We start from the raw sequence: 545,374 nt of genomic DNA on the forward strand, positions 1-545,374 counted from the left end.
CCAAAGAAACTAGGGGGGTGTATGGATTCCCCATAAGCAGATGCCTTGCAAAATTCCTCTTCAAGGGAATGAATTGGATACAGTGGTCTAGAATTTGGTGGAGAAGTTACATTTGAGTTCATTACATAGTAATCTTATATCTGTACCTCCTTATATACGAATCAGTTCGTTGACAGACACAAATGGAAGTGTTAAGAACATGTTAGCCCCTTCGGAAGTGTTAAGTTCATTCTCATTCTCTCTTTTTTTTTGAAAAGGTAACAAATTTTATTTCATTCAAACCAAGCTCACAATCATGGGGACAAGATGTCCCAGACAGGCAAGCCCACTGTATACATCCAGTTCATTCTCATTCTCACGTTATAATCAACCCCAACTGAAGAGGCTAACATGATTACATACTAATCTTATGTCCATACCTCCATATATAAATAAAGATACATTTGAATATATACTAAGAACTGATATTGTGCATTTTTTCTTAACCGAAATGGGTTCAACCAACAATAACATGACTCGAAATGGGGTCAACCAACAATAACATGAGTCGCTCCTTGGTTTGGTTGTTTGGATCACCAAATCCATCGCTGTCTATGTAATAGTGATGGGCAATCCGTGCCCCACCCAATGCGGCACTGATAAAAGGTTCAGGAAATAGAGAACAAGAGATTGAATCTTTATTCATCTTCTTCCACGTATCACTAAACAAGCCTCTTATATGTTCGCGAGCAACTGGCTCTGAAGCGCCTGTTTCATGCATGTAACATTGAACAGATTTGGGCACATCACCTCTCTCTAGTTCCGCCTGAAAAAAATACATAAGTACACACATTGAAGTCTATGATTTTAAATAACTAGTGTAACACTTAGAAGTCAGTATGGTAGAGCAAACAAGATTGCTAAGTAATATGTAGCTTATGTACCGTTGAAGTCCCCAAATCATCCCAAAGTCGAACAAGCATCCCTAGCCATCGTACCACTTTTTGATTGTTTTCTATGTAATCTAGTGCTTCCTTAGTTATCTTTGGTTTCAGTGAAAAATAAGCATGTCCTTGCATGACAGATCCTCCAATCGAGACAGCTGCATTGCTAAGATACTCATCCAGGGTCGGTGTGTACCTATTGTTGTACCATTTTGCCTCCACAAGGTAAGCTTTACATAAATCTCCCCACTGCATAAATTACACACAAAATTCTCAGTAGATGAACTTAACACTTCCAAACATGGGAATGAAATTAGCTTTTGCATCACCAAAGAGAGAAAATTAATGCAATACCAGTTTCTTCAAGTACTGGGTGATTTTCCATCCATGTGGCTGTTCTTTTAGGGTGTCATAAGCAATTTCGTTGATAGTGTTGAAGAGAGCCATAAAACATATTTTCATGTAGTCTGGAAGCTGTTCCATCGCGTTAACATCCCATCTAAAAATTTCCATCTAGAAAATTATACGAGATAGAATTGAATAAAGTTAATATTTGGAACATCACTTGTGAAGAGAGCCTTGGCTACTTCAGGTAGTACAAGGAGCTTGGCTCCTTCATGTATCATATTGGAGTTTTCTCTAAAACTGTGGTATGAGTTTTTCAAACCCCCCACGAGCCTTCGCTCGACAGTCCTGAATCACTTTCTACCAGAAAAATGTTAAAGTAATGAAATACAAACCTATCAATAACATCCGTAAAAAGGACTAATTCTTCTAGGGTTCCATATATATTGTAGATATCATCAACGGATTGGATTAGTTGAACCATTTTTGTAATCACTTCTCTAGAGTACCCAAACTCAGGTTCTGAGAAAATTCCAACAGACCATAAAAAGCTCTCCATCAAATGGTCTCTAGCAAAGCTCGAGTGCCTCCCAAGATCCAAATTCCTCCACCACCTAAGACATGATAAGTGCAACAGATAAGAGCAATGTAATTCCATTGGGGGTACCTTACACATACATTCATTATATATCTGTAGTCCTTTGCTTTGATAATGCCACCCCTCTTGTTTAACACTTTCTGATTGGATATTGATTCTTGGCTTTTTTCGGAATTGTGTCAGCCTTTAATAAAAGGGTCAACAAGAGTGATGCTAAGCTGAAGGGCGCCCTTGCAAAAAAAGGGATGAAAGGGTGCACCCGTTGGTTGCTGTCACCAAAGTGCATTTATAATTTGTTAAAGTCAAACCACATTAATTGCACTTTGGTGCCGTGCAACCAATGGAGGCTAGCTTTCAGTCCGTTTTTACAAGGACCCTGAGTTTAGCATTCCTCAACAAAGAAAGATCTGCCACCGTTTGCCATTGTTTATACAAGGAGTGTCCTTCTGCGATTGTCCCTAGCAAATCCCTTATAATGGGATTTGTTCCTAATTTTGTAAAGGAAAAATTGTCAACTGGTGACAGAAAAATGCAAAAATAGTGAATGGGTGACACCCTTTTGAAAGTTTGTGAACGGAGGTCGAAACACCTTTTTCTGACATGGCCTTTTACCGAAATACCCCTCATGGCAAAAAGAACACGTTATACTAGATTTTTCTCTCTGTTACTTTTCACCAACCAAAGTTTACCGCCAACCTCTGTTACTTTTCTCCATTAACGCCTGAAACCCACGAAGTGTAAGTGAAGGTTAGTAGCAGAAGACTTCTTAGGATTAGTGCTTCCATTATGGCGTTTGAACCCTGTCTTTAGTGTGTGATAATAACCATGTCTGTATTGTATGTGATAACCCTATCTTTATTGTGATTGATAACCCTATCTTATAACCCTTTTAAAATGGTGAATTAGGGCTTGTGCTTCTATTATCTCTGAAACTGTTCTTATAGAGTTGGTACCCTACTAATAAAGTTGGTATTAGTGTTTGATGACCCGAATATAGATGGTTTATGTAAACCCTTTTGTACATGGATCACAATTTTTTGCACTTGATAATCCCTTATTTGCTGTTGGTAAGTCCCATATATTTACCTGATAAACTTGTTTTGACACTAGATACACCTCAGAGAGGCTTGGTAACCCCCCTTCTATGTACTTGGTAATCCCTTTAGAAACTTGAAAACCCCCTTGTGTAGAGAGTTGAAAACCCCTAATTTGCAACTTGATTACCCTTTACAGAAGCCTCCGTACGGACTTGAATCCCCCATTAGGTAGCTGATAATCTCTTAGAACACCTTGTGGACTGACTTTCAAACCCCCATTGAGGTAGCAAAACCCCCTTTAGAGTCCATAACCCCACTTATGAACTTGGTAACCCATTGTGTACACTTGAATACCCCTCAAGAAGATATGAAGATCCCCTTTTAGCAACAACTCTGTTTAGAACCCCTATTTAGGATTTTATAAAAATGTCTGAAACAATGGTTTCTCTTCTTTTACACTATGATGGAGATTTGACGGATGATGTTTCTTGGAAATACGTCGGAGGGAAGAAGACATTGTTATCTGTCAGCTGCAGAATAAATTTCGACGAATTTCAAGCTGCAATCCGAAGAACGATTGGTGTTATAGAAAGGCAGGTTTTACTATCGATAAAATGCCGATATGTTGTGGATTCATATATAGTCACTTTAATCGACGTCGATGATGATGATGTCCTCCAAACAATGTTAAGGATGTTTGACAGATACATGTTAAATTCTGTGATGATATACATAACTAAGAGCATAAATGACAAATGTATTAATTTCTTAAATTCGTCAATGCTTCCCCCAAACAAACTCTGCACTAGGAGACCCTCTCTTAATCGTAGCATTCCTTCTACTTCGATTTCGTCCCAAAAACGTCTTCGTTTTGAAGTGGACTTGCAAAAAGACTACGAAAGTGAATTTGATAGGAGATATGTAAGTGAAGAAATCAGAGGTGCTCCAGCAGAACCTGTCATAAGGTATTGTAGTTCTTTGGCAATGTTTGAATACTTCCATATTTCAATTTATAATTCATATGGATCCAACTTGATTATATATTGCCGAACTATGCAGGTCTGAAATTGACTTAAATGAAACATTGGCAAGTGATTTGTATGGCAACCATGTTAGTGGAGGCATTGATGACTTCCAAAATGTGGGAGATCTTGAAGTGGACTTCAGTAATGTTAGTGAAGACGGTTTCTGTGTGAGGGGTTTAGATTTAGAAGAAGAAAGAAATGATGATGATGATGATGAGGAGGAGGATGATGATGATGACGATTATGAAAATATCGGTGTTAGTCCATGCGCTCAGCCTTTCAGTGCGGATTCTCCTATCAGAGGGGGTTCTCCTATCAGAGAGGGATCTCAACCGGTTCCGACTAACAGTAGTCGGCCAATGAAAGCAGATGGGATGTTTGTTGGGGCCCATGATGTAGATACTAATAATCTTCAGTTTGAGCAGTTAACGGTTGGGGCAATATTTTCTAATATGCAACACTTCAAAAAGGTTGTCAAAGAGTACACTATTCGGCAGAGGTTTATGTTCGTGAGGTCAAAGTCAACACCGAAGAAGTATGCCGTTCGATGCAAGGTAGATGGTTGCAAATGGCGTATAACGGGTACTAATCATATGACCTGTGTGTTAGTGAAGTCGTTTGTCCCCGACCATACGTGTAGAACTAAATTAAGGGGCAATGATCACCCTCTTGTCACAGCAGCTTGGGTTGCTCAGACATGTTTACGCTTATTTGCTTGCCCAGATGATGTGAGGACGAGGATCATACGAGAATATATCAAGATGCATTGGGGTATAATTATAAGCTATTGGAAGGCGTACAACGCGATGAACATCATACTTGAGATTAAGTGTGGGAATGTGGAGGACTCTTATCGAATATTGCCTGCACTTACAGTTCAGATGATGAGGAGAAATCCCGGCAGCTATATGCGTGTTTTCAGAGCCAGAGATTTACGACCTAGGGGAGATGATAGATTTGTTCGCTTATTTTGGACATTTGGTCCTAGCATACGGTCTTTTCATCGAACACTCAGGCCTATAATTTTGGTTGATGGGACACATCTGCGAGGGAAGTATCTAGGAATCTTATTGATTGCAATCGGGGTCGATGGTAACAACGGTTTATATCCATTAGCATTTGGGGTTGTTGAGACGGAGAACGAAGATAGTTGGAGGTGATTTTTTATGTTGCTGAGGCAGTACGTATTGGCAGCGGAGATGAACATATTCACCATATGCTCTGATCGACAGAAGGGGTTGTTGCAGGCAGTGCCTAATATATTTCCCAATTCTCATCATAGTTATTGCATGTCTAAAACCTGTTTAAACACAAACACACTTCATATTATGTTTAAATTTATAACTTCCCTACTCATTCAGAAACACAAACACACATGTCTAAAACCTGTTTAAATTTACAAGTTCCAATATTCAAATTGAAACACAAACACAAATACACTTCCATAAAACCTGCTTACATTTACAACTTCTCCACATTCATAAACAAGTTCACAATTCCATAAGACCTGCTTACATTTACAACTTCTCCACATTCATAAACAAGTTCTCCACCCATTCACAAACACAAACACACTTCCATTAAACCTATTTCAATTTACAAGTTCTCCACCCATTCACAAACACAAACACACTTCCATTAAACCTATTTCAATTTACAAGTTCTCCACCCATTCACAAACAAAAACACAGACCATAACAACTTCCCTTGCCATTTAATAAATCCCCTGCCAATCTCCATTAAAAAATAAAGTTTGATCATCAGAAGAAATAAACATCCACCAACATTAGAAGGTGTTCCTATATAAGTGTGCAGTCCCCAAACTCTCCTCGTAAAAATCTCTCACAGAGTTGTAGCCGAAATTCAGGAATGTCTGTCGGCCCAAAGTTTAGCGGTTGACCATGGTAGAGATGCTCAATCGCTTTTAGGACAAAAGCGCCGCAATCAACCCTGTATAAAAGCATGCATTGAATGGAGTTACTTTTAAGCTAACTACGAATGAGATAGGAATACTAACAAAAATTCGAAAGTTTTAAGTTTGAACCCACCCATTGTTCTGCTTTCGGAAGCCATCCATCTGTGAATATGGAAAGTCATCGATGTTGCAACCCCGGCCCTTCAAATATTCCTTCATTAATGCTACCTGAATTTAAGACAAGGAAGGAATATTGAGTGTTATACATATGGAAGTAACATTAAATGTTACGGAAGATGTTAATTTACTTACAGTGGGAGATGCTCCCTCCTGAAATGAGTCTCCTTCCATTGAGTTGAACTTGACCATCTTTTTATTCACCATATCAACAAGCACAAGAGCCCAATGAAAATCTTGACAGCATGGGATTAAAAGCATCCCAATATCTTCTGACGGGATATGGTCAAGTGTACGATGCAATAGCTCGTTCGCCAACCGATCGGTGTCCAACTTATTTTTGTCATCCATTGAATCACGCCTTGAAGTTTTATATCCCTGTACAATGAAATGAATTTTGTGGGAACACTAGATCATGGATAAGTTGTAAAGTAACATGTATAGCTACAAAAAAGCCTCTTACATGTATTGACGAAGGAATATATACAATCCGTCCAATCAAGGCATTGCTGGAGGCGCACAAATACTTCCCATATACATCCAACACCTACAACTCATAAAAATTTCTTAATTACCTCAACAATGGGTACTGAAGACAACACTTAATTTAAAAAATGACACTTACTTGGCCACTGAGGACTCCTTTCAGGTTCCACAACGTTTCGAGATCCTCGGCCAAGACTTTTACCCCGTCAACGGTCATGAGAATACGACTGCAAAAATATACAAAGGTTAGAGGAAGCAAGTATCTAACTTTGAATAATGGTTAATTGAAAACAAGTGTACTTGCCTTTGTTCTTGTTTTTTCAACTTCTCAATGAGATCAGTTCGCCTCCGTGTTACTTTCTTCGTTGCCCTCTCACTTTTTTTCTTTGTCACTGGGGGTACTGTATAGGGGCTACTCTTGGCGCAGCTTGGTTTCCTATCCCTTCTCTGATTTTTCACTCTCCTCTCATTGCTCCCTAATTTTTCCGTCCTCTTCCTCTTCTCTTTACCCTCAGGGCTATCGAGAATGGTAACAACATCTGATGCTCCTGTTACAACTGCTTCATTTACGAAGCCAACATCTTCAGCCTGACTCATCACATTTATGACCTCCATATCTTCCTCCTCTCTTCTTTTTCCCCCATCTTTTCTCAATTCTTCCTTCTCCATTTCAGCTTCATCTCCCTCCTGTCTTCTCATCGCTTCCCACTCCTTCTGTATAATTTCCCTCTCAGCTGCAATCTGTATTCGTAAATTCTCCTTCTCTGCCTCCATCTCCACCCTGACTCTTCTTAACCTCTCCTTCTCCTCTTCATTCTGTCTCCTCTCTCTTTTTATATTGTCCCATGCCTCTCCTATCTTCTCCCACTCTCTTTTTATCCTCCTATCCTCACTGGCCTCCTCAGCACCCTCCTGACCACCCTCCTCAACTACAGTATCCCTTCCTTCAAACGCAGGTGTGCCGATCAATGCTGGGACAGTAGGTGACTGCCCTAATGGTTCTCCCTGCCCAATGATTCCTTCTTCCTCGGCTTCCTAATATACAAATAAGGGATACAACACACAAAATTTGTAAACATTACCAACTTAAATAAAACATAATATAAAAAGAGGTCCATTGCGATACCTGCTCAGGAATGTACCGCAGTTCGTCCTCTCGTGGCGTCAATGTCACCACTACCTAACGATTTGAGAAAGTTGTTAGATCAGAAAATATTACAGACTATCTAAAATGGTATCTAGTAGATAGGGTCTCACCTCAGATTTGTCTATCTTCCCATGCTCAATCATATAGTACTTATTCGCTTCATTTCCTTTCGACTTCCACTTCAGAATACGTGGACAGGCATCTGGATTTTTTGGTATCCACAACTTCGTGTGCTCGAAAAGCCACACCTGCACACACAAGACAGACTTTGTTAATATTTTATTAATAGGAAGATAAATAAAAAGGCAAACTATTGCAGAGGACATGATACCTGCAATGTGAGGGAGCAACCTCCAAGATATTTCCCCCCTGCGACGGATGCGTTTAAATACTCGAGTAACCAATTGTATATTGCTTCCCCCCAGTTATAGTCGCACATCTTCTCTAAATCATCGATATAGGGCCAAAACAGCTGGTCGGCCCGATGTGCAGCCTGAGTGAATAACACAGTAGCGAATAGGTGTAGCACGACATATTTCACACAAGTCTCTATGGAGGGTTGGTCCTCTAGACCAACTAAGGCCTTGATTTGCACAGAAATGTCAGATGCCAGAACAGATCCTCTACGAAATGGCCACCCAGGCAGTAAAGGAGTGTGTTTACTCTTGTCCGTCCACGGAACCCTCGCCAAATTAATTTTTTCCCCTCTAAGGGGAAGGCCTAAAGCCAATGCAACATCGCTAGCCCTAAATGGAATTGCGATACCTCCTAGCATGAATGTCTTCGTCGCCGGATCCCACTTACTGTGTAGTGCTCTAATTAGAGGCTTATGCATGATAGCCTCTTCTAGTGGATTCTGTTCTAGGCGGATGAAGTCCTTGAAAGGGGTCTTGCCTATAGCATCATAGTGGGACTGCCGGAACTGTGTACTCCGCATCTCCTTAATAAAGTACGATGGAGAACATCGTGCAGGGACATATGGATCCTGTAAAACAACATACATAATCAGAGCGTCAAGTTTTATCAAGTAACTTAGATTAAAACTGTAAAGATCAAATACACTTACATGTTTCGCCTTCACTTCACTCTTCTGACCTTTCACGTTGCTTTTCATCTTCTCACTTTTCACATCGCTTTTCATCTTCTGACCTTTCACTTTGGTTTTCATCTTCAGACCTTTCACTTCAACTATCTTCTTCTCACCTCTATTTTTCATTTTTGCCTTCTCACCTTTCAATTTCATTTTCCCCTTACTACCTTTCATTTTAATCTCCTCATTCTTTAAACCCATTGCGGGCTTCCTATTACACTTTCGACTCCGGCTCGCATTTGCCTATTAACACAATTAGAGAATAAAAGAGCATTCTATTGACTAACAATCTAAAACGAGAACAAAAAAGACTACACTTACACGCGTCTTCATTGTAGACTTTGCCTTCTCCAAATCCAACTATATAACTGTCACAAAAAAGAACATAATTAATTGTAATGTAAGTTCATGTTTCTTAAAATGGGGTTCTCAACTCAAATATGTGATTCTCAAGCGTAGAAACCATACCAAAAATTACTATATGAACAATGATCCAAAAGAGGATTGGCAACAATCTGAAAATGGGGATTATCAACCTCCCTTGAGGGGGTTTTCAACAGTGGAGAAGGGGGATTATCAACCTCAACAGGGAGTTCTCAACACTACAAATATTAATTATCAACCTCAACCGGGATTCACAACACTGGAAATGGGTATTATAAACCCCCTGAGGGAGTTTTCAACACTAGAGAAGGGGGATTATCAACCTCAATAGAGAGTTTTAACACTGGAGTAGGGGATTATCAACCTCAACAGGGGGTTCTCAACATAGGAAATGGGGATTATCAACCTCCCTTGAGGGGGTTTTCAACACTGTAGAAGGGGGATTATCAACCTCAGGAGGGGGTTCTCAACACTGGACAATGAGGATTATCAACCTCAACAGGGGGTTCTCAACAGAAGAGAAGGGGGATTATCAACCACAGGGGTTCTCAACACACGAGAATGGGGATTATCAACCTCAACAGGGGGTTCCCAACACTGGCAATAGGGATTATCAACCTCAACAGGGGGTTCCCAACACTGGCAATAGGGATTATCAACCTCCCTTCAGGGGTTTTCAACATTGGAGAAGGGGGATTATCAACCTCAATAGGGGGTTTTTAACAGTGGAGAAGGGGGATTATCAATGTACCTAGAAAGGATTCTCAACACTGAAAGTGGGGGATTATCAGCCTGAAAAGGGGTTCCCAACACTGCAAATGGGACATTATGAACTACCTAGAGGGGGTTCTCAACACTGGCAATGGGGGATTATCAACATCCTAGAGAGGGTTACTAACACTGGAAATGAGGGGATTCTCAACACTGGCAATGAGGGATTATCAATCTACCTGGAGGGGGTCCTCAACACTTAAATTGAGGGATTATGAACCTCAAAAGGGGGTCCCAACACTGGAAAAGGGGGGTCCCAACAGTGGAAATGGGTTCTCAACACTGAAAAAGGGATATTATGAATCTCAAAAGGGGATTCTCAACACCGAGAATGAGAGATTATCAAAAGGGGGTTCTCCACAGTCAAAATCAAACAAAATAGGGAACAAAAAAAAATTTAAACCCTAGACGTGTAAAAACTTCCAAATACTGACAATGAAACAATACACCACAAAGGTAACTTAATACAACGAAAAAAAAAAGTAAAAAAATATGAAATACGACACCCTAACATACCTGCATGATGGGGATGGGGGAAAAATGAAGCCCACGCCGGAAAAAATGAATCCCTCGCCGGAAAAATGAAGCCCTCGCCGGAGAAAAATGAAGCCCTCGCCGGAATACACTTGATAACGGAGGAGAGAGGTTCGGAATAATGCAGGAAACCGTCCCACTCCAGAGAAAAATGAGAGATCTTCACGCCGGCCACACCTCACGCCGGAGAAGATGGGTTTCAGGTGGTTCAAATGAAAATGGAGTAAAAGTAAAAAAAAAACCCTATGTATAGTAAAAAACGAAGAGAAAAAAAGCCTCTCTACAGTTAAAAAAAAAGCCTCTGTATATTGGGTTTTTCGTTCTCAAGGGTATTTACGTAAAAGGCCATGTCAGAAAACGTATTTCGACCTCCGTTCACAAACTTTCAAAAGGGTGTCACCCATTCACTATTTTCGTATTTTTCTGTCACCAGTTCACAATTTTTCCTTTTGTAAAAGACCACCTCATGGATTACTTTTTCAGAAGAATACATCCTCCGCATATGAACTAAATGAATAAGATAAGATCTGCTGCAAGGTGTTTGCTCTCTCCTGTAATAGTAAGCTGAGAAATGGCTTTTGGCAAAATTGCCTAGCAAAGCCCTATAAATAATATATAATTTATATTAGGGAAATGATATATCAACTCCTTTCTTTTTAATTTTCAGGAAAGCTCCATTTCTTTATGTGTAAAATGGGCATAAAATAAATTTTACACTCATTTTTAAGTGGAAAACAGTCATAAATTTTGTTTCAGGCCCATTTTACGTCCAAAAAAATGAAGCCGAAAGAACAAACAAAAGGAGTGTAAATCCTTGGAAAAATGTTGGAATATACCTAGCTTACATATAGGGAAATGGTTTCAGCACAAACATGTTTTGATACATGCGCTCATGTATCTTGTCTTTTAGTATTTAATTGTCTCATAAGTGCTTTTTGGGAACAGTAATAACCCTTTTACAGCTCTTTAAATACTAAAAGACAAGATATATGAGCACATGTATCAAAACATGTATATATATATATATATATATATAGGGAAATGATTTCAGCACAAACATGTTTTAATACATGTGCTCATATAGATATAAATACATACATAGTATACATATATATATATATATATATATATATTTATATCTATATATATATATATATATATATATATATATATATATAAATCTATTTATATCTATATATAGATATAAATAGATTAATATATACATACAGAAGTACCACGCTTGAGCTGCTGTGCTGTTGCATCAAATAGTGAGCTGCTTTTGGATCAAATATCAAGGATGGGATGATGTGTCCGTGTCTATATGCCAGTGGCATCTTTCATGCTCTTTACCTAGACGCAGCTTTAACGTTTGTCTGGTATATGGCCTGCACCATGTTGTAATCTAGCTTAGCCATCTGAAATAACAAAGGGTTCATGTCGTCTTCTCTAAGGTATATTTCTTCTATGTCCCACCTAGCCTCTAACTTTGGCACCCTCCAATGCAATGGAAGCTTTAAGGCATGGTCTACTTGTCTTTCCAGTTTTTTCTCTATGCTCTTCCCTTTGAGAGCCTCCGTGAGACGTATGGTCGAGAAAGCTCTGGCCTCATCCATCACGGTTTCTCCTTCAAAAGCAAGGTGTGATGCTTCATACAAGCTCAACATCCCCTTCATATCCTCGCAAAGTGATTCCATGAAATCACCCATATAGTCTTTGAAGCAATTGAAAACGTCTGTTTCTCATAAACACTGGAAAATTCAGTGATCATATATAAAAAATTTACAGGCAAAATTGTGTGATGAGAGCATATTCACCTTGTGAGACCTCAAACCCATGTTGTCTAAGGAGCCTAAATAGAAGAGCCGTAGCATAGAGATCGTCTCCCATGTTGCAGTCATTTATGGATATTATCCTCAGTGCTTCCTTGATCTCCTTCTTGAAGTGATACCCTACCCCTAAGTGTTGGAGAGTATCGATCAGCTTCAGTTGATCTACACGTTGGTCTACTTTTTCGAGCAAACACCTCACATCTTGTTGGATTTTACCAACAAACTTAAGAATCATAGTATTTCAGATTTACTACTAATCTTATAAGGGTCAAACTTGTTACTGATCTATGATCTATGGCTTTATAATAAAAAAACCCAATTTTGGTGCAAACAAAGTCAAAAGATACGTTCAGATTTCTCAAAAGAAAATAGAACAATTTAATGATTTTTAGCCTCATGTTATGATGTTGATTGTTGATCCGTTTATGTTTGCTCTTTAAAACATGAAAAGTTCCATAATTTATTTCAATTAAAGTTTTGGAATTTTACATGCTTGGTTGAAATTTATATGATGCTTTTTTTTTCATCATTTAGTTAAAACTCTTTTGATGTTTGGAATTAAATGGATCAAATGGATGGGGTTTAGGAAACACCTTGTTTTTAAATTGGTGTAAAAACCCATCTCTTATTTGGTTTGGCAAATTAAAAGGTTGAGTACCTTAGAACTCAATATTGTTATTGGCACCCAAACTAGTAGATTATACTTGTTTGGCTTTGATGATGGATTTTCTTATTGTATCTTTATACAATTGCCTCAACATGTTAAATTTCTGTTTTAAGAAATTTTATTGGTTTGTTGATAAAAGAAAAGGGAATTCATGGTTGATCATCATATGGGCTTGATATTTGGACTGTTTGTGGTGGCTCATAAAATCAGTAGCCTATGTTTTGATATCAACACCCATTTACCTAGTTAAATGTTTTGACACTTATTTGTTTTGATAATGGTACATGGTTAGAAAATGATGCTTGTCAAGTGTTTGCTAAAACGCCTTTAAGAGATAAGCTTGTCTTGTTGAATGCTTGTAAATGAATCTAATGGCAATATAAGTAATGATTCATTTTCAATGAGAAAAAATCTGCATTACTTGAATGGGAATGCTATATAGTTCATACACTATTAAAGTTTAAAGTTCTTGTTCTTGTTAAGGAACTTGGTATATTGCCATCATGTATTGGAAATGATGTTTTATATGTACTATGGCATGGGAACTCTAAGAGCCAAATTGGGTGTGGCATTATCCTAACTAGTTTATTCCATCTAAAGAAGAATTGATGAAATTCACCAATATAATGCATGTTAAAATGTCATTCTAATTTTCTGTATTTTTTTGGGAAAATAAGTAGATTTGGCATATTGGAACAAAATTTGAACAATATATGCATTATGTGCCTATTATATACATATTCTGCAGGTTGAAGAAAATAAGTCCATAAGAATACTTATATAAAGATTGGATAATTGAATGTAATTGCGTATGAGTATCGTATGGACATGACTCTAAATTCTTGAATGGGAGGCTAACCATAATTTTTGGAGTATGGCAGCTTAAAATGTAAATGCCATGTACTCACTTATGGTTTGTTGCTCAAAAGGTACATGTGTACATCAAATTGGGATGGGTATTACCTGGTAACTCAGAATTAAGAGGTAATTGTTCAAATTGTGGGGGCCCTGCTGTTCAAGAAGGCTAGGTTGTGCTAATGGATCTCTAATTGAGAGAATTCAGGTATACCAGTGGGTACTTATTCACCTTAAGTGGTGGAGCGATTTCATGAGAATCGGTTAAACAAATGTATTGTAAAGATCCACTATGATAGCAAGATTATAGCCTTATCCCTAGCAGAAGGTGGAGCCAAATGGGTCAAGTTATGTTTTTATGGCAGATGGGCTGTTATGGCCAAAACTGGTTCCCTTGGTAATTTTATATAGTGACTGCCAAAAAATGCTTTAGCCAAGGCCAAATATATGACCTTATATGGCAAAATGGGCATGATTGCCTTAGGCATAAGTTGGTAAAGCATATGAGGGACAATAACAATCGACTTTGTAAAGGCGGAGAGGAGTCTGCAGATCCTCTGGTAAAGCCACATAAAGTGGTGTATAAGGCATCGAAAATGAATGGGGTTAAAGCCCGATGCATTAACCATTAGTGATGGACACCCAACCTATGTGAAAGGAGATCCCTGGAATTATGTTCAATGGGTACTAACAAGTCACCAGATGGTTTGTTAACACAATCACCCTCACTTCTAGATGCAAAATATTGGAAGATAGTGTTCACTACAAATGCGGTAGGATGAGTTTGAGATTCTTAATCAGTTCATAACCTGAATTGGGTGGTGTGTTACTTGCGGTGCACACTTGATGACTGACCTAAGTGAATGTGGAGGTGAGACTGCTTCCTATGAGAATTTAACGGGTAATTCTCTAGAACATTTATGAGAACCAAGAGGGGAACAAGGCCAAAATGTTCCAATACTGTGAATGAATCACTAAGGAATCGAAGGTAGGGTGTGGGTAACAGGTTAGCCAGTTACACCTACGAGGAAAGGTTGAAGGAGTCTAACTCTACCTGTACTCGGTAACGTAATCTGTTTATCCTAAATATCGGTTGAAGTCCAAAAGACACCGGTATGAATCCATTCTATTTTTCTAATGTGCTCAGATGCTTCCGTTTTCAAATTGTAACTGTATTTTGAATCTTGTGGGGGATTGTTGGAAATTTTAAAGAATTTGAAAAGCCAAAAGTGATTTTTGCCTTGTCTTTAAAATTTAGAGGAAAAGATTCAAATTTTGGTTTCCCTCTTATTTCAAAAGCTAGTGACTTTTGAGTGCTTTTTTAAATGAAAAGATTCTTTTTAATGCCCAAAACGGTTTCTTTTTCTTTTTATTTAAAAAAACACTCAAAAGTCACTAGCTTTTGAAATAAGAGGGAAACCAAAATTTGAATCTTTTCCTCTAAATTTTAAAGACAAGGCAAAAATCGCTTTTGGCTTTTCAAATTCTTTATGAATTTCAACCAAGCATGTAAAATTTCAAAACTTTAATTGAAATAAATTATGGATCTTTTCATGTTTTAAAGAGCAAACATAAATGGATCAACAATCAACATCATAACATGAGGCTAAAAATCATTAAAATGTTCTATTTTCTTTTGAGAAATCTGAACATATCTTTTGACTTTGTTTGCACCAAAATTGGGTTTTTTTTTATAAAGCCATAGATCATAGATCAGTAACAAGTTTGACCCTTATAAGAGAAGTAGTAAATATGAAATACTACGATTCTTAAGTTTGTAGGTAAAATCCAACAAGATGTGAGGTGTTTGCTCGAAAAAGTAGACCAACGTGTAGATCAACTGAAGCTGATCGATACTCTCCAACACTTAGGGGTAGGGTATCACTTCAAGAAGGAGATCAAGGAAGCACTGAGGATAATATCCATAAATGACTGCAACATGGGAGACGATCTCTATGCTACGGCTCTTCTATTTAGGCTCCATAAATGACTGCAACTTTGTTTGCACCCAAATTGGGTTTTTTTTTTAATTTATAAAGCCATAGATCATAGATCAGTAACACGTTTGACCCTTATAAGAGAAGTAGTAAATCTGAAATACTACGATTCTTAAGTTTGTTGGATAGAATCCATATCTTAAGAAGCCCAAATATGATTCTTAAGACTGTTGGATAAAATAGACGGATCAGATTTCTACAAATCTTATAAACAAATAATGAAAGAATGATATATGGCTTAGTTGAACCAAAAACACGTTACTTGAAACAAAAACATATTACTCGACCTCAAAACAGTGCAAGTTGAAGCAAAAAATTCATGTATTATAAATTAAACCATAATTGAAATAAAATATGGAAAACATATTGCACTTATCTCTTTTGATGGAAAAACGTTTATGGGAAACCCGATTAAGAAGAAGAAGGCTGAGTCGTGCCATTGGCCACTCTCCTTAAGAATCGTATCCGCCCCCTACCGGTGCAACTGAGATCCGCGAACCGATGCTCTAAGATAAAACAGCCAAAGTTGACTCCAGTCCACGTGCACTCGCTGACTGGTCCACCCAGAACCACCTTAGAACTGTGCTTAGACACGGAAGGAACAGAAGGAGATGAAGCAAAACCAGAAAACATAACCCATTTTCTGTGTAAACCTCTTTATTTTTCTGTTGGCAAAAGCCACCCCAAACGTAGACCCCAAAAACTCTTAGCCTTACCCAAACCGTATTCTCTTCTCCTTTTTATAGACCACAAAGTGTCTGTTGGAAAGAGCCACCAATAATGGGTATTAATGTTGAGAAAAGCCACCATTAAAAGCCTTGAACGTTTATCTTCCAACATTCATATCTGTGACCGTTGGAGATGAAACGGTTTTGCAACTTTAATAGGTATTATTATCATAACCATTTAGCAATTAATGGGGTAAAATGAAAACCGTTTTGGGCATTAAAAAGAATCTTTTCATTTAAAAAAGCACTCAAAAGTCACTAGCTTTTGAAATAAGAGGGAAACCAAAATTTGAATATTTTCCTCTAAATTTTAAAGACAAGGCAAAAATCACTTTTGGCTTTTCAAATTCTTTAAAATTTCCAACACATCTTCCTTAAGCTTTTTCAAGTACCTCTCGTACATCTCACCCTACAAACACTACCTAACAAGTTAGTACAAACCAGACCGCTCAATATTAGAAAACTAGTGTTTCAAAATGTGGATGCAAGTCAAAATGCAGCCAAAGCAAATCCTAGTCGACTGCAAAGTAGTTGAGAGAGTTAATGAAATTTTGATTGAATTTGTAGGGCAAAACTACAAGAACACAACTAAGGTAAAAAGGAGTAGATTCGGATGAATGAAAGATGATGTAGGGGAGTTTTAAAACTACGAGAAATACACTAGGAATTGCGATGATCACCGTGTAATGACTTTTTAGTGATTGGATGACATCATAATCCGCAAAGCTTTGTTGGTAATTTGCTGATCTCCGGGTGATAGGGGGCTTCAATGTTTCAGTAGTTGAACGCATGCAAGGTGGTTGGTCATGTTGAAAATTTTCTGAGCTGATACGGGAAGATGGCGTGGACAGGAAGAGGAGATGAATAATTGTCTTAACTATAAGGTGTGATTATGGGACACATGCTTAGAGTATTTATAAGCACTTCCTCATGTAACACATGGTTTTTCACCCAATAAGGAGAGATTGCGTGAAACACCAAGTTTGCTTAATTTGGAACCCAAAAATATCATCGCCCAAAAAGAAATATGAGAAAACTAAAAAAGGACACTCCCTGCTCTCTCGCATGTAAAACCAAACACTCAACTTTTCTGTGTCACACTAAAACGTGAAGCACTCTTTCCTCACTCATTATCATGGTTTTAAATTTCGCCCGAAATCCAAAATTTCGGACCGAAATCACCGACACTGAAATTGACCAAAACCGAAACGGTCATTTATTTCGGCCGAAATTTTGGAATTTCGGTCGAAATTTCAGCTTTTCCGAATTTGACCCAAAAATACTGTTTTTTTAATATTAATTTAATATTTTACCGAAATTTTGGCCGACCCAAATTTAATATTAAATAAAATATTGGTTTCATGTTTTGTACCAAATTTCGACCAAAATTTCAAAATTTCATGTACCGAAACCGAAATTTTAAACCTTGCTCATCATGAAGAAACCGAAACAAGGGAGTTCCCTTCTCTCTCGCGCGCTCATAAATGGAAGTCCATGTCGCACCTAATAATACGGAACCCTCTCTCTCTCTCTCTCGCCCGTCTAATCTAATGAGGTGGCCTATCATGTCTCATGGTCATTTCTCATTTCATATTGGTCGATTTTTTATTTTTATTTTTAACAAGTTAAAAATCAATCTGGGTTATTTAAGAATATTCAACTAAATAGTATCATTTACACTAATAATACTCATGATGATATATCAAGTCATCAAGTCAAGCAAGCAAAGTTAACAACATGAGTACCAAAGAAAACAAAAGAAATTAGCTTTTTTTTTTTATAGGTAGAAATTAGCTTTTACAGTGCTGTAGTTGCAACTTTGTATAGAATAAATTAAAACAAGGTAATAGTGTCCTGGTAAATATTGTGTCGGGCCCGTTGATTAGCATGAGTTAGATGTGGCTCAAACCTCTTGATTAGTATGGTAATAGTAAAAATGGTTTATGACAATAATATCCATAATTTTAGTAGGATTTTTACTCAATAATTATAGAATGTTCGTAAAATAAACAAAGAAGGTCATTTTAGAAAATACTTACTGGAAGTTTAGGAATGTTTTCATGGTTTTGCTGAACAATTTCGCAGCTCAATTTTTTGTGGAGTTTCTTTGTTTCCTGACTTTACGGCTCTGTTTACCTGCGTTCCCGGGAAAGCAAATCCCTGAAAACAGCCACTTTTTTCATCGACAAGACCTTGACAAGACATAATTCTGGTGTTCACTTGCTTTCCTGAGAAAGTAACAAGCCTAGGTAGAAAATGTCAAATAATGACATGGAAATTGCCGAAAATGATGTGGAAATGTCTATTTTCTCACAAGTGTGGGAAACCAAATTCCACCATTTTGGATGGATTTGCTTTCCGGGAAAACTAGTGAAAAAAGATGGGCAAACAGTTTCTCTGTAAACCTTTTCCTGCACAGTTCCCACACCCGTGAATAGGCGCGGGAAACCTTTTCCCGCACAGTTTTCCTGGATTTCTTTTCCTAATGCCACATCAGATTCCCGGGAAACTTTTTCTTTTCCTTTCTCGGAAAAACAAGTGAACAGAGCCTACGTGTTTTTCTCTCCCTCTCCTCACTCAGTCCACTCTCATATCTATCCCTCTCCCACCCTCTCTTACCTTGGGGTAAAGCAAATATTCCAGTTAAAAACATCATTGCATCCAAAGTTGCCCTCAGTGCATTTTGGTAACCATGAAAAAAATTTCATGGACACGTTGTTTTCCTTAGGCCATGGTGAGAGATGGGTACGGTAGGTGCCAAATGGGGAGATTTGAGAGGGTACCTTAAAAACAAGGAAAATATCAAATATAGTTTGGGTTGGTAGGGCCCAAACTATGGTTGGCCAAATTATTCATTTGAGGAGGGTCGCATAGACGCATAGGAAAAGAACGTTCATGCACTAGACATGCTATTCCTTTCTAGCAGTGATGAAATTTATTGATCTGGGGAGAAATTCCTAAGAAATTCCTAAGATTTGGGGAGGAATTCCTAAGAAATTCCTAAGACATCAATTTTCTTTGGAAAAATTCTAAAAAGAGGGTGGCTGCCACTCATTGGGCCCTACATATGCCATGTGGAAGTGACCGAATCCGTTGATCTGATTGGCAAAGTTGAACCCTTTTTTTGTTGCCCCGATCTCGGTCGGATGATCCTACCCCCTTGATCCATCAAGTCACGGGTCACACTTAAGATTCCACTAAGAAAATCCAACCGTTGATTTTGGTAGTCGTTTACATTGTGACATATATGCAGCGCGGGATCAGGACCATGTGGGTCCTCTCATGATGGTCTACAAAAACAAGACCTGGCAAATGGGTGGGTCGGGTTGGGTCGACCTGCGGGTCATGCGGGTGCGGGTCAGCAACCAGGTGACCCGTGCCTAGTGCGGGTGGGTCGGGTCGACCTGCGGGTTACCCGCATGTTTTTCCAAAACAGAGTTTTTATTGGGCGGTGACAAATTCACCCCCTTCTATGTATGAATTCACTCTATAATTTTCAAAATGGATGGTACAACCTATACCATAGGATGATCCAAACCGTCAATTTGATGGGCCACAACGTAAATAGATCGTGCCCCAAAAATCATTGCCATAGGACGATCTCAACCGTTCGATCTATAGAAGTTTCCATATTGTTAGTCCGTCTTTAGATCGGAGGGTTAGAATCATCCTATGCTAATGATTTTTTGGGCAAAACCTATTTACATTATGGCCCATCAAATGCGCGGTTTGAATCATCCTATGGTGTGGGCTGTACCTTTCAATCCTCCATTTTGAAAAATAGGGAGTGTATTCATGCATAGTAAATTAGTAATGCCCATGAGCTGCTAGAAGTTGGGAGTCCTCAAAAAGTGAGATGCTGTTAGAAGGGCTGATTTCTAGACACAAGTGTACTATTCCAGCTCAAAAAGTGAGATGCTCTTAGCCCTGGATCTCATTTTCTATTTAAAAATAAAAAGTGTTAAAAAAATCCAACAAATCGCGGGTGCCCGCGGGTTGACCTGACCCGACCCGTGTTTTTGCGGGTTGGGTCACCCGCGGATAGGGGTGTAAACGGATCGAATTCGGAGCGGATATGGCTATATCCGAATTCGATTACAATATACACTATCCGAATTCGGATTCGGATTCGGATTCAACGGATATTTAATATCTATTACCGAATTCGTATCCGTCGGATATTGTTCGAATTCGGATATTATCCGTATCCGTTTATCCGGAAAATTCGAACATTTTATTGCAGCACTTCATCTTTTTTCTCTTACTTACTCGAATGAATTTTCCAAACCCTAAAACTAGACCTCTACATTCTCTTCACAAAATTAACTCTTAAACCCTAAAATATATGAGATCATCTTCTTCCTTATAAAACAAAGGCAGAGAGAGAGAGAGAGAGAGAGAGAGAGAGAGAGAGAGAGAGAGAGAGAGAGAGAGAGAGAGAGAGGGAGGCGATGGGGATGGATGATAGTGTTGGTAGTGGTCTTTGGGGTTTTTCTTTTTTTTTTGTATATGATGGAATGGGTTTGGGCTATTTTTGTTTTTATTTTTATTTTTCTAAAAAGAATATCCACTTTTCTTATAGAAACAAAAGATAGTGTGTCATTACTAAAAATAAATATTAATGATATTATTAATAATAAATAAAAAGGATTTACTTCTCGAATTCGGATGTTAAACGGATCGGATATACCATTTACCAGATTCGCATCCGCTAAGAGCCGGATATCTCATAAACGGATTCGGATAATATCCGCTTGAAACGGATTCGGATAATATTCGCTTTAAACGGATTCGGATGCGGACGGTAATCGAATTTCCGAATATCCATTTACACCCCTGCCCGCGGATCTGTTTTGGCGGGTCACTAAAACTCCGATCCGTGCCCAAAAATTTGCGGGTGGGTTGGGTCGACCCGCGGGCGGGGGTCGCGTTTGCCAGGTCTAACAAGAACCAACTATCTCGAATCTAGATTACACATTCGTGTTTCCTTGCCAAACTCAACAGTGGCTCATATATAGGGTATTTTCGCCATTTTTGAAAATTTACCCGACTCCGTTGCAGGGGCTCAAACGCGCGTGAAGAGAGAAAGGTATTTTAGAAGTTTCACATGCATCCCACCCTTCTTTCGCGTTTCTTTCGTCGCCTTTTTTCAAGTGTGCGCCTTTGCACCGAGGAAAAACCTAACGTGCGCCACCCCCTCGGAATTTCTGTAAAGAGCACGAAATATCGATATTGCGAGTTTTTTGTTTTTCTTATCTCCGGTAATTCGATCCTTCTTTCTAATTTCGTATTATCTTTTTTTTTTCTTGTTCTATCTCTCATTGCTGTTATTATCATCATCACTATTATTTCTGTCATTAGTGTCTTTTTATGATTAAAAAAAATCATGGTATGTACAAGAAAGGATGATCCTGCCCCGCTTGAGTTTTCCTAAAAATGGAGTTAGAAATATAACTTCCCACCCCAGAATGTAGAGTTTTTTTTTTTTTTTTTATTGTTTATTCCTCAGCTAGGGTTTTTAATCGGTTAAAGGAAAGGCATTTATCCCAACTTTTTGGATGCTTGATATTTATCACATTTATTTTGGACGAGGTCCCAGGTTGTTGAATGTTACGGTCCTAAGTGGGGGGCCCACCTAGGTATGGGACTGGGTGGGACCCAGCCTGGTATGGGACAGGTCTAAAGGGCCTTGCCTAACGTGTTCCATCAGCTCTGGAGCTTTTGGCGGATTGGTAAGGTGCTTAACATTTGGTATCAGAGAAGCCACCACGTCTCGTGTTCGAGTCACGGAAGGGGCAACCTGTGGAGAGGACTACCTGGAAAGGGCTCCCTAGTAAAAAAAAGCTAGAGTGAAAGCCGCCAGAGTGAAGTTGCCACAGAGTGGGCTGCCGCGGAAGGGGCGACCTGTAGAAAGGGCTACCTGGAAAAAAGGCGAGAGTGAAAGCCGTCACAGAGTGGGCCGCCGAGGACTGCGGATTCATAAGCGTGGTAGTATGTTACGGTCCTAAGTGGGGGCCCGCCTAGGTATGGGACTGAGTGGAACCTAGCCTGGTATGGGTCAGGTTTAAAGGGCCTTGCCTAACGCATTCCATCTGCTCTGGAGCTCTCAGCGTATCGGTAAGGTACCTAACGTTGATACCTTACAAATTTAGATTCCTACATAACTATTAAATTCTTTATAAATATAAATTTATTTATAGCTTTCAGATATCTTATAAATGTAGCTTTTTTTTACATATTCAATATATGTAGTAAATGTAAATTTTTTTATGTTTATCAAATGGCTTACATAGCAAACAACTATACCAAAGCAATCTATATCTATCTATCTATCTATATATATTTGAATGATAGCCAATTTTATTGCAAACAGTGGGGACTGAGATGGTCAAAGTACAAATAAGATACAAGCTATAAGAAGACAACAAAAGACTTGGAACTTTCGTAAGAAGTCAAAGAGGAAGATAGTCAAACATCTCCAATGATTCTTTAGAAACTCCTGCTCTTGCTAGACTATCCACCTCCTTATTAGCGGACCTACAAACGTGCTTGAACACATGACTACAACTCTACAAGATTCCATCCAGTCTAACATCTCGTCAAAGAATCTTATCAAATCTACAAGGTGTGATTCTGTGACCCTTGAAGCCATCGGATAACATTCATGGATTCTCCTCTACTACCACGTTGTCCATGTGATCTCTTGCTAGCAACTTTATACCTTGATGAACTGCTCTCACGTCTGCCTCAGAGGCGTCCAACTCCCCAATCTGACCCGCCCAAATAACCTCCCCAAAACCATTCCTTAAGACTTCTCCAATCGCTTCCGGGCCGGGATTCCCCTTGCTAGAGCCATCAAAGTTAAAACTTTAGGAATCCTGGGGCAGGGGGTCCCACTCTTGCACTATATTTTGCTTATTTTCTATGCTCAAATACACTCCTCTCCACCTTTTCCATAAGTCATTAAAATAGGACGGGAACAACTTCTATGATTCAACCATGGAACTATGATTAAACGACTGAGATTTTAAGATTATTCATGAGTAAATTTAATTATGCAATCAATCTGCACATATGCATGCAAATAGCAAGAATTCCAAGAAGTCACAATTCTCACAAACAAGATATTTCAATAACCCAAAAAAAAAAGAAGCATTCCAACCCCACGTACGAAAATCTTACAAGGTCTCACAATAGCAATATGCCTGTAGCGAAGGTTCTGGACCTCAAAAGGGGCTTTTGGATAGGTTTCGAGTTGATCAGACACAAGCCGGGTAGTTGTTGAAGGATACCGGGATGGTGTAGGCTATGAAGTTAGGAAATATGGGTGAAAGGGATGAGTAAAAATTAAGGGCTTGGGTCCTAAAATAGGTGATTAGGTTAGGGGAAAATTCCTACAAGGTTTATGATATGTTTGGATGGGTGCAGACATATGCCAGGAGGCAGTCGAAGGATGCTGGGAAGGGGTATAATTAGTTTTGGACAAAGTAAAAGGGGTACAAAGCATGAATAGACTGGGATTCTAGGAGTTTTGGGTAGAAGTTAACTCCCTGCCCCTATGTCTCCACCGTCAGCTCCCTGTCCCTATGTCTAGGGGTCTTTTTTCCACCTAACTTCCATCCATATCGAAGTCAACTCCCTGCCCCTATGTCTCCACCGTCACTGGTATACTCGAAATCCTGAGTTTGGATCCCCATCAGTCATAGGCCGACACAAATTTGAAGAGTGGAAGAGATTTCACCCATGAGATCGTCAGGGCTATCACTTTGATGTAAAGGAAAGCCGGGCTTTGAACCCCTTTGAAGATTCTAGCATTCCTCTCCTTCCAAAGACTCTTGCACTATATTTTGCTTCTTTGAAGATTCTAGCAAGCCATATATACTATTATATAGTATATTGTGGTTGTCGCATGGTTTAAGTGTATGTAAATAATCTACAAATGGTAACAAAATATTCTTAGAAGAAGAAAATTTAGCTGTATAAAAATATGAAAACCTACCATTAAAAAAATATATGAAAAACCTAACCTATAGTCTAAATCCAAGGACTTTGGCCGAGCAATAATAAGGCAATGTCTCCACTACCAACTCAAGAAATCGTAAGGAGTTGAGGAGCATCATTTGGGAGAGTTTCACATATTCCCCCAAAATGCAATGTGAATCATCGCCACAGGAGAGGAAAGTTGATGTTTTTTCTCTACTACATGCTAAGTTTTCAAGAGAAGCTTACGAGATGTTTTCTTCCTCTTGCTGTACGTAGTAGATTTTACTCACTTCTAAATCTGTGATAGTCTGTAGATGATCATGGATATACCTATTGATCAATCCATGGAATGATAAACTTTGAGATTATTATGCAATTGAGATCATAATTATGGAGATTATTAGGGAACTCAAAAGATTTACAGGAAATATCATTTTGATACTTGCGCTTTGTAAAAATGGAAAATATGCGATACACGCACACACTAACATGGGAATAAATAATGGAAACGAAATAAAAAAACATGATGACCTTCATTAGCGGGCTTGGAAGTTTAGACTTTGGCATACCATACTGTCATGCTTTTGCATACATTTTGCAATTCTGGATATTCATTTTTTTTATGCTTGGTTACCAGGCTCAAGACGTTGGTTTTTGGTAGCTGAATGTATTTTTTGGAGGCATCCAGGCCATACATGAGAAGAAGAGAGCCCAATGTAGCCAAAGACAACTTGCCGACGATTTGCAGTTGAGGTGATCTCTCACCTGGCCAACGTCGGCAAGTCATCCTTGGCTGCATTCCGATCTCTACCTCTTCATGCAAGGCCCTTCGACGAGTCCTATCAACCGACTTCGTGTTTCCCACCTCCAACCATAGCAAAAATCAAACAAAAACAGGAGGCTGAACAGGTATGAAACTCTCTCTTTCACTGCCCTGATTCATTTCCTATGTTGTTGTGTTCACTTATGTAGGCACAGTTGAACAATGGGTGCTGTGCTCAGATTATTCTCAGCTTTGGCCACCCCCAACAAAATTCCAAAAGGGTCATGTGGCTTTTTTGTTCATGACATGGCATGCCGCAAAAGCCGAAAAAACACACCAGCTCATATCATTCAAAAATTTTCTGCTCGGGGTAGATCAGCTTTGGCGCCAGCTAAAGATTTGTGGGTCCCATTTAGAGCATGTTGTTTGTGTGTGTGTGTGTGTGTTTGGGGGGGGGGGGGGGGGGGGGCTACCACTTCTGCAGGGTACCTGTCCTTTATGTTTGTTTTAGTATAGTGGGAATAGGATCTTGAAAGGGTGGGAGGGTTAGTAGGACATGGTTGGGACATGATGAGGGTTGGGGATTTGCCTTTTTTTTAGGGATCCACTGATATATTTGACATTTTTAAGGCATCCATGATGGGAAGGGAAGGGCTAGTTGATCTTGTTCTTGTTCTGTTGCTATTTAACATAGCATCCTTCTTGTGTTTCCATTTCCCTCTTTTACAGCCTTGTAAAAAAAAACTAGGTTATTTCCTCTGTGACAATGTGACCATGTCATTAGCTTTTCAGGATCTTTGCTTCATGACAGGAGCTCTTTTTGCATGTTTGCTTTATTTTTTTGCAAATGAGTGTGTGTAATATGTGTTGTTTGTTGGGTTGAATTATTATTGTAGCCCGATCGATTCAAGATTTAGGCCCTGTTTGTTTAGATTATGACAACCTAAATTTGAGTCCAATAATTGGTTGGGGGAATAGGATCTTGAGAGGGTGGGGATGATAAGTGAGCCATTATATGAAGGTTAGGGATTTGCCTTTTATTTGAGGGGTCCACTGAGATATTTGACTTTTTTTTTTCTGAGGCAACCTAGTTGGGAAGGGAGGTACTACTTGGTATTGTTCTTGTTCTTTCGCTCTTTAACATAGCATCCCTCTTGTGTTTCCATCTCACTCTTTTACAACCTTGTAAAAAGCATTAGGTGCTTTCCTGTGACAATGTGACCTTGTCATGAGCTTTTCAATGTCTTTGCTTCATGGCATGAATTCTCTTTCCATCTTTGCTTCATTGTTTTCTTATTTTTTATTTTTTTTCACAAATTAACCCTTGTGCGATGTGTTGTTTGTAGGGTTGAATTATGATTGTGCCTCGATCCGAGTCAAGATTTGAAAATGGGTCTGTTGTAGTAGGCCAGATGCTTTAAGCCTTGTGGTCGTGTGGGCTCACACCAATTTGGCATAATTTAGCCCATTGGACGGTGGTGCCAGCTCAACTTTTCAAACAATTTTGACTCACAGAGCCTTTAAAATGTTTTTTTAATATATGGAGGCAAAGGAGACAATGAAAATCCTAAAGGTCTGTTTTTGTGAATGAGAGGCGCGCTTTTTTGAAAGGTTGGAGCTTTTAAGAGGAATAAGAATAATGCAAAGCAATATGCAAAACAGCACTGGCAGATGACAAGAAATTCAATTTGATCTCTCTTATCTTTGACTTCATCACAATTCAATGCACCAATGTTTGATGCCATCAGGGAGAAGAAAGATGCCTCTTTTGGGTCCACCTCAAATCGCCTCTACATCTGATTGGTGGCGTGTAAACAGTTGAGAGCCATCTACCGGTGAGAGTTTTGCAATGTGACGCATTGGATGAAGGATCTAGACCGTTAGATTGTTGCAAAAGGTATACCATGGTGATACAGTGTAATTTTGTATCTGCTCTCTCTCTCTCTGAATTTATGACATGTTCTTCAATGCATGATAACATCTTAATTTGGATGTCGTTGGATCAAAGATCAAGGGCGGTGCCCAAATTACGTGCAGCAACGTGCGGATTCCATATAAAAACTTGCCATGTGTGTGCCGTGTGCATGCGTGAGTGCATGTGTACAGAGTAATACTAAACTGAAGGGTGCCTTTGAAAAAAGCAAGCTGGACTTTGGTAACATTGAATAGTTTGTATCCGGCTTACCATAGATAATGAATAAATAGGAGTTAATTTCATTCCGATTGCCCTTATGTCGCTCAACTTCGGTTATGCCCTACACAGTGAATCTCATTCTTTGATAGGTGTTAAGGAGCTACTTTGGAATTTGGTCAAAGAGACATTAAGAGAAGCTTAGGTTATTATTATTGCAGAATGTATAGCTCTACAATTAAAGAATAAAGCTATTGAACTAGTTCAAGATACAGAAGGAATTCAAAACAGTATGATCTACAAGGTACATTGTTCAAAGTTTCATGATCTTACGGAATCGTTTACCTGTAACTATTCCATATCCATAACTATTCTACTTTTTTCTTCCTTAAGGAGATCATGTCCTTGTTTATCAGTCTCTTATTGTACTGTTATTGTGTTTAGGTTCTAGTCATGGTTGCCCTTCAGCAATAAAATTTTTTCTTTGAAAAAAAAATCATTCACATCATAATGTCGCCAAATCTATTATGTCATTACAAGAGTTAAAGCACCACTTCTCACAGAAAATAGCACTAGACTTTGGCCTTTTGATTTTATTAGAGACATGCCTGAGATTAACTGGTTGGTGAGGCAACATACCAAAGAATAGGTGGCTTATCTGGGAGGTTGATCAGTCACTGGGCATGAGACACGGCCAGGCTCCTACGAGAGCAACAGTGGGGGATTTTAGACAGTTTGATAAGGGGCTCTAGTTTGACACAATACTTGACTTGGGCTAAGTTCAATTAAGCACTCGTAACGTATTCTTGAATCTCTACCTTAATCCGGCTCGATTTTGTAATCTTGCCTTTTGGCTCTACATCGAAGGACACTGAATAATTAGAATTGCATTTCACAGAGGAATTGGTTTGGTACACCTTTGGTGTTATTTTTTCCTATTAAGAGAGTCCCCTCATCGATGGAAAGGATTGTTTGATACCTTTTAATTCTAGGTAAGCTGAGATTGAACCTCCGACCTCAAGGTTGAGGAATAAAGCCTCGACCAATTGAGCTAAGGCTCAATCTTAGATTGATACTTAGCTAGGAATTGAAGATCTGTCTCTCTGCTAAACGGGATTTATTGAACACATAATTCATTAGATAATTTTTATAAATGTTGACTGAGTATCTAGGAAAAGGTTATCGAAAAGAAAGGACTTGCCCAAAGAATTCTCCCTCAATCTTCTGTTGTGTGCTTGAATGCGGATGAACACCAACAGTAACTACATAACTGGAGCCGGTGGGGAATTTATAATGTGTCCTTGATTACTTACTACAATTGCTATCCACATTACTTTGTTTCAATGACGGTACTCTCTGTCAATCTACTTATTATCCCCATGCAATTACTTCAGATTTCCATCTTCTCGTAGTTAAAAAAAGGGAAAGTATGGCCCGCACCATCGGATGATCCAAACCGTCCATTAGATGGGCCACAGCCTAAATAGGTTGTGTCCGAAAAATCATTTCCATAGGTTGATCCTAACCCTCCGGTCTATATAGGGTTAGGATCAACCCTCTAACATTCAGATCGGAGGGTTAGGATCAACCTATGGAAATGATTTTTCTGCCACAGCCTATTGAGGCTGTGACCTATCTGATGGATGGTTTGGATCATCCTATGGTGCAGTATGGACCATACTTTTAATAAAGTGAGAGTGCCCTCATCAAAATACAGTAGTGCTGATAACATCTCCCTAAAAACAATCGGGCTAAAACTTCTAAATGGAAACTAGACCATTAGCCTTCACAGTTCCAAACATATAAGTATATTTTAACTGATTGCTTATGTTAATACACAAAATCATAAGTATATTTTTGTTATGTTAATACACAAAATACCCTATCATAGTCTTCACAGTCCAAACATATATAACTATATATATTTTAACCGATTGCTTCTGTCAAGCTTCCTAGTATAAATCTTTCCATCTTTCAAGCTGAAACCCAACTCGTCCCTCCCCTTTCATGTCTATGTATCCCTATTGATGCTTGTGTCGAGCACGAATTATGCTTGCAACAGCGATGCTTCTCTTGTGTGGTGAGGAGATCTCCACCTTCTATTTTGCCTCTCTCGTCGGATCGACCATCTGGATTGCTCGATGAAGGTACACCCAACTCATGTTCATGTACGATTGGCTCTGATATGCGGTTGATTGAAATCACATGCTCAGGACTACTAGAGCCTGATCCCGAGCAACATACAGAAAGATCTGACTTTGGAGGTGGGCCCTCGTGACACTCCTGCTTCCCGCACGTGTTGTAGTTTGCGCGATTTTCCTGTGGTTTTGGTTTATTCCCACAACAGCCATCTCGTGGGGCCTTACCACTCGTGACAACCGTGCTACATTCATTATTTCTCACGTGTTTAGACCCAGCTTTGATGCACGAGTGACTACTTTTCTGGAAGATGATGCCATCTTGACCGTTGTCTAACGTGCCACTGCGCGAACAACACCGCCGATGAGCATGGGTCAGGTGGCTGTGGCTGTGGCTGGTCCCACACGTCTCTTCTTTGTTGTGCCCGTGCGAATCATGCGAGCCATGTTTAGTATGAACGTGAGAGCCATTCTCGGATTCGCAACACTTAGTCCTCGGAGGAGTCTTAGTTCCTCGAAGGAGAAGCATGCTATTGAAGATGACAAGCAAGCAGGTGCCAACATCTGAGAGGACTGCCAACCACACGAGGGGGTGGCCAGAAATAGCCAATCCAACTGGGACGGCCTTTGTAATGATCGATAATCCGATGTTCTCGATTATCTTTTGGTGGGTCCTACCTGCGAGCCGGATGGCCTGTGGTACCTGTTGAAGTGTAATTGATTCAATAACACCAACTCTTAACAACTCCTTCTATGTGTAGGGCCAACCCAAAATTGGGGCCACACGTGAGGGGGATTGTTGAAGTATATATATATATATATATATATATATATATATATATATATATATATATATATATATATATATATAGAGAGAGAGAGAGAGAGAGAGAGAGAGGAAAATGATTGTGAGCTTGAAGCTCATATAACTTATATGAGCTTGAGGGCCCAAACACATGGGTCCCACATTTTTTGTGATGATCCAAACCATTCATTTGCAAGGCCCCATCATAGATAGGGTGTGTGCCAAAAATTAGATTCATTGGATAATCCTAACCCTTCCAAAAGCGGAGGGAAAAAATGGGCAGATTTGTGGCAAACGGTGTCTGTCCATTTTGCCCTCCACATTTGGATGGATTAGGATGATCCTATGAAGCTGATTTTTTGTACACATCCTATCTATGTAAGGGCCTTTCAAATGAATGCTTTGGATCATCCTAACAATGTGGGCCCACATGTGTTTGGGCCCTCATAGCTCATATAAGCTATATGAGCTTCAAGCTCACAATCATTTTCCTCATATGTGTGTATATATATATATATATATATATATATATATATATATATAGGATTGAATTTAAGTGGCTTTAATTGGTGTCTTTGTTAGAAAGCATAAAGGAGGGGGTAGGATTGTAAATATGTGGGTTGAATGGGTGCCTTTGTTAAAAAAAGTGATGTGTAATTCCCACATATTTTTGGGAGAAATTGAAATAATTCCCTTAGTTTCCATTCCTCTCTCTCTCTCTCTCTCTATATATATATATATATATATATATATAGAGGAAAGTGTTGGTGAGCTTAAGCTCACTAAACTTATGGTGAGCTTAAGCGCCCCAATCACATGGGTCCCACATTTTCTGTGGTGATCCAAACCATTCATTTGCAAGGCCCTATCATAGATAGGGTGTGTACCAAAAATCAGCTCCATAGGATCATCCTAACCCCTCCATTTGTGGAGGACAAAAATGGGCAGATTTGTGAACAAATAATGTCTGTCCATTTTGACCTCCACAAATGGATGGGTCAGGATGATCCTATGGAGCTGATTTTTGGTACACACCCTATCTATGTAAGGGCCTTTCAAATGAATGCTTTGGATCATCCTAACAAAGTAGGCTCCAATGTGATTGGGCGCTTAAGCTCACCAACACTTTCCTCATATATATATATATATATATATGAGGAAAGTGTCTCTAGTCTCTCCCCTAGATAAGCTTATCTACTCCTCCCTTTAAAAAAACACAGTGAGCCCACGCTGTTTGGATGATCCAAAGCATTCATTTGATAGGTCCTAACATAGATAGGGTGTGCCCAAAAAATCAGCACCAAAGGGTCATCCTAGAACTTCATTTTGTTGGGCACACCGTGTCCAAAATGGACGCATATAAGTGTCCATTCTGGGTACCACAAGGCGTACACATATAAACGTCCACGTTTATATGTGTCCATTTTGGACACGGTGTGCCCAACAAAATGAAGTTCTAGGATGACCCTTTGGTGCTGATTTTTTGGGCACACCCTATCTATGTTAGGACCTATCAAATGGTATATATATAGAGGAAAGTGTCTCTAGTCTCTCCCCTAGATAAGCTTATCTACTCCTCCCTTTAAAAAAACACAGTGGGCCCACGCTGTTTGGATGATCCAAAGCATTCATTTGATAGGTCCTAACATAGATAGGGTGTGCCCAAAAAATCAACACCAAAGGGTCATCCTAGAACTTCGTTTTGTGGGGCACACCGTGTCCAAAATGGACGCATATAAACGTGGACGTTTATATGTGTCCATTCTGGGTACCACAAGGCCCCACAAAAGGAAGTTCTAGGATGACCCTCTGGTGCTGATTTTTTGGGCACACCCTATCTATGTTAGGACCTATCAAATGAATGCTTTGGATCATCCAAACAGCGTGGGCCCACTGTGTTTATATATATATATATATATATATATATATATATATATATATATATATATATATTATCTACTACTATAAGCTGGGAGGAAAAGAAGAGAATTTTTTGATTTTTTTGAAAATTATATGAGAATTACACATCATTGTTTTTGACTTTTTTTAACAAATGCACCCATTCAACTCACATATTTTCAATCCTACCCCCTCCTTTATGCTTTTAACAAAGGCACCCATTAAAGCCATATAATTTCAATCTTACCCCCTTCCTTTATGGTTTTTTAATAAAAAATCTATAGGGTGATCTTAACCATCCGATTTAAGAGGAATTATGGAAACATCTATAGATTGGAGGGCTATGATCAGCCTATGGAAATGATTTTTGGGGCACAACCTATTTATGTTGTGTTCCATCACATGGACGGTTTGGATCAACCTATGACGTGGTCCGTAGCAGAAGAGAAAAGAAGAGAAATTTTCAATTTTATGAAAATTCTAGGAGAATTACACATCACTTTTTTTGACTTTTTTTAACGAATGCACTTCAACCCACATATTTTCAATCCTACCCCCTCCTTTATGCTTTTTAACAAAGGCACCCATTAAAGCCACATAATTTCAATCTTACCCCCCTCCTGTATGGTTTTTTAATAAAGGAGAGAGAGAGAGAGAGAGAGAGAGAGAGAGAGAGAGAGAGAGAGAGAGCATGCATTTGCTGCGCTTGAGCACAGAAACAGGGTGGGGCCACATTTTGGGTGGGATCCAAAGCATTCATTTGATGGGTCCTCTCATGGGTAGGGTGTCCACCAAAAATCAACTCCATTGGATCACCTTAGGGTGTCCATTTGTGGGGCAAAAAATGGACAGATTTGTGGACAAATAGTATATGTCCATTTTGGCCCCACAAATGGACACCCATTGGGGATCCAATGGAGCTGATTTTTTGTAGGCCCCCCCATCCATGATAGGGCCTTTCAAATGAATGCTTAGGATCACCCCCCAATGGCCCCACCCCCCTGCTTCTGTGCTCGAGTGCAGCAACCCTTATAGAAATTGGTTGTTTCATACATGGTTTTAAATTTCGGTTTCAGAATGCATTTCAGTCCTCACCGAAACCGAAATTTCGGCTGAAATACGATACACCAATTAAAAATAATATTATAATTAATACCAAATTTTAGCCGTCAAAATTTTATATAATTAAAAAAATTGAGATTTTTGGGTTTAAATTTAGCCAAAATAAAGTACCGATTCGGGTATTCCCAATTTTGTTTTCGGTGCTAACCTAAATCCGAAATTTCAGCCCGAACCATGGTTTCATAGTACCTTCCGAATGTCGTTTGACATTAGCGTTACATGTCCGGTTTCAGTGGCGACTGCTGAGCCGGAGATTCCCATAGAGATACCAATGTCGGCCGCAGCTAATGCCGGAGCGTCATTCATTCCATCACCGACCATAGCTGTGGGCCCTGTCTTCTTGAGCTCTTTGATGATTCTCACTTTCTCCTCTGGTAGGAGCTCTGAATGGACTAGCTCTATGGCTTGTTCTAACTGCAACACACGAGTAAAAGCTATATATTTGGGGCTCGTTTTGTTTATGAGTTCGTTATTGGCTAAGTTAGACCGTTGAACTTGTAGACCATTAAGGCAACCCAAATGGTATTGGCTCAATGTCAAAATTAGGGTGCAACTCGGGTTGGGTTAGGTTGGGTTGAGGTTTTGGCTCAACCCTAACCTAACCCAACCTGCCTAACACAATTTGTGTTGGATTAAAAAAAAAACCTGACCATAATCGTAATTAACATTTCGAAATTGCTATCAAATTGGGATGCGTCAGGTTACCCAAGGCCTTAAGTCGAAACCAACACAAAAATAAATCGGGTTAGCCTTTTCCCAACTCTAAGGGCCGAAATCAAGTTGAATCCGTCAGGTTGAGCCCAACTCAATGTCAATGGGCATTTTGATTTAGGCCCTGTTCGCTCAAACGAGACAGGGCCTTAGGGTTTTTGCTAACGAGTGTCGTAAGGTGCATTGGAAACTGATTTGTACACATGTTTTGAGAATTGTTTATCAAAACATGTGTACATGTACGAAAACATAAGTAAAATGATTTCAAAAATAAGTTTCCAATGCACCTTAGAGAGACGCTGCCATTTTAACTTGAGACAGCCCCATCTAGCGTATTTATGACTACTCTTTCACACTAGAGGGCACTTTCCCAAGTAAAACAAAAGGGCAAGTATTTCATTACCCTTTTCTTTGTCATTATAAATGCACTTTGGTAAGATGTTCCAATGGGGGCACCTTTGTAGCTATAAATTTAATATTCGTGATTGGCGTACCTGATCATGTACACTCAAGGCTGCTGCATGGCTGTCTCCTGTAAGCATGGCGGTTTTAATCCCCAAAGATTTCAACTCGTTAATGGCCTGTGCCACCCCAGTTCGGCACGTGTCGGAGAGATTGAAAATTCCCACTACTCTCCCTTCCAACACCACATATCCTACTGTTAATCCGTTCTTGATCCCTTCTCCTGTTGGGCCTAAGATCAAGGAATAGCACACTTGGTATCAAGAAAAAAAGAAGAAGATGATGAAGGTGATCGACCATTATACTGGTAATTTTGTAATATGTCTGGCCCACCATACACATTTCCTAAACCCTTGATCATCTTAATCCAGAAGGCATCATTTGGATGATCCTAAGCCCTTAGCCATCATCGTTTTAAAACTTCCATTTTATTTTATTTTTGATAAAATCATCTTGACAAAACTTCAACACTATATGAACCCATATTTTTAAACCATGTTTTGATACTAGGGGCAGAGTCACATTGTCGTGTTGTATGCTTAACCAGCTGTTACAATTCCCAAAAGATGTCTTTTGATCAAGGTGATGATCAATGGTTTAGGATCTTTCGTATAATGGCTGTCCAAATCAAGGGAGCCACTTTAAGTGCAATGGGCATAGTAGGCTCGATGGGTTTACCAAGAAAACTGGAAGCTGAAATTATCATTTTTTAATTATAAAAAGATATTGTATTTTTTAGCTTTAGAGAAATTTACTTATTTGTATAAAATATTTAGATTCTATAGAATATTACATTTATAATAGTTTTAATAGTGAATGAAATTTTTTGAATTTCTAAGATTTTAAATAACGAACCAAGGCCTCCCATATTTTTCCACCATATATAATATGAGGAAATGGTTTGTGTGCAGCTGCACAGATAAGCTATTTGTGCATGGTTGCACAAACCATAGTGAGGGCCACATTGTTTGGGGGATTCAAAGCATTCATTTGGAAGGCCTTTCCATGGATAGTGTGTGTACCAAAAATCAGCCCTATAAGATCATCCTAACCTAATCAAAGTTGGAGGGGAAAATGGACAGACGCTGTTTCTGCCCATTTTTTCCCTCCACAAATGGCTAGGTTAGGATGATCCTAAAAGGCTGATTTTTGGTACACACCCTATCCATGGAAGGGCCTTCCAAATGAATGCTTTGGATCTCCCAAAAAATGTGGCCCCCACTATGGTTTGTGCAGCCATGCACATATAGCTTATCTGTGCAGCTGCACACAAACCATTTCCTATTTGCAAATAATATGTGGTCATTGAAAATGATATTATTAATGGTAATCTCCCTTTTCCGAATAAGATTAACTTCAAATAAACTTGTTTGCAAATAAGGACCAATTTTCCAATGTAAGAGTAAAAAATGAAGGGAAAGGGGGTGACAGATGCAAAAACAAGGGGTGGGAATATCTTATAAAAGTTTAGATGAAGAAATATGTACCTGTAATGCATCCTGCTCTGGTAACAAGCCTTTTATTCCCAATATAAATATCTTTGTCGTCAATTTTTCCATAAATTCCTTGTCCTTGAAAAATTTGGAATTCCTTAACATTTTCTGGTTTGGGTTCGACACCATTCGAACGACTATAATCAACAAGTGCGGATGCCATCGGATGACTTGATTTACTCTCGATGCTTGAAATCCTGAAACATTCCGTATTTTATTTTATTATCTAACAAATTATAAATTTGTGATTTTAATTACAAAAGGGAGGTGATAAATTTGCCCCCCCCCCCCCCCCCCCCTTCCCCCCCCGACCTCATTCACCCCATCTAACCGAATAACCGGTTGTGAGCTTCACGACCGGTATTTACAAATTTACCCCACAACTCTCTCTCTCTCTCTCTCTCTCTCTCTCTCTCTCTCTCTCTCTCTCTCTCTCGGATCGTGCGGCCATAGGATGATCTTAACCTTCTAGTTTATAGACGTAAGACACTATATGTAACATCCGTCTCTCCCTTCAAGAAAAGCCTTGAATCCACAAGGAACCTTGAATCCATGAGGAAATAAGAGAAAAAATTGAAATTTTATTTCATTCAAGATCTCTTTTTTACATACACATGTTTACACCTATTTTGGGATTAATTGGTCATAAAAGACCGAGTTATCGAGTAACGGCCTATGAAGATTGGGCTAACGAGTTGCGTGCCACGTTGGCATCTGATGAGACGTAGGAGGAACATGTATATACTAGAGCCTAGAAGGATGGGATGTTATTGAATATTTTTCATCAAAGCATACTGATCTCAAAGCCAATCGATCAAGTGGGAGACTTACCAAGACATCATCTGGTTGGACTCATACAAAGATGTGGCACAACAGTTACCAATCATGGGAACGTGGATGATAGCCACCTAGACAACGGAGAACGCGAAAATAAGGGAACCCAGCATGAGTAGTTACTAAAAAGTTCCCTCCAAGAGAACGTGGGAGTAATAAGGAACGGATACCCGAATAAAGCTATATAACGAGACATCTGTCTCCAAGGAAGAGGTCCCAAGACCAAGAATCTAAACATGTTTTAGCATTTTGTTCTTTACTTTTCCCGCACTGTACCTTTACTTTGAATTCATCTTCCCAGCCAGGCGAGTCCATCTCTTTAATTCACTTTATCCTTCGCACTGAGAGTCGGTTGCATTTTGTGTGCATCGACCAGCTGCGAGTCATTCACGTCCTGCGCATGTCGACGTGTTGTTCACATTCAGTGTGTGTCAAAACCCCTACATTTAGCGTCACGCCCGTACCTAAAAAGTCCTTTTCATTTGTGCAAAGGCAGAGGAGCCCGAGGAAGAAGTGGTGTTCCTCTCTTCCTCTCTATCTCATGAAATCCCATCTCATGGGACCGAAACGTTTTGGCTGTCAAACCCCTCAATTGAGTTTCCAGTTCTTACCTTGAGAGAGGCTGGCAAGCCCGCACACACATCATACTCTCCACACCCACACCCCACACGATTGCACTGACCGACTGCGCTAGAGCCGCTTTTAGAACGAACAACACCATACATGAATATTTATAGACCTTCAAACTCTATCACAAACTAAGATAAACTCTATCTTTATCAAGGATTAGGACAAATTCCATCCCTAATCCAACTCTATCTTAAACTGACTAATTAAAGAGACGCAAAAAATGAACTAACTAAAAGAAATAAAAAAATAATGAAACAGCCTACATCAAATCTCCCCAACTTGAAAGAAACTCGTCGTCGAGTTTAGATAAAAATAGAGGGAACAAACTGGAATTTGGACCCGTTGTGAAACAGATCTGTGCTGGTGAACTGCTCGTTTTGACTTCGAATTGATGTCCTTTCCATTTGATATATGACACTTTCTAATTTTCTGTATATTTTTTAATCAATTAGAATTTCTAATTCTGGATAAGTTAAAAACTTAGGATTAATTAGCAATAGTTGAGAGAAATTAAGAAACAAGAATATCTATAAATACTTGATTAATGGTGTATATTGAGTGATCTGTCTTCTTTATTCCTAGGCGAGACGGTGATACGCTTTTTCCACACGGTTCCGCCGTGTCAGTTGGTATCAGAAGTAGGTTTCTCATCGGATCGGATCCACTGGCATCAACCCCCAAACGAGAGGGTCTTTCCCAGTTTGTTTGCGACTCCACTAATCGGTATGTACCCCAAAACTACTATAAGAAATTTTGGTTTCGGAGAGGACCGAAATTACCCCCGAAACCGAAATTTAAAACCTTAGTTTTAAACGCATTTTAAACATGTTAAGCGCATTTTTGGCCAACTTTCCAACTGTAACCCCACTATATTTTGCAAATGACAAAATTTTAAATGATTTTTTTTTGGGTTTCTATTTTTTTTATTAAACTCAAAAATTTCCCGTCCCGCTTTTTGCCGAATAATTTGTTCAAAGAAATTAAAAAAGAAAGAAAAGAAAATAGAGAAATTTCTTCACCAGTAGAGCAATGTGTTGGAGCTAAAGTCAGGATGGATGGATTGGAACTCCGTCACGGTGAATTCTCCCGTTGTAATAGTCCCCGTCTTGTCGAAAGCCACTGTCTTAATTTTCGCAAGTACTTCAAGATAATCTCCTCCCTTCACTAAAAGCCCACTTGCCGCGGCCTTAGCAAGTGCACAAAATGTTGCAACCGGGGTCGAAAGGATGAGAGCACATGGACATGCAGTTACCAGAAGAACCAATGCCGTGCTATACCACCGTTTCCGATCATGAACTCTTAATGCAGTTGGAATCACTGCAATACCTGCTGAAATTAACACTATAGCTGCAAAATTTATAAAAAAAACAAAACAAAAAAAGGAAGTAAGTATTCAGTATAAATAAGTACTCAGTAGTTCCCATGCACATAAGTAAAATGGGAGAAAGTGGTTAGACTTGGTAGAAATTGATATTTGCACGCCTTTCCCTTTGCTTATTGGCTGTTGCATTACCCACCAAGCTGACTCAGCCATTGAAAAGAGCTTAGGGCCTCTTTGATTTCCTCTAAAAATTATTGCACACATACAATCTTGTCTATATTATATGCAAAAGCACAATGGTTTTGATTTCCTCTAATATAATAATGTTAATACACTTTCTTTTAACAAAGTGCCTCTGCATGAGCAACTCTTAAAGCACAATGGTTTTTGTCCAAAAGACTTTTAAAAGCTAACCTGGAGTGTAGAATTGAGCACACTTGTCTATGATTCTTTGTGTCTTGGATTTGTTTTGTTGAGCTTCTTCTACTAGCTTTAACATTCTTGCCACTGCAGAGTCTTCAGCTAGGCTAGTGGTTTCGACACTAATATAACCTGCAATTTTTTAAGAAAAATGCAACTACAATAATCTGTTAATATGACTTCAAAATCTTTCAGAAACCAAAATCCATGGAAAAAGAAAGTAAAGAAAAAGAATATAGAAGATAAAATTTATATTTATTTTGTTTATATTTTTTTAATGTTACCATTTAAATTTATAGTTCCTGCCCAGACCAGCGATTGAATTTGCTTAGCAACAGGCACAGACTCGCCGGTTAAACTTCTCTCGTCCACTTCACTCTCCCCTTCTACAACAATTCCGTCAATAGGAATCACTTCCCCGGCTTTAACGGCTAGGATCGTGCTCACCTTCACATCTTCAACGGCCACGATGAGCCCATTTTCTGCTAAGACGGCCTTTTGTGGGGCCATACTCATCAATGAAGACATAACTGTGGTAGCCTGTAACATGTGTGTGATTTTCAAAAAAATGTTTCATTCAAATCCAACCTATTGAATTAGGAAAGTAATCTTCTAAATGAAAAAGGCAAGTTAAGCAAGTTGGAGAGAGAATCTTGTGCGGGTGGTGAAAACGATAAAAAGACCTGAAAAGGAGGGAGAGAGAGAGAGAGGATCAAAATCTAGGGCCTTTTTTTTGTGTTCTTCTTGAGATTTTCACCGTCACGTTGAATCCTCTTGTTGTACGGATACTTCGCGATGTTTTGGGTTCTCCGACTTGAATATCGTAGCGGGTATTTGTGGTGAAAAAGTGTGATTTGTTTTTCCTAAAGAGGTAACCCTTGTATCTCTCTTATTTCTTGTATTTTCTCGAGTTTTGGGTGAAACTTTGAGAGAAAGACGTTGTATTACTTATTTTGGCTAGTGGATATTTCGCCAGATTCGCCCTGTGATTTTTTGGAGGGTTTTCCACGAAAATCTTTTGTGTTCTCTTGTGTGATTGCTCTCTTGATTGTTTGATTCCTTAAATCACATATTTATTTGCTTCGTAATTTTAGTGGGTTTTCTTCGGCAAAAAACCCTACATTAGGGACTTACTTGAAATATTTTTTAAAGAGAAACTTTTTGTCCAAATCTTAATTCCTGATGATTAATAGGTATATAATTTACAGTCTAGGGATTTATAGGTAAAAATCCCTCAAAGTTAATAAATCTAAAGGAGTTTAATTTTTTTCTAGTTCAATGCAATACAAACAAACATATTTTTATTTAAATCTTCATTCATTGGATGTTACCTGAAAGAACTGTAACAGACAACCAGAAAAGTCTAAAATAGTTGTCTTTTTATCTATCCAAGCCAAGGTTTTAAATTTCAGTTTGGGGTAAATTCGGTCTTCATTGAAACCGAAATTTAAGCCGAAATTCGGTAAAGGCGTTCAAAATGTCGGTTTTTTGGGCCGAAATGTCAGCCATTCTGTAAAGAAATAAAAACAATATTTTATCAAAAATTTCGCCGAAATGTGGTAAATTTTGGCAATTTCGGTTTCAGGATGTTTCGGTTTTGTTCCTCACCGAAATCCAAAATTTTGGATTTCGGGCGAAATTCAAAACCTTGATCCAAGCTAAGGAGGTGTATATAAAGTACATTAGTTTGTTGTTCTTTTAGTTTTGTTTAGCTGTAGTTTTTTACCACCTCGGACCTTGAGCTTTGTTCTTCTTTTTAATAAAGCTTAGCCATTAAAAAAATGATCATAAGTTAGATCATATTATTTGTTAAGGAAATGATTTTTTCACCCCCTTTTCTTTCCTTGGTCACCTTCTTCTAGTGTAAAAAGAGTAGTGGTGGGTCCTGCTTAGCTCGAAAAATATAAAGAAGTAAAGAGAAGAAGGAAAGAAAAACGAAGTTGGGTGTGTGTTAGACAGACCTTGTGACTAGCTCTTGATTCAAGCCATTCAGCAATTGTAAATAGGAAGACGATAGACCCTGCTTCTGTGTAATCTCCCATCGCAATCGTACCACCCACTGTAACAATATAAATGAATATACATGTAAGGTTTACTAGAAATGAAAACTGAGAGATGATACTGCCCCCCCCCCCCCACTTGGTTTAATTTTGTAAAATAAACCAAGTAAAATTTAAAATAATGTACCCATATTTTAAAATGAAGTCTGTTTATTTTAAAATTTATTTTACGCATATTTTTAAGTGGAAAATGAGCATAAAATTTATTTTACACCGGGCCTAATGTAAAAATATCAATGCGTATATGTTAATGTAATAGAAAGCAAGATGGTATTGCCACCCACTTGGTTTGGTAAATTGTTCATGCAATCAAGACAAGAATTACCATTTCGAAACTTCTCAAAATGAAAAAATTACCCTCAAATTCAAGGTCGGTTTGAAAAAATTTGGCAGAAAATTAAATTTACCTGCGATCAACATGAGAATGTTGATGTCGAGTGAGAGACTCCGGATCGAAGCTATGCTTCTCAGTATAATCGGTGGAAGGCCGACCGCTGCCGCTCCCAGAGCTAGCCAATGTAATGGGTGAAAAAGATACTTGAAGAATGATAATAGAAGCAAACATCCAGATGCCAATGTATAAGGACTTGGCCAATATTTTCCATTTTTTTCTTCCCCAAATACTCGAACATTTGCTTCAAGCCTCGCCTGATTTAGCAGCTTAACTGATTCAATCAACATAGAAACAGAGTTATTATATAATACAATGTGATTATTCATGACCAAATTATAACATTTTCCTATTGGAGACCCAATGTAGGGCCAGCAGTTACCAGGTCGCAAAACGGACATGGGATGCGAAACGTGAACGCATGAAAAAAAAATTAAAGGGGAAACAAGAAACGGGAAACAATAGAGAAACGTCTTGGGAAACGCATTAAGAAACATCTTTGGAAACGCAAGGGAAACATTTGTGAAACGCGAGAGAACGTTTGGAAATACGAGATGGAAACACGAGTGAAAGATTCATGTATTTGATTGTAGTGAGGACAGCGGAAAATGCCAAGAAGGTGGGAAAATGCAAGGGAAACAAGAGTGGAATGTTTCCTACGCGTTTCTCGAACGCTTCCCGTGCGTTTTCCATGCGTTTCCCGAACATTTCCTGCGTGCTTCCTACGCATTTCTGAAACGTTTCCCATGCGTTTTCCGGGGGGTTGCCGCACATTTTCCACATGTTTCTGAAACATTTCTCCCTATTTTTAATAGGTGTTTCCCACATTCCTATGAAGTCTCCAGCTTCTATGGTAGGGCCTATCAAATGAGTGGTCTGGATCAACCAAAGGTGAGGCCTACTTTTTTTTGGTATGTCTCATTGTATTACAATGCAGTCAAGCCCTATTGAAGAGTTCCAGCATTTCAGAGATAGATAAAAAAATGCTATACATTCCTGTGTTCTAATAAACTGAGTAGAAATAAGGAAATGATATCTGCAGTCCAATGTTTTGATGATTGTACCCATTTTTTTGTTTTACACTTCCCTAGTAAGTTCTTTTAGGCTATTAGAATTTACAAAGAAAAATATCAACAACCAACCTAAAAAGTGTTGTGACAATGTTCTTGCTAGTGAACAGGCTGACTTATATTAAAGTGACCATAATACCCTTTTGTTGATTGGAAATCAATTTACATGATTAATTTGGCAGCAACACTGAGCTAAACTTCCACTCAAAGGGTATTATACTATTATGGTCAGTTGGTCTGTTCCTTTGGGGTCAATTTATAGAAAGGTGTGGATGGTTTGGCAATTTTGTAGTGAACAGAAGTAGTGCTCTTGGAATTTTTACCTATCTGAAGCTGAGAAATGAGGAGACTGTCGTGGACAACTATGACTGTTCTTGAAGGTACAATCACTGAAACTTTCTCAATTCCTTCCAGTGGTTTTAAAATCTTTTCAATCAGAGAAACCTCAGATGAACAGCAAAGCCCCAAAACATCAAAATAGCTCTTCTGGAATCTGTTCACATTGGTTTTAACACCATCCATCTCTAGCTGTAAACTTCCCAAAACCAAAAGAATTAAAAAAGAGAAGTCAGTCAGTCATTGGATTCAATACCCAGATACAAAAACAAAACAAAAAGGAAACAAAATTCCATTTCTGTAAGCAAAGATTATAAAGAAAGCTATTAGAACTTAAAGCCCTGACAAATAGCACTTTTGGAATTTCATTTCATTTCTAAAAAAAATGTGAAGAACTAAGGAGATTCAAGACCAGATTTTACCATAACCAGCAGTTTTTACTCAACATGTATGTTTATTGAAAAACAATTTTGTCTACATCATTGAAAACCACTTACTCAAATCCGGCCATAGAGCAAAAGAGGAACCTATCACTGAAAGCCACCCACAGAAAAATAAATAAATGGATAACCAAGAAACCCAGATGACAATTGTGACTGGATTTCAATTTATGATAAAGACTAGGTAGAAAAAGTTAAGACTTGAGTAGTGAAACCAGAAACTTCAAAATAAACTCCAAAAACCCAATGATCAGATAAATTTCAGTTTGATAGCTTCCCAATGATAAAATTCCCATCTAATTTTCTAACAAAACCGAAGTTTGGATTGAGGAATATTTCGCAGAAAGGTCTGAAACCAGAAATTATGTTCTGAATATCTGAAAAGCTATGAGAATCTCTATCAACCCAAAAAAATATAAAAAATACATACAAGAAAATCTGAAGGCGGATAAGCACTGATCAAAGGAGGCAGCGTTGCCACAAACTGTGGAAAAAGATTGAGAGGCTTGAAGCAGATAAGTGAAGCTTTGGTTGGGATATTGATGATTGAATACAAGAGCTTGTATTGAAGAAGCGTGAAATAAGTGGCGAATCTCGAATCTCTCTTTACTCCTCGTAGCATCCAACATTTAAATATTTTCCCTCATCTCAAAGAACCTTTTGTGGCGAATCTCGAATCTCTCTTTACTCCTCGTAGCATCCAACATTTAAATATTTTCCCTCATCTCAAAGAACCTTTTTTGGATGTTTATCTCACACGGCACACCCAGCCACCATATATATAGTGATGCAAGAGACTATGATCATCTCATTCATGTCTACATGGCATGGCATGGATGGACCATCCAAAGAGGGCCCACACATAATCCCATTTTATCCTCCCATGCATCCTTCATTAATATTAGCAACTTCTCATTATAGGACAGCCTTTACAAGACTGCCTTATTTCTCTAGTTAATAATTATCATATGTGACTTTGCTGAAAATAGCGAGCAGCCGGTTGATGCCAAATAAAGAGATATAAAATTGGTTGAGGTCAATTCAAGATGGACATGTTGTTGTTCTCTAAGATTACGGGGAGCTAAGTTTAGTTATATTGGTTTTCTTTCCATTTTGTGAAGCTGCTCAATTGGCAATTACTCTATTCACAAGAATACTTTCTTCATTTGCTGATTTTTGGAGAATCCTGGATATGAAGCTTACCGTGTGGATGGCAAGTTAATATTTAATTGCTGATTTTTCTATGTCTTTCAGTAATTTATATTGTTGTCAATCTTTAAAGTTTCTATTTCACTTAGTTTCTTACTTAAATTGTAACCGGAGGAGGAAGAGAGTTAGTTTTTTGACAATTGAAATATTGAATGAAAGTGTTTCTTTCTTGTGGAGAAAAGGTGTTTTTTACACTTATTTCTTGGAATTTCCTTCCAGCGTAGGTTAGCTTTTGAGCACAACAATTAACTTTTGTTTTTTTATCAGATCGTCATCACCGTTATCAATCACGCGTCCGTCCTGCGTCATATAACCCACCATTTATCATCATAACCAATTTGTTTCTGCTGCTTATCCCACCCCACCGACTGCTTTGACTTTGACTTCACCTAAATAGCCACCCCTAGAAATTGATAGCTGCACCCTCCACATTGATAAATAGATAACAATGAAACTTTTGTCTCTCTCTCTCTCTCTCTCCCTCTTTTTCTTTCTTTGTTGAGCTCTCTGGAATTTTTCCAGAGAGCAAAAGATAACACTGACTCTAATAGCTTAAGCTTTTGGAGTATCAATGTGTAAGGCCAATCCTAAAGTGGGGCCCACATGTGATGAATGTTAAAGTATAAATGGTTAATTAACACTGACTCTAACCGCTTAAGCTTTTAGATAAATTGGTGGGGCCCACATGTGATGGGAGTGATGAAGTATAAATAATTAAATAACATCAACTCTACAGTTTATTTCGTTGTGGGTGTTAGTTAGTCAACACATGCATGCTCCTAGGGAAAGAATTCTCAAATACTTGAAAGGCTCTTCCCGTAGAGGAATTTGGATGAAAAATAATCATTCTCTATAAATTCTTAAAGGGAATGATTTGCTGGGCAATTTCGCGGAAAGCCATTTTCTGCTGGCTTTTGCATGTAAGAGCAGCCACCTCGTATTAATTAAATGAATAAGACAAAATCTCCCTTCCAGTCAACATGGGATTATATATTATGGGATTTTCTGAATTGACGTGTAAAACGTCAAACAGCGTCAAAAAGCGTCAGACCAATTCTTTTTGACGTCAAAATCACATTAAAGGGGTGTGAATCACCCTACAGTGGGGTGCGAGCTTATTATTACCCTTATTTATTTCTATTTATGCGTGCCCTTTCATCCCCTTTTCCTTTGTTTTCGTTTTCACGTCTCCCTGTGTTGCTTTTATAATTTAAATGAAATTTCTATTTTTAAGGAATGATTCCATAAGATTCAGTTGTCTATGCCACTTGTGAGACTCACTTGCATTGGTCCTACAGATTATGCTGATAAAATCTCACCGTTCATCTCGTGGGCCTACGCCTAGATCCACCGACATGACATTAGTATGATCTACCTTGGGGGAGACCTAATGGAGAGATGACATAACCTAAAATTCAGTCTCATCAGGTGATTATGACCGTTTGATAGGCCAACTTGAGTTTACTTTGATTTTAGGTTGTTGCTTAATTTTTATGCAACGACTTTCCTATGGTGCATCGCATGGGAACTCTTAGATAAGTGCGTTTAGGTCGTTGCTTAATTTTTATACTTTCTTATGATGGATCACATGGGAACTCTCAGATAAGTGCATTCTCTACTGTCATTCTCGGTATTTGTTTTTTAATTGAATTAGATATATAGATTGTTGTATTAGGTCGAAAACCCCACCCTCTCCCTCTTACTTTAACCATGGACCTCCTCCAGTGGTCTTACTAACATTGAATATTTTTTAGTCATAAAGCCACTAAAAAAAGGGTGTTGCTAGTAAACAATGGGGGTGTGTGGGCCCATAGATTCCTTGATGATGTATATGTTACGTACTGAATGAGTAATGTTAGGCCTAAAATTGGTAACAGATATGACAGTGACGTAAGAGACGAGCTGGAGGACCCGAGAAATCGAGGTGAGGGAGCTGAGCCCTGCGCAAGGAGCAAACGAGGTCAGAATGACCAACCCGGAGTGTTACTCCGGACAGGCCCTTCGACACTCAAGTCAATATGAGCAGGAGTGCAGAGCGAGTTTAAGAGTGGTGGGTCAGAAGTTATTACCCTTTTTATGAGTTTTGGAAGCCCTTTTATAAAGGAAAAACTGGGGTAGTTGGGGAGTTATTACTCCAGGACAGATGTCAGCCAGCTATAGGTTCGAGCTCACCTACTTTGCTGCAATTACCAAACTATCCCTGCTGACGCGGGGTCTGCGGTGGGCCATCCTCGGGCCACGTGTCGGCAGCTGATAGGCTGGTCTTTTTACACCCCATTAAGTAACTTTTCTTTTATTTTAGTTATGATGAAGGCATGCATGGATACTGATAAGCACATGTGTCGTTGTGTGATAGGAATGTAGAGTTTAGATAGAGTTGGTCTTAACGTATCATGGGTTGTTATTTTCTACTTATCCTTCTCATTTTCTTTTATTTTTGTTAATTTAGGTAGAAGATGGAGAATAATTGGTAGGCAAGTATTTAGGGTTGCTATTCTTAGATTTTGACTCTCTATATTATGTAATGGCACGAGGAAAGAAAAATAGATTTGAATAAAGTTTATTTTTGGTGATATTACTTATGAAGAGAGCATTGGCTCTTTCGGTGAAGAAGCTTTGCTCCTTTCACGTGTTATATTGGAGTTTTTCTCCAAACCGTGGCATGGGTTTTCAAACCCCCCACGAGATTATTTTAGTTGCTGCTTGTGTTGATCTCCATCTTGTTATTACCGCTCTCGCTCTCCCTTCGTTAGTTTCTAATTTAAATTGTAACCGGAGGAGGAAGAGAGTTAGTTTTTTTACAATTGAAATATTGAATGAAAGTGTTTCTTTCTTGTGGAAAAAAGGTGTCTTTTGCACTTATTTCTTTGAGTTTCCTTCCAACGTGGGTTATCTTTTGAGCACCACAGTTATCTTTTGTTTTTTTTATCAGATCGTCATCACCGTTATTGTTAGGCCTAAAATCGGTAACAGGTTATGGTAGGACTGGGTGGTCCGGGCTAACGAGCCACGGCTGAATAGCTGGTTGAGTCCTGCGCTGCACAGAGTACAGACAAGAAAGAAAAGGGTCAGAGGACCAACCCGGAGTGATACTCCGGACGGGTGCTTCGACACTCAAGTCAGTATGAGCAGGAGTGTAGAGCAATGTCAGAGCAAAAAGCTTAGAGTTTTGGTTCTCAGATTTTCAGGGCCCTCACCTTAGCACAAGTGAAGGCTATTTATAGTGATTCTGAGCCACCTGTCTAGGACAGGTGGTAGTTCTGAGCCAGGTGGTGGCCTCTGTGTGGACCAGGTTTCATACCTAAGGAGGGCAGGTGGAGGTCCCTGATTGGTCCAGGTGTCACACCTAGTGGAGACAGGTGTTGGCCTTCCAACGGTCCTTGTGAGGGCCACGTGCCAGAAGCTAATTGGATGCTGAGTTCGGACTCCTCAGTGCTGAGTCCGGATTGCTGAGTCCGGATTCCCTCAGTGCTGAGTCCGGACCCTATCAGTTGCCCCCTGGTTCTTCAAGCCATGAAAGTGGCTAGAAGAAGCAAAGAGAAGGTAAAGACAGCGTCGGGCCGTGTAGACACCCCATTTTGACAAGGCCCTAAACCCGCATATTCGAATAAAATCCCGAGGTCAGACGGAAAATGAATGAAATTCATCCGAGCAAAAGAGAATGTGGGGCCCGCTTGTGTGGGACCCGTTTGTGTGGGACCCGCCTGTGTGGGACCCGCTTTTGTGGGACCCGCTTTTGTGGGGCCCGTTTGTGTGGGGCCCGCTGATGTGGGGCCCGCTGATGTGGGGCCCGCTTGCGTGGGGCCCGCTTGTGTGGGGCCCGCTGTTGTGGGACCCGCTTATGTGGTCAAAGAGAGAATAAGGACGGTCATCATTTTCTTCGTTTTTAAAGTGGGCGTAATGAGTGGTTTTGGTTTTCGCATGGCATCCAATGCCATTTGAAAATTATTTTTTATTTTTATTTTTTATTATTTTGCAAAAAAATGGGAAATGGGGGGGGACAAGAGGGGGACAAAAAAAAACCCATCATCCTCTCTCATGATGAGTCATGAGAGCCTCCCCAGTCTTCTTCTCTCTCGGAGAGAGAAAAGACCAGAGGAGAGAAAAATCCAGGGGAGGGAACTGGAGAAGAAAAAAACCAGAAAAAAAAAACCAGAAAAAAAGAACAGAGAAAAAAAAAGGGGGAGAAGAAAAGAACCAGAGGGAGGGGAGAAAAAAAAAAAAAGAAAAAGAGGAAAAACCAGAGAAAAAAAAAAAGAAGAAAAAACCAGAGGGGAGAGGGAGAGAGAGAGAGATCTGCAGAGGGGAGAGAGAGAGAGAGAGAGAGATCTGCAGAGGGGAGAGAGAGAGAGAGAGAGAAGAGATCTGTAGAGAGAGAGAGAGGGAGAGAGAGAGAGAGAGAGAGAGTCTTCTCCTCCGGCAATCCAGCCGGAATCCGGCGAGGCCAAACCCATTTCCGACCGGCCATCCACCGATCACCACCACCTTCTCCGACATCCTCCCAACCAACCACCGGAGCTCCACCGGCATCCACATCTCCTCCGCCCCACCTCCAGCGGGTCCCACATCAGCGGGTCCCACATCAGCGGGCCCCACACAAGCACGACTCTGTCAACACCTTCCTGGATCTCTTGTGGCGTAAGTTCATTTTTTTTTTTTTTTTTTTTTAATTATTCATTCTTTGCACTACACGGGTCCCACAGTGGGTCCCACAACGGGTCCTACAGTGGGTCCCACATCAGTGGGTCCCACATCAGTAGGTCCCACAGTGGGTCCCAGCGGGTCCCACAACGGGTCCCACAACAGTGGGTCCCACAGCAGCGGGTCCCACATCAGCGGGTCCCACATCAGCGGGTCCCACATCAACGGGTCCCACAACAGCGGGTCCCAGCGGGTCCCACATCAGCGAGTCCCACAGCGGGTCCCACAGCGGGTCCCACATCAGCGGGTCCCACAGCGGGTCCCACATCAGTGGGTCCCATAACGGGTCTCACAGCGGGTCCCACAACAGCGGGTCCCAGCGGGTCCCACAACGGGTCCCACAGTGGGTCCCACAGTGGGTCCCACAACAGCGGGTCCCAGTGGGTCCCACAGCGGGTCCCATATCAGTAGGTCCCATAGCGGGTCCCACATCAGTGGGTCCCACATCAGTGGGTCCCAGTGGGTCCCACAGCGGGTCCCACATCAGTGGGTCCCACATCAGTAGGTCCTACAGCGGGTCCCACAGCGGCGGGTCTCAGCGGGTCCCACAGCGGGTCCCACATCCGCGGGTCCCACAGCGGGACCCACAACAGCGGGCCCTAGTAGCGGGACCCAATGCCAGCGGGCCCCACACAAGCATACCGACTCTGTATTGGCAGCCACCTCATTTTTCTTTTTATATATATGTCAGCCCCCTCATCTTGATATTGTCAGTCCTCTTCACTTTAATAATGGCAACCCATTTCATTTTGGTTTGTACAGCCCTCTTCACTTTAATAATGGCAACTCATTTCATTTTGGTATGTGCAACCCTCTTGCAAATGGTGTTAACACCCTTATTTGTCCTCCATCTCTTTAAGAGACATGCCTTGTCTCATTAGCATATATTTTTTAGAATTTCCAGTTTGAGAGTCAGTCCTTCAGTCAGTCCAGGAATTTTTCCTATCATCATAGGGGTTAGGATTCTGTCCATCCTCTCATCAAGTCGTGATCTTTACCCGCTCCGGCAAGGTATAGGATGCTGTCCAACCCTTGCCGAGTTATTTTCCTGTTCGTTCCCCCGCAAAGTATAGGATGATGTCCAACCTTTGCGGGATTTCAGAAGTCTCCCTACCCTTATGATGATAGAATTTTATTCTCTGGTGTCAAAAAAACAACAAAAACATTTCAAAAATACTTGAAAACAACAAAAACATTCCAAAAACACTTGAAAACAACAAAAACATTCCAAAAAACACTTGAAAATTCAAAAACATCTCAAAAACAATTAAAAATTCAAAAAACATTTAAAAATCGAAGAACTAAAAAATCTTGAGTCGTGTGCAGAGTAGTTAGGAATTCGGTCCGAACTACGGATGGCTTGATCCCTAGCTGAGGGGTACGTAGGCAGCTCAGGCGTGCTGCTGGCACCCTGAGTTCAGTCACCATTTTTAGACACCATTTTTACACCCTTTCACCATTTTCAGTCACCATTTTTTGTAAATATTTCTCATAACTTTCACCATTTTTCATAACTTCAAAACCTCCAAAAAATACAAAAAACTTCAAAACCTTTTTAAAAAAGATCTTCCCCTAGAGTTAGGAGTCTGTCCTAGATATTTAGGGTGTTTTAGAGTTAGGAGTCGGTCTTGATTTGTATTGATGTGGTGTGTCCTGTCGTGTGAGTGTCCCTAGAGTTAGGAGGCCTCGAGTCGATCGGTCAGACACTTAGTCGAACCGATGGCTAGACTAGGAAGATATAGTCAGCCCATGGTTTTCTTTATGTTGCACAGCCTAGATACACATAGGATGTAGGGCCCACCTGCATTAGCTTAAGGCTAAACAACCTGCATTAGTTAGGACATATAGAGAGTCCTAAAAATCACAATCCACTTGAATTTAAGCAATCGCAGAAAAAGCTTTAAAAACTAGTCGAGTCTCGTTGATCGAGTCTAGGATAGCGGTCCTAGAGGTTTAGGCATTGTAGTTTAGCATAGGACACCGAACTACGTTGGCTCTGATTCTTCCCGAGGCCGGGATACGTAGTGCAGCTAGGATGGATGGCCATCCTGGTCCGAGTCAAGTCCTACATTAGAATTTTAGGATTTGTCTTGTTGAGTCGTGTGTTGCGTATTTTGCTGTGTTTTCTTATTTTCATGTACAGATCCTATACCTTTAGCTGTAGCATGCATGTGCTTGTCCACCAGAACTTAGACACCAATTAGGCATGTCACATATAATCTAACTATTCTTAGGCGACATATCTTTCATTTCTTTTGTGTGTGCTTCTTATTCATCTCCGAGACATGCATGATTAGCTAGACGTTATCTCGGAGATATTCGTTCCCATTTCACATGATTTTCTCCCAAAACTCTTCAAAATTAATAATAAATGGCATAAGAGACCAGGTGCTAGCACTTGGGCGAATTGGGGGCGCCTAATCCCTTCCCCATTCGTCATCAGGCACGAACCCTTTGTATCTCTGGTTATCTGTTGCGACAGAGCACAGCATGGAATCCAGGGCCCACTTCCTTGGATGGCGACTCTTTCTTTGCTTAAGGTGCGTCTCGAATCCGGGCTAGTCCCCGAATCGAGAGGTATCTCACTTTACATCGCCGCTCATGCTGTGAGGGGCACTCTTTCGAGGGTTCCTTGGTGGGGCTCTCCTTCACGTGGATGATCTAGAGACTCGCGCGGGGGCCCGTCCCCTCACGCCCGTCCCGGATCTGGTTCCACAGGCTGGCGACTCTGCTGGGGAATTTTTGAAACATTGCCTAACTCTGTAAAAATGCCATTTCTAATTAATTTTGAGGAAATTTGGGTCAAAACCAAGTTAAATGGGAACTTTATCGTTAGAAATCCAGGGGCACCAGATAGGTGCGTAATTAAAACATGGGATTCACACACTACACATCATGCATTATCATATTTTTTATTCCTTTCATTGTTTTTTATTTGTTTTTCATTATTGGCTCCACGGGATAGATTCAATGCGTGCCCGACTGGGATGTCATTACACCCTGATGGTGCTGTTGAATCTATTTCCAAGCTATGCGCCAGCGCTGCAGCCGTAAACACTCGGTGCACTTGTGTTTACAGCAGCCGATGAGCAATGAAGCATACTATGTATAACACTCGGTGCACTTGAGTTATACATATTAAGTATGTTTCATACGCATAGTACCCGATAGATTGAGTCCGGAGCCCTACTTTTTTTTATATATTATGTATATACTTACTGGCTTAGTGAAAACCAACTAGGAAGTACCCGTGTTTATATACATCTATATTGTACTCATATAGGACGAACATATGTTGCTTACACATGTGAAGCTTAGAGTTAGGAGCCTTGTCCAATTTGTAGACTAGGGTAGCTCACCTTGCGTGGCTACAGCGCGGTCCTAGTACACTCATCAGTCTGTCACGAGTCGAGACCTCCTTGACTCCGCTAGATTAGACTAGGGTTGGTGTCCCTGGTTAGGATGTATATATGTGTATACATATTTGTTATTAGATTAGGGTTTACTTCCTAGTTAAGTTTTCCTTCATAATCTAATCAATTATTCCTCTCTCTCCATTCTGTGGATTATCATAAGATTCTTGGCTCTTTTAGTCATGATCTGTTTTCCGTGAGCCTGATCATTTGATCGATCCTGATCAGATCACTCCGCATGTCGATTATGAGTCTATCTTGCCATCATCATTACCGGAGTGTGTGTTCTTGCTGAGAGCCCTGCTTTATCTTGACCATGACGGCATACTCTTCATGTTTAGTTGCTGAGTCTCTCATACTACAGCCGTCATGCTGCCGGATTTTTCCTAAATACCTTGAGTGTGGTCACTATCTTTTTAGGCTTGTTGACAAACCATGTGCTTACCTTACCACATCTCCTAGTATAGCTGTTATGCTGTCGAATTTTCTCCGAATACTTTGAGTGTGGTCATCATCCTTTTAGGCTTGTTGACGAACCATGTACTTGCCGTACCACATCTTCATGTACAACCGTTAAGATGTCGAATTTTATCCAGGGGAAGGATGTGTTTGTGCTACCTTTTGCTTCAACTTGCACATTACATTGTCATGTGATTAATTCTCATTGAGCCTAGTGTTTATGGTGTCCATGACAGGAGTCTTAGTCACTCGTCTACCATCAACCCCAAAAAGAGCTTCCATCTCTGAACTCGCTTGGTCTAGCCCGCTACCTGATAGACAGGGATCCCCTCATTCTTCTTGAACTCAAATGCTTCCGAGAACCCTGCACCTAACCATGTTGCACTTCTTTCACCCACCATGGGAACCATTTCACCCGTTCAACCCTTCACATATCTTACCACCTTTACCTGTACCACTTCTGGGCTGGAAAATAATTGGGAAGGAAAAAGAAAAATGTCAGAGCTTGAACTCCTTGAAAATATCATACCAGAGAAAGCCTTGCCATTGTCAGGTGCTAAAGAACAATTTGAGCTGGGTCAACAGAAACCAAAGAGGCCCTCCCTTCTGAGATTCTAACTCCAGGATTGCTCTCTCCAATCATTATCATCATTAATGAAGGCACGTTGTCCTTGAACTTTCAGCGCCAATTCGTTGCCTCCGATGAAGTGTCACATCTTTGAAATTTGCTTTGAAGTGTGTATACCAACCCTCCCTGTCAAAGTTGGTAAGTCTAACCATGTCAATGTCAATTCTAAGTACGTTGTGTTTATTGGTCTCTCTCATTGTGAGCCAATATCCAGTCTTTTGTTGAATTTGATGGAGAGCCTATCGTGGCGCGTCAAAAATCAATGTATGTACTTCAAACATTCAATGCAACGAACATTTGATTCCAGTGTCGTCATTATTCTTGTATATGTTCACTCTTGGATCTAATGTTAATAAACAAATTAAGACACCCTCCTCAGACGAGGATGCCGATGAAATTCTCCTCGAGATTTGAAAGCTGATCAAACGAGGGGAAGAGCGTCGAGCAAAGCCACTCGAAGATGAAATCGATACCGTGGATAGTGTTATCGAAATCCGAAACTCGGGAAATAAGGATTAGCAAAATCTCCCGAAGAGCGCAAAGAATCGATAAACCTATTTAGAGGGTTCAAAGAAGTGTTGCTTGGTCCTATGAGGATAAACCAGAAGCGTGCCTTGGCATCGTTCAATGTGAGTCACCCTCGGCTTCAGACAGGTCAAAAAAGCAAAAAAATTCAAATGAAGAATACCAAACATCAAATGCAGTGAATGAAAAATTGAGAGAAGACTTTCGGACAACAAAGTCATGAGCATAGAGCATGAACCCCAAAAAGAATACTTGGGCTATACATTGCGATGGAATTTCAAGTTAAAGCATTCCAGGCGTAGGGGCATTCCCCACATCCAAGCAAAAAAATAAAAATCAGAATGAACAAAGAAAAATAAGATAGAATCCAGAGAAGAAAGGAGAAGGGAGCATGCCCCGCGTCAACTCCTCAAGAGCATCAGAATCGCAGGAAGCGGAGTCGATAAGTAGATTGAAAATTTCAAAATCTTCAGCATTCAGAGAAGACCCAGAGTCGTAGAATCCCAAATATCAGTGCAAGATCTCAAAGACAAAGTGGGAATTCAATCAGTCTAGCTTGCACAGTGCAGATGAAGTCTTGCCAGGAAATGCCGCCAGACTCCTAAAAAAAAAAAAAAAGTTCAAAGCCATTGAACCTTAGCCATTCAAGAAGCTTGTATGCCAAAACATCAGAAGGTCATCCTTGGACGCCAGAGCCTTAAACGCCACAAATCCCAAGTTTAAAAAAATCCTTTTGCGAACACCTTCGAGCCTCAACAAAATCAAACATTCTTTTCAAACACCCGCAAACCAGGGGCATTTCGACCCGAACTACGCGGACCTGATCCCCAACTCTTCGGGGGTACGTAGGCAACTTGATCAATTCAGGTTCGGTCAAATCCTTGGGGATAAAAGCTAAATCATCCCCTTTTCAAACTTTTGAAGCTAAAAAGCTAAACCATTCTTTGTTAAACCCAAAGCGAACTACGCGGATCTGATCCTCCATTTTTGGGATACGTAGGTAGTCTGGCGAGACCAGATTCGATCCAAATCGTTTGAACTTCCGATATCTAACCCTTTTGAACCCAAGCCCGCCTAGAAAGTCCTTCTGGTGAACAAGCAGTGGTTCAAAGTCAAGAAGAAAAAATGATGGAGTTTGAAGACCCGCTAGGCTGAAAACCCGAGAGGGCGGTCTAGGCAAAATTTAGGGTCATTCACCCGCTAAGTTGACAACTGAAAAGTCGGGTTAGGCAAAAGTTAGGGTATCGAGCCCGCTGGATTGAAAACCCGAAAAGGCGAACCAGGCAAAAGTTAGGGCAAGCGGTCCGTCAGATTGAAAACCTGAAAAGGCAATCTGATCAATGGCAATGACTTCCAGCAAAAAGTGAATCATTGAGGTGGAGAAACAGTCTTCAACCAGGGTAAAATCTCGGAGTCCAAGTAGTGCCAGCAAGCTTACTTTAACATTCCTCTAAACTGGGGCATTGAAACCGAGCAATCCAAAAGGGATAATAACCATGACCTAAACACCGAAAAAGGAGAGTAGTGCCTCTTGACACGGTCTTCGAAATACTCTAAGAATGACTAAGCCATACCCTTAAAAAATGACACATCAGATCCAAGAGCGAAGTCGAAAGCGAGTCGAGTCCTTCGAGCAATAAGAGTCTTCTTTGATTGAGTCCTTGGAAATCTGTTCCTCCTTCATATTTGTGTTCCCTTTCCTTGCAAAGTCCAAACTGTCAGGTGCTGGAAGAATGGGAGTGTGTCCTCCAAAATGCGAAGAAAATTCAGAGTAAATCCTGGTTTAGGTATCAGAATGGGCGGGAGACATCTTGTTCAAACCTACCCGAGACCTTAAGCCTCCAAAAGTGAGCCATGCGAAAGAAGAGATTTTCAGACTCAGCCATCATGGTTATTGTCCTATTCTCTCCATACAAAAAAAAAAAAAAAAAAAAAAAAAAAAAACTTTGCATCCTCAAGCCTTCATGAAACGAAACATCTTTTCTTCAACCATCATTGTCTTGCCTTCTTAAAACTCCTGTCATGGAAACACAATATACTAGGGGCATCTTTTATGACTTGCGTCATAAAAGATGTCAAGCGCACAAAGGCAATCAGTAACAATGTCTCAAGCAAGTAAGGATAAGAGGGGTACAAGCACATCTCAAGCCTAACCTCTAAACTCCTCAGTTGAGTCCTCTCTTCAGAAGAGTCAATTCTCTAAGAAAATCAGTTTCCCAAGCGGAGTCTAGAATTTGCTCGCGCAGCCTTCAATCCCCGGCAAAATCAGAAAAAATGGTCAATATCCAAATCCCTGCAAGTTATCTGAGTCCAATTCTCAGCAAGGAACTCATACTCCCAATTTCCTCGGCAAGAGGCAATCAGTCTAAAAAAAAAAAAAAAAATCATCATTCGAAATCAATCAATTCTCAGCAATATCACTGTCCTTCCAAGGCTCTTCGTGGTTTGTCAGGCAGGCACATCATGGACCCTTGCTCCCTGAATGGCTCTTCGTGATCTGTCCTTTAGGATATATCATGGACCCGCTCTCCATGCTCATTTCATTCATCTCCATTACTTGTTATTCTTGTTGGGCTCTTCGTGGCTTATTGTCATGGACCCCAAATTCAATGTTTGGCTCTTCACGGAGTATTGCCGTGGACCCTTGATTCCTTTCTGCTGGGCTCTTCATGGTTTCTTGCCATGGAGCTTAGATTCATTGCGTGGCTCTTCACGGTTTGTTGCCGTGGACCCTCGATTACTTCTTGGCTCTTCATGGTCTACCATTCAGGTATACTACGGACCCATGCTCCCCGATTGGCTCTTCGTGATATGTCCTTCCAGAAATATCATGGACCCACTATTCATAGTCATTCCATTCATATCTTTTACATGTCATTTGTTTCTGCATGTTGGGCTCTTCATGGCTTATCGTCATGGACCCCAAATTCAATGTTTGGCTCTTCACGGAGTATTGCCGTGGACCCTTGATTCCTTTCTGCTGGGCTCTTCATGGTTTCTTGCCATGGACCTTAGATTCATTGCGTGGCTCTTCACGGTTTGTTGCCGTGGACCCTCGATTACTTCTTGGCTCTTCATGGTCTACCATTCAGGTATACTACGGACCCATGCTCCCCGATTGGCTCTTCGTGATATGTCCTTCCAGAAATATCATGGACCCACTATTCATAGTCATTCCATTCATATCTTTTACATGTCATTTGTTTCTGCATGTTGGGCTCTTCATGGCTTATTGTCATGGACCCCAAATTCAATGTTTGGCTCTTCACGGAGTATTGCCGTGGACCCTTGATTCCTTTCTGCTGGGCTCTTCATGGTTTCTTGCCATGGACCTTAGATTCATTGCGTGGCTCTTCACGGTTTGTTGCCGTGGACCCTCGATTACTTCTTGGCTCTTCATGGTCTACCATTCAGGTATACTACGGACCCATGCTCCCCGATTGGCTCTTCGTGATATGTCCTTCCAGAAATATCATGGACCCACTATTCATAGTCATTCCATTCATATCTTTTACATGTCATTTGTTTCTGCATGTTGGGCTCTTCATGGCTTATTGTCATGGACCCCAAATTCAATGTTTGGCTCTTCACGGAGTATTGCCGTGGACCCTTGATTCCTTTCTGCTGGGCTCTTCATGGTTTCTTGCCATGGACCTTAGATTCATTGCGTGGCTCTTCACGGTTTGTTGCCGTGGACCCTCGATTACTTCTTGGCTCTTCATGGTCTACCATTCAGGTATACTACGGACCCATGCTCCCCGATTGGCTCTTCGTGATATGTCCTTCCAGAAATATCATGGACCCACTATTCATAGTCATTCCATTCATATCTTTTACATGTCATTTGTTTCTGCATGTTGGGCTCTTCATGGCTTATTGTCATGGACCCCAAATTCAATGTTTGGCTCTTCACGGAGTATTGCCGTGGACCCTTGATTCCTTTCTGCTGGGCTCTTCATGGTTTCTTGCCATGGACCTTAGATTCATTGCGTGGCTCTTCACGGTTTGTTGCCGTGGACCCTCGATTACTTCTTGGCTCTTCATGGTCTACCATTCAGGTATACTATGGACCCATGCTCCCCGATTGGCTCTTCGTGATATGTCCTTCCAGAAATATCATGGACCCACTATTCATAGTCATTCCATTCATATCTTTTACATATCATTTGTTTCTGCATGTTGGGCTCTTCATGGCTTATTGTCATGGACCCCAAATTCAATGTTTGGCTCTTCACGGAGTATTGCCGTGGACCCTAAATTCCTTTCTGCTGGGCTCTTCATGGTTTCTTGCCATGGACCCTAGATTCATTGCGTGGCTCTTCACGGCTGGTCACCGTGGACCCTCGATTACTTCTTGGCTCTTCATAGCTTATGGCTATGAACCATTGATTCTCAGTTTTTCTAATCCATTAATCACTCAATATCTTTCTTGCAAGGTTCTTCGTGGCTTATTACCACGGACCCCGGATTATGGCTTGGCTCTTCGCGGTTTGTTGCCGTGGACCCTCGATTTCTAGTTTCCTAAAAATAAAAAAATATAAATAAATTTCGTTCCGCGAGGCTCTTCGTGGCTTACTACCATGGACCCTCGATTCCCGTTTGCTTGGCTCTTCACGGTTCACCACCGTGGACCCTCGTTTTCTGCAAGGCTCTTCATGGCTTATTACCATGGACCCCTGATCAAAATTTTCATTCAACTGTTGTTCTTCCTTGTCTAATTTGGTGAAAAGCTGGACAACAACTCTCTCTAGTTATTTTGTTGTCAAGTCATGGTCCGTCGTTCCACAGTGTGCCGTCACCCAAGTGCGGAGTCAGGAATACCTGTGTGACCGATGTGTTACTCGAGTGTGACCGATGTGTTACTCGAGTTATTTCTCTGGTGGGAGGCTATCTCACCAATATGTTTTGAATGCTGAGTTATGTGTCCAGCATTTCACCAAATTAATATTAAGTCATGTTGAATGTGAAATTTTAAAACGAAAGTCTCTCTGAGAGCATCTTTGAGAGCATCAAGCCAATAATCAAAATCCTTTTCATTCAAAACCCCTGAGGCATCCCTTCCCTCCAATTCGAGTGAGACCCCTGAGACATCTGTTCCCTCCACGAGTTCAATCTTTGTAAAATAAATTTTGGGCCAGTCAAAATGTGTTGTCTGTTCAGCTTTGACATTCGCGCGACAAGCACACTCTGCCAAAGAGGGGCATCTGTAGACACCCCATTTTGACAAGGCCCTAAACCCGCATATTCGAATAAAATCCCGAGGTCAGACGGAAAATGAATGAAATTCATCCGAGCAAAAGAGAATGTGGGGCCCGCTTGTGTGGGACCCGTTTGTGTGGGACCCGCCTGTGTGGGACCCGCTTTTGTGGGACCCGCTTTTGTGGGGCCCGTTTGTGTGGGGCCCGCTGATGTGGGGCCCGCTGATGTGGGGCCCGCTTGCGTGGGGCCCGCTTGTGTGGGGCCCGCTGTTGTGGGACCCGCTTATGTGGTCAAAGAGAGAATAAGGACGGTCATCATTTTCTTCGTTTTTAAAGTGGGCGTAATGAGTGGTTTTGGTTTTCGCATGGCATCCAATGCCATTTGAAAATTATTTTTTATTTTTATTTTTTATTATTTTGCAAAAAAATGGGAAATGGGGGGGGACAAGAGGGGGACAAAAAAAAACCCATCATCCTCTCTCATGATGAGTCATGAGAGCCTCCCCAGTCTTCTTCTCTCTCGGAGAGAGAAAAGACCAGAGGAGAGAAAAATCCAGGGGAGGGAACTGGAGAAGAAAAAAACCAGAAAAAAAAAACCAGAAAAAAAGAACAGAGAAAAAAAAAGGGGGAGAAGAAAAGAACCAGAGGGAGGGGAGAAAAAAAAAAAGAAAAAGAGGAAAAACCAGAGAAAAAAAAAAAGAAGAAAAAACCAGAGGGGAGAGGGAGAGAGAGAGAGATCTGCAGAGGGGAGAGAGAGAGAGAGAGAGAGATCTGCAGAGGGGAGAGAGAGAGAGAGAGAGAAGAGATCTGTAGAGAGAGAGAGAGGGAGAGAGAGAGAGAGAGAGAGAGTCTTCTCCTCCGGCAATCCAGCCGGAATCCGGCGAGGCCAAACCCATTTCCGACCGGCCATCCACCGATCACCACCACCTTCTCCGACATCCTCCCAACCAACCACCGGAGCTCCACCGGCATCCACATCTCCTCCGCCCCACCTCCAGCGGGTCCCACATCAGCGGGTCCCACATCAGCGGGCCCCACACAAGCACGACTCTGTCAACACCTTCCTGGATCTCTTGTGGCGTAAGTTCATTTTTTTTTTTTTTTTTTTTTAATTATTCATTCTTTGCACTACACGGGTCCCACAGTGGGTCCCACAACGGGTCCTACAGTGGGTCCCACATCAGTGGGTCCCACATCAGTAGGTCCCACAGTGGGTCCCAGCGGGTCCCACAACGGGTCCCACAACAGTGGGTCCCACAGCAGCGGGTCCCACATCAGCGGGTCCCACATCAGCGGGTCCCACATCAACGGGTCCCACAACAGCGGGTCCCAGCGGGTCCCACATCAGCGAGTCCCACAGCGGGTCCCACAGCGGGTCCCACATCAGCGGGTCCCACAGCGGGTCCCACATCAGTGGGTCCCATAACGGGTCTCACAGCGGGTCCCACAACAGCGGGTCCCAGCGGGTCCCACAACGGGTCCCACAGTGGGTCCCACAGTGGGTCCCACAACAGCGGGTCCCAGTGGGTCCCACAGCGGGTCCCATATCAGTAGGTCCCATAGCGGGTCCCACATCAGTGGGTCCCACATCAGTGGGTCCCAGTGGGTCCCACAGCGGGTCCCACATCAGTGGGTCCCACATCAGTAGGTCCTACAGCGGGTCCCACAGCGGCGGGTCTCAGCGGGTCCCACAGCGGGTCCCACATCCGCGGGTCCCACAGCGGGACCCACAACAGCGGGCCCTAGTAGCGGGACCCAATGCCAGCGGGCCCCACACAAGCATACCGACTCTGTATTGGCAGCCACCTCATTTTTCTTTTTATATATATGTCAGCCCCCTCATCTTGATATTGTCAGTCCTCTTCACTTTAATAATGGCAACCCATTTCATTTTGGTTTGTACAGCCCTCTTCACTTTAATAATGGCAACTCATTTCATTTTGGTATGTGCAACCCTCTTGCAAATGGTGTTAACACCCTTATTTGTCCTCCATCTCTTTAAGAGACATGCCTTGTCTCATTAGCATATATTTTTTAGAATTTCCAGTTTGAGAGTCAGTCCTTCAGTCAGTCCAGGAATTTTTCCTATCATCATAGGGGTTAGGATTCTGTCCATCCTCTCATCAAGTCGTGATCTTTACCCGCTCCGGCAAGGTATAGGATGCTGTCCAACCCTTGCCGAGTTATTTTCCTGTTCGTTCCCCCGCAAAGTATAGGATGATGTCCAACCTTTGCGGGATTTCAGAAGTCTCCCTACCCTTATGATGATAGAATTTTATTCTCTGGTGTCAAAAAAACAACAAAAACATTTCAAAAATACTTGAAAACAACAAAAACATTCCAAAAACACTTGAAAACAACAAAAACATTCCAAAAAACACTTGAAAATTCAAAAACATCTCAAAAACAATTAAAAATTCAAAAAACATTTAAAAATCGAAGAACTAAAAAATCTTGAGTCGTGTGCAGAGTAGTTAGGAATTCGGTCCGAACTACGGATGGCTTGATCCCTAGCTGAGGGGTACGTAGGCAGCTCAGGCGTGCTGCTGGCACCCTGAGTTCAGTCACCATTTTTAGACACCATTTTTACACCCTTTCACCATTTTCAGTCACCATTTTTTGTAAATATTTCTCATAACTTTCACCATTTTTCATAACTTCAAAACCTCCAAAAAATACAAAAAACTTCAAAACCTTTTTAAAAAAGATCTTCCCCTAGAGTTAGGAGTCTGTCCTAGATATTTAGGGTGTTTTAGAGTTAGGAGTCGGTCTTGATTTGTATTGATGTGGTGTGTCCTGTCGTGTGAGTGTCCCTAGAGTTAGGAGGCCTCGAGTCGATCGGTCAGACACTTAGTCGAACCGATGGCTAGACTAGGAAGATATAGTCAGCCCATGGTTTTCTTTATGTTGCACAGCCTAGATACACATAGGATGTAGGGCCCACCTGCATTAGCTTAAGGCTAAACAACCTGCATTAGTTAGGACATATAGAGAGTCCTAAAAATCACAATCCACTTGAATTTAAGCAATCGCAGAAAAAGCTTTAAAAACTAGTCGAGTCTCGTTGATCGAGTCTAGGATAGCGGTCCTAGAGGTTTAGGCATTGTAGTTTAGCATAGGACACCGAACTACGTTGGCTCTGATTCTTCCCGAGGCCGGGATACGTAGTGCAGCTAGGATGGATGGCCATCCTGGTCCGAGTCAAGTCCTACATTAGAATTTTAGGATTTGTCTTGTTGAGTCGTGTGTTGCGTATTTTGCTGTGTTTTCTTATTTTCATGTACAGATCCTATACCTTTAGCTGTAGCATGCATGTGCTTGTCCACCAGAACTTAGACACCAATTAGGCATGTCACATATAATCTAACTATTCTTAGGCGACATATCTTTCATTTCTTTTGTGTGTGCTTCTTATTCATCTCCGAGACATGCATGATTAGCTAGACGTTATCTCGGAGATATTCGTTCCCATTTCACATGATTTTCTCCCAAAACTCTTCAAAATTAATAATAAATGGCATAAGAGACCAGGTGCTAGCACTTGGGCGAATTGGGGGCGCCTAATCCCTTCCCCATTCGTCATCAGGCACGAACCCTTTGTATCTCTGGTTATCTGTTGCGACAGAGCACAGCATGGAATCCAGGGCCCACTTCCTTGGATGGCGACTCTTTCTTTGCTTAAGGTGCGTCTCGAATCCGGGCTAGTCCCCGAATCGAGAGGTATCTCACTTTACATCGCCGCTCATGCTGTGAGGGGCACTCTTTCGAGGGTTCCTTGGTGGGGCTCTCCTTCACGTGGATGATCTAGAGACTCGCGCGGGGGCCCGTCCCCTCACGCCCGTCCCGGATCTGGTTCCACAGGCCGGCCTTAAGACCTCCAGGCAGCTGAGGCCGGGCTCGGACTCAGCTAGGAGAAATAGTGGCTGGACGGGAGACTCCTGGCGCCCTGGCCTGGCCTTGGCGTTTAGCCTGAAGGAGTACGGCCGGGCAGAAGGCATTCGACTATCCAGCATGGCTAAATTTTTGACCAGGGGCCTGGGCGGCCAGGGGTCCTGGACGTCCTCGGTTCAGGAAGTCATGGGGTCCTGCTCGGCTAAGGCTGTGAACGGCCAGCCGGGCAGGTCTTTGCTGGTGAAACTTTTTGTCGCCTAGCGCTTTTGTCGTCTAGCGAACGCGCCATATCCTGTCCGGACAGCCGGACAGGTCTTTTATCTTTTGAATTATCCTGTCCGGACAACCGGACAGGTCTTTGTCCTCTTGAATCATCCTGTCCGGACAGCCGGACAGGTCTTTTGTCGCCTAGCGCTTTTGTCGCCTAGCGAACGCGTCATATCCTGTCCGGACAGCCGGACAGGTCTTTTGTCGTCCAGCGCTTTTGTCGTCTAGCGAACGCGCCGTATCCAGTCCGGACAGCCGGACAGGTCTTTTGTCGTCTAGCGCTTTTGTCGTCTAGCGAACGCGCCATATCCAGTCCGGACAGCCGGACAGGTCTTTTGTCGTCTAGCGCTTTTGTCGTCTAGCGAACGCGCCATATCCAGTCCGGACAGCCGGACAGGTCTTTTGTCGTCTAGCGCTTTTGTCGTCTAGCGAACGCGCCATATCCAGTCCGGACAGCCGGACAGGTCTTTTGTCGTCTAGCGCTTTTGTCGTCTAGCGAACGCGCCATATCCAGTCCGGACAACCGGACAGGTCTTTTGTCGTCTAGCGCTTTTGTCGTCTAGCGAACGCGCCATATCCAGTCCGGACAGCCGGGCAGGTCTTTTGTCGTCTAGCGCTTTTGTCGTCTAGCGAACGCGCCATATCCAGTCCGGACAGCCGGACAGGTCTTTTGCCTTTCGAATGCCCCATATCCTGTCCGGACAGCCGGACAGGTCTTTGTCTTTCGAATGCCCCATATCCTGTCCGGACAGCCGGACAGGTCTTTTGTCTTCTGGCGCTTTGGGACCTGTGCCTTGTATTTAATGCAGGCGGCGCATTTAATGCGAGCGGCGCATTTAATGCGAGCGGCGCATTTAATGCGGAAGGCGACGTGGCGCACTCCGGCTGGCGGAAATGGGCGGGATTTTTCCCGCTCTTCCCAGCTTCTCTATAAATACAGGAGTTTACTCTTCATTTCTTACTTTTCATCTTTTACTCTCCTCCTCTTCTGTTCGGCTGCTCAAGTTTTCTGCCCGCTTCGGATCAGTGAGCCCGGAGGTCCTCATCCAACACTCCAGTTCGGTAATCTTTTTTAGCTTTTAGCCTTTCTTTCTTTTGTTTTTCTTTTTATGTCTAGCACTAGTTCGGAGACGGACTCCAGTTCAAGGGAGTCCGGTTCGACCAGTACCGCATCGGGGTCCGAGGCATCAGAGAGGGCGGTTCCGGCCTCACCTATAGTGGAGGCCGGTGTTGAGGGCGAAGAGCTAGTGATCATAATAGACGAGGAGAGCGGTGAGGAAATGAGTGTGGACTTAGACACAATCCCGGCCTGTGGGGACGGACCGGACCGGGTAGAAACCAGCGACGATGATGAGGACGTCGAAGCGGCAGTCCCTCAATCGTCGCGCATGCCGGTCGAGGTGATAGCGGAGGCACAGATGGAAGCCAACCCGCAGTATAACATCGGGGCCCTATACGAGGTGAACCATCTGTGGCCGAACAGGCTTCAGATCGTCAGGGACAAATACTGTATTCCTAGCCGGTACATTCTGAGGGCGGCTGTCGAAGGGGATCGGGCCAGCAACGATAGCGCAGACCTCTGCGTGTATGAGGAGGCCTTCCGGGCCGGGCTTAGGCTCCCCTTCCACCCCTTCTTTGCGGATGCACTGAATTACTACGGGCTGGCAGTTACACAGGTCGTCCCGAACTCTTGGAGGACACTGATCGGCTTCTTGTACCTTCTTGAAGTCCGGCTCCGTAGGAACCCCACCGTGCCCGTCTTCAGGATGTGTGCGCACCTGAAGAGGCATAAGGACGGCGGCTGGATCTACATTAGCCAGAGGCCTGAAATGAAAATGATCACTGGGATACCTTCTTCCATTCACACATGGAAGAACAGGTTCTTCTATGTAAAGGACACCGCGCCGGGCTCGCAGTGGCCGTTCTCATTACAATGGAGAACGCCAGACACTCGCCGCCTTAGTAAAAAACCAGCTCTCGAAGACTATGACCATATGACCTTCGCTCTGATCAAAGAAGAGCTCAAGCGAGGTCCAGTTCACTGCTCAGAGTTCGAAGAGGAGGCCGAGCTGGTCGCACTCGGGGTCAGCCGTGCGACGCCGGCACGTACGTAGACACTATAGGATAGCATTTATTTTTCTGAAGTATTTTTCAACTTTCATATTGCTGACTGCGCTCCGTTCTCTTTCGCAGAAATGGTGAAGCAGATGTCCCTCTTGGACAGAATCAAGCAGTCTTCGGGCGCGTCCCCAGCGCAGGAGCAGCCCCAACCAAAGGGCAAGAAGAGGAAGGTGCCGGAGTCGACCCCGCCGATGGTCGCGCTGGCTAAGCCTCTTAAAAGCAGCCGGGCGACGCATAAGCTTGCCCTATCTAGCCGGGCAGACACCACGGGTCAGAGCTCCAAGTCCGGAGCGGCGACGGGATCAAAGCACGGCGGGGCAGTACTGGGTATGCCGGCTACGGCAACGGTTGGAGGCGACAACGTCTTCCGCCCGAACTGGGCCGTGCAGAAAACGGACACCGGCCTGGGGGATACCCGGGTGGCCGCGGAGTTGATGTACAAGGGTGTCCTCGCCCGCGACCGGCTAGCAGTCGAAAAAGAGGTGCCGGAGACCTGCGAAGCGGCAATCAGCTCCGCCCTCTATCAACTCCAGGTGTACTCAAGGGATATGGCCAAGAAGCGATATCTCTTCTCTGAGACGATCACAAGGATCGAGTCCGAAAAGGCCCAGCTCCAGAAGGAGAACGGCGAGCTCAATGAAGCCGTCCAGATCAAAGAGGCCGAGCTCAACAGCTTACAGGACGAACTGCAGAGGGTCAAAAACCAGGCCGTGCAGGATCTCCTGAGTGCGGCTGAGAGGGCCGGAAGGAAGGAAAAGGCGGCCGTGGAGAAGGCCGTGAAGGAAACTGAGGAGAGGAAGGAGGCCCAGCACTTCGACTTAGGCCTCCAGGCCTACAGGGCGGGTTTCCTTCTCTGCTCCGAGCAGGTGAAGAAGATTCACCCCGACATCTCCTTGGACGGGCTAACCGTCCCGTATGCACCTCCAGAGGATGAGGAAGATGAGGAGGAAGACGAACCGGACTCCTCCCGGCCTATTGAGGTAGATGCGGAGGTGACTGTGGCCGCCGTCTCCTCAGCGGAGGGTGGCGAGCTCGCAGCCCTCACTCCCGCAGGGGTCGTCACCGAGGTGGTGGCCGACGAGGAGGCCTCATCGGCAGACTTCTTTCTTTTTGATGATAAGTTTTTTGTGTGCACAGTTGGTAACGCCTATTCTTTGTAAGCCAGCTCGGCGAAGAGAGCAATTTTTGTAATACGAATATGAATACTGAATACAAATACATTTTTTGTTCAACTGTCTGTACAGCATTCTTATTTTTTTTGTACGCATTATTTCTGTGCTGCATCGAGAACCGAGCTGGGAATATTTGAAGTTGGTTTCCACTGCGGGCGTCCTGGCTGGAACTAATCTCCAAGCCACTAGGATGAGCCGGAGTGCACCACTGCTGCTCGTCCTAAGTCTGCGAGAACCGAGCTGGAAGCTTGGTACTCAAACACTTAGGAAATATTTGAAGGTGGTTTCCACTGCGGGCGTCCTGGCTGGAACTAATCTCCAAGCCACTAGGATGAGCCGGAGTGCACCACTGCTGCTCGTCCTAAGTCTGCGAGAACCGAGCTGGAAGCTTGGTACTCAAACACTTAGGAAATATTTGGAGGTGGTTTCCACTGCGGGCGTCCTGGCTGGAACTGATCTCCAAGCCACTAGGATGAGCCGGAGTGCACCACTGCTGCTCGTCCTAAGTCTGCGAGAACCGAGCTGGAAGCTTGGTACTCAAACACTTAGGAAATATTTGAAGGTGGTTTTCACTGCGGGCGTCCTGGCTGGAACTGATCTCCAAGCCACTAGGATGAGCCGGAGTGCACCACTGCTGCTCGTCCTAAGTCTGCGAGAACCGAGCTGGAAGCTTGGTACTCAAACACTTAGGAAACATTTGAAGGTGGTTTTCACTGCGGGCGTCCTGGCTGGAACTGATCTCCAAGCCACTAGGATGAGCCGGAGTGCACCACTGCTGCTCGTCCTAAGTCTGCGAGAACCGAGCTGGAGGCTTGGTACTCAAACACTTAGGAAATATTTGAAGGTGGTTTTCACTGCGGGCGTCCTGGCTGGAACTGATCTCCAAGCCACTAGGATGAGCCGGAGTGCACCACTGCTGCTCGTCCTAAGTCTGCGAGAACCGAGCTGGAAGCTTGGTACTCAAACACTTAGGAAACATTTGAAGGTGGTTTTCACTGCGGGCGTCCTGGCTGGAACTGATCTCCAAGCCACTAGGATGAGCCGGAGTGCACCACTGCTGCTATATACTGATGTCTAAATGAGTTGCTCAAAGGAGGACAATCATTTGGGAAACTTATTTTATTCATTACAGAATTTGGATGATTACAGCAGTTCTTTACAAGCCTATTAAGGCAAACAAAATTACTGGTAGTAGATCCGAAGATTTCTAGAATTCCAAGCATGTGGCAGCATCTGTTCGTCGAGGGACTCTAACCGATAGCTTCCTGGGCGGATGACTTCCTTGACTCGGTACGGTCCTTCCCAGGTCGGAGAGAGCTTGCCCACGCTTCTTGGCTGGGAAACGGAGGCTTTCCTCAGGACTAGGTGGCCAGCGCGGAATTCTCTTGGTCGGATCTTGACGTCATGATATCTGGATACTTTCTGCTTATAGGCCGCCGACCTGATCTGAGATTCCTCACGGACTTCTTCAAGCAAGTCAAGGTTGGCACGGAGTCCGTCCCCGTTGAGCTGCTCACTGAAATGGACGATCCTTGGGGAGGGGACGCCGATGTCAACCGGGATCACTGCTTCTGTTCCGAAGGAGAGATTAAAAGGCGACTCGCCTGTGGCCGTACGCGGAGTAGTCCGATACGCCCAGAGCACATGATACAGTTCATCTGCCCAACGCCCGGCCTTGCCATCTAGTCTCTTCTTTATCCCCTGCAAGAGGGTTCTGTTCGTCACCTCTGTCTGCCCATTCGTCTGAGGATGTGCCACAGATGTGAATCTTTGCTCTATGTGCAGGTCAGAACAAAACTTTCGGAAGTTCCTCGAGTCGAACTGCTTGCCATTGTCCGTTATGAGGACCCGGGGGATTCCAAACCTGCACACCACCGATTTCCAGAAGAAATTCTGTACATTCTGCTCTGTGATCCTGGCCAGAGGCTCTGCTTCTACCCATTTGGTGAAATAATCAATGGCGACAACGACGAACTCACGGCCTCCTGAGGCCGGCGGAAAGGGGCCCAGAATATCCATCCCCCATACTGCGAAGGGAAGAGGACTGATGATCGGGGCCATCGGAACGGGTGGCTGGTGGACGGCTGGAGAGAACTTCTGGCACTTCTCACACTTTTTCACAAGGCTCAGCGCGTCCTTCCTCAGCGTAGGCCAGTACAGACCTCTCAGGAGGATTTTGATGGCCAGGGCCTTGCCCCCGAGGTGCTCTCCGCAGATTCCTTCATGGGTTTCCTGCAGGGCTAACAAGGCATCACTGGGGCGAAGACACTTCAGATACGGGAGGGTATACGACCTCTTGTATAGAGTCTCGCCATCCAGTGAAAACCTCGTTGCCCTCTGCATGACCTTACGGGCTTCCTTTCTCTCTCCCGGGAGCTCTCCGTTGCGCATATACCTGATTATCTCATCCATCCAGCACGGTTCATCGTCAATCTGCATCACCACGACGGACTGGGCGTCGATACTGGACCTCTTCAGGAACTCCATGCGAATTTCCCTGAGGGCGGTATAACCTGAGGCTGCGAGCTTTGATAGCACATCTGCCTTTACATTCTCTGCTCGGGGGATTCTGACGACCTCAAAGCTCTTGAAATGAACGGCAAGACTGCGAACCCTCCCCAGGTACTTGATCATTCGCTCTTCACGGGCTTCATATACTCCCTGGATCTGACAGACGACCAGCTGTGAATCGCAGTACGCCTTTAGCCTCTGAGCACGGGTCTGCGCAGCAAGATTCATCCCGGCTATGAGTGCTTCATATTCTGCTTCATTGTTGGACGCACGGAAACCAAACCTCAGGGCGTAGTTCAGGACGAAGTCCTCTGGTCCTGTGAGAACTAGTCCTGCACCACACCCTGTCTTGTTCGATGACCCGTCCACATAAACTTCCCAGAGCGGCTCTTCATCAAAAACTGGGTGCGCGATGACGGACTCAGTCCCGGGGGCGGTGATGCTCTGGAAACGACTCGAGGCTCTGGTACGGCCAGCTCTGCTTCTGGAGATGGAACTGCTACCAGCCCGGGGTCTGGGTCCGGAACTGTGCACTCGGCTATGAAGTCAGCGAGAATCTGAGCTTTGATCGCCGGCCTGGGTAAATATTTGATATCAAACTCACTGAGCTCCACGGCCCACTTGACAAGTCGGCCCGAAGTGTCTGGCCGGTGGAGGATCTGTCTGAGAGGCTGTCCTGTCAAGACCTTGATTGTGTGCGCCTGGAAGTACGGCCTTAGCTTCCGGGCCGCCGTAATGAGGGCGCACACGAGCTTCTCTACTCTCTGATATCTGGTCTCTGCATCATGGAGGACCTTACTAACATAGTAGATCGGCTTTTGCTGATTAGATTCTTCTTTGACCAGTACTGCTGCAACCGCCAAGGGTCCCGCTGAGAGGTACAGAATCAGCTCTTCTCCTGGCTCCGGCGTGGACAACAAGGGAGGGGAGGACAAATACTGCTTCAGCTCCTCGAACGCTGCTTGACATTCCGGAGTCCAGGGCGCGGTTTTTATACCTCTGATCGCATTGAAGAAAGGGAGGCATCTCTCGGCGGATTTTGAGATAAACCGCCCCAGAGCTGCCACCAGCCCGGTCAGCCGCTGTACTTCTCTGATAGTGCTGGGAGGAGTCAGCTCCATTACCGCCTTGATCTTCTCCGGGTTCGCCTCTATTCCTCTCTGGCTTACCATGAAGCCCAGGAACTTGCCTGCTCCGACGCCAAACGTACATTTGGTCGGATTAAGCTTCATGTTGTGTTCCCTCAAGACTTGGAAGGCCTCTTCGAGGTCGGAGACGTGGTCGGAAGCATTTCTACTCTTCACTAGCATATCATCCACGTAGACCTCCATGTTCCGGCCGATCTGATTTCTGAACAGCTTGTTGACGAGACGCTGGTAAGTGGCTCCCGCATTCTTCAGTCCGAAAGGCATCACCCGATAGCAATAAGTCCCCTGGTCGGTAACGAATGATGTCTTCGGGATGTCAGACTCGTACATTCTGATTTGATTGTATCCTGAGAAAGCATCCATGAAACTGAGCAGCTCGTGACCCGCTGTAGCGTCAATGAGCTGGTCTATTTTTGGAAGTGGGTAGCTGTCTTTTGGGCAGGCCTTGTTCAGGTCTGTGAAGTCTATACAGGTCCTCCACTTCCCGTTGGACTTTTTTACCATTACCACATTCGCGAGCCAGTCCGGATACTGGATCTCGCGAATGAAATCGGCCTTCAAAAGCCTCTCCACCTCTTCTCTGATGGCTCTCCGTCTCTCCGGTGCAAAGTGTCTACGCTTCTGCTTCACGGGCTTGCAGGTCTGATCGACACCGAGCTCGTGGGTGCTAATCGACGGGTCAATGCCGGGCATGTCTGAAGGAGTCCAGGCAAAGACATCTGCATTGGCCCTGAGGAACTGAGCGAGATCCTGCTGCGCGGCCTCTGGCAGGGCAGAGCCGATTTGGACAACCCTCTGTTCATCATCGATGTTCAATTGAATAGAGATGAGGTCCTCTGCGGGCTGGTTGACTGTGACCTGCGCTTCGTCTCTCAGATCGTACAGCTCGATTGGAAGAGACTCAGACGCATTCTTCCCTCTCAGTGCTGCCGCATAGCATTGTCTTGATTGGGGCTGATCCCCTCTGACTTCACCTACGCCTCCTGGCGTAATGAACTTCATCTTCTGGTGATAAGCGGAGGGAATCGCTCGGAGGAGGTTCTGGCCGGGGCGTCCTAGAATGGCGTTATAGGCCGACTTGGCCTTAACCACCAGGAAGGTCACCATTGCGAAGGACTGGCGGGGCGGCTCCCCGATCAGAACTGGAAGATCAATCTGCCCTTCGACCTTGACAACTTCTCCTGAGAACCCGAACAGATCTGAGTTGGCCGGCTTCAGACGGTCAGCTCCGATCATCATCTGTTCGAAGGCGTGGTAGTAGAGGATGTCGACGGAGCTCCCGTTGTCGACCAGGATCTTCTTCATTTCCCAGTTCGCCACTAGCATTGTGACGACCAGGGCATCATCGTGCGGGAGGATCAGACCGTCAAGGTCTGCCTCCGAAAAGGATATCTCATTTTCTGGCTCGGCCCTCTTGCTGCAGGCATGGACGGCGTTGACCTGCCGAGCATAGGTTCTGCGGGCCGATGAAGAGGTCCCTCCCGCGGTCGGCCCTCCTGAAATGGTACCAATAACACCATGAGGTTGGAGTTGAGGTTGAGGTACCTGAGGAGGGAGAACGGCCGGGGCTGGAGCCTGGATGCGGTCGCCCAGGGGTTGGGCGTCTCGAGGACTTCTGTCTCTGGGTCTCGGGTTGTCCTGGCGCTCCCTTCTGTTGTCGTTATTTTTTAAGTACCTCCCGAGGTACCCTCTGCTTATCAGCTGCTCGATTTCCTCCTTGAGATGAATGCAGGCGTTGGTGTCGTGGCCGTGGCTCTTGTGGAACCGGCAATACCTGGACATGTCTTGGGTGCCTGCTGTAGACACCCCATTTTGACCGTGCCCTGCACCCCCTTGTTTTGTGCATAACCTTTTCAAATCAGTGTGTGTGGACCCCAAATCACGCCCTAGGCTAGCTCAGGGTCCCACCAGGGCCCCTGTAAAGTTTCGTCGAGATCTGTGCACGTTTACCTAGCAAACAAGCTAAGGCAGTGTCGTGGGACAAGTTCAGAAGGGTGGTGATTTAGCCAGAAAAGGGGTACGCAGAAGCCTAGAAAACCAGTTCAAATATTTCGTAATGGGCTGTCCGGGGAGATATAGGGGTATGCAGATTAGTGTACAACTTAATTGAGGGGTACATTATCCAGAAGCTGGGCATTTCTGTAAATAAGAAAAAGATTCCTTTCTTCTCTTGCAAGTAATCATTAGACCCTAATCTAGCTTAAGGGAGGTTAATGGTTATGATTAGTTGGGAGAGCATCTTAGGAAGCTTCCTTGGAAGCTTCCTAGTTGGTTATGCCTCCTTTGATCCCAACCCTTGAACAAAAAGGCAATTTGGAGGGTTGGGATCAAAAGAGAGAAGATATTTTGCAAAAATTCCCCTCCCCTGTTTCCTACCTGGACCACTAACCCTATATAGAAAAATACCAAAATATATGGATGGGGGCTGCCCATGGAACAGCAGGGCTTTGAAAAATATCATTTCTATTTTCTCACCCTGGCCACTCCCCTTGCTGTGTGAAAAAAGGGTCATTGAATGCATTAGAGGGGTGTCCATGAAGGAGGGGGGGGTATAATTTTTGATGGTCTTATAAGAGACCATCGAATTAGGGCAAAAGGAGGATTTTCTTTTGCTGGTTTTCTTTCTCTCGTTCAAAACCGAGAAGAGAGAAAGAGAAAGTGAGAGAGGAAGAAGAAGGAGAGGGAGGAATCCGGCCATCCTTGCCGGAAACCCACCACCTCAATACCCTTTTTCCCCTAAAAATCCAAACCCACCACCGAGCCACCATCTTCTCCGGCAACCCCCTTTTCTCCGGCCATCCCTCAAGCTCCACCCCCGATCCAACCTCTCGCCGGCCGGCCATATCTACAAACCCTTTTCCTTTTTACCTAAAACCCAACCACCATCCCTCAAGCTCCACCGGCCAAGCCACCATCCCCCTTTTCGCCGGCCAACCTCCATTAAATCCACCTTCTTCCCCTCTGCATCTTCTTCTTTTCCCACAAACCCACTTCAATCAATCTCCAACCCCTTCTCTGCAACCCAGCTCTGAACATCTCCACCCTTTTCTCCTCTCCTCTGCCTCAGCCGCCGTCCCCAACGCCATTCCCAACTCCGGTCGGAATCCGGCCATCTACCACGGAATACGGTCATCCCCCATCCACCGACAACACCACAGCCACCAACCTCCACCTCCCAAAACTCAAACCCTCTTCCATTTCTCTGCAAACCCATCTCAACCTCCATTTCTACTGTTTCTAACTCAAACCCATTTCTACCATACCTTCATCTCCTCTTTTATACCCATCTGTTTTTTTTGTTTTTTTCCGGTGGTTTCAACCGGAATCCGGCCGTATCTCCCCAATTTTTATCAAACCCACCTTGGATTCTCTCTTTTACAAATGACTCCCCATTAAACCCTCCTCTGCCCATTTCAAGACCTTCTTATTAAACCCCATTTCTAACTATTGAAAAACCAAAATTCCCTACAAATCTGAAGGTCAGAGGCAATCCTTCTCTTGCAATATCATCATCATCTTCAAACCATCGGGTTTGGAAAGAAGCTCGAGGTAGGCCAAAGGAAATCGAAAAAAAAAATTTGGAATTAGCCACTTCATCAGGTAATTTAAACATGTTTATTTTACATATCTCTAGCATTCCATTCTGATCTTATGATAGAAAATCTTCGGTTTAATACTTGTTTGATTTTTCCTATGTATGAATTCACACCTTTGATATGAGCTGATGTTTGAGCTCAGGGATTTTGTGCAAAATAGGGCAGTGATATGGTGTGAGTGTATCTGTATAGGTGTGTGTATGTAGATGAACGAAGATATGTGTGCATATGAATATATGTATCTATTTGTGCTCAATAGTTTAGATTTTTGGTTTCGTTTGAAGCACTTAGTTGCTGATTTTGCAGGTATATGCACCCACAGTTATGGATTTTGCCTGATTGAAAGCACCTAGCTGCTATCTTATTGATGTATTCATTGGTTTGGTTCTTCACAGATTTCTCCCTTCACTGTTTTAGTTTCACTGGTTTATGCGATTCGTACATTGGTTTGGTCCCTCAATGATTCAGCTCTTAATTGGTTCGGTTTCTCGCTGATTTGTATGGTTTACACTGTTTTGGGTAGTATCTGTTGGTTCAAGCATCATTAGAATCTTGGCAATCTGATGGTCAATGGACATGTTATTAGCTGCTTGTTTCGTGTGAAATCGTCAAGCGTTATATCCTTGGGATTGCACCTTTGTTGTTACCCTCATGTTAATCAAATACTTTAGCACGGTTCATATCAGATTTTGTACCTTTGTATCTTAAGTGTCACTTTAGTAACCTGTGGGTTTGTATATCTCCTATTCTTCTCTTATGGTCTTCCCGTACCCAACTTCTGTATCTATATTTGTTCTTCTGCCCGATGGAATGTTCTGAAATAAGTGCAGATAAGCTGGGTTTAAATATAGCATTCATTTGGCATATGAAAAGAATATCAGATTGAGCGTGCTGGGCTATATATAATGCTTACCTTGATTTTTCTTCTTTATGGATGAATGAGAAAGGATGATAGGTGGAGCATGACTGAATGTACATCTTATGTCTCAGCAGAAGGGTCAATCCTTTAGGAGACTATCTTGGTCTCATTAGTGAAGTCCGCTCCTAGGAGACAGGCTTTGTCTCTAGAAATTCCCCCTTGGGAGGCTTGTATAGCTTCATTTGTGGGGCGCCCTTATAGGCAGAAGACTAACATAGTTTTTTTTAGTCGCCCTGTCCTTGCCTATCATTGCTAGGGCGATGAAGGCGCTAGCCCAAGCCCATCCTTAGGGGATTTGCTCAGTCCAAGTAGCATACCCCTCCTTTGTATAGTAGACTTGCCTAGTCTTTTAGACGCCTTTTAGGTATTAGAACCCTATTCTATCATCGCGAGGGGCAATGATGAGGTTACTTGGAGCCCGTCTTTGTGTTTTGTGGCTCACCGTTTTTTTGCACTTGAATTATGCACCAAAATTTATAAAAATCAGAAATATCATTGCATGCATTTGTATAATTTGTTGAAAATTTAACATTCTTCTTTTATGTTAAGTTTTGAGTTAGGTTCTGAAGATGAATGGATTTGTTCAGGTGAGACTATCTTGAAAGCTTATCATTTTTTTTATTATTTCATTAGGCTACCCAGCGGCTGGTCTGGGCTAATTATTTTTTATTTAAATAAATTGTTTAATTGAAGAAGGAAATCAGATGACTACTCTATTCGATGTTATCGACATGAGTACTGTTTGATTTCAAGGCGGTTTGTAGGAATATTATCATGTGTATTATGATATCAGATGATTACTTTAGCATCATCTGATTTCATCCCCATATTGGGGTGGTGTTTGTGGTTGGGCATAGAAGTGTTTGATATTGTTTTCTTTTACTTTATTAGGCTATCCAGCGGCTGGTCTGGACTAATTAATGTTGTTTATCATTTTATGATTGCTATAGATTGTGTATTTCTTCTATTGAAAATTCTTCTTTGCTTAGCACTTGATTTATTTTTTATAGGAATAAAATGGAATTTGCGATTATCTGGTAGCCTTTTCTTCTCTTTTTGATAGACTAACACAGTCTTATAGATTTCTGTTAAATTTCTTTAGATACTAGAATCCCCTCTCATTGCGAGGGCGATGAAGGCGCTAGCCCAAGCCCATCCTTAGGGGACTTGCTCAGTCCAAGTAGCATACCCCTCCTTTGTATATAGGAGACTTGTCCAGTCTCATTCTCTTGCTTAACCTCCTCTTTGTGTGTCGTTTGGTTTTGGGAGAACACCCTACTCGGCTTGGCTTCATACCCCTACCCTTATGGGTATTGGGTTGCACATTTGTTGCACCCTACGGCTAGGTAGCTGTCCGGCCCGGCTGGGTGTTTCACCTTTGCCAAATATGCACAAGGTCTCTTATTCCTTTTAGACCCGCCCGGTCTCATTCTCTTGCTAAACCTCCTCTTTGTGCGCCGTTTGGTTTTGGGAGAACATCCTACTCGGCTTGGCTTCATACCCCTACCCTTATGGGTATTGGGTCGCACATTTGTTGCACCCTAGGGCTAGGTAGCTGTCCGGCCCGGTTGGGTGTTTTACCTTTGCCAAATATACACAGGGTCTCTTATTCCCTTTTACGTCATTTGTGTCTCGGAGACAAGCCTTGTCTCCTGTAGAGAGTTTCCCCTTTAAGAGGCTTACCTAGCCTCATGTTAGAATAACCCTTCCTCCTGGCGAGTCTTTGACTCATTTTTACCCCTTTCTTGGTAGTGTTTTTAGTGAGTCTCTGACTCATTTGTGCTCCTTTTTTTTTAGTGTGTTAGTTAGTAGTTCGCCTTTAGATTTGTTGTCATTCGTCCTTGTTTGAGACTAACTCAGTCATATAGAGCCTTCCCTGCTTGGGATCTTAGATTGTTTTCTCTGTTCTTGGGACACTTCTTTACGTGTTGTGGTTTGTCTCTTTGAGACGCTAGTTGCTTATCCGGGGTTTCCCCTTTTGCTTTAGGGCTTTGCCCTAGTTTGTGGTATTACTTGCGTGTTCCCTTTAAGATTGAAAACATTTAAAGGTTTAGAGCATTGGAAAAGCTTTAAAATCCAAAAACATTAGAAATTTAAAACTCAAAAACATTTGAAAACTTTAAAAATATCAAAAACATTTGAAAATATAAGAAAACCTTAAAAAATCTGAAGTGTTGAGTGTTTATTTTAGAAGCGTAGTTTGAGAGTTCGTTTCGAACTACGTTGGCTTGATCCTCTCTCACGAGGTACGTAGTGCAGCTCGGGATCTTCATCCCAAGTCCAGCCAAACTTTGTAAATAAATGCTTTAACCCGTTTTCTTCAAAACCTTGTTTTCAACAAAATCTTCCTCTAGAGTTAGGAGTTTGTCCTAGATAGAGAGTTTTAGAGGTAGGAGTTCGTCTTTGATGTGTTGTGTGTTTGTTTGTGTTTGTTTTAGAGTTCAGGGTTTGTCCTAGAGTTATAGGAGCGCCTCCGTCCGGTCAGTTGGCGATTCAGATCGCCGACTGATGACTAGGTCTAAGATGCGCTAGTGATCCCATTGTTTTCCTTAGGAAATACAGCCTAGTTACACAGGTTGTAGGAACCACCTGCATTAGCTTAGGGCTAACCTGCATTTAGTAAGGGCATATAGGGTATCCTAAAATCTACGATCCATTGGAATTTAAATAATCGCATAAAAAGCTTTAATAACTGGTCCGGTCTTTTAGATCGAGTCTAGGATAGAGGTCTAGATGTCTTAGGCATCCTAGTTTAGAATAGGTGCGAAGAACTACGTTGCCTTGATTCTCGTGGAGGCGGGGATACGTAGGCTTCTTCGGATGAACATCACGCCATCCGAAGGCTCGGGCTAAATCGTTTTAGAGTCTTAGGATTTTTGTGGTGTTGTTATATTGTATATTTTGTTGTGTTTTCTTACTTTCTTGTGCAAACCTTATACCTGTAGCTGTAGCATGCATGTGTTTGTCCACCAGAACTTAGACACCAGTTAGGTATGTCACTCACAACCTAGCAATATTTAGGTGGCACCTCTTTCATTCATTTTTTTTATGTGTTCATTATTTCTATTCTCAGGAAATGCATGTTTAGATAGACGACTCCTGAGGATTGTTCCCATTTCACATGATTTTTGCCCAAAACTCTTCGAGGTTAATAATAAATGGCATAAGAGACCAAGTGTTCGCACTCGGGCGAATTGGGGGCGCTCTTCGGACCTTCTCCATTCGTCATCAGGCACGGACCTTCTGTATCTCTGGTTATCCATTGCAAACAGAGCATTTGTTTTGGTTCCATGGCGTGTCCATGGATGGCGACTCTGAGTTATATTTTCAGATATATCTTGGTTTCGAGCTCTGGCTCCGGATCAGGATGTATCTTTCTTTTTATGTCGCCACTCATGCTATGCTGTGAGGGTGGCATCCGTTTCGAGAGTTCCCTGGTAGAGCTCTCCTTCACATTGTGGAGATCTTAGAGGATTGCAGGAGGGATCTCGCGTCCCTCGGCACCGTCCTCAGGATCGGGGTCCACACCTGCCTCCGACGTCTGCTTCTTCGGCCACCGGATGAAGTCTTCTTTCCGGATGGCTGCCAAAATTTGAGCCCTAGACGCGGTGAGGGGCGTGTAGCGCTCCCTCGCCGGGGGGCTACTCTCCTTTCGAGGCCGGGGGGAGCTCCTTTCCTTCCGGGACGGACTGCTCTCCTTCCTCTGGGGTCTGTCATCCCTACGCTGCTTGGCGGGGTTCTTCTCCTCTGGCCTTCTCTTGCTGACGGAATCCAGGGCAGCGAGAGTCTCCTCTACGGAGATGTACTCTTCCGCCCCGGTCATCAGATCTGCCAAGGACTGCGGATTTCGCCGGGCGACTGCTCTTCGGAAGTCGGTGGACCGGGCTCCGGCCAGAAGAGCATTCGTTGCCGCGGAGGGGTCCAGGTTGGGTACCTGAAGGGCCTCCCTGTTAAACCGGCCAACGAACGCTTTTAAGGCCTCACCGTCTTCCTGCCTCAGGGCCATCAGTGAAGCCGTCGTCTTTCGAGGCCTTCTGCTGCTCATGAAATGCCGGGCCAAGTCGTCCCCGAAGTCGTCGAAATTGTCAACGGACTTGGGCTTGAGCCGTGAGTACCAGTCTCTTGCGGCTCCGGTTAATGTGGTGGGGAGTGCCCTGCAAAGGAACCCGTCCGACGCCCCGTGGAGAAGCATCGTGGTCCTGAAGGTCTGCAGATGATCCACGGGATCGGTGGTCCCATCATACTGCGGGATCTGTGGCATCTTGAAGCCCAAAGAGACTGCCGCACCGAGTACCCGATCTGTGAAAGGGGGATTGCTACTAAAGATCCTTGAAGCAGGGCGGCCATGATCTCTAGCCAGCTCCTCGATTCTGTTATCGATCTTCTGGATTCTTAGCAACATCGGATCATCCCTCTGTTCGGCCAGACGGGCAGGTCTACTTCTTACGGCTGATGGGCTCCTTGCGGATCCGGACTGGCTGAGGGGACTCCTTCGCCGGTGCCGCGATCCCTCTCCGTGCATAGGGTCTCTCTTGCTGCCCCGCTTCTGCACGGAAGGAGATCGTGACCGGTGATGCTGTCGACGAGGCTCAGGACGCACGCTCCTGTCCCGCGAGCGGTGGTTTCTTCGAGTGGAGTGACGAGTTTGGTCGCGGGGTGGAGACGCGCGTTCTCTGCGGGAGCTTTCTTCCCTCTGAACAAGTCGAGAAACCTCGACGGGGTGTTGCTGGGGTGCGGGAGCCGCATTCCTGAACTGCGCAACTACAGCGGTCATTTCCTGAAAAAGGGCCCTCATCTCCCTCGGGGTCGGGGTGGGGTCTGAACGGTCCGAGTGGGGCGAAGTCCGCTCCACGGCCGCCCCGACCTCCACCTGCGAGGCCAGACGCTCACTTCGTCCTTCACGGGGGGCCGTAGCCCGGGTAGCCCGAGAAGTCGGAGGTGCTCGCTTGCCGGTCTGTCCTACCATTTTTATCTGGGTGAGATTTTCGAACAGCTTTTTTGTTGCGTAGTCCCACGGATGGCGCCAAATCTGTTAGGCCTAAAATCGGTAACAGGTTATGGTAGGACTGGGTGGTCCGGGCTAACGAGCCACGGCTGAATAGCTGGTTGAGTCCTGCGCTGCACAGAGTACAGACAAGAAAGAAAAGGGTCAGAGGACCAACCCGGAGTGATACTCCGGACGGGTGCTTCGACACTCAAGTCAGTATGAGCAGGAGTGTAGAGCAATGTCAGAGCAAAAAGCTTAGAGTTTTGGTTCTCAGATTTTCAGGGCCCTCACCTTAGCACAAGTGAAGGCTATTTATAGTGATTCTGAGCCACCTGTCTAGGACAGGTGGTAGTTCTGAGCCAGGTGGTGGCCTCTGTGTGGACCAGGTTTCATACCTAAGGAGGGCAGGTGGAGGTCCCTGATTGGTCCAGGTGTCACACCTAGTGGAGACAGGTGTTGGCCTTCCAACGGTCCTTGTGAGGGCCACGTGCCAGAAGCTAATTGGATGCTGAGTTCGGACTCCTCAGTGCTGAGTCCGGATTGCTGAGTCCGGATTCCCTCAGTGCTGAGTCCGGACCCTATCAGTTATCAATCACGCGTCCGTCCTGCGTCATATAACCCACCATTTATCATCATAACCAATTTGTTTCTGCTGCTTATCCCACCCCACCGACTGCTTTCACTTTGACTTCACCTAAATAGCCGCCCCTAAAAATTGATAATTGCACCCTCCACATTGATAAATAGATAACAATGAAATTTCTCTCTCTCTCTCTCGCTCTCTAGAATTTTTCCGGAGAGCAAAAGATAACACTGACTCTAATAGCTTAAGCTTTTGTAAGGCCAATCCTAAAGTGTGGCCCACATGTGATGAATGTTGAAGTCTAACAGCTTAAGCTTTTAGATAAATTGGTGGGGCCCACATGTGATGGGAGTGATGAAGTATAAATAATTAAATAACATCAACTCTACAGCTTAATCTTTTGGAAATGATGGGACCCACATGTGAATGGTAGTGTTAAAGTATAAGTAGATAAATTGGTGGGACCCACATGTGAGAGGGTGTTGAAGTGTAAATGGTGGGACCCACATGTGAATGGTGGGAATGGTGGGACCCACATGTGAATGGTGGGACCCAAAATAACACTAACTCAACTCCATCAGTTAAGCTTTGGATTAATTGGTTGTTTTACAATCTGGTAAATTAATTCCTCTAATTACCATAATTAAGCTTCTAATCATAATTAAGACATCTAATTACCATATTAAATCAAACATTCAAATTTTATGTTATTTCAGCCGATTTAGTGTGTATAACTGTCAGCTTCTCTTATACATGGTCTCCTCTGTGTTCTTCGCCCTGTCAATGCTGGTACATTCGCTCCTTTATTCCTTTTAAATTTGTAAATCATGGTTGATAAATCTAAAGGTAAAACCATTGCTCATGACTATGAACATGATACAGAGATAAAACTGCAGGTGTTGTTAGTCAACACATGCATGCTCCTAGAGAAAGAATTCTTAAATACTTGAAAGGCTCTCTCGGGAATTTGGAATTTGGATAAATTTGGAATTTGCTAGGCAATTTCGCGGAAAGCCATTTCCGGCTGGCTTTTGCATGTGAGAGCAGCCACCTCGTATTAATTAATTAAATGAATAAGACAAAATCTCCCTTCCAGTCAACGCGGGATTATATATTATGGGATTTTCTGGATTGACGTGAAAAACGTCAAAAAGCATCAGACCAACGCTTTTTGACGTCAATTAACATTACAGGGGTGTGAATCACCCTACAGGGGGGTGCGAATTTATCATCACCCTTATTTATTTCTATTTATGTGTACCCTTTCATCCCCTTTTCCTTTGTTTTCGTTTTCACATCTCCCTGTGTTGCTTTATAATTTAAATGAAATTTCTGTTTTTAAGGAATGATTCCATAAGATTCAGTTGTCTATGCCACTTGTGAGACTCACTTGCATTGGTCCTACACATTATGCTGATAAAATCTCACCGTTCATCTGGTGGGCCAACGCCTAGATCCACCGACATGACATTAGTATGATCTATCTTGGGGAGACCTAATGGAGAGATGACATAACCTAAAATTTAGTCTCATCAGGTGATTATGACCGTTTGATAGGCCAACTTGAGTTTACTTTGAGTTTAGCCTGTTGCTTAATTTTTATGCAACGACTTTCCTAGGGTGCGTCACATGGGAACTCTTTGATAAGTGCATTTTCTACCGTCATTCCCAGTATATTTTTTAATTGAATTAGATAGATTGTTGTATTAGGTCGAAAACCCTACCCTCTCCCTCTTATTTTAATTCCATGGACCTCCTCCAGTCGTCTTACTAACATTGAATATTTTTTAGTCATAAAGCCACTAAAAAAAGGGTGTTGCTAGTAAACAATGGGGGTGTGCGGGCCCATAGATTCCTTGATGATGGATGTGTTACGTACTGAATAAGCAACTTTTCTTTTATTTTAGTTATGATGAAGGCATGCATGGATATGGATAAGCACATGTGTCGTTGTGTGAAAGGAATCTAGAGTTTAGATAGAGTTGGTCTTTGTGTTGAGTTTATCAAGTGGGTAATGTCATGGGTTGTTATTTTCTACTTATCCTTGCTCATTTCCTTGTACATGGATGTGGATTCTTTTTATTTAATAAGAAGGAAGGAAGCTGGAAGGGCACAGTTTAAAAACAACCGACAAGCACCTTTGTGTTTACCGAGGCTAGGTTTCCTCCATCAAACCTACTTTATCTTGCTTTTCTCCTACTGTCTCTTTCGTGGTTGCTCCAAGTACTAGGGGTGTAAATGGATATTCGGAAATTTGATTACCGTCCGCATCCGAATCCGTTTAAAGCGAATATTATCCGAATCCGTTTAAAGCGAATATTATCCGAATCCGTTTCAAGCGGATATTATCCGAATCCGTTTATGAGATATCCGGCTCTTAGCGGATGCGAATCTGGTAAATGGTATATCCGATCTGTTTAACATCCGAATCCGAGAAGTAAATCCTTTTTATTTTTTATTAATAATATCATTAATATTTATTTTTAGTAATGACACACTATCTTTTGTTCTTTTTAGAAAAAATAAAATAAAAACAAAAATAGCCCAAACCCATTCCATCAAAATAACCCAAACCCATTCCATCATATACAAAAAAAAAGGAAAAACCCAAAGACCACTACCAACACTATCGTCCATCCCCATTGCCTCCCTCTCTCTCTCTCTCTCTGCCTTTGTTTTAAAAGGAAGAAGATGATCTCATATATTTTAGGGTTTGAGAATTAATTTTGTGAAGAGAATGTAGAGGTCTAGTTTTAGGGTTTGGAAAATTCATTCGAGTAATTAGGAGAAAAAAAAGTGCTGCAGTAAAATGTTCGAATTTACTGGATAAACGGACACGGATAATATCCGAATTACGGATACGAATTCGGTAATAGATATTAAATATCTGTCGAATCCGAATCCGAATCCAAATTCGGATAGTGTATACTGTAATCGAATTCGGATATAGCCATATCCGCTCTGAATTCGATCCGTTTACACCCCTGGCTCCAACACAATAGGTACGTCTAAGAATAAGAGGAACTCTCCTCAGTACATACCAGGATAAGTAAGACAAAATCTTCTCAAATTGACGTGAACACATCTCGCTGTCCAATTCAGGAATGAGCATTCCAAATAATAACAGAGAGAGAGAGAGAGAGAGAGAGAGAGAGACTTAAATATGGCATATAAAGCCGCCCTGTGGCAGCTTTGTATTGTTAACAACTGGTTGCAGTCCCGTGCAGTCCCGTGTGATGCACGGGGCGAAGAAAAATTAGTATTCTAAAAAACTATCTATAACCCTCTCTTTATCTACGGAATTGCAATTTTTTTTTAAAATTTCGTGTGTATCTATTCAGAGAAGTCTAATAGGCATTACTCTCCATAAATATAACGTGTATCTAATCTATACACACAACTTCTATGTATCGTCTTTTTTAAGAGAGAGAAAAATATACATGCCAGTTTTGCATATAGATCCTTAATTTTAGGCAATATTTCCATTTCTTGATTTTAGCCTTTTTTTTTCAAAACCAAAATAGGAAGCGTATTTTACTATTTTAGGAGATTTAATCTGTGGAGAGATTTAATACGTGTGAAACGGTGTGCCACATCCCCATAATGCGTTATTAAATTTCGGAATGCAGTGGGGGTGACATGTGGCTCAACCTCAGCTTCCCACATTCAGCTTTACTTATATAGGCGATATTTCCATTCGTTGATTTTAGCCTTTTTTCAAATCCAAAATAAGAAGCGTATTTTACTATTTTAGGAGATTTAATCTGTGCAGAGATAATATTTTAATCAATCCTTGATTTTTGGCGATTTTTCCATTCCTAAAATCCTTGATTTTTGGTGATTTTTTCATTCCTTGATTTTAGGCGTTTTAAATTCCGGATGCAACATCCCCTTAACACGTTTTTAAATTTCGCTATTAAGGTTACGTGTGATAGAGGAATACGTGTGAAACGGTGTGCCACATCCTCTTAATGCGTTATTAAATTTCGGAATGCAGTGGGGGTGACACGTGGCGCAGCCTCAGCTTCCCACATTCAGCTTTACTTATATATATATAGATAACATTTGATTTTATTATTAATTCATTTAAAAATGAAAAACTTATAATTTATTTGCTAAATAGATTATTTTAATATGGAGCTTTTAATTATTTGGTTATTATAATTTTTAATAAAGATTAATAAATATTAAGTCGTTGCTTAGTTTTTATGCAACGACTTTCTTATGGTGGGTCATGATGGGGGTAAAGTCAGCGGCCCAATCACATGCTGCCACGTGTACAAAGATAATGGAGTAAATTCACTTCGTATGGAAACATCTCGAGAAAATTACTAGTCATTCATGCATTGCCACGTATATGGGGGTAGAAAGGTAATTCCACCAAGGCCTCTTGTCTATAAATAGCCTTTCAAGGCTCAAAGGTAAAAGTTCATTCCCAAAATTTACTATTCTTGTGCAAAATTCTATTATCTGTTGTTGGTCATTGACTTAAGCATCGGAGGGTCTTCCCGGAATAAAAACTCTAGGTGGTCTTCTGACCGTTTGTTCATGCTCGCAGGCAATCCCTCACCTCTTCCAAAGCTAGCTTAGCAGATTACAGATTTTGGTCTTAACAAATTGGTGTCATCCGTGGGACTCGTACAAAAAGCCTTTACCGGTCTGAACATAGCAGCTAGAAAGAGTGCCTGCACGAACTCAGCTCGAGGTGCCCGGTTTGCCCCTAGAAATAGTCATCAAGGGCGACGTATAACTACACAGGTTGTTGTTCCTCCTCTACTCGAGGGACAACCACCTGTCTTGTAAGACCCCAGATATAGACGTCCACCCCAACGATGGAACAATTCAACGTGCTAACACAGCAGATCGCGGCCCTCACTGACCAACCCAACTCCTCCCTCCCCTTTCATGTCTCTGTACCCCTATTGATGCTTCTGTCGAGCATGAGTTATGCATGCAACAGGCATGCTTCTCTTGTGTGGTGAGGAGATCTCCACCGTCGACGTTGTCTCCCTTGTCCGATCGACCAAATGATAAATTGGGCCATTAGTGGCGAGCTACGTTTCACCACTAATGCGAAGTTTTTAGCGGCGACAACTGAAAGTCGCCACTACATTTTACACATTAGTGACAACTTTCTATCTTGACGCTAATTAAAATATTAATGCCACTAAAGATTATAGTTTAGCGGCGACTTTATATGTCGTCACAAATCCCACATAATTGCATAAATATAGCGACTACATATATCTTGTCACTAAACATCTCGCCACTTTATCAACACTGGGGGAAATTTTTCGCAGAAAATGTTGGCAGGAATAATGCTAGTTATGAGTTTTCATATGTCACCACTAATGGAAAATCTTTTTCCAGTGGCGAGAGAGAGGTCGCCACTAATAATTAGGATAATTAGGTTTTAGTGACAGGACTTTCTAGTTGCCATTAAAGATTTAATTTAGTGGCGACTTTATACATCGTCACTAATCCTATGCAATGAGCCGCAATTTTGACTAAATAATATTAGTGACAACTTTCACTATATCACCGCTATATGGGGTAACTATCATTTTTTAGTGGTGAAATATATGGTGCCACTAATAGCTAGCTGTTAGTAACAATGTGCAATATAGTGGCGACTCAGTGGCGATGAATTTGTCGCTGCTAAAACCTTTTAGTGGTAATTTTAAGATATTTAGTGACGATTATTTTCGCCACTAAAGAGCTTGTTTCTTGTAGTGATTGTCGACCACCTGATGACCCACCTACACTAAGCTGGTTCACCAATTGAGGTGACAAGGCACATTCTCTCCCAATGTCCCCAATGCACGATAAAAACACCCAGTTGGTAATCAGTTTTCCATACAAAATAATAAATATATATACTATAATTTGGAAGACAATGCATGCGGGTGTGTGCAATATATGTCTAGGGATTGTCACGCGGTGATCGTCACCATCACGGATGTCTGGGATGATGATTGCACGATCAGGGAGAGAGAGAGAGAGAGAGAGAGAGAGAGAGAGAGAGAGAGAGAGAGAGAGAGGAATTTTTTGAATACCCTGTTGTGAGCTTCACAACCGGTTATTCGGTTCGATGGGCGTGAATGAGGTCTTGAGGGTGCGAATTTGAGGGGGCAAATTTACCACCACCCATTTGTAAATCGCAAATTTATAATTTGTTAGATATGAAAACAAGGGAAATGTTATCAGCACTACTGTATTTTGATGAGGGCACTCCTCACTTTATTAAAAGTACGGTATGGCCCACACCAGACTATGATCCAAACCGTCCATTAGATGGGCCACAGCCTACATAGGTTGTGCCCCAAAAATCATTTCCATAGGTTGATCCTAACCCTTGAACTTTTAATAAAGTGAGGAGGTGCCCTCATCAAAATACAGTAGTGCTGATAACATTTCCCTAAAACAAAATACGGAATGTTTCAGGATTTCAAGCATTGAGAATAAATCAAGTCATCCGATGTGAAGAAATTCAATTTTTTTCCTGGAGAAGGAATTTATGGAAAAATTGACCGCAAAGATATTTATATTGGGAATAAAAGGCTTGTTACCAGAGCAGGATGTATTACAGGTACATAAATTCTCCATCTAAACTTTTATCTGATATTCCCACTCCTTGTTTTTTGCATCTTTCACCCCCTGGGGTGGCACAGGCTAAAGGGAAATGATATCAACAAGCTGGTTAAGCATACAACACGACAAGATGACTTTGCCCATAGTATCAAAACATGGTTTAAAAATATGGGTTCATAAAGTGTTGAAGTTTTATCAAGATGATTTTATCAAACCAGTATAATGGTCCATAATCTTCATCTTCATCATCTATATATTTATATTTTTTCTGAATACCAAGAGAGCTATTCCTTGATTTTAGGTCCAACGGGAGAAGAGATCAAAAACGGATTAACAGTAGGATATGAGGTGTTGAAAGGGAGAGTGGTGGGAATTTTCAATCTCTCGTATACGTGCCGAACTGGGGTGGTGCAGGCCATTAAGGAGTTAAATCTTTGGGGATCAAAACTGCCATGCATACAGGAGATAGCCATGCAGCAGCCTTGAGTGTACATGATCATGTACGCCCCCACACCAAGATTAAATTTATAGGTACGAAGGTGTGCCCCCATTGGAACATCTTACCGAAATGCGTTTATAATGATATAAGAAAAGGGAAATGAAATACTTGCCCCTTTTGTTTTACTTGGGAAACCACCTTATGGTTTGAAAGAGTAGTCATAAATACACTAGATGGGGCTGTCTCGAAGTTAAAATGGCAGCATCCCTCTTCCCTTCCCTTTCTCCGCCCTCTTATAAATCAAAGTGTTTTGCACGGCATTCGTTAAGGTGCATTGGAAACTGATTCTTGCAATCATTTTACACATGTTTTCATACTTGTACACATGTTTTGATAAACAATTCTCAAAACATGTGTACAAATCAGTTTCCAATGCACCTTACCGACACTTGTTAGTAAAACCCTAAGGCCCTGTTTTGTTTGAGCCTAAATCAAAAATGCCCATTGACATTGAGTTGGGCTCAACCCGACCCTGACGGATTCAACTTAATTTCGGTCCTTAGAGTTGGGAAAAGCTAACCCAATTTATTTTTATGTAGGTTTCAAGTTAAGGCCTTGGGTACCAATTTTATAGCAATTTCAAAATCTTAATTGCGATTGTGGTCATTTTTTTTGTTTTTTGTTTTCTAATCCAACACAAATTGGGTTAGTAAGCTTGGGTTAGGGTTGAGCCAAAACCTCAACGCAACCTAACCAGACCCGAGTTGCACCCTAATTTTGACATTGAGCCAGTACCATTTGGGTTTCCTTAATGGTCTACAAGTTCAACGGTCTAACGTACCCAATAACGGACTCATAAACTAAACGAGCCCCAATATAGAGCCTTCTCTGTGTCCAATACTGCACATGCATATCAATCCAGGCCCTTCAATGATCGTCAGGTTTTGGTTGGCCCATATCTCAAAAATTGGCTTAATCAACTAATCCTAACCATATCTCAAAAACCTATTTTAGTACAGTTTCCTCAAGTGGATGGTCCCGATCAATTGCCATGTGTACCAATTAGCCTGTAGAGATTACTTGATATATACCATCTATTCTGTGTACGGAGATGCAGAACATCTGTTTTCTCTTTGTAATACACAGTACTGTAATTTGGCTAACACGTTAAGGCCAGGTTTGGATACCTCTTGGTTTTGTATTTGGATTTGGATTGATTTGAGTTTTAGATACAAAATACATCAATCATCCTAATACTCATGTTGTACGAGAGAGAGGGAGGAGCAGTCAGGGTGAAGGTAATTGCCACAAATATTGATTTCCAAATAATGTCTTGCAAAACAGATTTGAAAACCAGTTTTTTTTTTTCACTGTTGTAGCTCATTTGGAAATCTAAGGATCTCTTGCATTTCAAATCTCAACTGCAAATGTGAGAAATCCAAATCTAAATCTTGTGGGTATCCAAACGTGGCCTTAATGGATTCAATATTTTATAACTATACCACTAAATAGCTTTTGCCTGTGTGTGTTGCAGTTAGAGCAAGCCATAGAGCTAGTCCATTCAAAGCTCCTACCAGAAGAGAAAGTGAGAATCATCAAAGAGCTCAAGAAGACAGGGCCCACAGCTATGGTTGGTGATGGAATGAACAACACTCCGGCATTAGCTAAGGTCGATGTTGGTATCTCTATGGGAATCTCCGGCTCGGCAGTTGCCACCGAAACTGGACACATAACCCTAATGTCTAATGACATTCGGATGGTACTGTTAAACAACCAATTTCTGTTAAGAGTTGATGTGGCCTCACTTTTGGGTTAGCCGTACACGTAGATTTTTAATATCGAGGAGTTGTTAGGAGGCAATCGCGCTGTGATACCATGTGAAATAACTAATTTCTCCAAAAGCTTCAGCTGTTAAGAGGTGGTGTTATTGAATCAATTATACTTCAACAGGTACCACAGGCCATCCGGCTCGCACGTAAGACCCAGCAAAAGATAATCGAGAACATCGGATTATCGATCGTTACAAAGGACGCCCCAGTCGGATTGGCTATTTCGGGCCATCCTCTCGTGTGGGTGGCAGTGCACTCAGATGTTGGCACATGCTTGCTTGTCATCGTCAATAGCATGCTTCTCCTTCGAGGAACCAAGGCACCAAGAAGTAAGTGTTGTGAATCTGATCACGGGTCAGACGTTCATAAACATGGCCCGCGTCATTTTCACGGGCACCACAAGAGGACACGTGTGGGACCAGCCACAGCCCCCTGACCTAGGTTCATCGGCGGTGTTGTTCACGCAGTGGCACGTGTGAGAACGGTCAAGATGGCATCATCTTCCAGAAAAGTCACTCACAGCAAAGGGTCTAAACATGTGAGAAATGAATGCAGCACGGTTGTCACGTGTGGTAAGGCCCCACGAGATGGCTATTGTGGGAATAAACTAAGGTTGTGTTCACTTGCGCTCTCAGCATGGTTTAAAATTTTGGTTTCGGTACCGGTTTTGGAGCCCTAAAATTTCGACCGAAATTCCAAAATTTCAATCGAAATTTGGTAATAATTAAAAAAGCTTATTTAATTCATTTTGAAAATTTGGACTGAAATTCCAAAATTTCGAAACATTTCTTTTTAAAAAAAAAACAATTGCATTTTCTCGAAATTTCGGACCGAAATTCTCGAAATTTGGTAAAGGCCGAAATTCGATATTTCGCCAAATTTCGGTTTCAGTTCCCACCAAAATTTAAAACCATGGTTCTCAGGAAATGAAAAGAAAGGAAAACGCCCCAAATTTTCTCAGGAAACCTGAAATTCCACCGTTCTCTTTGTTTTCCGATAAAGTATTGTTAATGACATGGAAAAGAAAATAAATACGTGGAAATTGTCTCTTCTCGCAAATGCTTTCCACTCCTTTCCTCCCAAATCGGTAGGAAAATCACTTTCTAACGTCGTGAGAAAACATGTTTCTTGTCACAGTTTCTTTTCCCTCGTTTTATGGGCAAGTGAACAGCGAGAAAACAGGTTTACCGTCGCAGTTTCTTTTCCACTTTTCCACGTCAGATTCCTTTCCTTTCTTTTCTTTTCCTGCAGCGAGAAAACAAGTGAACGGACCCTTTTGGGGGTTATCAAGTCTCTAAAAGGGGGTTGTCAACCTTCTAAATGGGGTTATCAAACTCTTAAAAGGGGGTTATCAACCCTCTTTAACAATTTTTCAAAAGTGTGTCCCCCGTTGGCAATTCTCGTATTTTGATGTCCCCCATTAGCAATTTTTCCTAAACTAAAACCACAAGAAAATTGCGCAAACTCCAACACGTGCGAGATGCAGGAGTGTCACAAGGGCCCACGTCCGAAGTTGTATAGTAGTCCCAGGTAGGGCTGCAACTCGAGCCGGGTTTTACCCGACCCGACCCGAAAATAGCCTGGGTTGGGTTCAGGTTTCATGGGTTTCGGGTCGAGCCGGGTTGAGCATTCAAAAGCCCGCATGAATCTCGGGTCGAGCCGGGTTTGAAGGGGCCCGACCCGACCCGAACCGAGTTACATAAGTTATAGTATGTACATTTTTTATATTGTTAGTTAAAAGTTAAAAGTGAAAACCCACTGTTATTGTATGTGAGTGTAATTTCTGCTTCTATGAGTTGAGTTGATTCAAGTGTTTGATTCAGCATTGTTTGATTGTAATTACAACATTGTTTGATTACAGCATTGTTTGATTCAAGTGTAATATGAGTGTAATTACATCATTGTTTGATTCAAGTGTAATGTGAGTGTAATTTCTGCTTCTATGAGTTGAGTTGCCTGGCCAAACAAGAATTTTCCTTTAAAAATTGCGTCAACGTGAAAAAACCCGACCCGACCCGAGATTTATCATGGGTAGGGCCGGGTTTGGGAATCGTGGGTTTTCCGGAAAAAAAACCCGACCCGACCCGACCCGAGATATTTCTCGGGTAGGGTTGGGTTCTCCAAAACCCGACCCGCCCGACCCGAGTTGCAGCCCTAGTCCCAGGCATATAATTTCAATCAACCGCATATCAGAACCAATTATCGTGCATGAAAGTGAGTTGAGTATAAACTCATGGTGGGGCCCATGACCCAAATGCTATAAATGGGGAACGTCCTCTTCATTCAACACATCAATGAGAAGAGCAAATCTTCTCTAGAGAGAGAGAGGGGGAGAGAGAGAGAGAAAAGAGAGGGGAGGGGGGGGAGAGAGATTTCAAGCCAGTAGTGTGGGATTTATCTCTGGGGTTTTTGTGAGTACTTTGGACTGGGTTTCACATTTTTCACTGTGAGTTGAGCGGTGAGAAAAAGTGAGGTTCTCACAGAGGGTGATATTTTTTATTATTGGGCGTCTCAAATTTGGGTAGAAATTTGAGATGGTTTTGTATCATTTGATAGTGGAATTTTCTCGGATCTACTCCGTGATTTTTCCCTCTGCTCTAGGAGGGCTTCCACGTAAAATCCGGTGTCTCTGATTTACTCTTTTCTGCTCATTATTCTTTAGTGTGGCTCACGATTACAGGAGTTTGTATTTGTCCCAACAAAACTGACCTTGACTTTTCCCTTTGATTGACAATTGAAAGCCTTTTGAGAATTGTATTAGCCAGACGTTAAATTATAAAACTAGGTGATTGAGCACACGCTCAAAAAGTGCTGAACCGTTAAAACACTCTTATATATGTCAGAATGTTGTGTGCTATGTTGTCTTAGTCTATTGAGGTTTAGCATGCATATCCGGCTTAAACACCTATTAGTTGGCTTCAAAAAAATCTGCAAAAATACCATATATCTTCTAAAACTGGGACGATTCCAATGGTAAAGGCTTCAAACCAATTTGGTTCCCTTGATCGTACAGATGCCGACGTCAGCAATACGGTCAGGTGATGCTAACAACAAATAGACCACGTCTCTTCGTTTGATTTATTAGGGCAATAGAAGGGTTGCTCTCACATCTCTTAATTTGATTTCTTAGGACAATACATGATTAATAAATAGACAAACTTGCCCACAACCACATCAATAATGACTCATGTATGCAATTCTCACAGTAGGACTAAAATACCTATCTCAATAGGCTTTACTATTAGGGGCTTTGAACATTCATGCCATCATTACATGAGAACCTAATGATAGTAGGAGACTCTAAATGTCTGCTCATGGGCACAAAGAGACTCATTGGAACCTTGGAGATTGATGGGAATTATCTTGGGGATACTAGACTTGTGCGATGAATGTTCATATAGTAGTGATACATGCCCTCTCGAGATTAATTGGCTTCTCAAGCTGCTGTTGAGAATTCACTATTGGCTACATACTTCGGCAGAGTTGAAGGTTGATGGCTGAGTTCCGTTATTATTTTCATGTGTTGATGTATTTGTGAAGGGACTGTTGGGTATATCATATAACCCATGTATGTTCTAATATAAGCCCAATAGGTAATGGACCAGGTGTAGTGGGCCCATTTGGGCTGGAGCCCATTAACCTCTTCTAACCCTAGTGTATCTCTATATATAGGGGCTGGAGGCAACAAACTTGGTATTCCAAACTAGATACCTTGGGTGTAATGCTTTAAGCATCCTGCTTAAACCCTAATAACCTCAACAATCTTAAAGCAGTAAAACCTTTTTTTTTTTTTTTTTCTGCGTCGGCTCCTCTTGAGATTGACCATCGCCGGTGAAACCCATCTCACGGCATCTTCTTTGCCGGTCGGTGAAACCCATCTCAAACAGAGGGTTTCTCACGGAATCTGCTCTGCCGCCGGATTTTCTCCTCCAAGCCTCGATTTTCTGATTCAAGAAGAGAGACAGATTTTGGGCGTTGGGTTATCTTCTCCACAAGAATCAGTTTGGGCGTTTTGGAACCGAAAGAAGGGAGAGGAAATACTCTGCTTCAACAACGATTTGGGTTATAGTGGGTTTTGTTTAAAGAAATTTCGATCCTCTCTTGTTGGACGGGTTTCCTGCTGTTGGGTTTCTCTCCTATAGCAACACGATTGATTCACGTGGGTTTTGGGCAGAATCAGAAGTCGGAAAACAATTGTCCCTAGATGTGGGTCTCAACCCTCCCCCATCACGTATTCACGTCTCTGCAAACCAAATCTTGGGTTTTGTGATTTCTCATTAACCCCACCATCACACTGGTTTGGATTGGGAAACGGTGGTGATATCTCTCTCCTCTAATAGTTTTTCGAGCAAGCTTTTCTCACCAGGACAGAACTCTTGACATCGTTTCCAAACGACGGATCTACAACTCAACCGATCTATCTCTCGGGATTTTTTGGGTGAGGGTCACACTCTCTCTCATCTTGCAGATACCCTTTTTTGTTTTTTTTTTTTGGGTGTTTTTAGTGGCCGAACCCTCTTTGGGCCAAATTCGTGTGGCCGGTTCTTCTTGCCGTCGGGTTCTTGTCGCGGACGGGTTCACTGCCGATTATTACCACCGGTTCTTGGATTCAGCTCTCACGTTTTTGCCAATCAGGTGCACTCTTTCTAATTTTTAATTTCATCTGAAATATCCAATGGAAAAAATTTCTATGCCTTTTGAGATGGTCAAACTTCACTCCTTTGGTGGATCTGAGTTTAACTCATGGAAGCGAAAGACTCAATTCAGTCTCAAATATATGAATTGTTTTTACACTGTTTTGAGTACCTTTGCTGAGACGGATGAAGAAGTTGATGAATCTCAATGGCTTAGAGATGAGGATTTCTGCAAAGACTACCTGTTGAATTGTCTTTCAGATCGTCTTGCAGAAACCTATAGTAAATTTAACACTGCTAAAGCAATATGGGACAACTTAGATGCTCACTTTAAGAAGGAAGAAGAATTGTCCAAGACCCATCTTGTGGACAAATTCATGGATTTCAAGTTTCAAGAAGACAAGGAAATCACTCCTCAAGTTACTGATCTAGAGAATTTGAGATCTAAGTTGAATAATGAAAAAATAGCTGTCTGTGATTCGTTTCTTGTGGGTGCAATTATATATAAATTACCATCTGCATGGCATTCTTTCAAAACCGAGATGTATCGGAAAAAGGTGCAAGTGGGACTGGATGATCTCAAACGATTCATTCGAATCGAAGATGAGAATCGAGCTAGGAATAACTTGGAGATGGTTAGACAGCAACAGTCTGCTGCTAACGCGGTAACATATCCCAAGAAATTTCCTCGGAAATCCAAGTCACCTAAAAGTGAACATCCCAAGTTGGAGGCCAAAAAGACTATCTTTCAGAAAAAGAAGGGCAAGTGCCACAACTGTGGGAAATGGGGTCACTTTGCTGCAGAATGTAAACAACCTAAGAAGGCTAAATCTGACACACCACAAAAGGAAGCTCATATGATGGTGGGCAGTGCTGCGCCTAAGAGTTTTATTGCCATGTTAGGCAATGGTAAGGCCAGTACTTCTTCAGACTGGTGGTTAGATACAGGAGCCACCTGCCATGTTTGCAACTCAAAGAAACTTCTTACGGATGCCGTTGGCGTGAAAGAGACTGTTACAGTGGCTAGTGGAGCTGAGGCACAGGTGACTCACACTGGAACTGCGAACCTGGTCCTTTCTTCAGGTAAAATACTTACTTTAAAAAATGTTAAAGTAGTTCCTGCTATTCAAAAGAATTTAATTTCTATTAGTCTTTTAGACAATGCTGGCATGTGTTCATCTTTTTTGGGTGGTAGAGTAACTTTAACTGTTAACTCTTATTATTTTGGCTGTGCTTTCTTAATCGATGGTATGTATAGACTGAGTTTAGCAAATGAAACCGTTAGTCAGGTTAGTTCCACTTTGATTGATCCTAAGTTGTTACACACTAGATTGGGACATGTGAACTATAGGAAAATGGTCACACTTGCTAAAACTTATAATATACCTTTAGATACATCGATTAGATTTGACAGGTGTGAAGTGTGTGCACAAACCAAGATCACTAGAAAACCTTTTCGTTCGGTTTCTAGGAGCACACAACTTCTTGAGTTAATACATTCTGACCTCTGTGACTTTAAAAGTTTCACTACTCGAGGTGGTCGGAAGTATTTAATCACATTTATAGACGATTTTTCTAGATATTGTCATATTTATCTCCTAAAATCGAAAGATGAAGCTTTTGATAAATTTAAAATTTTCAAGAATCGTGTTGAAAATCAATTGAACTTGAAAATTAAGCGATTTAGGAGTGATAGAGGAGGAGAATACACTTTGACAGAGTTCAAGGAATTATGTGCCTCTCAGGGCATAATACTTGAAACTACTGCTCCTTACTCACCTCAATCTAATGGCATAGCTGAACGTAAGAACCGGACGTTAACTGAAATGTTAAACTCTATGTTATTGACAGCTGGCATGCCTACTAGCTATTGGGGAGAAGCAGTTTTAACTGCAAATCACATCCTGAATAGAGTACACCACTCTAAGTTGACCACTACTCCTTATGAGTTATGGCATAAACATCCTTGTAGATATGACACTCTTAAGACTTGGGGTTGTATTGCTTATGTGAGGATACAAGACCCTAGGAGACCTAAGGTAGGACCTAGAACAAACACTTGTGTTTATCTAGGTGGTGCAGAAGATAGTGCTGCTGATCGGTTTTTGGATCTATCTACCAATTTGGTTATAGAATCTAGAGATGCAGTATTCTTTGAGAATAAATTTCTCAGAGATCATGGTTTGAACCTACCTGGCGATACTGAGATGGTTACAGAATCGCATGTAGAGTTTGAACAGAATACTTCTGACACCTGTCCTACACTGATTTCTACATCAGAACCTTTAAGGGTTTCTACAAGAGATAGAGTACCCAAGAACTTTGGTGAGGACTTTGTGACCTACCATGTCGAGAATGATCCATCAACCTATAAGGAAGCGATGAGATCTAGGGACTCTTTGTTGTTGGCAGAAGCCATTGATGATGAAATGAGCTCTCTGCTACAAAATCAAACTTGGCAGCTAGTCGATTTGCCAAAAGGGGCTAAGACTGTGGGCTGTAAGTGGATTTTGAAGAAGAAACTTAATCCTGACGGATCCATAGCTCGGTATAAAGCACGTTTAGTAGCTAAGGGCTATACTCAAGTCAGTGGGATAGACTACTTTGATGTTTACTCACCGGTCTGTCATTTGGCAACGATAAGAATTCTTCTTGCTTTGGCTTCTATTGAGAAGTATGTTGTGCATCAAATGGATGTAAAAACGGCTTTCCTTAATGGAGACCTCACAGAGGAAATCTACATGAACCAACCTGAAGGGTTTGTCATGGAAGGTTTCGAGAACAGAGTTTGTAAGTTACACAAATCTTTGTATGGTCTTAAACAAGCACCTAAATTGTGGCATCAAAAATTTGACAAGGTAGTAAAGAGCTTTGGTTTTCAGACCAGTTATTCAGATAAATGCCTTTACTATCGTTCTGTGTCGAATAAGGTTGCGATTATTTGTTTGTATGTAGACGATATGTTGATTCTTGGTTCCGATCTCTCTGTAGTGAGTGACGTGAAAACCACTTTGGCTCAAGAATTCGACATGAAAGATCTTGGTGTGGTTGACACCATTCTTGGTATGAAAGTAAGTTTTGAAAGGCAAGGGATTACTCTTAGCCAAGCCCATTATATTGAAAAACTACTTTCTACATGGGGATACAGTGAGTGTAAACCGATTGAGACACCATTTGATTATACCAAGAAGCTGATCTCTAATGGAGGAGACAGTGTGAATCAGTTAGATTATTCTAAACTGATTGGTAGTCTCATGTATGCTATGAGTTGCACTAGACCAGACATAGCCTTTACAGTTGGCATGCTGAGTCGTTTCACTAGTAATCCTGGCCATGAGCACTGGGATGCCCTTATGAGGCTGATGAGATACCTTAAGGGTACTCAAGGATATGCTCTATGTTATACTGGCCATCCTCCTATCCTGGAAGGGTATTCTGATGCATCATGGGGATCAGAATTAGGAGACAGTAAATCTACCAGTGGTTATGTTTTTACACTGGGTGGAGCCGCTGTTGCATGGAAGTCAAAGAGACAGACTTGTATTGCTCTGTCATCTATGGAATCGGAACTTTATGCTTTAGCTTCTACCGGAGATGAAGCAGAGTGGATAAGAGATCTGATCCTGGACATTCCATTGACCCATTTAAAGATTAACTCTTTAAGTTTGTTCTGTGATAATCAAGCTACAATTACGATTGTGAAAAACTCACTCTTTAATGGTAAGAGGAGACATGTCAGGCTGAAACATGCCACGCTGAATTATCTTCTAGAACAAGGTATTATCACTTTGGTTGATGTGAGATCGAAGGATAATATGGCCGATGCTCTTACGAAGGGACTGAACAAAGATCGAATATTCAAAACTGTGGGGGAGATGGGGTTAAAGACTGTGTAGACGTGTCTTAACCTACATTCATATTATTTTGAATTTTTCGAATCTCCCTATCTTGGCCAAGATAAGCACTTGATATGTTTCAATGATGTTTACAGTTATCTTTATGTCATTCCACATTTGATGACATGTTCTTCTTGGGAAAGGTTGTTTCATTCCAAACTTGATGATACAGCTTAACTCAATTTGGATATGATGCCTGTAACATTCCAAATGGAAACATGGAATGGTTCTTTGTAAAAGAAACTATTTAGGTCTTGTTCTTGATTGAAACTTGACATTGATGCTTATTGATATTGATATTTATTTTCAGCCATTATGAAATTGTACTAAGTTCTTCTGGTAGAACTAGATACTTTTAGTAAAATACACAAATGATTGGATTCATTTTTTAATGAAATTCATATTTGATAATTTACAGCAATTGGCGAAAATGGAGGAGATTGCCTCAATTTGGATCTTGATGAGGATGACTTACTTGATGAGTGAATCCTTATAGTGCAGTGGAACTATTATTTTCTTTTCCGTTGATTAAATAGTTCACCTACATATAAAACTGCTTATGTTTGAGTTTAGATTATTTCTAAAACTCTTGGTTATTCTTTAAAGTATTTTTGTTTTCAGTTGGATTACAAATCTTTATTGATATGGTGATATGGATGATTCAATAATTTTGTTTGGACATCACATTATCTATCTATTGGATTGTGCTATATGTAGAACATAGGAGGAGATTGTTGGGTATATCATATAACCCATGTATGTTCTAATATAAGCCCAATAGGTAATGGACCAGGTGTAGTGGGCCCATTTGGGCTGGAGCCCATTAACCTCTTCTAACCCTAGTGTATCTCTATATATAGGGGCTGGAGGCAACAAACTTGGTATTCCAAACTAGATACCTTGGGTGTAATGCTTTAAGCATCCTGCTTAAACCCTAATAACCTCAACAGGGACACCTTGTCTCGCTCTTTTCACTATTGTATTGTTTTTGTGTGTTTGTCTGAATAAAACTTCTAGTTGATACCAGTTTTAAAAAGCATTGGACTGTGAAAGGTTCAAGCTCTCATGATACTTGAATTAGAACTATTTTGGAAAATTAGAAAAGCATGTGCTTCAATTTTCAGTCAAAATATAATAATATCTTCTGGCTACTGATATCTGTTCGACCATGTTTTGATAGTTTTACAAACTCACCTTGTTTTACATGTTTTATCCAGTTGTCAAAGGCTATTACAATTCCCAAGAACCTCTCAATATCCAATCAGATAATGTAAAACAAAATGAGTTCGGCCCATTATCAAAAGATGGTCTCACCGATATCAATAGCCTATTTTATTCGATAACATATTTCCTATCATTAATATTCCATAAATGGTAGGGGACTGATATCCACACTAACATATTTTATTAATGGCACTACTAATTTTGCTTTATTTATTTTTTAAAATTTGCTTTTAATGGCTGTTACAATAATAAAGGTGCTATCAACATTATCCAATAAGAAAACTGTAAAACAAAGTGAGTAGTGCCATTGTCAAAGTATTGTAATGCGGATATCAGCTGCTTTAATTTTATAGGTACCGAGTATTCACCATGCAGTAAAGTAAATAGTAAATACTAATACTGAAGCTGAACAGGAAACAGTTAATGAAACAATATAATTTTTTTCAGGATTCGAATAGATAGATCCATATAAATTAACATAAAAAAATAAGTTAAAGCAGTAGAACCAAAGAGAATTCATGGTTTTGTGATATTCTTCCGTTAATCCATGGAAACTATGGGCTATGGAGCATCAGTCATGAATGCGAAATATGAATATCTGAATGTATTATCTGGTTCGATCATCTTCCCCCATAGTTTAATATTGTAATTTTTGTTGTTTTTTCTCCTTTCCTGTATCTTTCTTGTTTTTGTTATCTGGGTTGCCTCTTCTCGGCTGCTCCCTTTTCATTTTATACAAATCGCTATTTCAAAAAAAAAAAAAAAAAAATGATTGATATTCCCCTTAAAAAATTCTGTACAAAACATGCTCAACATCAAATTTAAAAGTCAAGCAGAGCAGGTGTTGCTCAAGGAATGCCTAATGCCATAACTCATAAGCCTTACACGTTTTGAAAAGAATGATATACCATGCATATAAATTTATAATTTTACGTACACATGTGCATATTTTGTGTGTAGCTATAACGTTGTTGGTAATACTAGCTAGTACGAAATATTTTCGTACGTTTAATACTATTCATTTGTTTTTTAGACTTTATTAAGTTTTTACACATTGTAGTCTTAAACAAAGAACATCACCTTGGATAGGATAGAATGGAAGAAAATGATCCATGTAGACGAACCCAACTATTGTTAGGATTAGACTTTGTCAATTTGAGCCGTGTAGATTCTTTCACCTTCTTCATGAAAATTTTCTTAAGGATTCCTTAGCCGACCCAACTAGTTTGGGACAAAGGCTTAGTTGAGTTGAGTTGAGTTGAGTTTACACATTGTAGTCCTAGTTGCTGTTAATTAAAAGTTTATTAACTTGGAAAATGCTATTATGATTGCACTGTAATGGAATAACAAATCGCGGTGCGTGTGGTTGCATGTGGTTGGGGCATTTTGATCATTTTCAGGACACATGTCATAGTGGATTGTGATGGGCTTGATGGGTTTTCCACATGGAATATATTGTCCCATTATTAAAAGTCACAAGTATTTAATCTATGGAGTTTTTATATGGTGCTCGACCGTCAAGTCCCTTGTGGGAGGCACCACCTTTGATTTTTGATCCAACAGCAGCTCAATTTTTAAGAGGCTGCTGTTGGATCAAACATCAAGGGTGGTTCTTTTATCGTACCACCAACATGTGATCGACTTGACGGTCTAGCACCATATAATTTCTCTAATGTACAATATGCATCGGCAATGATCCAGCCTGAAACTCATACATGGAAAGATTACCCTGGAAGTTTTTTTATCACCATCAGATCATGATCTGATGATGATAAGTGGGCTCAACTCCATCCCAACAAAAAAGTCGAATCAAGTGGGGATGGAGTTCCACCATTGCCCATAATATATGTTATGTATACCTTCAAATTTTTTAGTATTTCAATCAACCCGACATGAATTATATGAAGTAAAAAAGCCAACTTGAACAAGGACCCAATCTATTCTATTTTACCCTTCTTAAGAGGAAAGTAGATGTTTTTCCCCTCTACTACATGCTAAGTTCTCAACAGAAGCTTAGGAGATCTTTTAATCCTCATGATGCCCGTACTATTTTTTACTTTGACTTCTAAATCTGTGATAGACGGATATATGATCATGGATATAGCCATTGATCACTCCATGGAATGATAAACATGGAGATTATTAGGAAATTGAGATCATAAATATGGAGAGTATTAAGAAACCCAGAAGATTTACAGCAAATATCATTTTGATAGTTGGGTTTGTAAAAAGGAAAAATATGCGACACACGCACACACAAATAAGAGAATAAATAATGTAAACGAAATGAAAAGCATGACGAAATTCATTAGCGGACTCGGAAGTTTAGACCTTGGCATACGGTACTGTCATGCTTTTGCATGTATATTCATTTTTTGATGCTTGGTTACCTGGCTCAAGACATTGGTTTTTGGTAGCTGAATAAATTGTTGGAGTCATCCAGGCCATACATGAGAAGAAGAGAGCCCAATGTAGCCAAAGACCAACTTGCCGACGATTTGCAGGGGAGGTGGTTCCTCACCTGGCCAACGTCGGCAAGTCATCCTTGGCTGCATTCCGATCCCTACCTCTTCATGCAAGGCCCTTCGACGTGTGCTATCAATGGCCACAGCAAAAATCAAAGAAAAACAGCAGGATGAACATGTATGGAAATCTCTCTTTCACTTCCTTGCTTCATTTTCTATGCTGTAGTGTCCGCTTATATAGGCATTTTTGGTTGAAGAATGGGTGCTGTGCTCATATTATTCTCACCTTTGGAGAATGGGTGCTGTCCACTTCTAGGACTTTTTTTTTCCCACCAATCTCCTTTTGGATTTTTTTTTTCTCCCACATAAATCCCAGGAACCAATAAAACCCGGCAACCAAACAGAGCAAAGAAAAACACACACCACCTTATATCAATCAAAACTTTCTTGTTCTGGGTTGATCTGCTTTGGCCGTAGCTAAAGTTTTGTGGGCCCTATTTCCATTAGTGGGAGTAAAGAGAGCATGTTATATTGGGTGGAAGGGGGTACCTCTTCTGTAGGGTATCTGTCCTTTAAATGTTTTGAGTAATGTGGGAATAGGATCTCGAAAGGGTGGGGAGGATAAGTGGGCCATGATATGAGGGTTGGGGATTTGCCTTCTTGTTTGAGGGATCCACTGAGATATTTTACTTTTTTGTCAGGCAACCAAGTGGGGAAGGGAGGGGCTAGTTGGTGATCTTGTTCTTGTTCTGTTATTCTTTATTAGGGAATTGCTAGGGTCCATCGCAAAGGCATTTCACGGGTGGTCTGTCGCATCTCAGACCACTGACTAGCAAATCCCTCTTTATTAACATAGCATCCTCTAGTGTTTACATTTCACTTTTTAACAGCCTTGCAAAAAGCATGAGGTGATTTCATGTGAGAATGTGACCTTGTCATGAGATTTTCAATGTCTTGGTTTTATGGCATGAACTCTCTTTCCGTCTGCTTCACTGCTTTTATTTTATTTTTTGCACATGAACCCGTGTGCGAATGTGTTGTCGGGTATAATTATGTTGTACCATGATCCGAGTCAAGATTTGAAAATGGGTGTGTGTTATCGGCAGATGCTCTAAGCCTTGTGGTCGTTGGGGCCCACAACAATTCGGCATAATTTAGCCCATTGGACGGTGGTGCCAGCTCAACTTTATAAACAATTTTGACTCCTAGAGCCTTTGAAATGATATTTTTATAAATATAAGGAGGCAAAGGGGACAATGAAAATTCAAAAGGTCTTTCTGTGAATAAGAGGCAGGCTTTTTTGAAAGGGTGGAGCTTTTTAGAGGAATAAGAACAAATGCAAAGTATCACTGGCAGATGACAAGAAATTCAATTTGCTCTCTCTTATCTTTGACTTCATCACAATTCAATGAACCAATGTCTGATGGCATCAAGGAGAAGAACGGTGCCTCTTTTGGGTCCACCTCAAATTGCCTCCACATCTGATTGGTGGCGTGTAAATGCTTGAGAGCCATCGATGATCGATCAGTGGGAGTTTTGTAATGTGACACATCGGATGAAGAATCTAGGCCGTAAGATCGCTGCAACTCTCTCTCTCTCTCTCTCTCTCTCTCTCTCTCTCTCTCTCTCATGCTCTATGTTCTTTAATGTGTACACTATGTATCTGGCACATATGGTATGCCCTTAATGCATACATACCATATTTGCAAGTGAACATACATACCATATTTGCAAGTGAAAGATGCGTAGCGTATGCATTAAATAACATATCATATATACGAAAAGAAAAACATACGTAATTCATGCATCAAAGAACATGCCATATATAGAGAGAGAATATGGTGTCAGGTTATGCCCTATATTTGATCCAATGATAGCATCTTCGGTAGGATGTCGTTGGATCAAATATCAAGGGCAGTGCCCAGATTACATGTAGCAACGGGCTAATAATAATTTGCCACGTGTGTCATGAGCACGTGTAAACAGATGAATGCTAAACTGAAGGGTGCCTTTGAAAAAAGCCGGCTTCACTTTGGTAACATTGAATAGTTTGTATCCATTGAACATTCGGCGTAGCATTGATAATGAATAAAATTTCAGTCCCATTATGGTGGTAGACTTCAGTTATACCTTTCATAATGAATCACATGCACTACACTTGGCCTTGATTTTTACTAGAGACTTGCCTGAGGTTAAACTTACGGATGATTATCTAGCCAGGCTCCCTGCGGGAGCAACAGTGGGGCAGGCATTGGGGCATTTTAGAGAGATTGGAAGGGGGGGTGGGTGTTAAGCAGGGAGTACACTCGTAAGGTATCCTTGAATCTGTAGATTAATCCGGCTCATTGAAGGATCCAGCTCGATTTTGCATTCTTCCCACATCTAATGACACTGAATAATTAGCATTGCATTTCATAGAGGAATTTGTTTGGTACACCTTTCCTATTAACCTTTTGTTCTTCTCATATTAATTGTCCATCATCGGCCGAAAGGATTGTTTGATACTTTTTTGGTAGGTAAGCTGGGATTGAACGTCTGGCCTCAAGGTTGAAGAATAATGCCTTGACCTCGAGCCGCTCAATTTCAGATTGATACTTAGCTAGGAAGATCTTTCTTTGATGTAAATGGGATCTATTAGGCCCTGTTCGTTTGGGCTCCCCCCAACACACAAATAAAAAAAAATATGATTATTGGACTCCAAATTACAATAATTTTGAGTCCAATAATCAGATTGGGGTGACAATCGGTTGCCATAATCCCAAATGAACAGGGCATAGCGTAAGTATCTAAGAAAAGGTCATCGAAAGAAAGAAAGGACGATTAAAAAAGAATTACCCAAAGAATTGTTCCATAGTAAGAAAGAAATCATTCATGTTTTTCGTCATTTAGGTGGATTAGGTAGATATATAGAATTCTCCCTTTAATCTTCTGTTGTGGGCTTACATCAAATGAACACCAAGTAATTGATGTTATGCCTACAGGACCTGAGCTTCTTGTTTTAGAGGGTGAATCCAAAATTCCCTAACATATCCTTTACAGTTCCATACATAGTAAGTATAAATATCACTGCCCTTTATCTAATTGCTTCTGTTAAGCTTCCTAAGCTTCCTTGGAAATCTGTCCATATTTCAACCCAACTCCCCCCTCCCCCTTCATGCCTCTATAGCGATTGATGCTTGTATCGAGCATGAATTATGCTTGCAACAGCCATGCTTCTTGTGTGTTATGAGGAGATCTCCACCGTCTATTTTGTCTCCCTCTTCCGATCGACCATCTGGATTGCCCGACGAATGTATACCCAGCTCATGTTCATGCACGATTGGCTCTGTTATGGAGTTGATTGAAATTACATGCTCGGGACTACTAGAGCCTGATCCCGAGCAACATACAGGATGATCCGACTTTGGAGGTGGGCCCTTGTGACACTCGTGCTTCCCACACGTGCTGTCCCCATTGTGGTTTGTGCAATTTTCTTGTGGTTTTAGTTTATTCCCACAATTAGCATGTGGGGCCTTACCGCACATGACAACCATGCTACATTCATGTCTCACATGTTTGGACCCTTTCTGTAAGATCGCACCATCAGGACCATCCTGACCATCCTCACACGGGCGTGAACAACACCGTCGATGAACATGGGTCAAGTGACCATGGCCGGACCCACACGACTGTTTCTTGTGGTGCCCGTGCGAATCATGTGAGCCATGTTTATGATCGTGTGACCCGTGATCAGATTCACAACACTTGCTTCTTGGTGCCTTGGTTCCTCGTAGAAGGAGCATGCTGTTGAAGATGACAAGTAAGCAGGTGCCAACATCTGAGAGGACTGCCACCCACACGAGGGGGTGGCCCGAAATAGCCAATCCGACGGTGGCGGCCTTTGTAATGATCGATAATCCAATGTTCTCGATTATCTTTTGGCGGGTCCTACGTGCGAGTCGGATGGCCTGTGGGACCTTCCGTATATCGTTAGACATTAGGGTTATGTGTCCGGTTTCGGTGGCGACCGCCGAGCCAGAGATTCCCATAGAGATTCCAACGTCGGCTGTGGCTAATGCCGGTCCATCGTTCATTCCGTCACCAACCATGGCTGTAGGCCCGGTCTTCTTGAGCTCTTTGATGATTCTCACCTTCTCTTCTGGTAGGAGCTCTGAATGGACTAGCTCTATGGCTTGCCCTAACTGCACCACCAAAGGCAAAAGTTATTATTATTAATTTTTGAACGGTAGCATATTTCATTAATAAGAGGGCGACCTAGTAAGTACTTACTCCAAGGAAAGAAAAAAAAAACATTAGAGACCAAAAATACAAGGCAAAATAAGAAAAAAGTACACCCCACTTATGGAGGAAGGAGTTATTATTAATTAGTGGCATTGTTATGAGAGGAATGCTAAACTCAGGGGCGCCCTTTCAAAAATGGGCTGAAAGGGTGCCCCCATTGGCTTCACGTCACCATCGTGCATTTAACATGTTAGAGAAATTACAGTTGCGTTTTACAGAAAAAAGACACCGAAAAGCTGTATCAAATCATCTATACAGTCTAATTGGTAAACATAGCCATTGATCAAGGCCATTCATTTGCATCAATAGAATGAGCGATTGGATGGTTAGGATAAGTTGATTGGTGCAATTTTTGAGTTATGGGCCAACAAGGTGGTTGAAGAAAATAAGGGGGGCTGTGTGTTTTCTCTAGGTTTTGTTTTTAGGATAAAAAAATTTGACCATTTTTCTTCAAATTTTTTACCACCTTTTGAATCCCCTTGCACAGGGAACTTCAAGTTGGGAGGGTATACATACATATATGTGGTGGGAGAATCTTGGTTTGTTGTTCCTGTGAAGGTAACCCTTGTATTCCTAAAAAATTTTGTATTTTCTTAAGTTTTGGGCAACAACTTGAGAGAGATATCATGTTACTTATGTTAAATAGTGAATATTTTCGTGGGATTCGCCCAGTTGTTTTTTCCTCATTTCATGGTTTTTCACGTAAATGTTTGGTGTTCTCATGTGATTGCTCCATATGTGATTGATGAATTGTCTCACTTATAGTGTTATTATTATTGCTAGTGCTTGGTTTAATCCTATCACTTGATGATTGTAAACTTTGATACGTTTGGTAATTTGTTCATTACGCATGGCTAAAAAAAAGAAGCAGAGGGGGATACTGAAATCTAAGCTTAGCCCTGAGATTTCAATATCAAGACATAAAAAGCAAGGAGATCCACCCCCTTCCGGTCTAATAATAAATCATTATTATAATTGATAATTGACAGGGGAAGAGGGTATCAAGGATATCACTAATAAGACTAGTCAAAAAACAGAGACCTATAAAGAGGTCGATAAATTTATAGAGGTAAAGTAAGGAAGCAAAGAAAGCATGGGGAGGCCAAGGTTCATAGCAGTGAAATATCAGGAAACCACATCATGTCATCCTAATTTGAAAGCAACCTAGGAAGGAAATTCTGGGTCACCCTCCCAGGGAGAGAGAGAGAGAGAAGAATTGCCTACGACGCTCCAAAAGATCCCAGCATGCTAATATCAAGCTAGCTGATTATGTAACTCAAGAGCATTGAGTGGTTTCAACGCTTAGGTTTAGGCCTGTTTGAGTCCAATAATCAGTTGTCATAATCTAAAACAAACAGACCTTTAGTGTTCTCTTGTTGTCTATGCCGAGTTTTTGGATCTCCCTCTCTCATGTGCTCCGCGTTAGGGATGGAGTCTTGCTCCCATAAATGTAACATCTTTTTCTTTATTTAATAAACTGGTAGGAGTCCCCGCCAAAACCCAGCTTACTTACCCCCAAAAAAATGTTCTCTCTTTTTTGTTTTAAAAAAAAGGTGGTGGTGCTCATACGGTCGTACCTGATCATGTACGCGCAAGGCTGCTGCATGGCTATCTCCTGTGAGCATGGCGGTTTTGATCCCCAAAGATCTCAGCTCTTTAATGGCCTGTGCCACCCCAGTTCGGCATGTGTCCGAGAGATTGAAAATTCCCACCAATGTCCCTTCCAACACCACGTATCCTACTGTTAATCCGTCCTTAATCCCCTCTGCTGTTGGACCTAAAATCAAGTAATAGTTCTCGTGAGATTAAGAAAGAAGAGCAACAAATAGATGATGAAGAGACACGAGTGAAAGACGAAAAACAAGGGGTGGAAAAATTAAAGTCTAGATGGAGGATTTCTGTACCTGTAATACACCCTGCTCTGGTTGCAAGCCTTTTATTCCCAATATAAATATCTTTGTCATCAATTTTTCCATAAATTCCTTCTCCTGGAAAAATTTGGAATTCCTTCACATTTTCCGGTTTGGGTTCGACCCCATTCAATCGACTATAATCAACAAGTGCGGCGGCCATTGGATGGCTTGCTTTACTCTCAATGCTTGAAATCCTGAAACATTCCAAATTTTGTTTTAATATCTTCTAAATTATAAAATTATGATTTTAATTGCAAAATATATGATACATGAAATTACTGAAATGACCATGCTTTGTAATTGAAAGGTTATATACATGAAAACACTTTCTTCTCTTCTCTAATTATCGAGTTTAATCTCATTTAGGATGCAAACATGTATGAGCTATGGGCCGTCCATAATGAGCCCCCCAAAAATGAATGGTCCACCCATTCCACATACACTGGATTAGTCACACACAGAAGAAGATAAGTGTTCCATAGAATATATCTATAGTTTTTCCTTTTATAAGATTGATGATAAATGTACCCCTATTTTAACCTTTTCAACCCTTTTAACCTCTTTATAACTATCTTTAGTTAAAAAATCACTTCAAGGGGTGGTCAGCGCTGATTTATCATTAACCTTTTATAATTTGATCAAAGAAGGAAAAAGAAAACAGAGATATCACCATTAAAAAAAAAAGAAAACAGAGATATATTACCAGTAGAGCAATGTGTTGGAGCTAACGTCAGGATCGATGGATCGGAACTCCGTCACGGTGAATTCTCCTCTAGTAATAGTCCCCGTCTTGTCGAATGCCACGATCTTAACTTTTGCAAGTAATTCTAGATAATCTCCTCCCTTCACTAAAAGCCCACTTGCCGCTGCCTTAGTAAGTGCACAAAATGTTGCAACCGGGGTCGAAAGGACGAGCGCACATGGACATGCGGTTACCAGAAGAACCAATGCCGTACTATACCATCGTTTCCGATCATGAACTCGTAATGCAGTTGGAATCAGTGCAATTCCTGCTGAAATTACCACTATAGCTGCAAAATTTTAAAAAACAAAGAGCGAAGTAAGTACTCAGTATAAATAAGTATCCAGTAATTATCCTGCACAGAGACACAAGTAAAATGGGAGAAAGTGATTAGACTTGGTAGAAATTGACATTTGCATCCCCTCTATTTTTAAACTTTGCTTATTGGATGTTACATTTCCCACCAAGCTGTCAGCAGCCGGTGAAAAAGATTAGGGCCTCTTTGGTTACTTCTAAAAATTATTTGCATATAATCTTTGTATATAGATTAGGGATTTGCTAGCGTCCATCACAAAAGGCATTTCGCGGATGGCCTGTTACAGGTGAGACACAGGCTCACAAATCAGCAGATTTTGTCTTCATTCACGAGGTGGCTGCTCTCACCTGCAACAGGCCATCCACGAAATGCCTTTTGTGATGGACACTAGCAAATTCCGATAGATTATATACAAAAGGTTATGGAGTTAGATATGTTTATTTCCAAATAATGTATATGGTAGTTTTAGAAATGATACTGTTAATGGCTTCCAAACAATATTTTCAGTAAGTACCTAAATCTACTAATGTTTATACACTTTTTTTTTTTTTTGATGATAAAGTGCCTCTGCATGAGCAATTCTCAAAGTACATTTTTTTTGTAACTTGAACCATTTTAATATATGAAACACTTGGACTAGAAAGTTTCAGGCAAAAAAAAAACAATTTTAGATGTGATTGAAAATTATTTTGCTAAAAAAGGGTTTGGTTTAGTATTTAAAGACTTATTAGAATCATTATTCAAAAAGTTAAACTTTCATACCATTTCATAATTTTAAAGTACCACTTGAGAAATATTTTGCAAACTAGAGATTTATTGGCAAAAAACCTTTTATTTAAACAAAAGTATTCAACAGCTAACCTGGAGTGTAGAATTTAGCACACTTGTCTATAATTCTTTGTGTCTTGGATTTGTTGTGTTGAGCCTCTTCTACTAGCTTTGTCATTCTAGCTACTGCAGAGTCTTCAGCTAGGCTAGTGGTTTCTACACTCATATAACCTGCAAATTTTTTGGAAAAAAAAAAGTAATTACAATAATCTTTTTTATATTTAGGGCATGACTTCAAAATATTTCAGAAAACAAAATCCAAGGAAAAAGAAAGTGAAGAAAAAGAATACGGAAGCTACCATTTAAATTTATAGTCCCCGCCCAGACCTGCGATTGAATTTGCTTAGCGACGGGTACAGACTCGCCAGTTAGACTTCTCTCATCCACTTCGCTCTTCCCTTCAACGACAATTCCATCAATAGGAATCACTTCCCCGGCTTTAACAGCTAGGATCGTGCTCACCTTCACGTCTTCAACGTCCACGATGAGCCCGTTTTCCGCTAAGGTAGCCTTTTGTGGGGCCATTCTCATCAATGAAGACATGACCGCGGTGGCCTGTAACATGTGTATGATTTACAAAGATGTTGTTTCATTCAACATTGAACATAAAACAGTTCATTCAAAAGGGAAAGGGTAAGTGAACCAAGAGCATCATCAATGTGATTTGATTCAATGTTAAAGTTGAGAAATTTTCCCGATTTAGTATAAATCCTGAATCCACAAAATATTTCACAATTAGTCATTGAAAATTGTGAAAAAATGGCCTAAATTTTCAACCAGAGAAAAAATTCTAGAAAGTCCCAAAATACATGTAACTTTTTTTCTTTTCTTTTTTTGACAACATGCATTTCAGTTACTTCTACACAAGATTTCTGCCTAAAAAATTAGCATAAACATTTCTCATTTTTTAAAAAGGATTGCAGTTTTATAAGGATACATAAAATGGGTCAAAAAGTCATGCTATTAGAGTTATTAGAAGCGATTTTTTTCCCAAAAAAAAATAATTTGATTTATTTTAACAAAGAAGCATCTGGGCTCTGTTTGGAAAGTTTGGAAAAGAAAAACTTTTCCAACATTTCATGCTTTTCCATTTTTTTTATTATGCCTGAAGAAAATGCAATGCAAACCATCTCACTTCAACTTTTATTTATACCTTTAATTTATAATGATATTCCCTAAAATTTATCATTTGCCTTTAAATTGTGGAAATAAAAGAAGTTCCTAAGATTTTTTTTATAAAAAATGGTTTTTCCTGCAATCCAAACAGGGTCTTAGACTCTTAGGGAGTTGCTGGAAATATTTTTTAAAGAGAAACTTCTAGGCTAAATCTTGATTCTTGATGATTTATAGGTATATAATTTACAGTGTAGGGATTTCTAGGTAAAAATCCCTAAAAATTAATAAATCTGCAGGAGTTTAATTTTTGTCTAATTCAATGCAATACAAACAAACATCTTTTTATTTTAATCTTTATTCATTGGGTGTTACCTGAAAGATCTGTCACAGCTATCCAGAAAAATCTAAAATAGTTGTCATTCAAAAAAGACAGACGCTTGTCTATCCAAGCTAAGGAGGTGTATATAAAAGTAAATTAGTTTGTTCTTTTCCTTTTGTTTAGCTGTAATTTTTTTACCATCTTGGACCTTGAGCTTTGTTCTTCTTTTTAATAAAGCTTAGCCATTAAAAAAATGATCATAAGTTAGATCATATTATTTGTTAAGGAAATGATATATTCGCCCCCTTTTCTTCCCTAGGCCACCGTCTTCTAGTGTAAAAAGGGTAGTGGTGGTGGGCCCTGCTTAGCTCAAAGATAAAGAAGTAAGAGAAAAATGAAAGGAAATGAAGTTGGTGTATTAGAAAGACCTTATGGCTAGCTCTTGATTCAAGCCATTCAGCAATTGTGAATAGGAAGACAATAGACCCTGCTTCGGTGTAATCTCTCATTGCAATTGTACCACCCACTGCAACAATATAAATGAATATACATGTAACTTTTATTAGATATGAAAACTGAGAGATGATACTGCCATCCACTTGGTTTAATTGGTAAAATACCATATCCAAGTCTCTGTCTCTTTCAAAGTAAAATGTGCTTAAATTTTGTTTTCAGCCCATTTTTAAGTGGAAAGTGAGCGTAAAACGTACGCAAGTTTAGCACCCATTTTACGGGGCCTAATGTTAAAAAAATCAATGTCTATGTTAATGTAATAGAGAGCAAGATGGTATTGCCATCTACTTGGTTTGGTAAAATTGTTCATGCAATCAAGATGAGAATTACTATGGCGAAACTTCTCAACATGACAAAATTTTCTTCACTTTCTTAAGGGTGCAACTAGGGTCGATTATTGGGAATTCGGGTTGAGCTTTTACTATAAAGTCAGGCAGGTTCGAGTCATAGTTGGCAAAATGCCGTTTTTTCAAACAAAAAAAAAAAAAAAACAGTTAATTTGTTTGACGTTTAATACTCTGTTTAAAACTTTTATCATTAAAAGAAACTCCGTTTTTCCCTTCTTTTTTTTTTTTGAGGAAATCATTTAAAACGCGTTTTAAAAGTATTAAACGCATTTTGTGGGCCAACTTTCCAACTTTACCCCGCTATATTTTTGTAAATGACAAAATTTTAAATGTGTTTTGCATCCCTAGTTTCTTTCAAGGATGGTTTGGAAAGATTTGGCAGAAACTTTACCTGCAATCAACATGAGAATGTTGATGTCGAGTGAGAGACTCCGAATTGAAGCTATGCTTCTCAGCATAATCGGTGGAAGGCCGACCGCAGCCGCTCCCAGAGCGAGCCAATGTAATGGGTGAAAAAGATACTTGAAGAATGATAATACAAGTAGACATCCAGATGCCAATGTATAAGGACTTGGCCAACGTTTCCCATTTTTTTCTTCCCCATATACTCGAACATTTGCTTCGAGCCTCGCCTGATTTAGCAGCTTAACTGAAATCGGAAATAATAGAAACAGAGTTATTATTATTATCAGACAATGTGATTATTCATGACCAGATTACAACATATTCCAATTACCAACATAAATCATGGTAACACTTCAATTTGTGATGCTTTAATTCCAATCATTTTTAGTGGAAGATTTTTTCTGTAAGGCGCATCATACCGTGTATTACAAAGCGGCCCTACCTTTGAACCATCCGAAATCCGAACAGTTCATCTGATATAATCTATTTTGGATCTCCAATGGCCCAAAAATCATGCAAAATCCGACAATTCTAACATCTAGTAATGTGTATTTTGATCCGCATTTTCAACCAAAATACATATTATTAGATATTAGAATTGTCACGACTTATGGGCCATTGGATATCCAATGTAAGGCCTATCAAATGAGTGGTGGTCTGGATCAAACAAAGGTGAGGCCCACTTTTTTTTATTACAATGCAGTCAAGCCCTATTGAAAAATTCCTCATTTTAGTGAAAGAAAAAAAATGCTAAACGACTAAACATTCCTGTAACCTAATAAACTGAATAGAAACAAGGAAATGATATCTGAACTCCCATGTTTTGATAACTGCACTCTTTTTTTATTTTACATTTTCCTAATTAGATCTTACAGGCTATTAGAATTCACAAAAAAAAATATTTTGGCAATGTTCTTGTTTGTGAACAGGCCAACTTTTATCAAAGCAACCATAATACCCTTGTGCTAATTGGAAACCAATTTACTTGATTAATTTGGCAGCAACACTCTGAACCAAAATGTTGAACTTCTACTCAAAGGCCATTATGGTCAGTTGGTCTGTTCTTTAGGGGTCAATTTATAGAAAGTTGTGGATGATTTGGTAATTTTCCAGTGAACAGAAATAGTGGTCTTGGAATTGAATTTTCACCTATCTGAAGCTGAGAAATGAGGAGGTTGTCATGGACAACTATGACTGTTCTTGAAGGCACAATCACTGAAACTTTCTCAATTCCTTCCAATGGCTTCAAAATCTTTTCAATCAGAGGAACCTCAGATGAACAGCAAAGCCCCAAAACATCAAAATAGCTCTTCTGGAATCTGATCACATTGGTTTTAACACTACCCATCTCCACCTGTAATTAACAAAAAAAAAAGAATTAATAAAGAGAAGTCAGTCAGTCATTTGATTCAATACCCAGATACAAAAACACAACAAAAAGAAAGTTCCTTTTCAGTAAGTTAAGATAACAAAGCTATTAGAACTTCAAACCCTGACAAATTGCACTTTTAAAATTTCATTCCATTTCTACTTGAAACATGGTACCAGAGCTTCAAACACCAAAAACAAAAGTAGTGTTCTTGGAATTTTCACATAACTTTTCGTTTGGAAGAGTACCACCGAAGAAAAAAAACCTCTTGGAAATGCAGATAATTTAAGAGCTCTAGCAAAAGAAGAAATAAAGAAAAGGTATTGGGACCCCGAAGGAAGAAATGAGAAAAGAGAAATAAAGTATGTTGGGTACACTTTCCAATCTTTTGTGATTTGGTGTATTGAGGACCATAAAGAATGCAGAAGGAAGAAATGAGAAAAGAGAAATAAAGTGTGTTGGGTACACTTTCCAATCTTTTGCGATTTAGTGTGTATTGAGGACCATAAAAAATGCTTAAAGAAAAAGAGACTAGTCACTGATGATATCCAAAAAGTAGTAGTAAGTACTAAAATAAATATAGGGCCAAGTAAGGAAGGCAAAGAGGGAAAATATGACAAAAAAGAGGAAAATATAAGATCGAGTTAGTTGATCAAGGAAAAGAAACTATTCAATGAATGTAAACCAGAAAGTAGTACAGACAAGACCCAGAAAAACAGAAAAAAATATTGAACAAAGATGGCATGTGTCAACTATGTGTACTAAAAGAATAGAAAATAACAGAAGCTTAGACGCATCTGATTCAACAGCCAAGCAAATAAATGGGAAATTAAAAACAAAATGTAGAGAGTTAGTTTATGCTATTGCAAAGGGGACTTATATAAAGCATATTAAATCAAGAATTAAAAAGCCTGATTCTGAAAGGAGAGATGGGAAACAATATATGGCAGAGATTACTCTTGAACATAAAACAGATTTGATCTCAATACCCCACAATCATAGAAAAAAATGAAAAACCAAATGGAAATTAAAAAAGGAAATGCAGTATATAGATGATGCACTAGGTAGAAGTAGGTGAAAAGAAACAAAAGAGAGAGAAAAAGACAAGATTTGTAAAATTAAATGGAATCTACCAACACCTTTGAGACTTAGAATACAATAATAACAAGAAGAAGAAATTAATTTTACATCAATTGCATAAGTGCATTGTAAGGAAACGGCATCTTAGATTCAAAAGAGTGGAATGAAAACATATTTAACTATAAAACACCAAAAAGAGAGAGGGAGAGAGAAGAAATTCAAAAGGAAAGGAAATAAAATTAAAAAGAAGAAGAAGAAATTAATTTAATGGCATCTTGCATAACTCTGTAAAATGCCAATTTCTGCTGATTTAGAAAAAATTAAATATGGTTTGACAAGTTGCTTGTAAAAATTGCCAAAATGCTTGCTTGCTGCAAAAATAAAAAAGGTCCTGGGAGTCCCCTAGAACGAAATTTACACACACAGGCACTTACATATGCATCTTGCATATCATGTTGAAGAGTGGAATGAGAACTTATTTAAATATGAAACACCAAAAAGAAAGAGTGTAAATTCAATATGCGAAATTCAGAAGGAAAAGAAAAGTACTAAATGCAAACCACTACTACCATCCCCACCCCATCCTTTCTCCTTGATGCATAACTCCCTCCCCTCAAATAGAAACAGAACATAAAGAATAGCACTAGCTGTGAATTTATTACAAGCCAACCAAAGAGGAAAAATAAATTCAGCATCAAATAACTTCTATAATAATCAGTTGAATTTAATATCAAACAATTTTGTCTGCATCAATGAAACCCACTTATGCATCTCTGAATCAAAGAGCTTTATAGAGAGAACCTATCACTGAAAACCACCCACAGAAAAATAAATAAATTGATAACCCAGAAACCCAGATGATAACCATGGTGAGATTTCAATTCATGACGGAGACTAGGTAGAAAAAGTAAAGACTTGAGCAGTGAAACCAGAGACTTCAAAATAAACTCCAAAAAAAAAAAAAAAAACCCAATTATCAGATGAATTTATGTTGGATAGCTTCACAATGAGAAAATTCCCATCTAATTTTCCCACAAACCCAAAGTTTGGATTGAGGGAAAGTTCACAGAAAGGTCTAAAACAAAAAATTCTGTTCTGAATATTTGAAAATCTATGAGAATCTCTATATAAAAAAAAAAAACTTACATGAAAATATTGAGGCTGATAAGCACTGCACAAAGGCGGCGAAAAACTGTGGAACAAAGTGGAGAGGCTTCAAGAAGGTAAGTTGAGATTTGGTTGAAAGAACAAATACTTAAGGGAAAGAGAATGCTACAGAGAATTTTGAATTATTCTTTGGAATAATTTACTCACCTTTATTTGGAATAAAAATTGTAACGTTGTACAGAATGGAATACAGTCATGCAAAGCAGATCAGTATCTGTTGAATGGGATTTGTTCTGAGAGTGAAATTTATAATGGGATTTTTCTGATCTTACTGTTATTTATTTATTTATGATGTGTCATGTGTGCCCATTTATCTTCCTTTTTCTTTTTCATCTTTCACTTTGTTCCTTTTCACCGTCCTCTTTGTGCCTTATCATATCTCTTATCTGTATCTCAACCACTAATTTTCTATTAATGTGGGGAAAAGGTAGCTTTAATAGAGGAATACTGATAGTGCAAAAATTAGAAGTGGGCCTTTTGATATTTCGACAGAATAACATGTTAACAAAATGCTTTCATGAAACAAATTAAAAGGAGAACAGGTAAGAAATGGCCTTTGCTTCATGGTCCTATAATCTTTTTTTGCTTTTATAATTTAAATGATATTTCTGTTTTTCTAAGGAATGATTCCATAAGATGCACTTGTGAGACGCACTTGGATTGGACCTACCCACATCATGCTGATAAAATCTCACCGTTCATCTGGAGGGCCCACGCCTAGACCCACTGACGTGATATTTGTCTGATCTACCTTCGGGACCCAACGGAGAGATGCCATAACCTGAAATTCACTTTCATCAGATGATTATGACCGTCTGATCTGCGAACTTGAGTTTTAGTTCATTGCTTAATTTTTAATCAAGGATATTTTTTGGTTGGTCACATCAATTCATCTAATGGGAACTCTTAGATAAGTGCATTTTCTACTGTCATTCCCTGTATTTTTTTAATTTAAATTAGACAGTCTGTGGTATTAGGTAGACACAAATCCTCCACCTCTCCCTCTTCTTTTAACCATGTATTTTTGAATTAAATTAGAAAGATTGTGGCATTAGGTAGACATATATAAATCCCCTCCCCTTATTTCTTTTAGCCATGGACGTCGGTTGCACAATTTTTTTGGAGTTTACTAGGTGTTTTGGTAGGTATGGATGTGAAACTACCATTTACTCCAAAAGCTTAAGCTATGAAGATGACACCCCTACTTCCTCCTTTACTTTTGTAATGACACTACATACTACTACTCTACGAGGAGATTACTTCACTACTATTATACACGTATATTAAAGTATTACTTCAGTTCAATTCAATACTACTCTACAAGGCAACTGCGTGCAGCCAAACAGACTAGTGGTCTTACTAACGTCAAATCTTTCTGTCATAAAGCCACTAAAAAAGGGTTTTGCTAGTAAACAAATGGGAAGTGTGGGCCTATAGATTCCTCGATGGATGAGTAAGACCAGACCATTTCAAATTGACGTGAGCACATCTCATTGTCCAACTCCAAACTCAGGTATGAACCGTCCAAATAATAAGAGCAGAGAGAGAGAGAGAGATGGATGGCCACGTTACTATGGCATATAAAGCCGCCCTGTGGGGGGGCTTTGTATTGTTAACAATATCATTTGATTTTACTATTGATTGATTTTAATAAATTAATGAAAAACTTGTAGTTCATTTTCTAAATAGATTATTTGAATATGGATGTTTTAATTATTTTGTTATTATATTTTTAGTTAAAGATTACTAATAACCAAATTAAATGTCTTTTCATTGGCTTTCTAAAGAGGGGACAAACAAAAACTGTTGCAGCTGACCCACTGTTATGCAGAAGAAAGCATATCTTTTCTTTCTTGGGGTTGATATCTACACCTAGGGGTGGCAACGGGGCGGGTCGGGGCCGGATGTTGGGGTCCCCTTCCCCTTCCCCTCTGCGGGGAATTTTCCCCCTCCCCTTCCCTTTCCCCTCTGCGGGGATGGTGGGGAATCCCCCTCCCCTCCCCGCGGGGAATATCTAATCCCCTTCCCCTTCCCCTCCCCGCATCCTTCGGGGACAAAATCCCCGCCCCGCCCCCTCTTTGGAACCCAATCAAACCAGCAAACAGAGCTTCTTTCTTCTACGTCCATTACAGACAATATTGTGATGAATGCTATGATTCTATTCATGTGATCAACAAACAGATGGACAAAATCAGAAATGCATGGATGAGACAACAAACATAAATAACAACAGGACCTCATCTTTCAGCAATTTTCTGCATAAATTATGGAATGATAAATAGGAAATGAGCACCAGGATTACCTTCATTAACAGACAGCCAATGTGCAAAAAGTAACTATTTCAGTAGTCACAATGAACTTTAAAAGTTCATAAGTGGGCGCTCACACACGCAAAATAATGTTCATTAGTTCATTCTGTATAGCATGTTAACCCCCAGATGAGCATGAGAAATGAGAATGGAGAAGAGAACAAAATCAACAAATGACTTATTTCTTTAACTGCAATTCAGTCTAGTGCTGACATGAAACAAATTTCTAGTAGCTAAATTTTTCTTGTTGAAAATTAAAACCTGCAATCCAACCCTAAAATTTTGTTGGCACTACGATTTTTTGATAATTACATACACTCAGCGTCTCAGGCTCTCAGCTTGTCTTTATTATTTCAACATCTGTGAAAAGGTTATTATAGTTCCCAAAATGCTCTCAGAAGCTAATTAAAAGGAAAAGACAAGCTAAGTTTATGTTTGGGGGAATCTTGTAGCCGATCCACAGAGTTTCTAGTAGTTTTCCTTAAAAAAAACACTTAAAAATTTACAAAAAAATGGCATTGATTAGCGGGGCGTGGCGGGGCGGGGCGGGGACAACTCCATCCCCTTCCCCTTCCCCTCCCCGCACCGGGGAATTTTTATAATCCCCTTCCCCTTCCCCTTCCCCTTTCAAATCGGGGAATCCCCTCCCCAAACGGGGCGGGGCGGGGCGGATCCCCGCTTTTTCGGGTGAAATTACCAGCCCTATCTACACCCACTACTTTTCTACTTTTCTACTTTTCTATACTGATGGACAAGATTATCAGATGGCAATGCTATGCAATCTGTGCAATCCAGCCGTTGAAGACACTCCCAATCAACACTGTCCATCGATCAGTGGAGAGATCTTCCAATATATCTAACCAAGTCATGGATGCTCATCTCAGTGAAATCTTGGGCTTGGCCTAGGTAAGTCAAGGACCGCCAAGAGAAAAAGAACCCTAAATCACTATGTCGAAGAAGAAATCAACACATAAGTGAAGAAATTACCAAGAAAAAATATCCTACTCTAATTAAAGTTCTATACTTCAATATACCATATGTCTCCTCCTCCTCTCTACTGTCTGTAAAACAAAACCAAAAACCAAAAACCAAGTAGGTTCAAACTCCAAAACAAGGCCCAACTCCAATTATACCCAATTATTGAGTTCGAAACATAGTTAGCAAAACGTAGTTTTCAACGAAAAATATGTGTTTTATTGGTTTGTTGTTTAGTATTCCGCTTAAACCTTTTTTTTAATGATCTCCATTTAAAACTTTTTAAGTAAAAAATTTCATTTTTTGAGGAAAACGTTCCAAGTTTCAACTTTCTGGTTTTACCCCCACCATATTTTGTAAATTGCAAATTTTTAAACGCATTTTTTTTGTGTTTCCATTCTTTTACTACGATTTTTTTAACCAATACCATATTAAACTCGAATTTTTCCCGTCCCAAGCAAATGAAGGGATTATCATTAAACATTGGACCCAAGTCCGAACACAATCTAATGATGATTACTTGATCAAGTCAGGCAGGCGCACACGCACGGCCGCGCGCACACTATTTGAAGAAAAAAATAATAATAATAAATAATCAATAATAAAAGATTTAGCAAAATAAGCAAAATTAACATTCCTAGAGCAAAACATAAAGGAAACAGTTTTAAGTAGACGAGAAATAAATTACAAAAATATGCCATGTATTGGCCCACCATGATGGGCCCATCCACATGTAACTCTATCAAAAAATAGAAATTAAATTGATGGCATGTGATTGAAGAGAGGGCCCACCAAATTCAAACCATCAATCAACAACAACAAAAAAAAGGCAAAAATGCCGCACATGTGATTCTATTTTGAACCTAACCCATGCAACCAAAAAATAGTGAAACCTTCCAACCCTTCCCTTTGTTTGTAAACTCTATTAATTAACATGTACAGCTCATTATCGCCCTATTAATGATATTGCCACAGATCCTTCGTGATCCAAACGGTTTGACATGTGTCCTCAAACAACCGACATGCACTTAAATATGTGATTTTCAGAAAAATTATTAAAAATGTAGAGGGTGATGCAAATATCAAAACAAGGGGTGTGTGCGGATATCTACTTCTAAAGGGATTTGCTAGGGACCATTGCAGAAGGCATCTCGCAGACGAGCTGTTGCATGAGAGAGGAGCCACATAGGATGAATAAATGAATAATATGTGGCTCCTCTCTCCATGCAACAGCCCGTCTGCAAAATCCCTTCGTGATGGTCCCTAGCAAAGAAGGTTATTGGGAAGAAATTAAAGAAGAGTTCGTTGATAAGACATAGAACGAAGAGTTCTTCCCTAAGTTTTGGCATTTCTAATGTGTGTGCATTGCCGTTAACACCTGAATCTCTTTCCTTTCACATGGATTGAAGAAAACAAAAATAAATTCAAAAGGGCAATAGAGAAAAGTTAAGGGCCAAAAAAATTGAGTGATTCTGTGGGGTCTACAACACATTTCTTCTTTCTATCACACATTCATTGCCGTCCCCGGTCAGTTTATATCTATCTTGGTTCTCCTTTGCTAAATTTGGGGAAAATTACCTTCTTTTCTTTTGGAAGGGACTCTTTGGATGTCAATTTTAATCTTACGTTTGAAAATGAGAGATTAAGACCTCTTTGAATGCCATTAACAATAAGCTATTATGAGATAGTGGGTCCCACCTTCGGTTGATCTGGACAATCCACTTGATAGGTGGCCCAAATATTTCCCTCTCTCACGTGTTCTGAGTTAGGGATGGTGTCTTGTGCCCTTGAATATAACATCTTTCTCTTTATCTAATAAACCGATAAAACCCAGCTTACCTACAAAAAAAATCCAATAATATGTATTTTTTTTGCTCAATGAACCCTCATAGTAATAAAAAGGTGCATATAGGATGTTAGATCTTAGGATTGTGAGATTGGAGTGATCTTTGAGCCATAAGAGATCCAAAGCAAGGAATAGATATCCAATGGACAGTCAAGATCAATCAAAGGTAAGACACTATTCAGTAGGAGGAATACCATATTGTATTACTATGAGGCCGTGCCTAAACAAAGTGATGGGGTCCGGATTCAGCACTGAGGGAATCCGAACTCAGCACTGATGGGTCCGAACTCAGCATCCAATTGGCTACTGGCACATGGCCCTCACAAGGACCGTTGGAAGGCCAACACCTGTCCCCACTAGGTGTGGCACCTGGACCAATCAGGGACTTCCACCTGCCCTCCTTAGGTATGAGACCTGGTCCATACAGAGCCCACCACCTGTCTTGGACAGGTGGCTCAGAATCACCCTTGTGCAGCGCAGGACTCAACCAGCCCTTCAGTCGTGACTTGTTAGCTCGGACCGTCCAGCCCTACCATAACCTGTTACCGATTTTAGGCCTAACACAAAGTATTATTCTCATAACTTTAAAATAAGATTTGAATGTAATATTAAATAGGATGCGGGTGATAGAGGAATTTATATATACTTAAATAGGATGTGGCACCCCACATGGCTCAAAAATTAGACCGATAATTCAATAATGTGTGACTTTTTTGTTCACATTGACCGCCAAAAAAAAAAAACTACATATAAGTGGCGTTCACATTCAACTACAAATACACATTATTCTATGTTATGACTATGTTATCAATGTGATTTTTAGGTCACGAAAAAATTTACTTTGGCGGCTATCAAATGAACGGTTCAGATCAATCAAATGTGAGACTCACTATGCCACCGTGGGGAGCCACGTATTACAATGAGGTCCCGTGGAGTAGTGTTGGCAACAGGATTCCATGTGTGATTTCAGCATAGTGAGAAAGACAGATTAGCTCGGTCATGTGTTAGTAGGGAGGGTTTGGAAGGGGCGACGGCACTTGAAAATTAAGAGAAAATAAAGAGGGACAATTGCCCCCCTTATTTTTTTGGAAAAAAAAAATCGGGATAGTGGCATAATCGTAAATAAACCGAAAAACACAGTTTAGTGAATTTGGGCTGCATTTTTTGCGGGGTCCCACTTGTCAGCAGCGGTTAAACCCCAAAAAAAAAAGCAAATGTTTTATCTTTCAATGCCTTTTCTTATCTTTCAAACCCTAGCTTTATTGCTTTAACATCTTTGAAATTTGAAACCCTAGACGAAGCAATGAAGAAGCCCATGACCAGTTCGGATGTGATTTTTCTTTCACTGCTCTCTCTCTCTTTTTGTAGCTTGGGTTTCATTTTTTGGTGGGGTTTATTTGCTCTCTCTCTCTCTCTCTCTCTCTCTCTCTCTTAAAGTTTCATTGGCATTTTGTCTTCTTTTTTTTGCTCTGTTCTCTGTAGACTAAAATTTATGGGTGTTTATGTTGTTATCTATTAGAATATCTGAAGAGTTGATTTTGAGATCTGTAAGGGAAGTTGTTTTTTTTTCCTGGATTTGAAAGGGATTTTCTTTATGGAATTTCAGCAAAAATGGAAAATAAGATGCTAGGGCTAGTTTTACTGTTTTGTGCTTTTCTGGTCTTATGTTTATTTCCTGATTTTTGACAAATAATCTTGTCTAATTTCGGCCTAGGAATGGGGTCTGTTTAATCCAATTGGGTGCAATTTGTGAGAATTGCACATTTGCAATTTTGCATCCAAAGTGCAATTTTGTGAGACTTGTGTGTAATTTTCATGTGGGTTGTTTTTTGTTAAGCCATTAAGCTTTAGGAATTGTATTTGTTTTTTTCTTTCTTCTTTTTGGGAATGGAGAGGGGTGGAAGGATTAAAATGATCTTGACATCTGATTTCAGCCTAGAATTGGGGTCTTTATAACCCAAAAGTGCAAATTTGTGAGACTTGTGTGTAATTTTCATGTGGGTTTTTTTTTTTTTTGTTTAAGCCATTTTGCTTAAGGAATTGCATTTGTTTTTCTCTTCGTTTGTTTTTGTGAATGGATAGGGTTGAAGGGATTAAAATGATCTTGGCATCTCAGTTTAATTTTAATCTTATCTGTCAATCTGTTATACGTTTGTCCGGGTCTTGGAGTAGAAATAGGAAATTGTTTCAGTTATGGAGTATTGATAATTAAATATTTTTGTGATATAGTGATAAAAGTTCTTTGTCTTTCTTGTTTGTTTTTTTTAAGTATGGAAAAATATTTTAAAAGAGCAAATGGCCGTAGTTATACATTATGTAGATAAGCTTGGGCATGTGGTTGAGCGTTTGTTAGGTATTACTCACGTTCCCAACACCACTGCTACATCCCTTAAGGAAGAAATTGAAGCATTATTGGCCAAGCATAAATTGAGCATATCGAGACTTCGTGGTCAAGGATATGATAGGGCAAGTAATATGCAAGGGGAGTTTAATGGTTTGAAAGCACTAATCTTGAAGGAGAATGAATATGCTTACTATGTTCATTGTTTTGCTCATCAATTACAGTTGGCATTAGTTGGTGTTGCAAAGAAAAATATGAACATCTCCGATCTCTTTTTTTTAGTTATAAATGTAGTAAATGTGGTGGGGGGTTCTTGTAAGCGCCATGATATTCTTCAGGAGATTCAACTTGCCAAAATTAAGGAAGCACTTGAAAATGGTGAGCTTTCAAATGGACAAGGACTTAATCAAGAGACCACACTCAAACGTGCGGGGGATACACATTGGAGCTCACACTATAGAACACTGGTTAGTTTAGAATATATGTTTTCCTCTATTCTTGATGTACTTGATCTTATTGTCAAGGATATAAAGTTAAGTTCAGATCAAAGACATGAAGCACATAATCTCTTGAAATCATTGCAAACTTTTGAATTCGCATTTTTCCTTTATTTGATGATAAGTTTATTGGGAATTACAAATGAATTGTCGTAAGCATTGCAAAGGAACGATCAAGATATTGTGAATGCCATGATATTAGTGAGAATATCAAAACAACGGCTACAATTGATGCAAGACAATGGATGGAATTCTTTGTTAGATGACATTTCTTCATTTTGTGCCAAACATGACATAGAAGTTCCTAATATGGTTGATACTTATGTTGTTCCCGGAAGAGTGCGATGGCATGTAGAGAAAAGAACGGTCTTGCACCATTTTCAAGTTGAGTTGTTTTTTCAAGTTATAGACTTGCAACTTCAAGAGCTCAATAGTCGTTTCAATGAAGCAGATACAGAGTTGCTTTTTTGTGTGGCATGTTTGAATCCAAGTGATTCATTTTCTGCATTTGATAAAGAGAAGTTGATTCGACTCTCTAAGTTTTATCTAAAAGAATTTCCAGAAGTTCAGTATTCTACAAAAGAATTAGACAACCAACTTGAAACATATATTCTTGATATGAGGTCGAATACTCACTTTGTGAATTTGAAAGGAATTGGAGATCTTGCTGGAAAAATGGTTGAGAAGGAAAAGCATGCCTTGTATCCACTTGTTTACAAGCTCATCACATTGGTACTAATCTTACCAGTCGCAACTGCAACCGTTGAGAGGGCCTTTTCTGCCATGAAGATCTTGAAGAATCGATTACGCAATAGAATGTCGGATCAATTTATGACTGATTGCTTGAATCCAAATGTTGAGAAGAATATTTTTGATAACATCGATGGTGAGACAATCATGTGTCGTTTTCAAAAAATGAGACCACGTCAAGGAAGCCTATAAAATTTTCTTATGGGTTATGTTATTAGGTTTTGCATTCTAAAATTGTAAGATGTCATTTTTGTTTACCTCAATGTATGTTGGTGATGGAATATATATGAGGGTTTTTTTGAAAACTATAACATTGCTTTCATTTGTTTGGAGAAAAAAAAATAACTATAATTTTTGCCCCCCTTGTGCAAAATTTCAAGCATCACCCCTGGGTTTGGAGATGTTTGATTTCCTCCCTTCCTAAGGGCTTTGGCCTCTTTTGTGCCCTACTTCCTCTTTTGTTCTCATCTTGTATCCCGATCTCGGACATGGTTCCTTGTATCTTTTTTCTCCTTTTAATAGAATGTTTACCATTCAAAAAATACATAATTTTAGTGGTTTATATTCCAAGTTTTTAAAAAAGCTGTTCCTCTGCTATTTTTATTGCTTCGTATTAATCTAAATCTTAAGATCTTTTATTGCTTCGTATTAATCTAAATCTTAAGATCTTTTTGTTTACTGTTCTCTCACAATAAAATATGAACTTTCTCTAAAAATTATAATGGCGTTCACATGTTCACATTGTTGCACCTTTTTTGCTACTGCAATAAAGAGATGAAGATCTCATCATCTGCTCATAACAAGACGAGTGTCTCAATTGAAATATAATAAACCTCCCTTTGCTTTACTTATTTAGGAAAATCATATATAAACTTATATACCCTTATCTATATATATTGTATAATAATGGGAACACTTAGGTGCCCCGATGCTATTATTTAAAACCTTATAAAGCTGAACCTCCCTTTAGATAAAATAGCTTACGTACTGTAAATTTAATTATAGCTATTGAATATCTTATAAATGTAAATTCCTTGTAGCTCTCTCACTCTCTCTCTCTCTCTCTCTCACACACACACACACACACATGTATATTTATACATATGAGAAAAGAGTTCCTACACACTAGTGTAGATAACTAATCCACACCCTAGGCTTAAAATACAATGGGGGACGCATTGTTTGGGTGATCCAAAGCATTCATTTGATGGACCCTCACATAGATAGGATGTGCCCAAAAAATCAGCTCCATAGGATCATCCCAGCTCTACAATTTGTGGAGGTAAAAATGGACATGTATAAACCTTCACAAATCTGCCCATTTTTTGCCTCCATAGTTCGTAGGGTTGGGATGATCCTATGGAGCTGATTTTTTGGGCACACCCTATCTATGTGAGGTCCCGTCAAATGAATGCTTTGGATCACCCAAACAATGAGCCTAGGGTGTAGATAAGTTACCTACACTAGTGTGTATGAACTCTTTTCTCAATCCAAGGACTTTTGGCTACACACAGACAATAAATAGATAAATAAATAAATAAAGGTTTACAAATTTTAACCTCTATTCCAACCTCATAAAATTTTCCAAGAATGATATATATATATATATATATATATATATATATATATATATATATATATATATATATATATATATATATATATATATATATATATATAAAGGAAACTGTTGAGCTCACCAAACTTATGGTGAGCTAGCTTGCCCAATTACATGGGTCCCACATTTTGGGGAGTGATCCAAACCATTCATTTGCAAGGCCTTATCATAGATAGGGGGTGTACCAAAAATCAGCTCCATAGGATCATCCTAACCCCTCCATTTGTGGAGGACAAAAATGGGGCAGATTTGTGTCTGTCCATTTTTGTCCTCCACAAATGGAGGGGTTAGGATGATCCTATGGAGCTGATTTTTGGTACACCCCCCATCTATGTAAGGGACTTTCAAATGAATGGTTTGGATCATCCTAACAAAGTGGGCCCCCATGTGATTGGGCAAGCTAGCTCACCATAAGTTTGGTGAGCTACAGTTTCCTCTATATATATATATATATATATATATATATATATGCAGAGTTTTCTTATTTTAATAGTGACACTCATCTCTTTGATTTACAATTTTATAGTTATCTATAGCTATAAAAGGATGCCATGACCTAAAAGTGATGACCGACATATCATATTATATAGGGAACGTAGATATCTTCAAAGTTGGGTGTTTGGCATACTTATGGGCTAAGACTAAGATTAGCATCTCTATATCCCCTCTTACATGGCCTTTTTTTTGTGAAGAATGTTTCTATTCTTACATGTTGGAAAAGTTGCAAAAAACAAATTCCATATCTCATATTCTCCATCCCCTTTAAACGTTGAAAGGTCAAATTCTCTATGTAAATCCCCAATATGCAAGTAGTGCTTTCCACAAAAGAAAGTGATTTATCATCCAACCACATAAGTTAGTAAGCAAAGTGGCATGCAACATATCCTTTTCATAAAAGCATTATAAACAAATCTTCATTTTCAAACTCCACCATGTATTCTAACATGATATCTATCCCAACATGCCTGCGCAATAAAATAACATGTAGTACAACCCATTCGGGATTTGTACAATGTTAAAAAAAAAAAAAACTATGTGAAAACCCATTTAGTATAAAAGCTAAGATGTGACAAAAAAAATCAAACGAAACAAATAGGAAAATCTATCATAGATTTTGAACTCCAAATACTCTCTTTTCTGCCACATGTATGATAGTGCAATCCATGATTATAACCACTTATATATGTGTTGCTATTCTTCTACAACATAATGAACTAATAATAAAACACTTGAGTCATTGTGAGTCCCACCTATTTTTGAAATCCTCTCTCTTTGGCTTCTGCAAGCTTATATTACTGTTAGCATTGGAAACCTTAGGCTCTCTATGAACAAGGAAAAGAAATTCACCATCTACTCACAGGCTTGCGATGAAACCATTAACTTCAAAATCATCATGATAATCCGATGCCGCGAATCTTAGTTTTAGGTAGGATTTTCCATCATCGAACGATATTGCAACATTTCGCCTGTGACTGATCAAATTTACAAAGTTAATATCGTTTCCAAAAGGGCGATGATATTTTCACCCCCCCACTAGTACGCATTCGCATCCTTTAACGCTTTTTGACGTCAAATCACGTTAAAAGGGGAGCGAATGTGTACTACAGGGGGAGTGAAAATATCATTGCCCTATCCAAAAATACTGGGAAATGGTATCTGACGTTTCCACCGAACCACCTCAGATGCTCCAAGATTTCCCATCAAGGTTTACAACAAACTTATAGCCATGCATGCCCCAATGCTTTCTTAGTTGTTCTCCCATTATAGCTATTTTTCATATAATTTACATGCCTGCATCATGGCAAATAAGACTAAGGACTTGTTTCATTATCCTCAAAATTTCTAAATCCCCACTAGGAAATTCGATTCCACTTTTTTCGACCTAACTCTATTCCACTTTTTCGGACCAATTTTAGTGCTTTCCTATGGCTGGTTGGATGAGAATAAAGGACCCAAATTCTATTTTTTCCATGCTCTAATCTAAATCTTCCAATAGTTGAGAAAACTCAGCGAAGCAATACTCTCATTGTCAGTTGTATTATTCTATACGACAATGATAGAAGATTAATTAAAATTGCTAAGATGCAACTGCATAAATAAGTATAACTGATTAGAATTGCTAAAATGAAATTTCATAAATAATATTCCAAGCTTTGCAAGATTCAAATGCTGAGTTAATCTCATCACTAAACTACTCTAGTACTCTTACACTCAAGGTGGTGCACCCTTCTTTCAATTAGGAGTCTAGTCTACACTCCACCAGCTATGTGGGATGAGATAAGAGGACCCAAATTCTATTTTTCCATGTCCTAATATAACATCGTCCAACATTTGAGAAAACCCAACTAAGCAAAACTCTCATTACTAATTTTATTATTACTTCTATACAACAATGATAGAAGACTGAATAAAATTGCTATGATGCAACTAAGTAAATAACTGATTAAATTTGCTAAGACGCAATTACATAAATAATCTCCCAAGCTTTGGAAGATTCAAATGCTCAGTTAATCTCATCACCAGAAGAAACTACTCTTACACTCAAGGTAGTGCACCCTTCTTTCCATAAGCAGTCAAGTCTACAATTCACTAAAGCTAGAAATCCATTCAACCTCCTACTATTACAAAGTTAGGAGTTGAGAAATGTCATTGTCTACTAAAAAGGCCCTCCCAACCAAAGAAAAAGGACCCATCTAATAAAAAATCAAAAGCAATCCAAACAAATCCTTGCTAACACGTGTTCAACTAATTGAACTAAGATATTGAGAAAACTGATACTCTATATAAAATTTGTACACTCCCATAACCCAATTGGATGGTGGTGTGTGTGTGCCAACCTTGGAATTTCAATACTTCAATCCTAGCTAACCTAGTAAAAACTAAAAAATATACTTAAATAAATAAAGAAATATAAAAAAATAAAGGCATTTCAACCTAAATTTTGGGTCCCATTGCCCCTAGTGCTTGCAATTGGGGCAGCCATAGAAATCATGGTGGGACCCACATAGTTCTACTTTTTGTGGAGACCTAACTTCAATGACTTCAATTAATGATGAGGAGCGTGTTTTTGACTTTTTGTCAAGAAAAATAAAAGTGGGCCCAAGTGGGGATTGCTTTCTATGGTGTCACGCACCAAGTTGTAGGCACGTGAGGCTTGCATGGCGCCCAAAAAGGTTGACGTCATACAACTGTCAAGCCACGTGTCATCTATTCATAGATGATACGTTTTATCAGGGGTGCAACTTGGGTTGGGTTTTACCCGACCCTAAAATAGCATGGGTCGGGTTTAGAAATCATGGGTCTTGAGTAGGGTTGGGTTTTAGTTTAAAAACCCAGCTTAATCTTGGGTATGGTCGGGTTTAAATAAAAAAAAACCAGAAATCCGAAACCCGACCCGACTTATGTAGGTGTACTATGACATTTTTATTTATCTCTTGAATAACAAAGCAAATTATTTTTCAATATATTGATATAATTGTTTTCATTGAGGTGATCTTTTTTGTGATGTGGAAATATAATTTCCTTCTTAAATTTATACACTTAATCACATAAATTTAGAGATTTTTTGTGTGAAGATTTGTTTTTTTTCCTACAATGTGTCAACGTGAAAAAACCCGACCCGAGAATTATCATGGGTAGGGCCGGGTTTGAGAATCGTGGGTTTTCCGGGAAAAAACCCAACCCGCCCGACCCGAGTTGCACCCCTACATTTTATGTAGATTACATTCTTTTCCACCTGCATGTGGAACATGTTATGTGCTTTGGGCCTTCGACCATGGAAGAACAAAGAACAAGACCAAGAGAATACTAGCACAGAAGAAACATGGAAAACAAATATTTTAATGGATACAATAATCTGCAACGGTCATTAATATTTTCTCACGGACAAAAACTACATGTGCTCTTCGAAAGATTCAAATCCCATGACTACAGCCCAGATTATAGAGCACAAATTTGAGATGAGATGAGCCCATCTCAAAGTCGTACGAAGATTAGAGAGCTCAAGACTAAGGGCGTCTAAGCGGATCCACAAGTATATGCATCATTCCCAACTCACAGCTAGTTATGCAAGCTAGTCATATGATCCATTCCATAGCTGTCTCTAAATCCATTATTCAATTTGCACCAATTTCATTACCAAATAAGTTGTCCATGGATTTCTCTCTAATTGGCAACAATTCCACAATTCAACTTGTGCCAATTATTCATGCTCAATTTATGTCATTCACTGCCATGATTGAGGATTCATTTAGCTTGTTTCCAAGTTAATTGTCATATTTGAATTTCTTTTTTTAATTATTTCCCTCCTTAGTTGTAGTTTTAAGAGGGGAAAAGATGCATTGCAAGAAAGACTTTTTTATTAATTTTCTAAAAAAAATACATAGAAGGGAAAAACGTCCAAGGTTTTTCTTTTATGTATCTTCTTCTCCAATTTGCTTTAGTAGGTGTGATCATCGTTCAAACCTTGTAAAATGACCAAATACGCTAGGTTAGACTATATCAATTGATATCAGAGCTTGCATTCCATGATCAAGACATTCGTCGACGGCACCAAAAATGAGGCAAATGACCTGAGCAGTAGTATAGGAGGTTGGAAGAATCCCAATGAGAGATTGAAGCACTGAGAAGGCAGGTGGAGGAACTCACGGAGTAGTTGAGATTGGTTTGGACTTCTTCTATAGTGGGGGACAGTGGGTGAGACATTGATTTTGTGAGCCAACAATCGAGTTATCCGCCTCACCGACCATATATTATACTGAAGGTGATTCTAGGGGTTGGGAATTAGGTTTCAAGATTTGAAAGGTGGCACCAGACTTGAAACCATTCTATTATTACTTAAATCAAGAAATCGTAGACTGAGAGTCACCACCAATATGCGACAAATATTCAAGTGTTGAGTATTTAATAGTTGTTGAAAGTTTAGATAATGAATTGTTGACTTTCGATGATGACATAGTGATCAATGAATCACTTGAAGCAATGATTGACGTGCGCTATAAAATTATGAACGATGAATCAAAAGAAACTGGATCTAGCAACATATTGGATGAATCAAGGGAGATTGAAGAGATGGGCGAATGGAAAAATGTTCTATCGATTTCTTCGTCAATTTATCTTGGGAGATGATATTTCCACTCCCCCTGCATTACGCATGCGCTCTCCTTATAACGTGATTTGATGTGAAATCACGTTATAAGGGGAGCACATGCGTAATGCAGGGGGGTGAAAATATCATCGCTCTTTATCTTAATCTATTTTTATTATTATTAGATCCAATATTGAAGCCTACATTGATGGATATTCATGAATACAAACCTGCTGAGGATCGAGACAGATAATATTTTCGTCAGTTTGATTATGTAGCAAGGTTCGACCCTCGAGAGTTTCAATTGATGATCATTCTCCGATACTTCAAAACTCAAGGACAAGTTTTTATGAACCAAGGGGAAATGATGCTGAAGCAAACTGCCAAGAACATGCACTCTTCGGAAGATTCAAATCCAATGACGGATTTTCTCCAACCCAAGAAGGATGATGCAACCCAGATCATAGAGCTCGAATTCTAGAAGAGGCGGACCAATCTCAAAGTCATGCAAAGGTCAGAGAGGCTCAAAGCCAAGGGTGCCCAAGAGGGTCCACAAGCAGAGGACTCATTCCCAACAACTCGTGGCCACCGTAAATTGCATGTCGGCCTCCTGTAACAATGGTCATTGATTATGTGACCATCTCCGAGCATGTCATCCGTTGGATCGTTTTACCATTATCATGCATTCATGCAAGCTAGTCGTACGATCCATTAATTCCGGAGATGGTGCTAGATCCGCTACTCAATTTGCACCAATTTCAGTACCAACTAAATCGTCCAGGGATTTCTATAATTAGCACCAATTATTTCCAAAGATGTCGCCCAAGACTATCCCAAATTGATGAGAAGATCAAGCAATAATGCTCAATTCATACAATTCACTCCCATGATGGATGATTCGTTTAGCTTGTTTCCAAGTTATCATGTTTGAATTTCTCTTGTAATTATTTGCCTCCTATAGAAGGGGGAAAGATGCATTGTAAAAGGGACTTTTATCGTTTTTCTAAATAAATAGAGAGAAGAGGAAAATGTTCATCTTCTCCAATTTGCACTAGTAGCTAGGTCGTTCAAACCTTAAAACGCCCACACATGCAAAGTCAGGCTACATCAATATGTGCTTATGAATGTCCAATTGTAAAATGCTTGCAGATTAGCTAATCCCAAAATGTTTAGTTTTTTTAAAACAAATATTCAATGAGTCTCTAACTGTTGTTAAGTTAGATGGTAAGGGTGAAAGTTATGCCGAGTTTAATCACGTAGGGTATATCGAGCCCCAAGTTCAAAATTTTAAACACAACCGAAACACGAGATGGGTTCACGAAGCTCTCCCCAAATCCAATCCGCGTCAAATAATAGGCTTTGTTTGTTTTGGAGTTTGATAACTGATTGTGAGGCCAAAAGTGATTATTGGACTCAAAATTAAACGCAAATATGAGTCCAATAACCAATTTTGGATCCACAATCGGTTCTTAAAATCCAAAACAATCATAGTAACAGAAACTCATTGGGTACCAACCAGCATTCATGTACCCATATTGAGCTGATCCGAGAACCCAAATTTAGCTCAGTTATGTACCCATATACGGAGACCCACATGCAAGTGGAAGTAAACAATAAATATAAAAGTAACTACATAATCAATTTCGAGGTACAATTAAAGACTTATGCATAGCTATAAATAGTAATCATTGATTTTCTTAAATAAATAAATTTCTTGATTTTTGCTAAGGGCTAAAGCTTGCTATTGCATTTCCCTTGCAATTGTTTTATACTTTTCTATCTATATGCCTTACTCAATAAAATTTATATTGCACTAGAAAGCCAAAGAGTAAATAAATGAGTGAGAGGCACTCCTTGAGCTTGTCTAGGGGCTTGCTAAGCAACAAGATAAGCATCAAATGAAAGATAAGCTAGCAGATCTCTCTTCTATTTTGTTGGAAAAGAGTTTTTCTTAAGAAGGGAAGAGAGAATATACCTAAGGGAAAATATCCTAAGAGAAAATATCATCAAGTAAATATGGGACTGAAGAAAACTGCCCCTATTATAAATAGGGGGCATGCATATCATTCACGAAAAAGAAAAGGAAAGAAGAAAGAATTGAAGAGGCACTCAGAAACACACATCTTGATGCTTTGATGAAGAAGATAATCTTCGCCTGAAAAGGAGAGAGTTGAGAAACCATGCACTGAGATGTAGAAATGTGAGTTAGGAGAATCTCTCACACTCGTTTTCTCGTTTGTTTCTTTTTCTCTTCTTATATCACTGTTCCTTTCCTATAATTGATAAATAGAAGAAATAGTTCTTTTATTTCATCTTTCTAGGAATTGAAAGATAAGTTTGTGAGTAGGGTTTATTTTACCCACTTTATTATATTTGTGGTATTTTGATTTCCCTTTATTTAGAAATTATACTCATGCAAAAAAGTAGAAGGCATGATTGAAAGCCGCATCAGCCAGATTGGATTATTGGCCGTATAAATTTTGTAAAATAATTTTAAAACATCCAAAAATACAGTTTTGAATAATTGAATTAGATCAATCACTTTGTTGATCCGCCATTGGCTCAGGCCTTGTTCATTTTGGATTTTGATAACTGATTGTGAGTCCAAAATTAATTATTGGACTCAAATTTACATTTTGGATTTTGAGAACTGATTGTGAGTCCAAAATTGATTATTGGACTCAAATTTTACATTTTGGACGGAATTGCATTGTTTCAAAAGGGTGAGAAGTTTGTGGGTAAGAGGATTGTCTTTTGGGTCGTTATGGGGATTTGGATGGGATTTTGGGAAGGTTGCGGGGTTTGAGGGGATTTGTTTGGTGAGAGAATGGAGAGTAGAGGTAGATGTAGGGGTTTTGGTTTTGGGGAACCTTGTTTTGAGCATTTGATCGGTTTGTTTGAGAGTGGGTTTGTTTGAGGGATTGGGGGGAATAGCATTGCTTCAAAAGGATAGAAGTAAGAAGTTTGTGGGTGACTGGGTGGGAGGACTGATATGCATGCGGAGGGAAAGGGCATTAGAGAAATTTATAGGATGGTCTTAGCCCTCTGATCTGTAGAGGGACTGCACATTATAGAAACCTCTATAGATTGGAGGGTTAGGATCATCCGATGGAAATGATTTACGAGGTACAACATACTTAAGTTGTGGCCCAACAAAATGAACAGTTTGGATCATCCTACGATACTTTTTGAAATGCCAACTTCTTGAAGATTGGCACCTCTATTCATGGGATTCAACCAAGTCAGACTCAATCAGACTCAATGTGGCCACAAGATGTGGTTACACTACCAACATGTGAGGGGCATATTTAGTTTCTTTAGGAAGTGTACTCTGAAAACAGCCTTAAGGCCTTTGCAAAACAACATAATTGAAAGGATAATTTTGGACAGGGAAGTGATATATCCGCCCCTTTTCTTTACTTGGGACAACCACCTCTGGCGTATCTACGATTGCAGAGGGGCTGATGTACTTTTTGTTAGAGTCAAGCAATGTTGCTTGAAGCATTACACCCTAGGTATCTAGTTTGGAATACTTAGTTTGTTGCCTCCAGCCCCTATATATAGAGATACACTAGGGCTATTTACTGGTTAATGAACTCTAGCCCATGTAGGCCCACTACACCGATCCATTATCTTATTGGGCATATATTAGAACATATATAGGGTTATACTATATACCCAACAATTTTTGGGAGAAGGGTTCAATGGGCCTGATTGCCATGTAAACTACAGGTGGATGTCCGATGTAATAAAAAGGGGTGAATTTATCATTTCCCTTTTGGAAAATCCTTTCACAAAATTTAAACACTTCTAACAATTGCCCACTTCTTTAAAATTCAAAATAGCGCAACTTAAAATTAGAATTTGGGCATTTAAGTGGATTTTCACAAAAAGAAAGTGTTTATGGACTTGAACTTCCTCTTAGTACAAATAATTCAAAGTTTATCAAGGATGATCACGGACCATGTCCCGAACTATCACCCCTTTTTTATGAGTCAAAAATATCACAGAATGCATCTTTATAAGTCACCTTACTAAAATTATATGCCATTACGTTCAGGCGTTAATCACGTCTTTTCTCCGAGTAATCAAGTTAGCCTAATTCAGTGGAAGCCGAACTCACTACTTCATTCAGATGAGATATGAGTGTCTATCAGTAGTGTTCATATATAATGTTCATATATAAAATGTAATACACCCATCAAAATATATCTACTACTATATAGAAAGAAGGAAATTCGGAAATTTTCCTTTTTTTTGGTCAGAATTACACATAGGCATTACTCTTTTACCATCAACCCTTTTACTGCTATGCTACATCTATATCTATGAGAAATTATACAACGGTAAAATCGTAAGTGTAATGACCTTACCTCTATTAGACGTCCCCTCAAGGGCTCTCTGTTTAACGCATCTCACCCTGTCTCTATCTTCCACGTGCCCCTCCCCATGCCTCTACCTCAGTCTCCAACGCCGCCCTCTATTTCAAGATATTTTTCTAGGGTGTTCTGCTCTTTCCACTTGCCCTAGTCACCTTCACCACAAGCAAGAGAAGGAAACCCTCAATTTCCAGATCTTTTTCTAAAGTTTGGGTTTGGGGCTGGAATTTTCATGGTAATGGATGTCCCCTGCTTTGTTTATATATATAATGTAATAGGAAGGTTTATAGAACTGTTGTTGTCAAGCTAAAGATGGTGTAGACATGTATAATGCACTTGGGTGATTTACAACCAATGGGGGCGCCCTTTCATCCCTTTCAAAGTGCTTTTAAAAAAAAAAATATATATATATATATATATATATATATATATATATATATATATATATATATATAGTATTTAATGTACTAAACATAAGTTTATTTACGGATTTACTAGTAATTTTTTTAAAAGTCAAATGCTTTGCTCAAATATTTATTCTTCGTGACTGTTGCGGCCAAAATCTATAATTTGTTGAGTTGGCTTCGGAAGAGGTGGGGAGCCACATGCCGGCAAGAACAAACTGTCAAAAGACCTATCCGGAGTTTATTCTCCGGGAAGGCCCTCCGATGCTTAATTAAGTGACCAGCAACAACAGATAAGTATAAGAATAGTAAATCTTGTGATTCGGCCCCTCACCTTTTAACCTTAAAGGGCTATTTATAGATAGAGGGCCTCTGTGTTGGGATTCTACACTAGGCTTTCCAGGGATGGAACCACCCTAATGCTCCTGAGCGCATGGCCGCCTGTAATTGGGATGCCATTTTCTCTAGAGTTTTCCATACGTGGTGGAATTACCCTGTTGCCCTTGTAGACGTGTCAGCCCTATGATTAGGCCCTTCGTTTTACCCCCATCGGTGACTAATACACATAAGCACCTTCGTATTTTCAACCTATGGGCAGCAAACAACCATTGGTTGAAGATGTTTTCTCATAGATTAGAGTTGTAAATAGTCAACAGGGAGGAGACAGGCATTAGATTTAACTGGAACTTACCTTGTAGAATAGTGGTAAGTAGTACGGTTTGGTTGTCAACCTCACAGAGGTATGGGTTTCATTACCAATAGAGAGAGAGAGAGAGAGAGAGAGGAAAGAGAGAGAGAGGAGAGATGAAAAGCATTATTCCCAAGAAATACAAGCAAAATCCCACATTTTTTGTGGATTTTGGCTTGGATTACATAGGGAGGGGACAAGAGTGTCACATCAGTGGACATGAAATGATTAACCAGGAGACATGCCAATAGTCTCCTGGGATGCCAATGCTGTATTGGCAAACCAAACAAGGAATCTCTTGCGAGTGTGGCACCCAAATGCCAAGCAAAATCCTCAAACAAATGTCATGCAACTACAACTTTATAGGGGCTCAATTCTATTTGAGCAATGAACCATTTCCAATCTGTTTTTTTTTCCCTTTTTCCTTTTTTGAACTAAGGCAAACAAGCAGTTCAATTCTGCAACACCCAGAAAAGAAAATACAAAAAAATGCTAACAAAACAGCTTACTAACATAAATGCACCGGGAATATGTAGCAGAGATGTATCCAAAAATAAAAGAAACAAGAACAAGTAGGGGAAGAAAAAACAAAAAGAGCCAAATCATGAAAAGAAGGATTCTATAGATAAAGAGGAATAACTTACTTCTTTTCAAGATAATTTAACTTCTTTTTCTATGCTTTTTGCTGGTTTCCTTCTTTCTATGCAACCTTTAAACTGATTTTCAATTCCCAAACTCCATTCTCTTCTTTCTTCTCCAAACGTCTCCTTCTTTCTCTTGCTCTCTACCTTTAATTTCTCATAAAAATCAACTTAATTTCCTCAAGTTCTTCAACTCTCCATTGGGTTTGGGTTTTGTCTTTCAATTCCCAAAGACACGCGTATATACACATGTCCAACGTTTGATAGCATGTTGGACGCTTGAAGAGAATTCGCCATGCACCTACTTCGAAAAGCTAGTCAAAGGGTGTCAAAGTAGAAATGATTAAATAACGCCAACTCTGACAATAGCTTAAGCTTTTGGTTTAATTGGTTTGTTTCACAAAGGGGCTTCACCGACCAAAACTTCAAACGTGAAATGATACTTTAAGATGCGCCTGGATTAGACAATTCTAAAACACCCATCTGAGGTTAGCACGATTTTGGCCTTTCATCTGGTGGGCCCCAAATGTAAGAAACCCACTTTTCCTCCCCAGGCCACCCCCTCTTAGAGAGATGTTTGTGGTGGGACAATCTGAGACCGAGCTTTAATCCCTCTTAGAGAGATGTTTGTGGGGGGACAATCTGAGACCCAGCTTTAATCTCCTTAACCTTAGTCTATTTTCCACTTTAAAATGGGTGAGGTCTTTCTATGTTGGAAGTTTCTCAGGCTCAACCGGATCGACGGATTTGGACCCAGATACATCCTTTCCAAGGTTTGGAACCCTTTGGTGCCCATAAAAATCCAACCCTTCTATTGGACGATGGTTTGGAACAAAATCAATACGATGGATATAGTCAAGAAGTGAGGCATTAGCATGGCGATCATGTGCGTTCTATGCTCGATGGAGAGAGAGTCTATCAACCACATATTCATCCACTGTACAAAAGCTTATAGGATTTGGACCCAAGTTTATGAATGGTTTCTCTACCAATGGATGGCTTCAAACTTAATCAAAAACATCATGTTAGGTTGGAACATTGTTGGTTTAGGCTCAATGAGAAAGATTCTTTGGTGCCTCGTCCCTTTCGCGGTTATTTGGGAAATTTGGCTTGAAAGAAATGGTAAATATTTTTAGGATAAATGTCTTCCTCCTACCTTCTAGCTTGGAAGATCAAATACAACATTATGGCTGTGTGGATTAGTCTTACCACGATTTTGGGTTATTTCGTTCAGTGCATTATTAGGAATTGGAAGACGGTCTCGTCAGGCACCATCACAAAGAAGAAGACATCAGCTTTGTGGAAACCTCCTTCTCCCAATACTTTTAGACTCAATGTTGATGGTTGCTCCCTTGGCAACCCCGACAAAGGAGGAATTGGGGAAGTGCTCAGAGATAACAATGGCGTCATCATTCTTATGTTTTCAGGCACAATTGGTTTAACAGATTCCACGGAAGCCAAGGTTCGGGCTATCCACCTTAGCATGCACATATTTAGGGAACAAATGGAAGGTAAAATAGAGGTGGAAAGCTATTCATCTAATGTTATTCTTGGGTTCAAGGTAAGAGTGTAGGTCCTTCGAGATTAGCTAGGTTTTCAAATGAAATTTCTACATTGTATGATGATGGATTTATTTCTTTTGTCCATATTCCTAGAAGTGCTAATGATCTTGCAGGTGGATTGGCCAAATCAGTGGCCTTCGGGATTCCTTGTATGTTGGGCAATCTTTGCCCATTGACGTGCACTTGTAATCTCTTGTCTCTAGTAATATAGTTATCTTTCGCTAAAAAATGGGCGGGGTCTTTTCGAGGAACTTGACTGCTAATTTCTCTTTAACTTTCACACTTGATTGCTTCAATGCTTTTGGATTCTGTTAAAAGGGATTTAGTCTCTCGTTTTAGATCAACAAAGTTCTATTCCCCAAACAATAATACCCATGAAGATCTTTTGGCAAAAATTTTATATTGTAAAGATAAAAGAGTTTAAAAACATGGGATACATGGGTGAAACTCTTAATGCTGCATAGAGTTGGGATCAGGTATTCGGTGGTTTTCTCTAAACCAGTCTCTTGTAGACTACTTCAGACAATACCTTCTTAACCTTGTAAATAGAACTTGGGGTTCTGGTCCTTGTCTAATCCCATTGATTGCTCCATGAAGATATCTTATTGGGCTTACATAATCATTCTCATTGGCCATTCTCACTACAACTTGCTTACTACTAGCACAATAGCACTTGCATAACAGGCATATTCTCACTACAACTTGCTCACTACAACCCACCTGAATGAGATTAATGTAGGTCAAAAATGCCTTTCATCATTTGTAAGGCAAAGCGCTTTCTTTTTTCTTTCGTTTTTTTTTCTTTTTTAAGGCTGATTTCTTTTTTTCCCACAGAAAGCAAGTGTGCCAATCCCAATCGCATTCATAGCAATGATGAAGGGTTACTCTTGTTCCAACAAGTTTCACCCCTTACACCACCAGTTCATTATACCCTCCAATCACTCTTTAGCTTCAAATGAGAACAAACTGGCATTTATCTGCTACATCCCCCACTTGGCAGCTACTGATTGGTGATCACAACCATTGTTCGCATTTCTACAGATGCAGTTCTCTCCCAGTAGCTTTATCTCGTCTCTTTTGCTTTGCCATGGATTCTGATCCTCTTCACAAAGAGTTAATTCCCAGTTTCATTATTACAAAAGGTTAGAGAAAAATTGATGGAAGGTCATATACTTTTCTCATTCAATATCCATGCAATTATCTATTGTTTGTTAAAATAATCAATGAAAATTACCTTAATTCACCCACCTGAAAATTCCCATCACTGCTAGCACTGTGTTTAGTAGGTAATGTCTCTTGGGTAGATAGAGAGACCTTCTCCACATCGGTCTCTCTACAGCATATCAAGCTTTGGAATGTATCCCTCAAGCTTCATATCTCCATTCAACACTTTAATCACTTCACAAATCTCTCTTGACATATGCTGTAAATCATCACCAGCATGGAATTCATGAACTTGATTATCAACCTCAATCCAACTACAACCAGGAGTTTTAGGGACACCCCTCTCTCTCATCAACCCTCTCATCCTCGCCGAATCGTCCCACCTCTCTGAATTCGCATATATTTTCGATGATATCACATAATTGCCGGAATTCAAAGGTTCCAACTCCAAAAGCCGGTGTATGATTCGTTCCCCAACCTCAACATTCCTAAGATTCTTACAGGCACCAAGCAATGCCCCCAACACAACTGCATCAGGCTTCTCAGGCATTGTCTCAATGAAATCATAGGCTTCTTCCAAGTGTCCTGCCCTTGCCAAAAGATCAACCATACATGAGTAGTGCTCAATTTTTGGGATTAGTCCAAACTTGGGTCCCATGGAATTAAACCAATAACGGCCCTCGTCAACCAACCCTACATGTACACAAGCAGAAAGCACTCCAACAAATGTGGCATCATTTGGGTCGACCTTATCTTCCCCTTGTGCCATACGGGTAAATAGTGATAAGGCCTCCTGGCCTCGCCCGTGAGTGGCAAGTCCAGCAATCATGGCATTCCAAGAAACAACATTCCTCTGAGGCATTTCTTCGAAGATACTAAGTGCTCGCTCTAGGTTTCCACACTTTGCGTACATATCGATTAGGGCTGTGCCTACATAGATGTCTAGTTGTAGGCCTTTTCGTGATGCATATCCATCTACCCACATGCCTGATTCGAGGGCTCCGACAGAGGCACAAGCTGAGAGCACCCCAACCAATGTTATCTTGTTTGGCTCAAGGTTTTCCTTTTTCATGGCGTGGAACAGCGTGATTGCTTCATCTGACACCCCATTTTGTGCATACCTGTTAAAAGAGATAGTTAACATTAAATCTAGATACAATGATAGAGCAATTCTAAGAAGAAACCTTGCATTATTACTGTATAGTGGTATGATAGAAAGAAGAGTGAGCTAAGTATGTATTGCTTGCCCTGTTATCATTGCATTCCATGAAATCACATCTCTCTTTCTCATCCTATCAAAAACCCTCCTCGCCGATTCCAAATCCCCGCATTTTCCATACATATGAATCAAAGAAGACCCCACAAAAGAATTCAATTCCATCCCATTTTCCTCCACAAAACCCTCCACCCACTTCCCCAACTCCAAATCCCCCAAGTCTCCACACGCCCCAAGAACACTCACTAGCGTCATCTCATCCGGCTTGAATCCCGCCACCCTCATCTCCCCAAACAATCCCACAGCCTCACTCGCAAAACCCATTCTCGAATACCCCGATATCATCGAATTCCAGGACACCAAATCTCTTTGGAGAATTCCATCAAACACCTTCCGCGCAATGCCCAATTCACCACACCTAGCATACATTGTGATCAATGAGTGGGTCACGTGCCCGTCCAAGTCCAATCCAGTCTTGAACACCGATGAATGGGCAACCTTTCCACAATTCAACGACGTTAGGTTCGCGCAAGCGATTAAAAGAAATGGGTATGTGAATTTGTTGGGTTTTTCGCCTGAGAATTTCATTTTATAGTATAATTCTACGGCGGAATCAAATTCCTTCCAAGTGTTTGTTAGGCCCCGGATCATGACATTGTAGGAATAATCATTGGGTTGGGGGATTTGAGAGAAGAGGAGAGTGGCGTAAGGGAGGTTTTTGAGTTCTATGAGCTTTGAGAGGATGAAATTGTGTATTTGAATGGCGTTTGTGAGCATGTGAGAGTGGATTTGTTTGAGAGATTGGAGGGAATTGCATTGTTTCAAAAGGGTGAGAAGTTTGTGGGTAAGATGATTGTCTTTTGGGTCGTTATGGGGATTTGGATGGGATTTTGGGAAGGTTGCGGGGTTTGAGGGGATTTGTTTGGTGAGAGAATGGAGAGTAGAGGTAGATGTAGGGGTTTTGGTTTTGGGGAACCTTGTTTTGAGCATTTGATCGGTTTGTTTGAGAGTGGGTTTGTTTGAGGGATTGGGGAGAATAGCATTGCTTCAAAAGGATAGAAGTAAGAAGTTTGTGGGTGACTGGGTGGGAGGACTGATATGCATGCGGAGGGAAAGGGCATTAGAGAAATTTATAGGTTGGTCTTAGCCCTCTGATCTGTAGAGGGACTGCACATTATAGAAACCTCTATAGACTGGAGGGTTAATCATCCGATGGAAATGATTTACGAGGTACAACATACTTAAGTTGTGGCCCAACAAAATGAACAGTTTGGATCATCCTAAGAAGTGGGCCCCACCGTAATTTTTGAAATGCCAACTTCTTGAAGATTGGCACCTCTATTCATGGGATTCAACCAAGTCAGACTCAATGTGGCCACAAGATGTGGTTTACACTACCAACATGTGAGGGGCATATTTAGTTTCTTTAGCCCCCTTCCCCCCAGCAAGGTTATAAAGAAGCTATTGAGTTAAAATTATATCTCAAAAATCAATTTATCTGCATCAGAGAGAGATCATTGAGTAATATTTTAACTTGTTTAAATTTTATTTAGGAGAACATTTCAAGTGGAATCTTGTATTTAGAGATCTTGCTGACACTACTAAGTGATGTCAACAAATGTATTCAATTGATCAAGCTAACTATCTTTCCTGAAATATCAAAACAATATTGCCCAGGGATGACCATAAATTGATGCAAAAGAGCAAGACAAATATTTTTTAAATGATGCTTATAGATCTAAGAAGCAAGAGCAAGTCAAACATCATAAGGGATGAGGCCAACAAATCAAAACAATAATATTAAAGACGTTATTGTAAGCGACAAGGTCAATTGTAACCGAGTGATTGGGTCAAGAGTTAAAATTTGAAATGGTGCTTAGTAGCTAAATAAAAGACAACACTATAAACAATAGGGGACTATTGTATCTCATCACACTATTGTTTATTTTTTCTCTAAATGGTTCAACCTTTGAATGATCCTTTAGATTTATGGGCCCATATCAGAGGTCCCACACGGAAGATAATATTTGACATGTGTGGATTTGCACATGTATAAACAACAAGATAAGCATCAAATGAATGATAAGCTAGCAGATCTCTCTTTCATTTTGTTGGATAGAGTTTTTCTTAAGAAGGGAAGAGAGAATATATCTAAGGCTCTGTTCACTTGCCTTCTTGAGAACGAAAAGGAGAAGAAAGTAAGCCAAATTTTCCCGTGATTGGACATGATTTTACATTTTCCGCCATTCACTTGTTTTCTTGGGAAAGCGGAATTACAGAGGTGGAAAATATAAATAATGACGTGGAAAACCAACTTTCTTGCACTTTCCCTCTAAATTTTTTCACCAAAAGGGTGAGAAAATCACTTTCCTGAGGAATGCATACTTTCTTTTCCTTTCTCAGCCAAATGAACAACGGAATTTTCTCACAAAAGGAATTTTCTCACTGTTTCTTTTCCAGATTTCCAAGTCATATTCTTTTCCTTTCTTTTCTTTTCATGCAGCTAGAAAACAAGTGAACAGAGCCTAAGAGAAAATATCCTAATAGAAAATATCTTCAAGTGACTGAAGAAAATTGCTGCTATTATAAATAAGGGGCATGCATATTGTTCAAGAAAAAGAAAAAGGAAGAAGAAAGAATTGAAGAGGCACTCAGAAACACACATCTTGAGGCTTTGATGAAGAAGAAGATCCCCTTCGCCTGAAAAAGAGAAACCAGGCACTGAGATGTAGAAATATGTTTGAGGAGAATCTCTCACACTCGTTTTCTCTTTTGTTTTCTTTTCTCTTCTTCTTATGTTATTGTTCCTTCCCTATAATTGATAAATAGAAGGAACAGTTCTTTTATTTCATCAATCTAGGAATTGAAAGATAAGTTTGCGAATAGAGTTTATTTTACCCGCTTTATTATGTTTGTGGTGTTTTGATTTCCCTTTATTTAGAAATTATATTCATGCATAGAAGTAGAAGGCGTGATTGAAAGCCGTGTCAGCCAGAACAGATTATTGGCCATATAAATTTTGCAATATAATTTTAAAACATCCAAAAATACAGTTTTGGATTATTGAATTAGATCAATCACTTTGTTGATCAACCATTGCCTCAGGCCTTGTCCATTTTTGGATTTTGAGTACCGATTGTGAGTCCAAAATTGATTATTGGACTCAAATTTACATTTTGGATTTTGAGAACCGATTGTGAGTCCAAAATTGATTATTGGACTCAAATTTAGTCACAATCAATTTTGAACACACAATCGATTCTTAAAATCCCAAACAATCACGGCCTTAGTCTAATATAATTTATTTTGACTCGAACTACGCTCGACCTTAACTTGGTCTTAACGCCCTGTTCAGTCTTTCTGTTATCTCATGTGTTTAAAACCTTTCTAGCATATGCCTTATATAGACCTCTAGGATAGGGGTGGCAACGGGGCGGGTCGGGGCCGGATGTTGGGGTCCCCTTCCCCTTCCCCTCTGCGGGGAATTTTCCCCCTCCCCTTCCCCTTCCCCTCTGCGGGGATGGTGGGGAATCCCCCTCCCCTCCCCGCGGGGAATATCTAATCCCCTTCCCCTTCCCCTTCCCCTCCCCGCATCCTTCGGGGACAAAATCCCCGCCCCGCCCCCTCTTTGGAACCCAACCAAACCAGCAAACAGAGCTTCTTTCTTCTACGTCCATTACAGACAATATTGTGATGAATGCTATGATTCTATTCATGTGATCAACAAACAGATAGACAAAATAAGAAATGCATGGATGAGACAACAAACATAAATAACAACAGGACCTCATCTTTCAGCAATTTTCTGCATAAATTATGGAATGATAAATAGGAAATGAGCACCAGGATTACCTTCATTAACAGGCAGCCAATGTGCAAAAAGTAACTATTTCAGTAGTCACAATGAACTTTAAAAGTCCATAAGTGGGCGCTCACACACGCAAAATAATGTTCATTAGTTCATTCTGTATAGCATGTTAACCCCCAGATGAGCATGAGAAATGAGAATGGAGAAGAGAACAAAATCAACAAATGACTTATTTCTTTAACTGCAATTCAGTCTAGTGCTGACATGAAACAAATTTCTAGTAGCTAAATTTTTCTTGTTGAAAATTAAAACCTGCAATCCAACCCTAAAATTCTGTTGGCACTACGATTTTTTGATAATTGCATACACTCAGCGTCTCAGGCTCTCAGCTTGTCTTTATTATTTCAACATCTGTGAAAAGGTTATTATAGTTTCCAAAATGCTCTCAGAAGCTAATTAAAAGGAAAAGACAAGCTAAGTTTATGTTTGGGGGAATCTTGTAGCCGATCCACAGAGCTTCTAGTAGTTTTCCTTAAAAAAAACACTTAAAAATTTACAAAAAATGGCATTGATTAGCGGGGCGGGGCGGGGCGGGGACAACTCCATCCCCTTCCCCTTCCCCTCCCCGCACCGGGGAATTTTTATATTCCCCTTCCCCTTCCCCTTCCCCTTCCCCTTCCCCTTTCAAATCGGGGAATCCCCTCCCCAAACGGGGCGGGGCGGGGCGGATCCCCGCTTTTTCGGGTGAAATTGCCAGCCCTACTCTAGGAGGCTTAAGTTTGTCTCACTTTCCGATGTGGGACTAAACTTAATTTTGAAGTAATAAACGCACATTTTTAAAAGCAAAGGAAAAGGAAGTGTACTTCGAAAACAGCCTCAAGGATAATTTGGAAAGGGAAGTGATATATCCGCCCCTTTCCTTTACTTGGGACAGCCACCTCTGGTATGGTATATCTACGACTGTAGAGGGACTGATGTACTTTTTGGGAGAAGGGTTCAATGGGCCTGATTGCCACGTATGCTGCAGGTGATGCCCCATGTTATAAAAGGGGCGAATTTATCACTTCCCATTTGGAAAATCCTTTCACAAAATTTAAACACTTCTAACAATCACCCACTTCTTTAAAATTCAAAATAGCACAACTTAAAATTAGAACTTGGGCATTTAGGTGGATTTTCGCACAAAAGAAAGTGTTTACTTGAACTTCCTCTTAGTATAAATGATTCAAAGTTTATCAAGGATGATAGAGAACTATGTCCTGAACTATTTGCCCTTTTTAATAAGTCAAGAATATCACAGAACACATCTTTATAAGTCACCTTACTAAATTATATGCCATTAGATTCACTCAGATAAGATATGAGTGTTTATCAGTAGTGTTCATGTATAAAATGTAATAGGAAGGTTTATAGATCCGCTAAGATAATATGAATACCATCTTAGTACTTGCATAGTATACTTCAATATAGTATAATGGTAAGCTTCATCATCTTCTACCAGAAACTCAGAGGAGAAAATACATTCTTTCTTTTATTTAGTGATCGTGGTGTCCGGTATCGAGAGTCTTTTAGTAATCCATAGATTAGGAACCGAGCAGGAAAATGATCTCTACTCTAAACTCTACTCTAAACTCTAAAGGCTGCTCTGCCACCTAGGGATAGGATACCTTTCGGTTTTGTCTTACCTGAGAGACTATAAGTTTCATTCCGAAGTTCGTATCACTTGTCTGATATCTCGGGTCAGACTAGTTTGATGACCTAGGCTTTGTTCAGTTTAAGCATTCTCCAGTGGCAATATCCTCCCTATGGATGGATGAAAGTTAATGCTGATGGTAGTGCCACGTTGAGTGATACTAAAGCTGGGGCAGGAGGTCATATTTGGGGTGATACAAGGGAATGAGGTGGATCCCAACTTGGAAGGAAGGTCGAGCAACTTATTCTATTGAATGGGCATCTGGTTCCTGTGCTTGAACGCAACCCCTTTCTTAGAATTGGGCACGGGACCCCGAATAGACCATTGAGTAGACTATAGTGTGGAGACAAGTTTTGATACTGGTGATTTACAACCAATGGGGGTGCCCTTTCATTCCTTTTTTACAAAGGCACCCTTCAGTTTAGAAGTCCTCATCTTGAGGAATGCTAGACTCAAAGGTGCCTTTGCACAATAGAGCCGAAAAGGCCAAAGAGGGGATTTTATATGAGAAATTATATGGTGCCTGATCCATGGTGCCCAATCGGGCATGTACAAAGGCAGGGCATCTCCTCGGTATTTGATCCAACAGCGACCCTTTAAATAGTTGAAAAAGTGGGCTACTGTTGGATCAAATATCAAGTGTGGATGCCCCGCCCTTGTATGTGCCCGATCGGGCACCGCATAAAATCTTATTTTATATGGTGTGTGTACATGTGGTCTATACGGAGCCCACTTCATAGGAAGATCCAAACCATTCATTTGTCGGCCCATAGGCTGCAACCAGAAACTCATTACCATAGGATGATTCTAAGTTTCTAACCCTCCGATCTCTAGGATCATCCTAAGAACCAGGGCTCGATTTAGAGAATCATTTCCATAGGATGATCCTAACCGTCCGAACTATAGAGTTTTATTCATGAGCTACATCTTTATTTACATTGTGGCCCAACAAATGAACGGTTTTAATCATCGTAGGCCCCACAGTACTTTTAAAAGAGGAGGTATCTGTCATTTTCATCTATATAGAAAGAGTATTTTCGTAATTTCCTGTTTCGACGAGGTACTGAAATATTCCCTGCGGGAGCCTGTTCTCCTGGGGCTTCGTGCTTTGAATCCAAACAGAGAGAATCAGAGGAGAGAGAAAATAAAAACAAATCGATTTCCCCCCTCTTTAATTTTTCCTTTTTAGAAGAATGGGTATTCAAGGATTCTTGGTTCTTAGTTTTGGCATTTCGAATTTATTGTCTTGCATGCTTCCGAATCCCCTATTTATGTGGGTTTTCTGGTTATTCGGACCCCCGTGAAACCCATTTTCTGGTTTCAGAAACCCATTTTCTTTGCTTTCTAGGGTTTCAGAAATCTCAATTTCTTCTATACAAGTTTGTCCTGAGGTTTTGAACTCTTCGGTTTCTTACGGTTTTTTAAATCTCAGCCTTTTGGTTGGGTTTTAGGTTTTTTAAGTTTTTTATTGGGGATTTTGTTATTTTTAGGGTTTTGTTGGAAGGATGATATATTTGCTGGGATTTTGAACTTTTTTTAGGGTTTTAGAAGCTGTGGTTCTATTCAAGAAACAGTGGTTCTAAAGGAACATTTGTTTGCTGGTTTTTTTTTTAACTATTCGAGGGTTTTACATGCGGGTTTGGTTAGGGTTTTTGTTTTTTTTTTTTTTTTTTTTTTGGATTTTTAGGTGGGTTTGATGCGGGAGTATTTTGGGTTTTTAGGATCATTGGTTGAACTTCCTTTGGTTTCATACATTTCAATGTTTTTAGGCGAGGTGTGTATTTGACGGAGTTGAGTTTTGAGCTTTATAGGGTTTTAGAGATTGGAGTATTGGTTTTACAAGAAGTTTGAGCTTACTAGGGTTCTGGGTATTGGTAGTATTCTTTTGAAATGCTTTGAAGAAGAGAAGGTTGATTGCTTTTTCAGATAAAAGTATTATTTTCTGGGCATTGATGGAGTTCTTCAAACTGAAAAAGTTTAGGAAAGGTCAAAATTTGAATGAGGGAGAAGACACGGAAGATAACCAGGCACGAGACGAGGAATCCAAAAATGAGAATGGAAATGATTTGCCAACAACAAATGGTGCTGATTCTGCAGGGGAAATTGAGGAAGATGAGGATGATTTTATAAGTAATGAGATAAAAAGGCGGCTGAAAGAGCTTAGAAACAAAAATTTCATGGTGTTGATACCTGAAGAAGAGACGTATCCAGAGGAGGAGGAGGAGGAGGAAATGAGTTCGAGTGATTGGAGGGAATCTGAAGTGGGGGACCGTTATCCGTGGTGTGGGTTTGACACATTGTATGATAAGTACTGTGAAAGAATGTTGTTCTTTGACAAGATGAGTGCTCAGTTGTTGCAAGATGCAGGTAAAATATATTTAGTTTGAGTTACATTTTTGCAATACCTCAAATCATATTTTTTTTAGCCTCGAATATATCTAGAAACCAGGGCAGGCACTTTAAATTTTATTAATACGTAGAAGGAATTATAAGAGGGGGACATACCACCTTACCTCTGAACCCAAGAGAAGGCTAGACTTGCTTACAACGAATGCTAGGAATTCGCAAAGCAACACATCTAACAGTAACCCTAGATCTAGTCAGTAGATATATTTCAAATCGTATCTTTAGGCTTTGTCATCAATCGTTAATATGATGCTTTCACCTCATTAGAAATTGTAATTTGTATTCCTTTCCAATGGCATTATTTATATTTTCTCCATTATGTAGTATACACTACCTTTATAGGAAGTGCCACAGGTTTTGAATTGCTGATTTTCTCGATCATGGTTTGTCAAATTTTGTAAGACCAATCTTGAAAAACACCTCTGAATTGTTTGGACTAAGAATATTGATGTGATTGGAAAATTCTCATTGTTCATATACTTACTGCCATGCCTTCAGAAGGTTGTTGTTACCATGTGGATTTGTATTTTTTTTCTTTGATTTCTTGGTTCCTGCAATCATGTAATGCTTACCAAATTTTGCTATTTCCCCATTTACTTTCTTTATTTTAGAAAGGTCAATTCTTTTATCTCCTCGTAACTTGTCGTTGTTCCCATGTGAATTTGTTTTTTGATTTCCTGTTTCTTGCAATCATGTTATGCTTACCAAAGTTTACCATTTTCCCCATTTACTTTCTTGACCTGAGAAAGGTTCATGTTTTTATCTCTTGGTAACTGATGATTTTCTCTTCTTCATAGGTTCTTGGAATCCTCCAAACCCATCGCCACGATCTGCATCCAAGAAGCTTGCATCAACCCTTCGCAGCCTCTCTTTTAAGAAGAGAGAAGACCTACAGGACGGTAGTGAGCTCCTGCCACAGCAGGATGAGCCCTACCATGATCTTGAAACTGTGTATGTGGCTCAGATTTGTTTAACTTGGGAAGCACTCCACTGCCAGTATACACAGTTGAGCCAGAAAATCTCCTCCCAACCTGAAAACCCCACTTGCTATAGCCATGTAGCTCAGCAATTTCAGCAGTTCCAGGTTTTACTACAGAGGTTCATTGAAAGTGAGCCCTTCGAGCCAGGAAACAGGGTGGAGATTTATGCCCGAACTAGACATTCCTTGCCCAAGTTGGTTCAAGTTCCGAGTATTCAGGGTAAATGCAGTAATTCCCAGTAGCTCATGTAACTTCTTTATGGTTTGTGATTTTTTTCTAATTTGTGGGCGTTAAAACTTAAAATGATCCAGTGATACATTAACAGTAGGGGGGCTGTTTTGGGTGTTAAGTATCTGAGCCAAACAGCTTTGTAGAAATTTACTTTCAACACAAGAACCTCATTTGTATCTGCATTTTTTGGGTTATTCTGGCATTTTTTGAACACTTGTAAATACAGCAATGTGGTCAAGTCCTCCATTCATAGTGTACCCTTCCACTTATATGTTTAGTGCTGTAAAATGTATATTGATCAATAGAAATACTTTTGGAATTTGGTACGTAGGCCTAGTGTTATGGAACTGTGTTTCTCAACCAATTAAAGATTTGAATCCCTGTCTAGAAGAATGAATAGTTTTTAATGCCGAGCTAAAATACGTTTTCAAAAGGTTAGTTCTTTCTCTGTTTTGTTCAATATCACTACACTGCTGATTAAATCGCTGCACCTGATCATTTTTCTGTTAGTATTATTTGGTTGTTTGGGCAATCAGAGAAACGTTTTCTAAATATCACTACACTGTTGATTAAATCACTAAATCTGTTCTTTTTATGTTAATATTATTTGGTGTTTGGAGTTTGGACAATCAGAGAAATATTTTTTCAGAAAGCATGTCAGTTTCCATTATTTTATTCTGTCATCGTGAACTTTGTCAGGTCTCGATCAGAAAGAAAAGGATGAAGAAGATCCAGACTATACAGTCCTTGCTGCCGACCTAATCAGGATAATGGAGGACTCAATATTGACGTTCCGCTTTTTTCTGAAGATGGACAGGAAGAAAACAGGTAGCGTTCTGAATTTATTTGGAGGTAATCAGGTTGCAAGCTCTCTTCAGCAGGTTCATACCTCCCTTGACAAGGTACACTGTAACCAAGTTACTGCATTAGCATAAACCTCTCTTAATTTCAGCTTTAGGTTTTCCAAAGCTCTTATAATTTAGAAACGCGGACAAATAAGCTAATGGTGTCTTCTAAGCTAGGAAAACACACTGCTCCGAAACTAATCTTCTGTGCCAATCATATCATTGCTCTTGTTTCTGGACCGCTGTGTTAGGCATCCAAGATATGTTTTGTAAATTTCCCCGCTCCCATAATTAAACTGTTCTCATTCTTTCCAGAATACCTTAACTTGCAAAAAAAATAAAGTTTCAGCTAGTTCTGTGACACTGATAACACCTACCATGAATATTAAATGCCCTAGTTTTGTCATACCCATCATACTGAACATGAAAATATTGAATTTTGCTAGTTTTACTTTGATAGATAGACGAGGGAAGAGTTGCATCATGTGCTTTGATCTAGTGAATAATTTAATCTAGGGTAAAAAACCATTATCTAACAAAATGAGAGGTCAGAGTCAGGGCCTTTCAGTGGGAGAGGATGCAGCTATTCTTTGTCGGTGGAAGAAAGTTCTCAGTTCCTCTGGTAACGAAGTTGATCTGGACGGTTTGAAGGGCAAGATTCAGATGGTTGGAAGGTGTGCTTGTAAGGAGGTCAAAGACTTTAGAGAGCGGCTGTCTATCGAGCAAGGAACGAGCTGGGTGACTGGCTCTACCCCAGATGCAATTGTAGGGACTTCAAATACTGATTAAGTAGATATAATGTTGTATTTCCATTTAAGAAACTTACTACTAGGATGGGTAAAACTCAAAACATGTAAAGTTATGGTGGTAGTATTTAGAAAGAAAATCAGATAAAAGTGATCTAGAAGTATTGGAAAGGAGAGAGAGAGAGAGAGAGACGTTAGGGATGCCATCTTATTGGAAGCGAATCTCCTGTTATTGAAATTATTGAGAATGAGAATAGGGAAATGTATAAATTAGTGTAAAATTTTATATTTTATTATTTTCTAAATCATACCACCATCCCTTCGACTTCTAGGTACCCATAAAAAGGAGAAAAAGAAATGTATATATGCACTTACACATGCATGTCTGCTATGTCCATGTTTTCATGAGCAGGACTATGTGCATGTCTACTTGCGCACATGTGTGCACACATTTATATATATCAGGGCTGATGTCGGCACTGCCATATTTTGGTAATGGCACTACTTACTTTGTTTTACCCCTTTCTAATTAGCTTTCGATGGCTGTTACAATACTCATTATGCTATCAGCACCCAATCAGAAGACTGTAAACAAAGTGAGTAGTGCACTTATCGAAATATGGTAGTCCAGATATCAGCTCCCATCATTGATTTGTTGCATGATCCTTGATGACAATCCCCTGCCCTTCTTGAATTACAGAAGGAGATCAAACTGAAGGAACTGCGTAGAAAGAAGAACGGACGGAAGAAATCCTGGCCTTCAACTCCAGAGGAAGTTGAGCTGCTATTCGGCCTCATTGACATTAAGGTTGTGTTTAGGGTTCTGAGAATGGCGAGGATTAGTAAAGAGCAGTTACTCTGGTGTGAAGAAAAAATGAGCAAGCTCGATGTATCTGAGAGCAAGCTACAGAGAGACGGGTCTCCAGTCCTGTTCCCTTGTTGAATTGTAGTCATTGCCTTCTAGGTATGAAGATCCTTCTCTTTTAAAGTAAAATTAGCTTTATATAGTTGCATGCATACACACACACACAGCCAATGCATGTTGATGGTAGGCAGTGGGGGAAGTTTTGTGAATGTTGGCCTCTATGGTTGTGAACAGAAGTTTGGGAAGAACTGAAATCTACTGCGCCTTCTTCATTATTCTTGCCTTTTCTAATGAGAGTAAACTCTAACCAAACTTGGACTCTTGGATCTTGATCCAACAACTACTAGTCTCTATTCAACTATAATTAGAAGTCTCCAACTTAAGCGCCCCCCCCCCCCCCCCCCCCCGCCCCTTACTATTTTTTTAATTCGAAGTTGAGATCAGCTTTGCTTCAAATCAATGTTTAAAAATTCTTCCAATAGAATAATTTAGTGGTTGGTGGCTATATATCCCACCAGACGCCCAAATTGTCTCTCATGATGGCAACCAAACAAGAGTTTGGCACCACAATGGATGGTCAAAGGGCCAAATTTGCACCGCTAGGATGATGCTAACCTTCCAATTTGTTGCTTAAAATATGAAGGGTTCAGATTTAATGAGGGCTAAATTGATTGTATTATTCGCATCCGAACCCATTATAGTAAAGGGGCTGCCCACTTCTTTGGTTCAAGAAGATGTACAAGCATTGGAGGTTACTCCAATTTGTGCTTGGCCCATTTAGGGTTGGGCATACTTTGATAAGTTTCAATTGTTGCAGAGTCTTGTGAAATATTTTGGTCGAGTCACAATATTGTATCTCATATGGCCCAAGGGCCTATGCCAATATAAGCCTAACCTTGTATACCATATGGGCCGATGAGTATTAGCACGGTCCTCCTTTTCCTCCTATAGAAAGAGTAGTCATGAATACGGAAGAAGGGGTGGCCCAGTCATAAATACCAGGTTGCACTCCACACAGTAGGTACGGGTGCAACTTGGGTTGGGCTCGACCCGAACCTGATGGTGAATTGGGTGATTAAAAATTTGCTAGTGTGATTTGGTTTTTGAAAAACAATTTTAACCTTGTTAATTTGAAATTCAAAACAAGCAGAGTGAGATATTACCAATTACCAAGAGAAGAGAGGAATGAGTGAATCATACACGATAGACACCAATTTTATAGTGGTTCAGTTTATTCTAAAGACATAGTCCACTCTTCCAAGTTTATCTCCTTGGGCTCTTTCACTATTTTGACTCTACACAGTGGTAGCATCCAAGGTTTCTCTATAATGCTGAGTCTTGAAACTCTCTAAGAGTAACATCCCTTGTTTACAAGTATTTGAAGAAGAAAAGAAGCTCTCTTGTGTCTCTTAGTAGGCAAGTAGTATGATGGAAAAACACTCTCACAAACTAAAAATGATACAAAAGTCCTAGCTTTAATCCTCACAAAAATCAAAGTGGTAAAGTCAAGGCTCAAGAGAGTTTGTGAGGTATTTAATGCCAAGTAATGAATCACAAGTTGTTTTAAGGCTTAGTAATTGATAATGAATGGTTGGAAGAAGAAATAAATGAGGTTAGAGAGGTATTTATATAAAGAAAGCACAAAAATAGCCTTTTTCAGTTCCAACAGCTAGTTCGGAAGCCATTCGGAAGTTCGAAGAACTAGTCGTTGCAAGAAAAGAAAAAAAAAAGTGAAAATACTATCTTCTAGCGCCTGAAGATTTTGCTCGCACCTCCAACCCAGGCGCCCGAAGGGAGCTTTGAGCGTCTCTGAATATTTGAGCCTCTCGCATATGTTTTGCCCTTTGTATTTGAGCGCCCGACTCTCAGACTTCGGGCGTCCGAACTAACTTTTTTTGCAACTATTTTTCGGCCTTTTTGGGGTTCCTCTAGTGATTCCTTAGGGTGTGCTATGACTATTTAAGATGTTATTTGAGCCTTGAATACCACTAAAAACTATGGAGAGTTGACTTACATTCTAAAATGTGGAAAAAAAAAAAACATACTAGGTCTAAGGGTCTTCAACTTGTGAGCCTTGAATGCCAAACTTTGAATCTTCAGAAGGTTGCTCTCTTTGTGGTTCTTCATCGACAGTTCTTGGGCACGCCTTGATGTGTTTGTCATGAGGCTTTCTATTTGAGTTGCTTGTGGAGTAATTTCATATTGACCCGAACTTTATCTACAGTACTAACATGCAAATCATCAGATTAAATTCTATTCAATTTGGGTTTGGGATCAATCAAAACACGGGTGATCGTTGAACCATTGGGCTTACATTAGGGTTGGGAAAAGCCAACCCAATTTAATTTCGGGTTGGGTTAGAGTTGAGTCCTTGGCAACCCGACCTCTGTCCTCTTGTTTTCTCATGTTTTTCTAGGATTATGCTTTTTTCCTTGTATTTTTCTGTAGCCCGGGATGAACCCGACTCAACCCGAACGCAACTTGACCCGATTTGGAGGCGGGGGTTGGGTTAGGGTTGACCATCCTCAACCCGAGGCTCGGGTTGGGTTGGGTTAGGGTTGAGAGAATGTTTTTTCTCGGGTTGTGTTTGGATTGGCCCAACTTGACCCAAGTTGCACCCCTAACAGTAGGAGTGCAACATGGGTCGGGCTCAACCTGAACCCAAGGGTTCAACCCTATTTCGGCTTGGGTTGTTTTGGGAAAAGCCAACCCTATTTAATTTCAGGTTGGGGAGCGTTGAAGCCTTGGGCAACCCGACCATCTCGAACCTGTCTTCCATCCAATTTTATAGTGATTTTCAAAAGCGTGTTATGTTTCACGATGATAAAATGTTAAGGAAAATTTATTAAAAAATGCAAAGTTTTGGTTATATTATGAACAAAGGGTAAACGTTTCAATTTTATAAAAAAGGGGCTGTCAGTGAGAGAATATGGCTTTTAGGACAAATATACCCCCCTTGCTTTTTCCCACCACTTTTTTTGTGGTTCTAATCCCTATGTTATCCACCAACCCGTTTGACCTTTTTCTTTCTTTGTCCCTAAGCTTTCCTCCTTCCAACTAGGGGTGGACATGGTTCCGGTTCGAACCGAGGAACCGAACCGAACTGGCACATATGGTTCGGTTCGGTTCGGTTCCATATTTATATGGTTCGGTTCCGGTTCTGAATCCTGGAACCGATGGAAATTCGGTTCGGTTCTGGGTTTGAGATACCGGAACCGAAAACCGAACCGAGAACCGACCCTCACCTTAAAACCCAATGCCTCATCGCTTGATAAAATCACCCCACCCCTTTTTAATTCACCTCTCTTTAACGTGTTGCTTTGCTTTTAAAATTTTAATTCACCTCCCAAATTTGTGCTTAATTATTCCAAATTTCTGCATGTTTGTAGGTCATATATAATTTTTGCATTGTCCAAATTTGTGCAAATTTGTGCCTGATTATTCCAAATTCGTGCATGTTAGTCTTTGTAGTTCATATATAAATAGGACCGAACCGATTATAAATACGATTAGGCAAAATATCTACATTTGGTGAAGGTTGGGTAAACCCAGAACCGAACCGAAACGAACCGATTATATATGGTTCTGGTTCGGTTCGGTTCGGTTCCAAACATATATGGTTCGGTTCTGGTTCCAATTTCAGGGAACCGATTATATATGGTTCGGTTCTGGGTATACCCCAAAACCGAACCGAACCATGTCCACCCCTACTTCCAACGTGAAAACTCCATTGCAATAGTGAAAAAGCTCCATTGCCATACTGGCTGCTCTCTCATGCAACTCCACCCACAAAATGCCTTCATGCAAAAGTCCCTACCAAATCCCATATTATAGTTAGACAGATGGTGGATGATCTGAGGGAAAAAATATCGTGGGGCATGCTTATTTCAGTGATCTAAACCATATACTTGCTGGGCCCTTTCATGTAATGCATAAAATCTTCTCTACAGGATGATCATAACCCTCTGATTTGTTAAGGCTGTTTTTTTTGGATCCATTCATTCTAACCCTCTATAATCCTAATGGTTCAGATCATCCTATGGAGACCAATTTGGAAGCAAGTCATATCTATCTACACCAGGGCCCAAACAAATAAATGGTTTATGTTCACTAGGCCCCACCTGTGTCCCCCCTAAGAAATATGGAATCCATAAGTTTGATTAGATTATCATAAACCCTTGATCAAACAAGTGGTTCATCTAGTTTGTTCTAAAAGATCACATCTTATGCCCCGGAACCACTAGGGAACCACATCTTATAACATGGAACAACTAGGGAACCACATTTTCTACCCCGGAACCACTAGGGAACCACATCTTATACCCCGGAACCACTAGGGAACCACATCTTATACCACAGAACCACTAGGGAACCACATTTGATACCCCGGAACCACTAGGGAACCACATCTTATACCACAGAACCACTAGGGAACCACATTTGATACCCCGGAACCACTAGGGAACCACATTTGATACCTCGGAACTACTAGAGAACCACATTTTATACCTTAGAACCACTAAGGAACCACATTTTATGCCTCAGAACCACTAGGGAACCACATTTTATACCCTAGAACCACTAGGGAACCATATCTTATACCACGGAACCACTAGGGAACCACATTTTCTTCTCTGGAACCACTAGGAAACCACATTTTATACCCCAGAACCACTAAGAAACCACATTTTATACCCTGGAACCACTACATAACCACATTTTCTACCTCGGAACCACTAGGGAACCACACCTTATTCCCCGGAACCACTAGGGAACCACATTTTCTACCCCGGAACCACTAGGGAACCGCATTTTATACCCCGGAACCACTAGAAATTGAGCTTTATCACGTTGGCAATGGAGTTTTTTTTAAAAAAAACTACAATGGCAATGAAGCTTTATCACGTTGCAAATGGAGTTTTTTTTTTCAACACTACAATGGCAATGGAGCTTGGAAACGTTGGCAATTTAGTTTTTTTTAAAAAACTACAATGGCAATGGAGCTTGGAAACGTTGCCAATAGAGTTTCACGTTAGAAGGCTTGTGGAAGGCTTAGGAAAGAAGAAAACAAAAAGGTGATATGGGTAGGTGAGAAACATAGGGATTAGAGCCTCTAAAAAAGGTGGGAAAAGCAAGGGTGTATAGTTGTCCCGAAACCAAAATTTTCATACCTGAGAGCCCCTACTTTATGAATTTGAAATGTCTACCCTTGATTCACAATAAAACTAAAACTTTGTATTATTTTAATAATTTTCCCAAATCTTAATGCTATTCTATTTTTGTACTTTTTCTGTATAGGCTAACCCAAAGCCAACCCATCTCAATCCAACCTGATTTGGAAAAAAACAGGTTAGGATTAGGGTTGAGAGATTTAGCGGCCGGTTAGGGTTAGGGTTGAGGGAATGCTATCTAAGGTTGGCATTAGTTTGGCCTCAACCCATTCCTATCAGTCTTTCCCATTTCGTAGGTAAAGCCGTAGAGGAGCGGTAAAAATTGGGGTTAATTTATCAGCTCCCAGAGAAATGATAAATCCGCCCCTTTTCTTTACACGGGACAGCCAACTCCAGTGTACGTTTGCAATCATGCCTGTTGAATCCTTCCCATGTGAAGTACACCAGCCGCCTCAGCAGTCATATATATACACTGCAGATCAGGGGCGCAGGCAGATACAGCATGAGTGCTTCCCCACCTCCCCCCCTCCCCCACGGGACACACACACACAAAATGACCAAAGCCGGCAATTGTAAATTAGTCCGACCCCCCAAGCGTAAATTCCGGCCCCGGCCCTGGCCCTGCTGCAGATGGGTGTCCAAGTAAAAAAAAGGGGCTGATATATCACTTCCTAAACTAACAAGGCAAATGATATACTCAACCCCCTTTCTTCCCCGGGCACGTCCTTGTAATTTTAAAAGATCAGTATAAATACACTAGACGGGGTGGCCCGGGGAAGAAAAAGGGGTGAATATGTCACTTCCCTAATAATAATCCCAAAAGGAGGGCCCACATAAATTACATTGGGCGTGCCAACTGCTTTATTTTCTCCTAAAAAAAGAGATTCCGTTCGGAAGTGGCCGATACGCTCAACAGGCTTTCATTATTTCGAATCTATGTCCGTTAGAACTTTTTAGGCAGAGGGCCCCGCATATACTTTGAATTTTTGAAATTTTTGTCTCTATTTAGACTTCCACCTACCAGAGGGTTGAGGAGGGTGTTTTGGCCATTAAACAGAAGAAAGAGTGGCCCACATGTAACAAAAATTGGCTGTAGTTCAAGGTTGTTTAAATGGACATTTTTCAATTGAATTGAATTGAATTGAAAAATGAATTGTGGGCCACTCTTTGGAAGATCTAAATCGTTCATTTTCCAATTCCGGTCGTAGGTAGGCCATGCCCAAAAATGTGGGCCACAGGATGATCCTAACCCTTTGATTCGTGGAGCTTTTCCATAATGGACTCCCAAAAATGGGGGCAACAAATCGTAGGGTTAGAATCATCTGGGGCTCAGCCTATCTAGAGAGGAGAGCAAAAATGAATGGCTTAGATCATCTTCCATTTTCGGGGCCCACTGCAATTTGATCGACGTTTGCATCATAATAATATAATATGATGCATTCGTTGCATTTGATTTTTCAAAATGTAGAGTTCTCATTAGAGGGGCATTATGGTCATTGAAAACTTTTCGTGGAACATAGCAAAACAAAAAGAAGGGCATTTCCGTAGTTTCGTAACATATTATGGGCCATTCCTCTGACCAGTTTTATTCTCCTCTTCTTATTCGTCCTTCTTGTTCTTGCTTCTGAAACTCTTTCGACCGTTGCTTCTCCCAACGTCTCTCTCCGATAGTTTGAAAATCAGGTCTGCTACTTGTTTCCTTCGATTCTGCACACAATTTCTTGTAATTTTGTAACGTTTTGTCATAGAAATCTATTAGCCATTTCCTTCTCAAACAGGGGGTCCTTTAAAAAAATATGGGGTTTTTGAATCCCATCTTTATTTTATAAAAATTTTAGATGTAGATTTCATTACACCATTTCTTTTTTACATGGGCTTTTTTTGTTTTGCTTTCCTTTCCTTTCCTGAATTTGAATACTTATCTTTTTTGAGAAATTCTTTTTTTTTCTTGGAACTTAGAAGGTTAACCCACAAAAAATCACTAGTCATTGCCTTCTCAAACAGGATATTTTGAACATTTTCTGATAAAGCAATCTGTACTTTCACCCTCTTTCAACAGTTTTCATATTTAATTCCATTTTTCTAAATTTTACTATGAGTCATCCAATTATCCCCTGCGCACCTCTTTTCTAAATAAACCCCAATTTCCTGTTGGATTTTCTAATTACAAAGACTGTTCTCTAATCCCTAATAATTTAATTTACAAAAAATATCGCTTTTTCCTTTTTCCCTTCGCTGATAGATCTCTGGACCAAGAATTTAATTTTGTGTTTAATTTTTCAGTTTTTGTAAGGCTTTTTGCTTGACTTTTTTGAGCTCTGAGATTTTAAGGATGTCTGAACTCTGAAGAGAAGGTTTAAAAGAATCCTAACTGCTTGCTTCTTGAGGTAAGCTTCATTTGTTCCCAAGTCTTCTATTCAGTATACGTAACTCGAGAACGAAGACTTCTAATTTTGTATGTTAGGTGTTGAGCTTGATTTGTAGGAACAATATTTGTGATACAGTTTTCTTTTGTTGCTCCTTAAATGATTTATAATTTTCTATAATGTATTGTGGTCTCAATCTTCTCATGTTTTGACAAGGAGTCCCACAGAATTCTATGAATTTGGCAAGGAACCAATGCTTTTTCTTTAGTAACTCGGATTTCGATTTGAGCATTACACATTCTTAGAGTGGAGAGATAAATGGGATGTTCTAATTCGAAATTGGATAGTGCCGAGGCAGTCCAGCTTTGTAAGGATAGGAGAAGATTCATCAAACAGGCTGTTGAGCATAGAATTCAGTTTGCTGCCAGTCACATTGCTTATGTTCAGTCCCTAAGACGAGTCTCCCTCGCACTTCGGAAATATGTTGAGGGAGACGAGAACCGTGAGTTCTCCAATTCATACACAACTCCCCCTTCCACGCCCATTAAGAAAATGCCTCTGAAATCCTTGTCCACAACCCCAATTCAATCCAACACTGGCTCGACCCGCATAGTTAATTACTTGAGATCAGGCGGAAACCCATCAGTTATTGTTGAAGAGAGGCCACAATCGGCGGAGACCGTGCGGATCGAATCTTACACCCCAACACATCATTTTGGAATTGATGGGTTCTTTACCATGCAGTCACCACCTATGCACTCATCTTTCTTGTCGTCACCATACAACAGACCAACTTTTCCTCCACCATCACCTCAGACTTCCCAATGGGACTTGTTTTGGAATCCCTTCTCGTCATTGGATATACATGAATACCCCACTCGAGATAGTCTTGATCAAACAGTTGCCGAGGAAGAGAGAAATAAGATTGAGTTGAATTGTGCCAGCAAAGTAGCTGCGAATGGCGAGCAAGTAGACATCAATATTGTAACAGATACCGAGCATGAAGCTAAGGGGTCCCAATCACAGACTACAGAGAGCATTGTAAATTTAGAAACCCAGAATGCAGTAGAGCTTGAGGTCTGTAATGAAGAGCAGGTGGTGGTTGATACAGAGGCCGTGGATGAAACACCTGGTTTTACTGTTTATGTGAACCGAAGACCGACAAGTATGACAGAGGTAGTCAAGGACCTTGAGGCTCAGTTCATGATGGTCTGTGATTCTGCTAATGAGGTTGCAACTATGTTGGAGGCAATCAGAGGGCAATGCTCTTCCAAGACAAATGAACTCACAGGTATGGTCTAGGCTTTGCAATTCAAACATTTGGGAATTTCTACTGATGATGAATAATTGAATACAAGTATCTGGAACCAACATATATACTTCATTCGGCAAATTTATTGGCTTTTAAATATTCAGGTCATGTTTGTAGGAGTGTTGTTTTGGTCTTAATGTTTGATGTTTGTGTATTGGTCTGATATCCTCTGCATTGGTGCAGCCACTAGAATGTTGAATCCCGTTGCGTTATTCCGTTCAGCATCATCGCGTTCATCATCATCTAAGGTTTTTCACACATCGTCCAGTTCTAGAGATGATGGTTATGACACCAGTAGCGATGTCTCTGAGGAGTCCTTTATGTTATGTCAAAGTCACCAATCAACGTTGGATCGGCTATATGAATGGGAGAAGAAGCTATACGAGGAAGTGAAGGTATTTTTCTTATTGGAACTGTATTGTATCGTTAAGGACATTGCATGTTTGCGTAGTAGTTTTCTGGGATATTTAATGCAAATCTGTAGGGTGGCATGATTTATGTTGATTTTTTGACAGTCTGGAGAGCGCATACGAATAGCATATGAAAAGTATTGTGCACAACTAAGGAACCAGGATGTGGAAGGAGGGGATCCTTCTGCTGTGGATAAAACAAAAGCCACCATAAGAGATCTTCATACTCGAATCAAAGTTTATTTACATTCGGTAGAGTCGGTATCGAAGAGAATTGAAACATTGAGGGATGAAGAATTGCAGCCACAGATCATGGAGCTGATACAAGGGTATGTCCATTTGTCAAAATTCATATATGCTATTAATGCTTCTTAGATATTCGTCACATGGCTTATTTACCTCTGAGTTCATTAGTTGTGCCCACCTACTCTAGTACAGGTTGTTCATTTCAGTACATTTTAATTCATTTTATTTTTCAGGAACTTCTCATAGACTGCTAGCATATCAAGCATGAAATGATAATCTTGTTGTAGATTATTATTATTAAGATTTGGGAAGATTATTATTATTAAGGTAAAACCAATTTGCATACCCTTTAGCGTGCCCTATGAATTTGTACGAAAATAGAAAAAGAACCCTTACAATCGATTCACCACCGGGACCTTATGGAGTTTGGTATCTAATACTCTGATAGATATATGATCCCAACTTTATAATGTATGCCAAAAAAAAATAAACAGGTTTGTAAATAGATAAATCAACATCATGTAGAGAATAGTCCAATTTGAATTGGAGCTGGCGATAATGCAAAAACTGTTTATAGAGAAATCGATGGACTTGTAGGCGATCGAGCAGCAATTGTGAAGAATCTCAATTTTCTATTCCTACTTGGAGAACTGGAGATGATACAAGAAGATCAATCAGGTGTTGATTTTAATCAAGATATATCCAAGTTTTTATGGCTTGATAGATAAACCATTATATATCAAAGCATCCCAATTTGAATTGGATCTTGCAAAATATAGAAAATCCTTATTTGGAGCATTCACCATGTCTACAAACAAATCATTGAACCTGTCGGTTTGGATGCAACACCTCCTCAATCCAAATTGAAGACACATGAAGATGAATTTGCATAGATCCTAGTTTTCTGCTTTTTCCTCTTTGAAAGGCGCTAGCAATGTCTTTCCTTGGTATAGTCATACCTAAAGCCCTTTTAATCTATTTGATGGTTATCAAAACCCTTGCTTAGAAAAGAAATAGATGAATCTAAACCTAATAAACATGGGTGCCATGTAGACTAATAATGCTTACCACAGATTGATTACAACAGATTCGAGGTGTTTGCTACAATCTGGTTGCCTTCTCTGAAAATATGTGGAGTCATACCTAAAGCCCTTTTAATCTATTTGATGTTTATCAAAACCCTTGCTTAGAAAAGAAATAGATGAATCTAAACCTAATAAACATGGTGCCATGTAGACTAATAATGCTTACCACAGATTGATTACAACAGATTCGAGGTGTTTGCTACAATCTGGTTGCCTTCTCTGAAAATATGTGGACGTCTCCGACAAATTCAAGAGAGAAGTTTTATACAATCAAGTGATCAACAATCACAATAACCTTCTGATGAGCAATTTAGTTATTTCTAATAAACTTGACTCCAAAGGCAGAATCACATTCGATCCAAATTGAGAATTGAGGGAACCTTTCCTTGGCAGTGAGAAGACCTTTGAGGATTCCCTGGAGCTCCGCAGCATTATTAGTGTCTGGTCCGCGTTCATTACTGAATCCCAACAGAATATCAGCTGAAGACTTTCTAAAAATACCTCCGCAGACCCAACTGTTAACTTGGAGAGGAACCATTTGAATTTTAGTATATAAAGCAAGCACCTTTAGAACACTTGGTTGACTGTATAAAATGAAATATGCGAGTATAATAAGTATGAGACTGCCATATAAAAAAAAGTATGAGACTACTTCAACTCAACTCAACAAAGCCTTTGTCCCAAACTAGTTGGGGTTGGCTAGTTTAAACCTTCTTTAGATTAGAACTCAAAATAGAAAATGAGACTTTCTAAATAATAGCAATGGAACCAATTGGTTTATTGCCTTTGTTACAAAGAAACCAATAGGTTCACTGTGCGCTCAGGCTGTTCCAAAGGCGAGCTCATTTTCTCAAGTCTTCACCTTAGTTCAGTCAAATTGATATGTTGATTGAGCATGACTGGTTCAATCCTCTCTTCTTCTACCCTGGTGGCTGTAGTTCAGTCCTCTATTGAGGGCAACTCTATATCAATATCTTTTTCTCCTTTCTCCAACATTGAGGTCGGCAGGTTCGATCCCAGTGCAACACACCTTGTCCGAATGGGAAATTGTCCTTGCATGGGTAAACGTCATGCACTTGGCTCAGTGCAACACACCTTGTCTGAATTGGTCTGCTATATCAAAATCCATTTCTTGCATGGGTAAAGGCATGGGAATCCTTTTATGCATGATTTTCCCTTTGCATATTCCATTTTCAATGTTTTGGATAAAGGTACTGCCATTGATACCCAATAAACTTGTGCATTTTCCACCATGCAAGGCTGATGTTTGATTTCATTCTACATTTTACATATACGACAAGCTGACACTTTTATCATGCCTAATTTTAAGGGTGTCTAAGCCAGCCTGCTTAAATAAAAACGCATCATAAAAGTTGAAATAAAACAATGGTGATGGCATAATTTAAGACTAAAACTTAGATTGTATTTGCACCGAATAGATTTAAATCAGAGTTGCCAGAGTAGGAAGTGATGCAGAAAGCGGAATCGAGGACCTTGAAAACGAGAACATGAGGGAAGCAAAATTGGAGCGTAACCATATACTTTCAGGTTTTATACCCAAACGGAAATGGGAAGATCGGAGTTAAGCCTGCTCTACCAACTCTGAAGAAAGTGAGGAAAGTGTAAGAAAGCGTTCTTGAAAGTTTACATGAAGCATGTAACAAGTCTCATTGGAAGTGAACAAGAAGTGTATAGAAAGAATAGGGTTAAGTAGACTAGGGAAAAAGTGTCAGTGTAGGCTAAGGATTACAAGTAGTAACGAAGATCTCACAACTGATTAGAATTATAAGTTTTAGGGATTTAAATTTTTCACATTTTTTATTCATGTAAATTTTGAAAACAGACCCGATAAGTTTCATTTAAAACTTAAGATGTGTTTTTTAAGTTTTAAATAGACATGTTTTTTTAAATACGCTCCTTAAGTATTCTCAAAAGGAAAAAACACTCTTTTAAGAAAAAATTAATCACCCAAATAGGAAGTGTACTCATAATCAATAGGAAGCGCTTAGGTATTCTCATAATCAATAGGAAAAATTAATCACCTAAATAGGAAGTGTACTCGTAATCAATAGGAAACAACACTCTTTTAAGAAAAAATTAATCACCTAAATAGGAAGTGTACTCATAATCAATAGGAAACGCTTAAGCCTTGTTCGTTTCGGATTATTACAACTAATTGTGTGTGCCAAATCTATTATTGGACTCAAATTTAAACATAATTTTGGGTCCAGTAATCGGTTTGGCCCTCACAATCGGTTGCCAGAATCTGAAACGAACATGGCCTCAGGAAGTGTGGGAAGCATGCTTCCCCTAAACATACGGAGCAAGAAGAACTTAGCTTCTGAAGCGAGCTTCCCATCCAACTAGAAGTTTCCGGTAACTATGTTCCTCCCTAACCACTACAATCCAAATCATTCTATGTACTTCTTGTTCGTTCTAATGAGGCTTATCACATGTTTCATGTTAACTTTCAATGACAATTCGCATAAATTTTTTTATTTACTTTGGAGGTTTTTCTCTTCTCACATTTTCTCCTTTCTAAACCCCTCGCTTCCTACATCGCTTCAAGCATTTGCTTTCCATTCTGGCAACTATGCTATATACTAGTCTTCTGACACTCGAATACAACTACACATTTCATAGACTGTAGTCGTACACCACTCTAAATGCTAGAATAATATGGACACTTTCAACAAGGACAGTCAGAGACCATAACAGAAAAAACCGGGAAGACCCAAAGACACTACCAAAGGATAGTATACTAGTCTTCTTACCCTGGAATACAACTAATACACATTTCATACACTGTACACTACTCTAATATAATAAATGCTAGAAGAATGCAAACACTCAACAAGAACGGGTAGAACAGAAAAGAATGAATACCCAAAAGACACTACCAGTCACATATAAGGATAGTATGCTCATCATCTACAACTTCAATTGACCAAATCAGGAGTAAGGTAACAAGTCCTTTCAATGAAAATGTTTTATATACAATTAAATTTTCTAATATCTGCACTCTGGACCATGCCATGATATTTCCTTTTCTTTTTATTTACACAATCTGTTTAGACAGATCGAATGCAGTAGAGTATACATGTTTTTGTGGGCACTTCATATAAATTCATGCCATATATATGCACGCTCTAAAGGGGGCTTGTTTGGTGGTATTTGATTTTTTATTCAGGCCTTCGGAATGTGTAAACATTTCCTAAAGGGGAGATCTCCATGTAGAAAAGCATTCAATTACATCTAGCTTACAAATAGGCCAATCTTTAAAGCCATGTTTGGTAACCATTAATTTTTTCCATGGAAGTTTAGCTTTACCCAATGGTGAGGGGGGAAGGCAGGAGAGGGTAAGAAAGGCTATGAAAACAAGGGAAGAAAACTCCGCTTAGAGTATGATTTATTTCCCCTTGGTTTTTAGCCACTTCTCACCCTCTTCTAACTCTCATGCCCTCTCATGTCTCTCCTCTAACCCTCCCCAATCCTTTCTTACCACTTTATTAAACTAATTTTCCATGGGGAAAAAAATTACATAGCCCAAGGGAATTGATATCTGCACTCCCTTATTTCAGTACTGGATTATAGCATGAATATGCATGTTTTCTTGGTATTTCAAACATGCATTCTCCCATTGGAGATCTCCCTGAAGAAAAGCTAGGAAACAATCTAGAGCATGCAGTTCAACTTTAGATCACCAATTATACAGGACATTTTCCACATGGATGGAAGTGATCTCGACTGTTTATCTAGTGGATCTCGACATGGATGGATGAAGCGGAAAAAGCCACATTAGTAAGACAATTATAACCGTGGGTAACCGATACTTTGAATTTATTGTTTAAATAGGTTCCATGTTGTGTCCGACACGACACACTTGTCCACATGTTTTCGACACTTTTAAATGTAGTAGTAGAAGTGTAAAGACTTATGCGTGTGTCAATACGTTTTTGTACCGGGTGATGTGTGACATTCTGTTTTTATTATTGAATAGTGTGTTGCCTCTTTTATTATAAACTCTTCTTTTAGCTCTTCTTTAGCTAATATTTGGTGTTATATCCCTTCCCCTAAAACTAAAACCCTAAACATACTCTTATTCCGCTGTTATATACATTGTATCCTACTGAAGTGAACTAGATTAAATTGGTGAATTTGTTATTACTTGATTATCTCATGTTTGTTTTAGATCATAGCTGATTAATCCTAATTTTTATTATTTTGTTAATGCATTCCGTATTTATATAATTGAAAATTAGTAGTAATCAATAGTTTTATATGTTTGTGCGCACGTGATTATATATATCTTTTGTTTTATCCTATTGGTCTCCCTTTCTTGCTGCCGTTATCAGTCAGGTAACAAAATTTTTAGCAAGACACTTTTAAGAGGAATGATAGAATGAAGGGCGCCCTTGCAAAAAACAGCTTCAAGGGCGCCACTATTGGTTGATTTATGCAAAATGCATTTATGGTGGCGCAGAAAAGAGTGGAATGGAGCCAAAAAAAAAAAAAAAAAGTGGAAACCGCCTTGACTTTGCATAAATCAACTGGTAAGGGCGTCCTTGAAGCTGATTTTTGCAAGGGCGCCCTTCATTCTACCATTCCTCCACTTTTAATAACTAACATTTTTTTTCTCTCCATTTTTTAGCCTAGCCAAGATGTGGCGAGTGATGGCAGAATGCCACCTGTCCCAGAAGCGCACGATAGACGAAGCCAAGCTCCTCCTGTCGGCCGGCACGCCCACGAAACTAACCGATACTTCCTCGAAACTCTCCGAAATATCGGGGTTCGAACCCAACCGACATGCCCGATCCGCCACGAATCTCGAATCCGAGCTCCAAAATTGGCGCATTTGCTTCGACTCCTGGATCACCTCTCAAAAATCATACATCAACTCCCTAACCGGGTGGGCCCTCCGTTGCGCCAAATCAAGCACCGATCCGGAAAAATTACCATTTTCTCCCCGCAGTTTCGGCAGTGCACCCCTGATATACGGGATTTGCATCCAATGGTCCAGATTCATCGACGAAGTCAACGAGAACCCCGTGATCGACGGTCTAGATTTCTTCGCCGCCGGTATTGGGTCGGTGTACGGAAACCCTTTACGAGAAGAGGAGACGAAGAGATCGAAGCGTTTCGGTGTCGGATTTTCTCCCGGTAAGATGGAGGTTGTAGAGGTGATAGAGAAAGAAGAAAAAGACTTAACGGCAAAGAAGACGGCGGAGGTTGCCGTTAGGGTTTTCTTTGCTGGGATATCGGTTGCCGTTAGCTCCCTGAAGGAGTTCGCCGTTAACTCGGCGGAGGGGTACCAGGAGCTGGTGAAGCAATGGGAGAGGGACACGTGCGTGAAGGTGGGAACTGGGGAGTAATTTTTGGAATTGCTTAAGGGTAGTTTAGTAGTTTAGAAATTGCATGTATGTTTTTAAGGGGAAGTGATATTGACACTCTATATGGGTTGTTGAGAACATTTGGGGGAATTGGGCCAGCTCCCAACCGGTGCATGAAAAAATTATCTATGGAAAATTATTTTTTTAGATTTTGATAAAGATATTCTTATGGATTTTTTTAAATAGAATATTTCCCTATTTTAAATGAAAATTGCAAACCCACTATCTTGGAATTTTTTTCCATGAAATATTTTTTTATAGTTCTTTCCACTAGATGCAAAAGAGCCTCTTTAAAGCTAATTTGAAAAGTAAAGAAACAAAAAAAGGAATATCATTCCCGATTTTTAGTCGTGCTGCTTTTTAAAATAAAAAATAAAAAAATTAGGACAATGATTTTTTCACCCTTGCATTACGCATTTGCCCCCTTTTAACGTGATTTGAGGTCAAAAAGCATTAAAGTTGCCCCTTGTTCGCGTTATAAGTGGGGCGAATGCGTACTCTATAAATTCAACTCAACTCAACTAAGCCTTTGCCCAAAACTAGTTGGGTCCGCTAATGAATCCTTTCGAAAATTTTCATGAAGAAGGTGAAAGGATCTATCCGGCTCAAATTGATAAGTCTAATCCTGGCACTAGTTGGGTTCGTCCACATGTATCATTTTCTTCCATTCTATCTTATCCAATGTCATATTCTCTTTTATGGTCCTAGCTCTTAAGTTTTTCCTTACTATTTCTAACTAAGTTGTTTTCGGTCTGCCTCTACCTCTTTTTTACTCCATAAACTTGGCACGAGTGAAAAAATGAAAAGGGAATTGCTAGCGTCCATCGCAAAAGGCATTTTGGGTCTGGAATGCCCCAGTTCGTCTACCGTGAGCTTCTGGAACAAGTGGCATTCTGCCATCACTCGCCACATCTTGAGTTAAAGGGAGGATTTTATCTGTCAAAAGGGGGGGAAATATCATTCCCCTAAAATTTTCAATATTAGAGACAACTAAAGTTGGAATAAAAAATTAAGAAATTATAAAACAACTAAGGTCTGGAAACAACGCGATTTCTAGATCAAATAAAATCCAAGCCCTAGACTATATGGCACGCCCAATGGGCCTTTCCCACTGAGCGACCCATTTCAGCCCTCTCACGCAAGACGTCTCTTGTGTCTTCTTCCGTTTTTAGAGTCTACAAGAATCAGCCAAAAGATGACCTACACACTTCAAGAAAAACACTTTTTAATAGGGGTGCAACTCGGGTCCGGTTCAACCCGAATTTGGGTTGGGTCGGGTTAAGCTTTTTCGCAAATCGAGTTGGGTTAGGGTTGGGAAAAATCAACCCGAATTGAAAATCGGGTTAGGTCGGGTTGGGATGTCGGGCAACCCTACCCGACCCGACCCGAATTGAAAATCCCAGTTTATATCAATATTACTGCATTCCATCTGAAGAAGTTCTGTATGTGTTTTTATTTTTCAACATTGAAATAGTCTCCACAGTCCACAATGGAAGGTTTGGATATTCCTATGGTGCGGGCCATACCTTACTTTAATAAAGTCAGGAGTGTGATCATCAAAATATAGTAGTGCGGATAACATTTTTCTTTGTTAATTGTTAGTCCCTGTTTGTTTTGGATTTTGAGAATCGATTGTGAGTCAAAAACTGATTATTGGTGACTCGCTATTAGTTCTCAAAATCCAAAACAAACTAGCTTGAGTTAAGGTGGTCAACTGTTGGCACCATATCAAATCGCGTCAACCTGACCCGACCCAACCCGACCCGAATTGGAAATCGGATTGGGTCGGGTTGAGGAAATTGCAAATCGGATTGGGTCGGGTTGAACCCAGCCGGGTTGGAAATCGGGTTGGGTTGGAAAAATGGGTTCCTCAGTTTGGGACGGGTTGGACCTGACCCAACCTGACCCCAGTCTCACCCCTACTTTTAAGCCTCCAAATTGTCTCACTAGAAAAAAACTAATTAGACGTGTCCTGATACGCAGTCACGGCGGGCCCACTGGAGTTCACGAAGACAGAAGAAAGTCCACAACAGGTGAGCCGCCAGGCGTACATGGCGAAGCCACGCCAACGCAATCGACAATGCAGGCCCGCCTGACACTTGTGAAAAGCAGTTGACAAGCACCTGAATCAATGCTCCTCTTGCTAAAATCGCCACCGTTGAATAGAAGTCAGAACTAATCTCCGCTGCTGATCCGAAGGTTCACATCGCGTCAGGTCCGAACGAGGGTCTCATGACAAAAATAAATTACTTGGCCCAGTCACTAAAAATTTCTTTAATGGGTGCATTTGGTCCATTTATTTCTCTTTACCCATCCCGTGTTGGTTTTGGACTCTAGCAACTAAGGCCATAGTGGGCCACGTCCTGGATTGATCAGAACCGTCCACATGGACGGCCAAAAACTATATACTCTTATTTAATATTAAAATTACAAGATTGACATGATTTTTAATTCATAGGAGATTTAAAGCGATTCCTCTCAGTTGAACGGTTCAGATCACTCAGTAGTGGGACCCACTATGCTGTGGTGTGCGCGGAGCATTGTTTTAGATGAGGTAGGGCCCTATTGATGAAGCCCCCTATTTTTGGATGAATTTGGGAAGCGATATATCTCCCCCTTTTTTTACATGGGACAGCCCCTTCTTGCGTATTTATGAGTTATGAGTTGATGCCCACTCTCTTCCACTAAGTGGGCTGTCCCAAGTAAAAAAGGGGACGCAAATATATCATTTTTTCCATGAATTTTAGATAATGACAAGGGGAAAATCGTCATCGGAACCTTAATTATTAGCCTATTCCCGAATTGCAGGTCAAAAGCTCTTCAATTTAGGAGAAGCAACACCGTCTTGTCTTTATCAGAACATTGAACATTTCCTAAATAACGTGAAATTTAGAAGATTTTACAGTTTTACCTCGATCGAGGAGCCTATAAATGAAGGTTGGCGTTATTCGACTTTTTGAAACGGAAAGAGGCAGTTTAGTCATTTTTGTTAGCGTCTAATATAAAGAAAGATCCAAAACCTGGCTTCACTTCAGTTTTCGGGGTCAGAAAAACCTCGAGAGAGAGAGAGAAAGCGCCTTTCTCTCCTTTTTGAGCTGAAATTCAAGAAATCTCATTTTTGGATTCGCTTTTCCATGAATTCGAGCTTCCTATTCGAGACCTAGGGTTTCTAGGATGCTAAAACCAGGTAAGAGTCTTCATTCCTTGTTCTCACTTCACGATTCTCACTGTGATAGATAATCTAGGGTTTAAGAAATGGATTTCGTTTTAGTACACCTAAATTTCTACCTTTCCTGCTCTTTCATTACTAGAAACAAGTTCAGATTGTCCGTTTTGATTCCAAGCTCAGATTTCTGTTTTTGATTTTTTGTTATGGAAGTTTTGTTTTTTTTGTTTTTTTTTGTTTTAAATTTTGCTGATTGAAGAACCTTGGTTGCAGAAAATGGCGTTTTCTAGGGTTTCTATATTGCTTGAATTTTTGGTTTTGGCTGTTGATTTTAGTTGGAGGAGATTGCTTTCAGTGAATGGAAGGTTACGTTGTAGGGTTGAACTTTCAGTCAATTTATGGCTGCATGAGGTTTTTTTTGTTTTGTTTTGTTTCGTTTTTTGTTTTTTTAAGAAATGGTTGGAAATCTACTTTGTAGGATTGCTTATTTTTGTTTTTGATGTTATTTTGCTAGAAAACTTGGTTCTAGCAAAACTTTAGGGACTTTTGTAGAGTCTGTGAGGAACTAGTCTTCAGAAAGGCTGCTTTTTGAGGTTCTATTTTTGTACTTGAAATGGCAGTTTTGTCTTCATTTTCAGCTATTCTTCTGTTAATCCAAGTTGGGCACACTATTTTCCTTGAATTATTTGAGTCAACCTGCTTACTACTATTATTAGTATTAGACAAAACACTCTCAGATACTCCCATGTTGCTGTTTAAAAAAAATGTACAGGGCCTATAATCTTGCTTAGTTACCTCTTTTATAAAAAAAAATTGATGGATTGGATACCTACTTGTGAAATGAAATGGAAACATCTTTAGAGCCATAATGGAAACTGAGAAGCTTGTTGGCACCCAAATTGAAATCAAGGAGGAGTGAAAGCAGGATAATGGAAACTATGGACGTTACACCTTCCACATAAAACTACGGATGAAAAAACTATGAGCCGATGAAAGAACGCTTATATGCACAGCCACAATCTATGATTAATATCCAGCATCTAGGATAAACATATGCAACTTTCCTTGTGATATGTAATAATTTAGTACCTAACGCCGACTTGTTGATTTTTCTTTTCGTTGCAGAAGTGAGGAAGTTCCCATGTATCCCATTCCCAGCTAAATTTCGGCTTCCCATGAAGCTTGAGGTCTATCATATAGCTTATGAATGAGGTAGGCTGCATGCTATCATGGGATCTTTGAAAGTATCTATCAGAATTCCAGATTCTATTTGTTGTTTGTGATGCAATATGCCTTCATAGTGTAAGCATGTGAATGACAGTCTTTCTTTTTTTCTTCTTTCTTTACTCTTATAATTCTAAGGATTGGACTTTACTTTTGGTATTGATTTAATTCTCTTGCTAATAAATATGCTTGTACCAAAAAAATAAAACATAAACTAAATGAGCCTGTATTGCTTCCGTTATGTACATTGGTGCTCTGTGGCATATCTGTAAATAACAAATATTTAAGACCAAGGAACACAATGCGTGTCACAACCCAAAAGCATTTATATGCCATGCTGTATCATCTGACACAAAAATTGCGTTAGATGATGCAATCCATTATTTTAATCGAAGAGGAAACATTAAAACAATGTATACATCATAAGATGGTACTTAGCTGTATCTTATATAGTAAGACCAATAGACATGATGATACTTAGCTGTATCACTTTTTGGCATGAGTACCTGCGTCGTTCCAGTAAGTGGATTGTGCTTTCTGCCCGAAGTGAAGCGTCACTTTGCTAGTCATGATAGGGTTGGTCTATCATCCTTCATACCACAATTGCCACAACTTCTCTTTCTCTGTCTATTGCAAACAAGTTCATCTAGGAAATGAGTTTCTAAGGGAGAAGGCAGAGGGTGGGTGGTCTGTTAAGTGACCTGTGCTTGACCTTTCATTTAATGCCTTTCTGGGTTACGTAGGAAATCTCAACTCTGAAAAAAGAAAAGCAGTTGCGATTGGCTTCTCAAACAGCAATGAACTACCTCCTTGTTTGAGTAGATCAACCTGAAAATCATATATGTACATTTATTGGTATCTGCATCTGATTATAAAACTTTATTTTAACAAAATCATAGGTTTGCCAACATTATTGTCTAGCTGGTGGTTTCACATGCTTCTTTGGATCTCAAGTGATGTTTGAGATAGAAACTTTCTGCTGCCTTGTTTTTTTAGCTAGGCTTTTGAGATTAAAAGCTCAGTGTTTCATTCCTCAAGTAAATTCTGTAAAGTTATAATCACAGGTTCTTGTTTTTATGTAGGAGATTGTCATTGTCTCCAACATTTAGAGGTCGTTTTGCTGAACGAGGCAATACAGTTTTTTTTTGCTTTTTGGTTCAAGAGTTGGTTCTTGGTGCATTTCCTGCTGAACCAATCTTGTCGGAATGCATCATAATTCACAATAATAAATAATTTTATGATAGTCATGTGGTTTGGTCAGCAGTTTGTGTTAGGGGTGCATGTTTGGCAACTTCTGGCTTCACTATCGGTAGAAGATAGCCTGGGTCTTTGAATTTTGTGAACCATTTGTTACCTTTTTGTTGGTTGTTGATTTTCCTTCCAACTTTGACTGGAACTTATATTTCTAAAAGAATAACCTGGTTTGCTTCCAGTCAAATTTATGGTAAATGTGCTGAATGATTGCCTATATGAGATGGTATTACAAGGCTTTGATCCTTCTTTTTGATTCCTAAGGTTATGGTTTATTTTCAGTTTGAATGTATGTCCAAGCAAGTTATCTTATGATTTTTTTTAGAAATAGTGTTGTTACCTATCTCTTTTATTTGAAAAAAAATACATGTTCCTACAGCTCATTGTAAGTTGTTTGAAGTTTGAACCAATAAAAAAAGTTCTACATGAAAGAGATGGGTGGAAATACCTGCTCCCTTTTTGTTGGAGAGTTTCAGGTACTTCTCTCGAGCAAGGCAAATTGGAGAATTTGAACATATATTTTCCAGCAAGCTGTGTATCTGTCAGAACTGGAACATGGATGGTCTGATTATCATTCGGGCACAGATGGCCACCCTTCATGCAGCTTTTCTCTCCTGCTCCAGTATTCGATTTTTCCATCTCTTTTGCTCCCAAAATGATCGCAAAACCACCACGAGAATGATCTTTAAATGAGTTCAAAGCAAGCAATGAATTCTTCAAATAATCAATATCTTTGATAATTTTCTCATTTTCCACATTCCCACGTTGTATCTCATCCTTTAAGACAGAAACATGAATCAACCCATGCATCTCAAATTCACTAATTCTAAACATCTTTGTCAACTCCGATTCTCATCAGAAAATCCTTCTCTATTTCAGAACATTTTACAATTTTGGATTCTATCTCTCCTGTCCTCTGAACGTATGCCTTGATTTCCTGATTGACCTGGTCTACCATGTCCTTAAAACCTGATATTTTACAAAGACTGGCTCCCAAATTAGGGGTGCAACTCGGGTCGGGTTGAGGCCTACCCGACCTGACGCGAGGAACCCTTTTTTCCAACCCGAACCCGATCTGATTTCCAACCCGACGGGGTTCAACCCGGCCCGACCCGAGGAACCCTTTTTTCTGACCAGACCCGAGTTCAACCCGTCCCATAGAATAAAAAAATTCATAAAAAATGTCGGGTTGAACTCGGGTCGGGTTGCCCAAACCCTCAACCCGGGTTGGGAAAACCCAACCCGACCCGAAACCAACCCGACCCGCCCCGACCTTTTTTCGGGTTGAACCCGACCCGAGTTGCACCCCCATCCCAAATCCTCCATCCTTTCATGATGTCCTCCTCCCTCTACAATCACAATCGATTTTGAGCAAGTTATATTATGATGAAGGTTCTTTCTGACCTGTTTGTCAATGTTGTCTTGTTGCATATGTCCTTTTCTCATGTTTCTTTTGTTGTATCTTAATTTCCTGTATTTTTGCTCATCATAATTACAAATGCAACAAATATTGAAATTATCACATTGTTTTTGTGGAAACTGAAATCTATTTTAGTGAAGGAGCTCTATTGTTTTTTTTTCTTTCTTTGTTTCAAGAAGAATGATGACTGAGAGTCCGATGAGATTGGTGGGAAGAAATGGAGCCAGAGAGTGGCCTTCGTCTAATGAGCCCAGAACATTTATATCATCATCGACTAATATGGCAGAACAGGAGTTAGGGTTGCTTTTGACGGGCCATAGGCTTCCTGTAAATGGGAAGGATGTGGTCCCTAGTCGGAGTGGAAGTGCACCACCAAGCATGGAAGGATCGTTTGCAGCTATTGGGAACCTTATTGGTCAACAAAATTCCAGTGTGGAAGATAGATTGACGAACTTAAACAATGCGATTGAAAATTGTGGGTCTGAGGAGCAACTCCGTGCCGATCCGGCCTACTTAGCATACTACTGGTCTAATGTCAATTTGAATCCCAGGCTTCCTCCACCTCTTATCTCACAGGAGAACCGGCGTCTTGCTAACCATATTGGCGGTTTTGGGGATAATCGGAGGTTGACTTCTTTCGATGACGGCAACAGCGGCTCATTATTTTTATCTCGAGCTTCTCTCTCTACTCATAAAGAGGAGTCTGAGGATGAAAGATCACCTAGAGAGGCTTCTAGTGATTGGGCAGAAAGTAGTAGTGGGTTTCTGGCGGGAGAGTTCACAACCTTGACGACAGGTCGCCTCAAAAGTCTGGTGGATTTGATACAGGCAAGGAACTTAATCCTAAGACACTTAGATCACTCTGCTATCATTGTGTATGAGTTGTAATCTTGTACTTGTTATGGGTAAAAACGGTTATGCTGTAATACATTCATTCCCTTATTATAAACACAGGTTTCATACTTGGATATATAAAATTTGTTAGTGCATGTTTGGAAGAATGTGCTGCTTTTTTCAATTTTCAGCACATGTTTGTCGGGGTTATTATCTATGGTTCGTATTGTTTTTTAATGGGAAAATGCATTAAATAAGCAAGAAGACTGAGATGTTCCATGTAACCAGAAAAGAACAAAGGAAGAAAAAACAGACAGACAAACATGGAAACACACCTCCCTACCGCAAGGTGGAAGGAAGCCAAAAATCTCTAACATGGTTCATATTGTTTATCATTGCTAAATTGTTATTTACCAGTTGGCTTGAGGTTAACTACTACCAGTACTAGATGCATTGCATTGGAGTTGGCTTGCTAGTGCTATGCTGTGGATTGTCTACAGAAGCTTCTGGAATTTAAGCCAGAATCCTTCACCAATTAAAAATGGCAACCGATATTCCAACTACCATGTTTTGATAATGAGGCAAACTCACCTTGTCTTTTATTATTTAACCAGCTGTCAAAAGCTATTACAATTCCCAAAAAGCTCTCAGCAGCCAATTAAAAAGTAAAAGACAATGTGAGTTTGTCTAATTATCAAAACATGGTAGTGCAAATATCAGTGGCCTTAAAAGTTTACCTCTTTCTATGCTTTTAGTCTGTGAATATGCAGTTCCTATGTTGTATGATTGTTTCATATCCTCCAGGAAGACTTTCCACGAACTCCATCTCCATTATATAATCAGTCTCGCTTATCAAGTAATGCAGCAACAGACGAAGCAAGTGAACAAGATCCCAATGTCAACACTTCACATGATTCTTCCACCAGTGCGGCTAAAATACAGGAGTCGGACACGGCAACTGTGGGACCTACTCTGCGTGTGCATGACATTGGCTTACAAAGGGAATCAAACAGTGGGGATGTTCATTTGGATGATGAAGTCTTAAATAGTGGTGTGACTGGGTCAGATATTAGTAGCATTGAATCTGAAATGAAAAGTTTTAGTATATCTAACCTACCCAATTCTGAGGGGCGCAGAAATCAACAAGTGCGACAACATGCTCAACATAGTAATTTGCCACGGAACCAATTGTACCCACAAGGAAGCACTGTTTCCGAAGTTCAAGGTGCCCATTCTCAGATGATTTCTCAAGGAATAAACCATTTTTACAATGGTATGGATAATTTTACTTATGCCCACTCAAATTTTTCCTCAGTTGAGATGCAGCCAGTATTTCAGACGTCTGGAGTTACCCCTCCTTTGTATGCAACTGCTACTGCTTATATGGGTTCTGGAAATCCTTTTTACCCAAATTTGCAACCTTCAAGTGTTTTTGCTCCCCAGTATAGCATTGGTGGATATGCTTTGAATGCCCCACTTGTGCCACCATTTTTAGCTGGATATCCTTCTCATAGTGCTATTCCTATGGCTTTCAATAATCCTTCTGGTCCAAGCTTCAATGCTGGCTCTGCTGGTGGGTCCACCACTGCGGGAAATATTCCACCTGGAGCTGATTTACAACACCTGTACAAGTTTTATGGACAGCTAGGGCTAGCACCGCAGCCTTCTTTTACTGATCCTCTTTACATGCATTACTTTCAGCATCCTTCTGAGGATGCATACAGTGCTTCAGGTCAATATGATCCTTTGGCATCTAGGGTAGGTATCATAGGAAGCCAGAGTGCCTTTGATTCACCGAAAGGGGCTCACCCGGCTGCATATACAGCTGACCAGAAATCCCAGTATCCGAGAGGTCGAGCCCTAAGCATTCCAAGCCCAAGAAAAGTGGGGACCACAACTCCAAATTCATATGGAAGTGCCCCAAATATAGGTGGTATGATGCAATACCCAACCTCCCCTCTTGCAAGTCCACTTCTACCAGGTTCGCCAATGTCTGGAATGTGCTTTTCAGGAAGGAAAAATGAGAATTTCAGGTTTCCACTGGGCACTAATAGAGATTTAGGAACATATTCTGGATGGCAAGGACAAAGAGGAACTGAAAAGTTTGATGACTCAAAACAATATTCTTTTCTTGAGGAATTGAAATCCTGCAAAACCCGAAGATTTGAGCTGTCTGATATTGCGGGGCGTATTGTTGAGTTCAGGCAAGCTTCTAAATAACTGTTTTTTTATTTCATATCTATGAAATTGTATATTTGAAACATTATTTCTCTTGCAAGAAAAGTAATTGGTTGTGAATTTTTGGCATCAGTGCTGACCAACATGGGAGTCGGTTTATTCAGCAGAAGTTGGAAAATTGTAGTGCTGAAGAGAAGGCATCTGTTTTTGAAGAAGTCCTCCCTCATGCTCCAAAGTTGATGACTGACGTGTTTGGAAATTATGTTGTTCAAAAGGTATGGTTTTCCCAAACGAGACCTGCTCTCTTTCTTCGTTTTCTTAATATTCCATCTTGTATCTATGCTCTTCCTGTTCAGGCTTGGCTTTTGTATATTGTTTCTTGAAGACAGAATGTTTGGATAATTGATTCTATATGTCTACAGTTCTTTGAGCATGGAAGCCCTGAGCAAAGGAAAGAACTTGCTAATCAACTCGCTGGACATATTTTACCTTTGAGCCTTCAGATGTATGGGTGTCGTGTAATTCAGAAGGTATTATAACTTCTCGTAGCATATCTCTACACTTCTTTTTTACATTTCAACTGAATCAATAGGTTTTGAGACGCTTATGCACCTGAATTTGCATGATACTGAACTGCATTGCACCCGCCCTTTATGTAATAGGGATCCGTTGCTGACTTGCTGTGTATCAACCTTGATTTTTTAAATCCATTTCTGGAGTAACTCATGCAGTTTCCTTTGGTGATTGTTCCTCTCCTAGAGTCCAAGGCGACGTCGTTGACTGATAGGTATGCTTCTCCTTCAGATCCTGAGGATGAGCATCTTGGGCGCGAGGGAGGTGGGGCTTCAAGTTTTTAGGAAGATCTGTACTTGGCAGCTCACATGCGGTTTGGTAGCCGAGCGCCAAGGGCTTAGGTCAACACTTACATATTAGTCTGCCATATAGTGTTTAATATGTATAAAAAGGAAATGCCTTTAGAAAATCTGTTTTTATGGTTTCCCAATGGTTACATACTTCAAGATGATCAGCTTAGATGGATAACCATAGCAACTCATTTATAGTGCACCTGCAAAATGCACAATCTACTAGACCTGTCAAGATTTATTGAGTTGCTCTTCATTTCCTGGACAGTCAAGTTGCCCGCTTATCTTTTATTCAAACGGATAAAAATGCGATCACTTACACATCTGAATGGAAAAATATCCTTGAATTTTTTTGGGACGAGAAAAATGTAATCTAATTAATAGAACATCTTCACCTAGTCGGAAACAACCTTCTCTATAAATGTGTAGAGTACAAGAGGTTTCTCAGAGATGATCCATGTTACCCATTTGTTCTTTTGGAAACCCCACAATCCTTGCCTTTTTTGGAGAGGTTGAAAGTACTAAAACTCTGATTGCATTGCACCTAACCCATCTTCCAAAAGCAGTTCCAATTCAAGCACCACAAACAAGAAGAACTCGGCTGAAGAACTGATCCTTTTCCATAAAAAAGGGTCACCTACCTTGCTAAGCTACATTTTGCTTTTGTGAGAATCTTATGTCAATTAGGGGGAAATCAAGGAATTTTGGAAACTTAACATTATTTTTTGTCAGATTATTTTCGATATTGACAAACACGGGCTAGTTCTTTCCAATTGTATTCCTTTATAAGATCCTTATTGTGAACCACTTGTGTAGTTGCTTATCATCAACCACTGTGCCTTGTGTGTGGAGGCAGGGGAGTCAGTGGATCATATTTTTCTTCATTGCAGATTAGCTATATATGTATGGAGCTGAATCCTCTCCGTCAGTGGATCATATTTTTCTTCATTGCAGGTTAGCTAGATATGTATGGAGCCGAATCCTCAGGAGATTCAGTTTATCCTGGGTCTTCTCTTTACGGTTTGCTGACCTATTGGAGTGTTGGGAAGAAAGGGATGATCTTATGGAGTGTGGTCCTCTTGGCCACCAATTTGGGATATGTGGAAGGAAAGGAACACCTGTGCCTTCTTCAAAAGCTTGGTAAAAAGGTTGCATTTTATCTATGCTAAGGTGATTTCCTTAACCATTTTCTTGGTGAAGATCCTAGCATCTTTCGGGTTTATCTCAAATTATGAGCTCGTGTGCGGATGGAGAGAGATTTGTATGAGTGAAGAGTAGGTAGATGTCCCTTCCCCTTCATGGGCCCCTTGTGGTCCTGGGATGTTGAACCTAAATTTCTATTGGTCGAGTATGGATAACCCAAGGCCTGTGGGAGTTAGAGGAGTTCTCAGATATGAGAATGACGTCACCTGGTGGTCTTTCTTGGGTCCAATTGGGATCACTGATTCCAACGAAGCGGAGGGAGGGCGCTCTTAAAGGGCGTCGGGATCACAAAGAGCCGAAACCTTGGAAATTTGATCGTTGAGGGGGACTCCCTCAATGTCATCAGGTGGTTGGAGGATAGTAGTAACCCTCATCTTTGGAGATTTCTGCATTGGATTGATGAGATGCAAGATTGGGTTTCGGGCTTCCTCATTTCTTTCCGACACATTAGGAGATCCGCTAATAGTGATGTAGACAAATTAGTCCAGGCATGAGTTGATACGGCCGTTTGGCGATATTTGGATTTACCCCTCCTTGAGGGACATTATATTCTGCTATCTATATTTTCCGTTTTTAGTCTCGTTGTTCTGACCATCTTGGTCGTGGGGTTTCCCCTTCCCTTTTCGTAATAAAATTATCTACCATTCAAAGAGAACACTCACACATTGTTGTCATACTTAGAATGTTCCTATTGTTTCCCTTCCTCACTTGTTTTTATATTGATGTGTTTTTTTAATAAATATTCAAGGACCCAAAATCTGCTTGCCATTATGGTATTTTACTTTTATGATATTGTACCTGCTGTGAATCCTGAAGAGCAACTAATATTAGTTCTGATTGTGGGTCTCTACCAATCCAAACAAGGCATACATTGTTTTCCTTGAAGAACTATTGAGAGATTTAGAAAGACTTTTTGAACATATATGTGTGCATATATTAATAGATATTGCTTAGCCAGCTATTATGTTCTGTAACTCTAGATTTCTTATTGAAATATCACACTGATCATTATTGTATTTTCTACCAGTCAAAATTTAAGCAACAAAATTGTCAGTTTCTCATCTAATCAATTTGGTGCAGGCTCTTGAAGTTATTGAGCTTGATCAGAAAACTCAACTTGTCCTTGAACTAGATGGGCATGTTATGCAATGCGTACGCGATCAAAATGGAAACCATGTGATACAGAAATGCATCGAATGTGTGCCAACAGAGAAAATTGACTTTATCATGTCTGCTTTCCGTGGCCAAGTTGCGTCACTCTCCACTCATCCTTATGGTTGTCGTGTTATCCAGGTAAAATAAGGGGATAGGAAACGGTTGCAAGGGCTCCCCTTATAGTTTTGTCTTTTCTAATCCCGTGCATTTGATTTCTTCTCTCTCTCTCTCTCTATATCTTTTTATTTATTTTATTTACTATTATTTTTTGTGCGTGTGATAGAGAGTTTTGGAGCATTGTACTAATGAGAAGCAAAGTCAGTGCATCGTGGATGAGATCTTGCAGTCAGCTTGTTCTCTAGCCCAAGACCAGTATGGCAATTATGTTACCCAGGTGATGTCTTGTTTGCCTATTCTTGAGTGTGTTGTCTATTTGCCCTTTCCTTTTGATCCTTGCTAAGGTCAGCAATGTAAAAAAGTTTAAAAACTTGGACAAGGACATGGACTTGCCCAGTAGCTTTGATGGATTAAATTTTTGAGTTATCACATGTAGAGAATCTACTTCCACTGTCAGATTTTCTCCCATATGGCCAACTGGATCTCTAAGATCTCATAAATTTTCCACACCGCTGGCTGAACCAAGTATGCCCAATGCGCGCTGCCATCAAAGTTGAGCTTCATGGATCCATCAAGTGGTGAAGACTATGGAACCATCTCCTTTCATGCATCTAACCCACATTTGGACACCTTCAAACTTCATTGTCCCCAAAGCCCCAAGAAATCGCTAAAATCTTGTACCTAACCCACTTTTTTGTTCCTAACCTAGTTTCGACTACCTTTGGTCAAACTCCACGCTTCCCAAGAGCCCAAGAAACCAGTAACCTTTTGATGACATGCATTAGCTTTGAGATAGTTGAAAATTATTGTTAAAAGTTTTTTTTTTTTTCAATTCTTGTTTTGGGGCAAGACGAGTCTTCTTGATTTGGAGGTTGTTGCGAGCATGGTTTTAAATTTCGACCGAAATCTGAAATTTCGGATTTCGGTGGAGACCGAAACCGAAATTTCGATTAAATGCCATTATTTATTTTTAAAAAAGTGTTAAAATTTAGGCTGAAATTTCGAACCAAATTACAAAATTTCGGTCCGACATTTTGGATTTCGCCGAAATTTCTATTTTCGGTGGGGTCCGAAACGGTTGCCGAAACCGAAATTTTAAACCATGGTTGCGAGTGAGAATTGACTTGGGGAGGTTTTTTAACATATACATTATAATTTAGCATGTTGCCGTTTGTGCTTTCACAAAAATCTATGTAAAAACTTCTTGTTTACAGTTTTATCGTTGTTCAGTTTTAATTAAAGTAATCATTCAAAAAAAATTAACTTTAAACTAACTGCGTTTTTTAACGGCAATTGATTGTATTAAAGAGAAGAAAAAGCAGGGAACCCTGCGATTGAGATAAGCAATTACATAAGACTATATCATAATCAATTACAGAGAGAACCCAAGAAGCTCAAGGAGGAAGATAATCATACCGTTCTAAACTCTCCTTATATACCCCAGCCCTTGCCAGTCTATCGGCCTCCGTATTTGCCGACCTCTAAGATGCTGGAAGGAGATAGATGAGAATGCTACTTGGTCTTGAATCTTGTCAAACCATTGGACAAATCTCCAAAGGAAGGTATGACTCCACTTCCACCGCCTGACGACATTAATTGAGTCTCCCTCCACAACCACCTGATCCATCATATTTGCTTCTAGGAGCTTAATGCCTTGGACTACAGCTCCAACCAGTGCCTCATTGGAGGCTGCAATTGAGTCTCCTTCCACAACCACGCGAAAAATCCTACTTTTAAAAGTCTCAAGGACTTTTATTTAAGGATATACATATATCATGTTGTGCATGACATAATTTCTTATCGGTGCTTGTGCATTTCTGTAATCAAGTCAGTTTCAGAAATGAACGGTCTTGTTAAATAGAGGAGAATGAGATATGAGATAAGAGTGTTAAAGAGTTAATCACCCTCACATAAATATCACACACACACACACACACACACACACACACATATAAGTACGAGATTATGATAGTAGTGAAATGACTGGTATATCCTCAATATAGCGCAATACATCTACGACCCCCTCAAGCTAGAATGTATATGTCATACGTTCCCAGCTTGTTACAAATATCATTTAACTTAGCTGATCCCGGTTTAGTGAACACATCTGCCAGTTGATCTCCCGATCGGGTGAAGACAATGCCGTCTTTCTGAATCCTCTGATAAAGAAGTGGCAGCCCACTTCGATGTGGTTAGTTTGCTCATGAAAGATTGGAACTGTAGCGACATGGATTGCAGCCTTAGTGCCACAATGTAACTGTGCTGGAGATGAAGATAAAATACCCATTTCTGATAAAAGAGAGCTCAACCAAGTCAGCTCTCAACATGTATGTGCCATGGCTTGGTATTATGCTTCTACACATGATCTAGCTACAACATCTTGCTTCGTACTTCGCCGTGACACCAAGTTACCTCCAACAAATGTGCAATATCCAGTGATTGCCTCTTATCTGCTGGAGATCCTGCCCAATCCGCGTCAGTAAACCCTTCTAGCTTCACATGGCCATGTTTCTTGAAAACAAACCTTTCCCTATGGTACCTTTCAACTATATAATGATCTGAATCACTGCTGCCCAATGAGAAATGCATGGCGAACTCATGAATTGGCTGACCACTCCTACTGCAAGCGAGGTGTCAAGATGAGTAATGGTCAGATAGATTAACTTCCCAACCAACCTTCTGTATTTACCTGGGTCATCTAATAAGTCTCCTTGATCTTGAAGAAGCTATACATTCAGGTCCATAGGTTTAGCAGCAGGTTTTACTCTCAATGAGCATGTCTTCTCTAATATATCCAACACATTTCCTCCGCGATAAAGAAAGTCCACTTGATGCAAGAGAATACCTAATTTAAGGAAAATTCTACACTCCTAATGGGATTCAGACTTTAGGACAGTTTAGGGCTTTAGCGGAACTAAAGAACACTTAACAACTAACATAGGGCTGAATTAACGCCTAATTAATCTATGGACGTTAGCAATAATGAGACCTAAATAGCATAAATAATTGTAAAGATCATAATTAAGCATGAACTAAACCTTATACAAATCAATCAAAGTGATAAAGATTTGTAAGATGAATTGATAATAGAAGGATTAGTCCGAAACTGCAACCAATTAAAAGAACTAAAAGATAATGTAAGACCTATCAATTAGATCTAACAAAAGCATGAGAAATTAATAATAATCAATGAAGAAAAAAATGTCCAGCAGCAGGAATTGGGTCAAAACAGTCCAAATTTAAGCCGTAGGGGTATTTTGGTAAGTTCTGCAAATCTGGAAATTGAAGGAAAGCTTTCCAGATCTTAGGTAAGGGTTTAGATAGGTAAAAGAAAGGCAATTCTAGGGTTTATGTTCTGATTTGATGGTAGGTTTAGGCTATGGATCTTTAAAAAGGGTTTCCGGGTTTGAAAAGAGTAAGAATTTGCAATAGGGTTCAAAAAGGTTTGCAAGTTGAGATTCTTGTGAGTTTTAGATGAGGTTTAATCACTAAAACAATCTCTCAAAATCTCAAAACAAGATCTTGAAGAACAAGGGAGATCTATGGACTATGGATTTTGGGTTTTTCTAGTTTTAGGGTTTAAGAACAAAGAAAATATAAAATCTGATTTACTAACCTTGTTTGTGCTGATTTTATTGAAGAAATAGAAGAGAATACGTGAGAGGAGATGAGAGAAGATGGTTCCAAACCACAAGAAGAAGGGAGAAGAAGAAAGCCCAAATTTCTGGCTTCAAGCAAAACATCAATTCTATTCAATATGCAACAAGTCCTTTACATTGCTTTCATAAGATATATTTATAAGAAAATAAATCTTAGAAGATAACTTAAACCTAATCAACTAATCTCAACCATTCATCTAATCCAATGTAAATTAAATAAAGTTAAAAACTTACCTAAAATAGTAATCCCGTAATAGACCTATACCACTTCCTAAAAACACTCATAACTTGCTCAAATCGCATCCAAACATGTGATCTTGGGCTCATTAGATGGGTAATTGAAAAACCTTTCTAATAATACCAAAAATACACCAAACGGATGAGATTCGATGCCTAAAAAGTAGAGTACAAATAAAATAATGAAAATAGAAGATAAATAATAAAAAAAGAGGCCCATGTCTGTGGTCTATGCTAGAGTCTCCACCATCAGTCTCGTCCACGTCTGCGCTTGTAAACCTTGAATTCACGCCCATTGTTGATGTCCTCATCACCACTACGAGAGTAGGTGACCTCAATCCCAAGAAAATACTTGAGACGACCCAGGTCTATAATGGAAACTCTTTCTGAAGGAAAGTCTCTAGCTTATGTATGCATGTCCTATCATTCACTGTAATGACAATATCATCCACATACACGATCAAAAATATATATCTAGCATCCGACTAGTAACTAAAAACAGAATGATCAACTACACACTGCTTCATGCTGAAGCTCAAGACCGTATCACTGAATTTCCCAAACCATGCTTGAGGTTGCTTAAGATTTAAATGGCTTTGCGAAGATAACAAACTGATGAGCCAATCTCCCCCTGAGCAACATACGTCGGTGGTTGCTCCATATACACCTCCCCAGTAAGATCACCGTGTAAGAACGCTTTTTTAACATCCAACTGATATAATGGCCAACCTCGATTAACAGCTATGGAAATCAATACTCGAACGGGAAATCAGTACTCGAACCGAAGGTATCTTGGCCACAGGGGAGAAGGTCTATGTGTAGTCTACTCCAAACGTCTGAGTATACCCCTTCGCAACAAGAGGCGCCTTAAGGTGCTCAACGGTCCCATCTGGTAAATACTTAATGGTGAACACCCAACAACATCCAACAGGCTGAGCTCCAGATGGGAGAGAAACTAATTGCCACGTGTCGTTTGAGTGAAGAGCAGCCATATCAGCATCCATGGCAACATGCCACCCAGGATGAGCGAGAGCATATGAAACAAACTTGGGCACGGTGATAGTAGACAAACTAGAAACATATGAACGAAAGGGGTGTGAGATACAATTTTATTTTAATGGTTAGGCGGGTGAGATACGATCATAAGAAACAAACTGAGAAATAGGATGAGTGATAGTACGAGATCGAGTGCGTGAAGCAATAGGCAAATCAGGAAGTAGAACTAGAGAGGTCAGCAGGTGGCTAATTACCTGCAGGCGATCTGTCAGACCGGTGAGTAGGATGGTCGAGTGGAGAGGATGCATCTGTAGTAGGATGCACAATCCGACAAGGCCACGTGTATGCTGCTGAGAAGTAGGAGCCTCTAGATAAGCAGACAGTAACTAAAGAGGCAATTCGAACTCACCCACAAGATCGGTAACAGAGTCGAAAAAATAAGGAATAGACTCAAAGAATGTAACATCAGTGGAAATGAAAGTTCTCTTCAAGAGAGGACTCTAACACTTGTAACCTTTCTGGGCACGGGAATAACCTAGAAAGATATACTTTTCCGCATGAGGATCCAACTTGTCAAGACTAGGAGCCAACTTTTGAACAAAGTATGTACAACCAAAGACACGTGGGACCAAGGGAAAAGGGGTACCCAACAGATATAACACAGAAAATGGCGTCTGATCAGATAAGACGGAGGAAGGGAGATGAATCCCCAAGAAACATGCTGTGAGAACCGCATCGCCCCAGTACATTTGAGTACTTTCATCTGAAACAGAAGTGTCCGAGTCATATCTAAAAGATATTGGATTTTCCATGAGAATCAAGAGGTATAGGGACAAGAACACTGGTGGGTAATACCATGAGAATCAAGAAACTGCTTAAACCGATTACACATAGAGAAGTACTCCATGGCATTATCAGTAGACAAGCAGTTAATTGAACACTTAAATTGAAATGAAATTTCTGAATAGAAAGTACGTAATGCATTAAAAACTTCAGAACAATCTTTGATAAGAAACAACCATGTAACCCTTGAGTAGTCATCAACAAAAATAACAAAATATCGAAAACCATGTAAAGACAAAGTTCTAGAGGGACCCCATACATCAGAATGTACTAGCTCAAATGGACGAGAAACACGATCAACAACTTGAGAAGGGAAAGACACCCGATGAAGTTTACCCAACTCACACGACTCACAAGTAAAGGACTAAACATGACTAGACACTACATCAGATTTCTAAAGCTTCTCAACAGTCAGCAGAGGATTGGCCTAAGCGATAATGCCACTGATATGCATCAACAGAGCTCCGCAGGGCAACACCATCACTGCCCTACTCAAAATAATACATGCCATCGATCTCACGGCCCGAATCAATCCTCTTCCCAGTCTTCAGATCCTGAAATACACAATAAGAGGGGGAAAAAGGAAACATAACAATTTAGATATTTAGTTAACTAACTAACGGAGAGTAAATTAAAAGGAAACTTCGGAACACAAAGAACAAAAGATAAAGTGGAGCCAGTGGGTTGAGACTACACAGTAGGGTTAGGGTTTGGGTTTGGGCTTGAAAGAAGAATGAGGGAGGGGCGACAGCAAGAGGCTATGGGGTGAGGGGCTGCTAGGGTTTTAGACTAAGTTTGGTTGGGGCAGCAGCAAGAGTGTATGGGGTGAGGGGCGGTGGCCTAGAGTAGTGAAGGATAGTAGTGGCAATGTCAATGGGAGGAGGGAGGGGCGGCAATTTCAGTGAAAGGAGAAAGGGGCGGCAACTTGCATGGGGTATGGTGGTGGCTTGTAAGGGTGGTCCATAGGGCATGGTAACCCTAGGGCTCTAATACTACGTTGAAGAGAGAAGGAGAGTGAGAGAAGAGTGTGAGAGTTAATCACCTACAAATATAATATATATAGGGATTTGCTAGCGTCCATCGCAGAAGGTATTTCACGGATGGTCTGTTGCATCTGACAGCAGCCACTGATGCTCACTTTTCAGCAAATTGTCTTCATTCACAAGGTGGATGCCGTCAAATGCAACAGACCATCCGCAAAATGCCTTCTGCGATGGACGCTAGCAAATCCCACACACACACACACACACACACACACAATATTAGGGTATACTAGTGACATGACTAGTATACCCTCAATATAGAACAATATATCTAACATGTCTTACTCGAGTTGTCAAGTCATTCTACATTGTTCATGCATGGAAGCTCAATTTTTGGGGTGGTGCTTGTTCATAACCTCGCTTATGCATGAGGTCTCAATTTTTGGGAGTGGCGCTTTTGTGCTATCTTCTCAATGTATGGATGCAATATTTTAAATTTTGCTTTCAGTCTCGGTCGGCATGGAAACGGATACTTCAGTTTCAATTGGAAATTTCGTTGGAAATCTTGTAAAATTATGGAAGGGAAATGATATCAGCACAACCATGTTTTTATAATTTCACTAACCCAATGTTTATTATTTAAAGAGTTGTCACTGCCCATCTTGGTTTCTGTGTGTGTTTGGGGATGGAAACAGAACCATTTCGGTTGTTTCATGTAATTTTCAGTGGAAATTTATAACTCAGGGTGCATGCCCTCTAAATTGACCGTTTTTTTACAATGATCTTTTCTGCCGCTCGTGTTACTAATAATTCCAATTCGAGACTTTGAATCCTCACAACTGCATCAATACCCTTGTTTATTTTGATCCTTATGCGTAAGGCCTCCAGTTGTTTATTGGATGAAAAACATCAATCCTCATATGAAAAAAGCTTAGCTTTACAAAGAATAGGTGATAGGGAACAATCATGATATGTTGTTTCCTTTTGCATAGTTTTGTGAAAATAGCTGGACTTTCTCATTCCTACTGTCCCAAGTGCTTTAGATCACGTTTTGTTTTTGGGATGTCTAAATCTAGCATCACCTGGTGCTGGAGACATAAAATTGAATTTTCTCTTATATCCTGTGAAACTCCCAGTTACTCCAAAAGCTTAAGCTGGTGGAGATAGTGTTATTTATTCTTTTATACTTTAACACTCCCCCTCACGTTGGCCCCTCTTTCTTTAGGTTGGCCTACACGTGGCATATGTGGCTCCACTTTTGGGTTGACCATTGCATGTGGATTTTTGCTATCCCCGGGAGGTTTGAACTCAGGACCTTTGGCTTTGATACCATGTGACACAAGCAGTTACTCCAAAGGCTTAAGCTGATGGAGATGGCGTCATTTATTCTTTTATACTTTAACATATCCAATGAGCTTGGTGGAAATTAGTGGAGTTCAACATTGGTTATTGCTATTCCAACTCTCTATGTATTGGACTAGATACGCGTGATAATACGACATTGGGCATTTTTTGCAACTAATGCATGCATTAATTTTCATGTTGGTCTTGCTTGCATGTCTTCAGCATATTTCAGTACCGAGATTTTCTTTATTCTGCTAATATAAAAGGGCTCATCATAGGTAAAACCATGTTACAAGTATTGTGTGCATCACACACACACATATTTAATGGTTTGTGTGCATCATACTTTTCGGGCAAATATTTCTTTGATTCTTTCCAACTCGAACTCTGTCATTAGGCATTGCTCCGTACCTCTTTTCTTTATTTTTAATAAATTTTGCTTCTTATTGCCTATAAAAATATCTGAATTCGATTTTTTTCCCAAAAAAAAAATGTCTTGTTTTCCATCGGGCCTTCTGTTGTGATATTTGAATGGTCTCGGACATTCAATTTGTTCACTGGATCTGAAATTCTAATATGATTATACTGGTTGCAGCATGTTTTAGAGCGAGGAAAACCCCATGAAAGAAGCCAAATTATAATGAAAATGGCTGGGCAAATTGTACAGATGAGTCAGCATAAATTTGCATCCAATGTTATTGAGAAGTGTTTGGAGCATGGTGATGCTGCAGAACGGGAATTTTTGATTGAGGAAATTGTTGGACAAACAGAAGGAAACGATAACTTACTGGTATGTTGTAATAAAAAGCATTGTATGTTGTAATAAAAAGCATTGTTTGCTTTTAAATAGAACATTTACCTGTATTATTATTCTTCTAGTGCTCTTAAAGTTTGATACTTGATTCTATTTTCTATTTAGTAATCTCAAGTTACTCTCAGTTATCCTTGTCACCATAAGAGAAAATGCTAATGTAATTTATCGGATGTACAGTCTCTTTCCAATTATGTAGTCTTAGTGATTAATGGAAGTTAGACGAATCTTGGTTTTAAATTTCTATCAAAACCGACACGAAACAAACAAAATATTTCCGTTCCCATCCCCACCGAAATGCATACTGAAATCGAACACATCGAAATCAAATTTGTCAGTCTATTAGTGTTATACTCTATCAGTATATGTTACATAATTATATTTATATGTTCCTGAGCTCGAGCTCAGATAAGTTACATAATTCATAATTATATGAATTGCATGTGACATGTGGTGTATGTATTATGTATAAATATTTATATGGATTACATGTGAAATGTGGCATGTACTGAATTTGACAGTGCATGTCACTAGGTGTTTGATGTTGTTAAACCATTATGGATGGATTTTTTGCTTCTGTGACAGTTTTTTTTACTGTGTATTTATGCTTATTTTTGCATTTCTTAAATTTCATCTTAAAATTCTATCATTTGCATGTCTACATAGGTTTGCATATTTTATAGGATTTCCACCAAAATTTTCAAAAGAAACCGAAAACTTTACATTTCCATGGAGACCGAAATTTAAAGCATTGGATATGGTGAGTGTGGCTGCGAGAACGAAATTTGCTTTTGAATTTAGAGTCCTTTCATAATTTGATTACATTGAAAAAGGTTGTCGCTGGTTTTCTCATTGAAATAGGTTATCATTTTCGTGAGTCTGTTGGAATGCTTTATGCATGCATGTAGTCAGCCCTATTGAAAAATTCAGATCTGGATTTCCTTGCCTCCAGCCTAGCTTTGTCAGTTTGGAATTCTGTGCGTAGAATTGGACAATTCCGTTTGTACTTAATATCATTTTCCTAAGTCTGCTGGGATACTATTACACATGCACGTAGTCAGCCCTATTGAAAAATTCTGATCCGTTTTATTTTTTTGCTTGGGTAATGTGGGGTTTGGCAGAACCCTACCTGTGATTAATTGGAAAAAGATTACTGTCTTTTGTAGCACATTCCTATCAAATCATTAGATACAATGCTTTGGAGAGAGGAGGCCTAGGAGGGGATAGAATCAGGGGGGGATAGCCGACCCTTTGCATGGACAATCGAATTTGGATAAAAAATTCGCAGCTGTGGGTAGAATTGGACCACTCATGTTTTTCTTAGTTTGTTGACTATTAACAATACATGCTTAAATTTTATATAATTGATAAAATATGCTGATTGGATATATATTAATCTTTATTTGACTAAATTATATGTACGTCAAGTCGTCAACATTCAAAAGTCAGATAACTTGCAGCATATTTCATACGCACCTGGACCAAATTCAGATAGCTAGCAATAATTACGTGGACAGTTCTTCCTAGAGTACCCAGTAACTAAAATTTGATTTCCATGTTAGTTGTTAAAATTTTTAGATGGGCATCGGGTCTATAGAATTTATTGAAGCCCTTTTCAAATCTTCTATTTGAATGACAAATCTTCTATCCCCTTTGTAAACTCTAAACCTGATTCCCTCTATAAAACGGTTAGAGCATTATGCCCAGTGCCCTAGCATTGCCCTATATTTACTTGCAATGACCATAGCCCAAAGATGATCCCCCTTCTCCCCGAACTGCCACAGCCATTTCCCAAGTAAAGCATCATTCATTTCCTTCAGCCTCCTTATCCCAAAGCCTCCGGCCTTCATAGGCTTGCAAACCTCCTTCCAGCTGACCAGATGAAGTTTTTGTTTCTCGCCCGATCCTCCCCAAAGGAATCTTTTTTTATATCTGCTCTATTCTCTTGATGGCACTCTTTGGACACTTAAAGATTGATAATTGATGAATTGGAATATTTTCCAGCACCGCTTTAATGAGGGTTATTCTTCCACCTAGAGAGACCAGATTACGCTTCCATGTGTCTAATCTCTTCTCTACTCTCACAATTGGATCTCATTCCCTTTTTCTCGGCCAACCTATACACGTAGGGAGGCCAAGATATTTTGTTGGAAGCGGTCTACCATACATCCGAGAAGGCCAACCATTCCTTCAGTCTCTTGAGTATCCAAGCTCACTGCATGTCTCCAAACCCATTCTCCTCATTAAGTAGTCTAAAGTCCAGACAATCCAATTCCACCCGGTCGTAAGCTTTCTCCATGTCCAACTTATAAATGATGCCCTTTTCCTTGTTTGGCGTGGTGTTAACTACCACATTTGCAACACTGTCTAGGATTTGTCTTCACTGTCTAGGATTCAGCCAAGACTTTGTATAAACATCCAACTAGACTAATTGGGTGAAAATCCCCTAGGCTCACTGCACCCTTTACCTTGGGGAGGAGCGCTATAAATGTGACTCCGGTTCCTCCACGGATATCTCGTAATCCTTCTTCCTGTTCTCACAGTCTTTCACATCTTTACCCCCATGACTAGGGTTCAGTGTATTTTCCTAGTGAGAGCGACAACTGAAGCAAAAACTTGCTATCTGAAGTTCATAACTTGCAGTTGCTGCACTTCCAATTACCTCGCTGCAGAGGTTGGTCCTCGAATTTTGTCATCAATCTGTGTTACAGAAATACAGACTTATTCTTGCAGAGGATGAAAAATCCAAGATCCGCCATCCTTATGTTTACAGAGATACACACTTCATGATTGGACGATGAAGCTATTATTATTAAGATATGGAGATAATGTTGAGATAAATGTAACTGATTTAGAAAGGTCACCTGGAATTGGACAACAGATCTAGCTTTGCTTCAAACCTTGATAACTACTAATTATGGTAACCTGGGGCCCAAGTTTCAGCTCATTTTTTCATAGGTAAGTTTCTTCTCCTACATCGCTCAAAAATAATTTCATTTTGGACTTGCAGTTTATACTGGTTAAATAAATTATTTTCTTGTTGTTCTGACTGTATTGCTGTCCATGTTTTCATTCTTGAGTATATATGTTTGGATAAATTCGCAACCTCTGCCCCAATATTGAAGCAGTGGTTTCTTTGTGTTAACAAACCAACTTCTCCAAAAGCTTAAGCTGTTGGAGAAAGGCGTTATTTATCTTTTATACTTTAACACTCCCTCGCACGTGTGTGGCCCACTCGGCAAACACGTGGCACATGTGGTCCCCGCATGTGGATTTTTGCTATCTAGGAGGTTTGAACTCTCGAGACCTTTGGCTTTGATACCATGACTAACCAACTTTACCATTCAAAAAAATATATATTGTTGAAATCTTGTCCCTATCATTTATTAATAAATTTTTGTTAATTTTCAAAAAAAAAAACAGAGAGATTTTAGGGGATTATGCTAGTATCTAGTATTGTATAATACTTCCTTGGAACTTGTTTTTGTGAACTTAATTCATGCCTTGCATTTATGTTCTAGACCATGATGAAGGATCAGTTTGCAAATTATGTGGTCCAGAAGATTCTTGAAACATGTACGAATAAGCAACATGAAATATTGCTTAATCGCATAAGAGTTCACCTACAAGCATTGAAGAAATACACATATGGGAAGCACATTGTTGCTCGGTTCGAACAACTCTCTGGTGAAGGTGTGTATCTGCTCTATTCTTCTGAAAGTTATACACATTTTTTAACATCTTGGCTTGGATATAGATACTACTAAGTGTTGTCGGTTGTTGCTATTCAATGTTAGCTCCCAATTGATCTTATCCTTGTTTGATAAGTGACGCATTTGAAATGTTTTTGTATGTTGTTTGCTTCATGATTCTTTCATGTATATTGTATTCTACCAGTATTAATTTGAATGTGGAATTAATTGAATCTTTCTCTGGTGCACCTATATGAATAGGAACTTGCATTGGCGGCTGCCATGATCATTTTTTTCATGCCATGAATGCAAATACTGTAAGCCTAAGCTTGCCATGATACTATGTATGTTTCTAGTTAGTAAAAGGACAAGTGTAGTTGATACTTATGAAGTGCATTTTCCTATACAGTTTTGCTTGGTGACACGTCGTGTCATATTTTTTGCAAGACAAACTTGACATATTTGACTATGATACCTGAATAGCTATGTAGGCCCAAACTATCATGTCCAACACAATGCAATACCAATACTTATACCGGAGAAGGTTTTGAATTTCGGTTTCAGTCGCCAAAGAAACGTTTCGGTTTTGGTTAGAAATTTCGGTGGAAATCCTTTCAAATCACAAATACATATGGAAACGTATGCAAATGATAGAATTTAAAGATGAAACTTCCGGAAATGCTATAATAAGCATAAATACACACTTAGAAACCATCACATAAGCAAGAAAACCATCAATAATGATTTAAAAACATCGAACACCTAGTCACATGCACTGTCGCGCATGTCTATCCTTTTAAACCACAAATACATATGGAATCGTATGCAAATGATAGAATTTAAAGATGAAACTTCTGGAAATGCTATAATAAGCATAAATACACACTTAGAAACCTTCACATAAGCAAGAAAACCATCAATAATGATTTAAAAACATCGAACACCTAGTCACATGCACTGTCACGCATGTCTGATAATTTAATATCCTACCAAATTTCACATGCAATTCATATAAATATTTATACATAATACATGCGCCATATTTCGCATTCAATTGATATAAATATAATTATGTACTACATACTGATCTAGTATACCACTATCACACTTACAATTTTGGTCTATGCATTTCTTTCATTTCGGTTTCGGTGGGGATGGAAACAGAAACGTTTCGTGTCGGTTTCTTTGGAAATTTAAAACCTCATGATACCAGGTACTTGATGGATACTTTTGTTAGTTAAAAAAAACTATCGTGTTTCAAACATGTCGTTCTCATATTATCATAAAAAAAAAAGCCAGTCTCATCCATCATGCCTTTTGCTTTAATATTGTTGCATATTTGCAATTAGCCAATTATATGTTTGAGTATGGGTCATTTATTATTAATGACATCTTCTAAGTTAAATTTAATTAAGTCTACAGGTAGATGTATTTCTATTTGAAGGTCGTAAAGATTTTCTTGAATGGTCGATGCTTCGTTCTTGGGTCAGGTCTTGGCTACGTTACTGCCAGTGGTACTACATTACGGCGTTGTCACCTGTGGTAACATTTGCTGAGTTGTTCAATGGTCCAGTCGTGAGTCAACACTGGAACTTGAAATATTACTTAGAAATATAACTTAATAAAAAAAGGACCAGCGTAGTTGATAAGTATGAAGTGCATTTTCCTATACAGTTTTTCTTGGTGACACGTTGTGTCATATTTCTTTCAAGACAAACATGACATCTGTGCCTATGATACCCGAAAAATTGGGTTCGCCCAAACTATCATGTCCAACACAATATAATTGCTATACCGATACTTATACCAGATACTGAATGGATACTTTTGTTGGTTAAAACAACTAGCATGATACAAACGTCTTTCTCATCAAATCAACTATCATGCGTTTTGCTTTATTATTGTTGCATATTTGCAATTATATATTCGAGTAAGGTTCATGTTTGATACTATTTTATATTTATTATTAACGACGCCGTCAAAGTTAATTTTAATTTAAGTTATATTTCTAATTAGCAAAAGGACTTTGATACTATTTCAAAATTATTATTAATGACGCCCTCAAAGTTAATTTTAATTTAAGTTATATTTCTAATTAGCAAAAGGACCAGTGTAGTTGATACGTATGAAGTGCATTTTGCTATACAGTTTTGCTTGGTGACACGTTATGTCATATTTCTTGCAAGACAAACTTGACATCTATGGCTATGATACCCGAATAACTGTGTAGGCCCAAACTATCATGTCCAACACAATGCAATACCGATCACTGATCTATCCAAGCAACAATCTTAATCTTTAAATTGAAATGCAATTTCATATTCCCTTACACCAGAGGGGCTGTTTTTCGGGTTGCTATTGGATGTGTGGCAGCCACTAATGACACTCCTCTCTCTTCATTTTACACTCTTCTAATTAGCAGTTAAACATCGTTACAATACTAAAAAACCTACAAACAGCCAATAAAAAAAGTTATATATATATATATATGAGAGAACATTTCCTACACACTTGTGTAGGTAAGTTACCTACACACTTGTGTAGGCAAGTTACCTACACACTAGCTTAAAATACAGTGGGGGGCCACATTGTTTGGGTGATCCAAACCATTCATTTGAATGATCCTCACATAGATAGGGTGTCCACAAAAAATCAGATCCATAGGATCATCCTAACCATTCAAACTATGGAGGCAAAAAATGGACTAATTTCTGAAGGTTTATACACGTCCATTTTACCTCCACAAATCGTAGGGTTGGGATGATCCTATGGATCTGATATTTTGTGGACACCCTATCTATGTGATGACCATTCAAATGAATTGTTTGGATCACCCAAACAATGTGGGCCCCCAATGTATTTTAAGCTAGTGTGTAGGAAATGTTCTATATATATATATATATATATATATATGGGAAAACTGTTTGTGAGCTCAAGCTCATATATATGTGTGTGTGTCTATTTTTTCTTAAATGAGAACAACCCCCCCCCCCAACACCCACCAAGAAACTCTCTCTCTAGCATGCTAAGGGGGAGATGGAGGCAGAAGAGAGGGCTTCTGTTCTGAGCCTTTTCGGCTTTCTGAGGTTGATTTGAGAGAGAGAGAGAGTTGATGAACTAAAGGGTTGAGGTCTGCCGGTGTTGGGATTTAAGAAGCGTGTTGCGTAATTAGGCCGGATTCAATGGAAGAGGGACAAGGGAGATTATGGTGGGAGAGGAGAGAGAAAATGAGATAGTAGTGTCACCTAGGTAAGATGGTATTTTTTTTCATTTACTATAAAAATAGTTTCAAGTGTTAGTAAGACAGAGACTTCTGACTTCTGTGCTGGACTTGAGTCTCTCTGTCGGTCTTTCCATTTCAAATTGCATCCAAATAGCTGTTGTTTTTGTATGGCACTTTCCTATGTAGCATTTTTTAGCTGATTACTACCATGCCCTAATCGTTGAATTGTTCCAATTGTTTCAGAAATCACCAGTTCAGAATCATGAGTATAAAAGGCGTTTCTCAGTACCCACCAGTATCATACCAGTGGGTGAAAACTATCGTATGAAACACCCACTGCCTCTTTTCCAGCATTGGAAAAGCACAACGTAGTGAGCGATTCCCTCCCAAATCCAATTTCTTTGAAGAGGCTGTGAAGTTCCTGAGATATCTGCAGGCCATGCTTCTTCTGTAGTAGTTCTGTTACTGTAAAGTTAGTATATATGTATTATATGTATCTCTTAGAATTGTATATTGTATATGTATAGAACTTGGGTATTGTAGATTGCTTTGTAATAGAAATATATTGTGCAAGTGTCATGGATCTCTGTGAGAAAGTAGAGAGGGGCATTTGCCTCTCCGGTAGAATATTGTTGTTCTCTGACACTCTTGTTGATTCAGCTCACCCATCACCACTATGGGCCCAATTTTTCTCGTATGATCTGAACCATTCAAATGGCGGTTCTTAGAGTTTGATGGGCTGTTTTAATTCGTCGAGGCCGTTGATCTGACCATCGTAACTGTTCAATCAGTGGACCTTTCTTTGAATGTGACCATTAATCTTTTTCTTCTTAACCATCCAATGCCATTGGTTGGAAGATTCAGATCACTTGATTTATAGCATTCCGCTCTGCACAAATCCTTTCCCAACTTCTTTTTTTGAATGAGATTGGAATATAATTCTTCACAAAAGCCATACTTTTCTCAAATGGAATGACATTAAATGTCATATGGCCGGGTTGATTGTGTTATTACTGAAACTTGGTGGACTCTGCATGGGAAGCCTCGTGATTAATTACTGAACTTTTGAATGGGCGAGTTGATTACAAACTCGGTTGAGCCAATTTCACATAAAATTGGGTCACATTAAATAGCTCTGATACCACATGTAAGTCATTGACTCTTACCTATGGTTTGTTTTAGATCTTAGCCTTTAAAATGCAAAGAAAATAAAATTTCAAACATACATTGCCCTCTGGATTCCGACCAAAACCCTTTTCCCCTGTCAAATATGAAATTAGAACGGGCTTGAAGCAGCATTCATGTCCTTTCCCTTCCAATTCCAAGAGCAACATATGAAATGGTTTCGATTCTAGGTCACCCAAATCAAGCCACACAAAAAGGATAAATCAATAGATCTTATTAACAACCAATGCTTCATCAAGCTGGTCCACAAAGAATGAACCACGGGATTGCATATCTTTGAATATGAACCATTGGCCCCTCTTGTTTTGCAATCCGCCTGGCATAGATGGTTAAGATTGTTTGGTTAATAAGATATACGCCCCATGGCGTGCCGACTGTAAGGCCCTCTCATGAACAAATCCGATCAATTGAGAGGGACCACATTTGTTTAGATTTTTTTTAAAAAAAGTGTGATGAAATTCCTTTTATATAATGACGAAGGAAAATGTCTCTGCAACAATGAAGATAATAGTTAAAAGTGATCAATCTCAAGATAAAGAATAGTACGAGTTCAAACTGTAGTATTTTATATTTTTTACCATATAGAACAAAGACAGAGATTTCAGTGACAACAAATAATAGGCAATACAGAAACTACCTGAATTTTGCAACTGAATGATGGAGCTCTGTCTCAGTATTTTACACACAGTAGAATACATGTGAGAGTATAAACTGAAAACACCCTTTGTTCTCTACTCACTTGCCTGTTCCGCAGAATTTAGCTGCATAAATTCTCCATTTTCCCCAAGATTGGAGTACTCCTTAGGCAGAGGCACATTTAGCTCCGAGCAAACTAACTGAATTATGCTTCTGGTCACACTCCCAAACGACATCTTGTTCACCGTTACGGCCATTGCAAACCCATGTTTTATGTTACAAAAGCCTGTGGACCCGCCAATCCCCGAATGCCCAAAACTAGTCAGTGATCCGTCCCTCGAACTGAGCCTCTGAAATCCGAGCCCAAATTTCCCATTTGGAAAAACCAAATTCTCATAATTGCCGATCCCCATGAACGCATCATGAATTCTCGGGTTAGTAAAGATCCTACTAACAGTATCTTCTCTTTTATCATTCCTACTACTGCCAATGTTGTTATTTGTACAGTAATCATCACCACAACCATTAGTCACGGTAATGTAATTGTCATAATTGTCATCACTGTTTTTTCTCTTGAGTTTACCCTTCTCAATATCTGTATTGTCATGGTTAGTAGTAAGCTTATTTGTATTGTTGTTGTGTGTTTTTTTCTGAGTAACTACCTCCTTTTTGTTGTTTTTCTTCTTCTGGGTTTCCAAAGTGGGAAATTTAGGGATGTGGGTGTGGCTACCAAGTGGTGGTTCAGAAGTGGTGTGTGGTGGTGGGACTAGGCCTCCAGTGGAAAGAGCTGCATAATATCGAGCCAATGCACGTGCCGAACAGTGCCCATTGGCAGCAGGGATGATTGCTCGACGAATGGCAAGTGTGTTGAAGAGGACAGGAATGGTTGTCACAAGCTCAGAGATGTTACTGGATTGTAAGGTGGAAGGTAGGTCCTCTCGGTTCTTGTTAATGGGGAGATTTTTGAGATCGACCATATCAAGGGAGAGGGTTGCAAGCCGAGATTCCACGCCTGAGAGAATGTTCGATGTTAGTGGCGACTTGAAGATGAGCTCCTTCTTATAGCATACAGATTTTAAAGTTCATTAAGCATGGTTAGAACTGAGTAAATAGGCAAACAAGAAAAGCCAAGCAGAAAACCAGCAAATGACGGTTAGAATTTTAATGAACAAAGACAGAGAATGTTTTATATCAGGCTGGGGTGTTTGTGTATATACACTTTGTGAAGCTCCCCCTATTCATATAGGCAATGATGGTATGCGTACCCATATATGTTTGACGTATGTATGTACTTAAGCATGTTCAAGTGTATTTACTTGCTGTGTAGATATGTGAAACTATGTTCACATCAGCATGTGTATGTATGTGCATGATATATGTATGCATGAGTTTCTATATGTACATCTAAAAGCATGCATACATTATACATATGTAGATCTGTCCACATGTGAATGAACAAATCAAGAGAAGATTAATATAAACATTTTACTATTGTCATTTCTTGTGACACCTCATCGTAGCCAAACCTACACAGTTCAGATTGTTGAGTGCACACCATAGTCACAAATATTTGTCTTGGGAATTTCTCAGGAAGGGTGTATCACGGATATTTTAAAATTTTTGTTGTTTTCGGGTTTATATAGGGAAAATAAAAGTATTTCATGAATATATATACAGATGCATATACAATTCAAGGGTACTTCACCTAAAACACTACAAGGAAATGGACTGGAGAAGGAGTGGAGGTTTCAGGGGCTCTGAGTGGGGGAAGAAGTATGAGTGGAGGAAGAAACTTGAATGGAGAAAGAAAACTGTTCCAAATAGTCCCCCCCCCCCCCCAAGGCGATTCCAAGAAGATGGCCGGGAGATTGGACTTGTCTATATTGTCATTATCATAACTTCAAATGGCGTACGAAATGCCGGTGGTGTTCCCAGCTAAAAAAGAAAAGAAAGAAATCGGATCCCCCTCCTCTTGGACATGCCAACAACAACCTTGGGCCAACGTCAATGATGAGGGGGAATCTTGGCCGGATTCTGGAGAAATCTTCTTCTAGCGGAAAAAAGGGACCCCGTCCTTATCGGTAGCTGGAAAGGAGGTGAGATCTCAAATGAATATCTTAAAAGCATGTTTGGTCGGTAGAAGAAAGGACCAAAATGGGACTCTACATGAACTATGGTTGTGGGCTAAAAGCTTTTGGAGTATTCCGTCTCTTACATGCCTCTGTTTGTTAGCAAAGGATGAGATCCTTTTTATGTTCGAATATGCAGATCGGGCGTTCCAAATCCTGGCCAAAGGAGGGGAAGCATGTGGAAACCAATTATTATCCCTCTCAGCTTGGTCTCGGGATTACATCCAGGGAGCAGATGAAACCTGGGTTAACTTTTATGGTATTCCCCTACATGCATGGGCAACCTCAACTGTGGAAGCTCTGGGAAGTATCTTTGGTCAGGTCCTGGAGGTAAGGATGGAGGGAGATCATAGGCAGTGCATGAGCTTTCTTACGGCTAAAATTTTGGCTCCCACATGGAAATTCTCTACCTTTGTTCTTCTTTAGGTCTTGGACTCTCATAGAACCTCAAATTATCCATCGTCGAACTCTCTAGATCTGCCATCTTTGTTTCGTCCCAGTGTCTCTGGTTTCCGGTCTACGCCCTGGGTTCTACCGGAGGGGAGTGAAAATCAGTCATTGTTCGGCTCGAGGTTAACGGGCAAAAAGACCGTTGTTCCTGTGGGTCCCTCTCTGTTGAATTCAAATTTCAAATCCCATAGGAAATTTAGTATTCCCACTTTGGCCTTACCTTCTCGTCTCCCTTTCTCTGTCATGGCAAATAAGTCAGGGGAGGGGTACCCGCCGAGCATTCCTCCAAGGAGACCTGTGGGGCCCATGCGTGATTGGATATCTGGTCCTTGAGGTCTTTACCTCTTGAAGCTATCTTATGAATTCTATTTGGATTAGGTTTTTTGGAATTCAAAAAGTCAGTCAGTCGTTTATGCTAGTAACCTGGGATCTCAAAATCGAGATATTAAATCGTGTTCATTGGAAAGGACAAAAGGAGGCGAGGCTTTCCTCCTAAAGGTGGCCGAAGCTATCATTATTTATAGTAGATCATTTATGGTGCCTTGGGATATCTGAAGGGGATGATGATTTGTAGCATGTGAGAGCCCATGCTGGGACCTTTCTACCGATGCTTACATTAATATAGGAATTTTTGTCTTATTATCTTTGGAAGTCGAAAAGGTAGTATCTTTGGTCAGAGAGTATCGGGCTCCATAAATGCTTTCCAATCAAATACGGGGCCCCTGCCTCGTGAGATTTGGGGGCGGTTATTGGTTTTAGAAAATGGCTTATGACTTAATTAGGCGGTTACCATTTTAATATAAGAAACTTTGGCAGCAAATCACACCAGTTTTCAGACAGTAAGGAAAATGGAACATCAGAATCAATCCTCTCCCACCCCTTCTTCTTCCCCGGTAGGTCTGTCTTGGAAGATGAAGCATCCTTCGGATCAATTGGAATTGGAGGAGTTTTTGTATCGGATTAGGGGCTTGAATTATAACGAAGATCAAGCATCAAAGTTCTCTCCAACTCCTAGGGAGAAAATCGGTGAATTCATAAAAAGACAATGGACTCTATTTAAGAGAGAAGCTAATAGGAGAAGGGAAGTCTTTTTTAGCTTATCTGGGACTTATAACGTGAAGGAATCCCATAAGCCAATGCATAAACACCCTTTCTTTGTCAAGTTCATGATGGACGAAAGAAGAGAAAGGCGCCAGGATTGGGAAGCAAAGAAAGAGGAAGGAATTTGGAAGAAACTTTATCTTCGGAAGAAACTTTTTTTGGCGAAATCAAATCTCTTCTTATGGAGTTGGAGAAATGCTCAGGTTAAGGGTGTTTCTCTTTGACGGTTTCTGACGGCTTTTTTAGTCTGTTGATCGAACAGATGGATAAATAGCTTTTGGGTGTATTAGCCTTTGGTCTTACGAACATCTAATGTTTTGTTAATATTGATGCCAACAAGATTAATGGGTTTTGGCTTATAAAAAGGACTGGTGATATAGAGAGAGGTTTTTGGGGTGGGGTCCCAAAGTAAAGTATGCCAATGACATGGTGAAAGAAAAAAGGAAAATGTGATTGTAATTGAATTTGTTTTGTTAGGTTTCCCTTCCCTGGTTCCGGGTACGCCCGGTCCAAGTTTATTGATATCTTGTAACGCAGTACAGGACTCCTGGTACCCAATGCTTTCCTAATACCAATGAAATATGTCATCTTTCAAAAAAAATATAGGGAAAATAAAATATTTAAAAGATATAAAATTATAAACTTTAGGGATAATTACATTTACACCCCCTCGACTATGGCCAAATTCCACTTCTAACCCCGTGGTATCAACTTCACCAAAGACACCCCCTCATCTTTAAATAATGCTTGTTACGTGACAAGGTGGACGGGAATGAAGAAATTGCCAGGGGGTGTCTTTGATGAATTTTGAACTATAGGGTGAAAAGTCAGGGGGTTTACTTAAAAATGTCAGAAAGTTGAGGGGGTGTCTTTGGTGAAGTCGATACCACGGGGTCAGAAGTGGAATTTCGCCATAGTTGAGGGGGTGTATCTGTTTTTTTCCCTAAAATTTACGAACCAAATTAGGACAACAAATAATATTGTGAATTTGTCGGGGTGTTTTTGTTATAAATAAAATAAAATGTGAAGATATATCTAAGTATTTTTCAGAATCTCAGTAAAATTTCAGGAGGTTTTTTTATAAAAAAAAATCTCAAAATATCAGGATATTTTTGAAAATGTCAAAAGATATTTGTGACTATGGTGCACCATAAAATAGAGTAATCCAATGAAAAATGTGATGCATGATGCATGTATCTAGTATGTTCGTACATGCCCCTGTTTCTTGATTCCATAAAACTCCAATCAAGAAATTCAGTTGTACGAGTGGGAACCTTCTTGATTCCATAAAACTCCAATCAAGAAATTCAGTTGTACAAGTGGGAACCTTTCCTCATATGATGCATGATGTCTGTATGGATATGCATTAGTGTGATTTCATGTTTATTTAATTATAAAGTTGTGGAAATAGCTCTTAAATGAGGGTTTGATCATACCTGGAGGAATGCCAATATATAGCTCGCCCTCAATGTTCAGAGGATGAACAATTACTTCTTCTAGAAGCTCTTGAAATCCCTTCCCAGATGCATGCTGTTTCATCCAAATGTATCATTATAATGAACTGGAAATCCAAATTAGGGCCACTAATGCCAAATTAGGGCCTAGAATCCATTTTGAATAATCCCATAATAGATTACCAATGTTGTATATGTCATTTTGGAGGTAGAGAACTTTTTTGTAAACAAAACCACAAGCATTTATATTTACAGCAGTAGCTTGGCCCTGATCACAAACCCTTTTGACCCAGTTAAAAACTTGTTGTTTTGTAAATTAATGGAAGAATTAGAAGTAAATATTGACATAGAGTGATTAAGAAACCAAGAAGGCAATATTACCTCTATAATTCCGCCACAGAGCCAACCAAAAGACAAAGAGTGATATATTTGCTTGTAACCGGGTTCAGTCTCAGGGTTTGACATCGCAATATGATTCAATGATTCGTTCCAATCGCAAATTAGTAAAGGATTCTCCTTCATAATGTCATGCATTGCACTGGGCAAGCCAGATGTATGATTAAGCACATGGTGAACCTAAAAAACAACAATAAAACAGAAAATATTGAGTTAATACTGGACTATGATTTGTGATTTGATGAATTCAGTAGAAAACCATTATACCTTTATCAGATCTTTTCCGTTGGTTCCAAAATCTGGCCAGACATTTGAAACATTTTCCTCCAGATTCAGCTTCCTGCAAAAAGTCAAAAGAGATAAACCCAGACAGCATCATGGAAAATTTAAAAGATCGGTCCGGATCACGGAAATATAGGGAAAGAATGAGAATACACACACCCTTAAATGATAATGATGAAGCTATTCTAATTTTACCAGGAAGCTCCATAGGTTCCAAGTGATTATCAAGGATTAGCTTTCATTAAAAAGAAAAAAGGCACAAAAAAAAAACTTTGCAATAGGCAGTAATAGCCCAAAATCTCATGTGTTCATACACTACATCCAGCAGGAGGCAATCTTGTAAAATCCATTTGACTGGAAATTCATTATTACCTATCACAGGCCCTAAACTTTGTTTCAAAATGGCTTATAAAGGGTGACAGCGAAGAAATTCAGATTTCCAGAGCACCAATCTGTTCTGTGGCCCATTTAACTCTGAAAGTTCGTGAGATGAGAAAATGAATCTTGATAAAAAAGAGGCAAAGATCGCTATACATCCAGGCCAAATGCATAAGGTGACTCAATTTCATTCTCAAATACTTAATATTAAAGATGTCATTTATTAAAACTTGGATAATGAAATATAAAGAGGGATCTAATCCTGTCTCTATTTTTCATGATGCACTTCTAGTTGTTGCTGTGGATCCTAATCGCATGATATAAATGGGGAAATAAAAAAAATGGAACATAAGGAGTCCACTTAAGGTGAGAAGGTGGGGTTCTTGCAAACAAGATAATGAATTTGGACCTAAATTTGCTCATCGAGTGTATCTTACTGTTCTTATAAGAAAACTGGTTCCTTTTACACTGTTTGCACATCTTTCAATCAAAGTCCACAGGAAAATATCTAACAAGAAACTACAATAGTTTAATCCCATGCTACAGGAATAAGAAAGCAAATCATTTCCTTTCTACAATAAATAAGAACATCGCTTGCTAGTTGCTACCACAGTAAGATCAGTAAGTATACTTGCAGTTTTATTTATTTTTTGAATATTATACTTGCAGTTTTATGAACCTTACAGAATTCGGCATACAGAATTGAATGCAAAAAGTATACTAAAATTGTAGCATACCCTTTATCAACCAGCCAATGTAACAATCCAGAAGTGATCCCTTTTGTTACGGAGAAAACTGGAAACAGGGTATCTGGCTGGACGGGCCGAGGATCATATCTCCCGAGCATGCCAGCAGCTGTATCTATTACAACCTTTCCATCTTTATAGGCACATACCTAAAACGAAGAGAAATTTATTCACGGTTTTGATAAAACCAACAAAAAGCTAGTGACATTGATTTTCTGCTGCAGGCATTTTGGAAAATAATTGTCATTGAGCAAGGGTTACAGTTGCATTTCAATGCTTAAACAAACAAGCATCTATAAATGGGTGTACACATACCAACGGAAGTAAAAGAAAGATTAAACTCGTATCATTGGGAAAGAATCAATCAAATTTTAGATATGACAATAAATTAAAGGGAATAAAGTATCGCTACTTTATACCTGTCTAATCACAAAATCTCAAAAAGTTTTTTTTTTTTTTTTTTTATCGGTGTCGGTCAAAAAGTATTTTCTGGTAAATGATAAGATGTAAAAACTAGTTATAGAAGGTATGCTAAGCAAACAAACATCAAATACAGAGAACACAAATTTCTTGAAAAGAAATGAGTTAATGATCAACAGATTATCTAATCAGCATATTAAGTAAAAAACAATGATGTAACAATTAACAGATCAGCTAATCAGAAATTTAAGTTCAGTGGAAAATATGGCTATCAAATAAGGATTAACAAGGAAAAAGGGTACCATCCTATCATGTGCTTAAGTTGGATAGCCAACCTCACCTGAATTCCAAGTATTTTGTCAGTGCCCAGCTCAATTAGAAGTTGTCTCAGCTTGGCCTCAACGTCAGATTGAACTGGTGTATCGTATATCCATTGTGTATTCACCATTGGTTCAGTTTTTATGCTTCTGATACCATAAAATTCATATGGAAGTTTAATTATGAGATGAGGAAAAAATATAATACACGAATTCAATAAAGATCTATCCACAGGTACTTCATCAACATAAGTTTAACAATCTGCCTTCAAACTATAACTCACCCTTGTAGAGCGGACTCGGCAAAAGGCCTCATGATGTCTAGATAAACTATGCGGACATTCAGCGTGGCTGAAAGCCCTGGAAATTTTACAGTGTCAATAAACAAACTACTAGTAAATATCAATATTTCACTGTGATACAATAAATAATGTGTTCTAGTAGATACCTCGTAGAAGATTTAGAACACGAGCGAATATAACAGCATCACCTGGAAAGGCATCGACCTAGAAAATAAAGCACGCATATTTCTCAAATGAATGCACGAGATGAGGGCTTCTAGAATATTAACTTTATATCAATGAAACAACTCGGAGAAAATAAATTATCAGTACTTGAAGAACACTTTTGGACTTACTGGATTGAAGCGTTTCATTTCCTTTTTCCCAAGTTTCATCTTTTCTTGGATGAACTTCATATTTTTTGTCCTTTGATTGTTCAAAGATTTCATGTTTTCCTTGATAGAAAGAAATAATCAACATAAGACATTACTTGAGTGGTTCAGTCGGCCTCTAAGAAGCAAACCATGAAACATACTCACAAGAGCTTCATTTGCTGGGGTAGAAGTGCGAAAGAATACGTTAGCAGCCTCCATTGCCTGTTCTGGCATGTCCAGGCGCAACCTAAGTCCCATCTCCGCAAAAGCAGACAATAGTGCTACCTGATCCCCCTGTTGCCATATGCATAAATAAAATAAAATAAAATAGAATAATGTAAACCCTTATTCAAAGGGGATGTGTTGAAACTATATGATCACCCTGTCGCCATATGCAAAAAATAAAATAAAATAGAACAAAGCAAATCCTTATTAAAAAGGAATATGTTTAAACAATTCTGAAAAAAAGACAGGCCACAAGCTGCTTTGGAAATAAACAATTAAAAAGGGATGTGCTTAAACATCTTAAATAGAATTATAGCCAAGCAGTAGAAACATATAATTGTTTGTAAAACACTGTTTCAAGGTGGAGATACTATGGTAATTGGATAGTCGTGAATATAAGTGAAACAAAGAGAGTACCAGCAATAAAAATTACAACTAGATGTTCTTCCAAAACATACAAAAAGGTCGGTCCTAGTTCCATTATCTCTCTATATAAACACATTAGAGAAGAGAAGGTATAGCGTGATTCTGTGGCCTAGAGTCAGCTGGAGTCACAAGAAGGGGAACAAAAAGAGAGATAGGGAAGATGATAATGGGTTTTCGTGGCTCCAAAAGCACCATGCCATAAGAGTTACCACAATAACTTCTAATAGAGAGTGTATTTGAATTTCCTGCACGTTCACATTTGTGGAAACTGTGGGTGCATCAGTGATAGCATCTCGTTGGTTCTTGGAAGGTACATTTCAGCCTCTACTTGTCCAATCAAGTGAAAACCATCCATATTCCCATCTCTGAGATGTGCACAACATGCTAACCTGCTACTCACAGGCACTGCTGAATGGCTAAGCCATCTCGATGTGACAAGTGTCACTGATCTTGCATCAGTTGCAGTTCTAGAAAAGCCTGTGATGGTAAAAGTTTGTGGTGAAAAATTATTGCAATCCCCGATAATGATGCAAATGATGACTCAGAATGGAACACCTACGGCATGAGCAACTGTAGAACAAAACCTCAAGTTGTGGTGATAAAATATCCACAGTAGTACAAAAGAACTCAAATTGAGAAGTTTTCTCACACATGAGTTGTCCATAGCTCCATGCAACAAGATTTTCCCACTTGTATATAGGAACCTTTTTCTTTTACTAGATATTGCACAGCTGTGGAGAATCATGTACGGTTCAATTATCTAATATCCTCCAGATTTAGTTAGTCCTAGTTAGTCCGGTTTTATTAAGTTAGAGTTGAGTTTGGCTTCTAGAGGAAATTAGATATTTAAATTTGCCTCATTGTTTAGGCTAATTATGAGCGTAAAAGTTTATGTGATTTCTAATTAGCAATTGTATTAGATAGAATAGGTGTGAGCTTGCGTCAGAACCTTAAGGAAGAGGAAATCCAAGACCTACAGAGGCTTCTGTCGATTGTAGAGTCGACATATTGCTCACAATTTAAGATGAACGAATCTGGATCCCGGCATCTAATGGGGACTTCACAGCAAAATCTTTCTTCACGGTTTTAAATGCTGGGCATCAATCCCCGATGAGGTGTATCTGGAAATCTCTAGCTCCCCCGAGGGTGGTGGCTTTTGGGTGGATTTTGATACATAGGAAAATCAACACCTGTGATCGCTTAAAGAAAAGAAAATTCAGTCTAGCAAGTATGTGCGTTCTCTGCCTGCAAGATGAGGAAACCTTGGATCACCTCATGCTGCATTGCCCATATTCATATCATCTGTGGGTAAGAGCAATTAGAGCCTTTCAGATTTCCAGGGTTTGTCCTGAGTCTATTAGCTCCCTTTTCCTCGGATGGCGCTCGTGTCCTTTCAGTGACATGGGTCGAAAACTTTGGGAAACCTTTCCGTATGCCATAGTTTGGAATATCTGGAAGGAGCGCAACAGACGAACTTTTGAGGAAAAAAGTAGAACTTCAAGTCGATTGGCTTTGGACATCAAAGTGGAACTGGTCTCATGGACAAAGTCTAAGAAACAAATTCCTTATGGGATGGGAGATCTTATAAGGAACCGGCGGTCAGTTATATGGGATAGAACTATCAGAACCAAGCCTAAACCCAAATGGATGCCTCCACCACTAGGGTGCCTAAAACTTAATTTTGATGGATGCTCCCTTGGCAATCCAGGAAAGGCCGGGATAGGGGGAGTCATTAGAAATTCTTCGGCTTCGATGGTTATGACATATTCTGGACCATCTGGTATATGTGATGCTAATGAGGCGGAAATCAGAGCTTTACTTCTCGGATTGCGGTGGGCTTTTGAGCACAACCAGCGACCCTTAATGGTGGAAGGTGACTCCACAAAAGCGGTAGCTTGGGCCTCTGAGCTATCAAAGGGTCCTTGGAAATTGCAAGAAGTTGTTGCGGAAATATTGGATCTGATACGGGTACTCGATCCGAGAATTGAACATCGTAGGCGATCGGCGAATGAAGTGGCTGATAGCCTAGCTAAGGCTCATATAGGGAAGATTTTGAAATACTATCATATTTGTAATCATTCCTCTTACTCAGGGAAGGATTGAGTAGTTTGGATTATTGAACTGTCATATTTTACTTTTTGCTTCCTGTATTAGCCTCGGGAATGCCCGGGTTTCCAATGAATACTTTGTAAAAGCAGGCTCCCGAATGCTGATTCAATATTAATGGAATACGTCACTTTTCAAAAAAAAAGAAAAAGAATAGGTGTGAGCTACCCAGGCTTTGTAGAGGAGAGAGTAGGTAGTAGGTGTCATCATGGACGATTCGTTTAAAATAACACTTTTAAGTTTTGCACAAGGAATCAAACTTCGGTTTTGGCCCGGACTTGGGTCCCCATATAAGTGGAAGTACTTTGTGGAAGTTTATGGAATCCATGGAAATCATGTAAAATGTAAAAAGTTTATGGAAGTCAAAGGAAACGATAGAGATTTAAGATAAAACTCCAAGAAATGTTAAAATAAGTAAAAATACACACCTAGAAATCATCATGTAACCAAGACAACCATCCCAGAACAGTAAGGTTCATTCTAAACATAGATATTTCACATGTTTTGGAAGTTAATGATCATGCTATTTCTTTCACTTTCAGCTTACTCATCTCATTAATAGAATGGCCATTAATGTTTACTGGATATATTGGGTCTTTTGGTTATATGTGTGCATGGCATGAAATCAAACTTCAGACTTGTATCCCCATGGAAGTCAACACATGTCGGCCGCAATACAATTTTTATTAAGTACATTTTGTATTTAGTTTTCTTCTATTCTGTCCTCTCAAATATTGTCCATTATTGCACTTCATGGAGGAGAATGGAGTTCAGAAAAGTACAGATCAAAGTGTCCACACTTGTACTTTCTTCAGATGAAAGAGAAAATGTAGGATTTTTCTAGTGTGTTTATCTGTGCACCGCTTTCAACATAACGGTTTCAATTGCGGACGTCAAAAGCTACTACATATATTGTTTTCAACAGCTGAAGCACTAGGATTCACAGGAGTGATCGTCGGAGGTTGGAGATTGCACTTGTACCGTCGTTAAGGAACGAAATAATCAAACAGTTATCAGTCTGCTAGCAATCTGTTTCAGTGGTGAAGTGGATCGGCGTTTCCAATCAGACCAAAATAAGTGGGAAAGATGCAGCCAGGAAAAACTTTGCAACTGATGGGATCAACCTAGCAAGTGCAGAGCCAGAGAAAGCCAATGAGTCAATGACCACAACTCCGGCAACATAAAGTGTGATAATGGCTGGGTGAGAAGGGAGCCTATGAAGGGAAATTTAAGACAGGGGTGGGTGTCTTCTAAGGAGTCTGATCTTGCTAAACCATTATGGATAGTTGTGTTGCCTCTATGTGAAAGTTTTTAAGTGCGTATTGTGCTTGTTTTAGTATTTCCTAAAGTTTCATCTTAAATTTCCATTGTTTGCATGGACTTCCATAAATTTCCGTTGTTTCTATGGACTTGCATGAACTTCCACATACTTTTACTTTTGTGGGGACCGAAGTCCATACCAAAACCAATGTTTGAAACCTTAAGCGGAAGCGGAATTGTGCTTCAACCTTGAGTTCGCATGTTTGATTCCAGCTTACCTACGAAACAAAACAAAAGGAAAACGGAGGGAAGCGCCAACATGACTTACATATTACAAGCTAATCTAGTCCTGAAGACACAAACAAAAAAAAAAACCCTTACAACTTTTCCTTTTAAACATCAGATCTTTTAAACACAACAAACAAGCTAATAACTACCATTAAAAAAAACACGCTAATATCCTTTACACTCCGTACCACTTTTTTTCTTCGCATATGATGGTCAAGGCCATTCATCTAGTGGCCCCCAAATGAAGAGACTGCAATTCTAGCAAGTTCCATAGTGAACATATGATCCTAATTCCTAACCCCTTGATTAAAAAAAGGGTTCTTTTAGGGTTTTTCTCTTGATTGTTGACAATTTCCATTTGCAATCCATGATTGAGTTATTAGGATCACACATTCCCTGAGACCCACAAGCACCAAATTGGTCTCATGTCAGCTCACCAGATGAACGACCTTGATCACCAGAAACATGTGCCAGACGTTTATGGTGGGGTGGCGCAAACAAAACATAGATCGAGTAGTGAAGAGACTAGTGGGAGGGCTCTTAAAACAAATGATAAGAGACCATACAAACCTCAGCACATGCCAGAAACATTTTTGCTAGGGCCTGTTTCATAGAGCTTGATATTGACTTTGTAAGCCCGAAGTCAAGCAAAACGGGACGATGTGGTGGGTCCTTGCTCACTAGAAAATTCCCTACAATAAAGTGTACCCAAAATAAATTCAAGCAGTAAACAACAAAGTAATTCTGCAACATATTGAGGATTAATTAATTACATAATGATTTATTACACTGCTCCATCTCTCAGACGGAAGTCTGGAGAACGCATACCGGGATGAGGATCACCGTTGAAAAATCCATCAACATATATTTGGTGAGCATATGCACGAGTGATTTCTTCAACAAGCTTCTGTTTGTCAATGCCAAGTGCATCTAGAGATTCATTGTCATTTAGACGAATTCCGTCCATAAATTCTAAAACAAGGACTTTCTCAGATGACTGTCCATGAGGAACCAAAAAGAAAAATAGAAAAGTAAATAATTAAACAAAGACAGAAAACATCCACCTTGTATCAAATTGAAACAATTGAAGTGGGCAAGTTGCTAGCCATGGAATAATACCTGAATAACTTCCGGAATCAATACATCCAAGCTATTATTAAGACTGGTATCATCATGTTTGCTTTTGCAGCCTAGGTTTTTGGAAACTGATCTTGTATTTTCTAGAACCACAGAGACAAATGTCAACCATGGCAATGTAAGTGACTTACAGAATGCTAGTATGCTACTAAATGCGGATGAAAGTCTCAATATAAAGGATATAACATAATAGCAGCATAAATGCACTTCTAAGAAGCCAATCTTCAAACTAATTAAATCATTCAGAACATTAAATCACACCAGAGCTATGCATACCAGCTTCACGATTGAAATCAAGTTCGTTAGGTGATTCCTTGCACCACTCATCTATCAAAGGGCTTAAGTCATATTGTGGTTCTGCCCATGCTATCCAGTCAACTATTGATTTTGCATTCTTTAAGTCCTGAAAATGAATGTTGCGTCCAACCATATAAGCCTGCTACCCTACTTTGTTCATCCCAATAATGTCATAAGTTAAAACATGGAAAACCTCTAATATGACAGCCTTGATGCCCTCGTGTTGGACTTTAACAACCACCTCCCGCATGTCGTTTAGAGTTGCTCGATGAACTTGTGCTATCTGCAGCACAACATACGACACAAGCAAAAATGTTGTGTCAGCAAGCACTTGGTATCGCATTAGAGAACAGAAAAATCTTTCACCGTTTCACATTATGTTAATTTTTCTGTGAAACTCTTACTGAAGCTGTTGCAAGAGGTTCTTCCACAAAAGCAAAGAAAATATCATTCATGGGCTTCCCCAACTCTTTCTCTATTGTTTGACAAACCTGTGTAAAGAGCAACATCCAATTAAAACATAGATGCGTGACTTGGTCAAGAAAATCAGTGTCCAAAGTTTTATACCATGGAAATACATGACTGCTTCTAAATGGAACTCCATAAAAACAGAAAACTGAGAATTTATAGAAATTCTGAATAAAAGATACCAAAAAAAGGATTTTTTTTTTGTCTGTGTTTTTTTTTCCTTTTTTTTGTGGGGGGGTGGGGGTGGGGGACTGAAAAAGTCAATCAGAACGTAAATATCTTCACTTCATTTTGGATGAAAAATCCTGGGCCTGAGTTTCTTAGAATATTGTAGCAGTCCCTAAGAAATTAAATTTCATCTGAACTTCAATGTTTTTTTAACACAAAATCACGGAATAAGCCAAATTGGACATTGACCAAGTGGATAGTTGTTTGGTGCACTATATAACAAGCTTGAGTTATGGACGGTACAAATCAATAGGTTTACAATATTTGTTTTCTAGTGAAGTGTTAGATTATGTAAATGAGTTGTTTTTTTTTTGGGGTAAGTTATTGTGAATAACCTCTTTCAAAGGTCGAGGAGGAAGAGAGTCCTGCAACTGCCTGAGAAGCGAGATATAGGCTTCGGGAAGCACATCCGCACGTGTAGATAAATACTGACCAAGTTTCACCCACAGCCCTTCCAACTCTATTATCAGACTGAGAACACGTTTAGCATTGCGCTCATGGGCTTTCTCCAAGAGAATAGCCTTTTTACCTCTACTAAACCATTTCTCTCTTTTTTGGACTGCCTGTGTTAATAAAAGAAAAAGGAATACCATTACTATCACATAAATAAAAACTAAATGACCTGGGAACAAAGTAAGACAAGTAATCAAGAAAAAAGGACTTACCTTATAGTCCAAGTAGATTATCAAAGCAACAGTAAATACTTTCATGCGCCTTCTGTAAATATTTCCCCATCCCATCAGAGACTGCAGGATTTCAGAGTGTAGACACGAAAAACCAAGCTCTTATTGATCTTTCTTATTGGTGTCAAGATCTTCGAATTCCGATCTTCATGGGAAAATTTATAGTGTTAAATGTCAAACATATCTGAACAATTTCATCATATTTCTCAACGCTCTTACTACTACTTGAAATGATAAATGAGGGAGAAAGAAAAACACGTAATGCCCAGAAAGAATACATGCATCAGATATGGACAAGGTTTTAAATTTCGGTTTCGGAGGGATTTCGGTCCTCACCGAAACAGAAATTTTCAGCAGAAATCCCGAAATTTTGGGCGAAATTTACGAAATCAAATAAAACAATTTTTTAATCTTAAGAAAATTTCGGCTGAAATTTCGGGAAATTATTATTTAATCATAAAAAATCTTCTTTTTGCGTTAAATCCTTGGAAACGAAATTTTGGTCGAAATTTTACACCATTTCAGGTAAACCCAATTTCGGTTTCGTTCTCGACCGAAACCTGAACTTTTCGGTCGAAATTTAAAACCTTGGATATGGATAAGAGAAATATAGAAATAAACAGCTAAAAAAATCACAGAATCTCTAGATGTACCTGAATGTAGTCACAGAAAAAAGTGTCAACATAAACTAACAGACAAAATGGATTCTCATATTTTAAAGTCCTTTTTTGCAGAGAATTCAATTACATTAAAAACATCAACAATGAGGTTTGGAACAGCGACACTGCAGAGGGCTGCAAAATTCCTACAACATACAAGGGCCAAGAATCGAAATAGTGAAGTTTGACTATTTGATAAATCAATGGATTTTACCTATAGAAATTCACCACAGGAATAGTGGTAAATGAATTTCTGCTAAGCTCCTCAATTTACTGCCTCTGCAAAAGAATGATAAAGTGTTATCAGAAATTTGTTGAATTATGTGTCTAAAAACTGGAAGAAGAATCAAATATAGAGTAGTTAGGGGGGAAATGATAAATGCGCTCCTTTTCATCACTTGGGACACCCAGCAGCAGTGTATCAATGACTGCAGAGGGGCTGATGTGCTTCACATCAGAAGGATTCAACGGATTTGATTGCCATGTACACTGCAGTTGGGTGTCCCATGTGATGAAAAGGGGCGAATTTATCATTTCCCTAGTTAGTACTGTCCACGAGTAAGCATATCAAATAGATTACAATGACAAGAAAAACAAATGGCAGGCATAGATATATTTTCAAAAAAATTAACTTTACTGAATCAAAGCCGTTCAAATAAGGAGAACAGAGACATGTGTACCCCCCTAAACCACATGATTTTAAGGTAAAATATACTGAGCAAAGGAAGACTCTTTTGTTCTAAGGCACAGCTATGTCATATCCAATGAGAAATAAGGAGTGAAGTTGACAAATATAAAAGAATTATTCAAACAACTAGAAATAAATATTATTTGTTCAACATCAACTGATACTGTGATAATCACAGGAAGTCTATCGAGTGGAATGAATGAACACATAATATTGACATTCCATTGCAGCAGAATAGAACACCACGAAATCTTAGTTTTAATTTCAGCTCAGGAATAAATTCACCCAGCCTGTGCTCATAAGAATTACTTATTGAAATTGAAATTTATGTGTGGAGAGAGAGAGAGAGAGAGAGAGAGAGAGACCTACTCCAACTCTGCAGAGAAGAGTATTTTTGTTTAACAATGGAACTGTAATCAAACAAAACTTTCTCTACTCAGCAGTAAATTCATCAATATTTACAAGAAAAAAAAAAACAATCAGACTCCACAACTGATACAGAAAAAATCTCTTATTGCAACTGAAAAGGCGAATGTCATTGTGTACACGTAAAACAAGCTTCCACTAGAATTTGATAATAGATAAACAGGATTAACAACAATAAGAAAACATAAGATTATGCATTTTCAAAAAACTGAAATGTAAGCAACCTTCTTCATTCACTCAAAATGTACCACATAAAAAAAAATATCAAACAATTTATCCAAAGCCACTCAAGGTTTAGCATAAAGTTGAGGTGGGCACACAGATCCAGAAATTCAAAAGACATTCAGTAAAACGACCCCTACTCTTCAGACAAAATTGAACTGGATTGTTCTTTTTCCTATACAAACAACTTCTCTGAATGTGAAGTTTTCACTCAAATAAAAGTGGGATGGATTGTTAGATGGACTCAAAAATTCGGTCCTAGACTCTGGGTAACAAGAAATGACGTGTCCAATACACCGTATAAATCAATGTGCAATTTTGTATAGAAAATTATGAATGCAAACTTATGTTTATAAAGAAATGACTAGGTGCAATTTGGGTCTTCTAAGAGCTTTAACAAAGGAAAAGGTAATCACCAGCATCACACATTCCTTAACTGCAGTGAAAATACGAAACAGTCATGCACACTAAAATCAACAAAAAATGCATGACAGAAGTTTTACAGTGATTGGAAAAAATACCTTCACGAAAACATGTGTACTCATACATCTCCCGAAATTGGGCCAAATTGGAAAGGAATAAAGACAACATGCCACAGTTTTCTTAAAGAAACATCATAGATACATGAAAATCCTAGAAAAACAGGGCTTTTTTCACTGGTATCTCAAGCAATCATACCCCAAAATTTAGCATTTTCAAGGAGTCTTCCGTTGTAACAGCAATGTTACTCTCAAACAGAACTATTCCACTTGAATTTCCACAGTTTTTCCTATGTTGACATGAAAATTTCGTAATCAATCAAAGACTTTCCCTGAGCAATTGAAGCAACCAAGCAAAAATATGAAGGCTGACAAATTTTATATACTCAACTTTTTGCAGCTATCACATGCTAAAATAGCACTTGCCTGGTCAGATTTCCAACAAAAATTCCCAATTCAAAAATGATGAATCCTTAGTCGAAAAGTGATGTTACAAGTGTTTTCAAGCAACAGACCCAAAGGTAAAATTAAAACCACAATAAAAGTGACCTCCAAAGTAATATTTCTGAGTGTCATAACCTTGGTTCAACTGTTCAGCTACCACCCAGACCTTCTGAGTTTGACATAAAAATTCCTTATTAAAGCAGTGGTGTTTTTACATGCAGTTGAAACAAACATGCCCAACATAAAAAGAAAATATAAATAAGATGAAATTCAAAACAAAACTTAGCATTTTTAAGAATTCTACCCAATTGATTACTCTACTCTCAACAGCACTCTTCCACGTAATTTTTCGAAATTCAAAAAGAAAAATCCTTAATAAAAAAAATGCCCCTTCTACTTGTAATTCAAGAAACCATAGTCAAAATCAAATGAAGCCGAAAAGAAGAAAAAATGCTCCACTAAATTTAGCATCTTCAAAAAGTTCCAGCATATCACAACTATTGCATTTTCAAATAGCACGCTTCCACCCAATTGTCCGAATCCAACATCACAACTTGTTAGTCAAAGTGCTATTTCACAAGGAATTCAAGTTGTGTATCACGAGTAAGCATACCCAAAATCAAAACAAAAGAATCAGAAAGGAAGAAATTAGCCACTAAATAGTTTTGGAATTCTATCTTAATCACAGCTACTCTGACAGATCCCTTCCAATCAAAATTCCACCAAAAACATCTGAATTTTGCTAAAAAAATCTCTCAAGCATCGAAGTTCGACTGTATCTACCAAAACCTTCCGAAATATTGACTTAGGTGCCATGGGAAAAACAATTCTTCACTCAATTTCAGATCATATCGATCAGAGTCAAAAAGAAAACATAAAGCGGCAGTATAAAAGGACTTAATTTTCAATAATTCATAGCCACAGAAGATCCAATCTGCTTCAATTAGAATAAAATCAAATGTTATCCTTAGAAACAGCAAAACTTCAACTAAAATTTCCTGGGAGAAAGACATTGATAGCGAATTAAAGATGAAATTCACCTCAATTGCAGTAACTTCCATTGGAGATCTTCATATTTCAAATGTATAAAGAAAACCAGCTAGAGAAAAATCACAGATTTGAGCATAGCATCTCTGTCTAAAAAAACATGGATTTGTAGTGTGGCGGAAGAAGATCGCAAACCAAAAAAGAAAAAAAACAACTCGCTTTCAAACCACTTGAATATATGATTTTTCTCGGAAGCCAGTAATACAAGAGAGAAAGAACGCCCAAAAGTTTTCTTTCAATTGTCATTCGTGCATATATATGCTTTACAAGTCAAAAGAGTCTTTGGTAATAATGACTCTAGTTACTAATAACCACTAAAGTAGAAGCATATCCTGATAAAAGTAAAACCCTAAAATATCTCCTAAAACCTCTTAAAACTAACTAAATTGTAAATAAAGATGAGCATAAAACAACTAGAATCTCTACAGTAACCAAGTTTCCTAACATTGAGGGCCCGTTTGGATACTGGATAGTTTGTATTTGGATTTGGAATTGAGTTTTGAAAACAAAATGAATAGATCAGCCAGCACATGTTGAGGAAGACAGAGAGGGAAGGAAGTAATTCCTGGTGGAGGGGAGAGGTTGAGGAGCAAAAAGGGTGAAGGAAACAGCTAGGTTTGTGGATTTTCAATTACTTATTTCCACAGCATATTTGGAAATTTGTTTTTTTTTTCACTGTCAGTCGCTAATTTGGAAATCAAAGAATTTGATCCGGATCCGAATAACAACACAAAAAAGGGCTGCAAATGTGTGAAATCCAAATCCAAATCTTCTTGGCATCCAAACAGGCCCTGATGGAATTTGAGCACAACTAACTCCACAGCACAAGATGCATCTTCATCCTATTCAAATCCGCAAAATTCCACCAAATCTTTCCAAATTCGACAAGAAAAAACTCTAATCAAGCAGTATTCGTTTTTTAATTCAAGAAATCATGTTAAAATTCAAAAAGAAAGCCTCAACTCATTTACTAATAACTGCTTTTTGCATGTATTTCAATTCAAGCAAACATACCAAAAATCAAAAAATACAAATTCACCACTACCTAGTTGCGAAATTCTATCTTAAATCACAAGTCCTAAGGCAGTGCTCTTCCAATCAAAATTCCACCAAAATTATCCGAACTCGACTCAAATAAATAATTGAAAAAAAAAATAAAAAAATCTCACACGTCAAAATTTGGACCGTATCTACAAAAATCTTCTGAAATATTGACTTATGCACCACATGAGAAATAAATCCTCAACTCAAATTTCAGATCATATCCATCAGAAACCGAAATAAAGCATAAAGAGACAAAAAAAAAACGCAACTTTCAGCAATGCATAGCCACATAAGATTCGTCTCGCCTCAATTACAATAAAAACAAATGCAATATCCGTGAGAAAAAAAAGTAAAAATTCAACCAAAATTCCTCCGAAAAGGAAAATTTTCGAGAATTAAAGACGAAATTCACCTCAAATGCAGTAAATTCCGTGGAAAACGAAAATTTTCACAAATTAAAGATGAAATTCCAGCCTGAATCACAATAAAAATCAAATGCAATATCCGTGAGAAAAAAGTAAAAAATCAACCAAAATTCCTCGGAAAACGAAAATTTTATAGCATTAAGATGAAATTCACCTCAATTGCAGTAAATTCCGTGGAAAATCTTCGAATCCGCGAAGGAATAAAAGAAAAACGCGAAGAGAAAATCACTGATTTGTACAGATCGTCTCGGAACTGAGAAAATTTTTCGATATCTTCGCTACAGTAAAGAAATAAACATTGAATTTCGGCATTTTAATAGAAGTTGGAAAGATGGCGTGGAATCGAGGGAAAGGAATCTGACCGTCGGATGAGAGGAGATAAGAGATCTGGACCTTCCGTCTCTTGTAAACGATACTTCTTGAAGATCTCCTCCTCGCTTCTCATATAGGCTTTTTCTTCTCTGTGGGGTTTTGTGAAAAGAGGAAGGGACGAAAACGAATGCGGCAAAGACTAGGAGCGTAGATTTCAAGCACTGGTTTTAGACATTACAAAAATGCCCCCAATGGATCAGGGAAATAACATCTACCCCAACTTGCTTTGATAATGACACTGCTTTCCTTGTTATCAGTTTTAGAACAAGTGGTGGGAATATCAAGTCCCGGTTATAATTTTATAATTGTCTAATTTAACAAGGGATTTGCTAGCAACCATTACCAAAGTGGGCTGTTGCATGTGAGGGCAGCCACACAGTCTCACTTTTCAGAAGATTTTGTCTTATCCATTTAATTAACCATTTAGCATAGGAAGATGATGTTTGTGAAATGAAAAGAGGAGTGCCATTATCAGAAGTTGGGAGTGTGGATATCCACTGCCTTGTTAAACTATAATAAGAACTAAGAAGAAAGTGAGTTCTATCGTTGAAAGACTATTTTTTAAAGTATGTATGGTCTAAGGAGTAAAACACGTGATTCTTTTGAGAGGAGTTAAAATCAGTGCCATAATTTGGTAGGTGAAGACGGGTATGTTTTGGTGAACTGGAAAAGCTTTTGTAAGGGAACATCAGCAGAGAAAATCAACAAAAAATAAATAAAATAAAATATAATTTCGTAGTTGATTTTTCTATATTTTTTGAAAGACTCGAGACAAATAAATTACAATTCTCACCCAACTGTGTCCCCGTATAGTTCAAAAGACAATTTTGCCCTTTTCTTCTCCTTTCTAATTTTTTTTGTTTTTAAATCACTGCTTAACCTCTTCATGCAACTCGGAAGAGGAAGAAGAAGAAAAGGAAGATGAAGGAAAAAGATGAATCGATGCCGGGAAAAAATGGAAGATGCCAGAAAAATATAAAGCTCTGGAAAATTGGAAAAATGAGAAGAAGAAGGAAAAAAGAAGAATTTGCAAAAACAAATTAACTTCAAATCAACAAAAATGACTCAAGATGGGGTCAATTTGGCAGTCCACTCGGTAAAAAATTCAGGCAAAAGAACAGGTTGACTAGGAAAAAGATCAGGTCAACTTGGCAAAAGATCAGGTCTACTTGCAAGAGATGATCGCATTTTTTTATGTTTTATATTTTATTGTTTCCATAATTTTTTATTCATTTTATTTATTATAGCACAAGTAAATAGATTGGTGGTCTTCTTTAGTCAAATTGTAAATGATCAGAGTTTATTTTTTTACATTTTTCTTTTAAATTTTTTAATATTATATATATATATATATATATATATATATATATATATATATATAGAGGAATAAGAGTGTGCGCTCGACCGCACCAAGCTTAGGTGCGGTCGAGGGCCAAAAACTCATGTGGGCCCACATTGTTAGGATGGCCCAAAGCATTCATTTGCAAGACCCCATCATAGATAGGGTGTGTACAAAAAATCAGCTCCATAGGATCATCCTAACCCATCCAAAAGTGGAGGGCAAAATGGACAGACACCGTTTGCCACAAATCTGCCCATTTTTGCCCTCCACTTTTGGAGGGGTTAGGATGATCCAATGGAGCTAATTTTTTGTACACACCCTATCTATGATGAGGCCTTGCAAATGAATGGTTTTGATCACTACAAAAAGTGTGAGACCCATGTGTTTAGGCCCTCGACCGCACCTAAGCTTAGGTGCGGTCGACCGCACACTCTTATTCCTCATATATATATATATATATATATATATATATATATATATATATATATATATACATATGAGGAAAGTGTTGGTGAGCTTAAGCGCCCAATCACATTGGGGCCTACTTTGTTAGGATGATCCAAAGCATTCATTTGAAAGGGCCTTTCAAACGAATGCTTTGGATCAGGAGTTGATTTTTGGTACACACCCCATCTATGTAAGGGCCTTTCAAATGAATGCTTTGGATCATCCTAACAAAGTAGGCCCCAATGTGATTGGGCGTTTGGTGAGCTTAAGCTCACCAACACTTTCCTCTCTCTCTCTCTCTCTCTCTCTCTCTCTCTCTATATATATATATATATATATATATATATATATATATATATATATATATATATGTGTGTGTGTGTGTGTGTGTGTGTGTGTGTGTGTGTGTGTGTGTGTGTGTTCGTACGCTTGAGTTCTAACATCAAATGGTGCGCTTGAGTGCACCAATCACATGGGTCCCACACTTTCCGTGAGGATCCAAACCATTCATTTGCAAGGCCCTATCATAGATAGGGTGTGTACCAAAAATCAGCTACATTGAATCATCCTAACCCCTCCAAAAGTGGAGGGCAAAAATGGGTAGATTTGTGGTCTGTCCATTTTGACCTCCAAAATGGATGGGTTAGGGTGATCCTATGGAGTTGATTTTTTGTACATACCCTATCTATGTAAGGGCCTTTCAAATGAATGCTTTGGATCATCCTAACAATGTGGGCCACATGGGTTTGAGAGCTCAAGCGCACCATTTGATTGGAACGCTCAAGCTCACAATCCTTTTCCTCATATATATATATGAGGAAAGTGTGAATGGTTTGGATCATCCTTTTCCTCAAGCACACACCCTATCTATGATAGGGCCTTGCAAATGAATGGTTTGGATCACCACAGAAAATGTGGGACCCATGTGATTGGGGCGCTTAAGCTAACCATAAGTTTGGTGAGCTTAAGCTCACCAACACTTTCCTCTATATATATAGAAAATGGTTCCTACACATATGTTTAGACTATAGAGAGTTCTCTACACACTAGCTTAAAATACAGTGGGGGCCCACATTGTTTGGGTGATCCAAGCCATCCATTTTAAAGGCCCTCACATAGATAGGGTGTCTACAAAAAATCAGATTCATAGGATCATCCTAACCCTACGATATGTGGAGGTAAAATGAATGTCTTTAAACCTTCACAAATTAGTCCAATTTTTGCCTCCACAGTTCGAATGGTTAGGATGATCCTATGGATCTGATTTTTTGTTGACACCCTATCTATGTGAGGGCCTTAAAAATGAATGGTTTGGATCACCCAAATAATATGGTCCCCACTGCATTTTAAGCTAGTGTGTAGATAACTTATCTACACATGTGTGTAGGAACCGTTTTCTCATATATATATATATATATATATATATATATATATATATATATACACACACACACACACACACATATGAGAGAACATTTCCTACACACTTGTGTAGGTAAGTTACCTACACACTACCTTAAAATACAGTGGGGGCCCACATTGTTTGGGTGATCCAAACCATTCATTTGAATGGTCCTCACATAGATAGGGTGTCCACAAAAAATCAAATCCATAGGATCATTCTAACCATTCAAACTATGGAGGCAAAAAATGGACTAATTTGTGAAGGTTTATACACGTCCATTTTGCCCCACAAATCGTAGGGTTGGGATGATCCTATGGATCTGAATTTTTGTGGACACCGTATCTATGTGAGGACCATTCAAATGAATTGTTTGGATCACCCAAACAATGTGGGCCCCCACTGTATTTTAAGGTAGTGTGTAAGTAACTTACCTACATAGGTGTGTAGGAAATGTTCTCTCTCTCTCTCTCTCTCTCTCTCTATATATATATATATATATATATATATATATATATTTTAATTTATTTTTTTTTTTTTTTTTTCTAACTAGTTTGGGACAAAGGCTTAGTTTAGTTGAGTTGAGTTGCCCACATATGGATTGGGGAGGGAGAGATGGCACGAGTGGAGAAAGGAGAGATTTAGAGGGAAATAATATGATTATGGTTAATTTAGAGGGATTTTTTTACAGGGATTTTTGGGGATTTTTTTTTATGATCATAAAATCTCTCTAAATAAAATTTGAATTGGGCTGGTTCAAGTTATATTTTTTCAAACGTTAAAAAAAAATTAAAAAAAATTTCCTTTCCGAACTTTTCCAAAAAAATTCCTGCAATCTAAACCGGACCTAAAAGTAAAATCTCAGAGAAGGGGATGATAATATTTGCATTGAAATTTGTATCAAATTCAACACATTTGCATATGAATTCCTCAGAAAAGGTGCTACCCAATTCCTTATAAACCAAGTATTGAATGAAATACTCTTGCTCTAAAAAGAAAATATTGTATCCAAATACCCTCTTAGTAAATCTCTTCAACTAGAATAGCTTACTTAAAGAGAAATGAGAAATCGAAAGAAAAAACAAGAGTAAAAAAGAAAGAGAAAACCAAATCCTAAGGTACTCGAAGTTTTTCATAAGCTTTTTGAAAAAATAAAACAAAATTTTTTTAAAATTAAAATTTTGAAGTTGCATAAACTTTTATTGAATAAAATTTAATAATACATTTATAGGAATAAAAAAACAAAAATAAATTCCATAGGTTGAGAGGGGGCGGAGGCACATATAGCATGAGGGGGGCCATGACCCCTCCAATTACTTGAAAAATCCCTTTTTATGTGCACGGCTGTACATGCATGATTGGCTAGTTTAGTGGGCATGGCCTCCCAATGACCAATGCTTAGCAAGTGTAAATAGTCCGGCCAACCAAGTGTACATTCCTGGCTTTGCTACGTAGAAATACTAAGACCCGAGCTTTTATATGGTGTTTATATGGCGGGCGTAGGTGAAGTCCAGTCTTTTTTTAAAAATACAATAGGCCCACTTGGGCCACTTCAAAGGTTGATCTGAACCGTTCATTTGTCGGGCCACAACATAACTATCTACTTCATATGATGATTCTAACCCTCCATCTATACAAGTTTCTATATTGTTCAGTCCATTTACAGATCGGAGGGTTAGAAACATCGTATGGAAATGATCTACTTGGTACATCCTATTTACGTGGTGGCCTAACAAATGAACGGTTTGGATCATTCTTTGAAGTAGGCCCCACTTTACATTTCGAAAAGTACCTGGACACTCGCGCACACACCACACCACGTAAAAAAAAATAAAAAAATAGTTGGTCCAAGTTTATGTCGGCAAAAGATGGAACGTGGAAGTTGAGAAGTCTCTTCCTCGTATTTTCGCCAAAAATATATGAAAAGGAAAATATCCACACGCCCTTGTTTTGATGATGGCACTCCTCGTTCAAAAGTTTATTAAACAGTTTTAAAAACGATAGAGTCTGTTGTTGTGAGTTTTTTCTAGAGCTTTTGACCGGTGCGATTTAAGAACAGTTCCCAACTACCATTCTTCACGCGCCATGTTAATTAGGCCCTTTAAGACATGTTTGACTATCAAGGATTTCTTTTCATGATAAATCAATGTCACCGAGTGGTCTTGGGGGGAGGGGGATTTGAGAGGACAGGAATTGATTGAGGGTGAGTAAGTGGCTACAAAATCAGGAAAGAGTCGATCAAATTTGAAGTGGAGTTTTTTGTTTCCTGATTTTCCAGGCTTTTCTTGCCCTCTCCTCACCGAGTCCCTGTCGTATTCCGAAAAACAAATCCCTCCCCAGCTTCCCTCACCACATGAAGAAGCCAATTTACAAAGTTCATGGTAGCCATTGGTTGATCCAAACCGTCCATTTTATGAGCCACAATGAAAATAGGTTGTGCCCCAAACTCATTTCCATAGGATGATCCTAGCCCTCCGATCGATCTATAGATCGGAGGGCTAGGCTCATCCTGTGGAGGTTACCATAGGTTGTGCCCCAATATGCATAGTTCCTCTATAGATCGTTGGGCTAGGATCAAACTATGGAAATTATTTTTTGGGCACAACCAATTTACCTATTTACGTTCCGGCCCGTCAAATGGTCCTATATATTTTGTGGGCCCTACTATATTTTTTTAAAATATTGTACTTGCTTACAAGTTGCATCATATAAAATTCAATAAGGGCTGCTACCAAAATGGGATTTCGTTTGGAATATAAAGACGAAATCCCACACATGCCCAAAAGCCTGATTTCAAATTTCGACCGAAATCTGAAATTTCGGACCGGAACCAAATTTTGGCCGAAATTTCAGAATTTCAGTTCGAAATTTCAAACTGAAACACCAAATTTCGGTCTGAAATCGGTACCGAAACCAAAATTTAAAACCTTGCCCAAAAGACAAGAAGTGAGCTGTATTCCCATGAAATGCAAAAAAGATGTGGAATTGACAAAATCGTGCTACTTTCCTCTTTATTTTCCAAACGAAATCCTGTTTCATAATTGTTTTCCAAATCTAATACACGTGATTGTAGTAAGATGATTGTCTGGGACAAGCCTGACTCATGCGTGTTTTCGTATTGTTTTCCTTCAAAACGTGTAAATGACGATAAGAATGTCATCGACATCACCTCCCCAAATAAAGACATGAATAAATTATAAAGAAACTTCCTCGTGAATATCTTGGTAACGAAGTGGCATGGTGAGAATTACTAAGAAATACGAACCTCCCAAGAACTCACGTGAATCCTTAAGTCCCCAACTTCTTTTCATCGTATGCGTACGTGGCTTTTGGGTGCTATGTCAGCAAAATTCTTTGTTTGGTTGCTGATATAGTATTGAAATCCCTGAAGACTTTCATGATTTCTCCTGGTTAATCAGTTCATGTCTTTTGATGTACCACTTCTTTGTCCCCTCCCCTATGATATCAAAGCCAAAAGAGAAAAGTACGAAATGGAGGCCGATGTTTAGTGAAATTACGGATTGGGGGCACCTTTTAAAACACGAACAAAAAAGGGGCTAATCTTCAAAATCGGGTTGGAAAAAGACCCTGATACCCTTCCGATATCAACAAAAACGTCATTCAACCTCCTTTTTCATTACTGGCGTGTTTCACGAGGTTCTTTTGGTTCGTCTGGTATTTGAACTGACAGAAGTCAAAGAACCTTGAGTTCGTTTCTATCTTGGCCGTCAGAAATACCTAGAGACGGATGGATGCCTGACACGTGTTGAAATTTTTTTTGGAATGCTAGCAGCTTTATACATAGTCGGTTTGGTTTTGATTGAAATCTTTCTGTGGACCCAGAGTCCTTTAAATCTTAGTCATCGCTAATGTGAATAGATGGTCGGATCCACGACATGTGGACATCAATATGAAATGGTGGCTTCTTCTAATAATACCCCTCTCTGTAACTATTAGTCCCCTCTCTGTAACCATTATTTTATACCCATTATTTCTGCCGGCGTACCCATTTTTCCCCTCTGTACCCATTATTTCTGCAGGCGTACCCATTATTTTTATTCCCCTCTCTGTAACCATTATTTCCATCGGCGTACCCATTATTTCCGCCGGCGGGTATCCATTTTCCCCTCTCTGTAACCATTATTTCCATCGGCGTACCCATTATTTCCGCCGGCGTATCCATTATTTTCCTCTCTGTCACCATTATTTCCATCGGCGTACCCATTATTTCTATCTTGACCGTCGAAAATACCTAAAGACGGATAGATGTCTGACACGTATTGAACAGATAAGTGAGAAAAGATAACGTCAGTGTTCCAAAAAGTACAATAATGTCGGGGTTCCAAAAAGTTTTCCAACAGGTGTCAAGATCCATCCGTCTCTAGTTATTTCCGACGACCAAGATAGAAATGAACCCAAGGTTCTCTCGTTTCAAATACACATTTAAATGAACCAAAAGAAGCCTCGTGAATCTGGCCAATTTAAGAGGCAGTAATGAAAAACGAGGACTCTGTCGATGTCAGAAGGGTATCAGGATCTTTTGACCACCCGATTTTAAAGTTTAGCCCTTTTTTGTTCTTGTTTTAAAAGGTGCCCGCAATCTGTAATTTCACCAACCATCACTCACATTCCGTACTTTTCTCAAGCCAAAACCCACAAAAGGTGGAATTTTGCTTAGATTTATCGAAAATAATGCTTCTCTCTCTACGTATCGGTACTGACACGCCTACTCTGACTAGGTTGACAACCAAACACTATTACAACTATTCTGTGACGTAAGTTCCAAGTCAATCCAACGCTCCTCTCCTCCGCGCCACGTTGGCTGCTTACACCACTACTCTTTTTTTTGGTGGGCAAGATGGGGTTAGGCAGGACCCCTACCAGATATATAAATATCAAAAAGAGATTACATCTAGGGGGGGGCTCAAAAGCCAACAAAAATGGAACAAGCTCCCACTTACAACCCACACACCCAAAATAGGCAAAGTAGACAAGGAAAAAGCCACAAGCGAGGCTATATAGTCCCATTAGAATCGGTAAATATCTGCAAAAGCAGCTTGAGGCTCAGTTAAGCATTCGTTGGGCAAGTCCATTGGTGGGAGTGGGGGATCTTATCTGGGTTACCTGTGAAATTTCTTCTTTTCTGGGTTATTTCATATGGAAAGATATGTGATGTTGTTGGAATGGGACCATGATGACCATGTGAGTGATCATGGTTTTCTGCAATATCAACGGTCTCGATTTGATTTTACATACAAACCCCCTTATGCCCCCCTTTAGGACAGACAGATTGCCTTTTACCAATGATGCTAGAAAAGTGACTTTCTGCCTAGTCCTCTTGTCTCTACCTTATTGAACAGAGCTCTTCACATAAAAATGAATAGCTGATTCTGCGGCGAGGGAGCACCAGCGTTGAAGAGCTTAGACTACGTCATTTGAGAATAACATACTCTGTAACCTTTAAAAATTCACTAGATAGGTGTGAATTGAGGGAAGAGTGCCATTATTGAAAGAAGAGTGACGATATCAAAATTCCTTTTTTAAATACGACATTTTGTCTTCCTAGCAGCTCTCTTCTGACTAGCTGTTGAGCGGAAAATTCAAAATTCACATTCAAAAGATTGAGAAACTTCAAAGTTAAAACTAATATGGTACTACAGTTAGGCTTCATAAATGGGAAAAAAAAAACGAGAAAGCCAAAAAAAAGGGTGGCCCAGTGCACGAGGCTCCCGCCATTGCGGGATCTAGGGAGGGCTAGATGTACGCAACCTTACCCCTGCTTTGCATAGAGGCTGTTTCCGTGACTCGAACCCGTGACCACCAGTTTCCGTGACTCAAACCCAGTGGTCACGATGCAGCAACCTTACCGTTGCCCTAAGGCTCGCCCTCAAGAAAGCCAAACTGCAAAATATTTTAAAACTGTGCCTCTGGAAATAATATTCTTGGATGGAAAACAAAAAAATTTGCATCATGAAGTTGACAGAAAATATAAAAGCCTAACATCACCATGCTTGATCAAAAGCACAGATTTTTGCCAAAATTTCACTCTGGAATAAAAATAAATTACAGAAGGAAATGTTAATTTCTGGTTTTTCGAGAGCAAACCGCACATCTAAGAGTTACTTTTCATGAAAAATAACAATTTTCTCCATACCTTGATATGGTGATCCCAACTCCCAAATGTCTCTGACATGCAACTTCATAGCTTCTTCACGTGAAAGGACTTTGATTAAAAGCGAGATTTTCGTTTACGGGCAGTGTATTTCGTATCAGTAGGCACACTGTGCCCCTTTCTCCTCAGCTGTTCCTTCTTCTTCAGCACCCATTCTCTCCCTTTACCTTTCTTGGTCATTTTCAGCTTTTTCCTTGGCCTGTTCCTCTCTGAAATGGAAACCTGCATACCCACAAAACCTTAGTATCGTTGCTATATAACAAAAACAGTGCAGGAGAAACAGGTATTTTTTTTAAAATGAGTTTCCTTGTTACATGAATTCCTATCTAATGTGAGCAGGCCCTGAATAAGAAGGCAATGATTTAAAGAATGGCTTTTTAAAAGTTTCGAGTAGATGATCTTCTACCGACATGTGAAAATGACATAGAATTGAAGTACAGGAAAAATGCTTTACAGTGCCAGCTTACCGTTTGATTTTCCTCATCGCTGCTACCCTCATCACTAGAACCCTCACCATCTTCACCTTTGGCCGTCGGAAGAGCTGTGCTTATGGATGGAGGGGCACATGTGAGGACGAGGAAAGACTTCTTTGCTCGAGTACTGTTGTAAAAGAAAGTTTGTGCACAGATTGAGTCACTTAAATTACAAAAAGAAACATAAGAAGAAGTCAAGATGCTCTAAATGCAGAAGTCGCTGAGCCAATCTCAGATGCCTGTACCCAAAGGGCTGAGTGACAGTCATAAAAGGCTTGTGTCTAAGTTCTAATGAAAAGGATTGTGTAACAAATGAAAACACAATGAATATACATCTTAATCTCATTAGAAAAAGAAAGCATAAATGATAAATGGAAGGAAATTCAACAAATGAGAAAGCTTCACCCAAAAACATAACGATAACTCCTAGTGAATGGCCAACACAAAAATTACTCCTACTGTGAAAGACACCACTGACCAAATTTAGCCGATTTTCCAAAAATCCATGTTTTATTTGCAAACTTTTCGTAACAAGTTCTTTTCAAATTAAATGCTTCATGCACGAACGACGCACACACAAACAGGTTTTTTATGAATGGTAAAATGATATATTCACCTGCAACGGAAACTGAGAAGGTCCTGCAAAGACTATAGCATCAAAACAACACAAAAGAAACAACACCAAAGCCTTACACAACAAGCTATGAAACTCACTTATGATATCAAATACAAAATGTGTGTATATTTATATACACCAATCACCCGGGCGGGGTTGGCAAGTCGGCTAGCGTCGTGGGTTTGCTCCCCATAGACGAGAGTTCGAGTCCCCTCGGAGTTACCTGATGCACGTGGTTTACGGGTGATTGTGTGCATCCATAGGGATTATTCCCGCCCTAAAATAGGGTAGGGATACCCTATGCCATCAAATATATATATATATATATATATATATATATATATATATATATATATATATATATATAGAGAGAGAGAGAGAGAGAGAGAGAGAGAGAGGAAACTGTTGGTGAGCTTAAGCTCACCAAACTTATGGTGAGCTAGCTTGCCCAATCACATGGGTCCCACATTTTGGGGAGTGATCCAAACCATTCATTTGCAAGGCCTTATCATAGATAGGGTGTCTGTCCATTTTTGTCCTCCACAAATGGAGGGGTTAGGATGATCCTATGGAGCTGATTTTTGGTACACCCCCCATCCATGTAAGGGACTTTCAAATGAATGGTTTGGATCATCCTAACAAAGTGGGCCCCCATGTGATTGGGCAAGCTAGCTCACCATAAGTTTGGTGAGCTTATATATATATATATATATATATATATATATATATATATGAGAAAACGGTTCCTACACATATGTGTAGAGAGTTCTCTACACACTAGCTTAAAATACAGTGGGGGCCCACATTGTTTGGGTATCCAAGCCATCCATTTTAAAGGCCCTCACATAGATAGGGTGTCTACAAAAAATCAGATCCATAGGATCATCCCAACCCTACGATTTGTGGAGGTAAAATGGATGTCTTTAAACCTTCACAAATTAGTCCATTTTTTGCCTCCACAGTTCGAATGGTTAGGATGATCCTATGGATCTGATTTTTTGTGGACACCCTATCTATGTGAGGGCCTTAAAAATGAATGGTTTGGATCACCCAAATAATGTGGCCCCCACTGTGTTTTAAGCTAGTGTGTAGATAACTTATCTACACATGTGTAGGAACCGTTTTCTCTCTCTCTCTCTCTCTCTCTCTCTCTCTCTATATATATATATATATATATATATATATATATATATTCCCGTCCTAAAATAGCATGAGGAAATGGTTTGTGTGCAGCTGCACAGATAAGCTATCTGTGCATGGCTGCACAAACCAGGGGGGGCCACATTTTTGGGGGGATCCAAAGCATTCATTTGGAAAGCCCTTCCATGGATAGGGTGTGTACCAAAAATCAGCCCTTTGGGATCATCCAAACCCTGCCATTTGTGGAGGGAAAAAATGGGCAGAATCAGTGTCTGTCCATTTTCCCCTCCAACTTTGATTGGGTTAGGATGATTCTATAGGGCTAATTTTTTGTACACACCCTATCCATGGAAGGGCCTTCCAAATGAATGCTTTGGATCCTCCCAAAAATGTGGCCCGCACTATGGTTTGTGCAACCATGCACAGATAGCTTATTTGTGCAGCTGCACACAAACCATTTCATATATATATATATATATATATATATATATATATATATATATATATATATATATATATATATATATATATAGAGAGAGAGAGAGACACACACACACACTAAAAAACACATGTTTTAATTTGAAAAGCACGCCTTTTTTAATAGTAGCATGACGCATTCGAAAGAAGGAACGCACATTCAGAGCAGACCGAGGAGGTTCTGTAAAGACTACAACATCAAAACAACACAAATGCAACAACACCCTAAGCCAAAGGAATAAAATCAAAAAGGTAAATAGAGATTAGCGTTGAACTCCCTCCTAAGCAAGCTTGTCGGCCTTCTCGTTCACCAACCTCCTAGCCTAGTGAAACAATATGTCTCCCGCAGACAGACATTCCATCACATGATCTATCACGTCAAGAAATCTCTAAGAAACTCTACTCTGGTCCTTCAACCATTGGATGACATTCTTAGAGTTACTTCAATAACAGCGGCTCAGAAGGAGAAGAGCCTACACTTTGACTTCGACTTCAAGCATCAAGATCTCAACCGTGCTAGAATCATACCCCATCTGGCCCAGAGTAAGCGGGCTCTTGTCACCTTGTTATGATCCCAGGTGAGGCCCCCACCCCAACCACCACCCCACCCAAGATCTCAATCGTGCTAGAATCATACCCCATCTGGCCCAATCAACACCCCACCCAGGATGAGATTCCCAAAGCTAGAACCATCAAACTTCAGCTTAAAGTAACCCAGGAAGGAAGTTCTCTATCCAAGGGATGACCTATCATCCGATATCGAACTGCGATTGTAGAAGTCTCGTGCACGCCTCAAAGTTGGACATAGACACTAGGGCTGCAACTCAGGTCGGGTTTTGAAGAACCCAACCCTACCCGAGAGATATCACGGGTCGGGCGGGTCAGGTTTTGAAGAACCCAACCCTACCCGAGAAATATCTCATCTCTTAACCCTAGTTTTTTTGTATAAAAATCAAAGCAAACAATCATAGGAAGGATTCAAAAAAATCCAAATTCGTCATTTTTCTCTCTCCTCCCAAAAAAAAAGAAGAAAAAAAAACCTCTTCTCTCTGTAAAGTGTGTTCATCTCTCTCAAAGGTTCTTCACAAAATGGATTCTTGAATTCCATTTTCTTCTTCAACAAATCACACATCAAGGATCTTTGGGATGTTCTTTGGGTCTTCTTCATCATATAAAAGGGTGCGACAAAGCGTATACCTCGGATGGTCGGGTCGGGCTTTTTTACATTGACGCAATTTTTTAAGGAAAACTCTTGTTTGGCAAGGCAACTCAACTGTTAAAAGTAGAAAAACTCAAGCATGGCAAACTCTTTAGCGCATTAACTAATAACTAGTCCAAAGAGAATAAATCGATGCATTACCAAATGAAAATTATTATACTCATATGAGATAAACAACAAACTATTTAGTGCATTAACTATTTAGTTGAAACTTGAAACCCTAGAGCTAAAGGGGGAAACGAACAGAAGATGGAAAGAGTCTCTGTGATTGCGTGCGTGTGTGAGTTTTACTTTTAAGTTTTCACTTTTCAAGTAATAAAGTTTTAGAAAAAAAAAATACATACTAACTTAAGTAACTCGGGTCGGGTCGGGTCGGGCCCCTTCAAACCCGGCTCGACCCGAGATTCATGCGGGCTTTTGGACCGTAGACCCGGCTCGACCCGAAACCCGAGAAACATGAACCCAACCCAAGTTATTTTCGGGTCGGGTCGATGCGGGTCGGGTAAAACCCGACCCAAGTTGCAGCCCTAATAGACACCCCCACAAAGATCATGAGCAAAGTAGCCCATTAGACAACCAAGCTGAAAATTGACAAGGAGATTGCCTTGCGCAACGTGGTCATACTTTGGAACACCCTCTTGTTCCTAGACAAAAAGGTGGTCGAAACGAAAAGGTTCCAAGAAAACCCTCCCTCTCGCAAAGCCGGGGAAGAACGCCCAAGACTATATCATCTTAGCAATTGAGCTCGGGGAGACCAATTGGACCCCAACTATGTCCAGGACGAATCATCAAACCTCAGATGTGATCACACAATGGACCAAATGCTGCATATAAATGTGATGAGATAGGAAGAGATGAAGCTGGTGAACATTAGACAATTGCATTCAAGCTTATTAATTATAATTGCACAATTTGCACTGACCAATGCATACCATAGCTGCATAATGCTTACTAGTTTGGACTTTGGAGTATGTGGACATTGATATTTGGTTGGCATGCTGAAATGTTAATGAACTACTTATTTTCTTGATGTCAATGATGGGCTCCAATACAATACAAATTATATTTTACAAGCCTCCATTCTGCAATACAACTATTATTCTTAGCAATTTCTCTAAAACTTTCAACCTAAAATATGTGGATACATCACACAACTAATTAGTCATTGATGTTCCATGATTTTGCCACCTCTTTCACCAAAATCTTAAAACGCCATGAATTTTCACATAGTGAATAGTCAGCAGCTTATCCGCAAGTAACAATCAAAGTTTGGGTTCAAAAACCAGATAAACATCTTTAACATACATTAATGCAAGCAATATGATACTTCATTATATTAATCAATACTTACTAATGCATACCATGATACAAGAAAACATGCATCAAAGTATATAAGTGATGACTGGTGAGGGGTTTCTCAAATCGTATGAACACAATAAATTCGTGCTATACCTGTGGGGATAATCAACAACCAGACCACCTGCAAATCCACAGCGCATGGCAGACGTTGTGATTAACTCAAGTTGGGCTTCATTTTCATGATACAGTTGGAACACTGCTCTTGCTCCCCTTGTTAGGCATTTATATAATGATCCAAAGAAAGCCCTACAAAGATGTCGGGCCAAAGTCAATATGATTATAACAAAAAAGCCATAATAAATGACACCCAATTGCAGCATTCAAGGCAGCCATTTAAAGTGAAGACATACTTTAATCGCAGTCTTGGCTCATTAGAGGTCTTATCAGCATTGCATAACCACTGCCAAATTCAAAAGCACTAATGGATCAAAACCACAGAGAAATGTAAATGGAAGGCCAACATCTACCCAAGAAATCATCTACACATAACCACTTGATAGTTCACCAAAGAAATGCCAAGATGTTATAGTAATACCAATCACATATTTAAATGAAACACCTTGTAAGACAACCTTTTGCACCAAGGTGCAAAGTAATTCATCAGAAGATCAAGCCAGTATCCTAATTATATAGGACCATAGTCGTCAACCCCTGACTTGACTCGTGACTCGGTTTCTTAATTTTATGACTCGTGACTCGTAAGAGTTTTTGACAAGAACAGAAATTTAGTTGAAAAAATATAATTATATATCAAAGGATGAAGCATGTAAAAACTATAACCCAATAGCACATAGATAAAGCACTAAGCCAAACATATAAAGAAAAATTTAATGGGAAGCCAGACATATAAATAACTATATGTTTGACAATGTATAGGACTGCACCAATACTATATTTAAAAACTCAACGCGTATCAGTGTCCATCAGAGTCGAATAACCTCAAAGACTCATCTAATCATTTATTGAGATGAAGATCAAATTAAATCAGAAAAAGGCAGGCATTGCTGTCCTGTGAAGAAGGTACGATGACCACAATCATATCCCTAAAGTAATTCACAATTGAATAACAGGTCGTAAAACCACAATCATATCCCTAAAGTACATCTGTCAAGCAAAGGAACTTGGGGCTTGTGTCATGCATCGCTTTGCCAGTAAAAACAGAGTATGTAAAAATCCTCACAAAAGACAACCTACAAGATCAGCAAATAGAAAAAAGAGAATCACCTGAACTGCCGAGATACTTATGGCACCATCGACAACCCCAGGTCGTAGTCCTAAACCCTGCAACACATCCAATCAAACCATGCATAAGAATTTGAGCTGAGTCTTGATCAAATTATTCTTTTTATCACTATGCTCTATGATAGGGAACCAAAAGACACTTAAAACTTACCACTTACAAGAGTAGGTCGAAAGATGGATAAAGTTTCAAAAAGTACTCGTTTGCATGAAGATGAAGGTGGAGGAAAGTGTTGTTGAATAATGGGTGCCATTATCAAGTTGGGCTTCAAATTCACCTCGGGTGCCATTATAAAAAATAGCCCATGTGCACATGAGGCCCACTTATGATTTTCATGGAGTTTAAGTTAGGGGTTCCATGTTTCATTAGGAGCCCTCTTAGCACTTGATTTTAGAATCATTTTGGAAAATTGAGTACTGATTGCATTTTATTTTAAGTCAAGTAGTTATTTTAGGAAAATGCCATTTTCAAAATAGAAAATAGGAGAGCCTTAGTTTCCTTTTTCCTCGGAGATTCGTCTGGTTCCTCTATAAATATATATATGGCCTATTGCCTATGACCTTTACGAGATATGATGACTGGAATGAAATTTTGAGTGGCTCCCAAGCTTGGTGAAGTTTTAGTCAAGGAGATGAATTCAGGTATGGATTTTCTCTAGCTCTCTTCATCTACTCTTCTTCTCCTCTCCCTCCAACTTTCTTTTATCTTTTTTGGTTCTCAATCACTAGCACTCCTGACTACAACCTGCCTGCAACTGCTGCCGCTCCCCTCACCTACGATCACCATCACCTCCCTCACCAAGCCAACCACGAGCAGACTCCACTATTGGATCAAGCCTCTATTTCCTACACCAAAGCCTAAGTAGTCTACCTTTATATCTGTCCTATTAACCCAGAAATTTGCAGCCTTGAGAAACCCACCCAGCTTTCACCCCGCTACAGATCTGTCCATATCTGTAGAGTTTTCATACCCTGAAATCACCCTTGTTACCCTAAGTCTTATCTCTCTTTTTTTATGGAATGGTTACCCTAAGCCTCATCTTAAGGCAACCCTGAACCTTTTGTACTCCAAGAACTGATCCAGAATTTTATTTGCAGCCTAAATCCGAAATATAAGTAGATCGATTGCAGATTTCTGATCTGTACAGATTTACTGTTGCAATAGTTTTGATTTTGCCAGCAATAAAACCAATATACACCTATCCTAGGATTCTTTTACAGGCTTTAAACTGATTCTCTAATATCAGTTACAGATTCATTATCCGCTGTAGATTTACATTGTCAACAGTTCTTGATTTTGTGAAATCCTATAAATTTGATTACCGTGGTTACAACCCTAGAGTTGCCACCTTTGACCCTATGGCCAGACCTATGTTCCCTTAAGCTCGTGAACCCATCCCCTGACAACTTAACCCATTGCACAGCCCCTACCATCATCACTTCCACCCTGTTACAGACCCCGCCTCTCCTGCTACCCTCCCAACACAACCGTCCCTGCACACCATTTCTTTGACCTGAAACCCTATAAAACTACTGCTATATCTTTCCTAAAACCAAACAGTCCTGAATCATTTCTGCAGAAAATTTCCAGATCTATTATCATTATTTTATACCCATAACCAGCCCGTAGCCATTAATTATTGATCTCCTTTACCCTATTCCTTACCTTATTACTACCTAAAATCAACCTAAATCCTGTTATTCACAAGATGACACAAGCTTTTTGTTAAAACAAGACCATTCATCTTGATGCACATTAGTCATTCTCATTCAGGACTGTTTTAGATTATTAGAGAGAATGTAGAAATAAGTTCTTAGAGAGAATGTAGATATCATCTTTTATTCACAAGATGACAACAAAAGGCATGTGATTAAATGATTTTCTGCATTAGTCATTCTCATTCATTTAGATTATTAGAGAGAGTGTTAAACCTTTAAAATTGTGTATGCAAATAAGAATGAGAATGTAAATGAAATCAAGACCATTGATCTTGAAGGACATCATGAGACAACCCACATGGTCTTAGTCCCATCCCAATGGGAATCCCATGCGTAAGATAAATGACTACAAAAATCAACGGTTTATCTTATCTTGATGGAGCCCTAAACGAGACATGGTGGATCGACAGACTAGAATTATCTGATCCAAGTGTCCTCAAAAGCATTTAGTTGGAAATATTTATGTTTTGTATAAGAAAAAACATTTGGTTGGAATTATGGTTGTCATTCAGATCAACATATCTGATCACATACATGAAGAAGACATGGGGCCAAGTAAGTGCCCTCTAGGAAGGAGTGTAACAGCCCCTTTCTTTTATGCACTTTCGAAATAGAAATTGCAACATAACATGGTACCTGACCCATATCAGCAAGCAAAAGATCACCATCCACTTCACGCTCCAACGCAATATCTGCATTGGAATAAAGAAACCAAATAACAAACAGCCCACACAAAGTTTTGAACTACAAGCAGAACCAACAATTCACATACCAAGCATAGCTTGTGAAATATCAAAGCCGATCCATTGGTGTCCATTCTCAGATAATGCCTCCCCACTAAGGCCGGATCCACAACCTATAAAATAGAGAAAATAATTGACAAAAACATTCTTATCATCATGCATTCATCCCCAAATATAATAAAAGAAATAGCCCTAGCATGCTTGGAAAGAATAAGCTATTTAAGTAGGCTCACTACTGATCTAAGTAGGCTCGAGAAAGGTAAGATCGCTGCTTTGCTCAGCAGAGAGCCCTATTTCTAAGGGCACTAGCATAACATACTAAGATTGGACCCGAGAGTGCTGGAGAGAATTGAAAGTGAAAGGCCATCATCTCTGGACCGGATGATCCAACTTCTATTACAGAGGTAGCTAAGAAAACCAAATTGGGTGTAACCACAGGAATTGTTGCTCCACCCAGATTCTAGACATTATTCGCCATTTTCCCTAACTTTAACGCTTTTTTTTCCTTCTAAATAACCTTCAAGCCTTAATTTTCTTGCTTGTTTAGCCTTCAATGTGCTGTCATCCGCCCCTCTTTTCTTATTTGCTTTCCTAAATCAATGCTTTTCCCCGCACCACCTATTCCTAGTAAGGGGTGTGCGATATGATATGCATCGTAGAGATGTGCATATAGAGGATCCCCAATGTAGAGTCCAAATGACGGTGTTGAGCAGTGAATGAAGTTTGTTGTAAGTTTTTTTTTTATGATTAGAGAAAAGCATAACGTCACCCATAACAATACAAGTTGATGAGTTTTTTGAGTTCCCAATTAGGTTTTAAAACAATTATGATTAAACCCTAATTCCCAATAAATAAAATGGTATGATCGTCTTTTCACTTTCCATGATTCCTACACCATTATTTACAATATGAAGCTCACAGTTTCACATGAATTAATGTAAATGGTTAATTAAGCTTACAAAATCCAGCCCCAAATACCTTCCTAATCCTAACAAAAAAAATCCAAAATGAAAGAGAAAACACAAAACAAGGATAAAATGAAGTAATTCACCTATATCAAGCAGGAGTTTAGGAATTCCATCATCAGGCAAAGCAAGAAGCTCCAATGCTCTCTCAGTAAGTTTCTCCTTTAATACCCAAAAAAAAATAAAAAATTATAAATTTTGCTCGATACAAAAAATAAAAAATTAAAAGTAAAAAACTGATTATTTACCTGAATTTCGATTATACGAGAGGAGGTCGTGTATTTCCGAGCCTCCTCGTCGTTATAGAAGAACTCTGGAGGGGCTTTTTGCTCGGGCCTCGATGGCATATCTAAGTTTCTAGTCCTGAATCGAGAAAACTAACGATTCTCAGATCCTGAAAAAACGAATAACGAGGAAATTGATGGAGAATCGATTAATATGTGTGGAAGGTGATGAATTGAAAATGAAAAAAAAAAAAACACAAGAAACGAAACCCTAAAAACTTTAGAAGTAGAAAAATATGGAATTTTCAGATGTGCGAAGCCCTAGAAATTTATACAGGAATAGTAGAGAGAGAGAGAGAGAGAGAGAGAGAGAGAGAGACCTCCTTCGCTGCTCCTGCCGCTCGTTCTGAGGGGCGTCTTTCTTTTGAGGTTTTAAGATCGTACGGTCACTGGTTGGGCCAAAGATTTTTTACTTATGATAAAGGTACGGAATTGGTAACGGGGTATGATGTTTGAGGAAATTACGGATTATGGATATCTTTTAAAACAATAACGAAACACGGGCTAATCTTCAAAATAGGCGGTCCCTGATGCCCTTCTGACATCGACATAGTCCTTCTTTTTCATTACTGTCTAGTAAATTGGCACGCTTCACGAGGATTCTTTTGGTTCATTTGAATAGGTATTTGAACCGAAAGAACCTTGTGTTCGTTTCTATCTTGGTTGTGGGAAATAACTAGAGACAAATGGATGCTTGACACGTGTTGGAAAACTTAAACTTTTTGGAACGCTAACGTTATTGAATACTTTAGTGAGCAGCATTATCTTTTCCAACTTCTCTTTTGGCTTAGAACGGTAACGTTATTGAATACATCTATCTTGGTCCTCATTATTAACGCTGGCTTACCCCATTATTTAACTCCGATTGACCCATGAATTACGCCGGTGTACCCATGAATTCCGACGGCGTACACCCTATTTCTCTTTTGGCTTATAATCTTTTTCCTTCTCTTTTTGTCCTCATTATTTAGGCCGGCTTACCCCATTATTTACGCTTTCCGCCGATGTACCCATTATTTCTCTTTTGACTTATAATATTTTTCCTTATCTTTTAGTCCTCATTATTTACGCCGGCGTACTCATTATTTTCGCAAGCGTACACCCTATTTCTCTTTTGGCTTATAATCTTTTCCCTTCTCTTTTGGTCTTCATTATTTAAGCCGGCTTACCCCATTATTTATGCTTTCCGCCAGCGTACCCTATTATTTCCACCGGCATACCCATTTTTTCTCTTTTGACCTAGAATTTTTTTCCTTCTCTTTTGGTCCTCATTATTTACACCGGTTTACCTCATTATTTACACTTTCCGCCGGCGTACCCCTTTATTTACGCCGGCGTACACCCTATTTCTCTTTTGGCTTCGAATCTTTTTCCTTCTCTTTTGGTCCTCATTATTTACGCCAGGTTACCCCGTTATTTACGCTTTCCGCCGACGTACCTCTTATTTATCCTTTGACTTATAATATTTTTCATTCTCTTTTGGTCCTCATTATTTACGTCGGCTTACCCCATTATTTACCATTTCCGCCGGCGTACCCCTTTATTTACGCCGGCGTACCTATTATTTCCGCCGGCTTACACTCTATTTCTCTTTTGGCTTAAAATCTTTTCTCTCTTTTTTTTAGTCCTCATTATTTACGTCGGCTTACCCAATTATTTACTTTTTCCGCCTGCGTACCCCTTTATTTCCGTTGGCGTACCCCTTAATATTCCGGCGGCGTTCTCAGCCAAAAGAGACGTGAGAAATAATAAATTATTCAATAACGTTGCCAAAAGAGGCATATTCAATAGTGTTACATTTATAAACCCAAACACAAGTGAAAAGATAGAAATGAACCCAAAGCCAAAAGAGACGTATTCAGTAACGTTACCGTTCTAAGCTAAACGATAAGTGAGAAAAGATAATTACTGACTTTGGCTTGTCAGTGTTCCAAAAAGCTATTCAGCACGTGTCAAGCATCCATCCATCTCTAGTAATTTTCAACGGCCAAGATAGAAACGAATCCAAGGTTCTTTCGATTCAAATACGCATTCAAATGAACCAAAAGAAGCCGCGTGAAGCGTGCCAATTTAATAGGCAGTCATGAAAATGAAAGTTGAATGACGTTTCTGTCGATGTCAGAAGGGTATCCGGGTCTTTTTCCAACCCGATTTTGAAGATTAGCCCATTTTTTGTTCATGTTTTAACAGGTGCCCGTAATCCGTAATTACTCCAAACACTAGCCCCACTCCGTACTTTTCTCTTTTCTTAGGCTGAGATATTCACACTACTATGTTTTGGTAACGAGACAAATTCACCTTGCCTTTTTATTCTGTTGAGGGGTTTAAAAAATGGTAATGACATTTGACAACTGGTTGAATAATAAAATACATAAGCCTGTCTTGTTATCAAAACGGCCTCGGCAGATTAAAATAATTTTAGTAACTGCACAAACTTGTCCTGTCTTTTCTTCATTAATTGGCTTTTAGGAGCTCCTCAATAACTGAAATAACCTTTGATAGCTGCTTAAAGAATAAAAAGGACGTGATAAATCTGCCCCTCTTGATTACTTGGGACACCCGGCAGCAGTGTATCAATGACTGCATAGGGCTGATGTACTGATGTACTTCCATTAAAAGGATTCAATTGGGCTGATTGCCATGTACACTGCCCTAAGGTATCCCAAGTAATAAAAAGGGGCGGATATATCACTTCCCATAATAAAAACATGTGAGTTTAGTGCAATTATCAAAACATGGTGTGCCAACATCAGTAGCCTAAAAATGTCATTTGCCTCTAAACCATGGAAATAGAAAAAATTTCCTTAAGAAATGTTTTTCCTACAATCCAAACAGGTCAGGTGCAACTTTGGTCATGCTCAACCCGGTTTTGGCTCGAGTTAAGTTGGGTTGGGGAAAGCCAACAGTTAGGAAAAGCCAACCCTATTTAATTTGGGGGAAATGATAAATGCGCCCATTTTCATCACTTGGGACACCCGGCTGAATTGTACGTGGCAATCATGTCACTTCATTCCTTCAAATCTGAAGTACATCAGCCCCTTTGCAGTCACAGATTAACAGTAGCTGGGTGTCCCAAGTAATGTAAACGGGTGCACTTATCATTTCCCTTAGGGCCTGTTTGGATGCTAGAGAAGATTTTGATTTGGATTTCTCACATTTGCAGCCCTTTTGTGTTGTGATTTGGATCCGGAACAAATCCTTTGGATTTCCAAATCAGTGAGTGACAGTGAAAAAAAATCAGATTTCCAAATATGCTGTGGAAATAAGTAATTGGAAATCCATAGATCTGACAGTTTCCTTCACCCACTTTGCTCTTCAACCTCTCCCCTCCAGTAGGAAGCACTCCCCTCCCTCTCTGCCTCTCTCATGTGGGTCTATTCATTTTGTATTCAAAACTCAATTCCAAATCCAAATACAAAAATGAGGTATCCAAACGGGCCTAATTTCGAGTTGGGTCAGAATTGGGGCCCTGGCAGCGCGTCCCAAATCCGACCTTCATCTCGTAGTTTTATATTGATTTTCTTTAGGTTGTTGTATTTTTCTGTTTGGCCCAAGGTGAACCCGAACCCAACCCGACCCATTTTCAGATTAGATGGGTTGGGTTAGGTTTGAGAGATTTAGAGGCGGGTTGGGTTAGGGTTGAACATCCTCAACCCGAAACTCGGGTTGGGTTGGGCTGGGTTGGGTTGAGGGAATGCTATCTCGGGTTGGGTTAGGACTTAGGACTAGCCTCAAGGCCCTCAACCCGATCCAACTCGACCTGAGTTGCACCGCTGAATTGGTAAACAATGTCGATTTGTATGCTAATGGATGGGCCCACCTGATGAAACATGCCGAACAATTGACATCACGTGGGACTGTTGAAAATTACTCAGAAAGTCCTCACAAAGAGCCCTCTCCAGCTTATGCTAACAGGGACATTTTGGTAACTTAACTCTAAATCTCCCTCCTCATGATTCTCACAACAGCGACCAGAGAGACAGAGAGAGAGAGAGAGAGAGAGAGAGTAGAGGGAGATGGAAATCGGGAAGGCGTTTGTAGGGTTGATATGCGGAAGTTTGGTGTATTATCACTGCGCGTATCGGGAATCGAGCTTAGTTTCGCTCGTATCGGACGTATTTATCGTTCTCCTTTGCTCTCTCGCTATCCTCGGCATGCTCTTCCGTCAAATGAACATCTCGTAACTCCTCCCTCTCTCTCTCTCTCTATTGTTCGAATGAATTGAATTCCTCTATTTTAAAGTTTTTTCTTCTTGTCTTTATGTTGGTTTTTAAATCTCTATTTCGTCCTTATTTATTTGTTTTGTTTTTCTTTCTGGGCAATATTTGAATTGCTGGATGGCAAATTGTTTTGGGTTTCTTTTCATAGTGCTTGTTAAGTTGTTATTGTTGGGTTTAAGATTTTCTGATTAATTAGCTCATTTTAGGGTTTGGGAGCACGCTTTTCACTGATTAGTTTAGATTATATGGCAATTGTGGCTAAGAGAATTAAAGGTTAGGGTTCCAAGTTTTTTTTTAATTTTTACAAGGCGTCGATTTTAGGAAAATTTCAGTAAATCTTCATTTTTTGGGAGATTTGATGCTATCATAGTTGAGGATTTTGTTTGGGCTGGCCTCAATTCTGAGAAAATTTTGGTAATTAGTCTTAATTTCAGGGTTTATGTTGAGAGGTAGGCTTTCTGTTTTTGATTTGTTGTTTGATTTCATCCATGTGAATCAGATCATACTTCGTTTGTTATAGATAACTGATGACTGTTGTAGGGATTTCGGTAAAATTTGGTTGAATGTAGGGTTCCTTCTATTAAAATTATGACATTCGTGTTGCTTTGGGAAATTTTTGTTGTTGAAGTATAAATGTTTATATAACACCAACTCTAACAACTTAAGCTTTTGGAGTAATTGGTTGTTCTCACCATTGTTTTAAATTCCTCCGAAATGACCAAAATGTTTTCTTTTCCATCCCCACCAAAATGTAATCTTAATGAATTCCTTCCACATCATTCTTTCCTCCAAAATTTGACCGAAAGGGTCAAAACAACAAAATTGGAAAGATGTTATGATTTACAGCTTATAAACCGATTTTTTCTCAAAACCATACAAAAATCCTGCCCTAATCTGTATGTGATATTGACATAGAGTTGGCGTCATTAATGGGGAGACTGGTCATTGTACTTTCTTATCAAAATCCTGCCCTGAGCTGTGACATAGAGTTGGGGTCATTAGAGGGGAGACCGGTCATTGTAATTTCTTATAAAAATCCTGCCCTAATTTGTATGTGATATTGACATAGAGTTGAGGTCATTAGAGGAAAGACTAGTCATTGTATTTTCTTGTACTTCATTACATTGTACTTTATTGACTTTACTGTTCTAGACGTGTGCGATAACGCATGTCACTAGGTGTTCAATGTGATTAAGCCATTATGGATGTCTTTCTTGCTTATGTGATGGTTTCTAAGTATGTATTTGTGCTTATTCTAGCATTTCCTAAAGTTTCATCGTAAAATTTCATCATTTGCATTTATTTCCATATGTTTCCATGATTTTACAAGATTTCCACTGAAATTTCCACTAAAACGGAAATGTTTCCATTTCTGTGCCGACCGAAACCAATTCCGAAATTTAAAACCTTGGTTTGAAGTATAAATGATTAAATCAAAGTCTAACAACTTAAGCTTTTGGAGTAACTGGTTGTTTCACATTTGTAACATGGTTCTTGATTTTGGGGAACTCTTGCAGCAATTTCATTATATTAGCCTTTTTTTAATGATGGTAATTTTATTAAAATAGAAAAAGAGACCGAGATGGTCAACACAAGCAAAAGTGACAAACATGCAACCTAGTAACAAGCATGGAAGCTGCATATGGCATGGGTTTTAGGGTTCTGGTGAGGAATTTATTGAGGACTTGCCTGTAAAAAACTTAAATTTCGGTAATTATTGTACATCTAGGTCATTTATTTTCCTACTTTCATGTTGTTATTTTCTCGTAAGCTCTTTGATTGAGCTCAGAAAGTTTGCCAATTCTATGTTTTAGGACTGGCCTTACTGAGATGCAGGCTTATTTCAGAGACCATCATATACATGAAGCATATGTGGGAAGTTTTTTGAAGTTAGAACTTATCTTATGAAGGAGGCTTTTCCATTTCTATTTAAAGATCTTTCTTTACTCACTGTACATGTATAATATTGTGTAATTTTCTCAATATAAGCAAAGTTCAAGAGCTTTGTCACAATAGTAATATTTCAGGTTTCGTAGTTAAATCTTAAAGTTTCCACTTTAATTATGTTGTCATGGTTTCATGTTACTCATACAACAATGCTATTTTGGGTCCAGATATGATATCTAGAGCTCCAAAATCTTATGTGTGGGTGCATATCATGTGCAGTACCATATATGTAAGTGGGCATGTCCATAGATGTTCTGATTTTTTTTCTTAAGCTAATAATATTCAAATTCTTATGAAATTTGAAAGTCATTTTTTATCTACTTATATGTTTTGTAAATTTGGGAGGATTTTATCTTAAAGGCATGACTGGACTGTTGGCATGTTTTTTATTTGAAAATCATATTGGCATTTTCACATGACTGAACTGCCTTTGATTTGTAAATCCGGAAACTATTTTAAGTTAGTCCCTTTCCAATCTAGGAAGGCCATTTACCATGAATCCAAGCACTAATCCATGGATGATGTTCCTTTTGTTGTAGTTGTTATTTATGTTTTGTTATTTTATTCCGTATAGGCAAGTAGAAAAAAGAAGGGACTGAACTGTTGGCATATTGTTACAGTCACCTCTTAATCTCTAAGACACAAAGTTTCCTTCTGCAGCTATTGGTTTATACAAATTTCCATTGCAATTTAGGAAAGTAATTTTGGGGGAATATTCATTTATTGAAGGTGTAATTGCATGTAGGGTGCCTGTGGATCCTCTTGAATGGCAGATTTCTCAGGACACTGCTAATGGAATTGTCGCGTGCATGGCTAATACGATAGGAGCGGCAGAGTCTGTGCTAAGGGTTGCAGCAACTGGGCATGACAAGAGGCTGTTTCTTAAGGTCATCATCAATGCAATTGTTTTGTCTTTGCCTTTTGCTCGTTACAGTTTGTATCTGTGTAGGTGTTTGAATATATATGTCATACACAGCGCCTGTGCACGCACACGCACACACTTAGATCCGCGCGACCATGTTTTGATAATGGGGCGAAATCACCTTGTTTTCACTTTTTAATTAGCTGTTGAGAGCTTTCGGGAATTGACAGCCGGGCGAACTCATCTTGTTTTCATTATTTGATCAAGAGGAAACAAATCACCTAGTCCCCAGAAAATCAAATACAAAACCTCATTAGTTGATTCAGTACAGCGTCCTGCGCCCAAACAGTTGTCATTATAAGAAACGGACTGCAAAAAAATAGGAACAATTGATTGATTGAGAGAGAGAATAGTTACATTGAGGAGCAGAGGTGAAAACAAGGTGAGCGAAAGCAAGGGCACTTCTTTGTGGCCTTAAAAGAGGAGATACATTGGGGAGCAGGGGAGTGTAGGGGTGTTCTGCAATTCAAATGGACCACGTGATAAAGGCATTTTTCGTGTCCTTCTGTGATTGCTATCCAAACAAAACGAAAGCAAGGACACTCCTTTGTGGCCTTAAAATTTTATTTTTCTCATCGTCACTAATCAAAGGGTAGAGAAGGAAAGTTTTATAATTGGTGATTTGTTTCCACTCTAGTGTTAGCATTTCAGCAGAACACCCCCACACGCCCATTTGAATAGCAGAAAACCCTCACACTCCCCTGCTCCCCAACATAACTCCTCTTTTAAGGCCACAAAGGGGTGCCCTTGCTTTCGCTCACCTTGTTTTCACCTCTGCTCCCCAATGTAATCTCTCTCTCTCTCTCTCCTGTTTTTTTGCATTCTGTTCCTAAAAATGACAATTGTTTGGGTACGGGATGGTGTACTGAATCAACTAATGAGGTTTTGTATTTGATTTTCTGGATTGCATGCCTGATGTTGTTACTGTGCGTTTTACATTTCATTTATGTAACCGGTGGCTGTTACACTTAAACGTAGTTGCATGATTAAGCATTTAGTTTTTCCAATCACGGGCTCACCATGCACGTAGTCCATGTGATGATAAAAAAATTTGCACTGAGATCATACGAGGATGGCTGGAAACATGCTAACTGTATGCTCATATTTGTTTGATCAGAAGTTTTTTTGTCTATTTTCTCAAAACATTTGCACTGCTCATATTTGCATGCCTTGATTGAGGGATAGGATCTTCATTTAATGTGGGTGGGGTATTCTTGTCTGGTCCCCTGGTGACCTACAGGATCAACAGTCCATTCCACCTCACTGATGTGCCACGTGCACGATTGGGCCCCAGCTAGGATGATAATTGATGTGAATCCATGACCCCATTAACAATCCTAGTCACATGGCTGGTCTTACGACTCCTCTTTTCTATAGAATCACATAATTTGTCTCATGAAATGAGGCTTTGCTGTAATGGGGATGTAATATCTAGATTTTATGATGAGTTATCATTAAAAGAAACATACACCATAGTAGGTTAGTCTTATTCAACCAAATTTCCGGACAAAGTTTCAGAAAATTAGGGCCCCTTTTGTGCTTTTCAATGTGTGTTATCTTTGCAGGAATGTTCATACTGCTATTCTTGTTTGTTGTCTTCTTCTACATTTCTGATGAACTACGATAATACTTGTTTACTTATTTACTTTTCTTTTTTATTTTAAGGTGGCCCTTAGTCTTTTTCTGCTGTCAGCTTTGGGGCGACTGGCCTCGGGTGCTACTGTTGCTTATGCTGGTATGAATCTCTCTCTCTCTCTCTCTCTCTCTCTCTCTCTCTCTCTCTCTCTCTCTCACACACACACACACACACACACACACACACACACACAGCGCACAAACTTGAGTCATTGTGAGTATGACGTTGGGATCACATGGATGTAAGAAGTATCTGGATATCATAGGTTATGTTCTTTCTTGATCAAATAGTGAATGATTCCCGTGAATTCAGTATTTTCTTTTCGCAAAAGCTTCAATTGACAATGGCGCTTTCTTAGGTCTGCTAAATCTTCTTATTATCATTCAGAGAGAAGAATGACCAAAATTTCTTCCACCACTTTTCATTCTCCTGTCATTTGTCTTGATTTAATCGGCTTTTGATGATAAATGTAAGTTCTTATTTTTTTTCCATGGTGTTTCATAATAACTACAATTTGCTAATGTTTGTCAATTTGCACTAGCAACTGCATAATTCAATTTTGTGATCTATAGTCTATACCAAGTACTTTTAAGGGATTTTTTTTTTTGGAACGGTAGCAAGAATTTATTAATAAAAAGAAGGGAGTCAGCCCAATGGATACAAAGAGAGGAAAAAAAGAAAACCAACAAGGAAATTTAAGAAATAAATGTACCAAGAGACAGGTAACATGATGCTACGATATTATCAACATCATGCTGTTTAATACCGGCGATGGATTGTGCTACGTACGAAAAACTCTTCTTATTTTAATAAGATTTGTACAAACAGTTGATTCCTAAGACCATCGTTCCTTCGCTGGAATATTTTTGTTCCTTTTTATGGGTTATCAACCTCATATTGGTCATGCTTTCATCTCCTCTTCCCATTATTCTATAATTTGGTGGTTTTTTTCAGAGCATCAAAACATGTGGAACTTACTGCAGCATTGTTTTTATAGCAGCAACAGTAATATTGTTTTTGCAATAGAAACCGAAATTATACATAGTCCGAACAGGGTGAGGTATCCCAAAATACATCTGTGCCAACTGTCATGTATCAAAATCACCGTCCTAAAACATTCTTCAGTCCTAAAACATTCATCAGCTAAGAATTGCATTAAAATTTAACATTCTTTAGCCGACCCCAACTAGTTTGGGACAAAGGCTTAGTTGAGTTGAGTGAGTTGAGATCCCATCAAGCCTGAATCACTGAAATGCCAACACTATAGAGGAAACAAATCGCCAATTATTGAGGCCCTGGTCGTTTAAGATTATGGCAACCGATTGTAAGTGCCAAACTGATTATTGGACTTAACAATACATTTAAATTTGAGTCCAATAATCGATTTAGCACTCACAATCAGTCGTCATAATCTTAAACAAACAGGGCCTAAACTTTCCGTTTGTTTTATACATCTGTGCCTACTGTCATGGATGAACATCACCATCCTAAAACAATCTTCAGCTAACAACTGAATTGCATTGAAACCCAACAGTCCAAAATTTCTGTTGCAATCCATCAAACCTGAACCGCTGCAATGCTAACACTATAGAGGAAACAAATCAACAATTAATAAACTTTCCCTCTCTACCCTTTTATTTTCCAACTGATCTGCCATTTCATTTACAGATCTGAGTTTATGTCGATTTTTTGGATGAATCTTGCTGCACAAATCCAAAATTTCCAAAATGCTTCCAGCTAGTCTCCACGGTTACGTTGACTCTTTATTCTCCCATGACATCACATTTGTTGAGTATCCTATTAGTAATTGTCCGTTTAGCGACGAAAAAGGCCTTGGTGGACACGAAAAATGCCTTTATCACGTGGTCCATTTGAATTGCAGAACACCCCCACACTCCTAACTCCCCTCCTCCTCCTTTGGGACTCCCATCAAAAGTGATATTTATTTATCCTTGAGGGGGGAGGCCCCTATTTAGGGTTGGCAATAGATTTGGATCTTTTTTCCCTAATGAAATTTCTTAAATTCCTAAGTATCTCTTGCGTTGAGCGAGAAGACAATATCTTGCTAAGTTTTTTCCTTAAGAATTTGATCTATCTTTGTTTCCATTATCACTCAACCCAATGTCTTATTCTTATCATTGAAAGTTCAATTATTTCTTTCCTTCTTTACTAGCCAAACCATGACAAATGGGATAAGACTCCAAAAAATAAAATAAAATTTGGCGCTTCCAAAGGACCTCCCACCCCAATCAGGAATTACTTTCTCAATTGAGCTCGGGAATACCCATGAAACATAGGGGTGTCGGGTCGGGTTGAACCTGAACCCGCTAGGTTCAACCCGAAAAAAAAAAGTCGGGTTCGGGTTCGGGTTGAGGGCTTGGCAAACCCGACCCGAGTGAAGCCTTTTTATCATTTTTTTTATATTAGTAAGCTTAAAAACTCGGGTTGGGTCGGGTTCGGCTTGGAAAAAAGGGTTTCCTTGGGTGGGGTTCAAGTGGAGTAAATGGTTCCTCAGGTTGGGTTTGGGTTGGCCTCAACCCGACCTGAGTTGCACTCCTATTGAAACACTGTAATGCTTTAAGATGGTGCACCATAACTTACATGGGAATGGGGCAATGTAACATTAAGTGATCTAAAATTTCCTCTCCCCTCCTGCAAAAAATGTATCTACTAGCTTGGCGAAATATTTTTCTTTTGTGCCTATTTGCAAGTGTCAATCTTTCTTGCTACTATCATCCATGTGAAGGCTACCACTCTAGGGGGAGTGATAGCCCGCTAAAGGTTCGCAATTGAAGACTTAATCCCTTCAAATCCAACAAGTTGTGAAAGAAACATTGAATGGAAAAAACACCTTGAATGTCCTAGGTCCAAATCCTCTAATTGGATTTTTGGCAAGTGATGTTAGTGTTGCTTGGAATCATTAAGAAAGCAGAAAGGTTGTTAATTTCACTTTGTTTTACGTTTCTCCGAAGTGTAAATATGAAGCAATTGACTCATCCCTCATTCTCTCAATATAGTCAGAACTCAGAAACTCCCATTGATCTAGAAATGCATGGCGTAATGGTGACTCACCTAACCATAGATCCTCCCAAAACCTAATATCATCTCCCCCTTTCACACCCTATATCTAACTCTAGATTCATATAAGGACTTTTAACAACAAATTGAATGACATGTACCCAGATCTTTGCCTATTGGTGGGTCCTCTCTCTCTCTCTCTCTCTCTCTCTCTCTCTCTCTCTCTCTCCTTCCCATAATTTTCTTCATTTTTTTGTGCCGTAACTGTTATCTTTTCTTCTCCACACCTCCAATCATTTTCGTAGAAATGCTTTCTTTTCTCAACCTAAGCTTCCCAATTATGAGACTGCCTTGCTTTTTTGATTTACACTTTCTTCCATTTCATAAGGTGCTTGGTTTTTTGTTTGTTTCCCCTCCTTCCCAATGGAAATCACATGTAGCTTTTCCATTCTACTTGCTTTTTTTTATGATAGCTTGAATAATGACAAAGTAACTGAGATATTCGCCAATGTTGCTTTAGCAAGACTGATTCTTCCGCCAAACGAGAAATATCTTATCTTCTAAGAAGTTAGTTTTCCTTCTATTCTTTCAATGACCGGGTCCCAAAGATATGGTCCTGATATCCCAAATCTTAGTGGAAGCCCAAGATAGGTTATGGGTAACTCTTCTTTTTACATCAGTCAGTCTTGAAATAAGACCTCGTCATGTTCATCCGTACTAATATCCATGCAAAAAAAAAAAAAATTCCGCACCAAGCTAATAGGTCTAAAGCCTTTGAACTTTATATTCAAACTTGAGGTCCTCCCCAAATATTTGATAAAATGCCAATTTTCTCTTTCTTCATAATAATATATATTTTTTAATTTCTTTACAAACTTCTTTTCCAAATGTATTCTTTTGAAAAACTGAATTGCTTGTTGGTGTATTAACTGAAACAGGGTTGTGGTTGTTTTCTCTGTACATGTTTGCTCAAAGCTCCCAACCTAGCAATACGTGCTCCCCTCCATTTCTGAAAAGAAGAGACTCTGCTGGACTGCAAGATATATCTAATCTTCCGGGTTAGTATCGTCCATTCGAAAGTCCCGGTTTGTATAAAATCATTCGATTGGCTATTTCTTTGTAAAAACTTCTACGGCTATGGCTCATTTATTTGCCGAGTAATGTGATTGGTTTTTGACAAGAAAAATGTCATGGAAAGAATACCGATGTGTACTTACTGTAGCCTCTGATTTTATTACAAGATATCTATATTCTAAAATTAGGTGCCAAGTAATAAACTACCAGAACTAGCAATGAACCAGTCACTTGATAATGGATTTGTCACAAATCTGTAATTGTGGTTTGGTTTGTGGATAAGAAAGTCTAAATGAGTTTCATCCCTGAACCCTGCTCACCCTAAAAAACAGAGTTAGTATGATTCCAGCTCAAGCTGGGACAAATCATACTCACAAGAATCAGCAGGCTAAATGGGTTCGTGGAATCCCCATTCCAATGATTCAGTTTCATTCTCTTCTCTTTCATCTGCAAACCTAACAGGCCCACAAAGCAAACCCAGAATTCAAGGATCATTGTGACTAAGGAATTTTGAGCCAAATAATCAGTTTTAGAGTCAAAACCGATCTTCAGAATCCAGAACAAACAGGGCATAAGGGTACAAATATGAGAGATCAAAGCCTTGAATCCTTGACTAATGCAAATGAACATGAAAAAGTAAAACAGGTTTGTTTGACAGAACTCAAAACACAGGAACCTGATGAACATAAGCTCTCTGCTGATAATTCCAGTGGCCTTATCACTACTTGGACGCCTGAGTCACATGGGAGTCCCATGACCAAATCTCCGATCCGCAGTTCCCTGCGTCGCAGGAAATTCTATTCTGCAAGTGTTCCAAGCTTTCAATCCTCTGCATTGAAGGACTTTGATTCAATATATTCCTGATATTCCCATCATGCGTCTCACCATTTCCTAATTCAACGGTCGGCACTTGTCCAGAACTTGTTATACTAATGTCTTGCATTCCTATTGTCGGTGGCGCAAAATTCCAGGCATTAAGTTGTTGTTGTGGTGTTCCAGTGTGGTTTTGAAGGAGATGACTCAAACTGCAAGTCAGGGACCCCATAGCAACCATTTCCTCAGCCATCTTTACCTGTAAGCCACCATACAAAATATCTTTAGAGATGGCTTCTTTTGTTATTCCAATTTTGGGACCAGGGTCTGGGTTCATGGTTTTCAGCTGCAGAGCTAACTCTAATGGTATGAAAATGGGTTGTACCTTTATTCTCAGAGCTTCCACATCTGATTTAAGCACCCGATTATCTGTAGCTGCATCAGTGAATTGGTGATTCGCATTCGTAAGCTGCTTGAATAGAGAAGAATTTTCTCCCCTTAGCTGATCAACCTGTGGAAATAAATTCAAATAATCAAACAATGATTGAAGGGACTTGTAGACTGGGTTCCAGTTGAATTAGGCTCTTTTTGTTTTGGATTTTGAGAATCAGTTGTTAGTCCAAAACTGATTATCGGACTCAAAATTGTATTGTGGAGAATCACTCATTTTGGCGATGCAGAAGTTCATTTAGCTGGGTCTTCCTAACATTTCTATTATCAAACACTGAAATGAAAGGCATAGGCAGAGAGTACAAGGAAAATTAGTAGGTACCTGCAACTCAAGATCAACCAAATGTGCTTGCTTTCTTCTTCTTGACCGTCTAGCAGATTCCCTATTTGACACCATCCTATCACCATAGCAACAAACACAAATTCATGAGCTACACAACAGTGCTTTCCTTTCAGATTTTCATTCTCTTCTGTAACTAACAAAGAGACTCTATCAGTGTACCTCTTTTTACGTTTTATATCAACACTGCCTGTGCTTTGTTCACAAGATCCAGCTTCTATTTCCAAGTCTTCCTCATCTGACTGCTCCCTGGAAGAACCACTTGTTGCTCCCCTTGTTTGGTTATCTCCATTACCACCTTTGTGAGGTGAAGTTAGACTTCCAGCTGTTCAAAGACCCACTACATCCATGTCAACAAAACACTTTATATGCACTAACTAAATACCATTTCTGAAAAATTCAAACACTTCTTAATTTTTTATACTTTTTTTTTTTGGGTAGGTAAGCTGGGTTTAGGCAGGACCCCTCCTGGTGTATTAAGATAAAAAGATATTACAATCAAAAGAACAAAGTACCAACCCTATCCCTAGATACAAAATCTAAAATCTAAAATCTAGATACAAAAGATCCCAGATGAGTTGAATTCTTACAATGCCTATATACAATATCTAAAGGATCTAAATTTTTTAATTTAGAATTCAGCCTAGTGATGGATGTAACTCGAATCAATGAATGAGTGATGAGTGTTGAGTTACATAATGGGCTTGCTTGTCTGCTTCTTGCCAACTCTTTTTATACTCGACATATTCTTATATTTGAAGCTAAATGTCAAAATACGAGATTTTCCATCTAGAACATCAAATGGCCATACTTGACAAAACAGCCAAATGTTTCTTGAAAGATGGTGTTTGCATTTTTTCAGTTTGAATGTACTAGCCCTAGTTAAAGATACATTGTTCGTTGAGATATAGAGAACGACTAGGCAGACAATTGCGGACGGATCATCCGATCTAGGTGATCTCAATGAAAATCGGCTAGATCTGTGGTTGTATGTTGGATCAACGGATCCGATCACAAGTGTAGACCGTACGGGTGTGGCTCTTTGGCTTAGAGTCATGGGTATGCTCTGCATTGACATGAGTTCGAGTCCCCCGGGCTTATCCAATGCGCGTGGTTTACGGGTGATTGCGTGCATCCGTAGGGAATAGTCCCACCCTAAAAATTGGGGAGGAGATGCCCTGTGTCATAAATAAAAAAAAAACATATCTGATCGTTGGATCAACGGAGCTGATCGACACGTGTGGGACCCAAAAACTGACTCTTAGGAAAGAACCTTGCAGCTACCCGCTTTTTAGCATTTTTCAATGATAATAAAATCCAAACCATTGATACCATAGATTGATGATTGTGTATCGATCGTTGCAGAAATGCTTGGCTGCCTGGGAGTGAGATTGTGGGACCACCCAAGATCTGCCGTCAACTGCCCACAACTTGAATAGCTGTTACTTGCACCCTGCTAGTTTCACACGCCATACCAGACATTTCATTATCCGTTCTCATAAATTTTTGAAAAAGATTAACAGAAGAACAGAGAAAAAGTTTGTAGGAGAAATGGTAGTTGGAGACGCAGGTTAGGAAACAAAGTTATTATTGGCTGAAGTGATGGAAGCTGAATAATAAAAAAAAAGGTCTCTCGTTGTGTGGGTCCTTGATCCAACAGCCAATGAGAGTGCATCTCTTTCAGAGAGTTTTTATAAAAATCACACTGATCAGAGGCCAAGGAACAGTAGAAGCAATCTAATCAACAGAAAAAAGATCCAATGGTGAGGATAGTTTGATGTTCATCTATGATCTATCCAATGTGATGCCCACCAGCCATAAATCTTTTAACACTGCCACGTGGAAGTGTAATAGTTTGCTTGATGGATCTAAGCCTCGTTATTGTTTTAGACTAATCTCTCCTTTTATCTGTTATTTTGTTATTTATTTGTGGAGTTCTTATAACCCTTGATTTGTTGAGGTATTTCCAATGAATTTAGTCTTGTTTATTGTTTTCAAACTATAAATTTGAGGATTTGCTAATGAATTTAGTCTTGTTTATTATTTTCAAACTATAAATTTGAGGATTTGCTGGGCAATTTCCCGGAAAGCCATTTCTTGGTGGGCTTTTGCATCAGTGAACAGCCAACTCGGATGACTTAAATAAATAAGACAAAATCTGTTGAAAAATGAGCCTGTGTGGATGCAAAAAAAGCCGTGAAATGGTTTTCTACGAAATTGCCTAGCAAATCCCTTAAGGCCCGTTTGGATACCTTGTATACTGTATTTGGATTTGGAATTGAGTTTTAAATACAAAATGAATAGATCCGGCAGCTTATGTTGAGGGAGACAGAGAGGGAAGGAGGTACTTCCCAGTGGAGGGGAGAGGCTGAGGAGCAAAGAGGGTGAAGGAAACTGCCACATCTGTGGATTTCCAATTTCTTATTTGCACAGAATATTTGGAAATCCGATTTTTTTTCACTATCAGTTGTTGAATTGGAAATCCAAGAATTTGATCCTGGAACAAATTAAATTACAATGCAAAAAGGGCTACAAATGTGAGAAATCCAAATCAAAATCTTCTCAGCGACAAATTAGAGGCTAGGTTTGTCAAGGGACCGGGATGGTCCGACGGATCCTTTTATCTTAACGGGGTGGGACATAGATTTGATCCTTTCCCTAAGGCCTATAAAAAACAAGACCACGTGGGTCTAAGGTCCGATTTATATACAAACGTCACCGTGTTGGAACCAATCTGGATCGTTAGAATTGATCTAAACGGCTATAATTGACTTATACACACACAAGGGTTTTTTGGTCAATTCAGAAAACAAACCAAAAAAACAGAAATCCTACAGGGGAAAGAAAACAAATACAAATGGGAATATGGGATAGTACTAACCTCGTTTACGAAATCGAAGCTGAAATCGCTGAAGCAAAAGTCCTGGGCGAACAAACCAGGGGCGAAAACCCTAGCTTTCTGAACCCTAATTCCGCCATTTCTCTCATCTTTAAAGCTCCGACTATCGTTCATTTCGGGCCCTAAAAACTCCTCTAAATCCCAATCCGAAGAAGAGCTCCGCTTCATGGTTTTCTGTATCTCAAGAGATGGATTATAAACGAGAGCGAGTAGATTTTCTCTCGAATTACTCTACATTTTATGCAGATGAGATCTGCTTTATTAGCTAAAAGGAGCTCTCAATCTTAGGAGGATATCTTCGCAAGGAAGAAAAGTCACTAACCAGATCAGTTCGGAAAAGCATGCTGCATAAATGCGTTTGTTTTGAGGACTATTCACTAAAAATGCCATTACCAGTGCTTCCGGTAAATTTTTGTTCCTCTTGCTAACATGCGCATATGTTTTCTCGGGTAATATTTGAAGAGGAGCTGCTAGGAAGGAAGAGACACCCCCCATTCATTCATTCTTACCCCACAATTCACAATACACAATAGACTACAAATTTACCTTTTATGGGCAGATTTTTAAGGCTAAGGCCCTGTTTTGAATTAAAAGGTCCCGGTAAGTAAAATTTGAACTCAATTACTATTTTCCATGTGTAATCAAACAATGAAAAAGCATGAAATTTTACCTTAAATCATCTCTGTAAAATGATCCTAACCCTCCGATCTGCACAGTCCCATCAAATGAACGGTTAGGGTCACCCTATGTAGAAGATTTACGGGGTACAGCCGATTTACGTTGTGGCTCATCAAATGAAAGGTTTGGATCATCTTAAGAAGTGGGACCCGCTGTACTGTTCGAAAAATACTGGACTTCCTAGGTAGACCTGGCAAACGGGCGGGTTGGGTTGGGTTGGGTTACCCGCGGGTCATGCTGGTGTAGGTCAAATGGGTTGGGTAAAAAATGACCCCCATCCCTACGGATCAGCACTTACGTGACCTGCACCTACAGGTGGGTTAAGTCAACCCACAGGTAACCCGCAATTTTTTGCCAGAGTATTAATTTTTTGGGGTAAATAAGGAAATTATAGCCACAAAAAGAGAAGAAAAGACTTAGAAGAATGCCTTGAGTACCCCAATTGCAAACGAACCCTTGTCCCTTTTATACTAGGTTGCATTTCCTCTTAGTATAGATCGTCCATTTCTCTTTTTCTTTGATCTCACGGTTCGTATGGATTGCTTCTCAATGAAGTAACAAAAAATGCTTGGAGTACCCTCCAAAAGAGAGAAATCCTCTCCGAAAGTTGCCTTTTGTTGTGAGTTAGGAAATGCGGCCATATCTACTCAAACAAAAAAAAAAAAAAAAAGAGAAAAAACGAAATGCGGGTATCCGTGAGTTCACTCAACCCAACTCAAGTTTTGGCAGGTTGGGTGACCAGCAGGTCAATTTTGAAGGGCCACTCGGATGCCAATCCATACCTGCAAATTTGCAGGTGGGTTGGGTAGACCCGTGCCCCGCGGGTCGTCTATTCCGAGGTGCACATCATATAAGAAAATACGGTCTCACTAAAAAACGGTTTAAACTTAGTTTGACCCACGAAATTCGCACAGGTGTGGAGGTAATAGATGCCCAGGGTATTATAGCAATTTTAGGAAGAACCGGGGGGTAATAGTTGAGAAGTGGGGGCTAATGGGGGTTGATTTGGACTACCACCGACTTTTTAAAGAAGATGCTTTAATGCATGGAAAGTGTCTTTGTTGGCATTTTGCCTTCCTCCACGGCTCCTTTTCTAATTTCTTCTTTATTTTACAAAGATACCCTCAACGTCATATAAGATGGAGCTTTTATAACTAGAAAATATAGTTTTTATAGTGTTAGGCTAACTTGTCTTGCATGGATTCTTTTTTCTAAAATTAAAACATTTCTAATTTCCTGAAAACAAAACCTTTAAATCTTTGACTGTACTATGTTTTCCAGGAAAAAAAATCCATGGAAAATGACTTAGTCAATTCTGGAAAACTCTTTTTTCATGGCTAATTTGTTTACACATATAATGGATGGTATTTTTTTTTTGTGTGTGTGGGTGGGGGGGGGTGGTCTTGTATTTACCTCGAACTTGCCTCGTAGACTAGTGGTGTTTGGTTGTCAACCAAGTAGAGTAGTGGCAGGAGGTGTCATTACCAATATACAGAGAGGGAGAGAGGGAGACAGAAGATGGCGAAAGAGATAAAACACATAATTCCCAAGAAATCCAGGTTTGTGGTTTTTGCTTGGATTTTATCGGGAGGAGACAATGACGACATGTCACTAGACATGAAGGAGACAACCAGGAGACATCCATGATAATCTCTAGAGATTACATTCGACCAAACAAAGGTTTTTGATGATGCGGCAACCAAAACTCAAGTAAAACCCCTACAAAATTCGGGCTTTTGTGCAACCAAACAGGGGTCAAGCATGAGAAAAAAAAACCAGAATCCCCACTATCCCTTACAGTATAAAATAGAATATGCATAGAAGATAAATATAGATGACCCTTCAAAGATTTCCAAGTCTCATTTTATCAGATATTCTCTTTGATTTAGTATTAGTTGATACAATTAGCTGTACAGCATAGTAAGTCTCACCTTTTAATGGATATGAATTCTGAACTACTACTTGATGGGCCTCCTTGCATTGTATCTCCTATGGCTCAAAGAATCACTGAATCCTAAAACCCAATAATCTGCATAAAAAAAAGTGCCCTTTATTGCTTGTTAGGATTCAATGGTTGGCATAACTAAGCCATCTAAGATGCAGGTTCAGTCCTTACACCCTTTTACCTGCTACACTCTACAATCCCAGTAATCATGGAAGTTAAAGACTTGTTGTATTGGTAATTGAAAAATAAAAATAGATTAAGCAGAGTCAGTAAGCATGTACTTACTGTACTCTCTCACAGAAACATCGGCAAGTGATTTGATGCCGACCCACATGGAAAAATTAGCTATGGTTGGGTTCTTCCGACGAGCAAAACATCTTTCCAAGCTTCATAGAACATCCATGTAATACCAGAGGATGGCATTACTTTCAAACAGCTAGCACCCCACCCTCTATAAAGACCCCTAAATCCCCTCTCCTGTGTGACTTCTGCCAACGCTGCGGCCATGTGGCTCGGACACTTCCCTTGGAGTGAACCCACCATAAGACGCTTCCTCGCCACTTCCAATGGAAAGCTGATTGTGCTTGCCGTAAACCCTGCCGAAAATAAACCAAAGCCCAGTCAGGCAACCAAAGTTTTCTCTTTTACCTTTTATACTCGAGGGGAAATAAAGAATTTAATTGGATCAGTTACATAATTTCAAATTATCAATCAAAATTATCTAAGAAGGCAAAGGAAACAAATAATCAAGGCAACAACCCCAAACAAAGAAATCCAAGGTCCGATATCCAATCTGATCTTGTCTATCAGCATCCCAATTACTAATCGAATTCCCAGCGGAAAACAAAAAAGTAGGTTCATGGAAATTACAAGAAAGAACTCTGCAAGAACAAACAAATGTAGAAAGGCGATGAAGAAGCTAAATCCCAACTAAGGAATGCTTCAAGACTTCCTAGTTTAGATAAACAATCCGCTGCCAAGTCTGCTAACTGATCTGAGGCCAAAGACTACACACCAGAAAATCATGTGGCACAAACTGCCCAAAAGAGTCGAGTATTTAGGTTGGTCGAGTTTCAGTAAACAAAATCATGAAAAAAGTGCTAATCAGACAACTTGCCCTGAAGGTGAATTGAAAGGGATCATGAAAATTATGCTTATCAAACAACATGTTTTAGAGGTGAAACCAAAGCCTTTCCATCTCAGAAAATGCATTCTTTCAATTTGCTAGGCATGTTCTCCTCACTTGATTATCTGCTCCCACATCAGATCCTCACATGGCAGGTAAAAGAAGTGAAACTTACAAAAATATAACAGATGTTCTGATGCTTCTAACCAATCAGAGTACTAGTGTGACAAAATAAGCATCTCACATCAACCTATCTTTTTACACTGTAAAAAATGTCAAGGACATTGTCTTTGTAAAATGTATTGCAAGAACAATTGAATGAAAAATAAAACCACGTTCTCACCTGACAAAGCTCCAACCAGTAGCATCTCAGCACGGTTTAACGCCTTCTTATTCTTTGCTTGGCAATAAGACTTCTTCATTGTCTCATACATGAAATAGTAGCACGTACTGTATGGGAGCATGCCGATCAAGGTGGGCGACATTCCGGCATAAAAACCACCAATACCACCATCCTTGTATATCTTTTTACAAGCAAGGCTGATGCTAGGGTAGGCCTCCGCATTTACAGTCAAGCGATCCTGTAATAGATAAAAGACAATAATGAAACCGTTTCCTTTTCAATCAAATGAGCTATATTCCCATTGAAAAAAAAATTGAATAAATTCAAGTAAAACATTCTTTTAAAAGATCCAATAACAAGAAACAGGATCTCTCTTCTCCCCAATGCCATGAAAAACAAATCAGATAATAAAACCAAAACGAGGCTGGATCTAATCAAATTGCGAAATCATAAGTTCTTTTCAGATTATTCTGAGGCAAGAACTAAATATAGAAAGGGACTGGTGTTGCCACCCATAATTGTAAGAATTCCCATCCATATAGTTGTTCTCTTATTTGATGTAATTTCATTTGCAACTTGCCTGATTCCAAGGGTAGCCATAACAGCCTCTAATGTAGAAATATTAAAAAACATGAAAAAAAGGATCAGGCCCAGTGAACCATGCATTAATATCCTTCATGAAATGTCATCAAATTGTGACATTCCATGCCATTTCTATGCAACAACCAACCAAATAGAGCATCCAGAACAATCATGCACTGGGAAGAAGTCATTCACAATATGTTACCTGCAATAGATTTTCCTAGTTATGAGATAAATTCTAACTCTAAAACTAGGGGTGGCCAACCGGTTCGGTTCTCGGTTCTCGGTTCCATGAACCGTAAGAACCGAACCGAACCGTAGTACACAGTAGGACCGAACCGAACCGGACCGAACATAATCGGTTCGGTCCGGTCCGGTTCTTCGGTTCTAATGGCTAATTATTAATTATAATTTATAAAAACTTTTAATTAAAGTTATAATATAAGTTACTTTCTTATTATAAGAATAGCATTAACTATTACTTATTAATATTATAAGTAATTTATATTATTAAGTATATGTATAATAGAATTATAAAAATATTATATATATATATATATATATATATATATATATATATATTCAAAGTTCGGTTCTTCGGTTCCGGAACCGAACCGAGAACATTAGACCCGGAACCGAACCGAATAAGTTCGGTTCTTCATCAGTGGAACCGAACCGGACCAAAAATATTTTTTTGCAGTTCGGTTCCGGTTCGGTTCTTCGGTTCTGGTTCGGTTCTGGCCACCCCTATCTAAAACCATTATCAATCATAAAACTCTGCATTTTCCCATTTATTCATCTAAAATTTTGCCATTACGGACTCGAGTTGAATTTCTTTATTGGGTTCCAAAGTTCACACACTGAATCCTAGCATACTTAAAAGAGAGAGGAAAAAGAAAAGAAAATTCACAGGCCCTATGACTTTCTAACATTCAGATTACTCCATCAAAATTCGCACGATTCCATTCCAATGTATGTATGTATGGACACACACGCACACGCACACGCGCGCGAACACACACACACGAGCGCGCACACACACACACACGTGTGTGTGTGTGTGTGTGTGTGTGTGAATGTGTGAATACCAATCCTTTAATTTTCATCTTTTTATATCCAACTAATATTCCACAACTCCCTTTACCTTCAAAACTTCGAGAGGATGGCAGACAAGTGTGCTCACAAACCCGGCAGCTGCGCCACCAACGGCAACTGGGGAGATCCATGAAAAAGACAAATCCAGATTGAAATGCCCTATTTGCACTTTTGGGGACCCAGTTTGTTTCCACTTCTCTTGGGCTGTTGTTATAGTTCGTTTGACACATTCGAATGTGGAAAGCTCGATTGCCTGGGTTGGGATTATTCGGAGCATGTTGATGGTGTTGCCTGCCCACAGCCCTTTCCATCCCTGCTTCTCAATCACCTCAACAAAGCTGCCTGAAATCTTTCTGGATCCAACACCAACTATCATTCTTGTCCTGAAAAGGTGGCATCCATCAAATTAGATGTTTCGCAGTTCAAAATGATTTAGTTCCACAATAAAAACTAAGCCGACAAGAATCACTTTTAAGTCCCTCAGTTCAGAATCTGAAAATGTCAAAACAAATGTCCAAGAACTTGGACTCAACTTATTAACAAACTTGAATAACACGCTTGAAGACTAAAAACATTCGACAGATATAATTTAAAAGGGCCAAGTCAATTTGTATCTGGCACCACAAGATCCAAGAAAACCCCTACAAGTAGACAAGACCATACTGCTACAAAACAATATTGGTCAGCACTGATGGTTTTATAATGGCAAAAGAAGTTTGAACTGCTAAAATGGTTCTTCAGTTTTTGTAGCATGAGGAACGGTGCTAGATTAATTCAGCTGAACCAGAAGCACAAAAACTCTCTTTTGAGAAAACTAATAACTCAGAATAGTAATCATCTTAAAGTGATCAAGAAAAGTTTCTCGCATTGCATATTATACACTAATCATCTTCACTAGAAAGAACCTCAAGGGATCAATATTGCATCCACAGCTTCTCCTCATCCAAGATGTGCCATAAAGAAACAGAGTACCCTTCTGTAATATCTTGAAAGAATACATAGTTTTCTTGCATTTGGCATGGTAACTGCTAAGAAACAGGAATCAACAATTGAAGCTTGATTTCAGTTGCTTAAGACCCACCCTTTTGAAGTCATTGACCATTTTCAACGATAGCAACTTGTTATATTGATGAGTAGAGGCGAGTTGATTATGTGCTTTCAGTATCTTAGGCACTAAAATAGCCATAAAATTATGTTTATGTATGGGACATCATGAATGTACCTAGGCATTGAATACTTCAAAAGGATGAAACAACAAAGCCAAATCCTTACGAACAACTTTACAAGTTCATGGTAGAGGCAATCACTAGATACATTCCACTCAGAAATCTCATACTAGCAGTTCCAATTATCAAATAATGAATTGGAGGTTAATTCAATGTCAAGCAGCTTGCAGGTGGTGAAGACCTGTCTAGCAGGTCTCGGAGGCATATAGAAATAACAAGCCAACAATTAGGGTCTTGTGATCTCGAAATAAAGTTATAGGATCCGTTGAATGACTTGGATGATTATAGAAATCACAAGTAATGAGGGTACAAAAACTTGAAAGAACGAATTCAATGGAAACAGCAGGCCACTTTATGATTGAGTTCTCAAATATAATTTTAGACTTCCAATCCTGTTGTATGCCTTAAGTCATTTGCAACTAAATTTCTATTTTAATATATGCACAAGCAAAAACCGTAGCACTAACCACCAGATGCAAATTGTGCTTATGGATAACTAGTGAGAGAATGAAGCACCGAGTCTTATAAATCTGAACCAACAGTAAATCATTCTTATTTTGTTTCAGCCCGACCGGATAGAATTTTCCTGCTAATGAACTATTAGCCATTACGAAGACCAACCGGGGCACTATAAAAATAATCAACGATAGCAAACACGTAAACTCCCGTCCAATTTTGAATATAACTCGTTAAGAGAAAAAAATCCAGACATTGCCATAAATCACCAACCAACTGTTTTTTCCATATTGGTTGGCTCAAAAATTACCGATCGTTTGAGATGGTTTTCATGTAAGCTGATCGAAGTTTCATGTGCGTTTTTAAGCATAGGTTTATGATGCAGATATAAAACAACCATGTTTTCGATGAAGATAACAGGAAACTTTGTTATAAATATAAAGCATGATAGCGAGCAATTAAGCAAAAGGCAAAAAATAGAGAAAACTTGCCTGATTGTTTCAAGAGGAGCCAGAACAGCTTTTGTCATGGCACCTGCTAAAGCCCCACTTAGAAACTCCCTAGCTTCTCTACTCCTCATAAAACCCTGCATCACACCACACACATCTAAGTGACCATCCCGCCAAAACCACATTTTCCATTGTTCTAAGCTGATACAAGTCTCCCCATCGGCTCAAAAATCCATATGAGTGACATTATATATTTTCAAAACCAAAATAATTCAATAATAAATCTAAACAGAAAATCAGAAGTAAATAAATTCTTATGAGACTACCATCCCATCTATACGAAAACACAACAAGAATAAAATAACAAACAAAAAAATAAAGAGAATCAAGATACAAGTTCAATTCCAATCTCAAACAAAAATGATTAATATTACCAATTCACTTCTCTTGTCCTCCAGAAATCCAAGCACTCGACCATATCCAAAATAAAAAAATTACATACTTGGTAGTTGGTACTCATCTAAATGAACTTTAATCCAAGTGTAAAAAAAGTTCTTATAAGAAGGCAAAGAAGAGATCCTCAAAATCAGATTTTTCAATCAACAATCCAAAAACAAGAAAAAGATACCATATCAATCAATGGATATCAATAGAACAAGCAACAAATAAACTTCTCCGAAATCCCAAACATCACATCCAAAAAAAAAAAAAAAACCCAAAAAAACACACATCAAAATCCCAGGAACAAATAAAATAAATAAACAAAATAAACTCAGAGCAGTTCCAATAATTTAAACACAAATGATGAGTTTCAATTAGTGAATAAAAGTATCTGTGAATTTCAAAAACAAAATAAACCTTCAAAATCCAAAATAGTGCTAACCATATTCATCCAAGTCATCATAGTGATCAAAATAACTAACATTAAAAACAGATATAAAAATACCATAAAAGAAACCTCACTTTTATGGGTCCTCTTAGATCCGGAACTTGAATTCGGACCTCGAATCCACTTTCCTTTTCGAGGTCCAGCTCCTTTGGTATCATCATCACACCATAAGCATCATCCAAAAGGCAAAGCTTCTTTTTCTGAGATTCCAATTCAAAGGCCATTTCATTAACCCAGAAAAAAAAATGCAAGAGAAAATTCAAACAGGAAGATAAGATATACGTTAGGGTTGATTGATAGAACAAAACCCAGAAAGGAAAACGTGAGAAAATGGGGATTTTACTTACTGGGTCGGTCATTTTAGGAGTGGAAGTGAGATATTATCGAGTACTGTTCTGAGGCTTTTGTCTTTCTCTGTGGGAATGAGAAACCCCTTTCAAGATTTCAAATGGAGAAAATGTGCTAGAAAATAGTTATTGGAAAATCCCAAGTTAAAAACTTAAAACCCCCTAATTTAGTATCTGGTTACCAAAATGCATGATTGTATAAGAACATAGAAAGATTAATTTCATCTGGACACTTGTATTTGCCTTTTCATGGAAAATGAGTGCGTGTTTGGCGTACCGTTTAAAACACCGTTTGGCGTTTGAAACACCGTTTTGCGGCCAAACGGCCGTTTGGGAGTGTTTGAAATGCCGTTTTGAACGGAGTTTTTGGGCTATGGGTTTTTACGTGTTTGCCCTCACCGAAACCTATTTTTACATATATGCGTGCAACTTTATGCGTTACGTCAAATACAAAAAAAGTGGGCGTATTAATATCATTCTTGAGGACACAAATTTGTTAAATTATTAATATTTAATTCAAAACAATGGGGCTGCTGATATCATTATATGATCTCTTAATTTTGATTTTTTAAAGACAAAAGAATTAAAAGAAACCTTAGTTTCTTACTTTCTTCATCTACTTTGCAAAGTTGCAAACCCACTCGTCTGCCTCACTGCCTCAGCGCCTCCACTCATCCGTCAAATCCGGCCGTTAAGAAGAAGAAGGAGAAGAACCCCTTGGCAATGATGTTTAATTTTAATAGTGTTTGAATGAGATCCTAATGACCTTTTAATATTGGGCTTAATGAGAGAGTAGTTGAGTTACATTGAGGCCAACCAAATAATGCCCTTTTTGGTCATTTTACCACTAAAACTCCGTTTTGGGGCATTTGCAACCAAACACACACAATACCTCCGTTTGCCGTTTAAAATGTCGTTTTGATCTGGCGAACCAAATATGAAAACACCGTTTTGAACCAAAACACCGTTTTACAAAACGGGGTTTTAAACGATATTTCAAACAGTACGCCAAACACACCAACTGAGAGTCCGAGACGGTATCAAAATAAGGGCTCAGTCAAATAATTTGAAAATAGATGCAATTTGGTCCAATTGTCGCTCTTGATGGGTCTTTCATGGTCAGATTAACTCCAATTTTTTAATCTTACTGGTAGTAGTTTGAGTAGGTGGATCCTTCCTTTCTTACATAGTGATCGATCTATGAGCTCATATTCAACCTATCCTACTTTTGTATATCAACTTATTTTGGTCAAGAAGATAAGGAGAAGCATTAGATTGATTAAGTGATTTTGGGCCTCTTTGAATACCTCTAAAAATTATTTGCTTATAATCTTGTATGCATGTTGTCTTACATATATGAGTATGGTGATATGGAACTGTAACCCTAATTAACATGCAAAAAAAAAAAGGCAATAGTTTTTTCTGTTCAAATTAGTGAAATATGAAAGGATTAGGTGCAATGATATGTCTCATCAGTATCATGTTCAGGTTTTAGTAGTAAGATAGTTTAATTGAACAAAGTGTTACTTTTTTTTCATTTTATTTTTAGAAAGGATGTTTTAGATTTCAATTTTGTACAAGTTTTTGTTTTCTATGTAAGAATATTCTACAAACATTGCTGTGTAGGGGTGTAAACGAGCCGAGCCGAGCTTGGCCCATCTCAGCTCGGCTCGGCCAGGCTCGCGAGCGTTACCGAGCTCGGGTTATATTAAGGGCAATGATATATTCTCATTCCATCATCTTCCCTGGACAGCCCTATGTAGTGTAATTTGACTACTCATTTTACACTACGGGAGGTGGTCCAAGCAACAAATGGGGTTCCAAAAAAGAAGTGACATATTTTGCCTCCCCCATTCACTCCTTGGACAACCCTTTTAGTGTATATATTAATATAATATAATATATATATATATATATATATATATATATATATATATATATATATAATTCTTAACGAGCGAGCCGAGCCGAGCCTGGCCTAGCTCGGGCTTGGCTCGTTAATTTTAACAGGCTCGGCTTGTTAAGGATTCGAGCCGAGCTCGAGCGAGCTTCCGAGCCCAAGCCCAAATTGACACCCTTATTACTGTGAATAGGGAAGTGATATATCCGCCCCTTTTGATTACTTGGGACACCCAGCAGCAGTGTATCAATGACAGAAGAGGGGCTGATGTATCTCATGTCATAAGTTTTCAATGGGGTTGATTGTCACATACACTGCTGTTGGGTGTCGTGAGTAATCAAAAGGGGCGGATATATTACTTCCCATGTGAATAATGCTCTATTCCCCTCAAGGGTGTCAAAAAATTTAGCCCACCAACTACACCAACCATATCAATGAGTCAAAAGCAACATGATAGACATTGAAATAGTAATTTCATATTATCTTAGGCAATTTCAAGGAATATCTATACAAGATGCATTACTCTTCCGTGATTTTGTCTAACTTTATCAGAAAGAAAAATCTTTTTGAAGATAATGTGGCCAAAATGTCTTAGACACAGTTATTTTTCATTAAGGCTCCGTTCCTTTCGACGTAAAAATGGAAGTAAAATTTGTTTTATGTTGAAAAATTGAACATAAAACAAATTTTACATCCATTTTTTCATCGAAAGGAACATAGACTAATTTTCATCCCTCATATAGTTAAACTTTCCATAAACTTGATGTCAAGCATTAATTAAACAAGGGAGGACAAAACAAAAATGAAAAAGAAAATAAAAATCAAGTGAGGAGGGGACCTTGACATGGAGTCCATGTGATGCGCCTTTTCCTTTCCTGGAAAAGTTAGAGATGCTTCCAAAAGGTAAAGACCGCGTCGCCATGCTTGATGGAGAGACAGGGGAGAATCAACACCGGAGAAGTGACTATCATAGAAACTTCAACTGGTTCATGAAATTTTGGTCTCCATGAAGAATGCTTTTCTTGCCGAGTCCACTTGTACAAGCTTGTTGGCGCATGCAATGTGTACCAAAGTGTCGCTGTTGCATTAGCGTGCCCGCATGTGTGTAAATTGTGTCACACACGCTCATAGCCAATGCCCACGACAACAAACGACACATGTGGATACTTGTGTGACAAGGCAACACAGCCAACACGTGTATAGTGTCGGTGATTTTTCTTAACAAATGATTTAGTGTAACCTTTCGATGGATTAAATCACTCTCTTTAAGGTGAATTTGCACCTCTACACAATCAACTCTCATGATACAACAATCAATCTCTCTCTCTCTCTCTCTCTATATATATATATATATATATATATATATAGAGGAAAAAGATTGTACGCTCGACCGTACCTAAAGTTAGGTACAGTAGAGTGCCAAATCACATGGGTCCTCCATTTTTGGTGGGCATCTAAACCATTCATTTGCAAGGCCCCATCATAGATAGGGTGCATACCAAAAATCAGCACCATTGAATCATCCTAACCCCTCCAAAACTGGAGGCCAAAATGGGCAGATTTGTGGACAAACACTGTCTGTCCATTTTGGCCTCCACAAATGGATGGGTTAGGATGATCCTATGGAGCTGATTTTTGGTATGCACCCTATCTATGATGGGGCCTTGCAAATGAATGGTTTAAATGCTCACCAAAAATGTGGGACCCATGTGATTTGGCACTCTACCGTACCTAACTTTAGGTACGGTCGAGCGTACAATCTTATTCCTCATATATATATATATATATATATATATATATATATATATATATATATATATATATAAGAGGAACACTTCTTACTGCCCAACTGAAGAGAAAAAAGTTGCATACGGAGTGCATTCTGTCTCTAAAAACAGAGAGTAGCTCTATACAAAGGCAAATATTATTGCTAGAAATATCCTTTGAATTTTATAACATTTTCATCACATGTGTGTAACCCGAACTGAGCTGAGGTAGGCGTGCGTGTGTGATACTGTGCGCACATGCATAAAGTTAACTAGTTTTCGGACCATTTTCATCAAATCTCTCCTATGGGCAATTGGGCTAGCACATGCACGTAGGGTCCTCCTTCCCTCTCCTCATTCCTTATACAAGGAAAAAAGCAATTGGTGTCACTATGAATATTATGGTTTTAAATTTCGGTTTCGGTCCCAATTTTGCCCTTGGCCGAAACCCGGTAATAGAAAAAAAGAAATATTTTATTATTCCCTAAATTTCGGCCGAAATTACCGAAATTTGGTAATTCCAAAATTTCGAGAGAGAGAAAGAGAAAAGGCATGACCAACATTGAAAGATGAGAGAGAGAGAGAGCACATTATTCTCCAATCAAAATTCTACCTTTTAGAGAAATTTGGCTCGGAAGGTATAAAGAGGGGGCATGGACGTCAAGTCACCAGACATGCGATAATTACCTAAGAAACTTGTCTTGTAATGTTCAGGGATTTTGATCCTACATTGGCAATCAAACAAGAGATTTTGCTCATGTGACACCCAGATGCAAAGCAAAACCCCTAAACATCTTGGCTTTTGTGCATCCAAACACTCAGTTTATCGGTTGGCTAAGCCCTCCCGGCTGACTCAGTTTATTCCCGATCCTTTCTCCAAGTTCAGAACATTTATCTAATGATTTCCATAACCCTCTTTTAGAATTCCACCTTAAAAAAGGGAAACATTTGTTATTATATATCTTTATCTTACACACGAGATATGCATTTGGCATGAGACCGAGACCACATGGGTCACCCCACAATGTTCCACATGATCAGCGGCCCGGTGTCGCCATTCATCCCAACGGTGCTGTCTGCTTAGTAATTATTTTTTCACAAGTTTTATTAACTAGTGGCTCCCACAATATCAGGTGATCTAAACCATTCAAAAGGTGGACCCCAGGCCCCCAACCGAGATAGGCCTTGCCCCAAAAACTGATCGATAGGTTAATATTGTCCTTAGATCCGGGGAGGTTTTTATACTGTGCCATCCATTTTAAACATCAACATATCAGAGGGTTAGAATCATCTCATAACAGAGAAGATTTGGGGGCACAACCTATCCAATAAATCAAGGCTCAACTTTTTTTGAATGTTTTAGATCACCCAATAATGTGGGCCCCACTATCTCTTTTTTTTTCCCTCCGGGTAATGTTATATTCGATCCTTTTTCTTCCTCGGGGCCACCTGCTTGTAGTGTACTAAAAGTAGTCATAATTCATTAATAGGTGCAACTCGGGTTGGGTTGGGTTGGGCTGAGACCGACCCGACCCGACCTGACCTAAGTTTTAAAGCTTTTAAAAAACTTTTGATAAAACATGTCGGGTTTCACTCGGGTCGGGTTGAGGGTGGGCAACCCTATACACTAGAGTGGGCTGTCCCAGTGAAGAAAAGGGGAAGAATATATCACATCCCTTTCCCCCGTTCCATTTCTCAATATATGCAACCTCGCTCCGTAATCTCTCTATAGTGGTAGCATGCGGCCATGTCTAGGAGGAACCTCGGTCAGGCCTTGCTGCCCGCGATCAGGCACTACTCCAGGGTTTCTCCACCCCCACCTGCCCGAGCTGCCCCGGTCATCCGAGTCTCCAACAACATAGCCCATTTGGGCAGCCCCAAAGAAGGCCCAAAGCCCAGGCAACTCCTCTCTCTGCCCCCTTTCCCTGCCACCCCCTTACCTGGCAAAAAGACGGTCAGCGAACCCGGGCAGCCCGCCGTAGCTGCCCGGATGACCGCGATAAGTTGGGTCAAGTATTACTTCGCAGACATACCCGGGCTCGTCATTCAGAGCCATTTCAACAAGGGCCTGGTAAGTGCGTACGTTAGCCTTCTAGGGTAGGGTTTCGCTAACTTACACCACGTTGGTGTTGAAGCTTAGTATACACCACTCTGGAAAATCACAAGTGCTAGTTTGTAATTTACTATGGTACATGTATCAATAGCATCGGCCAAGATTTATGTAATCCATTCCACTGATCAAAACAGCTTGAGATTTAAGTAAAGTAGATTTCATGTCAAATTCAAATGCTGAAAAATGATGGATGTTTAATATAAAACTTCAGAAAGTGCTGTAATAAGCTCAAATATACACTAGAAAACCAACAAATAGACAAAAAAAAACCCACCCATAATGGGTTGACAACATCCAACACTAGTCACATTTGTTGTCGAGCATGTCTGATAATTTAGTATATACCACATTTCACATGCAATTCATATAAATATAATTATGTAACACATACTGGTATCATATTTCACTAACGCACTTAAGGTTTGATTTAGGTACGTGTTTAGGTGAACATGGATGATATCAACACTTGATGTTTGTACTTAAAATTTTAGGATACTTACCAATTTATCCTGCCATGCTTTGTGGGTTCGATATTGCACATCCATCATGAAACAAACCAATCGGTAGGCAAAATAGCAAAATTTGGAGTTAATTTATGATTTTCCTTTATTGTATTTCTTGTTTGTTGATGTGACGGAAATTTCTTTCAATTGATCAATGGAAAGCTTGCAGTCTCAGTCGTAAATACCTTTAAATTTAATATGACTGGTTCATACATAAATTCATGTCAAGGGCGTAGGTGTTGAATTCCTAGAGAGCATAAGGGAGAGGACCATGTAAGAGTTTCAATTGTCACAGCTAGTACCACAAGGACTTCTTCCTTGAACTGCCTAGGGGATTTTGTTTGGGACTTGGGACCACTAATATGGTGACTAGTAAAGTGGCTGAGATATAGATGGTCAAAATAAGAAACCGCATACTAAAAGCATTGAAAACTGGTTTAGGGAGAGTAAAAAAGAATGAGGATCACAAACAGATATGAAACAAAGGCATTTATATTCCCAATATTTTAGGTGGTATGAAGAAAAAAAAGTCCTCAGATGCCCATTCACACATTCTATTTCTAAAGAGTTATAGCAACCATGGAAAATAACAAACCAAATTAGTTAGCAGGAAGCAACCCCGACTTCCACACTGTAATAGCGAACTTGAAAAGATTGCTTTCACAATTTTTTTTGCTCCAAAGAAATTTTATAAGTTTGTTAGAAAAAAGCTCATCCTTTCTTGTGCTACACTGCCAGACTGCGTAATATTGACCATGCAAATGGATATTGGTAAGAGTTTCTCAATAAAAATGTTATACACTAGAAATTCAACAGTTTGCTACATTTCTAATGAGTACATTATTTTGTTGAGTTCCCCTGAACTCTTAGTGTGAATTGCTATCCAGTAATGGTGATAAACTCTATACTTGAAAACTGTCACCATCCACAATTCCACATCATGGATGATTCAATATACTGGTATTAATTGCATCTTCCTTGTGGTTTCTCATATTATATATTTTCAAAGCTTAAGTAGTAGGTATGCACTCTTAGAATTGGTTGAAAATAATAATAATAATAAAGGGGTATTCAACCCTCCCTCTCACCCACGCACACGCACACACACACACACAATATAAATGAGTTGTAACCTATGTTTCATTATTATTGAATTAAAGGAACTAAGCTTATACTCCATAATTTCCCTCTTCTACTTCTATCCCTATTTTTGTTATTCATCAATTTTCAAAGGATATTTTACATGGCGTCATACCTCTGAGATGGAGAAAATCCAAGGACCTATATTGAGTTCAAGGTACTTCTAGTCCCCTCCACTTTTTTTTTTTAAACAACACAATCCACCAAGCCACACAAGCCACAAAAAGCCATATCTGCCATGGATTACAAGACAGACATGTCATAGCATACAACTAGATATTTACAACTGGCTTAGAACTTTGTGTGAGAATCCGCCATGGTGTTTCCTTTATGATATATGTGTGAGTAGGAGGTCCCCTCTCTCCAAAAGGTCCTATAGAAGCCAAAAAAACCTTACTATTAGAATCATAGAAGGTGCCTTCGAACCAGCAATTCGAATTATAGCACCATCCCTATGGAGTGGCTTGCTGATATTGAGAGAGTCGCCTTCACATTTTGATGCCGCACAATATATGCTATCTTTTTTTTTTTGATAACGAAGGGTGTCCCCACCCCCTTCGGGGGTAGGACTATTTCCCTACGGATGCGCGCAATCACCCGGAAACCTCGTGCATCGGGTAATCAAGGGGGGATTCGAACGCTCGTCACTGGGGAGCAAACCCATGACTTTACGCCAAAGAGCCACACCCTTCACATTTTGATGCAAACACAATATATGCTATCTTTTATTAGCAGTTTAGAGACTCACTTGTATACTTTAATTTCGTTGTGCAAATCAGGTTCAACTGGAATGCTCAAATCTTAATGATTTATCTGAGGAAAAGGACCATCAGGTTCAATGCTTGAGAAAGGTATTTTTGTGTTCTAAAAGCCCGTGTTATATCACACATCTGATTTAAACTATAGACTACATACGTTATTTCTGATTTAAACTATAGACTACATACGTTATTTATGAGTTCTACTGGTTGGAATATCAGTGCACATTTTATTAGCAAAGGAAGTTTTTGTAATAACTTTTTGGATTGCCAGTGGTTCTATTCAAGTTGCTCTGTTGTTTAACTTTAGGATCAACATGCAGATTAGTTGTAATGAGGTCATGGGGGCTGGCATGAAAATTTATGTTCCTGTATCAGTTGCTGAGACTAAGATCTCCAAGAGATTTGACACCATACCAACTGCAACACTTTATCCAAATGCAGATGAGATAGAGTACTTACAAAGACTTGTGGTTTACAAGGTTTCTTTCCTTTCTTTACCTCTTGGCTGTTACCACATAGATGTGTGGTTGATCTTCCCCATGTGTCGTGTTTTCACCTTGATGGGAGTGTTTAGTTTTGGCTCTTGTTATTAGATTAAAACCCAAATATTCATTGCATTATTGTTTACAATTGCCATATTTACATGATTATGAATTATGAAATTTCAGGACTCAGCTATTATTGTGCTAAATAAGCCACCTAAAGTGCCGATGAAGGTTAGGGCCTGTGTATGCTTATCGTGCTCTGTAGATTCCTGTCAACCATTATGATTGTCTGAGTCTGTATTTTGCTTCTCTGAATGTTTTATAGGGAAATTTACCAGTTCATAATAGCATGGACGCTTTGGCAGCTGCAGCATTATCATATGGTTATGAAGAGGGTCCCAAGTTGGTGAGCTCTCTGAATTCGTTGTTTATTTTCTTTCATGGATAACAGAAATTTTGCGATACCATTCAAAAAAAAGAAGAAGCAGAGATCTTGCGACAACAGAAATCTTGCGACATTTTGTGATGAAGTGCAGTATTACCATTTGTTGCTCGATTGTTGTTTTGATCCTCCTCAACTGAGTGGTTTTATTTACAAAATGGTTAACCAAAATTTGTTTAATTCATAATGAGTTGTGTCGAGGTGGTTTATCATCTTCTTCATTATCCTTTATGCCCAATTGCAGGAGGTTTTTTTTCCCCTTGTTTCATATTCGGTTAGATCTTCTTGCAATTTGTTGGGCAGCCCAACTCCTGATGGATTTTCGTGCATATGTCGGGACTTCGTTTGATGAGATTTTCGTTGCATCTTTTGATGGTTTGGAACAAAAGAACTGCAGTAATCTTCTATGTCACAAATATCTCCTATATTTTCAAAATATAGCGATTTTATTGCGATATTATGATAAAATGATAAAATCCCGAAATAATCCCGTGAATTAAAAAAAATAGCAATATTTTTATTAAAATAGCGCTATCTTGGTTCAATTCTACATAAGGAAGGAGAGATTGAAGAGGACGTTAACCATAGAATAAGAGCAGGTTAGTTGAAATGGAAGCTTGCCTCAGGAATTCTGTGCGACCGTAAAGACCAAAGTGAAGGGAAAGTTTTATAAGGCAGCTGTGAGGCCAGCCATGTTGTACGGCTCAGAATGTTGGGCCACCAAGAAGCAGCATGTGCATAAGATGAGTGTAGCGGAGATGTGAATGCTTAGATGGATGTGCGGCCACACAAGATTAGATAGAATTAAAAATGAAGACATTCGTAAAAAGGTGGGGGTGGCACCAATTGAGGAGAAGATGAGAGAGCACCGCTTAAGATGGTTTGGACATATCCAACGTAGGCCTTTGGATGCTTCGGTGAGAAGAGGCGACTTGTGCCAAATTGATGGAGTAAAAAGAGGTAGGGGCAGACCGAAACAACTTGGGTAGAAACAGTGAGGAAAGACTTGATAGCTAGGAACATAATAGAGAACATGACCTTGGATAGGATAGAATGGAAGAAAATGATCCACAAAGAAGAACCCAACTAGAGCCAGGATTAGAGCCGGGTAAATTCCTTTCACCTTCTTCATGAAATTTTTCTGAAGGATTCATTTAGCCGACCCCAACTAGTTTGGGACAAAGGCTTTGATGAGTTGAGTTGAGATTTTCATTTACTGCGAAAATATCACGATATTTTTACAATATTTTACGATATTTTTATTTTATATTTTTTCATAATTTATATATTTTTATATATTTTAAAATTATTTTTTTATCATTTTTTCTGTTATAAACCTGAAAAAATAAAATAAAATAAATATATCTCAAGATTTTCCCTTACCGAGAAATTCCCGAGAACGATATTTGTGACATAGGTAATCTTTTGTGTAATTGTTATTCCCAAATTGCTTGTGGAGTGTATTTGGGGGCTACTATTGAAGTAGCATCCAAGCTGCGGAGTTCATTAGTTTTGCTACTGGACAATATCACTATATTGGGAAGAGCTGGTACGCAATTTCTTAAGGAAAGAGTGATAATTTGATTTTCATTTCCCTATTTAGGATGGAATAAATTGATTTTGATGTTAGTATTAGTTGTCGCCAAGGAAATTGTGTGTCTATTAGGGCTGGCACCATACTTGGAGATGCAAAATGCATTTATTCTTTGTTTTGCAGGGCCTTCATGTTATCATGTCCTGCTTTGAGATGTCAATTCTTCCCGGGGCCATGCGATTCTCCATAGATCAGTAGCTCTGGTTGTATGCGTGAGGGTTGTATGAGTCCTATGGGGGGAATTTGTGTTGAATCTTTGGGGATCTAGGCCTCTAGGGCTTGCATGGAGGAGATATTGTATATGTTGGTGTCACTGAGGATTAGTTTTTGGACCTGCATGGTAATTAGGTGCTTGTAGAGATCCTTGTCACTGGGTTAGGAGTATTAGTATGTTGTTTATCTGGGCATCGGGCGGTAAACGCAACTCTTTGGAGGAATTGAATGCATCATTTTCAAAGCGTTCCGGGACTTGGTCTGACCCTGAAAAAGATCGACTCCGGAGGTAGATTAGGAGCGGCTTCGCCCGCCTTCTCGGTTAGGAGTATTAGTATCTTGTTTATCTAGGCATCAATATTGTTTCTTATATATTTGTGTTCTCCTTAATTGTTGACATTATCTTTGACAATGCTAAGATTAATTGTTATTTCAAAAAGAAGAGCACTTGTATTGTTACTAGACTTCTAATTAGTGTGGTATTTTGTTCATTAAACTGTATTTTTATGGTCATTTTCACATTGAAATTCCAATTAAAATTCCTGTGAATTGTACCAAATGTATCATCTTTTCTCGAGTACCATTACTTTTGACCCCCTTTTTGTTTATGACCTTCTGACCTATTTTTTGTGGCTAAACATTTTTTCTTTGATTTTTTTGGATCAACTCCCATGTACTTCTAACAGTCATATGAAAACTGCAATCGAGGTCTAGATACGCTATCATCCATTCCGCTGACTGATACTGGTCCTTCCAATTAATGAATTAATCTCTTATATCCAATTTATTCCTTTTATTTTCTTAATAAATATGGTGTTCTTCATTTAAAAAAATAATTAAATGCAGAGTTCTTTTCTTTTCTGTGGATCCAAGCAATAAAATTCAAGAAAAATAGATATTTGATCTAGTGATTGCTCCTAAATAATATTCAGTTTGTTGAATTTGCTGTAAGTCTCTTTGGCATTATGATAATATCAGGTTCATCGACTTGACAAAGAGAGCAGTGGTCTTCTATTGATGGGGAGAACAAGCGAAAGCATCGCTCGACTCCATTGGTTGTTCAGTGACACAAATAAAACCAAGTCATCTATTCAGGTACTCATAACGTACACCCCTCAGTGATCCCCACATATGTATTGGTAAAGAAGACTTCTCTCTCACAAAAAAAAATAAAAAAAAGAAAAAAAACTAGTGAAGCAAGCTTTAGCGGCCTCACAAGGTCTAATATTGGGACTTTAGGCTGCTTCACTAAGCCAATCATCATGAAAAGCAAAATTGCTTTTGAAAAATATTTATAGTACTCCTGAATATATTGTTCAGTTTAAGATGGTGTTGAACTCGTAAAGAGAAAAAAGAAAAAGTTCTCGAGTCCTTGGAAATGCTCAAGTTTTTGGTGGCCTGATTGCTTTGCACAGGTTTCCCAAAGATGCACAGTCAAAGTTTAGCTTGATGGTCACTTTTGGTATTTCTTCTCCTTGTGAACTTTATCTTTGATAATGGAATGCCATTCATTGACCAAATCAAAAGTAGAATACCCATTAAAATCCTTTCTACCACTCTCCCAAAAGATGACTATCCACTTTATTTCTTGAACAATCCCGCCGATAGTCTTCTGTTTATCATCAAAAGTTGTATGGCTTCTTTCCATCCAAAGGCCCCAAATAACTGCAAATGGTGTTGTGCTCTATAAAATTCTCCCTTTTCTCTCCTAGCTGCTTGCAACACCATCCCTCCAATAGCGAAGGGAGAAAAGGACCCCCAACCACCACCACGACAACTCTAAGGCCACAAAATCTTGACCCTGTTTAACTTCTCCCATATCATAGGCTACCCCTTTGTCTAGGTTTCATTGGGCCATACACAGCTGAAAGCACCCAACTCTGTCAGCGACATTTCTAAACTGATGGGAAATTACGAATTGGCCCATATTAGTCTATTAGAGTTGACCCTATTCACAACTCCTTATCCCATATCACCACAATGCTCACTATCATTCCCCTTGCCAAGGATATACCATTCGGCCCCCCTTTTTCTCCACATCTGCTTGATAATCCTCTTGGAATTCTCCTCAAGCTTGGATTCCTGGATATTTGCTCTTGGATGAGAAGAATATCAACCCTTCTACATTTCATCATTTCCTTCAGATCCGTCCTTATATCGTCCAATTGGAGGCCCCTAAATTCCATCACATGACCTTCAATGTGTGATTGCGCAGCCTGTGCTTGCTGCCGACCTTAAATTCTTAACTTCGCTTGGGATTTTCTTCCTATCAACCTCAGACTCCTTGAAACCAACTCTTAGGTCTTCCAATGTTGAAAAGTTGAAGATGTCCTAGTATTTCTCTATAATCACCTCCCTATCCGATGAGGATGTGATAGATAAGGAGCTTGGACTAGTTGAGGATAGTTCATTCATTATCTACTGAAGCCATTTTGTCTTCTCTGGCATTGCCAACTCTTTCCATCGGCTTTCCACATCCATGCCTCATCCATGTAAAGAGAAGCACGTGAAGATTACTGGTTTCTATGCCGTTACTTTAATTTCCTTTCTTCATAATCAAACACAGAGCTTTCTCAGAACTTCCACCCTATGTATCCGAATCTTTCCCTCAAGATAAGGACTCGGACAAAAAAAAAAATTCGATCCCTCTCCCTTCTCCCTCTGATTCCTCTCTCTCTCCCTCCCCCCCTCTCTCTCACTCTCAATGACTACGCATCATGTTCCTTCTCTCCATGGTGGGCATTTGGTTGGACCTCTGTTAAGTGTTGCCATACTTATCTGGAATGTCTGCTGATCAAGAACAAAAAAAAAAAATTGCTATTTATTTTGTGTGTCAAGAAAAGTCATTTGTGGATTCTTGAAGCTGGTTATCAAACGCACTTGCTGCAAAGCTAGTATAGTAGCATGTTACATCTGCTTAGAATGATCCTAATTTTAAAAGTAGCAGACCCTAATTTTAACATGTCGGTATAATGTTCTTAGTTGTTTAAATCTGATTTTTAACTGTGAGTGCATGTGCGCACGCGTGCGTGCGTGTGTGTGTTTGAAATCAAACCAGAACTATTACAGGTTATGAAATTCTTTGAGAATGTTACAAATCACACCAGAACCATTACAGGTTATGAAATTCTTTGAGAATGTTACGAATCTTTCTCGTCTTACACTGACAGGTGCATTCTTTGGACTTTTATAAAAGAACACGACCATATGAATCTTAGTTGAGACAATTTGTCGAATTTCTTCCTGAGCGGTTTGTTTAGTTAATAATTGCAGAATTATAATATACTAATCATTCATTTAGACTTGGAATGATGCTTGTGAAGCAACAGCACAGAGATATTGGGCATTGGTCATAGGCTCCCCCAAAGAAAAACAAGGTGTAATTTGTGCTCCGCTTACAAAGGTTGTACTCTCTCACTCCTATACTTTGCTACATGAATTAAGGCTTGGTTTCTTACATGGACAAGAATTACTTTTTCTAAGTTTTACCATCGGTTGTCAATTTATCAAGGCTGAACCTATGCCATAGTAGAGGTGGCCCTCAAGTGTGTAGTGTTGAAATCAAGGGTTCAAACTTCATACTTCATCCTTGCCTATAAAAGATAATCAAAACTATTCAGATACTTTGAAAATATATTGACAAATGAGATATAGCCAGCTTAGCCATATTATAAATTTTCACATAAAATTTTAGTGAAATTATAATATTTTATTTATCCTTTGTTGTTTTATGTCTCTTGTATTATTTTCTGCTTTTTTTATTTTGGAGGATAGCTCGTCCTTCTGTACTAAGTTTTTTCTGCTGCATTGCAAATATGCAAGTGCATTATTCAAAAAGTATTTTATTTCATTTCTCTGTTTAACAGACTAAATAGAGAATTCCTACCAAGCAAACGGTGGAATCATCTCAATACTTGCATTTTCTTTTTGTCTTCTTTTTTTTTCAAAAATGCAGATTATATTTTAAGAGAAAAACAATGCAAAAAGGCCAAAAGCAAAACTGCAAAATTGGCATCTCAGGCCTCTCCATTAGATCCGAACATAACACACCCGTGATTAGACAATGTGTCAATCCCTGAAATTTCCTTCATGATGAATATGAGTGAAGCAGCAATCCAAAAATCTAAACAGGCTTCTTCTAGTAACATGGAAAAAGACATCTAAAGCTCCATTGGGGGCTCATCCCTAAGAGATGCAATGGTAACATTTAAATCTCCCTCAATCCAAACTTTGGATGCACCAAACTTTGATAGACTGTTGACGCCAATTCACCCAGCCTTTACTTCTACATCGATCGCAAGCGATTGCTGCTCAGACCTGTACAAGAAAATAAAATTTAAACAATAGCATCTGATATTGCTCACCCAAAGCTTGCCTGTCAAATTGACATTGTTAACTAAAGAAGCTTTGTTTATCTCGTCAAAATTCAGCTTTAGCCAACCCTGCTTCGGGGCAACCCAGATGTCTATAAACTTGGGAAACCAGTTATTAATAACACGATGAAGAGTAATATCACCGAAAAGATAGGTCTTGGAGGTCCTTTCAGCAACTTCAACAGCAAATTTTATCGATTACCATTCCAGGACTACAATATTTTCTTTAAAAAATACGATCTTTATGTTCTTACCATGCCTTCCAAGACATATGGGAATAACAGTTTTCGCATGGAAAAGTCTTTTGTTTATGATTTTTTGACTAGTCCACCAGTTTCCATACCGACCAAATTAGACACATTTAAGGGATGCTTAAAAGTCCAGATATTGGAAGATCAAACACATAGAAAGTTAAGAGGAGCTGGATTTTCTTCGAACATTCCACAAAGGGGAAAATTGTTTGTACGCAAATTTTTCTTTTCCCTAGCTGATCCCCTGTAAAGAAATTACCATTCAAAGCACACCAAAGGAAGGCACAACCTCTGGGAGATACTAGAACACTGTAGATACTTGGGAAAACATCTATCCATGCCTATCTGGGGTAGGCCATAGTAGGACTTGACAGAGTACACCCCAGATTGGTTGGGTTTCCAAATGATTTCGTCCCAAGCCCCTTCATCTGGGATAACTCTCAATAACCCAGTTGATACTCAACAAAGCCTTTGTCCCAAACTAGTTGGGGTTGCGGCTAAATGAATCATTTAGAAAATTTTCATGAAGAAGGTGAAGGGAATCTACCCGGCTCTAATCCTGGCTCTAGTTGGGTTCGTCTACGTAAATCAATGAATTCTTCAGAGGCACGTTGATAGAGCCGTGATATCCCACTTGCACGTATCAAACGTATGGAAAGACCCTCCTGAAGGATAGGCTTATCGATCAATTATTACCACCCAAAATAGGTAATCTTCCACCAAAGCTCTCTGATTGACAACTCTCACGAATAAATTCGGACATTTATCAGCTTGGAGAAGATCATCACACTATCGACCGACCAAAATAATATATCTAAAATGAACAGTCTTTTTGTGATTTTGTCTGTCTTCATTTTTCAGAATAGTAGGATTCTACGAACATGGGACATTAGTATGACACTCATTCACATGTTTTCCACTAAATCAACTGATAGCCACTGACTGCAGGTGCTATTGAATGATGGAAAAACAGAAAGGGTCATCCTTTCTGATCCTTCAGGGATTGACGGTTCTCAAGAAGCTGTAACTGAATATCGGGTGTTGGGACCTACGATCAACGGGTGCTCGTGGGTTGAGCTGCGTCCACTTACTGGCCGCAAACATCAGGTACTCCTGAATATAAGTTTGTTCTTTCATTTAACTGCATACTTCCATGTAGAAAAATGCCTTATTCTCATAATCCAAGTTTTAACATAACACTCATCCTCATTATGCTATTTTATGTTTTTGCAATCCCCTTACTAGACTCCTCCTTTTACAGCTTCGTGTCCATTGCGCTGAAGCTTTAGGAACGCCAATAGTTGGTGACTACAAGTATGGATGGTATGTGCACAAGAGGTGGAAGCAGATGCCTCGAGCCGATTTTGAGCCATTCACTGGAAAGCCATACAAATTGCGGAGACCAGAGGGGTTGGACGTCCAGAAGGGCAGTGTCTTATCCAAGGTCCCTCTGTTACATCTCCATTGTAGAGAACTAGTCCTTCCTAACATTGCGAAATTCATTGGAGTTTTGGGCAGTGAGCATGACAATCGCCAACCAAAGTCTAACTCGAAGCCGGATGTTCTTCGGTTTGTGGCGCCAATGCCCTCCCATATGAAAATAAGTTGGAATCTTATGTCCTCTTACTTAGTATAATAGTGTTGGATTAACTTAAACATTTTGAAGTGGTTAATTGATAGCAGTAGTTTGGTCAATTGTAAATGAATTTCATCAGCTTTCTGCTACTCTAAAATGGCCTTTGCGTTGCCAGCTAGAAGTGTTTGTGAAGAACCATTTTTTATGCTTAGTCTATTATGTCAATACTAATCACTACTGTCAGAATCATGGTTCTTATTTAGGGATTTGCTAAGCTCCATCACAAAAGGCTTTTCGCGGCTGGTCTGTTGCACATCAGACCAGCCACCTCGTGAATGGAGACAAAAGCTGTTGTCTTCATTAACGAGGTGGCTGGTCTGATGTGCGACAGACCAGCCGCGAAAACCCTTTTGCGATGGATGCTAGCAATTCCCTCTTATTTATAGTGACAAGTATATATCTCATGATCAACGCTTTTGTAGTTAAGGGTCAGCAAATTAATGTGACTTGAGGTACAACAATTATTAGGAAATAATCGAGTTAGAGCCGAGGATTGGTTATCTGGGTCCATAGAGAGTCCGTTTTATGAAATATCTCAGTTTTTTTTCAAAGACAACATATAAAATTGATGGGAATGTACAGAGGTTCATTATTTCAACTAGTCCCCGTGTTCCTCGAATGGATCTCTTAATGTCCCATACATTTCAGTCATAGCCATCCTACCATACATGTCCTGTTCTTGGCTGATCTGCACCATCCACCTGATTGGACCCCTCCTATATTTTGGTCTTTTTGTGTCATAGGGTTCAAAATATTGTTTTTTAAACTAATGTAAAAATAGTTTTTAAAACTATGGGATATGACTTTTTAATCTTGTGTGTAAAAAAAAAAAGAGTTTTTAACAACACTGGGGTACACTCCTACCGACCTGAAGTTGTAAAACTCTAATGTCGTAAAAATTTAGGGCTTGTTTGGCAACCATTATTTAAATGGTTTGTGTAGTTGCAGAGAATCTAAAAAGCAATAAAATCCATAAAATGTGGTTAAGCAAATGCGACCCACCACGCCCGTTTCTGCCTTTTCTACGGTTTAAGGGAATGGAGGATGAGATTTTACGGAGTGACTTGCAGTCAGCTTCTTTAGATTCTCGTAAATCCATTTCCGCCTGATTAGGAGTACCGAACACTCCCTTACATTTTTTTTATCTTATTGTCATAAAACCCAACTTTTAAACCTTTAGGGTCCGTTGGGATGCGCGGATTTTAGAATCCAGGATTTTAGTTTGAAAACAGTGTAAAAGAGGGTTCATGATCAAGCTGCTATATGCTGTCTTGGCAGCGTTTCTTGGATTTTAAGTGAGAAATTCAGGTTTTAAAAATCTCTCATGTATCCTGAGATTTCTAAAACCTGGAAGTATGGGAAGAAGGGCAAGAAGTAAAAAACGACGGCTGGTCCGCTTCTTATCGTCTCTTGTCTCTTAGCTACAATTTTGAAGAAATCCCAAATTCTAACTGTTTGGATGCCGGGTTTTTTTTTTTACCTGGGATTTATGTGGGTAAAGGTAGGAGACAAAAGAGGGGACAAGCATTAATTAGAGAAAGATATTATGATGAGTGGAGAGAGAGGGTAGAGAGTGAAAGAGATAACACCATTTTTAAGAGAAGATTTTGCTGATGTCAGCAAGAAAAAGCTGATGTGACCACTAAAACTTTACCCACATAAATCCTAGGAACAAAAAAAACCTAGCATCCAAACAGAGCAATGTGTAAAAATATGAGTTTTTAATACTTTCAGCTTAAACTTGTAAAAAACTATTAGTCTATAAAAAAAGAGGCTTTGTTAATCCTACAACTGTAAAAAGTAAGAGATGACTATCGGCATAAACTTGAAAAATCGTAAAAATCCGATCTTTTAATCTTATTGAGTAAAAAATAACTTTTTAACTCAATTGGCATAAAAATCCGACTTTTTAATCCTATTAGCATAGAAATCTGATTATTAAGCCTATTGACAAAAAAATTCTATAGGTGTAAAAATCTAAGTTTTTAAAACTATAGATGTAAAAAGTCGTCCACTAGCATAAGCTTCTAAAACCCTGCCAGCATAAAAATTTGACTCTTATTCTGGTCGGTGTAAGAATCTAACTTTCTAATCCTATATGTGTAAAAACTGAGTTTTTAATACTATCTAAAAAGTCTATCAGCGTAAACTGATAAAAACTATCGGTGTAAAAATTTGACTTTTAACCGTTTCTGCTTGAAAGTATTAGCATAAAAATCTTATTTTTACCACAATTGGAAACATTTCACTTTTTAATCCTATTGGGGTTCTTATACAGTTATACCTATCAGCGTCTCAAAGTAAACTTGTAATGCCTAATGAGCATAAAAATTCCAAGGATAGTGATGCGTTTTACATGCACTATGTCTGTATTCTTCATGAATTTTTTCTAAAGGATTCATTTAGCCGACCCCGACTATTTTTGTTACGAACTTGATGACGGGTCGGCATTTGATTTTATGAGATTTTATATGGTGTAAGCCCTTATAGGAGAATTTATATGATGGGTGGCCGTGAAAACACGGGAAGTCTAAAAAAGGTAGGTACGGCTCACTTTTTTTTGATGATCCAAACCGTTCATCTGTTTGCGCATAACATAAATAGGTTGTGCCCCAAAAATGAGTTCCATACGAACTTATGGCCGGTGGTCATTTGATTTTATGAGATTTTATATGGTGTAAGCCCTTATGGCACCTTATTTTTCAAAAAAGTATTGTACGGACCACAGCACAGGGTGATCTAAACCGTCCACGCGATGGATGAGAACGTAAACATAGGATGTGCCCCAAAAAACATTTTTTTATAAAATCTTGTCGTGCCATTATGGAAGCATGGTATTTTTGGGACGTTCAGAATCCATAATATCGTGTTTTAGGAAAATCCGGACACCGGAATTTCAGTTTCCTTTTCCTTCTGCCTTCCTTTTCTACACTCCCTCCTTGTTTTTGCCATACTCCAAACCCTACCTATGAGAAAACCCTAACTCCATATCCATCACTGCATTTGCATGCAATGGCGTTGATAAAACCCTAATTTCTCGCACTGAACCATGGCAAAGAGGATCGCTAGTAGAAGAGAGCTTTTGGATCGATGGAGAGGCATCGAAGAAGAAGACGAATCCTTTGCCTCGAATCCATTGAAGCAGCGTCAGATTCGCCAGAAAAAGGAGGAATGGTTAGTTAGACCTAATCTTACTGTTTTTTCGATGTGTTTCTCATTTGATTCGCTTTTATTCTCTTCAATTTTATGCGATCTGTGTCTGTCTTTCGAATGTAAAAAAGTAGTGATCTTTTAATGATCATTTTTTAGACACGCTCAAGAGTCAGTGATTCTCTCAAGATCGTGAATTCGGATGAATGAAAGATAAGAAAAGAATGAGAAACTCTAGAACTTGTATATGAATCGATCAAGAAATAGACTCAGTAATGCCAAAAAGAAGTTGGTGGAGATGCCAGAATAGTTAATGAATGGAGAGATATTCTTAAACTGATAGGATACCAAGTGCCCTAACAAGTGCCTAATCTTAGAGCTAAGGCAAATCTCCACATATTTCATAGACTAATCAATTCCTTACATAGCTTACAACCATTGTTAGGGGTGCAAGCTTGGCCCTGTCAGCCCTGAGCCCGAACAGGGTCTGGGCTGGATTTTCCAACCCTGAGGGCGGGTCAGGGTTCATTTTTTAGGCCCTGACTAAGGGTCGGGTTGGGTTTAGGGTTTATACCTCGGGTCGGCCCGACCCTAAGTTTTCTATTATAGAATTGAACCATCCGTGCATGTTTCTTTTGCTAATGTTTTCTATTATCTTGGATTGATGTTTCTTTAGATTATTATTATTAATTGTCTCTGCTGCCGGTCATGTTGCTGAATACATAGTCTTATTTTGTTCCCTTTCTCTGTTTATTGATCATTTTGGTCTATATGATATGTGGTTGCTTTATTTTTGGCACTCTTAACAGGTATTTGCACTAGGGTCAATCAGGGCCAACCCGGCCCAATCAGGGCCAATAAAGGCGGGCCAGGGCCGGACTGAGCCCTATAGGGCGGGCAATGGGTTGAGGTTTTTCAGCCCTGACTCAGGGTCAGGGCCGAGATAATGGGATCCAGGGTTGGGCTAAGGTTTTGAAAAACCCGACCCAACCCGACCCTGTTGCAGCCCTAACCATTGTTATCTAACAAGAAGGGAGGAAACAAATCCCCTAAATTACTAGAGTCAAACTCTAAACAGAATATGGAAAGGAAAGATTTGCAAGATAATGGAAGAGAAGGCAGCTAGCGCTCATCTATTTCACCCAAGGTTTTAAATTTCGGTTTCAGTTGGCACGGAAATGGAAACATTTCGGTTTTGGTGGAAATATCGATGGAAACCTTGTAAAATCACAGAAATGTATGGAAATATATGCAAATGATGAAATTTTTAATCTTTGAAAAAACATATGCAAATGATGAAATTTTAAGACGAAATTTTGGGAAATGCTAAACCATCACATAAGCAAGAAAGCCACCCATAATGGCTTAATCATATCAAACACCTAGTGACATGCATTGTCGCACATGTTGGAACGGTAAAGTCAATAAAGAAGTGCAATGTAAAGAAGTATAAGAAAGTACTATGACCAATCTCCTCTACAAGGACCCCAACTCTATATCAACACTCAAATCAAGTCAACTCAACTAAGCCTTTCTCCCAAACTAGTCGGGGTCGGCTATCAATACTCAACTCAACCCAACTCTCTATCAATACCACATATAATTACGAGGTATTATTGGTCCTATGCCGATCGGATATCCCATGCATAAGATACAGTTACTTTGCTGTGCAGTTCAATGATGTTGCCTACCAAATATCATTCTTTGCATTAATGAAATGAAATGAAATGAAATGCAAATAATAACATCTTTCCATTTTTTCGTCATTCTGACTATTATGGTTGAATCTCTGGAATTTCAGTCGAATTTCGGTCAAAATTTTGAGGAAATAATGACGTAAAAGGAAATCATGTAGTTTTTGTTTCGGTGGGTATGAAATGGAAACATTTCGGTCGTTTCAAGGAAATTTCGGGGAAATTTAAAACCATAATTCCACCCAAGCCATATATAACATTATTTGAAAATCAAACTGGTCAAACAAAAATCGTATGACATTATCATTTGAAATTTATTGACCGATGCCATTAAAAAAAATACGGACAAATTTGTGGTCCTAACATTCCTCCCTGATCAATAAACCTCAAGGCTTGAAACGAGGTAATCGCTGTTGAAGCTTGAACCGAGTTGCTCATGTGTCATCATTCTTGGTAGTGTCTGCCCATTGCACCATTAATTCCTTTACAGCACGATTTTGTTTGTTGAAGACTTGTCGATCCAAAACTTGATCAGGTTAAGCCTTCGAAATTACTATATCTAAAATAGCTGATAGCATGGATGTTGTGATTTCCTTTCTGCCGATAGACATTGAGGCAAGAGACGTGAAAAACGTGATCAATCTTACTTTCCTTAGAAAGTTCAAGTAATATGCCACTGGCCCACTCTTTCAACGACCTTGAGTGAGCCATAAATTTGTGGGGATAATTGAGATTGCTATGGAGGCCACTGACATTTGTCAATAGGGGGAAATATGAGTAGATCTCTAAAAAAATAAGAAAGTAGGGGGAATCCGTGCCTGGGTTGTGTGTAGGGCATCGTCTTTGGTTGTCGAGATGTAGGTGGCCTCTAAGAGAAGAAAGTGAGATAGTTAAAGAGGTGTAGCATACAATCAAAAGATAATAAGTCTCACCCTGAAGAGAGAAAGAATGAAAGATGAGGATATGAGGATTGAGTAGTAGAGAAAGTAAGATAGAAAGGATAAAAGAACGTAGAAAGAAGACAAAGATGGGGGAATAAACAAAAACCTCACTTTTCGACTAAAATACACTCTAATAACTTAATGACTGAAAATTTTCGTAATACATATCTGGGACCTATTTAAAATATTCATAACTCAAAATAAAAAAACTTAAGTGATTTTGATAGGAAAAGACTATGATACCCCTCCTATAACTTAAGAGACTTAAAAAACACCTAAAAGACACTTAAAGATGAGAATATGAGCCCTAAGATGGTCCCCATTATGTATCTCCTTGGTTTCTTCAGGTGTTGAGGTTTTATACCTCCTTCACGTCCTTTGTTCCTCATAGCTTCTATCTAATAGCCGTTGGTATCAATTAAGAAGAAAAACAAATGGATTGCCTTTTCTAGATGTCGGAGGTCCTTGCCACTGATCTAAATAAGGTGTGATTCAGTAGCTCTTGCATTTGTAGAAGAGTAGTTGCTACCACTCATATCCTCTCTATGAACCTGGAAGTTGACGACTGCTGTGTCTTAGACCATCTATGATAATGGTATCAGTTTTATGCATTGGCACTAGCATTCTTTCATTCAGTTTTTCTACTCAAATGCCATTATTGTTACCTGTTGGGCATTGTATCAAGAACCAATAGCCAGTTTCCTATTCTATGTTTTTACTTCTCATAATTTTGGTGCAGGTTTTCAGAGGCCTTCAACTTTTTGATTAATTTATCAGAGGAAACTCATATCTGGTGTGGCTTCTGGGATTTAATGGGGCCTCTTTTGGAAACCTTCTACTGTTATTTCAAGGATACACGCAATGATTCGCCTCTCAAACTTCTTTGGAAGAGGATTTCTCAAGAACTGGGACAATGTACACAGTGCATTTGTCAACACCATCAAGCCCAGGAAATGTATAATGCGGAATACGAGTCGGATATCATTGGCCCTCTTCTTAATGTCATACGCAGCCTAGATGAGGAAAGAGTCACTCTGCACCTTAAAGAGATCAATGCAAGGATAGCGAGGGGAGAAAATGATCCTGAGAGCCAAAATGCTGAAGTTGTTAGCATCATGTTTGAAGTATGTGGTTTTCTGGTGCAACTTTCACTTGGATGCATTTCATGTTCTTTACAATGTAAAATGTAACTTCTGTTCATTTAAGAGCTGCATGCTTTTTGCTTTGTCCCATACCGGCGGTTATTTTAGGGGGAACACTTGGTCACTGATAACATACAAATCTATTCGTAAAGCTAACAACGTGCATCTTTTGAAATAAACTTATTTGTAATATTTATAGCTAGCATTTTGTATGATGAATTGTTAGTTTCATTCATGTTTTGCAGTAAATTTCATATTAATTTGGAACATCAAGAGCCAATTTATACATATGGTAGATATTTTAAGTCGTTTTTTGTTAAATTTGGCTGATATCATGGTTTTTTATATTTTCTAAATATTTCTCATTTTTTGAATGTTTCTAAAAATTTTAACTACTAAAAAAAATTTCTTCAGTTGTAGAACCTTTTCCAAATGGACGAAACACCAGTATGTCCCGTCCCACTGATCAAAATGAGGCGGGAGACTGAACGAACCAATTTCATAACTATGGCAAGGAATAATAAAGGAAATCTAAGAGAAGTAAAGCAAAAAATGAGGAAAAAAAGGCACCAAGGGGTGGTTTGTACAGCCTTTTTTTTTTTTTTTTTTTTGGGGGGGGGGGACTATCCTTCACAACATAAACCCTGCCTTGTATGCTCCAACAACCTTGAAAATAATCTTAGCCTTTAAAAGTAACCTAATCTCACCCCTTCAAACCCCTTCTTGAGAGAATATCATAAGAAACTAACTTAAGTGATAGTCCCCACTCCCCACCACAAACTTACTAGCAACCAAGGATTGAAATTTCGGTTTCGGTTTCGGCCTCAGTCGAAAACAAAAATTCGGTGGCAATTTCAGTTTCGGTGGAAATATCGGTGAAAATCTTATAATTTCGGCCGAAATTTTGTAAATTTCAGTTTCGGTTTTAAATTTCGGTCCCGGCCGAAATCCGAAATTTCGGCATTTCGGCTGAAATTTAAAACCATACTAGCAACTAATTTAATTTATTAATGACTAAAGTGGATGATCCCACCATCCCAAGTCATTAAAACCCACGAACAAAAGAAAACCCCACGAACATAATGGAAAACCCAAAACTCACGAAATTAAATGGCACCACCCCGTCTCCATCAAAGGTACGACAGAGGAGCTGTCAAAAAGAAAAAAAAAAACTTGTACAAATCATTAAAATAGATAGTTGTGGAACACATGAAAATCTCCAATTTGGAGGTTTAACTTTGAGTGGCAGGCTGTGGGCAAGGATTGAAAACACAAATTGAGAAAAGAAAGGGGATTTCAGTTTAGAAAAGTTTGGGAGCTGAATAAAAGAGTTCTAAATTGGTGGGTGATATTAGAAAGCAAGGCTGCTTCTTGGACTTGGATTCTATTCTAGGAAAAAGGTTTGCGACTTTCTGTACTTTGGATATGAAGGATTCTGGGCAGAATCTATTTTTGTTACAAAACTAGTGCCAGTACAACAGTTGTTTGAGAGATTTTTTAAAAGGTTTCCCAAGATAGATATGGGTTGAGTGCACACCCAATCTTCTGTTTATAAGTTTTAGGATGTTATTTACGTGGTACTTTCTCTGTAGAAACTTGCTGTTAGGTTGGCAGAGGGATTTCTATTTTCAGTGGGTTAGGATATGCTTTTTGGTGCCCAACTAGTTTGGGACAAAGGCTTAGTTGAGTTGAGTTGTAGGATATGCTTTTTGGTAATATGAGCGGGGACTTATTGACTGATTTATGCAGTTTTTATGTTATGGAAAATTTCTGAGAACTAATAAGATTTTCGGTTGATGTTTTGTCTATAATTCATGAATTTAGTTTGGTTTTCCATTAACAGTTTTTGGCGGATTCCTAACTACATCTAACACTGACTTTTGCTTTCCAATCGCAGGTGTTAATGTTTCCTGTTTTATTAGATGATCAGTCTTTGGCTAGTGAGTTTCAAATCTTTATTGAAGCGATCGATAATTCTCATGAACTTACTCTGGCTGGACATCAACAATATCCGGTAACCGTTCATGAATTGGCTAGTGCTGAAAATTATGTGCTTTGTCCTCTTCATCTTATTGAAAATTTGATTCCAGTGGTTTGCCCTTCCATTTGAAAATAAACTTTGGCCTTTTAATTAGGGTGTCTATGCTCTTCTTTTCCTTAAAAGTGGGAAGGCTCGATCAATTGGTCTTCGTTTAGCTGGATACATGGGAAAGCTGAGGTAATGTTTACTTGATTGCTGTTATTGTCATTGATTATTTATTCTGTAGCCACATTATTGATGCTGTAATGCAAGTGATTTAAAGAAATTAAGCTATTCTTGTTGAGCATTTGTAATTAATTGATCTATTAATTGCTTTGAAGGAGTTGAAGCTGTAACCGTGCCACTATTTCAGGTTACACATAGTTCCACGAGTTTATTACTTTTTGTATTGTTTTATCCAAATATTAAAATATATCGAGTTCTGAATTATTTTGAACAATTTAACATTCTGTTCTTGTTTTTTATATCTTCATTTCGTTAAGTATGGTAATAATGAGAGATAAAAACAAGGCAAGAGATTTCAAATCCTGTATTACTACTTACTAAGATTGTTATATATTCATCTACTCCATTTTAGATGCACACTAGACTTAGTTTTATGGTACTTCATGGGTTACATACGAGCTAGATTGTCAGATAGCCACTATTCCTTGACTAATTTTGCGGCAGCACCAACGGGGCAGTTACATGCATTTGGGTGTGCTTGCTTGATACTTTCACTAGACTTGCTTGTCAATATTGGATTTGCATCACTTACTAGTACAAGGATGGCAGTTTTGGATACTTCCTCGGAACTGATGGAAAGTAAAATTATATAAATACAGAATAATGCCCAGAAGAGCTAGATTGTCAGGTAGCCACTACCCTTCGCATTACTAATTTTGTGGTAGTCACGTGCGTTTGGATGTGCGTACTTTCTTTTTTCCTCATCTAATTCATGCATGGATACTTCAACTGGACTTGCATGTCATTATTGAATACATATCACTTACGATTCAAAAAAAAGTATCACCGATTGGTTCAAGATGGCAGTTTTGGATTCATTCCACATGCACTCATCTGCAGATGGCAGTGTAGTGTTAATAGGTATGCACATGGGGACTACCGGACTATTTTAGGAACACTACTTTCTCTCCTTTTTGGTCTCCTTTACCAACGGAAAGCAAAGTTTTATAAATACAGAACAATGCCTAGAATCGCTTAGTATAAACCCAACTACAATTCAGGCACAGTCAAACACACACTGTTCTAGTAATATTCTATCCCTTGGCCTTAATTTTTTTTTCTTGGCTTATAAATTCCTTTTACTCTTCTTTCTAATGAAAATTTTCATTCATATGTTAAAAAATAATTATTCTGAAACTTGGGTTATGACAAACTCTATTCATGGCCTTGTTAATTCCAAAATAGTTATTAAACTTATTATATTGTATTTCTTTACTTAATGAAGCTGTTGCATACTTGCATGTGTGCTGCTAAGTGGTTTCATTCCCATGGGCAGTGGGTTTCCTCTCGTATGACTTGTTTATGTTTTTTATAGTAAACAGAGGCTACTCAAAGTCGTGCGTTGATGGTTGTTTGTGTATGTAGATATCCTTGCTAGAGGCGGCATGCATGTTTTTTGATGTATGGTTAGCACTGTGAATATGTAGTTGCAATAAATTAAAACTATTATGTAACATTTGAGTTTTAAATATCTTTTTTTTTTTGCGGGTAAAATTGAATTCAAATCCTTTTAGTGGAAAGGATGAATTTCCTTTATGAGCTGCACTCAATGGGTGATTCTGGTTCGGTGATATCGTTATTGGAAGAATACTTTCCAATGCCTATGAGTGATTTTTGGAGGGATTCTTTGTTTTTTCTTGTTCTTTTTCACTTGGGCGTGGTAGTTTGTGATCAGGGTGTTGTGCTAGGTTTTGGAAATGAAATTTGATACAAACAATTTGAGCAAGAGATGTATTGTTTTTGAGGAAGGGAAAAATCCTATCTAAACCGATCTCCCATGTGTCTAAAAAACCTTCAAGGCGTGGCCTGGTTGCATGCTGTTATTCTTGAATATTTTTTTCATAGAAAATTATGGAATAATTTACTCCATGCTGATTTATTTGAAGCTTTTTTTAAATTCTCGCATAATCTTATGAGATTTTGACTGGTCAAAGGGGAACATGATCAAGCTTATCAAAATACCTTTCTCCACCTCGGATCAAGCCAGCTGACATGCCTCTCTAGTAGCTAAGCGGTTGACATGCCGAAAACTGTTGTATACCCCTCATTGCATACGAGATCTGTTTATCATCATCAATTCTCCATTGGAAACCCCTTTTCCCTCTTTCACCAAATGAATGACATTGAGCAAGCATGGTTTTAAATTTCGTCCGAAATACCGAAATTTCAGATTTCGGCCTGGACCGACACCAAAAGTACATAAATCCAAAATTTCGGCCAAAATTTTGTAAAATACCGAAATTGTTTTTCCGAATTTTACATGATTTCTGCTTAAATTTCGGCCAAAACCGAAAAATTTCGGTTTCGGTTATGGCTGACACCGACACCGAAACCAACATTTAATTCCTTGTCAGCAAGTCCTCTTCCACCATCAAAGTGTCAAGGAGGGAGGAGTCCACAAGACAAATCCCTCTCATAGAGCAAGAACTTTCGCTTCTTACGAGTTGGTCTCGCCTATCAGACCGAGGTAATCCCATGCGATGTCACTCGGAGCTACGAAGGAGGCTATCAATACCACCAAGGCCTGGGTTACCCAAGCTGGAACCATCAAAGTTTAGCTTGACTAGCCCAAAAGTAGAGGGTGCACCTAGGCATCAGACGATAGGCATGGACCGCACTTAGACAGATCACAGCAAGTGAATGGAAGACTCTAGGAAACCTTTGAACTTAGGAAGGATTGTTGCCCATCAAACCATAATAGAGACAACTTGTTGTTACTTGTTAGATATTACGAACCTCTGCACTGACTCCCTTGAAAATTCTTTTATTTTTCGCCATCCAAATCAACCAGAAAGTCACGTAGAGAGATATAATCCATAGCAATCTATCCTTTAAGGGCTACAACACAAGTTTGCAATGTACCATATTTAAGGGCTACTGTGGATGAACTAATGGTTAACCATCTCGTCCATTGCACCGTCATACATCTATCGATGATGATTGTCTGGTGATTATGCGAATGGCAATCATAAAAATCTTCTCCACACAGGTGGTCCGGCAAAAATCACAAATGTGCTGTGGAACATGAAACTTCCACATCCTCCTGGATGGAGAGGGAAAAGCAGATTGAGCTACATGACTTAAGAAAGAGCTGACAATGACCTTCCCACCTGTAATACACGGTTGACACACTGTTGTTCAGTTGCACATAAATCGACAAGACAAAAAATCTTAAAGCTGTTGTGAGGTGCTATGAGATTTTAAGAGGACAAAGTACAAATTTCATTAAGTTGGCCTTGATGTGGTTCATGTAAATGGAGAAAAGATATGAATAGATTCGCGGTGGTTCTTGGATCTGAAGATAGTTCCCAAATAGGTACCTGGGGTTCTGTTGTGCAACAAGAGACCAAAGAAAAGGATCTGAGACCTTATAATTTAAAAAACTAGAAAAAGACGATCTTCGTGGAAGTAAGGTCTCTTTTCTATTGGTGGAAGGATAATGCTCGTTAACTTGGTCCCCTCTAATCTTCCTATCTATTACCTCTCCATTTTTTCGATGCCCAGTCGAGGTCATTAATCGGATTGAATGGCTACAATGCAACTTCTTATGGACCGACTGTTAAGAATGAAAAAAGATTCCATTTGGTGAAGTGGGAAGATGTGTGCATGCCAAAAGAAGGTGGGGGTCTTGGAATTCGAAAACTAAAGATTATTAACAAAGCTCTTCTAGGCAAATGGTTGTGGGTATTTGGGGAGGTAATAAATAACCTGTGGGGTAAAGTGATTGAAGCCAGGTATGGAGCAAGTTTTGGTGGATGGATTTCTCTTGAATATTATATGAAATTCGGGATTACAGTGTGGAGACACGTCTTAAAGGTAAAAAGCCTTTTCGATTTTGTAATTAGATTCAGGCTGTCTAAAGGTGATAGGGTGCAATTTCTGCATGATCGTTGCTGTTGCGAGATCTTTGAAATCTCTGTTCTCGAAGTTATATGTGGTCGCCAGTGGGAGTGAGCTCAACATTAAAGACTCATTTGTGTGGGCCAATGGAAAGGTGGTTCTGGAAATTGATTTTCGTAGGATTTTCTTTGACAGTGAGATTGATAGTGTTGTAGCGTTCTTTGAGACCTTGGACTCGTTCTTGTCTTATTGAAGAACTTGGACTCTGCATCAAAAGGGGCAACAAAAATTAAGAAGATTTTGCTTCGGGCTCGGGATGTGAATTTCAAGGTCCATTATTTCTTCCACTACCTCATCCCAGCATTGCTGCCCTTGCCAATCGCCGGAATTTGGAAGATTCCAGCCCCTCCCAGGGTGTGTGGATTTGGCTGGACGATGATCCTTAACATGACCCTGATCGTGGATCATCTACGGAATTGTAAGATCATCATTGTGCATCATTGTGTTCTTTGCCTTCAAGCGGGGTTAGTATGTAGATCATATTTTTGTCCATTGCAGTATGGCCAACATCGTTTGGAGCTACGCTTTAAATTTGTTCGGTATGGCTTGGGTTTTCCCCAATAATTTAGGGGCTGTTTGGATACATGGATATTAGAATCCGGGATTTCTTCAAAATTGTAGCTAAGAGACAAGAGAAGAAGCGGACCAGCCGTCGTTTTTGACCTCTCGCCCCTTCTTTCTGTCAGCAAGAGAGTAGCGGAGAGATTTTTAAAACCTGAATTTCTCACTTAAAATCCAAGAAACGCTGTCAGGACAGCATACAGCAGCTTGATCATGAACCACCTCTTTTACACTGTTTTCTAACTAAAAACCTGGATTCTAAAATCCGTGTATCCAAACGGCCCCTTAGGTGATCTTCTGGTGGATTGGAATTTCGCCCATTGGCCTGTAAGGTGAAGGACTCTATGCCACCATTCCTAGTTAACATCAACAGTTCGATGAAGTTTCAAATTGCTTTGGCGAAATTTGCATAATCACTCACATAAACCATTGAACTCCAATCAAGTTTTATGTCATGAATTTTTTTGCACATGTGATTGTGTTAATAATAAGAGGAAAGACCTCTTAACGGAAACAAAAGAAAAGAAAAAAAGAACAAAAAGAAAAAGAAAAAAAGGAACTCTGCAACTCAAGTCTTTTGCCCAATTAAACTTCATTGGTCCTCAGGATCATATGGAATGAGATCAATTCTAGAATCATCAAAAGTGACAGTAAACTATTTAGAAAATCATTCACGATATTCTTGTGGAATTTATTGAGAAAGAATTGAAGAGTCACATCTTTTAAGGATGTATCTCTTATGGTGTAAGCTTATCAAAATCCAATAGTAAAAATAACACGGATCAAGGATATTGTTTCCTGAAAGAGATTGCCTTGAAAAATCCAAGGGGGATGTTTATATCAGATTGAAAATGTTCTTCTCCGAGAGGCACTCCTCAAAGATGAATGACACAAATTGCATGGATCAAAGATGTTCTTTGCTGGAATACCCTTCATGAATTTCAATGGTGATGCATGATAATGGCAGGAACCTCTCAACTCAAGTATCCAGCATTATAAATGCATATCAGTCAAGATCACAACACACCAATGGCGAAATCACTGCTAATCTAATGTTATCTCTGGCCAAATAGACAAGGCCGAGCGGCAAACCTCTCTTTACCAAGACCCTTCATGAATTTCAATGGTGATACATGATAATGGCAGGAACCTCTCAGCTCAAGTATCCAGCATTATAAATGCATATCAGTCAAGATCACAACACACCAATGGCGAAATCACCGCTAATCTAATGTTATCTCTGGCCAAATAGACAAGGCTGAGCCGCAAACCCTTCTTTACAAGCCTATCAGCCACACTCTACGTCTACGCCACCTGATCTACACGTGACAATTTCCTGCCTGGAATACACATCTAGGATTTCCTCTAGCTAGACAAGCCACTTCTGGATACCAATCTGCCTCTCCCCAAGACGACATTTCAAGAAATGTCTTCCATTAGAAGTGGAGTATGATTCCAAGAAGAACAAAGATCCACAAAGAAGAGTACATCTATCAGCGTCATTTGTAATGTCTATTAGGCACGAAGAAGCAATGTTTCAACTCACTGTTGTCAATATCTTTTGTGAAACCATGACATGTTTTCTAGGTTCCTTGCTGCATGCAGAGGGCCAACATTTTTGGAAAATTGAACTCTTACGAATTTGGACTGTCTACTAGCAACCTTCTTAAAATTGATATTCGTGCCAAGGCCCTGGCGAAGGTAAATGTTTTCATCATCAGATAAGGCTGTATATGCTTTTGAGTCTACCATCATTGTTCTTATACTGTTGCTAATTAGTAGTTGTGCTAGCTGGACTTGCAAGCAAACTTTGGCATTGCACCAGTGGGCTAAAATTCAATGGACTGCATTTTGGAAGAAATTCTTACAGTTATGCTAATGAGTGTGTTGGGTTTCTTCTATATAAATGTTTGCTATCAGTGCTTGTTAGGAATTTTTTTTTGATTAATGTTACTGTCCTTAAAGAAAATTTATTTGGCATATTATTATATGGGGTTTCTTAATGATGGTGTAAAATTGTAATAAATTTTTGTATTAATACTGCCTTTCTTTAGGAGAGCAATAGATTTGGAACCCTTGCAACCATTGCTGAAGAAATGCATTAGCATTTTGGAGACAGAAGTATTGCCATCAGCTTTGGAGTCTTCCAGGCCAAGAGTGCAGCTTGAACGGCTAACTGTGTGGCTTGGAATTAAAGCATTGTAACAAATGGAAACCTTTATACTCAATTTTACTATGTTTCTCTTTATCTGTTATTTTCTAACAGTGATTTATCCCTGTATTGGTTTCTAATTCTTTCTAAAACATGTGTCTGTAATTGAAGACTTGGGTTCCTAGAGCCGCCCGCATTCGAAGAGGGAATATTGGAACGTTATCCCATTTTTCTTAGTATTGTGCTCAACCATGTCAGTGATGATACACTTGAGTTCACTTACGCCATTACTTGCCTGAGGTCACTCTTTGAAATGCTTGGTAGGTTCTCATTGGCACTTCTTGGACTCACCCTCATGAAATATAATGGCATTTTTCAAAGTTCAATTGTTTCTTTTGTGTGTTTGATATAGGATGCAAGCTTTGGTTGAGGACCACATTTTCACCAAGTGTGATGCGTAACACACTGTTGGGTCAGTGTTTCCATACTAGAAACGAGAAAAGCCATAAAGAAATTTTTGATATTTTCCAGCCATTTTTACAGGCATGTCCATCAAACATTTTAGTGCAATGATGTGTAATTACAAGATCGTGTTGCTTTGCTCTATACATCCTTTCCCCACGTAGCTGTATTCTATATACAGTTGTATGGAACTACTGATTTTCCCTGTATTGTCTTTCTAGTCTCTTGAAGCTTTGCAAGATGGCGAACATGAGAAGCAGCGGAGGCATTTTCTCTATTTTCTCCTTCATCAAGTAACACAGAGTAGTAATTTCAGTTTTCTAATGCGAAAGAAAGCCTGCAAGGTTAGCTCATTTCTAATTCATTTTTTTAAAGAGCCAGGTGCTTGGGCTCGTGGTTTGTACATTGTAGTAAAAACTACTTTCTGCTTCACTTTGTGCTCTTTTTTTTAAATTTATCCTTATGACTTATCATCACATGCGGTTTATTGCAAGATTATATTTTCAGATAGCACTTCAAGTCGTACATCGTGGTTATACGATGAACCCGCCATGCCCACCTTTTGAATGTGCACATATGTGGTAAGCATATTTGAGTCATTTCTACTCACCAATAATTTCAGAGAATAAGCACATGTGTTTGTAGATGTCATTAATCAGTATTTTTATTCTTATTTCTTTGGACATTTTGCTAAGATTACATAATCTTCTCGCTTCTACAATTTTTGGTGAGAATTGGAATGAAAATTGGTTGACATAGACATGCTACTTGTGGGCTAATGCTCCAAATGTGCTAGCCCAACTCGTGTCATACGCCGCATGCATTGCCCAATGGCTTGGACTCAAGTGGCCCCACCCACCATAGTGACATTTTCGCTACCATGCTATCCCATCAGTTCTTCCGCTTCTCCACCATCGCCACAGCCTCTCGTTTCTTCTTTCCTGTAAAATCACAGAAACATATGCAAATGATGGACATCTAATATGAAACTTCATAGAATAAGCACAAATAAACACTTACTATTTAAAAAGAAAAAGAAAAAGAAAAAGCACAAATAAACACTTAAAAACCGTCACATAGTAAAAAACCATTCACAATGGTTTAAAAAAAAAAACATTGAACTCATAGTGACATGCTCTCTCACGCATGTTTGATAAGTCAGTATATACTACATTTCAGTGTACTACATGCTCTCACACATATATAATGCATACAACATATTTCACGTTCACTTCATACAAACATAATCATGTAACCCATATTTGTTTTGTATAGCACTAATACACTTACGATTGTGGTTTCGGTATGCGTTTTGGTTCCGGCACGTTTCGTGTCAGTTTTGATGAAAATTTAAAAGCATGACAATGAGCTTCTATCTATTACTCCTTTTTTTTTTTAATTTCTGCCACTCGTCAATTTTCGCTGACACTTTCTGATGCTTGCTGTAACAATTTAGGTCAAAATGCACTTTGTCTCGGAACTTGCCACCGCGCAGCGCTCGCAACCCTCGACCATCTTTCTTCTTCTTTTTGGTTTAGGGTTATGAGGAGGGCGAGCTAGGTGGAGGAATATTTAAGAGGAGAAAGAGGGAAAGAAATATGCCAGTTTGTGCCATTAAGTGTTGTGGGTTTTGGGTTTTATCCCCATTTTCTAATATGGACACCCATTTCCTCATTTATTTTTTAAATAGAATTCAATTGTCATTTGGGTCCCTCACTTGGATTTATGCGCAATACACTTGATTCTAGTTTCATGCTAAATAGACATACTATCCATTAGATAAATCCCTACAAAATATAAGCCGTTGATTTTGATTGGCCTTACTCCTACATATAGGATGTCTGTTCCGTATGGGACCAGAACCATGTTGATCATCTCATGATGGGCTACAAGATGAATGGTCTCGGTTAATCATACATGCCTCTATGTGAGGCCAACAAATGATAGAAAATAATATATGCGTATTTTATGCTTATTTTATGGAAATCTCTCATTTATCTGACTCCACACAAGGATTTTATGCGAATCAAGAGCAATGATGTTGTAAGCAATCATGATTAGGACCCACTTGGTTCTAGTCCCATGGTAAATGGACATTCCATTCAATTAGATAAATGTCTACCTCATATAAGCCTTTGATTTTTGTAGTCCTTAATCATTAATCCTGTGGACGCGATGTCCATTCCATATGGGATCATAACTACGTCGATCGTCTCAGGATGGGCTACAGCTGTCCTGGAGTACCCAAACTGCTCAAACTGCAGCTGTAACAGCAAAAGACGCAGGAACAATAACTGCAGCGAGGGCGGCAAAAGAGTTGTAGGAGATGGGGAAAGAAACGACCAGATCTGATGTATGCTGGCTAAAAATACAGCAGGTATGAGATGGATGACAGCTGCTCCAGGTAAGGTTTAAAATTTTGGTTTCGGTTTCGGACATAGCCGAAACCGAAATTTTGGCTGAAATACCAAAATTTCGGCTGAAATTCATAAAAAATATTTTCAAACTTGTGCCGAAATTTGGGACTCTGGAGTATAGTTTCGATTTTGGTCGAAATTTAAAACCATGGCTTAGAGAAAGAAGCAAAGGGGGCTGATTAGCACGGGTACCTGATCGTGGATACCAGGGAAGAAGATCAGTGATGTTGGCTGCAGCCAAGGTGCCGTGTAGGCCGACAACATTAGGATTTGTAAAAGGGAGAGGGTAAGGAGGGGGAAGATGGGAAAAGGGAGGGGTTGCAGTCCTACGATTGCAACCTGGCCGAGATTGAGGGAGAAAGAAAGAAGGAAAGGAGAGAAAAAGAGGCAGAGAGAAGAGAAAGGAAGAGGAAGAAAGATAAGGGATGAAGAGAATGAAGAGGAGAATAGGGGAGGGAGAGGAGATGGAAGGAGGAGAGAGGACTCCTACACGTGGTCTGCGTTTTTGGGTTTGGGTGGGGGGTGCGCTTGCTTCACAAAAATTTCTCTATGCCCTTTAGGGCTCTCCAAGGGACTTCAATATTAAGGCTGGGACCAAGGTTGCCAGAGCGGGAATCGAAAGCGGGAATCGAAGGCTCCCAGGATGGTCGGAAGCGGGAATTGTGAAGTTGCTAGAGAGTCGTCGAGGAGTCCCCGGGGAGTCGCCGGGGAATCGCTGGGGAGTTGGGCATCGCCAGGGAATCTCCGGGGAATCGCTGGGAAATCGTGTTTCACATAATATTAAACCGCGGTTCCCAAAAGTAGGAATCGGGTTTCCGGGGAATCATAAACCGCTATTCTCAAAAGTGGGAATCGGGTTTTCGGTGAATCCGAACCGGGATTCCCAGTTTTTGGGGATGCGAGAAGATTCCCGTTTCGGATTCGAGAACCCTGGAATCGAGGTTCCCCACTCCCCGGGAAGAATCTTGCTTCCTTGGCTGGGACTACCAATGAGATATAACAAAGCCACTTAAAGGGCTTAAGTGATTTAAGTGGGCTTATTTGGGCCATGGCAAGGGTGATAAAAGATGCGATGTGGGCCATAGCTGATGTAGACAACCCCCACATCTAGGAAAGAAATGTGCCAAACATAGAAGCATAAACAAAAATAGAAACTAGTCCAAACAAATAGAAACTATCTTAAAAATTCAAACTCTAAAGGCTGGATCACTTCATATATGGTAAGAATGTAAACACAGTTTTAAATGTAAAGCTTTTTTTAATAATCAAATATCATATTAGTGTATTTTGAAATACACACATGTAAGCACATCTTTCCTTTTTTTTTTTGAATGGTAAGCACATGTTACACATGTAATTTTTTATTTACATTTTATGACTCCATCTTTATATTGTATAACTTCATTATATTGTACTTTCTTATAGAATTAATTTATAAAGTGGTTTCCTACATATTTGTTATCTACATTAATGTGATTATATACATGTTGAGTTTATTGTGAATCTTATTATTTCATAATGCATACCAATGCATGTCACTACATGCTCAATGTTGTTAAATCATTATGGATGGTTGTCTTGCTTATTCAATGGTTTATAAGTGTGCTCATTCCAGAATTTCTTGAAGTTTCTTCTTAAATTTCCATCTTTTGCATATCTTACATACATATTCATGATTTTACAAGATTTCCATCTAAATTTCCAACCTAAACTGAAATGTTACAGTTTTCGTCTATGATTTGTGGACACGGACACGGGCATAGAGTGTCAGACACGGCAAACCCCCAAAATTTAGAAACGGGGACACGACTAAAATAGAAAGTATATATATGATACAACATCAAATATTAGTTAAAGAAGAGCTAAAAAAGAGTTTATCGTAAAAGAAGAGTTAATAATGAAAAAGGTAAACACAATATGCAATAATAAAACATAATGCCACACTTGACACGGCACAAAAATGTGTCCACACACCCACATTAAGTCTAAAACTATAGCAGTACATTTAAAAGTGTCCAAAGGAGTGTCGACAAGTGTGGACACGCGTGGCATGCCGGACACGGCAACCCGTTTGCTGGCAATAAATTTGAAGTTTCGGCTCAATCATAGGTTTCCGTGTACTAGAAAGTGTACTGAAATCGCAACCTGAAGCCTTGAATATATGTATGTATATATTGTTAGGATCTGTTTTGCTTGTAGCCTTTTGCTATTGTTTTACTTCAAACATGGTGATGTGTCACCTTTTTTTTTTTTTTTTTTGCTTAGACTTTTGGTATTGTTTTACTTTAAACATGGTCATTTGTCACTTTTCTACAAATTCATTACATTATTTTCCGAATTCTTTGCCTTGTAAAATTGCTTGTTGACATCTTCATAGGCAAAATGCTTCTTTTCCTAATGGTTTTGCCTCTTTGGAAATTGTCAAGGTGAAATTTCGAATGATTTTTTTGACTTTTTTTATTGTAAATGTTTTGTAGGATGATTATGTATCATTGTGAAATCTGATGGTCCCATGCCCCATGATACATGTAGTGATTTATTGTATGGACATTTTATGCCATATCTATAGCTTTTGTATGCCCTTGTTTCTTCTCATACAGTTTTCAGTTTACCTTTCCAAATTAAAATAAGTTAATCATATGCGAAATAAATATAAGGAGGTTGGGCAAGAAATATTATGTTTTTCCTATCGAAGAACCATGTTATAAATCACATGCAAATCCTATATACCATTTTATAAATCACATGCATGTCCTGTATAAATTTTTTCTCATGATACGCACATATTTTATAACTATTTTCTATTGCATAGATAAGTATGCACACATGCATGTATGGTAAATACAAATAACTCTTACATGAATTCATTTTCAAATATATGTAATTACTTTTGCTATGGTATTGTTGGACAGGGGTCCTTCTTTGGTTGCTTCTTTGAGGGATTCATCTCTTCATGGCTCTTTACGTCAACCAGCCTTCGATCTTATTCACACTATTATAGTCTCTGATGCTGCTGCTTTGATATCCTTGAAGTTGAACTGCCATGCGCCTCCGATTATTGATTTGAGCATCTCTTCAGATTTTAACGATGACGAAGATGAGCTTCCTTTTTCCCATGATGTTGAAGAGAAGGAAAACAGTTGTTGGAGTGACTTTAGTGTTCAGGGTAAACTTTCATCCCGGGATTGTAAAGAGTGGATGTGTATTCCCATGTTATGGTTTGATGTTCTAATTGAAATGGACCCGTCAGTTCTTCCCATGTCATTCTCTAAGGCAGTTTTTTGGGCTTTATCCCGTTTCTCTATGGTGGAATCTGAAACTACGATGGAAATGTCACTCTCAGTTAAAGATTGGCTGTCATCTCATGCTGGAAAAATATCAACTACCCTCGGGTGGAATGTTCCTAAAGGTTCTGATGATGGTGCAGATGGTAATGAGTCAAGAAACGCAATCAATGCATCAACATTGTATATCCCTTTGATAAGAACATTCAAAAGGTCTATTGCATCAATTATTAACTTTCCTAATTGTTCCATGCATTTAAATGATATTAGCAAGTTGTGATTTATCGCATGCTTCATTATTTTTGTTACTTCCAACATATTGTTGAAAAATTCAAGTCTTGGATCAACTACGATTCTTTTTGTTTGCTCCTGTCACGAAGGATCCCTTGCTCAGTCCTTTACTTTCTGTATGAAGTACCTACATAAATGATATTTTGGCCTTTTAGGTGTGCTGCACATTTTGTTACCCAAATGGAGCAAGGTGAACTTCGGAAGCAGTGGACTTGGGAACCTAGGATGGCTGAGAGCTTGATCCTTTTGCTTGTAGACCCCAATGATGTACTTATCTTCTTTCTCTTGTTGTATTACACAAAAATCTCTTGTATTCTTTAAAACGGTTTTAAAAGGCTCTAATGACTTACTTTACCTTAATTTTGATTAGCCCCCATTATTATTATTACTTTCAAAGAATAACGTCCAATTGTGTACACATAAATCTTCTCTTGTTGCAGAATGTGAGGCACGTGGATAGGCTTATCTTGGAACATGTTTCAAAGACCAGAGGTCTTGCTTCTGGACTGCAATTCCTTTGCTCCAGTGCTGCTTCTCTGTCTGCCATTTATTTGGGGTTGAGATATGCTTTGAAACTGGTAAACATTTCTTGCATTTGTTCTCTTAAGGATTACTAAAGTTGACATTAATGAAGAAGCTCGGGTGGAATGTTCATAAACCTTTATTTTATCCTCTGAGAGAAAATTGTATGTAGTAATAATAACTGTTTTATCTTGCTACATTTTTATTTTATCTTCATAAACCTTCGGCATCTCATCGACTATGTCATATGCATCTCCCACAATCCCAGTTGAAAGTGAGAGAAACAAGAAAAATAGGAGAGAAGAAAGGCCCGTAGTTGTACACTGTCTTACACCATTGATTGTTTTATTAAGGCAAATTTCACAAACTATTGCCACTCTTTTGTTTTGTTAATTGAAAATTTCACTTTGTTAAATACTGTTCTCATTGCCTGTCAATGACTTTTTTTCAATCTTACAAGAGTGCCATTATTAAGCAAGGTACTACAAATATCACTTTCTTTTGTAATCATGACGACTTTTGGTTACAAGGAAAGACTAAAGTGCACTTACTTGCATAACTAAAGCCAAAGATAAAATAACAATAATACCACCGAATTAGAACAGCAATTTTATCAATTTTACAGCACCCACTCAAGAAGTATGATGACTTTATGTTCGTAATTCGGATATACATTTATGTAAGCATTTTTAGACCATACACTATTAGATGGCCTTTAGTGTTACTAAGAAAAGGTACTTGTACCATTGTACATTTAGCATATGTTGGTGGAAAGCCAGCCCTTACCAAATGATGGTGCTGCGATGGAGGTCTGTGGTCCAATCACTGTTGTCAAATTTAGAGTATTGGACATTTTCATTTTAACTATTCGTTTCACTGGCGATTGATACATAGCTAGCATTATCTGTTTGACAAGTTTTTTGGACCATGAGTCCGTTAGTATTGCGGTACATTATTTGGTCGCGTTCAAGTTGCGCTGGTGTGTGCCACTGCCATGCGTAATATAGTGTGGGCATCTTACCTTAATAGCATCTAGTCCTTAAATTTACCTTCTCCATTTTTTCAGAAATAGATGAAAGGACGTTACTTCTCTAAATTAACTTGGATGGTCACTGTTTAAAATGCCCCCAACTTCACATGTAATGTAATTAACAAATTCGACCATTGCCATTGGTCCCACTGCTATCAGATTATCCAAATCCCTTGATTGTTCATGAGCCCTGATCTTGTCGGTGGGATCTTCTTTGGCATGGGAGCAAGACCAGTTGTGTCGCCTCGTGGTGGCCCATCAAACTGACAATCTCAACCAGTGTTTGAAACCTCGTACTCTAACTCACATAAGTTAACTTGAATCAGCTTGGTTGAGTGAATTATTGGCGCTGTGAATCTTTTATTGACTGATAATTCAAAGGATTTTTTGATTGACACGATAGGGGTACAATCAAGTTGACTCGGGAAAATCAATGGTTGATCTGGGGAGTTTCTTAACGGCTGTGCCAAGTGCAAACATTTGCCCATGTCTGTCCATGGTGATCTGGAGTTCTGGACAATGTTTTGTACTATAGTTATATTCTTAATGTATTAAGGTAATTGCACACTTTGAAAAGTAAACAATAAGTACAAAGTATCCTTATTGAACACTTCTAAAAGTAAACAATAAGTACAACATATCCTTAGAAACTAAAATACTCATCCTTGTATGGAAAAATTAAATCATCGATTGTTTGCAAGCCTTAATATTGGCGGGCGAGATCTTCCTCAGCATTAGACCTTGACAAGTTGTGTTGCTTTGTGGTGTACCATCAAATCAATTGTCTGGATTAGGTTTTAAAAGCTCATAAACAGACTTGGTGATGTAAGACCTATGGAGGAAGGACTAATACTTCGGTCTGATACCAATTGATGTAGGACATAACGTTGATCAAAGGTAAAAGTCCTTGAAAGGTTCTTGAAGGGTTTCTTGAATTCTTGAAAATCCTTAAAGAAAGGTGTAAGAAAGCTAAAGACTTGATAACGAATAGGTAAAGAATGCAAAGAAGGGGTAAATATCGATAAAGATTTGTTATATTGGGGAAAGATTGGTTCATGAGCGGTTGAATGGTTCACAGGTTGTGTAAGTGAAGCAATTGGTTGGGTGGTTTATAGTAGTTGTGTAAGGGAAACGATCGTGGGTTCGTTTGGGTTTTAAAGGATATGGAAAGGGAGGGGAAAGGGGATGTGGAAAGGGAGAAAAGGAATGTGAAAGAGAAGGTGGAAAAAGGGAAAATCGAGGGTGGAAATGAGATGTGAAAGGGGGAAAAGGGAAGGTGAAAGAGAATGTGGAAAAGGGAAAAAGTGAACGAGAAAAGTTGAAAAGGGTTAGGGAAAAGGGAAAAATAAGCTAGAATAACGAAAGATGAATCCATGAAATCACTCCGGATCTCCCTAAGGCGTAGCTCCCTCGGCTTATGACCTCGCACCACAATCTAGGCCTCACACCTAGCCGATCCAAGAATCGCTCATGGAAGGAATGCTTCCCACCCTCAAGGATCTAAGCTTCTTGCCTAGATGGAATCAAGAATCTCTCTTGATCAAAAGAATAGGCATCTTACTCATCAAGAAACAAGAAATAAACTCTAACTTTTTTAATTAATCAACCATAATTGGAAAAGGGCCATATGCTTACAGATTTATAGATGAAAATAAATCTCCTATTATGACAAAGACTGAATTCCCAATGCCGTTATGAATGAAGAAATCCCATTTCATGGATCTTTCCTACCACAAATAGACTGCTAGACTTCTTCTTTTTTCTTATGAATGATAGACTACTAGACTTCTTTTAAGTTGCAAGGTGGGTCCTTGAGGTCATTTACCAACTTAAATGATTAATTACAATTGACTTAAATGTCCCAATCACTTAAGATTTTCGTATTACACTTGTGAACTCCATTTTAAACACCTATTACTTAAAGAAATCAGGTGATATAGGTGGGAAAAAACAATAGTACGCCTCCTATTTCTTAACGATCTTAAAGAAACCAAGTGATGTAGATGGGTTTTTGCAAGGCGCTCTTCAGTCTATCATTCCTCTTCATATAAATATAATTATGTAATACATACTAATATAGTACACTATATTTCATACTATGTTTCAGTTTCAGTATGGTTTCGGCGGGATGGAAATGGAAACATTCCTGTCATTTCGTGTAGGTTATCCTACACGAGTGGAGGTTATTCTAACTTTTTAGAGGAGTCATTGAACTCGGGCTTTGTTTTCTCCTCCCAAATCCATAGGGAAGGAAAGTCAATAACCCAGGCACACTTAGGACTATATCCTTTTTGTTGCTAACCTACCCTAAGAATGTAAATAATATGGATTTGTTTATTTCCTTCGCTTATGCATGCCAACTTATTTTCTTTGTGGTTTGATTTATTTTTAAGCACTTTCTATAGCTGTATTATGTTAATGACATTTGTGGTTTGGCAAAAGCTCCGTTTTCTTTTCTTTTCTTTCAGTTTTGCTGTTACCTTTCCTTGTATATCTAGATAGAAATCAGTGCTTCCCTGGACAAGTCCACTATTTTCACTGCATATATACTCTTTTTAATATTCTGCCAGAGCAATGATTGGATTATGGTTATTGGGTTATCACGCAAATCAGCTCCCATTCTCTTGATATTCATTACATTCAGTCATAATGCCTTGGTTGTTGTTTCAGCATCTCATTATATCTGCTGTTATATCTATGTTTTTGTAGGTCCTACTGGATTCTGTTTTATCAAATTTTCATAATTTACATCATTTATTTTTCGTTGTACGGAAGCTTCTCAAGGAAGTTGGTGCATCTCCCCAAAAGACACCTGGCAACCCGATTTATGACTCAAATCCATTGATGTTTTCATCAGAAGGGGGATTTTTGCGTCAACCACTCTTTGATCTTTCACCAGTCAGTCTCCCTGGATGTTCATCAAACTTTGTGGATGTCAAATTATGGGATAAGTTCTGTCGCTTACTATCAGGAGTTGTGTGGCCTTCTTCATTGAAATGCTTGGTAGAAGGGAAGGGTTTTATTGGTGATTTAACATCTCAGGTTTGGTGGTCCTTATAGACATATTCATTGTCTGTTGTTTTATAGCATATTTTTTGAAAGTGCATATCTAACTTAGTTAACCCATGACTAGAAAATTTTATGTTACCCACGGTTGATCCATTGTCTTCTCGTTTGTATTTGATTAGATAATCTGTCTGTAGTGGCCCTTTAATTACTTAATTATTCGATTTGCATTGTTTCAGATGACATGTGTCCGTTTATTGGAGATGCTCCCTGTTATTCTAGAAAAGCTTATCTCATCTCCATCTAAGTTGTCTGATAGTTCTGAAACCATGGTTTCCAATGTATTTGACTTAAAATGGCTTCATGATTTGATGGATTGGGGAAAATCATCACTTGTCGTTATAAGCAGGCACTGGAAGCAGTGTGTCATTTCTTTACTCAAATTATTGAAAGGCGTATGCCATGGTGATTCTGCATTCGTTATTGGAGCAATTGAAATGGTTATTTCATGTGGTGAGTTTATCCCTTTTTCCTTTTCTAAGTTAGTTGCAACATTGTTTTATTGCTACATTCCTAATGGAGTCTGGGCATCTTTAATTTCAGACACTGTTGTAATTGATGACATGAAGGATCAAGTATCGCGCCTTTCTGTTGCATTGTCCAGGGAAATTGTTTCTACTGTTGACAGGAAAACATTGAAGGCAAAACCCTCATATTCTGAAAGTTTGTCATTCGAGAGAAAATATACAAAGCCGTCTTCCTCTGGTGATGCTAATGCGTGTGAACTGGACTCAGGGATGCTGCCAAAAAGAAGGGCCGGAGATGAGGTGATTGTTCTTTCAGATGACGAGGCCGAGAAATTGGATTTGGTCATTTTGTCTGGCATGGCTGATCGGAAAAAGCCTGCCAGCATTAGCTCTTCAAAGAAGTTTCTAGGAGCCTTTGAGGCCAAAGAAGTTGCAGGTACTGTTGGACCTCCTTCTCAGAAGCGAGACCATGATGCATCCGGAAACAATCCGGTTTCAGTTGAAGTTTTAGATGCTAAGAAACCAGAAATGAACAATGCATGCAATATAAATGACTCTTCTTCATCACTAAATAATGCCGACTCTGCAAATGAGAAGTCAGTTCATCCAACTGTCTTTCCTAAAAGTTTAGATCGGACATGTTCTATTCGGACTTCTAATACGAATGTGGATCTAGAAACAATAGATACTGTCAGAAAAGAGTTAGCACGCGATGTTGAGGATGATCCCTGGGAGCGTGCCCTCAAACTCGCAGGACGTCCACGTCCATTACTCACAAAACCGAGTGTTTCTGTTCCTAAGCGGAAAGTCATTCAACTCGAAATGCCTATGGAAAATAAATCTGGTAACCTTCAAAGGATGGATGATGATGTCAAAAGGTTTAAGCCTCCGAAACTGGATGACTGGTATAGACACATTTTGGAAATAGACTACTTTTCAATAGTGGGATTATCGTCTGCAGATAATGATGAAGACACGTCGGCAACCAATTTTAAAGAGGTGCCTATGTGTTTTCAATCACCTGATCATTATGTTGAAATTTTTCGGCCTTTGATCTTGGAAGAGTTTAAAGCCCAGTTACGTAGTTCGTATTTAGAGGTTTCTTCAACAGAAGAAATGTACTGTGGAAGTCTAAGTGTATTGTCAGTAGAAAGAGTTGATGATTTTCATCTTGTTCGCTGCATCCCTGACGCCAGAGAATCCAATGCATCTAGAGGTTATTCCGAAAATGACTTGGTTTTGCTCACCAAACTTCCCCTGCAAAATTCTGCCCAAAATGTTCACATGGTTGGAAAGGTATTAATTCTATGTGCGTCGCATGTTTATCTGATTTGATATTACCTGGACGGGGTTTGCACGTCGGCTAGTGTCGTGGGTTTGCTCCCCATAGACGCTAGTTTGAGTACCCTCAGAGGCTCGGAGTTACCCGATGCTTGTGGTTTACGGGTGATTACATGCATCCATAGGGATTAGTCTCGCCCTAAAGTGGGGTGAGGATACCCTATGTCATAAAAAAAAAAAGAGTCTAATTTGATATTACTTGTGTGGTTTGTTTTGCCTGATGCATTGTCCTTCCATATCTCAGGTGGAGAGGCGTGAGAAAGACAATAAACACAGGTCAAGCATTTTGGTAATCAGGTTTTATTTTGCAAATGTTTCATCACACTTAAATAAATCGGCGAGGCTCCTTATGGAACGAAGCAAGTGGTACGTAAGTCGTATTATGAGCATTACTCCTCAGCTTCGAGAATTCCAGGCACTCTCATCATTGAAGGATATTCCAATGCTTCCCACTATCTTGAATCCTGTCCATCGACCTCACAGTTATCCTGAACCTAAAAATGTTGATTTGGGAAAGCTGTCACAGCCATTGCAGCGAATGTTAAAGTCATCATTTAATGACAGTCAGCTCCAAGCTATTAGTGTTGCTATTGGAACTGATGACTCCAAGAGATCTTTTGAACTGTCCCTTATCCAGGGTCCTCCAGGTTTATACCACTTATTTGATCTTTATTGCAGTTCCCATGTCTAGAAAACATTTCCAATAGCCATTCAAAAAGGAAAAAAAAGAAAAAAAAAAGAAAATTTTTTCCAACAGCTAAAACTATAATGTGTTTTCAATGCTTTCACTTACAGGCACGGGGAAGACTAGAACAATTGTTGCTATTGTGAGTGGATTGCTTGCTTTGGGGACATCGCAAAATAATAATGTTTCGACAAAACAAACTAGCGCTTCGCGACCAATCAGTGCCCCTTGCACCAATCCACGACCACAGATCAGTCAGTCTGCCGCAATTGCAAGGGCTTGGCAGGATGCATCGCTTGCTAGACAATTATTTAAGGAAGAGGAAAATAATTTCCCCGGAGTAGTGGAAAATTCTTCGAGACGAAGGATACTTATTTGTGCTCAATCTAATGCGGCAGTCGATGAACTGGTATCGAGAATATCTAGTGACGGCCTATATGGCAATGATGGACATATGTACAAGCCTTATCTGGTGCGAATTGGAAATGCAAAAACTGTTCATCCTAATTCGCTGCCAGTTTTTATTGATACATTGATTGAGCAACGTTTGGCGGAAGAAAAGATGAACGAAAATGACCCTAAAAATGATATGAGTGTAGACAATTCTGTGACACTTCGTTTGAAACTGGAAAAAGCAGTAGATAGCATCCGGTTCTATGAAGCTAAGCGTGCTAGCGTAAGAGATGGCAATTTGGAGACAAAAGGCTCTACAGAAGAGGATGATCGGCCGGAAGTGTCCGAGTCAGACATTGAGGCTAAGCTCAAAATTCTGTATGGACAAAAAAAAGCTATTTGTGTAGATCTCGCTGCTGTTCAAGCTCGTGAAAAGAAATCGTCTGAAGAAATAAGAGCACTTAAGCATAGATTACGCAAGTCCATCTTAAGAGAAGCGGAAATAGTTGTGACTACACTCAGTGGATCTGGTGGGGATATTTATGGTGTTTGTGCTGAATCTGTTTCCAAATACAGATTTGGAAATTCGCCTGCACATTCTTTGTTTGATGCTGTTGTAATTGATGAAGCAGCACAAGTATGTCTTCTCTTATGTCTGATATTTTGACCCATTGGCATTTGATATTCATACCACTTAACAGCTTCTTGTTTGTTTGTGATCTCCTCCCTCTGGGTTTTTGTTTTTTACTTTTTTATTTTTTACTCTTGTAGGCTCTTGAACCAGCGACTCTGATTCCTCTTCAGCTTCTAAAATCAAGTGGAACCAAATGCATCATGGTAATGGCTTTATTGATTTTCAAATACCTGTCACAGAATCATTTCTTGAACCTGCTCTGAAATTTCTCTTCTTCAGGTTGGTGATCCAAAGCAGCTTCCTGCAACGGTCCTCTCGAGTGTTGCCAGCAAATTTCTTTACCAATGTAGCATGTTTGAGCGTTTGCAAAGAGCTGGGCATCCTGTAATAATGCTTGTTGAACAGGTAATCTCTGACCTGGTATTTCCAAAGGAAATTTGTCTATATTTGCAACCAGTTATTTAATTGAAATTGCTTAGTAATGAAAACAGAATGGAGGCATTATAAACCCATGACTGACTGCCATTATGCATGAGTTTGTAGTGTCTGATCAGGTCCCTTTGCTTGGGCACACTGGATTTGTGATTTTATGAAGGTGCTACATCATGCGATATAATATGAAGAAGTCACATGACTCTGCATCTATGTTTGTATGTCTGTGGATTTGTGTTCATCATTTGCAGTGGTGGGCTAGGTCTGCCGTTCTCCTCGACATGGCAAACAGTTTCTTTTAAAAACAATCTACTTAAACTAGAGAAACTTATTTAAGCATTATAGAGATGAGGAGATTCTGTAATTAAAATGGTTTTATTTCCAATGTGACAAGGACATTCCATTTTTCACACACACACACGCGCACACAGAAAAAAACCCATGTCAGCCACCTGACCTGAATGTTCAACAGCATGACTATTAGGTAAAACCTTACTGTATTTGGATATTTTGTTATGTATATGAACAGTTGAGATTTATGTTTTATTGTTGGTCATATAGGCCACTTTTGTGCTGATTTATCCCTTCTAGTTGATTTTTCCCCATCCCACGAGCATCTGAATTTGCATTAATGCCTCAGCCACTGTATCGTTTGTCATTTGCATCGATATTAATATTGCTTGTATCTAAATAGTTAATGGTAAAGAACTCTGAATGAGTTTGCTGTGCAGTAGTTACTTTATTATATTCAGATTGGGATATGGCTTATAAATGCACTGATAACTATGGTTTAAAATTTCGGTTTCCGTACCGGTTTCGGACCCCACCGAAATTAGAAATTTCGAAATTTCCGACGAAATCCCTCGAAACCAGAAAAACATTATTTTATTCGATATAAAATTTCGGCCGAAATTACCGAAATTTCTGTAAAATAAAATGATTAAAAAAAAACGGGTTTTTGGGTGAAATTTCGTGGAAAAACGAAATTTCACCCGAAATTCCGAAATTTCGGACGAAATAAAATACCATTTCGGGTATGAGTGATTTCGGTGTCAGTCTCCACCGAAATCCGAAATTTCGGTTGAAATTTAAAACCGTGCTGATAACATACAAATATTAAAAAACATACAAGTACTAAACATTTTGTTAGCTGGAATATTTTCACCACTGATGTGAAATTATTTCTAGATGAATATGCTCTTGGTACCATTAAAAAAAAATAAAAATGAATATGCTCTTCGTAAACTGTTTTGACATGTTTGTGTATACTGTTATTCTTCAGTATCGGATGCACCCAGAGATCTGTCGTTTCCCTTCATTACACTTTTATGACAACAAATTATTAAATGGCAATCAAATGGCCAGTAAATCCGCACCATTTCATAAGGATCTGTTCCTTGGACCTTATGTGTTCTTTGATATCATTGATGGCCTTGAACATCATCGAAGGAATGCTGGTGCATTTTCTCTCTATAATGAGTCAGAGGCTGATGCGGCTGTCGAGGTTGTAAGGTTTTTCAAGAAAAGGTAGCTTTTGTTTTTTTTTAAATACAAGCATTATCTATCCTCCTTGCAAAATTAGCTTTAAAAAAAATATAGTTTCTTATTCTATTTTATAATTTTTGAGACAGATACCCATCAGAGTTCTCTGGTGGTAGGATGGGCATTATAACTCCCTATAAGAGTCAACTTTCATTGTTGCGTTCACGTTTTACGACTGCATTTGGACCAAGTGCTACTGTTGATATTGAATTTAACACTGTTGATGGATTTCAAGGCCGTGAGGTAGATATACTGGTACTTTCTACAGTCAGAGCATCAGATCCTAGTGATATATCTTCTGGGATCAATTCTAGTAGTATTGGTTTTGTTGCGGATGTGAGACGAATGAATGTTGCTCTGACTCGTGCCAGGCTCTCTCTGTGGATTGTTGGTAACGCAAGGACATTGGAGACGAACTTCAACTGGGCTGCTCTTCTTAAAAATGCTAAAGAGAGAAATTTGGTCATTTCAGTTGATAGGCCATATGATTCCATGTTTAGGAAGCATTTTTCTGCTTCTAGAACGGACAAAAAGGTCGATAATTCCAGGCAGGGAGTTGAACAAACCAGGATCAGTTCTAAAGAGACCCATGAAAGGAAAAGTAGACATGTAGACAGTGAAGCAAATAAAGGCACAGGTGGGCATGCATCTCGTGGAGTTTCACGGAAGGGCCACAAAGCCTCAAAGGATCTGAAGTCAATCACGGATGGAAAACGTGTACCAGACTGCAAAGGGGACGAAAAAGTGATTGATGGAGAGCTAGATGAATTAGCTGGAACAGTGGACACTGGTAAGAAGAAAGCCATTACTGAAAAATTGGGAGGCAAGACTAACTATGCTAAGGTACGACCAGAAGAGGATGCTGGTTGTAGAGCTCTGATGCCGGCTGTGTCAGAGGGAGGGCCGGAGTCTTCTAAGCATGGTGCGTTTGGTGACTCTAGCCAAAGGAATTCAGCAGTTTCACACTCTTATACTGAGGACAGCCAAAATAAGAGAGAGGAAAACATTGGCGATAAAGTTTCTACCATAGCAGAGACTCCCAATAATTTGATTGCGTCAAGGAAGCGGCAACGTGATGCAGTCAATGCTCTTCTATCTTCAGCACTTATATCTTCAAAGAAGCCTGAAATTCCATCGAAATCTGCCTCAGCCAAGAAGCCTTCCCCCACCAGCACAGCCGCAGAAGTTGTCATCAAGGCACCCAAGACAACCAAAGGCAAGCTTCTTTACCTGACCTGGTTAGGATATGCCTGGAAGTACATTTTTTTTTTTTTGCGTGGGCTCACACTTAGAAGAGAACTCATGCTAGGCACATGCTTTTATTGTAATTAGCCAGTGATAAATTCTTCCCTATTTCATCCTTGCTCACATCCCTTCTACCCATCCATACACATACCTTTTTTGTTTAGAACTTCTGTAATTGGCTGTCGATAACCTGTTGGGAATCGTAACAGCAAAAAACAGAAGTTTAAAATAGAGGGCTGCCACTCTGGAACAGGGGAGTGTGGGAATGGACATATTAGTTTGGGATTTAGGGTTGAGTTTGGGTGGGGATGGGGGGAAGTAATTTTGATTTTTAAAGTCCTTTCCCTTCTTACTGTGAGTAATCTGGACTTAGATATCCCTCCATTGTAGTTTGTGTTATTTTTGCCTCATTGAGGGATTGCCAATTTAACTTGCTTTGGAAATTCTTCTTTCTATACCTTTTATTACCCTTCTGATATATAGACATCAAGTAACCTTTTTTTACAGCGAAGCAAACTTCATCAGCGGGCCATGTGCAAGAAAGGCCAACTGGATCTTCCCACCCTCGTATTCATCATGTTCAAAAAATGAGGAGGAGTTCTTCAAGTAGCAGTGACTTGAATGAAGAATGGAAATCTTTCAAGGATATGGTTCGGGACTGGAAAGGAAGCTGACCATTCTATGTCTATCAATTAGTCACTTGTTTCAAAAGGTGGGCCACAAGGAACTGGTAGGATTCACAAGACCTGCCGCTTCGCCAACCATAAGGTCATTGGGTCAATTTTTGCCTCTTCATTCAGGTTCAACTAATACTTTCAGTTCTTATAAGTTATAACACCTTCACTGACCTCTGTAAATGAGCCTCTTTCTGTTAAATTATCTGTGTTTCTTGTCTCTGTTGTTTATATCCTATCTGGTCAATTGTATACTTGGGAGATGTTAGGATCTAGTTAGATGGGTAGCTATTGAATAGAGAAAATCAAATTTTGTGCCTTCTTGGTCTCTGTAGATGACCATATTTCTGGTCAGTTCCATCGCTGCATGTACAAGCAAATATTTAACTTATAATTTTTGGTTGTTTAATGGAAAAGCATTGCCTTTTGGCTAGAGGCTGAGTTTTGGTGCGGATCTGATATGGAGTTTTATGTGTTTTATTGTGCAGCTTATTCTTATTGTCCAATAGTCAAGCATACCGATAGTAGTGTCGCTTTAGTCAGCAGCCAACCACTCTCATGGTGACACGTGTATCTTTCTTAATTATGTTCTCACAAGCGCACATGCATGGTTAATATGAAAGCTGCCAATGTTTCAGTTACTAGAAGAGTTGAAAACTTTTTTATTACTTTGAACTATACAAGAGCTATCAAACTTTTCCTACTTTTCGACATTTACACAGGATTTTCTCAGATGTGATTATCTGTTAGATAAGCTTCCAAGCTTCACCTCCTTGCCTGTTGAACTTTTTAAGCCTTCCAAATATCATGACGAAAATGATAATGAGCTTCCCTTTTTTGCTGCATCTTCCCGACAACCCGTACCATGCATCCTTGCAGTTGCCATTGGGCTTCAGTTGCCGTTGACAACTATAGCCTGTTGATAATCCCACATTTCCATACGCACTGCACCATTTTGTAACATTTCGGTTGAAACCAAGAGTGGAATTTTAAAGGCGGGAAAATTGCAACGGAAATAATTTTGACAAATATAGCCTGTTGATAATCCCACGTTTCCATATGTACTGCATCATTTTGTAACATTCCGGTTGAAACCAAAGTGGAATTTTAAAGGTGGGGAAATTTCATCGGAAATAATTCCATTGTTTTGTTATTTTGTTGTCGCAGTTCATATTTTCTAAAGGATTCATTTAGCTGACCCCAACTAGTTTGGGACAAAGGCTTTGTTGAGTTGAGTTCATATTACTCCTTTTTGGATTTTGATGACATGTTTACTGTTTCCAGTTTCAATCCTGTATCAATCCTGTATATCAGGCTATGCTAATTGAATTTTACAACGCTAGTTTAGTGCTGTCCATATGACTTCATGAGAAGCCTATGTTATGCTTTCTGTATGTGCACTATATAGAAACAATATATATTTCCCAGTGTATCATTATAAAAAAAATAAAAAAATCCCAGTGTATACAAATTGTAACCATGCTACAAAATATTTACATAAGTGAACTTTTAAGTCCAGAGTCCATCCTTTAAAATGGGGAGATGATATCTGCATTCTCTTGCTTGAATAATGCATTCTCTTTAAATTACACTTTCTAATTGGCTAATAGAGGCTATTGCAATTCCCAAACCGTTTTCACCACCCAATTAGAAAAGAATAAAAGAAAAAAAGAACAGTGTAATTATCTAACAAAAGAGTGCGAATATCATCTCCCTTTAAAAATAGGTATTTGTCCAATGTAATGATTTTTTTTCAGGTTATGGTTTCCTCAACATACTCACCAGGCAGCAGAGGTACCATGGAGCCATGGCTTTGTAAGTGTTGGACTTTGGATGAGGTTTACAAGTGTACAAATTTGTTATGGCAAGCTGACTGGGACCCAGTTATCGATGGTGCTTAAATGTAGCTCCATGCCGATCTCTTTTAGAGCTATTTACCTTTCAGAAGGTTAGACTTGCTTGGTCTGCTGTAATACAGAACCAGAGTATGCCAATCTTAGCTGTTGGGTCTGGCCTACCATTTTTTGTGCCAATGATATGATTGTTCTTAATTTGCCCCCATGTTTTCCAAGATGTGTCACAATCTACAATCGTATAATGGGGCCGTACTTAATATCTTTATTGATCCTAGTTGTGATTGAATATAAGTTCTTCAGAAAGAAGTCAGAGTTACTGATTGATCAACTGATATAGCTTCTTCTTTCAAGGTTTTCAGATATGTTCGACAAAATGACAAGTGGAAAAAAAGCATGGTAGCTCAGTTTGAGCTTTTCAGCTGTGCTAAATTGTCTGGGGCAGGAGATGCTGATCTCGAAGGGGCCATCTTGAGATCTTTTAGAAATATTCAGTGGGACTTCAAAAAGGTAAGAGTACTAACTTTAAACAAAGGGAGAACTCGAAGCACAAACGGATAAGAATCATATAGGTTAGTCAATTGGTAAATAGACGAGCAAAGTTTCTGTGAGTTAACATGGGCGGCTGTCCAGCGAATACAAATCACAGAAAAAAAAAAAGTTTCACTCAGTTACCATGGATGGGTATAACACAACTCATCTTATACCAACAAGATACGTGTTGTACCATCTGTTGTGGGGTCATTTGTTAGGAATATAAAAGGCTAATGACTTCACATTAGTTTCTGAACTAACAGCTTGAATCAACCACGTATCCATGATTGATATTTGTCTCAGCATGAGAATAAATCTAAAGAACGCTCGTACAACTAAACATGGGTTAATTTACCTAGCTGAACAAGGTTCATGATAAAAAACTGAAAATAACTACTGTGTACACATTGGGCATTGTTATACACTATTTAAATGGGATTTATTGAAAGGAAAAGAATACTAGAGGTATGATTCTGCATTATGGAAATGCTCTGTTTGCCCATTAAAAGATTTATACAGATTTTATTTTTTTGGTTGAATGGTAACATTAAGAGGAGAGTGAATATACTGAGTTTAAGTGCTGAAAAAAATCTATATAACAGTGTTGACTGTGCATCATTACCCATTATCTGGTAATTTGAATAATCTCCCTTGAACCAAAACAACTGAGAGATCGAGTCGTGTCATCAAGAATATGGCCAATGTTAGAATTGAGGCCTAGAACAGGAAGGAGCCTGTATGAAATTGGCAAATGCAATCTCTTTCCATCTCATAAAGCTCTAGATTACCACTAAAACAAAGGAGATTAAATTTCTGTCCATCAGTATTGACAAAGGTTTCTCAAATAAATTGTCAATGTTTTTGACACCCCATCATGAGATCATATTTGAGAAACACTATCCAAATAGCTGTTAGAATGGCATGCTCCTCCCTGTGTGTTCTCTGAACACTTGAAGCTAAATAACTGCATGGGTACATTCTTAGATAGACTCAATCTCCTAACAAAACGTCCATTTCTCTTTACATGCTTAGATAGACTCAATCTAGGCTGAACTTTAGAAATCATGGATACATTCCTTACACTGCATGCTCTAAGACTAAAAGCTAACATTAGGTCCTCATTGACCTCTGATCCAACTTGATACCGCATCACGGATGGGCTTGGTACTATTTTCCACTTAGTATTTAAAAATCTAAACACACTATCTAATGACTATTGTAATATGCGTGGTTTGGCCCACTACAACTTCTCAATCTTAAAAAGGACCTTTGGCTGTGTGACAACTAACAACAACTGTAAGAAGTGATTTAGGAGACGACCCATGAGGACAACCTTAAACCTTAGCTAGGCTAATGAAATTCTCAATGATAAACTAAATGGTCTCTTGGTTGGGAAGACAATATGGCCAACAAAAACTAAATGGTCTCTCCCTTTTCCTGAAACTGAATGATTTTCTTCCTTCTCCATTTTAAACTCAATCATCAAAGAAATGGTCAGAAACTCATACAAGAAACACGCCTTGTGGACAATAAGCTGAGGTACGGAAACCCACCATTGGGGGCACGGTCTCTGTGAATATACCATATTTTGTTCTTATTATTAGGTGATAAGAAACATTACAAGTAAAATTAGACAGAAAATCTAAACAAAAAGAAAACTTTGTTATTGTTTTGACCTCTGACTAGTTAAAAATTGTAATTTAAAAAAAAGAAAAAAAGCCTTCATTCTAAGTGCCCTACTATATTGAAAGCAATTGATATTTGTTATGATGTGTGCAAGTAAGAGTCGATGAAATTGTTCGGTGAAAGACACAACTGTGATCATGAATTTAGATGTTCTAAGGGAATTGTTGTTGGAATCTTATTATACTGAAAGGCGCCCTATTGAATACACGTCACCCAACCCTACATTTAACTATTCCTTCAATTTTGAAATTTTCAATGCCATTATAAATGTGGTTGGATGACATGGATCCAATGGGTGCCCTTAAAGATGGGTTTTTCCAAGGGCGCCCTTCAGTCTAGCATTCCTATTATGATTATGATTATGATTATGATTATGATTATGATTATTATAATGTAAACTTGCCTGATCACTTCTAGGACGATGTTTAAGACGCTGAAGTTAAGTGGGTCTTGAGACAGCTTTTCTCTCTCAGTGATGCAAATGAGGATGATGAAGATGACCAAATAAGAGAGGTGAGAGAAAATGAGATTCCTCACCACCCTACTTCTGTGGGTCCTTCTGCATTTCCTTGGACACTTATCTTCATCCTCAATCGGTAAGAAGGAAGTATAAGGAGGAAGGTACCTGGAAACTGACCAAAAATTTAATTCCCTAAATTCTTAAACAGGCCTTCCCATTCTCATTGAACTGCTGATAATTTATAAAATGCTTGTGATGCATAATAGGTGAATCAAACAAAACCCAATTCATAAACAAATTAACTTCATAATAAATTCTTTATTAATATTCAAACTCAAATGACACCCTATTTTTTATTTGATTTGAATGAATAAAATAATCTTCAAAGGCAATCATTTTATTTTATTCAAGAGAAAGTCACCCAAAGATAATGGATCTTATGTTCGATCCCAGCTTACCCATCAATAAAAAAAAAAGCTAGAATTATGAAAATAGTTCTCTCATATCATTTCATGTGGGTCCTACTGCTTCCACCAATGCTAATGAGGCAGACTTAGGGCCTCTTTGGATACCCACTAAAATGGGTCCTTGTGTTTATAGTTAATCTTATTTGAAAATGGAACATTAAGCCACTTTAGAAGATTATATGGCTTGCAAATGAGTTTGATAATGCCATTATTAAAACATAGGCGTGCAAATATTATCTAACTATGTATTTGATGCATGGCTCAATGCCTAACAACGCTTCTATTTAAAATGACCGTAAAATAATTTTACGCCTTTTTTTTAACTTAAAATGGGAATAAAATTTGTCCTGCGCTCATTTTATGTAGAAAGAAACAAAGCCTTGGGAAAAAGTCCCGGAATTCAGTTCAATTTTTGTTTCTATTTTCTATTATTTTGCAAGGGCCTTATTATTAAATAAAGAGACTTTTAGGGAGCTTCTTTGAAAAAAAACTCATATTCAGTATCTTTGCATCTATACTGTATACAAAGGGAAAATTTGGGTGGCTCCCAAAATTATTTGAAACCTTATAAATGAAAAGTTTCATATAACTATTAAGAGAGAGAGAGAGAGAGAGAGAGAGAGAGAGTACTAACATCATAACGACATAGAGCACCAAGATTGCCTGAGAAAGGATCGAGATATCGATTATTTGTTCACCAGCATGCCTCGAATTCACTGACTGAAACAAAACTCCAACGATTTTCTGGTAAGAATTCAACCCACTCAACCCCACTGAATTCCAATCCATGCAGCAAAACAGTATAAACTGTGCCACTATAAACCCCAAGACAGTAGGAACCAGATACAAGCTATGAACCTTTGGAAGCAAGTGTTCAAACCCAATCTCACTAGAATTCTTCAACATGTAATCGAATTCCACCTTTTTTGTAAATCTCCTCAGCACCCATATCACCAGTCTGAGAAAAGGTGGATACAAAGTGTTGCCCAAAAGAGCCTGTGGAATAATAAGTAGAAGGAGGCCTGAGTTTCTTATGAAAATTATCATGTTCTCATTCGTTGGAATAAAACCACAATTTGCAAAAGTAGAGACCGTTGTGAAAACTGAGAATGTCACTTCATTAATCCCTTTGTTCTTTAGTACTTCTCTTGCACTTGAAACAAGAGTCAGATATAGTAAAATCAATGAAGAACCACACACTAGTACCACTAGAAGATAACCCAATACGACAAAACCCAAGTACTTAATACAGCTATACTTCAAATCCTCATGACCCACTGACTGAATTTCGGACCCCACGAAGTCCGATTTTTCGCATTCGAAATCGGATGCTGTAATCAAATCCAAATCGATTCGAGTATCGACATGGAAACGGTTCATAGAGTTTAGTTCAATACTAACTGAATTGATTTTGTTTTCAATCCCCACTTGTTTTGGGAACAAGGCCTTGAGCAGTTGAAGACCAAGCATAGAAGTGAAAACCTCTCCACCTAGTAGCATCAAAATAGTTAAAACCACAAGCTGGGAATTTGAAAAAACCTCCATTTCAACGGTCGACATGCTCGAAACTGTTGTGGCAGACACCGAAGTGAAGAACACATCCAAGTCCTTAAGCCTATAAGATGGGTTCTTTGGACCAATAATCTTTAAAATTAGGAAACCCAAAAAGGAAAGAGAGGTAAAATAACACAGTTGAATCCAGAATGGATTCACTTGGAAGACTAGAAAGCGAAATAAATAGGTAAGAAGACATCGAAAGGATTTGCTATAACAAGACAATTGTATGCATGAAAAGGATTTTCTAAAACAAGCAAAGGAACTCATATGACTGAGATAGTCGATGTACGTGAAAAAACAAATAATTGGAAGTGTTGGAATTTGATGGTAACCAAATGGGTTTATATAGGGAGGGCAGTGAAGAAGCTTTCAATTCTAGTGAGGTTCTCTCGGCCCAGATGGCTCTAGTTATCTTTAAAAGAAGACTGACAAATAAGAGAAAATAAATAAATAAAACGAAAATGGTATTTCCATTCACTTTCCCATCATTTCCATCCTTCTTGTTTGTTAAGGTTGAGAGGGAGAGCGGTTTACTTGTGTGTGTGTGATGTGTGAGTGTGTGTGTGTGTGTGTGTGTGTGTGTGTGTGAGAGAGAGAGAGAGAGAGAGAGAGAGAGAGAGAGAGAGAGAGAGAGAGATGGGTATGTGTGGCTAGGAGAAGGGTTTTTCTGGTCAGCATATGTAGAGTGGAAAGTTAACCAAAAGTCCAGGGTTAAACCTTTTTGAAAGGGGGTAGAAGATAATACATAAAATTAAAGGTTCATGAGTGAGATTTACTCTCATTTATTATCATGCTCTAATCAATGCAATTAGCAGTATTTTTGGACAAATGAGAGACCAACACACGGATGCACATGTGGTAGGGTTGATTGCTAATGACTCGAAATTGATTGATGATTATAAAAAAAGCATGAGGAAACTTCCTAACATTCAAGGAAGTTGGTTGCTGTTTTGTTTTCTTGAACTAGCAAGAAGCAACTGCAGAAGATATTGATGGATAGATTTGAATGAATTGATGAGGTCTCAGACCAAACTCAGAAAAGAAATAAGAAATCCACATGCTTTACTCTTAGAAAGATTAGTTTTTAGGCAATGATTGTCAATATACAAAGAGGTGTGAGACCATAATAGGATATCTTTTATCTAGTCAATTTACTTGTTGATCTATTAATGCTATTATCAATCTAATTATTATGAGTTTAGATTTATTTTATCTCTCTTTACAATAATTGCTTTGATTACCCATCTTAAACCACCTCTCTCTCTCTCTATCTCTCTATTAGAGATAAAATAGTGTTTCTGGTCGACCGACCTCTCTCTCTCTCTCTATTAGAGATAAAATAGTGTTTCTGGTCGACCGACCCCCCTCTCTCTCTCTCCATTAGAGATAAAATAGTGTTTCTGGTCGACCGACCCGGTAATGCATGGGACCATGTTGCTCCCTTGGCTTCTGTTGTGGTTTGGATCAATAAGATGATCCGTTTAGCATGTTTCTACCTAATGTTAGTTTATAAGTGTGCACGAAATCATATTCCTTAACCTTGGCAATAATGTGATATTTTATCTCTAATCATTCGGCCATGTTCCATTATTGTTAGTCAATCTAGAATTTATAAATTTTATTATGAGTTGACGTGTACTTTAATTCATTGAATCTTTACACAGTTGATTTGATTGCCCAAAACTAATTGTTATCTCATTTACTTCATTTTTAGCTTGCTTAATTGCTCAGATGATCTAACAACATCAAGGATGGGAGCAATTAACACAGAATGGGTTACCATCTTTTTACTTTCTATGATGTTTGCTCGATAGAATGATCCAGTCAGAATGTCCCTACTAAATATTACCCACTTGACTACGTGGCTGCCTCTATTTCGCAGAATCAAATGTGGAATGCTAAACTGAAGGATGCCCCGATTGGATCCACATCATCACGGTACATTTATTATTCCTTGCCACTGGTTTTTCCAAGGGCGCCCTTCAGTTTAGCATTCCTCGTAAAATAATACACTTCAAAATAAGACACAATTATAAGCAATAGCTATATGATTGCAAGAGCTTACTTTAAATCTACATAAATTCAACATCTTTTTCTTATTCAAGAGATTGTTAATGAGATAAATGAAAAAAATGAACTTTGTGCTTCATTTATTCAAAGAATACATGGTTGAGAATATCTATCAATAGAATTTTATCATATTATATGAGCAGAGTCCCCAGATTCACAGATCAAAACAGCCATATCTTGGTTGAGGTCGCTGACCAACTGGGGTTGAAGCTTTTGGTACTCACTCCTCACAAAAGAAGCTGCTTCTGCCGCACGGCCCGCCTCGACAAATGCAAGACAGCATCCTCTAAATCCCGCGCCACTAAATCGGGCTCCAAACATGCCAGGAGCCCTTAGAAGGACCTCATAGAGTTGTATCATTGGCTCACAACCTATAATTCCTCAACATATGGAATATTAACATACAAAAATGTGTTGTGGGCTTTTGTCTTCCAATGTTTAAATTTTGATTTTGGGATTACAAATTTTAATTTTGAAAGAGAGAAAAAAGAAACTTGTTTGTACAAGAGAACCACTGCCATTGAGGTCCCAAATAGTATAATTTTTCAACCAAGACATGTTTCAAAGATCAATATAATATACAGAATAGTTTGCAAGTTTGCTTGCCTTTTTGTGTTTTCTTGTATGTATATGTGGACACAACCGCCAACAAAGAGCCAAAAAAGGATACACTCGACCTCCAAAACAATTTGCAAAAGACCAAGGAGGAAGGGTGTCTTCAGCCATCGTACAAATTGTAGTAAGTCACCTTCTATTTTCAATAATAAAAAAAAAATCTAATATCATAGTTTCTTTCTGTTTAATATTTTGTTTTGGAGGTACTTTCTGTTAAATAGTGGTACAAGAAATGAGTTGAACTTTCTAGAAAATATAAAAGTTTCTCTTTTATTTTTCACAGCGACGGCTTGAATATAATTGGTATTATCCTTTTCTATTTGGAGCATGTAGATCTGGGGATTAGTCAAAAAAAAAAAAAAACATGTAGATTTGGGTTTATCTTCTACTGCATGGTGAAAGTTATGGCTCCTACATTTATAGTTTATGTTAAAGTATCAAAGATAAATAACACCTTTCTCCAACAGCTTAAGCTTTTGGAGAAGTTGGTAAGTCAACATGGTATCAGAGCTAAAGGTCTCGAGTTCAAACCTCCCGGATAGCAAAAATGCACATGCGATGGTCGGCCCAAAGTGGGACCACATGTGTCACGCGTTTGTCAAGTGGGCCACACGTGCGGGGAGTGTTAAAGTATCAAAGATAAATAATACCTTTCTCTGACAGCTTAAGCTTTTGGAGAGGTTGGTAAGTTAACAGTTTCCTTATTATTTATTTATGGTCTCCCTTTCCTACAAAAAATGGAAGAAACAATGTATAAAACAGAGCAAATTAGTCGTTATGAGAACTTACCACATTCATAGTTTTGTATGGAACTTAATCCTGAAGCTGAAATCAGCTTCCCAAATTCTTCCAATCTACTAGAAGCCCACGCTTTGAGTCCTAAGAGATTTTTGAATCCACAACATCAGGTAGATAGTGTTTATAAACTAAGTAAAATGTCAGTAGAAATATTATCACTACTTCACAATAGTTGATAACATAAGTTCAAAAGAATTACAAAAAATCAGTAGTACCTTCGGTGACCCGCATGTTTTCTGTGAAGTAATGCTCGGCTCTTTTAGCTAAATTTGACTCTAGTTTGTTCTGCAGAGAGAAACAAAGGGAAAAATAATATTTTAATTCAGAGGGCTAACCAGACCTTATCGCAATAATACATTCGTTAGAATGGTGGAGAAAATACAATTAAATACAGAGGAGATAAGATAAGGCATACGGATTTTAATTTCCTCAAGTGATTAAAATCAACCTCGATATACATGTATCTATCACTCACATTGAATACAGAAATATGGGGTCATTATAATTTATGTGTATACTAGGAGTCTAGGAGAAGTCTATGACATGGAATGGTATTAAGAACATCTTTGCAGCAACAAAATTCCTCAATAAAGTATAATTATATCAGCTTAACAGTTAAAATATTATTATAATAGATGAAATATCTTAACTAATACGAGTTTCATATTTCACATATAAAATGGGAACTCGTTATGCTATTGATTATACAAAGAAATTTATCACAGATGGCGTTAGGCAGAATAAAAAAATCATTTCAGAAAATGAGATGTAACAATATAAGATATCAATACCTTGTGAGCTTCATATGTGTCCAGCTCAACTGTTTTGACAAGAAACAAGAGAATCAAACTCACTATACAATAAGTATGTTTTACTCCAAACTAATAAAGAAATGAGATAAAATGTAGGACCATTGCAAAGAAGAGGCTCCAGTTTTTCTTTTCCAGAAGCACTGCAAACAGAAGAGAGAATCAGAAAGATGCAAACCAATAGTTTTCTATGTAGTGTGCATATGCCAAAGTAACAACTGCTCCATTGAGTAAAAAAGAAAGAAAATTTCATAACGACTCACAGCGTACACTCAGTGAAAGCAAGAGTGCTTAGAAATTACCTTTAAAGTTTAAATATAACAGCAATTGAACATATATATTTTAGGATCCTAAACCCTAATTTCCACTGTCCCAACAATCCTAAAACCAATTCTATTGCCCAAAACCATCATGTAACTTTAATCCCACAGATTTAATCATTATTCTCTACGGTATCCTTCCTAGAACTCCACTTCTGTGGCTGTCCTGCATCAATCTGTTACAGTTCTCCTGCAGATTTGTTTACATTTCTGTTTAAAATTCTACAAGTCACAGTCCTGTCACAGCTTTCTTAAACACCAGCGGTCCACTTTATTACCACTTCCAGCCCTTCGTAACCCTGCAGTAGTTCATAAAATCCCATTATCCTTACCTATTACCATATCCAAATTAATTCAGACCTTGAAGAGATTAGTTTCAGTTGGTTGTCCTACATCAACTTGGTATTAGAGCTGCAAATTAGTGTTTCCTTGGCACCCATCCTATACCACTATTCAACAATAGTTTTTTACCCAATCTAATTACTCAACTCACTAAGCATTTGTCCCAAACTAGTTGGGGTCTGCTACTCCAATCTAATTACTAATCATTCCATTTCTACCGCTGCAGTAGAATCTGATCACTAGAAATTCCCTCAAGTTTCAAAAGATATCCTTGCATGACACCGTGCCACATGGCACATGTTTCCTCTAGGTACAAACCAGCAGTACAACATCAGTAAAAGGGGAAGTTTCTTGTTCACCCTTTATGAAAGTACATTTTTCATTCATTTAAATTTTCAATTAAGTTGGAGGACAAGTTTAAACTCAGAAACTACCATTCAATAAAAAAAGTTTTAAACTCAAAAACTTGGTTGGCAATCGGTAAGGCAAGCAATCCAAAGCAAAACAATGACAAATGTGAAATATAACAAATGATTGACTTCAAAAAGTCAACTGAGCCTCAGCACCGAAGCTCTTCAGGGTGGACCAAATCTAAATTGTATTTCTTCGCAGTAAATGATTGAGCAACAAAAATAGAACGCATCTAAATCAGGATTAATGAGCATATTTATTAAATGTTGCATCATTCATTATATCACATTGAGCTAATAAAGCAAAGAATCTTACAGTAAAAGAACTCTAGCAGCCTCTCGGCACTCAGAAACTCGGGAATTATATCCAGGGTTATTTGGCAAAGAATGCCTCAAGCCGGAGAATGCCAATAATATCTTGTACGCTTCCTGTCCCTTAGTGCGTTGATTTTCATTCAACCTTAAGGGTTGTATGAGTGAATAATCCTTAGTCTACAAAATCCAAATGAGATTTCTGAGTTAAGATCTATACCAACAAAATAAATATGAAAGCTACCTACAACAAATTCCAGGCAGTACAAGTTAAACAGAAGTTGCAGAATAATTGGGTGGAAATACATGTAAAATTGTTGTTCCTTAACACACTAGATGTGGCAAATGAAGGCGGCAGCTCGAGAAACAGGACCCACACATAAAGATAAGAAGAAAAAAAGAATGAAACTATCACAGTTTAGTACATACCAAAACACAATATAGTAAATATAGGTGAGTGGTAAAATTAGTGATAGAGACATCAATCAAGGAGAGTTCTTAGAGAGTATGAGATGAAGATATAGCTTAAGATACAAACTGAGAGGTTTACATTTCCAAGAAGAGTATGAAGAGTATAAAGTACAGACAAGGTAAGTTTTCCAGTTTGGGGGTTGGTTGCATACACACAGTCACAAATATCTCCGATATTTTCAAAATATCGCATTTTTATCGCGACATTTTGATAAAACGACAAAATCCCGAGCTTTTAAAAATATTTTCATTTTTATCATAAAATATCGCCATAGCATCACGATATTACCCCGGTATTTTTACAATTTTTTTATTTTATATTTGTTCTTACATTTTAAATTTTTTATATATTTTGTAAATAAATTTATTTTTATCGTTTTTTTCCTAATATAAACCCAAAAAAATAAAAAATAATAATATATCCCGAGATTTTCCCTTTCCGAGAAATTCCCGAGAATGATATTTGTGACATAGCATACACATGGTAAAAGCTGAGGCAGATTTAGGTTTTATCCTCTGCCGAAATTTGGGTAATTGAATACATGGTTTTAAATTTCCACCGAAACCGAGACGAAATGACCAAAATGTTTCCGTTTTCATCCCCACCAAAACTGAAACCCGAATGACCGAAACGCATAAACCAAAATTGCAAGTGTAACCGTGATAAACGATATTTAGTATGTATTACATAATTCTATTTATATGAATTTCATGGGTACAAGTATAAGAGCCAGAATCCAACACCAACACATGTACCACATGTCAAATTCTACAACCCCGAAAGAGCTCTGCAGTATAGTTTGATCAATTTTAAAATTATAATCTTTTTATATAATGATATGGTTTTTTTTTTTTGAATGGTAATAATGATATGGTTATAACAGGTTATATAATCAGAAGTTTAATAGGTTATGTAACCATAATGCTTTATTTTCGTATAAAGAGCTTACTATTAGTATGGATAGAAGTACAGAACTCAAAATCTAGGCTTAATGTAAATTGGTGCTAGGGACTTTAAGAAATTATCACATAACACCCACCACACAGTTATGGAATCCATACCACCCACATGCAATGTTATGGTTCAAGAAAATACTAGTGGATTTTAAGAAATTATCACATACCAATCACCACACAATTATGGAATCCATACCACCCACATACAATGTTCTGGTTCAAGAAAGACGTACTTGGCAAGGCTACTTGAACATCACAAAACATAAACAAAGTAAACAGTTCATTAATCAATTACTTTATTCAATCTGAACACGGGCTTGGGTGGTCGATACAGAGGCATGCATGATATTTCGTTCCTTTGAGTAGATCATGCAGCTTCAGGGTAGCGGAATGTTTTTTTTTTTTTTTTTTTGAATGGTAGGGTAGCGGAATGTTTGAAGTCAGAAATATTACATCCAAAAGAAGTTAGTGAAATAATGCATAAAAAAATACTAAATATCTTTATGTTACTCCATTCATAAAGATGCATTTCCCTCTTATGATTGTTGTAGAGGACAACATTTTCAAAAAGAGCCCAAAATAAAGTTTCGAGAGTCAAGATATTAACAAAGTAACTTCAAATGGATGGAGAAACAGACACTGCCATCAATATACAATACTTTCCTCAATTTTTGTTGGCATGGCTACCCACATTAGCACTAGTAACAATTTTAAATTGCCTTTAAACCAGTACCCTAGAAAGTATTTCAAATTTATGATGTAAAATGACATCAGATTCGGTTCTTGAAAGAATGGAGGAGATGCTTATTCAACAGTGTCAAAATTGCAAGAGCTAAGAGAGTACCTTGCAGTTCATGCACGTTAGACAGCCATATCTGGAAAGCAAAATTGCGGATTGATCAAGAATACCATTTCGTAGACCTAAATACTCATTTTCAATTAGCCTGCAACCAAAAATTTTTAGTAAGAAGAGTGCTTGTTGTAGGAAAAAATGTAGGCCATAAATTAGAGAGGTGCCAAATAGCCACTGCTGTCGGTGCTAACATAAAAATTAATGCATGATATGCAACAACAAATATTTTTATTCATAAAATAATTTTGATTCCTAAAATGGAACCTAAATTAACTGAGTATTCTGGAAGGTTATCAAGATGATGCCAATGAAGCTTATGCTGATATATGTGGAGAGGGATTATTTAGGGCATTTATAAAAGTCACTCAAACTTAGATTGCTATTGATGCAGGCAGGATAGTCGACGGTTTTTAAGCGATATTAACACTGTGTGTGTGTGTGTGTGTGTGAGAGAGAGAGAGAGAGAGAGAGAGAGAGAGAGAGAGAGAGAGAGAGAGAGAGAGAGAGAGAGAGAGAGAGAGAGAGAGAGAGACCTGGCTGTGGGATGGTTTTGACAGAGAAAGAGAGTGGCTCATGAGAAGAGTTTGAGAGAGAAAAAGGGAGATATTTACGTTGCTCATGAATAAGGACACTTCTGTCATACTTTTATTTATTTATTTTTGGAATGGTCACTTTTGTCATATTGAAAAGAGTAAAGAATCTCAAATACAACATAGGGGTGCAAAAATTACGGAGGACAGTAGAGATATTATTCATAAACAAGAAGCACAGGAGAGATTTCCTATTTATTTATTATTTACTTAGAATTTTCTTTAAAAGATTAGGTTACCGGCCCCAACCAGTGATAGGCAAAAACACCAAATAAACTTGGTGAAAGTACCCAATTTAAAAGTGGCAGTACCAGCCCACTTATAAGAATGGTAACTAATAATAAAATGAGCAAATATCTTCCAAAAAAAATAACTAAATGAGCTAAAGTAATCAATAAATTGTATATCCAAGATAAGATCTGTACTGTTGATCAAATGGCACAGTATTGAAGAGAAATAACTGATGAATTTTGTCTTGTCACAGAAAACTCTAGAGATCAATTGGAGTCTTCCCATAAATATCATAAGGGATTTGAAAAATTGGTTTCAACAAAAACTGAACGTGGTTTGGTTTTCTAAACCTAAATTTTCATTTATTAGATTGTAAATTACCAGGCTTCACTGTCTAAGAAATTATTCTGCCACCAAAATGTGTATTCTGATTCATGTTATAAATTTCACATAAGCAATATAAAATTCTAGAAAATGATGTGTCCATAGATGAGGAATACGAACAAAAATAAGCATCATTTCAACCTGGGGCCAGTCCCATCAGCGATATGTTCACATATACATGTTTGACTGAGCAGTGCCTTAATAGATCATGCTAAGATTAACAGAAACTGAATGCATTTACATTAATAATATCAGGCAACTCATTTTCTTGAAATTAGTCTAACCACAAAAAAATTTAAGGGATATAGGAGGAATTTACCGATCAAGTTCAATATTTTGTGTGGGAGATATGGTTAAATTATTTGCACTTTCAAGAGCCAATAGGTAAGCAACTCCAACCTGTTAATCAAGAAGCTACAAGGATTACTGTGAAGAAGAAGAATCACTATAATAGGACCTGAAACTCCACCAAATTCTGAAATTACAAGTCGTCTTTCAACACGTGAAAGATCAATAGTAAAAAGGAAGCAATAGATTCAATTTTTTTTCTCGAAGAGGTTTTTGTCTACACTAGCTTAAAGTTACGATCCAATCCAAGCAGTCATGAACATCGATTGAACTTCAATGTTTGAAATGTAAGAAAGCAACCAATACTCTGATTAAGTATTGAAAATTTCCAACGCATAAAATGTTGACCGAACAGTGATTAATTTTGTTCCATGCAAGCAACCATTAACATCTTTGCTTGAAAGGATATGGTACTCTCTCCAGATAAAGTGATAAACCATCATGAATGCAAAGAGAACTTGACACTTGATAGACAACCAATAACAAACTTACAGCAGCTGAGGAGCTAAGTCCTGAACTATCAAGTCCCTCCGAACCACATATGAACCCAATGATGCCCTGCAATAATCCCAAAAAAATTTATTAGTTGGATATAATATTCAACAACTGCACCATCAAAAATACAATTTCAGGAGTTTTCCAAGAGACAATGCATCACAAGACGTAAATTAATTGCCGCCAGCAGTATTTTATAACTTCACATGGGAAAGGTGTTCATGCATAGATTATATAAGATTATTAGCAAGCAATAATATTGTTTTTTCAGGTAAATGTGACCCAAGCTATCTAACATTCCTGATTGTGACAGAATGCATTGAGTCTATTGACATTAAGCCATCGAATATAGAACAAAAAGTTAAGAAGATTAGTTATCGATTCCGTTCCATTGGTCGTTCCATTTTTTTTCCCTGGACTGGAACATAGGGTGTCAAGGCTGTACCAAAGATCTCTATAGAAAGCAAAGAGGAAATGTGTGGGAAGCATCATTAGGAGTCAACATGAAGTATGCAATAAGTCTCATTGGAAACCAACGAGAAGTGTATAGAAAGAGTTAGGGTTATAGCAGGTTAGGAATGAAGAGTTATTATAGGTAAGGACTACAAGCAGTCAAGAAGATTGATTAGAAATACAAGTTTTAGTGATTAATAGTTTCATATGTTTTATTCATGTTTATTTAATGTTAAGATTTTGAAAAAAAAGATCCACAAACGTTTCATTTGAAACAAAATTCAGATGAGTTTTTTTAGTTCTAAATACACTATTTTTTAAATACGCTCCTTTGGCATTATCAAAAGGAGAAATTACGATAAAACAATAACAAAAATAGGAAGTATACACTTAAGTGGAAGGATGTGGGAAGAGTGCTTCCCCTAAATTTGGTAAGTAAGAACTTAGTATCCAAAGCAAGCTTCTCATCCAACTAGGAAGTTTTTAACAACGGTCCTAACTATATTAGTCTAGCTGTTGATTCTAACAACAACATTATTTTGCTTCTCCACGGTAATTAACAATTGTTTTCTATTTCTTCTTGGACCATGTTATCGAATTATTCCCTAAATACACACAAAACCATAAAGTAGACCTGTCACCGGGATCCGATCCAAAACAGCATCTAAGTAAACTAGGTACCCTAGGTTGACAAGAATTAGAAGCATCCTTCAAGCTATGATTAAAAAACTGCAGCATAGATTTTCATAGTGGACAAGCTGGGATAGAAGTATAGAACCTGTTAATTGGAATAACCTTAATAATTATACAACCAAATAATGAAACACCAAAATAGCGAACAAATGCATCAGAAAACAAGATAGAAATGTCATTCTAACCTGGGTAACATGATGTCCACCTCTTTGCAATGCATATAGGGCACCTCTTGCATAGTTGCCCCAATCAGCACATTCACGTACTTCTGATAAATCCCTCGCAAGGGTTGACTTATTTTTCCTAATAACTCCCCTTGGATACTGAACTTCATCAACTCTGTAAACCCATCATTTAAAAAACGAAGCATCACTCTTCTAAAAACGACAGTGTAGACTAAAAGCTATTAGACTGCCAAGAGAAACAAGAATAACTATTACAATGATACAAAAATAAAGGAGCAATGAAATGCTTGAGATCATGGAGAAATGCAGAACACGTACTTTTCCTAAGGAACTAACAAAAGAGCAACTACCATTCACATATTGTAGTAAAAAAAAACCACCCGATGTACGATTTTGTGCAGTGTAACTGTAGAAGGCTTAGTGCACAATCATGCAATATTGAAGAGGATGTCATGCACACTAAGCATCCAAAGAATAAGAAAAATTCAACTTCCAACATCACAATCACATGTATTAAGATTGCTTCTCCAACATCCCTCCATTTCCATGTCAACTTTTATTTCCTAAAAACGTAAAGGAATATTCTAATAGTATCTGACTTCAACTAAAAAACTACTTCTAAGCAGCCTTTTTTTTGGAATCGTAGCAATTTTCATTAAAAACAAGGGAGAGATTGAGATGGTCCATCCAAGCATTACAAGGAGGGAAAAGAGAGAACAAAACAAAGCATTACAAGAGAGAAGAGAAGAAGAGAACTAAAAAAAAGGAGAGACAATCGATCCGAGCACTCAAGAGGGGAGAAAATGAAACATCTCAAGCCCCGCCTTGGCTACATCATCCCTCACTAACTTGTCTGCCACACTGTTGGCCGACCTCCAGACATGTATAAAAGTAATCGAGGACCCATCAACAATATCTTGGATTTCGTAAAAAAAAAAAAAGAGGGCAAAGCTCCACGGAGGAACCGAAGAGACCCTAAGCCATCAGATGACATTTAGAGAATATATTGGTAGGGAATATACTTCTAAGCAGCTTATAATTGAGAAAATAATATCCATCTAAAGTATGGTACTGAATAAGTACAAATACATTGATAGCCTAGACCACAAATATTTAAAGCACTCAAAGCCATAGCCATACAAACAAAGCTTAGGTAATCCAAAGTCATCATAAGGTTTAATTCAATCAGATGATGGTTAATGCATAAAAAATTATGCTACTAGCCTACTACCATCCACAACTACTGCCTCAAAGCCCCATCTTCATCTGATATTAGATCCTTGCTGTATTCTGGATCTGTGTCAAATGTATCCATTTCTTAAAAGTCTTCAGCTTGTTGTGTTATATGCGCCAGAAGGATATATGACCACATTTTTTCTCCAATCCTCCATCTCATCTTTAGAAATTGGTATGATCTCATGCCACCTTTCGTGTACAGCTAATTGACCTCTCACCTTCATATGAAGGGCAGTGTTTGTGCATTTATGTAGCAGGGAACCATAACCATTATATAGGTCAATCAGTTTCCCTTATTATCACCGTTTCCACTTGAGGATATCTGATTTACTTGATAATTTGACAGTCTCCATTGTCACTGATGCATTTCCATTTTACAAAAGTGTAGCATTTTGTTCAGTAAGTCATTGTCAGATTTTTGGCAATTTCTAGAGACCCTATCATTAAATATAATTCTTTGGAAGTATTTGATGGGTTCAACAATGATAGTATTCTTGAAGATGACCTTAAATGGCTATCATAACTGATGCTTTAAAGCAAGGTTTACTGCATTACCAAGTTCCCACTGTAAGATGATATATAGCAAGAGAATTAAGATTATGATATTGTAAAGAACGCATGTAAATAAATGTATATATAGGGAAGTGATATCTGCACTCTTTCTGACAATGGGACTCCTGACTTTATTAAACACTTGCCTGGTTGGCTCTTGAAAGCTTTTTGGGAAACTGTAATAAACTTTTAACAGCTAACTGGAATGGTGTAAATAATGAGAGAAATGACATTTATAATGTGACTGCTGATATCATGTATGTGTAGAGAGAGAGAGAGAGAGAGAGAGAGAGAGAGAGAGAGAGAGAGAGAGAGAGAGAGCAACTGTCGTACCTAAATCTTACTTCTCCTTGAAATTGTCCTGACCGTAGTAAAACCTACATCAAGAACACCTTTTATTGTTAAGGGAAAGCAATGAGGAAACAAATTAGTTTGTTTCTAAGGTTTCCAATTTAGACATATACACAATACAAAGTTTATAGGCTGTTTGTCATGCAACATTCTAATTTATACAACAAAATAGTTTGTTTACATCAAAAGTAGATCTGGCTAAAAAATAAAAGGCGATAGACATCAAATTATGGAAATGATTTTATGTTTATATGTCCCCGGCATGATCAAGAAACCACCGACATAATTTCACGTTTCTAAAATTTATGGAGACCATGATGAACACAAAAAAAAATTTCACAACCAATGTTCTGCCCATAGCTTTTTCGAGAGACAAGCTGAAATGTAACTCAACTCAACTAAGCCTTTGTCCTAAACTAGTTGGGGTCGGCTAATGAATCCTTTAGAAAATTTTCATGAAGAAGGTGAAAGAATCTACCCGGCTCAATCTGACTAAGTTTAGTCTTGACACTAGTTGGGTTCGTCTACATGGATCATTTTCTTCCATCCTCTCCTATCAAAGGTCATGTTCTTTGTTATGTTCCTAGCCATCAAGTCTTTCTTCACTGTTTCTACCCAAGTCGTTGTTTTCAGTCTGCCCCTTCCTCTTTTTACTCCATCAACTTGGCACGAGTCACTTCTCATTGGAGCATCCAAAGGCCTACGTTGGATATGCACAAACCATATTAAGTGGTGCTCTCTCATCTTCTCCACAATGGTTACAAGCTGACATGTAACCATTGTAGCAAAACGAGGCACATCAAAGAGATGTTATGGGACCCTCATCCCCATCTTTGGTAGAGTCCTAGGCATTATAGTGCCCACACAACATTAACAAGGGGCGAGATATCCATACATATAGGCAGGGGTTCTGATGGAGTTATCCTGTATCTCCTCAACCCAGTTAAACCATCTGCTCATGCGGCTTTTTTTACATGATTTAATTGTTGTCGTACATTTATTTATGGTTATCGTGCATTTGTTTATTACAGGACACTTGGATTTGGTTATTGACCTGTGGAATAATATTGATGGTTATTACACTATTTCCATGAACAAACAACTAGCATTCATTGAATAGGATTATTGATCCCAATCTTTCCATGTCACATGAGATAATAGAAGTTACAAACGATAGAACTTGAGAAAGGACTTTATAAAGAAACATATAATGAAAATCCAGCAAACCTGGAGGCAAAGCCAAACTAGCCCTGTTTCGATTCCAGGAATTTTCAGGAAAAGTTTGGAAAGGAAAAAAATTTCGACCTTTTTTACCCACAAACAAAAATAGCTTGAACCAGCCCTACTCCATTTTTAATTAGGACCTTCAATTTATGAATCCATATCCATATCATTTCCCTCCAAATCATGAAAAGAAAAAAGTTTTCCCAAGAAAAAAATTTGCCGTCAGAAATATTTTTCTTGCAATCCAAACAGGCCCAACACTCTTTGTGATAGAGAAGAAACATGTTTACCTGAGGATCACTGGAAGGAATAAACCCCAAGAGTATTCCCTTATTGATCGCCATGGCTGAAACAGTTCCACCCTGCATCCATTCAGGGAATAAAGCAAACAAAATGGTTTTGGATCTTGTTGAGTCTTACATTAAGGGATAGAAAACGAAGTAAATTGTCAATGTGAATAAATAACCATGACAAATAGGATTATGTAAAGTCACGCTTTCAAAACCAAAAGATGTAAAATAGAAGCTCACATGCATTTACTTCAGAGATTGTGACATTAGCAAAGCAAAGTGAAACTATTGGATTAACATCTGTGATGATGAAAGTGAAAATAGGGGAAAAGAAGGAAGAAAAGAAAATGAAATTTGGGTCTATTAGTTGCAATGACGACATCTAACACTTCCATCATTCTGCTCGCTCAAAGAAATGCATGGTGTTAAAAAATTGCTTCGTTATGGATCAGGAATGTCTGCATCCCTTGAGTCAAGTAAGATGTTATCATGGTGAACCACAAAAATGTAATCTGATTCTCCTAAAAATGTTAGAAGTGGGCATACATTTCCAAACATATGCAAAAATATGAAATTATTCTAACTGAACAGATGCAGATGTGGAATCAGATATGCCTCGTAGACTTCTTTAATCTAAACATTAACAACTGAGCCAAAGCCATAAGAAATCTCAGCCATTTTTCATCTAATTAAGTTTGGAACCATTGTCTGCAATTCTTCACCCTGAGTAGCCATGGATTAGGGGAGACTTTAAAAACCTAGCAAAGAAATATACCTCAGCAAAGGAAAATTCCTATGTAGGCAAGAAATTTGATCTGTTGCTGGTGTGACAATTTTATGTTCTTTTTGAACAAGTGAACAAAATTATGTTACAACAGAAAATATGCATAAATGACTCCCTAAAAGGAAGACGTTCATACATCAAACATAGAATCTCAATAGTTAGATTGGTATTGTTGAAGTATAAATGATTAAAGAATACCAACTCCATCAGCTTAAGCTTTTGGAGTAATTGGTTGTTTCACATGGTATGAGAGCAACATGTGCTGTGTTAAAAATTCACAACCCATCGACATTAAAAGTCCACATGCAAGACCAACACTAAAAAAAGAGGGGCCACACGTGAGGGGGAGTGTTGAAGTATAAATGATTAAATAACACCAACTCCATTAGCTTAAGCTTTTGGAGCAATTGGTTGTTTCACAGTTATTAATCAGTCCAAATTTGCCAAACTACCCAATAGAGAATTTCCTTCCCTGTGGATCTGGATAATTAGTGTCTAAGGCATCAAACAGATTGTCCTAAATGTGAGCTGAAATTCACAATGAGAGGATGAGCCTGTCTTCAACCATCAAGTAACCAGCAAAGAGTCGTCCTCAAACACAAAATTTGGAGTCAGATGAGAGTTTAATGTAATTCCACAAGGCATACTTATGGATTAACATTTACTGAATGACATATGATCAAATTTTGTAATAACCATACTCATTAAGACCATATGATTTACTATTTCGATCCCACCTGATAAACTTCCATAGAAACTGATACATGATTCAACTTGAATCCTTTTTTGCTGGAGCTGTGTATGACTCAATATTTAATCACAAAATGAAATGTTGGATCTAGAGAATTGCTGGAAACATACTAAAATGATTTCCTTTCATTGTGTGAATGATGTGTGGATGCACTGTTTAGTTCATTACTACATAACAATAATATTAATGTTATAAATGACATAAAAATAAAAAGGGCGGCCCAGTGCACAAGGCTCCCACCATTGTGGGGTCTGGGGAGGGCTAGATGTACGCAACCTTTACCACTGCTTTGCAGAGAGGCTGTTTCCATGACTCGAACCCGTGACAACCATGTCACAATGGAGCCCCCTTGCTTATGATCGAGCGCTCTTGCGCTGAAGATGAGTGCTTACACCTCTGCTGAAACAACGGATTTGACATAACAATAATATTAATGTTATAAATGACAAACTGATTGAAGCTGTTAGAATAATGTTGATTTGGTCATATCATAGCTTTCCATATTTAAACATTTTTTACAGTTGTCTTCTAAAAATGTTCAAAATGGTTTATCATCTCACTCTATGACACGTTCCAGACCACCCCAATTGCAACATTACGAGCAACTGTGATTTTTATAACAACAGCAGAAACAACGTAACTCTTCAAAGGTTTCTCCATTGGTTATCACTTTCAACCATAGCTCTCCAATCTCTTCGCAAAGTCATAACTCTAATGAATTGAATTTGTATCTATAAAAAATCCAAGGATGATGAGATTTTTATTGCATTCCACAATCGCCTCACTAGAAGAAACTTCATCCCTAAAGACCCTATTATTTTTGCTCTTCCAAATGCCATCCCGCCCAATCCCACCACTCCCATCACCGAGAAAAACAAAGGAGACTATCCTCCATAAAAGTGACCTCTAACACTGAAGAAAACCACATGCCACCATCTCACAAGAAAATACATAAGATGCCAAAGAGATTTAGAAGAGCATTCCAACCACCTCAAGCCATTGCAGCGTGATGAACCGGAGATCTATGCATTCCCCCATCACTCCGCACATGATTGAAAACTACAAACTCCACCACTTCGCAACTTAAGGTATGGTCATCCATCTTCATCCAACAAAAAGCCTCCATTTTCAGACAGATTGCATCCCACAAACCCTCTCCCCGACACTAAATGGATTAAATGTTTCCATTTCCATAGGGCTAGTAACGGGCCGGGGCCAGGGCCGATGTTGCATTCCCCGTCCCCCGGCTCTAGGAAAATTCCCCTCCCCGGCCCGCCCCCGTCCCCCGCCCCGCACAGTAAAAGGCAAAGGCCAAAGGGCATATTTGGAATTTTAAAAATATAATTTTTTTTTTGAAAATACATATTATGTACTGATAATAGGGTAATGTAAGGTATTAAATGGGGGCGGGGCGGGCCTAGAGCCGTCCCCGCCCTGCTCCGGGGAATTTTTAAAATCCCCATCCCCGCCCCGTGCGGGGTGGGGAGCGGATCCCCGTTTTTCGGGTGTAATTGCCAGCCCTACATTTCCATCCCCACCGAAATGATACCGAAATCAAAACACATATTGAAACCAAAATAGTATGGATTACATAATTATATTTGTATGAATGAAATGTAGGTTTGTGGGATGCTAGGAAGTAAAGCGCCAAAATCAAAACCAAGATGAGCTCATCTTTGAGCCCTTTACTTCCTAAAACCCTCAGTTTCATCGTTCTTATCTTTCATGGGTCATGTCATGCAACCTACCTAAAATTTAGCCATACAATTACGGATTAGTGACCAGTAATTGCCTCTTCTTAGATGTATCCTTCCTATCTGAGTTATGCAATGGTGATCTCAAAAAAACTGGATAAGAGACTATTGTGGGTCTTTTCAATTTATGATATTGGAGGTTCAAATTTCTCAGTAGACATTCATGTTCAATTATGTACTAGACTTCATATGGAGGGAACACTAGATCATGGGTTATCTAGCAATGCTAATAAAAATGAAGTTGAAAACAATCTCAGTTAAGAAATTCATCACTTCTCCATCAAAAAATGATAAACGAAATAGAAAGCAATAGCACCTTAATCAATGCAAATTCCAAAAGACCTCGTGCAATTTACAAGATACTTAGTCTAGCACCAATTAGTTGTAATAAATCGAGATTCGAGACTACATGCATTAGGCACTCCACTTATGCATTAAAGTACAGGAAAATTCTATAAAGAAACAAAAGCCCTGTTTGAATTGCAAGGAAAACGTTTCTGATGGAAATTTTTTGTTTTGGAGGGGGGGGGGGGGTTTCTTTCTTCCTAAGATTTAGAGAAAAATGTTGTAATTATGGTTAATTTAGAGGGATAACATCATAAATCGAAGGTCCCTCTAAGTAAAAATTGAATAGGGTTTGTTCAATTTATCTTTTTTCAAATGTAAAATATGCATAAAATTTTAGAAATATTTTTCCTCTCCAAACTTTTCCAGAAAATTAATGCAATCCAAATAAGCCCTAAGAAAAAAAGAACCAAATGCCACCAACTTTCAACACTCCCAACACATCAATCAAACAACCCAATAACATTAATCAAATAATATTAAGTTCAAAAGCAAAAATAAATAGAAAATAAATAAAAGAGAGATGAAATTCTAACCTGATGATCAATGTGAGCTCCCAAAGGGCAGATCCTATAAGGGGAAACAACAATCCTAACATCCCCAAAACTTCCTCCTCCCATTTCAACCACCATCTTCCTCACTGTATCCAACTGCAATAAAAAAAAAACCCTTATCACCCTTATTATAAAACCCCCATCTTAAAAATAAAAAAACGTATTGGTGAAGAAATAACAATAACCCATCAAGACAAAACGAATAGATACAAAACATTGAACTTAGGATCGTTAGATTACCTCATTTTCCGAAGGCCAATGTAAACTCATCTTCAAAACCGCTCCAGAAACCACAAATCTGAAGGTAGGTTTTTGAAATGGGTTTTCCTTTCCTTGTAGAACCCAGAACCAGAATTCATTTATTTATATGTTTTTTCCGTCGGTAGGAGGATGAGATAAGAACGGGGGGGAAAATAACAGTAGGCTAGATGAGATGGGAATGTCCGTTAAAATGTCAGATGTTCGATTCTTGGTCAGCTTCCGTTCTATTCGTAGATCGTAATCCGTTTGGTTGCCAGTTAAATTTTTCTCTCAGGGAGATTTTTATCCAAACAGTGAAGTCAACAGAATTTGCTAGGTATTTTTTTTCCCACAATTCCAAAATTTCCGCCAAAATTTAGGGTGTCATTACCAAATATGGGAATGGAGGAGAGAGAGGGAAGAGAGAGAAAGAGAGATGACATCATTCCCTAAGAAAAAAAAAGAGGGGACAAGGAGTCCATATCACCACATAAGCAATCATTACAAGTGTGGGATTCAAAAAATTCTAGTGCTGAAAGGCAACCAAACATGAGATGGGACGAAAATTTTACTAGATTAATCCTAGGACAAAATTTTTACTGGCAACCAAACGGAGCCCTGGTAGTGTGTTTGGTTAGATATCAAAGCATGTGGGAGAATGGAGGGGTGGCATTAACAAAATAAATAGTAGAAGAGAGATAAAGAGAGAAAAAAGTAATGATGACCCATGGCATTTCATATTCTACTCTTCTCCCCTCTAAAATTTACCAAAAACAAGGTTTGGCATTGGAAAAGTAGGGGAGGGGACAATCCCGCCACATAGGCGCCACCTAAGCCAAAAGCTAATAATTATATCTCTTCCATGTCTAGAAGTCCAATGGGATTTGAGCTAAAAAATGATAACCAAACAACATTTGGTATTTCATATTCCTAGAAATGCTCAGCCGTCTTCCCTACTTTTTGCAACCTAACAGAGCCCAAAATTCCCTCTAATCTTCTCAGACAAGTCTACACATATCCCACCCTTGTCACCTTCTTGTTGACTACTACTTCCACTAAAATCTCATCTAACCAAACAGAGCCCGTAAATCGGGTCGGGTTTTCCAAAACCCTACCCTATTCAAGAATTATCTCGGGTCGGGTCGGATGGGTCTAATTTTTACCAGAAAACCCGAGATCCGTAAATCCGACCTTGTCCAAATATTTTCTTGGGTTGGGTCTGGTTTTCATTTTTTAGCTTTAGATAGTGACTAATTTTAAAGATTGTAAAAAAAAAACAACAATCTTCACACCAAAAATTTCTAAATTAGTGTCATCAAGTGTATAAATTTAAGTCAGCGGAACTTCATTTCTCAGAAGATAAATTGAAGGTACGCTACCGGAAACATTGTAACGCCACCGGAAAAATAAGAATACTTGTAAGAGAACATTAATGACACTATATTTTCACATAATAGACATGATTACCTCAATGAAAACATTTGTATCAGAGGAATGATAGATGCAAGGGAGCCCTTGCATAAAGAGCCAAAACGGGCTCTTGATTGGATCCACGTCATCAAATGTAACTGATTTTACTTTTTCAACCAATTTTAAAATGTGACTGAAAATGATGTGGATCCAATGAAAAGCCCTTTTGAGGCTCTTTATGCAAGGGCTCCCTTGTATCTATCATTACTCTTGTATCAATATAATGGAAAATAATTTGCCATGTTATTGAATTGATATTTAAGAAAGTCACAGTACACCTATATGAGTCGGGTCAGGTTTCGGATTTCAGATTTTTTTTCTTTAAACCCGGTCCTACCCAAGATTGAGTTGGGTTTTCCAATTTAAAACCCAACCTCACCCAAGAGGCCAAGACCCATGATTTCTAAAGCCGACCCATGTTATTTTTTGGGTTGGGTTGATGCGGGTTGGGTAAAACCTAAGTTGCAGCCCTAGAAATCTGTATTCATTTTTGTTTGGATAGTCTTTCTTGATGTTCAAACTTGGGTCCCATGAAGGAGACGTGCGATCAAGGCTGTTGAATTGGTGGATCCCAATCCTCTAATTAATCAAGATTCTAGGATCATCCATTATGGTGGAACCATATGCAATGAGTTAGATTTTGTGTTTACCCACCAATTAAAGGGATTGGATTATGCACACACGATATTTATTTACACTTGAGTTTAGACGACGATGGTTTTATTAGATACACTATGTCTTTTTTTAGAATGCTAATAGGTGCACGTATTAAAAAAAAAGCATATAGTGGGGCCCACTCCATTCAATGATCAATACCATGCATTTGTTGGGCACAACGTGAATGGAACGTGCCCTAAATAAGATGATCCTTACCCTCTGATATGTAGAGGTATGGGACTAATTATAGATCAGAGAATTAGGATGCCAAAATTTAAAATCTTAGACAACCAATTATTCATCCAAAATTGATTATTGGACTCAATTACATCTAAATTTGAGTCCAATAATCTGCTTATCAGTCACAATCAGTTGTCATAATCTCAAACGAACAGGCCTTAGGAAAAGCGGTGCCTCTTATCAAAATTTGGGATTGTTGATACTTTTACCCTTTGAATTAGGGAGAAACTAAATGATGAATGAGGGGACAAACTCGTATTCATCATCTCACCCTTGATATTTGATCTAACGACAGAGCACTTTTTAAGATGCTGCTGTTGGATCAAATTTCAAGAGCAGTCCTTCCGTTGTACTACAAATACGAGTTTGTACGCCCATTCATCATATAATTTCTCCGCAGGTATTTGCTTTTTATTTCCCTCTTTTTTCTGTACGAGGGAGGTTTCGCTTTACACATAGATTTGGCTATATCCATATCAAATAGAGTGAGGCTAATCATATTGAATTACCTTTTAAGATTTTTAGTGGTTCCCTCTTCTTTTTCAGTGGGTGGGAATGAGACTTGTTGCTTTGCAAGACCATTACATGGCTTATTGATTAAAGCATAAGCAACCCTAAATCTACAAAAAAGAATTAAGAAAAGCTTGATTAAATGAAGGCAATTACAAATAGGGCAGTGATAAATCGACCCCCCTAATATCTTAACTCGACCCGATATATCTCTCTCTCTAAGCACTGCCCTATATTGGGTTGGGGGTTAAGATATACGGGGGTCGATTTGCCACTGCCCTTACAAATAATAGTAGATGTATGGGCCTCTTTGGCAGAAATGAAAATTCTTTTCCTTGGAAAACAATTTTGTAAGGTTTAGTAGTGCCTTGTAGGACATGTCTGGCAACCATGAAAAATTTATGGAATACTTTATACTGGGGGAGGCAGTTGTGTGACATGACGGTTGACGAAGAGGGAGAGATTTGGAACGGTAGGAGTGAGCATGGAAAGTCCTTGGGAAATAGAAAGAAAAAAAAAACAATTTCAAGTAGCAAATTTTTTTGTAAGCGTTTATTAGGTATTTCTCATGCTCTTTTCCACTTGTGCTCTCACAATTCTCTCCCTCTCCCTCCTCGGTTCCTATTTCACAATTGGGCTCCCGACCATTCTATGGAATATTTTTTTGTGGTTGCTTGGCAATGATGAATTCTTTTCCATGGAAAATTAATTTAATGGTAAGGGAGGGCGGGAGAGGGAGAGATCTAAAAGGGAGTGAGTGAGAAGGTGAGATAAAGGCTGAAAAACAAGGACAAAACACTATACTCAAAATATGATTTACTTTCCCCCCCTTTTTTTTGCCTTTTGCCACCCCCTACTCACTCATGCCATCTCAAGTTTCTCCTTCTCCCACCCTCGCTACTCCTCTTTCACAATATAGTTGGGCTATAATAGTTAGTACTCTATTTATAATCTCTTATATTTTATATAAAATGCGGCCACTAATAATATTAATTTTAGAGCCCCAACCGTATTATAAACTAATATTCAATGGAAAAAAAAATACATGGTTGCCAAACATGGCCTTATGATAAAATTTATTTCAAGCAAAACTTCTCTAACAAAAAACACCCTCACAAAGTTTTGCCTGAAATAATTTTATCAAAAAAGGGGTCAACTGAAAGTTTCATCGTTACTAAACTTACTTTTTTCATGGAGTCACCCCTGCCCTAGTTGATGAGACGTAAGGGTTACTGTGTGTGTGTGTGTGTGTGTGTGTGAGAGAGAGAGAGAGAGAGAGAGAGAGAGAGAGAGAGAGAGAGAGAGAGAGAGAGAGAGAGAGTCATTCTTTGTAGACTTTGGGTGTGTGGAAATTGAGAAGGACCCATATAATACACCAACCCTAATAACAAAATCATTAACAATATATGGCATTTTACAATCTTTTTCTCCTTCCCACGCCTCATATGTTTCTCAAGCTGGTGTGAAGCCCTTCACTCCAATCTTCTCACACCCATAAAAAACATCAAGATTGTATAATATTGGAACCATGGTGATTGAACAAAAGAAGACCAACACTGGCCCAAAGATCCACAAAAGAAGTGGAAGGGCAGAATAGAACAACCTATTCCCCACAGTGTTAAGGATAAAACCCTTCTCTAACAGCTCATAAACATACTCTGGGGTCACCATAAACAAATCATCTTGGGGCACGTTAATGAGCATGGTCACTTGATTTATGAACCTAATGGAGAGAGAATGGCAAAGGAATGCAAAGAGGAAGATCAAGAGAAGGGTGACATATTTCAAGGCCACCATAAATTCCCCATGAGCACCATATACAGTGTCATTGAGTGGCTTTTTGACACTATATGTGCTACTGATAATGGCAGCCAACCCTGAACACAAGAGGATGGAAGTGGTCGCCATTAGGGTGGAACCCATGATCACATTCCGAAGAGTCTGCACAGCTAGTATGTTCTTCTTGTCATTGTCCTGCGAGAAAAGCAGGCTAGTGTTTAATAAGGTGAGGAGTGCCATTATCAAAATAAAAAAGTCTGGGTATCATTTGCTGTTTAAATAACAAAAAACTAATGAAGAGCAGTGATAATGTTTAGTACTTTTATAAATGATATAAATTGTTCCTAGGAATTTACCAGGAATGCTTGTTTGTTGTGATAAATTTAATATTTGACTCCTTGAGATAATATTGAGACATTCTTGCAAGAAAATATAATATCTAAAAATATTTCAAAACGAATGACGTAGTTTAGGAAATTATTGTTATAATTAAGTCATTAAGTAACTATTAAATGCTTCTAAATTTATTTCCTGATTCCATAATTTAAAAATGACAACAAGAGAAAGTAAAAAATTATTTCCTGCAATAAAATAAAATAAAAATGTTATAGGAAAATCCGTGATTTTTTCACTCACTATATGATCAAGACAGTAGAATAAAAAGTTCACATATTCCTTGTTGGACATTGAATATGTTGTGATATGATATTTTATAATTTGGAGTAAATATCACAATAATAACAAATGATTCATTTTGTTAGAATTAATTTTGGTACAACTCCATCAACAAAAAGCTTGTCATGTTGAAATTCTTAGGCCTTTAATATATTTATAGTTTTAAATAGGGGACTCCTTTTAAATTTTTATTTAGATTGTTGTAATATAAATGATTAAATAATAGCAACTCTAACAGCTTAATCTTTGGACTAATTGGTTATTTCACATGGTATCAGAGTTATTTCTTCATTGTAGGTCCTGAGATCGAAACCCAACTCCTTGATATTAAAAATCAACAAGTACGACCAACGCAGTAGAGGGGCTACATGTGCCACCAGCCCAAAAAGAGGGTCCGCACGTGACAGGGAGGGGTGAAATATAAATGATTAAATAACACCAACTCTGAGAGCTTAAGCTTTTGGAGTAATTGGTTGTTTCACACAAATGATAGAAACATTCCTTCTTCCTCCAAACCAAATTAGGAGAGAGAGAGAGAGAGACCAATGGTTTCCCACTTTGTTCTTTTGTGGCATTTCTGTCATTTGAATAATATGGGAGAAAAATACCTAATTTTAGGGATGTCAATATCAGTTCTGTTTCAATTCTCTAAGGCCTTGTTTGGATACTTCATGTTTTTGTATTTGTATTTGGATTTGAGTTTTGGATACAAAATACTCAATCATCCTCATGCTCATATTGTATAAGAGGGAGAGAGGGAGAGAGGGGACATCTTGCTGCTGCTACAGCAAGGTCGAGGAGTAGCGAGGGTGAAGGTAATTGCCACAAATATTGATTTCTAAATAGGCAAATAATGTCTTGCAGAATAGATTTGAAAATCGAATTTTTTTTTCCACTGATGTTGCTGATTTGGAAATCTAAGGATCTGATCCAATTCCAAATATCAACTGCAAATGTGAGGAATCCATATCTAAATCTTGTGGATATCTATCAAAACAAATCGTTGAATGTCATGTCATTTCATGCGAGGACAATCACTAGCACTAGTGGCAGCAGGCACACCATAATTAGCAAAGCAGACTCCATTATAACAACATGTGGGCCCAATGAACAAACATTAATTGGTGCCCCTTACGTGTAAAAGCTAATGAAATACGCACCATAACAATCCACTAACAATAAGATCAGGTGATAATGCATGCACTAAAAGTAACCCTCTACCTAGACGATCAAAATTTCTTTGGCCCTATGTTAGCTGGTTTATCGGTTCTCGAACTTAGTTTAGGAAGTGGCTTTTACAATTCCCCAAAAGCTTTGAAGATAGAGAAGTATAAAACGAAGTGAATCGTCTAGTTATCAAAACATGGTTGTGCTAATATGCATGGTTTTGGGTGTTTAATAACCCATGAATGGCAAGTTTTTAAACTCAACAAAGTATTCCATCGGGCAACTAATAACTCATACCCAGTATGAGTTATTTTGGATGAGCAAAGCCAACAGAATGATTCAAAAAGATCTCTGCATTGCGAACCTTAAAGAATATGATACTTTCGCCATTTCTAATACGGAAATGATATGTGCATAACCGTGTTTTAATAATTGCACAAACTCAGCTTGCCTTTTCTTTTTTAATTGGCTTGTGAGAAGTTTTTGATAAGTCTGTAATAACCTTTGACAGCTCTTTAAAGGATAGAAGACAAGATCTGTTACGGGCTGTTTGGATACGGGGATTTTAGAATCTTGGGTTTTCTCAAAAATTGTAGATGGGAGACGAGAGAAGAAAGAGACTTGCAATTGTTTTCTGATTTCTCGTCCTTGTTTCTGACAGCAAGAGAGCAGGAGATTGTCCCATGTTTTCAGGTTTTAGAAATCTAAGGATGATGGGGGAGAGATTTCTAGAACGTGGATTTCTTACTTAAAATCAAACAAACGCTGTCAGGACAGCATATAGCAACTTGATCATGAACCCTATTTTAAACTGTTTTCAAACTAAAACCTCGATTCTAAAATCCGTGTATCCAAACGGCCCCTTAGAGAAATTATCAAAACATGGCCGTACTGATATCACAGATCTCTCTATCTATATATATATCTAGGTGTGTGTATGATAATTGGAAATACAACATGAGATTAAGCAAACCAGGTATTTAATCTTCAAACTCGTATATATTGTGATGTAGGAAATTTACCGTCATTATGGCGCTGACCCAAACGCGTCGAGCAGAGGCATTAACTCCAATGATAGTAGTCATGGGTTTAGTTTTAACCTTGTGCCACAGCCATAAGTGATACATAATGCTGAAACTAAACCCCATTGGCACAAGCACCAAATCCAAATAGCTCTTCCTCCATTCCATTCTCTCTTCTCTGATGGTTTTCTCTCTTGATAACTTCTTCTTTTTATTCTTCAATGAAGCCTCACGCAAGTGTTTATTTATACGGAATCCAATTCAATGTACGTGGACGGAATTTAAGGCGACGACAACAGAATGGAAAACAACACTTGCTTTTTGGTGAAATACAAAGGTGCCCCTACTGTTAGTGGCATGACAATCGTTCAGGTTTAGCAATCTTATTCGGTAATTGCCCTTCTCTTCCGATACAATTATTCCAATGCCATTCCCTTTTTTTTAACCTCCTCCCTAGCTAACTAACTCCGTATCCCCTTTCGGATTATTGGTATTAGGATGGGGGAGTTTTTTCCATGCTACAAGGCTGCATGCAAGTCTAGTGAAAAATAATAAATTGGGGCCCGCATTGTTGGGTAATATAAACAGCTCATTTGTTGGGCCTGATGTAGGTAGAGAATGCTTGAAAATCTTTTCCTAACCCTTCTATCTAAAGAGTTTCTATATATGTTGCGCCATTTCAAAAGAAATGGCAGCACATAGAGAGTAAAAAAGACTAAAACTCTGCAGATGGGAGGGTTATGATCATCCTATGGAGAAGATTTTTGGGTCACAACATACCTACATCGGAGCCCGACAAAGAATGGTTTAATTTAAGTCACTCAATAATGTGATTTCCATTACATTATTTTTCATAGCTAGGGCTAATTTCCTACTTGGGGTAGTCTCCTTTTTCATTAAATATGAAGCAATTTGGGTTGGAGTTAATAAGAATTCATCCATGGCAGATGCACATTTCTTCTAGAATCAAAATTAGAACTACAGAATCTCCAAATTATTATCAAAATTCAGAAGAATTCTCCTATAACAGACGATTATTTCAGTTTTTGAGTCTTCATGAAAATGGGGATCATTTTTTTGCCATGACCCAATACGTACTAAACGTGAAACATGGGAATTATATCTTAGTTTTTCCAAAGAGGTTGCAAAGAACGCTCATATTCAAAGATAAAAAATACACAGAGAACGCGCCACTATGGAGAATATCACTTTCACAATCAAAGGTAAAAGGCAATTTTAGGCTATTTTTGGGCCCAATGGGAGGCATGTATGTGAAATCAAGACCGTTAATCATGTAGTCTGGTCCCATGCCAAACGGACATCCCACGTGTATGACAAAGTACTACAAAAATCAACACTTTAGCTTTTCTTCCAGAAAGAACCCTAAATGGCTTGACGCCTTGATGGATAAGGGCCTAGGATCATCCGATCAAAGTATTTTTAAGAGCATTTTGCCAGACCTATGGCAGCCATTTGGATTAATAATCTGATCAAGTACAAGAGGCCGAAGTGAGGTCTGTCTTTTAGAACGAAGAAGAATACCAACCACTTTGTCTTTAGAATTTTGCACTAGAAAATAGTGCTCTATTCCGAGGAGGGAGTGGGCATCCTCCCTTGGGCTACTACTCCCTAAGGGCGCGTTTGGCGACCATGAAATTTTTTTCATGATAAACTGGCGCTTCCAAATGGTGAGAGAGGGGTTGTGCGGGTGAAGTGTCTAAAAACCAGGAAACAAAATACAAGAAACTAAGAAAACAAAAAACTCTACTAAAAATCCGATCGCCTTTTTCCTGATTTTTTGCCCCTACTCATCACCAGAGACACTAGTTTCCTGTTTTTGGTTACCTGATTTTTTGTCACTTCACCTCATCTCCACTTGGAGACTCCCGATTTATCATGAAAAAAAAAAAAATTCATGGTAGCCAAACGTGCCCTAAATGTGGGTCATACAACAAAGGTTGTATGGCTCACATGCAGGGCGGGCCGCAGGAAGTGGCAACACTTTTTGCGCTCCCTAATCTTATTTTCCATTTTAATCAATTTCCTTGTATTTTTTAATTGAATTTGGAAGAGAGCAAAACAGCTGAAAACCTGATGAATGGGGGCATTTCTGTGGTTTCATGGAAAATTCGAGGATAAAATGATAAATATACATAAGAGAGAGAGGGCGGTTTAGTGAGGATCTGACAAGGCGTTTGAAAGAAGATAGAAGACAAGATTGAGAGTGGCCACGCACGCGCCATTTTCATGACCCTCTTTATCGTGCATTATATTATATACGAGAGCCGTTTCTTAGTTACGATGACGTACGTCGCAATAATGCTTACGTGGCAGAAAACTGCATTACAAGCTCATGAAAATGCACCTGGAGTATTCTACAAGGATCATTCACTGGTAAAAGACTATAATGCCCTTCTCCAACTAGTTCTCATTCTCAAAGATAGGCCTTGTCAAAAGGCCCATATAAGGGGTTGAGCCCATCGAAGCCCATGACTCCAACCTAAATTCCGAGGATGGGGAAGAATACCACGAATCGGATTTTTTGAGGAAGATATGAGAGAATTTGATTTTGTTTAGACAATGTGTGGTTACTTCAACCATTTCCGAACACCTCATATCATTCTCAGGGCATACTATGGTTAAATCATCTATGGGCAATTCCTCGTCCATTGCCCCCTTCCTTTGTTTCTGATAACAGAATTGTTAAATTACTACCAATGTAATTGAATAAATATTTACACTTGCTTTGAGATAATCCATTGAAAAGATGAGGTCCATAGCATCAATCAGTCTTTTCCAATGTGATAAAGTTATTTTTTCTTTGATAAAATAAGGGGTATTTCAGTACACAAAGATTTAAGGTCATTTCTTCAGTTTGCTCTCCACATCTAAGGTCATATCCTTTGCAGTAGCTTCATCGATGTTACCAACCAAATAAAAGACCTGCTCGAGAAGACCATCTAATTCTCCAGAAAGGATCAGTTGCGTTCTGAGTTTTAAATCCATCAAAAGAAAATAGGAAACTAGTAAATGAAGAGATTTTGCTAAGATAATTGAGTGGTTAAGGGTGGAATGTGGAGAGTAATCAAATTGTCGGCTTAGTAAAGCCGGACCCATATGTTAAAAAAAATGCACGCCCTTATGATGGGCTTCTCATTATGATTAATGGTGTTAATGGGCCAAACTCAATTATGGATTTTGGTAAAAAATTGAAGAACATGATTTTGGATTCGATCCAATTACAAGAAAAACTTGGATCCGTTTAGTTTATGATTCCGACACCTTGACACCACTAGGTATGGCCAAAATCCAATCATAAGTGGACAGGGTACCTATTAGTTAGGCTGGAGAAGAACAATGCAATACCCAAATTACCCCGGGCTCATTCAATGTTATTTTTTATTGAGAACGGGTACCACTCAAATGGGACCGAAGCACAGCTCACAATAATACGCCAAAACTATCAATTTATACTAGATGAAAGATTAGTGATTCATCACCACATGTTTAGTTTTCCACTTTCTTATTTACAACTCCACTAAATGAATGATTAGTGATTCATCAACACAGTTTTAATTTTCCAATTTCCCATTTTGGGGACTGATATCCGTGCGACCATATTTTGATAATGGGACGAGCTTACTTTATTTTACATTTTTTAACCAGCTATCAAAGTCTATTACAATTCCCAAAAAGCTCCAACCTACCGTTAAGAGAAGTGTAAAACAGAGTAAGTCATGTGGATATCAGTAGCCCATACACATTATATTACTTACTCTTATTAATCACGTCTGATTTGAGAAAGATTCAAGGTGTTTCTAATTACAACCAAAGAAAACCAGACTCAAGCAAACTAGATAATAGAAGTGAAACAAAGAAGTTTCCCCAGAACGACACACAAAAACAGTGAAACAGCTAACCAAAACTAAGGGAACCAGGGGTTGAGCCTCTAGTTCAATTGGTCAATTCAGGCTTTGTTCGTCAACCTTGAGGCCAGAGTTCAACCCCAACTTTCTTATTACAAAAGGAGAGGAGAGAAAAAGAAAAAACTAAAGCCATTTTTTATGGCCATGAAATTTTTTCATGGAATATTTAGCTTATCAAGTGTTGAGAGAGAGAGAGAGAGGAGTAGGGAACGTGGGAAAGGGAGAGAATTGAGAGTGTACGAGCGAGTAGATGACGTGAATTGCAGAAAAATAAGGAAAATAAAAACTTGATTCAAAATAGAGTTTTTCTTTTCCCTAATTTTGAGCGACTTCTCATCCTGTCCTCACTCATGCCCACTCAAATGTCTTTGTCCCCCCCACTCCTACCACTTGATAAACCAATATTCCATGGAAAAAAAACTTTCATTTCTGCCAAACAATGCCCAAGGGAACCAACAAACGGCAATACGTTTGGAAGTTGAAAAGATGTGTGACATAATCAATATTTTTGTGTCGGGCATGATTTTACAGTGTCCAACATCTGTTAATATTTTCTTGGAGACAAATACTGCCAATGCGGAAACTCTACAGTGCATTTCTGCGACAAGGTACTCTTCTCAGTTGGATTTGGATTGCAGAATTCAAGTTGCTCTTTTCTTTTTTCCCTACTAGAAGATGTTGCTTATTGGTTTCATTGCATTCCACGTATTGGGTAAGGTAGACAAGCACGATCGAGCAAGGATCAGCAGTGATGGGGAACAAGGACTCTCTTGGGGGACACTAGTCTTCGGGATGAGATGAAATGATCAATTTATGGGTTCCACAAGGAGACGTGCATGTCTAATCTGGAATGCTAATTATTCTGGTACTCTTTTTACACTACAAGTGGGTGACCCATGGATGAAAAGAAGGCAAATATATCATTTCCCGATAATTTATATGGTGTGTGGCCGTATAAGCACTGTACTGCCTGCTTCATTTGATGATCCAAACCGTTTATTTATTGGGCCACAACTTCACTAGGTTGTGCCCGGAAAATCATTTCTATGATCCCAACTCTCCAATCCATAGAGATTTCTATAATATGTGCAATCCCTCAATAGATCGAAGGTTTGTATCATACAATGGAAAAAGATATTCACAACACAAGCTATTTACGTAGTGGCCCAATAAATGAATCGTTTGGATCATCCTATGAAGTGGGCCGAACAATACTTTTCGAAACATAGAGGACTATGTGACCACACACCATATAAAATCTCATAATTCCCCTAAACATAAAAGCCTAAAATAAATCAACAGTTTAACTTTTTTGCCGTGTAACCTAAAAGGAGGCTTGATTGATCAAGATCCTATGGTCATCCGATCCAAATGGGTCAGCCGCAAGAGGCCTGATTGGGTGTTAATGGCCGAACCAACAGAGCCAATCACGTGTTTGGCACAAATGAGACCCAAAAAGTGCCCCGCCACACATATTTTTAAAATATATAGTTGGACCCGTAGATGATGGAAATTATTCATTTGCTTGGCCCCAACATTAATAGGGCATGCCTTGAAAATCATCTTTACAGGATGCTTCCGATCTATAGAGGGACAACACATAGAAATCTCACTATAAGAAAAATGGTTATTAACCTTACCGGCGTTCATAAAAAGCGCCCCTGATATTATATATACAACCTTGTTCAAAAAGTAGAACATACTTGTCCCGCACAAAAAAATATGCCGTATGTGTCTTCAAATAGGAGGGCTAGGTTGTATCTTTAGTGAAATTATATGATGCCCGTTCAGGTATGCTTGCTTAAGCGGTACAACAAAAGTACCAACCTTGATATTTGATCCAACACCAGCCTCTTAGAAACTGTGCTGCTATGGATCAAATATCGAGGGCCAGCATGCCCGCTCGAGTACCATATAATTTCTCGGTATCATCCTACAAAGATGATTTTGGCGCACAACCTATTTACATTGGGATCCAACAATGGCTGGTGTTACGCCCAAAATCGGCAACAGATAAGGTAATGACAAGAGAGTTGATCTGGCGAATCCAAGTTGCTGAATTGATTAAAGGATTGTGTCTTTTTTACAGGATAGCACAAGGTCAGAAGACCAACCCGGAGTCGTAGCTCCGGATGGGCCCTTCGACACTCAAGTCAGTAATAGGCAGAAAAAGGGGAAACCAAAGTTGGAATGGTGATTCTTTGGGATTCGGTCCTTTACCTTTGAGTCTTAGGAGGCTTTTTGTAGTGGAGTTTTGGGTATTGGATTACCCTTTTGCCCTTGGGGACAGATGTCAGCCTATTAGTGGATCAAACTTTACCCTTTACTTCATGCCCTTGGACAGGTGCAAGATTGTGGTTGGGCAAGGTTTACACTTGATCTTTCCTTTTTAGGCTGTAATGACCCTATTACCCCTTATTGGGTGATGAGCATGTGGGCTTGCCTTAGTGCCACGTGTTGATCCGTGAGTGGGGGATCCTTTTACACCCCATCAGTTGGATCATAAAAAAATGTGGCCCCACTCTATTTCTCAAAAAAATGTCCATGTACTTACAGTCCATGTAAAATCTCTCTCTCTCTCTCTCTCTCTCTCTCTCTCTCTCTCTCTCTCTCACACACACACACACACACACGGCGCGTGTCAATAGAGAGAGTTTTATAATTAAACTTACATATTAAGGGATTTGCTAGGGTTTTGGAAAGGCATTTTGCAGTTGATTTTTGCATTAGAGAACAGCCACACAGGCTCCCTTTTCAGCAGATTTTGTCTTATTCATTCAATTCATCTGAGGTGGTTGTTCTGTCCTGCAAAAGTCAGGTGAAAATTGAAATGCCTTTCCACGAAATTCCCAAGTAAATCCCTTATTTTAATTAATGAGAGATGAATATCCCTAGGGCTGGCAACGGGGCGGGGTGGGGCGGGACCGTATGTTGCATTCCCCGTCCCCGTCCCCGTCCCCACCCCACACAAAAATCCTCACCTCAAAAAAGCTTTTTTACGCCCATAAAAAAGAAAAAGACAAGCCGTGTTTGTGCACTTATCAAAATATAGTAGTGCCAATATCACTAGCATAAATGAAATATTTACTGTTAACGAAAAAAAACACTAAAACAGTACTAAAATAAGAGTATATTGATAATGGCTTGCATATTAAAACAGGACGGGGTTGGCCCGTCCCTGCCCCTCCCTGCTCCAAGTCGGGGCGGGGAATCCCTGGCCTGTGCGGGTCGGGCAGGTCCCCGCTTTCACGGGTGAAATTGCCAGCCCTAAATATTCCCACAACCTTATTCCGATATTTGTACTTTCTTTATTCAGTTTTTTCTCATTTGACTTTTACAATTAACAAGAGAAGATTCATATAAAGACAGGAGTGCCAGTACCAAATTAAAACAAGGGCAGTGCACAACTAATTTCCCTTAAATTTCCTAAAGTTAGCTAGCTATGTTACATAAGTGGAGAGGAGCATTTTGGTAGAGAGAGACAACACGAGCATCATTTTCTTATTAAAAAAGGTATCTCTGAATGACTTAAGAATTGCAAAACTGTAATTTTTTAATCGTTTCAACAGCCCTAGCATTTGAAAAATATATGCTTGTTAGTTCTTAGATTGTTTATTTTTTTTGGAATGAAAGCGAGAGCATGAGAAAATGGAGGTGGAATGCGCACAAACTATATATTCTCATCGTTGGAGATTGAACGCATCAAAGTTCCAATAAAACTTTATCTTATGTTTTGACAATAATTTAAGGGAAATGTTATCAGCACTACTGTATTATGATGAGGGCACTCCTCACTTTATTAAAAGTACGGTATGGCCCGCACAATAGGATGATCCAAACCGTCCATTAGACGGACCACAGGCTAAATAGGTTGTGCCCCAAAAATCATTTTCATAGGGCGAACCTAACCCTCCGATCTGAATGTTAGAGGGTTGATCCTAACCCTCTATAGATCGGAGGGGTAGGATGAACCTATGAAAATAATTTTTGGGACACAACTTATTTAGGCTGTGGCCCATCTAATGGACGGTTTGGATCATCCTATGGTGCGGGCCATACCGTACTTTTAATAAAGTGAGGAGTGCCCTCATCAAAATACAGTAGTGCTGATAACATTTCCCTAATTTAAATAACAAAAATTTTTCTCAAAGTAAAAACGAAATGTTATCTTCCAAATGATATCCCATCAGAGCCCATTTCAAATCGGAGATTTTTATATGGTGGCCGACCATCAGCCGACCAGCCGACCATCACGTACCATGCCACCAGTACCACCCTTGATATTTGATCCAACAGCAGCCCACTTTTTAAGAGGCTGCTGTTGAATCAAATATCAAGTGTGGTACTTCCATCGTACCACTTAGAAGGGACTTGGAGGTCGGGCATCATATAATTTCTCCGGTGCTATAAAGATAATTTAATATCAATACCTGTCACTCTTCTCACAGACCGACATGAATAAGATAAGCTAAAGACAGAGTAGTGACGTATGCAGGAACAAGTTTTGATTGAACACTAGATTCCACAAACACAAGCACCTCACGACCGAACTCCAAAAATTATTGGTATTTCATAAATCTAATGAATTTTCTTCCTTCAGAATCATGACAAAATGTTTGTCTGGAATTTTAGTCATCACATCCATTTATTGAATATGTGACGGAGGGTAGAGATTTGGATATTATCTTATTGCGGAGGGAGACTCGATCCCTTAATGTTATCATATGGCTAGAGGGGATGTCTCCTCGCCCATGGGGATTTTCTCAATTTATGGATGAGATCTTCGACCGTGTGGAGGGTCACTCAATTCATAACCATCACGTTAGGAGACATGCGAATGCAGAGGTCTGCAGACCGGCTAGCATGAGCCGTAGTTTCGAGAAAAGTTCTAGAGATTTTCGATCCTCCCCCCTTCTGATTTCTATTGACAATGTAGAGTTTTTCTCTCTTCTTTGTACTCTTTGATCCTATAACTGTCTTGGTTGTGGTCTTTTCTTTCTAATAGAACTTTACCATTTCAAAAAAAATGTAGTGATGTGCAGCGGGGTAATCAAAGGCATTTAACGACAGATATTGAATCTATAACTAACGATGTCTTTCCACGATGGAAAAATAAAATCTGTCGACAACAGGAAAAAAAATGAATGACAACGGGCGACAGGATAGTATAAAAACACATAGCGACGGATCTTAAATCCTGTTGCTAATAAAACATGTTGCTAATAAAACATATAATGACTGAAACAAATATCCATCACCACAATTTTGACATTTTTTTTTTATTGAAAAGGCTTTGGTGGTGCGCAAAGGGCAGTGGGGTGATAAAAAAAATGAGATGGAAAATGAATTCCATCACTAATTTTTAAACTAAAGATCATTTAAATGTGTGTATGTGTGATGAAGAATAAAAGATTACATAACATCTTCTCCAACGGCTTAAGCTTTTGGAGTAATTAGTCATTTATCATGCTATCATCAAAACTCCATAATACTAAGGGATTTGCTAGCATCCATCGCAAATGGCATTTCGCGGATGGACTGTTGCATCTGACAGCAGCCACACAGGCTCACTTTTCAAAAGTTTTTGTGTTATTCATTTGAATCATATGAGGTCGCTGCTTTCAGGTGCAACAGTCCATCTGCAAAATACCTTCTGCGATGGATGCTGGCAAATCCATAATATTAAAAATCCACATCTAATGGCTAACCCAAAAAGAGGGGCCACATGTGCCACGTGTAGGCCAACCAAAAAAAGAGGGGACACATTAAGGGGGAGTGTTAAGAGTATAAATGATTACATAACAGCTTCTTCAACGGCTTTATCTTTTGGAGTAATTGGTGAAAAGAAAAATTCTCCAAGAACATAAATTTCCATTAGAAATGTTTTTCTTGAACTCCAAACAGGGCCCTAGTGTAAGAGAGGGAAAAGATGCAGGAGAAAAAGAGAGATTTGAGATGGAAAGGAGAGCATGAGATGGGGTAAGACAATAGGGAGATAAAAATCCTACATTAAACAGGGAATTTATTTTCTTTGTTTACCAACCCAATCACATGCTCTCCTCAATCTCAGCCCTCTCAAAACTCTCTCTCACCAGCCTTGTCTACCGTTGTTGTTACACTTGGTAGGTAAGTTGGGCTTGAACCTGCAACCTGAAGGTTGAGGATCAAAGCCTTGACCATCTGAGCTACATGCTTGATTTTAAATCCTACAAAATGAAATAATATGAGAGAATATTAATACCCCTTTGTATTTCAATTGCACAGGATATTTTCAGTATTTTTGTATGAATATGTGTTAAACAAAATCTCTTTGTAAGTTTTGTCGTACATCACATATCTCGTTTGGTTGAAGTATCTGCGCAAATGATTAAATAACACCAACTCTACCCCAAATGGCAATCCCATAGACTATAAATGATTAAACCACCATCAGGATAATGGCTCTTCGCAAAGAGACCAATTGCAACACGTAAATCTGCGAAAGAGCTAGAGAGCTAGGAAGCTGAGTCAGAGGACGATAGACGCCCATGGTTATTAGGAGTTTTCAAGATTCTTCGTGCCTCCGTTCCTTAGATACTGCTTCTACTCAAGGATAGGTCTTGCCGTTGTACTGTTGGTCAGTATCCCTATTCTTATGATAGGGTTAGTTTTTGTGAGCTGATTGTATAATCATTATCATTCAAATAAACCGGTAAGGGCCTACGCCAAACCCCAGCTTGCCTCTCAAAAAAAAAAAACACCAACTCTACCAGCTTAAGCTTTTGGAGTAATTGGTTGTTTCACATGGTATCACAGCTATTGCCTCATGGTAGGTCCTGGGTTCAAAACCTAACAACCCTTGATAAATATCCACGTGTAGCGCAGAAAAAGAGCATCATGTGATGGGGAGAGTTGAAGTATAAATGATTAAATAACACCAACTCTAATAGCTTAAGCTTTTGGAGTAATTAGTTGTTTAACACATTTCTTCGTCCTAAAAAAAATTTTCAAAACTTGGTCCTAAGTTGCTCTTTGATTGACTAGTTTAAGACGGTCCAATTTGAAAAGTAACGTAACCAAAGACACCGAAAGTGGGATCCAATGGATTCTTCGATTAGAATCCAAACTGATAGTGAGACCTAGACATAGGAGGATCCGATCTGAATAGGGTTAATTTGTTGACATGACTTTGATTCAGTCCCTTGTTGGCTCTTTGAACGTAGGGAAAGAAATTATGGAATAAATATTAATTCCAAGATAGAGCCTGGTTGGGAAAAAATCAATGAAAAATGAGTTAGCCAAACACTGGAAAACTCGTATTCCCAGGAAAAAATATTTCCCGTGGATCCAAACAGCCTTTTACTCACATAATTTCTCCAAATATGCATGACACATGCAAGAACGTGGAACACAACTTCTTGGATCACTACGAATAATGACAACAATTTGATGAATTTGTTTGTTCATTTGATCTGAGATTGCTTCTTGGGTGGGGCCACACATCACAATGCATTCACTCTGTTTTTGCAAAAAGAAAGAAAACGGTGAATGGCTCCACCACTTGAAGATGCACTACACGCTTACATATGAAACATGAATTTCTCGTGCTAGCTATACTGTCATGCAACAAGTGCTTGAGAAGAATCTATAATACATCATTTCATTAACCGGTTCATGTAAAGTTGAATTTGTTTCACTCTAACAAATAGCAATTAAAGCAAGCAAAAAGATTACAAAGGGGACAAATGTGGAGAGATGTCATGTTTCCACAAGTTTCCTTTCTTTTTCTTTTACTTTTTTGTTTCCTTTAGTCTTTTTTGCTTTCAACCCATCTTTCTATTCTCTTTTCTTTTTATATATCTGATTCCTTCCCTTTATTTAGGAATCTTAAGCTCTAGACAAACTAAAGGGAAGGACCATGCACCCCAAAGACAGGCAAAGACAGAGACAGAGATATTAAGAGAGATTTTAGGATTTTATTAGGGGTGAGACTTGAGAGGGTCCCTAAACTCTTGATTTTACGGCCTATGCTTTATATATATAAATGTTGTCTACGGATATCCATAATGGAGCGAGTCACTTTGTTTTGCACTACTTGATTAATTGTTGAGAGCTTTTCGGAATTGTAATAAACTTTCATAGCTGGTTAAAACATGAAAAACCAGGTGAGTTCGTCCCATTATCAAAATATGGTCTCGCAGACATTAGTCCCCTAAATTTTTTGAGGAATGATATAGTAGGATGTGAGGGGAAATGTCTACTTGTGGGTGTTGATGTCAATTTCCAAAATTTTAAGTTGATTCCATATGCAAAATGAAAAAATAATGTATGTTTCAATGTAGCGTAGCGAGTGCATGAAGAAAGGAAGAACACCTTCTTCTCATAAGAGAGGCAAATAAGAGACAAAATATCACTTGTTGCTACCATTTCAAAAAAAATAAAAAATCACTAGTTAATATTGAAAAAAATATAATATGAATATTTTTTTTTTCATATTCATTTACATACCCAATAAGTACCCACTCTAATAAAGCGAAACTACCTAAATCTCAAGTCCTAAGTTTCAAAGACCAAAACCAATCCAACTAGCTTTTAAAAATAACTAATAGACACCAACAGAAAATAAGATTCCTAACTCCACTCTTCCTTACATCGGCCCCTCCACTAGAAGAGAAGTTTGTCGTCGAGTTTGACAATAATTGGTGAATGATAGTCACACAAATCTGCAACATGCAAATCTTAAAGATAGTCGTGTCGTAAGAAAGATCAACGACAAAAGTTTTGTTGTTAATTTTCTTTCTAATATGGTCAAATCTTTCGCTCAACTTGCTAATGTTTCTCCTAGAAAACATGCATTACTTTAATGAACCATCACATAGTGACCTTCTTTGAACATCTTCAAATGCTTATGTTCGCCAGCATCTTCTTTGTATTTGGCATTTGGCTCCTCCATCTTCTTCGTAACATTAACATTTACTGTCTTCGAGGGAGATCACCTGAAGGCATATGTATATTGTTGTTTTACTCAAAGCCTCTATAGGCCTCACATGCACAATTATCCTTCGCTACCAAGGCATACATCTATCATATTTTATTTTACTCATCATTTACAAATATCACTTGTACTGCTTCACTTAAGAACCTTGGGGGCAATTCTCTCTCATCATACGGGGCAAGAGTAATCTTATTCTTTGTAAAATATAAAAACATTTGTCCTTGCGTCTATAACTAGAATCTACATCATATACCAAATGCCCAGTAATATATTGTTTGCATTCATATCAACATCACAAATAACTTCAGTTTTATAAAGTTGCTCAACTAAAAAAATTCTACACCTTTCTCTCAGGTCGGTCTAGATGACCTTCTCAATCCAGCCAATAGCACATGGGGAATGTGCTTTTACATATGTAGTTGCAACTTTTTGACCATGGTCTTAATACAATATTCCCGTTCCTGCCTCCATCAATGATCATATCACAAACCCTTTTTCCTGCCTCCATCTGTGGTCATAGGTCATATCACAAACTCGTTCTTGACACTGCATTTGGTCCTGAATATTACATCTTTGCTTATTGGCCTCCCACAATAGAGCGTACTACAATTTCCAATGTAGTATATGTTGGTATTTGGTATTTTAATACAAAATAGCCCTTGTTGGTATTTTACAAAGTTCTTTTGTTTACAAACAGAAGCCACTTTGTTTTGAAAAATGGGTTTGCTCACTTCCTTCACAAAAGCGAATAGTCCCGTATTGGAAAGTAGAGAAAAGCTTCATGTGTTTATATAGCTTTTCACTTCTTTAGCTTTGTGAATGAGAAGAGGAAAAATGTGGTCTACGCGCATGAGCCACCAAGTGGATCCAGTGGGCTTTTGACTATACCACACGCGCGCCGCCCTGGCCGGCCAGCTGCGAGTGTGAGTCAAGGTTTTTCCTTCCCCTTTGCCAGTATTGTTTAGGTAAGCCGGCTTATTGAAACGTCAATTAATTGGTTAAATAGCGGCACAGTTCTCGGGTAAGCCGGAGGACCGCCGGCTTACCTAATCATTGTCACTGTTGGGAAAATATCTCTTCGCATTTGTAACGTGTTTTAACGGCTCTTTTTTTAAAGGTTGTATTTACTCCATTAAATGGTGCATTGAACAGACATGTTTTGATTTATAAAAGAGGAAGTTCTCTGTGTTTTCTATACATAACAGAACAACGAAAACTACTGTTTGCTTCTTGCTTTCTCTATTTTACTGTAAACAGATATTTCATTTTTCTTCTTTTATTTTACGTATTTTGTTGGGCAATTGGAATGTTCGGGTGGTTCGAATCTCCTTGATTCTGCAATTCTTGGAGAGTGCGTCGGGCTGTTGTATCCTAGGGGTGATTGCGGCCAGTAATCTACTACATCAGATTTAGTTTCCGGATAGCCGCAAATTCACCCTAAAGAGAGCGACATAGTCCGTGCCTCATCTCGCCCCATCGGAAAAGGCTTTACTAACGTTGTTTGTTTTTTGTATCTGTTCTTCAACAAAAATCTGGTAAGCCGTATTATTCCTTAAATCCACAACAGTATACTCCTCACCCTTACATCGGAGTAAACTTGAATTGTGCTGGTTAAAATTATTTCCCAAGAGCTTGGCATTTTCATGCCAAAATATGCTTTCTTTTAAAGAGATTTGAGATTGTCTTATTCATTTAATTTATAAGTGGGGGGTTGTTTTCTCCTGCAAAAGTGAGGTGCGAAATGGCTTCCCACGAAATTGCCTAGCAATAATGGACTCACAGCATCCCATTTCAAATGCAAAACCTCATTCTCATGCATTACGGACGGTATAACATGTACACAAAATTGAAAAATGAGAACACTTGTATTGAATTTTCCAGACTTTGGGCAAGAAATTTTCAGTTCTCTGTGGCATCCAAGCAGTCAAAGTCCCAAGTCTACCCATGACAAGTCCAAGGAGAGTCCACATCTCATTCTTTAGACGATCCAAGTGTCAGCCGCCAAGTGTCTCTTCATTTTTTTTTAATGATTTTTCTGCACTAAAATACAAAAACATCTTGATTAGTGAGAATAATAAGACGAAAATGAAAATAGAAATAGAGGATTGGCAGGAGCACATAGGTCTAAGGGTGTCAATTTTGGCTCGGGCTCGGAAGCTCGCTCGAGCTCGGCTCGAATCCTTAACGAGCCGAGCCCGAGTTAGGCCAGGCTCGGCTCGGCTCGTTAAGGCTCGTTAAGAATTTAATATATTTAAATATATATATTATATATTAATATATACATTAAAAGGGTTGTCCATGGAGTGAAAGGGGGGGGGGGGGGGGGGGCAAAATATGTCACTTCATTTTTGGAACCCCATTTGTTACTAGGACCACCCCCATAGTGTAAAAAAAGTAGTCAAATTACACTAGTAGGGCTGTCCAGGGAAGATGAGGGGTGTGAACATAATATAACCCGAGCTCGGTAAGGCTCGCGAGCCGCTCGCGAGCTTGACCGAGCAGAGCCCGAGCCCGAGCCGAGCCTCACTTGTGAGCTTAACGAGCCGAGCCGAGCCTGGCCAAGCTCGGCTTGGCTCGGCTCGGCTCGGCTCGTTTACACCCCTACATAGGTCCCTTTTTTCCTGGAAAAGTGTGGAAAAGAAGGAAAATAAATAAATTCCACACTGTGCCCATTTTCTAGTGTTTGATAACAAAAGGCCCTGTTAAGATCACGTGAAATTTTTGAAGAGAAGGTGTTTTTTTTATTACAAAATCTCCTACTTTTCCATTATTTAATCACACTTGATAGAAAATAATTTGAACCCGAGAAACATTTAGAGAAACATTAATGATGATATATCTCTTAATATTCCACATCCAAATCATTTCCTTCTAAAATTGTGGAAAGCAAAAATAATCCAAAGAAAAAAAAATTTCCATGCAGGGCGTAAAACAAAATTCATGGAAAAGAATTTCCATCGACCTTCTTATTGCCAAAACTCTACAAGTTTAAATGTGATATTTTCTTTTTATCAAAATAAGGGATTTGCTAGGGACCATGGCCGAAGGCATTTCGCGTACAGGAGGATGTTGCTTGAGAGAGCAGCCAAAGAGGCTCAGATATTGTCTTATTCATTTAATTCATCTGAGGTGGCTGCTCTCATGCAACAGCCTGCCCGCAAATTTCGGTTTTTGGGAAGTCCGAAACCGGTACCGAAATCGAAATTTTAAACCATGGTCTCAAATAACCCTCTTAGTATTGGGCAGATCTACCAAAATGAATAGATATTTGAACCTTACTAAACTACGCAGTTCAGTCAATGGGTCGCACCTGCAGCTGGGTTTTTTCAAGGGCGCCCATCAGTTTAGCACTCTATTATAATTATGAGAACTGAAAGACATAAGACCGAGGCCGTTGATCTTATAAAAACATGATGAGGCTATATGGCCTTGTTTCCATCCCAAATGGAATTTCCTCTTGCGCAGGAGATGCAGGATTTAAAAAAAATAAAAATCAACGGTTTAGATTTTCTTGGCAGAACCCTAATCAAGGCTTAACGGACCAAGAGTTTACACTCATCCAATTGAAGCATTCTTAACAAAATTTGGATCGCCATAAGATTGTTGTTTGGATCAACGGATCAGATCAGATAAACAAGGCAAAAATGAGGCCTAACAAGTATATTTTAGGAAGGAGCATAAAAGTGACTTTCTATTTAGCATTTTATGATACTACATCTATATGTAGCTACAAAACTAGAGTTGCATATGAATCAAATTAGTAGTAATAAATGAAAGCCTAAGATTTCATGCAAGGCCCTAGGCTATTCTCTCACATAAAATAACCTACGAAATGAGTTGCTTGTAAGGAATGACATAAAGCCCAGTTACAAGGTGGGGAAAAGGATAGGCCCATCAAACTTGAGCAAAGTCAGGCTTTTAAGGACCCATCGGACTTGGGCCTCCATAATTATAGCAAAGTCAAGCTTTTAAGCAACCAAAGCCCAATCTGGACCTTTCGCATCAGCATTCCCTTAACCAAGTAAGTGCTGTCTTGCATGATAAATGCAAGACTGTATTTAGGCCCTGTTTGTTTTGGATTTTTAGAATTTATTTTGAGCCCAAAACTGATTATTGGACTCAAAATCAAATGTAATTTTGAGTCCAATAATCAGATTTGGACTAAAATCTATTCTCAAAATGCAAAACAAACAGGGCATTAGTAGAGCCATCGTGATGTGGGCTATATAGCACATTAAAACCCTTTGATAGATATCAAAGCCCATTCTAAGGCCTCGTTGAGTACCTCTAAAACTATTTGCATATACCCAAATGGTTATGAAGTTAAATATGATTATTTGCAAATAATGGTTATAGAAATTACATAGCTTGTAAAGAGGCCTTAATCAAATTTGCAAATAAGAGTGAGTAATCAATGTGAGCTAACGAACTAAATCCCCTACACAACCATCTCAGCCAATAGCTACCACATCCCTGTCTATTTTACACATAATAGGCATGGCAGCTAAGGGTCTCTTTGGAAGCCACAAACACTCATATTTAACATTAACACCAACCATTATTTGTAAAATCCAAGCCATAAAAGCATGTGCGCGCGCAAGACTAATGTTCGAGCATAGGCCTTTTGATTCTCTTGTGATATTTAAATTCATATGCAAATAACTTTTAAATCAATATAAATCTTAAATCAAATGGTGGGAACTTGCTTTTTTCTTTTTTTTTCGAGAGAGACTTACTCGTTATGATCCGAAATTCTTCCCTTGCCTTCTCTTCTTCTTTGAGTTCTTGCCCAAACCCCTAAGGATCTCCTCAAATGCCTCTTCCTCGCACGGAATTCTCAGACCTCCTCTTTGTTCAAACCCGAAATCCTCCTCCGCTCTCTCCATCAAAATCCTAAAATCCGGGTGGCAAAGATAGCTCGTTGGGATCACGAACCTCCTTAGATCCGGACCCACGTACACTGCTAGAAACCCTCTAGGCACATCGCCTTTGTTTTTCCGATCGCCGGATAATCTCGATGAGAGGAGCGAAATCCTCGGATTCTCACCGGGTTTTTTTTTCCTCTTCCTGGTGAGAACTAGGAATTTGGGGTTTGGAATTGAAGGCAGAGCGCGCAATTGACGGAAGAAAATTGAGAGTGCCTTGCCCCCATTACTCATGGTGGAAAGGATCCGAACTTAAGGCCCGAAAAGGATCCAAACTTAAAGGTCCTATTTGGATTGTAAGAATTTTATGGAAAAGTTTGGAAAGGAAAAATATTTCTAAAAGGTCCTAATTTTTAACACATTAATAAAGATAACTTGAACCAACACGAAGATTCAATTTTTTTTACTTAGAGGGCCTCTAAATTGACCATAATCATATCATTTCCCTCTAAATTGTAGAAAGAAAAAAAATTTCCCACGAGAAATTTTCCATCAGAAATATTTTTCCTGCAATCCAAACAGGGACTAAAGATTTCAAAAAATCGGAAGAATGAACGTCGAAATCGTGATTAGATCTTCTCATGGGTAGAAAAGTCTCAACAAATCCCTCGAAAACCTACCAATAGACTGCTTAAATCTTAAACGAATTTTAAGAAATTAAAAAGGAGAAATCCCCAATTTTAATCACAGAGGAAGAGCTCTGAAAATCGAGTCTTCCTCTGCGATCAAAGCAGAAATCCCAACTTTCATTAGATGGATACATAAAGACGGTTCCAATTTTTTCCATTCTAGGGTTTCAAATCCCTTAAAACCCGCTTTTTTTCCTTTTAACGTACGCACTGATGGTTGGGGAGCTTAACCTGCGCATACCTGAACGAATTATATCCTGTTCGTAGAACAGAAAAGCGCCATTTTGGCGGGATCCGTTTTCCTGTTTTTTAGGTCAGACGAGTCTGACTCTTTGACCTAATCGTTTATCTTGGGCCCCATTTTTATTGCAAGAAAAAAAAAATCTAATTATTTAGGGAAATGATATCTCCCCCCAGCGGTTTATGTGAGAATGGTTCACTGCTTGAGGATAAAGTCACCCCCTTTGACGTTTTCTTTGCCTTTAAAACTTAACGAGTAACGTTAAAGGGGGGGATTTTATCCACTAGTGGTGGGGAAAATACCATTCCCCATTATCTATTATCTATTAGGAAATTGCTAGCGTCCATCGCAAAAGGCATTTCGCGGCTGGTCTGTCGCACGTCATACCAGCCACCTCATGAATGAAGACAACAACTTTTGTCTCCATTCACGAGGTAGCTGGTCTGACGTGCAACAGACCAGCTGCAAAAAGTCTTTTGCGATGGACCTTAGCAAATCCCTATCTATTATATCAAAGATGATGAACTTCTAACCGTCTCCTGCTGATGTGGACAATCCCCCATTTTGACAACTCAGCATCATGTGTCACTTGATTTTGGAAGCTCTCCTTAACAACCATAATTCCAATCGCTAGTTCTCCATTATTTTTCGCCCCTTCTCCATACCTACACCCCTTTGTCTCTCTCCACAACCAGCTCCCCCAAAAATCAAGCCCTAACAAAATCTCTCTCTCTCTCTCTCTCTCTCTCTCTCTCTCTCTCTCTCCAACTAGCTCCCCTAAAATCAAGCCCCAATTTCTCTCTTCACAACCAACATCTTTTGTTCCTTTTTCCAAAGATCCCTTCCTAGACAAACAAACCCAACAAGTTTCGAAATATGTACCCTCCATCCGGCCTTTCATGTCTCTCTCTTTATTTACCATCAATGTTTCATGTGCACACGAAGTGCTCCATGAAACGTAGGGTAAGAACTCCTTTGCTTTTCATGTGCACTGAAACATTATATTTTCTATATATTTTTGTGATTTTTCGTGTTGGGCTCAACATATTTTTAATCATTAAGTCTTGGGAAATCATATAACCTTTATTCATTCATGAAGTTTTTTGCCCTGCACATCTTGGTGGATAAGTGAAAACACTTATTATTTTACATCTAATTTCTTATAGATTTTTTCTTTTGAATTTTTAATTATTTTTTGCAAATTTGTGTGTTACATTTAATCTTCAGCTGTTTGGCACTGTGATGGCTCTTACTTTCGCCTGTTGCTCTTCTCTCAGAATCAACTCACTATGTTTTGTTTTAGTGGTTTCGGGTTAAAATCAGGAGTAAGAAGCTGGATTTTTTTCTCCATCGATGCTTCGAGTTAGAAATCCTAAACATACCTCTCTCATTTTCCTTCTACATTACTAAGTAAAGATGAACATACCTTTGGTCATTTTGCTTCTACATTAGTAACTAAAGATGTTCAATGTATTTCTTTCTCCGTTAATTACTATTCTATTCTAAAGGTTCGTGCTGTTTTACTGTGAAAAATAAAGGATGCCATCAATAAAATATGGTAGTATTGATATAACGTCGTGAGACCTGCAGTTGGTAATGGCACCGATCTAGGTACTTTCAAATTTTTTTTATTCCTTAGCCCAAAGCGTGTTAAATAGAGAGGAATGAAACATAAACAGAGAAGAAAGGAAGTACTTACGTTAGCAACATGAAAGGGAAATAGCTAATCCCAAGTTTACACTCCAAACATCCCTGTATGCCCATCCAATGGTGTAGATGTCATTTCATCTTCACATATCCATTTTCCAAAGCCTAAAATTCTGTTGTGTTGCATTGCAATAAAAGTTAGACATGCCATGCCGAATACCGGTGCGAATCCTGTCGCAATGTAATTGAATCCATACAAGTCGCTGAAGTTCATATTTGTCCCTAGACCGTGTGAAATTGGACTGAAAATCCACATTTTGAGAAGTTGTAGATTTTCTATTTTTATTTTTTATTTACTTTGTTATGAGGAATGCTAGACTCACAGGAGCCCTTGCAAAAAATCAGGCAAAGGGCACCCTCATTGGTCAAAACCAATTTAGGATGCGCAGAAAATCAGTCATAACTGCCACATAGCAGTTTTGACCAATGAGGGGTTTTGACCAATGAGGGCGCCCTTTGTCTGATTTTTTTGCAAGGGCTCCTGTGAGTCTAGCATTCTTCTTTTATTATATAACAATAATATTAGGGGAGTGGTAAATCGACCCCTATATATCTTAAATCGACTCCTCATGTGTCTTTCTCTCTCCTCTCTCCTCTCTGTTAGTGAGAGAAAGACAAGAGAGAGAGATACATGAGGGTCGATTTAAGATATTTGGGGGTCGATTTATCACTGCCCTAATATTATGATAATAATCATTTTTTGTTTGTTTTTGTTTTAAGGAAGAGAACAGTTAGAAATAAAGTCGTTTGGATTAGTATTAGTATTCAGGTAAGAAGACGGGCACAACTACCGCAGGAGCTGCCACAGGCACAGTTAGCAGAACCAGAGGATGATGCAGAAGCGGAGGAGGATGATGCAGAGCTGGAGGAGGAGGATGCGGAAGTGGAGGAGGATGACACAACTCACTCGGTTTAAAGAAAGATAGCGCATGGGGTGTTGGGCTGGTCTGTGTTTGATTGTTGTGATGCGTGGATATTGTTGGTTATTTCTAGAGTTGTAGTAGTTGGGTTAGTTTAGAGTCAAGCAAGTTGTTGTTTTAAGTTTAAGCTGGTGTTGCTTGTTTCAAATGTTGTCTCGTTTGTTTTTGTTCTACTGTTAACATTGTTTTGGGCCCAAAATTTGAATGGTTTAAATTAAACAAGTGGGTCAGTTGGTACTCCAGACCGTTAGATTTGTAGGTAGGTGGTGATTAAAAGGAGTCAGATTAGATCAACCTTATATAGGATTCCACATGGGGATATGTGTAATCAAGATTGTTGATTTGAGACTGTGGATTTGAGATATTTGATCTGAGGCTGTTCATTTTGAGACATTTGATCTTGTAGACCATCATGAGGTGAACCCACATGGTTTTGGTCCCATACCAAAATGGATTTTTGAGACGTTTGATCTTCGTGATTCATGAGATAAACAACTACAAAAAATAAAGGTTATTGTTGGTCATCATTCCTCACCATAAATAGTCACTGCCCTAAAAATCTTCTCCATGGAATGATCCTCACTTTTCGGTATATTTGTTGTAAGTGAACGGCTCAAAAATTAAAGAAAGAGATTTAGTGGAATAAAAATTAAAGAAATTAGAAAGGAAGAGAAGACAAAATTCAATAGATAAATCATGTATTAAATCAGATAACAAAAACCACCGGTAAGCCAACGCCATATACATGTGCTTGAATCAAGAATTTAGCAACTGTTAGCTCTTACCTAAAAGAAGAGGTCATGACACAATTCAATAGGAAGCTGTCCTCAGTTTTGGAGAAAATTGCATTCAATCATATTTGGATAGTTCTTAATTGATTAACTTTCAAACTGGGCTATGAGAACTATCCATGTAATCTAAGCCATGATATTGTTTGAGGAGCCAAACGCCTATGTCAAACCCCATTAAACAAATAACCATCTAATAAAGGATGCCAGCAAAGCAACAGAATGCCATGAAAATCTGAACTACAAATTCAAAGAGATTTCATATGAATAATCGAAATCGTACTGCAATGGTTCTATTGTACATTCTATGTAAAACTAAGACCTGGATAATATAAGAAAAGATATTTGTGCATTCTATAGAATAATTAACATTTAAGCCTTGTACTTATGAAAAGATTTGTAGGTACCAACAAATGCCTAGGCTTTCTCCTTGATAAAAATTAATTACATATTGAACTTCTCCAAGCCGCCAACACATTTTCCTGTAAAAGACAAAGCAAAGATATTGGATGTCACAATTATGAAGGGACATGAGCTATTAGTATACAGAGGGAGGATAACTCTCATAAAAAAAACCCATCTTCCATGGAAAAAATCACATTTACTTCTATTATTTTCAATCCTCTCCCACTGACACCGTCGCCCCTCCTGAAGAGTTAGCAGATTTACAGAACATGCTGCCTGTGAAAATTGAATAGGGTTGCTTCAAGTTATCTTTTAAAAATATTCTCCTTTTCCAAACTTTTATAGAAAATTCATGCAATCCAAACAGGGCCATCTAGGAAAAAGATCTTTGAAAAACATATATTCCAAGAAAAATAATCGATGATCCAGCAGAAATATTAAATGCAAGACCATCAAAACGAAATTTATGTTGCATTTAATAGTTCCAACATTCCTCTCCCTGTTATTACAGTACTCTATTCATTACTGTAATATATAGAATTCATTTTTTCTCACTGCCAAACATCATTCTGCTGAAAAAAATGAAAAAAATTGATTCTCAGACATGAGTTCGCAGAACACAATTCTGTTGCCCGGAGCACTCAAAAAAATGCATCTTGATTCTTAATCTAAGAATAAGAATCAAGATATGGTTGCCGAACATAGATGTTAAGGTACCTTTTAACTTTGGCATGCACCAGATAATACTCCAGAGGACTACTAAGATGGTTATAGTAGTGTTTCAAAGGGGGCACAAATGCAGCCAAAGCGAATCTTAGTAAACTCAGTGCAACAGGATCAAGTACTCAGCTGATACGGCTGAGTACTTATATTGTTGTGAAGTGCTCACATTGATGTGGTCATAACTATATCAGTCAAGAGAGCCAAAGGTTTTTTTATTGAATTTATAGGGTAGAATACTGACTTAGACAAGAAAACAACAAAGGTAAAACAGAGTCTGAGTTGGTGGAGTTTTGAAACTACGGTTAATTATGACAGAGTTAGACACCCCTATTTTGCTATCTCAGTTGATTTATATTTAAAATAAAAATAATACACAAAATCAAGGCAAACTATTGCTAACTGTTACGAACCTAGATCGGTTCGCAACATGATTTGATCTTCTTGGAGGGAAGATCAGCCTCTTGATCCGAAGGATAATCCTCCTTTTTGCCCAACGACACACTTTCTACCACAATCCCCCAAAAAAGACTGCGTACCTGTTATTTATAAAATAAAATAAAACCTATAATCTTGATAATCCTTGTCTGAAAGACTACCCATAACAAACTCCACACAAATCTAAAGTAATTTATTCAACCCAAGTGGGGCCTTCTAGGTACGTAACACAAACCCACCCTTCCACCCAGCATGCATTCGAGAGGCACTAGGACCTCGAGGGAAGCTCAGGATCAGAGGCCAAATCAATGTAGAAATCATATTTCGTATACATTCATGGAGGGAGGCTTACCAGTTCAAACACCATCGATGGCACTTCAAGCACTTCAATTGGCCATCAGATCCATCAATTCACCTACAATCATAGTTTTGAAAATCTTACGATTTACGGTTACGATTTGACTTACGATTCTTAGGCAAAACAATTTGAATCCCATGATTGAATCTTAATTTGTATGAATCTTACGATTTTTTATTGAATCTTACGATTCGATCGTAAATCGTACGATTCATACGATTTATGCAATTTATCCAAATTAAGTTTCGTATAAAAGAAAACATGTATTTCTTTCAAAAGACCTCATTTCCTTTCTACGTTACAAGAAGCCTTTGAAATCCCTCTCATTAGAAGGAAGAAGACAGAGGAGGAGTAGGACTTCGAACGAATCAAACCAGTCTAGCACAAAGCATTTGTTGAGGGCATTACTCACATCGAGGTGGGAGACTACCATAATAAGGACAACATCGATTCCCGTCTTTTATGATTGATATTTGTCATTTGATGTTTGAGACTTTGAGAATTGATATGATCTTGTGTCCTTTTTTAAAGGTTATTAACCAAGATGCATGGGTTTGGATGAGAATTAGATGATTAGTATGTGTCAAGTTTGTCAGCAAACAATTCATATTACAATATTGAATACTAATCATGGTAGTTTCTATTTGAATCAATGAATTTGGATGAAAAATGAATAATTGGCTATTTTTATTCATTAATTTATTTATAATTTTTTATTATACATATTTTTTTATATTTTTGAATGGATCTTACGATTTACGATCCGATACGATTCGACCCCGATTACGATTTACGATTCTATTCCGATTTTCAAAACATTGCCTACAATTACTTAATCAGCAAGTGTAGACGCATAGACCTCTCTCTCTCTCTCTCTCTCTCTCTCTCTCTCTCTCTCTCCATGTGTAGACGCGTCTTAAAACCAGGGAGGGTTGAGACGTCGAATCGGACAGCATCTATGTGCACAACGAAGTCGGGGCGTGGCAGCTTTCACTCCATTGTTTTTTACTAGGTGGTCCAGGTAGTTCTCCTCACGGGTCACTCCTTCGGTGACTCAAACATGTGACATGGTGAATGCTTTGATAGCAAAACTTTGGTACCTAACCACTACCTCAAAAGCCACAGGGACTAATGGAACACATTAGGTTAAACTCCTGAAACAAGTCCCATTCTTGGCTTGGTTCCACCTAGTCCCATACCTAGGTAAACCCGCACTTAGGACCGTATCAACTAAGACTCAAATAAAGAATCATTAGGTGCCCTCCAAAAGTAGTTACAATTTGGGGCAACTAAAAACCGTCTCAAACAGCAAAATACTACAAAATCAGAGAAATTTGAAAAATTCATTAAAAGTTAATAATATGTTAGAGTGAATTATCAAAGGCAAAATCTTCATTTCCATCAAGACAAAAGTTTAATAAAAAGATTTTGCTGGGGAATTTCGCGAAAAAGGCATTTCAAGCTAACTGTTGCATGAAGGAACCGACACACAAGGAACCAACACAGAGGCTCACTTTTCAGCAGATTTTGTCTTATTCATTTTATTCTTCTGAGGTGGCTGTTCTCTCGTGCAAAACTCAGCATCGAAATGTCTTTGCAATCACAAGAAAAAGTAGCAGCAAAAGTGCCATTTCTTCCATTTTATGGTTGAGTACTTGCCCAAGTGAATGCAAGGATATCCGTACAGTTCGATTCTAAGAAAAGTATTGCTTGCAAACATCTGTTCCCTATGTTAGAGGTAATTAGGTCAGCAAAGAGTGCTTGAAGCATTATACCCTAAGTATCTAGTTTGGAATACCAAGTTTGTTGCCTCAAGCCCCTATATATAGATATACTAGGGTTAATGGCCGGTTAATGGACTCTAGCCTGTGTAGGCCCACTACACCGGTCCATTATCATATTGGGCTTATATTAGAACATACATGGGCAGGGGCGGAGCCAGGAATTTACACTTGGGGGGGGGGGGGGGGGGGGCAAACTAATTTACACTTGCCTTCATTGGTCATTGGTGGGGCCATGGCCACTAAACTAGCTTAGAATGCATATACAGCCAAAAACCATAAAAGAGACTTTGCAAGTCATTGGGGGGGCCGGCCCCCCTCATGCTCTATGCGCCTAGACCTGGCAAAATGGGACCCGTACCCGCGGGTACACCCGGCCCGCAGGGGTGCGGGTACCAATTTCATTACCCGCGAAAAAAAATACCCGCACCCAACCTGTACCCATGACCCGCGGGTAGGTCTCAGTCCGGTGTTGGTGCCCGCGGGTTACCCGCCATTCGGTTTTCAACTTTTTATTCTTAAGGCCTAAGCACTAAACCGTAAAAAATAGACTATGTGGGTGGGCCAACAAAACAAGTCAAAGCAATCAGACTATGTGACCAGTATCTTTGGTTGTACCAAAACAAACACTTGTTAAAGTAAATGAAAAATTGTATGATGAATGGGCGTATAAACATGCACTCATCATCCCCTCTTTGATATTTGATCCAACAGCAGCTGACTTGTTAAGAAGCTGCTGTTGGATTAAATATCAAGGCTTGTACATCCATCGTACCACCTTTATGTGTTCATACACCCATTCATCATATAATTTCTTTTGGTAAATATATATATATAATTTCTTCTTTAAATTTATCAGGTTACCAGCGGGTATGCCCGTACCCGCCCGAGTGGGTTCCGGGTTCGTGAAAGGCTACCCGTACCCGCGCCGGTATTTCTTACCCGTACCCGCCCGGGTTACCCGTTTGCCAGGTCTATATGTGCCTCCACCCCTAACATGGGTTATATCATATACCCAACACCCTACACGTGTCCTTATAATTGAGTTGCTAGCAGGAGATGGACATCCAACGTGGCACTTCTGCTACGGCGACCGGCAACCCGAGGAACGAAAAAGACGGCGTTATCCCACCGAACTCCGTCAGTTATAACGGCGTTTCTGTTATTTACATTTATGGAGAATGTTGAGATCTGAAGCCGTTGTATTGGGAATGACACTCCCAAATTTTGTTAGAGAGAGAAAGAGAGAGAGAGCTAGAGTGGCAATATCATATAAACGGTGAGATATCATATTGTCATCTTGTAATTAATATTTTCCGAGGAATCAAGGGATAAAATCCGAGGAAAATGACTCTCACGCGGCAAGGATTAACTGTCGACCGTTTTTCTGAATATTTAATGGGGCGAAGATAAATTCGCACCCCCTATAGGATGATTTTCACAGTTAAAGTATGTGGCACTAACGCTTTTTAAACTTTAGAGTGGTGCGAATTATCCTACGTGCTTGCGAATTTATCATTTTTCTATTTTATTTTGCACATAGTTTTCTTTCTCCGAAGACGGTTGACCCAGGACTTGCCCGTACTTTCCGGTCACCATGTGTTTTCAGGGACGGGCAGCTGCCCGAATATCGATACGCTACAAAACATATCTGTCTAGTTTGACCGCGGTCACATCGGGTACGGTTGATTTTCTGTCTCTATATCTTTAGGCTTTAGCTAGTGGGACCCATATTTATCATCTCCAGCCCTTACTTCCGGTAATGCCATTAAATTATCCCAGCTCTCGCTTAATTGACTAAACTACCCCTTCGGGTATTAACAAATAACAACCAATCTCTTCTACTAATTTAGTTCCAATTACCTCGGAAAACAGAATGGAAGATAATTAAAATTAAAAAATGTGTGCTGGTGTTATTGGCACTACAATATTTTGTTAATTGCACAATCTATGCTTGTCTTTTCTTTTTTAAATGGCTTTCGTCATAAAACATATCTAAAATCAAATGTAAATATTAAATTGGTTTTTAGACGGCCAGTGAAACAGCCTGTTGCCATCCTAATTTACATCGGACACTATTAATTGGCCTGGCGAACTACCTCTGATCGGTGTCTGTCGTGTGCCACCATCGGTATTAAGGGTATTTTGATCATTTACCCTCACAGTTTTTAATGGCGGATGATATTTTCACCCCCGCAGTATGCATTCACCCCCTACAACGTGAGCAGTGGGCAACTTTAACGCTTTTTGACGTCAAATCACGTTAAAAGAGAGGCGAATGGGTACTGTAGGGGATGAAAATACTGTCACCGTTTTTAATTCCAAAACATAGCTCTGTGTTTTCCTTCTTTTGGGAGATGATAGATGAAGTAATGCATTTTGAGTATGAATTTACATATGAAAGGTAGTTTTAACTCACGAGGAATTCTAGACTGAAGGGAGCCCTTGCAAAAAAGAGGTGAAAGTGCTCTCCTATTGGCTGCACATCACCATCAAGCATTAATAACAGCTGAAAAGTCAAACATGATGGTGATGTACAGCCAACGGAGGAGCCCTTTCACCTCTTTTTTGCAAGGGCTCCCTTCAGTTTAGACTTCCTCTTAACTCTATTGTCATAGGGAGTGGCATTGAATAGTCCAAAAGACTATTTTGCCTTCTTTTCTAATTTTGTTTTCTTGTCTCCATCTAATTTTTTCTATTTATTCGTCTCCCCCACCTATAACTTTTGTTGCAGCGATGAAAAAGAAGATGATGATGATGATGAAGAAGAAAAAGAAGAGGAGGTTCAAGAAAAAGAAAAAGATGATGATGATGATGATGAAGAAGAAGTAAAAGAAGAGGAAGAAAAAGAAAAGACGAGGAAGTGGAAGTCGAAAGGAGGAAGAAGAAGGGGAAAAAGAATAGACATTGAAAATAGAATGTAGAGGGCTGAAAAAATGGAAGGTCCCTGAAGTGAAAAATTTTCAAACTGGCAAGAGAATTGAACTTGAATTTCAACTTGGTTTAAGGTCCTGTCACGTTGCAAAATGATGAGATAGTTTGAAAGAAGAGATATTATGTAATCTAACGCTAACCAAGGGGTGTTTAGTCAAATGGCTCTATTAGTAATGCCATCTTTTCTTGGTTAATAGTGCGCAAATGACTTCAGTTTCAACGTTTTGTTCGAACTCCCACATGTTTTAATAATAACGTCTCCGTTAATTACTATTTTATTCTAAAGGTTCGTGCTGTACTTTGTACACGGAAATACGGTCTCGTCCTTTTGCAGCTAACCTACTTATCATGTATTTATTTATTATTTTAATATAGAACCCATACCTTACTTTTCGTCGACATCAATGTCTCGAATTTCTACCGTCTCACGTGACCTTCACGGTACGATACGCTAAATAAATAATTATGCATATGATTTCTCATGCATATATTATTCTTGCTTATCTCAAGTTATCCAAAATATAATAATCACATTCCGCATTTCGTTGTTATGTTATTGTCACCATGGTTTTAAATTTCGACCGAAATTTCGGATTTCGGTAGAGACCGACACCGAAACCACACAAAACCGAAATGGTCATTTATTTCGGCCAAAATTTTGGTTTTTCCGAAATTTGACACAAAAAATCTGTTTTTTTTAATATTAATTTAATATTTCACCGAAATTTCTGCCTAAATTTAATAATGAATAAAATATTGTTTTTTTTTTACCAGATTTCGACCGAAATTACGGTCGAAATTTTGAAATTTCAAGGTCCGAAACCGGTACCGACACCGAAATTTTAAACCTTGATTGTCACTCCTTTTTATTTCGAAGGAGTTAAGGGGCTCTTTGGATACGTGGGGAATTTTTTATTGTACATTGTGTTCTATGGAAAATAAATTTTCCTGTATTTTTTTTTTAATTATTCACCATGGAAATTTTTTTCCAAAGTATTTTTTTTCCTATTTTCAAGGTCATTTGCAACCTACTATACCTTAGAATATTTTTCCATGGAAATTCTTTTCCATAATTTTTACCCTAGATCCAAACACCATGGCCCTATTTGGATTACAAGAATTTTCTAAAAATGTTTGGAAAAGGTATATTTCCCAAGAATTTCCTATTTTTTTGTTACCTTTAACTCACCAACTTCTCCAAAAGCTTACGCTGTTAGAGAAAGACGTTATTTATCTTTTATACTTTAACACTCTCCCGCACATATGGCCCACTTTGGGCCGACCATCGCATGTGGAGTTTTGCTATCCGGGAGGTTTGAACTCGAAACCTTTGGCTTTGATACCATGTCAACTTACCAACTTCTCCAGAAGCTTAAGCTGTTAGAGAAAGGCGTTATTTATCTTTTATACTTTAACTATTACACTAGAAAATAAATGAAGGACCTTCAATTTATGACACGTTCTCTCTAAATAAGTCATGATCATATCATTACCTTCTACATTCTAAGAAAGAAAAAATTCCTACAAAAATATTTCGAACGTTTGGTTCTCCTTGCATCTACACAAAATCTCACGCAAAGGACAATATCCTAACCATCCAAATTTGTAGGTCATGTCTGGCAACTATGAATTTAGTTTTCATTGATTATTAGTTTACCCAATGGTGAAGGAGGGCTGGAGAGAAGGAGAGACCTGATAGTAGGGGTGGTTATTCAGTTTAAACCGAACCGAATAGACCGAAATTTGGTAACCGAAATAATTTCGGTTACCAAATTTCGGTAACCGAAACCAAACCGAAATTATCCGAAACCAAACTGAATAAAAATTCAGTTATTCGGTTAGTGGGAGAAAAAGAGGAAAAAAATCAAAATCTCGGTTTGGATCGAAGGGCTAGGATCATCTGATCGAAATGATTTTTTGAACACAACCTAATTAAGTTGTGATCAATCAAATGGACGGTCTTGATCATCCTACGGAGTGCACATATAGTACTTTTTTTGAAAAAAAATGGTTTTCATCCATAATTTCGGTTATTCGGTTAACTGAATTTTTTTTTAACAAAACCGAAACCGAAACCGAACCGAAAAGAAAAAAACCTTGGTTCGGTTCGGTTATTCGGTTTTAACCGAATAATGCTCACCCCTACCTGATAAGGATTGAGTGAGGAGAGTTGAGAAAAGGTAAAATAAAATGCATGAAAAGAAAACTCCAGTTTAAATCGGCGATTTGACGTAGATTCCTTCCATTTTCTGGTTTCAAAAGGCAGAAATGGGACAGATGACACATCAGTTTTTTGGGGAAATTGGTGAAAATGTGGGGATGCATGCTAGTGCTTGAATGACAATTAAACATGTGGTCAATGGATTTTGATGAAAAATATACCCATTTTTCGCGCTAAGTGCTCAACTGAACTGGACAACTGTTATGTGCATATTGTGGTGTTAGTTAGAATGCGGTTATGAGTTTTAGGTTGTGGATGTAAGTTATTTGCCTGTGTTATGTAAGTGGGTTAGTGATGTAAAACTATATTTATGCTTGTATTTAAGATTGTATTTCAATGAAAAGGATGGAGAAGAGGAGAAATTTACAGCAAAAGTGACTTTGTTTTTAGAAAATCATGGGTCCTCTCGAGTAGAGTTGTTAGGAGGTCCGGTTGCCTCGAATCAACCATTCTCTCCCTTATTTCTATATTTTTTATTTTTTTTATTTTCCGTTACGGCCCCACAACATGGGGATTAAATGCTTATATTTTTATGTCGAAGAGTTAAAAGCTTTTTATTTTTTCGTCGATAGATTTTTTAGCTCCTAAATTTGTATAGATTGTCTGCCAGAAAAGGGCAATTTAGTCAAAGGATAATTCTGACGTGATTAGAGGGGTGCATGATTTGATCACGTGATTTGTGATTCAGTGGATTCAAGTTTGCTTGATTCACGGTAGCTTTAAGCCTTCAACTACTCCCCGTGCATGTACAGGAATCCAATGGTCTAGAGACTCTAAAGTCCAAACCAATAGCACAATGACGACAAAACCCTTTTTGTACACAAATTTGCCCACGTATGTAGCTTATCTTTCTGCTGAGAGAAAAATGTTAAATATCCAAGCGATTAAGGGCACGTTCGGCAAGGCTTCTCATTCTCGTCCGATTAAACGGGCGAGAAACGGAGTGATGAGAAATTTTAAAACAGTTATTTATCACTTCGTAGAATCCTATTTTTTAGTTGAAAAATTAGGCGAAATTTTAGAAACGGACCTAAATGGGTCACGCAGCCGAACAGGATTTTAGAGATTTTTTTGGCTTTCTTCATTCTACGCCCCTCAAAATGGAGAAAATCCAGGAAAAGAATAGTTGTCGAACACGCCCTAAGTAGTTGTAGAAAAATAAAAACAAAAATTCATTTTCATCGGTGGCTTCGATTAACAACAAAAGCAATCATCGCCGTTTAAAATTCCAATTTATTTTTTTTAGCAGAAGTAGGACCACCTGTTCAATGATCTAACCCTTTTATGGTTGATCCAAAACTGGTGAGAGAATGTGTTTTTGTATCATCCATATCTTACTATGGAAAAAATTGGATGGCTATTGACAAACTCTGAAGTCATATAAAACCTTACAACTATAAAGTACCCTTTGGTTTTTAATGCCTCATCAATGCAAAGTGTTTATAGCTATTTAATATCTCATTGTAGAGTTTTTATATGGTGTACGCCCTTATAGTCCCTTATTATTTAAAAAGTACTGTACGGACCACATCATAGAATGATCCGAACCGCTCATATTATGGAGCACATAGTAAATAGGTTGTTCCCAAAAAATCATTTCCATAGGATGATCCTAGCCCTCCGATCTATAGAGGTTTCCATAATATGCAGTTCTCTATAGGTCGGAGGGTTGGGTTCATCCTATGGAATTGATTTTTGGGGAGCAACCTATTTAGGTTGTGTTTCATCTTATTGACGGTTCGGATCATCCTATGATGTCGTCCATACAGTACTTTTTGAAAAATATAAAAAACTCCTCATTGTAAATGTATCTATATATATGCTTTTCTCGATCTATAGGTCCTCTATATTTATTCAATATCTGATAAGTGTAAATATCTTTATGGCTAGCCCTCTGTATAAGCATTGACAGTTGGGTTAGCATATACGCATTAACAATTAACAATTGTTTTAAGTTTTAACTTACGCAAGTTATAAAGTCCAAGATTTTATCCTTAGAAAATTCTTGGTAAGCAAGAAAAACTCTGATATTTTATGTGTAGCTATTTTGCAAAGAAGATCTAGAAGAGAATCTTACCCTTTTCCAAATGCCCAAAATCTTCAAAGTTCAAACTGAAAAGACTCCTATCTGTTCAAAATTCCTTTTTCAACCTGACCCCTTTTACTTTTCCTATCAACCTTTTTTCTTTTCCTTTGCGTATGTTTTGTTGCACAAAAGCCAGAATGGCTCGTGGGATTTGCTTTGTTTTCTCTCTCTCTCTTCCTTACCCCTCTCAGTCTCTATATTGCTAATGACACTCCTTACCGCAACTCTACAAGGTCGACACCCAAACACTACTTCCCAGTTCCCACTATTCTACGAAGTAAGTCCCAGATAAATGTAATGCTAGTCTTCTCTCTCCTTCTCTCTTAAAATAAATACAAAAATAATATTGATGTCTATAAAAATTTGAATCTTGTGAAGGCTCTCATAAATGGTAGCTCACAAGTGGTGCATGCAAGAGAAGGGCCACGTAACAAGGCAGTCAAGGCTGCACTCTTGTTGTGCTGTGAAGGTTTTTTGTTGTTGTTGGCATATTAATGAGCGCGAGGCAAATGCCCTCATTTCTTAGTTCCAAACCACTCGGAATAAACTTTTAATAAATGCCCCATTAATTTCCTGAAATAAGGAAACATGCTATTTTTCATAAATCATTATTAAATTGAAAATATTTTGAAATTACTCAACAAATCCGCTGCTAATGACACCTAGGGCTCTGTTTGGTTGCAAAAAGCAAAGAAGACGGCTGAGCATTTTTAGGAATATGAAATACCAAATGTTGTTTGGTTGTCAATTTCTAGCTCAAATTCCATTGGAATACTAGACGTGGAAGAGACATCATTATTAGCTTTTTGCTTAGGTAGCGCCTATGTGGCGGGATTGTTCCCTCTCCTATTTTTTCAATGCCAAACCTTGTTTTTGATGGATTTTAAATGGGAGAAGAGTAGAATATGTCTTGTCATATGTAATCATTACTTTTTTCTGTCTTTCTCTCTCTTTTACTATTTATTTTGTTAGTGACACCCCTCCATTCTACACATGCTTTGACATCCAACTAAATACACTACCAAAATTCCCCTAATCTTCTCTAGACAAGTCTATACATATCCCACCCTTGTCACCTCCTTGTTGACTATTACTTACACTAAAATCCCAGCTAACCAAACATTTGTTCACTTTAAATCCGCCGCTAATAATTCAGGTAACTGCGTGCCATTTCTCATAAGGGTAAGGTTATTTTGATAATTCTATTATTTTTTGGGATTTGCTAGGGACCATCGCAGAAAGCCATTTTGCGGCTGGCTGTTGCATGCGAGAGCAGACACCCAGTCTAACTTTTCAGTAGATTTTGTCTTATTCATTTAATTCATCTGAGGTGGCTAATCTCACATGGAACAGCTAGCCGCAAATGCCTTTATGCGATTGTACGTACCTAGCTGTTGAAGATATATCCGATCATTACCATATAGATCCGACCGTTGATCATCTTGGTGGTAGATTAGGGAAGATTGGTTATTTTAGGAAGGTTGGCTTGATTAGGAAATAGATTAAGTTATATCAGATAAAGAAAGATACGGAAATAGATTAAGATACATCAGATCAAGAAAGGTAAATCAGACCTTTACCTTGCCCAATTAACCGAGAATTTATATGATGCCCTACCGTCAAAGTAACAAGGGCTAGGTCTAGCCCTTGTTACTTTGACGGTCGGGCATCATATAAAAACTCCAATTAACCAATCTTCCCTAATCTACCACCAAGACAAGATGATCAACGGTAAGATCATTCTAGTAAAGATCTGATATATCTTAACTTTTTTACTAGCACATGTGGGTATTTTCGTAATACCACCTTATTTGCATTTTACCATGGCCCCCAACCCCGCGCCCCCCTTTCTCTACTTAAGACTCCACGCATCCTTTCTTTCTTCTTCTTTAGACAGAGCACTCACTTTTCCTTCTTGTTTTTTCTTCTCTGTTTTTCCCCTCTCTCTCTCTCTCATGGCCAGCACTATTAGGAAGGTAGAAAAAATCCGCCAAATCGTCAAACTCAAGCACATAATGAAGAGATGGAAAGCTACGAGTCTCCGTCGCGGATCTAACACTGACTCGGACTCGGACTCCAGTCCGGCCCGTCGCATACCCGCAGGCTTTCTCGCCGTTTACGTAGGGTCCGAGAAGCGCCGATTCGTGATTCCGACTCGTTACCTCAACCTTCCTATTTTCGTCTCTCTGCTTAAAAAAGCTGAAGAGGAATTCGGTTTTCATTCTCAAGGCGGACTTGTTCTGCCTTGTGAGGTTGGGTTTTTCAAAGGGGTTTTGAAGATTCTAGAGAGAGATGAGCACAGATTTCGTGGGTTGAAAATGGAAGAAATGCTGAATCTTTTTACCGATGTGAGTTTGGATTCTTGCAAGGAAGAGTCCAGTTCTCGCCATGGATTCACACCCCTTTTGAAGAAAGCTAAGATTTGAGAGGTGGGTTAGGGTTTCTTCACTAAGGTTTTGTATTTTATCTAGGGTTTTTTTTTTTTTTTTTCCTGTTTACTTTTGTTTGGTTCCATGAAAGAAAAGGTTTGTAAAGAGTAATACAGTGGAGTGTGTTCTGGGGGTTTTCTCAAACTATCCATGAACCCTACTTTGTGGGTTTCAATGAGATGTAACATTTTTCTTTTTTTCTTTTTTCACTCTAGGGTTTTGGAGATGAAGATGCTGATGATAATTTTTGAAATTAATGGAAAACTCTAGCTATTGCTTTTTTTTAATTTTTTTTTTCATATTTTATTTTACTTAATTTTATTGTTAGGTTTGGTTAGCAACTTTAGTTTTCAAAATTCTTATTGCAGACCAGGAGTCAACTTGTAATGTGTACTTTATTATTTAAATGTAATGAAATTTCATTCATTATAAACGGAAACCTCCGTTTGGATGCTAGAATTTTTTTAGTTCTCGGGACTTTTGTAGAATTTCCGGAGGAAGCCCACACTTGGTTGCTAGTTATATAGCGGGCAAAAAAGAATCCCACAAACCCAAGAACCAAAATAATCCCGCACGAAATCCGAGGAACCAAAATAACCAAAAGAAGAACTTTTTTCTTCCGAACAGTTCAAGCAACGACGGGATTCATAGTCCAGTCAACCAAACATGGGATTTTTATTTTACCAGGATGCTTCGAGGGAGTTTTTTTTCCCACCAATCTCCCAGGAAGTTTTTTGTTCCCCAAAAGTCCCAAGAACCAAAATAATTCTGGCATCCCCCTTGTTTTTTTTAATATTGTTGTTTTTATCATAAATATTATCATTATTAGTAAGCTGAATAAAAAATTTAATTTATTTTGTTGATTGAACCCACGCGTCTTTGATTATTTAATTTTTTTTTCAGTTCTACACACACTTGTGGGTAGTTTGTAGGGTTGTTTGTCTCTAGTGTTTAATAGAGCGGCAGGAAGGTCCATTTACCCTAGCCACTTGGAGTATTCATTCAGACATGCCATGGAGAAGTCAGTATGATTTCATGTGTAATGAAACTTTTCATCATAACTTTTAGGTTTATTCCTTTTGGATCCTTTTCTTATTCTTTTTAGTTTCCTTGGCTACTTTATTTAGGGGAAAATGATGTCAGCACAAACATGGTTTAATACATGCACGCATGTATCTTGTCTTTTAGTATTTAAAGAGCTGTAACAGGGTTATTACGGTTCCCAAAAAGCATTTACAAAGACAATTAAATATTAAAAGACAAGATACATGTGGGCATGTATCAAAACTCAAAAGCTTCAAAACATGGTTGTGCTGAAATCATTTTCCTTTTTTTTTTTTTTTTCATTTAAATATTGGGTTGAGAGTCTCATTTCAAAATTCAGATTATTATGTATTTTTTGTTGAGTTCTAATTAGGCCCTGTTTGGAATGCAGGAATTTACGGGAAAATTTTAGAAAGGTAAAATATTTTGAAAATTCTTAGTTTTACCCACCTAAAAACAAAAACAAAAGTGTTGAATTATTTATAGAGAACCAGATGAAACCAATGCTCTCTTCACTTGCCTTCTTAGAAAGGAAAGGAGAGGAAAGCACTTTCCTGAGAAAACCATCTTTGCCTGCATACTTTCTTTTCTTTTCTCGGCCAAGTGAACAAAGGAATTTTCTCACAATTTCTTTTTCTTTCTTTTCCAGTGTTCCACATCAAATTCTTTTCCTTTCCTGCAGCTAGAAAACAAGTGAAAAGAGCCCAAGAGAGTGAAAAGGGCATATTGGTCATTTGAACAAGCAAGGGCAAATTCGTGATTTCAATCTTTGGAACAGAAATCTCGGAAGGATTTGGAAAACGTTAGAGAAGACCAAAACCGTTGAGAATACGGAATTAGCTCCCATTTTCGTCCTCGTCAGTATAGTACACGTACTGTCCCTTTATGCCTAAAAGAGATAACTATCTTTTTTCTATATTCGCCCCCTTTTCTTCCTAGGACCAGCACCCTCTAGTGTATTTATGAGACTACCCTTCTTTTACATACATGCCAAGTTGGTGGGCCACGGAAGAAAGAGGGTCGTGTAAATCATTTCCCTTTTTCTAAGCTTCTTCCAGATTAAAAAAAAGGGAGATAATAAATTCGCTACAAGGGTACGAATTTATCAGCACACTAAAAAAAAGACTGTCGCTCTTTCACTTTCCGAAGCAATTATGTCGGGCAAAACCGGTTGCTGTGAAGGAAAAGTAAGGAGAAAACCGGCAGGTTTGGAATGACCTACATATGTTGATAAAGACACTAATTTGTTTTAAACTTTCCTGGTTAGATATTGATGACGAGTAGATATTTTTTGGGCGATCCAAACCATTCATGTGGACATAGATAGGGGGTGCCCAGAAAAACTTTTGGGTACACTCTATCTATGTGGCCCAACAAATGAATGGTTTGGATCACCTAAATAATGTGGGGCCCCTCTATCTATTGGCCGTGTCAAGAGGTACAAACTACATACACCCCCTCCTATCGTGATTGGCAAAGCTCATCCTTCCTCTTTCTTAGTTAGTTCGACTTTTTTTTCTTTCTTGTAAAATACATGTTCAATGTTCTTTGTATAAAAGCTAGTATTCTTGGCCTGTACTAAGCTTGGTTGTAAAACAGTGGGTCCCGCGAATCAAAGCATAAGTTGTAAGATAGTAGGCTCCACTTCATCAAATCATGAGGTAAATAGTGGATCCCACCCCATCAAAACATAAGGTGTAAAATGGTGGGCCCCACCAAATGCATGGGTTTGGGTGGAGATTGTGAGTGCAGCGGGGATATCATAATCAAAACATATAGTATAAAATGGCGGGCCGCACCCTTATTCTAGATCCACGCTATGTATCATGTATGGAATTGGAACCCAAAAGTTGTCTTTTACCATTGGCTGTGAAAATGCAAAGTCAGCAAGATAAACCCACATCGAGGCATAGAGCCCACAATAGAATAGAGCTTGAAGATGATGTAAGGACCCCCTACCTTGATCAGATGATTCTAAGCCCTTGATCTATCAAGCCTCGTTTTGGGTTCCCAATGAGGAGTTTTTATATGGCCAGTATTTTTCAAAAAGTATTGTACGGCTTACACCATAGGACGATCCAAACCGTCCATTTTGATGGGCCACAATGCAAATAGGTTGTGCCCAAAAAAACATTTCTATAAGATTATCCTAATCCTCGGATCTATGGAAACTTGCATATTATGGAAACCTCTATAGATTATAGATTGGAGGGATGGGAACACCCTATGGAAATGATGTTGGGGGCACAACCTATTTACGTTGTGCCTGCCTCTTTACTACTAAATATGGGTTTCCATGGATGCCCTTGTCCTTTATGATGCTCTTCCTCTTTGATATCTCCTTGTTTTTAGTTTTCTCTCCCTATGTTTTATCCTTCTTGTTTTATCCATCTCGGTCTTGTTTTTAATAAAATCGGCTACCATTCAAAAAAAGAAGAAGAAGAGGGCACTGATATTCCCCCCCCCCCCCCCCCGCTCCTCTTGACGGCTGGCTAATGTAGTCCCACCATTTGACCGCTCTGTCTCTCTCTCTCTCTCTCTCTCTCTCTCTCTCTCTCTCTCTCTCTCTCTCTCTCTCTCTCCACACACACACACAACAGGAACAATTGGTGGGCCCAACATAAACCATTGGTGGAATGGTGGGCCCATCTTTGAACAACGTAGGCCCCGCTCATACCACACCATAGGATAATCCAAACCGTCCATTTGATGGGCCATAAACGTAAATAGGTTGCGTCCCAAAATACTTTTCCATAGGCGGATCCTAGCCCTCCGATCTAAATATAAACTACATCTTATGCAACCTCTATAGATTGTAGGGTTGTGATAATCCTATGAAAATGATTTTTGGGGCACAACCTATTTACATTGTGGCCCATCAAATGGATGGCTCGGATCATCCTATGGTCTCGACGGTACACTTCATTTTCAAAAATATGGGTGGGGCCTAAATTGGTACGAACCACACCATAGGATGATCCAAACCATGGACGGCTTGGATCATCCTATGCTGTGGACGGTATGCTTCAATTTGAAAAATATCGGTGGGGCCTACGATTGGGCCTTAATGTTAGTGTACGACCAACTCCATAGGATTATCCAAACCATGGACGGCTTGGATCATCCTATGTCGTGGACGGGCCTTAATGTTACTGTACGACCACAGGATTATCCAAACCATTCATTTGATGGGCCAACCCTTTTGGGGGCACAACCCATTTACGTTATGGCCCATCAAATGGACGGCTCGGATCATCCTATGGTTTGGACGGTACACTTCATTTTCAAAAATATGGGTGGGGCCTAAATTGGGCCTTAATGTTACTGTACGAACCACACAGTAGGAGGATCCAAACCATGGACGGCTTGGATCATCCTATGTTGTGGACGGTACGCTTCAATTTGAAAAAAATCGGCGGGGCCTACGATTGGGCCTTAATGTTACTGTACGACCAACTCCATAGGATTATCCAAACCATGGACGGACGGCTTGGATCGTCCTATGTTGTGGACGGGCCTTAATGTTACTTTACGACCAACTCCATAGAATGATCCAAACCATTCATTTGATGGGCCACAATGTAAATAGGTTCTGCCCCAAAAATCATTTCCATAGGATGATCACAACCCTACAATCTATAGAGGTTGCATAAGATGTAGTTTCTATTTAGATCGGAGGGCTAGATCAGCCTATGGAAATGATATTTTGGGACGCAACCTATTTACGTTTATGGCCCATCAAATGGACGGTTTGGATTATCCTACGGTGGTATGGGCGGGGCCTACGTTGTTTAAAGATGGGCCCACCATTCCACCAATGGTTTCTGTTGGCCCACCAACTGTTCCTGTTGTGTGTGTGCGGGGAGAGAGAGAGAGAGAGAGAGAGAGAGAGAGAGAGAGAGAGAGAGAGAGACCGGTCAAATGGTGGGAAAGAGACATATCCTAACGTTTAACGTTGGGGGGAGGACGGAGAATATCAACGCCCAAAAAAAAAAAAAAGATTTTTGGAATGTTATTAAGCTCTAATTGCCAATTAAAAAAGTGTAAAAAAACATAAGTGTGATTATTGAAACAGGGTTTTTTTTAATTACACTGTTCTTCAGATGACAATGATCAGATTAAAAAAAAAGGACCAATTACCAATGGGGGACAAACATTAGGCAGAATTATCAACTGGACCCAGGCTTTTCAGAAATTACGAATGGGGGACGAAATATGTACGGATGGAAAATTGGGGTCGAAAATGCCCTTTGCCTTTCTTAAAGACCACGTTGCTTTTACTTTTGTACTTTTACCTTTTCCCTCTTCTTTACTGTATCATTTTCTACTTTGGGGGTTTTTTAACGTAGCATTGGACGTGGGAAAACTCAACAAACACGTGAGTAGTATTTTTGCAATGTTTTTGTTTTCTCATATCTGTATTATCTTGTTTAGGGTTTTGTATTTTGTTGATCTCTAATGATTTGTAGTGGAAAACCCTTTTTGAGAGTTGAAAACCCGATTTCAGGTGGCTACCCTATTTTGAGGTTTTGTTTTGAGAGTTGCAAACCCTGTTTAGATATTTAGTAAGCCCCATTTAGATACTTGAAAACCCCTCTTTTATAGGCCTTAAAACCTTTAACAAACCCCTTTTGGAGAGTTAAAAACCCCTCTATTATAGACTTTAGAAGCTTTGAAAACCCTCTCCTAGAGAGTTGAAAACCCCTGTTTATATATAATCCAATTTAGATAATGGATAACTCCCTTCATAGATTTGAAAAGCCCCGTTCTATAGTCTTGAAACCCATCTAGATACTTGATACCCCCAATTAATCACATGATAAGCCTTTTTGTCCTTGAAAACCCTCCCTTAGATATCTGTTAACCCCAATTTAGGTACTTGATAATCCCTTTGGGACCTGAGAAGCCCTCTATAGACACTTGAAAACCCCAATTTAGTTACTTGATCAGCCCTATTTTAGACTTGAGCCCCCCTAGCCAACCATGTTTATTGACTTCATAACCCTCCTTCTTGAGACTTTAAAACCCCCATTTAGAGTGTTGACAACCCTGTTTAGAGATTTGAAAACTCCCTTTTTTCAACATTGTTCTTCTGACATCTTGTGTGTCTTTGCAGGTGTTTAAAAAAACCGAAACAATGGTTTCTCTTCTTTTACACTATGATGGAAAATTGAAGGATGAAGTTTCGTGGGAATATATCGGTGGGAGGAAGACATTCTTATCGATTGGACGACGAATCAATTTCCAACAATTTAAAGTTCTAATCCAGAAAAGAATCGGAACTATAGAAGGGCAGGTGATTGAATCCATAAAGTGTCGATACGTTGTTGATCCATATATATCCACTTTAATGGATGTCGATAATGATGATGCCTTCCAAACCATCATGAGGATGTTTGACAAAGATGTGTTTAATTCTATGATGATATACATATTCAAAAGCATTACTGACAATAGTAGAAATTCATTGTATTCGTCAATGCTGCCTCTAAACAATGTTTCTATTACGGGACCCTCTAATAATGTAGCCATTCCGTCTACTTCGAATCCATCCCAAAATCTTCCTCGAGAAGCAGAAAATGTCAATCATCCCCCGCGTTTTGAAGTGGATTTGCAAAGAGACTACGATGATGAACTTGATGGTACCAATATAGGAGGTGATTCAACACAACCGACTGTAAGGTATTGTCCTTCTTTACCAATGGTTTTTCCCCTTCAATATTTGAAATAAAAAATTAATCAATCTACTAGCCTGATTATATATTGTTCAACTATGCAGGTCTCGCATTGTCCTAAATGAAGAATTTACACATGATTTGACGGATCATGCCATTGAAGATATCCACGACAGACAAAGTGATGGAGACTTGGAAATGCACTTCAATAATGAATTTCAAGATGATTTTTGTGTCATGAGTGGTTATTTTGAAGAAGATAGGAATGATGATGATCATAGTGACGATGACGAGGATCATCATGATGGCATTGATGATGATCATGATGTTGATGATGGAAATCTTGGTGTCCCTCATGACAGTAGGCTGCAAATGGAAGTAGATGATATGTTTGTTGGGGCTCATGAGGTAGATGCTGATAATGTTGAGATTGAGAAGTTAACTTGTGGGGCAATGTTTGCAGATATGAAACAGTTCAAGCAGGTAGTTCGAGAGTATGCAATTCGGCAAAGATTTAAGTTTGTGAAATCAAAGTCAACACCAAAAAAATATGCCGTTCGATGTAAGGAAGAAGGTTGCAAATGGCGTATATCTGGCATTAATAATATGACTTATGTGTTAGTGAAGACGTTTGTTCCCGACCATACGTGCACAACTCAACTAAGGGGCAATGATCACCCTCTTGTAACATCAGCTTGGGTTGCTAAGACATGCTTACGCTTATTCGATCGCCCAGAAGAGATCGGGACAAGGATCATAAGAGAATATATTAAGATGCATTGGGGTATAACTATAAGCTATCGAAAAGCGTACATTGCGATGAACATCATCCTTGAAATTAAGTGTGGGAATGTTGAGGACTCTTACCGCATATTGCCTGCACTTTCAGTTGAGATGATGAGAAGAAATCCTGGCACCTATATGCGTGTTTTCCGTGGAAGAGATTTACGTCCAAGGGGAGATGATAGGTTTGTTCGGTTATTTTGGACATTTGGTCCCAGCATACGTTCCTTTAATCGAACACTCAGACCTATAGTTTTGGTCGATGGTACACATCTACGAGGAAAGTATCTAGGAATCTTATTGATTGCAGTCGGGGTTGACGGTAACAACGGATTATTTCCATTAGCGTTTGCAGTTGTCGAGACCGAGAACGAAGATAGTTGGAGGTGGTTTCTTAGGTTGGTGAGAGAAAACGTAATGTCAGCGGAGACGAACGTATTCACCATATGCTCTGATCGACAGAAGGGGTTGATGCAAGCAGTACCTATAGAATTACCTAATGCAAATCATAGTTATTGCATGCGTCACCTCGCCGCCAATTTCTATTCTGTGTTCAAAGATCTTTTACTAAAGAAATTGTTTTGGAGAGCTGCCGGGCATTGAGAGAGTGTGTTTTTAAAGAAACAATGGAGAAGATTAAGGAAATTAATGAAAATGCACACAAGTGGATAAGTGACATCCCCAAGGAACATTGGGCTAGTTTTTATTTTAAGGGGGATAGATATGATGTATTGACGACCAATAGGTCGGAGTGTTTCAATGCTGTCTTGAAGGATGCGAGAAAATTGCCGATTGTATCATTGGTAGAACACACTCGATGGAAGACTTCTGACTTCTTGCAGAAACGTCAAGAAATGGGTCAAGGTTGGCAGACAAAGTTGACCCATTACGCAGAAGAACATATGACATTGGCAAGGGAAGAAAGCCGCCAATATACAGCTTATCGAATAGGTGTTCATGATTATGAAGTAAAGTCCCTTCAAAATGTTGATGCTGTGAACCTACACCTGCAAACATGCACCTGTCGTGCTTTCCAAACGATTGGACTACCGTGCGGACATGCCATGGCAGCTATTGGCATCACAGATTTTGATCCTTACGATTACTGCAAAGAATGGTATCATGTACAGAGGTATCGAGATACATACGATGAGGTGTTGCACCCTACACTTGATCGGACCCAATGGCAAGTTCCTGCAGAACCTTTAATGACACTATTACCACCACGTGCAAAGAGGCCACCTGGAAGGCCGCGTACGAGAAGAACGGATCATGAATTGCAAAGCGGATTACATTACAATTGTACCACATGTGGACAACTTGGTCACAACAAAAGAAGTTGCAAAGAACCTCCCATCGTAAGACAACCTGTTGACGAAACTGCCATTGAACCTTCTGCACCTATTTTCAACAGGTACGTGGTATACATTATATGAATTATTCTATTTTTATAAAAAAATATTTTTCAAGAATAATTAACTGTGGTGCTGGTATTTTTTAGGTCTGGTGTACCTTGTGAACCTCCTTTCTTCTTGTAAAAGTGTGTTCCTGAGACAATGCATCGACGGCTTCACTCTCTTTTTTGAAACACAAGTGGATTAGTTGTATATGATGGATGACTTCAGTCTAATTTTTTGGAAGACAATTGGATTAGTTGCATACGATGGATGACTTCAGTCTCTTTTTTTGGAAGACAAGTGGATTACTTGTAAATGATATATTTTTGATGTACTTAACTAGACAAGGTGGGTACAAAAATATTTTTTTGTGTACTTAACCATTCTAATTTTTTTGTACTAAGTGAATTGGGATGTAATACATGAAGCACATTGAATGAATACAACATCCATTTCTTTGGATCCATATCTTTTGTTATTCCATCATGAGTAGAATTGTAATTCCATTGGAGGATTATCAAGTTACTGGTAGAGGATTATCAAGTCTACAAAAAAGGGTTATGTGAAGCTGGGGGTTTTGAAGTCCTTATTTTTGGGTTATCAAGTATAAAAATTGGGGTCACCAAAATCGAAATGGGATCATCAAGTCCATGTGTGTTGGCCAAAAGTTACTGGGCGATCCACATGGGGTTTTCAAGTCTTCGGTTTTGGGGTCATCAGGTATAAAAAATGGGGTCACCAAAATCAAAATGAGATCATCAAGTCCATGCGTGTTGGCCGAAGTTACTGGTCCATCCACATGGGGTTTTCAAATCCTCGATTTTGGGGTCATCGGGTATCAAAAATGGGGTCACCAAAATCGAAATGGGATCATCAAGTTAATGTGTCAGGCAAAAACTACTGGCCGATCCACATGGGGTTTTCAAGTCATGGGTTTTGGGGTTATCAGGTATAAAAAATGGGGTTACCAAAATCGAAATGGGATCATCAAGTCTGTGTGTGTTGGGCAAAGTTACTGGCCGATCCACATGGGGTTTTCAAGTCATGGGTTTTGGGGTTATCAGGTATAAAAAATGGGGTTACCAAAATCGAAATGGGATCATCAAGTCTGTGTGTGTTGGGCAAAGTTACTGGCTGATCCACATGGGGTTTTCAAGTCATGGGTTTTGGGGTTATCAGGTATAAAAAATGGGGTTACCAAAATCGAAATGGGATCATCAAGTCTGTGTGTGTTGGGCAAAGTTACAGGCCGATCCACATGGGGTTTTCAAGTCATGGGTTTTGGGGCTATCAGGTATAAAAAATGGGGTTACCAAAATCGAAATGGGATCATCAAGTCTGTGTGTGTTGGGCAAAGTTACTGGCCGATCCACATGGGGTTTTCAAGTCATGGGTTTTGGGGTTATCAGGTATAAAAAATGGGGTCACCATGGGGTTTTGGGATCATCAAGTCCATGCGTGTTGGCCGAAGTTACTGGTCCATCCACACGGGGTTTTCAAATCCTTGATTTTGGGGTGATCAAGTATAAAAATAGGGTTACCAACTTAGAAATGAGACCATCAAGTCTGGTGAATGTGAGCGGTGTTCTGGAGTCTAAAAATAGGGTTACCAACTTAGAAACGCAGTATACAACCTGTTTACTCAACAACCTGTTTGCAGAACAACCCATTTACACAACAACCTGTTTACAATAACCTGTTTTGAACAACAACCTGTTTACACAATCACATCATTTCTCCTATTGAAGTTCTGAACAACACAGTATACAACCTGTTTACAGAACAACCCATTTACACAACAACCTGTTTACACAATCACATCATTTCTCCTATTGAAGTTCTGAACAACACATACACATGCCATTTAAGTTTTGAACAACGCAACAACTCAAACACAACAATCACATCCGTCCACAACATTTCTCATATTGAAGTTCACATTTCCCAAACTCTCCTCGTATAAATCGTTGACATAGTTCCAGTCGCATCTGAGGAATGTCATCTGGACCAAAATTGAAAGCGACCCCACTATACATATGCTCCATCCCTTTGATCACAAATAGTCCACAGTCAAATCTGCAAAACAATAGGTAGTGTAAATGGAATAGGATTAAACTCTGAATAACATAAAGCATTCACATTTAAAAGGTTTATAGGCTGCCTTACCCATTATCTTGTTGTGGGAAGTCTGCCACTTGGGCATATGGAAAGTGGTCTATGTCACAACCATGGGACTTGAAATATTCTTTTATCAAGGCTACCTGGAGAAAAAATCAGAAATGAAATATAACTGTTTGACATATCTAAGAATCTTAGACTATCACTGAAAATGTTAATGTAATTACCGTATGCCTTGCTAGTTCGTCGAATTTAAGCTCTTTTGAGGAGTTGCACTCGAAGAAGGATTTTTTAACCATGTCAAGCACAAGCAGAACCCAGTGGTTGTTTTGACATAATGGGATCAAGACCATATTAATCTCTTCCCACGGGATATCTATAAGTCTAGCATTCAATATCCCTTTCGCAAGTTCATAATCTTTGACCTTTGTTTTCTCTTCCGTGGTCTCATCCATGGTACGAAGTCTAGAAGTAAGATTTCCCTGTTGAAGGAAAGTCCTCGATTGAAAAAAAATGCTTCAACCACCAATGAAGGAAAACTAGCATTCTTAACGTAGAAAAATTTACTCACATGTACCAATGAAGGAACAAATATAATTTTGCTATGAGGAGTTGTTGATCTGTCCTTGTAGGAGTTCTGAAGAAACTTTCTGTATACATCCAATACCTTCAATAAAAAAAGTTGAAGAGAAGATTATTCATATCGTTATTGACTTACATATATTTTCTTAATCACCTTTAAACAAAAGTCACTTACATTATTACTGAGGTATCTTCTACGTCTCCACAGGCATACCAAGTCGTCAACAAATATCGTTATACCTTCTTCCTTCATGATACAACGACTAGAAAATGATATAATTGTTAGAAAATGACACAACTATAAACAAAATAAGGTTATACATTTTGCATCTACTTACCTTGTCTCATTCTTTAACAATTTTTTAATCAATTTAGTCCTCCTATCCTTCCCATTCTCCTCCTCTTCTTTCTCTTCTTTTTCCTCCTCTTTCTTCTCTTGTTTATTCTTCTCCTCCATCTCTTTAACTTTCTCCTCATCTTTGTCCTCCTCTCTCACCTCCTCTCTCACCTCCTCTTTCTTCCCATTCTTCTTCTTCCTTACTAGCTTCCTCTTTTGGGGTAAAAGTGGTCCGTAGGGGCTCATCACGTTGTGGCTTGGTTTCCTAATGCGTGCCTCCATCTTCACGCATCTCTCAATGCTCCCTACTTCATTTTGTTGGTCAATGGTAACAGTACATGTTGTTTCTTTTCGCTCGTCATCTTTTTTCTCTTCTACCTTCTCTTTCTCCTCCTCTTTGTCATCTTCTTCCTTCTCTTTCTCCTCCACTGCCTCAAACCCTTCGAAGTGTCCTGCGCCTATTTCTTCTTCGACTTCTTCAACTTTTTCGTCTTCTTCCAAAATAAGTGTTCTTACTTTTTCTAACCTTTTTCTCCATCTCTCCTTCTCCCTTTGAAAGTCCTCCCTCTCTTTTCTGACTGCCTCCTTTGCCTTTCTTATCCTCATCCACGATCTCCTCTTCCTTTCATCCTCTCCACCCTCCTCATCCTGACTATCCCCATCTCTCTCTATGTCTTCATCCATATCAAGGTTGGGCAATGTTGAGGTTGTAGGGGAGTGACCCAATATTTCTTGGCCCTCTATTGCGGGTTCCTACCCATACAAATAAAGCAAACGATGATGAGTTTTTAAACATGGACCAATTACCAATGGGGGACAAACATACTGCCTAATCTGAATGATTTAGTGGCAGGATCCCACTTATCATGTAGTGCTCTGATAAGGGGCTTGTGCATCACAATTTCTTCAAGGTGGATCAGATGTTTGAACGGGGTCTTCTCTAGTCTCTCGTAATGGTGTTGCTGCAACCCCATCTTAGCCAATGCACTCTTGAAACATGAAGGCGAACATCTTGCAGGGACATAAGGAGCCTGCAAATCAATTAACATCATCAAAACATTAAATGGCATATGAAAACGGAATGATATTGAAAACATAAATATGAAATACACTTACATGTTGCTTCCTCCCTTCAAATTTTCCCTTCCCCTTCCCCTTCCCCTTCCCCTTCCCCTTTTGCATTTTCCCCCTCCTCTTAAGAATCTTCCCCCTTTGAATCTTAGCCTTGCTCCCCCCTTTTTCTGTCACCTTTGCCATTTATCAAAACAGACACAATATATAGATCTGTGAAAAAACAAACAAGGTTATCAACTACATAATAAGGTTATCAAAACTCATATTATTTTAAATCAAAGGCAAGAGAAGAAAGAAGACAAGGTTATCAACTACCTTGTGATGACAAGAATGAACACAATTAGAAATTTTGAATTTTAGAAAAACCTATTTTTTAAGAGGTTTGCATTTCAAAAATAATCATATCATGATTAAGTTGTATCGGGGGCTATTGCTTTTGATATGACATGTATTCACTATTCTTTCTCTTCTATGCTTGCAAGTGTTGGAGAGGTTGGCTCTTTTTCATTTATAACCAAATGGCAGATTGAAGCCATTTTATGACCACTACCTCAATATAACTTTCTTTCCTTTCTTATTCTTACTTTTTTTTTCAAGGTGTGTGAGCAAGATATAGTAATTTCGTGGTAATGAAGTATACAACATCAGGGACGATATGGATTCAGCTAGCCAAGACATGGCTGCTAATTTTATTCACAGAAAAAGACCAAGATGGTCAGGACAAGAGAAATAAATTTGTAGCACCCTTGAAGTATACAAGAAGTTCTTTGAACCATTTTTTTCTTTTTTTAAAAAATTGATAGCAACTCACATATTCCTCTATAAGTTAGACAATCCTAACACCAAACATCATGAGGAGACAACTAAAGTATTTAACACTAACCAACCTTGAGAGGAAATCTTCATACAAATAACCAAAATAGAACAGGTAGACCATTCAAATAACTGAAATAAAAGATCCGAAAATAAACATTACAATTTAGGATAAAAAACACTCTCACAAAATATGAAAATCAATTTTCACATGAAAGATCATTCAATCACTTTCATAGTCATCATTTTCCAAAATTGCTTCTGGAAGCTAGTGTCCTGTTTCAAACCCCTTCTAATACAAACTGAAATTTCTTCTTTTTTTTTAACAACCATCGTAATCTAGCTTTAGTCTCTATATATATTTTCATTTCACACCTCATTTTTAAATACATTCAAATCATAGTAGGGAAAGGCACACACGCACCTTTTTTTTATATCAGTTTTCACATTTTGTTTACTAGTCTCTTATTTATACATTCGAGTATGTTCGTTACAGCTCCAACCTATCAGTTCTACACCTTAGAACCAACCTGAATCCATATAAAGGCTCTATTTACTACCTGACTAAAGAGGGGTTTTCAAGTCTCAAAACAAAACCTCAAAATATAGTTATCCACCTGAAATAGGGTTTCTAACTCAGGGTTTTCAAGTCTCTAAACAGGGTTTCCAAGTCTCTAAATGGGGCTTACCAAATATCTAAAGAGGGATTTTCAAGTCTCTAAATGGGGCTTACCAAATATTTAAATAGGGGTTTTCAAGTCTCAAAACAAAACCTCAAAATAGGGTTTTCCACCTGAAATCGGGTTTTTAACTCTCTAGGAGGGGGTTTTCAAAGCTTTTCACCTCTCTAGGAGGGGTTTTCAAATCTCTAGAAGGGGGTTGTCAAAGGTTTTAAGGTCTATAAAAGAGGGGTTTTCGAGTATCTAAATGGGGCTTACAAAATATCTAAACAGGGTTTCCAACTCTCAAAACAAAACCTCAAAATAGGGTATCCACCTAAAATCGGATTTTCAACTCTCAAAATAGGGTAATCCATCAGAAATCATTAGAGGAACAAAATACAAAACCCTAAACAAGATAAAACAGATATTGGCAAAACAAAAGCATTGCAAAACCCTAAAAAAAATTGAAAAACAAAACCGAGATAGAGAAAATGGGAAAAGAAATAAAAAACTCACGTGTTCGTCGACTTTTTCCACCTCTAATGGTGGCTGCAAGTGAAGGAGATGACCGGTAGGTTAAAACCCCAAAGTAAAAAAATAGAAACAGTAAAGAAGAGGGAAGAGGGAAGAGGGAAGAGGGAAGAGTAAAAAAGTATAAATGAATGTGGTAAGAGGGAAAAGGGCATTTTCGACCCCAATTTTCCATCCGTACTTTTTTCGTCCCCCATTAGTAATTTTTAAAAAGGCTGGGTCCAGTTGATAATTCTGCCTAATGTTTGTCCCCCTTTGGTAATTGGTCCAAAAAAAAATAAAGAGAGTGAAAAAGAATACCCACCTTATCTGCTCAAATCCCAATTCTTTCAAGTGGATTTTATCAGCTCAAACACATAATAAGAAATCATCCATTAAATCATCACAATTCAAAAGAATCTGAGTTTAAAAAACCACAAATCTACTGAGTCATGAGTTAAAAACAGAGTCATCTTGTGTCCCTCGGCCAAAATCATACAACAATAACGGCAAAAAAGAAAATCCAGAGCATTCAAGACCCAGTAGAACTCTTCACAGCATCCCACATCTGCCAAAAAGCCCCCAAAACATGAGGAAAAACTCTTTCAGCCCCTCTCACAGTCAAGCCCGAGGCAACCCCAATAGCTAGGGTTTCTAAATACCCGGGCTTAGAATCGACCTTCATCTCCAAAATCGCGATTCGGGTGTTTACATTATCGAGCTTTCGAGAGGTATCTGATATTGGTTTATCATTTTTGCCTCGACCAGAGCCCACAACCTTCATCAAGATGGTCTGGAGATGTTCAATCGCCTTCAGAGAAGCTTCCTTTGAATTTAAGCCTTGAGACTCGTAGTGGGCTACGAGCTCTAATGGAGTTGGGGGTTTTCTCCTTTGAGTTTGTTTCTGTTTGGGAGAAGGTGATGGCATTTTAGGAAGAGCACTTGGGGTTGGGGCTTTCTCCATTACAATTTCAGGGTTTGCTTGATTTCTGCAGACTGATAAAACCCTAGCTAGGGTTTTGAGTTGGAGCTTAAAAGGACTTTTAACGGTGGCGATGATAGAAGTCCTAGATTGAGCTTTGCTGGGAGGCGAGCTATACTAAAAAGCTTCTAATGAGGTTTGATCGGACGAACCTAGATGCTTGATCCTTGATCCATCAGGCCTCTTTTAGGGTCCCACTAACAAAAAAATTAAAAATAAATAAACCATTGATTTTTTTAGTTATTTATCTCAAGCATTGGATGGGGACAAGACCGTTTGGGTAGAGCTGACAAAAAGTGACCCGGACCTGCAGGTCCACCCGTAATTTATGGGCCCGTTGGAATTTAACCCGGCCCATACGGGTCCCATCAAAACTGGGCCAGGCAGGGTGGACCCGCAGGTACCCCTAAAAACTCAAATGATCTAGATTATATGGTTAAAGCCCTTATAGGCCGGTATTTTTCAAAAAGTACTGTACAGACCGCATCATAGGATGATCTAAACTGTCCAATTGATAGAAGACAATGTAAATTGGTTGTGCCCCAAAAATAATTTCCATAGGATGATCCTAGCCCTCTGATCTATAGAGGTTTCCATAAATAATAATATGCAATTCCTCCATAGATCATAGGGCTAGAATCATCCTGTGGTAATGATTTTTTTGGTCACTACCTATATACGTTATGGCCCATCACATGGATGGCTTGGATCATCCTATTATAGTGTGGGAATAAATACAGAAAAAGAAAAAACGAGTGACCCGCAGGTCCACCTTGCCCATACGGGTGGGGTCCTGGTTCACAAGATAGTGACCCGTAAGATTTCGGATCATTTGTGACCCGGCCCATACGGGTTGGGTGAAACCCGGCCCGGCACACCCGGGCACTAGGAGTCTCAAACTTTTCAGACTCCTAATGCCTGTAATTCCAACTAAAAAGTGGAATTGTACTTATCCTTACTTTTTGAAGATAATGTGTATTGCCGTAGCATAACCTAAACGGAAATACAAGGCAACCAAAGATAGGGTCTTATCTATGAAACCTATCCTGCAATCAAACACTTCCCTATTGTTGTTCTCCTACAAGTGTAAAACAACATATTCGAAAAAACAAAACCGGTAGTGCAAATATGACCCACCTCCTCGCTCTGTTGTGGGTCCCATAATTTGGTCCAACAGGAAAAGAGAGGAGGAGTCACGGAGGACTCAAGTGGGTTTAAAAGCATAATTGATTGGGAATGTTTCATGAAATTATATGCTCATCCCTGCTTTTTCCAGCAGTTTAAGGCCTCTTAAAGCAAACAAGAGAGATATTTTTAGAGGATTTATTGGCCATTAAACGATTTTAGTGCTCTGGATAACAAGTTGGGATTCACATGGGAAGCGACACCTCTTTTACACTACTATAATATGTAAAGGGTATAAACCCATTCAGATCACAACTTCCTCTCCACCGTCCCAGAAAAAGGCCTGAAGAAATCTAACACTCTCTTTCAAAATGTTGAGCAATTGTCAATGAACCATGTGAATTTGTTAATCCCATTGAACCTGGTTTTTAGTCCCTCAATTATGTAAGTTACTTACCAATATTGATAATGGTACAACATTTAGCTTTATGCATTTTCTACTATATATTTCATTTACAAGCCTTTCTAACCCTACAAAATCTATTCTAATTACTATTTTTCAAAGCAATTCCTTCACATCGGTGTGTCAGAGACGCACATAACTAAAATTTTCATTATATATTATAGTTTTGGATCATGCTAAAGTAGCTTGACTATTGTAGCAGATTGAGATTGAAGGAACTAGATTGCACTGTATAGAAATATTTGCACAGAGATTCCTAAACCATTTTGCGTGTTCTCTTGTTCTATATAAAGTAATGAATTCAAATTCCATGATGAAACCCTGCTTTATAGGCTTCCTTAGAAGAGTTCCTCAGTGATAACAGACTATTGAGAGAAAATGCTTTGCATGCTTTATGCAGCTTACTATTACATATAAAGAAATTGACTAGGATTTGACGTGTGCATATAGAATATAGTTGATTTCGCTCTACTTTGTTTTTCATATTTTATGCTTCTTGGTTGTAGAATATTGCATAATTTATAAGAGAGATGACATCTCTAATCTGTTTCAAACTTTCAATATATAATCCCCACTTCATTTATAAGAAGAATTCGATTCAATTCAGCCCTTTTATGGATTTTATGATCCACTTCAATGTGATGCAAGTGTTACACAAGGTGTGTAAGGTACCTTTTTTTTGGGTGAAAGTGGATAAATATTTATTAACTAGAAGCAATCCTAAGAAACTTGACAATGTATGTATACCGAGTCAGTGATGAACTAAAACATCATATTAGTAGTTGAAATCTTGAATCGAAATCATGGATAAAGCATTTTACATTGCGAAAGCACGACTATTGATATTCATAAAGAGAATGGTGCTAATGTAGAAGATCTGTTGCCATAAAATTTCCCCTGCTGACTAGATTCAAAGAAACATTTTGGTCAACGACAGGAGCAGTCATCAGACTCCCCTTAGACTTCAATTTTTTTTTAACATGTTAATAAAAGTAGTAGCAGTCTGTAAAACATGTTCTTTTTCTTGGTAACAGAGAGTAGCCCACCTTACACTTGGTGGTCAAAGGTAATTAATGGCTTGAAAGTTAGAACCATCCAAATCTACAGACCCAATCAATATAAAGTGCAATGCTTAAAGTGGGCGAGACAATGTCACTGAAAAAATGGTAACACTGCCATGTTCCTAGCAACCCATTTAATACAAATATGCTTAACAAAGTGCAAAACCATCAATTTTTTAGTGAAGGGATGCTGTCATATGCTTTTCTATTGCTATTTATGAAAGTTACATCAAGAAATAATATGGCACCTCTTAAATTACCTACTCCTGAAAAATTGCATAACCTAGAACATGTTTGCAGCTTGCTTGGGAGCCATGGAAATAGAAAAGTACAAAAAAAATTCAAAAGAAAGGAATGGAAGTAGTTAAACAGTCAGAGCTCACCATCACTGTAGTCTGGGAAGGTGACACATTTGTAAACTTTGCACTCTGGACACAATACATATCCAATCTGCATTCAAGATAGGTTCATAGTGAGCTTGGAATGAAATACTTCCATGAGGTAATGGGAGAAATATCATGTACTCAAATATCCATGAAAAGTTAAACTCCCTCTGTTTGGTTTCCCCAATGTTCTGAAATTTAAAGGGACTTACAGCTCTGCAAGATGGACATCGACGGTAAATCCGGTTGTTTTCGGCCTTTACATTGGTCTTCTGTCCATTACAAAAATCACAAACCAACCATCCTCTGCCATTGCAGGGTTCACAAATAATTCCAGCATCCTGTTTTCAGAAATAAAACAATTAAAAATGGTGGTAAAAATGGTTTTAAAAAAGAGCTGAGATTTAAGGGATTAAAATGAACTGCTGGAAATTTATACATATTGATTTATGGAGAGATCACTTGGCATTAAAGGTTGGGAAATACAGATGTTATAAAAGATTTATGAAAAATATGAAGTGTTTTACCCTGACCACATTTGGTTTTTTCACCTGAACTTTGAAATCCTTAACCTTGAAATACGTTTCTAAAGTTTGGAGGTTTCCGGGTTTCCCATGTCCAACACTCCATGTCCATGTCGACTCCCGACACTCGTGTCCGTGTCCACAAATCATAGTCATAAAGATGAGAAATCTTTCCCAGAATTTTCATCAGCTCACCTGGGTACATCTTGTCTGGCAATTTTTTGGTTTCTTATGACACATTTTTGACGTATCACCCGCTAACTCGAGGCCTGACCAGCAGAATGAGTGATTTTAACCATTTGTCAGGACAAAGCTAAAATGATAGTGGAATATCCAATTCTCTTTGGTTATATGAAGCATATGGCCTGAGGGAAATGCAGGGATACACTCCATAGTTCAACAAAGCATACAAACATGATTACATGCATTGTTGGAGGTTTCAGAAAGACAATTCTTTCAACCATGTTTCAAATGGGTTTACCTTGCTTAATTTTTTAACGATTGAATGAAGTCCTGTGCATGTTCTTCTAATGGCGGTTCCCTTCCAAAAGTTGGGAGATTGGCCAAATTGTTTTCATTTTTAGTTGGTTAAGTTGCATGTACTGAGAAAGAAGGTTAGCTTCAAAATGGATAATCTTGACCATGGAGTAGAATGCAATGGCTATAGTGTGGAATTACATGCCAAATTTGAACTCTCCACTGCATACCCTTTTAGGTTCTTATGTTTGCATTCCCTATCTCTTTTATTTTCAATAGTCTACTCTTTCATTCTATCGAAGAAAATATGGCAAAGTACTCATGTTCTTGATCTGTCAGTCAAGGTCAAGACTACAATATATACAATCAAGCAAGTCATGCTCTGAGAACATATGGGTTGATACTCAACTGAAATGGTGTATATAATGAATCTTGAGGGGACGGGAGGAATGTGTTTCAACAGAAACAAGATTGACATAATCTTATCCATGCAATATGATAAGGCTATATCAAATGCATGCAGAGCTCCTCAGTTCAACTTAAGTTTCTAAATACGTATATGACAGAGAGCACGCAATCATAGTTGACATTGTTAGATTACCAACTTCTCCAAAAGCTTAAGCTGTTGGAGAAAGGCATCATTTATCTTTTATACTTTAACACTCCCCCTCACGTGTGGCCCACTTGGCAAACACGTGGCACATGTGGTCCCACTTTGGGCTGACCATCGCATGTGGAGTTTTGCTATCCGAGCGGTTTGAACTCGAGACCTTTGGCTCTGATACCATGTTAGATAACTACATGGTGCATAGAGAGAGAGAGAGAGAGAGAGAGTTAATGAGAGACGAAGGAGGGGAGAACAAGTCGTATGGTTGAGAGTTGCGTTACGACTTGTTCTCCCCTCGATCGTCTCTCATTAACTCTCTCTCTCTCTCTTTGCACCATGTAGTTATCTAACATGGTATCAGAGCCAAAGGTCTTGAAATAAACCCTATGTAAATAATGAAAAGTGACTATCAGTGCAATTGTTTCCAGGGCATCAGAGAAAATCCCGAGGATATCTTCTTCATCGGTTCATCTCCACATTATGGGCATGCTTTTTTATGCTTACCTCTATCAGTTCTTCATGAAGTACCCATCTTCATCATCCTACAAGATTATGGTGCCTCTTCCAGTCATGGAGATAAGGAGAAATTGAAAACTTTAAAAAACAGCAACTCAAGCCTCATTTTAAGCTGTTAGGAGGCATTCCTTGTAAAAAATAAGGGATTGGTTCTTTTGAGTTTGTACTTTGTGTCACATATGTCTAGTGCCATGAGCAAAGTACCATAATGAATGGCACACAAACTTATCTTGTGTTGGTTGTCTGAAGCGGCATGTCTTTTATGCTAGTACGATGCGAACAGGCAGATCTGCATTAGTAAGCTGTTATTTGTTAAGCTTAATATTTTAGACTGTTTTCAACTAGACTGAAGATCTCATAATGTTGTGGTTGTGGGGAAGAGAAAGCATTCCATTCAAAGCTGGGCATTTCAAATGGAGCTGTGCATGAGACGGGCATCTGGAACAGTCATAATTTAAGGCTTGTTTATTGAAATACTTGTGTACTCTATGTTAGTTTTGGCATCTAACCAGTATTTTAGTTTTGGGTTTTGGATTTGGGGTTTTTATGTGGTTGTTATTAGTGGCTCTTCTAGTCATTGCATTTCGAGAAAAAACATGGAGTTGCTGTTAACATCAATTACTTATAAATCGGGATAATTGAACAGAAAGAGCAACTTCAGTGCCAAATTAGCATGAAAACGATTAGCTCGAAAGTGCTATGGAGTGTTCACATTGACGAGAAGGTTTAGCACCTCAATGTCGACTTGTCACAATCTAGGCAAAGAAAGAACACTATTTTTGTAGTTTCTATGATGTACTTGGAGATAGTCGGTGTAACCTATTAAACTCTTTATAAGTATACCCTAATTTACACAGTCCAAGAACATTTTTCCCAAGTCCAAGACTAGATCTCAGTTTGACACATTCCATATTTCACCAAAGACCTTAGGGTGAGTTTCAAAACACCTTAGTTTCCTTGGTTTTAATGAAGTTTATCAAAGGAAATAGCTTGATCAAGAGAGAAAGGAGAAAGAGATAGGATAAGGGCAAAAACAAGCCCCAAGGAGTGAGATACTCTCCCAAACCTTTTTTTTTTTTTTTTTTTTCAAAAGTTCATTGAGAAAATGTATTAAGCGGAGTTTTTATCTAAGTTTTGAAGTTTTATGAAGTTCTATTGAAGAAAACATCACTAATATGTCTCCAGAACAGACGAGTTTAAAAACTTTTTTTAAAAGACAAGTTTTTCTAACAAAGGTCTAAGTCTAACCACAACTTTAGTAGAACCATGTAGCCATCATTCCCATAACAAGCAACATTATCATTCCAATTTGAGCCATAAATAAGCATATTCTTTTAAGTGAACAATCTTACAGAGCAATTTGGTTCCATAGACCTGCTTGATATTGGAATTTCCATGTAAATAATGTGAGATCCAGGTCATCAAATCCAACCTCATGATTTACACTGAAGATTGAGATAAATGAAACTATTTGATCACTAAATAATCCCCACTTGGAAAATGAGTAACAAGAAAACAGATGATAGTCCAAAATGCAGTTAATCATCTAAGACTCATGTCATCACTTCCCTAATCTCATATATTTGACTGAACATGGAGATAGCTGAAACCCATTTGAGCTAAATGTATGTATTTTTTTATTTTTTTTATATACACAAACATAGATAGAGGAAATCATCCAAAACCCATGTCATAAACACTTTAATATCATAATAATGGTGAAAATTGACAGCCAAATAGACCAAAATGTTTAGCTTCATATGGCAATTACAGTGGGGGGAAAGGAATTTGGGTTCTGAGTTTGTTTCCATTTCGGATACAAGATGATATGACGATTAGAAGAAAAATGAAAAAGGAAAGAAAAGTAAGAATATCTAGTATTTTAATTGAGAGAATTGAACTCTTTACCTGGTCTAGGGATTTTTTGAGAGGGGCACAATGTGCAGGAAATAAAGAGCGGTTCTTCATTGAAAGTTGGGATGGCAAGAGATGGAGATTCAGCTTTGTGGGGATAAAAGTCGCCATTCGAGTTGCAAAGAGAATCTCTCTCTCTCTCTCTCTCTCGATCGAGTCTCGACTCTCGAGTGGATGATGTTAAGAGAGTTTTTATATGTGATGGGCCACAACGTAAATAGCTTGTGCCCAAAAAAATCATTTCTATAGGATGATACCAACCCTCCGATCTATATCTATAGATGAACTGCATATTATGGAAACCTCTATAGATCGGAGGGCTAAGATCATCCTATGCAAATGATTTTGGGAAAAACCTATTAAGTTGCATTCCATCACTTCACATGAACGGTTCGGACCAATGTTAGAATATGTGGGATCCAACGGTTGGATTGGATTAAGATCTCACCGTTGGATCATCTTGGAGGTAGATTGGGTAAGTTGGCTAAATGAATCAACTAGATAAATAAGGCAATGGATAGAAGAGACAAACAAGAGAGATTAGAAAGTAGATTTGATTAGGTAGGTTTGATGAGGATTCTTTCCCTCCGTATAAGTACAAAATGATCCTCTTGTAATAGTACTTAGTACTTTTTGAAAATTACGGGACTATGGCTTATACCATATAAAATCTCGAAGTTAAGAATTTGAACTTCATAAGTACCCTTCGTTGTTTTGGAATAACAAAAATACCACAAGTTCGAGCCGAGTCGAGTTTGGGCGTAAGTTTCAAGCGTGCTAGTTAGGAGTTTGGGACGGGTGGAGCAAGGCCCGTTTGGAAATTAGGTCAGCTATGGGTATGAGATACTCCACCAGAGGATAGTCCTGCCTGAGTACGATTACTTTTTAGAAGAGATCGAGCAGGCATCAGAATCAATGGTAGTAAACTAGTAATCAATACTATGAGACCGTTGATCATATAGAACATAGTAAGTGACTCAAATGGTATTTGTCCCATGCTAAACAAACGGAATACTCATGCAGTCCAGAAATCCGGACGCTCTTCGTTGCGCAGCAGCGGATGTAAAATGATAAAATAAATAAATAAAAAGGAACCCTTCGAACATCGTCGTAGGAAATAGGATACTTTGAGCACCGTCGAAGGGGATGAGATTTACTTCAATCCCGTCGAAGTCAAGTTTCTTAGAGCAAACTAGAAAATACTTCTGAAGGTGCTAATCCAAGCAACCAAAAGTTCTCAAAAGAAATCAAAAGCCTAAAGGCAAATTTCATTCAATAATTCAAAAGTCCATTATAAGGCTTATATAACATATATTTATAATAAAAGAAACCCTAAAAGCTAACTTGATACCCAAGCAACTAATCATAACTGTCCATCTAAAATAATATAAATAAAACTTAAAACTTGACTAAAACTTACCTAAAATAGTAATCCTGTAATAGATACTAACCAAATAGATACTAACCAAATCCTAAAATTGCTTATAACTTAGCCAAATCTAGTTCAAATCTCGTCATCTTGAGTTCTTTAGATAGTTAATCCAAAAACCTTTCTAAGAATACCAAAATCGTGCCAAAAGAACAAAATTTGATGCCCTAAAAATCTACTACAAATAAAATGACGAAAATACAAATTAAAAAATAAGAAACTCGTTCCACACCTACGAATTGAACGATTCTTGGTGATTTCCGTCTGCATCTGATACGCATACGATAAAGAACTACCAAAATCAACGGTTTAGCTTTGGTTTGCAGTATCCTAAAAGACCATCTGGATAAGGTACTGTCAATGGTGTTTTGCTTGTTTATTGGTCTTTGATCAGACCAATGGATCCGATCAAAAAACATGGCGGTGCCGTTGGGACCCACGGACTTGACCAAGAAAAATGTGGCACTAGCGAGCCCAACAACATCTTTGCATTTCCTTGTTTAGAATTTTTAAACAAATAAGCATCCATCTAAAGTGACTGCCACTATCGGAATCAATCCAATCGTTTGTTTTTTGGGTCCCACACGCGGACGCAGTAATTAAGACCTTTGATCTTGTAGGCTATCTTCAGGGAACCCCACATGACCGTGGTCCCATGCACAAAAAAGTTGACTCTTACTGGCAATCAAGACTGTCAGTAAGGCTCCTTTTCTTTGGACCTAAAAATGGGCGAAAAAAAAAAAAAAACACGGACAGGTGTGGCTCTTTTGCCTAAAGTCACGGATGCGCGTGGTCCACGGGTGCCTGCGCGCATCCGTAGGGAATAGTCCTACCCCTGGACACCCTTCGTCATCAAAAAAATGGGCATGAAATTTGTTTTATGTTGTAAAGATAGAAGAACATAAACAAATTTTACGCCCATTTTTACGTCGAAGGGAACGGAGCCTAAAGGAGAAATTTTTCGCCGGTAAAGATTATACCAGCGGATTAAGGGCGTTCATCAATCAGCCAATAAATGTGTCGTCGGGTGTAGCTTTTACTAACGGATATTTTGTTCACCGGTGGCTCGTTCCTTTCGACTTAAAATTGGATGTAAAATTTGTTTTGTGTTCATTTTTACAACATAAAACAAATTTTACGTCCATTTTTATGTCGAAAGGAGCGGATAAAGGTAGCATTTTACTAGACGACAAATTGCCACTATATATATATATATATATATATATATATATATATATATATATATATATATATATATATATATATTTTTTTTAAATAAATAGGGCAATGATAAATTGGCACCCCTTGTGGGATAATTCGCACCCCTTCTAGCGTGAATTGACGTTAAAAAGCGTTAAAGTTATCCACATGCCCTCCTTTACAGGAGTGTGAATTATCCAAAACTGAGAAATTTAAAGTGTATATGATCCGCAGGCATGGGAACGTAATGGAAAGAGTTAACCCTGTAGCACCAAATGGGACTAAACCCATTGGTTTAGATATGTAAAATATAAGGAACTGAAACCCGGTAGAGCGGAGATCTCATTCGTAGTATAAAAGCCTACAAAAAAAATAAAAAATCAACAGTTTAGCTTTTCTTATCTAAACCCTGAGCGAGGCTTGATTGATCAAGGTGCAAGGAGCAAGGAGCAAGGAGTTAAGATGAAAGCGGAGGGACAATGGAAATGAGTTGGGGTAGAACAATGGTTCCATCACTTACACATGTCAAACATGGGTCTTGAATTGATAAACCATATCTTTCTGAGGAATCTACTTATGTATTGATTTACCCATGCTGTTCTAGTTTACATGTTAACTTAAGGGGATATTTGATTTTCAATGTTGTAGAGTACATTGTGAAGGATGAATGTATAACTTTTCTAAACAGACCTATCTAAGGTGAGGACCATGCAGATAATGTAAATTTAATCAGCCTTTATATGTGCAATATGCACTGTTGACAACACTCAAGGAGTGAAGGAAATGAAGTATAGAAGGAACTTAGAATATTTCCATATCTAAATGATAAATTATTTACCCTCTTCGGATTGCAAGAAAATTGTTTATGGCCTAGAACTTATTGAGAAAAAGGGAAATGACAGAACTATGGTTAATTTAGGGGAATACCAACATAAATTGACGGTACTAAATAAAAATTGAATGAAGTTTGTTCATGTTATCTTTTTTCGTATGTGAAATTGTAGGTTAATTTTATAAAGAGGAAAAAGATTATACGCTTGAAGCGCATTTGGTTATATACGCTTGAAGAGAGAGAAGTCTTCTGATTGGCTGAAATGGTGGGCCTAAATAATTTTTTTTTTAAAAGGGAGCGGTGTTACCGAGAGTACGTCGAAGACGCACTCTCGAAAAAAAATTAAAACAAAAACTCATTTCTCTCACTCGTTCTCTCTCTCTTCACCGTGTTTTTTTTTAAAAAAAGAACGAAACCCATATGGTTCTCCTACCAACCCAAAACCATGGACAGAACAATTTCTTCCAACAGGAAGTCTCATCTATTAGACTTGGTGCTTATCGCTCTGTCTTTGGTCCAGATAGGTGAAGAAACCATGGACAGAACAAATACAACGCCGAGAATAAAGAGCATCAACAAAATCATTGTCTATAAATCTGAACAAACCCGAAGTCCAGCAAAATGCCATTTTTTTAAATCCGAAACATAAGCAGAGAAACGGGTTATCTGTCTAAAAAAGGCCTTCCTAAAGTAAAGGATCCGATGTATAAATAAAGGATCTGTTTTGACATGAAATGGATATCTCAGTCCATCTCTGAATCATACAAAGAAAAGAAAGAATCAGTTATATTTTTCATATGGGACTAAAAAATTGAACAAAGTATTAAATATTTTCGAGTTTTCAGAATTTTAAAAGAAAGAACAAATGGTGTCTAATGCCTAAAAATGAAAAACAAGATGGGTTCACAAAATAGTTCTTATTAAGATCCAATAAAACCAATATGACATCCTTTGAAAGTGCTATAAATAGGATCCTCATATGGTTGAGACAGAGAGAGATCGGGGTAGCAGCAACCGATGGGTTTGGGTTTTTTTTTTTTAAAAACACACAGTAAGATAGAGAGAGAACGAGTGAGAGAGATGAAGAGCCGATGGGTTTTCTCATATGATTGAGACAGAGAGAGAGGGGGGTAGGAGAACCATATGGGTTTGGGTTGGTAGGAGAACCATATGGGTTTGGGTTTTTTTTAAAAAAAAAAAACACGGTGAAGAGAGAGAGAACGAGTGAGAGAGATGAGTTTTCTTATTAAGATCCAATAAAACCAATATGACATCCTTTGAAAGTGCTATAAATAGGATCCTCATATGGTTGAGACAGAGAGAGATCGGGGTAGCAGCAACCGATGGGTTTGGGTTTTTTTTTTTTTAAAACACACAGTAAGATAGAGAGAGAACGAGTGAGAGAGATGAAGAGCCGATGGGTTTTCTCATATGATTGAGACAGAGAGAGAGGGGGGTAGGAGAACCATATGGGTTTGGGTTGGTAGGAGAACCATATGGGTTTGGGTTTTTTTTAAAAAAAAAAAACACGGTGAAGAGAGAGAGAACGAGTGAGAGAGATGAGTTTTTGTTTTAATTTTTTTTCGAGGGTAACGCCGCTCCTTTTTTTTTTGAAAATTAATTGGGCCCACCATTTCAGCCAATCAGAAGACTTCTCTCTCTTCAAGCGTATATAACCAAATGCGCTTTATAACCGAATGCGCTTCAAGCGTATAATCTTTTTCCTCTTTTATAAAAGAGAAGGGTGAGAACCCCTGTTTGAGTAAGATGAGAAAGAAGAAGAGAAGCCGAGGGGTGCAAATTATCCTATGGGGGTGCGAATTTATGATCTTCCAAAAAGCATACCTTTCCAAAATTTTCCGGGAAATTCTTGCAAGGCAATTCAGACTCTCATGTAAGTAGCTTACCGTAATTACAATTCTGTGTGTACGACTATGACGGAAAAGGGTAGTCACGAGACGACGAGAAAATAAGAAATTACCGAGCGAGCAAGTGTTGGTTGGATACTTTCTAAATTCACCCAGTCGGGGGTATCAGAGTACTTTCATCCCTTCTCCCTGGGTAAGAACGCGGGAAAAAATTAAAAAGTGAAATCTCTTGCAAAACAAAAAATATATATATATTTTAGTTTTCTGGAGACTTCTAGAGAAACAACGAAACTCCCTCTTTCTTTGTTTTTTAATAGGAGCAGAGAGACAACTGGTGGTGTTTCTGTACGATCTTTCAACCTCTCTTTCGTAATTTTTCCCCCATCTCTGCTTTTCTGTCCTATTCGAATCCGTTTAGGGTTAGGGTTAGGGTTAGGGTTAGGGTTGGGGTTTCAGCAGTCCGATTATGGCTGGTTTTTTGTCGGTGAAGATGAAGAGGAAGGATCTGGAAGAAGTCTACGACGATTTCTCCGATTTCTCTCTTTCATCACCCGCCAGGAAGATTCGTAGACTGGTACGATTTGAATTCGCCTTTCTACAGAGAATTTTAGAGTTTCTGAGTTTTTAATTACGGATTTGCTTTTCTTTTTGTCCGATCGTGACATTTTTCGTCTGATCTCCACCCGATTTTGTCTAGATTTATGAAAACATGGGAAATTCACCTCGTACTCGTTCTTCTGTGATTTTCTTCCGAGAATTTTGATTAATTATTTGCGAATTTCGTTTGTTGGAATTTAGGTTTTTTAACCTCGTACTCGTTGTTCTCTTATTTTCTTTCTAGAATTTTGATAATTTTTTTTTCTCTTCATCATTATGTTGTCGTAGATTGCATGTTCCATCGTTGATTTTTTTTAATGACAGGAATACCGCTGACATACTGTTTGAATTTTATAATGCAGGATTGTAAAATCCTGGATTTTGCAAACTAAAACCTAGATTTTATCAGCCTGGATTAATAAATCCATATTTCCAAGAGGCCGCTAAAATCCAGGTTTTAGCTTGTAAAATCCTGAATTTTACAATCCTAGATTATAAAATTCATGTATCCAAACGGCCACATAAGATTGAGGTTGCTGAAATGTTTATGAACTTACAAGTGCTTTATGTGGGAGAAATTTTTGCTGATCTTTATCAACTTATCTTCAGGCATATTTGTTTTTTTGTTTTTTTGTTTTCATTTATTAATATTGTATATAATCTAAATTTGCAAGCTTGGCTGAGTTTAAAATCCACCATAGATTACTTTGTCCATATGGAAGTTCCTTGTTTCGATTTTCAGTTCAAAATGTGTGGTAGATTTCTTGAATATATTTACCTTTTCATTCTTTTACAAAATGTATGAAGATTCCCATGAATTTTCTTCTTTGAAGGAGCTTTTGAATTTTTATGCAAAGTTCATTAAATGGCTACTTATTTATTTTATTTTATTTTTGCTATTAAAAGGATGCTGAGTTGCCTCCAATAATGGAAGAAGAAGATCCAGTAATGCCTCAGGATTTGAACCCACCATTACCAGAAGAATCCATCAAAGGCAGTATACCCCAATTAGCAGTTGAAATGACAGAGGCAATGCCTTCTCTTCACTTGAATGAAGAGAGGGCTCTTGTTCTTTACAAGCCAGTGAAAACACCATTGTTAGAATCTTCAGGTTCATCCAATTTATCTTTCAGCGTGCATACGGATTTGCTTCAAGGTTTTAAGAGTAAGTATCCTAATACTAATTCTCAGTTTCCTCTGATTACCAAATTTTTCTTCATACTTCTAAATGTGTTGGTTCTAAATGCATTGGTGGATTCTTTATTTCAACTCTTAGGGGCCGTTTGGATACGTGGATTTTAGAATCCAGGTTTTAGTCTGAAAACAGTGTAAAAGAGGGGGTTCATGATCAAGCTGTTGTATGCTGTCCTGACAGCATTTCTTCGATTTTAAGTAAGAAATCAAGGTTTTAGAATTCTCTCCCCCATCCTTAGATTTCTAAAACTTGGAAACATGGGACGATCTCCTGCTCTCTTGCTGTCGGAAAGAAGAGTGAGAAATCAGAAAACGATGGCTGGTCTCTTTCTTCTCATCTCCCATATATAATTTTGAGGAAATCCAAGATTCTAAAATCCGCGTATCTAAACAGTGGGGCTGTTTGGAACTTTGGATACCTGGATTTCAGAATCCAGGCTTTAGTTTGAAAGCAGTGTAAATTTCTGGATTTCACAATGGAAGTAGGTTGCAGATGTGAGGGGTAAGTAGGTTGCAGATGAAGGGTTTAAGTAAGAAATCCAGGTTTTAGAAATCTCTCTCCCATCCTGAGTTTTAGAAATCTCTCCCCCATCCTGAGATTTATAAAACCTGGAAAAACGGGATGATCTACTCTCTCGCTCGACGGAAAGAAGGGCGAGAAATCAGAAACGACGGACGGTCTCCTTCTCTAGTCTCCCATCCAATGATTTTCAGGAAATCCAAGATTCTAATATCCAAACGGCCCCTTAGTGTATTGTAATTGCAGTTTGAGATCACATGAACCCTAAACGTAAACTAGTTGAACAATACATTAAAAAAAAAGCATATGAACAGTTATGGCAAAATGCACTTAAGTTTTGGCCCATGTATTGGGCTGATCATGGCATGTAAATGTGAGGGTTCTAGTTATGTAGGTTCAGTTGAATACTTGAATCACTAATTCTTTATGGTGCATTGCATACATTCACACAAGCAAATGTACTATTTATAACCTAAATACTGTAAGACAAGCCTTTCAAGCAATCAGTTGCCACTGAAGAAAAAAAAAGAAATTCAAAATAACCAATTATATATACCCATACAAGAATTTTAAATTTCAGGAGATCTAGTCCTACTTGAATAGTTTTACTAGTCCTTATCCACACATTTAGTGTCTCCGTCTCTATTGTTTTCTTCTTTCCTCCCTCTGTGTTTAATATTTGGAATGTCTGTGTCTTCCTGAGTAATGTTACAAAATTAATTAATTTTAGAAGGTGATTCTGTAAGTCCTAACCAATAGATTTCTCGTCTTTTTTTCGATTGGGTTTCCCCCCTTCCTGCTGATGGATATTGGTATCTTCTGTTTATTCCCAAGTGATGATGCAACAGTTTGATGAGAAGTAAACACCTGCTCCTTAAAATGATCATGATCGAGTTGTAATTCTTGAGGTAATTGCTGAAAACCATTTATCTTCATTCCATTAACAATGGAATTGTTCTGTCGGGGTACTTGGGGTTGCAATCTTGATGTCAAGGTTTGAGCCAAAGCTTAAACCCAAAGAGAGAAAAAAAAATCGATAATGATAAAATGTTACTGGTGTTTGTTACAGGTTGGAAAATCTTTTTAGACTCAGATGCTTATAATGTCAAAAATCTCAAAGTGGCTTGCTTGTTTTTTTTCTATTTGATTCAATTGGTAAACTAAACTGCATCTTCAGTTTCTAATTTTATAAATCTAATAATTGACGAGATGGAAATTCTTTCAGATCGATATTTTTGGTCGGGGAATTCAAACCTCATAACAGAGGCAGCAGGCGAAGAGGCAACCAACGACTGCCAAGCTATTATTCCTTGGGTGCCATCTCAACTCCCAGTGACCCAGGAAACAGATGATTCCGGAATGGAAATTGGGCTTTCAGAACCAATGGAGGCTGAAGAAGTCGGTGCCACTACTATGGAAGTCGAAGAAGACACCATGACAGGGAGGCAAGAAGTGAGAGAGAGTGGTGGAATGGGAGAAGGTTTACAACAGTGGCATCAGCAGCACTGTATGACCACCCCTCAGCTCCCTCCAAATACATCTACTCCCTTAATGTGGTCTTGGTAGACAATGATGTAGCAAACCAACCCATGTCTCCTTAGTTGTTGTCTGAATCTGTTATTGTCTCTACAGCCCTCGGCAGCTTTGCCCCTCTTTTAGATTCCATGTAGAAAACATGTTGGAGATTTTTGATGTTGAGGTTTTGTGGGGGTGTCTGATTACTAGTGAAAGCCCTGTTAGGGTTAGGCATATGAATGTGGGGGTATCGATGGGAAGAGGTTTGTTGTGCATAAATTAGGGTTATATATTAATGGAAATGTTCTCTTCAGTCCCTTCTTGTTTAAATCTATTTTCTACTTCATTCTTTTTTTTCCCCAAACAAATCCATCGATAAAGACTTTTTTCTTGACAAAAATCTGAAATGATAAAATTTTGCTTGACTAGAAGGCATAAAAAGCTCATCTAATCGGAGGGTTTTGGTGGTGACTACCTTCCCCAATGGATCTCAACAGCATATTCATCCATAGATAAGAGCCATGAAAATCCAAGTGAACAAGGTGTGTGTCCTTATCTTTAAGGGGCTAGGTTGGGTTCATTTTATCCCTTTTAGGCTAATTATCTTCTGTTCATTGGTAAGCAGAAACCGTTAAAAGGGGGGGATTTTATCCGTTGAAGGGGGGGAAATCATTTTAGGAAAAGCTTTTCACATTCACTCGAATGCCCCTTGGTTTTAACTTCCATGATTACACATGATTTATGCAATTTTCATATTCTAAAGCTATGAACTTGCCATGTCTTCGGTTATCTAAATCATCCACACCAGGCTAACAGATTACCAATACTCATCGCTTACAGATTACTTCCAACTTAATCAGCCACACCATTTTGTTCAATGGGTTACATATTACTACTGAATTAGTTTTTCACAAACGCGTTAGGAGCCAAAAATATGAAATTTTTAAGAAACAAATCAAAGAATATGAGCGTTTCTTCTCTATTGTTTGCAAAATATGAAACTGACTCCATCATCTGATAAACAAACAAAAGTTCAATCCCTATATATCCCGAGAATGAAAGGGAAAGACTATAAAAGAGAACAGTTACACCTCATATTTAGCTTCTCTATAAGGCTAAAAGATACAACATCACCTATATCTCCTCCACTGCAAGCCGCTACTATGTGGGGTCAGGGTCAGAGGGCAGGCATGTGGGCTCAAGTTTGATCTCCCTTTGGTTAGCCGACAACTAACACACATTTATAACCTTTCAATCTCCAAACACAAATTTCTTCTCTTCGTAGTATCTCTTCTCACTCTTAGCCTTTTTCTCATTGCGCTTCTGTACCAGAAATACGTAAAACATCAGCCCGGAGAACAGCTGTCATTTAAACCTTGCAGTACACAAGAAATTATAGATAGACAGTATTTACTATTTAGGATATTTGGAAGTAGGAGCAGCGTCTAAGAAAAAGATTTGTGAACCTATATCCTGAACACATCAGCTTATGATGAAAACACATTCTGCATAAGTTATAACATGGTCTCCATAAAGCAATTAAAGCATCCATGGAGTGTTAAGTTAAGCTTGATAGTTCAACAACAACATCAGGGTTTTATCTGATGAACAGTTCTGCCAATCCCCTTGATCTTAAGGTAACAATCTACGAGAATACACCAATGGATTCAAAGTGTAAGGTTCACAGCACAGTTCATGGAGTTTGGTGTTTTAATTAAACTTAGGGGGGATTCGGGATTCCCAGTAAAATGGCTCATAACTTCCTTCTATTAGTAGGTACTCTTGCAATCCGAGGCAAAAGACAATGTCATGCTCCGTGCATATGTTTTTGGTTAGATGGCTTAAACATAGCAGGGGACAAACTAAACTGAGGTGGATCTTTAGCTACGGGATAAACAGCAGGGTGGAGCAATTAGAAAAGATGGGAACCTCACTTTTGCTCACTACAAATTTCACAGATGACGTTCCATTAGCTCAATTGAATCAGAAGCTCCTCCATGGAAAGGATTAGAAATGAAAGAAGGAAATGCTATCACAAAAACATTTATATAATGTGGATCCCCAATTCTATAATCAGCAGTGTGAAATAGTTGAAAATGACAGTCTTCGCTAATGACATGCCAGGAATTAGGAGCTGCTTCCAAGGGAGAGCCATATCTACATCTACATGGGCTAGCGGAAGAAAATCACATAGCAAACTTCTTTAGGCAAAACTATATTCTTTTTCTTTCTCCCGTTGGTTGGATTGTAAATACTCTCGCTATTTTTCCCATTGACATATTGTCCCAAGCTTTCTGCAATCTATTCTTATTCTTAAATAATATATCTCTATATTCGTTAAAAAAATAAAAAGGAATCTAGAACTCGAAATCCTATGCAAGATACCATTAAAAAAAACATCCTATGCAAGATGGATCTCAGACGCCATGAATAGAACTCATAACATTGATTTACACAAGAAAAAAATAGCGTGTAATGAAAGAAGAGAGAAGGAACAATGAAGTACCTTATAAGCATCGTGGTTAGCGATTATCCTCTTGGAAATTGAAGCGGTGGTTGTATTTCTAGGACTGTCAATTATCTGGAAGATTCCCATGCTCTTTGGAGCAGCATATGGATCAACATCACCCTACAACAAATTATGCACTTATCTAAGATCTCATTTCATACATGAAAAAGGGAAAACCACTGATTCATTTCATCACTGAAAAATCACAAGTTTAACTTACATTCAATAGATTGTTGGTCTCGGCGACTGTCCCATGTACAACCAATGAAATATTAAAGGTTGTTATCTGCCAAAGAAACACAAATCATATTTAAACAAATGCGTCTAATATTACATCACAGAAAAGAGTAAAAAACATAGCAATGAACCCTTAAAAAAACAACAGGATCGCTAACCACTAAAACATACAAACACTAAATTCTGTCTTTTGTTATTCATTGCACTAACCAAGTGTTAGATGTGTCATGTTTGCACTCTAGCATAATCTATTATGACATAGTAATGATATTCAATTTTGCTTATATTTTGAGTCTCTAGAGTCCAACTAGAAAAGTTTTTTTTTTTTTTTCTAAAAGTTGTTCCTATTATTGGGATTGTTGCCTTTATTAGTAGTTTGTTTTATTTGGAGTTGCTATATTTGAGATTTTCTCCAATCTATCTTTGATACTAGATCTGTTCAGATTTGTTCCTTTCGCTTTTGCTGCATCACTATATACTTAGCAAGATTTAAGCTGGATCTATTAAAGTACTGTAGATCTATTGATTGGGATCAAATCCACGAATCTATGATGTAATTACTGGTAGATTAGTAGAAAGTTAAAAAACATCGAGTTTTTTTTTTTAAAAAAAAAAACTTTGTAATGCTTTCTTGCTTGTTCTTCATTTTTTCCTTTCAATAACATGTGAGAATATCAAAGATGCATGCATAAGTGATAAGGTTATTATTATCATAGTACTCTATTACCATTTCTCAGATGTTTCTTGTTACAGCTCATGTATATATGACATTGATAATCAGTACCAATGCTAAGTTGATTGAAACTAGATAATTATGTAGATCTAGCCTGAGAAAACTTTACTTGCAACTAATATATACCAAAAAAATACTAAATTTTATTTAAGTAAGCAATATCACTGAGTAATGCTACATACAAGTCGATGAGAGCCCAATAGTCATTAAATGATAATCAAGAAATGTGAATGTTTAATTGACATTTTCTGCTTTTTTTTCTCTCTTTTCCTATTTTTAGTGTTCTTCAGAACTTTATGGGGTCAGGAACGAGTCCCAATTGTTATGCACAAAACGGACTTGTATCCTGAGACTAATTGGTTTCAGACTTTCAGTCACCTCTAAGATTTTTTATATGAATGAATAAGATTATAACGTCACTTTTATGCATGGTTTTAAATTTCCATTGAAACCGACATGAAACGATCGAAATGTTTCTGTTTCCATCCACATCAAAATGATACCGAAATCAAAACCAAAATCGTAAGTGCATTATTGATATGATATGTTAGTATAAAGGCGGCCCAGTGCACGAGGCTCCCGCCATTGCAGGGTCTGGGGAGGGCTAGATGTACGCAGCCTTACTTTGCATGTGAAATATGTGTTAGATGGCTCCCACCATTGGTATGATATGTTAGTATTTGTTGCATAATTATATTTATTACTTTGCATGTGAAATATGATGTATGTATTACTATTAATGTATAAGTATTCATATGAATTCCATGTGAAATGTGGAATATGTATTATGCATAAATATTTATATGAGCATGTGAAGTGTGGTATTGACAACACTATTCACTAGGTGTCGATGTTATTAAACCATTATGGATGAAACCTAGAAAATCAGGATCTAAGCATGGCCAGGACTTATCTATTTGTCAAAATTTAATGTGTTTATTTCTTTTGCAAAATTGAGGAAACTGACCTTTTTTTTTTGTAAAATATAGATATATATTTTTTTGAATGAAAAAATATGGATATTAAATTATCTATAGGTTCAAGTTTATAATAACTTAGAATTTTAATAGCATTTAGGATCCCAAAAAGAACAAATAACATAGAGTAGGAAGTGTTAAAGATGGATCTGATGCGCAGGTGACAAGTACTATGTTGGAGCAAGATGAGGTATCAAAGTGGCATTGAAAGGGAGAAGATTCCTGCTCCAACGTTAAACCACTGGATCAGATCAAAATAAAGCGCGTGATGCATTTATGAAGAAAACAGACAACCATTAGCTACCAAGAAGGAGAACTTAACTAGAAATAATCAAGAATGTACTAGTAACCATTACCGACATGTTATCAAGCATCAATATTAAGTATAGAGATTAAATTTAGCTGACACACCATGTCTTTCGTTACTTCCCAAGGTGCACCAATAATGACTTCATCAACGTATCGGCATGCCAGTACACTAAGACTACGCTCATGAAGGTGCATAATTGGATGGGTTCCTCTATGCTCACTGCACCAAAAAGCAATTTATTTTCATGAACAACTATAATAAACAGTTCTTCCACAAATCTGATGCAAACCTATTAATGATTGTTGATCCTAGAAAGGATATTTACCCAACAATGACCAAAGGAAAAACTATAAAAAAATTGAAACTAGCAGTGGCTTGGAAGGCATACCTCACAGTTTGATCATTATGGAGACCTACAAGTAGAAAATCTCCATGCTGCCTAGCAAGCTTAAGGATCTGCATATACAACAAATAAAAACTTAGCTATAGTCTGAAATAAGAGAAGTAACCACAGTGAATTTTAATTGTAGCTTGTGAAGAAGGAAACGATGTGACATGCTCTTTCAATGGTATGGAAGCACCCTGAGGCTAAGGTATGGCCTTTCCCGGTGACGAAAGACAAATGCTCCTATATGATGCTACAAATATTGGGTAAGAGTGTGCTTATATCATGCCCATATCAGCTGACAATTTGATGCGATCCTAGGCTCTAGCACCAAATTGGTGCAAACCATAGGTTTGCGGGTTAACTTCCGGGAATTTAGGAGGCAAAAAAAGGTTCTAATTCAATTATAGCAGCAACATGCATTCCCAAAACAGGTTAAACAAAGCATAGCAATCAAATTCAGCTAAGGTGTTTGTAGAAATTCTAAATTGTAGAGTTCATTTATTAAATAGAAATTAATTTATCCCAATAGAGGCTTCATACATCAAGTTCAAAAACAAAACAACCAGGTAATAAAAAAATAAATAAGCCTCAAATAAGGTACCACAAAATCGAATTTATGATATAAACCTAACTATTTTTGAAATGGATATAAACATAACTATGACCCAATCAAAATCTAATGGAGGTAAGGGAATGATGGTGGATGATGTGGTCAATGTAGGATCATAATGGTAGAGCTAATCAGACAAATAAAGGTGTAAATCTCATAGAAAAGAATTGGGAGAGTAGGGAGTATCGGGTAAGTTGCTAAAATAAATAGAAAACGATCCGTACGTAGGGGTGACGTACCAGGCTTCGTGCCATGATCGTTTGTTACAAGTAATGGCCAAGAGGTGAAAGAGAGAAAACTGAAGTGAGGGAAAGAAGGGCAGATCTCAGCCAAGATAAGGAGAAATTAAGGAAAGAATGGTCATATCAAGAAAGATTAAGATCAAGAAACAATCCAGAATAGGAAGAGAAAAAAAATCAAGATCAAGATCAAGAAATATTATCAATTATATATATCAGTACAACTTGATCCACTATAACTTTACTGGGTGACAGGACAGATCTAAATGCAATGCTCATCAATGCAATTCCAGAAAGTGGTGAAGGATTGTTAGTGGTTAAGGACTGTTGATCAAGGGTTGACCCAGGGATAATAGTGGGAGGGTATGTACACGTTGGAAAGTGGCCAGATATATGCATTAACAAGTTAGGGCAATTCTCCACGTGAAATGTATGCATCAAATTATAAATTTATCAAATTCATAATTATTATCTAAATTCTTAGCAATAATCATAACACTTGCAACAGTTTGAAAACTCTACTAGAGCTCATCTCACGGGCCTTCACACATTAATGGAAAGCCTAAACAGGAACTTGTGATTGGAAGGAGATTTATTGAATAGAACACAACTGCTTTGGCAAAGAGGTCATCTCCAGTTCCATGGCAATTAGCCAATCATCAATCAAATTTCAGACCTCAGCAAGGCATTACATTCTTCTTTAAAATGTATTCCTAGGCACACAAATGAGGTAGTGGATACATTGGCTAAAGAATGCGGTACTAGGCATCAATTGAAAATTGTGAACCTCTAACCTAAAGGATAGAAGAACACTCATAACATCTTTCATGTACTGTTCAAGTGCTGCTGCTGTTGATATTTAAGTTACTAGTTGGGCAGCACTCTAATATATTTGCAAATGACCCTTCTGTACTTTCTGTCTTGGGTCACCTCGACACTGGGCAGCCTCTTTATGTTAGTACATTTTCTGTTTTTTCTCAAAAAAGAAAAAAAAATGACAAGTCCACCTGTAGGCATTTTAATATTATAGGTCTCTACTAATTTATTAATTGTTCTATTCTTTTCAATTTTTATGCACAGTTCCATATTTTATTAATCTTTTAAGTAAATACGTTGACTTGTTCAACACATTTTCATTTTTTATTAATCTTTTAAGTAAATTACATTGACTTGTTCAACACAGTTGACTAACCATTCAACTCACACAAGTTACCCAGCCCAGATCTCTAGGCAAATCAATGAATCTACAATTGTCCTTTTAACATCACGAAGCATTTTTCTTGCTTGAGGTTTTTTAACTGCAGCATTTCTAAAGGGCTCTTCCAAAGTAGTTCTCACTGCATTCCTTTTCCTCCCTAAATTCTTGAATTTTTATTTTGACCACGAGCCTGGAGGATCAGGATTATAAGGGGAGCTACCAAATCTTGTGGTTGTGGGCCATGTGGAGTTTTCCTAAGCTTGATCTAGAATACGTAGAGAAAGATAGTGTCAAATGATATTTTCTGAAACCTACAAGGAGAAAACAAACAACTTAATAGGAGCAGTGTTTAAAAAATCAGACTGTTTTCCTAAGCTTGATCTAGAAGACAGTAGATAAAGATCAAATGATTTTTTATTTTATTTTATTAATAAGATAGTGACAAATGATATTTTCTGAAACCTACAAGGAGAAAACAAACATCTTAATAGGAGCAGTGTTTAAAAAATCAGACACAGACGAGAACTGAACCAGCAAGGAGGAGACTTGGGCGAGTCAATGATTGGTGCATTTTAACTCGAATGAGTCAAAGCAGTTTTTTATAGACTTAGTAGGGTGAAAATTGAGCTTGGACAAAAAACTCGGCAAAAGTAGAATAGGGTCGACTCAGGCAAGTCAATGATTGACTGGGGGAGCTTTTCAACAGTGAATAGAAATTTTAAACTACATCAAAGAATGATAAAAGTTTTCAATAGGAACAATCCATAGTTCATCCAGATTGTTTAATGCAATTACTAGAAATGATATCTAATTCAATAATCCACAAAAATGAACAAACAAGAAACGTAAAAGGAATTAAAAATTCTGTATAGGTTGGTATGTGAAAGCATTATGCAAACTAGCAATGACTAAAAAATCACAGGCTTAAAACGTATGTGAATCAGACATATGTTTCATTGGCAATACCTCCACATGACCAGCATGAAAGAGATCAAATGCACCATCAATATACACCACACGAGCATCTGGTCCAGGTCCCTAAAACAAAAAAGAAAAGAAAAAGAAACAGGAGTTACTGATAGAACAATGACAGTGAAAAATTGTATACAAAAAACGTTACTTAAAATGAACTATAACACCAATGTTGTATACCCTTTTTTTATCACATTAGGGGACCACAAGATAACACCAAAATGTAGGATTACTAAGGTCTATGATAAGATTTATGCCATCGTATCGGGCATTGGAGGCTATTCAATTTCTCGTATCCAAAGGGAAGCCATTGCCTTTAGCCATTGTTTTAAATTTCCACTGAAACCGACACGTAACAGCCGAAATGTTTTCGTTTCTATCCCTCGTGAAACAATATCAAAATTGAAACGCATACTGAAACCAAAAATTGTAAGTGCATTAGTGGCATACTATAATTTCGGTTTCGGTTTCCATTTCGGTCGGCAAGGAAATGGAAATATTTCGGTTTCAGCTGGAAATTTTGGTGAAAATCTTGTAAAATCAAGGAAACGTATGGAAACATATGCAAATGATGAAATTTTAAAATGGAACCTCGGGAAATGCTTGAAAAAGTACAAATACATACTTAAAAACCATCGCATAAGCAAAAAAGGCTAGAATACAAATTCAAGTTCAAGAATACAAGTCTAGTAAAAATCATGTCCATTGCTTAATACTTCTTGGTATACATTGGGATCTTTACAATAATACAAATTCGAGTTCTTATAGGAATCGACTAGCAGCAGAAAAAGGGGTCGGCTAATGAATCCTTTAGATAATTTTCATGAAGGACAGGTGTACATAAGTACATATTAACATATGCATAGCTAATATGTGAAAAAGTTGCATATCATACTCTGCCTCGTGCAGGTCTGTCCAAGGAGGCATATTTATCTCTATTTCAGATATTAGTAGCTATACAACCAAAAGAAAAAGTTTGTATTGAAGGCAGATAAACTAGTGTTGTGACATATGACAAAGCAACTGGACGAATGTCTTGCTACCAGAATAGAATCAAATATTACCTTCCCATTTGAAAACTGCACAATCCGACGAGATGTAGGCAGAAAATGAGATACTTGGCCTCCTTTCGGGCCAGTTTCTTCAGCCGGAGTGTTGTTCATGTTAGGTAATTGTTCTGGCAAGGATGCATTGTTTCGATCACCCTCAATTTCTGCACTCCTCATGGAAGCAAGTATCCTGCCTAATAAAAAGTACTTACATAATAAGGTATAATGAAAAGAATAACTTCGGCATGAAATGTCCTAAAATGAAAGTTGAACAAATAACAACACAAGGCATTTATTTATTACTTGCTATTGTCTTTCATTACTGCGTAATCCCCATTCAAAATAATAATAAGTTGGCATGTTTGCTATGAATTCAAATTATGCCGAAGAAATAAGGAGTGTCTGCACAAATGTCATGGAGCCTCGACATGTCACTCTTTACAGGCTGCATATTAAACACTGAATTTGTACATGTTGGGTTGTAGCTTAGAAAAACCAAGCTATGAGAAAATATTCACATGGCATAAATGAAAGTGAATAAAAGATACCATGCCAAATAAGAATTATTGAATCAATATGTAAGAGCAATATCAGAAATGAAATTGCCACTACTAAATTTCAGATTAGACAAGGAAAACTCTACTACCAACAATATCTGTGCTAGAAACACCCTCAGTGCGCTTGATCTGCTTGTAACGGCCAACTTTCTTTGCAAGGGCATAAGCATCAGTTCCATCCGGAAGTAGACAAGGATCATCTCCATGTATAATGTAGTCAATCTTATGGTCATTGAAGAGACAATTCATGAAGTTCTCATTAATCTCATATGGAGCATTGGTGATGACCTCATCCACCCACTTTAGCCCACTAACGAGAACCACCCTAAGTATAGATTTGAATAAGATCAGAATGAGTACTTCACCAAGAAATAATAGAATAGTCTTAAAAAGTTTTCAACGAATTTCACTGGAGAATTAGATTTAGTTTCTAAGGAATCAATAATTAACAACATCGAGATGTTCTAGAGACTAGACTACACAACTTATCATCAGTTTTGAGTTTTGAAAAGATAAGTCATACAGGTGTCAACAAATTTTTTTTGCCCACAAGTAACATTTTGAAGTTCCAAAATATGACATCCGTGAGAACAAGAATATTCTTTGAAAGAAGAAATCCGGAGAAAGGGCATCAAATTTCAAGAAAACGAGCATCCTTTTGTTAGAATTCTACAGTAAATACACAAAATCAAAAGACAACAACATACCTCTCTTCCATGGATAAAACAGGAGGACCCTTATTTGCAATGATCTCTTCATCGCTCACCACTCCCACCACCAATTCATCTCCCAGAGCCTTTGCTTGCCGCAATGCATTTGCGTGCCCATAGTGCATGAGATCGAAGCATCCATCCATATAAACCCTAACAGGTTTTTTCCCATATTTTTTCTTCTGGAATATTCCCAAATCTGGCAAAAAATAGGGCAAAGAAGGGACCCCAATTCCACCAAAATAGCTCGTTGATAATCCAAGAAATGCAACCGTAATCATTATACCGCCAAACAGATGTGGATAGTAAACCCCATCCCAGATCCAATAATGACTTTCAAAGTCCATGGATCCAATCCCTTCTTCCCCTGTAGGAGTTTCTGCCCCCTTCTGCGTACACCGAGGAGATATAAGTCCTGCTGTTGCAAAAAACATAGTTGATATTTAGAAAAAAGAAAATAAGAATCTTTTTCTGGTTATTAGATAACTGAAAGCGCCTTAAAAAATATGAAACTTCGAACAAAAGATCTAATTGGATTTTAAAAGTAAGTAATTACAAAAAATCCTGGGAAAATATCAAGACTTTGGGAAAAGTTTCCAAGAAACCCTAACCTAACAATAACAACACCAACAGTATTTGAGGATGCACAAACAAAAAAATATAGAGCAAAATGACAAAAGAAATGAAAATATTGGAACAGAAGAACTACAGTTTTGAAAGAAAAAAATTGCCAGAAAATGGAAAACATAGCTCGGTTTTTACATATCAACAAACCCCAAATCTTTTTCTTTTTCTTTTTTAAAAATGTCACAAGAACAGTAAGAGCTACAGTGAAACTGCGTAGGAAATGAGAAACTAAAGACATCAGAACTCAGACTAAATTCAGAAATACAAAAACAAACAGATCCAGTAAAAAGTTGAGATATAACGTTGCAGGACAAAATGAGAAACTTAGGTAAAAAAACAAAACTGGGTTTTTGGTTTCATTATCATATTGTTAGTATAACATTACCACCTAGGAATGGAATCGTGAAAAATGGGTTTTCTATTGTTTCAGAAGAACCATATATTTTGCATCAAGAAATCTAACTGTGAGGTGCACCCAAGCTGAGGTAATAGATGAAATGGGCTTTTCATAACACCAAAACCAAGCCCTCAATGTAAGAACAGCCAACCCAAATGAATTTCAAGGGCCAAAAAAAAAAATCTAGTAAAAAATTCCAAAAGAAATGAGAACTAAATAAAAACCCGCAATGGTCCAATGGATGCTTCCTTCCTAGAGCAGATCCATGAGAACACAACAAGACATGGAATGAATCTTCTAGGGTATGTCACACGCACAGGCACACGCACACCCAAAAAAAACCTTTAGCTATTGAAAACCCAAATGGAAAAAATTTATTTCAGGGACAAGAGATAGTACTTGTATCACCAAAATCCTAGTCTATCAGCATATCCAACTGAATTTCAGGAAAGAAAAGAAGACATGTAACAACTAGAGATATAAATCTGCAAATGGAAATTAGAACTAAAGAAAATATCAGGACTGGATATTGTTTCCATGATTATATCATGGAAAATGACGCAAAGAGAAGGAAATGTGAGATAAATTCTCAAGGACCTGTCAGGAAAACCTTGCCTTTTCTAATCAAAATCCATGTATGAGAAATAAATACCCACTTGAAAAGAAGACCAAATTTTCCATATCACCAAAATCTAACCATCACAACAGTCAACCCAATTGAAGCTCCCAAAGAGGAAAACAGATCCAGTAAAAACTTCAGCCGTAAAATTGCCAAAAATAGAAAAGAACCATAAAATCCGCACCAGGATTTTGCTCTCACGATCATTTCATTGTAATTACTGCCTAGAAATGGAAATGGGTAAAACAGGTTTTACTGGGCTTAGAGAAAATACCCAATGAAAGAGAAAACAAGACCTGGGTTTTCTGAAACACAAAAACCTAACTAAACCTAGCAACAACAATGAATCAAAGCAAAATTCAGAAGAGAGAAAATACAGATCCAGTAAAAATTTAAATTTTCATGATCAAATAGGCAAGAGAAAATACCCAATGAAATCGAAAAAGAAACAAAAAAGACAAAAAGAAAAACAAAGCAAAAGTTTAAATTTTCATGATCAAATAGGGTTTCTAAGATTACTGAAAACCAACAATAACAAATTCAGGGAAAAGAATAGATCATTACTCAACATCAACAATCTCTAAATATAACAAATCACCAAAAAAATCCCCAAATTTTAAAAGTAGATCAACAGAATTTCAGGAAATCGAAATGCAGAATTAGTTATCAAGAATTTGCGAGAAAGCTTGACCTTTTTACATTGAAATCTCAATCGTGAGATTAAAAAAAGACCTGGATTATGATATCCTCATATCCCCAAACCCTAAATCTAAGCAAAGAAAACCAAATGATATCGCGGAAACAATAAAAATTCAAGGCGAAATCAGACGCTAACAAAAGTAAAGAATATTTCTTGATTTAAGATTTGATGATCAGATCATTGAAAAAAAAAGAATAAATTGGAAATGTGGAAATGGATTTCTAGGGTTATTCACAAAAATCTTCACCTCTCTCTCTCTCTCTCTTTCTTCTAAAAAGGATGTCTCCGACGTGGGAGAGAGGGATGAGAAAGCGAAGATTCTCCGATTTTAACTCCGCCACAGAAATTCAGAAAATTCTCGAATTTACACGTGGCTGAAATTTACTGGTCAGACTGTAGATCTGTAATTCGTTCATCGAAGTTTTCAATCGTGCTCTCTATAAATAAGTCCGCCAGATTTTTCTATCCATTGATTTCTGAGCAAAGGTGAAATGACCAAAATGCCCCACAAGTACTCACCTCACGTAATGTCTGTTACAACTTACACGTAATGGGAGCCTGTTACACGTAGTGGTAGCAACAATCGCGCGAGTGATGATGGCGAGGCCGATTATTTTTGCCGACTATGCACCGCTTCAAATTCGTCATAATTTATTCCGATAATGGGACCGGACAATAAGTGGGTCCCACCATGCAATCAAATGCCGGTTATGTGATGCATTTTTATTGGTGGAAAAATACACATACACCCCCTCAACTACTACGGCCAAATTGACACCCCTCAGCTTTCTCACATTTTTAAGTAGACACCCCCTGACAATTTCTTCGTTTCCGTCTACCCCGTCACGTAACAAGCATTATTAAAAGATGATGGGTGTCTCTGGTGAAGTCCATACCACAGGTCAGAAGTGGAATTTGGCCATAGTTGAGGGGGTGTAAATGTAATTATCCTTTTTTTTTAAAGCAATACCTAATCTAATTAAAATAAAATATGAAACTACTAACAGAATATTAATATTTTTTTTTTCATAACAAGCATTTGAAAATTTAAATAGATGTTGATATTTATTACCTGAGGAAGTCTAAACCGAAGGGCGCCCTTGCAAAAAAGAGATAAAAATCACCATCATGTTTGACTTTTCGGGAGTTGTTAATGCACGATGGTGATGTGCAGCCAATGGGAGAGCCCTTTCACCTTCCTTTTTTTTTCTTTTTTTATTTTTATTTTCAAGGGCTCCCTCGAGTATAGAATTCCTCTTAGTTATTATTTTACATAAATTCAAATACTCACCTCACCCACGTGTAATGTCTTTTACACGTAGTGCTAGCAACAATCGTACGAGTGATAATAGCGCGGCCAATTATTATTGCCGACTATGAACGCCTCAAATTCGTCATAATTTATTCAGGGAATTGGGAGTGGACGATAAGTGGGTCCCACCATTGAATCGAATGCCGGTTGTGCGTTGCATTTCTATTTAAATTTTTTAAAAGAAATACCCGTTCTAATAGAAAATTAATAGTTTTTTCACTGTACACAAGCATTTGAAAATTTAAATAGATGATGTAATTTATTATTTTTCATAAATTTATGGTATATATAAGTGGAAAAAATAGGTGGTGAAGTCAGGCATAAGGTTTATTTAAAATGTTATTAAAAATACGTATTAAATACCTTATAAATGTAAATTTGATGATTTGTATAACATCTCCTCTGTGATATTGTTATCTTATAATGTAATTTAAAGACTTTCCTCATATATAAATACCTTGTATAACAAACATCTCCTCTGTGAAAAGTGTTGGTGCGCTCGAGTGTTTAAAACGTTTCCGATGGGTTCATGTATGTGGGACCAAACATTTAGCGCAGTAGGGAAACGTTTTAAATGCATAAGCGCACCAACACTTTTCTCATATACATAACAAAATCCCATATCTAGCTAAGATCAAAATCCCATATGAAAGAAGAAAGGTAGATGAAAAAATGGGAAACCAAGAAAGGCACCAGATGAATCTCTTAAACTAATGGACAACCACATGTCTATCCCATTGCACCTTGTCCCATCATAATTGGATCATTCTAGAACCTCAGCCCCTTTGGTTTTGGATTTTGAGTCCAAAAGCGATTATTGGACCCAATTTATCAATAATCAAAATCCAAAACTGACTATTGTGCCTTTAGTAGCTCCCCAAAAGAAGCTCAATTGAGTGTTGATCTCACCCAAGATATTCACACTTGAGTGTTGAGCTCTTAGGGATGTACCAAATTAATGGTGTTGATCACACATGAATGTTATGTGGGACCAAGATTGATAATTGAAATTATAGTATAACAATGATCTTTTGGGTAGTAAACTCATAAATTTAGACTCTAATCTTTGTGTCTTTGGCTTATCTCATGAAAATCAACCATTGCCAAGCATAGTGCAAGTTGTTTTCTTATTAATATATAAAGAAAGCTAGGTACAAATGCAAATCAAATATGCATGAATATTTTATGTTAAAATGAATTGGTTGGACATCATCCCTCGATCAGAGATTAGAGATATCTGATGAAGTTAATAAATTGTAGCTATTGATGGTCTTTATCACTTGACAAATTTCTATCAAATATTGCAAACAAACACCTCACCCCACCCCCAACCAACCCCTCCTATGTGTCTTTCGATCTCTCTCCTCTCCCCCAGAAAAATTCTAGTAGTATTGAATTATTTTTATAGGTGGGAGAGGATGAGTAAAACCACATCAGTTGATGAGTCAGTTTCATACGAATGACTCATCGTGAGGTTGACAACCAACCTGCTTAGTGTGTGGGTAGTTATCTCAACAGGTTATGTGTGATTGGTTGCTTCTGAGGGCATTCATTTGCACCCTTAATTAGAAGATACATGACCTAAAACATATGCAATGCAGAGAAAATTGAGCAATGTCTCTCAATGTTACGCATAAATAGCATGCCCTCTTAAGAAAAAAGAATTAATCAAGTTGAAGATCTAGAGATCCTAACTTCTAGTGAAAATGAGATTTAATTATAGATCCTTGAAACCTCTATTCCATATCCTTCATTATGATTTTCAATGGTATTAGAGCAAGAAAATCGAAGTGGGTGTGCATTTTTGCATCGAATTTAATCAAATTCAATTTTTTTTTTACTGCTAATGAGTCGACTCATTTTCTTAGAAATCAGATGACATTTTTCGGTAGGTAAGCTGGGATCGAAGCTGCAACCACAAGGTTGAGAAACCAAGCCTCAACCATTGAGCTACAGTCCCAACCCCAAAAATCAGATGACTTATCATCTTCCTCCTTTGGTTGTGTTTTTTCTTATTATGTTGCACCCAACCGAACATTGAAGGATCCTCACAGGAGCATCTTCATTTATGAGATTTTTAAGTCTTCCTGGATGCCTGAATCCGGCCATCGTCGGCCATTTTGGAAACACATTTTAATAATGACAAGATTTTCATTAGAAACCATGGTCGTATCCTATTTAGGCGATAGAAGAGCGATAGGATATTTAAACTATTATGATTAATAAAGGTAGTTCATCTGTTGATTTTAAGCATGCGTTTACAATGTAATTATCTTTATAATTGACATATGGGATTAGGTCACATATTAAATAAATGACTAGAAAACAGTATCCAAAAGGACAAAAATCAAATGAACTTCTTACAATATTTGTAGTCCAAATATCCAAAAAGGGAGGGTGGACATACATACATGTGTTCAGCGTGTATGTCACATTCTTTGGAAAAAATAAATTTCCCATATATTTAATAGGGATAATTACATTTACACCCCCTCTAGTTTATGACACATCCACTTCCACCCATATAGTTTAAAACGTGACAAATACACCCCTGTAGTTTCAATTTGTTTAAGGTTTGCCCCCTCAGCTGAAGGTTCGTCCATAGATTGAAGGGTTAGTGTTTGGATCATCCAAACAATGTGGGCCCACATTATTTGGATGGTTTTTTGGTAGTGTTTGGATTCGGGTATGTGCCCACATTATTTGGATGATCCAAAGCGTTCATTTGATGGGTCCTGACATAGATAGGGTGTGCCCAAAAAATCAGCTCCATCGGATCATCCTAACCCTTCAATCTATGGACGAACCTTCAGCTGAGGGGGCAAACCTTAAACAAATTGAAACTACAGGGGTGTATTTGTCACGTTTTAAACTATAGGGGTGGAAGTGGATGTGTCAGAAACTAGAGGGGGTGTAAATGTAATTATCCCTACTTATATGTCAATAAGAGTAGATTGATAACAAAACTTTGACAAAGTTATACTTCAAAAATAAAAACTGTTTCTTCAAGTATGGTTTTCGTGACATTCTGTTTTATAGACATTTTCAAAATGACTTTTTTTTACTTTAGTAGGTTGCGTTTTTTTTCTTGCTCCAATTCCTTCTCTTTCTTTCCATCTCAAGTCAGAGGCGTGAGATTTCTTCACCCACTCTCCTTGCTATCTTTCTTCTTTCCACCCACTCTCCTTCCTATCTATCTTCCACACTTTGTCCTACATGATCTCCCTAACCAAAAGGAGAACAAAATTTACATGATGATTTGACTATCTTATTTTTTTCCTTTTTTAAGTCGGAGTTGCTTGTCGTGTATGCCCTGAACCCTTCAATTTTCTTTCAAGCCCTTCTTTATAAACCACAAAGAACTACTTTTCCATTATACCAGATTTCATAGAAGCTTTGGAATTTTTTTTTATTTTTTATTTTTTTTGGAACTGGTTAATCTTTATTATTAGACAATAGCCATGACCAAGACAGACATGAGCTACAAACACATTAGAAAATATCACAGAGTAAAATCTAAGATTTCCTCAAGGGGGAAAGAAAATGGAAGACCTCTAATTCAGGTCTTGTCACGCAAGACCTAACAAGCCGATCTCCTGACATGCTGATAACGAACCAAATGGCCTTCTACCTTGTCCGAGATCTCATCAAACAATTCTGAAAATCTCCAGTATTGAAGCTCGAGAACAATATAAAATGTGGTGTGGAAAATTGCTTTGGATTTCAACCATTTATAAAACCGTTAATATTTTTTTTGTTTTGAGAAAGAACAAAACCATTAATATTGGGATCTTTAAATATGGGTGTATTAGATTGACCATGTTGTAAAAGCTTCTTAAGTCTAAAATATTTAACTTCTTATGGACAGTACAACTTCTAATTGTTGTATCCACTATAAGGCTTAAAATGTATATAATTTAGGTATATATAGTGAGAAATGGATAAATCATGGATCCGAATCCAAACACTACCAAACGCTTTGGATTCGGGTATGGGCCCACATTATTTGGATGATCCAGAGCGTTCATTTGATGGGTCCTGACATAGATAGGGTGTGCCCAAAAAATCAGCTCCATCGGATCATCCTAACCCTTCAATCTATGGACAAACCCTCAGCTGAGGGGGCAAACCTTAAACAAATTGAAACTACAGGGGTGTATTTGTCACGTTTTAAACTATAGGGGGTGTAAATGTAATTATCCCTTTAGATTTTACATCTTTTGCCGACCTATATTTTTCTAACTACCGGTCAACTAAACTAACAGACAAGTGATACCGACTCTTGTGCAAACATGAGAATGCAGAATTGTGGTTCAATTTGGACCATTGATCTTGACCATTGGTCATTGACAAGAATGAAGAATAGTCATTGGAAGAATTGTCGTTCGATCTGGACCATTGATCTTGTCGGGCACAGCATAGATGGACCACAGCTCAATAATCTCAAAGACAAGTTGTAGTCACATATGGTTTGTGAACCACATTAACCAATTCTTTTCTTCTTCCTTTTTGTTTTTGGACTCTCGAATGTTGTGTTGGGCAAACCTTTTTCCGAGGTAATTCTTTCATTTTTCTACGAGAATGAGAAAACTGAAAAAAACATGTTCCACAAATACCCAATTCTCCAAACCCGTCAAAATAGCATGAAATTTCCAACTCTTCGTTTTTTCAAAACTTGGTCGAGTTGCTTCAGGCAATTCTGATTCCCCCGTGTCTGTCCCCTTTATTCCATGAGAATCAGAATCGACAGATATCTGATCTGTGGGTTCCATTTTTTGGTTCTGACCATCCATGGTAGCCCCATCATATTCTGCCAATGCACTGCTTCGGTGGACCCTCTCTCTCTCTCTCTCTCTCTCTCTCTCTCTCATAGATTTTCTATACTTCCAATTTTGAATCTTGAGACATCATTATGTTTAAGGAGGATTTGAACTGTTTTCCTAAATAGTAAGTAGGATCAAAGAAATTTCAAATATTTTGAAAAAAAGTAAATAGGATCGAAGAGACTCTGCTAGAGTGAAGCAAACCAGTGAAACCTAAGCCTAATAAAGGAAGCCCACACCCAACCTAACCCTAGCCAAGTATTAAGGAACCAGGTTCTTGTGAAAGTCCCAGACTTCAAACGTGAACCCTGCAAACGATGAAACCGTTTAAAGCAGGCTTGCAAGTAGGGATATATAGGGGGAGTGTGGTACAGAAGGTTTGGGAGAAATAAAAAAACTGAAATCCATCCATAAGCCATAAGCTTGATATTATTAAGGGAAACTGAAAAAAGAATGTTGTCCTACATATGACCAAAGATTGTAAGACCCAAATGGGCTATAAATGATTTCAACATTATTTCTTTCAAATAAAAGTAGAGAAAAATCAGGCACCTTTTGATCAAGATTGATTCCTACAACGTTTAAGAGAGCCACCCGAGAAGGGAAAAGGATGCCTATGTGATTTGTAAAAATTATCCAACTGATGTTTATGACTCACAGAAACACCGGTGCCATAACCAATGTTATTGTCGCAAGCATCTTGATAAGGACATGAAGTGAAGGCCCTGCCGTGTCTTTGAATGGGTCTCCTACACTGCAAACCAGGTAAACGAAAATCAAATGAGAAGATCCCTAAATTGCACAGATACTAAATATAGGGAGTTCAAGATAGAAAAAATCAAAACAGATCATCTCTGCTCTTTTTTTTTCCAGATTAACAGCTTGCGATAAGGCAAGTCCTAAGTGAATACCATGTGAACTCCCTCGAGGAAAAATATATATACTACTTTACTTTGCACCTTGAAATACAGTAGAAGTAAATATCTTTTTACTTACAAACAATAGAAAATCACCAGGAAATCAGATCTAAACTGCTGAACAAAGGTATACCATTGCTAATCTTTTCCTCAATAATTATTATGAGAAGGAAAAGAAAATCTACAAGGTGCAGAGGTTGCAGTTTTAGATTTTTTAACCACATAAATTTGTATCAACTACCAACATGGCTGGAAATGGCTCTAGGCTTCTTATTTTCTAAATGCATTTCCATATTTTGATATTTTTAAATAGATTGCAATAGGTTTGTATAGACGTGATGTGTCAGAGCATCTTGGAGACTCTTTATAGCATCGATCAAATCATCAGCTACGAGTGTGTTCGAAGAAATTGTAACCCAGGTCTCCCATCAAGGATAGTTGAACCAAAAACTCAACCATGCTACTCGCACCACGGCCTTGCCAAGTGTATGGAGAATGAATACTTGGAATCATAAAAAATAAGATTGTTCTAAATGTTAGTTTTCTTGTTTAAAGAAAATTATGGGTGTATTACTAATGATGATGAGTTGATGACCAAGCATCTTTAGGATAATTGCACCATCTATCATAGCAAAGCTTCCGAGCTATGTTAGTTGGAGATGAACAGCCATACATTCTCAGTCACAAAAAAAAAAAAAAACATTCAAAACAACAACTGTTCATTACTAGCTTGCACAAAGCCTAATTCCTTAACCATGAAAACTGGCTTATAGGTGCGCTGCAGATGTTGCATCTTGAAGAGAGTTGGTCCAACCAAACACCATAAACGGCGAAGATTAAGTATCCAAAATATACAATCAAAGATGTACACCATTCAGTGATGTCAAATGATCTGTAGTCAATTCAAACACGGTAAGCAATAACGTTTTGATCCACTAGATTGGTCAGATTCAAACACTAATCAGATACTAATAGTGTACCAATAAGAAAAGAAAAGTGTTTAAGAATCTTAAACATAAAAACTAGTCTTGTTCTCACAATTAAAACCTACTCGCTTAACCCACTTGTCCGGGGCTCTACTCTTGGCTTGGTCTTGCAACAGTACTCTTGCAGAATTGCTCTGCTTAGCTCTATTACAATTCTCTAATTTTGTATGGAGTGCCTAGTGTGTTTGAGTGCTCTTCAACAGGGCCTTATATATATATATATATATGCCTTTGGGTGTTGGGCTGAGTTGTCTAGCAAACAACCTCAGGGGACACACAGGACTATGCAACCAAGGGTGGGGAACTATCAACTACGATGACTACTGCACCAGAGGGGTCACATATAGTTCTGTGGACCCTAGGGAGTGGAACCGCCACATTGACCATGTACACCTTGGGCAGTTGGGCTTATGCCATGTGACTCTTCAGGTCCACCATCAGTTTGAAAAACAAAACGGAGAAAGGGCAGACCACGGTGATGCATGCGAAGTGCAGAGAGGGGAACCACCACACTGACAACGCATGACGCACCGGGCTCGATGCTTTGCACTGAGCCTTGAGGCTAACGAAGCCATGCCATTTGAGAGCGCTTTATTTAGAGAAGGGGAAGGGATACTTTATATCCCCAAGAAAACCTCGACTTCTCCAATGTGGGACTAAAATCAAGATGTGCAGAACTCATAGTAGATAAAGAAGCAATTTACAAAATCACCCTGTGACTTTTCAAAATCCAAAGAAAGCTAAGGGTAAAAATAAAAGCTTATAAAAGGCCTTCCTATTTTATAGTCAAAATACTCAAAACATTTCCAATGATAAACCCAGAAAATTAACACATTATGCATAAATCAACACATTATGCACAATTTTGTGAATGTATCATAGGAATATCAGATGCATGTTTATAGATGCAGATATTAGTTGGTATAAACTTCAAATATGAAATGAGCAATTTAATTACCAACACATTATAGCTCTATAATAAATATTATAGAAGAGTATGAAACATGAATGGACATTGGCAAAATAGAGTCTACCTATATGAAATGGCATACACGTGTACAATGTCCACATGCAAGTTGGGATGCGTGCATGTGTATATATGTGCCTGTCAGTGCATTCCCATGAGCACATGCAATGTAATTTGTTCACAAATGTTTAAGAAACTTACGTATCTCCAGTAATGGCCGCCTTGTGACAATCACTCCCTTTGCCTCCGAGAGCACCAGTCTCTATATATTTTTTTGCATTATCCCAGGCGCCACCGGATGTATTTAGAAAGAGAGCCATTAGGATACCAGAGACAGTCGCAAACATGAGCATAGAAGCCACAACCTTGGCTCCTAGTAAAGGATGACCTGTGAAGTGCCCCAATATCCGAAAGAGAATCCCTACAAACCAAATACAATTAATATACAGAAAAGGACACCAAAGAATTTTCCTTTTTTTCCTTTAGAAGAACAGTAAAAAGCTCTTAAAGCCCAGAAGGTTAATGGCCCCGCACGTGGCATATCGTAGGAAGCCATTTAGGAATTACAAGGTACAACACCAAAATAAGCAAGCTTATCAGTCTTGATGCTTGCATCACCAAAAGGCACTTCAAAAGTGAATAGGCCACAGCTTTTAGAAATGCTGTGAAATACTCCCCCATATTCATGAAGTGTACCGCTAATTAAGTCATATAAACACATTCCTCTTGATTTTTTAATTCAAGTCAGCCAGCCTAGTCTATATTTAACTATATAATTACTCGGCTGAATCCTCCAGAAAAGATAGCCCAAAAATACAAATCTATCTGAGCACCTGCCTGAGTGCTTAAAAACTTAAACTTGATGAAAAAATCAAGAGAAGGCACTTCAAAAGTCAATAGGCCACAGCTTTTAGAAATGCTGTAAAATACTCCCCCATAATCATGAAGTGTACCACTAATTAAGTCATATAAACGCATTCCTCTTGATTTTTTAATTCAAGTCAAGCCTAGTCTATATTTAACTATATAATTACCCAGCTGAATCCTCCAGAAAAGATAGCCCAAAAATACAAATCTAAATGAGCGCCTGCCTGAGTGCTTAAAAACTTAAACTTGATGGAAAAATCAAGAGAAGCAGAGAAACAGTTACAATTTCTTTCCATTCTTGCAGAAGAAAGTTTAACATGTTCCTCTGTTGTTCTTCAACTAGAAAGGGCCATTTACAGATGGGGTATGAGGCCACACAGTGCATCAATCCAACCCACCTCAATCCTCTTAATTTTTTTCAAGTAGACCTGGTGAAGGCTTGGGTAGAATCCATTACCTGTTCCACATACATTTGATTTCTTGAAAGCAAATTGACTTAGGTACTTATCAGAAACTTTGGAATGACCATAGCCCTATAGTATGCCCAAGTTACATTTTGCTTTCAAGTAGTGTACAGCACATGTACTAATGGCTACATACCAATTGGATGGGATATACCGAGGTATGGTTACATCATGTATATGTACACACACACACACACCCAACACGAAAATATCCAAAAAGGAAGATGACCCACCAATCGCCATGGGCGATATAATTGCCAAAGCACCAGGCTTTATCATCTCCCGCAAAGACGCAGATGCCACAATAGAAACACAGCGTCCATAATCTGGTTTCTCTTGATAGTCCTGCAATGTCAGTCCATGTTAAATCAATTTCAGGTCTCCTTCATAAGCTGGTCGTAAAATCCAACGTCAGAATACACACACAGATCATTAAAGAGCTCGATACCCACCATGATACCTGGCCTCTCAATGAACTGTCTCCGGACTTCATTAACAACCTCTTGGGCGGTTCGACCAACAGCGGAACAGGCCCATGCACTAAATAGGAAGATAAGCATAGAGCCCAATAAGCCGCCAACAAAAACCTCAGGAATTGCAATGTCAACCTGTATATCAATCAAAGATTAAATTGAGATAATTTAAGAAGAAGTAATCTGAAACTATTTTGACGACAAATATACTACAGAAACAGGTTAATCATGGATCAACACATTTAGCATACCTACCGTTCAAAAAAAAACAGAAGAAGAACAAAAGAGACACATTTAGCATACCTCCTTAAAAGAGGTGTGAGCAAATGAAGCTACTTCATCCATATATGCGCTAAAAAGGAGGAAAGAAGCAAGTGCAGCAGATCCAATAGCAAATCCTTTGGTGGTAGCCTTTGTGGTGTTCCCAACGGCATCTAAGACATCTGTGATCTCCCGAACACTTTCAGGCTACAAGAGATATGATAGCTTTATGTTAATGTGATGACAGCTAATAATAACTGTTCTAAAACTTCAGCCTATTTGTCAGCAATTTGGACATAGTTGACTTTCCAAGCCAAAGAGGGCCAACAAACTGAGTTTCGGAATATCCAGCTCACCCACGCACCCCTTCCTCACTCTCCTAATTGGAGTCTATTAGCACCAAAGTGATATGGAAGGCATGGGAAACTTGATAACAAGAGTTATTTCATACCCCTGAGACCCTACGACCAGGAAACAAATTAATTTTGAACTGCTGACCCAGGTATGGATTTTTTTATTAACAGTGTGCATGGACATGCTTAACTAGTAACCATTACATGGATTCTTAAAACTGGGAAGCATATAACCGTGATGGATATTTGTAGTAGAATCTAAAAAAATCCCAAAGTTTTATGCAGGACTTATCTCAACGTTGATACCACAAATTGAGTAATGGACCTAATGGCAAGTCCTTGGCCATCCATTGGAAGATTCATGAGACGTACAGTCATGCATAACTGTTCCTTCTGTCCTAGTAGGATAGACTCATATCACATTGTAGCAGGGATTCCTTCCTAAGAAAATAAACCTTCCAGATGGGAAATAATCTTGCATTCTTATTCGAAACCATATATAAGGCGATGGACTTTTGTGATCTTTGTATTCAATGTGATCAAAGCTTACTGGGAAAGATGTGAGCCAAACTGTGGGTACTAGACTAATAGCCATTTTAAATAGAAGCATAGACCGCCATTCGAAAATCAATGCAACATACAAGTATGAAAAATAAGTTGCACCCCTTCAGAATTAAGATTATAATATCATATCATGCACAAAGGACTTGGGATCTCTTCATTCAAAAGATCATAAAGGGTTAACCAACGTCTCTTTTCTGGTTATCAACAAAATCAGAAGAATTTAATTAGTAATCAACTAACTCGATTACCTGCTGACTCATCTCAACAATTCCACCTGCGTTATCAGCTATTGGGCCAAACATATCCATAGTCAGAACATAGGCTGCAGTGCTCAGCATCCCCATCGTTGCTACAGCTGTCCCAAACAGACCACCAGTTGGATTTCCAGCCTCATCTACCAGGCCAGAAGTGCGACCCAGCCAGAAAGCCGAGATTATAGAAGCACTTATGACAAGAACTGGAAGGGCGGTTGATTCTAAACCCAAACTTATGCCAGCAATTATGTTAGTTCCATGGCCGGTAGTGCTTGAAAGTGCTAACGTACGTACAGGCTCGTGCTTGTAATCAGTATAGTACTTTGTGATCCAAACAAAAACATAGGCCGTCATGATTCCAACCAAACCACATAAGGCAAAGTTCAGCCATGCAGTGGGTGCTTGTTCAGTATAAAGAAGCCAACGAGTTGACTGTCCAAAATAATTGAAATAACCAACAAGAAAATGTCAGCTTAAAAGAATGGATATTTAGATTTTAAGAATTCATGTATAGAACAAGTGGAAAAGCAGTAAAATAGCAGTATTAACGTCAGCTGAAAATATAGCTATTAATGTATAACCATGTTCATGCTGTAGACGAAGCATTACCGCACCAAATGTTAGAACAGCCAAAAGTATTGTAACAGAATAGCCTTTTTCTAGTATTGCCATTGGATCTTCTATAGGATTTTTTGCTCCAGAGTCGCGCGTTCCCCTGATTGAAAGTATTCCAACTGATGATACTACCAAGTCAAAAGAATGAACCACAAGAGGAAACAGGATAAATCCAGAAGGATCTGCAGAGGAAGAAAACCATTATCATCAGCTAATGCACATAGAAAGGGAATGGAGATATGTTGGTGGAAGTTCATTATCAGGGGGAAAAAACTAACCAAACCATTGAAGTAAAGGTTAAACCAAATAATATTGAAATACAATTGAAGATCAGAAAAGAGTTATCACTTGTCAACATATAAGCCCGAGATCAAGCTTCATATAAATAGTTTTGTTTTATCCTGTGTAGATTTGCCGATATGATCAAAGAGATTTAGGAGCGCTTATCTGACTTCCATGAGTGCTTTCTTCATGTTAAAACAACGGCAAATACTGTCACTGACAGTCTTGCGTGCGAAGGAGTAGGCAAGGGTGCATTAGAGTTTTCTAATTTCTTGCCTCCCCGATTTTGTTTTTCCTCTTTTTTGCTTTTATTTTTGCTTGTATGGCTTCTGATCATCTCGTTCATGGGGCTTTCTTTGATTTTTAATAAAATCTTTCATTACCACTCAAAATATATATATATAAGTAGTTTTGTTTTGGTTTCCTCACCAGAATGGATAGTTCCAGAAATTCCATCTGAGACATCAAGCTTCATATAAATAGTTTTGTTTATGTTTCCTCACCAGAATGGATCATGCCAGAAATTCCATCCGAGATGCAACTAAACTGATAATCAAGCATGGTATACAAAAAAATATTTTTAAATATATATAAAAACATGTAGACAAGCATCACCAACTTTTGCGCCACTTGTGTGTGCCCGTGCGTCTCTCTCTCTCTCTCTCTCTCTCACACACACACACACACACACACACACACACACACACACGCGCGCGCGCGCGCTTAAGGGAGCATCATCACATCAGATAATTTGATAACACACTAGCTTAACTCTCTAAAAAGATTCTCTGCTAACTATGATTCAAGAATTTCCATCTCAAAAATCATCATATCCATTTTAGACACTCATATTTCATGGCTTGGTGTTTGTAGGCATCTTCAAGAAGTTTGTAAACAACTATGTACTAGAGCAGCAGTTTAAAAAGTAGAGGAGTGATTTTGCACTGAATATGGAAAGCAAAACCAACATCTAGCAGGCCTTCACAAATAGAAAATGAGCAATACTGACTCTTACTGAACCGTTGAATTAATATGTATGAAAAACACAGGATAGACATCAGGATTAATATCAGCATAATCTTTGACAGAAAATAAACTGGTGTTGCAGGTAACAGCTTTGTCTTTAACACTTAATTGAATGTCAGATGAGCCTTTCTTGCCTTCAATTTTACAGCGTTGAGCCATTGTTCCCCCAAGTATCATAGCACTGATTATCTCTGCCGCAATACTTTCAAAAAGATCAGCACCTCGAGCAGCACAGTCACCCACATTGTCTCCAACCTTAAATGTGAAAATACAATAATTATATTCCACTAAAACCTAAAACTGAACACAAAGGAAGAAGTTACAAGGAAAAAATTACTGGAATCTAATGGGTACAGGCATTATACAGTCTGTGATACATGAGTTTTTTTTTTTTTTTTTTTATTGATACAGTCTGTGATACATGTTAAGGATAAGACAAACCAACATATCCATCAAATTCATATATAGTTTAGTACATGCAGATTTTGAACTTTGGTCTGTGACAATAGACAGTTGTGATATATATTAAGGAGAAAACAAAACGACATATCCAACAAATTCAGTACATGCAAAGTTTGAACTTTGGTATGTGACATAAGAACAGAACTTGAAACAAGAACCAACTGGGAAACTCATCAACTTCCTGCAGGAACCAAGAAAAAGAGAATAGATGAAGCGATAGTACCAATCTTTATCATAGACACCTCATTTTCAAATGAATTGCTCCTGCCCACCACCTCTCCAAGGTTAGGCCTAAAATTCGGATGATTTCAACTCCCAACGAAATCATACCCAGAAATCTACTAATAGCACCCTCTCCAGATGGCCTTAGGTACCAGCTAGCACAAAGGAAGTGTCACATCTGGAAGTTGTCAGGTTTATGGCTGATAATATTTATATGACAACTCAAAAACTGTCTCAGAGTACCATGTCACGATGTCCATATGACACCTCGTCAAGAACTCGTGCTCCAAGTTTGGGTAGTATCTTCCTCTTCCATCCATAGATCCTGAGCCCTTCCCCTAGTGGCAATGACTCAAATAGATAATATAGACCTAAGGATTCTATCTTCAAGTTTACATATCAAAAGTTGCACAACCCACGCCTGTTTCATTTTATCATATTTGTTTCCCATCTTGCCATTTACACCTCGACATTCCTGTGGAGTAAAGACATAATTTTCGAAATATAAAGACGGATAAGTAGCTCGACCAGTGAAGATCTCTCAGCCTTTAAGAGATAGGGAGTGGTGGCATCGGGTGTTGTATAGCTTTCTATAACATATACAGAACTGTTGCACAGAAGATGCACTTTGCTAGAAATCACCATAAAAATCAGGACTTTTTGTGGAAAAATTATATTCTATATCTCTAAAAGGTTTCAAATCTGGCAGTGACAGCCTTAAATAGCTAGAACTAACCCTGAAAACAAAAACCAAAAGATGAACAAATGGACAACGTAGATAAATCTGAATGCAAAATAACATATTGCAACAGATTTAGGGTTAATGCTGACTTTTCATGAGTACAGATTCAAAGATAGGTCAATGAACAGGTTGTTAAATGAAGAGAGACAAAAACAAGCTAAACAAAAACAAAAATAACAGCCAAACCAAGTTTGAACCATTGAGATAAATGATAAATCACAGCAGGATTTCAAGGATCATTTCTTTTTATTTTGAATGACATGATTTCAAGGATCATCTTTAGGGATTCCCTGCTTGCTGACATTTCATTAGTGCACATTCAAAGATAGATCCATGAACAGGATCTTAAATGAAGATAAACAAATTAAAAAGACAAATAAAAATAACAGCCAAACCAAGATAGAACCATTCAAACATAAATGATAAATTTCTTAGTGGAAAATATAATGATAAATCTTAAAATACCAAATCTGCAATAACAGCAGGATTTCGAGGATCATCTTCAGGGATTCCTTGCTCTATTTTTCCAACAAGATCAGCCCCAACATCAGCTGCTTTTGTGTATATTCCACCACCCAACTGAGCGAAAAGTGCAACAAACGAGGCTCCAAAACCATAGCCAACCAAAAGAAGAGGCACTACAAGACAAGAGCACACATGTCAAGGAACAGATTGTAGAGAACAACAACAATACACAAGGACTTATAACCCGAAGCAGTTAGAAGAGCATGCTGGTTTGAGGTGAATTAGAGAATAGTCTGCATGTGAAACAGACAGGTAACCAACGACAATCAAACAAAAAATTTAAAACTCTGAAAGTACTAACAAGATGCATATAAAGAGAAACCATGATGAGAACCAAACTTAAAACTGCCAAACTTGTGATATACAAAGTCAAACATATTGCATGCGCATATGCATTTGAACAGGTGTTTAAGAACCCGGACTCGGACAACAAGAGTCGAGGTAAAAGGAGTTGACTCGGGCGAGTCAAAGGAGTTTTTATTAACTTGGTAGGTCAAAACTCGGACTTGGATGAGAACTCGGCCAAGGAAAAGGGAGTTGACAGGGTGAGTCAATGAACGACTCACAGAGGTTTTAAGGAGTGAATTGAAGTTCGAACAGCACAATCATGTCACTAGCAGCATTCACACAAAAGAAACAAAAATATCCAGACCACATCAAAAAATGTCAGAACTCTCCAAAAAGGATAGCCAACTAGATCATATAGAGGCTTATTTAGTTGCCACCAAGTGGCACTTGCCCACACCCTAGAGCCTAACACAACATCAGTAATCCTTCACTAACAGGTCCTTTTTGAAAAGAACTACCTGATCATCATCAAAATGCAACATATACAGGATAGTCGTCCCAAGATTTAAACTGTTGAAACCATAAACATCCAGCCTAACCTTCAAATTTTATAAAGTTTATCATTTCTCTCTAAATGGTTGAAATTAAAAAAAAATCTTGCAAAAAAAAGTTCCTGGAGAAACATTTTTTCTTGCAATCTAAACAGGGCCTAAGGAAACCAAAAATGAGTACTTGTCAAAAGATCTGTTGATGGCAATGAGTTTAAATTGATCCTGAATTTTAGACAGTTTTTCTTTGTATTGGATATAGACCGTCCTAATGGTGGGTCCATAGTTACCGGATTCGTCATCCGCCCTCCGACCCGCGATCCGGGGTCGCACGATCCCAAACGTGGTTCGCTAGCGACCTGGATCGCCAAAAATGACGACCCGCGGGAGAGAAAGAGAGACATGCATATAGACTAAGGGAGAGATGGAGAGAGCTACAAATTTTACATATTTTGGGTTGGATTAGAACTAGAGCTTTCTTTTTGAAAAAAATATGTCGGGCATACATGAGGTTTTTTTATTTTGTTTATTAGATGTAGGTAGTATGAACTATGGAAGGATATTCATATATTCCAATGGGAACTTTCTTTATGAAAAACCTCATGTATGACATACATGAGGTTTTTATATTTTGTGTATTAAATGTATGCAGTGTATACTATGGAATAATATTCTTGTAAAAATATATGAAATTATATGTGTGTGTGTGTATATATATATATATATATATGTACATATGTGTGTGTGTATCTGTGTGTGTGTGTGTGTGTCTGAATTAGCGCTCCAAACTGACCCGCGACCCTGAATAGCGAACCAGCACATCATACCCTCATCATACCGCGTACCGCGTACCGGGCTACCATCGTACCCCGTACCCATTTCCCATACCACGTACCGGAACAAACCGCGTTCCAGGTAACATTGGGTGGGTCCTATTATGGATGAACCACAAGATAGAAATCAAACCGATTGCTTGATCTTAAAACACCTAATGTGTGGGTTATAAATAGAAGATTGAATATAAATTTATTAATGGTCCAGATTGCAGGAAAATCACTCAACATTTGTTTAACTAAAGGGAAAGATAGCTTTAAAGTAATATAATCTAATGAAAATATGTTAAATTGGTTAAAAAACAGTAAGGGTATTCTGGTAGTTTACACCAAAAACTTGAGGAACCTACCATGGTACCTGGGGATTGGATTTTGGCACCAAATTAGCTCCACATTTCCAAAGACGCCTGGTCCTTCGAATCCGACCCAATCGACCGTCGGGACTGACCAAACCAGACAGATTTCTGAAGTTAGACAACTCCCGGACATAAGGACCGACACTTCACTTAGGATTGCAGGGAATATCGATATAATCGGTGGAGGACTGGCCTCAGGAGGACCAATAATTTCCTGGCAAAAGGCTTATGCCACCCAAATACATGCGGTGGAGGCTCCAGCAAAGAAGTTGCGATCGGATTTGACCGATAACGAGGAACATATAGTCTTTTCTGAAAAAGAATACGACGATGTCCACCTCCCTCATGACGATGCGATCGTTGTCCGCCTTATTATCGCCAATTTCAATGTAAGTAGGTAATGATAGACACCGGTAGCTCTGTCAATATTTTACATTACAACGCTTTTAAAGAGATGCACTTAGGATTGGACAGACTTACACCAGTAGAATGGTCGATCTACGGATTCTCCGGCGGATCGATTCGTATTGAGGGAAGGATAGACCTCCCTATTACGTTCGGTACAGAACCCCGCCAGAAAACCATCATGCAGACTTTCCTGGTTGTTAAAGTCCCTCCACCTATAATGCCATCATAGGGCGTCCGGCTCTGAACAAGCTTGAAGCGGTCGTCTCCACACCTCATCTCAAAATCAAATTCCCGACAAAAGCAGGAGTTAGAGAAGTGAAAGGAGATCAGGAAAGAGCTAGAAACTGTTATGCTGATTACTGAAGAAAGCAAAGGAATCCCTTCAAATAGCCGGTACTGATCCACGTTCGGATAATTAACTGACGCGCGGAAAACCTGTAGAAGAGCTAACTCAAGTACTGATGTTCGGGAAGATGACGAAAGAACGGTCCAGATCGGCTCACTCCTCACCGGTAAGATCCGAGCCAACTTGGTCAATTTTTTTAAAGCTAATGCAGATGTTTTTGCATGGTCTGCTTTGGATATGCCAGGTATCCCAACAGACGTTGCCGTTCATCGGCCCAGCGTCGACCCCTCTCACAGGCCCGTTAAACAAAAGAAACAAAACTTCGCTCCCGAGCGACAAAAAGCCATTAAAGAGGAGGTCGATAAACTCCTACAAGCCGGGTTCATCTGAGAAATACATTATCCAGACTGGCTTGCAATTGTAGTAATGGTAAAAAATGCGAGCGGGAAGTGGCGGATATGCGTGGATTTTACTGACCTAAACAAAGCCTGTCCAAAAGACCACTACCCCTCCCTCGAATCGATATCCTGATAGACGCTACATCTGGCCACGAGATGCTCAGCTTTATGGATGCTTTCTCTAGATATAACCAGGTAAGTATGTACTCCCCCGATATCCCCAAAACATCCTTTGTCACAGAACAAGGATTAATTTGTTATAAGGACATGCCTTTCGGCCCTAAGAATGCAGGAGCCACGTATCAGCGGTTGGTGAATAAAAATTTCGCCCCACAAATCGGTCGAAACATGGAAGTATATGTTGACAATATGCTTGTTAAAAGCTTGAAAACTACGAACCATGTTATCGACCTTCAAGAAGCTTTCGCAGTGTTACTCAAAGTACGCCTTTGGGGTAACTTCTGGGAAGTTCCTCGGATTCATGGTCAGTCAACGAGGCATAGAGGCTAATCCTGAGAAAATACAAGCCATCCTCGATATGACACCACCAAAAACCGTGAACGAAGTACAACGACTCGCGGGAAGGATAGCGGCTTTGAGCCGATTCAAGTCCAAATCCGTCGAGAAGTGCCTTCCATTCTTCAAGATACTGAGAAGCATGAAAGATTTTCAATGGATGAACGAATGCCAGGAAGCATTCGATAAACTCACGCATTACCAGCAAAAACTATAAAATCAAATGGAAGCCTCCATGAAACCTAAGCCAAAATCTAATTACCATATAAAAAAGAAGCCCCTGAAGTCATTCACAGCATTAGCCCCTGAAGTCCTTGGAGACTGAGCATGGAGTATCCATCGGCGTGGCAGGGACGGGGGAGGCGGTGCATGTTAGCCACCAGTTCTATCATGAGCCGATGCATGTGCAAGATAGCACTGGAACAGGTGGCGGTTGTTTTGAATTTCAAAATTCAGGGTCTCCAGAAAGCTACAGATGGCGTAGCGTGTGTGGTCTTGCCTGCCCTTCCTCTTCTAGAGTGGGGTCCACTTCTTCTAGCATTAATAGCTTTGCAGATATCCTTTCGGCTATCTCCCCTCGCAGAAGTCATACTTTGGTCTTTCCCAATGCCTCTAGCTCTGTCGTTTTGATAAACGAGCCCCCTTTATCTTGTGGAGATCGAGCGAGTGGGCCAAATACATCTCAAACAATTTTCTCTCCTCCAGCCTTTTCCTATGGGCCTTCGTGTTGGGCTGTCACGGAAGTTGCTTTGGGCCCTGACTGTCAGACGCCCTCCTCTTTAAGTTCTAAGGGGCTTTTTAATAAGTCCATCCCTTACGGTATTGAGAGGGAGCTGTCACTTTGTTCCCCTGGAGAACATTCCCTTCTCGAAGTCTCAGGTAGTGTCAACCATGAATCTCTTTATGCGTCCTTATGCAGCCACTCTCGGTCTCAGGTAAGCTTTCACGATAAGATCCTTGCGTGCAGGATAAGTGCACGCCTGGTTTTTGAAAAGGATTGGGTAGAGGAGGGGGTTGTTGAGGCTACTAAAGTGTTATTTGGTGCAAATTTGGTGCGATGGGACTCGAAAGAAGTATCGTATGACCAAGGAGGTGCAGAGAGATCCGGTTCTCTGATCTCTAAGAAAGACATTTGTCTACCATGGCTCTGTGGTCGGAAGAATCTTTTGATTGACCTTAGTGGGATGAGTGGCTTGGGGAATCGCTTTTTTAGCCCTCACAGGGAGTCGCCTTTTCGATTCTTAGTTAAGTTCTCTGCTAAAGGTGCCAATTATGACTTCAATTCAAGTTTCCGTTGGAGGTTCGACTCATCTTCTCTGTTGAGGATGTCCTCGCATTCTGACGAAAATTGTGGGCTGGTCCCTATGATGAACCTTCGAAAGGATATGGTTGAGTTCATAGTAGACCACACATTGAGCATAAGTAAGAAATTGGGATTGGTCTATGCGGGCCCTAAGGATCAATACCGAGCTGCAATTCAGGTAGCAGAACAAAGAGATGAAGGTAGATATCCTGTTTCTAATGGGTGTGCAGCTTTTAGTTCGAGACGAATGGATAGGGAATTACTTCGTTTAAAATCGAATATAAATTATGAATCGGGTTCTAGTGGGAAGAGCCTTCTCTCGAAGAAAAAAGGAAGATATTCAGATGCTCGATTGGGGAAGATGCATCCTATTTAAGTGATATTATGAAGATTCTATCTTGGAATGTTAATGGTCTGGAATCTCAGGAGAAAAGATAGTATCGAGCATAATAGTTTGCTGCTTCAAGAAGAAATAACCTGGCGTCAAAAATCTGGAGTTAAGTGGATTGTAGAGGGTGACAAAAACACGGCCTATTTCCATGCCATGGCTAGTGTTCATAGGAGAAGGAATAGAATTGAATCTCTGGTTGTGGCGAGGGAAAGAGTTTCTAACAAAGAGGTGATTACAGAAGAAATTCTCAGCTTCTTCAAGGATTTGTATTCTTCTGATGGTATCCTTCGCCCTATCCCACAAGAGGTGTAGTTTGACAGTTTAAGTTTGGGGGAAGCTGCAAACTTGGAAGTTCCTTTTACTGAGGAAGAAGTAAAGAAAGGTTTATTTTCCTTGGCTAAAGATAAAGCTCCTGGCCCGGACGGATTCTGTTTGGCTTTCTTCCAAGTCTGTTGGGAAGTTGTTAAATCGGATCTGATGAGTTTTTTCCAAGAATTTTTTGACGGGATTGCTCTAGATAAAGGCACTGGGGCAACCTTCATTACTCTCATACCAAAGATAGAAGGGGCTTCAAAGGTGGCGGATTTTCGTCCGATAAGCTTAGTCGGTTGTTTATATAAAATACTGGCAAACGTTTTGGCGGATCGCCTCAAATTAATTCTTCCCTCCAGAATATCAGATAGTCAAAGCGCTTTTGTTAATAGACGACAAATTCTGGATTGTTCTCTCATTGCAAACGAAGCTATTGACGCCTACAGGCGTAGCGGTCAAGGAGGAGTCTTGTGTAAACTTGATATGGAAAAGGCTTACGATAGGGTCGAGTGGGAGTCTCTGGACTATAATCTTGGAAAAATGGGTTTTGGGTCTCGGTGGAGAGGCTGGATTAGAGCTTGTGTATCTTCTGCCTGGTTCTCAGTCCTCATTAATGGCTCTTCCAAAGGTTTTTTCAAATCATCTAGGGGGTTAAGGCAAGGGGATCCTCTCTCCCCCTTTCTCTTTGTGATTGTTGCGGAGTCTCTTAGCCGGCTTTTGAGAAAAGGTAGTGAGTTGAGTCTTTTTGAAGGCTTCTTAATCGGGAGTAATAAAGTGGAGGTTTCGCTCCTTCAATTCGCAGATGATACGTTGCTATTCTGCGCCCCAGTGATCTCTCAGATATTGAATCTCAAAGCCATCTTAAGGTGTTATGAGATGGTTTCGGGCCAAAGAACTAACTTTTCGAAGTCTGGATTATATGCTATAAATGTTATTTCTTCCGAAGCTTCAGTTTTTGCAAGGATTCTAGGGTGCTCTCTGACGTCTTTGCCTGCCTCTTATCTCGGCCTTCCTTTGGGGGTGGGAAGACCGAATAAACTATTTTGGAATCCAATCATCCATAGAGTTGAGAGGCGTCTTGACTCCTGGAAACGTAATCTGATTTCTAAAGGTGGGCGTTTAGTTCTTATCAAAGCAGTTCTATCAAGTATTCCCATTTATTTTCTCTCCTTGTTCAAATGCCCAATGAGTGTCGCCCTCAGAATTGAACAGATTCAAAGGAGGTTTTTGTGGGGGGGCTCTCTTTCCTCTGGTGGAATCCCCTTGGTCAAATGGAGTTTTGTATGCCTCCCTTTGAAAAACAGAGGGTTAGGGATCCGGAGAATAAGAGGCTTTAACATGGCTTTATTGGGCAAATGGCTGTGGCGGTTTGGGTCTGATCCCTCTGCGTTATGGGTAAGAGTAGTAGGAAGCAAATATGGGGTGAGGGAAGGGAATTGGTGTACTGCGGATAATTTTAAGTTCAAAGGTATAACTGTTTGGTGGGACATTTTGAAGGTTGAGGCTCCATTCTCCAAAGGTATTCGCTTTAAAGTTTATGTAGGGGATAGAATCCGTTTCTGGTCAGATCCGTGGTGCTCAGTAGCTCCTCTCAAGGAAATGTTCCCTGATCTGTATCTGTGTCTACTCAAAAGACGGGATGGGTGGCGGAATTTTTTGAAAGGGTGAACTCAGGCGTGGTTTGGAAGCCGCAGTTCAGACGGAATTTTTTTGATCGGGAGTTGAATTCTGTCCTTGAATTAATGGCCTTGATAGAAGGGTGTTACATTAAGAGGAGTGGGAGTGATTCCCGCGTATGGTTTTGGTGTACATCCGGATTTTTCACTGTTAAATCTTTCTATCATCAGTTGGTGTGTCGCGAAGCGGAGGTTCCTTATGCTTCGATATGGTCGTCTTCCTGCCCGCCAAGGATCTCCTTTTTTGCGTGGGCAGTATGTTGTGGTCGAATCCAGTCAATAGACTTCCTGCGGAAGAGAGGGATGATTATCATCAACCATTGCCCTTTATGTTCTTCAGATGGTGAATCCATTAATCATCTTTTCATTCACTGTAAATTTGCTCGAGAAATATGGGGTTATATTCTATATCGCTTTGGTGTATCTTGGGTTCTCTCTAACACCATATCTGATTTCATTAAAAGCTGGGAATGGTGCCCCTGGAAAAGAAAGGGTAAGCTGCTATGGAAGATGTGTATGGTGGCTTCTTGGTGGTTCATTTGGAAGGAAAGAAATTCCCGAGTTTTTGAAGGTGTGGCAAAATCGTCTTATTGGATATTTATCAATATCATTTCCGAGGTTATTTCTTGGGCTAGAAGCCTTCCTATGTTTCATTTCGTCTCAGCGTATGATCTTTGGGAAGGTTGGGAGACTATTTGCAAGGAGGGGATTAGCAAAGTTAAAATTACACAACCCTGGCTCCCTCCTCCTGAGGGAATGATATAGCTAAATTTCGATGGATCCTCTCTTGGTAATCCTGGTGATGCAGGAATTGGGGGTTTATGCAGAAATTCAAAGGGGGATGTTCTCTGGGCTTTCTCGGGCCCCATTGGAGTGGCGGATTCGAATGAAGCGGAAGTGAGAGCTGTTCATTGTGGGATTAAGTCTTTGGATATGTCTGTGTTAGATAAGGTGATAGTGGAAGGGGACTCCTCTAATGTTATTCTCTGGCTCCTGGGTGCAGCCTCTCCTCCGTGGCGTTTTTTATCTCTCTTTGAGGAACTAGATGATTTATTTCTTCTCTCGTCTATATCCTTTAGGCATGTGAGGAGATCAGCTAATTCAGAGGCTGACTCCCTAGCTAAGAGTGGTGTATTTAGGCCTAGTTTGGAGCAGTTTGATTATCTCCCTCCTTGATTTTGTATTTTCTTTTTATCCTTTTCTGTACCTTGCTGTGAACCAACTCGGTTCTTAATATATTCTTTTTCTACCGTCTCAAAAAAAAAAAAAAAGCCCCTGAAGTGAAAACAAATTTAAGCCTCCTCGCCACAAAATAACAAATCGCTTTGGCAATCCCTGATGATCTAACAATGACCCTTAAAAATCGAATTATTCTAAGCAGGACTTTATAAGCTTAGGTTTTCTACTGTAGTTGTATCTACTATCAGAATCACCTCTCCTCACCACCCCAATTCTCCAAGTATAGGAACAGAAGACAAATTTCACATAGGTCCCACGTCTGTTCATTATTGTTATAGATCCATCAAATGGTCCAAAGCTGACACACCGAAATTTCCAATCCATCCAAGATATATCCACAAAATTACTCAAAATCACAATGGAGAAATGGGAATAGAAAAAAGAGTCGGCACTTGTCGCTCCCCATATAAGCCTCACAGAATGAATTAACTGAAGTTGAAACCTTCTAACTACATTTTGCAAAATTTGAATGAATCCCTCCATCACGTATATCAGATTTATGGAGAGGGTAATGTGCTACATGGCAATGGCAGGAATATTTCTTGAAGATGCCTCATGCAATTACTGGGCATATGGATGGGAACACTATAATCTTTAACCATGAGCTACTTTTCAGACTTTTGACCCAAATATTTCATTTCCAGCTTGTGAGGTAAGATCCAGGTCTCTTATTGCTCTATGATGAACCTAGAAGCATATGCATAGGTTTTGGAAGCTTACCTTAAAGAACTAGTGAATTCTTATTCTTATTTAAGAACAAAACGAGGGTGTAACGTGTAGGAAGCATCACATCCACTAAAGAGAATGACCATGACATCATGGAATAGTCTATGGAAGTTGGAAGAATCCATATGAAGATATTCACTCATGATTACTCTTTCCTTTAAATCCAACCATTTAAAGGAAAATATGCCAAAATAAAATAAAACTGCACCAGAATTTCCATATTCCCCACAAAAAGTTCAGATCACACAAGAATCCCTCTATCTCTACCATTAAAAAACAAAACAAACCATCTTTCTCAGTTCTTCTCCCTTGAGTTTTCCCCAATATGTTCCTTGATATGATCTACATCAGCGAAGAAAAAAGAGCCGAGATACAAGTGACCGATTACGAAAGCCACAAACATCCATCATTGGAAGAGGTAGAAGATGAAAAAACTAAGAGATTGGAAGGGCTTGTGGACTTGTGGTGATATGTGAGCTTGTCAAGTAAGTTATGCAAGTTACATAGATAGATTTATCCCATTTCTTGGATAGAATTCACATTCCAGTTAACCATGATTTCTTTTATCAGCAAGAAAAGATTAATTTTTACTAGCAAATGAGGATTTCATTGCATAAACCCAACTACAACAAGAACTGTAACATGCCATTGCAGATAGAATCTCATATCTAACTGGTAGACCACAGCATCTCGCGAGTCTCCCAATGCCCACTATCAGACCTTGGAACCAAAACCCTCCCCCTAGGGCATTTTCAACTCCCAATTTGCAAATTTAAGCTCTTGAGTCAGTTAGTTCTTGCTACCCCGCCTCGACCCATTCTAGCTCCCACCTGAATAAATTCACACCCTACCTTGACATATTTGTAGTTGTACTTCCATCTTGAAGGATTCATGAATTTGAATTGATAGATTTACATTTACTTCTCAATGTATCTGCAATTCAGTGTAACTTGCATTCATGAATTGGTTTCAGACACGCAAATCAATTATGAGTTCGTCATAAGAAAGCCACAGCTCAGTATTGGTGGATTGTAGAAATGCTAATGAAAGCTTCAATATAAACGTCTAAAAACATGGACACGTCTATAGACAAGCCTAAAATGCACGTCATAATAGCATAAATGGTCAACTATATATATGAAATCGCGAATAAATGGTAAGACATTTCTCCTTTAAAGTTTAAACTTTAGCAGAAAATCATCGATACAAAGCACAGTATACATTAGCTATAAACATTACATAATGAGACCTCAAATAAGTTCTGGAGAAGAATAAAAAGACCAATCTGTCTAATTTCTCTCTATGAATGTGGCGTGTAGTAACAATAGTTGTCAATTCGTTCCATTCGTTTTCTTCTGGAATGGAACGTTTTGGTGTTCCGCCTGTTTCAGTGTTAAGTTCCGGAAAAGGCCAACTTATATTAAAAAAGGTTAAAAAGTGATAAAACATTATAACAAAAAACGATAAGAAAACTAGAAAATACTAAGGCAAAACATAAACATATATTTTAGTAGGACCTACCATTTATTAATAGATAATGTTAACATCCATATAAAAACAACATAATGTAAAAATTATCTGTATAACCAACGCAAAGAGTCTGTCTTTTGTTAAAGGCCCTCGTTTGATTGGTGACGGTTTCTCAACCAAATACATCATCCAACTTTTGAAAAAGTCCAAAAAACTTTAAAAAAAGCAAAAAACTGATCGGAACAGATTGAAACAAATCGGAAGGATCGAATGACCTAAACACAGGTTGATAAGTTTTAGTGCATGCTTGAATCCTTGATAGACTTGCTCTTGAGGGATGGAGGATATCTTCTTGAGTCCTTGATCTTCTACCTCTGATACCATGCCAAACCATGTAAGACCAAAGAATATAGAGAACTCAAACCACACATGACCAAATAATATAGAGTAAGAAAGAAAAGCAAATATGGCAGACTCTAATGCACGAAATTGAAGAATGAAGAGATCAAGTCACCATCACGACTTGTCTCCTTTATATAAATCACCATCAAACCAATTTACAAGAAAGCCCTTATGTAAGACAAACCCTGATCACTTGTAGTTGTAAACACTTGCACTTGTGTATATAAATACATACAAAGAGGTCATCTTATGCAGCTTATACACACTATTACATGGAGTGATCTAAAAAACTTATTTTCCCCACTTGGCCACACAAAGCAAGATGTGGGTAGATCCATTTGGAAGTTGGGAGACTGACATTCCACGCAAATCCATGACTAACCAAACAAAAGTTTAGCCATCTCCACAGCAAAATATACGAGAACAAAATCCCTTTTTACACCAACTCATTTGCCATCCTCCACTCAGAGGACCCAGCCTGTGAAAGTCTAATTGATATTCATCAAGCAAGTGACTCAAAAAGGTTCTTGATGTCTCTCAAGCATCATACACCACAAAAACACCATCACGTAACGATCAACAATAAGAATGAATATCTAGCTATTGCTCAAATGAATAAAATGTAAGTGATAATGATGTCGTTCAGAGATTCAAACCCAGCATAACACCACGACTGAGGATAAAAAGTCACAACCCACAAGTCATATGTCAATACCAATAATTCCAAACTAACATAATGTAGATATAAAACCATGCAAACAAACATTCACAGGTAACATGTGCCCCAGAACAACAAGGGACAAGAAGAAACCAAAACTTACAATCAGTAACCTTCATGGAATCTGATGAGTCTACCCCCAACCAAACGAAAAATGTAGCATAAAGTATTGCAACTCCAATTACAGCCATACCAACAACTATAATGGCTGACAAACCACCAGCACGAATAGCAATCTGCATATAAAAAGTTAATTAATAGGATAAAAATCTGAAATAGTTTTTCAATTAACCAAAATTTGAGAGCAATTTTGAGAGAAAACCTGCAATGCCTCTCTAGCAGATCGTCTTGCAGCACTGGCAACTCTGACATTTGCTCGTACTGACACCCACATCCCAACGTACCCTGCAATACCCGAGCACAGAGCTCCAAGAAGAAAAGCAGCAACTGTAATAAATGCAGACGTTGATCTGCAGTAACATGATAAGAATATTGATCATAGTCAGCCGACATCGAGGTGCCAAACCTTCCCGTCGATGTGAACTCTTGGGGAAGATCAGCCTGTTATCCCTAGAGTAACTTTTATCCATTGAGCGACGGATGTTTTGAAAGGTAAGTCGGCACAAAAAAGTTAGATATATATATGAGGAATGATAGACGCAAGGGCTGGAGAAGGGCCCTTGAATAGATCCACGTCATTTTTAAATTCGATTGAGAAACTGAATTCGGTTGCACTTAATGACGTGGATGTATTCCAGGGCCCTTCTTTAGCCCTTGCATAAAGAAGGCCCTTGCATCTTATATGAGGAAACAGTTCCTGCGCTCGAGCGCAAATAAGCTTATCTACGCTCGAGTGCAGGAAACATGGTCGGCCCACATTTTTTGGGTGATCCTAAGCATTCATTTGAAAGGCCCTATCATGGATGGGGTGTGTACCAAAAATCAGCTCCATTGGATCATCCTAACCCTTCCATTTGTGGGGTGAAAAAATGGGCAGATTTATGGACAAACAGTATCTGTCCATCTCCCCCCCCCCCCCCCCCAGACAAATTGACACCCTAAGATGATCCAATGGAGCTGATTTTTGGTACACACCCCATCCATGATGGGGCCTTTCAAATGAATGCTTAGGATCACATGAAAAATGCGGGCCCACCCTTGTTTCCTGCACTCGAGCGCAGATAGCAGGGACTGCTCTCTCTCTCTCTCTCTCTCTCTCTCTCTCTCTCTCTCTCTCTCTCTCTCTCTCTCTATACATGTGTGTGTTTGTGTGTGTTGGTTGATATACTATGGTTCTGGGGATCTTATAAGCTCTGGATCCACCAAAATTCACAAGGCAAGTGTTTTGGCATGCGGGCGCTCAAATGGATGGGTCCCACCATGGATAGCCCATGGGGAAAAAATCCCCATTGGCAACATGCCACGTCTTTTTCTTTTTTTTAAAGAATTTTATTAATTACATGCAACACAACAAAAAAACCCACAAATGGGGAAAAACCAGATTACAAAGATGGCATCTCATGCCATTCCAATACATCCGAGCTTGCCACATGACTGATCAACAGCATTGAATATGAATGGTCCACAATTATGGTCCAATGATCATATGGTAAGCATCATATTGATTGGCAAGATATAGGACCGTCAGCAATCCATGGTAGACGTCCCACATGCAGACATGTGCGACTCGCTTGGAATAGAAATCCAAGCCTTATAAGACCCATGACCAGAACAACATTATGTCTGTGTGTGTAGGCACACATTAAAAAAATAAATAAATAAGGTAAGCAGTATATAGTACCTCCCAATGCCAGATGACTCCTGTTGGGGAGTTGTACTTCGAAATAAGTATATGCTAAGGATCACCAATGCTAACAATATTGACATCTTGGATATAGTCCCATACTGGGTTCGGAAAAAACCTTCTGCCCCATCCCGTATTGCATCCGATATCTAAAAAGTAATGACAAGCATTAGTCAAGTACACAGTTCTAAACATGTACTACAATATATTTTTTTGTTTTTGACATCTTAAACAGTGTTGTTCATGGGATGTTTATAATTTCAAATGTATCCACCTGGTGACCAAGTTGAGTCACAAAATTGTTTAGGTATAAACCTATTTTAATGAATATGAATTATCAACTCGAATTAAAAATGAAACCAAACAACAACTAATACAATCAATCCTACTCATATAGTGGTTATTACACTTGTAGCAAAGACCACTCTCATCCTAAGTGTTGTGTGGCTTGTGATAGTGATGTAGACATCAACAATGGGCGTGGATTCAGGGTTTACAAGCGCAGCCGTGGACGAGAGTGATGGATGAGACTCTAGCATGGGCCACAAACATGGGTATCTTTTATTATTATTATTTATTTCTATTTTTGTCATTTTAATTGTAGCCAACTTTTTAGGCATCAAATCTCATCCGTTTTGCGTGTTTTATCAAATCTCATCCGTTTTGCGTGTTTTTTGTATTATTAGAAAGGTTTTTCAATTACATATCAAATGAGCCCAAGATCACATGATTTGGATGTGATTTGAGCAAGTTATGAGTGTTTTTAGGAAGTGGTATATGTCTATTACAGGATTACTATTTTAGGTAAGTTTTTAACTTTATTTAGTTTACTTTAGATTAGATGAATAATTGAGATTAGTTGCTTAGGTCTTAAGTTATCTTCTAGGGTTTCTCTTCTTATTAAAAACATCTTATGAAAGCAATGTAAGGGACTATTTGAATATTAAATAGAATTAACGTTTTGCTTAAAGCTAGAAATTTGGGTTTTCTTCCTCTCTTCTTCTTGTGGTTTGGAACCATCTTCTCTCATCTATTATCTTCTATTTCTTCAATCAAATTAGCACAAACAAGGTAAGTAAATCAGATTTTCTATCTTCTTTGTTCTTGAACCCTAAAACTATAAAAACCTAAAATCCATAGATCTCCCTTGTTCTTTAAGATCTTGCTTTGACATTTTGAGGGATTGTTTTAGTGATTAAACCTCACAAAAATCTCAACTTTCAAACCCTTTTGAACCCTACTACAAGTTTTACCCTTTTCAAGCCCGGAAACCCTTTTTTAAAGATCCATAGCCTAAACCTACCATCAAACCAGAACCTAAACCCTAGAATTATCTTTCTTTTACCTACCTAAACTCACCTATGATCTGGACAGCAGTTCCCTTCAATTTCGACTATTGATGCAACCCATAGATTAATTACGTGCTAACTCAGCCTTAGGTTAGTTTTTAAGTGTTCTTTTAGTTTTCTGTGTAAGCCCTAAACTGTCCTAAAGTCTTAATCCCATTAGGAGTGTAGGATTTTCATTATCCTAGGTATAATCATCAGTTAGTTTAATTGTTGCGGAATTGGAACCCAAATAGGAGACAAGGAATTATGTTTGGGTTAGGGTCTCCAAGATGGTTGTTTGAAGATATGATAATTGTTATCATATCATTGTAATCTATCCAAGCCGAACCTACATTTTGAAAAATAATGGACTATAAGGCGCCTTTAATCATATAAAAACTCCCACTATATAATCTAAAAGAAGAGAAAACATTACCATAAATAAAAGAAATTGAGAGCCAAAGAGTCATCCGACTCTCCTTTGTTTAGAAAAAATAATTCACCACTTTTGGGGGGCTCCACTATCTCTAAGAAAACAATGCCAACTTTACAATTGTTATAATTCAAGGTAAAAGCAAAACTTTCCATGTGTGCATAAGGACATAAGAAAATAAATGATCACTCCTTGGAAGAAAACATACAATAGAGACATGTCCTAGGACTCCATTAATCAAAACACTAGTCCAACATGAAGCATACACTGTTCTAGGAAGATCTCATGCCTCGTGTAAAGAATTCTCATATCCTTTTTATAAAGAAATCAACAACAAGACCCTCAACACAGATCTTTGGGAGACAGAACAAGTGAAATTCATGTCTTTCTTAAAAAACTCAACACAGTGTTTCCCTCGTTTTTTTATTTTTTTTGAGGGAAATGAATTCTAATTATCCTAGCAGCTCCAAAAAAAATACAGTAAATACTAAGATATAGAGATAAACAAGTTATATTCCATATTTCATTGTTCTCTTCTGTTTTTGTTCCTTCCTCGAACCATACACTAATGATTACTCAATTGGGAGGATACATTTTAGTTTTCTTAATTATACTAAATATTTGCTAATCAATAGCTAAGCCAGCCCAGCTCAAACCTAATTAGGAAACTTAAAATGAGAGGAAGGAGTTTCATGGATTTTGATTGGTTTACTAAGGCTTAAGAATACGATGGGATTTTTTTAGATTTTAACTCTTTTTAACTAAAATTTTCAAGACTGCCAATTTATGTGACTTGAGTCACTTGACTTTAAAGATATCACGTATCCGCCTCAGAATATAAGGGTGATTTCCATACTTGTCTATGAGCACTTAATTTTATGGGATGACTATATTGGAAAGGCTTAAAATAATTGCTAACTAACTCGAAATCAAGAATGTTATCTTGATAGCTGCCATGCTTTTCAAATTAACCAAGCAGAGAGGTGTTTAACTGAGAGCAGTAAATAACTTGATAACTTAAGTTTCCTAAATAAATAGCAAAAAAATATAAAATGGACCGTCAAAACTGTGAGACAGACCTTTATTGTTCTGCAAAAGTCAACAAAAAGGTCAACCACTTCAAATTGAATAGGGAAGCGTGCATTGTTCAACTGAATGGCATTAATTCTATCGAATGGTCTCGCTGCATAAAGATGTTTATCAGTGGCAAACAGAAGTTGGGAGCCCACCCTTATGCCCTGAGTGCTCAGCTTTTCCCAAGAAGTGGAACTAAGTGAAGAATAAGCTACAGCTAGAAGTAAAATCATAAATTCAAGTTACCATATGAAATAGATCTAAGATCATGTTGCAAATGAGTGACAACCAATCTCCTACTACGGTTAGATAAGCGACAGCACATGCCACTACAAAAGGTCAAAAAGAAAATAACTTGCAACTTAAAGTTTAAAAAGAAAAAGAAGAGCAACAGGTACACCCTGGACAATCGAGTGCGGATATGGTCAAGAACCAAAAAAATATATACAGTGAACTGTTTAAGCATGCAACAGTGAAATAAGACTAATGTCATTTGCAAGACACTAACAAAGAGCAAAACCCAAGCCTCAAACCACAAAAATGTACTTCTGTTGAACTGAGGAACCATCTAGCATAACTAGCACCTTGTACAATCAATTGTACCAACCCTGAAAATTTGATCTCTATGTGAAGGCTCACCCTCCACTATTTTTTCTTCAGTATTTCTTTAAATAATGGGTACAATTCAACTTAAGCATTTTTTAACATGGAAAATGATAAGAATCGAATCGATGGAAGCAAACAAAATCCATATCTGAACTGACAAACAATGATGTTGGAGAACAGTAAGACAAAGGGGAGAGGTTAGAAACTTGATACAACCTGCTAAACATAAAGGAAATACATATTACCTCAACCATCTCCGGAGGCCCCTCGTCTTTAGCAAGCACCCACTTGGTAAGATAGAGAGAGAAAAGGAAGCTGATGATGCAGATGGAAAAGACGAACACAATAATTGGAGAAGTACTTGCACCAATGTAAAATATAGCTCCAAGGCCCAATAGAAAGAGGAAAAACATAACGCGCACATTAACTCCCATAAAAATTCGAAATATCTGCAAAAAGCAACAGTCAGGAAAACAGAAAAAAAAAAACTATTATAGATCAACATACATACTAATTACAAAAATAAAACTTTGTGACAGTGGAAGGATACCCAATTACCCATCATCATAAGCTTTGTATTAACCGGAATACATAATAATAATGAAATCCTTCAGTCAACATGTATAAATTTCAGCAACGTTTTGGTCATGTCGGCCAAAGCACTACCACTTTAGTATGTAGATTACAGAATTTCGGTCGACATGTATAAATTTCAGCAACGTTTTGGCCATGCGACCGGCATGCCTAACAAGTTAGCAGACAAGCTAGCTAAATTTGTTTTTAGTAGGGAATCATTTTATGTAGAGCAACTTCTACGCCCATTGTAATGTCTTTTTTTCCCCTGTTTTAAATAAACTGCTATCCTCATTTGCACATGAATTTTCCATGAATTTTTATTTATAACTTTCTTTTAAGAATAAACAAAACTTAGACACAACTTCCCAAATCATCCATTGCAGAACTGCACGTTTAGAGAACTATGATCCAAAGCAAAAAATTTAGCATAACAATCAACTGAACAAAATTCAGCATATGCTATCTTGCAGTAAACAATGCAATAAGCAAGGTATGTTGTTGGTGTAAACTGTAATGACCGTTAAAAAAACTGTAGAAAGACTAATGAAAGCTGTTGACATATGCTATCACTTTAAAGAAAAAAATAACATCGGTGAGAATTCTCAATCGCCATTAACAGTCAATAAAGTTCATACACAGAGCAAATCATTCCCAATTTTCAAGTTAAGAACAAGAAATCAGCGATCCAGACCTAAATCATCACTCAAAAAACAAAAAAAAAAGAAGAAGAGAAGACCTAATTCAATTTCAGAAACCTTACCAAAGGGGTATAGGGTTTATTCTTCATGCTAGGGAAAGTCCTCTGCCTTACATTGAAGGCGGCCATGTTACCACCACTCTCCATATCATCATCCATCGCAAAAGCATGTGAGGAATTCACCCTCCGAGCAACGAACTCGCTGCCCTGGGGCAAATCACCTCCTGATCCTGGTCGCTGAATTTTGATTGATCTTATCTTCAACAAGGAAACATAGAGTTCAAATTCATCAAAATCAAGCAAATCTCGAGATTTTCTCTCTCAAGAAAAATCACATCAAGCAAATCTGGAGATTTTTGATTTTCTCTCTCGAGAAAAAATCTCCTCTGAGTCTATCCTTTCCTGAGGAAATTCTTCACTATAGACCGACAATCTGCTATTTAAAACCGCTACGGATGGGATCAACAATGGAGATTATAAGCTAGGGTTTCATAGATCAAGAACTAGGGTTTTCGAGAGCAGAGATTCAATGTCTGTGTGTGAGAGAGAGAGAGAGAGAGAGAGAGAGAGAGAGAGAGAGTATTTTTCTTTGACGAGATGGATTTTCGGATTTCACATTTAAAGAAAAAAGATCACGTAAAAGAGGCGGAATGCTAAATTGCGCTGAGTGCGTAAATTGGGGAACGTATGTTATGTGCTAATTGCTAAACAAAGTGGCGCTTTAGTGGGCCCACAGAATGACCCAACCAAAATTGAAGACGTGCGCGTTACGCCACCTTATTTTGGGGAGTTGGTAGAGATGTTGGGATAGATAATATCATGTTTTTGGCAACGGAAACCGTTTCACAACTGTAGTATTTGCTAACGTGCACTCAGGAGGTGACGGGGGCTTAACGTATACCTCGCCATTGAAATCCCCAGTAACGCCTACTGTTTTCACTTTTCACAACGTCATATGGGAGCGATTTTAGGATAAAATTACTGCTTTTGTCGTGGGATCATTAATGATAAAATGAAGTCTTGCTCAAATTACTAGAGGGCATTTTGGTCTTTTCATATGAGGGTCCCCCACGCCCACGGTTTCTATGGCTTGCAGGATTTTGCAGATATTTTTTACCCCAAAAAATGTGGGTGAAGCGTACAAGGGAGAAGTGGCCCTGGGACAATAAGTGGGCCAGACCTAGGATTGCTTATGATCCAAGGGTCACATTTACGAGGCAATGCTAGCCGTCTGTTTCTTGACTATCATGAGATTAAATACAAATGGTGGGCTTTTTCTAATTTTAATCATCTCTTTTCTAGCCCACCATTTGATGGATAACATTGGATGCTGGTAGATGTTGGGAGGATTTGGAGAAGAAGAAGTCAAAGGGAGATTAAAAGCAAATCAAAAGGGAATTAGTCAACGTGGAGATTGAGAGCAAATCTCCCAGACGTTGTTTGGTTGTAGGAGATGTGAAGGAGTTGTTTGCCGTATTTTTTAAGATTTTTTTGGGGAAATGTTATCAGCACTACTGTTTTTTTCCGATGGCACTCCTCACTTTATTAAAAGTACGGTATGGCCCGCAACATAGGATGATCCAAACTGTCCATTAGATGGGCCATAGCCTAAATAGGTTATGCCCCAAAATTATTTCCATAGGTTGATTCTAACCCTCCGATCTATAGAGGGTTAGGATCAACCCTCTAACATTCAGATTGGAGGGTTACGATCAGCCTATGAAAATGATTTTTGAGGCATAACTTATTTAGGCTATGGCCCATCTAATGGACAGTTTGGATCATCCTATGGTGTGGGCCATAATGTACTTTTAATAAAGTGGGGAGTGCCCTCATCAAAAAACAGTAGTGCTGATAACATTTCCCTTATTTCTTTTTTGTATAGGAATTTGCTAGCCTCCAATTCCTAGCCACCTTCTCGGAGGCCACTTCTCGGCTTGTGGCCCATCCTTTGTGCAGAGATTTGCACATGGGACAAAGGTTACTAGCGAAACATAAAATAGCAAAAATAGAAAAATAGTAAAATAGCAGGAGTACTAAGTTTTAAATGAAAAATTACTGAAAAATGGTAGCAAAGTAGGAAAATTATGAAAAAAAAATACTAATAGAATGTAATAACATATGACAATTACGGAAAAAACTTCAATGAAAATTAAAAAGTTATTACAATTACGGGAAAAAAGAATTTGCCTCAGAATTTCTCTCATTTTTTCTTCGATTCGGAGAAATTAATCCGGCGAATTTTGAGGGATCTATGTCACCGACAAGCGCCCGACATCCCGGCGGTCAAACTCCCAGTTTCCCTAATTCCTCTACCAAACACCCTTCATCAATTCAGAAGAATTACAATCCCCCCTATTTTTCTCAAAAAAACACAACCAAACAGAGCATAAAGGAAAGTGAAAGGAAAAGTGGAGGAAAAGGCTAGGGCTTTAAGGGTATTGGGTTCAAGAACAAGCATGGGGAATTGAGTAGTTTTGCAATGGTGAAAGCCACAGTTGTAAAATCTGTAGCAGTTAAGATAAAACAGTGGTGAAGGCTGAGGATAAAGATGATTTGGTCGGTTGTGGGTGCAAGTAGTGGCAGGTTTCTTTGAATTATAATTGGCTACTAAGGGAAAGGAATGTGAATTAATCTTGGACGGTGGATATGGGGCTGTTTTGACGGGTTGTTGGGGCAAATTTATGGATGAGGAAACTACAGGTTTTATGATATAAATCTTGGGCTGTTGGAGATGGGTTCTTGAGCCTATGTTAAAGGATGTCTCTGATTGAGTTTAGAGTGGGATTTTGGGTGGTGATTTATGGGCTATGATGGGCTGCAAAAAAACAAGTGGATTGCGGTGATATTTTAGATTGCTTGGAATCAGTTTTCAAAAGGTAGCAAAATCTGATGGAGGGGTTGTTTTAAAAGGTTGAAACACAATGCTGAAATATAGTATTAGTTTTAGTAAGAACTAACCTGAAGATCGAGTAATATTGGTTCTTCAAGGGTTGAAGACAAAAGCAACAGATGGCTTTTGAGAGATAAAAGCCGCAGATGGCTTTTCTCTGTGTGATTTCCAGCGGCAAGGGAGGCAACAACTCCAAGGCAGCTCAGATTTTTTATTCCAAGAAAAAGACAATGAACTGTTTACAATAATGCCTATTCATAGGCTTCACAAGAAAAAGATAACGAACTGTTTACACTAATGCCTATTTATAGGCTTCACAAAAAAAAAAGGCCTACTCTATCTCAACCGCAAGTCCTACTCCTACTTTGACTCAAATCTTCTAGTTTCCAAATTAGAATAGGGGAGTGATAAATCGCCTCCCAAATATATGATAAATAGACTCCCCATGTGTCTTTCTCTCCCCTCTGGGTTAGAGCCTAGAGGAGTGATAAATTAACTCCCAAATATGATAAATAGACTCCCCATGTGTCTTTCTCCCCCCTCTAGGTTAGAGGAGTGATAAATCGACTCCCAAATATGATAAATCGACTCCCCATGTGTCTTTCTCTCCCCTCCGGGTTAGAGAGAGAAAGAGGAGAGAGATAGACATATGGGGAGTCGATTTATCATTTTGGGGGGTCGATTTATCACTGCCCTTAGAATATTATTCTAACTCAATCGTCCAACTCTATCCCTAAAATTTCTCAAAATCAATATTCTAGACTTCTAGTAAGATAAGGGCTATTTGGCCAATGAGAGAATTCTTTATAAAATAACCAATTTAAGACCGTTTCTTAATTTTCAACAACATTTTTTTTTTTTTGGCAGGTAAGCTTGCATTGAACCTCCTACCTTAGCTTTAAAGAACATACTCTTTAACAATTGAGCTAGAGGCTCAACCCCATTTTTCAACAACTAAATGAGATATACTTTGCAAATCAGGGATTTATCTGCAGGTATTATATTCCATTTATGCAACCCCTATACGGGTATCATGACCCCCTTATTTGTGCATCTTACGCCCTTTGCTAATTAACAAGCGCGCCCATTGAGTGTTTGTTAGAAGAAGAAAAAAAGGCATTGGCGAATCTTCCTACTAATTAAAAATTACTATGTGACAGACCAGCCGCAAAATGCCTTTTGTGATGCGATTCCCTTTCTTATTATATGCTTCCATTTGTAAAATAATTTTAAATTTGTGTAGTTGAAAAATATACAAAAAAAAAAAGAAAAAAAAAAGGTTGAATTAAACATGATTTTTAAAGAAATTCAGTAATATTTGTTAGATTAAAAAAATGCACATATATTTTCCATCATTGCATTTGCCACGGCCTTTTGCTTGTATTTTCCTAAAAATTGATTATATGATCCTCAATAATCAGACTCAAAATCTAAAACAAACAGGGCCTAAAAGATACTTATGGATCAAGGACCTAGGATCATAAAAATGAAGGTGTTCTCAGTATGGCATTTGGCCAGACCTGCGTTGCAGTCTGACCAACGTATCTGATACATAGATGTCACAAAAGCGGGGCCTATATTGAGTGCCTGTTGGGAAGGAGGCTAACAGAGACAAGCCTTCTTAGCATTTTTTTTAAATGTTTGCTAAACCGATATATTCCCGAATCCAACCTTTGCAGCTATGATATTTAAGGGTGAAAGGGCCCAAAAGGCACCAGCATAAGATGTTCAAATATAAGTCCCTGGTCATAGTAATATAATTTATCAAAAATTGTGAAAGTGTTTCCTAGGGCATGTGTGGCAAACATGAAAAAGTTTTCCTCAAATTTCTTTTGTTTTTGGGAGGTTTTCTAATGCCCTTTTTAGGTAAATATTGGCCACCAGGAATTTGTTTTCATGATAAATCGGCAGTCTCGTAGTGGTGATGAGGGTGAAGATGCTAAAAATCAAGAAAGGAAATCCATAAATGGCGCGCCTGCCACGATGATACTAAAATGCGGAAAAGGTTGGGTGGATTTTGAGCAGAGATTTTCGTTTCCTGATTTTTACCCCCCATCTCATCACGAGAGACAACCATTCCTGGATTTCCTTTCCTTATTTTTAGCAACTTAAGCCTTGAATCTACGAATTTGTCATGAAAACAATTTCCCGGTAGCCAAACGTGCCCGTTATTTAGATTAAACTTTTCCAGCGAAAAACCCTTGAAAGTTGTACGCAAAATAATGTTTTACCAAAAATAACTCAGCAAACCTTGGAAATATATTTTTTATGCCATGTTTGGGAATGATGATATTTTTATAATGATAAATTAGTTTTTCAATTGTGGTGGTCTTCGTTGGTGGGTTGGGGGCGGGCACATAAAAACAAAGAAAAAATCAATCATATTTCTGGTGGAGTTTCTTTGTTTCCTTGTTTTTCAGGCTTTTCTTGCCCTATTTCCTCCCCTGTCAATCCCTCTCCCACGCTCCCTTACTATCGGGTAAGCTAATATCCAATAAAAAATAAAATTCATGGTAGCCAAACACTTCCTTAGAGAAAAGCTACTTCAGGGGGGAAATCATGGCTTACCAAACATGCCGCGATTAGTAAGAATACCGTGCACAATTGACAAACCAAATGTTAACATCTAACGAGCCCTGATTCCCAATGACTGGATTTGTTGACCTAACAATGTAATACAAGATCACCCACCAACAATACTAATTGTTGGATCATTACTTGATATATAATAGCACCTAATTCAACTCTAAGCTTAGCACTGTTTTTTGTCAATTGGCTCCTTGTATATAACTAAAATATAAAGCACAACTAAACCTCTTTTTTGTGGACATGATTCTCTACAGAATTCTGTCTGTTATAAACAGTAGAGGATAGCTGGGCAAGGGGACCTTGTGCAATGAACGTAACTCAATTCCTTGTTTTTTTCTTTTCTCTTCGTGCCGGCATTAATTAATTGCATGAGGTGGTGAAGCACTTCTTCAGGAGAATTGGGGTCACATTGTCGCTTCAGACAGACCAAAATCTGAAAGAATGGGGCTACTGCCTTGACTTTGGTTTCAGATTTTTATATTAACATTGAGGAATCAGACCACTATTCAATAATATGTATCTTTTATTTGTTTGTGGTAGATAGGCCATGCACAAAAACCTTTTGCAATGGGAAATCCTGGCCGTCAATCCTTGCCAAATTTCTTGTAGGGTGTGGAAACGGACAGCTTAGGAAAATAAAAAAATAACGTCACTATTTTTCCTTCTGCCTCCATATTAAATAGTGCGCATCACCTTTGGTTGATCTGGATCACCCCTCCTTGTTTCTTGTTTCTTGTTTCAAGCCTCATCACATGCTCTCACTCAACATCCCCTCAAACAGATGCGAAGATCCCATGAAATTTTATCTAGGATTGCATTTTACATTTTATGTGGATAGAAATTTACTCCCTCCTGTTTGCGGACAGAGTTTCTCCTTTTGTAAACCATTCATCTACGGCCACCAGAAGAGATCATTGGTGAAGATCACCCACAAAGCACTTCAAGAACAGCCCGCAAGATTGAACCCACATAAGCCACCCACGTAAGGCTTCAAATATAGAGGAATGCGTAGGTAAGTCACTCAAAACAGAAAGTTTGAAAGGTGGTGATCATCAAAGATTGTGGGTGCAAATATCAGCTCTCTTTCTCAACTCCCAAATGTTCAACAGAAACAGGAGAAAAGAAATGAAAAACTGGGTAGGATGATAATTTTGGTAAAGGCAAAAATGAAAATGTTAACGTGAGATATCCATCGGTAACTTCCAATGGGTTTTTAGAGGGAGAGAGAATCAGGTCCCTTGCCGGGGGAGAAAAACCCATCACCTGTCTGTTGACTGTAGTAGAAATACTGGAGTAGAAAGTCCAACATCCTGTTGCTCTGACAGCATAGGTAAATTGTGGAGAGAGGTCAGGTTTGACAAGAACAAGAAATTATGGTAAGGTATGAAGATGGGAAAGTAGCATGAAAGAGAACAAATGACTATTGAGGAAGGTTTCAAAACTAGACCAGGTACTTAAAAAACTCTGGGCTAAATATTTTTTTAATGGTAACAACTTTCATTGAACAAGGGAAGACCGAGAAAGACTTCCCAAATGATACAAAGATAGCACAAAAAGAAAAGAAAACAAATACATTCGACACATACAATCCAACATTCCATCAAGGTGGTAAAAAATCAAACAACTCTAAGCCCTATCGAATTACTCCATCCCTAGCAAGTTTGACAGCTATCCCATTGGCAGACCTCCTCACATGTTGAAAAGTAATGGAGTATCTTGTTATTCTATCCTTAATCTCATTGAAGAATCGAGCGAGTCTGAACCAAAGAACCTCTAAGCCACTTAATCACATTTAGCGAATCTCCTTCGACAATAGTTTGAGACAAACTATCCTTCTCCAAGAGCACTATGCTTTGATGAGCCGCTCTAATTTCTGCTTCGCTAGCATCCACTGAACCAATAGGACCTTAAAAGGCCCAAATAACCTCTCCTGTTGGATCCCTAAGAACACCCCCGATACCCGCAGGCCCGGGGTTCGCAAAACTGGAACCATCAAAGCTTAGCTTTGACAACCCAATGGGGGGAGGTTGCCACTGTTGTACAACCAAAGGACAATTTTCTACACTATTACAAATCACTCTCCAACCCTCCCAAAGTTCAAATGCTGAGACAAGGCGAAAAAGAGGGAGAAACTTAGCCCAAACAATAGTTAATGCCAAGTTAAGGCCCATCTTTTAAGCAAATGAGAACTCAAAACAACCCTTTTCTGCTCAAGAAACTCAACCAACTGCTCAAACAACTCTTACTCCAAAAATCAGACTAAAATGTGTTTTAGCTCAAAAAATTCAAGTACTACATGCCTGAGTTAATCAGAAATCTGAAAAAGAACTTGAGCTTCTTAAGTTCCTCAATACTAGACCCTGAATGAAGAAATAGCAGCCATCACGTTCTCATGTGTCATGTTTGATCAGAATAAGATTTGAGAGAGTTCTCCATTCAAAAATAGAATGAGATTGAGAGAGCCGCATCCCAGGGATTTCTTAATAAGAAGATCAAATTTACAGGAGATAATGTTACCTGAGAACATGAGAATATGCCAAATCAGCTCTAGCACTTGTGACATCACCGAGAACATATCTGCAATATATCCCACAATGGGCTTTGTTCCAAGTTATGCTGATAATAATTATTTACAGCATACGACGTGACAAATAATTAACCTACAAACAGCACCCAAATCAAATCCCATTTTCATGTTGGCTGCAATGTCATGGAGTCATTGCATGTACGGAAATGGAATCACTCCTAGAAAATCCAGGTCAGCAAACCTTGTTTGGGATAATCGTAACATTTACACGTAGGATATGTGCTGCTCTCTAATGGCTTAGTAAATGTAGGATATTTCTCTATTTTTTTTGTTTTGAATAATGGAACTGATATATTCAAAAGAGGAAAAAGAAAGACACCCATATTGTGGGCTGAGGCACTAGTTGCCGTAATCGATCAGCTCCTAACTTGGAACATCCTTCTATTCCTCTCCTTCCAAAAGTTCGGAGAGTGGGAACACCCATGTCATCCCCCTTAACCACAAGCATCTCCCTCTTGCAGACAGATGGGAGATGTACCAAGATTCAATCACGCCATCAATTGAACGCGGGCACACCAATGCCATTCCAAAGAGGCTGAGAACGAATCTCCTAACCTGAGCTGGCCCCACATAGTGGATAAGGAGATGATCCAAAGACTATACCCACCACACATCGAGTAGTGGTTAGCCATGATCTACCTCTAATAGATCAGATGATCCACGGTGAGGATCATATCAAGCCCAATTAGTGCAATTGAAACCAAGAACTCTCTCTCTCTCTCTCTCTCTCTCTCTCTCTCTCTCTCTCTCTCTCTCTGTGAGTGTGAGGAAGAGAGGAAAAGGGAGTGGGGCATTGTGGATAAGGAGATGATCCAGAGGTCCGAATGAAAGACCCCTCCAACGTAATAACAAGGCCTCATCAATCTCCCAGTTAAGGAAGTGACAATGGAGGTTGATAGCCCAAGAAACCGTCCCATCCTAGAAAAAATAGGAATCGGCCATACTATTGTCTCTGGCAATCGTCAATCTAAATAGCCAAAGGGAACAAAGTTTGAAAAGGTTGGGCTGCACATAAAAAATGAGGTGTCTCAAATATTTTGAATAATGTTAGGTTGGGAAGGAACAAGTGAGTTGTATGCGGCCTCTCCCGCCAGGAGGGTCTCTTCCCAACCATGTTCTCTCACCAATGTCCCCCTTTCCCTCTACTTGCCTTGAGAGTTCTTGATGAGTTGATGCGGACAGTGATAGAGTTCCTTGTCGCTCCCTTTGACCAAGAAGCATGTTTACCCCTGCTCCCACGTCCTGCCCCTACCAGCCACCCCACATGATTAGCATTTCCGCCACTCATTGGGTTCTTCTCTCCTCGTTAATCCCACAATCTCCAATTCTCCTCTCTTCGATTCATCTCCCATCCCTCTCCACTAGTGAAGAAAAGCTAGAGCATGAAATTGTACAAGGGCGGCCCTTGATTGAACAACTCCTTGTACCTCATAACTCTACCTTCCCAACCAAATAGGGAGAAAAGTAAGACGGCAAATATATTACTAAATACATCACTGCAAACAGGGAAAAAATTTATTTGTAGCAGTAACAGACTTCTGAACCCAATCTCATAGGGGAGCTAAGAATTTTCTGATTGATGACCTATATCAATAACTTTTACCTTTCCAATATTCCTAGTTAGTGACCCATATCAAGGGCATACATCAATTCACACAACCTCATTTAAATCAAAATTAGTTTCTAATAACAACAGTTATTTTTCGTATGGTAGAAACCATGGAGGTTCTTCATTGCCAAATGTCACATACCTAAAACAATCAGTGTTTCATTCAAAGACCAAACCTAAACCAACGGTACCTATAACCTCCATAGTCATGAAATGAGCTAGCAGTTTTTTTTTTTTTTTTGAAGTGGGCTAACAGTTGAAGGCTCAAGAAACTAGCTATCATCATTCCAGACGAGCACAGTTGGCAGAACAAACACTAGATAGGAGAAAATATTCATGATCCTTGCCTTCATGAGGAGGATTATAGGATGGAAGAAGCATTGGAACCCTCCTAGTGGTCAAACATCGAGCACAAGATCTAGTTATCCAAATGTAGAATCATTCGTCAAAGAAAGGGGGAAAACGACAGCATTAAATTGATGAAGTAAATCTTCATAGGCTTGGGGTCAAGGTGACCTCGATAAAACAACAAAAAACACATTGAAAAATCTACCAGTAGACTAGCAACACTAATATACCTAAAGAGGGTGCCAACCGTCTATAAGATCAATGATTTTTATTGCAACATCAACTAACTTCCACGAACCATGCTTGACAGTTGACACATTAGAAAACTTGCCTTCCACCAACAAATGATCCCTAATTCAGCAATGGAAACACATAAGCTAGCAAGAAGGTCTCATCTTTCCAACTTAATTAGAATCCTTGACACAAATAGGATCTAAGAAAACATTGGCAACCTCCCCTAGAAAATCCACAAAGACTTGCCCCAATATGGGAAATCCCTAAACTCTCGGAATTAAATTATCCACATCCTGTTAATTTGCAATATGAAAAAAACTGTTCCAACAGAAAGACCCCAAAGTTCTTTAGTTACTATTGCCCACTTGATAATAATGTCCAAAGTCAAAAAAACAACCACACCTTGCTTGTACCATCAAAGAACCTTTGAATCCTTTCATTCCAATAGAACAACAAATAGGGTTACTGTTCATCATTCTAGAATTTAGAAAAAAGAAACAGTTCTGTTGAGCATATTCATGCATCTTGGATGGACAATGCTAGCTACAATTCGATCACAATGGACGATGGTAGATGCAATCAATTTCCACTCTGAAAAAGCATCTCCAACCGAAAGATTCCAAAGTTCTCCAATTACCATTACCCCTTGATAATAATGTCTAAAGTTCTCCAATTACCATTACCCCTTGATAATAATGTCTAAAGTTCTCCAATTACCATTACCCCTTGATAATAATGTCTAGAGTCAAACAAATCAACCTCATATTTGCTTGTACCGTCAAAGAGCTTCTGATTTCCTTTCATTCCACAAAAAACCATAGAACAACAAATGGGGTTCTTGCCAAACTACCCACATTCATCATTTTTTCAATTGTTCCTCATTCTAGAATCTAGAAAATGGGAAACGCTTCTTTTGAGGAGATTCTTGCAGCTTGGATTTGTCTGCGTTTCATCCTCCGTAACCCCACGCCAACCCCAGAAATTGCAAGTTCAGGAATAGAACAGCTACAATCCACTTAATTCAAATAGCTTGGATGTGTCTGCATTTCATCCTCTATACCCACACGCCAACCCCAGAAATTACAAGTTCAGGAATAGAACAGCTACAATCCATTTAATTCAAATGAGAATATATTTTGCATACCATACTGGCTAAGACGAGCTTAATGATTTAAATGGAAACACTAATAAATTCAATAAGTGTGCCAATCTTTTTTTACCATTCAAAAAAATAATAATAATAAAAAAAATTTCAAGAAGTGAAAAAGGACATCTATTGCATACGGAGTTGGAAAAAAAAAGTTCCCTAGAGGACTCATCTGTTTTCAAGAGAACTTGGTTTCTCATAAGCATCTTAAGGGAGCACCCACTAGTTCCTTGTATGGCCTCCAAAGAACATAATATAGAGAACCCGTGATCGCTAAACAAGAACACCAGAAAGCATAATACTTGAAATATTTGATTTACTGACTAAACCCATCCAAACACAACAGTTTTAAAACCAACCACCATAAACAAAAAAAGAAGAAAGAACAATATCAACTGCGGAAAACAGAAAAAGGAAAAGAAAAGGGAGGGGAAAAAAAGTTTTTAAGGCATGTGTTTCTAATATTCACAAAAAGTAAGCACAACCTACAATAACTAAACAGAAACTTGTAAACACATGCCAATGCATTTCCTAATAAGTTTGAAATTAATCAAACAGCAAAAACAAAGTCAACCATCACTTTCCACAAACAAAGCCAGGAGTAAAAGTAGCTACAATAGAAAAATTCACACCTTTCTAGTCTGAACAAATTCAAATAGGCGTAATCCACCTTTTATTACATAGATTTCAGAATTCTCACAGAAATTTCCTATATGGCCTTCCAGCATCCTCATCTTGCATGTGCTGCAGTCACGATAACCGAAAAAAAAAAAACAAGGAAGAAGATTAAACCAGTATAACACATAAAAATTACCCATCAAAATATAAAATCGCTAAAATAAATTCACCAATGGATACATAATACCCAAGCAGCAGACAATAAATTGACAATAGATCTATGAAGATGAAGAAACCCACAAAATAAATAGATTAAGCTGTATGCTAAAATGAAACATCTCTCTAGAACAAAATGAATTATAATGATGAATGATGAATAAGAAATTGGAGAAATTAGGGTTAGAAAGCGAGAGAGAAGCCAAGCAAATCAGATTTTGTAGTAAAGTAACGAAATCAGAGCACAGATGAGAGAGATTAGGGTTAGGGTTAGGGTTAGGGTTTATACGAATTCCCTGACGATGCCTTTGTAGACGAGGATAGGGAGGGCGATGCCGAAGATACCGATGATTGCGAAATTGCGGCGAGTCCATCGGAAATTGTGCTCCAGATTTTCCCTCGCCGAATTCCAGTCTTCAATGTGCTTGTTCTTGTTCACCTCCATTCCCCCTCCCATCTTTGCTTCCTCTCTTTTTCCTCACTACCCTTATCACTCAATTTATACGGGATCAATTACTAATGGGGGACAAAAATTAGGTGGAATTATCAACAGGACCCATGCTTTTCAGAAATTATCAACAGGACCCATGCTTTTCAGAAATTATCAACGAGGGACAAAAGAGGTCTTGTCATTAAAAGCTGGACGAAAATGCCCTCTTCTTAAGTAACGCATTTTGCTTTTCCAATTTTCCCTCTTCTCTCTTCTTTCCCTCTTTTTTTTTTTTTTACTTTTTCATTTTCAAGGTGTTGTTTTTTGCCCTACCAATCATCTTCTTCATCATTTTAGCCACCATTGGAGGAGGGAAAGCTCGAAAACTTGAAACGTGAGTTCATTCCCATCTCTCTCTATATCTAGGTTTTGCTTTTCATTTATTTTAGGGTTTTGTATTTCTCCTTCTCCCTTTCAATGGAGGATGAGGAAGATGAATCGTACGGTAGAAAGAAAAAAACGTGAAAATGAACGAGTGAAAAAAACATGAAGTAAAAACGTGTTCACAAGGGACTTGATAAGCCCATTCAGAATTTGGTAACCCCATTTTGATACTAGATAACCCCAACTCCAGAGACTTGAAAACCCCCTTCCAAAACTCCAGTACCCTTGGACAATTTTAGGGGACTTGATAAGCCCATTCGTAAATTGGTAACCCCATTTTGATACTAGATAACCCTAATCCCAAATACTTGAAAACCCCTTTCTAAAACTCTAGTGCCCTCGGCCAATTTTTAGGGACTTGATATGCCCATTCGAAAATTGGTAACCCCATATTATTGATACTTGATAACCCCAATCCTAGAGACTTGAAAACCTCCTTCCAAAACTACAGTACCCTTGGCCAATTTTCAAGGACTTGATAAGCCCATTCAGAAATTGGTAACCCCATTTTTTATACTAGATAACCCCAATCCCATAGACTTGAAAACTCCCTTTCAAAACTCTAGTATCCTTGGCCAATTTTCAAGGACTTGATCACCCCATTCAGAAATTAGTAACCCCATTTTTTATACTAGATAACCCCCATTCTTAGAGACTTGAAAACCCTCTTCCAAAACTCCAGAACTCTCGGCCAATTTTAAAGCACTTGATAAGCCCATTCGGAAATTGGTAACCCCATTTTTTATACTAGATAACCCCATTCCTAGAGACTTCAAAACCCTCTTCCAAAACTCCAGAACTCTCGGCCAATTTTCAAGCACTTGATAAGCCCATTTAGAAATTGGTAACCCTACTTTTAAGAGTTACTAACCCCATTCCAGAGAGTTGATAAACCCCTTCTGCTACAAAACCCCCTGCTTATAGCAACTCTTTTAATGGCATTACAATTCTGCTCATGATAGAAATAACAAAAGAAATAGATGTTGTTTTCATTAAATATACTTCATGGATTACATCCCAATTTGTGTATTACAAATTTTTTTTTAAGTAAATCAAAAAATGTGTAGCCATCCATTCATGTCTTACATCTACTTTTTCTTATACAACAACTTGTCTTCCAAAAAAGTGAGTGAAGCCATCCATGCATTATCTCCAGAACTCACCCTAAAAAAATAGCTTAAACCCTAAACAAGATAAATCAGAAACAAAGGAATGAAAAATAGTGGAAAACCCTAAAAACAAATCCTAAATACAAAGAGATGGATGGTAAGAACTCAACATTTAAGTTTTCAAGAATTGCCACCAACAATGGTGGCTGAACAAGGAGGAAGATGACTGGTAGGGTAAACAATAAAAAAAGTGATAATGGAAAAGTAAAAGAAGAGGGAAAAAGGAAAAACCAAGGTCAAAACGTGTTGTAAATGTCAAAGGGCATTTTCGTCCAGCTTTTACTGACAAGACCTCTTTTGTCCCCCATTGATAATTTTTGAAAAGCATGGGTCTGTTGATAATTTTGCCTAATGTTTGTCCCCCATTGGTAATTGGTCCATTAATATGACCTGGGTATGCTGCGTACTAAGCACTCATGCGTATTTTAGTAGGTTCATCGTTCTTTGGAAAAGACGATAGATCCCAACATGGAAAGTGTTATAGCCCAACTGTTTTTTGATAAGAGCACTCCTCACTTTATTAAAAGTACAGTATGGTATACCATAGGATGATCCAAACCGTCAATTAGATGGGCCACAGCCTCAATAGGTTGTGCCCCACCTAACCCTCCGATCTATAGAGGGTCAGAATCAACCTTCTAACATTCAGATCCTACTGGTGTCTTAGAGTAGAAAATAGGGCTAATATATCACTCCCCATGTCTTGCCTAGGCCACCCCCGGTTGTACTGTAAAAAGAGTAGTCGTAACGTAATTCGTAAATACACTAGAAGTGGTTGGCTATGTGAAGAAAAGGGACTGAAGATCTCACTAGCCCAATGGAGAGGGTTCATAAAGTGGGCCCGCCATGGTAGGCCCAACATACGATGCCAATAACAATTCACAATATTACGTACTACGGAGCGAGCCAAGTATAGAGAAAATCGTTCATCACAAAAAAAAAACCCTCTTGATCTTATGGATGGAAAGTGCCTTCGAGGTGGGACCATCACCATATGGCTCACGGTCCACCTCATGATGATCTACAAGATCAACGATCCCAATTAAACACACATGGTTCCCTATGGAACCCACTGTTGATCGTTAGAACTTAGAAATCCACGGTGACAAAAATGAGCCAAAAGTTTTCTTGGAAAAAGAAATTCTCCTTTAAAAAATTTCATGGAAATAAAACTCCATGCTCTGCACGAATCTGAAGTACCCACGTAACTTCGACAATCTCGTGACTTCAATTCACTTGAGAGGGTATTTTAGTCATAATAAAATAGATTCAGTCTGATCTCCACCGTTCGATCCAGTGGGTCCCCACTCAAAAAAAAGCATAAAGAGGAAAGACGAAGTTTTTCAATTCTTCTTAGGGTTAGGGTTTAGGCGATAGAGAATAGACAAAACCAGCAAAAGAAGAGAGACGTGAAGCGAACCAAATCAATGGCTTCAAGAGGTTCTTCTGCAAAGGGAAAAGGGAAGTCTACAAAAGGCTCAAGGGCTTCTGAAAATGGATCGACTGCAAAATGTTTGAAGGAATGGAGCACTTGGGCTATGAAGAAAGCAAAAGTCATCACCCACTACGGTTTTATCCCTCTTGTAATCATCATTGGTATGAATTCCGAGCCCAAACCCCATCTTGCTCAGCTCTTGAGCCCCGTTTGAACCAAATCTGAAATACCCAGATCGGAATTCTGGTTTAAGGTTTTATGTTTTATGTTTTATGTTTTTTTTTTTAAGTTTTCAGGCTGGGGGTCTATTTGTCGAAACTACATGAAGTGTATTAGCTCTTTTTCAGTTTTTTATGAGTTTTTTAGATAAAGGAAGGGTATCTGGACTGGTGAATGGTGTTTTTTAGTTGATAATTATATATGTATTATGCAATCTCAGTTGTATTATTTGAATTTGTATGGTGTTTTTGCTTATGGGTTGAATATTGCAATACCCAGATTGGGTTTCTACTTAATTTAAAATTTTAGGTAGATTCGTAAAATTTATTTGATTTTCCCCTTCAATGGTTGTATTTGTGGATTAGAACTCTGATGTCCGGATAGGATTTACGGTTTAGATGCTATTATGGCTTTGCTTAATTTAAAATTTAGGTAGTTGTTTGCTGGCATGACAATTATTTGTCAAGTTTATATGATTTTCTATGTAATTTTGCTGCTTTAATCTACGCCTCTTTGTTGAATATACAGAATGGTTTTATGTTTGGATTGTAGATAGGGTCATGTTTGGTGATGCCCACGGATTAACGTCTTCAAAATCAAAATTCTGATTAATGTCATCATAGCATAAATTCAAATTCGAATTATTCTTTCTCGAGCGGACGAGGAGATACCTTTATGAAAGAATTTAGCTGTCCAAAGAAATAATTTTCTAGAGTCAAGAGTTGAATGAATGCTTGGTGGGCACGGGCAGCAGAACTCTAATAGCTAAGCAACAACCCTTAGGCCCTGTTCATTTGAGATTATGATAACCGATGGTGAGCCACCAAACTGATTATTGGGCTCAAAATTAATGTAATTTGAGCCCAGTAATCATTTCATAGAAGAATGGCAAGGCTGTAGTAAGTTAATGCTAAGTTAGAGATATGGATAAGTACTTTGGAATCCAAAGGTTTTAGACTAAGTCGGACTAAGACAGAGTATATGGAGTGCAACTTTTGTAATGTAAGGAGGCAAGGCGAGGATGCAGTAAATATTTCTTGACAGGAGGTACCTAAGAGGGATATCTTTCGTTATGTTGGTTCAATTCTACATAAGGAAGTAGAGATTGAAGAGGATGTTAACCATAGAATAAGAGCAGGTTGGTTGAAGTGGAAGCTTGCCTCAGGAGTTCTGTGCGACCATAAAATCTCTATCAAGTTGAAGGGACGGTTTTATAAGACAGCTATGATGCCAGCCATGCTGTAGGGCTCAGTATGTTGAGCTGGCCACCAAGAAGGAGCATGTGCATGAGATGAGTGTAGAGGAAATGTGAATGCTTCGATGGATGTGCAAATAGCTTTGATGGCTAGGAACATAACAAAGAACATGGCCTTGGATAGGAGAGAATGGAAGAAAATGATCCATATAGACGAACCCAACTAGGGCCAGGATTAGACTTAGTCAATTTAAGCCGAGTGGATTCCTTTCACCTTATTCATGAAATTTTTCTAGAGGATTCATTTAGCCGACCCCAACTAGTTTGAGACAAAGGCTTAGTTGAGTTGAGTTGAGCCCAATAATCGGTTTGGTGTCTCACCATCGGTTGACATAATCTCAAACGAACAGGGCCGTAGCATATTTTCGTCAATGAAGCAGAACCAGTTCTGTGATTATGATCATGTCAAGCTTGCACCTAGGTCTGTTTTTGGTGGGTCAAAAGAGCATGCACAACAAAGTTGAAGGGTGTGTATGGGAGAACTATGACGGTCCCGTTTGTTTTGGATTTTGAGTCAAAAACTGATTATTAGACTCAAAATTAGATGCAATTTTGAGTCCAATAGTCAGTTTTGGACTCAAAATTGATTCTCAAAATATCAAACAAACAGGACCAAATGGTATATAAGCCGTTGGATTCTCCTTCTTGCATCGCAACACCCTCAGACTCAAACATGATATAGGCATAAAGAGTGCAATTCCATATATTTGGTCAGCACCTGTTTCATCTGAGTGATATCTTTTACATTTTTATGTGTGAATTAAAGTCATCCATTCCCTTGTATGAACCTGTTTTAATTTGTTTATTTCATTTTAGCTTGTTCTTTCTTGGGCCAGTTTTTGGGGATCAATCTAGAATAGCTGTGTGGACCCACATTACTGCGCTTATACTCGGATGAAAGTATTTCCAGTGAATCTATATGAAACTTGTCTTGTTCAAGTCCTATTATTCGATTCAATTCTCTAGGGAAATTATTCAGTACATGACTTGAGTCCCAATTGACTGAAACTGTTGGTGATCTATAAGATTCATTAAAAATTTAGTGAGTAGGGCATCACGGTTGATTGTTAATGGTTTTACTGTTAGTTTTTTTTATGGATTATAGGTGATATACAGTAACTACAAGTAGTATGGTACGACTGTTTGTCACGTCTTACTGCTCGTACTGTACAGAAATGCTAACTATACAGACATGCTTACTGCATAGAAATGCCATTGAATGTTTGTGATGCTATAAAATGGCTAGAGTTTAATACTGACGAGGAAAAAAGAAGCCTAAAGTTTGATGGAGAGTTTTTTAATAACATTTTTTTTTTTTGAATAACATAAATTTTCGTATATTTACTATACTTTGTATATATCTATATCTATATCTATATGCATGTATGTGTGTTTATATATTTGTATATATTATAAATCTATGATTCAGGATCTGATTTACAATTCTATTTGATCTGTACCTCTTATGAATTTATACTCCATGATTTGATTTTGAGAACGATAGGTATAATGGATAAGCATTTGTATATGCATTTTGTCGTTTTGTTCAAATTTTGATGACCTAGAGTTCTTTGGAACTTAATTTGTGTTCAATTACTTTCTTAGGCGACATATAATTTCGAGTCCAGTAATCACTTTTGGACTTGCAATCGGTTCTCAATATGCAAAACAGTGTCTTAGTTGAGACATGATATGGTTTAACATTGGTGTTCCTACTGTTATTATAGGTATTGAGTAAATTTGTTCATGTACTCTTTGACCACAGCAGGTGGTTTTGTGTTATGTAGTTGCTTGTGGTTTTAAAGGAAGAACGTTGTCATTAACTGTCAAAGGAAGGTTCTGTTTTATAAATGTTGTAATCATTTAATGAGAGTGTCATTGTCCTTCAGGTCCAAAGATTGTGTTTGCTATTAGTCTTTTGAAAGGCATACCCTCTGTTGTGTTATAGCTTGTTTCCCAAAACAGTTTTGCATGATATGAATGGTTATTCTCTTGACGCGGGTTTTTTCTCACGAGCAAGAGTGTGAAGGCTTATATCTTTTTTTTAAAAAGGGTGGAGAAGAAGAATACAATTGTTTTTAGGTTTATTCTCGTGTGTAGAGAAGAAAAGGAGATGAGTAAATGGGTGAGAGTTTTTCTGTTTTGGGTGTGTTTGGTTGCAAAAAAAAAGTCGGGATTTTTTAGGGGTTTTGATTGGCATTATAGCTCCACGTCAGTAAAAACCCTTGTTTGGTTGCCAATATTGCATTGACATCACAAGAGACTCCTAGGGATGTGATGCAGGGGAACTGCGGAACCGATGCTCTAGAGATGCAAGGGAATGCTTTGAGACCACTTTGATGCGGCGTAGGCGCAGAAGCCATCGATGCAAATGTGAAGGCACAAGTCAGTACCAAATAGGCAACAGATGATCCATTAGGATAAGCTTCTAACGAGGACGACTCGAGAATAACTCGGCTCAGGTAGCATTTTAGTGCTAACCGTGAGCTAATCCCATGCTCGGGTTGGAAGTGGAGCTAGATGGCAAACCTAAATTCTCAACCAACCGACCATTAACCCTCTAACTCGACTGTTGTATGGATATACAGTATTGCATTCCACAAGCATTTTGGCCACGTGTGGATACCTATTTGGATTTGGAGTTGAGTTTCGGATACAAAATACATCAATTTTCCTCATGCTCTTGTTGTTGAGAGAGACGTCTGGCTGTTGGTGCAGCCATGGTTTAAAATTTCAATTTCGGTACCGGTTTCGGACTTCCGAAAAACCGAAATAAACCGAAATTTTGTACCGCTTTTTTTTTTTTTTTTTTTAAAAGGCATTTTATGGCGAAATTTCTAATTTCGCCATATACCGGTTTCGGTCCCCACCGAAATCGAAATTTAAAACCATGGGTGCAGCAAGGTATAGGAGCAGTGAGGGTGAAGGTAATGTCACTAATATTGATTTCCAAATAATGTCTCTCCAAACGTGGCCTTAATGAGCTAAAGTGAATTGTCATGATCCATCACAATTAACAATTCAATGCGAGTAGAGCATAGTAACTGGCAACAAGCTTAAGGAATTTAAAATCCTCTCAATTGGATAAATCCATGTGTATTAGTTTCTAGGATTTGTGATTAATCTGATAAATTCCAAGAGTTTCACAAGGCTTCAATCAAACAATTTGCCAAGGTTAAGAAAAGCACTTACTTATTATACTAGTGCTCTCGGTTAAGTATGGGTCACGTCCATCTCCAGAGGCTACTATTGAGGATGTGATAGCAGAATCTCATGTGGGTTTTTGTTTCTTGTTAACTCCTCACACAAATCAATGGATTTACAATCCACATAATGATAAGAGACCAAGTGAACTTACTAGAGAAGAGATCGGCTACTGGTTACTTCAATTTCCCAGCTAAAACTTCACAAATTCCAAGTTTAATTCCTCATAACTTGCACACTTCCGAGATACCAATTCCAACTTATTTCTTTTGATACTTTTTTCAACCAATGGAAAGATAGAGTTGTATTGGCAGGTCAAGGGGATGATCAGCCATGGTTGAGAAATGGAGAATCCGTGTACGTCAAGAAGATGAGGATGAAAGAATAAAGAAGCTTGATGATCAAGCTCCAAAAACCCATTCTCTTTGGCTGAATTTGCAAGGACGAAAGAAATTTCTCTTCAAATTCCAAGCTCTAGATTTAGATCTTAGAGCGAAGCTGAAATTGAAATTCTTATTTCAAAATCAAAGTCTCTAATTACAATTGTAAGATCTCCAATGAAAAAAGAGGAAAAGGGGCTTTTATAGATGCCATTACAATTAAAATGACATAAATACCCCTACTCATGTCAAATGCCTAAAAATGCTACTACTACTGGTAAAATAACTAAAAATGCTAAAAGACAATAAAAGGACGTGGAATGATCAAAATGACTAATTTACCACTAGGATAATGTGTCTATGAAAAAAATTCCAACACAAATGAGCGTCAAAATGTAGAGATTCCAGTGGATGTTCATGCATCAGGATGTTTCCAGCTAATAATTGCATGTAGAGATTCCAGGGGATGTTCATGCAATCGTGTTTAGTCCAGCTTGTCGGAGATCGGTATCGCTCTTTCCTCTCCTTCTCAGTTGTATTGTGATAATAGGGTTGTGATTCATATTGTTACAAATCCAGTCTTCCATGAGCGGACTAAACACATTGAGGTGGATTGCCATTTCATCCATCAGATAATCCAAAAGGGCGAGATATGTACAATTTTTACAAGATCAGTGGATTAGCTGGCTGATATGTTTACCAAGTCATTAAGTAAGGCTAAGTTGAGTGATATCTGTAACAAGCTGGGAATGGATGTTATTTACATTCCAGCTTGAGGGGGAGTGTAAGAAGGTGTATGTATTTGCCTAAGGACATTATGGTCTTTGTCTCTTTCTCTTTAATATAAATACATAAGTGAGGGAGAGCATCTCTCCAACTCACCCATTTCCATTCTCTCCTCTTCTAACAGAAGAGAATACTCAAGGAGACAAACATAGAAAGAGAATAATGATAAAATTTCGAAAATAAAATCGTAATCTAAACCTAATTACCAAATCAAGCTAGTTTGTATAGACGAAATATTATCCTACTGAAACCGAGCAGCCGCAGGAAACCCTAAATATTTATTCTAAAAATGGAAAAGTTTGGCTAGTTATATGCTATTATTTACACCCTAATCAAGACCGTTGATGTTGTAGAACATGATTAGATGACACATGGACTTTGGTCCGGATTACAAAATCACCAGATTATATTTCTTTAAAGAGCCATAAATAAGGCTTGATGAATCAAGGGTCCAGATTATCCGATCAAGGTGGTCCCCACAGTAAGTTTCCATCGGATCAACACATCAAATCACATATGGGGCACGCAGGAGGCATAGTGGGCCCCATTTCTGCCTTGAGAACAGCTTAATTGAATAATCTTAATCCTTTTATCTATCAGGCATCCATCAAGACTTGTTTTAAGCCCTGTTCGTTTTGGATTTTTAGAATCGATTTTCAATCCAATAATCATTATGGACTTAAAATTTTGTTAATTTTGCACTTCTGTATCTTGATCTTCAGCATGGGACGAGGAGAGGAGCGTGTATGAAGTATTTAAAGCGGGCAATTTCATATGATAAGTGGGTATGTTGATCAGCGTAAATCCACACCCACAAAAACTTAAAGTGGTACCATTTAATTTAGATGATCTAAGTCATTCATTTGTTTGTCCTGGTGTGGGTAAGTCATCCCTCAAAAATAAACTCCATACTCCATAGACTGATCCAAACCCTCTTATGTTTATGTTGTAAAACGGCTAGCTCTAAAAGTTCTCTCTCTCTCTCTCTCACACACACACACACACAGGATTGTGATCATCCTACGGAGAAGATTTATGCCGGTTATTTAAGTTGATGACCACCTAGAGGTGCAACTTGTGTTGGCTTCAACCCGAAAAAAAGTCGGTTCAGGTTGGGTGTCCTTCAGGTTGAGATTGGGTTCGGGTTGAGTTTTCCCAACTTGGGTTGAGGGCTTGGGCAACCCGACCTGATTGAAACCTGACATTTTTTATCATTTTTTTTTTGTAAGCTTAAGAAGAAGGGTTGGGTCAGGGTCAGGAAGGCAGGTTGGGTTGGGTTCGGGTTGGAAAAAAGGGTTTCTCAGGACCTATCGGGTTGGAACTGAGGTCGGGTCAGGTTCGGGTTAGAGTAAATGGTTCCTCAGGTCGGCTCAGGTTAGCCTCGGCCCGACCCAACCCGGCCCGAGTTGCACCCCCATAACCACCAATGGAACGATTTAGATCATCCAAACAAGCGGGCCCAATTGAACGTTTTTGAGTTGAACTTTGGTGAAAATATACAACCCCTGCATCATATAGTCTCATTTTATGAGTTTTTATATGGTATGATACAAAGAGCAGACAGAGATCATTCTTTTCTCTTGTTCCTCATCTCTGCTACTGGCAATTTTGTGGGGGGTTTTGACCGGTAATCTTTACCCAGCTCCCTATTTATAGACATTTCAGTCCCTTTACGCACATTAGTGATTCACACACTCACACTTATGGCCAACTCACACACATAACACACTTGTAGATACACAATTACACACATCCACCACTACCAAACCACATCGTAGCTTCCATGCCCAAGCAAAATCATAAGCTCATCACTAAACCATGCCCTTCCCTTGTCATGTGCTATAAATTCTCTTGCTAAAGGCCAGTTTTAGAATTAATTAAAGAAGCCAGAAAATTTCGTTTCTACATATTGCTTCGATTCACCAAGTCGTCTTCAGGTGCTAATAAATCTCAAAAAAATTCAAAACTAATGAAAAATACATCAAACTTAAAATTGAACACACATCCTAATCTAACACATAAATATGCACTTAACCATCCTTCCAAGTTTTTTATTCTCAAAATTTAGAAAATACACATATATAAAAGTAGATAATGACTTTCTTAGCACACGCAGTTTTTGTACTACCCATATACATGTGCTACACCTGTAATGACCCTAACCATCCACCATGGATTGTCATGGTAGATTGAACCGATTACCCTAAATCAGCAGCCTGCAAATTATAAGTTAAAGCAAAACAAGGGCGCGTATATGACAGATAATTTATCTATGGGAAGAATTTGGAAAAAAAAAAAGAGGTGTAAATATTAACTGCCGCATTCACTGTATTCATATAGATTACCTCAAATATTTCTGTCTAATATAAAATGGGATTTGCTAAGGTCCATCGCAAAAGGCATTTTGTGGCTGGTCTGTTGCATGTCAGACCCGCCACCTAATGAATGAAGACATGCAACAGACCAGCAACAAAATGCCTTTTGCGATGGAGGCTAGCAATTCCCATATAAAATATCTATTACTTTATTCTCTAGATCTTACCCAGCACCAAAAAGAAAACCTAGATAAGATGAGCCATCAAATGTTTCACAGAAAGATAATGGAATTACTAAATAAGGGCCTTAACACCAAGTTGTTGCATTTCTCTTAGCCTCCATATAGGGTAGAGGGCGCCTTCACCAAGCTCTTCTACATCAACTTGCTGCATAGCCCATGCATAATATACAGTGTGGATTGTATCCTGAACAAAGTACCCACAAATTCTCAGCCAATACACAAGAGAAATATCAAGAAAATAAGCATTTCTGGCATGTGAATGTCTAAGCAATTTTGCACAAAACCATTTCACGGCTTGTCTTTTGAAAGAAGGGCTGCAAAATTGCCTAGACACTCCCTATATACAATTACGCAAAAAGCCATTTTGCAGCACACTTTTGTGAGTGAGAACCACCGCCTCAGATGAATTAAATGAACAAGAGAAAATCTGCTACGGGGTGGCAGTTCTTTCCTGAAAAATTTGGCGACAAAATTGCTTTTTGCAAAATTCCCTTGGCAATCCCATATAAATAGAAAGGATTGCATCAGAACCTGTAGAGATGCAGCTCTTATGAAATAATGCTTGCATCTATGTAATTGTATATGAATCATGCATGAATGCATCCAAGCTGTCTATCCAATGGAATGTCTGTTTGTGTATGTGTGTACATATCCATCACCTGTTTAGCATGTGTGTGTGTGTGTGCGCGCGCGCATATCCATCACCTGTTTAGCATGTAAATGTGTGTGTGTGTGCGCGCGCATGCCTCTATTTGTGCTATACATGAATGTATATACATACTATTGCTCAATGTCTAGTGTTTACCTTTCCCCCTTCTGTTATTGAACCATGTCTATCGCGAACACAGTAAACCTGTTGTGTCTGGAACTGCAATGATTTGCATAGAAAAACCAAGGTTTTATCAGTTCTTTTTTGTTTTCAAGTTATATTTGAGACATTCATGATAGCATAAGAAAAATGCTTACAGCTAGAATGGTAATGGGACTGCTTCCCATCAGTTTGGTTTCTCTGACATCCACATCTGATATATGAAGAATCTGCAGCAAGAAATATCATACACGGAATAGAAACATCAGTATGTCGTAATAGTCCACTATAATCCAATAATGGCAAGGGCTGTTTTGTTAAGATGAGCATAAATTACAAATGTGAACTATGTTTGATAATTCAGCAAATTCATTCCAAAGAACGAATTACAAGGCATGCAAACACAATCCCTTGGGTATAGAGGAGTCCTCAATATGAAGTGAGGAAACCCAGTTTGTCAGAAAATCCTGTACAGATTCCATTGAGGAAACAACATAGGTTTCCCTAGGCCACTCCAACAAGTACAGGATTTCCTCAAACGAATTGGCAAGCCTCCAAGGAACATATGTATCCAATACAAACATAAATTAAAGAAACCAAAAAAAAACAATGATGTATCAAGAAAGACGGGAGAGAGGGGACTGATTTACGTAGGGGATTTAATTGTTTTCCACTAGTTGTTAGCAGGGAGGGTATACTCGTCAATTTGGGTTTTTTTTTTTTTTTTGAGACAGATAATTGCATTGCAGTAGAAAGAACGGAATACAGAAGGACGAGATGACCTCCAAAGAACCGAAAACACATGATGCGCTAGAAATAAAAGAAAATGAACTACAAAATAGGAAAAATATCGCTGATAAATAGTCATTCCATCTACACCTTGTTTAACCAAAGTATCCACTTCTCAGTTGGCTGACATCCATTGGTGTTGTAGCTGTGGATTGATTAGTTTACACGTCTGAAATTTCCAAAATGATGGGTGCCAGCTTCCACATGCCTACCGTCGCCCATTTGGCCCAAGCCATAACTACTTATGTGTCCCATTCAAAGATGCATCTGCCAGCAAAAGGATCCCTAAAAATGAGAAGACCACCAAGTAGCACACTAGCCTCTACCTTGTTTGACTCGGTTACTCCACATGGGGCCATAGAAGCACTTGAGATTCGTCCATCATGATCCCAAACAATTCCCCCAATACCAACTGAAATGGGATTTTCCCATTAGAACTAACGTCAAAGTTTTACTCTTATAACATTGTATGGAGGCGGGCACCATTTAGGAGAGATTGTATGCTTTACTTTTTCTGGAAAGAAAATTTATGTTTTACTTTTCTCTCTCAAATGATGAATTTCTAATTATGATAAGAAATGCTAGAAAGAAATGCATTGATTGCCATCTTATCTTTCTTCGATGCAAATAAATATTGCTTGGTTCCGGTGATAAACTTATAAAGCGATTTATTTTTGTTGTGGAAGATGCGATTATTCCGTTTTAACCAAATATGTCACAAGATCACGAACGGTGCTAGTTGCAAAAAGCTTTTCCCATTATCTCATCCAAAACGATTGCATTAATGAAGTATTAGCATGTCCAAGCTATACTAAACAAAGAATTGCCCTCCATATTTGAAATGAAAAAGCAATGGATGAAAAGAAGCTCAATAGTCTCTTCTGCCTTCAAACAAAGAATGCATCTAACTGACAATGTAGAAGTTCACAAGTATTAGCTTTTCTTCTCCCAGCTTGTCCAAATGAAGGCCGCCACCCTTGGTGAGCACCGAGACAACCAAATTTTGTGCCAACCTATAGAGCTAGAAGGGGGGTATCTAACAAATAGGAGAATAGGGGATTGACCAAAAAATGCTTCTAGGGGCCTGGAATCAATCCAAATTCTCCCCTACCCCCCCCCCCCCCCCCCCCAAAAAAAAAAAAAAAATTTCGGAGAATAGGAGATTAGGGGAATAGGGGATTGACCAAAAAAATGCTTCTAGGGGCCTGGAATCAATCCAAATTCTCCCCCACCCCCCCAAAAAAAAAAACACTCTCAAAATCTAATGTTGGAATAAAAAAAAGGCAGGCACTTATGGACAGCCATGCTCACAAACCCTTTTGCTTATAGGTGGGTCTCGAAACTCCCATTCATTCCCTCTAACATACTCCATATTTTTCCCCATATTCCCTTAACGGAGACGGTTCAACAATATTCCCCGGTTGCCATGGATAGGCCGTCATCCGCAGATATTTCTGGGCTAAGATTAGTGCTGTAAAAAGGCGATAGAGAGAGGAGCTGTGGAACCTCAAAAGATACCTTACTTGGGGCACTCTTTGACAAATCAAGTTGATTTTCTACCATTGTGTGTCAGTCTTTATCACCTATTGATCCGCAACAAACAGACAACAGAAGGGATGACCCGGTTCAAACCACTGACGGACAAGTCGAGCAATTCCGTCGAGCCATATTGAGGAGGTGAAGAACCAACTGATCCAATACCTCTTCCGAGACAGTGTTCTGTTGTTTCCAGTGTCATCCACTTCTGGTTCGGTGGCCTAGTTGACTCAAATGAATCTGATGGTGAGATTTAACAATAAACCCCCTATTAGAGGCCTTTAATTTAACCTTATTAACCGTCAAGAATCCCTTATCAGAGGCTTTTGATTTTGCCTTGTCCACCACCTTTGCCCACAATAATCAGAAATAATTTCTGCCTCAACAAGAGAAAAGTTATTTTTCAACATTAAGATAGATTTTTTTTTGAACAAGGTAGCCAAATTTTATTAATAAACAACAAAGACAACAACCGAGATGGTCAGTACAAGAGATAAGAAGAAACAAGAGACAAAATATAAAAGGAAAGATACAAACACAAAGGAACTCAAGGAGGGAGCTCATCATAAAGAGCCAACCCCTCAAGCGGTGCACCCACTCTAGCCAAGTCATCCGCCACCTCATTTGTCAAACATGGTGAAATTCAATCCACCTAGACTTAGCTATATCGAGCATTTCATCAAAAAATTGTCAAATCTCCATGGTGGCTTTTGTGGTCCGTTTAGCCACCGAATAACATTGGAAGAATCTCCCTCCACTATCTCTGCCATCTCGAGCAATAAGAATCAAGCCTTGTAAACTGCCCGTACCTCGGGTTCAGTGGCATCGGTGGGCCGGCAAAAGCACACAAAACCTTACCCTCAATCATCTCTAAGAACACCCCCAATACCGGAAGGGCCCGGATTCCTAAAACTAGAACTTTTTTTTTTAAAGATAAAAAAGTGACGGGGTGCAACACTTATAAATAAATTTTAAAGATGTAGCTCCCCGACATCCAAATGCAGCATAAATTGAAACATTGGATAGTGAGGGGAACATTTAACATTCCTCCACATAAACTGACCCCTTCGCACCATGTCCCAAAGGGATTCCCAAAACTAGAACCGTCAAAGTTTAATTTTACAAAACCCGGTAATGGAGGAATCCACTTTTGAACCACTTTGTGCTTGGTCTCCTCACTACTACAAACCTCTGGCCATCTTTCCCATGGATCAAAGGAGGAGATAAAAGAAAAAGAGGGGAGCGACTTAGCCCAAGAGATCATCACCAAAGCAATGACTTTCAAGAAAAGGAATTGTGCATTCTTGGCCCTTTAAAAAAATCCTCGCATTTCATTCCTTCCATATTACCCAAATGATTGCTAAGAAACACATCTTCCACTAAATTCTACCCTTGCTTTTCCATGGCAACTTGGACCACGCTAAAATCAAGTCCGGTAACTTTTGCGGAAAAACCCAACAAACACCAAATCTCCGAATAACCTTGCACCAAATCTCTCTTGCCACTTTGCAATGGATTAGAAGATGATCCACTGACTCCTCATCCTCCATACACATAGAACAATGATTGACAATCAAAATCTTCCTTTTCCGAAGGAAATCCACCGTTTGAAGGAAATCCAACATTAAGATAGATTTGTGCTAATATATTAGCTTCCATTGGTGCAAATCGATTCCTAAAAGAGCTAATCGTATTCAATGAATTTGGATAACGAGCAAAATTAGCCACTTGTAATCAACGTTGAACACATGTTGAATACGGCTCACCATGACACATACCCATAGTCAAACAGACGACGCATGGGAAGTAGCATTAATGAATCGGGCATGTGTTTCCAAATCAGAGGATTCACTCGAGATTTCTAGCAGGTTTTGGGCAAGAGGGCGGGAAACAGGGGCGTACTGAATTATGAATTAATGGCTAAGATCGCTCCATGTTAGCGGTCTGATGAAGACAGGAGAAGTAAATAGCTAGTTCCCATGTTTCCATATGCAAGAGATCCACTAGATGACCTGTCATAGGGCCCCCAATGGTTTCTATTCTAGGAAAATTCCTGGCCTACCACCTCCTTGCCCTTTTTTTGGGCGAATTGGCGGGTCTATCACCTTCTATTCGTGCTAGTGTCTGATTGTATTCGGTTCCGGTTTGTTCTTTAGGACTTTCAGCTGAAAGCCTTAGATCAGTGCCAAATTCCCCACAAACTCCAATCAGATACCATCGTTCCAAAACTTCCAATCGAATTGAGGCTCTAAGGAAAGCCCATTGGGAGAATAGGATTCCTGCCCGAGCATACTTGATGTTGTTTCTATCTTCTCCCTGCATTTCAACCCCTAAAACAGGCCCAAACAGTTTACAAAGGGATTCCACCATTGATTTGGCCCAAGCATATAATGGTATCCTGTAGACAAGTACCTAAATCGCTCTCTCCAACGTTAAGTACAATATTCCAAGTATACAGACATTCCAGAGGTTCACCGCATGCATAGCTTCCCAACTGAGAGATCTTGTGAGCATCAAGTTCAGATTCTAATTTAAACAGAACTTCATAAGATCTAAACCTTTTAGGTGTACAGGGCAGAGATATTCTCCACTTTCCTTCGACCATCACTTCAGATCTTCTATTTTTCACCCATTTTCCTTTACTTTTTAGCATGGTTTTAAATTTCGACCGAAATCCGAAATTTCAGGTTTCGGTGGAGACCGAAACCTTAAGGGCATATACTCGAAACGATACTTTATTTCGTGCAAAATTTCGATCGAAAATTCGTTATTTCCAAAATTTCGTGCGAAATTTTAGGGATTTCGACCAAAATTTTCTAATTTTTAATTATTTAATAGTTATCCCAAAATTTCGACCGAAATTTCAGGGATTTCAACCGAAATTACGTAACAAATAAAATATAACTTTTAATGGTCCGTCGGATTTCAAGCGAAATTTCGATTTCGCTGGGGTACGAAAAGCATATCGAAACTGAAATTTAAAACCATGCTTTTTATAATAGTTACCCATTCTCCTTTGCTCTCCCTATTAAAAATATGTTTTTAGCACCTCTATTCTCTCTTGGACCTCTCCCCCCGAGATTACAACTGACAAATAATAATTTCATCGGTGACTCCAACCGCACCATCTTCTTTTCTTTTTTTCCTTTTTTTTTGAATGATAGCTAATTTTATTGCAAAAGAAGAGGACTGAAATGGTCAAAATACAAAAGGAGAAAAATATTCTAGAACAAAGCTAATCAATTCTACAACAAAAAGGAGTCATGGCGGCAGAAAGTCAAAAAAAGCCAAAGCTTCTTTAGAAACTCCTCTAGCTAGGCTACGCCCACCTTGTTGGCGGAGCGGCGAACATGCCGGGACGCAATCGAGGAGGATCCCACCCAATCTAGCATCTTATCTAAGAACCTGTTAAATATCCAAGGGTGATTCCGCGAACCGTTGAGCCACCAAATGACATTTAGGGGGTCCCCTTCTACAACCACATGATCTAGATGATCTCTCGCCAACAACTTCAAACCTTAGTGAACTGCACGCACCCCTGTCTCTGAAGCATCTACCTCTCCTATAGGACCTGCAAAGGCCCAAATCATCTCCCCTAGTTCATTTCTCAGGACCCCTCCAATCCCAGCCGGACAGGATCCCGCATGCTAGAGCCATCAAAATTGAACTTCAAAATAACATGAGGAGGAGGAGAGGAGGTACCCACTCTTGCACTATTTTTTGCTTTTCCTCCACATCCCAACACTCCTCTCCATCCTTCCCCTAAGCCACAGGCAAATACAAGGGTGAACATTCAGGCAAGAAGAGGGCTTTGAATGTAGGGGCTTCTAAGTGTAAAGAGGCTACACGAAGGGTCAAAGCTTCAGTAATACTGGGAAAGCGGAAAGCATGGATAGGGCAAGGGGCTGTGGACGACGTGACGCAGGGCAATCACTTTGATGAAAAATAAATCAAGACTTTTGAGATCCCTTTGAAAATTCTTGCATTTCTTTCTTTCCAACCACAAGATCTTCCAACTAGTTGTCGAGCAGGTATGCCTCCTTAGTGGCTCTGACTGGGGTATTTGCAGCATTGTCTTGCCCGGAAAAGCTCCTAGATCTTTCATTGAAAGCACACTGACAACATTCTAATCCATGCTTGAAATTGTGGCACATACATTTGGGGCAAACCAACTAATCTTTTTCTCCAAAGACCGGCTCCAATTCTTTTGATTTGGCAAATCCCATTTACCCTCTTCCTCCAAGTTGATTGAGCCTTCATCGATCTCCATCCTTGGGTTTAACTATTAGAAGCAGGAACCTTCTCTCAGGGTGCCGCTCCCACCTCAAAACCTCGATTCGGCGCTCCTTAGGAAGGAGCTTACAGGGAGCGCGACCCCAGAAAGATGGGAACCGCTCTAATGACGCTCCCAGCCTGCTTCTATTACTCTATAAGTCCCACCATCACCAACTTCCTTACATTAAACTCCTCCAACTCTTCAAAGTACATCATTAGAGCAAGCACAAAGGCTTGTGCATCTTCAGAAGGCACGAGGAACGAGTGCACACAAATGAAGACGGTGAAGATTTTTAGAAATTAGCTTTTAGATGTACTTGAATTTTGAAAGATACATATGAAAATGGTTAGAAACTATTATTTTTTTATGTACTTGAATTTTGAAAGATATATAAAGAAAATATTACATACACGCTCCCATGGCGCTCCAAAACTTAGACTCTTCTAGACCCCACGATTCCCCGCCTCCGCCCCCGCTTCGTGCTTCTTATAAGTTTTAATTCCATACGAATAGAATAGGATATGTTGTTAATTTCATTTAGGAATATTTGCTTTCAAAGTTGTATAAAGAAACATGGAATTGTCAACAGATATACAATTGAAATACAATCTCCAAAGCATTGCATCCCAAATTTGTTGTCATGCGGACTCACAGTGCATATCTTCTAGGTACATTCCCATAGATCAGAGCATTCATGGTGTTATCTCTTCGACGTGGATTCCACAAGTTCTAGCATTTAGTATAACAAATTGAATTTATTATATCATGTGAGCTGCTATTATATTTATATGTGCATCCATCTATATATCAGTGTTTCATACAAAATTCAAAATATTTTGTGCATGCATGAGCTTAACAAAATGAAGCAAATAATTGTCATTTACTGCTAGTCAGTCAAATGAGTTATATACTGTTCTAGTATTCAACATACTGTAAAAATTAAAAACAATACTAAGATATAATACATGCATTCTTCCATATTTCTTCCTATTTTCTTAATTTTCCGTTGGCTTGATAATCAGTTTGACTAAGTTAAGAGCCAAATCACCCAAGTAACCAGGTCAAATCGTCTACTCACCAACAAAGGAGTCAAAGTACAGTTTATAATCAAAATAGATTTGAATCACAAGTTGGTTAGCGTAAGATACAGCAAACAAATAACATAAGTAACAACTCAGACCTCCCTACCTTGTTATCAAAGAAGATACCCTGGCTCTCATAAGCTCTGTGCTCTGCCCTACATCGCTCAATCACTTCAGGGCTACAACTTTTTTTCAATGCTTCCACATCACCCTGCGAAAGTAACACACTTTCTTTAGGTAGAATTACTAAAAAGGTCCATATTGTGATAATATCACCAATAAGGCATTTAAGGACCAACAAATGGCACGTCCCTGCTAATGAGGAAAAAGGAACGAAATAAAAATTGGAATAATTTTTCTGTATTACTAAACAAAATCTAACACTTACTTTGATGTAAGCATTTAGGATAGGCCTGATCATTTCCTGAACTTCGGCTACAAATTCTGGTAAAGAAAAAGACCTTTCATGCAAAATTCCACAGAGCAAACAAGTTAATGGTTGTGAAGCTAAATTATAGAAGTCCTGGAGCTGAAATCCAGATGCAAAGAATCTTACGGGTCCCGACGGCGTATTTCCTTGAAAGACAGTGCCCCAGCTGTTTCTCCAAAAACAGTTTCATTCAGGCTGCAAAAGCAAGTCATATAATATCATTATTGGTAATATATTCATATCAGTAGTATATATATGGTATATTGAAGACAACTACACAGGATACCACTCAACAACAGTAGCAGCAGCAGCAGTAGAAATATCACAGCCCACAATTTACAACCCAAGTCATACGGCCAGTCAATCACACGGAAGTTCATACCAGATTAAAATTGAAGACTATTTAACCAGAAAGATGAATCATGCAACACAGACATTCAAGTTTCATGGTTGTTTCTAAGTTAGTTTCTCATTATTATTCAAAAGGCCATAGTATTTTATTATTATTCAAAAGGGCATAGTATTCAAAAGGGCATGGTATTCGAGTTTCATGGTTGTTTGTAATTCTAAGTTAGTTTCTTATTATTATTCAAAAGGGCATAGTATTCTTCTCCCATGTGTCATTTTCTCCCCTATGTATAATCAAGGGTTTCGGTTGGGCTTCCTATTGGAAAGCAAGTGACCGGTTGCAAATGATTTAAAAAGGTGTAATAAAGGTAGATGGTTCCAACTTAAGGTAAAGGTAAGTTTGGTTGCCAAGGGATACACAAAGAAGTATTGAATCGATGAGGTGAACTTTGGTGTTGCTGCCAAAACTTATCCCAAGTAGATGCATCTTAACCATGGTCGCTATGTTGGATGGGTAACTCATTCAATTAGAAGTGAAGAATGTGTTTCTTCATGGTGACCTGCAAGACAAAGTTTAAATGTCTCTTCACTCATCACACTTGTCACTCTCCTTTATATGAGTTTTTATATAGTGAACCCACATATAAAATCTAGTGGGGTCCACCTTATTGGATGATCTAAGCCATTTGAAAGTTGGACCCCGACGTAGATAGGCCATCCCTCAAATGTCATTTTTTTCAACCTGTTGGACAGCTTCGAAGTGCTGCATAGAGCACACACAACCCATCACCGTTGGACATCTGCTTCTACCCTGGGCCAATAAGAATGCCTTTCCGGGTGAGCCAGAGTTTGATCAACTCCAAAGTGTAATCAAACTTTGGCGTCATGAATTTCTTTTGTTTAAGCACCCATAAACACCAATGTTTGAATCAATGGAAGTTGCCAAGTGAAAGCATCCTTGCCAGTTTCTCACCAGCCCATCTAGAGATTCAGAAAAAGGGGTGGGTAATAGGTGCATCGTAGAGAAATGGCATGCCCTCCCTGTTCTTGCTTCGTCGAACAACTCATAAAAACTTCCTTTATATAACTTAAATTAATATGCATAATTGCTCATTAGCTGTAAACAAGAATACATGGGCATAATATAATGTACCTAATTGGCTTATATACAATCATGCACAGGAGCATATAAGTCGTGCACAAATATAGTATACTATTAGGGGCCGTTTGGATATGCGAATTTTAGAATCCAGTTTTTAGATTGAAAACAGTGTAAAAGAGGGTTCATGATCAAGCTGCTGCATGCTGTCATGACAGCGTTTCTTGGATTTTAAGTAAGAAATTCAGGTTTTAGAAATCTCTCCCACATCCTGAGATTTCTAAAACCTGGAAACATGGGAAGATCGCCTGCTCTCTTGCTGACGGAAAGAAGGGCGAGATCAAGCGGCTGGTCTCCTTCTCTCACCTCCCAACTACGATTTGGAGGAAATCCAATATTCTAAAATCCACGTATCCAAATGGCCCCTTAATGTACATATTTGACTTCAATACAATCATGCACAAGAGTGTATGTCATGTACAAATATACTTTACCCCACTTAAATTCCATGGATTATAAACACATACTACGGTGTACGTAAGACATATATACGGCTACTTGTCATGTCACCTCACAAAAGCCATATATAGTCTAATGATTTAATTGATGGTTCGCCAAGTTCAGTAGCCAGTTGAGAACAGGATTTTTTTCGATTTTCTTCATGCCTCTAGTTGTTTATCAAGAGACTCGCTTGAGATATGACCTTTTTGATCCTCTATGTGGCTGACATAGTGGTAACCAAGGTTTTAAATTTCGGTTTTGGTTTCAGTTTCGGCCTTCATGGAAATTGAAATATTCAGTTTCGGTGGAAATTTCGTCTGAAATCTTGTAAAATTCGGTGGTAATATTCCGGTTGCCCTTAAATTTCAGTGGAAATCTTGTAAATTTCAGTAGAAATCTTGTAAATTCAGTTATACCCCTAATGAAAACAAAATTTCATTAGAATTTTCGGAATTTCACTGAAATTTCGGCGAAATCTTGTAAATTTCTAATTCAATGTGAATTTCATTTCGGCTTCAACCGAAACCGGCACATTTCGGCTGAAACGATTCATTTCAGCAGAAATTTTAAACCTTGGAGGTAACTCGAAATAAACATTTGATAGCATCAAGGAATTAATAGTTAATCAAAAATCTGCTTTCGAAATGAAAGACTGAGGAAAAACTCAGCTCCAATGCTGCAATTTAGCAAAGCACCCATATCAGGGAATCCCCTAATTTTGGAAGAAAATTCAGGGGTTGCAAGATCAAATTACCGAATCACTAACATTCAAGGACGGACCATTACAAAAACAAACATCCAAGACTGGATCCATAGGATTCAATTCGTTCTGCTTAGTTGTGTTTGGTCACCTTCCATCTGGATACACCTTCAAAGTAACAGTGTTGCAATGGTTCATATAAACCTAAGGGAACGTTTGTGACATACGACGGATCTATGGAAGGGTATATATGTAGTTCTAATCCCTCTACAGGCTTAAATTTAAATCTGGGCTAAGTATACTAAGGGATGGACTGTATTTATCGGCTTTAGGACTGTTAGGAAATTATTAGAGGGCTGACAGATCTAGACAGTTGATAAGAACTGACGAAAAGCTTTATATAAAAGTCTGCAGGTTTTAAGATATTTGTAGTAGGTCAAAAGGGACTGTTTCAGGTTTCAGGTGCAGACCATGTATAAGGAAGGGGTTGGCTCTGTAAAACAGTTCTTGATAAATTTCGGGACAGCAGACTTAGAAGGCTGGAGAACTGGTTAGGTATCAGAGATTACAGGGGTTGGTCAGCCTGAAATAATAAGAATTCTTGGAAGGGTAAAGAGCAGCAGGTTTACAGTTTAAGTTTTGGGTTAGATTCGGTCTCTAATGCTAAGCAATGGTTCAGAGTTGGGGCTGAGAATAGTGTTAGGTAAAAACTGCGGGTTTGTAACACGCAGAAAGCAGAACTTTCAGGTGGGTAATGGCTATCGGGTGGGGTTCTGGGCTTGATCCGTGAACTGGTTCAATTTATAGGTAGTTCAATTTATAGGTAGTTCAAGGTTCCTAAGGAATAGATAGGCTAAAGGTAAAATGGGTAAGCACGGACATGGGTTACAGATTGCAAGAAAAAGTGGTATCAAAGAACTGTAAGTAACAATCTTAGTTTGTTGCACTATTAGAAGGGTAGGGGATGGAATTATGGTAGATCTGATATGGGAAAGGGGAATCAACAGTTCACAGTTTGGGTTTAGGCAACGGGCATAAGTTGGGATGTTCATCAAAGGAAGGGGAAGGGACTGGTTGTTACAGCAAAGTTTAAAGGAGGTTGTTGCAGGAAATCTTAGGGGCCGTTTGGATACACGGATTTCAGAATCTTGGATTTCCTCAAAATCGTGGATGGAAGACGAGAGAAGGAAACTGTCAGTCGGTTTCTGATTTCTCGTCCTTCTTTCCGTCAAGTGAGAGAGTAGGAGATCGCCCCTGTTTCCAGGTTTTAGAAATCTCAGTATGGGGGAGAGTCGGAGAGATTTCTAAAACGTGGACTTCTTACTTAAACCCTTCATCTGCAACCTACTTCCCCCACACCCGCAACCTACTTCCAGTTTAAAATCCAGAATTTTACACTGCTTTCAAACTTAAAACCTGGATTCTAAAATACATGTATCCAAACAGGGGTTAGTGTGGAGGAAATTGCAGATCAGCTTGCAGTGATCAAAATTAAAAATTAAGAAAAGAGGAATAGAGAAAAGGTGGAGAAAGATTAGACCTGGAATCACTCCAGATCTTTACTGGGGGCATCACACCACAGGGTTCTGTGGCATTGTACCTTAAGGAAGAAGAGGCACCGCACCTCTAACTTCTATGGCATTGCACTTTAGGCATCACACCTCTGACGATTCAAGGGCATCCCACCCAAAGAGATAATCAAGGCATCTCACCTATGTCATGCCCACACACCCTGCACCACGGTATAAAAACTCCTTGAGTCAATCATTGACTCTGTCAATCATTAAATCACCCAAGACTGAGTTTAGTCCTACCAAGTCAATCAAACATTCCTTTCACTCGCCAGAGTTTTTAAAAATAAAATAATCAATCATTGACATGCTGAAGTCGGCCAGCCAACACTCTGTCCTACCAAGTCAATCCAACAAGTTTTTAAACACTGCCCTATAGAACAAATTGTTGGAAGTCCTGTCTTGGTTTACCCAATAAATGCATGTGGGATATTAAATCATTGATCAAAATAGGTGATTGAATGGAGTATTTTGATATTTAATTGAAGTGGATAAATTACTGGCCGTAGCTTTGCTTTGCGCTAACTATCTCCAGCTATCACAGAAGATTGATGAGCATGATGAGATACCAATGATAATATTGTGATATGATCGTGATAAAAATGAAAATATCGCTATATTTTTAAAATCTTAGGGATAATATCATGATATTTTATGATAAAAAGGAAAATATTGCTATATTTTTACAATCTCGGGATTGTTTAGGGATTTTGTCGTTTTATCAAAATGTCGCGATAAAAACAAGATATTTTGAAAATATCGGAGAAAATTGTGACATAGCAAAGCATCACTTAATCAAATACCTAAAGCTGTAGAGAACTATGCCATATTATCCCTGAGACCGAGGTCTAACATTGACATATTTGAATTACACTCATAAGCAATATGGCTGAACTTCAATGAAAAAATTTTCAGAAGATTGATGAGCATGATGAGAATAACAATGATATCTTTCAAAAAAAATTATAATAGTGATGATAAGAAGAAGAAACATACTCTTGAATTTTGTGAACAATGGGATGATCACTCGTCTCCCACCGCTCCCGTATGTCCTCAGCTATCTACACACGAAAACATGGTGATAACCAATAATGAATAATTTGTCTACACAAATGGAATATGTCCATTATGTAACAAAAGGAAAAAAAGACAACCCACCTCCTGACTCTTTGTAACAACAGGTTCACTGTACCCACTTGCACGCTTAAACACAGGATGACCTTGCACCTTTAGGGGGAAAAAAAGAAGAAGAAATGAATACAAAATGAGATATACAATTAAACAGTGTAAGAGCTTTTCTACACACTTGACAGAAAGGAGATGGGATTAGCATGCCATTACCTTCTCTTTGAATGCCTCCCATTTCTTACCCCAGCGTGACGGCTTTGTAGGCATTATTACAATATCAGTTTTCGTACTTCTACTTTCATTTGATGAAGAGGCCTCTGCATACTTCATCTGCCTTCTTCTACCAGGGTTACTACTCAATTCATCTTTTATAATATCATAACCTTTCTTTGCTAAGTCTACAACTTTTTCATCCTTCAATTTGTAAAAAGCCGAGGAAACCATAGGAGAAGCAGTGGAAACACTTGACTTAAACCGAGCAAATAATGTCTCGGAAGCTCCGGGTGTTTCTTTAGTATTGCTAGATTCAGCATCAGCATTTTCTGCGTGTGTTGCAGAATGATTTCCATTGTTTACATCAGCACCAGAATTAGTTGTCCTGTTAGAATCTGATGGTCCTTGTTTTCCAAATCCAAATGCCTCTTTCACCTAAATAGCAATATGGGATTAAAAAAACAAGTTAGCAATGCAGCAGGGCATCTTTTGATTAAAAAATAAATGTACAATGGTATGGACTTCACCTCCTCTGAAGCAGCTGAGATCTTCTCTTTCACATTAGTAGAAATCTGTAAATGTCAAAAGACAATAATAAAACAAGATCAACCAAGTGGAAATGGGCTTTTGTACAGACAAAGCATGGTCTGTAAGAAACAAAGGAATACAAAACCTTTTTTTAATGGTAAGCAATACAAAACCTATGAAAGCGCAACATGGAAAAACCAGAGCAATGTTTATTGCCAACATGGATAGCAATATCCAAAACCAGAGATGGCAAAGAACATAAAGATGCATGTGTATCCATGTGCACACTCACATGTGCAGAAATGCAACTTGGTACAATATTAGGCTTAGGAATATGTTGTCAGTGAGCAGGCAATGTGTTACCACATATTGATGCAACGCAAAATATGCATTCAAGTATTTATCTTATAATAATACTGTATTATATTATAATTTTTTAGTGCCCATGCTTGGGTTTTTAACTTTAGAATCTCAAATCAGAAACCACGAATCCTTATTAATAAGTATATCTGTACGTATGAACGGAGAAACCATTGTGGATACAGGGGACCACATTAAGATTCTTTGAGGATCCAGTATTCCATGTGTCCTTTACAGTTGTATATCGTGTGCATATGAAATATAAATGGTAATGACATGGAGTAATATGGGGTCCATCTGGTGCAGACTCCATAAGACACTTGCAATCCCCCAAAATATGTAAAAACCACCAACACATGAAACTCTTTTTTGAGTTACATAAACGCATGAGGATACACACATGCTCATGTGCCCTGGGCATATGAATGTACAGGCTGCGGAGTTTCACTTTATAGATCAACTAATATATTTGTCAAAAAAAATAGGGCTCAAAAAATACACTGCATGTTGAGCACATGCATATGATCAAAGCAACTGCCAAACTGATACATAGTAAAAATACAATGAATTTACATGAAACTTGGTAATAATTACTTAAAAAATGGTTCATTGAAGAGGAAAAATGAAACACCATTCAAATTACAAAAGATATACATAAATACATGTATATATAGCAATTTTTATATTGTGTAAGCCCGTGTAGTCCAATAATTTTCAAAAAGTATTGTCCGGGCCATACCAAAGGATGATCCAAACCGTCCATTTGATGGGCCACAACGTAAATAGTTTGAGCCCAAAAGTCCAATTCCATGGGATGATTTTAGCCCTCTGATCTAGAGAAGAACTGTAAATTATGTAAACATCTATAAATTGCAGGGTTGGAATCATCCTATGGAAATGATTTTTACGCAACAACCACTTTACGATGTGACCCATCAAATGGACGGTTTGGATCATCCTATGATGTGGCCCGCACAGTACTTTTTTTAAATTACTGGACTTTACGGGCTTGCACCATATACAATCTCTATATATAGAACTGTAACATTTTTATGGGGAATTAATTCTTACAAGTAAATTTTAAAATCAACCATATACAGTGGAATAAATTTGGAGGTACTAATCTGACCTTTGTCGCCGTAGCTTCTGCTCCAGTCCAGACACCATCCACATGCTTGTACAGCTACTCAGCCGTCTGCTTTGTTCTGCATTTGCGAGTTCACCATCTCCCTTGAATCAGGGCCTCCTTGGAAGGGTCTGTCAGCCTTAACATACACAGTATGTCTCAACCTATCCCTAGAAACGCAAATAATATAGAAGTGTAAAGCGAGCACATCATCGAATTACCTAACTTTCAAACCCTCTTTCGCTTCTCTCGTTTTCTCTTTCAGCTCCTTGATGGACAGTTGGAATTCCTTATTGCTGCAGTCAATCCAAATCAAACAATTTTTTGCTTATGAAGTACCTAATCAATATTAAGAAATTGCTAAAAATGAATTAATATAGAGCACAAGTCAAATATGGGAGATTAATTCTCCAGCCTAAACCCAAAAAAATGGAATAATTTTAACAAGCATATGGGAATGATTATCTTGCTAAAAGTGTTATTTATTATCTGTATTGTAGTTTATTGAATTTTATGCTTGTTAGGTATGGCTTTTTTACTTAAGTTCCAGTGAGAGGTAATCTTTCGAAGCTTTATGATGTTGTCTATAATTTGTTTTTCAATTGGTAGCAATTACCTGGGGTTATGGGTCCTTAAATCTCGAGTTCCTAAATATAGATTGTGAATTCTCGTCCTAAGCTTCCATACAGTATTTGTTTGGAAAAAAAATCATTCCCATTCTTTTGGTTTAGGCTGGAGATTCGATTCTCATATTTAACTTGTGCTCTATATTAATTCATTTTTAGCAATTTCTTAATACTGATTAGGTACTTCTTAAGAAAAAAATTGTTTGATTTGGATTGACTGCAGTAATCAAGAATTCCAACAGTCCATCAAGGAGCTAAAAGAGAAAACGGGAGAAGCGAAAGAGGATTTGAAAGTTAGGTAATTCGATGATGTTGTTGCTTTACACTTCTATGTTATTTGTGTTTCTAGGGATATGTTGAGACATTTTGTGTATGTTAAGATTGGCAGGCCCTTCCAAGGAGGCCATGATTTAGGAGTGATGGTAAACTCGCGAATGCAGAACAAAGTAGATGGCTGAGCAGTTGTACAAGCATGTGGATGGTGTCTGGATGGAAGCAAAAGCTACGGTGACAAAAGTCAGATTAGTGCCTCCAAATTTACTCTAGTGTATATGGTTGGTTCTGAAATTTATTGATAAGAATTAATTCCCCATGAAGATGTTATAGTTCTATATATAGAGATTTATATGGTGTAAGCCTGTATAGTCCAGTAATTTTAAAAAAGTATTGTGCAGGCCACACATAGGATGATCCAAACCGTCCATTTGATGGGACACAAGTAAATTGGTCGTCGCCTAAAAATCATTTCCATAGGATGATCCCAACCCTCCAATTTATAGATGTTTCCATAATATGCAGTTCTTCTATAAGTCAGAGGGGGTAGGATCATCCCATGGAATTGGACTTTTGAGCACAAACTATTTACGTTGTGGCCCATCAAATGGATGGTTTGGATTATCCTATGATGTGGCCCGCATAGTACTTTTTGAAAATTATTGGACTACACGGGCTTACAATATATAAAAACGCATATATATATATATATATGAGAAAACTGTTGGTGAGCTTAAGCGCACCATTTTTTTGGTGCGCTTAAGTTGTTATAACGCCTCTCATTGGTGTGCTTAAGCGGGATCCAGCGGGACCCAAACATTTAAACTAATGGGAGGCGTTATAACAACTTAAGCGCACCAAAAAAATGGTGAGCTTAAGCGCACTAACAGTTTTCTCATATATATATATATATATATATATATATATATATATATATATATATATATATATATATATATATATATCGGAAAAGTGACCGTACTCGGTCGAGCTAAAAACAGTGGGGGCCCACATTGTTTGAGTGATCGAAACCATTCATTTGAAAGGCCCTTACCTACATAGGGTGTCCACAAAAAATCAGATCCATAGGATCATCCTAACCCATCCAAATGTGGAGGGAAAATGGGGAAAAATGGACATACACAGTTTGTCCACAAATATGCCCATTTTCCCCTCCACTATGGGATGGGTCAGGATGATCCTATGGGGCTGATTTTTTGTGGACACCCTATCTAGGTAAGGACCTTTCAAATGAATGGTTTGGATCACCCAAAAAATTTGGGCCCCCACTGTTTTTAGCCGACCGAGTACGCTCACTTTTCCATATATATATATATATATATATATATATATATATGTGTGTGAGGAAAGTGTTGGTGAGCTTAAGCGCCCAATCACATGGGGGCCCACTTTGTTAGGATGATCCAAAGCATTCATTTGAAAGGCCCTTACATAGATGGGGTGTGTACCAAAAATCAGCTCCATAGGATCATCCTAGCCCATCCATTTGTGGAGGTCAAAATGGACAGACATTGTTTGTCCACAAATCTACCCATTTTTGTCCTCCACAAATGGAGGGGTTAGGATGATCCTATGAAGCTGATTTTTGGTACACACCCTATCTATGATAGGGCCTTGCAAATGAATGGTTTGGATCACCACAGAAAATGTGGGACCCATGTGATTGGGCGCTTAAGCTCACCAACACTTTCCTCTCTCTCTCTCTCTCTCTCTCTCTCTCTCTCTCTCTCTCTCTCTATATATATATATATATATATGAGTTAAGTGAAGCTACACATACGTGTAGCTAACTTAGCTACACCAACGGCTTAAAATACAGTGGGCCCACATTGTTTGGGTGATCCAAACCATTCATTTGATAGACCCTCACATTGATAGGGTGTGCCCAAAAAATCAGCTCCATAGGATCATCCCCACCCTTCAAACTGTGGAGGCAAAAATGGACAGATTTGTGAAGGTTTTTACGCGTCCATTTTTGCCTCCACAAATCGTAGGGGTTGGGATGATCCTATAAAGCTGATTTTTTGGGCACACCCTATCTATATGAGGGCCCATCAAATGAATGGTTTGCATCACCCAAACAATGTGGGGCCCACTGTATTTTAAGCCGTTGGTGTAGCTAAGTTAGCTACACGTATGTGTAGCTACACTTTTCTCTATATATATACAAGGGACCATATCCACCTTAACGTGGTCCCCTGTATCCACAATGGAATGTCCGCTCAAATTACCAGAGGCTAGCAGCATTTATGATATCCACAAATTCTTTGGCAATAGCTCAAATTCCAAATTAACGGATGAGATTGAAGATGTATATATAATGATCTTTATGCAGTAATCTAACAAATGGACCATATTAAAAGATGATGATATATGGAAAGAGAAGAGAGGGAAAACCTTGCGTTGCTCCCTTCTAAGGTAAGCATATTTCTCAATATTTGGAACAGCAAGCAACTTGGGCATTAGGTGATTCCGAAAATGCCCAGGAGCAACCTTCACTGTTTCCCCAGCTTTACCAAGGTTTTCAATACTCTGCAAGTTTAACAAATTATAAAACAATTGTCTAAATAAAAAGATAGTAAGACATGCATGAAGTTACTGAATTCATTCACCCACCGTCGTAAGAATAACTTCCAACTTTCTATATCTGATTCTTTGACCAGCAAATAACATTGGATGAATTATACAACTAGAATTGGGCACACTTGCGTGCTTGACGAGTTCACGTAGAAGACTTCTGCCACAATGTAAATGAGCCATTATTTGGCCCTTTTAGGATTATCTGTTTCGTGCAAAAGTAAGAGAAACATCAGAATAATTATTACGCAATAGAGAGAGAGAGAGAGAGAGAGAGAGAGAGAGAGAGATGACAAGTCATAGTAAGTTAAAGCACCTTTCGGAAAACTCAAGTGTTTTGATTCGAAAATTAGATTGATAATTGAATATTTACGTATCACAATTACTCAGTTACAGTTGGGCACACAATGGATTGTCCATATCCAATAGTTGCTCTTACTCTATGCTAACTGGAAACCAAAGGTCTTTAGCCCATGTGATTAATAGTTCAATCTCAACTAGCAGGGTTAGTTACTATAGCACATGGAATAATCAACATAGCATCTATAGTGCAAATATGTGTGGTTGGATGTACCTCTGTTTGGTTGCCGGGTTTTTTTTGTTCCTGGGAGTTATGTGGGAGAGTTAGTTAAATTTTGGTCCCATCCCATGTTTGGTTGCCTTTTAGCACTAGGTTTATTTTAATCCCACTCTTGTAATGATTACTTGTGGGGTGAATTTTTTAATCCCACTTTTGTAATGATTGCCTTTTCATCCCATCCCAAGATAACCCCAGGAACAAAAATAAACTCAGGAACCAAAAATAAGCTTGAGAATATATTTTTTCTACCCAACAGTTCAAGCAACCAAACAAAGGTTTTTTTTTTCCCACCATAATCCGGTCAACCAAACATGGGATTTTTATTTTACCAGGATACTTCTAGGACTTTTTTTTTCCCACCTATCTCCCAGGGTTTTTTTTTCTCCCACATAACTCCCAGGAACAAAAAAAACCCGGCAACCAAACAGAGCAAAGAGACTACCATAGTCGGATTTCCTCGAGATTGTTCTTTCCACAATAGCTTCCACCTGGAAGTTATTTGTCAATAAGCATGAGGGCACACTTCTCTAAATAAGTGAAGAACCAAAACTTCACCTCCCATGGAGGCATAGAATAGCCCAATCCCCAATGTGTAGCATTGGTACAAATAAGACAAAATGAATTTATCCAATGAAAAGAAATTTTGAATGTGGAAGGGAGATGTGTCATTGGCAATCTGGTCCCAATTCCCAACTGAAGCCTGCCCATGCATTCAGGCTTGCCCGATTATGTGTCTAGTATGCAATGCCCAATTCTCATGTGTATTACAAATTTACTCTGGAGCCAGACATAATCTGGCCAGGGTGCAATTTTTAGAAACTTTCTACAAATGAGAAAGGTGAACTATCAAATTTTGTGGAAGTGTCAATATTTTGCAAAAATATATTGTAGATATGCAATCAAGAGTTCAATCTCCCAGTAAAATCAAGCTACCAAAAATCGCAGAGACGAGTTTTAGTAGGAACAACTCAGACAATTTCAAAATCGTAACAAGTTATTAAATTGAGGAAATACCACATACTTATTAGGAAGGCACAACAATAACTAGTCATGCTAAGTCAACAGGAATATCAATAACAAAGAGATCCAAACCAACTTCACACTAATAACGTGCCGTAGCGCTTTTAAAATAAGAGGAAAAGGAAGAAGAAAAGAAAGGACACCAACACTACCATAGTAGATTATTTATTTAAGCAATCTTTACATATGGTATACTTCAAATCCTACGTTTGAACAAAACAAAGAGTAACATGTCTAATAGGTAAACTCAGAAAGACTGATTTCCTTCAAGGAAAAGATTGAAACTCAATAAGAAATATATGCCAAAAAATGACTTGGGTTTATGCATGAAACCTATTTTGTAAAGGAAAAGCACATATTTTAATCAAAACCATTGTGGATAATTCAAAAAAGATAAACCTCGGGTTGAAAAATATGAAAGCCCGAAATTCAAATTCAGAGCCAAAATCTGCTGAATCAACTGCTTGAACGGGGGACAAGTAACGACATTTTGCATAGGGAGAAAAACTAGGGTTTTTCATATCTCCAAAGATGATGCTAAATGGCGCATGAAAAAACAAGGGTTTTTCCTTACCAGCAACCGAGGGTCAGATTGCACGGAGGGAGAAAACAGCGACACCGGCGAGGCCGTCGGAAAACGGGACGGACGGAGAAACCCTAACACGGCTTTTGTTTCGTGAGAGAGAGAGGGGGGGGGGGGGGGGGGGGGAGGATACGGACAATTCGTTAAAGTTGCCCACTGGTCATGTTATAAGTGGGGCGAATGTGTAGTGCAGAGGGGGTGAAGATATCATCTCCCAATATAAATTGTTCCCCCGTTATTTGCTATTTAACTTGTCTTTCAAGCTACTGAATTTAATGCGCCTCTCTCTCTCTCTCACACACCGTAATCCGATCAAGAAGAAACGGAGACACTTCGCCCCGGAGCGGCAAATGGTTGCCATCAGGGAGGAGGTAGAAAAACTCCAATGCGCAGATTTCATTCAAGAAATTAAATACCCCTAGCCAACGTACAAGGCCTGCCCTATCCCCCATGAGCTACTGATTTTCATGGATGCGTTCTCGGGATATAATCAGATCACGGGGTATAATCAGATCAAGATGTTCAAGTCGGATATACCAAAAGACAGCTTTTATAACGGACCAAGGGTAGAGCAAATTACCAAAGACTCAGCAATAAGTTATTCCAGGAACAGATAGACAGAAACATGGAAGTATACGTCGATGATATGCGGTCAAAAGTAAGCAAGCCCCGGAGCTTATAGCTGAAGCCCGATCCGACTAAATGCGCTTTCAAGGTCACTGCAGGCAAATTCTTAGGATTCATGGTCAGCAAAAGGGAGATCGAAGCTAATCCAGAGAAGATCAGAGCAGTAGTGGAGATGACTCCGCCTACCACCATCCGGGAGATTTAGAGACTAGCTTACAAGGATGATCGCCGCTTCAGGTCGCTTCGTCTCTGAGTCAGCTGAAAGTCTTTTTTCGGAGAGGAAAAAGGAGAAAGGGAAATGATATCAGCACGACCATGGTTTGGTATTCACTAACTCATTTTGTCTTTTAGCATTTAAAAAGCTCTTACAAGCCACTAAAAATACGAAAAGACAAGGTGGTTCGTGCAATTATTAACACATGATTGTGCTGTTCAAAATATGGGAATTTCATATGGTGTAGACCCGTATACTTGAGTATTTTTTCAAAAAGTATTGTATAGGCCACATCATATGATGATCCAAACCGTCCATTTGATGCACCACAATCTAAATAAGCTATGCCCGAAAAATAATTTCCATAGGATGATCCTAGCCCTCCCATCTTTAGCATCTGTAGTTGCGAGGGCTATGATCATCCTATGGAAATTATTTTTCGGGCACAATTTATTTACGTTGTGGACCACCAAATGGATGGTTTCGATCTTCCTAAGGTATGTTCCATACAATACTTTTTTGAAAAACAATGGACTATACGGGCTTACACCAATACACCATGTGCGTTCCATCTTATGCATGGGTATAGGGAGGTTGACTGATATGTAAAACCAACGCACCAAAAATACGATATATGGTATAAAATGGCTAGCTCGAAGTGTTCAAAAAATCAAAGGGATAAAATCATCCTACGGAGAAGATTTATGCATGGGTTATCTAAGGCGGTGCTCACCAATGAAATGCTTTTGATCACCCAATCAGGTGTGACCAATTGTAGTTTTTTTTTGTTGTATTTTGGTGGAAATATTAGCTGACCCCATCTAGTTTGGGACAAAAGGCTTAGTTGAGTATTTTGGTGGAAATATATGCCCCATTTATTATATGAAGTATCACTTTAGGGATGATCCTAAGGGCATGTTCAGCACTTTTTTTTATGACACAGGGCATCCCCACACCAATTTTTTTGGGAGGGACTATTTCTTACGGATGGGCGCAATCACCCGTAACTACACACATCAGGTAAGCCCGAGGGAATTTGAACTCGCGTCAATGGGGAGCATACGCATGACTTTAAGCCAAAGAGCCACACCTGTACTGGTTTGGGCATGTGTTGGCTGCCATGAGTTTTTTTTCCTGGAATATTAGCTTACCCAATGGTGGGAGAGGGTAGGAGAGTAATAGAAACGTGAGTGATGGAGTGAGGAGAGGGTAAGAAAAACCTGAAAAACAAGGAAACAAAATACTCCAGCCAGAACATGATTGATGTTTTCCTTGTTTTTAGCCGTTGTTTGTAATGTTATAAAATGAGTAAGAGTGTGATATTGATCAGGAAAAAGAAGGGCGATGATGTTTTCACCCCCTTGCAGTACGCATTCGCCCCCTGATAGCGTGAACAGTGGGCAACTTTAACACTCTTTTGACGTCAAATCACTTTAACAAGGGGCGAATGCGTACTGAATGCGTACTGCGGGGGTGAAAATATCATTGCCCAAAAAGAAACTTAAAAGTTTGATGCATAAAATGACTAGTTTGATATGATATGGATAAACGAACCCTAAAAGTTTGGGCATGTTTAGCTATCGTGAATTTTTTTTTACTGAGGGACGGTGGGAGAGGGAGTGAGTGAGGAGCGGGCCAGAAGAGCCAGAAAAACCAGGAAACAAGAAAAAACAAAGCTTAGAAAACGAATGGTTTTTTCCTGCTTTTTTAGCCACTTATCACCTCAAATCATTCGTGCCCTCTCAAGCCTCTCCTTCTCCCACCCACTCTACCCCTCTCCCACCACCTGCAGTCACTAACTTCTCATTAATGAAAACAAAATTTCTAGCTGCCAAACATGGCTTTAATTTTAATATCTTCATAATTAACAACTAAACCTTTTATAACTATATCGACACGTGTGTTTACGTTATGTGTGCATTAGTAGTATCTGATTTACAACTCAATTTTATCTATCCATCTAATGCTTTTATAAGCCGTGTTTTGATTTTGAGAACAATATGTTGAATAGACCAGCATTTGTTTATGCATTTTGATTTTTTGTTGAATTTTGGATGACCAACATGAGGATTTAGCTTTAGTTTAGAGTTGTCTGTAACTTAATTTATGCTCAATCACTTCTTAGTTTAAGCATGTACAGATACTCAACTCAACTCAACTAAGCCTTTGTCCCAAACTAGTTAGGGTCGGCTAATGAATCGTTTAGAAAATTTCCATGAAGAAGGTGAAAGGATCTACCTGGCTCAAATTGACTAAGTGTAATCCCAACACTAGTTTGGTTCGTCCACATGGAAAGCATTTGTACAGATGATGTACTTTATTATTGGTGTTGCTACTGTCATTATAGGTATTGAGTAAACTAGTCAAACTGCAACTGAGATCCATTTGCATAAGAAAATTATCATTTATTCTTCGAATTTTCATATACATAAGAGCGGATTGGACAGACAGGAATATCAATGTAAAGGTCACACAGCTCTGCAAAGTCATTGAAAATATTAAACACAGTTTTTTTTTTTTTTGAAAGATTACACTTTATTTTATTAAAAGAGGAATCATAGAATGAAGGGCGGCCCTGCAAAAACCAACTTCAAGGGTGCCCCCCTCATTGATCAATTTCAGCAAAAGTGCATTTATGATGGCGCCATAAAAAAGTGGAATGGCTTTGAACTTTGCTGACATTGACTAATGGGGGCGCCCTTCATTCTATCATTGCTCTTATTAAAATGGCATTAACCGGATTACAAAGGGCACCCCACATGCAAACACAGCAGTTAAAATAGATCACAATTTCATCTTATACCTAGTGATTGACCTCCAAGCAATTGCGAGTGTCACTATATAACAAACCAGGCCAGGAGACCTCCTTTATATGGAATTCCAGTTGCTACAAGTTGGGAATCATAGTCCTAATGCCTTAGGTTGGAAATAAAAGTTCGAACAAAACGAAACTCCATTGGAATGGTAGTCCTCACATGACCAGAAACATTACCCAAGTGTTGTGGGATGAAAAACCTGATCTATGCGTGCGTATATCCCAGAAAAATTCAGCCCTCACATGACCAGAAACATTACCCAAATGTTGTGGGAAAATAAACCTGATATATGCATGCGTATATCCCAGAAAATGAAACATATGACAGATGAAGCTAAACGCTGCAATAGTGACAATTAGTTGAACCTATATGTTATTGTAACAGTCTGCATCTTACTCACCCAAGGTGTAACATTTAGTGCTTTGATGCCCTGGATCACCTTGGTGCCGAACTTAAGCATGTCCAAGCAATAACAATTCTCATTTTCCATTCGCTACGCTCTATGCAACTAAATGTTATACCTGCAAACTTTTACCAGTGAGGGATTGCTTTTAGGAAATCTATAGTGATGTCCAATGGGCAACAGGGTGCTCAGATATTTCTCTCTACACACTGACTCACAAATACAAATTATATCATCATGTGAGACTCTGCTCATGCATTTCTCTTTGATAAGATGTTTCCAATACACTTCTACTTTTGGGAATAGAGTCATCCAGAGGATTCACATCAATCTCACTGTCCACGACATTCCTATACAGTGATAAATCACGATGATCTCGTTTGGTTAACAACTTAGCATGTGTGTAACTGTGTGTGTATTGAGAATACAATGTGTAGTGTTTATGTGCACGCTAATCAATGGAATCTTTTAGGTAGGTAGAATAAGCTCATGAATCATGTGCTTCCTAGCCAATGTTCAACTGAAAGGTGAAGATTGGAGCCAAAAAAATGGAAACTATGTTCAGAAACTCAGAAAATGATGAGTTAACCCGTCGGTTGGCAAGAATGTTGCTTCCAAATGAACCTCTTAAGAAGATTTCAATCAAAACAGTTACTCAGCAATATTGAAGGACCTGAATCTCCAATAAAATTTCTTCAAATTAGTTACGGGCCAGAGAAGATAGGAGGGAGGACAATCAACAAGGAAATTCACAAAATCGCATGTTCCAGCAGTTCTTGCACGAACCAATTTTAAACAGTGTTTCTGCTTCTTTCTTTCACGATCTCAACAACAAAATACACTGGCTAAGCGAGGGGAAAGAGGTGAATTGGTATATAAAACTATTGAAACCAGTTACAAATCCCCAATCCCACAAAATTCTAGTAAGAAACTTCTTGCAAAGAAGCTTTAAAATTCTCCAAACTAAAATCCGAATTCAGGAAACATGAAAAACTCCTGAAAATTTATCCATGCGAGCAGATTTCATATCCAAGATCAAACTACTGAATGTCATTTTCCCAGGCCTGCAGAGGTTAGATTCGTTGCAGAACCTGCTCTGATACCATGATACCATTTTGACGTAGGGCAAGCGGCGAAAACGAATGAAATTTCAGATGTGATCGAGATCTGAAACTTATGGCAGATGTGCAGAAAATTTTCATGAGAAGGGCTCTGATTTGTAAGAAATTCATAGACTGAAAAATCTAAAAGGGGGACATAAAAATTTATTCTCTCAACAAAATACGGATGGATTATAAAATCTACGAGCAAGAAAGCAATCATATAAATTGAAAATCCATAGATCTAAGAGTAGAAATGGAAAAAAGAAAGATATTTCAAAGAAAATTTTGATAGAATTCTCAATATAGGAACAGGAAATTACATATTCCATGTGATCTTGCACTCGACAAGATGTACACACGGTGAAGGTGCCGGATCTTGCACTCAACAAGATGAACTGGCGATCCGAAGAGGAAATTCACATCACTCCATGACTGTGCAAATCTCTAACGGATGAAACCTCATTCTCCTCCCATGGAACACCTCCAAGATCTCTCCAAACTCCCAAGTCTCCAAAAATTACATTTTCAAAAGCTAAACTAATCTCTAACCAAGCCCCTTATTTATAGACATTTCAGCCTGCTCAAGTTGCCCACACTCACATACTTAAAATTGTCACTTGTACATGAACAATTACACAGTCTTGCTATGTTCAAGCCAAATCATAGGCTCCTCATTCCTAAGTCAGGCCCTGGCCTTGTCTTCAAGCTTGATCCGCTTAGATGGAGTTTGTGCCCTACATCAAAAGGAAGGGTGGAAGGGCTTGATCGGATGACATAAAGTTTAGGTTGACTGGCTTGTAACAGATTTTCGGATGAGATCTTGGGTTGCTCAAGTGACTGGTTTCTTGTCAAAACTTGGCTAAAGTTTAGGTGATGGGTGACTTTAGATGGGCGGAAACTTGGTGATAGACTAAAGGTTTGTGGATGATTTCTATAGACTTGGTAACTGTGAGATGAGGATAAAGTCTTGGTAACTTGCGAAAAAATCTAGGTGGCTTGGTTGGCGATCAATAGGAAAACAGGATCATGTTCCTTGAGTTCAACAAGAACATAAAACGAGAAGGGGCAGACTGGGGTGCTGGTGGAGGGAAAAGGGTTATGATGGCAGTGGGGCTGATGGTGGTGAGGTGTGGGAGCTTGGTGTATGGAATATTGATTACAAAACTGTTAAAAAAAGGGCAGCCCAGTGCACGAGGCTCCCGCCATTGCGGGGTCTAGGGAGGGCTAGATGTACGTAACCTTACCCCTGCTTTACAGAGAGGCTGTTTCCGTGACTCAAACCCGTGACCACCAGGTCATAATGGAGCAACCTTACTGTTGCGCAAAGGCTCGCCCTCCGTTGATTACAAAACTATTGTGGGGAAAAAAAAATCAATAATGTAAATATGGTGTCTCTCAAAACATTTATTAAGGTTCAAGTATGGAAGCACCCACAAGGTAATTCCCTCATGTGTAAAATGTGAACATTAGATTTCATTTTAGCTATGCTCCAGCATTAGAAACTAGCAAGAAAAATTATTGAATTGATAACCAGTTATCAATAGAAAAAGTAAATAAAATTAGAGTTCATCTAAGTTTCCAAAGGCATAAATCATATCCATTCCTTCTTCAATGGGCACTTTCATCAAAGGAATTGCTATTACATACGACCATGTTCTTTCATAAGGTGAACTCATAAATTGAAGTGCATGAGTCTCACCATTTCCATTATCACGGCATTAAAAAAGTGTATAATTCTTTGGATGATTCATGTTCTTGTAATAAAAAAACAGAAAACTCATAAGAAAATATAAGTTGTTTCTGTCTGCATCCAGATTTATAAACAAAGGAAGAGGAAATTGCACAATGAGGTAATAAACTATTATGAACTTCCCCAATTGAGACTAGTCAGATCCAAAATTTACCTTCTAATAGGGTATTATCACCAATCACTTTTGGATCTCCTCTTGTTGTTTCCATCCGATTGGCAATTTGGAAGGCAAGTCATCATATAAGCAAGGAGAGAAAGGATATAACTCAAGATAACAGTACGGTCTAGTCATTACACAATCAAAAGTGTAAAGCTCCTCTAATCTCATGCTATTGAAATCAAAGGAATAGACCTTAGCAAACATCTCAAGGAAAACAATGTCGAACTCCGGATGAATAGCCACCAGTCGGAATTCTATGTCATTGTCATCCCTTCCTGTTAAGCTTTTTAGACCGATACTCTTCTTTAGGATCCATTCCCCAACAGAATTGTGGTACTTGTTAAACACCCAAATTCTAAACTGATTGTCATGGGAATGTGTGCAATAATGTAGAAATCCTCCCGACACACCGAGATTTCTTTTGAAGGATTTGTTCACTGCCTCCGGCAATTGTATCTCCCAAAATCTCTCTTCCTCCACAGTGAATCCAATTACATGATTCAATGATAACACATACACAACTCCATTCAAAAATGCAGTTATACTCAAGTAGCAAGTAAAGTAAGATGCACGTGGTTGTTCGAACATTTTATAACGAACCCAATTGCCTGTTTCCGAAGAGAAAATCTGGAACCCTAATAAAGAATCAGAGGTTCTCGTTATCAAGAAACAGATGACTTTGTAATGATGGGAAATGTGGGGATCGAAAGCTAACACGGAATTGAAATAAAGATGAAAATCAGAGAAAGGAGGCAAAGCGAACCATTTATTGGTAAGAGGGTTACAAATGTAGTAGTTTGTTGAAGTTATTTCAAAGAAAAGCAATAACCCATTTCGATAATCTTGCAGAATACAGGAAGGTAAATGCTCCATACCCTTATTAATGTTGGTAACAGCACGTTCTTCTTCTTCTTCCTCTTTTCCTGGTGATGGATTCATACGAGCATATCCTATGCGAACAAAGGCTGTGTTTTTGAAATCTAAATTGGGACAGAGAAGGATGGACATGGGTAGCATTGGTTTTTTTCGAGAGATGAAATCTGAAATCAAGTTGTGAAATGATTTGGAGAGAGTCTTGCATTTGACGAGATGCTTTGCAGGTAATTTGGAAAGGATGGCCATTACCAAATCATCGCCCAAATCACCACTCATCTCTCTATCTCAAAATTCTTTCACAAACAAAGTTGGCCCAGATGAAACCCTAATTATTTCTTCTGAGAAAAAAGAAACCCTAAAATTTCTTCTCCAAAAAACGAAAGGTTTTGCTAATGCTAGCTAAGGAGCATTTAAATGTTTCTTAGAAACCTCAAAACATGCGTAAATTTAGATGAAATCAAGACCATTGATACAGCAGAACATCATTAGAGGACACATGGTCTTGGACACAAGTGGGCTCTAGATTACCAGATCAACGTATCAAATCATATGGGGCACTCAAAACACATACTGGCCCCATTTCTGCTTTGAGAACATCTTAATTGGATATCCTAATCCCTTTATCTATCTGACCTCCATCAGGCCTTGTTTAAGGCCTTTTCGTTTTGGATTTTTAGAATCGATTTTCAGTGAAATAATGATTAATGAACTCAAAATGTTGTTTGATTTTGCAAATCTTATCCTCATCTTCAGCAGCATGGGATGGGGGCTAAAGACAATGCATGTTGTGTTGGGTTGCCACATGCATTGTGTGTACGGGACCAGTGTAGGAGGCTAGCTATACTATTTGCCTTCTACACAGCGGTACATCTTGTGGGTAGGCCAATCTCTAGGTCTTGCATGAGTTCGTGCCGGGGTGACCTCTGTTGCTTTCGCGAGGTGTACACCTTGCGAATTAGTCCATGTGGCATCTTGCTTACTGGATGACCAAGCCTTTGTGCTTGCCGGATTTGTGTTTGGCATCGTCACGTCTCGTACTGATGGACTTTGCATTGGGTTTCAAGGCTCGATGTTCGATGTACTCGTAATGCAAGCTGATCTCCAAAATTTTGACTGAAATAAACTACCATTTCAGGTATAAACGATTTCGTTATCAACCGGAACCCAAAATTTCGGACCGAAATTCGGATTTCAGTAGAAATTTGAAACCTTGATCTAAGGCAATGATGACTGTAGACACCCCATTTTGACCTGACCCAATTTTCGAAATCGAATAAATTCCCGAAAGCTGAGTCCAGTAATTTTTGAAGAACCGAGCCCTGAATGCGAAGAAACCCCAAAATTTTATTGACCCACAGTGTTCACTAATTGATACAAATTTTCCCAGGATGGTTAACCTCTCCGAGAGCGTCCCTACAAATTTTAGAAGAATTGGACGAGCAATGGACATAGGCCATAAGATCAAAAGGAGAATGGATGGCTGAGATTAGGAGGAGGGTTTTAACCCTGGCTATAAAATAAATAAATAAATAAAAACAGAAGGGGGCTGGGCAGCCAAAACCCTCTTCCTTGCCTGGTACCACCACGATCCTCAACCTTCTCCACCAACACCAACAGCAACCACAATCTCCTCCACCCCACCTCCAACTTCTTCTTCTTCATTGATTTTTAAAAGAAAGGAAAAGAGACAGAACAAAAAAAAAATCCAGAGGGAGAGGAGAGAGGGAGCCGAGGCACCACCACCGTCATCCACCACCACCCTTCACCACCATCTACCCCCTCTCTTCACCTCCACCTCCACCTCCACCTCCACCTCCACCTCCACCAACAGCAGCCACCAAGGGAGAGACCGCCATCTCCATTGATTCCGGCAAGCTTGCCGGAATCCGGCCTCGAACCCGAAACCCAAAACCCATCTCCATCTTGCCACCACCACCACCGGCCTCCCTCAAAACCCCATCACCACCACCACCACCACCACCACCCTTCACAAAACCCTCCTCATCTTCACCTTCCCCAACCACCGAAGTCCAAACCCATTTCTGCACCTCCAAAATCCGGCACCACCACCACCATCCTCCACCTCCATCTCCACCCCAACACCACCCTTCGAAAATCCTCCACCATCCCCCACCTTCACCTTCCTCAACCCCCAAAACCGAAACCCATTTTCCCCAACCCCAAAAACCGAAACCCATTTCTGCACCTCCAAAATCCGGCACCACCACCACCATCCTCTACCTCCATCTCCAACCCAACACCACCCTTCGAAAATCCTCCACCACCCTCCACCTTCACTTTCCCCAACCCCCAAGGCCGAAACCCATTGTCCCCACCTCCAAAAACCGAAACCCATCTCCACACTTCGAAAACCCTCTTCCACCCTCATCTTCTCCGACCCCCACCTCCAAAACCGAAACCCATTTCCATCCCTTCCTTCACAGCCGCAACCCATAACCCACCTCTGCAACCTCCGTTCAAATCCACCCCAAACCCTTCTTCCAAACCCATCTGGATCCTCCACCTCCGTCCACCGTGTAGACACCCCATTTTGACCGTACCCCAAGCTATCATTTTGAATAAAAAATCCATCAGATGAGTGTTTCAGGGTCCCTAATTTCACCCTAAGCTAGGTTAGGATCCCCCTTAAGTCCCCGTAAAATTTCGTCGAAATCCGAGTTGGTTTGCCCTGCTAGCGGACCGAGTCAGTGTCGTAGTATAAATCCAAAAGGGGGGTGATATATCCTGGACAGGGGGTGTGCTTTTGGAAAAGTGGCCGAATTTTGTCTTTTTTTTAATAAGACAAAGCGGGTGGGGGGCGCCTATCAATCCGCGCGCCTCATCAAAAGGGCAGTAGTGCCATTATCGGCTTCCCCCATTCAATATATAAAGAAAAATAATAAAAAAATTAGGGCAACTGTTCATCCTCTGGAAAAATCAGAGAAACAGAGAGAGAGAGAGGCTCGGGCATTTCTCTCTTCTCCCTTCTCCGGCGAGCCTCATCCCCACCACTGGTCAGCACCACCACCCCTTTTCTTCTTTTCTTCTTCTTCTTCTTTTTCTTCCAACCGCCACCCCTTCTTCTCCGGTGGGTTTGCCGGAATCCGGCAAGGTCCTCACAGCCACCACCACCATCAACCTTCCACATATCCACCTCCACCTCCACCTTCGGCCTTGCCTCCACCAGCCGCCACTCCCTCTGCATCTCCGTCAACCCAACAACCCAAAACCCATCTCAACAGACCCTTCTCCATTTCCCTCATTACTCGACCATCAACCACCACCACCAGCCACCATCACCCAAATCAAAACCCCATCTGCAAGCCACCATCAGCTCCACCAAACCTGCAAATCAGCCACCATTAGCCACCACCAACCTCCACCATTACAGCCACCCCCATTTCTTTATCTTCTCCGAAATCCGGCCCGGAATCCGACCATCTAGCCACCACTGGATCCACCACCACCGGCCACCATCTTCCCATCAAAAACCCAAACCCATCAAAACCCATCTCCAACCATCGCACCTCCATCTTCCCTCCAACTTTCGGTCTGCACCACCACCACCGCCTCTACAATCCGGCCAATCCAGCTACCCTCCACCATTTTCTTCCTCCCCTTCATCATTTATCCTTTTCCTCTCTAGAAAAACCAAGACTAAACCCATTTCCCTACAAAAATCCGAAACTCCAAAACCCATATCAAAACCACCATAGCTTCCTTCTACCTCCACCTCCGATCGGATTTCCAACCACCTCCACCTCCACCGCAAGCCACCATCTGTAATCCTCAAACCCATCTTCAAACCCTCTTCCATTTTCTTCCACAGACATCCTCACAAACCCACCTCCATTTCTTCCACCGCCACTACCCTCTTCATTTTTCCCCACCATTTAAACCCAAATCCACCACCTTCTCCTACCCCTTTCTCCGACCACCACCACTTCCCACATCCATCTGCACCACCTCCACCGCAAGCCACCATCTGTAATCCTTCCACCACCTCCAAAATCCCTTTACTCGATCATCTTCCTCAACCACCTCCTCCGACCGCCGCTAACCCCACCTCAAACCCTCCACCATCATCTTCTCCGTTTAACCCACCATCACCACCACCTTCATCTCCACCATTTTATCTCCAACCCACATAGAAACCCCATTTCCACACCACCCGTAGCCATCAAAAACCACCTCTGCAATTTCCTACTCCAGCAACTCTGCCGGAATCCGGCACCGGCATTTTTCTTCACCCAATCTACCCCCTTCTCCTAACAGCCACCTCCTCCAACCACCAATACCACCACCCCATTCCCATTTCTCTACACAATCCAATACCCCATCTCAAACCCACATCAACCTCTAACCCCATCCATCTTCTCCGATCCCATTTCCCATCGGAGCTCGACCCTAGCTCCATTTCCGACCTTTCATTTTCCTTTGAAACCTCAGGTTGTCACCAAAAAAAAAAAAAAAAAAAGATAAAAAAATAAAATAAAATTTGGCAATGGAACGAGAGATTCGAAGAGGAGAGATATAAGAAAAGATTGCAGGAGCTAAAAAAAAAAAAAAAAAAGGGGTAGAGAGCATCAATTCAGGTGAGTTTTTATGGATTTTGAGTGATTGCTTGTTATGCTTTTGGATCATTTCTCTTAAAAAATTTCAATCATCTCTGCTTCCTCATTAATTCTTTTGAGCAATTGGATTTTGTTTTGTTAACTGGTTAATACTGCTTGCTGATTATATCTTTTATAATCACTTGAAAATTTCAGATGAGGTTTGGATTGTCTATGCTTATTCTTTAAATATCCTAATTTGTCCCCCTTCGCAAGAATTTCTTGTTTTCTTAAAAATCTGCTGTCCGAAATTTTGTTGGATTCTCGAAGGGGTACATATTGTGCATGACAGTTGATATGTTGAAATGGAAAGCTGATAAGGCCTAAGGCCTTATAATTTGGATCCAGATCAAATGTTTATTGTGAGTTTTTGCATTATGCATGTGCTGTGTTGTGGTTGAGCCTGAAGTGAATTCTTCAATTCAGATACCTTATGTCTGTAGCCTTACATAGTCATCTGAATTCAGATCAATTTTTTTATTATTATTTTATTTTATTTCCAAATCATAGAGCCCGATGTTTGAGCCTATTATTCCAATGAGCATTCTATTTGTGCTAAGGAAGAGATTGTGCGGGCGATGAAGGCGATAGCCCAAGCCCATCTTTTAGATGACTTACCTTATCATAATGATACCCTATGTCCTTTTCCTCTTGCTTTAGGTAGAGATCTCTTACCTTTTAAGTGCCTTCTAATTGTAGATACTCCTTTCGTTTTGAGGGCGATGAAGGCGATAGCCCAAGCCCATCTTTAAGGGACTCGCTCAATCCAAGTAGCGCTCCCCTCTTTTGTTTAGTAGGCCTACCCGACCTTTTGGATTTCTTTTAACCATTTTTTTTTTTAAAAAGAGCCCTTCTCGGGGCAATGATAAGGTTACTTGGAGCCCGTCTTTATGTTTTGTGGCTCACCGCTTCGCACTTGGATCTGCACAAGTTGATGTCCCCTGTATGCACTGAAATTTTTACTAATTGGAATTATCATAATCTTTTGATATTTCTAATACTCTTCTTATCTTAAGCATTGAGTTAGGTTCTGAAGACAATAATGAATGGACTGTTCAGGTGAGATTATCTTGAAGCTTATCATATTTGTTTAATTTTATTTAGATAAATTGTTTTAGGAAAGAAGGAGATCAAATGACCACTCTATTCGATGTTATCGACATGAGTACTGTTTGATTTCAAGGCGGGATATAGAAATGTTATCATGCGTATATGATATCAGATGATTACTTTGGCATCATCTGATTTCATTGGAGTCCCCGTATTGGGGTTTGTGGTTGGGCATAGAAGTGTTTGATATTGTTTTCTTTCACCTTATTAGGCTATCCAGCGGCTGGTCTGGACTAATTAATGTTGTTTATCCTTTTATGATTGCTATAGATTATGTTTTTTTTTTATTTTTTAATTGAAAATTCTTCTTTGCTTAACACTTGATTTATTTTTATAATAATTGAATGGAAATCTGAGTTTACTTGATAACCTTTTTCTTCACTTTGATTAGAGACTAACTCAGTCTTGTTAGAGCTTTGCTTGCTTGGGATCTTGGATCGTTTTCTCTGTTCTTGGGGCACTTCTTTACGTGTTGTAGTTCGTCTCTTTGAGACGCTAGTTGCTTATTTGGGGTTTCCCCTTTAGATTTAGGGCTTTGCCCTAGTTTGTGGTATTACTTGTGTGTTCCATTTAAGATTGAAAACATTTAAAGGTTTAGAGCATTGGAAAAGCTTTAAAATCCAAAAACATCATAAATTTGAAACTCAAAAACATTTAAAAACTTTAAAAATATCAAAAACATTTGAAAAACATAAAAAACCTTTAAAAAATCTAAAGTGTTGAGTGTTTTCTTTTATAAGCGTAGTTTGAGAGTTCGTTTCGAACTACGTTGGCTTGATCCTCTTCCACGAGGTACGTAGTGCAGCTTGGGATCTTCATCCCAAGTCCAGCCAAACTTTGTAAATAAATGCTTTAACCTTTTTTCTTCAAAACCTTGTTTTCAACAAAATCTTCCTCTAGAGTTAGGAGTTTGTCCTAGATAGAGAGTTTTAGAGTTATGAGTTCGTCTTTGATGTGTTGTGTGCTTGTTTGTGTTTGTTTTAGAGTTAGGGGTTTGTCCTAGAGTTATAGGAGTGCCTTCGTCCGGTCAATGGGCGATTCACATCGCCGACTGATGACTAGAATAGGATGTGTTAGTCAACCCTTTGTTTTCCTTAGGAAATACAGCCTAGTTACACATAGGTTGTAGGAACCACCTGCATTAGCTTAGGGCTAACCTGCATCTAGTTAGGGCATATAGGGTGTCCTAAAATCTACAATTCACTGGAATTTAAATAATTGTTCAAGAAGCTTTAATAATTAGTCCGGTCTTTTAGATCGAGTCTAAGATAGAGGTCTAGGTGTCTTAGGCATCCTAGCTTAGATTAGGTGCGAAGAACTACGTTGCCTTGATTCTCGTGGAGGCGGGGATACGTAGGCTTCTTTGGATGAACATCAGACCATCCGATGACTCGGGCTAAATCGTTTAGAGTCTTAGGATTTGTTGTGTTGTTATATTGTATACTTTGTTGTGTTTTCTTACTTTCTTGTTCAGACCTTATACCTTTAGCTGTAGCATGCATGTGTTCGTCCACCAGAACTTAGACACCAGTTAGGTATGTCACTCATAACCTAGCAATCATTAGGCGACACATCTTTTATTTTATTTTGTGTGCTTATTATTTGTATTCTCAGGAAATGCATGCTTAGGTAGACGACTCCTGAGGATTGTTCCCATTTCACATGATTTTCGCCTAAAACTCTTCAAGGTTAATAATAAATGGCATAAGAGACCAAGTGTTCGCACTCGGGCGAATTGGGGGCGCTCTTCGGACCTTCTCTATTCGTCATCAGGCACGGACTTTTCGTATCTCTGGTTATCCATTGCAAACAGAGCATTTGTTTTGGTTCCATGGCGTGTCCATGGATGGCGACTCTGAGTTATTTTTAGGTACATCTTGGTTTCGAGCCCTGGCTCCGGATCAGGATGTATCTCTTTCTTTTTTATATCGCCACTCATGCTATGCTGTGAGGGTGGCATCCGTTTCGAGAGTTCCTTGGCAGAGCTCTCTTCCGTTGTGGAGATCTTAGAGGATTGCAGGAAGGATCTCGCGTCCCTCGGCACCGTCCTCGGATCGGGGTCCACACACCATCTCTGACCCACCCCTCTTCTCCGGCCATTCCTCCTCCAGCCGACCCCTCCATTACCGCCACCATCTCTCCTCCTCCCTCCACCACCACTATCCCCATTTTCAAAAAAAAAAGGGAAAACAGAGAGAGAGAGGGAGAGGGAGGTTTGGGGTCGTCTTCTCCGACCTCGTTCTTGCCGACCATTTGCTCCGGCCACCGCCCCTACCACCATTTTCTGTTACCCATCAACCCATTTGGGTTTTCTTCTATTTGTAGCCATTCCTCCTTTCATCTACCAAAACCCAAAACCCAAAACCCATCCCCATTTATAACACTACTGATTACGGCAATCTTGCCTGAATCCGGCTGTGTCGCGCCACCGTTTCAGGCCATCACCTCTATCCCACTAATTCCCCTCTTCAATTTCAATTTCTTAATCCCAATTGGTCCCATTTTGGCCTCGTTAATACCCACGTCAAATACCCCATCAAAACCCATTTCAATTCCTATTATTTCAGCTTTCATCTCCGGCCTCTTAATTCAAGCTTCACCATCAGCTTCTCTTCCGGCATTTCCGGTACCGGCACCGATACTCCAATGAGCATTTGGTGACACCGATACTCCAATGGGCCTTTGGTGACTGCGATTTCGTCCAGCACAGGTATGTGGAATTGCTATGTGTTAAGGGGTTTCATGGTTAGGGATACCCTTTATTATTTTCCATCATTCTCTTGAGAATATTATCAGTATAACTATGTTGGGTTAGTGTATAATCTCAGCTGGTCTTCAATATTTAGTTGCATGTCTTGGGCTTGCAAATCTGCAACCTCTTTGTTTCCCTGGGATACTCTTTGTGCTTCGGGATCCCCATCGATTTTGGGAACGCTTTGTCGGGTTTAGGTGATGACGGACGGCAACCTCTTGAGCCATAACCCCTTTCAATCAAAAGGGATAAAAAAACTCATAAAAATCAAATAACAAAAAAACAACAAAAACATAAAAAAACAACAAAAGCATTTTTCGAAAAGCTGTTTCGAACTACGTTGGCTTGATCCCTTTCTACAGGGTACGTAGGCAGCTTGGGATTTTCGTCCCAAGTTCAGTCAAACTTTTCAATAAAACCCTTTAAACCCTTCAAAAAATCATTTCAGCATCTGAAAATATCTTTCTAGCTTTTCTCAAAAATACAAAAAAAACCAAAATGGGCAAGGATGGTGATCACCAGGTCACTCGGAGCCTTCCTTTCATTTCATTTCCGATTTTGATCGTGGTTTGCCGGTTTTATCGGTTTTCCGACGTTTTAACGGGTTTTGGGACGGGCGATGACGTAGCGTGGTCTCTTTACAGGGATTGTCCTCGCTGAGCCCAACGATAGGCTATGACGATCGCGAGACTTGTCCGATCTTTAGCGGATCAGGATCACTGAGCTCGATTCCTTTAGAATCGCTCTTAGAATCGCTCCCTGAGTCTATCGTATGTCCCATTTTATTTTCCCTGGCATTTTGGGTTTGCGCATACCGTCTATTTTCTGATTTCTTCCTTCCCTCGCATCTTTTAGTTTATCGTGTGTTTGTCTTTGGTTCCTTGTGTGTTTACTTTCAGCTTGCTTATTCTTTGTGCGCTTAGTTTCACATGCTTAGCTGTGGCTATTTACTGCTTTTCTGCTTATCATATCTGCTATTACTTGCTTAGCTGTAGCTGTGCATGCGGACGTTATTGCTTTCCTAGATGTGATGGGTTAGGAGTAGATGCGGTGAGTTAGGATTTAAATGTTTATTTTCTTTTGCCCATCCTCGGGTCATGCATGCTTAGATAGACGTTTCTTCGGAAAATACTCGTTCCCATTTCACATGATTTTAGCCCAAAACTCTTCAAAATTAATTAAAAATGGCATAAGAGACCAGGTGCTTGCACTTGGGCGAATTGGGGGCGCTTAATACCTTCCCCATTCGTCATCAGGCACGGACTCTTGTATCTTTGGTTATCCATTGCGACAGAGTATTTCATGGGATCCAGGGCCTACTTCCTTGGATGGCGACTCTTCTTTGTTATAGGTACATCTTGGTTCCGGGCTGGTCCTTGAATCGAGAGGTATCTCATTCATATCGCCACCCATGCTGTGAGTGGCACCATTTCGAGAGTTCCTTGGTAGAGCTCTCCTTCACATTGTGGAGATCTTAGAGGACCGGCGCGGGATCTCGTGTCCCTCGCCCATTCGTCCTCGGGATCGGGGTCCACAATGACCAATGCAATTATTTAGATAATCCAAACAGGCGGGCCTAATTGTACTTTTTTTAGTTGTATTTTAGTGGAAATATATGTCCTACCTTGCATCTTATAAAGTCTCATTTTATATTCAGATCGTCCAAACATGCGGGCGTAATTATACTTTTTTGAGTTGTATTTTAGTGGAAATATACATCTCACCTTGCATCTTATCAAGTCTCTGTTAGGATTTAATCCTAACAGTGGATGTGGCCTAAGCAAGATCAACAGCCGAGATCATTTTAGTTAGTTAAGTGTTTAAAGAATAAGATGTATCCCTTTATTGTGAAAGGGTGTATTTGGAACAGGTGTAAACAAAGAGACGTTTGAGAGAAGGATCAGCGTGATGAGGAGTTGCATCCCTTCCCTCAAACGTCTATAAAGAGAAGCCTCCGGTCCCTGCTTGTACACAACTAATCTTTTCCATTCTCTATGAATCCACGTCTAAAAGAAGATGAAAACAGTCCCCATCACTCTCTGTTGTGGAACAAGAAGATATAGCGGAGTGGAACCATTTCAAGAGACAACAAGACAATATCCATGGCTTCCGGTATGATCTTTTACTATTTCAATTTCAATCCATATGGTTAACTATGATTTTCTCAAAGTTGGACCGCCAAAGATCCGTTTTCCGCGTTCCTTTTATGATGAACAATTACATGTGGTATCAGAGCCACGGTTCCACAGTTCCGGCGAGAAAACGGCGAGAAAATCGCATTAAAATGGTAAAAATTGAAAGAAATAGGATTTTTCATGTAAAAACTGTCGTATTTTGTTTGCCTCCATCAATCCACGAATCAGATCGATGATTGAGTGCTACCGGAACGTTGTTTGTGTTCCTACGAATCCAACGCAACAAATGGTTCGTCGATCCGATGTCTGGATTGTATTTGGCCGCTATTTAAAGTTAGAAAAATCACTTTTTGGAAAGTTTTGGGCATCGCCGAAAAACGGCGTGCCGCCGGCCGACAAGTTGCTCTGACCGGAGATTTTCCGACATAGAATCGAAGTTCGTCGAGAGACAAATCCAATGGTGCAAACGGCGCCTTAATCAGAGGTCAAACGAACTCCCAGCATTAAGTCGAAATTTGCCCTTTTTCTGGAATTTATTACTGCTGTTGGAGAAGACGATGAACAGTGATGGGCCGACGGCCCGCGCAGGCCCGTTAAGGATCCATCAAGGGTCCGCGATTTTAAGAAAGGCTCAGTTGACCGATAAGGCCCACAAAACCCGTCTGGGCCCACCAGACCCAACAAGAACCGGCCCAGACTCGTCCAATCACTATTTTAGGCCTAGTTTGGCCATTTTTGGGAGTTTTTGGGCCCGTATAAGATTGCTTCTAGGGATTTTGGACCCCTTTGAACCTGATTTTGAGGTCCGTTTTTGCATTTGAGACCCGGTTTTGAAAATGACAGTGTAATTTTCAAACTTTTTGATTTTATACATTTAGATTTTAGTCAAAATTTTTGGGTTTTGAACTGGGTTAGACCAATACTTAAGGTTTTGGACCATTCTTGACCCATTTTTTGGGCCATTCTGGACCCATTTTTTGGGTCGATTTTGACGTTTCAGCATTGTTTAATGAACTTATAGTGTATTTTCAAGTCTTTTGACTTTAAAAGTTGGGTTTCGAGTGAAAGTAGGACCTCTTCTGGTGCCCTAAGTGTTGTAATGCACTGTTATGATGAAATGGGGTTGATTAATATGTTATTAATCAATCATTTCGATGTAAAGCCTCACTATTGTTTCTTTTGATGCGAAACCCTTGGTGGTTTCCATCTTAAGTTGGAAAACTCTAGAAGATTGAATCTCATGCCATTAAGATAGGCTTGAGGACTTGAGTTTTGCTAATGGGGCAGTAATAATCAGTGATTGTTTTGAATAAATCTGTGAGTGGCTAAAGTCCTATAGAATGCATTGTTTTATCTTGTTGGCATGGTTGCTTTGTTTGAAACTAGTTACTACAATAAAAGTAACTATTATAAAGTTGATTTGTGTATATTTTGAAAAAACCCTAAGATAGATGATCTTTGGTCTATCATGGAACTTGAAAGTTGGTTTTGTATACACAAGTTTATTACATTGTTCATTATTTTTAGTTGAAATTGAACTATATCTTGTGATGATTGGTCACTAAATAAATGAACAAAGAACTGCGATTCCGACTGGGAAACGAAATCGCTTAAGGTTAAGTGGTTAATTTTGAGAACCATGTCGTATACAATGACACATTTATGGACTATGAACCACTTTCAATTGCAACTATTTGTCCAAGAGCAACACTTAGCCCAACGGATGACTGTTGTTTTGTACAAATAGGCGGTGTGAGAGGGCTAGGCTTGGGTAACTTGGTTTGGGGTTGCGCTTCTGCCCAACGGTGATGTGCACCTCAAGTATAGGATTATCTGGCCCTAGTTGGTCTCATGGGAGAGTCATTTATGTCTCATGGGAGAGCCAATTATGTGCCATGGCAAGGCCCAACGGACGGGCCCACGGTGACACGCCTGGTGTCTCGCCAGAATCACAATATTGTGATTTCCTGAATTGAAAATCGTTTCTGTGTTGTGGCACAGCCCAACGGACGACCCACAATGACACGTCTGATGTTTTGTCTGGGTCACATTTTTGTGTTTTTTGTGATTCTGGTCAATCTAACTAATTTTCCCTTAAAATAGATTGACTGAGTATTGTATGTGAGAACCAATTGTGCGTGGCACGGCCAATGGACGACCCACGGTGATACACCGGTGTCTCTTCATAATCATGGTATTTTGTTTTCTAAAGTAGAAACCAATTATGCATCGTGGCACGGCCAAACGGACTGTCCACGATGGCAGATATGGTATCTAATTAGAAGCACACGTATGTATCATCGTGATTTTATACATTTTAGTCATTATTTTCAGTTTGATTAATTAAAATCGTGGATTGAGTTAATTAAACTTCATTTGTTGATTGAATAGGTGTTATAAGAAGTGAGCATGTTTGGAACTGTAAGTCTGTGTCTGTGACATTGAAGTTGTTGGTATCTTAGAGTCTTTTTTAGATACCGATTATGTTGTGTACTTTAGTGGGTCAAAAACCTTAGCAAATGATGGAATAGATTTGCATAATTCAAGACTACAAAAGGCTAGACTATGCATCATTGAATGACAGGCTCACTAAACTCACATCTAAGAGATGCTTATGAATAGTGGGAGTTCAGTGTTAGTATCAATCTAGTAGTAATGGAAGAGCTCCATTTCTGGATGCAATTCGAGATTTTTTTTAAGACTCGAAAATGCAAAGGAGTTCTTGAAGGTAGTTTGTGAATATTTTTTAAGATCATTCGAAATACTTGCAAATACCATTATGATGTGTTTTGATAACCTTAAAGTATATTAACCAAAGTAGTAGTTTTTTAGCACATTTTAAAAGACTTTAAATTTAGAACCTTGGTTGTGCTCACTTTACCCCTCTTGGTTATTTTAAAAGGGCAAATTAAGTAAAGTGGTCAAAAAGCATTTTAGCAAAGGCAACATTTAGTATCTTGCAGATGTATTTGCTCAATGATTCAATTTAGAGAGATCGAACTTGGTATCAAGTGTCATCCGAGTGTGTGACATATGACACATAATGTATAGATACCCTGTGTTTGTAATGGCTAAAAAGTTAAGGTAATATCCTGTATTATGATTCCTATTTAGTAAGTACTCCGGAAAAGGTTGGTGGATAGATTAAGGCATTGCTATTCACATTTATAATTCTATGTGAGGTCTTCTTGCGAGTCAGGTGCTTAGTAGAGGAGAGTATACCATTATATCGAGAAATAGAATAAATATGGTAGTTGAATCCATTGTTACTCGCCACTCCTGTCTGAATATTGGTTTCATATGGACTAGAAATCTTATTCTATAAAACGTGATTATTTCGGCTATGAATCAAGATTTGGAAGTATGATGGATTGGCTCTAGTTTTTCATTTTCATTTAGTGATTTTGGTTCTCTTCAGGGCAATCCTTATTGACTTGGATTGTACTTCTCTCAAGGTCAGACTTAGCTCACCTTGCATTAGAATGAGATAATCAGTAATGTTAGAAATAAACGAAGTCGAGTGGACAAGAATTCATCCAGTCAGTGGGTTAAGTTTTGAACCACATATCTGAGGATAGTTTGGTAAAAGAAGAATTCTAGATTCACTTGATTTTACTGATTCTAGTAATGGTACGAGGTACATTAAAGGAAAATATACAGAGATTAATCAGTTTAGGGTGTCACCGTGAGCATATTAAAGGTCATTCACAATGTCATCTTGGATCTTTTTGATCTGGCAGTTGGTGGCGGAAGGCGTTACCCTTTTTGATAATTTTTTTAGCCATAGCTACGTGTGTGTCTCTCTAATCAGATATAGTTGGCCCTGTCTTTGTTTGTGATCTGTAAGGTAAGAGTCAAGAACTAACATGACTTAAAAGATCAAAACAATGAGGATCAATTATACAACTCTTTGTTGCCTAAGATTGTGGGTTAAAGCTTTAAAACACCTGTGCATGTTGTGATCAAAGTAATGCTGTGTCTAAGACCCCTTAAGATTTATGGGTCATAAGGAAGCTGAAATTGGAAAACATGCAACTTTGGGTTGTTTGTATGAGGCAAAAGTTTATAACCCGCAAATAAAAGGATTGAGCCCTATGGCCAGAAGTTGCAATTTCATAGATTATCTTAAAGTATTTAAGGGTTTTAGGTTCTGTTGGTTGACCCATAGTACGTATATTGTCGGGATTAAATATGCCACACATTACAGATGTTTTGGTGGTGACGACTACCGAACAATCCTTGATATGGTTACATTAAGTGAGAATGTCAACTTTTGCTGATGACTATTGTAGACACCCCATTTTGACCGGACCTTAATTCTCAAAATCGAATAAAATTTTCGAAGTCCAATCTTGAAATTTCCTAGGAGCCTAGCTTAGATATTTTTACTAGTCCATCTTGTTCATTTTTGTGTGAGATTTTACCCGAAGGGTTGTTGCTGTCCTTGAAAGATCTGTGCAAAATTTCACGGAAAATGAGTAAGAAATGGGGAAAAAGATGGGCCGAATATGTGCAAATATCAAAACAGGTTGTGCAGATATCATTTATGATCTATAAAAAGGGAGTACATAACATTTCAAGGGGCTGTCCAAGGCAAGAGAGAAGGGGGGCTGAATATATCATTTCATAATCAAAAGAAGTAGGAGGGAGGTGAATTAGGAAATGTAGTGTACTTATCATTTGCAAGATAGAGGAAAGAAATGTAGAAAGGACAGCAAGGTGGGTGTCATGATCAACACAAGGTTGTGCCCATATTATTTCCCATTACAATAAAGGTGAAAGAAAAGGCAAGTTAGGTTGGTGCTGTTATTAAAATGGGATTAGGTAAGCACCATCCCAACTGTGTTTACTAATAAAAAGAGCAAGGACAAAAGCTGAATATATTGCAACGTCAAAGCATAGTAGGGTCAATTTCATTCCCTTTTTCTTATTCAAACCATTCTTGTGATGCTTTAAATACACTAATGGAGGGCTACCCAAAGAAACAAGGGGGGGTGCAAATGTATCATTTGCCTTTATTAAAAAGGCATCGAGGAAATGAAAAGTTCTCTTAAAAGTTCAAGGCAGAGAAGAGTATGAGAGAAAGAGGGGGTCATTTTCACTTGTGTAAAAGGCAGATGGGGGGTGTAGTTACCAAATCGAGAGTATGATGAAATTGGCTCCCATTTTTTTATTTTTATTTTACCTATAAAGGGCATTCGGTTAAAGCAAATGAGGGGATGCTCTCATTTTTTTAGAAACAGGGAGAGGTTTTAAGAGAGGGAGGAGAAGAGCTCAAGCACCATGGATCCAATCCTATTCTAGCCTCCATCTCCACTTCGCCATATCTCGCCACCATTGATCCCCTCATCTATAAAAGGCCATTGTGGACTCTCATTTTTTTTTGGGGGGGGTTTCAACAAATCCAGAGAGAAAGCAAGAGAGAAGAAAAACCCTATTTAAAAGCCCTAACCCTATCTCCAATTTCCCTCCATGAATTCTTCCAATGACCGCATTACTCTCCCTCACAATCTTCTTCCTCCTCTTTCTCTCCGTCTCAAGCCACGGGGCCGGAAACCACGACGATGATCCAATGGCGGAAAATCCAGATCTGAGATCAAAATCTCTGATCCTCGTCAAGATTTGGTGCCTGATCTTAGTCTTTGCCGGAACCTTCGCAGGAGGGATTTCTCTGTATTGTCTCAAATGGAATGATGCTTTTCTTGTGCTCGGAACTCAATTTGCAGGAGGTGTATTTCTAGGAACGGCTCTGATGCATTTTCTTAGCGATGCGAACGAGACTTTTCGAGATCTAACGGATAAGAGTGATCCTTTCGTTTTTATGCTGGCGAGTGCGGTGTATTTGGTGACTTTGCTCGCGGATGTTCGATTTTGTTTGTTTTTCGGAAGCAGGGGAATGGAAGGGAAGGAGATATTGAAGGTAGAGATTTTTGAGGGTACAAGAAAGAGGAATTATGAATGCTCAGCACAGGCAGAACATGCTTTTTCTTGAGTCGGCAAACTGTGGCATGCTCATGAGATGAAAAGCAGCAATGGACAGCACTCGCAATCACGCGTTCAGTTCTTCTGGTGAATTCGTTTGAGTTCTGGTCAGATTTCTTTTCTCTGCAGCAAGATTTGGCATTGAGACTCAAATTTGGTAAGATCCGTACCAGATCGCGTATTTTTTTAGCTGTTATTTCTTTGCAAGAGGAAGGCAAATCGCACTTCAGGTCAGTAGATTTTTGTGTTTGAATTGTTGTAACATAGATAGCTCTATGATTATGCTTGATATGCTTTTAAAGTTCAGTTATGTGAAATTTTTCTAAATCTTGTTTATATTTCTGTTGAAAGATTTATTCAGCTTTTAATACTCAGATGATTCTTATTTTCTTAGAATGGATTGATGTATATGATGGAATTTTTGTTGGAGGATCTGTTCAGTTTTTTATGCTTATATGGTTTTCATGATCTTGTGATCAAATACTCTATGTTATTCCATTTTAATCGAAGCATTGGTCCAATTTTTTTATGTTTGAGTGAAGTTACCCTGTTCTCATGTTCTTGGATTTCTAGATTCATTTCACATTTGATTGTTCATCTGTGTTGCCTCGCAGCCATGTTTGAATGATAATACTAAATTGATTTAGTTGCTTGGGAAGAATGACATTGACACCATCATGTTAGCATTCATATGACCTGATTTTCTTCTTTTTGGATGAACTTGTAAGATCTTTTTGGGAATTGTGATGATATTTTGGACTTTGGTAGATTCGATGCTTTTCTTATTGTGAGAGATATGGCAGGGGACGATTGGAATTGTGCTATGCCATGTATATCTGATTTCAGGAAGGAAATTTGTAGGAAGCTCATAGCTTTAAGGTTGATGATACCTTGGATCAGGTGGTTGTCTTAAATAGACATAATGTAATAAATGTCAGTAGTTCTCCCTGTCATTTTGTCTTTCAGGAGCATAGCTCGCATTCCTAGCTAGAGACTTGTCACATTGCATTTTCATTTTAGCATCAAGTCTATAGATATAGATAGGGATAGGGATAGTAGATAATTGAACCTTCACTAAGTAGCAGCTCAGTCATTCTTATAATTCTTTCAACAAGAAGGCTCGATTAGTTGCATTTATTTATTTATTTTTATTTTAAAAAGTACGAGATCTGTATTCAAAAGAGTAGGGTTCATAGTTCAGTTTTGTACTACTCCTTCTTACTTGTGGTTTAGTTCTTATATAAGTAGTTACTTGTGCACATAATTTAGTCTTGTATAATCTCTGGTCCATTTCTCTTCATTTTAGAAGACTTTCCGAGTCTTTCAGATATTCCCTTTAAACATGTTTTATCCGATTGGTGTTTCATTTGTTTTTGTGATCATGCTAGTTTACTTGTTTGTGACCACGCTGGTGTACCTGTTTGTGAGCACGCTAGTTTACTTGTTTGTGAATCACACTTGTTTGCTTGTCTAGCATCTTTATCTCGGAATATATTTCGAACTACGTTGGCTTGACCCTCTTCCACGAGGTACGTAGTGCAGCTTGGGATCCATATCCCAAGTCCAGCCAAACTTTTTGTAAATAATGTTTTAAACCTTCTTCAAAAACCTTTAAAACCTTGTTTTCAAAAGATCTTCCCCTAGAGTTAGGAGTTTCTTTTTGATATGGTGTTTGATTGTTTGTTTGTTGTGTGCTTGTTTTAGAATTAAGGGTCCGTCCTAGAGTTATAGGAGCGCCTCCGTCCGGTCAGTTGGCGATTCACATCGCCGACTGATGACTAGGTCTTGGATACGTTAGTGATCCCACTGTTTTCCTTAGGAAACATAGCCTAGTTACACATAGGTTGTAGGAACCACCTGCATTAGGTTAGGGATAACCTGCATTTAGTTAGGGCATATAGGGTGTCCATAAAATCTACAATCCATTGGAATTTAAATAATCGCACAAGAAGCTTTAAAAACTAGTCCGGTCTTTTAGATCGAGTCTAAGATAGAGGTCTAGGTGTCTTAGGCATCATAGTCTAGAATAGGTGCGAAGAACTACGTTGCCTTGATTCTCGTGGAGGCGGGGATACGTAGGCTTCTTTGGATGAATATCAGATCATCTAAGGACTCGGGCTTAAACATTAGAGTCTTAGGGTCTGTTGTTAGCACTTATGGCTTGTGTTTGTATATCGATTGTTACATAGGATGATGATAGTTTGTGTTCATCTCCTTGCCTACTTACGTACTTAGCTATAGCATTTACCTGCTTATGTGTTTTACCTAGTTGCTTAGCTATAGTTCTTACCTGCTTAGCTGTAGTTCTCATGTGCTTAGCTGTAATTCTCTATCGTTATTAGGTTATTGATTATTATCATCTACTGACGTTTGCTCATTGCGCAAGTTTATCTTCTTAGTTGTGACACTTTACGGTATTACTGCATTTCCTATCTGTCATTTACTGCTTTCTAGATGGGATGTGTTAGGATTTTATATTAGGCGCTATGTATTCGCCACATTGTAGATAGGCGCTATGTGCACGCCATAGGTTTTTATTATTGCAATTGCTATATGTCATTTACTGCTTTTTAGATGAGATGTGTTAGGATTTTATATTAGGCGCTATGTATTCGTCCCATTGTAGATAGGCGCTATGTGCACGCCGTAGGTTTTTATTTTATTATTCTGGTATTTGCCTGGCATTTTATTTATTCTTTATTTCATTTACTATTCATGATTAACTGTTAATTTTAGATTTCCTTTCCTGTACATCCTATACCTTTAGCTGTAGCCTGCATGTGTATGTCCACCGGAACTTAGATACTCATTAGGAATGTCACTCATAATCTAGCTATGTTTAGGTGGCACATTTTTTATCTTACTTTATGTATGCTTATTATTTCATCCCCGAGTCATGCATGATTGGGTAGACGTTCACTCGAGGATATTTGTTCTCATTTCATATGATTTTACCCAAAATTCTTTGGATCTAATAATAAATGGCATAAGAGACCAAGTGCTTGCACTCGGACGAATTGGAGGCGCTTTTCGGACTTCTCCATTCGTAATCAGGCACGAACCCATTCATTTCTGGTTATCCATGGTATACAGAGCATATTTTTTTTAGGGATCCATGGCCGTATACCATGGATGGCGACTCTGAGTTTTGTTTTTGTTTCGAGAGTTCCTTGGTAGAGCTCTCCTTCACGCGTGGATGATCCAAGAGGCCGCTGGGGGCTCGTTCCCTCACCTCTCTCCCGGATCGGGGTCCACAACTATATGTCTTTTTGAGTGGGTGAGAAATGACTAAGTAGTTTTATTTCTTTCAGTCAAGCACTGATGAGCAATCAAGAAACTCAATGGCTCGAAGCCATGAAAGAAAAGTTTCTCTCAATGAAACCTTGTCGAAGAGTTAAGAGTCAAGCCATTTGGCTGTATATGGGTCTTTACGATTATGAGAGATTCCATAGGTGAAATTAAGAGATATAAAGAAAATTTGATTGCAAAGGCTTCACTCGGAAAGAAACAATAAGACTTCTTAAAAGGTGACCCATTTGAGGTTATCTATAACCTAAAGGTTTTGAGGCTAAGGAAAGAGGCACATAGTCTGTAGAGTTAGAGATTTTGCTTAAGGTTTAGAGCAGACTTCTTGACAATAGTACATAAAGTTTCTTTTAGTACTCTATGTTAGATTGTAAGGAATTGTCATAGAATAATGGATATATCTTAAAGTCAGTGGGAGTAATATTATCTTCCTCATGTTATGTGTCAATGTTATACTACTTGCGAGTAGTACTTGGCCATGTTCAGTGATATTTATACAAAAGAATTCAGGTGAAGCATCCTACATGATAGGAGTTTAGGTTCACCTAGTTGGGACTTAAGGATTGCTGAGATTGCAGAAAGCCTGTATTGGTATAATCCTTTAAGTATTGATCATGGATAAATTACTCTATTTGTAGTGTTCCTATTGTTAAGGGTGATATATTCAGTCAGTTCCAAGGTCCCAGGATCGATTCATTATAGGAGCAGATAAAGAGGTTCCCTGATAGTTCCGCAATTGGGGGTCTATTGAATGTTTAAATCTGCACCTATCTGTGTATGACCTATATGGTGGGCAAATTTAGAAAGTACTAATGTTATTTATGTATGGATCATTGGAAATTTGCCAAAAAGTTACACATTGTCTGTAAGAGACTAAAGGTTTAATGCTCACATAAAGTAAATGAGATAATCATAGTGTGATTGGTTAATATAATTCTGACTATTGTAGGAACACCTAGAGTTCTGCTCTAATATATTTTGCAGAAAGTCCTAAATCGTGGAAGAATGTCGGATTGACACTCAGTTGTTTCCACCTTGGGTACGGAGTTTATTGTGTACTTCAAGGCCTTGTACTATGCCTTGAAGTTGCGGAATTTTGTCTCAGGGTTTTATCTTGTTGATAGTCGACAAGTTACTGAGAATGTATTGTGATAATTCCACTGCGGTTTTACAATTCCAAGAACGACAAATCAAGTAATGGGGTCAATGTATTGACATATTATCGTGAGGAAGTTCAGAATCAGTATGTATCTGAAGATTACATAAGCACCGCACTTATGTTGGCAGATCCTTTGACTGAGGGCTTGTCACCAAAGCTCTTCAGAGAGCATGTAGCGCGCATAAGGTTGGTTGACACCTTTGATAGCCTGTGACAGTGGGAGTCTGCATTAGGTATTGAGATACACTGTTGTGATCACATTTTATTTTATGATTCTGATATATATTATTTTCTACAGCTCCATTTTGTGCACATTACGTAAATGGATTGTGAGTAAGATGTAGAATGTCTGTAGACTGTTTTGGACCATATTTACATCTTATGCATGTATGCGTTTACATTCATGTTGGTAAGTATTACTAATGATATAATCGTGGGGTAGGCTATTGGGTAGAGTTGGTGACCCAATGGTTACATGGTTTATTATTAGTAGTTCTTGCTTAACGGAATGTTTTATTTATTACTTAATTGACTTAAAGGTACGATTCTTACGTATGGCACAAAGATCTTGCTGGCCAAGTGGGAGAATGTTAGGATTTAATCCTAACAGTGGATGTGGCCTAAGCAAGATCAACAGCCGATGTCATTTTAGTTAGTTAAGTGTTTAAAGAATAAGATGTATCCCTTTATTGTGAAAGGGTATATTTGGAACAGGTGTAAACAAATAGACATTTGAGAGAAGGGTCGGCGTGATGAAGAGTTGCATCCCTTCCCTCAAACGTCTATAAGAGAAGCCTCCGGTCCTTGCTTGTACACAACTAATCTTTTCCATTCTCTATGAATCCACGTCTAAGAGAAGAGGAAACAGTCCCCATCACTCTCTGTTGTGGAACAAGGAAATATAGGGGAGTGGAACCATTTCAAGAGACAACAAGACAATATCCATGGCTTCCGGTATGATCTTTGACTATTTTAATTTCAATCCATATGGTTAACTGTGATTTTCTCAAAGTTGGACCGCCAAAGATCCGTTTTCCGCGTTCCTTTTATGATGAACACTTACAGTCTCATTTTACCATGGGGTGATCTTAGAATATTCAGGCAAGAATCATGGAAAAAGTAGTACAAACTTATAAATGAAAAGGTAAGTTAGGAAAAGAAATTGTGATCAGGGCACTGCCCTCTTTACAATAAGGGCACCTTTGACTACCACAAATTTTTTTAAAATGAAAAGAGAGACTTGCATCTCACGAGTTGCTTTGCAAGTAATTGGTCAAGAATGTTCATCACCAAATCATCACTAGAATCACCACTCATCTCTCTTTAATTCTTTGTCCTCCTACAAAGACTATCAGTTTAACTAGAAAGCAAAAAAACAAAACCCTTTTTAAATCTCTGCTCTTCCTATTTGTAAAACTGGAGGAGATAGAAGATAGAGAGAGAATAGTGATATGATCTTGAAAATATAATCATAATCTAAACATAATAACCGAATCAAAGCTCTTAAGAGAATGATGATATGATTTTTAAAATATACAGCATAATCTTGTGAGATCTGGTTTTATTCTCTAAAAACGGTAACTTTGGGGATCGACCTTAACTTCCAATTTTGGGTCATGTGAAATCGAGACCATTGATATTGTAGTACATCATAGATAACAGTCTTGGCCCAGACTACAAAATCAACGGCTTATATTAACTTGACAAAGCCGTAAGTAAGGGTTGATGAATCAAAGGTCAAGATTATCCCTATGGATAGTTGACATCTGATCGGAGCATCAAATCACATACTGGACCCCACTTCTGCCTTGTTTATTCTATCATATCTGTTGATCCAAAGTGAAAAAAAAAAAATGGCAGCCCAGATCGGGCCTACATAAGGTTCCTCCAAATTGATGCTGTTGATAACAGCTTAATGCGATGATCCTAAGCTCTCTATCCATCTAGCCTACATAAGGTTCCTCGAAGAAAAGCAAAGGCCCCGTTCTTTTTTGGATTTCTAGAATCGATTTTGAGTCCAAAATTGATTATTGGACTCAAAATTCTGTTTAATTTTGCACTCGTCCACCATCTTTCGCATGGGATCAGGACCATGTGAGTCGCCTCACCTTAGATGGTTCATTGCATAAAGTATTTAAAGCGGACGATTTCATGTGATAAGTGGGTATGTAAATCAGTTTCAATACACACCCACAAAAAATTAAAGTGGGACCTACCTAATTAGATGATCTAGGCGGCTCATCTGATTGTGTGGGTAGGACATCCCTCAAAAATCAACTCCATAGGATGATCATAACCCTCATATATATGGTATAAAATGGCTAGCTCAATAAGTTCTAAAAAAAATCAAAGGGTTATG

The 545,374-nt window shown here is 38.8% G+C and overlaps 30 protein-coding genes, 1 long non-coding RNA gene, 2 other non-coding genes and 2 pseudogenes across 76 annotated transcripts; 14 read left to right on the forward strand and 21 right to left on the reverse strand.

Annotated features, from left to right (window-relative positions):
* Window positions 1-394: 394 nt before the first annotated feature.
* Window positions 395-15,157, reverse strand: LOC143879814 (alpha-terpineol synthase, chloroplastic-like). 3 transcript variants are annotated; one of them, XM_077382412.1, is made up of 6 exons: window positions 11,906-15,157; window positions 11,660-11,817; window positions 1,664-1,882; window positions 1,278-1,422; window positions 924-1,172; window positions 395-805 (listed from the first exon to the last, which is right to left on the reverse strand). In XM_077382412.1, exons 2-6 carry the CDS (start codon window positions 11,764-11,766, stop codon window positions 497-499), a joined length of 1,029 nt encoding a protein of 342 aa, XP_077238527.1. In that variant the 5' UTR covers window positions 11,767-11,817; window positions 11,906-15,157; the 3' UTR covers window positions 395-496. The 3 variants fall into 3 exon arrangements, with proteins under 3 accessions (XP_077238527.1, XP_077238528.1, XP_077238526.1); XM_077382413.1 differs by having other exon boundaries at window positions 11,668-15,157; XM_077382411.1 differs by having other exon boundaries at window positions 11,660-15,157.
* On the reverse strand, window positions 11,779-12,496 carry LOC143878747 (alpha-terpineol synthase, chloroplastic pseudogene; annotated as a pseudogene).
* A 6,480-nt stretch (window positions 15,158-21,637) lies between the features above and the next one.
* LOC143878407 (uncharacterized) lies at window positions 21,638-27,650 on the forward strand. Of its 3 annotated transcripts, XR_013250955.1 has the most exons (4): window positions 21,648-21,769; window positions 22,108-22,625; window positions 25,129-25,400; window positions 26,601-27,650. It is a non-coding gene; the product is annotated as an uncharacterized LOC143878407 (long non-coding RNA). The 3 variants fall into 3 exon arrangements; XR_013250953.1 differs by lacking the exon at window positions 22,108-22,625 and having other exon boundaries at window positions 21,638-21,769; XR_013250954.1 differs by lacking the exons at window positions 22,108-22,625; window positions 26,601-27,650 and adding an exon at window positions 25,494-25,689 and having other exon boundaries at window positions 21,638-21,769.
* A 1,520-nt stretch (window positions 27,651-29,170) lies between these two features.
* LOC143879815 (putative inactive cadmium/zinc-transporting ATPase HMA3) lies at window positions 29,171-44,251 on the reverse strand. Of its 2 annotated transcripts, XM_077382414.1 has the most exons (11): window positions 43,948-44,251; window positions 43,065-43,276; window positions 41,688-41,945; window positions 41,182-41,279; window positions 39,505-39,760; window positions 39,215-39,352; window positions 38,499-38,826; window positions 36,010-36,212; window positions 34,555-34,754; window positions 33,539-33,763; window positions 29,171-30,226 (listed from the first exon to the last, which is right to left on the reverse strand). In XM_077382414.1, exons 2-11 carry the CDS (start codon window positions 43,261-43,263, stop codon window positions 29,360-29,362), a joined length of 2,772 nt encoding a protein of 923 aa, XP_077238529.1. In that variant the 5' UTR covers window positions 43,264-43,276; window positions 43,948-44,251; the 3' UTR covers window positions 29,171-29,359. The 2 variants fall into 2 exon arrangements, with proteins under 2 accessions (XP_077238529.1, XP_077238530.1); XM_077382415.1 differs by lacking the exon at window positions 33,539-33,763.
* A 60,523-nt stretch (window positions 44,252-104,774) lies between these two features.
* Window positions 104,775-138,016, reverse strand: LOC143879816 (putative inactive cadmium/zinc-transporting ATPase HMA3). Of its 5 annotated transcripts, none has more exons than XM_077382419.1 (11): window positions 116,467-116,642; window positions 116,299-116,344; window positions 113,853-114,057; window positions 112,690-112,947; window positions 111,867-111,964; window positions 110,303-110,558; window positions 110,037-110,174; window positions 108,821-109,148; window positions 108,109-108,311; window positions 107,782-107,981; window positions 104,775-106,104 (listed from the first exon to the last, which is right to left on the reverse strand). In XM_077382419.1, exons 3-11 carry the CDS (start codon window positions 114,049-114,051, stop codon window positions 105,076-105,078), a joined length of 2,709 nt encoding a protein of 902 aa, XP_077238534.1. In that variant the 5' UTR covers window positions 114,052-114,057; window positions 116,299-116,344; window positions 116,467-116,642; the 3' UTR covers window positions 104,775-105,075. The 5 variants fall into 5 exon arrangements, with proteins under 5 accessions (XP_077238534.1, XP_077238532.1, XP_077238535.1 ...); XM_077382417.1 differs by having other exon boundaries at window positions 116,299-116,365; XM_077382420.1 differs by lacking the exons at window positions 116,299-116,344; window positions 116,467-116,642 and adding an exon at window positions 137,857-138,016.
* On the forward strand, window positions 123,542-131,782 carry LOC143878748 (uncharacterized). The gene is made up of 3 exons (XM_077380991.1): window positions 123,542-124,366; window positions 124,445-125,173; window positions 131,580-131,782. Exons 1-3 carry the CDS (start codon window positions 123,745-123,747, stop codon window positions 131,780-131,782), a joined length of 1,554 nt encoding a protein of 517 aa, XP_077237106.1. The 5' UTR covers window positions 123,542-123,744.
* Window positions 138,017-139,615: 1,599 nt separating the features above from the next.
* LOC143878408 (Pentatricopeptide repeat (PPR-like) superfamily protein) lies at window positions 139,616-142,948 on the reverse strand. 3 transcript variants are annotated; one of them, XR_013250957.1, is made up of 3 exons: window positions 141,827-142,948; window positions 140,650-141,700; window positions 139,616-140,517 (listed from the first exon to the last, which is right to left on the reverse strand). XR_013250957.1 is itself a non-coding variant. In XM_077380701.1 (2 exons), the coding sequence occupies exons 1-2, from the start codon at window positions 142,783-142,785 to the stop codon at window positions 140,749-140,751; spliced, it is 1,911 nt and encodes a 636-aa protein (XP_077236816.1). In that variant the 5' UTR covers window positions 142,786-142,948; the 3' UTR covers window positions 139,631-140,748. The 3 variants fall into 3 exon arrangements, 1 of the variants encoding a protein (XP_077236816.1); XR_013250956.1 differs by having other exon boundaries at window positions 139,634-140,517; window positions 140,664-141,700; XM_077380701.1 differs by having other exon boundaries at window positions 139,631-141,700.
* A 5,439-nt stretch (window positions 142,949-148,387) lies between these two features.
* LOC143879817 (uncharacterized) lies at window positions 148,388-153,644 on the forward strand. The gene is made up of 4 exons (XM_077382422.1): window positions 148,388-149,663; window positions 150,500-150,901; window positions 151,613-151,815; window positions 153,205-153,644. The coding sequence occupies exons 1-4, from the start codon at window positions 149,249-149,251 to the stop codon at window positions 153,445-153,447; spliced, it is 1,263 nt and encodes a 420-aa protein (XP_077238537.1). The 5' UTR covers window positions 148,388-149,248; the 3' UTR covers window positions 153,448-153,644.
* A 6,456-nt stretch (window positions 153,645-160,100) lies between these two features.
* LOC143879818 (nitrate regulatory gene2 protein-like) lies at window positions 160,101-169,496 on the forward strand. Of its 5 annotated transcripts, none has more exons than XM_077382427.1 (6): window positions 160,101-160,223; window positions 160,824-160,927; window positions 161,134-162,197; window positions 162,441-162,613; window positions 162,734-162,957; window positions 168,611-169,496. In XM_077382427.1, the coding sequence occupies exons 3-6, from the start codon at window positions 161,225-161,227 to the stop codon at window positions 169,329-169,331; spliced, it is 2,091 nt and encodes a 696-aa protein (XP_077238542.1). In that variant the 5' UTR covers window positions 160,101-160,223; window positions 160,824-160,927; window positions 161,134-161,224; the 3' UTR covers window positions 169,332-169,496. The 5 variants fall into 5 exon arrangements, with proteins under 5 accessions (XP_077238542.1, XP_077238539.1, XP_077238540.1 ...); XM_077382424.1 differs by having other exon boundaries at window positions 160,103-160,223; window positions 161,123-162,197; window positions 162,402-162,613; XM_077382425.1 differs by having other exon boundaries at window positions 160,103-160,223; window positions 161,126-162,197; window positions 162,402-162,613.
* A 2,814-nt stretch (window positions 169,497-172,310) lies between these two features.
* Window positions 172,311-199,193, forward strand: LOC143879820 (pumilio homolog 5-like). 4 transcript variants are annotated; one of them, XM_077382431.1, is made up of 12 exons: window positions 172,312-172,536; window positions 173,641-173,727; window positions 176,587-177,238; window positions 178,049-178,469; window positions 178,560-179,448; window positions 179,556-179,697; window positions 179,845-179,952; window positions 182,569-182,781; window positions 182,927-183,037; window positions 191,418-191,612; window positions 195,155-195,326; window positions 198,792-199,193. In XM_077382431.1, exons 2-12 carry the CDS (start codon window positions 173,723-173,725, stop codon window positions 198,812-198,814), a joined length of 2,931 nt encoding a protein of 976 aa, XP_077238546.1. In that variant the 5' UTR covers window positions 172,312-172,536; window positions 173,641-173,722; the 3' UTR covers window positions 198,815-199,193. The 4 variants fall into 4 exon arrangements, with proteins under 4 accessions (XP_077238545.1, XP_077238546.1, XP_077238543.1 ...); XM_077382430.1 differs by lacking the exon at window positions 198,792-199,193 and adding an exon at window positions 196,748-196,977 and having other exon boundaries at window positions 172,311-172,536; window positions 178,049-179,448; XM_077382428.1 differs by having other exon boundaries at window positions 178,049-179,448.
* A 1,087-nt stretch (window positions 199,194-200,280) lies between these two features.
* On the reverse strand, window positions 200,281-221,729 carry LOC143879821 (ABC1 family protein). 4 transcript variants are annotated; one of them, XM_077382433.1, is made up of 22 exons: window positions 221,612-221,627; window positions 221,404-221,527; window positions 221,237-221,298; window positions 216,689-216,753; window positions 215,798-215,960; window positions 215,468-215,695; window positions 214,841-214,927; window positions 214,630-214,719; window positions 214,416-214,542; window positions 214,122-214,222; window positions 213,831-213,999; window positions 213,573-213,694; window positions 208,863-208,991; window positions 208,680-208,778; window positions 208,491-208,548; window positions 208,327-208,402; window positions 208,066-208,192; window positions 207,297-207,454; window positions 206,167-206,239; window positions 205,885-206,079; window positions 205,486-205,579; window positions 200,281-201,381 (listed from the first exon to the last, which is right to left on the reverse strand). In XM_077382433.1, the coding sequence occupies exons 5-22, from the start codon at window positions 215,870-215,872 to the stop codon at window positions 200,465-200,467; spliced, it is 2,925 nt and encodes a 974-aa protein (XP_077238548.1). In that variant the 5' UTR covers window positions 215,873-215,960; window positions 216,689-216,753; window positions 221,237-221,298; window positions 221,404-221,527; window positions 221,612-221,627; the 3' UTR covers window positions 200,281-200,464. The 4 variants fall into 4 exon arrangements, with proteins under 4 accessions (XP_077238548.1, XP_077238549.1, XP_077238547.1 ...); XM_077382434.1 differs by lacking the exon at window positions 221,237-221,298 and having other exon boundaries at window positions 221,612-221,634; XM_077382432.1 differs by lacking the exons at window positions 221,237-221,298; window positions 221,404-221,527 and having other exon boundaries at window positions 221,612-221,729.
* Window positions 221,730-230,399: 8,670 nt separating this feature from the next.
* On the reverse strand, window positions 230,400-241,653 carry RID2 (S-adenosyl-L-methionine-dependent methyltransferases superfamily protein). Of its 4 annotated transcripts, none has more exons than XR_013251396.1 (11): window positions 241,539-241,653; window positions 241,183-241,328; window positions 241,021-241,096; window positions 239,999-240,082; window positions 239,863-239,918; window positions 237,493-237,549; window positions 236,619-236,668; window positions 236,362-236,514; window positions 231,452-231,584; window positions 230,967-231,206; window positions 230,400-230,713 (listed from the first exon to the last, which is right to left on the reverse strand). XR_013251396.1 is itself a non-coding variant. In XM_077382436.1 (10 exons), exons 2-10 carry the CDS (start codon window positions 241,279-241,281, stop codon window positions 231,042-231,044), a joined length of 873 nt encoding a protein of 290 aa, XP_077238551.1. In that variant the 5' UTR covers window positions 241,282-241,328; window positions 241,539-241,653; the 3' UTR covers window positions 230,739-231,041. The 4 variants fall into 4 exon arrangements, 2 of the variants coding, with proteins under 2 accessions (XP_077238551.1, XP_077238552.1); XR_013251397.1 differs by having other exon boundaries at window positions 230,400-230,731; XM_077382436.1 differs by lacking the exon at window positions 230,400-230,713 and having other exon boundaries at window positions 230,739-231,206.
* Window positions 241,654-245,177: 3,524 nt separating this feature from the next.
* On the forward strand, window positions 245,178-254,182 carry LOC143879825 (Reticulon family protein). 4 transcript variants are annotated; one of them, XM_077382441.1, is made up of 4 exons: window positions 245,178-245,398; window positions 248,131-248,272; window positions 249,984-250,042; window positions 253,937-254,182. In XM_077382441.1, the coding sequence occupies exons 1-4, from the start codon at window positions 245,235-245,237 to the stop codon at window positions 254,022-254,024; spliced, it is 453 nt and encodes a 150-aa protein (XP_077238556.1). In that variant the 5' UTR covers window positions 245,178-245,234; the 3' UTR covers window positions 254,025-254,182. The 4 variants fall into 4 exon arrangements, with proteins under 4 accessions (XP_077238556.1, XP_077238559.1, XP_077238558.1 ...); XM_077382444.1 differs by having other exon boundaries at window positions 245,179-245,398; window positions 253,900-253,977; XM_077382443.1 differs by having other exon boundaries at window positions 245,181-245,398; window positions 249,973-250,042.
* Window positions 250,648-250,768, reverse strand: LOC143880499 (small nucleolar RNA snoR137). The gene has a single exon (XR_013251730.1). It is a non-coding gene; the product is annotated as a small nucleolar RNA snoR137 (small nucleolar RNA).
* A 361-nt stretch (window positions 254,183-254,543) lies between the features above and the next one.
* LOC143879824 (basic leucine zipper 9-like) lies at window positions 254,544-258,847 on the reverse strand. 2 transcript variants are annotated; one of them, XM_077382438.1, is made up of 6 exons: window positions 258,520-258,847; window positions 256,971-257,094; window positions 255,801-255,963; window positions 255,621-255,696; window positions 255,234-255,359; window positions 254,544-255,107 (listed from the first exon to the last, which is right to left on the reverse strand). In XM_077382438.1, the coding sequence occupies exons 1-6, from the start codon at window positions 258,703-258,705 to the stop codon at window positions 254,757-254,759; spliced, it is 1,026 nt and encodes a 341-aa protein (XP_077238553.1). In that variant the 5' UTR covers window positions 258,706-258,847; the 3' UTR covers window positions 254,544-254,756. The 2 variants fall into 2 exon arrangements, with proteins under 2 accessions (XP_077238553.1, XP_077238554.1); XM_077382439.1 differs by having other exon boundaries at window positions 256,971-257,091; window positions 258,520-258,845.
* Window positions 258,848-261,015: 2,168 nt separating this feature from the next.
* LOC143879826 (putative mitochondrial adenine nucleotide transporter BTL1) lies at window positions 261,016-270,582 on the reverse strand. Of its 6 annotated transcripts, XR_013251398.1 has the most exons (8): window positions 270,412-270,582; window positions 267,401-267,526; window positions 266,480-266,574; window positions 264,356-264,689; window positions 262,630-262,867; window positions 261,446-261,756; window positions 261,304-261,351; window positions 261,016-261,263 (listed from the first exon to the last, which is right to left on the reverse strand). XR_013251398.1 is itself a non-coding variant. In XM_077382447.1 (7 exons), the coding sequence occupies exons 2-7, from the start codon at window positions 267,683-267,685 to the stop codon at window positions 261,506-261,508; spliced, it is 1,056 nt and encodes a 351-aa protein (XP_077238562.1). In that variant the 5' UTR covers window positions 267,686-267,740; window positions 270,412-270,471; the 3' UTR covers window positions 261,305-261,505. The 6 variants fall into 6 exon arrangements, 4 of the variants coding, with proteins under 4 accessions (XP_077238562.1, XP_077238560.1, XP_077238561.1 ...); XR_013251399.1 differs by lacking the exon at window positions 261,304-261,351 and having other exon boundaries at window positions 261,016-261,244; XM_077382447.1 differs by lacking the exon at window positions 261,016-261,263 and adding an exon at window positions 267,674-267,740 and having other exon boundaries at window positions 261,305-261,756; window positions 270,412-270,471.
* A 2,387-nt stretch (window positions 270,583-272,969) lies between these two features.
* On the forward strand, window positions 272,970-285,001 carry LOC143879827 (Pseudouridine synthase family protein). Its single transcript, XM_077382449.1, has 9 exons — window positions 272,970-273,410; window positions 275,875-275,946; window positions 276,177-276,335; window positions 276,525-276,572; window positions 276,667-276,747; window positions 279,569-279,685; window positions 281,892-281,993; window positions 284,163-284,321; window positions 284,476-285,001. Exons 1-9 carry the CDS (start codon window positions 273,087-273,089, stop codon window positions 284,848-284,850), a joined length of 1,437 nt encoding a protein of 478 aa, XP_077238564.1. The 5' UTR covers window positions 272,970-273,086; the 3' UTR covers window positions 284,851-285,001.
* Window positions 285,002-287,689: 2,688 nt separating this feature from the next.
* Window positions 287,690-323,926, forward strand: LOC143879828 (P-loop containing nucleoside triphosphate hydrolases superfamily protein). 7 transcript variants are annotated; one of them, XR_013251401.1, is made up of 25 exons: window positions 287,690-288,024; window positions 291,375-291,759; window positions 293,675-293,791; window positions 293,913-293,995; window positions 300,559-300,705; window positions 300,828-300,976; window positions 301,069-301,199; window positions 301,340-301,462; window positions 301,626-301,699; window positions 306,448-307,032; window positions 307,266-307,377; window positions 307,551-307,688; window positions 311,372-311,704; window positions 311,908-312,181; window positions 312,272-313,491; window positions 313,781-314,183; window positions 314,332-315,251; window positions 315,386-315,451; window positions 315,528-315,653; window positions 316,963-317,207; window positions 317,312-318,438; window positions 318,975-319,267; window positions 320,899-321,089; window positions 321,349-321,504; window positions 323,632-323,926. XR_013251401.1 is itself a non-coding variant. In XM_077382451.1 (22 exons), the coding sequence occupies exons 1-22, from the start codon at window positions 287,900-287,902 to the stop codon at window positions 319,139-319,141; spliced, it is 7,050 nt and encodes a 2,349-aa protein (XP_077238566.1). In that variant the 5' UTR covers window positions 287,690-287,899; the 3' UTR covers window positions 319,142-319,597. The 7 variants fall into 7 exon arrangements, 2 of the variants coding, with proteins under 2 accessions (XP_077238566.1, XP_077238567.1); XR_013251400.1 differs by lacking the exons at window positions 321,349-321,504; window positions 323,632-323,926 and having other exon boundaries at window positions 320,899-321,271; XR_013251402.1 differs by lacking the exons at window positions 321,349-321,504; window positions 323,632-323,926 and having other exon boundaries at window positions 318,975-319,235; window positions 320,899-321,271.
* On the reverse strand, window positions 319,742-326,256 carry LOC143879829 (cation transporter HKT1;3-like). 2 transcript variants are annotated; one of them, XM_077382454.1, is made up of 3 exons: window positions 324,776-326,256; window positions 323,618-323,839; window positions 319,743-320,086 (listed from the first exon to the last, which is right to left on the reverse strand). In XM_077382454.1, exons 1-3 carry the CDS (start codon window positions 325,963-325,965, stop codon window positions 319,888-319,890), a joined length of 1,611 nt encoding a protein of 536 aa, XP_077238569.1. In that variant the 5' UTR covers window positions 325,966-326,256; the 3' UTR covers window positions 319,743-319,887. The 2 variants fall into 2 exon arrangements, with proteins under 2 accessions (XP_077238568.1, XP_077238569.1); XM_077382453.1 differs by lacking the exon at window positions 323,618-323,839 and having other exon boundaries at window positions 319,742-320,086.
* A 1,472-nt stretch (window positions 326,257-327,728) lies between these two features.
* Window positions 327,729-345,344, reverse strand: GALAK (galacturonic acid kinase). Its single transcript, XM_077382455.1, has 14 exons — window positions 345,116-345,344; window positions 344,858-344,971; window positions 340,688-340,759; window positions 339,156-339,199; window positions 337,035-337,188; window positions 335,701-335,766; window positions 335,180-335,259; window positions 333,647-333,746; window positions 331,379-331,554; window positions 330,093-330,133; window positions 329,973-330,001; window positions 329,397-329,466; window positions 329,173-329,262; window positions 327,729-328,139 (listed from the first exon to the last, which is right to left on the reverse strand). The coding sequence occupies exons 1-14, from the start codon at window positions 345,143-345,145 to the stop codon at window positions 327,895-327,897; spliced, it is 1,311 nt and encodes a 436-aa protein (XP_077238570.1). The 5' UTR covers window positions 345,146-345,344; the 3' UTR covers window positions 327,729-327,894.
* A 4,016-nt stretch (window positions 345,345-349,360) lies between these two features.
* Window positions 349,361-352,864, reverse strand: LOC143879831 (uncharacterized). The gene is made up of 2 exons (XM_077382456.1): window positions 352,636-352,864; window positions 349,361-349,966 (listed from the first exon to the last, which is right to left on the reverse strand). The coding sequence occupies exons 1-2, from the start codon at window positions 352,801-352,803 to the stop codon at window positions 349,445-349,447; spliced, it is 690 nt and encodes a 229-aa protein (XP_077238571.1). The 5' UTR covers window positions 352,804-352,864; the 3' UTR covers window positions 349,361-349,444.
* Window positions 352,865-387,561: 34,697 nt separating this feature from the next.
* Window positions 387,562-388,404, forward strand: LOC143878409 (auxin-induced protein 6B-like). The gene has a single exon (XM_077380702.1). The coding sequence runs from the start codon at window positions 387,644-387,646 to the stop codon at window positions 388,112-388,114; it is 471 nt and encodes a 156-aa protein (XP_077236817.1). The 5' UTR covers window positions 387,562-387,643; the 3' UTR covers window positions 388,115-388,404.
* A 6,669-nt stretch (window positions 388,405-395,073) lies between these two features.
* LOC143878749 (uncharacterized) lies at window positions 395,074-396,222 on the forward strand. Its single transcript, XM_077380992.1, has one exon. It carries the CDS (start codon window positions 395,074-395,076, stop codon window positions 396,220-396,222), a length of 1,149 nt encoding a protein of 382 aa, XP_077237107.1.
* A 23-nt stretch (window positions 396,223-396,245) lies between these two features.
* LOC143878750 (uncharacterized) lies at window positions 396,246-396,895 on the forward strand. The gene is made up of 2 exons (XM_077380993.1): window positions 396,246-396,751; window positions 396,820-396,895. Exons 1-2 carry the CDS (start codon window positions 396,246-396,248, stop codon window positions 396,893-396,895), a joined length of 582 nt encoding a protein of 193 aa, XP_077237108.1.
* A 6,749-nt stretch (window positions 396,896-403,644) lies between these two features.
* Window positions 403,645-404,076, reverse strand: LOC143878751 (uncharacterized). The gene has a single exon (XM_077380994.1). The coding sequence runs from the start codon at window positions 404,074-404,076 to the stop codon at window positions 403,645-403,647; it is 432 nt and encodes a 143-aa protein (XP_077237109.1).
* A 2,762-nt stretch (window positions 404,077-406,838) lies between these two features.
* On the reverse strand, window positions 406,839-411,329 carry LOC143878410 (chaperone protein dnaJ-like protein). The gene is made up of 3 exons (XM_077380703.1): window positions 411,159-411,329; window positions 407,339-407,467; window positions 406,839-407,193 (listed from the first exon to the last, which is right to left on the reverse strand). The coding sequence occupies exons 1-3, from the start codon at window positions 411,273-411,275 to the stop codon at window positions 407,116-407,118; spliced, it is 324 nt and encodes a 107-aa protein (XP_077236818.1). The 5' UTR covers window positions 411,276-411,329; the 3' UTR covers window positions 406,839-407,115.
* Window positions 411,330-416,778: 5,449 nt separating this feature from the next.
* Window positions 416,779-420,636, forward strand: LOC143879833 (uncharacterized). The gene is made up of 3 exons (XM_077382460.1): window positions 416,779-417,067; window positions 417,997-418,255; window positions 420,030-420,636. The coding sequence occupies exons 1-3, from the start codon at window positions 416,960-416,962 to the stop codon at window positions 420,368-420,370; spliced, it is 708 nt and encodes a 235-aa protein (XP_077238575.1). The 5' UTR covers window positions 416,779-416,959; the 3' UTR covers window positions 420,371-420,636.
* Window positions 420,637-421,238: 602 nt separating this feature from the next.
* LOC143879832 (ethanolamine-phosphate cytidylyltransferase-like) lies at window positions 421,239-433,107 on the reverse strand. Its single transcript, XM_077382459.1, has 10 exons — window positions 432,489-433,107; window positions 430,806-431,226; window positions 430,188-430,423; window positions 429,557-429,735; window positions 428,487-428,558; window positions 425,474-425,541; window positions 425,187-425,304; window positions 423,049-423,114; window positions 422,826-422,948; window positions 421,239-421,642 (listed from the first exon to the last, which is right to left on the reverse strand). Exons 1-10 carry the CDS (start codon window positions 432,511-432,513, stop codon window positions 421,571-421,573), a joined length of 1,380 nt encoding a protein of 459 aa, XP_077238574.1. The 5' UTR covers window positions 432,514-433,107; the 3' UTR covers window positions 421,239-421,570.
* A 6,582-nt stretch (window positions 433,108-439,689) lies between these two features.
* Window positions 439,690-470,868, reverse strand: LOC143879834 (pyrophosphate-energized membrane proton pump 2). Of its 3 annotated transcripts, XM_077382462.1 has the most exons (15): window positions 470,676-470,868; window positions 467,778-467,972; window positions 466,687-466,890; window positions 462,998-463,149; window positions 461,519-461,666; window positions 461,300-461,432; window positions 449,207-449,379; window positions 447,450-447,570; window positions 446,002-446,189; window positions 445,387-445,824; window positions 444,264-444,428; window positions 443,940-444,095; window positions 443,721-443,832; window positions 442,358-442,577; window positions 439,690-440,040 (listed from the first exon to the last, which is right to left on the reverse strand). In XM_077382462.1, exons 2-15 carry the CDS (start codon window positions 467,871-467,873, stop codon window positions 439,941-439,943), a joined length of 2,406 nt encoding a protein of 801 aa, XP_077238577.1. In that variant the 5' UTR covers window positions 467,874-467,972; window positions 470,676-470,868; the 3' UTR covers window positions 439,690-439,940. The 3 variants fall into 3 exon arrangements, with proteins under 3 accessions (XP_077238577.1, XP_077238578.1, XP_077238576.1); XM_077382463.1 differs by lacking the exon at window positions 467,778-467,972 and having other exon boundaries at window positions 470,676-470,867; XM_077382461.1 differs by lacking the exon at window positions 470,676-470,868 and having other exon boundaries at window positions 467,778-468,303.
* Window positions 470,869-479,627: 8,759 nt separating this feature from the next.
* Window positions 479,628-480,448, reverse strand: LOC143878411 (neuronal acetylcholine receptor subunit alpha-5). Its single transcript, XM_077380704.1, has 2 exons — window positions 480,245-480,448; window positions 479,628-479,865 (listed from the first exon to the last, which is right to left on the reverse strand). Exons 1-2 carry the CDS (start codon window positions 480,410-480,412, stop codon window positions 479,818-479,820), a joined length of 216 nt encoding a protein of 71 aa, XP_077236819.1. The 5' UTR covers window positions 480,413-480,448; the 3' UTR covers window positions 479,628-479,817.
* Window positions 480,449-483,332: 2,884 nt separating this feature from the next.
* Window positions 483,333-483,886, forward strand: LOC143878412 (mitochondrial import receptor subunit TOM7-1-like). Its single transcript, XM_077380705.1, has one exon. The coding sequence runs from the start codon at window positions 483,426-483,428 to the stop codon at window positions 483,645-483,647; it is 222 nt and encodes a 73-aa protein (XP_077236820.1). The 5' UTR covers window positions 483,333-483,425; the 3' UTR covers window positions 483,648-483,886.
* Window positions 483,887-491,822: 7,936 nt separating this feature from the next.
* Window positions 491,823-514,900, reverse strand: LOC143879835 (mitochondrial import inner membrane translocase subunit TIM44-2-like). Of its 2 annotated transcripts, none has more exons than XM_077382465.1 (13): window positions 514,590-514,900; window positions 511,866-512,031; window positions 511,647-511,781; window positions 506,843-506,887; window positions 506,316-506,750; window positions 506,133-506,201; window positions 505,971-506,035; window positions 500,882-500,950; window positions 500,714-500,786; window positions 500,432-500,536; window positions 492,801-492,872; window positions 492,640-492,702; window positions 491,823-492,018 (listed from the first exon to the last, which is right to left on the reverse strand). In XM_077382465.1, exons 2-13 carry the CDS (start codon window positions 512,007-512,009, stop codon window positions 491,887-491,889), a joined length of 1,407 nt encoding a protein of 468 aa, XP_077238580.1. In that variant the 5' UTR covers window positions 512,010-512,031; window positions 514,590-514,900; the 3' UTR covers window positions 491,823-491,886. The 2 variants fall into 2 exon arrangements, with proteins under 2 accessions (XP_077238580.1, XP_077238579.1); XM_077382464.1 differs by lacking the exon at window positions 514,590-514,900 and adding an exon at window positions 514,001-514,421.
* On the reverse strand, window positions 495,943-496,081 carry LOC143880501 (small nucleolar RNA snoR136). Its single transcript, XR_013251732.1, has one exon. It is a non-coding gene; the product is annotated as a small nucleolar RNA snoR136 (small nucleolar RNA).
* Window positions 514,901-518,788: 3,888 nt separating the features above from the next.
* LOC143878413 (F-box protein At5g07610-like) lies at window positions 518,789-522,350 on the reverse strand. The gene is made up of 2 exons (XM_077380708.1): window positions 521,077-522,350; window positions 518,789-519,236 (listed from the first exon to the last, which is right to left on the reverse strand). Exon 1 carries the CDS (start codon window positions 522,232-522,234, stop codon window positions 521,101-521,103), a length of 1,134 nt encoding a protein of 377 aa, XP_077236823.1. The 5' UTR covers window positions 522,235-522,350; the 3' UTR covers window positions 518,789-519,236; window positions 521,077-521,100.
* Window positions 522,351-538,053: 15,703 nt separating this feature from the next.
* Window positions 538,054-538,560, forward strand: LOC143878752 (zinc transporter 2 pseudogene; annotated as a pseudogene).
* The last annotated feature ends 6,814 nt before the right edge of the window (window positions 538,561-545,374 follow it).

The sequence above is a fragment of the Tasmannia lanceolata genome, unplaced genomic scaffold (assembly GCF_043159265.1).
Source record: "Tasmannia lanceolata isolate RefF3 unplaced genomic scaffold, GAP_Taslan_0.1 ptg000006l, whole genome shotgun sequence".
Lineage (NCBI taxonomy): Eukaryota > Viridiplantae > Streptophyta > Magnoliopsida > Canellales > Winteraceae > Tasmannia > Tasmannia lanceolata.

Bases quoted from the DNA above. Each gene is read 5' to 3' on its own strand.
- LOC143879814 (XM_077382412.1), bottom strand. From the start codon at position 11,766: ATGCCACTGGCATATAGACACGGACACATCATCCCATCCTTGATATTT. The intron at 1,883-11,659 runs GTATGTATATAT...ATCATGTCTTAG, and splicing joins AGCTCAAGCGTGGTACTTCT to GTGGTGGAGGAATTTGGATC. The intron at 1,423-1,663 runs GTTTGTATTTCA...GGAAATTTTTAG, and splicing joins TTTACGGATGTTATTGATAG to ATGGGATGTTAACGCGATGG.
- LOC143879815 (XM_077382414.1), bottom strand. From the start codon at position 43,263: ATGGATGGTGTTAAAACCAATGTGAACAGATTCCAGAAGAGCTATTTT. The intron at 39,353-39,504 runs GTAACATTAAAA...AAAAAATTGCAG, and splicing joins AGGAACTATAAATTTAAATG to GTTATATTAGTGTCGAAACC. The intron at 30,227-33,538 runs GTACTATGAAAC...ACACTTCAACAG, and splicing joins TGTCAAACGACATTCGGAAG to GTACCACAGGCCATCCGGCT.
- LOC143879816 (XM_077382420.1), bottom strand. From the start codon at position 114,051: ATGGGTAGTGTTAAAACCAATGTGATCAGATTCCAGAAGAGCTATTTT. The intron at 109,149-110,036 runs GTTAGCTGTTGA...AAAATTTTGCAG, and splicing joins TGCTAAATTCTACACTCCAG to CTATAGTGGTAATTTCAGCA. The intron at 108,312-108,820 runs GTAATATATCTC...GGAATGTTTCAG, and splicing joins TCCAACACATTGCTCTACTG to GATTTCAAGCATTGAGAGTA.
- LOC143878748 (XM_077380991.1), top strand. From the start codon at position 123,745: ATGGCCGTAGTTATACATTATGTAGATAAGCTTGGGCATGTGGTTGAG. The intron at 124,367-124,444 runs CATTGCAAACTT...AATTGTCGTAAG, and splicing joins AGCACATAATCTCTTGAAAT to CATTGCAAAGGAACGATCAA. The intron at 125,174-131,579 runs GTGAGACAATCA...TTGAAAGTTTAG, and splicing joins TATTTTTGATAACATCGATG to ATAATGAATTGTTGACTTTC.
- LOC143878408 (XM_077380701.1), bottom strand. From the start codon at position 142,785: ATGCTCAAAACAAGGTTCCCCAAAACCAAAACCCCTACATCTACCTCT. The intron at 141,701-141,826 runs GCAAGCAATACA...CTCTTTTAACAG, and splicing joins TGGAATGCAATGATAACAGG to GTATGCACAAAATGGGGTGT.
- LOC143879817 (XM_077382422.1), top strand. From the start codon at position 149,249: ATGGAGTTCTTCAAACTGAAAAAGTTTAGGAAAGGTCAAAATTTGAAT. The intron at 149,664-150,499 runs GTAAAATATATT...TCTTCTTCATAG, and splicing joins TCAGTTGTTGCAAGATGCAG to GTTCTTGGAATCCTCCAAAC. The intron at 150,902-151,612 runs GTAAATGCAGTA...GAACTTTGTCAG, and splicing joins TCAAGTTCCGAGTATTCAGG to GTCTCGATCAGAAAGAAAAG.
- LOC143879818 (XM_077382424.1), top strand. From the start codon at position 161,225: ATGGGATGTTCTAATTCGAAATTGGATAGTGCCGAGGCAGTCCAGCTT. The intron at 162,614-162,733 runs GTATTTTTCTTA...ATTTTTTGACAG, and splicing joins AGCTATACGAGGAAGTGAAG to TCTGGAGAGCGCATACGAAT. The intron at 162,958-168,610 runs GTATGTCCATTT...TCCATTTTTTAG, and splicing joins ATCATGGAGCTGATACAAGG to CCTAGCCAAGATGTGGCGAG.
- LOC143879820 (XM_077382428.1), top strand. The intron at 179,449-179,555 runs GCAAGCTTCTAA...TTTTGGCATCAG, and splicing joins GGGCGTATTGTTGAGTTCAG to TGCTGACCAACATGGGAGTC. The intron at 191,613-195,154 runs GTATGTTGTAAT...TTTATGTTCTAG, and splicing joins AAGGAAACGATAACTTACTG to ACCATGATGAAGGATCAGTT.
- LOC143879821 (XM_077382432.1), bottom strand. From the start codon at position 215,872: ATGGGATGGGGAAATATTTACAGAAGGCGCATGAAAGTATTTACTGTT. The intron at 214,000-214,121 runs GTATTATTCCAT...CCTCATGGACAG, and splicing joins TGATTCCGGAAGTTATTCAG to TCATCTGAGAAAGTCCTTGT. The intron at 208,549-208,679 runs GTAAGTCCAAAA...TTTATTTTCTAG, and splicing joins AAATGAAACGCTTCAATCCA to GTCGATGCCTTTCCAGGTGA.
- RID2 (XM_077382436.1), bottom strand. From the start codon at position 241,281: ATGCCATCGAGGCCCGAGCAAAAAGCCCCTCCAGAGTTCTTCTATAAC. The intron at 236,515-236,618 runs GTATGTCTTCAC...ACATCTTTGTAG, and splicing joins GAGCCAAGACTGCGATTAAA to GGCTTTCTTTGGATCATTAT. The intron at 231,207-231,451 runs GTAAGCTGGCAC...GTGGGTATGCAG, and splicing joins GCGATGAGGAAAATCAAACG to GTTTCCATTTCAGAGAGGAA.
- LOC143879825 (XM_077382440.1), top strand. From the start codon at position 245,235: ATGGAAATCGGGAAGGCGTTTGTAGGGTTGATATGCGGAAGTTTGGTG. The intron at 248,273-249,972 runs GTCATCATCAAT...TTTTATTTTAAG, and splicing joins ACAAGAGGCTGTTTCTTAAG to GTGGCCCTTAGTCTTTTTCT. The intron at 250,043-253,899 runs GTATGAATCTCT...TAACTGAAACAG, and splicing joins TGCTACTGTTGCTTATGCTG to GGTTGTGGTTGTTTTCTCTG.
- LOC143879824 (XM_077382438.1), bottom strand. From the start codon at position 258,705: ATGAAGCGGAGCTCTTCTTCGGATTGGGATTTAGAGGAGTTTTTAGGG. The intron at 255,964-256,970 runs GTATCAATGGTT...GTCTTTGAACAG, and splicing joins TACACAATCATCAATCTATG to CTGGAAGTCTAACTTCACCT. The intron at 255,697-255,800 runs GTACACTGATAG...CTATGGTGATAG, and splicing joins GATATAAAACGTAAAAAGAG to GATGGTGTCAAATAGGGAAT.
- LOC143879826 (XM_077382445.1), bottom strand. From the start codon at position 270,495: ATGGCGACGCGGTCTTTACCTTTTGGAAGCATCTCTAACTTTTCCAGG. The intron at 267,527-270,411 runs GTCCCCTCCTCA...TTGGAATCTCAG, and splicing joins CACATGGACTCCATGTCAAG to AAAAAGAAGCTTTGCCTTTT. The intron at 261,757-262,629 runs GTGAGAACGTGG...TATTTTCGGCAG, and splicing joins ACTGGTTGGAGCTTTGTCAG to GGTTTACGGCAAGCACAATC.
- LOC143879827 (XM_077382449.1), top strand. From the start codon at position 273,087: ATGTCTAGGAGGAACCTCGGTCAGGCCTTGCTGCCCGCGATCAGGCAC. The intron at 275,947-276,176 runs GTATTTTTGTGT...ATCAACATGCAG, and splicing joins AGGTTCAATGCTTGAGAAAG to ATTAGTTGTAATGAGGTCAT. The intron at 279,686-281,891 runs GTACTCATAACG...TCATTCATTTAG, and splicing joins AAACCAAGTCATCTATTCAG to ACTTGGAATGATGCTTGTGA.
- LOC143879828 (XM_077382451.1), top strand. From the start codon at position 287,900: ATGGCAAAGAGGATCGCTAGTAGAAGAGAGCTTTTGGATCGATGGAGA. The intron at 291,760-293,674 runs GTATGTGGTTTT...TTCCAATCGCAG, and splicing joins TTGTTAGCATCATGTTTGAA to GTGTTAATGTTTCCTGTTTT. The intron at 313,492-313,780 runs GTATTAATTCTA...TCCATATCTCAG, and splicing joins ATGTTCACATGGTTGGAAAG to GTGGAGAGGCGTGAGAAAGA.
- LOC143879829 (XM_077382454.1), bottom strand. From the start codon at position 325,965: ATGAGTTCCTTTGCTTGTTTTAGAAAATCCTTTTCATGCATACAATTG. The intron at 323,840-324,775 runs GTTAGTACTCTC...GTCAGTTTCCAG, and splicing joins GTGCTCTATGTCGTTATGAT to GTACCTTCCTCCTTATACTT. The intron at 320,087-323,617 runs GCAAGTTTACAT...AAAATGGTGCAG, and splicing joins ATCGTCCTAGAAGTGATCAG to TGCGTATGGAAATGTGGGAT.
- GALAK (XM_077382455.1), bottom strand. From the start codon at position 345,145: ATGAGTTTACATTGGCCTTCGGAAAATGAG. The intron at 337,189-339,155 runs GTACGACAGTTG...ATGGGTTTACAG, and splicing joins CAAGGAGAAGTAAGATTTAG to AGTTGATGAAGTTCAGTATC. The intron at 329,467-329,972 runs GTATTGATATCT...TTCTCTCTGCAG, and splicing joins ACACATATGAAGCTCACAAG to AACAAACTAGAGTCAAATTT.
- LOC143879831 (XM_077382456.1), bottom strand. From the start codon at position 352,803: ATGGAATGGAGGAAGAGCTATTTGGATTTGGTGCTTGTGCCAATGGGG. The intron at 349,967-352,635 runs GTAAATTTCCTA...CTTTTCTCGCAG, and splicing joins GGGTCAGCGCCATAATGACG to GACAATGACAAGAAGAACAT.
- LOC143878409 (XM_077380702.1), top strand. From the start codon at position 387,644: ATGGCCAGCACTATTAGGAAGGTAGAAAAAATCCGCCAAATCGTCAAA.
- LOC143878749 (XM_077380992.1), top strand. From the start codon at position 395,074: ATGAGTGGTTATTTTGAAGAAGATAGGAATGATGATGATCATAGTGAC.
- LOC143878750 (XM_077380993.1), top strand. From the start codon at position 396,246: ATGGAGAAGATTAAGGAAATTAATGAAAATGCACACAAGTGGATAAGT. The intron at 396,752-396,819 runs GTATCGAGATAC...AAGTTCCTGCAG, and splicing joins GAATGGTATCATGTACAGAG to AACCTTTAATGACACTATTA.
- LOC143878751 (XM_077380994.1), bottom strand. From the start codon at position 404,076: ATGGAGAAAGCCCCAACCCCAAGTGCTCTTCCTAAAATGCCATCACCT.
- LOC143878410 (XM_077380703.1), bottom strand. From the start codon at position 411,275: ATGGCGACTTTTATCCCCACAAAGCTGAATCTCCATCTCTTGCCATCC. The intron at 407,468-411,158 runs GTAAAGAGTTCA...TTCTGAAAACAG, and splicing joins TCAAAAAATCCCTAGACCAG to GATGCTGGAATTATTTGTGA. The intron at 407,194-407,338 runs GTAAGTCCCTTT...TCTTGAATGCAG, and splicing joins GATGTCCATCTTGCAGAGCT to ATTGGATATGTATTGTGTCC.
- LOC143879833 (XM_077382460.1), top strand. From the start codon at position 416,960: ATGGCTGGTTTTTTGTCGGTGAAGATGAAGAGGAAGGATCTGGAAGAA. The intron at 417,068-417,996 runs GTACGATTTGAA...TGCTATTAAAAG, and splicing joins CCAGGAAGATTCGTAGACTG to GATGCTGAGTTGCCTCCAAT. The intron at 418,256-420,029 runs GTAAGTATCCTA...AAATTCTTTCAG, and splicing joins TTTGCTTCAAGGTTTTAAGA to ATCGATATTTTTGGTCGGGG.
- LOC143879832 (XM_077382459.1), bottom strand. From the start codon at position 432,513: ATGGAAAATTTGGTCTTCTTTTCAA. The intron at 431,227-432,488 runs GTGGGTATTTAT...TTTTTGCAACAG, and splicing joins AAATTTGGTCTTCTTTTCAA to CAGGACTTATATCTCCTCGG. The intron at 429,736-430,187 runs GTAGTAGAGTTT...ACTTTTTATTAG, and splicing joins TTCTAGCACAGATATTGTTG to GCAGGATACTTGCTTCCATG.
- LOC143879834 (XM_077382462.1), bottom strand. From the start codon at position 467,873: ATGGATGATGATATGGAGAGTGGTGGTAACATGGCCGCCTTCAATGTA. The intron at 446,190-447,449 runs GCAAGAAAGGCT...CTTCCTCTGCAG, and splicing joins TCAACGCTGTAAAATTGAAG to ATCCTTCTGGATTTATCCTG. The intron at 442,578-443,720 runs GTGGGTCATCTT...TTTGGTTTGTAG, and splicing joins TATATCGCCCATGGCGATTG to GGATTCTCTTTCGGATATTG.
- LOC143878411 (XM_077380704.1), bottom strand. From the start codon at position 480,412: ATGGGAGGGGGAATGGAGGTGAACAAGAACAAGCACATTGAAGACTGG. The intron at 479,866-480,244 runs GTATAAACCCTA...TCGTGACTGCAG, and splicing joins AAGGCATCGTCAGGGAATTC to CACATGCAAGATGAGGATGC.
- LOC143878412 (XM_077380705.1), top strand. From the start codon at position 483,426: ATGGCTTCAAGAGGTTCTTCTGCAAAGGGAAAAGGGAAGTCTACAAAA.
- LOC143879835 (XM_077382465.1), bottom strand. From the start codon at position 512,009: ATGGCTCATTTACATTGTGGCAGAAGTCTTCTACGTGAACTCGTCAAG. The intron at 506,751-506,842 runs GTGAAGTCCATA...ATTGCTATTTAG, and splicing joins TCTCAGCTGCTTCAGAGGAG to GTGAAAGAGGCATTTGGATT. The intron at 500,787-500,881 runs GTAAGATTCTTT...TTTGCATGAAAG, and splicing joins GAAATACGCCGTCGGGACCC to GTCTTTTTCTTTACCAGAAT.
- LOC143878413 (XM_077380708.1), bottom strand. From the start codon at position 522,234: ATGAGTGGTGATTTGGGCGATGATTTGGTAATGGCCATCCTTTCCAAA.